This window comes from Homalodisca vitripennis, chromosome 1 (assembly GCF_021130785.1).
Source record: "Homalodisca vitripennis isolate AUS2020 chromosome 1, UT_GWSS_2.1, whole genome shotgun sequence".
NCBI lineage: Eukaryota > Metazoa > Arthropoda > Insecta > Hemiptera > Cicadellidae > Homalodisca > Homalodisca vitripennis.
The window spans coordinates 74,040,001-74,507,500 of NC_060207.1; the positions used below are offsets into that span (position 1 = coordinate 74,040,001).

The following is a 467,500-nucleotide window of genomic DNA, read 5'->3' on the forward strand; positions in this document are numbered from 1 at the left end:
TTAGGTCAGAAAGGGGTGATTTAAAATCCCTGGTAGACCTCATGATGAATCCCAGAAGTGAACACGCTCTTTTGATGTGGATGATATGTTCATTGGGCTAAGTGAAGAGGTCATAATCACTCCTAGATTCTTGACAGAGTTCACTCTTATCAGTCTAGTACCATTTATTTGATAGTCAAAATTTTTAAATGATCGACGACGTTTGAAGATAATTGTTTAAAATTTGGAGATATTAAGCTCTATGACGTTTGCTTCGCACCATCCACCGATGAAATCTAGGGACTGCTAAAGAGACTCTTATGAGATACCGATGTTTGGACTCTGCAGAATACTTTAATCATTCGCTAACAGTAAATAGATCACCCTGATCACACACCCAATATCATTAATAAACAGTAGAGGGCCCAAGTGGGAGCCTTGAGGAACTATAGTTGGCACCGAAAAAGGTTTAGAGGTTGCACCACCATATTTTACAAGGAGTTCATTACCAGTTATATACCTTTCAATTCACCTCAACAAGGAACAACATAACCCATATCCTTCCAGTATTGCGATCAGTAAGCGGTAGTTGACCTTGTAAAAACTTTCACATAGTCCATGTAGACACAGTCAACAGGCCAGGAATTTATAAAAAAAGACATAATAAATTCCTAGAATTGAAGGAAATTTGTTATTGTGGAACGCCCCTGCATAAAGCCATGTTGTAAATTAATTGATAATACACTTACTAAGATGGAAGTACAAACAAATCAAGTATTATTCTTTCGAAGATCTTGGCCAAAGATGGCTGAATTACTACAGGTCTGTAATTTCTAATGTCAATTTTATCACTCCGTTTATAAGTAGGCATGAAAAAGCTTCCATTCAAAGAAGCCGGGTAAACCCCTTTCTCTAGCAGGGCTTTAAAGAAAATGGTTAGATGAGGGGCCAGTACAGAACAACAACACTTAAGGGTGATAAGGTGGGAGGTCGTCCGGTCCTGCTCCCTTCTTGTTGTTAAGTGCCTTAAGTTTATCCAAAATATCAACAACAGTTTAGGGGTAGTTAGAAAAAATTAAGTTCAAGCCAAAGTGAAAACATGGTATTAGAATGTCAGAGTTATTGAATACTGAAGAACAAAACCTTGCAAAAAGATCGCACTTGCCAGATGCATCCATTGCAACGGTAGTAAATCAAGATGTAGTTGGAGAGGGAAGTTAGAGAAACGTCCAGATTTCAAGTTATTCGGTATGCCTTCTTCTACCTTGGTTATATATCCACTGTAACATTCCCGAGCCATCATCTTACATTCTCTTCTCAGCTCACGAAATTTTGGGAAGTCGACAAAAGATAAGGTTGTTTTTAACTTCTTATGTGAGATCATTTTCTTAACAACTGATTTTTTAAACGATTGGAAAACCAAACAGGGAAGTTCGAAGCACTGATTGTCGTGGTAGCAGTGTAAGCCATCACTGCATCTCCAAGCCTCCCTCAAAAGTGATTAAATATGACATCTACGTCGCAACTGCTATCAATAACAGGATGGGTCTAGCTCTGAAGTTGATGGAACACCATACCCAGATAACATAAACTGAAATCTAACACATACCTGGAAGTTGATTTATGAGGAAAGCTCTAAAGGGATAAAGGAGACGCTAAGGGCAGAATGATGTATGTCTTCGACAAGTAGTACATCCTCAGGTACAGTATCAGATGTTTGTTTCACAGTAGAGTAAATGAGGTCAAGGATAATGCCTCGATAGTTATGAATGGTATTAACTTGGTATAAATTGTATGCGGCAGCCAGATCAATTATAAGACGCGAAGAACCTTTGACTTTAACGCTGGTTTAAGTCACCCATCAGAATAACATTACCGGGGTTCTTACAGAATGACAGAACATCATTGAAGGCATCAAAGAATGTGTCATAAATAATTAATACTGGTTGGTTAGGGGGAATGTAGACACAAGCCAATAGAAACCGAGTTTTATGGAGATTGATGAGACAAAAAAAAACAGTGGTAATAAGCTTGCAGCAGGCTTGAGAATCGCGAACGGCAATGAGTACACGGCCCCCACAGTTCTTATCTGCAGTTAAATTGGTCCTGTCACACCTAAAATTAGTAAAACAGAAAACCCAAATTCAGAGTCATTCAGATCAGTGGACAGGTTTGTTTCAATCAGGGCAATTAAATCATAGGAACACAAAGCAGTAGATTGGGATATTACATCCAATTTGCTCCTCAAGCCATCAACGTTCTGGAAATAACAATCTATCAACTGAGGTGGATCACTGGTATTTAGGGTTTTTTGCAATCTATATTATGAAATTGCATGTATATTACTCTTGTAATGTATAGTTATATCGCTTTCTCCACGAGATTTACGATGTTCTAGTTACGACCTTATATTCTGGAGGGCCTCTTGCTCGCGAAGTGTACTGTCTCTGGATACCTTTACCGACCAGCTATAGCATAGTAGAGCACGGCAATCCGAGGATGTTATTTGTTCCCACGATGAACTTCTGACGACCAGATCGCCGCGCTAGGTTGGTAGCTCGCTGAGGTCTCCGCTGGTCCCATCGTGACAGCTCCGGGCCGGAGTGGGCTCTAGAATGTTAACGAAGCGTCCACTTGCAATAATCTAGTGCCTTGTCAGCTACATGTAGCCCTTCGGCGACGCGCATAACATTCCACTTCCTCTTTTAGAGCTTCCTCTCGAGTGCTAAAACATCCGGTGTCCGTGCAGTCAACTCACATCATAAAAACAAAAAAGGTCACAAACCGATTATTATCTACAGTGCTTTAAAATACATTCTAGTAATAACTTCACCAAGTATCACGGACGATCATTGAATGGTTCAATAATACCGGAGAGCGTGTGACCATTTATAACTGAACGATGACACTTGTATTTTTAACATCGAGAGTTTACTGACAGAACCAAATAATATTATAATATTTAACTATAGCTACTTCTTTTTTTATGAATGTTCAGCACAAATTTAAAAAATTAGACATTGAAAAGCAACTTACAATTTGAATTCAGATAAGATTATTTGATAAATAAATAACAACCACTGACATTATGCAGAACGTGTTTGTAATGTTTATGAAATTCAGATTGTACTTGTGTTGGCCAAATAAAGAACATTCTTCCTATGGATTATGTTAAAAATGGTGCAGTTATCAGCTATTCTTACATTTTTACTATTTACAATGTAACTTTTTTCCAGTTACTAAAAAAAATTTACAATTTTACAATTATTTAATTTATACCTATAGAATAGCAACAGTAATTAAGCTGAACTGTAATTAACCGGCTATTGTAAAGAATAGAATATTTTAGTTCAGGAGTTCTAGAGATATATAAATAATATTACTAAAATATTAAAAATACTACGACTGGAAAAATAAGCAGATTATGACATGTCCTTACTTAACTTTGCAACGATAGATGGCTTGAAAGACTGATAACGTTAAAAACTAAGTTTCGAGTTTTGGAACATATACTAAAAATCTAATTAATATGTGGTGATGGATTCACCAAAGTCGTGGATAACAACTGAAAAAGTTATTAACAAAACGTTAAAAAACCAAACATACAATAAACCTGTACACCTAAGGATCAAAGGCGATTGGAGAAAGCACAAACCATGTCACTGCAATCTTTGCTGGTGGGTTACGGACATGATATTGTACGGATGTGGTGTTCTGTGTACTCGCTCTGTGCAGTGAGTACGAACCATGTCACTGCAATCTTCGCTGGTGGGTTACGGATATGTTATTGTACGGATGTGGTGTTCTGTGCACTCGCTCTGTGCAGTGAGTACGAACCATGTCACTGCAATCTTCGCTGGTGGGTTACGGATATGTTATTGTACGGATGTGGTGTTCTGTGCACTTCGCTCTGTGCAGTGAGTACGAACCATGTCACTGCAATCTTCGCTGGTGGGTTACGGATATGTTATTGTACGGATGTGGTGTTCTGTGCACTTGCTCTGTGCAATGACATGGTTGGAGCAAGTACGAACCATGTCACTGCAATCTTTGCTGGTGGGTTACGGATATGTTATTGTACGGATGTGGTGTTCTGTGCACTCGCTCTGTGCAGTGAGTACAAACCATGTCACTGCAATCTTCGCTGGTGGGTTACGGATATGTTATTGTACGGATGTGGTGTTCTGTGCACTCGCTCTGTGCAGTGAGTACGAACCATGTCACTGCAATCTTCGCTGGTGGGTTACGGATATGTTATTGTACGGATGTGGTGTTCTGTGCACTCGCTCTGTGCAGTGAGTACGAACCATGTCACTGCAATCTTCGCTGGTGGGTTACGGATATGTTATTGTACGGATGTGGTGTTCTGTGCACTTGCTCTGTGCAGTGAGTACGAACCATGTCACTGCAATCTTCGCTGGTGGGTTACGGACATGTTATTGTACGGATGTGGTGTTCTGTGCATTGAGTGTGTACGAACCATGTCACTGCAATCTTCGCTGGTGGGTTACGTACGGATGTGGTGATCTCTGTGCAGTGTACGACATGTCACTGCAATCTTTGCTGGTGGGTTACGGACATGATATTGTACGGATGTGGTGTTCTGTGTACTCGCTCTGTGCAGTGAGTACGAACCATGTCACTGCAATCTTCGCTGGTGGGTTACGGATATGTTATTGTACGGATGTGGTGTTCTGTGCACTTGCTCTGTGCAATGCAGTTGGAGCAAGTACGAACCATGTCACTGCAATCTTTGCTGGTGGGTTACGGATATGTTATTGTACGGATGTGGTGTTCTGTGCACTCGCTCTGTGCAGTGAGTACGAACCATGTCACTGCAATCTTCGCTGGTGGGTTACGGATATGTTATTGTACGGATGTGGTGTTCTGTGCACTCGCTCTGTGCAGTGAGTACGAACCATGTCACTGCAATCTTCGCTGGTGGGTTACGGATATGTTATTGTACGGATGTGGTGTTCTGTGCACTCGCTCTGTGCAGTGAGTACGAACCATGTCACTGCAATCTTCGCTGGTGGGTTACGGATATGTTATTGTACGGATGTGGTGTTCTGTGCACTTCGCTCTGTGCATGGTTGGAGCAAGTACGAACCATGTCACTGCAATCCTTGCTGGTGGGTTACGGACATGATATTGTACGGATGTGGTGTTCTGTGTACTCGCTCTGTGCAGTGAGTACGAACCATGTCACTGCAATCTTCGCTGGTGGGTTACGGATATGTTATTGTACGGATGTGGTGTTCTGTGCACTCGCTCTGTGCAGTGAGTACGAACCATGTCACTGCAATATTTGCTGGTGGGTTACGGATATGTAATTGTACGGATGTGGTGTTCTGTGCACTCGCTCTGTGCAGTTTACGAACCATGTCACTGCAATACTGGTGGGTTACGGACATGTTATTGTACGGATGTGGTGTTCTGTGCACTGCAGTGAGTACGAACCATGTCACTGCAATCTTCGCTGGTGGGTTACGGACATGTTATTGTACGGACTGTGCACTTGCTCTGTGCAGTGAGTACGAACCATGTCACTGCAAACTGTACGGATGTGGTGTTCTGTGCACTCGCTCTGTGCAGTGAGTACGAACCATGTCACTGCAATACGGACATGATATTGTACGGATGTGTACTCGCTCTGTGCAGTGAGTACGATGTCACTGTATCTTCGCTGGTGGTGTGTCGTACGGATGCTCTCTGTGCGTGCATGAGTACGAACCATGTCACTGCAATCAATGTGCAGTGAGTACGAACCATGTCACTGCAATCTTCGCTGGTGGGTTACGGATATGTTATTGTACGGATGTGGTGTTCTGTGCACTCGCTCTGTGCAGTAATATAGTTGGAGCAAGTACGAACCATGTCACTGCAATATTTGCTGGTGGGTTACGGACATGTTATTGTACGGATGTGGTGTTCTGTGCACTCGCTCTGTGCAGTAACATAGTTGGAGCAAGTACGAACCATGTCACTGCAATATTTGCTGGTGGGTTACGGACATGTTATTGTACGGTTGTTGTTTTTAGTGCGGTCGTTCTGTGCAGTGACATGGTTGGAGCAAGCACCAACCATGTAACTGCAATATTTGCTGGTGGGTTATGGACATGTTATTGTACGGATGTGGTATTCTGTGCACTCGCTCTGTGCAGTGACATGGTTGGAGCAAGTACGAACCATGTCACTGCAATATTTCGCTGGTGGGTTACAGACATGTTATTGTACGGATGTGGTGTTTTTTGTGCACTCGCTCTGTGCAGTGACATGGTTGGAGCAAGTACGAACCATGTCACTGCAATATTTGCTGGTGGGTTTACGGACATGTTATTGTACGGATGTGGTGTTCTGTGCACTTGCTCTGTGCAGTGACATGGTTGGAGCAAGTACGAACCATGTAACTGCAATCTTCGCTGGTGGGTTACGGATATGTTATTGTACGGATGTGGTGTTCTGTGCGGTCGCTCTGTGCAGTGACATAGTTGGAGCAAGTACGAACCATGTCACTGCAATATTTGCTGGTGGGTTACGGACATGTTATTGTACGGATGTGGTGTTCTGTGCACTTCGCTCTGTGCAGTGACATGGTTGGAGCAAGTACGAACCATGTCACTGCAATATTTGCTGGTGGGTTACGGACATGTTATTGTACGGATGTGGTGTTCTGTGCACTCGCTCTGTGCAGTGACATGGTTGGAGCAAGTACGAATCATGTCACTGCAATATTTGCTGGTGGGTTACAGACATGTTATTGTACGGATGTGGTGTTCTGTGCACTTGCTCTGTGCAGTGACATGGTTGGAGCAAGTACGAACCATGTCACTGCAATGCTGGTGGTCATGTTATTGTACGGATGTGGTGTTCTGTGCACTCGCTCTGTGCAGTGACATGGTTGGAGCAAGTACGAACCATGTCACTGCAAGTGACATGTATGTACATGTGCAGTGACATGGTTGGAGCAAGCACCAACCAAGTAACTGCAATATTTGCTGGTGGGTTACGGACATGTTATTGTACGGATGTGGTGTTCTGTGCACTTGCTCTGTGCAGTGACATGGTTGGAGCAAGTACGAACCATGTCACTGCAATATATGCTGGTGGTTTACGGACATGTTATTGTACGGATGTGGTGTTCTGTGCACTCGCTCTGTGCAGTGACATGGTTGGAGCAAGTACGAATCATGTCACTGCAACGTTCGCTGGTGGGTTACAGACATGTTATTGTACGGTTGTTGTTTTTAGTGCGGTCGTTCTGTGCAGTGACATGGTTGGAGCAAGCACCAACCATGTAACTGCAATATTTGCTGGTGGGTTACGGACATGTTATTGTACGGATGTGGTGTTCTGTGCACTTGCTCTGTGCAGTGACATGGTTGGAGCAAGTACGAACCATGTCACTGCAATATATGCTGGTGGTTTACGGACATGTTATTGTACGGATGTGGTGTTCTGTGCACTCGCTCTGTGCAGTGACATGGTTGGAGCAAGTACGAACCATGTCACTGCAATATATGCTGGTGGTTTACGGACATGTTATTGTACGGATGTGGTGTTCTGTGCACTCGCTCTGTGCAGTGACATGGATGGAGCAAGTACGAACTATGTCACTGCAATCTTTGCTGGTGGGTTACGGACATGTTATTGTACGGATGTGGTGTTATGTGCACTCGCTCTGTGCAGTGACATGGTTGGAGCAAGTACGAACTATGTCACTGCAATCTTTGCTGGTGGGTTACGGACATGTTATTGTACGGATGTGGTGTTCTGTGCACTCTCTTAAGAAAAGTGAGAAGGTGGTGTTGGTAAAAACCACCATAAACTATTTAAATTGCTGCAGGACATGGATAATAAACTGAAACAACGAAGTATTTTGAAGGACCCGACTAAGAGTAATGGGCGACTTATCGCATACGCCCACAGACAGGCCGACGGCCTGCCTTTTGACTTTATGATAGAGGGTTCTTCCTTGGACCTTTGTATCAGGTTTTACATCTCTATTTCGAGACCTTTCTACCAAGAGCTATCGCACAGACGGACCGATAGACTTGCAATATTACGATTTTTATAAGACCCTGCCTGAACCTTAATAATCCATTTTAACATTATATTTGAGAGTATATTCCAATACAGAAGTCCAAGTTCCTAATCGTTACGTGAATCGCATACTACAAAGAAGCTCCAATATGCTTAAGAAGTACTTACATTATTTCATTAATATGTAAATCACACTAACGAGTAAGGTAGTATGGTGAGGGTTTTATGTTTCCGATTAGAAAGACATTACAGTAAATAACCCGTTGGTGGCAAGCTGGCAGACACAGATAAGGGCTGAGACCATCGACCCTGTAAGCGACAAAGTAGGAGAATTGGGTAGCCACGGAACAGATAGTGTCCTACTTTGGATCGTGGAAGATTGTCCTACTATACTAAGAATATACAACATGCTTTGATACATGTAAAAATATGTCATGTTTTATCGTGAATTCAATCGTTGGAATTTTAAAGTTTCATAAACATAGAAATCAAACAAATTGTTACAATTCATATTAGTAATTAATAATAATGTAATATTATTTTATTTACAGTTGAATTAATAGAAATGAATAATGACAATAAAAGTACTGCAACTATATAGTACAAATAGTTAATTAAACATTGGGTGAGGTATAGATAATAAAGGTTAGTTTTATTATACGCAGTACTACAGTGACAATCGTACTGAATGCCCGAACGAATGGAATAGATTGCCTGTAACACTAACCTGTGCAGTTAAAACGCACTAAGGAAATGAAGGCATCACCGTATCCAGCCGAAGTTATTAGAGAGCGATGTTACACTGTATACTTATACAGCGTCATACCATTGCTATCATTGGGGGGAGTTAGCACATTCTTATTATTATAAAATATAAAAGCGTAATAGGTACTTGGTATTCTAATGGTTATGTATATAAACAGTATTTTTGGGATAAAAATATTTCTATTAGGAATAGAAAGTGTAGTTTATTTCATGTAGGTACCAAAGAATATACAAAATATACCTCAGTGTTTACTTGGCATTGTGTAAAGGCGTTTAAACAGACGGGAAACACACTTGAATTGGTATTACTAACACAAATACGCTTTCCGTTAAGGCAAGAAACGACATTGCCTTAAAACCTTTAAAATGTGATTTTTGCTGTTAATTACTGACTCAGTACAACTATGTGATATCTCAGATGGTTATTTTCTGTATTTCCTAAACAATAGTGAATTTTGAAACAACCAAATTTGATTTGAATATCGAGAAAACTAAATAATTGTTGATTGTACTCCAGTGACACACCAAATAAAGTAAATCCTTCACTAAAGCTGCAAGTGTGTTTCATATCAAAAATGTCTAAATTTGAAACCAAATAATTCAAAAGATAATGCTATACCCACAAATAAATTGTAACTTAATTAAGGATGGTATCAAATTAAAAGTAATTATTTTATGGAGCAGAATGTGTTCCTAGTTAGTTATAATTTATGGGGTCTAGAATTTTGGAAGTTAAAATGTGATTAAAAATATTAAAAAACGTTGGGCACATATAGGAAAGTTATTGACACCACATATTTTCCTAGACAAATCAAAATAAAGGGTTGTTCAAACTGAAAAAGGTTTCTTCAAATATTTTTGAGAAAATTAAATTATTTGAAACATAATTCATTTGTTTATTTAATCAAAGACAATTTCTCGGTAAATTTAATGTGTGATTGGTGTCTTCTTACTATTATATAAACAATTAGTGGTGTCTGTTTGTGTGTTAGTGTATGTGTCACTCAACCACGTAAAAACTACTGGACCGATTGTATTGAAATTTTACATGTATATTCTTATAGATCCCGGTTATCATATAGGCATATTCCCATTTTAAAAATACCTCCGGGCTACGCCCCACTGGTCTTGATAACTCCCTTTTTGGCTTAATCAACAGATAGTAAATCGACTGTTCTTTTCAAATATTATAATGTGACAACACAATCAAATATTTAATTGATTTAACTACCATTTTAACTTTCTTTACGTTTATAATATTGCAAGAGTAAATTAAGCTTAAAGGTAACAACACTTGACTTCTAATTTTACCCTGCTCTGTATTTACTGACGAGTACAGAGGGTATCCAGATAATAAAATAGGTTAAATAATATAGGAAAATAAGTTTGAGTAAAGATATTTTAATTGTAAATTTCAGTAAATTGCAAGTATGCAGTGATTGATTCTTAGTGTAATGCAGACATCAAAAACAAAGTTACTATCTAAATGTTGCTACTGTTTTAAAGACTGTTACAAAACACATCTTAATTGTATTTTGACTGAAGTAGGTCTTTTTGAAAAAAAACAAAAAAAAACTCATCTGTGGCACCAGAAATATCTTAGATAAACTACAATGGCCATAGGTATACACGTTTTGACCGTCATAGGCTTCCAGACCTGCATACGTGTATGTATTATTGTTTGGGGCATCGACGCAAAATCAATTTATATTTCAAAATGGAATAGGACCCCATTATTCTTTATATCATGAGTGTGTTGTTAGAAAAGGTAAGAGTTCGACTTTAGGATTCATCGAAGCTGGCCTAATATAGGTTAATGTTTACTGAAATAGTTTATCGTGAATTATTGGAGAAAAATTTCCGTTATTTCAGGGCAATTAAAAAAAGTATATATACACACCTCTGTATACATACATACACATATGTGTGTGTACACACACACACACACACACACACACACACACACACATAGGTAATTTAGATTGTACATGTTCTGTTGAGCGAGGTAGAAACATTAAGCCAGTCGTTCGTTCTCGCAGAGTGCTGGGTGCCATGGTACAGTTATACAGATGCACCCGATGCACCCGCCAGAGAGAGGTTACAACACAGTCGAGATGCCGGATATTGGGCGAGTAATGACGTCATTGTATCACTTTACAACCTTGATCAGGCTCCTAGTTCTCACCATAATGAACTGGAGTCTAGGAGATATGATGACGTCAATGATAGTGCTTGCTTTCCTGCTTTTATCAACTTTCTACTAAAATTATCATTCTGTAATGTCCCCACAAGCGATATTTGTAGAGGATAAATAAGAGAGACGCTAGTAATTACAATAGCTACATTTTCAAACTATCTGATTCCTACTGTAAAATATGATGCCAGACATATAGACCTTAATTTTAGAAGGAACTGATTAAACACTGTCAAAGTTAGTAAACAAGGTCAAGAGTAAGTTTTATATTTATTTTCTTCATCTAATAAAAAGTACTCAACATTAAAATTCTAGCCAGTCTCGTTCAGTTAAAATAAATATAATACAATAGCCAACAGTCATTTCCCCATTTCTCTTTGGTCACTACATGAAATGAATTTCTGAGCTTGTGAACAATATCAGCAAGTATGATGGGGTGGATATATAATATAATAATCCACTTTTGTTATGGGGTTGTATAACACTTACGTCATTAAATGTGTGGAATTAGTATTTCTGTTAATGGGGGACAGTTTTCACATTTTCCATTTATCTTTCTTGGCTGAGAAAGTATACCTACTACTGGCTCTGTTCAGGGCTTAAATAGTTGTATAATGCGATGAAAATCAATCCGCTGCTTAACTTAGCGATAGTCTATAAAAAGTAACTTGTGAATGTAGACAAATAAAATTACTTTTGGATGTACTCATTTTGTTGTTGTGTCTATTTGCTCCATAACTTTTAAATACAAATCCGATCCCTTTAGAGATCTATTGTTGGAAATGGAACAAAAGGCCGTGAATTTTAGCGTCTTTCCTATGTGCAAATCTCAATCCATTATAAAGAAAAGAATTTAAATAAAAAAAAAAAAAAAAAACAAATTATGAGAGAACATTGTGAACGTTTCAATCACTTTCAAGAGAAATAAATTTAGTTTCCAAAATAAAAATATAGAATAAAGTCTTAGATCTCTTTTGAATGTGTCTGATCCTTTCTCCAATGGAAATTAAATTCTATTAGGGTTTGGTAAAGTGGACTCGTCTAATATATTTATAACACCATAATAAGACTAGTACAGTCATGACCTAGAAAATAAGAGGGCCAGTAATACAGTTTGCAGCACAGCCTAATGTTAGCAGTAATAGTCCCAGTATATGGACTACTGCAGAGATCTTGTCTTAATGGCAGACATTTCCTTGATATATGAAGTCAGCGAATCAAGATCTAGGTCTTTCCTTTTCATTAATTTTGCCAATTTATTGGTCAAATACCGTTATTTACTTATTGTTTTTTTAATATTTATTCTGTTTTAATTTTACCCAGTTTAAACTATTCTTAAAAATTTTAATGTAATCATATCGTATTAAATTTTAATGCTACCGCTTCTTAAATCTTAAATCAACACTAAAACCAAATGTAAGAATTATTTATTTTCATTAGATACGACATTTAATTAATTTACATAAAAATGGTGCTGCCCTATTTCCCCCAAAATAAATACCAACATAAAAAAAGAAACAAATCCAACATAATTTTTACAGTGCATGAATATTGATAAAGTCCTTCACTTCTCAAAACGTTTACTTTGAAATCCAACATACGGAAATGTCTAGAAGTGGTATGACAATTTTGATTGCATAAACACACACTTAATTTTTTGCCAATTGGTCAAACAATCTGGCATAACCTCCGGTCGATTTGAATGGGTATGAAAAGTGTTAAAAATATCAAACAGCATTTTTTTCAAAATTTTAGTTTGATACATTTCATACCAACTGCCAGACATATAAATAAGAGTAATCGTTTAATTTTTTGCCTATACCACCGTTGGGCAACGAGAGTTAACATTCCTGTCATTAGCCAAATAATCGGTCATAATATGGTTGGCTTACGCTGATTTAAGTTTTATTTACAAATCTGACCGTTGATTTATGAATGTCAAACTATACAATTTAAGAAAATGTTTCATTTGATTTTTTTAACCCTTTCGAAACTCCTACTTAATTTGTGTCAAAAATGCTGTAGCTAACAATAGATTTCTTTCTAAGAGAAATTCAACTGTCGATTTCAAAGTAGATTATGTGCTAATTAAACGCAATATGACTGTTACCTCATGAACGACAAGTTATAAACTATTTTATCACCTGCAATTTTATTAGGAATATTTTTTCAAGCAGATTTGGTTTCAGGTTTTATTGTTTAATTGAATTTTCATGTTATAAAGCCCTTAACTGCGACGGCTTATTTAATTTAAAAGTTCACCTATGGGGTTGCTTATTTAAAAAGAGTTGTCCATACCAGCAATTGATTAATATACCACGGATAATTTATAAACCATATACAGAAATTGATATGGTTATTTCTGTATATGGTATTCTGTATTCTCAGCCTTATTTAGAAATTGATGATTGGAGGTATGTTAATTCACTCTGCTTAGCCTAGTTGTGAATAACTAACTGTTTCTCATAATGTCCTTTATTTATTTAACTTGCCAAGTTATCAGAGTTAATACCCGATCAATCGAAAACAATTCCCTTGAAATTTAAACATCTTTACGCTTATTGTTATTCCGAAAGATAATTTTTGATCTCAATAAAATATAAAGGAAATAAAGCACGAGTTGTTGTTCCGAAAGACGTTTGGTACCCAGGGGTAACTTATAATTCATACTAGTGGATAGAGTACGGAACGTAAAGTACGAGTTGTACTTCTGAGGCCAAACAAACCAAATAGGCAATACATAAGAGTTTCGGCTCAACGAAGTTTGGTACCCAGGGGTAACTTAGAACTAAGCTATTGCAGTAAAGAAGCAACACGCAAGACTGGTGAACAAGCATGGCATTCCGAATCTGAGAACTAAGCTATTACAGTAAAGAAGCAACACGCAAGACTGGTGAACAAGCGTGGCATTCCGAATCTGAGAAAAAAGCTATTACAGTAAAGAAACAAAACACGCAAGAACGGTGGCTCGGCGCCGCATGGAGACTCTGAGCACAGATAAAGCTATTACATTAAAATAGCACGTAAGAACGGTGACCCAGCGTATCACTCCGAACCTGGAAATAAAGCTATTACAGCAAAGAACCAGCGCTTAAGAATGGTTAAAAATGGTGCGGCATTACACTATTATAATAAAGAAGCAACACGCAAGACTGGTGGCCCGGCGTGGCATTCCGAATCTGAGAACAAAGCTATTACAGTAAAGAAGCAACACGCAAGAACGGCGGCCTGGCCCAGCCCGGCCCGGCATGGCGACTTAGAACACAAACAAAGCTATTACAGTAAAGAATTCCGAGTAACTGTACAAGTTTACTGCTTCCTTGCAATTCTCTGTTTGTATCTTACGCCATCTAGAAATGGTCTGGAATACAAACTAAGTTAGTATTTAATCTCACAGCACCGCCAAACGATGTAATGAATTAGGACATGTACCATGTTGATTGACTGAACGTTAGCAAAGGTAATAACTAAGATGATTAAAAAAGAATACTTATCTGCCATACATCATATCATGAGTAGAAACGTCTAATCCGTGTTCTAATTCAATATGTTTGTATATTTTTACATTAAAAGACATTTAATAATTTAACACTGAACAGCTCGCTTAGGACTCCGTAAAATAGTGAAATATTGGGAGAAGCTGACTCAACGTATGGGCTAAATGAAAAAAATCCCTTTACATAAGAAATCTACCAGGTACCCGTGGAACTGTATTTCCTATTCAATAATACGTTATAGGCATATCAATTTTAAATGGCGTAATAAACACCACTGAAATAAGTGAAGGTCAATAGAGATATTCCTAACTCCTGATCCATTTCAGAATAATTGGACTGTAAGTTTAAAGAGAGATGTTTTGAGACTTTGAAGTCGGAGAGTGAAATTTTCTATATGGTTATCAATGATATAATTACATGTTTGTGCAACATTCCACAATAATTGAATGAATAGCTCCCACAATTAATAGTTTGAATCATTTATAATATACAACCAGCGCACTCGCCGGTGGGGTATTTGTTTTGCAGCAGTTAATATCTGTTGTATAAGTATCTCTCAGTTGCCATTGTTTACTTGTAGAGAGTGTTTTCTTGTGCCTGCAATTTAATCTTCTTTGTTAAAAAAATGGCAATTAGTGAACAGCGATCGAACATTAAATTCTGTGTTTTACTTCAAACGTCACTAAGTTATACCCTAGAGAGCTTCATTCATGATTGTGGACACGAGGTAATAAAGTTGAGTCAAATGGATGGAAAATAAAAAAATATCCAAGGAAATAATTATTTCGCTGGAAGTGCTGTTTTAATACATACATTTAATTTACTGTGAGCTCATTTCAGAGGGACGAACAGTGTGAACTATCACTATCAAGAACTATCAAATGTTGAAATTCTTAGATGTTTAAGGCATGCTATCAAAAGGAAACGCCCTGAAAATAAGCGGGAAACAGTTGTTTTTGTTTAATGACAACGCCCCTGCACATTGGTCTTTGTAATTATCTAGCCAAGAGCAGCAATGTTACCACGCTAGGACATCCACCCTATTCGCCTGACCTGGCGCCAGCCGATTTGTTCCTCTTACCGTGGTTGAAAATATCGTTGAAGGGAAACAAATTGCAGATGCTGAGGCTACCAAGAAAACAGCAGCAAAAAAGGACTTTCACAAACTGATTTCCACAAGTTCTTGGAAAAGCAGTGTGAACGTAGAGGCGTGTCGTCGCAAAAGAGCTTTTTAAGGGAAATAGATTTGTAAGTTTTTAACTTTGTTCAATAAATAAAATATAAATAAATATATATATATATATATATATATATATATATATATAAACCAATTTTGGGAACTTTTTGACTCTATCTCGTACACACATAATCGGTCTGAGCCTACTTTAGACAAAAAGTATTAACTTTCCGTCACTGACATCTACTTCCGGTATAAGGTATTCCCAGTACCCTAGTAGCACTTTCATTTTTGCCATTTTAGAAAATATAAATGTCTTCTTCGGTTAGAAAGCGTCTAACCGACCATTCTTATCTACTTGTAATCTAAAATAGTTTCGGTGCTGTAGAACCGTTTTAATTGTTGTGCCAATTAAGAAATTATATAAATTTATAGGTCTGTAAAGATTTTATATGGATTTTGTAGAAACCTACCTGTTACGTAGGGTTACTTCATAATGAATATCGTTTTCAGATTCTACTACTGAATCGATAGCTAGCTACTTCACACCGTCAGTGGGGAGCTGCTCCAGTACGATATGTACGTAGCAGATTCGTTTTGAGATGTAGAATCGATCGTTCCCTGGGCCAAGATGTTTCTTTACAACTCAAATCGTATACGTTAAGGTAAATCTTTACTTAATGTCTAGGTCTGGAAAAATCTTGCAAAAGTTCTCTGGAATATTACTCCTGTAACTTTCCTTCTTCTGTGAATGCACACAAGTAAGTGTGAATTTATCAGCTATTACGACAATATTAAGGTATACACTGAAATTTACGTGGAAAGATAAAACTATACCATTGGGCTACAGGTATGATGGCTTAATACAGGCTTTAACTTTAAGCAAGTTCCTACTAAATATACTAAAATACTACTTCAGGGATTCTAAAATAAGTGTTTGTCTAAAATCACCATTCAGGAACAGTCATATTCCCCAAAACTGATTTGCAGGTACATTTTCTTTCCTTAAGCTTCGAGCAATAAATTAACAATAATTAACAGAAATTTTCTCCAACGGTATTTACGAGACCAAATGAGGTTTTTTAGTTAAAGTATTCTCTTATATTTACGCCCAAGAATAAACTTCGACCGTTTACGGTGACAAAATTCAGGTGTGAAGATGTCCATGAAGTCCCACGCCTGCTTAATATTGTCTGCATGATTACAGGTGAGGAAATAAACTTGGCACCTCATTACTACTCACAAAATATACTTTTTGCAGTAACTATCAGTATTTCGTCAAATCAGGGGGAAGCCCCGCAAGGAGTCAGGATAAAATCGTAATATAATGGTATAGGTCGAGTAATACATCGAATTAAAAGGCTCTATAAGAAGAACAAAGTGCAAAGCCAACGTCAATATGTCTACTGTTTAAAAATACGCTGGTTTAAAGTTTCAAAAAGTTCAATGTTATAGACGGCTTAAAACGCATTTCTTGGCTCAAGTTGGGAAAGTTACACATTGTAAATGTTTGCTAATCCAAAAATATAATTATTGAAGTAGTTGATATAAAATGACTCTTCATATTCAATATTCCACAAGGAGTTGAACATTATTTTAAAGGGTTTTTAAGCAAAGAAGAATACCGCAAACAACACATAAAACGTTGATCCAGTGCAAAATGGCAGGTTTTCAAAGGTCCAACTCCTGTGTTATTGCTTAATTTTTAATTGATCAGAAAATACCAATGCGGGACTATCTGAGCACCCTTGTCTGCATATAGAAGATTTACATTTTCACTGAATTTTGATGGTCTCTTTTTAGATTAACGATATGAATGCCTTAATTTTATATTTTTCATTGAAAGGTAATAAAACTGTTTATCAAAATCATTTTAATAACACTCAAAATTATCAAAATAACACTCAGTTATGATCAATATTTAATATTCTAATACGATACTTATAGTCTATCATCACTTTAGCCTGTTGGTTTGCTGTTCTTATGGCTGAAAAGTTTTTTGAACAAACACGCAAAACAAGTTTAAAAACCACACACTTATTTTTATTTCACATCTTTTGGAAATTTTTGTTATACTTGAATTTAGATTTTTTACCACATATGGGATATTCAATAATTTCAATCTTCTTTGTTATTTTAAAATAAGTATGTCTCTAACAAAGGATCAAGTAAACGGATGGAACTTCCAAAACGTAGGGTGACTCAATACGTCCGTCATACAATAACGGTCTCTTGTTCTTCGAAACATCACCTAAATAAAGTTAGAAAATATATTATACTTCCCACCTTTTTATATTTGACAACTTGGTGTACAAATATAATATTATATTAAATAATAAATTAGATGAGCTATAGCCGCCCCACACCACGTTGAGCGTTGAGTACATTAAGCGATGCGGAACAAAAAGACTGCCAACACGCCTGGCACAGTTGGCACAATCTATCTGCAGTGACTGCGGACGCTCTACTTTTGTTGTTGTGTACTTTTATGGTAATAACTTGATAACACCCATCTTACAAATTAGAACACAATTTATTAATAACGTACAAACATAAATCCCATGTCTGTATATAAGACTAATGTATGTTTTCAGTCATAAATAACTTTCATAATTCTACAGTTTATAAGATGTAAAGAATATAACTTTAGAATTTAGATTTGTTCATGGTTATTTCTTTTGTTGTGTATGCGCTATATTATAAACAATTTATATAACGTAAAAATGTATCTAAGGAAGACTTAGTAAAATAAAGTTCAAGTATTATTTTATTTATTAATATTTAAGTAAGTTTATGAAGTAAACCTGATCAATCTAATACAATAGTACCACGCCACATGTCGCGAACGGCTTCGTTGAAGTTACATTGAAAATTGCAACTCTGTAGCTTATTTCATTCTTTAGATGTCTTGTTTACAGACAGGCAGACGATCGTGCTGAAAATGAATCTTTACATCCGAGATTGTGTTCTGAGTGATTTGATGACGCTCAGACAAATTCCATGGATCACAGAACCACAATAGGACAATGTATCACCATAGAACTCATTATCTTCAATGAAAACTAAAGTGTTTTGTAAAATTTAAATTCTGCAGATGAAATTATTCTCCAGATATCTTGTCATGTTATAAATTCGTATTTTGTTCACTATTTGGGTTTCATAGCAGTGTTTAAAGAATACAAGGTAGGAACATGCCACTTGTTGCATGACAGGTCTGTAGCTCTTTTTCATTCTCAAAATGCCCTGCGGAACATATGGACAGACACTTAGACAGGAAATACATTTTTATATCCCTCGGGCAGATGAAAAAAGAAATTGTGTCAGCCTACTGAGTGATAGTCTTTAATAATATTAATTTAAATTTTTGTTCATTAAGTTAGGTACTACGGCGCAAGAGTGTGCTGTAATAAAATCTTGTCACCGACTAATAACATTGAATTTCCACTTTATTTTTTTACTCTATGAATAACAGTCTACACATAAAGTCACTAACATGTGATGTTATATGCGTTAGAGTGGTTAGGCTACATGTGTTACAATGTTATCTGTTATAATCCCCTATGTTTGCACACAGTTTGCTTACAAATTTATTTATTCAACTATTCTCTCGTTGCCATTTTGGTTACACATAAGACCGATGTACAATTATTCCTAACGCTCAGCCAAATCCCATTATGTGACTTGCACTACCGTCGAACTCATGGCTTTTTTCTTATATAGACATGAAGCTACATTCAAAATTTCAAGTCAGTTATATCTTGAGATATCATGCGAATAGACAGATAGAAATGGAGTTTTTCCAGCCCCTCAAGTGATAGGATTCGCTTAATGCTCAGCCAATTAATTTACATGGTTTATGCTTTGTTTTAATTAGCTATCAAAAAGGATCTTAGAACAAATGTTCGTTTTATATTTTAACCGTGTGATAACCTCCCATTTCGAACACCACCAAAGTTAGCGCGGCTGACGACTGATTTCTTTCTTAGAAAAAAAAACTATAGATTTAAAGTTAAACTAAGTTGTGAGCTCATAAATTTCAAATCAGCTCCCGGCTCTAATACAAGTTAGATTTTAACAGTGTTTCGTAGCAAAAACAAAGAAACGGACACACCAACAAGTTTCGAGTAAAACTGGTTTGCTGTGTTCATTGTTCGGCTGAATTGAGAATTGTAAGTTTATTACACATTTAAAGACTGACAGATGTATTTTAGGTTTAAGTGAAATTTTAAGTAAACCAAAAAAGCTTTCGCTTAATTAACTATTTTAATGAATAAATTCTACCCTGTCCTTACTGTTAATTTTCATAATCTTCATTAATTATGTGAACAAAGTAGTAAGGAATATACTCGTAGATAGTTTAGACGATTGAAGTGTGTAGTTGAGCCCCGTTATAAGGGCAAATTCTATAATTGTTAATTATTTTTCCTAAATGTTGTTTAACGATTTTTATAATTTAATTGCATGTTTCAAAATATAATTTTACTATTAGAGATTATGAAGAGGTTACTCCTAGGAAGATTAAAATATGAGTTGATTTTATGTTTGTCAATAAAATAGAATCTCAATCTAAGAACACTTTTGTGCAAGGAACTGATCAGAACTGCGACAGGAGTATTACGTCACAATGACGTCATCACTTCTCCAATATCCGGCCGGTATCTCGGCTCACAGCTGGGGCCTTACCCGTCTTATTCTGTCTGTACAACGTAATAACATCGCTTAGAGGGCATATTTTATGAACCTACAACAGATTTATACATCCACCACTTTTTCATTCTACTCTGTTGTATGCCTGATAATACAGCCGTACTGATTACTTGTTTGAAAGTAATAATAATAGTTGTTTGGCGTTGTTGCCACGAAGAATTATAAATTTAAATATCTGTGAATATTTACACAAGAAAATTAGGTTAGTTGGAATTTAACGATTTTCAGTTATGCATTTTTAATTTCAGCCATAAAATGGATGTTACTATAAAAATGTGTACACCAGAATCTTAATATTGCATTACAACCACTTTCTATTGGACATTCATTGATCTAATATATACGTGTCTTTTGGATCATTAGTGCGTTTTCCAATAACGTGCTCTAGGAAAATATCAGCCAACAAGACTTACTCTGCTAACTCACATACTTGATATGAGCAACGCACATTGTTTTTTTTATATTTAGAAATCTAACTTTCCATTTGAGCAATAGGCCTATTGAACAATACTAAAATCATTATTATAGCAGCTCTTTCTTATAAAAATTTGTAAGTAATTTACAAATGGGTACTTCCCTGACCTCTCGGTCGAAATTGACGTCAGAGCTACTCCTTAAGTATGTTAATATGATCTCTTCGGTCATTGTTACAACATAATATCGGGCGTAGTCTACATTGCTGCAGATCTGTGTGTAGACAAATGTTCGTTGTAGAACTAAAGAAGACAAGATGGCACGCTCCTTCAAAGGCGCCGGTATCGAGTAATGTTGCTCTCCGGATGTAAGACGCAGACAGGCTTTAATGAGTGTTATAAGATTTTCACCACCAACCTTCCTATTGTGGAAAATCTTCCTTTCCATCTAAAGCGGTTGAGACCAAAGTTTACATCAGTCCCATTTATGTTCCATGCTGGTACGTTTTATATTTATCCTACCTTACAGTTTTGAGTTTACTACACAGGTACATATTTATAGAGGGAGCCTCTCGAGAAGAGAATGGTCTTAGATTAACCACTTTTTCAATGGTATTTGTTAATTTAATCATTGGAAGTTGAAATGGGAACCAGGCGAAGATCACTTCTGTGGTTGTAGAGCTGTCATTCACATAATGAATCACATCAAGAATTAGTACTCTGCAATATTATTATGGAGGAATAACGTAACTAAACTTAGGAAGATATTCATTAGACTCCCTGACGGGAAATGTATTTTTGTCACCGCATTTGACTAATATACAACATGTCAAGTTATTTTGACTTCCTTTGGGCAGTCGTAACTCTAGAAGAAGCTAATATACGTAATTATTACTTTTCGGTATATTCTTAATAAATCCTTAATATCCTTTCAGTATTTGTTGCATTCATCAGCTATACTTTGATTGAGTCAAGAGCAAACACTATTTACAAGTATGTGTTAATATTTATAAAACGATAATACTCAGGACACTATAAAAAACTCAGGATTTAATAAAAATGGCAACTTGCTAGTAATTAGTAAAAGTAGCGGAACCTATTTGCTAATACATACTGCTCGAGTAAATGATGTGTATAAACGCATCAGTAACTTACCAGAAAGTTCAGAGATACTCTCAGTTAGGAATGATTCTTTTATAAGTCACTTCTAAGTTGAAATTGTTCACTACTTTAAATACGTAAGAAATTGTATAGATATTGAAAAATAATGTTATATACATAGCGTATCTAAACCCATATTTATTGCGTTTAACGTACAAGCAAGCAGCGGTCAGGTGGTTGAAAGGTAGATACGTAAATAACATTCTCTCGTTCTTGATGGGAAACTTGTTGCTCGTTGGGTAGAAAGTGAAGCACGGGTGTTAACAGCTACTTCGGTAAGATGTTGGTATAATTAAGAGTTTTATTAAAACTTGTGGTGCAGCCAGGTTAGTAGTGTTAAGGTGTAACGCGAGCACTCAGCCATTCTCACCTGTTGCGGACTAAACACTTCCCCTGGGATCATCTCCAAAAATTCTCACTTACAACCATAACAAAAATGTAAAGATGACGGTGTTTACGTCTCCTCCAACGCAGTTACGTTATTAACTTCGCAAAGAGTTGGTGACACTATTACTCAATGGTTAGTACGGGGCGATAAATATAAGCTTATATATTTTAAGATATCATCTGACGGGTATATGAAGTTTCTTATACACAAGTATAAGAAATATCCTTTAGAAATTATATTATAGTCGGCTAAACTTTTGATGTAACACGACATAATAAACGTAATACAAACAGGTAACATTTAAATTGGTATACGGCACTTTAGATGTTTTAATTACTAAATATACTACTTTCCAAGATTTAAAAAAATTACATTTTTTGAAAAATATAAACATTATGCACGAGATATAAAAAATAAATAATAAATTCCATTCCTAAGCCATTCACGTAATTCGTCAAAATTGTTGTATAATGGAAATGACAAGAAAGGTATGCAAGGATTGAATATTGTTACCAACTGCCAATGATGATCTCAAAAATTCATGTTCATAATTCAAGATTTAAAGTTCCAAGAAGTTGCTATGTCATTAATGTCCAACCGGTCTCGTATCCGTTGTTCTAATTTATACTCTGATTTCAATGCAACCAAAATTGGTCATATACCAGTTGATTCTCTTCGATTTCCAGCCAACCAAAAAGCTTACAAGAGCGTCTCACGTGTTCTGCATTTCCCGTAACACATATCCACCCTGCAGAATACACCAGTATCGCGCTTTACACTTTTCACCGAATGTAGACATCGAATTCGTAGCCGTTTCAGCCAATCTTGAGACAGGGATTCTCTGCTCATCAGTTTACCAAACTGAGATACTGGCTCTATCTTTTAGTGTAATATCCCTGCTCTGTGTTGTGATCGTGATGTTTCAATCATTCTTTATTCATCCATGTCGACTACTTCCATCTTCCCATGGGACATATGAGATATTTTCTTCTAATAATCATCATAACATTCAGATATATGTATTTGGTCTATACACTCACAAATATTGCGTTGAAAAGATATATAAATATACATGAAAAGTATTATAATTATAACTCCATCGTATAAAACGTTGCATGGTATCGATTCACACAATGACAATTGGGGTACGCCAAATACTTATTTATCGTCTTGTAAATAGTTCGTAAATGGTTCTATATTTTACGAGAACAGAGATAATAAAAATTTGTTAATCCCACAAAATAATCACTTACACGTGTAATTAGAATTCTCTGTGGAGATTTAATAAAAAAAAGTAAAACTTCAACAGTATAAGTACCGCCTGTATACAGTAAATACAAATATGCTCTGAACAAATATTCCATTATATCTTTGTTGAATGTATTTACTATATTGTAAAATAAATAGTTCTACTGTAAACACTAGGAAAGTAAATAGTATAAAAACATTGCAGAAACATTTCTATTTACATAGTACGCATAGTTTATTATGTATAGTTTCCATACTATCAGAGAATCCTGGTAGATTTGGGTCGAGCCGTCTAAGCTGTATTTGTATATAAGTTAAAATAAAAAAAAAATGATTGGCCAGATGTGATGGTAATTATTTTAAACAATAGAATTAATGCTTTAACAAAATTAATTTAGCATTCAGAGTATGTAGTTTTAGATAAAAGTTAAGATATTGGCGTTTGAAAATCTTCAAAATTGAACAGTGTAAATAGTTAAATAAATTATATTTCAGACGCCATATTAGAGTTTACCTTGTCACAATCAATAACATTACGTTAGTTTCAGGAGGCTACTACGGCTCCATTAGGAGTTGCACCCTTATGGACATTGGAATCTCCATAAATTAAAAAAAATATATGACATGAAGAGTACGTGTGTTACATTTCAACTCACTCAGATATTGGAAAGTTGGTAAATCAGTAATGAGTTATTGAGAGCATTGTCTTATGAAGATTACACTAACAAGCACTCACACTTATTACTCTTTTCTTACATCAGTCATACAATTACCGATTATCTCTAAAGTTTTTACATGAACAGCGTTAATATAAAATGTAACTAGTTAATATTACAAATTGTAAATTACTAGTAAGTTGTTTTATATTTCATTAACATCAAATATTTATGTTGAATAGCATTATAAGTGAATAATTTTAGAATTATTTAATTATTTGACAAATTGTACAAGTTTATATTATTCAATTAGTTCTGGGAATTTAACAACATAAATTATTTATGTACAAGATGATTTCATAGTACTGTGATAAAGAATTAAACTATTTTACAACAATCTGTTTTTTAAACAGTTGTGGATATAAGTTTATAAAACTTAAATAAATTAGTTCAGTTTATTCATTACTCGGTAATGTTGAAGGCACGAATAACAAACAACAATTTTTGTAATAAAATGTAAATAAAGCATCTTAACTGATTAAAAACTTGAGAATGATAATTGATTTTTACCTCTAAATACAGCCTTATACCAGCCTTATTCACGCCGAACAACGATAAGTCACGCCTTTCACTGCGATAAGCTATGGAAATCAGCCGACATTACATGCAAAGTCACGGCACTGCGGTGAGACGCGCCCGCGACGTTTGCCTCACAAACAATCGAAAGGCAAGATCCTTATTTACGATCAATATGTGCTTAAAATGTTCATATTCAAACTATAGAATATTTCCGTCTCCTACAAATATGTTACAATATATTTTTATTTAGGCTAAAATTCACTAGACTAGCCGACTAGTCTTATGTAACTTGGTGGAATAGGAGGATTAAGATAAGACAGGATCTCTTGGTTCACCGGTTATTAGTTTAATGCGGATTTCCATCATAATACTGATATGGTCCGGGGTCGGGTGGATGACGCGTACTGTTTGGGGACCCTCAGCTATCGCGTACCGAACTTTAACAGCAGAAACAAGTTTTTGTTTAATTTACCTCACTCACGCACAGTGATGCGATCGTCTTTTCCTCTGTTGCGGATGATGAGGGGTTATAACGCAATGCTTTTTGGTGGATCCGACATTGATGTTCACTTTGACAGTTTGAATATCTTTAAAGAGAAATGCATTTCATTAATTTTGTATACCAGTCCTTCATAGTATATTTTTCCTTTTACAATTTCTTAAATTCAAGCTATATTTATTAAATGTTGATTTATTATTAATTTATTAATTAAAATTCCATTAATTTATTAAACTAATTTCCTGATATTGTCATTACCATATACTGTATTGGTTATTTATCTGAATGTGTATTATTTATTGTTTATTTATTTATAATAGTGCCTATGTAACGTTTAGAATAATATGTATTTATAGTTATTTTGCTTATAAATATTCCAGTGATACAATGGATATGGGACTTGGACTCAAACCACTTGTTTAACATTTTGATTTGTTTGTACTGCTATAATGTAATTGGGTGTATTTCCTGTTTTATAGCATGAAAATAAAATGAAATAAAATATAAATAAATGGCAGATGCCTGACGTCTGTCCACTGACCCATACCGACACTAGAAGTCTCTTGTCTCTCAGAAAACTTTAAGCTCACAGTCTATACTATCTACTCCCTACCAGTCACGTAGTTTTTTCCAGCTATAATCAAGAAGTCTCCATCCTCTAAGACCATATCTAATCTTAAGCGGCCTCTAAGGCCTAATCACTCTGGATAAACTGAACTAGAATATGCTCTCCTCCAATGGTAACTTCCGATCCTTTGGGGATCAAGGCATCAGGCAGTTCTCAACGTTTTGAAACTTTAATCTCTAGAAGCCTGCCAAAGGCTCAAATTTAACATATGAATTACTACTACCGATCTCTGGAAACTCTCAGCCAAAGATCCTATGACAACTCTATCTCTAAGAGGTTATGACCTGTTGGAGGTTAACCATTTTAAGATTATAACCTATGTGAAATTCCAGTCTGAAAATCCCAAGCCTCTAACAGCTCTGGTTTCTGAAAGCATATCACCTAGAAGCTTTCACCCTAGAACTTCCTGGCTATTGGAATTCCTAGCCTTAAGTTAGCCCGTGGCTTCTAAGGGTACAGGGCTCGGAACTTAAGCCTCTAACAGTTTTTTCCTATGCATTTAGGTATCTCTAGTTCCTGTGAACTCAAGATCTCTGAAAGCTTTCTCTGAACGGAAGCTATCGGCCTCTGGAAATCCAAGGCTATACTTTCAACAACTTTCACCCATTAGGAATCTACTCCTGGCTTGCTTGATGGTTAGATTGCTTAAAACCCTATAGATCACAAAGCGTCCATACCAACTGTGACGAAAATGATGTATTTCTTTTGGAAGTATACAAGAATACAAGTATAATTTTATGTATTCATTATCCAAGAACATACGTAAGGTTCAAAATAAGTTTACTGCAACGAAACTTTATGATGAAGTCGGTGCTTGAAAATTATTGACATGTAATACACTTACAATTCCCAATTGGAAATCCTATTAAATGTAGTTCAGTAGCAAATAAATAAATCAGATCTAAGAAAGAGACAGATAGAAGACGCAGTAAAGACAGGTTTGGTAAAATCCGATGCAATAAAAACCACCACTACAGTAGTATAGGTTGCCAAGTGCATAAACAAGGCAATCCCATGAGATCTAATGTCAGCTTTTTGGCACACCAACGTATAATGTAGCCAATTATGTTTCCAAGTTGTTATTTGGCTGCTTGGAGCAGGCTTAAGAGATGCCATAAAAACTATAAAAGTTCTAATATGTGATGAAATTGTTTACATACCAGTTACAAAATTTAATGGCTCTTCACAGATCTGCCAATTCCTGGTACAGGTTAAATAATGGATCAAGAAATAGTGGAACAAAACAAAACTTGCCTTAGTTGTTAATTGTTTTAAACTTCCTTAATGCCCACCCCTTAGTATCTTTTCACTTACAAAAGAAAGACATTCTTGTATAGTCTCTAATATAGGCTATATTGTTAAGCTGTTGTTATTGTTGCCCTTATCTCACATGTTGTTAATCTAGAATATTGCGAAGTATATTTTTTATATATTGGAATTGTCAGCCATTCTTCTGTAATGTATTTACAAACATAGAATAATCTTAGGTTAAACAATACAATAACTTCAAAAGATAACTTCAATAAAGGAAACAAAATTAGATTACAAAAATTACTAGATTGCAATAATTAGGTTATATTGATAGCTAATCGGCTGAGATTTGACCGATCACGATACATACAGACCCGTCCCTCCATTTAACTTTACAAGCGGATGTGCTTTACATTTGTTAAAAATGGCTTTATACAAGGTAAAAATAACTTAAGATTTTAATTCTATTACCAAAATTTACATACGATGTGAACCGAAAATACGAGGAACTTACGATTATAGCGATGATAGTAAAAAATGGATAAGTAGTTTTAATAAATAAACAACTGATCACTGCTTTAGCAGATATTAATTAATATTAAACTGTGTATATTATGAATTGCGAGAAATGTCTCTCTATATCTATATGTAATGAAAAGTTGTTGAACTACCGTATAAAATGTCTACATAAAAATAACCCAACATCAAAAATAATAATGTTAAAAACAGTAAATACGGTATTAAACTATTATAGAAAAAATGTTTTGCAGAGTTAGAAAAGAAACAAGATGATGATTACAATTAGTGCACGTGTAAGAGAAACACCGATTCAATTGACCGTTACGACATATTTTAAAATGTAATAACACCTCAATTTAAGAACATAATCTTATTTTGAGCTTATACCCTGATAAATGTAAAGAAACTACATTTTCGTGCACTACAGAAACACATTTTCGTAATAAACGAATGTTAGGGAAGATATTATAGTGATGTATACAAAATGGAATACACGGTTGGAATAGAACCAAAAGGCTGACAGCCAACTGGACTATGCCATCCTGTTAGATGAGGCCGCAGTACACCCGCACCAGATACTACAACTACAGTACTGTGCAGGTCAGGATAGAAACACATTTACGTAATAACCGAATGTGATGGAAGATAGTACAGTGATGTATACAAAATGGAATACACGGTTGGAATAGAACCAAAAGGCTGACGGCCAACTGGACTATGCCATCCGTTAGATGAGGCCGCAGTACACCGCACCAGATACTACAACTACAGTACTGTGCAGGTCAGGACAGAAACACATTTCCGTAATAACCGAATGTGATGGAAGATATTATAGTGATGTATACAAAATGGAATACACGGTTGGAATAGAACCAAAAGGCTGACGGCCAACTGGACTATGCCATCCGTTAGATGAGGCCGCAGTACACCGCACCAGATACTACAACTACAGTACTGTGCAGGTCAGGATAGAAACACATTTACGTAATAACCGAATGTGATGGAAGATAGTACAGTGATGTATACAAAATGGAATACACGGTTGGAATAGAACCAAAAGGCTGACGGCCAACTGGACTATGCCATCCGTTAGATGAGGCCGCAGTACACCGCACCAGATACTACAACTACAGTACTGTGCAGGTCAGGATAGAAACACATTTCCGTAATAACCGAATGTGATGGAAGATAGTACAGTGATGTATACAAAATGGAATACACGGTTGGAATAGAACCAAAAGGCTGACGGCCAACTGGACTATGCCATCCGTTAGATGAGGCCGCAGTACACCGCACCAGATACTACAACTACAGTACTGTGCAGGTCAGGACAGAAACACATTTACGTAATAACCGAATGTGATGGAAGATAGTACAGTGATGTATACAAAATGGAATACACGGTTGGAATAGAACCAAAAGGCTGACGGCCAACTGGACTATGCCATCCGTTAGATGAGGCCGCAGTACACCGCACCAGATACTACAACTACAGTACTGTGCAGGTCAGGATAGAAACACATTTCCGTAATAACCGAATGTGATGGAAGATAGTACAGTGATGTATACAAAATGGAATACACGGTTGGAATAGAACCAAAAGGCTGACGGCCAACTGGACTATGCCATCCGTTAGATGAGGCCGCAGTACACCGCACCAGATACTACAACTACAGTACTGTGCAGGTCAGGACAGAAACACATTTACGTAATAACCGAATGTTGATGGAAGATATTATAGTGATGTATACAAAATGGAATACACGGTTGGAATAGAACCAAAAGGCTGACGGCCAACTGGACTATGCCATCCGTTAGATGAGGCCGCAGTACACCGCACCAGATACTACAACTACAGTACTGTGCAGGTCAGGACAGAAACACATTTACGTAATAACCGAATGTGATGGAAGATAGTACAGTGATGTATACAAAATGGAATACACGGTTGGAATAGAACCAAAAGGCTGACGGCCAACTGGACTATGCCATCCGTTAGATGAGGCCGCAGTACACCGCACCAGATACTGCAACTACAGTACTGTGCAGGTCAGGATAGAAACACATTTACGTAATAACCGAATGTGATGGAAGATAGTACAGTGATGTATACAAAATGGAATACACGGTTGGAATAGAACCAACAGGCTGACGGCCAACTGGACTATGCCATCCGTTAGATGAGGCCGCAGTACACCGCACCAGATACTACAACTACAGTAGTATGCAGGTCAGGATAGAAACACATTTCCGTAATAACCGAATGTGATGGAAGATAGTACAGTGATGTATACAAAATGGAATACACGGTTGGAATAGAACCAACAGGCTGACGGCCAACTGGACTATGCCATCCGTTAGATGAGGCCGCAGTACACCGCACCAGATACTACAACTACAGTAGTATGCAGGTCAGGACAGAAACACATTTCCGTAATAACCGAATGTGATGGAAGATATTATAGTGATGTATACAAAATGGAATACACGGTTGGAATAGAACCAACAGGCTGACGGCCAACTGGACTATGCCATCCGTTAGATGAGGCCGCAGTACACCGCACCAGATACTGCAACTACAGTAGTATGCAGGTCAAGATAGAAACACATACAAATTTATCTCTCACTGTCTCAAAGTGATCAGTTAAACTTTTTTAGACATGTTAGAATAAGGGAAAATCAGAACTTTGCCTTGTAGTGAATCATGTTTCATTTATCTCATTTACAGTAATTTGTTTTTTTTATTAATACTAAGAATATGAATAATAAGAAATGAATGAGAGTTATCGAAGGCCATTACTCAGATGCATATCAAAATTGGTCTTACGTCGGTCTGCCCGCTCGATTTCGGAAACAAATTCAATTACAAACATGATATCTTGCTTATCCCTTGGGACTGTCAACAACTTATCTACTGTCTCGCTGTCTTTTGCAATATGTTTGGAGAACGAACGAACTATACTCTTTAAGTGTAGCATGAAACTTAGTCTCTACAGAGACAAGACTGGGTTAGATGAAGTGCATGTCTCACCATGAAAATTGGTTGAGCGTTAGTAAAGCCTATCACTGTGGAGGATATATTGAGAGTAATCGCACATAAATCCACGTTCTTCAAGTTGAGACTCCGCAGGATATCTCGAGAACTTTAGAGCTATACGAGTAGATCTGAAATGTTACATAAAACTTCAATGAAGACAGTTACTTGATGTGGGGGGAAATATACGTTAAAACTTTGTACTTTGATCAGAGAACAGCGTATTTTCAATCTTTTATGCATGTCCCACCATGAAACTTGGTTGAGTGTTAGTAAAGCCTATCACTGTGGAGGATATATCGAGAGTAATCGCACATAAATCCACGTTCTTCAAGTTGAGACTCCGCAGGATATCTCGAGAACTTTAGAGCTATACGAGTAGATCTGAAATGTTACATAAAACTTCAATGAAGACAGTTACTTGATGTGGGGGGAAATATACGTTAAAACTTTGTACTTTGATCAGAGAACAGCGTATTTTCAATCTTTTATGGATGAAATAGTTCCATAAAATATACTAGTTTTTCACATTTGTAGTGGTATTCTAAATTCCAGTAGTACTAAATATAAATAACGTAACGCATTATTTATTTTCTATTTGTTATCTGTTGTCTTGGCCTAACTAGACAAACCACGTACATTCTTGTAGATTGAAGACCTATTTAGTAAATAAGAGCAATGATCACGATATTGAACCTAGCCTTGACTCTCAGTTAGGGTCTATTGCTTGCCCTGGATACTCTGTACAGGTAATACAAGTGTATATACTCCCACGGTTTCTGATTACTCCAGTCTATCGATGTAATCTATAGTGATTGCATCGTAAACTACATTTTAAAAGAGTGCCATAAGTGGCTAGCTTAAACTACCTTAGGAAATATTTTAACTTCTCCAGAGGTATCAGACCGTTTATTTGATAAAGGGTTGTACAGAGACGTCCGTTATAAATTTATATTAGTAATAAATTAGTCCAAAATAAAGTATATTTCAATTTCGAAACAAAATATGAGTAGGGACGTGAGAATACACAGTTGAACATTACAATTATTAGTATTTCGTAACTCACAAATTTGTTTACAAATATTCATTTAGTATTACGACATTTTAATGAATTTATGATTACAGTTAATTTGTTGTAATTTGTATTTTTACAACCTTAATTTGGAAATATTTGCAAAAATAGGTGCACGAAGTCTTCTTCATAGAAAGAAAATGTGATGTTAATTACGCATGTCTAATAAACAATTTAAAATAAAATATTTTATTTTGAAAAATGTTGTCTTTGTATATAATATTTTCTATTCTCAAACTGATCCAAACCTTTATTTGTTTTCCTCCTATAAAGTGGGGATTCCTAATTATAGTAGTAATACAAACAGGCCATTAGATGATATCGAAATTAGATAAAAGAACGAAACGGAAGTTACTTAAAAGAGCAAGATTCTATACAGGAGTATATGAAGTTAGAAAGAATAATGTAGAACAACGAATTTCTGTATTGGCAATTTACCGCACTCTGGAGAAGTTGTAAACCTGTTCGGTGATATTTTGTAAATATGTTACAAGCCTGTTCTTCATAAATAAGCAACCATTTTTCATTTCCAACTTTAATGACTCTAAAAACTTTTCGAAATGAATAAAATACATTTTTTTCTGTGTAAAATACTGATTCTGGAGTTAACATAAGTTTTAAAAGTAAATGAAACTCCTTAGCAGTGGTTCAGAACCACAAAAACAATTCAAAGAAAATATTTTGGTAGTTAAATTATTTTTTAAATTACTGTATGTTTAGATAAATCAATGTTTAAAACAAAAGGACCACAAAAGTTGAAAGGATTTTCGTAGTCTTGCTGATAAAAGCTAGCTATCAAGATTCCTGGGAAGGTTATTTGTATTCCTACCGCGTAAGCAGGGGAACTGTCTCCGGCGAACAGACTATACGGGGCAAGAATCAATGAGAACTTGTGCCGCCAATCCTTATTGTGAGGGGTTATCCCAGGACTTCTGATATTGCTTTATTGTGGTACCTTCCAACAGGGAAAAATTGTTCCAGACAATCCAGTAGTGAGTTGTTGATATGCACAGGTGTGTGTACATTATGAAGAATTAGATATCGATTTATATTTTGTGAGGAAATAATTTAATAACACAGACTATACGATCACGATTTATTTAATACGTTTCAGTTGATCTGCTGAACTTTAAAACTCGGATTGAAATAATTATAAGGAATACTAATTTTTTCCAATTTATATTTTAGCTGTAAGCAAAAAGTAGGTTTGTTTATTCCATAATTTTATAAACTATCAACCATCTTATTGGAAACCTCGTGATTTTCCAAAATTTATTTCCAAGGCGAAACAATTAAACAACAATAAAATAATGTATTAAAAAATAATAAACTGTTCACTTTAATTTGAAGAAACTTGAGATTGGATATGCATGGTTGGACTAAAATTGCAATAAGTAATTTGTTTGTTACATGATTTCTTCGTTTAAAGTGCCATTAGATTAGGTGATAAATTTACTATTATTATCTTTATAATTCTATATATAAGTTATTTTTATCACTTTTATCCTAAGATTAGTATTTTTAAGATGTTTGAGTTTAAATACGTTAGGTAGCCGTCATTTTAAAATTTAAGTAGCAAATTCAACCAAAATTATAGTTACTAAATGCTACCCACATAAAAGACTTACTGAATTATGGTAGAATTTCTTTCATTTGTTCTAAATATGTGATAAAAAACATACAGCCAGACAAAAAGATAAAGAAAAAGACACAGAGCATTGGTCGATTTACTTTTTTGCTCATGTTAGTCAGTGGAAAAATATCCTAACGTTGGTAAGAGAGTTTTGAAACACCCTGTATGTTCACTAGTAGATGCATAGCATAATTAAGAACCAGTCATCATCTCAATGATACATGTAGCAAAAAAATGTTTAACATTAAAACGTTGAAAAATGTTAAAATTTGCTTAAATACTTTGCTTAAAATTAGATCTAAGTAAATGGGACCACAATTCGGCCTATAGGTTTAAGAACTGTTCGTGTGAAAACATTATTCAAATTCATTATATGCAGTATACGTTAGTACGCAATGTAAGAATATTTGTGGCTTATATTTAAACATTATATGTCAGAGGCAATTAATTGTGTCTGATATTTATCATAAAAATACCATTAACGCATGTTTTATTGTTTAAGTACAACCATTTGAATTACAGTACCTTCCAACACTACTATAATACGGAAGTTTAATATATAAAACATTGTTTACGAGTATTTGTCATTCTTAGTTGCATACCACAACACACAATGGTTTACACAAGGTTGGTATTTAACATCAGAACTCATTATTCATATATTGTATGTTTTAGCATTACGGGGCTGTTTACAAATGACACAAGAGTTGTACAGAAATGTAAAAAGAATACCAATATTTAAATTATTAACCATTTACAGGCTACTCTGATAAAAGTAATGATAAGTGATGCTGAGAGAGATAGCTAAAATATGAAGAAACAAGTAGATAGTTTTCTACTGACCGTATTACGAAGGAATGCGAGTTTTACATATTTATTAGGCTACATCCAAGGAGACAAATATGAGAAAATTCATTAAAACCATTAATGAATAAAATATGTGACACTAATGGGGCTCTAAGCTGCTCACGTGACTAGCAATGACAGGCGATAACCTTGTAGTGGTGGGGGGGGGGAGGCGAGCATGCAACAACTCTTCGTGTGTACTGAGGTCATTGATACTCGTATGTGGCACTTTCCCTATCATGATACCGTGTCTCTGCGAATATTATAGCGTTTGTTCTATTTATCAACATCTAATAACATTTAGATTTTATCAAATTTTAGGTATGTTATTATAAAATATTCCTCGGTAAAAAACAACTTAAAAATATGCAAATATATAAGAAGATTTGTCACTTATATTAGTTTTATATTTTTTCTCGAGAATAAATGCAACCTTAGTTTATCAATTTTGGACTATCAACAAAGAAGGACCGGGTGAGTCGAACGTCGTAAGGCAGCACATCGTGCTCACAGATCGCGGTGAAAATGTGTAATTTCTAAATTTACAGAAGGATATACAAGTGGATATTTAACGGGAATTGCACTGAAAGTTTTTAAAGGAAACATGTCCAAAAACCCATTTTTAAATTTGTATTCACTTCCCGCGAATAGAACATGCGACCTTTCGGCAGATACCAACACCCTTACCAGTACAAAAGTTCTCTACTTATTGTTGCCTTTAATTTATAATACAAATTCATCATAACATAACCACAGTAAATGGCTATTTTGTACGGAAATTTTGGCCTCTAAACTGATTATTTTATATACTTTTTCACATAATCTCATCTGTCTTATAAAACATATATTCTATGCCATATGGCTCTGTCCTGCGATATTATATGAGGTGGAAATCGCAACTTAGAAAGTTTATGCAACATTTCAGTAATCTTTTATTATATTTGTTTAGTTGTATAAATCTTGTTGTCTGAAAAATATGGTTCGTTGAAGTATGTAAGTCTAAAAGTACCCACATCACGATGCGAAGGAAGATAACCACTATTGAGAATCTATAATTTCTTTTACAAAAACATGAACAGTTTTCCTCATTAAGGTGGGTCTTATAACAGTGTTTTAATAGTATTTCCAATGGCAAACTTAAAATAAAATATTTCCATTTCATTACCTGTTTTTAATTCGTCCTTGGCTCAGTCTGGATTAAACGTTGCAGGGTATCCTTTCTCTTGCATTATTATTTGTACTGAGCTACTAATCAAGCACATATTAAAATGTAAAGAAGCATTTCAGTCTCTTTGACGTACTTCAGCTAAACCATCAAAGAAAGTTAAAAATGTCAACATTGTTTAGTGTCAGTTACATTTGGATTATGGAAAATCATTCAAATAGTGATTAAATTAATTAAGCACTTGGCTGTGCTGTTATAAGACCATGTTTACAAAAAACAGTTGATTACATTTAACAGTAGCTTTCAAGTAATCTTCCACAACTTTAAAGAGCAAAATGGGATTTGTGTACTTTTATAGGCCAGTGTGCGTATCCCGGAGGAATGTTTGATATAATAGTAGGCCTATAGTCATACCAGGGACCCTAAGTATGTCCTTGTAAAATTTAAGTACAATCGGTTGAAAGCGTAACAAACAAACAAACGCACTTCCATTATTATAATATTATGTGATGTTAAATCTCTCTCTCTTTTGCACAGTGAAGTATGTGAATCAATTATCAGTATTCAAATGGACACAAGTTCAACTCTTTTAATTTGTAATATAATACGAGTAGAAATATTTAAGAATAAGTTCACACAACTGCATAGAGCTTTTATTTAATCTATTTATTTTAACGATTTTGGAACATTTATCGTTAAAAGGTGGCTTACTGCTTCGTTACACTACACATCCGTCATTCCTGAAAGTACCTTGTTAACGATATTCTCAGATCAAATATAGAAACTTAGTTTATGGAGAAAATACCAAGCAGATTATCGAGTTTAGACTTGATTGTACTGTTGAAGATGATGCTGTATTTTCTGTTTTATTGTTTATATTTTACGTTGCACTTCTGCCTGATCGTGCAAGTTATAAGGATAAATGGTAAAGCTTAAATATACTACCAGTTATCGTATCTCATACAGAGTGCGTAGTGTATGTACCCAACGCGGGCAAGGCGCGTGAAGTTCGTGATATTGATATAGTTGAGTACAGCGTAAAAAGTATCAGATTTGTTTGAAGGCGCTAACTGTTAACGATGCTGTAGGTAGCTGCATATAGTTATCAGCCTGTTTGTTTGTATAACCCACATTCTGTATACATATTTTAAACAAAAATATAACTATACACTTTAGCTAGATACAGTAAATATTAAAACTAACTGAATATGTAGATATGCAGAATTACAATAGTAGCCTACTTGTAAGCAAACGAAAACTTAAAATAAACACACCTTGTACAGACAATGGCATGAATTTTGCGATACTCTCACTTAAATATAAATACTTAAATATCTCATACTGTATCACTATTCAAGCCATACTTAAAGCTTATATGAAGTGATATGTAATGAATTTAGTTAATAAACCAGATAAATTGGATAAGGTTTATTTGGCTTCATACATTTAATACATGTCCTGTCAATTTCATCCATGCTAATCACGTAGGAGAAGTGTCTTTTCCAATAAGTAACTCTCATATACGTGCAATGATCAACAAAAACACAAGCGCAAAACTTAGAGTGATTATAGAGTATTTTTGGTTAAAATATTCAACGTTTCATGCATAAAACATACGAAGAATAGAAGAATTAAAGTTAGGGTGGGAGGATGGTAGTACGGCTTAGTCAGAGTTTTTATGTTATTATGAGTAGCAAAAATAAAAACAAAACTAAAAGATCTTTGCAATGTGATTTAATATTTCATAGGCTTTGTGTGCAAGACGTACAAGGCGGGAAGCGCGATATTGATACAGATCTGTACAGTGAGAAATGCATCTCGGTGCTTGAAGGGCCTGAACAAGCTGCCAGACTCATAACTGATGCTGTTAATATATATAATTTTATTTAAGTATACAAACCATATATACATAAAAAATTTAAATGGTGATTAGTTAGAGAATTCAAATCGATAGAATGACAATTTTCCAACTTTTAACGATATGCGAAAGATGACAAGAGTGCCCCTGGTGATTTGAGACAGCGATCATTATATGAACGCGGGATGTATTACACGGAGGAGGGTTTTGTTTTCCGAGATTGGCTTCACTCTGGCTTGGGTCCAGGTCTGACAGTGACTCAGACAGTCCTGCTGCCAGACACAGCACTCACACCATCTCCTTTTCTATTATATATGGTGTCTTTCTGTATTCATACTTTATTTTTAATGTGTAAGAATTATTCATTGGTATTTTGGAAACAAAAAACAACTTTTAGTGTGTACAGACATTGTTTTATCTATTCTACTTTAATATCGTCTTAAATAATTTATATAAAAGTATAATTGGAATTGAAGACATCCCATATATATAAAATAACAGGTATTATTAACATTTAGCAAGTGATACATTCTATAATTACTGGTGTGATAATGTTAGTAGCTGTCTTACTACTGTTATTAATACTAAAATGTATAAAAAAATAACTAGACTACATAAGACATTGTTTTGCTAGTTTCAAAAAAACTAATGAATATTTTTAATGCATTAAAAATTAGGTACAGTCTGTATGAATACAGAGAGACACTATATACAATGCAAAAGGATGGTAGTGTGAGAGCTGTGTCTGGCAGCAGGACTGTCTGGGTCTCTCTCAGACCTGGATCCAAGCCAGAGTGAAGCCAATCTCGAAAAACAAAATCTTTCTCCGTGTAATACCTTGCGTTCATATAATGATCGTTGTCTCACCTATATAATCACCCGGGGAGCTGTAGCCGTCTGCAGATTACTGAGATGAGGATATAAGATAGCATTTTTCTTTTTTACCTAAACAATCACCAGCCGAAATATCTCAATAATTTTTATACGTGTTTTTAAAACTTATTAAAATTATAAGGCAAACGCCTTTATAAGGCTAATACAAAACAAAATATATTTCTACACCACTTACACTTTAAAATCATCATAACCGAAATGTAGCCTAAGCTTATTTTTAAAAGAGGCATAGCTGAGTGTTTTGAAATGCTGTAGGATTCCATTGTAAATCTGGGGAGAAAAATAAGAAAAAGCATTCATACCCACCTCGAGCCTAACCTTGGGTATCTCTAGCATGTCGTCTCGTCGTGTGCAACGTTCTATAATCTCCGAACGAGCCTTGATGTTCTTCCTATAAGGGGGTGTATCAGATAGCAAAACTTTGTGGACTAAGCAAGCTACTTGTAACTTAAAGGTGTGCTTTATTGGAATTATTTTAGCTGTTATATTGAATGATATGGTCAAGTCTTCTAAGACTATACACAAACCTAATATCAGAGTTTTGCAGAATTTGGAGATAGACAGTGTTTTCAAGGGATAATCGAAGATTGGAAGATCATACAACATAGCAGGGAAAATAACACTGTTGATAATTTGTAACTTGGGTTGCTCTTGGTGCAACCCCTTAAGCCTAAACAAAACTCTCCGTCTGCACATTGTGCTGTGGGTCACAGTCCGAACATGACTTGAGAAGGTTAATTGTGTTTCCAGCGTTACGCCAAGAATCTATACAGTGTCGGATACTGTCAAAAGTTCTTCGCTATCCAAAGATACATAGAGTCTATCACACTTCATGATATGTTTCACCGAAGGAGGTTAAAAATGAACAATTGAACATTTATTTGTGTTTGATTTCAGACCATGATCATCAGCCCAAAACTTGACTTCCAACAGTTCCACATTAATGTGTCGTACAGACAAGGCTACATTGTAAGGGTGGTATGTTAATACGAGCTGAGTATCGTCTGCATCGAGTATAGAGAACAATAAGTTAGTTCAAATTCGTGATCTGCTGTGTTTAGCAGGACATGATGTGGCCCAGACATCTGCCCTGAGGCACCCCTGTGACTGTATACGTGACATCCGAAAGATGATCCTTCACTTTAGTGACCTTAGTTCTCCCAGACTAGTATGAGTGAAACACGTTAACGCAATCCTACCAACCCCGTAAAAGAGCATCTTTGTCAGAAACATTTCAAAATTGAAGGGTTCGAATGTCAGAAGACCTTATCTTTAGATTAATACAGGTTATCAGTTAGATTCAGAAAAGCTAATGTAGTGCTGAAGCAATTTCTTAATCCTTGCTGGCAGTCAGGGATGGTATTGTTACAGTCCAAGAAGGAAAACAACTAATTACACAAAGCTATCTCCAATATTTTGGACATAGCAGTCAATATAGATATAGATCGTAAGTCACACAAACAAGAAGGATTCTCAGTCTTTGGCAGGGGTATAACGAGGCTTTTTTTCAACCAGTAGGATAATGGCCACTGAATAGGGAAATATTGATTATATAAGTAATGGTGCTGATGCAGAAGGGGCTACCAGCTTTTATAATTGTGATGGATATTCCGTCTAATCCAAACGTTTGTTGAAATCCTATTTATCCTTCACCTCGTTCTCGCTCACATTACAAAACTGAAAACTTGTGTTTTTGTAGAAGGCAAGTCATTCTTCACTTACTTTATGTCCATTTCCTATAGCAGCACAGTAGCAATTTCTGTCACCGAGTATCATATTTAGCATTACCAACTGACTCCAATTATTGTCTGTCACCCCGCCAGCACGTAAGGTAGTTCACAATATAAACATCACAATATGACAATACCTCACAAGCTAGTACGTTAAGATATAGGACGAAAAATTAATAACGGTAGTAGACAGTATCAATGTATATGATGATAACTCACAAGCTAGAACGTTAAGCTATAGGACGAAAAATTAATAACGGTAGTAGACAGTATCAATGTATATGATGATAACTCACAAGCTAGAACGTTAAGCTATAGGACGAAAAATTAATAACGGTAGTAGACAGTATCAATGTATATGATGATAACTCACAAGCTAGAACGTTAAGCTATAGGACGAAAAATTAATAACGGTAGTAGACAGTATCAATGTATATGATGAAAACTCACAAGCTAGAACGTTAAGCTATAGGACGAAAAATTAATAACGGTAGTAGACAGTATCAATGTATATGATGATAACTCACAGGCTAGAACACTAAGTAATAAAATGAAACATTAATAACAGTACTACACATTATAACTGTATATGGTGATACCTCTCAAGCTATGTTATTTGAGTACATCTCCACAATCTTAGGAATATGATGTTATATGAAAACTCACTGTAGTACAATAATACATTGTAATACTCAACGAGATCCAAAGCACGAAGTATATTGAATGGAAACCCACTCAATATACGTGCGGCCTCGTGGGTCGGCCTCAGGTTTAAGCCTGAAAAATGTGCAACACTCCATGTGGCGCGACGCGAGGTTAGGCCGGACAGCGTTTGCCATATACGGCTCCCCGCTTAGGGTTCTGGGCGAAGGCGAGCCGTACCAACACCTTGGTGTACCCACTGGCATGAGGGTTGATCAAACCCCGGTGGACACCATTTCACGGCTTGAAGGTGAGGCTGCTACTATCTTTGGGAGTCTGCTTGCGCCCTGGCAGAAGCTCCACGCCCTGCGCACGTTCCTGATCCCGCAATTGATCTTCAACCTTAACACCGCGAGGATCAGGAAGGACGTGTTTGCGTGGGCTGGGACAATATTGTCAAAGCGGGCTGTAAGCGGATTTTGAACCTCCCTGCTAGAGCGAGTGCTGAGCTGGTCGCACTCCCACCCTCCTGGGGTGGAGCTGGCCTTCTGCCATTGGCCGACCTCTCAGACCTCGCTGCGGTTGCCCACGCCTTCCGCCTATTGACTTGCCCAGATCCTAAGGTCGCACACCTAGCTCTTGAAGGCCTCGCTGTGTCGGCCGGTCAGCGGTCTGCTGCTTGAGCAGACCGAGAGTTCCTTGTGGCCTATTTGAATGGGGACTTCGCGCTGGCAAACTCCAACGTAGAGACCACCTTCTCTCTGGCCCGGGCTGCCCGGAATCGCCTCTCCAAGCGGCTCCCCGACCTTCGTTGGGGATGGTGCGGGGAGAGGGATTCATTCCAGCTGACTGTCCCGGGTGAAAGATCCACCTCCATTGTGGACAGGGGCTCCCGGTCCAGAGTGTCATCCTGCCTGCGGTCGGCTATGCAGTTATTTTACCGTTCTGCATTGTCTGCTAAGCCGGACCAAGGTAGGGTGATGAGAGTTGCCGCTGCGTGCCCCACCTCAAATCACTTCCTGTACGAAGGTCGCCACACACGAGGTTCGCTGACTGGCGATTCATCCATAGGGCGCGCCTCAATGTTTTACCCTTGAATGGATGCAGGCGCTGGGGTGCTGGGGACCGGCGTTGCCGCCGATGTGGTCGTCATGACGAGACCACGGCCCATGTGTTATGTCACTGTCTTCCTTCCATGGCCGTGGTCACAAAACGTCATGACGCCGTCCTTGGCCTCCTCGCGGCATTCCGTTCGACCATCTCCTGGGGTGGAGGTGCGCCAGAACCAGCGAGTGCCTCTCGACCAGCTGCTGCCTGAACGTGTTGTCCCTGACAACTTGGCTCGCCTCCGGCCTGACTTGGTGGTCATCGACCGTGACCGTAAATTGATTAAATTGGTCGATGTCACCATGCCGTATGAGGACGGATGGCAGTCCATTGTTGAGGCACGGGAGAGAAAATACGCCGCATATGATCCCCTCGCCCAGACTCTTCTCGAGCCGGCGGCTACCATGTCACCGTGGACGCCTTTGTTGTCGGCTCTCTGGGCGCGTGGGACAAAGCCAATTGGGGGACCCTGGCCCGACTAGGTGTCCTCCCGGCAATATAGTGTGGCCCTCTCACCCCGGAAGTGTGTCTCTACTGCCATCCGATGGAGCCGGGACATATACGTGCAGCATGTTACGGGTGTGCGACAATACAGTCCATAAATCGGGGGGGAGCCGTCCATGGCCCTTAGTTTTAAGTTTAAGTTTAAGTTTTAACTTTTAAATCGCATGTTTTTTATTGACACTTGCATGTGACGTAGATTTTAGTATTTTAATTGTTTTAACCATAGTTTATAGTATTGTTAAACAGAGGCCTTTTAAAGTTTATATTGTTATTGTTGTTATTTAAATTATTTATTGTTATCTATTAAGTCATTATTATTGTTATTATTTATATCGTTAACTAGTTTATAGCAACCTGCATGTTGCATTGATCTGTATTGACATTTTAAAAATTAAATAAATTTGACTTAGATGATGGAAAAAAACAATAGCCGAAAAAATGAAAGGCCCAAAATATCTGTACAGGAGGTTGTATTAAAAGACCTCGTTAGCAATAGTACACGATATTATATAACAACTTTCAAACTATAGAGCACGATGTTATATTAAAAGACCTCACTAGCAATAGTACACGATATTTTATTGCAACTCTCAAGTTATAGAGCACGATGTTATATTAAAAGACTTCACTAGCAATAGTACACGATATTATATTGAAACTCTCAAGCTATAGAGCACGATGTTATATTAAAAGACTTCACTAGCAATAGTACACGACATTATATTGCAACTCTCAAACTATAGAGTACGATGTTATATTAAAACACCTCACTAATAATAGTACACGATATTTTATTGCAACTCTCAAACTATAGAGCACGATGTTATATTAAAACACCTCACTAGCAATAGTACACGATATTATATTGCAACTCTCAAACTATAGAGTACGATGTTATATTAAAACACCTCACTAGCAATAGTACACGATATTTTATTGCAACTCTCAAACTATAGAGCACGATGTTATATTAAAACACCTCACTAGCAATAGTACACGATATTTTATTGCAACTCTCAAGCTATAGAGCACGATGTTATATTAAAAGACCTCACTAGCAATAGTACACAATATTATATTGCAACTCTCAAGCTATAGAGCACGATGTTATATTAAAAGACCTCACTAGCAATAGTACACAACATTATATTGCAACTCTCAAGCTATATAGAGCACGATGTTATTTTAAAGGCTTTACTAGCAATAGTACACGATATTTTATTGCAACTCTCAAGTTATAGAGCACGATGTTATATTAAAAGACTTCACTAGCAATAGTACACGATATTATATTGAAACTCTCAAGCTATAGAGCACGATGTTATATTAAAAGACTTCACTAGCAATAGTACACGACATTATATTGCAACTCTCAAACTATAGAGTACGATGTTATATTAAAACACCTCACTAATAATAGTACACGATATTTTATTGCAACTCTCAAACTATAGAGCACGATGTTATATTAAAACACCTCACTAGCAATAGTACACGATATTATATTGCAACTCTCAAACTATAGAGTACGATGTTATATTAAAACACCTCACTAATAATAGTACACGATATTTTATTGCAACTCTCAAACTATAGAGCACGATGTTATATTAAAACACCTCACTAGCAATAGTACACGATATTTTATTGCAACTCTCAAGCTATAGAGCACGATGTTATATTAAAAGACCTCACTAGCAATAGTACACAATATTATATTGCAACTCTCAAGCTATAGAGCACGATGTTATATTAAAACACCTCACTAGCAATAGTACACAACATTATATTGCAACTCTCAAGCTATAGAGCACGATGTTATTTTATAGGCTTTACTAGCAATAGTACACGATATTTTATTGCAACTCTCAAGTTATAGAGCACGATGTTATATTAAAAGACTTCACTAGCAATAGTACACGATATTATATTGAAACTCTCAAGCTATAGAGCACGATGTTATATTAAAAGACTTCACTAGCAATAGTACACGACATTATATTGCAACTCTCAAACTATAAAGTACGATGTTATATTAAAACACCTCACTAATAATAGTACACGATATTTTATTGCAACTCTCAAACTATAGAGCACGATGTTATATTAAAACACCTCACTAGCAATAGTACACAATATTATATTGCAACTCTCAAGCTATAGAGCACGATGTTATATTAAAACACCTCACTAGCAATAGTACACAACATTATATTGCAACTCTCAAGCTATAGAGCACGATGTTATTTTAAAGGCTTTACTAGCAATAGTACACGATATTTTATTGCAACTCTCAAGTTATAGAGCACGATGTTATATTAAAAGACTTCACTAGCAATAGTACACGATATTATATTGAAACTCTCAAGCTATAGAGCACGATGTTATATTAAAAGACTTCACTAGCAATAGTACACGACATTATATTGCAACTCTCAAACTATAGAGTACGATGTTATATTAAAACACCTCACTAATAATAGTACGCGATATTTTATTGCAACTCTCAAACTATAGAGCACGATGTTATATTAAAACACCTCACTAGCAATAGTACACGATATTTTATTGCAACTCTCAAGCTATAGAGCACGATGTTATATTAAAAGACCTCACTAGCAATAGTACACAATATTATATTGCAACTCTCAAGCTATAGAGCACGATGTTATATTAAAACACCTCACTAGCAATAGTACACAACATTATATTGCAACTCTCAAGCTATAGAGCACGATGTTATTTTATAGGCTTTACTAGCAATAGTACACGATATTTTATTGCAACTCTCAAGTTATAGAGCACGATGTTATATTAAAAGACTTCACTAGCAATAGTACACGATATTATATTGAAACTCTCAAGCTATAGAGCACGATGTTATATTAAAAGACTTCACTAGCAATAGTACACGACATTATATTGCAACTCTCAAACTATAAAGTACGATGTTATAATAAAACACCTCACTAATAATAGTACACGATATTTTATTGCAACTCTCAAACTATAGAGCACGATGTTATATTAAAACACCTCACTAGCAATAGTACACGATATTATATTGCAACTCTCAAACTATAGAGTACGATGTTATATTAAAACACCTCACTAATAATAGTACACGATATTTTATTGCAACTCTCAAACTATAGAGCACGATGTTATATTAAAACACCTCACTAGCAATAGTACACGATATTATATTGAAACTCTCAAACTATAGAGCACGATGTTATATTAAAAGACCTCACTAGCAATAGTACACAATATTATATTGCAACTCTCAAGCTATAGAGCACGATGTTATATTAAAACACCTCACTAGCAATAGTACACAACATTATATTGCAACTCTCAAGCTATAGAGCACGATGTTATATTAAAAGACTTTACTAGCAATAGTACACGATATTTTATTGCAACTCTCAAGCTATAGAGCACGATGTTATATTAAAAGACCTCACTAGCAATAGTACACAATATTATATTGCAGGTCTCAAACTAAAGAGCACGATGTTATATTAAAAGATCCCACTAGTAGTAATACACGATATTATATGATAACTCTCAAGTGCGATGTTATATAAAGACAACTACAATTTTATTAGCAGTGCACATTGAAAATATAGTATGAGAACAAGCAACTTGTAAACTATAGAGTTCAATTTAATAAGGACAATATTTTCGCGAAATTGTAGAAAACGCTTTTAATATTAATATATCATATACCTCTAGCTATAGTACACAATATTAAACGATTGCAGTTTACTAGATATATTTAACAACTACTTAAGGCTATGTTGTATAAAATACCTGTACGATATTGTATGGAATTACCTTATTACTAATAGTGGAACATATTATAAGGCAAAACACAGCATATATATTCATTACAATGTTATATGAACACCTACACTAGTAAACGATGTTACATACTACAGTTCACTAAATTATATGTATATTTAAAGCAATACATTAATAATTATTAATCCGATATGTTATGATCAGGGCCCTACTCATCTTTGGCGGGCCCCAGAAAAATATATTCGCCCGGTCCCCGTCATCGCGTTCCCGCCACACCGCAGACGTGTGGTAGGGCTCGTTCCGGGCCCCGGTAGAATTGTCTGGAAACCCCGGTCTGAGTACGGCTTGATTATGATACCTTACATATTTCAGTGCACAATATCATACAATAACATCTTACCAAGTTTAATACAAGATCTTACATGGACAATCTCACGTGCTATAGTACACGTGCTATCTTGTTATTTATAGAACACGATGATAGAAGACAACAATTCGTCGAAAGGAGTGTGTTGTAGCTGGAACCATCTCATTTAACATTGCTATGAGATTATGAGTTAGTCATAGTACCTTGCCGGTTATAGTACATGATGTACGAGTATATTTCAATAGCTGTAGTACACAACGTTAGTTACTGTGTAACCTTAGGAGCGTAAGAATCAGTGTCGTTTGCCTACTGAGTAACGTTCTTTGAATGAAAATGGTATTTTGTTATGTCCGATCACAATAATTCTAAATTACTGTTTTTACTTCCCTTTTCAAAACATAACATAAAGCTACATAGTTAACCTCAAATCCTTAAATGTGGTTTGTAAGTTTGTATAATATAAACTTTACTTCGTATAACAGGGTCAATCGAAATAATTTAATTTAATTTAATAATTAATGATGTATTTAATAATGTGTTCGGACCATGATAGGTCGAGGGCCGTCATCTGTACGCACTATTGATTGATGACGTCTCAGAATATAAAGCAGGCTAAGAATGAAGTCAAGTAGGGTATACCTGTTGAGTGGGAGCGAGAGGGAAGATGACGGCCCGGGCGATGACGTAGGCGAGCATGCGCGGTGGGGGCGGCGATCGAAGGGTGCAGCCAGCCAGACAGAGAGACGAGCAGCGAAGGTGAGGACTGTGCGCGGGTGTACGTGATGTGTGGTCCACCGCCAGGCCGGTGCAGAACGATCTAACGGCGGGACACTCTCTCTGTGACACTGCTCTCCTGGACAGGTACTAGAACCTCAGACCCACTAGATAAGTGTAAGTGTGACCCTTGGTCCGCGGTAGATACCCTCACGCGTATGATGCAACAGATTCCACTACTATCACTTACTCGCTTTAGGTTGACAGTTTTCCTTCCCTTTCAACCCCCAGATCGTGAGGGATGAATGACCTCATCCGATACTCTGAGATGTTCGACAAGTTGTCGATGTCTGTGCTTGATGGTGTGCGCGCGTGTGGGTGTGTTTGCTTCCCTCTTGATTCTTATCTGTTTATCTCCATTCCTCCAGAAATTCCTTTAAAATAAAAATTCCCCGATTTCACTCTACGCAAACAGTTTTCAAACCTTGAAGTATTGCATTTTAATAACAATATTAATAGTGTATGTTGTCAGTAGTAATCTAAGTATTAACAAGTATTTAAAGTAATAAAAAACAAGTCCATAATTCTACGGAAAAATTTGTAGAGTGATTCATGTTTCTAAATAATATAAGGGCTGATATTATTCGTGAAATATACCTTTATAGTGTAAATGTTTAGTTGCAAAACTTCCAAATGTAACATTTCCAATGGTTATAATAAATGGTTAAAAATACTCTAGTTACAATAACGGTATGGTTTAGTTGCACAGAGAATAATATCAACACTTACTGCTTGGTTAATAACTAATTCACGAGATGTTATGTCAAGAAATTACCATATAGCGTATTTTTAACGCCATAATATTTATAGGTCATCTAGGATGGAAGTAGGTCAGGAGGATCTTGGTAAAGGTCAAATGGTCGTTGGTCCTCCAAACAATATTCTTCCTAATATTTTAAAAATAAAAAAAAACTTCTAAGATTTGGTTTTGTATTGTAGAATAACATATAAAAAAAAGAAAAAATATTTAATTGGATTTTTTCTTTGTAAATTACCTTATCTATACATACTATATCAAAATTTCAAAAGTTAAACCTTGTAGACATATTTTGCGTAGTAAAAAGTTATTGCATTTGAAACTCAAACTTTGAATGGACCAGAATTTACTAGAAATCTTTATTAAGGGTATTATATTAATAAAACGTATTAATAATTTAAAGGTGTCATTTTAATACTGACGAAATCATTCACCATTACATTCTTTGTGAAATTTATCATGGACTAATGGACGATTCATAGTGCAACTTAATACATTTTGGACTATACTAATAATTAATACCGTATGCTCATATAATTTCAAATCGTATTTATTACAAATGTAAATATTAATTGTGTATTGAGCATATACAGGGTCACGAGTTCCGAGACGGCTAAATGTTATTTTAACTATTTCAATTAGAGGTACAAAAGTTTACATGCTGTAAGTGCAAATGGAAAACTCGAATTCTGTGGACTGCAACGCTCACAAGGAGACGGCGCAAGGGGACAAGACAAGGGAACAACACAAGGGGACGACAAAATGGGACGGCTCGCAAGGAGTCAGAGGAATAATTTTAATGGAAGCATAGGTCGAGTAGCATATCAAATTAAAGGTCTTTATTAGTATAACACAATGCGACAATCCGACGCGGCAGCACCATCAGAATTAATAAATGAACATATACTGTGTTTTAATAATAAAAACCTTTAATTTGGTATTTTTATATTGATAAGCTCCATTACATGAATCCACAACTTCATTAAATAAGGATAACGAAAGAAGAATTCAGAAAGGTCTGACGACCAGCTGTCAGAATGACAAAAAATAAATTTGTGAAAGTACAAAGGTGTCGATGATCGTCCGCGTGTGGGTTGACGAACCGCTTTTAGTGATGCTTTTATCCACTTGGGACTGCTCACTCACTTCGCTTACACTTTGACTACAAAGCCCTTGACTCTTTGAGCAACAGCCCAGTAAACGGCTGGCTGCGATGAATATTCAGCGGTAACAAGGTCGTATTTACTCTGAAAGCCATTTGAAAAAGGTTTCTGTATTTGCTTTCGCTCGTTAAACGTTATGCAGATCTACACTCCCTTGAGATACACAAAACGCACCATTGAGCGGACAAGAGGATTACAGAAATTTCTATCGTTAATGTTGCAAAAAGATGAATTTACTAACACAAGAAGTACGTTGATATTTTAATTCTCTTCAGGGACAGTGTGATGACATTGTATAACGAATTACAATTACTTTACTTTCCTCAAGCACTCTACCAAAATCTTTATGAGCAATAGAAAATAATATAGGATTTAATTTAAAACCTAATTAGGAATAATTATTTATTTGGAAAATTGTGTTATGAAACAGTAATGACAAAAACAAGTGTATGAAGTAATAAAGCTGGTGATAAAGAAGAGCTTAGGTGTATGAATGGCGAAGTGTTCTTGATGTCACTCTGGTAACGATACAAATAGACTCCAACTTGGTTGTATTGAACACATTTGCTACACCAGTGAGAATTCTTTAGGTCAGTAATGATTACTTGATAGAATATTCATCTTCACCAACGAGCTGGATATTCTTTTCACTAGGTCCGGAGGAAATTGCCACCTCCAACCGGGGTATATTGAACAAATCCACTTCCACGGCGAAAATTTTCTAGGTATATCTGAGGTCATTAATGATTACTTGATAGAATATTTATCTTCACAAACGAACCGGATATTCTTTACACGAGGGTCGGAGGCAATTTTCACCTCCAACAGTAGTATATGGAACAAATCCACGTGCATAGCGGATAGAATATTCATATTCACAAACGAGCTGGATATTCTTTCCATGAGGTCTGGAGGCAACTGCTACCTCCAGGTGTATATTGAACTATTCCACTTCCATTTTGATAATTCTATGTGAGCTCAATAATTTTACTTGATGTGATATGTTTACAAACGATCCCTTCTCGTTCTACTAAGTCCGGAGGTAATTTTATTCTCCAATAAGGGCGCCATTGAAAAAATCCACCAGAACAACAAGATTTGTTTGCACTTCGTGAGGTAGTTAACGCTTGCTTACCTTTACCAATACTCATCTCCACACCCAAACCGAACTCGCTGCCCTAGGTCAGTAGGTTTAGGATCTCCAGCCCCAGATTGTGAGATTGCCCAGGAATCCATGATATAATTTCGACCCATTGAAATCTATACGGCTGGATAGGAGAACCCTAGTGGAGACCTGCACGATATTGTCAAGTAGGAGTGATACCGGTGTTTAGTTAACGATGTGAAGCCAATGCTATTTGTTTCCTACTTTACTGTGACTTCCGTAGATAGATTTATAGCTACAAACTGACATGCAACCGAGTTTGTGATTGTTCTGAAAGCGACGTCCGGAAACTAATGTGAATTTGTCTCGCGAAGGAACCAATCGAAAGAAAAATTAGCTATCGACCACCGCGGTGGCGGCCGCGGCAGGAGCGGGTACCAGGCACGGCCTGGGCGGCACGAACCGTATCTCCGCACTGCCGCGACTGTCGCTCACTTCGATATTGCTGTATCGACTTTCCACTTGATGACTGTCAGTATTATAGGGAACCTTCCGGACTCTTTATGGTCCCATCTCGTCCATAACCACATGCCATATATCTACCTAAATGATTACTTTTTCTTTCTTCCATTTACCCTCCCCATTCCCCAATTTGACTTGAAGTCCAACGCCTTAGACCATTCGACAATTGGCTTTCTAATTACTTTTTAGACTGCATAATACTGATAAAAATGTCGATTCTGGACATATCGAACTGAGAGACTCGTACAGGCACATTAAGTGGCATGTGACCATTAATGAGCCAGAGGTTACGAAATTTTTATCACGGGTAATGAGGGAGAGGAAGGGGTAATTCAGCGTTTCTCCAAATTGGTTCTAAAACAGGGTGCAAGACCTCGAGAAATAATGAAGCACATTACAATAATGAAAACAGTTCCTGCAAATATGACAATGCTTGGTTAGTTGTGTATCTGCATGTTTTTTTTAAGTTATAGTGTTATTCTAAGTAAATAAATAATTGTTTAAAACTTAGAACTATAATACATTATTTTAAATTTCACACACCACAAAAGTTGTTTATAGTACTGTTTCGCTGCAATACTATATACAAGGGTATTTTACATTAACAATGGTACATAACCTTCTATTAAAATTGGAAAATACGAATGTTGTGACGTTTTTGTTGTGCTAGTTAATTTGTTATAATTATCAGTAACCAAACTGAAATAACGTAATCATGTTCTAACTTAGGTTGCCAAACTTCGGGGCATGGTTAAACACACAATAAGATAAAAAAAAACAATAAAATGTTCCGCATTGTAAAATAAATAACTTAAGATACACTTAAGACTTAAGACAACTTAAGAAATAAATTAGAGCTGCATGTTTTAAAAATCATCCGATTTGATATCATTTTTCCAATTAAGAAACAATTCTATTTATGCTATATGTATAGTGCCGGAAATAAGTAGCCCTACCTACAATAAATACACAAGATTGTATAGAGGTGCTAATATAATTTTGAATCAATATTAAAATCGTGTATCGGTAAATCACTATGCAGCTACTGTACATGTTGATGTACCTTTCTATGCGGATATTATCGAGAGTATTGCTAATATGAGTAATAGGCTGATATTGACAATAGTTGACAAGTATACATTGAAACTATACATTAGCACTGGTAATTTCTAGCAGTCATTCTGACGCTAAAACATTGACGTTATTATTGTTGACCTGTAAGGCATTCAGCAGCCTGTTCAGGTTATATCAGTTGAAATCTATGAATCCGTACAACATTATTTTAATAGAATGATTAGAATATTTAACATATATTTTATATCTGATTGGTACGTATAAAAAAGTATGTACCCTAAACGAATCCGTAAAACAATGATTTATTATGTATTTTTGTCAGCTAGTTTCAAGATGAGATAATTTGTCAGTGGGAGTATTTGATTAAATATAAATAAATAAATAAATAAATAAATAAATATATATATATATATATATATATATATATTAACAAATTGTAGTTTTCTTTTGAAACTGCTCTATCTAAGAGACTATATATATATATATATATATATATATATATATATATATATATATCTTTTTTTATGAAAAACCTTTTTATTTTGGCTTTACAATACATTGTTACATTAACTTGAAAATGCATTCAAATCATAAAAACACATTCTCCTGTACTAATATGTGCACTCCACGCAGGTGCTACCTTCGATATGGTCTCTATTATTTACATGACATAGTCAACAGCTGTTTTTACACTACGCAAAGTAGATAAGAGTATTGCAATTAATTATATAATTAAAGTATCCACTGTAGCACAGATGGAGATTTCAAGTACGACTTAGTTTTATTAACGTTATGTACTTATTATTAATTTTTTATGGGTGGATCACCAGAATTAATAATAGATTATTATTTGTCACATAACTCCAAGCTAGGCTCAGATGATTAATTCCTTAATGTTACGAAAGTGCCAGACTCTAACCGGAATTTAAATTTGGATCCCTTGGAGATAGGCTGGATACCAAGGGCCCCTGGGGATAGGTAGGACACCAAGGGCCCCTGGGGATAGGTTGGACACCAAGAGTCCCTTGGGGATAGGCTGGACACCAAGGGTCCCTTAGGGATAGGTTGGACACCAAGGGTCCCGGGGATAGGTTGGACACCAGGGTTCCCGGGGATAGGTTGGACACCAAGGGCCCCTGGGGATATGTTGGACACCAAGGGTCCCTTGGGGATAGGCTGGACACCAAAGGCCCCTGGGGATAGGTTGGACACTAAGGGTCCCGGGGATAAGCTGGACACCAGAGGCCCCTGGGGATAGGTTGGACACCAAGAGTCCCTTGGGATAGGTTGGACACCAAGGGTCCCTTGGGGGATAGGCTGGACACCAAAGGCCCCTGGGGATAGGTTGGACACCAAGGGTCCCTTGGGATAGGTTGGACACCAAGGGTCCCTTGGGGGATAGGCTGGACACCAAAGGCCCCTGGGGATAGGTTGGACACCAAGGGTCCCTTGGGGATAGGCTGGACACCAAAGGCCCCTGGGGATAGGTTGGACACTAAGGGTCCCGGGGATAGGTTGGACACCAAGGGTCCCTTGGGGATAGGCTGGACACCAAGGGCCCCTGGGAATAGGTTGGGCACCAAGGGTCCCTTAGGGATAGGTTGGACACCAAGGGTCCCGGGGATAGGTTGGACACCAGGGTTCCCGGGAATAGGTTGGACACCAAGGGCCCCTGGGGATAGGTTGGACACCAAGGGTCCCGGGGATAGGTTGGACACCAAGGGCCCCTGGGGATAGGTTGGACACCAAGGGTCCTGGGGATAAGCTGGACACCAAGGGTCCCGGGAATAGGTTGGACACCAAGGGCCCCTGGGGATAGGTTGGACACCAAGGGTCCCGGGGATAAGCTGGACACCAAGGGTCCCGGGAATAAGCTGGACGCCAAGAGTTTCTGGGAATAGGTTGGACGCCGACCATTCAGCCACGAATGACGTTAAGTTTTTTTAAGATTGATTTTTAAGACATTGTCACTATGGTAACTCTGGTAGCTTAATAAAATTTAAGTTCTCAATACTTTAATAATTTTATTTTAAGAGTTTGGGAAGTTGCTAACTTTAAACCAGGTAACAAAATAAATATCAAGAGGTTGCTAAATGCTTAAATTAAAAAATTACAACGGTGTTTTATACAACGAAATCAGTCAACGCGTAAGCAAGCACAAATCGTGAGCTCCAAACGTATCACAGTTCAGAGGTATAATTTGTTTGTTGCTCTGTAAAAGCATAGAAATAAGCATGCATAGGTATGAAAATTGCAAAATATTTTGGATTTTTAAAACTATTATAACCTATATAAAACAGTTGATACCTATCAAAAGGCAAAACGTTTGCTGTCCCGGCTTGTGCAAGCGTAACTTAAGTGATCGAGTTCGCTTATGCATTGACGTATTCGTTGAAAAAAGTACCGTTGGAATTTTAATAAAATTGCTTAAATAGTTAAAGTCATGTAAAGTTTTTATAAATATTATGATTTTTAGTTATTTGATTTTACAAATTTGCAACAGACACAATTTTATTAATATTACAGAAAATAACACAATTATTTGTTTTATACTTACCTATTCAAACCTATGTGCCACATTTTATTTCTTTAGCTTAACTAGATCTTAATTGTTCTATATAAATTACAAAATGGCGGCTTACGGCTAAACGATACATTTCTGACGTATATTTCCAGGACATATTTCGTTTGAAATGATAAATGCAATTATCAACAGTAGTGACACTCTTTTTAAAAGATCGAAACTCTAGAGCATTCGATAGTGATTTTATTTTATATTTGTTTTACCCTTTTTATTAGTCAAATATAGTTATTAAAAAGTTATCTCTATATTTACGAGCATGTTTTAAAAGTATGGAAACTATTTTTTTTTGTGGTTTCAAGTGTAAGAATTAGTTTTGAAAATAATATAGTATTTTAGAAGGACTGAACTGAGAGTCGAATATGAAAACAAGGATAACATTCAATTTGGCATACACTCTAGTGAAATAATTTTACAGGAGGGAGTAAAGTTATCTGGCAAGGATCCATTATCACACTTCCGCAAAAGCGTAGGGAATTTGTACTACGACAGTAGGAATTTTAATATGTTTAATTGATATTAATGTTTTTTAGGTTAACAACTTATGCAGATACTGATATTTAATCATTCATAAAACCAGATGTTTACTTTGCTAGAATATCCGTAGTTTTAGCTCAATTATTTTAGTGTAATTGATACTTGTAGTTGGATTATCTGCTGGATTATTTTGAAGATTAGATACAGAACTGCAGCCAATTCAGCACCTGTCAATGTTTAGCCTACAGATCGTTGCCTCTATAGTAAGTGATAGTGGATTTACGGCGGGCGTGTCAACCGTTACCAGAAACAGCTTCCCACAGCCACTGTAACGCCGCTGTCCTTCCAGCGTCGGAAAACAACAGTTAAATACTAAATCGAGGTTGGAGCCTAGCACTGATTAGTAGGGGCTTGTTCGACCGGGGAGTAAGTCATGAAAAATGTCTATCAGTTTCCCTCTAGTCGAGCGCCAAGTCGAGCACTGATTGACAGGTCCTTTGTTCGACCATGGAGTAATACATGAACAATTTTAATCAGTTTCGCTCTAGTCGAGCGGCAAGTCGAGCACTGATTGACAGGTCCTTTGTTCGACCATGGAGTAATACATGAACAATTTTAATCAGTTTCGCTCTAGTCGAGCGGCAAGTCGAGCACTGATTGGCAGGTCCTTTGTTCGACCACATGAACATTTTAATCAGTTTCCCTCTAGTCGAGCGCCAAGTCGAGCACTGATTGACAGGTCCTTTGTTCGACCATGGAGTAATACATGAACAATTTTAATCAGTTTTCGCTCTAGTCGAGCGGCAAGTCGAGCACTGATTGGCAGGTCCTTTGTTCGAGCCACAATGAACATTTTTTAATCAGTTTCGCTCTAGTCGAGCGGCAAGTCGAGTACTGATTGACAGGTCCTTTGTTCGACCACATGAACAATTTTAATCAGTTTCGCTCTAGTCGAGCGCCAAGTCGAGCACTGATTGACAGGTCCTTTGTTCGACCATGGAGTAATACATGAACAATTTTAATCAGTTTCGCTCTAGTCGAGCGGCAAGTCGAGTACTGATTGACAGATCCTTTGTTCGACCACATGAACAATTTTAATCAGTTTCGCTCTAGTCGAGCGGCAAGTCGAGTACTGATTGACAGATCCTTTGTTCGACCACATGAACAATTTTAATCAGTTTCGCTCTAGTCGAGCGGCAAGTCGAGTACTGATTGACAGATCCTTTGTTCGACCACATGAACAATTTTAATCAGTTTCGCTCTAGTCGAGCGGCAAGCGACGGTACGTTCCTGAGGTACCGTGTAGCGGGAGTGACATAAAATCTAATCAGTTACGGCAATACAACTTGGGACAGCTAATCCTCTTAAATATTTATAAACTGAATGAGTTATAGCGTAACAATTTTGTAAAGCTAATTATCTTATGTAGATTACAGAAGGGTACATTATTTAGTCTCTACATGGCAACAACACATTTTCATAAGTTTCAAACTAGAAGCCAATTCTACTTAACACAAACTGTCTGACACTAGAGCATACTTTTGTCAAAATCATTAAGGAGTTAACATAACCCAAAGATTTAGCACCGATAGCACTAATGTGTGCTGTTCTCTAGTGTAAGTTACGTTTCAGAGAATGTACTTAGGCATGGCAGGTAAACGAATAAAAAACATATTTTTATATTTAAGGATTTTTCAATCCATTTACATAATTTTACATATTGTTCCCTTTGTACTTTGAGCTTGATTTCATAATATCCGACTAAAACCTTCTATATTGGCGCCTACTAAACCAGTCACGTTGAATTTGAAATTAGGACAAGTAAAAAGAGAAGTAATAAGTTATTCAAATTTACAATTTTGCTACCTATGTTGTTAATTAATATGTATTTGATCAAAATTACAATATAATTACTATGCGTTATGGTGGGGTTTGTTCTAATATCTTTATAAAATCGTTTTCCTTATTTTCATAGTCTATCACCATTTTAAAAAGCTTTACGACGGGAGCGACACAATCATTGAATACACACATGTAGGATTTATGTGTTTATTTTTACGTGTTAATAACATTTATCTATAACACTCAAATTACTGATTTTAATTTTTTTAGCATTAGTCTATTATAAAGGTAATATTAGTGCTACGTGTGAAAAGTCTATAAACATATTTTACATCTCTTATCTTGAAGTTACTCGTATATACGAAATACGTGGTTGGTTGAATTAATAATCATAAGAAATTACACTACACTACAATATAATCTTCATATGGGAATACTAAAAGGCATTTACAAACTCCTATTTTTCGTCAACCCATAAAACTTGTAATGTTACGCCAGAAAACCGCCCCTGACCGGGTTTGTACTCGGTGTTCTTTACCACCACATACTGCCGAGCAGCAACAAAATGTTACATTCAGATGCTCGCGATTCACACAGTTCCGTTCAAGGACTAATGGACGATATATCGCCTATGGTAGTATGTATCAAATATAGACCACCTTGGCGATAAATCATTCAACCATGACCGGAAAGTAAAAAGCTGATGGCGAGTTTCCGTCCTTTGTAAGTATTGTAATTAGTGCTTATATTTTCTTTAAATGTTTGTATAATGATATTTATATGTTCTGTATATCATGATTCTCCTCCACATGCAACTGCGTGCGTTTGCTTTTCATCATAATCTAACTGTGTACTTTTATACACTCGTACTTTATTTCCACTGTGTTTGATAAAAGTACCACCTGAAAATGCAAAACTACTTGTCTTTAATTTTAGGACAGTTAAAATACAATGTTTTTACATTTCATACTCCTAAGTGTACTTTCCAAATACAATTTTCCTGTGGTAAAATTGTATAAGATTTCACTGTGATAAGATTTCATATCAACGCTACAATAAAGTAAATTTACAAATTACAAAACTCACTGTAAAGATATTCCTTTTTTAAGATCCAGTGGAAAAATTATTTTGTACATCTCCATGTTACTACTAATTTTGATATTGCTTTTCCTTATATACAATTAGCCGACATAATATTTTAGTGGCATTGAAAAAAATTTTCCTGATCCCAAAACGCTTTAGTGGGACTCTTCCACATCTAGGCACTCGCATATAAGCCACGCAGCTTGGAGGCTGTGCTCTCGTGATGTTGTCATTTGTTTACATTTTAAATACACGTCTAACACTTTTTAATCTAAATATTTCCTTATTCTGTAAAGTACTAAAAATAGAAGACTTCACTGCAAGGAAAGCTGCTGATAAGTAAACTAATAAATGCATATTTTTTTATTTTTAATAATTTCCACTAACACTGTACCCGATAGTTGAGTGGTTAGCTTCTTAACTTATCGCCCCAGGGACCCGGAGTGGAATTTCGGTTAGGGCTCGATATTTTCGCTAGCTGATATTGGCGAGACGTAATGGGGTAAACAATTCCGGGTTAGTTTGACCTCGAAAAAATTTAATTAACCATTCCCACGAATAATAGATTGCTACCCGGTGTAACATAGCATAACCTCAATGTAATAGCAGACAGCTGTACGGTTATTGCTGCACAGCTGGCCAGGGTATTACGCTTTATTGTTGACTGCAGCGGAAGTTCCCTGCGTTCTGTTATTTGGCTGTGACGAACAATTTGTTTTGCAAAATATGTGTCTGTATTTTTTACAACACACGCCGCACTTAAGTTAATTGAAAATTTGTCATCACTACCAATGCTGTCATTTTTCCTTGAATAGATGACGATAGATACAAATAAATATATTTAAAGGTTACTGTAAACTACATTGAAGCTATTATATTAATAATAAACAAATATATAATATTAATAATAAACATATTGTTTATTGTTAATATAATAGCTTCAATGTAGTTTACAGTAACCGGTAAATATTATTAGTATGATTATTTACTTTCAGTATGTAAATTTTGATAATGAGAAGGGTGGAATCATGAGGTTGGTTTTAAGGTGGAACAAAAACAAATGTTCATAAAAAAATTAATTCATAATAAAATTAATAATTAAATACATATTTAGCAGTTTAATATTAATAAAAACGGGCAATAAAACAGATATAAACCTTAAACTTTATTCCTCCCTATATTTAAAGAATGGCTTTAAAAATGTCACCACACAATAAAATTACTTTACTGGATAACGTTTTAGAATATAATACATATTATGGGCAAAATTCATTTTCGAGCGTGTAATTTCAGTTCTCTCTGTATTTCAAGATCAATATGTGTCACTGATTGCAGTAATCTAACCTACGACACGGCTCAGATTGCGAAAAGCTAGGAGATGGCGATAAGGTGTAAGAAATTGTAACATTAGATAACATTTACATCTCCGCTACAAGAAACAACACCATGTTTCATTCTTGTAACGCTTGTTTGATATACCTAGTTCACTGGACATTCTTCGAGCTTTTTTTGATGGTGATTGGACAAAACTTTGCGCAGCAATAATAACGTTTTCTTTTTTTAGTAAGAAATTTAGATTTACTTCATCATAGAAGATACAGTTCATACCTTGTCTCGTCACACATTTTATTTAAGTTATGAATAACTTGTCGTGATAATGGTCTACTGTTTGGAAAATGCTACACCAACGACTCGAACACGTCGTCGTAATTCTGATCATATCACCACCACTGCTGAAGAATAAAAGCACGTTATCTATCTGGAAGCTTATTTATTCATAATTAGCTTAATTATTTTTTAAAGTTTACAATTATCATATAAAATAAATTCTAAAGACATAATTTTGCTTCTTCACATAACCTAAAAAAGTATTGTAAGAGACACCTCACTAGCTACAACTATATTCAAACTGTACAGAGTAACTGCTTGTGTCAAACTATCTATAGCCACCCCGGTAGTTGCGGTAGTGTTGTATGTTAGTATCGATACTAATCTAGTTTCGTTGAGAAGAAACTATCCAACAAAACTATCAAAATCTAAATGTTAAAGAACCTTTGAAATATCAAAGTGAAATACTTATACGTTTACTTAGAATTTACGCTGCTGCTGAGCAAGTTACACCTGAAATGCTAGTGCGAGTCTGGGAAGAAATCGACTACCGATGGGATATCTGCAGAATAACCAACAGAAGCCACATAGAACATCTTTAGTTTAAGGTAAAAAAACTTGAAGTTTTTTCCTTTAAAATAACACCAAAACCAGCTATGTACCTTGTTTAATAAATTGTAAATGAATTTTCAAAGTTGTAAAGTCCTTTTTGAAACGCCCTGTATAGTTCGAGTTATTATTATCTCTTTATGTATAAACGGTTATAAAGTCTGATATAAGTTAAAATATGGGTGCATTTATGTTCGCATAGTTTGCAATAGAAGACACGTTTATGAAACTACACCATATGTGAAACTAGCAATGTCTAATAGATTTAAAAACATAAACCTAAATTATAAAGCGGGAACAGAAAACTAAAGAAAATCCTTGCAGTATCAAAGCAATTACAAAATGTAGGTGACTGTGAAGCCCGGGAGGACGCTTTGACATAATTAAGTATAAGCCACTTAGTTGAATGTTAAGAAGATTAAGTGAGCGACACTAAGTGCGATTGTGATAATTGCGCTTAAGTAAATCTTTGCTGAAATGCAGTGAGTTGTGATACCAAACTTCACAAAACTATAGTGATCAGTGGTGTTAGCCTCCACAACTCAGAACCCTTCACAATACCTTAGTGATTAGTGGCGTTAGCCTCCACAACTCAAAACCCTTCACAATACTACAGTGATCGGTAGCGTTATCCTCCATAACTCAGAACGCTTCACAAAACTGTAGTGATCAGTGGTGTTAGCCTCCACAACTGAGAACCCTTCACAATACCTTAGTGAGTAGTGGCGTTAGCCTCCACAACTCAGAACCCTTCACAATAAATTAGTGATTAGTGGCGTTAGCCTCCACAACTCAGAACCCTTCACAATACCTTAGTGATTAGTGGTGTTAGCCTCCACAACTCAGAACCCTTCACAATACCTTAGTGATTAGTGGTGTTAGCCTCCACAACTCAGAACCCTTCACAATACCTTAGTGATCGGTCGCGTTAGCCTCCACAACTCAGAACCCTTCACAATACCTTAGTGATTAGTGGTGTTAGCCTCCCCAACTCAGAACCCTTCACAATACCTTAGTGATTAGTGGCGTTAGCCTCCACAACTCAGAACCCTTCACAATAAATTAGTGATTAGTGGCGTTAGCCTCCACAACTCAGAACCCTTCACAATACTATAGTGATCGGTCGCGTTATCCTCCACAACTCAGAACCCTTTAAAATACTATAGTGATCAATGGCGTTAGTCTCATAACTCAGAACCCTTTACAATACTGCAGTGAATAGTACACAAAATGTCTTAAATACTCAAAAACTGGTAACATTAACCTTAATCTCGGAAATAAAGAGATGGACATTTGTCTAACCTTTATAAAATATAATAAATAGTAACCCTAATCTTCACAATGCATAAATGAATGGTAGAAACCGATGTTATTAGTGACAATAAGTCTCAATACTGAGGTAGTAGATAATACTGAGGTGGTATATTAATCTCCAAAAAACTGTAGTTAACACTGACAATAACCTGAACAGGTTGCAGTTATTAATGACAAGAAGTTTCGTAATACTAAAATAATTTCAAACAAATTGTAACTAATATTGACAATTACTTAAACAGACTGCAGCTTTAGTGAAACTTGATTTCTTAATACTTGTTAACAGTACACTAATCTCCAAAAGCCCGCCATTAATAGTGGTACAATGTGTACACGCAATATTGCTTTTGATATACCAAGTTCACTGGACACTCTTCGGATTGTTTTTGATGGTAATTGTACGACATTTCATAAAGTTTTCTTCATTACTATGAAGTGCATAATACTGAATTGTATATTAAGACCTTTAATAGTTTAGATCCCTCGACCAATCTGCAATTTATATGATATTAGTGGTTACATATTACTATGATATTAGTAGTTCATAGTATAGAAGTGAATAGGTGTGAACATTCACAAAACTGTAGTGAATTGTGACGTAATCACTAATATGCAATGTATTGTGATTATAATCTTCACAGCATTTCAGAGAATAGAGACGCTAACCTTCAAGAAACTGCGATGACGAGGAAAGGTCAGGAAACTCTTCAAGTTCATTAGACAGAACTTCGAATATTGCTTTGTAGATGGCAGTTTGAACATTTTAGTCCATACATATCCTACAATACAAATTCCACTTGGTGGTCGAGCACGTTGATCATGTGCAAGTTTTGTAAGGTTATGAATAAGACAAATCTTTACTAATTGACTGTGTAATATATAGAATTAAATATAAAATTTTCATGTAAGCTAGATAAAGCAGGGTGTAGAATAAATAAAGATAGATATACAAGACAGATAATGCAACTAAACATAAATACAGATGTAAGTGATTATGAAAGGTTTGGTTTTAAAAAAGGTAGTGGCATTTGTACAAATTATCCACGTACCTTGTTGATTTATAAATGTTGTTTCTTGGCTTCAGAATCCAGAGCATACTGTAACTTTTAAAATACCAATATACATTACAGTTGGCCTGAATATTATATTACAATTATTTCAATATATACTTAACAACTCACGCGTTCTTCACATTAGTATTTTCTTTTTTAACTTAAAATTATGTGATACATATATTACAAAATTTAAAACAGGTTAGATCTACCTGCTGACGATGGAAGTTCAACTTCACCTAGTAGTTTGAATAACCACTTATCCTAAACTGTAATAATTTGTAATTGAGTTTTTAATATGTAATGACATGTTTTAATCTCGAAATAACTGTTATTCATACCAAATGGAGGATTTATGTTGATAGCAGAACAAAATTTTTGTTTGTTTTTTTTGTTGATGGTTAAGTCGACGGTTTAGTATCCTTTCTTCTAGTACATTTTATCACATGAAGGTTGTTATTACTGGTATTAATTTGTTTTATCTGTTATTAAATATATACACTCTCACCCTTATGAATTTTATAAATGGATGTTTGAGGGCTATTGGATGATTTAAATTGAATTAAATTGTTGTTTTATTACTCTTGTGCTATATTTAAAATTTGAATTCTTTTAGATATTGTTTATCTAATAAATCTTACTCTTTGTGAGTAAATTTAACTTAATGTTGTAAATTTAAGTTTTTTTATTGGAAGGTTACAAAATATCTTAGAATTTTGTACTAAACAAGTAGATAATGTTATCAGCCACCAAGCAGTAGTGCTGAATGATTTTTAAGCATGAACCTTTTTAATTTTGCTAATGATTTAGGAATTTGTACGTCTTTCTTATAAAATAGTTCGACCATTATAACTAGAATAGATGTAGTATTGAGAAGAGTTAAGCAAATCTTAGTTATTTTCAAAGTTTTGTTACAAGACAGAATGTGTCAAATTTCAGACTAAATACATAAGAAATTATTAAAATTTACTTTTGTCATTTAGTTTAAAAAAACTCTGCAGATAAAGTCACGTGAATATGTTCTATACAAATTAAAAAATACCAAATAAGCAAATGAGATGTAATAAAGGCAACACGTGCAGGAGATGTCAGGAATATGTACGGTGTATATGCCGCCGATAATGTTTAAACGCAAGGACGATAAATTAATTTTTAATATTAACACATGCAATGCAACGAACACAAACTTATTTATTCTTGTAATTTCATTAAGATGATTTTTGATGTGATTTTAAAGCATCCTGATATTTTGGAGTAACAAAAATAAACAGTCCGATATATCGGACTGTAGCAATAAAGAATTAATTTTCGAAAAAGTGACTTTCTCATCAATTTTCAGTTTATAACTGATACGTTTTGGAATAGTATTTTATTAATATATCACAATTTGTCTATCTGAAATAATATGATTATTATGTTATTCCGTGTGTATTTTTCACTGGTTAACCTTTTCTGCGGTCTTGAAATTGGGCTTCTTCATTGAGCTGGGTTGTTTTAAAATCATGCAGAGCTGTTTGGTGTAAAATTTTGAAAAATAAAAAAAAACTGTTGAAGAAATAATAAAAATAGATTGACTTTTACTTTTTAAAAGGTTTCTTGTGGCATGTCGTGAAATGGAGTTGTATAAAAGACTGTGTGGTCTCTGTACAATAGATAGTTAACAGTGGTCTAGTCACACAAAACCTATCAGTAGGTGATACCGAGATGTAACTCACGAAACCAGGTCATTGTATCTGTGATGTTGGTAACTGAGGGTGATGGTGGTGGTGGGAGCGTGGGAGACGTGACGTCATTTCAGAGATGAATTCATCATGTGTACACGACATGTACATCATTGGACCAGTACATCAAATTTGTTTTAGAATTAATTCGGAGATAATGATTTCTTTAGCTAATTCCACTTTTAAGATTTGTTCATAATTGAACTTACTGTATATTTGAAGCAGTGTTACTCCTTCTTTTTATATTTTATCCCTTTTTCTACAGGTTAAATCAATCAATATTGTATAATATCAATTAAAAGAGAACTAGCTAAAAATGTTTTATCACAAAACGTCAATACAAATAAATATTGCAATAAATTATGTGTAAACACTGTATTACGACAGCACGACAATATGTTTAACCATTATTTTAATTATAATATTTCACAATCAAAATTAAACAACGCTAAACTCCTGTTCTCAGTCTTAAGATATATGTATATTTTATTCATAATGACAACAAGGCAAATTCAAATATAGCACTAGAAATATCTTAGAACAAAAGAAGATCGCAATAGACGTAAGTACACCTTTTTTCACAAAAGTAGTTTTCTGAGATCGATATGTTTCTTGCACGGGACAATGAAACACCGTAAATACGTTAGACCGTTAACTTAAAAGACCTGAAATAGATTTTGTTTTGTTTTTGACCGAAGTAGGCTTCTTAGTTCTACGTGTTTAAAATGTTATATATGTCAGGGCAACGTGGGGAGTAAATTCAACTGTAGCACTGTAAATACATACTGTAAATAAATAGACTAAAGTGAATTGAAACATCCGGAACTAGACACTTTTTGACCGAAGTAGGCTTCTCAGTCCTAAGTAGGTAAATATATTTCCCTCGTCGGGACAACGAGGAAAACTCATCCAAGACGCGGGAAGTATATTAAACCAGAAGTAGATTAGAACAGAAGAACGGGTTTTTTTTAACCAAAGCAGCTTTTTGCGGCCTATGTATGTATTTTATAAATGAGGTCAACTAGACAAACTTAGTTGTGGTATCAGAAATATAATTAGAACCAGAAATGCTACTGTGTATGCCAAAATTGGTATAAGAGTCAACCTCTGATCGTCTGACATGAACACTGAAGTAATATGTACCTGATCTTATGGCTACTTTCGTTTGAAAAATATCATAGAGGACCATCATATTACATCATAAGTGCTTTGACAAAGTAGACGGACTATGATTTCAATAACCGCGTGCGAAGAAGCGGGTAACAACTAGTATATTAAAAATGCGAAAGTGCCTTTGTTTTTTTTCTTTTTGTTTTCACCCTTAATCTATTCCACCGATTGTACTGAACATTCACATAGACATCTTAGGGCCCATGATATTCTTATTTCGAAAATTCCCTCGAGTTACGCCCTACTGGTCTCTAAAGGAACGAAAAATCCCATCTTGGTATTTAAAGTTGAGGGATATTAATTGAAAGAGACTGTTAAATGTTGAACTGTTCTGTGTAAACATTGTTTTATGACTGTACAAGTATATATTTGATCAATTTAACCAATATTTTCAATTTATTTACATTTGTCGTGTGAAAGTATAGAATAAACTTGATAGATAACTCTTATTTCAACCTTTACTACAATCGTTGTCCTCAGCTGAGTAAGAAAATATAGAGATATGAAATTTAAAAGTGTTGGTAAAGTTATACGTTTAACTGTACAGTTTTAGTAAATATACAGTGTTAGGTATAAAGAACAAAGTTTCTATCCAGATGTTACTATAAATTTAACTAAAACCCATCTAGTTTTCTTTTTATAGTAGTAGGCTTCTCAGATCTGAGCTGATATTATTTTCACAATCGAGAAAAAGACCAAATCAACTATGAAACAAAAATACTAAGACCGGTGTAAATTACACTGACCATAAATATACTCTTTTTGAAAGATTTTCTCGATCGTCGCAACAAGAGTATTTTAAATTTGTTGACATTTGGTCTTGAAAGCATAGAGCAAGCTTGATAGTAACAACATTACTTACTTAAGCCTCTTCTACAACCACTGTTGAGCATAGAGTAAGTAATATTCAGATAAGAAAATTAAAAGCTTTAGCAAAAATCAAAATCTACTTTTAATTGTACATTAGAGCGATTAAGTGTGCAGTGCTTGGTGAATACTGTAATGCAGATATGAAAGAAAATTTAACTTTATAACTTTTACTATAAATTTACAAACTGTTATCAAACGCATCTTATTTGACTTTTGACAGAAATAGGCTTCCCAGACCTTTGTATATATATTTCATTGGTCGAGAAAACAAGGCAACATCAACTAAATCATAAAATTTATTAAGCCTGGAAAAAATTACAATAGTCATAAGTACACACTTTTAGATATATTTCTTTGAACGTAGGGACAAAGGAATCTCAACATTGGCGTCGGATATATAATTCACTCTAACCATAAGTGCTCATACGAAAGCTTACTTATATACAGTATTATACTAACGATGGAACAAGAGAAGGAATAATTAATGTAAACTGACTGTAGATGTTTATGATTCATTAGGATAATGCCGAATGACTTATATTGTAATATAGTGCTGTGTGGAATTTGTTTAAATATAATTCCAATTAGTAATCTACTTCGTATGTGATAGCTTGAGTTTTGGTTTAAGTAAACTGTTGTTAATATTTACTGCCTTAGGTCCACAATTCTCAAGAACAAACTGTACTTACTTCAGATTTAGCACGGAGTTTCATTTATATATACAAAACATCCAGGGACTTGGCTGCGCGTTAGCGAATTTTTTACATGAGTAAGCATGATGACAACGAGATAATCGTAAATAAACAAAATGAGTGCAGCCATATGTAACGAAGTTACTTTACATGTAATGGGGCATGCCCCCTTTGTTCGAATGATCGGCAGAGTTTCGTTACGTTTAGTTGGGATCCTTAAATACTCCGTTATATAGGTTTGTGTGCATAAGATATAGTTCGATGATGGAACATTTCTCTCCATGAAGTTTCACTGAGCGTTAGCAATGCTTATAATTTAGGATGATATCTCGAGAATGAATTAAGCTATACATTTGAAATTAGTAAGGGGTTCTTCCGAAATTCCTCTGTCTGTATTTGTGTCGGTTTTTCGCTGTATATCTCAAGTATTAGTTGAGTTATGGACTTGAAATCGTGTATGTAACTACATTTATACATTTTCAACGTTATGTTCGATGATGGTACTATCCCTCTATGGGATTTGGCTGAGCTTTGACGTAGCCTAATTGTGTGAAGAATATTTATACAACTAGAACGACTTCATCTGTAAACATTTTGCATGAAACTTCATTTATAAATTTAGAAAAAAAATGCATGGATGTCATCAAATCATGTGTCGTGTTGTCTTGTCATGTTAGACATGAATGAGAATCATAGTGGTTCAATGATGGTTCATGTCTATCCAAGGGATTTGGCAGAATCTCATTAAAGTCTCACTTAGTAAGCTGTAAAACGTGTTTCCTCTGCCTGCAGCTAATCTTATAAATTAAATGGACTACATATTTGAAATGTTGCATGCAACTTCAGTGAAACCTATTACGCGACATTTACTCATACCTTGTTCGTAAATTGAGATTATTTACTGGACTATATTTAAATGGCGAGAGAATATTTGAATCAAAGGCATCATAAACTATTATATTTTTAGATTTAAAACTACTATACATTGATATGGATTTTTTCACTTAACCTCCAATAGCACAATATTTCATCCTATATACGTTTAAGGAGGTAAGTAAAAAAGGAAGGTCACGGAGATATGCCATTTGTAGGACACTAAAAAAAAACAGTGGACATGGAAGTATTCCTTCTTACATGTTGAGACTTTACTAACAAACTCTAGTATTGCTGGTACAGTCCGTTAGGTCAACCCTTCTTTCAATGTGCGAGATGGACAGAAGAGAGAGAGACAACTCTTGGTAAGTCACTCACGATCTTCCGATCCTAGTGCTCTGTGAGATCGATTCCGAGAAAAAGTGTAATGAGGTGAGCGGAATGGCCTCCTCTATCATCCACCAGAAGACAGAAGACACGAGGGAATGTACCATATAGACATTACATATACAAACTAGTTGTATAACATGTCAGAATTAGTCTCTCTATTGGCCAAACACCATTATCGCAAAATCCTTATTTGGACCATCTGGATTGGGCGATTACTCACGGCACCCTAATGTACTTTTTGAGCTCAACTCTCCAGAGCCAGCACATTATCTTTAGCAACCAGGTTTGAGTGAATTAATGTTACCGTCCTCGTTGATCTCCCGTTTCTTATTGTGGCGTTTAACCGTACAGTACGATGTCACCGATCTGTATGAGTCTCTTCCATTAACCTTTGGGAGGAAAAACATTAGTAACAAGGTGACAGTACCTGACGGGTCCTGACTGACCAGGACAGTGATCAGTGAAATGCCTGCCTACCCTAGGATCGTATAGAGTGGGTTGTTTCTCAATCAATGCATTTATCATCTACCTCTCTATTACTTAACGTCTCTCTTCTTGTTTGCCTTGCCACCTCCCCTACTAGTAATTATTAACCTGCTTGAAGTTTAATTCAATTCTTAATTCGTCGAGTAACTGTTCCATTTTACTTTAATTGAGAAGGAATAGTTTTTAAGTTTGTACACTGCTTTACTTTACTCCTGAACTACTCATGTTTAAGTTACAAAACGTCCCTCTTTAAGTACCATGGGGTACTTTTGCAAACTGCATTATTTATTTTAATACCAATTATAAGCTGAATTAATCAGGCGTTCTATTCTTAGAATAATGTTTAACATGTTTATCGTTAACATCAACTTCACTTCGTCTAGGTATTTTTATTATATGTAGTGTTTCATCTAAGAACAGCCTTGTTATTTTCTTATTCATTCAATTAATTGTTTTATTTTACTCTCGGCACCGGGAGCATAATAGACATACTGTAGTACGTACTACATGTTGTATGTTTATATTACAGCACGCCTGTTACTTTCCGATTTCCTATCTATTTTGCTCTTGTTGGCGACGGAAATTTTAGAGCCTTAGCTTTTTGCTTTTTGCATCATCTAATCTAAAAATATAAAGATTAATAATTTAAGATGAATGTGATAAATATAAGTTGTGGTAGTGCTATAAACATGTAATTTTAACAAACAACAATAATATCAGTAACAATAATAAATATTTTACCACCACAAAAAAGATATGTACGAAGAGGCCTCGCCATATTCTACTATAATGCTACAACTAAGATTGGAGTGTCACCCTTCCGTAGCACCACCCTTAACGGACATAAAGCAGAAGCTTGGAGAGGCGATTCAGGGCAGCCCGTACCAGGAAGAAGGTGGTAGCAATATTCAAGTTACTCGCGAAGTCCCCATTCAGGTAAATCACAAGATACAGCAAACAGCAGACCGCTGACCGGCGGATACAGCGAGACCTTAGGGTCTGAGAGCATCAACAGACATAAGACGTGGCCCATTGTAGCAAGGTCGGAGAGGTCGACCAGGGGCAAGAGGCCAGTGCCATCGCAGGAACAGGGGAGCGCGACTCCGCTCTGGACCGAGAGTACGGAGGTTCAAACTCTGCTTGCAACCCACACCAGCACGTTCTCCTGATCCTCGTCGAAGTCAAGGTTTTACACAACTTATGACATGTAGGTACGTCATACTACATGTCGCGTAATAGGTTTCGCTGAGGTTACATACGTATTTCAAATATATAACTCATCTTATTAGCGTACATGTGTTACTAGGTCACATGTTAAAGTGACATATGTGTTGTACTCAGTTTATTTAAAAATTTAATTATTCTGCAATTTCTTGTTGCCATCATGGTGTAAACGTTCAGCCAAATATCATGGAGTGGCATGCACTTTCATCCAACTCAGTGTTGCCTATATAGAAATGAAGCTTCTTGTAAAATTTTAAGTCTATAGGTCTGTTCATCGGAATTATCGTGGGGACAGACAGAAATGAAATTTTTCCAGCTTCTCGAATAAAACGCAACGCTAACGATTACCTAATTAAAGAGAGGTATTTAGTGCATTATTTTGGTACTTATAACTTTTTCTAACGATTAAAACATTGTCGGTACATTTAATGTACTAAGGTACATTTTGAAGAAAAACGATAAGGCAATTGAAATAGGAATAATATAGCACCACAGAAGTTTTAGTTACAACTGGCAACACGACAAGGGTGTAGAAGGGTCACGGTCGTGGTACATCGACCGGGCAAGCCCGCTTAACCTCTTGCGGGGCTTCGGTAGCCTGCAATGTAATACGATAGGTCTACAACCCGCCAGTTGCAAGGGTTCCACTGCACTGCTGACTCGGTGTATCCCTGGTTACGTTTCTGTAAGCATCCGTAATCAACCCCGGTTACTCACTCGTTGTTATCGACTGAAGCAAGTTTCTTGCGACAATATTCCGATAAGAAACTGAAGGGATAATTACACTCAATGAGATACGATAGATCTAAATCCCGCCAGGTGCAAGGGTTCCACTGCACTGCTGACTCGGTGTATCTCTGGTTACGTTTCTGTAAGCAGTCGTAATCAACCCTGGTTACTCACTCGTTATTATCGCCTAAAGCAAGTTTCTTGCGACAATATTCCGATAAGATACTGAAGGAATAATGACACTCAATTTGATAAGATAGATCTAAATCCCGCCACGTGCAAGGGTTCCACTGCACTGATGACTCGGTGTATCCCTGGTTACGTTTCTGTAAGCAGCCGTAATCAACCCCGGTTACACTCTCGTTATTATCGACTGAAGCAAGTTTCTTGCGACAACATTCCGACAAGAAACTGGAGGGATAATGACACTCAATGAGATACGATAGATCTAAATCCCGCCAGGTGCAAGGGTTCCACTGCACTGATGACTCGGTGTATCCCTGGTTACGTTTCTGTAAGCAGCCGTAATCAACCCCGGTTACACTCTCGTTATTATCGACTGAAGCAAGTTTCTTGCGACAACATTCCGACAAGAAACTGGAGGGATAATGACACTCAATGAGATACGATAGATCTAAATCCCGCCAGGTGCAAGGGTTCCACTGCACTGATGACTCGGTGTATCCCTGGTTACGTTTCTGTAAGCAGCCGTAATCAACCCCGGTTACACTATCGTTATTATCGACTGAAGCAAGTTTCTTGCGACAACATTCCGACAAGAAACTGGAGGGATAATGACACTCAATGGACAGATAATAGCTGCTCTATAGAGCACCATTAGCCCACCACTGACTGCGGATTAGGGCAAAGTTAACGTCTCCAGCGGTGTAGTGCTAGTTTTGCCCCTCTTTAGTATGCACGGTAACGATTTACACCTGCAATTTGTGTAATAAAGCAAATTTAAGTTTCTGTTGAAAATCTAGAAGTATTTGAAGTTTATGAATAAAAACACATTATACTACATTTTGAACTACTCTTTTTCTATCGAGATCAAAATTTAAGTTAATGACATTTAAAAAAAGAAAACAGTAGAACGTAAAGGTTATTCAATCAATCAAACATACAATAACTTATTTAATAACTCTGTTGTGGTTCAAATAACGATTTTTCTGTTCAGTTAACAATGTGTTATTAAAACATAATACAATTTCTATATGATTTTCATATGTCAAGACTTACTGTGCATGTTTCAGATCATCATAATTTAGATAATGTAATTGTAGCTATAATCATATACTAAGAATATGCATATTTATTATACTTTGAAGATTTAAATGACATTTTAAACTTCTTGTGATGTATGTTGAATAGTTTTTACCCCAATGTAGGTTATTTTGTAAAGTACTGAGTTATTAACGTGCTATTTTGTCATACAAATCTTGTTCTCAATAAATGGCCTATTCTTCGTAATGCAGCTATTTACAAATTAATACTATTATTATTCTAATAGGATTTTAGAGATATTTTTTAGTTTTCCTCACGTTCCTATCTCGTTGATCGTAAATTCATTCCAAGATTCTTCTTTACATCATCTCCCTACGTCGGTCGTTAGCCCAAAATACTATGAACTTTGGGATTAAATCTATTTTTAACAATTACCCATGTAAAATATATGGCCAGGTTATCTTGTTATCTTGTTTTATAACACAAATAAATGTAATAGCATGTATTTAAAATTACTTTTTCTGAGGGACAAATTGGTTTACATTTTGTTTGGATTTCCTAACAAAAAGACCTCACTTACTGTTTTCATAATACATTTCTTAAACTTATCTCGTATATCCCATACAAATGTCATATTTAGGACTCAAAATATTCTTTAGTTTTATGGATAAATTAAATACCGCTGGATTAAATATTATTAACACGATAAATAAGTAAGTTATACAAAAATAACTAAGCACTTCCGGTAAATTAAGTTTTTGTGTCATTTTATTAATGAAAATATTTAGGAAGATAAAACTGAAAAGTTAGATATGAGGTTGGATACTGAAAACGCAACCAGTTCTTATAAAGAACCCGAATCTCGTAGGTTTCTTTATCTACACCGAAGTGTGAGATAAGTAACATATACCAAGTGGCTGACAATCGTCAAGCTGTGTTATAATCCAGCTACTCCACGCAAGATAATTGGGTAATATGAGTTGGTTAGGAAACAATGACATTTTTAAAGTTGTCTGTATCTCTAAATAGCGTTTCCAGTAAACATGAGCATTATCAGAGAAGTACTTCTGACAGAAGTAGGCTTTTCAATCTTATGTATGTCATATGTAGATAGGACAACTAAGATGGGTTTTATAAGTCTTTAAACATTTATATATGCATTATAGTACTGCGTAACTGATATTTGCTGAAATCTACAGTTAAAAGTTAATTTGTACTATTAACATTTTATTTATTATGTTTCACAACACCACCATCTAAGATATTGACCCGGGCAGTAGGGATATGCATCCGAGCGTATGATAAATTGAACATCGAGCATGACGTCATCCTCCTCTCCACCACCCATCCTTACAACGCCCCATCGCACCCCCCCCCCTTCCGTCGACCATCACACCTGGAGTGTTCCCCTCAAAGCGACCAATTAATCATATTCCCACGGCAAGCTTTGTCCTCGAAACGGTTATAAATTGTCTTTGAACAAAGAACCTCTTATTGGACCGTAAGTCGGTTGGCTTCTCTACTGTCTTAAGAAATGTTTATGGGCGTGTGGGTTCAACAAGACAGTTTACAATAGACGGCAGATATGCAACCCTGTTATGTATTTTTTGTTATTTTGAAAGAAGCTACAGTAGAAGTAACTTTCCTTAAATATCATTATGCCCATTACCCACAATCAATAAATCTTCACGGGGAATCACTATTCTCCCGGTCACTTGCACCCGGTTAATCTTATCGAATGACACTTTATGGTCATCTTTAGTCTAGCGCATTATTTTTGGGAAGCTAAATTGCCTGAAATTTAGAATATACATATATTTTTTTACGAGTTACTAAATTTTATTGTAGTAATAAGTTGATATTTGGAAAAGTAAACGTTTAGTTTAAGCCCAGTCCAAACATCAGTTCATCAGTTTTTAGTTTTCTATCAACGTTGGGCAGCGCTTTTCTATCTATCAGATCAATCGATTAAGAAGCATCTGCCAATTACAGAGAATATACAGTGCATACCTGTATGTGCAGATATAATTTAGGAAGCGGCTTTATGGGTCAAAGTAAAGAGGTTGCATGGGTCAATTATACCCCCCCCCACCCCCTTAAAGGTATAATTTTTTACAAAATAATTTAATTCTTTAGAATTGCTGAACCGACTGAGGTGAAGTTAGCATGCTACCAAGACTACAAAGACAGATTGAGAAAAATAATCAAGTGTGTCAATAGTTTGTTCCAAAATGGCGCCTGTTTAAAACTAAATAGCTCAAGAGTATTTATTATCAAGCATAATGTTTTGTAGCCCGTTTTATCTCCCATTTATAACCCGGATAACTTCAACCGTAATTGTTGCTTTTGGTTTCTGTATTAAAAAAATGAAGACAGATTAATTATTTAAATTTTGATGAGGAGATACTGCTTAACTCTAAAAAAAGATAAAAAAGCTCTGGTAAGAAAATGAAGATAAACATACGAATTTGTAACGTTTGTTGTAAACATAATGGAATATAGTTGTTGGTAAATTGATTTGCTTCTAACATATACATCTATTTAACCTCACACGTACGTTGTACTAACGGGTTATGTAAGTATCATGAATGACACACACAGTTAAATATTAAATCCTTCGCCACTTTACTTTTTTACTTATGCCACCGAGTTTTTCAAGAGGTATAAATCAAATAATGAGAGTTCCTTCAGCTCATACAATCGCGTCGGTGAAGGGGGGGTTCTTTGAGTAGAGTATCGAAAGCGGGACAGTATCAGTTGGATGAATATGGATACTGTAGTAGGTATTGTAAAAATGAGAAATTTCGAAAAAGTTGAATACAAATTGAAACAAAATTTGTTTATGGGTTGGGATGTTCTTATGGGACTGGCATAGGTATCTGTAAGTTACCCAAATGTTAGTTATTTGGATTAGATATTGCAGTATAAACACGCTCAGATAGTAGGTTTAGGTATCGAATGTTATTTTTTCTTCTACTTAAGTAAACTCCAGTAGAGTTACCAGCGATACCACTTTCTTTAGCCCCTTGGCCCGAAAAGATGTATCGCCTCCCTAAGACGTTTAGTAAAATTACTTGTGTCTAAATATGACAAAAAGGAATAAATTTTTAGTTCTAATGGGATATATTTTAATCGGATGCACTTTAAAATAAAAATATTATATTTTTATTAATCTAACTATAAGAAACTCATTTCAAGCCTATTGGTAAGCCTATTGATGATTCTTAAGTAAAAATGTCTATTAAGAAGACCATATATATTGTATGCATGTATGTTATTGGAACAATAAAAATGAAATAATGATCTTTGTCTAAAGGTTTTCACCTGGTATATGTAATTTGTTCATTCTATTTATAATTTAAAACAATAAATAAAAAAGATTCATTACAACATTTAAGGTTTACATACTATTATAGGTTTATTAAGAACATTACCGGTTTATTTTCTGAACTCTAATCAACTTGTCCATAAATAATTAATGGGGTTAGTGATACAATGGGACATTTTTATTTATCCTTTGTTCATACGAGTGGAGCGGAAAACAACAGCAGTGTCGAGTGTTTATTTATTTTGAAGCAGCCTTACATTATATAGCAACTTGGCATTCTGCCAAAGGAAAGAATATAGCAGGTGAGAGTAATAAAAGTGCACGGTGTCCCTGGATACCAGATGCAAGTTATGGAAGGAAGTTGTTGTTCCTTTTAGTGTATTTTGTCTGTTTCTGATCTGTCGTATATCACAGAATTTGTACTTGTTTCTGTTACAAGGCCTTCGGAACTATCACAGTGATTTGACTTTTTAATATATTATTATATACACACAAATGTAATAATAATTCTGTGTTTTTGTTAACTAATTATTACAAAATTGTCGAAAGGAGGGATATTAGTGATATACGCACGCACGCACGCACGCACGAACACACACACACACACACACACACACACACACACACACACACACACACACACACACACACACAATGAATGCTTTGTAAACAAATATTGGATTACATGTGGAGTACATACCTAAGCGTTCGTATGTTTAAAAGACAGGCCGACACCTGTAGCTTCATAGCCCAATAGGATATGTGGGATCTAGGTTATTGGCTCTACAACACAGAACAAAGCGGATTTAGAACATCTCCATTGATTTTTAAGCTGCAACCTACACTTTATGTTCCTATCTTTGTACAGTAACTAATGTGTGTAGGTGGTTAATTTAAAATGTTTGACATTTCCCGTTTCTCTTTTTTTCTGTTAACTATTTAAAATTTAATTCATGATATTCCAATAGTCAATTTGTTCAAGACCATTTTTTGTTAGCTATATTTTATGACAGTTTTGGATTGTATCAAAAGTATTTTAGCAATATGTAGTTTGTTTTAGCTATTTGATACGAAAACATTTTAATGGCCACAACATTCCAAAGTTTTGTTTTAAGTGTGTATTAAAATATGTAAATTACGTAACACGTAACTGTAAACCGGAGAATGTATATGTAGACGTTATCCACCAATCCCAAAAACATGCCAGGTAATTAACTTTTACGGAAGGAATTTTATTAATAATTAAAAGAATTGTTAAAGCAAATTTGTATGGAATTACGGAAGGTAGTTTAATATTCCACATGAAATGCTCTGACTCGGCAATAAATTATATACACTTTCTTATTTTCTGTAATGCTTATTTTGATTTTTTTACAAACAATCCCTGCTGCCAATATATTCAGCTAAATATGATAATAGTAATCAATTCTTTTAGTTTATGACACTAAAATAAATCCCTATAGAATAAGAGAGTATTAGAGACGAAGAAGAATTATTATTAGGGAAGAGTATTTTAATGTTGGACGTGAAGTTGTTGTGACAATAGAGCACCCAACACAGTAATAATTGTCAGCAAATAGGATGGATGTATCGATTATAGGTGACAGAGGAATCGAGCAAGTCTGACTGGCTAATGTACAAAGTTGGAGCGGTAGCTGAGGTGGGGAACTATCAGAAGTGGGTTTACAGATAACTCTGGTCGATAGGGGCATTCAACTTCTGTGTCACGGCACTTGTTGAAATACCTAGACTTCCCTATTTTGTTGTAAAAATGTAGTCAAGCTTCTTTATTATCTGGAGCATGTTAGACATTATTTTCATTATTTTTATGCATTGAATGTTTTGCACTACTACATATTTTTGTGTTTTATTGTAGAAAGAGTTATTTATATTTCCGACTCGTTGGTTAATCTCTAAAAAACGTTTTTCAGTTGTAAGGAATTGTTAGAAAATATAAAGATCTATTCACTCTGAACATTGCAGTCAGACTGGAAATATAATTACAACAATAAAACAAGAGTGAATTTTAACTATTAGTTATTATTTACAGTAGATTTACACATTTACTGAAACAAGGTTATTACAATTGAAACACTTTTTAAATCGAACAGACTTTCCTAAGTAAAATTCAATATTCTGAAATACATATGACATTTTCTGTATAGCAACAACTCTGAAATGCGCCAGACACGTCCTTAAAAGTTACTTTCTTGAACTGTTTCCAATATTAGCATGAACATGAACTGAATAAATTAGCACTTATAATATATATACACTCGATGTTGAAGTTATAGTTATTGTATGGTTACGTATTTTCTTACTGATGACTTTGGGCTCAAGAGAATTCTTTGTGAACGGGATTAGTACAGTTACTCCTAATTATTCCTATTATTGTATGGTTACGTATTTTCTTACTGATGACTTTGGGCTCAAGAGAATTCTTTGTGAACGGGATTAGTACAGTTACTCCTAATTATTCCTATTATTGTATGGTTACGTATTTTCTTACTGATGACTTTGGGCTCAAGAGAAATCTTTGTGAACGGGATTAGTACAGTTACTCCTAATTATTCCTATTATTCCCAAAACTACAGTGTAGAGTAATTTTAAATAATAAAAACCTTCTCTAAAATTGTACAAAAACGTCTTTAATACGTCAATAAATAAGAAAAGTAATAATTCCACAGTACAAAATATGACTATATTATATTGCTAAACGCTCCTTGGGTATGTAGACAATATATAAAAGTATTTTTTTTTTACATTGAATTATTACGATTTTATAAAATTTTGTAACTATAATTTTATATTACAAACACTAATATTAGGATGAATATGAACTTAAGAAATTAGCACTTTGAAATATAAACATTTGTGGTTGAGTTATAATTATTTTACGGTTACGTATTATCTTATTGATGACTTTTGGCTCAAGAGAGATCTTTGTGGACGGGATTATTACAGTTACTTCTAATTATTCCTACTCTGCTCAAAAAATTGGTCTACAATAATTTCTAAACAATAATAATCCACAGTACAAAATATGACTATAGTATATTGAAAATAGTTCCTTGGGTACGTAGAAAATGTATAAGAGTTTTATTTTTTGCCATTGAATTATTACGTTTTGACAAACTTTCGTAACAATTTTGGCTTTATAATCTTATTTTGTTTCCTTGAAAATACTACATAAAACGATAGGATGATAATCTCTAGAAGTAGACGTTTCTTAAAATATTTCCCCACTATAAATATTATTTACTTAAATATATATGCATATAAGAAATAATTCTTTATGGCTTTTTATATTCATTCAAAATTCGTTAAAATAAATGTATTAACGTTATTCCAAAATTATATTTTATTTATTTATTACTTTTATTTCTATGAAGTTTATAACAATTTTTGAAAGCCACTGAGATGGCTATCTATCTATCAATTCAACATTATAACACCTTGTACACCAATATTGACTTATTTTAAAATCAACATCTTTAGTTGAACAAGGTGTTTTTGAAGACTCTTGGAGCAATTGGAAAGGTGTTTTTCTTTATAAAGGAAGGCAAAATACTTGCTTTCGCATTCTCTTAAAAACGGTAAATGTTTGTTCATTTGCACGCACAATTATAAATGTAATTTCAAAAAATATTTCAAGGATTTAAATAATATATAAAATTAAATAACTCAAATAATAATCCTCACCTTGTTTAGATTTCAGCAATCAGTTCAACATTTTCCCAGTAAACTTAGAAATTAGTAGCAATATTATAAGTAGTGTTTTCTAACTGTAGACTATATGAATAAAGAGGTTAATAATAATATTCCAATGAATAATCAATACAATTTACTTTATGAACATACTACAATTCAATTGAGTGTTATAGCATTAAAATGTAATTTGCTGTCGTGGGGAGCGTTAAGGATTTTATGCTTTGGTTGGGATTGCTACGGATACTAATCCTTCCCGTTATAAAACCATAATCACAGCGTAATTGAATTATCGAGCGATAAACGTTCTCTGCGGATCGAGGTTATTGTGTCTCGGGCAGTTTTAATAGTTTTATCGTTGTCAATATTGCTCTATTTGTGGACGGTTAGCTAGTTCTCTGTGAATCGAGGTTATTGTGTCTCGGGCAGTTTTAATAGTTTTATCGTTGTCAATATTGCTCTATTTGTGGACGGTTAGCTAGTTCTCTGTGAATCGAGGTTATTGTGTCTCGGGCAGTTGTAATAGTTTTATCGTTGTCAATATTGCTCTATTTGTGGACGGTTAGCTAGTTCTCTGTGAATCGAGGTTATTGTGTCTCGGGCAGTTTAAATAGTTTTATCGTTGTCAATATTGCTCTATTTGTGGACGGTTAGCTAGTTCTCTGTGAATCGAGGTTATTGTGTCTCGGGCAGTTTAAATAGTTTTATCGTTGTCAATATTGCTCTATTTGTGGACGGTTAGCTAGTTCTCTGTGAATCGAGGTTATTGTGTCTCGGGCAGTTTTAATAGTTTTATCGTTGTCAATATTGCTCTATTTGTGGACGGTTAGCTAGTTCTCTGTGAATCGAGGTTATTGTGTCTCGGGCAGTTTAAATAGTTTTATCGTTGTCAATATTGCTCTTTTTGTGGACAGTTAGATTGCTCGTTGTTAATGGAGGAGTTTTATACATTTCGTTTCCAAAAACAAATTAATATTAGAATTAAAATGCTATTTTTTGTTACTAAACAAGGTGGGTTGGGCAAAAGAGTGGAAGTTTCCGATCTTGATATTATTTTTTGAATGGGAAACTAATGGTTTTATGTTTAATACACCCTTAGGGTACTAAATTAAAAAGAAACGAACATTTATAAACGTTTTATTTTGTAAGGCCCAAAAACCTGTATTCTACATTATATTATATTCAATATTGACACAATGGTTTGGCACTTGCATATTGAGCGTCTATATTGAACTGGATCTGGCAGTGTTATTCTACATGAATATTGTGGTACTAACGAAATAACAATAAAATAAATAAAAACGAATTACATCCGGTTTAAGTGGAGCAATAAATAATATGTTATCAGTAAAGGAGACAAGTGATTCAGGAGAAGTTACAGAGAAGGGTTAAATTGATGGCAACTCACCCACGTCGTCCTCGTTTCATGTCAGGCGCGCTCGGATCCCCGATTGGGCATTCTCATGGGGTCGACAGATATCCACGGGTCCTTGAAGCTGTACGATCTGGTTCAGAATCAACCAAAACATTACATTCCAATCCTTCAAAAGTTTCATTACTGTTATTCCGACCTGAATAATCGGCAAAATTCTGCGGCTCTACCAGTATTATTACTGTTTTCAATATGAAATCACACAGCTAAATTCTTCTCAAATGAAATTAGATTAATGAACTCTCTTTTTTATTCTGTATTTTTGTGCCAGATGATTCTCTATAATTCGTAAACAAACAGCTGGAGGACAGCTCCTCTCCTCAGCCTTGTACTAAATGAGGTATAGAGTTGAAATGTTGGATTCAACCCCAGAGAAGCCTGTTACGCGACACGTGATGTGGCGCACTCAAAACTTGTAATTTAAAAACCAATAGGTGGCCGACTTGTGTCTTGTACAGATTTGTATTCTATATGTCTATAAAGGTAGGTTTCTGGAAAATACTACACCCAATAATGTATTTTATCATATTAATACTGCCGTTAAGATTATTTTAATATTATTGGATTTCTGTTTATTTCTGGATTTCCTGATTTCAAAATATACATCGTAGTTATTTTCAAACACTCAAGTTAACCACTAAAACCTGTGGATTCAATAGAGTTGCCGTTCGGGAAATTAATATATCGAAGAAAACTTATATATCAAATTTACTGTACCAGTTGTAAAAGTTTAATATTAAAATATGACAGGATAAAGCAAGGTATAATTTAATACATAACATTTTGGTATGTATGTACCCAAGTTAAGCAAAATATGAAGATTTTCGAATTTGATTAGAATAAGGATAGCCTACTAGAAAACCTTCGATTGCACCTTCCATATTCTAAAAGTATATAAGTATACTTCCGTAGTGCCGTAGTGGATATTCAAGACAGATAAATGTGCGGGTTGGAGTCGTCTCCTGCCGAGATCCTTGTTACATGTGTCAAGAGAAGGGAGCGTGCACTGTCTCAATCATGCCATCTTAGAAGAAGATAAAGTTAGCTCTGCAGCAGTCTTTTCCAGCGAAAACAGAGGAAAGGCCTTTTGTTTAGGTTTGCAGAAACCTTCAACGCTAAGCGAGCCGTACAGCAGTCCAAAATACATCCTCTGCAATAACTCGACCTATCGTTTAACTGTTTTCCAAAATATCGACATTTTGTGGTTAGTGATATTCCGTCTCTAGACATCCATTGGTTTGCCCAGATGTAAGTGATACATCGATTTTTGCTGTACAAAGTGTAAGTGTAAGGACATCTTTCATGATATAATCATAAAGAATCATTGTAAGAAAATTTCCTAATAATCATTCCATTGTCACCCTAGCTGAAAATCTTTGATCGTAGGAAATCGGTGCACATTTTAACCAGCCGCAGTCATAAAAAATTGAAAATTTCAATATGAGAATATTTGTGTGTATATAAATGTTATATAACATAACATAACCATATTCGAACGACCGCTAGAATTGTTAATCTGTATTTAAATCGGATAACATTGTAAAATACTCCATAAGAACTCCAAAGACTACTACGAAATTCAAAATATAAAAAAACACAGTAATAACATTTTTCAATGCCAGTAAAATAACAGTCAACTGGGAATTTTCTGGTACATTCAATTTTCATCTTCGCCCAACCATCGGGTTCGGTCTAATTCATCCAATCAGACCCAATGAATTTGAAATCAGTCCGTTAATTAATTGGCTTGGATTGTGAACATACGATAGTTTGGTGCACAATTCAAGTCATGTTTCAACGGGAGTTGAAATTTTATTTATTCATACTAAACAATTTTAATTACATAAAGTTTATTACAATGAGATATTATAAATATAGGATGTAACTACTACAATAAATACCTCAAATAAAGTCAAAATATATGAATTATAATGAATAGAACATTATAACAAAGTGGATATGCATCATAAACGTATAAACCTGCAAAATAACAAAGCAAACACAAATTTACCGAAATAAGTGACGTTTTAAATAGTTTTAGCCTACCTTATGCCAATTGTTAGAATAGTTAAAAAGTCACATTATTAAAATTGAGTTTTATCAAATACAGCTATAGAAATAATTGCCCTGATGGAATAATATTTATAATATACCGGATAAATCATTTATATTTTCCATATTCACGGGCTGGTTGGGTGTCTTGGTTATCGTATTAGTTTTTCAGTTCTAATCGATAAAATAACAATTAGAAATGATTTAATTTCAATTTACCATAGTTGCAGTTTAGCATCTTTTGACCGGAATAGCTTACAATCAAAACATCTCAACATTATTGTCGCGTCAGCAATTTTGTAACACGGTGTAATCGAAGAAACTACAAAGTTTACTCCAAAGCTATGAATTCACCAATACAACGATACAATGTGATAAAAATGTATAAATTAGTAAGAGTGACATTAACTGATTAGTTTCTAATGGTCTTCTCATGTGAGATCACAGAGCAAAAAGATAAAAGATGTTTGTTTTATTTTACCAAGTGAAATTAGGGTTGAGAAGCCCTCTATATCACTTACACTAGGGACCGAGGGCTTGAAGGAGACTTCCGAAGCCAATAATGGCCGGGTAGGCGAGCCGTTTGCAGATGGGATTGCTCAGAGGTCACCCATCCAAGGAGCACCCACGCTCGAAGTTGCTTTATCGTGCGATAATCTCCTTACTTGCTGGACTACTTCAATGGCAGTCTTGAAGGAATTTATAGTCTTGTAAGTTTGTTGAAGTCATAAGACGAGCCTTATAGACAAAGCCTATTTTATATCAATATTATTCTAATATATAAATAAGAGATCCAGACACGCAATCAAGGACTGTTACATAATATAAGCCAAATCGAAATCCTTCTATATTCCTGAGGAAGTCTGTGAGTCTAGTTGTCAAGGAAACAGGATCCACTAACTAAATGTAACAAACACCATTAGTCAGCTGGAAGACGGCGCTATATACTTACCAGCAGGCTATAACATGTTTCCTTCGCGTTACAAACGACCCACATGGACGTGTTTAATTTCTTTCGTCAAGAAAAGTACAGTTTGTAGCTATCGCTACAATATATTATCTTTCTACTTCTCATTATAAACGTTTATAATCTGGAGTAGAAACAACACTTCGACTTATTCTTGTAGCGATTGTTTTGTTTGTTTTGAATAGATTTTAACGATGCCATCAATCGCTCCGTGTTTACTTCAGATATTACAATACTTCGATTGTGACAGTGTTTTTCTCTATATAGAAGACACGTCGTGGGTACTGTTAACAGATGTCGTGCGGTTTTGTGGCTGTAGCCTACAGAATTAACAATTATGTTCATCTATCCAAAACATTTTCTACGAGTCTCAAGTGTACAAATAGTATTTCCTACTAGTTTGGAAGGAGGGGGCTGGGGTGTTTAAGATATTGCAATCGGGACTGATTGAGTAACTTTTTTAATGTCAGAGTTATACCTATTTAAACTTATATGCAGACCTTCCTTTTTGTCTGCCCTTGTGACTTTTATTCTTACAATGAATGATAATATATTAAAATACAAATATCATTTATAAGTCAATGGAACTGCAATGGGAACCAGGATGGCAGCTTCACATGTTAATTTATTTTTGGGTCTTATCGAACAAAATCTTTTAAAATCTCAACATTTAAAACCATTAGTTTGGTTTCCCTATATTGACGATATTTTTATCATTAGGAAACATGGCATGGATTCCAATAAAAAAAAAGATTCCATAAAAAACAATTGATCCAACAATTAAATTCCTTTTCAGTTTTAAAATTCACTTTAAACATTTCTAATAACAGTTCATATAATTACGTGAATCCAGCAATGACATTTACCGATTGTCGTGTTAAAACTATCCAAAAGACTACATTGGTCAGATAGTAACTCTATTGTACATTAGAATGAAGAAAAATGGCAGCGATAAAAACCTAAAACTAAAACCATATCCTGTTTCGGCCTATGCAATGGAGCATAACACTTGATGAATGCTTTTCTTGAAAAGGTATTAAACCAAATAAAAAATCCACACAGTATTAAAATTTACAATTTAGAAATAGCTCATCAGAGCATTCTACAAACTAAACAACTAAACATTCCAATGGTCTAAATTTTAGATATGGATAGTTATAGATATAAAATTAACTATGAAAATATCTAATTCTATGAAACTACACACTTTACATGCAAATTTATTTAAGTGATTAATATTCTTTGTATAAAGTACAATAATTTATTCTTTGTACATTCAAAATTAGTTTTAACATATGATGTTGTAGATGGAGCTTATATTGGTTACTGATAACTTACTTACATTAAAACATAAAACCAATATTTAATACTTTTATTTTTTGTGAGGCCTTTCGATAGCAAGGCTATCTTCTTCAGACACATCACAAAATTTTAATATATAAACACACACACACACATCACACCTGAAATGTTACAAAATGTAAGACGCACTTTTGAATCCAGCGTTTATTTTTGTCAATAAGTATATGGTAGTCATTTCGAGCATCTCATCTAAAGTGAAATTTAAGTGAGATTTCAAGTTTTTACCGATTAGTTCCGTTGCTAAATTATTCACAAACAATGGGGATTTATAAACCAATTCAAAATTTAATTAGCCACCAAATTTGATAGGGTAACAACAGAGACCTCCTACTTTGCGCCATTTTTATTTTTTTATGCCTTTGGTGTCACTTGCTATGGGTTCGTATTTAACAATTTTGACTTACCCGCAAAATACCCCATTTGGGAGAGTCAAACATTTTAATACACACACATTTCCTCAATTGGTAATATCAAAATCCCCCAAAGTAAAGTATCTCTATTCATTCTCTATCTCTATTCATAAGACATCTAATAGTGGGGGGGGGGGGGGGGGGGGTACTTTTTAAACATCTTGTGTATGGGTTAGATTAAGAAACTGCCCAAACTTCCCACTTTACATTACTTAATTCCTACAAGTTTTATACGCCTATAATTTTAAGGATTTACATACGTTTTTATATTGATAACTAAGATGACATGTATTGTTTTTATTAATTACAATTTGAAAAGTTATATGCATTTGATTAATTAATACTTTAGAAACTTAAGTGAATCGTACCCTCCAGTCATCTTTCGTTTGTAGATAATACCGGTGTGTTCAGCTGTATCTAAAAATATTAAATGCACTGTATCTATTTTAATGGAATGTTTAACTTTGTCCTATAATTTGAGACTTCCTGGAAGATATCTTAAAGAGCCTTGACTAAGAGCTTTATTTTAATCGAACATCCACTGTACTGCCACGAATGCATTTTCGTGAAGGTGCGGACAGCATCCTATGTAGTAACATGGCTCAGCCACCAGTTGGTGGTCAGAATGAACACAGAATATACGAGATAACAGTCGAACTATTTATATACTGTTGCAGTGGACATATTTTTCATTGTCAACACCAACTTTATCAACTCGCGAAGAAGGAAAAGTTTAAACCTCATCAATTGCTTGCAGCGACCAGCGCGCGGCAGTGGAAGCTGCAGTAAATTTGAACGAGGTAAAATTGATCAAAGTTTGGAACTATTTTTTCCAACGTTAATAAAGTTAGAAGGTTGTGAAATATAGATGTCCACCGGAAGTTTGACGGCCAACTTTGGTTTGTATTTTATCGTTCTTTGAGCTCTTTACAACGAACTTCTACTACATCCTACGCTCTGAGCATTACTGGGACTCAAGTTTCCGGTCGTAAATGATATTAAACTAGATTTGGGTGTAGTTTTATTTCCAGTAGAAACTGGTACTATAATAAAAAAAAACTATTACTATAATTACGTATTTGAATAATTTGAGGATACATTTTCCGAAAATAACTTTAATATTCAAAACTTTTACGAATAATAAACAATAATTTGTTTATCTTTAAAAAAACCCACATTAAGTACGATACATGAAACAGGTTTTTACTGGTGATTTAAAATTATTACATCGCTAAATATTTATATCATAATTCGTCGGTTACAGAACACACAGTAATAAAACATACTTGTTAGTAAAATATTTATAATAAGGTATTTAAATACATGTATCAAAGTTGTTTTACAGGTAATTGGAACATATGACGTGCAATTTGAAATAATGCATTATTATTTAATATTAACAAAACACATTTTGTAAGTGCATGCTGAATTCAGTTTTCAATACTTATTTTTGTATTGTGTAATTTGGTAATAAACCTTCACACCTTGCCAACTATGCAGATCAGGAAGAATAATCTGTTATTACAATTGTATCACCTTTTCTCAGGTCCTTGACAGTTTTAAAATATACATGATATTGAAACAAAATCATTATATTATTAGAACCAGACCTACTTGGAGATAGTCAACCAGATTAACTGTCTGTACATAAACGAACAGTACTAACTGAGTTGCACTGATCTGCTCTTTCCAACATAGGTCGTCTTACTGTGGGAGACTTGTAGTATATGTATAAGACTATAGACGTGGACAGTATGGGCATAAGCGGTACCGGATATACTTTCGCATGAGATATCCCTTTGTTGATCCCTATAATTCGATAATTACTTGCTGTGGTTGCAAATACTTTTTAAAATTTATATTTATTCACTTTTGCAGGTTCTTACGAGATCTGAAAGTGTGAGCTAGTGACTTTGTCATAGTCTCTCTTATTTTCAGGAAGGCTTCATTTTCTCAAGAGTCCCCTATCTGTGCCTTAGGGCTGTTTTGGAGACTCACTTTTTCGAGGGTTCTATTAGTTAGGAGACATTGGCCAATGGGAGCCCAGTTAGATACGAGGGCAAATGGGATCTTCACTTAATAGAAAGGACCTTCTACTATTCATAAAAAGTTTAACATCAACAACCATTAGCGTATTTAAAAGGACAGCTAGTAATCTCAGACTGTACGAGAACTTTGTCCTTTTATTGGAACAGGAATTCCTTGATCTTGAGAAATATTGAGTCTTTCATTTCCATTTCAATGAGAGGTTGGTCCATAAGAAAGGTCAAGATGGGGAGGTCACCTAGACTCATTAATATCTATAGATTCTGATGCGAACTAGGAACCTCATTAACCTCATTAACAGTGGAATCATTATTTTACTTCCTTTCGTACCCTTTTATATTACATAATTTGTGTGATTTTCTACCGTTGCGTAATGAACGGGGAGTTTGTAGCAATGTGCTAATCACAACAAAGACAAATAAGTTAATGCGTAATCAAAAAAAAGTTAATTCTATGCTTTAAAGATTTAGCATTCATCCCAAAAGGCTTATTTTCTAAAAACAAGATAATATTTTATAAGTATAGCTTAGTGCCAACCTAGAGAGTTTAGGGAATTAAATTGAGTGTTAAATCCGAACTTTTTTACCTTAATCGGTATTCAGGTATAATAAGTGATTTTGTAAATAAAACAGAAGGTAAGGACTTATAAGATACTTCTATCATCCATGTGGAACTGTCTTTGTGATTCAGATCAGATACTGGTTTACCTGACTTCCAAAGTGGATTTATCGCATTCTTGGATGTTAAAATTTCTACTTCTCAAAATATAAAAAGAGTTTATTGACTATCAATAGTAAAATTAAAAATGAATAATAGAATTAAACATAAACATGAACATTATTAATTTTGGCTTCTGTTTGCATAATAGTAGTATGCAGATGAGTAATTTAATGCACAGATAATATACAAATTATGGTTGAATGTTACTAATATACTAGCTGACACCCACGATTCGCTGTGACTTGGTTACTATACGATTAATAGGCTTTGCACGTGTATGTGAACTTCTGGTTCGAGTGAATTATATTTCCGTCGCAAATGTTGAGTTTGCCTTGTTGACAAGATCAAGAAAAATCAGTCAAAAAGTGTATATTAATGGCCCTTACAATTTACTATGGTTTTTTAAAATTATTTGTTACATAGTTGATTTTTCCTGGTTTCAATCAATAATATACATACAATTATATATGTATATATATATATTATATATATATATATATATATATTATATATACACATATATATATATACATACATATACAGGACAGAGAAAAAAGCCTACTTCTGTCAAATTAATAAAATGTGTTTTATAACAGACTTTAAGTATATAGTAAAATTTATACAGTAACTTTGGAGTTTATATCAGCATTAAAGTACAACTAAGCGCTACACTTAAAATTTGGTAAAGTGTTCAGTTAAAATTATATTTTTATTAAAATTTGTAATTTTATTATCTGGATATTTTTTTACTCTATGCTAAACAACTTTTGCAGAAAAGGTCGATTTGTAACTTTTTATGCCTGAATCGGTGTTCAGGTATAATAAGTGGTTTTGTAAACCAAATATAAGGTATGGACTCAAGAACTTATAAGATACTCCCAGCATCCTTGTAGAACTGTCTTCGTGATTAAGTCAGATATTTTAATTAATTTAATGTACTTGCAAAATAAATGTTTTGTTCCTTGTCTGGTATTTTCGTCACTGATCATATCGACTAGTTTCTGCTGTTGAGATTGTTGTACTGTACTGTATATGATTCTGGTGAACATGCTGAATAAATATTGAACACAAACAGAAATCATCGTTAATGTTTATATAACGACGCTAAACAACACTGTACAAGAATATTACTCTTAGTGGAGTATATCGGAGGCACAAGTAGTATTAACTGTTCTGAAAGAAATAAAGGTCCGATTCCGAACGAGCAACACGTCCATGTAATTGAAACACTGGAACACGGAGATGTTTAGTAATTGAAAGGAAAATGAACACCGGACATTTATAGTTACAATCCAATTTCTCTGTTGTTGGATTGTAACATCAACCTGTGGAATATTCCATTATTCTTGAACAAAACTCAGGATTTAGGTATTTTACTAAAGCTATGTTAGAACAATATCACCCTTATAAAATAATGAGTAGCTTTGTCCAAAAGTAATAGCTTTTATACTTTGAAGGGATTTATGGAGCTGAAATTGATTGTGAAGGTTGAACTTTTCCCAAACTTTTCGGAATTTAGGAAAAACTAATTTAGTGGGTTAATGGAGTAGGAAAAAAGGGCTAAATATTGGTAAATTTCTCAATGGTATATTTAGGTTACTAAAGAAAGGAATATGTTGAACAGACACAACGTATTACGAATAAGATAATTTGTTTTAACCCCCCCCCCCTCCACAGTTTGAAGCATTGAGTTCCAGCAATTCTCAGACGAAATCTTAAACACGGTCACAAATATATCATCACGGTCAAGGATATTGTAATTGTTTTCTTAAGGCATAATAGTTATTTTTTTTATAAAATACCAATATTTTGTTATTTATATAATAACCTTCATTTTATAGATATAAATTATACTATAGAATAGAAAATGTATAAAAAATGAATAACAAAGTTTTACAACGTTATAAAGACTCAAAAAAGCAGTACATGATGTAACTGTTCTAGAGCCAAGGCTAATAGAATTGTAATAGTGTAGCGACATTTGTATGCTATAGTAGCTGTAATATGTCGGCAGGTGAGGAGGGATAGGACGAGGAAGCGATACAGGGTTATGTACCAAGTTTGAACAGTGGCGCCTGGATACTGAACTACCTCAAGTAGTCTGTAGGCAATAAGGATGTCTGAAATCCGTACTTAAGCTACGACTACTGATACAGCGGGTAAATCAAATGATCCGGGTTTATTGCAGTGTTAAAACCTGTCGAAATATTTCGGAAGATTTGAAAAAAAAAACAACGATTGGTTTTTAATTCGGTTATTTTTTATTTCATAGCAAGTCCTTAATTTTATTTAACTCAATAGAATATAGGATACACCAAAACAGTTTTATATTACTGTACTAGGGATAATATGTACTTCTTGTTCTTATATAAAACATGACGAAAATGACATGTTTTTAATGAGATGTAAATTAAGGAATTAAGGAAGATGTAAATTAAGGATAAATACACTGAGATGTAACAGTGTATTTATGCATAAATCCAATACATCCTTACATTCTTTTCATAAGCTTGATTTCAAGATAATCAAAATTACTACTTTTAACTCTTTAAATTCCTCATAGAATAGGAGAAAAGTATTGTCTTTGAATCCTATATCAGGGAATTTCTTTTTAACATTCGTGATTATGAAATAAAACAAATTAACTAACCAAGAACCGACTGTTTGATAAAACATCGCAACTTGCACTGCAGTTTTAGTCATAAAAGTAACAGTATTAACAGTAGTATTAAATGCAAATTAAAAAAACATTGTTCTATTTATTGTAAAAAAAGATTATAGATAATTTATTCATTAAAATTTCCTTTCCGATTTTGTTAAAACCCTCTAAAAAAACGTTCCTGCTGTTTATGTATGCTTTGGGAAAATAAACAATTGGGAAAATAACAAAGTAACAATTAAGTAACAGTTGGGAAAATAAAAAAAAAAACAATAAAGATAGTTATTATGAATATACCCAATATATTTTAAGTAGTGTTCTTCAGAAAATGAGTAGGTTTTAAAGTTAATAAAGAATTTACTACTGTGCTCTTTATCATTGGAAGAGTGTCATTGTCGCATTTTGTCAGTCCGAGAGAAGAGTTTGGTCACACGAGGCAGAGCCTGTAGTGGCAACTCTCTCAAGGTGATTGGAACTTACTATACATGTCCAATTTTACAATTCCATCGTTTTAAAATTGTAATGGGTGCTATATAATCACAATAACTCCCCCGCCCAAATAATCTACGTATAATCTCAATCACTGTATATTTTATATTAATTAATACTTACTACTACAATTTTGTCATTAGCTATATTTAACAGATACAAAAGAACATGTATTATTGTAATCTCTAGAAAAAAACATAAACCTTTCACCCCTGTTTAGAATATTCTATGCAAAGTGGATGAGATACAAATTTGTAAGTAAGGATATGTTTTACAGTTCAAAAATATACGTATTATAATCTAGGTACAATCATAAAGTTTAATACAAGTACTCGTGTATACTCGGGGCTTGGTAGACCAGTTCTGGTTAAAGTTGTCAGGTTGCTACATACTCTCTTAATTTATAACTATAAAGTGTGGTTAAACTTAAACAATAATATTATTTTATTTTTCAAAGCTCTTTTTATCCTTTCCTCTAGTGCGGGGCTCTTATACAAGTACCTACTGTTACTTCCAGTAACAGGATAGCTCAGTGACAGTATACAAGTCACCCACCAGCGAAGTACTGCGATCGATTACTCCTACGCAGCACCACTTTTTGCTGCTGTTCGGTCAAGTCGCCGTGTGTTATAAAGTCAATCTATTATGAAGATAAATGTTGATTTTGATTATTGATTTATTTATATTTTAATTGTTTTACTGTTGTTGTGACTGTGCTGTTTTCACTGACATTTTAAATTAATATTTTATTCTTGTAATTTAATGTTCGTACCTTCTTAACATATTTATTTATTATTTACATTTTATTTATTTTACTAGAATAAATCTAAACATGAATTCTTTAGTGGAATTAACAAAAAATGGGAAAACTCAATATTTTATTTAACAATAAATAGTACCGAGAAAGTTACTTATTGAAGAGGGCAAAGTTGTTTGGCGCTGCCTCATTAGAATCTGTGAAGCTACGGTAAAAACAAACCTAGAGAGTACGAACATTACCACAGTTAACACCAAACACCCGGGTACCCATCCTGTTACTATGAGGGCATCGACATCATCACCCCAACTGTGTATTCCATCTCCGGTCGTCCCTTCCGCGGCTGAGACTACAGCGTCAGCACCGACACCGCCTTCACCGTTGCCTGTCAGTGACCAGCCTTTCCGTGGACACTCATCGACATGCCAACTGCTTCTACTCGAATGTTAGGTCATCGCACCTCAACTTCACGGCTACTCCGTCCAATTTGTTAGCTTTAGAAGAGGAAAACCCCCAAACTGAAAGTAGAACTGCAAAAGCTGAAAGATCTACTCCAACATGTTTTGGACCACTCCATAGAATATGACAGTCGCCTGCTGGAATTTACTGAAGATGTGTTTGTTGTTGGCAAATGTAAATCGGCAGTGAAGAAACACACCGATACAGTGCAATGTGATGTAGAGTTTGGCTGCCCGAATGAGCGGTGCACTCCTGCCACAGAACTTGTGGGAAGTTTCAAGACGATGATGAAGGTCCTAAAGGCAGAGATCCAGTGCTTAAAGAATTATATGTAAAATTGTAATTGTAAAAAGTACCAACAAGGCAATGCAGCCTGGACCACGGTCAAATACAAATCTTGTAACAACACAGTACTCCTTCAAAACCCTTCAACACCAGGCTTCAAATCGAGGACCCAGCCGTCGGTGGAAATTCTAGACTTCCAACAGCCTGCCAATAAACAATCATCCAATAGAAGACGAAAAAGAACTTCAGGGCAGAAACGAAGTTCCACTAAACTTCTCGAAAGTAAGCACTCACTGCGGTTCCCCTCAATTGCCATTGAGAGTGATAGCCAAGTTCAACGTTTGGCCGGACTGGTGCATCAGTTTGTAGCTCTAAAAACAATTGTTGGTGGTGTCTCCAGAAGAGGAATCGACCTGCTGGCAGTTACTACTGATGACCCCTCATCCCTTGGTGGCTGTTTGATCATCATAGCCGGGATCAATGACGTGGCCAACGGTGAACAAAGAAATATATTCCGGCGCCTTGACCACCTTATCACAGCCCGGCTTGTAACGTCCGCAATGATCGTGGCTAAGCTCCCGTTCCACCATGATATGCCCGCTTATCATCCCGTATATCACCAAACTTTGCTCATCAATAACTATATTGAAGATGTAAGTGTGAGACTATAATATGATATAATATAATATGACTTATAATATAATAAGAGACGAGTGGTTTTCAACAAAATCCACAGGTGCTTCTTCACCCACCACGGGATGCATCTACGTCTGCAGGGCAAGCGAATTTTGGCTGAGCTGTTGCTTGGGTGTCTGCACAGAGCCGAAAAAGATACCATCGATTCTCGCCCTGTACGATTGCCTGATGCCCGATGCGACGGACCAATCCTCCCCTAGTATGTGCCGGCCGCCATCCCGTGATGATCCAACGTCACTGCAGACTGAAACCTATGCTGACATTGTAAAGTAGTATCTTTCAAGGTCAAAGAATACGGTGAAAGCGACGATTTCCATTGTTGAGGACCGGACCTCCGTGGTGGTGGCAGGAGCTCTGATTATGACGAATGTTACACTATCACCCAACAAGCATTCCAACATAAATTGACTGGCCCTAAATAGAAATCAAAACATTACAATTCGAAAAACACATTTAAAAAACACATATAAGTTGTGCATAAAAATGCTCAAATAGCTATAAATAAGGAGGATGAACTTTTCGTCATGTGCGAAGACCTTCATCCCGATGTACTAGTTGTAACCGAACACGGTTTTAACAAAAGTGATATTGAACATTTCAAAATTAAAAATCATCATTGGCGAATGTTTTCTGCCATACCTCTGCCAGAGGATGAGGGGTGGCAATCTTTATTCGAAATCATTGTTTGTTTACTTCCAACAATTTTGATGGAGAGGGGTTTGGGATATGGTGTTCCTTAGGAGTCCATCCTCAGCCCACTACTCTGTTTATTGTAGACCTATGTCAACAGCGCTGGCTTATCGCTGCATTACGAGCAAATCGCCCAGTATGCAATGTCACGACTGCAAAATCAAATACAGAACTAGAAATGATGACATTTACTGAACTCAATATAACAATTCTGAATTGAATGAGGTAAATCTAATGAGGACAAATCCAACAAAATAAAATTTTATTAAACTTTGTAACAGACATCTTCAACGAAATCGAGATTGAAGAATTCTACTCAACAAAATTTCCTAGAACACACTGTGTTCAAGGTTGACTTTAGATAGGCAAGTAGACACTGTTTGTGCAAAATTGTCCTTAGGCATTTATGAACTGAGGAAACTGTCCAAATACTGACCATCTCAGGTGCTAATGTAGCGTATTATGAAATAATCTACTCACATGTATGCTATGGAGTAGTTTTGTGGGGAGGTTGTACAAACATACATATTTCTAAAATGTTTTTCTTCAAAAGAAATTCATCAGAATAATTGGAAAACTGCAACTTATAGAGTCGTGCAGACCAGAATTCACAAATCTAGAATACATCAATCTGGAAAATTAAAAAAAATTCTGGAATTCATCCCTGCCTCTACATTTTAGAGATCTATCGTTTTTCAAGACAAAGTGCAATCTTTTAAGATGTAGCGACATGCACTCTTATGAAACTAGAGGCAGGGACAACTACCGAACTGGGAGACAGAATGGAAGCTTACGAACGCTTGCCTTCTCAGGCAGAAATTCAATTTGTCAACCAATTGCCCAATTCAATTAAAAATGCTGCGATGCCCAAGGCATTTAAAAGTCGTCTCAAAGCCGCGTTATTTCAAAAGCATTCTACAGCATAGACAAGTTTATGATTCACGTTTGGGAGACTACATAATTGGCTAACTGACATTGGGGCTAGAGTGGTAGAAAAAAAATTGAAACGAATGAGAATTAGGCTGAGTATAAAAATTGTATGTATATGTGAGGTTCAAATGTAGTGGTAAATTAAAAATTGTAGTCCATAATTCACTTTGACTGCAATAACATGTCTGCGTTTATACGCAATAAAACATATTATTATTACTTTCACTTGTAAAATTAAAATCCAAACACTTGTAATTTATAATATAATTAATTTGTATCATACAGGACTATGACAAAATTTAATTGGCACTAAATTTGTCCGTGAAGTGATGTTTTATTTTGTTACGTTATAAGAGAGATCTGAAACATTTGAGTTTTATCAGAGCGCTAGCCTCAAACTTGTTATTGTGTCAGTACAATACTGAAGCTCGTAAAACACGGTTTGGCACCAAAAACTACTATTTTATTACGTAGAGCAGCTAGAAGCAAACCAACGTGTACCCGTTTGAAAGGTTTTCTTCACATTCCTGTAATGCGATTTGTGACGTGATGGTTTTCCCAAGCAGAAGACGCGACCGCGAGCAACAAGTATCAATCAGCTGTTTTGCCACATCGCGCAATATCCGAACAGCTGATCTCATATAATACACCCCAGCTGACGCCTATCTCACGTTATTGCTATAATAATACGAGTATGTCTCCAAAGTTAATGAAATTAGACCTAGAAAAGATTTACGAAATATATTAAATCTGCTATCATAGACTGGATTTTAGTGTTTGATAAATATTTTACCAGTATCAGCTGTTATAGGTATTATCAACATTATAGTTTGTGTTTCAAGTTTATCAAGATTCGGATTGCTACTATTTTTATTTTAACCCCATAAGAACAATGCTAATATTCAAATACATATTGAAATACAATTTAAATACAAACTTATTTTACTACTAAAATTATGTGAGAGTTGTGAATAATCTTAAATACGTGATTTGTATGCATCTAATCGCTTTTTAGGTTTTGTCAATATTTTTATTGGTTATTTATAAACAAATTTCAGCTTTGTTGCACTTCATTGTTTAGATATAAAAAAATATACATTTAACAAGAAAATTTTAAAAATTAGGTTGGTTATTAATCATACATATAAAATGAGGCATCTACGATCTAATTTTATTTCTGGCCAGAAATTAGGGCGTAAAAGAGTTTGAAATTGAAAGTTGTTCTTATAGGGTAAAACTTAAAATCGATTCACTGCAACCGGGGTTTAATACTTAACAATTAGAAATGGCTTTAATGCGGTCAAAACAACAGTTCGTCTACATAAAGTGAGAGTTTTGAACTACATTTAATTATCTAATGAGGCATTCAAGTATCTTAATTAATCTAGTTGATTTTGTTAGATGACAGTCAACTTCACTAGAATTGTATACGATTTTAACCTTTACTGCACTAAATAACTATTACATGCTGACAAGAAAGGTTCGGTAGTCCATGGAGTTATAAATTCCACCGTGCAAAGATATAAATAAATCATGAAACATTAATTCATATTAATGTTATCTTTTATAGTTAATTTTGAAAGGTAGTTCTGGCTCGGTAAGTCTAAATGGTACAATGTATTGCAGTATATTATAGTGGTGCTGTATTTATAGTATAAGTTAACTATAATTAAGTTAACTATGATTACTTTGTTAACTTATATGGGCAAGTAAGATATGCAGTAATTAAGCTTAAACTTTAGCACAAGCCCATTACGAAGTAAGCTATCGATTTATTGCTTTTTGTTGTGCTGTGGTTATTGTTGCAAGTTCTATCCTCTAATCTTCGAACAGGAGATTACAATGTTGGACCTAGAACTGAACTTGATTCAGCACTGCATAGTATGGCATTAGTTTGAACTGAATTAAATGACAAAAAATCATATTGTATAAGAAGAAAATAAGTTTCTTTTGATAATCCATTAAATATTATTCAAACCAACTTAATTTTGATTTAAAAAATACCATACACTGGGGTGATTATCGGTAACCAATGAAATTGTCACACTTATAAAAACAATATTTTTAGTTTTAAACCCACTAAGAATGTTCTTAAGTAAATAAATATCTAATAATTAATATCTTTATTTAAAATATTAAAACTTTTTGGTGCTGTCTGAATACACTTTTTGCGTTAAAGATACCACAATCAATCAGTTGTGCCTATATATAAGATCTACGTGCATACTATTTTAGGTAAAGTTTGTTATATTAATTTTTGACATAGATTCAAAGAATAACATCTCAGTAGTTTCGCTATAAAAAAATTCTGTTTCCAAACCTTTAAAAATAATAAACGGCCATCTTGGTTTTTTTACTAAATCAATGTTAAACCTTTAACTATTTTTTCACACTTAGGAAAAACTCTCTATGAATACTTTAGATTGTGTTTGAAAGTACATCTTGCACACATCTAAATTTTGTTTATTTTCTTGATATTACTGTTTGTCATTTAAGGATAGCAAAACTAACAACATCTAAAGCGCTAAAACCACATTAAAAAGTTTTTAAGGGCGTTTGAATGATTTTGTACTGTTGTATTATTATTTTGTACTGTTATATTAAAATGCACCAACTTGTAATATCTTAACATCTTTTAGTGTATGGTTTAATTATCATGGCTTCATTATTTATGTTTTTGACAAAATGTTTTGAAGTTTCAATGATTCTTAAAAATGGCTTAAAAGATTGAAGTTGACATTTGTATGTGTTTGGGCGCATTTTAATATTTAGCTTAAATATATTTACAAATATTTAAGTGAATTTAGAAGTAAATGTCCCTAAAAATATGCGTAAATAGGATCATATTCAAAACTTTGTTTTCTATTTTAAATTTTGTATCAGTCAATGTTGGCGGCGCGCATGACGGGCCTTGAATACTGGAATATTTATATGAAATGAAACACTTGTTTTTGAACTATCAGGACTTGTATTTACTCAAAACTAAAATGTTAATACAAAAAGTGGAATAAGCGGACTGTATTGTAATACAGCTAGCTGGCGCTAGCTGTCCTAACTATATGTAATGTAGAGAGCTGTGTGCTCTCTACCCTACGCCTCCGGAGTACAATGAAGAACTGACTAGAGGAGACTCGTTCTAGGCCCTTGTCCCAGGTAAAGGTTCTTTCTTGCTCCCACGAGGCGTGAGGGCCAGCCCCTCCCCCCCTGAAGAGACCCTACCATAAACCTGGGGGTAACATCCCTTGGTTCGTGGAAGGCCACCTCTAACAATGGGGAGTGAAAGCTCTGTCGCCTCCCACGCCCTGAGAACAAGAACTCCATACCTCCAGGCGACCTTGTCATAAATATTAGGGATGTCACCCGTAATATCTAGACAAACAATTCTCCCCTCTAACAATACAATAATAAACTAACAGTAAGATACTAAACTAATTACAAATATATTATTATACCTAACATAAATGAACTATATCTAATAAACAAATAAAATAAAGGACTAAGACCGGGCCGTAACATACTCCCCGCCTTGAAATATTGATTTCAAAACTAATTGATTTGTTGAAGCTATGTGATGAAACATTCTAAATTTCTACTAATGACACAATGTGCAGGACGAAACAATGAAACTAAACAATGGAACAATACTAATCAAAATATAAGTCTATAAAATGTATGTGTACAAGACAAAACTTAAACATGGTAGTTAGCAGAACAAGGATAATTAAACTGAAAATCTAATTTACATTTACTATAGTTTTTACACAGAGTTAATAACAACAAAGATTATGAAAATATTGAAATTGAAACAAATACAATGAAATATTCAACTATAAATCAATCTGTTATTAATACACAATTAAACATAGACAGTTTGTAATTAGAAATGATGACACGGTTGAGTAGAATACCCACGACTGAATAGAACTACAAACAATTGGATGTGTGTCTTTTGAACTTCGCTACTATAATTGAAAATTACTACTTAAACTAAGCTATGCTATACAACGGACTAAACTATGAGTATTTGAGGTCACTATGATGTTAATGTATGATTAACTATATACACGAATACACTGACCTTCGCTTTACACATTACACTCTTGCACTGTATTAGGTTCTAGGGGGAGGATACATAGCTTGTTGACTGCTCTCCTGAAGGTGCCAGACGACGTCTTTACGGTGGCGACTCGGATCCTATTGTCCGCTCCAGGATGGACCGCCACCACTCGACACCTGTAACCCACTTGAGAGGGGGCAAGTTGTCTTCTTTCAGGAGAACTAGTTGATTGAGCTGGATGTTGGCTGCTTCTGATCTCCACTTTGGCCGTTGTTGTAAGAGAGACAGATATTCTTTGGACCATCGTGTCAAAAGTGCTGCGCAATCTGCTGTGTCCTCTGCCAATGTGACAACCTGTTTAATTGAATGTAAACAAATGTTCGGTTCAGGTAATGCGGTTAAAGCATCACCAGTGAGAAAGTGACCAGGGGTTAATGGTGAAAGGTCATTTGGGTCAGTGGAAAGGGGGAGTGAGAGGACGAGAGTTCAAGCAAGCTTCAATCATTGTTAAAGTAGTGTAAAATTCCTCGAAGGTGAGTGAGGCGTTGGCTACAACTCGTTTTCAAATGATGTTTCACTGACCGAACAGCCAGCTTCCCATAAGCCTCCGAAATGAGGGGATCGGGGTGGAAATGAAGTGCCACTTAATGAGGTGAGCGGTTGATTCTTCGACGATTCTTCTCTGATGTTCTTCGTTTGTAAACAGATCTTGAAGCTCTCGAAGCTCTCCTCTCTGCGCCTACGAAATTGGTGCCATTGTCCGAGTACATGTTTGTAACAATTCCTCGTCGTGAAATAAATCTCTTGAATGCTGCTATAAATGTTTCACTGGTCATGTCTGTTACTACTTCTAAATGTACAGCTTTGGTTGCAAGACATACAAATATCACTATGTATCCCTTCGATGTAGGACTGTTTCGTCTTTTTGAGGCTTTAATATATACTGGGGCCGCTGATATCAGTGCCAGTATTACTGAAAGGTCGACATGGGCGTACTCGATCTGATTGGTAAGTCACCCATCTGAGGTTGCGTTGTTTTTGGATTAGCCTTAAAACACTTGACGCAACTGTGTATGGTACGTCTTGCTAAATTTCGTCCATTAAGGGGCCAATATCGTTGCCGCCGCAACGATGCAAGCAGCAGTTGAGGTGCCGCATGCAGAAGTCTGATGTGCTCATGACGAAAAAATTAGTTCTGTTAGATGTGACTTGTATGGTAAAACAATGGGATGTTTTTGATCTATTTTGATTTCTGCATGTTTTAATCTCCCGCCTACTCTGATGAGTTTCTCGGGACCAAAAAAAGATTGAAGATTCCACAATGGACTGTCTTTCCTAATCTTCTTTCCTTCCATGAGCCTATTATAATCTTCTCTCATGTAATGTTCCTGTTCTGCTCTGATTGAGATGATTTGTGGCATGGTTGAGCTCTTCTGTAGTTAATGGACCTGTAAGTTTATGATGTGAATTCTTCAGGTTGCTGATGAATCTAAGACAATACGCTGTAACTCTTGTGAGTTTGCTTAAAGATGAGTATTTTGCAACATCTATTAGTGGCTCAGTGCTGACAACCGCCAATGTAGTTGGTATTTAGTTTTTGTTCTGGTACATCTGAAATTCTACTCAAATCAAATTTTGGGCCCATTCACTAGAATTTTGTATTAACCATTCTGGGCCATGCCACCATAATTTGTTACGATAATTTGAATCGGATTTAAACCTCTTGATATCAGATCTGCTGGGTTGTCGTTGGTTCTTACGTGCCTCCAACTACATCTTTCAGTCAATTCTTGAATAATTTTCACCCGATTAGCAACGTAAATTTTCCATTTTGATGCTGATGAAGTGATCCAAGCCAGAACTATTGATGAGTCGGTCCATAGTGTGTATCCATCAACTTTAATGCCAGTATCCAATACTTTAGTTACAAGTTTCGATAGTAGCAGCGCGGCACACAATTCCAATCTAGGAATGGTCATTTTTTGAAGTGGTTGATACCCTAGATTTTGAGCATAATAATTGTGTTGACACGCGTCCGTCAGTATCGGTTGTTCGTATGTACACACATGCTCCATACGCCCTTTCTGAGGCGTCACAAAACCCATGTATTTTCTTTTTGGATTGCGTGACCAACTGTGATGTGCCTTTGTATTTGAAGTTGTTTCAAAGTTGAGAGCTGTTGTCGGTGTGTCTGCCACGATGTATGAAGATTCACATGGAAGAGATTCATCCCAACTCAGATCTCTTACCCACAACTCTTGCATGAATAGTTTGAATTTCAAAACTACAGGCCCTACAAGTCCTAAAGGATCGAATAAACTGGCTATTTCTGACAGAACAGAACGCTTTGATATCTTGTCATGTGGCTTTCTTTCAGTAGATGCGTAATGGAACATGTCGGTCTCAGAGTTCCACCACATACCAAGCACTTTGTACTGTTTATTTTGTTCTAGTTTCGCTCTATTTTTATCTGGGATTGTTTCCAACAATTCCTTCGAATTTGAATTCCATTTTCTTAAATTAAATCCTCCTGAGTTAAGCATTTGCGACATTTGTGTTTTGAATGACTTTAGCGTCCTCGAAGTGTTTTTGCACCTGTCATAAGATCATCTACATAGAAATCTGATAGCGCTATAGATGAGGCTATAGGATATGTTGATCGTTCATCTGTGGCCAGTTGATGGAGGGGTCCTGATTGCTAAGAAGGGTGCTGCTGCTGTACCATAGGTGACAGTTTTTTAACCTATAGACTTTTAGAGGTTGATCTCTACCTTGTCTCCATAGTATGCGCTGTAAGTCCAGTTGTTTCTCATTAAAGTATACCTGGCGGTACATTTTCTCTATATCTGCACTTAATACGAAGGTATGATATCGAAATCTTGCTAAGATTGAGAAGACATCTTGCTGAATGGTAGGACCAACTAAAAGACAGTCATTTAATGATCGACCACTGCTCGTTTTTGGCCGAAGCATCAAATACAACTCTGAGCTTCGTTGTTGAACTGTCTTCTCTAACGACAGGTAGATGCGGAATGTAATATACTGGACCAACTGGCTTCACGTTGGGTTCCACCGCTTCCATATGCCCTAGTGCTTCATATTCATTCATGAATTGTGAATGTTGCTGCATGTAGATTGGGATCTCTTTCTAATTTTCTTTCCAGTTGACTAAATCGAGATTCAGCTGTTTTCTTGGACTCACCTAGACTATTTATGTCATCACTACATGGCAAGTTAACTACATATTTGCCTGTAGAATCCCTGTACGTTGTTTCTGTGTACATCCGTTCACACGTGGTAGTTTGACTGGCTGGGGATGTGTGAACGTCACAATCTTCAATTTCCCAGAAACGTTGCACTTGTCTTGTTACTTGATCATCTATAGATAAATTGCATGTCAAGGTTGGTTGTTGTTTCCTAGTAGCCACCCTACCAGAGTGCGACCCAACCTAATGATGTCTTTTGGAAAATTGGCGCCGATCTGTGTGGTCTCACCTGTCCAACACACAATAAACTAAAAAAGAGCTCTGCTCCTATGAGCATGTCTATTGGCCCTGGTGAGTTAAAATTAAAATCTGCTAGAGTCATTGTTGATGGCAGATTCCAATTGCTTGTGTCAATCTGAGTGTGGGGCAAATCGTTAGTTATTTTAGGTAAAATGAGACAGCTTAATGTAGTTTTGTAAGCACTATGTTTGTGAGTGGATGGTGCAATAGACAACGTGTGAGATGGAGGCCTGCCTATTTCCGATGCCAGTGATTTGGATGTTTGAGCGTACCTTTTGCAAATTTAATGCTCTCACCATCCTTTCTGTAATGAAAATTTCGACTGTGAAGCCGAATCCAACAACACTCTGTACGCTGTTGTCCCGCCATTATTATCCTCTATGTCTACTACTGCTGTTGAGAGGAGAATGTGTTTGTCAGTAACATTAGACGTTAAGGCTGCAGGATGACCTTTTCTTGACTCAAAATTTAAATTTTTGCTGTTGGAGTGGTCCTTTTGAAGGTGTAAAAGTGTGTTGTGTTTTTTGCTGCAAGTTTTGCAACCATTTGACTTGCAGTCTTTGATAATATGTGTATGTGATAGACAGTTAATGCATAGACCTAAATCTTTCACTGATTGTAGTCTGGATAATACAGGCATATTTTGAAAACTATCACACTGATATATTTTATGACCCTTTTTGCATAAGGGGCAACATGGTGTGTTTGCTGAAAAATGAACTAGAAGGTTTTTTGAGTTGTTGATGGTTTGAATTAAATTTATTACTACTTTGTTTAAAACTTGTGTTACTGTTTAAAGGTCTATTTAGATCAATAGCTTCTAAAATATTACAACCTATTTTCTAGGAATGATGTCAACTGATGAAACGTGGGCAAGTTTTGTGGTGACTAATTGGTTTTCCCATAATTTGAAGGTGGCCAGATCTAGTTTTTGGACGATCATGTGAACCAAGAGCGTGTCCCATTGGGTCGGTTGGTTGACCAAGACATTTGAGTGCTCTCAAATGTTTGTTAACCGTATCTAAAAGATCTCTCATTGCTGCCCCGGGACTCTTTGTCAAGTTTTTTGACTTCAAACAGTGACGACACGTGATTATTGACAATAACACGCTTGTTGTCAAATCTATTCTTCAAAAGAGTCCAGGCTGTGTCGTAATTTGACGATGACAATTCTAAAGATTCTATTATGTTGAGAGCGGGACCTTGCAATGTTGATTTTAAGTAGTGGAACTTTTGGATTTGTGAAAGTGACGTGTTTTCTTTTCCTTCTATGATTGAATTAAATAATTCGTAAAATTGAACCCATTCTTCGTATCTCCCACTGAAGGTAGGCAGATTGATTGTCGGTAGTTTAATTTGTACTGCTGATGAGGGTTCAGAAACTGAATTTTGGCGTGAACAAGTTGTATGATTTGAATTTTGTTTGGGAAGGAGAGCCTTTGACCTAGCCAACAATTCAAAGTAATAATTTTTCAAAGGACTCTCTTTCTACGTCATGATTGCTGTCGGTGTCTATTAATTCAATTTCTGATTGGACTGCTTCAAATTCCGACAAACAATCCCTAAATACACTGAATCTGTCTTCGAGTTGTGAAGGATCTTCAGATTGTTCAATCCTATCAACATAAGTCCTAAATCGAGTTAATTTAGATTTAATTCCTGCTCGCTTGGCAATAAATTTTCTTAATTCGTCTGACATGTTAGCTTGCTTGAACTATCAGGAATAACTGGAATAAGTAATATGGAATTGGAAAGGACTTACTTGACGACGAATTAGGTATCCCACTGTTGGTCACTGGAAAACACCACTGGTCGATGGCACTGTCACTATGTTCCAAGTCCTCCGATGTTGCACTGTTGACACTGGTAGTCTATGTTGACGAAAATAATGCACTGTTCACTAATGTTGTATAAAACATTCTGGTACGATTGGACTATGCTGTCTAAAGTGTTCTATAAAGTAATCCGGCTCTGTAGGACCATGATGGCGGCGCGCTTGACGGGCCTTGAATATTGGAATAATATATGAAATGAAACACTTGTTTTTGAACTATCAGGACTTGTAATTTACTCAAACTAAAATGTTAATACAAAAAGTGGAATAAGCGGACTGTATTGTAATACAGCTAGCTGGCGCTAGCTGTCCTAAACTATATGTAATGTAGAGAGTGCTGTGTGCTCTCTACCCTACGCCTCCTCCGGAGTACAATGAAGAACTGACTAGAGGAGACTCGTTCTAGGCCCTTGTCCAGGTAAAGGTTCTTTCTTGCTCCCACGAGGCGTGAGGGCCAGCCCCTCCCGCCCTGAAGCGACCCCTACCATAAACCTGGCGGGGTAACATCCCTTGGTTCGTGGAAGGCCACCTCTAACAATGGGAGTGAAAGCTCTGTCGCCTCCCACGCCCTGAGAACAAGAACTCCATACCTCCAGGCGACCTTGTCATAAATATTAGGGATGTCACCCGTAATATCTAGACAACAATTCTCCCCTCTAACAATACAATAATAAAACTAACAGTAAGATACTAAACTAATTACAAATATATTTATACCTAACATAAATGAACTATATCTAATAAACAAATAAAATAAAGGACTAAGACCGGGGCCGTAACAGTCAAAAACTAATAACCTCATTTAAAATAAGTATTGAATTTCCAGTTCTTTAGTTCAAAAATACTCCAAACCAAAAATAGCATTGTATTTTAAACTATACAATTGTTTTTAATATGACAAACCATAGAATGTATAAAACTCTAACTATACCATGTGTATAGTTCTGGACACTTCTTGAAAATGTTATTTAAATAGTTGAAAATGTCTGTCAAAAAATATGGACAAAGTCAGCACATTGTAAACTTTAGGTGAATTAAAAATGTTATGGTAAATTATGAGTGTTAAGAAGGCCAAATTTGATTGTTGATGGAACAATACAAAAATAATTTGGTGAACAACTTTCCTCTAACACAAAACATATGATCGTAAAGCCGAAATTGTACAAAACAAGATTCTTAAGATTATAAATAGCATTCATGTGTTTAGAGTAATTGTTCATGTATCTTTTATTATACCGTGTGTAATAATGTTATACAATATTATATTGCACAAATTATTTTATAAGTTTAAATATACTGCACAAGATACTTAACAGTAAAAAACACACTCATAACAATTTGCGCAATTTCATATTATATGAATACTATAACAAAGTAGTTAAAACTAAAATTGCAGATGAGTCCTATATTTAATTAAATATTAGTGTCTATAAAGGTCTACGTAGAATTTTGTAAAAGAAGAATTCAGATATTTTGTTAAGGGAAGATCAAATTAAATTGGGCCATAATAACTATTAACTATTTTTTCTTCTGTTCAAATACATAACGCTTCATAAGCAACGAGTTATTCTGTGTAAACTGATCTCAGTCAATAATTTGAATTTTTTGAAATGATAAAGTTATATTGTTCGCCTATATTGAAAATATCTTTCATTTCCAAAATTGTGTTGTTCTATATAATATTAATGTTACATTTTTTCGCAGTGTACTCCATAAATCATTCAATTACTTCGACTTATAATGTGGTTTATTTTAAAGTAATTATTTATTGATGTTACTCTTTGCAGAAAGTGTTTTGTATATATAGACATTTTTCTCAACACTTTTTATGGTGGCATATTTGGTGTTACCTTGCGCAATACATTTAAAATTATTGTATGATTTACATAATTTTTATTGCCGTAGATTTCTCCAACAAGGAAAAACGAAATGAACGTGAATGTACGTTCTTTCTTGTCTACATTTTTTGGTTATAAATTTTTGTTATCCCATCAACGTTTATTTCACATTAGAAATGATCTGGTGACACCTGTCTTTCAGGAGGGAGTAATGAACGAAATTCAGCCAAGAAGCTTTGAGGATACACATTGAGGCTTTTATCTTATTATGAGAATTCATGTAACCTTATATCTCAAAGTCCGTATAATACTAATATAGTTCATATATCATTCAAACTACAAATTCAACGAATATAATCTTTAAATCTGGAAAATACTTGCGGTAAAGTTGCTATGTGATAGCCATGAGCTAGAGAAATGTTTGAACACATAAAAATGTTTATTTTACTTACGGTTTATTGCAGTACAGCATTTAAATAATACGTCACTAAGAATTAGAGACAGACTGTGACAACAATCGTGCCGAACTAGGACAAATCGCTTCTCAAAATGTCTGGACAGGACATAAACGATAAAGTTTATGGGGGCAGCCGGAGGACGGGTACCAGTTGGCGATAGAGGCGCAATCTGCAATCAATGCCGGGCTGTGTACAAGCCAAGGGTAGAACTTCTAGCCAGTTGTAAATGAGGTGAGATGGAAGTGGCTGTGAGCTAAAGTGAATTATGAGGGATGTGAAGTCTTCTACAAGTGAGTTTAATGGTAGAGAAAAAATAATTAGTATATATTCTGACCTAATCAATTAATAAGATAATTTTAAATATATAAGACAGACAAAAATTTGGTAACATTTTCGTGAGTTTACAAAATGTTCTATTCAGAACCAGAGATACAAAAGTTTGGAATGTTAAATAAACATTCTCAGGTAATGATGTGACTTTTGAGAAGTGGAATTTCAATTAGGGTTCCCAAGGAGCTTTTAGTTGGTGCTGTGATACACACGCAGCCTAAACAAACTCTCCCTCTGCCTTAATTTGCTGCCTGCCAGAGCAGTACGCATAAATCCTATTTTAATTCAGTTTTCTAGAATATATTACATATTGGCCGTAATAATGTAAGATGCTTTGCCGATGTCATCAAATTCTTAAATCGGAAAAATAAGCGTTGCGTAGTTGGACTGTGCAACAGGTTTTTACGGGTCAAAACCTACAGCCTAATAGTCTGCAAATAATCAAAACGGTAACATTATTAAAATCAGATAATTCGTATTTGTAATACAACGAAAAAATACAAACATAAATTTTATTGTTAAGCTTAATGTATCAATTTTTCCAATACTTAATACAAATTACTGATAAACATTCATTCTGTATGTTTCGTATACAGTATGTACTTTTCACTGAGGAGACTATAGAGAAAAACTGAAAATATTAAAAATAATAGTCGAATCTCTTAGGCCAAGGTGACTTACAGGTAATTACAGAGAGAGTAAAATGCATGAATTAAGTTTCATTTCTAAGGAATTTCAACATATTGATTGAAACTTATATGGTATTTTTATTAGGCTTGATGCCGTGAAGGACAATGAATGGCGGAATATTTTGGGGTGAAAATTATCCTAATAACTAACATTGATTTCTGGTGGTTGGCGGTCAACTTTAAGACCGTTATATACAATTCTGTCTCGTATCCTTTTCACTATTGAGAAAGGTAGCATAATTGAGAAGATGTGGCCTTAGGATATGCTTAGCTTAGAAGTTGTAGTAGCTATCACAAACAGTGGTCAGGGAATAAAACAGTCAACATTCAGCGGTTTTGGCCATGTGCTGCTTTAGTCTTGTGCAGCCACATGGATGGAGGAGTAATGTAGTATAAATATTCCATAGTCCATTACTGATCTGATGGATGTCAGAGGGTGTATCAGTCCACATTAAAGGTTTTCAATAAAAGCTCTCGTTGCCTTCTGCTATCACATGGATGGAGGGGTAATTTAGTATAGTTATTCCATAGTCCATTACTGATCTGATGGATGTCAGAGGGTGTATCAGTCCACATTAAAGGTTTGCAACAAAAGCTTTCGTTGCCTTCTGCTATCACATGGATGGAGGGGTAATTTAGTATAAATATTCCATAGTCCATTACTCATCTGATGGATGTCAGAGGGTGTATGAGTCCACATTAAAGGTTTTCAATAAAAGCTCTCGTTGCCTTCTGCTATCACATGGATGGAGGGGTAATTTAGTATAAATATTCCATAGTCCATTACTGATCTGATGGATGTCAGAGGGTGTATCAGTCCACATTAAAGGTTTGCAACAAAAGCTTTCGTTGCCTTCTGCTATCACATGGATGGAGGGGTAATTTAGTATAAATATTCCATAGTCCATTACTCATCTGATGGATGTCAGAGGGTGTATGAGTCCACATTAAAGGTTTTCAACAAAAGATCTCGTTGCCTTCTGCTATAATATGGACCACGGACATATATCCCTATAACTATTACCGATCTGATAGTTGCCAGGGAATTAAACTTTAGGTGTTTTGGACGAATGCCCTTACTGTGGTGCATCGGCTTTGTGCAGCAATATGGATTATAAAGATAAAAAAGGTAAATGTAAAGAATGTTATTTCACCAAACGAAGTTAGGGCTAAGAAACCCTTTCTGACACTTCCCAACCAATGACCAGGCAGGCGGATCCGCTCAGCGGACACCCATCCAAGCACTAGCCACGCCCGACGTTTCTTGATTTCTTGACGTTTCTTGACGATCTTGAGGTAACCTCGCTATACACTGTGCTGTTATGAAGTGATGCTGGAGGGCAAACCTCACAAAAGGCACTGCTGATCTTGTCATGACTAATTCATGAATATTCTAGGCATCTCAATGCGTAAGGAAAGTTCTGAAACCTTTATTTATTTAAATTCCCGTATTTAAAACGAAGGCGTGAGTACAGGATATTTATAAAAAGTGTACCCTCTTTAGTTGATTTTCACAATCTTGAATGGCAAATCCGATAAACGAAATTATTACATTTAAAAAATAGTAAATTATTTTTATTAGAGGCCCACTAAAAGTGTTTTGTCAGGCTAAACTGTTTTGCTTTTGATATTTCCTAAATTCCGTAAACTGTAATTAGCTTTTGTCATGTTCACGGGGCTGGGCGTGAGGCATGAAGTCAGGTGCTGCAGCAGGTCCGCACTGGCCTCAAATTACCTTGCGATTACTACATGTGTAATTACCTACCCACATTAGCATATCTCGGCACGACAGGTGTACAAGTTCACCCCGCCACTACCCCTCGCCCACACCTACAATACAGGTGACCAGGGACCTTGTTATTATGAGGTGAATGCTAATATCATAAATCTCCATTGATTATATACCGTAAACTAGCATACATCACATCAAGTAAGAATAAGTGTTACCTAAAGGCCAGCTATAGTGAAAAGAGTTTTATCACATAAGAACGATGTTAATCTTCAAACATTTACTCCGTTATTTTTGGAATAATTGTGGTAGGTATTATTTTTCAAAGATATTATTAATTAATTCCTCAGTTTTGTGAAACCAGCCAAAACATAAATTTGCACCTATTATAGCATTCTTTTATTACGGTAAAAATAATTTTTAAACGTTTTATTAAAGAAACTCCATCTGTACATTAAGAAAATGTACAATCTGTTGAGTAATAAAATTTCAAAGAGGATTATTCTTACTAAGAAATAAAATTAATACTCTAAAATTAAATTGTTTAATTCACTAAAACATCAACATATATTTTGCTATTAAATTTCATAGTAGGACAATTTTCGGGATATTTATTATTTAATTGTGTATTTCATTGCCGCAAACTTTGTTTATATAAGTTGCGGTTCTGAACCAAGTGTAAAAAGTAAGGATACTGCTGCTACAATTTTGAGACAAGGATAGTTTTAGAACGTACTAAAATGATAATGTAATAGGATACCAATATTCTTTCAAAATACATATTTAATATTTATAACATTATTTTCATATCTCCAAATATTCAATAAGGATATTTTAATAGTGTTTAAACGGAACGAAATTCTCTCTCGATCTTAAGCAAGGAGGATCTAACCTTATTCATTCTTACTGTAAACTTTGTGGATAGAGAAGGGGTTTCTCTATTTTTGGCATCTGGTCACAATAATCTGTCAAATTTATAGCCTAATAGAGGTCCTGTAGATAAAACTGAAAGCAAATCAAAAGGCCAACAAAATTTGTAATAAAATGTATACTGGAGAGTAATTGTACGATATGTTAAACTAATATAGTAACACAGGAGAGTTGTAACACTGGTCCTCCCCTACCAAGTATTGTGGGTCTCACAGAAGTCTGACCGGGAGCCGACATAATAATTCATGAGTCATGCAATATTCACAGACACTCCCTAAGAGCCATTACGGTATCAACGCACTCGATAACAAGGTATGTTTTATTACGAGTTTGCCTACACAATGCCTACAAAATAATTTATACTATTTTAGCGGGTAACAATATTCACATTTTCAAATCAGTTGTATTAGAGTCCTTAGAAATGTTATATTATCCTTTACTATACAAGACATTTTGGGTGTTGCCTGTATCCATTCAACCAGGATTTAATTTTGCTACTCATGAGTCAGATTTTCTTTTACAATTTCATGAATATTAAATATTTTCAGATATTTATCTCTGAAAATTTGAAAAAAGTCCTTATCAATAGACGGATATGTGAGAAAGTTAATTGTTCTATATGATAATACACGGTTCTCAACGACTACCGAACCGATCTTCAGATTTATGTGTCAAATTAAAGAGGTCAATGTGCAGATTTGACGAATTTTCTCAAATTTCCTGTTTGGCCATAGGGGTACATTGGTCCATCCTCTGCTGTTTCCACACGGTAACTTTGTATAGTAACCACAAACTGAATATATTCGTGGCAGTTTAATTTAACGATCTAAAAATACATGACTGCAGTATGCGTTCTATCGGCTTGCAATTCAATCTCATATATCCTGCAACGGATGTAGCAGTGAAGGCACACGTTAAACCACTCGTATATCCGTGTTAATTAAAGCCATTTCCGTACTGACCTATATATAAATATCGCTGACATTGTCAAAAAGAAATGCTGTCAAAAAACGATAGTTTGAAAGACAAATAATTTTACCTTTATCATTTATAGGATCTCCTTGGAACGTGTATCGGAATTACCTGGACGCTATAGTTACTTCCTAAAAATTTAGAAAGCTATCATGATTTATAACCATGATGTATAATCCACGGGGGCCCGAAATTGTATAAAATTTGCAACAAGGAGAGCTGCTCATTACAGACCAGATTTGGTTATGGCTGTGTTTCACTATACTGATTAGGACTTTTGATGACATGAATACTTTGTATATGCCAACTGTACAAAACCAAAGTAAGAGTTAAAGAAAATACCAAGATAAGCAGGAAATGTCGTTTGTTTTCATTACCGAAATTATTTCCTTAGCAGAGCACGGTTATATAAAAAGTAAACCTATTAGTATTGGAGTTTTTCAAGGTCCTTAAACTGTATGCATGACTGAAGGATTTTTTGATTTACGTATCTTTTTGATATAACCATGCCTTTATTATTTCCAAGTTAATAATGATATTTCAAATCATATGTGGTGTAACAAAACAGAAATGTGCCGTAGCTTTAAAGTAAGTTAACAATGTTCATTGACCCGTTTGTGAGCGTGTTAGTTTATAAACACATCCCTTGTTCAATATAATGTTTATATTGCGATAGGAGGTGGAGGTTGTACGTAGATGTGCTCACTATCAATGTTAGTGAGTCAGTACGATGGATACCCTTAACTCTGTATGTCACTTGTAGAATATCAAATTAAACGAACAACTCAGTATCAAAGGGTGCGACAGAACGTAAGGAAAGACTTACCGCACAGACAAACAGACAGACATACGGACATCGTTTCGATTTTCTGAATCAAAAATCAATAAAGCCCTTCCACTGGACCATGAGGAACCTATACACCCAGTTAAAATACATTACTGGATATACATAGAGAGATACGTCTCTAGGACTTTTCTATCAGGTTTTAGCGCACATATGGGCAGAAACAAAGGTAGACAGATAGACAGACAGACAGATGCCCTTTGACCTTTTGACCTTTGACCTTGGTCCAACAGGAATTTTCCTGTTGGACCAAGAGGAATTTATCACCCTGTATCAAGCCTGTAGGATCTTTTTGTCAGGAGGAATTGTACATACAGACAACACAATGTTAAGCCTGTGGGGTTACAAAGCACACAACAGATGTTGTTATAAATAATATCGTATCTTCATAAATCTATTATAAGCCCAGTGGAGAGACTGTCGCGTGGCGAGGTGTCATGGGGAGGTAGCAATTAGACTACATCGCAGAACGCATTACAGATTTAACAACGCCATCACATTAGAATATCTGCTCACGCCATGTCCGCTCTAGACTCCCGTGTCCCGACACATTCATTAGGTTCAACCATTCCACCACTTCGTTATTGTGTGTTTAAATTGTTCAATAGATTGCTGAAAGAATAGCACGACATGCAAAATAGCTATTATGAATAGTTGTTACTGACAAAGCAGTATCAATCAGACCTTAACTATTGACGTAGTTTTACTTTCTTGTTAAGGATTCGAATTTAGCTGGACGAATTCGGTTGGGACACGCGAAAGGATTTACAATAGTTCATCTTTTTTTAAATTTAAAATAATATCCTTACTGCATAGACCTACTATATATTTGAAATCTAAGTATATAACAAATAGAATTAATGTTTGCTGAATTAAAGCTTCTTCCACTGTAAAGAAAGATGTCAAATGACGGTCAAAACTTAAAAAAATTACAGTACATAGAATTTTAACAAATCACAGAGCCGTTTTGTGGGAAAGGAAAGATTCGTATTTTTAACATAAAAACTATGTACTAACGTTTAGACGAAAGTCGTATAAAACAATAGTTTCGTAGGTGTGGTGTTGATATATGGAAATTGGACAAACACTCTGACTAGACTTCTTAATATTGTGTTTTAGTTTTGAGACCAATAAATTTTGATTGAAATGTGTTAGATAATGATAATGTATTGGCGTAACTGATAAATAAAAATGAACAGTAGTTTCATGAAACTTGTATGAGACAGCCTTAATGTGAGGAAAATTCACAAATAATATGGTTTATAAAAACATGTTATCGACTTTAAAAACGATTTTTTAAACACGATTTTCTTTAAACCCATTGTTATTGACTATCGATGGCGTAATGGTAATCATGGCATGAAATTGGCACATCGCGTTCTTTCTTAGTTCTTAGGCTTATGTGAACAGTAACTAAATTTCTGATTCTCGCGCGCCAACGAATTATTTATTATACCTGAGATTTATCCGTCTCCCTGTGGGTAGTCAGTCATATTCAGCCAAGAGATTTGAAACTGATATTGGTAAGCCTTCCATCACATGACTTGCATAACGAATCACCGATCTTTTTTGTCTCTTTAAAGCCTTAGCTCTCGGCTATGCTGGCTTGTTTAATTTACTGTGGCTGCTATTCCTGTACGATAGGACCTCCTCGAGAATTGAACCCGTGATCTCTCAGCCGTGATTATATCCACTAGTGAGGATTAAACACCGATCTTTACTACCATGTTTGTTTAGCAAAGTTGCTAAATTTAAGAAATATATTATATAAACACATGTTATTAATAGATAAATTCTGTTGATTGTAATCAGCCGTTCGATGTAAATAGATGCCAACACGCAATACATGAGTATCTCGATACTTAGCGGTATCGAGGTATTGATGATTCTCGATACCACCGCTCCGGCACCAATATTTTCCAAATATCTGATGACTAAATAATGAATAAAATCAACAGAATTGGTTAAAATACATTTTGATAGAGTATTTTTCTTTAATGCTTCTTAATTATTTATATATAAATTATAAATAAATATATTTATAAATAAAATACTGTTCTTAGATAAGCACATTATTTACGAACAAATGGATATATCGAATTGCTATTTTTTGTTTCAAAAAGTTTACAATAATCCAAGCAATTTTTCATCGAATGAACAATTAGAAAATTTGGAGATAAATATCCTACTGAAACGAGCAATATCTCGAGCATTTTGAGCATTGTAGTCAAGTGCAAATACGAATGACAATAATTTACTTTTAACTATAGATCGTACCAGTGACAAATTCGAATCAACTTAATCTATTCTTTATATTATTCTAACATTAATATAAATAGAGAGCTTCTGATCATTTCACATGTAATCACAAAGTAATATACCCGACACAAAGTGTAATTGTGGATGAGGAGAAACGAGTGAGTTTGCACTGATGAGGCATGCGAACCTGATGAGTGTTATAAAAGTAGATGTTATTCCTAGACTGAATCAAGTAAATAGGGTATATAACCGAAACGAACAGAGATCAGAGAGCAAGGACTTGTACGGTACGGTATCAGGTTTACAAATATTGATACTTTTTAAGAATGGAAACCGAGGATATAAATGAATACAGCGAAAATAATCCGCAAAAAAACAGATATATAACTATTATAGATCTAATTGTTTAGATATTTGTCCTTCTGTTACAAAGAAAAATACTATGTCCGATGGTGATGAATTTTTGCATAAATACGAAAATAATATGTTCCTAGGATATAACTATTCCTGATTCAAAATTAACACAGGACTAAGATATTCAAGTATTGTTGGAATATTTTGAATAATTGGAAACGTCATGTTACAAGGAAATTCAAATAGGAATATTGCCAGTACTTATATCATGAGTGCTGTGTATGCCATTTATAAAAAATATTTATACGATATCCCTATTAATTATCAGAAGATTGCGTGCGAGGATCGGATAATAGCTAGTTCTAAAGATCAAGTTATAAATAGTCTTGAAATATCATAAGATTGTGATCAGTATTTTTTATACACTAACACAATTATTTCTCATCATAAGCTTTGTTGTTTTTGAAATATAAACTGTGAAAAAAGGCAATATTATTAAACTAATTAATAAATCAAACTTTGAAAATACTGACACTTTAATTAAAACTAATATTAATTTATTGTATTTTACGCAATACTTACAAGTTACAATACAAATTTAATTTTATGACTAACCGTGCCCCTGCAGGAAGCGTACGAAACAAAATATCACAACTGTTGTGTTTGAAGTCCTACAGGTAAGTCATGACATGTCACGTCGTAGGTGCTCATTAAGAAATGAGTATTCTGTCCCACTACAGGGCTCCCAGGTGAGGAATCATTAGAATCATTAGACGAACTACTTCAGGTGGAGCGTCCAATTCTACCCTCAAGAATCCTTGACGTATCGGTAGAATCAATGCATATGGCGTTTGTTTATACAGAGTGAGTAGTGCGTACCATGGGTTTAGCCATGAATTAAGCAATGATTTGTAGGAGAATCAAAAGATTTTATTTCAAAACACGTTTTTTTTTCGGTTTTATTAAACTTAACCAGTTGAATTAAAATATCTACAGGCAAATATTTTATGTGTAATGTATAATTGCAGAAGTAAATACAAGTGTCATGTAAGGTAGACCTTTGATGATTTTATTTGGTCAATTTTAAACATGTATTTCCACAAGTCCAGTTTTTATTTGAAAACACACCTATTTCCGTCCGAAAATGGTTTTCTAAAATTTATTGTAGATACTTAAATTCTCACCTAATTTCTGATAACAATTTTATTTATTTGTATTTATACCTAAATAAACGTTTAAACTTAGAACTCTTAAAACCAGCGAAAAGTCAACATATATACTTGAGTCTAAATACATGAAACATTGTAATAAAATAGTAATAAAATGTATTTATTAAATATAACAGTATAATACAAAATCGCATCAGTACTAGAACTAATATAATATGAAGCACTCAACGAGTTAAGTAACATCATAAATAACGCTTGGTTTAATTGTATTCAGTTAAAAAATATGAGCTTAAAGAGTGCATGTTTTTATCTCTAAAGTATATTATCTGACAGTAGTGATACAATATAGCTAAGACGTGGTAGAAAAGTAGTTTAAAATATAGGCTGTGGACGAAGCACCATCGTCTTTGAATAAAAAACAGTTATAATAAAAAAAATACCAAACAAAATATCTAACTTACATTTCACAGTAGCTACTATTACAACTTGGGAAGAGAACGCTGAAGCTGAAATCAAATCTTTTTATAATGACACTTTATGATGTTCTAATTTTCAATTTATATAGCGTGGTATTCGTTATTCAATGCGGGAATTTACAAGTAAACTCGATGTCCTATAGGATGATTAATGTTGTAAACTAAAACGAAAACTGTATAAATGTGATGGAACACAAATACTAGAGAAAAACAGTAAAGTTATATTAAGCCGTGATGATATATTACAAGTAGAAATGGGCTGCCGGTAAGTCATAACCGCGAAATTACACAGGAGGCAGTAAGTAGAGGTTATGGAAGCCGTGGTGGCAGATCGGCTTAAAAATACAGTAGGCTGTGGACGAGGAACCACCACACCACAGCCACCCCCTTCCTCCCTCTCTCTCTCCGGCCCTTCTTCACCCACAGACCGCAACACACCAGGGGCGGCTGGCTGTCAGATACAACTCCACGGAGTAACGGCAGAATATCCTGCTCCTGCTCCACCTCAGCTCATCTCCTTCTTTCTTTCCCATCGTATATCTGGTTAGTGTTGAATAACTGTTTAACCGCTAAAGTAATAGTTACGTTTTTCGGTCAATATTTTCTGTTTAGACACTGATGTTTTATTACCAATAAAATAACCGATACAGTTGAAATCTAATCAAATCTAATAGTGGGCTAAAACAAAAATGGTCCAGTAAGACATAGCAGCAGATTTAATGTATTTAAGTTCCCTGATAACTGAAAGCAACCATATGTCTAGAGAAATACAAGGAAGGATTGCAGCAGGAAAGAATATGCAATTTTGTTCTAAACATAAGTTCACTCTAGGAAACATTTCAAGGCAATGTAAAATTCTATTTATGATTTCTATGATTTTGGGAATATGAGATATCGATTTTGACGGCGAGAGAAAATGACTGGTTAGGAGATGTGGAAAGAAATATTATAGAGCAGATTTTATTGATTAAGATATTATCACGATTATGAAAAGAAACAGATAAGACTTAAGTAAACCAGGATTGGAAGTTGATTCACCTTATGATAAGTTAGCAGTGGAACAGCACTTGAGCTCCGTCTGGTACAATGATTATGTCTATCTAAACCCCCTCCACAATAAACTAGTTTTCATAGTAAATGTTTACAAAATCGCACAGTCACTAATTAGTTGTGAAAAAATAAGAACATGAAACCCCCAAATAAAATCATTTTTTTCTAAATAAACCTATTGACTTCGAGTCGAAAACAAGACGGGTGGATTCAGTGTTATCGAACTTTTCAGTAATGAGCAATACCAATAATTTATACTTTTCAATGGACATCACATTTATTCCACATTAAGTCCTACAGTAATTATTTATCAATGGTCACCAAGTTTTTCGGCAAAGTAGGAACTTGAAAATTCGCCCCTACGGACACCTCGAGTTCGCCATCACCGAATGTTAGATCATTGTCAACTCCTTCTAATGACAACGGCTTTGCTCAAATTCCGCAAGCGATAAAAGGTGTTGTAGTACGCCAACATCAAAAAATGAAATAATGCGAATTTTATAAATTATTTCTGCACTTTTCCAATAGCACCAAATACTTCATATTCTTCTCAATGAGCACCGAATTACTCCTTGCTACAAGTATGTTATATTACATTGTTATTTATTGTCTACAAAACATAAAAATTTGGAATTGCGAATTTTATAGTAACGGATTTAATTTTAATAATAGCATATTATGTGCTAAACTAACTGCATCTAAAATAGCTAATACATTATTTTGGAAGTGAAATATTATTTATATCCATACAGGTTATTCATAGATTTTACAATAGGTTTATCTAAAGGCACATTTTTAATACTAAAGTCATAAAAGTTTCATTAGTGTTTCAACTATTTGATATTATATAACTGGAAACATATTATACTGAGAATATTTGTATGTCGTTCTACCAAGATATATAGCCTTTTCGATAAATGGCAAGGGAAAAAATTACAGGAGGTAATAAATCACAGCAGAAGTCTGAGTCTGAGATCGTAATGACCCCCTTTGCAAGTTGAATCCGTTTTAAACAGTGAGTGTCAATTATGAAAAATAAAAAGCTCGAAGCTTTTTAGGCTTCCTTGTCAAGGCGTAAGGAGTTCACAATGGCACTTCAAGTTTAATGGTTTATCACTACGCCCACTTTAAAATTTAATTAGGGATTATTACTGATTAAGCTTTAGTTTAATGCTAAAAATACGAAGATTCATATTTGTTACTTTAAAATATGTTAAAACTAAATGGCCGAATTATTTATAGTCTATACAAGACGATATATGAAATTGGATTACTTCGAGAGTCTATTCTCTCTATTTGTTGTATACACAGCAAATACGATTTTATATAATATAATCTATATAGTACGTCAAACAGATGGCCTACTTAATATTTTCTAAAGGGGAGTGTAATCTAAACAACTTAAACTTAAGCGTAAATTATATAGCACATTTTAACACACTTTGATGTTGCGCTACCAATTAACAATAAGCGGTTTCTACAAAAACACAAATATTTTAAATGCATATTGAACATTATTAATTTAACATTTATCGTCTAAACCTTTTTTATAAGTACTAATAAACAATAAATTTACCATCAGAAGATTGCTGTCATTTTTATTCTGTAACAGAAAAAAAAACTTTAAAGGACACAATAAATGTTTGATATCTCTCAAAATGGTGGAATTCATTAGCTCCGAACAGAGGAATCATCCGCCAGGACAGAAAAATTACACGTTCCTACAGCGCCGAATTTTTTGGTGCTCTTGACAGAAGTTAAAATTATTTGGCGCTATCAGACGCTATTCTTCCATGCGACTAATTCTCAATTAAGTTAATACAATTGTTAATGGTTCAAAATCATAATATTTCCATAATTTTCTAATCTTCGTAGCGAAAATTATAAAATCGAAATATTTTGTTTCAATTATATTAAATTTCTTGGTATTGTGGGCATTACCTTCACTACTAAGGATTGGTGGACGTTCCTTAGTTCATGCATACACTTCACCGACCGTTATTACAGAACCGACTTTTTACAAGGGACAAAATGACACACAAAAATACAACACACATTATATTATGTTCATTATATGGATTTCTCTTCGTGACTTTATTTAAAGCAACCGCAAACGCAAGTAAAAATGTTCTACAAGGTTTAATTTTTTACATGATAATTAAAATGATTGTAGCAAAGTTACCAATATACAGATCTAGCTTTATAATTGACCTTCACTGTAGTCTAGGTGTAAGGCTGCAGTTCTTTAACCAGGATGACGCAGGTTCGATTGATTCCTTCGGAGAATAATAAACATTTTCAAACGAGCTTGGATTGTTTACCGTAAAAAACGTTAATCACTTAAAATGCAATTGGCGTAGAAAGCACCCCCTAAGAAACTGCATCTCAAACATTCGGTAGGTGATAGTCATTGTATGATATCCCCGTTTTCGAAGTTACTTCCGAGTCACTGAATATTTTGAGTTCGGCAATGCCGGGTTGTAGCTATAAAGTCGCAGAGCGATAAAGAACAGTTTCTTATTAAGAATCTATTACGTCAGACGAGTGCCTCTGCAAAATTCCATGTCATTTTGGTTGAGTAGCTCATAAGATTTCACTAACTGCTATTCAATGCTAATCAATGATCTGCTGTTGAGGGGTATAACCCAGAAGTTGGACACCGAAGTCGTTTTTACGTGCGTTTATTTGGGGTACAACGAATTTCTGTAACATTTCCATGATGTTTGCTTGATAAAACACTTCAAGAGTTGTAATCATTAAAATAAAAATAATGTCAGAGGGTTAACATTTTGAATTCAAGTGTACCGAGATGGAATAACACTAGATGAAATCAATTTTGCGAATTTCAATTATCAGCAATTTGTACAGTTCTTTTTTGAAACTTTAAGCATTGGAGAAGCGGAAGAAGAATGAAACATTGTTTTAACGCATATTAGGTAAAATATGAATGTCTATAAAAATCCATTGTGTTTGATTGAGATTATTTGCTTGATAAGTGAATAAATTGAACACCGCCATTTGAGTTCATTACTAACGCTATTGTATTGTGTTGTTAGTACTCAAGTTCTCATATTAATCAGTACATGTTTAACAATATTAAGTGTACTATTTTACTAAGGCGTCATAACTTTTATATTACTACGTCTAAGTAGTCTAAGTAATTATGATGAAACTGGTAGTATTGATACATTGTTATTAATTTATAATCCTACGAATGTTCCAGTAAATCCACCGTTTTGCGTCTTACTATTATGAATAATTCTAAAACTAGAGAGATTGAGTCGTATATTAAGATAGCAATAAAGTATCGTTGGATGTGTGATTGTGAAAAAACATAGAACCAATGACACCAAATAAACGTTATTACTAAAAAAAGAAATAAAAGTTGTCTGCTGAGCAAGAAAAAGCGAGCAGGTGGAGAAATGTGCTGGGAGACTGAGATTGTTATCAGTGAAGCTGAGAAGATAATCAATATCGGACTCTGGTGTCGCTACTGGCAACTAAACAGCCCTGTTTATTCGTCTGTATGTTTACCAAAAATGTGCTGGGAGACTGAGATTGTTATCAGTGGAGCTGAGAAGATAATCAATATCGGACTCTGGTGTCGCTATTGGCAACTAAACAGCCCTGTTTATTCGTCTGTAATATCGGACTCTGGTGTCGCTATTGGCAACTAAACAGCCCTGTTTATTCGTCTGTATGTTTACCAAAAATGTGCTGGGAGACTGAGACTGTTATCAGTGAAGCTGAGAAGATAATCAATATCGGACTCTGGTGTCGCTACTGGCAACTAAACAGCCCTGTTTATTCGTCTGTATGTTTACCAAAAATGTGCTGGGAGACTGAGACTGTTATCAGTGAAGCTGAGAAGATAATCAATATCGGACTCTGGTGTCGCTACTGGCAACTAAACAGCCCTGTTTATTCGTCTGTATGTTTACCAAAAATGTGCTGGGAGACTGAGACTGTTATCAGTGAAGCTGAGAAGATAATCAATATCGGACTCTGGTGTCGCTACTGGCAACTAAACAGCCCTGTTTATTCGTCTGTATGTTTACCAAAAATGTGCTGGGAGACTGAGATTGTTATCAGTGAAGCTGAGAAGATAATCAATATCGGACTCTGGTGTCGCTACTGGCAACTAAACAGCCCTGTTTATTCGTCTGAATGTTTACCAAAAATGTTTTTATACGGTGTGTATGTGTTACACGATATATGTTCGAGATAATTTCAATTTTATAATCTAATGCTTAGAATGGGCTTTAAATGGAAAGATTTAATTTGTGCGTGAAGATCATTAATACTCATTTACATGTAATATGACATTTGTGAATGCACAGTACGTATTACAATGTTTTCGGTTTTACATAGTTTTCACTCGTAAATATAATATTACACAGCACGTATTCATATTCTATGATGTTTATGAGTTTATAGTACGCAATTAAATATGGTCAGTACTACACAGTTTATGTTTGTAAAAGATTTCATAATCCAAGTTTTAATACTATATGATGTTTGGGACTACACAGCTATATTTGTGAATGTATAAGTCTGTGACTACATATTTTCGGAGACAAAGTCCGTCCATAGTTACTACGAGTATGTAGTTACATTTATTCCATCTCTATTGAAATTTAGAAATACTCTACACCAATTGAGCGGGTCAAATATATATCATACATATTTGAAATGCGTGACTGTGTATTGTTATTCCAATTATTGCCATTGTCATAAAAATATTGTAATTTAGTTTGTAGCTTTAAGCTTAATTTAATAATGTATGCCAAAATATCCTCATCTCCTACTATATTTTGAAATACAAATTAATACAAACAGCAATTTGATTTTCGCTCTATAATGAGAATCTCAAACTTCAAATACCTTTACGCCATGGTCGTTTAGCTACGGGAGATGTCTCATTTTAGAGATACAAGTAATATACATACTCGAGTGTTCTTCGATGTTTCTATTGATTATTTAGAAAAAAGTTTAAAACTCTCTCATACTTAGATTAAATACTAAGAAAGGTTTCACTTTAGAAGAAACAGTAAAATGCTTTTTAGAAGCGTATTAATTGTATCTTTGAAATAAAACATCCTCCATAATTCTACGTCCAAAAAAGCACGTAAGATTTTTGAGTTTTAACATTATTCTTATGAGATAAAATTAATGATCTCTTCACTACATCCTGTTCCTTAACGTCCATCTTCAAACAAATTGTGGTTAACTTTTCCTTCTGCTAAACTTAAAACAATATCGAAAAATATTCCCTATTGTTCATAACCCCTGATAAACCTCCGGTGAAGAAATTCTCCTGTTCAACTTAACGCTTCATTGAACATAACGTGAAGATTAATTTATCCTCCCCTTATTAATGTACCTACGTGCAATGTAGTCCGCACATAAGCATAACGCATTAGCGAAATTATTATTCAGATAAGCATAATTATACTTTGCCAAACATAACTCCGATGAACTCAACTGTTTGGTATTTTAACGCTCTGGTAAATGAATTGTATGTTTATACTCGTATGAATACAATAATCAACTTATCTCTCTACTCGTTAATTTAAACCTATTGTCATCTTAAAATCCTGGTCAGCTTCAATCGCCTAGTAAATTAAACCTCCCGGTTCAACTTTAATCGAGTACTAAATTCAACCATCATACGATTTGTATCACCTAGTAAATCTAAAACCAGTGTTACCTTGCTCGTCTATTAAATATAACCTATCCGATTAACCTAATTGTATGATAATGTTAACACCGTTCAACATTAATCGTTTACTAAATGCATCAACCAGTTCAAATTTTAATCGTGTTATACATTTACCATTTCAGTCATCTCTACCTGTCTAAAAACCCCCCTTTCAAGTTTAATCGTTTAGTAGATTTATAAACCCAATAAATTTAATTCCTTAGTCATATACTTTCCAGTTAAAAGTAATACTTAGGACAAATACCTCCTGATTCTTTGAGCTAACAACTAAATTTGACTGATTTATCGTATTAATCACTTCATGAATATTAAAAATGTCAATTTTAATATTTGATACGTTGTTTAATGCTTCCCACAGCTGAACACAAACGGGAACTATACGAGAGGGTGATGAAAGTGGGAGGGAAGATGAAGATGCTGGCAGTGGGAGAAGGTGTCTGGCCACTGACTGATGACCGTCTACTCCTCTCAACTTTAGTGTCCAGACTTCCGACCTACAGTAACTACACGAGAGGGCGATGATGAAAGTGGGAGGTAAGATGAAGATGCTGGCAGTGGGCCAAGGTGTCTGGCCACTGACTGATGACCGTCTACTCCTCTCAACTTTAGTGTCCAGACTTCCGACTTACAGTAACTATACGAGAGGGCGATGATGAATGTGGGAGGGAAGATGAAGATGCTGGCAGTGGGCCAAGGTGTCTGGCCACTGACTGATGACCGTCTACTCCTCTCAACTTTAGTGTCAAGACTTCCGACCTACAGTAACTATACGAGAGGGCGATGATGAAAGTGGGAGGTAAGATGTAGATGCTGGCAGTGGGCCAAGGTGTCTGGCCACTGACTGATGATCGTCTACTCCTCTCAACTTTAGTGTCAAGACTTCCGACCTACAGTAACTATACGAGAGGGCGATGATGAAAGTGGGAGGGAAGATGAAGATGCTGGCAGTGGGCCAAGGTGTCTGGCCACTAACTGATGACCGTCTACTCCTCTCAACTGTAGTGTCCAGACTTCCAACCTACAGTAACTACACGAGAGGGCGATGATGAAAGTGGGAGGTAAGATGAAGATGCTGGCAGTGGGCCAAGGTGTCTGGCCACTGACTGATGACCGTCTACTCCTCTCAACTTTAGTGTCCAGACTTCCGACTTACAGTAACTGTACGAGAGGGCGATTATGAAAGTGGGAGGGAAGATGAAGATGCTGGCAGTGGGCCAAGGTGTCTGGCCACTGACTGATGATCGTCTACTCCTCTCAACTTTAGTGTCAAGACTTCCGACCTACAGTAACTATACGAGAGGGCGATGATGAAAGTGGGAGGTAAGATGAAGATGCTGGCAGTGGGCCAAGGTGTCTGGCCACTGACTGATGATCGTCTACTCCTCTCAACTTTAGTGTCAAGACTTCCGACCTACAGTAACTATACGAGAGGGCGATGATGAAAGTGGGAGGGAAGATGAAGATGCTGGCAGTGGGCCAAGGTGTCTGGCCACTGACTGATGACCGTCTACTCCTCTCAACTTTAGTGTCAAGACTTCCGACCTACAGTAACTATACGAGAGGGCGATGATGAAACTGGGAGGTAAGATGAAGATGCTGGCAGTGGGCCAAGGTGTCTGGCCACTGACTGATGACCGTCTACTCCTCTCAACTTTAGTGTCCAGACTTCCGACCTACAGTAACTATACGAGAGGGCGATGATAAAATTGGGAGGGAAGATGAAAATGCTGGCAGTGGGCCAAGGTGTCTGGCCACTGACTGATGACCGTCTACTCTTCTCAACTTTAGTGTCCAGACTTCCGGGGAAGATGAAAATGCTGGCAGTGTGCCAAGGTGTCTGGCCACTGACTGATGACCGTCTACCCCTCTCAACTTTAGTGTCCAGACTTCCGATCTACAGTATTATACTTGAGGGTGTTGTAAGTAGGAGGGAAGATGAAGATGCTGGCAAGTGGCCAAAGTCTCTGGCCACTAACTGATAACCACCTACCCCTCTCAACTTTGGTTTGAAACGAAATTTTTTAACTTGTGTTTAATAATACTACATGTACAGGAATATACTGTAGTGAACAAAAATGTCATGAGACACATCATGTGACATCCTGAAAATCTGGAGCAGATGCCTCCAAACATCTATAAAGGGCCCGACAGGACCTTCTTAAATTTGCGTCCTTATCAATCCCTGTGTGCGGTAACTCCTGATAGAAAGGTTACTTGAAAGTGACTTGTAAATTGATACAATATTCCTCTTAAACATGAAAGAACTGTTTATTTTGGCTGGAAAAGTAAAAAATTAACGTAAAAATAAAATTATTATAATTTTAAATTAGCGATGTTGGCAAAGAAATTAAGACACAACGATGAGGTTTTTTGTTGGATTGGTTGGTAAGACTTTAATTACCTTCTGTCAGGTCCTTCGATATTCCGTTGTATCTGATCATGAAGTCCAGCTACGAAGTTGGTAGTTTGTAAAAAATACAATTTGCACACACACACACACACACACACACACACACACACACACACCACACACACACACACACACACACACACACACACGCGCGCGCGCGCGCGCGCGCACGCACACACACGCACGCACAATGGTTTGGAGATGGGTGGCTGGGTACTGAATTTGACTTACGATAATGTAGCAAACCCAAATGACATAACATGGTGGGGAAGGGTATTGGCGTTCAAAAGAGATTTTCTTCGGTGTGGTTTTTCAACCGAAGAAGTTTACTGGATCCTTGTTACTAACAAAGAATAGTTTGAGGAGTAAATTAGCCATAGCGTTCGGCCAACGCACCCGATTAAAAGTTTGGCGTACAATTCTACCCAAGCGCTTTACAGTAATAATCACATCGTTTATTAGGAATTTTAATTGTTAAAAAGGAGAGGACCCTTTCTCAAATGTTTTGCTAAGAAATTATATTTCTTTCATCATGTCACATATTAATACAAACATTTCAAATCAGATTGGATATTTAAATTTGTGAATTTTTCTTTGCGTAGACGTAGTAGTATTAGTTTTCACATGGATGAGAATTCAAGAACATCTTTGCTTTTCCACCAAGCCTCTGTACTCAGCGTCTTCTATCCAACAAACAGTACTTTGATATTCTCATTATTCCACTCCATCCCCACCCACCCTTTTGTCCTCCCTCAGAGAGCCCACGAAGAATGTTACAGTTTTCATTCTCACCAAAGCTTGGTTTATTTCATTTAGACTTTGGTTTTATATTCTGTATATAAAACATAGAACATGCTGATAAAATATTGAGCTTATATACTGGTCTTCTATTCTACTGGAATCATATATTTATTTATATTTCTAATTATTCAATCTACAAATGTGTAAGGACTTCTGCCTTTCCATAATAAAAACTACATAAGTGAATTAAAATGTATATAATAACTACGGCCATATATATTTCTATTACATTTGAAAAAATCAATGATGTCTGTTTATACCATACTACTGACTCTTTTAGATAAATTCAAATTTCCCGTGGCCAAGGTTATGAGGATTTAGAGTTAATCAATCTTTTATTAACACAATTGTCAGTTATATAAAGGAAGTTATTTTTCATCTTTTAAGTCGTAATAATACTTAGAGCGCGACGGCGCGGCGGGCAATAGTACATCATCGCCAACAAACGAGACAAAGACAATGGAAACGGACCTATTTTTGTTATACATCATTGGATAGTATTGGTATTGCTATTATTTACGTGTCTGAAAGTGTTTCAGTATAAAAATATAACTTACGACAAGTTATCATTTTTATTCCTGCTCTCGCTATCTTCTCGTTTATAAACCCAACAAGACTGGTGATAAATTCCTTTGTTAAGAGAAATCTTCTATCGATTTGACCAAACATAGCGTAGGGATAGTGATGTGACTCTAACCGCGAGCGCACGGGTCTGATTCAAGGGGAGGCCTTTAAGGAATTTCTAGATGGTTGATTCTTATTCAATCTGAATTGCCACTCGCCTCCCGGATTACAAATAGATGATTCATCACTTTCAAAATTATTCTCGAATAAGTTTCTTATCTTGCAGTATGGACAGTTTCACATCATTGTTCTACATCAGTATTTTTCATAAGGTAATCTTATTTAATACCCAGCTATGGAACATATGTAATGAAATGGTAAACATTTAAATGGGTTTATCATTAGCCAACAAACTATAAAGATAATCTTTACGTAAGCGTTGCTACGTATTGTATGTCAAAGTACGAGATAAAACTCTAGAGAGTACCGCAGAGGTTTGTAAACTCTACTGATTTTAAACATTATTCAGCTAGCTCTCACCGAGTATATACCATGGGGTAAGTGACTGATTTTTCATTTAATTCGGTACTTAAACCATCGGTGATCGCTTACATCGAGGGTTACACGCCATCTTGTGCCCATCAAGAAGTTTATAGGCATTGGGGAAATTTAATAGCTACCTCGCAAAGTCGGTGCCTGTTGATATGTTTCCGTATTTCTTAGCATGGAAAATCGCACTGCAACTTTGTATTTTTACAGTGAAGTACAATGTACGAGTATTTTATCAATAAATAAACTTAATCTTATGTCAAATATTAATTAAATGTTCAATAATACTTTAAGAGGAACTTCGATCGAATTTCGGTAATATTTAAAGTTACACTCTTTCATTGAAATGTTGTAAAGATTCATTACAAAGTATAAATATAACTACCATGATTATTTTATTCATGATCAATTTATTCCCAAATCACAATTCTGCTTTATTATGATCCATTGGACAAGAAGTTGGAAATCCTAGTGTCAAAGACAACCCGACCTCACTAAGACAATCACTAAAGATAGAAACTCGTCAAAACAATTCACTAGTAATGCGACACGTCCCACCCAGTGAGACACTGCGCTTTGTGTAGTTAAACATACATGTCTTGTCTATGATTCAGGAGTGAAAAATATTCCGAATGGATAGGAAAAAGTGAGATACTGTGTAACAGAAAAGAAAATGAGGAGGAATGTTCACACTCTAATGTGGTAGTCTCAGACCAAGTTATTGTGATCTTGAAGAAATGGGCAATGGAAGCGTACGTCCCTCAAGCCTAAGCTTCCTTTGAGTCTAACCATCATGTCCTAAGTGGTTTGTGAAAGAGCACTCCTATCCATCCTATAGTTTACACGGAGAAATGACATCAGTTGGTATACCAGTTCAGATTCTGTTTACATGTAACAGTATACCAAGTCTAACCATCATCTCCTAAGTGGTTTGTGAAAGAGCACTCCTATCCATCCTATAGTTTACACGGAGAAATGACATCAGTTGGTATACCAGTTCAGATTCTGTTTACATGTAACAGTATACCAAGTCTAACCATCATCTCCTAAGTGGTTTGTGAAAGAGCACTCCTATCCATCCTATAGTTTACACGGAGAAATGACATCAGTTGGTATACCAGTTCAGATTCTGTTTACATGTAACAGTATACCAAGTCTAACCATCATCTCCTAAGTGGTTTGTGAAAGAGCACTCCTATCCATCCTATAGTTTACACGGAGAAATGACATCAGTTGGTATACCAGTTCAGATTCTGTTTACATGTAACAGTATACCAAGTCTAACCATCATCTCCTAAGTGGTTTGTGAAAGAGCACTCCTATCCATCCTATAGTTTACACGGAGAAATGACATCAGTTGGTATACCAGTTCAGATTCTGTTTACATGTAACAGTATACCAAGTATGAACGATTTTAATATTGCTTAGAAATAACTAAACAAAGTGAAACTATATAAAAAATTAAGTATAATCATTATTAAAAACAAATAAAATTAACTGTATACTTGCATTATATGCATGCACCGTATGCTTTATACTTGCATTGTATTAATCGGGCAAATTTGTGAAAAAATTTAATGTTAAAAACAGAACTAAAAAATACACTCGAATCCTTCAAACGAATTATAAAAATAAATAAGGTATCTTTTATGCATATTATGTTCTATTTTATTATTTACATGAGAAATCTATACTTCAGGTCTATATCGTTGGCTGATCTGATCTCCTCAGAAGGATAACCAAACCCATAACTACAATCTAGGTAAAAATAAGCAAACTGTAGAAAAGTGTTGTAAATGGCAGAAATCCCAAAAATCATGGTATAACCACTTCCTGCAAACTATCACTAAAACATGCGCTAAAACACTAATTATTAAATCGAAATTAAACAATTCAGGTCACAATAGATATGCACATATTATATTATAACTATTGTTGTTTACATAAATCTGTAGTCTTTTCACACTATCGCTTTTTATATTATCCCCTAATAATTATAAATTCCCCTATTTTCATCATGTACATTCTGAGGATGTAAAAGCTAGAATCTCTTACACCGCCTGTTGCAAAAGCAGGAATCAATGGTAACAGGCTGTGTTTTCACAGTGTGGCTGTTTTAAAAGATTTAAAGGTCCAACAGTGTTTTATCTGATAATTATCAGAGGGTGACCAGGCGTCCTTCTCCCCTCCCCACCGGATACCAACTTACCCCCTCCGCCCACACTCCAGCCCACCTAAGCTGATTAGTCGCCAGCGTCACACGGGCTTCATGTTTTATTCAAATCCCTTCAGCACTTCACAAATTGGCACAATTTCCAAAATCCGCTGTTTGCGTTTCAGCTCGTGACGTGTGTTGGTCCCGGGTCAGTGCTGCCACCCTCAGCCTCTGTGATATTCCTCTACCCACTAAGTATTACAAGAGTACTTTCAATACTAACCGAGAAGTCTTTCATCCTAATAATAATGCTTATTATGGGGGACTTAAGCGATTCTTTCAACGTTCAAAAAAGTTTTTAACCGAATGTCCAAAACGTTTTTAATGGATAAGAGTCCGAATCCATTTGCAAATTTTTATTGATCTCCCCGGTAATTGAACCTGTGACCTATCGGTTAGATATCCCAGCCACAGCCTTACCTCTACAATACAGTGAAGGTCTCTAAGGTTATTTGCTCCACAAAATTCAACCCAGTAGAATGGAACAGAAACAAACCACGAATCATAAATGCAGGATGGTAAGTATTGTACAATAGTATTGCCAACGGAAGACATGGGAGTCGCTCCCCACTAACTGAATTCGCATTGGAAGTATAAATAGCGGATAGTAGAAATTCCAGTTGGAATCGTTTAATCGTTAGGTAAAATAAAATACAGCTATACCGAAACTAAATTTGATATCATAACTATGCAAACAGTTATAAATTTGAATATGCTGCTTTTAACAATATTTTAATGAACATATACAAAACAGAGGTTTTCGTTATGATGAGCTCTTTCATCTCCATTTACAAATTGTTTAGTTCGTATTTTTTCTAAAAATTCATTGTGAAATGGAAAAAAATAGACGGAGATCCAATCTGCATGGTATAAGCACGCAACCTAGTTTTTCGTGAAACGGACAGAGGAATTTCCCATAACAAATAGAAACCGCGCTAGTTTTGGTTGTGATCAAATCAAGAGGATATTGGAAAAACTGGGTTGAATAGCAATTTTCACAGGTGATATATTTTTAGCTTGACGTACTTATAATCAACCGTCATATACCAAATAATAATGAGAGTCATCCAACGACTTATACACACAAAATATGTTGTTACCCAGGCCTTTATTTCGTTTGCTGATTTAACTTAGTTTACTGTGTTAATTGCCATGTGAAAAGTGTATCGTATGATATTTTAACCCTTTTGCCGCTTCCTTTTCTAGTGCCACCTAAACTAAACTATCACGGCTGACGATCGATTTTTCTCTTAAGCTCAGTGAACGCGGGCAACGTCGTCGCTCAGTGGCCAGGTTGTTAGTTAAACGTCCTTTATGGAACTACAAGAATCGAGAATTTAAAAACGATGGCTTTTGAAATCATTTATCAATAGTGTTTACTATCAAATTGCTTTGATAACTCAGATTCTTGCTGATGTTCAGTAGCTGAAGTGTCATCATTGCTAGGAGGATGATTGTTATTACTCATGATACACAATTTCCAATAAATTAAAACTAAACTATACCGGAAAAACAACTGCTAACACGTAGAGTGTTATTTGTTATTGGATGTGTGGCCCATAAGTAGCAATGCGCATGCGCAAATAGTCTCACGCTATTAAAAATGATATAATGGTTTTATTAACCTGTGTTGTTTAATATATTACAGTACACAGTTAATAATGCTCTAACCTGCAACTTAAAATCTATTTTTAGGTAAACTTATTTATTATTTTTTAACTCACTATAATTTAATAAACTTTTTAATGGTTTTTGAAAAACATTTTAAACCTAATAGATTTGATGTAGAGCCTGAAAATAAATATAAAGAAGAACAATGGCTGCACTGTCATAAAAAACTGTGTAACTTATTAGAGGAGTGCGTACTTATGCAAAAGATGAGAAGGTAAAACTACGTTTACTTGTTAATCATACCAGTCCATCTGTTTACAAATAAATTTCTGGGATTTTAACATTCGATGAAGCTATTGAAGCATTATAATATTAAGACATCAAAAGAACTTTATGTCCATTCTAAATAAGAAATATATTCCAGACATCTTCTAGCTACTCGTTGTCAGAAATCAGAAGGATCGATAGATAAGTATATGCAAACCTTAAAAGATTTAAGTAACCATACATTTTTTCAAGTAACTGCTAAACAAAATAAAAATGATTATATTCCGGATGTATTTATTCCGGGTTTACTTTCTTCTGTCAAAAGGCAAAGGCTTTTAGAGAACGAAACATTATCTTTGCATGAAGCTTATGAGAAAGCTCGAATTTTGGAATTAACTCAGTGTAAATTAGAATCCTACGTTAATCGACACTCTGTATCGAAACTCCATTCACAATTTCAAAGCGACCGATCAAATATCGGTCAAAAGTAATCAATCCTCGAATAGTGACGAGGAGTTTTACTAGCTACATCTTGGAAGTGTTATTTCTGTGGTTCAAGTAAAAGGTATATGCAGTGTGAGTGTCCAGCAGCTAATCATGTTTGCCATACTTGTGGTTAAAGGGGGCATTTTATGTTTTTAGATCAGGAAAAAACCTTTACCGTGGAATAAACTAAAGTCTCAAAATTCTTTAAGTGTTTAAACCGGCTAGTTGTGCTGCTTCTCCTAAACCTGTATCAAAATCAACCATAACACGTGAAGTTAATGGGATACAAACTGATGCACAAGTCGATATTGGCAGTTTGGATACATTTATTAGTAATGGTTTCCGAGGTAGGCAGGAGAATAATAACATTTTTTCCATAAAAATTTAGTATAACAATGGCATCCACATCTTATCAACCTACCACTTAAACCTTCTGTCTGGCAGACATAAAAATCAGGGCATGTGTGTACCATAAAGCTAAAATTCTTATTCTTGATAGATTGGGTGCGGATTTTGTCTCAAGGGGCGACATTTTCAAAGAACATTCGAGTGTTGAAGTTTCATTTGGTGATAATGGAACCTCCATTGAAAGTGTGTGGCTGCTAAACCACTACGCTTGTTTGAGAACCTTACTCTTAACTGTAGATCTATTACTGTATAATCCAGGCGTTATTCAGAAGAAGATTCAATACTCATAAAAAGAGTAGAAGAGGTACAATTAATACAGGCAAATCCTGGTTATGCTCATGCCAGACTCCCATATGAGAGAAAACTGTGTCGATAAGGGATTTTGCCCCAGAACCTGAAGCGGTTATAACCGCAAAACAAGACCAATGTGAATTTGAAGACCTAGAGGTGGAAGACTCTAGTTCTCCACATCAAGACCAACAAGTTTCACTTGAACTATCAAATGACTCGGGCGAAGATCTTGAAAATCCGACGAAGATCCTGGACCAGACAATAAATAATGAGTCAACAGACACATCCAAACTAACTCCAGTTGCCTCTCGCTCCTTACGTTGTCGGTGAAGACCAAATACCTTAATCACTATGTCACTTTCTGGGGTGGGAAGAATGATGTTACAGTAAGATGTGATAACAAGTGTTGTTTTGAATAATATAGTAAACAGTTAATAATGCTCTCACTTGTAACTTTAAACTTATCTTTAGGTAAATATATTTAGCAGTTTTATTTTATTAAACATTTTAAGAAATTTAGTCACTGCTGATCTATTGGCCGCCCGACTATTAAACAATTTCCTGTGTAAACAAGGAACTCATTGAAAGGCGGGAGATAACAGGGCAATTTGGCTGTCTGTCCACCAAGTTGCTAATTGACGAGCTACCAAGTTGCCAGTTGACGAGCTACCAGGTTGCTATTTGACGAGTTACCAAGTTGCTAGTTGACGAGCCTACCAAGTTACCAGTTGACGAGCTACCAAGTTGCCAGTTGACGAGCTACCAGGTTGCTAGTTGACGAGTTACCAAGTTGCTAGTTGACGAGCCTACCAAGTTGCCAGTTGACGAGCTACCAAGTTGCTAGTTGACGAGCTACCAAGTTGCTAGTTGACGAGCTACCAAGTTGTTAGTTGACGAGCTACCAGGTTGCTAGTTGACGAGTTACCAAGTTGCTAGTTGACGAGCCTACCAAGTTACCAGTTGACGAGCTACCAAGTTGCTAGTTTACGAGCTACCAAGTTGCTAGTTGACGAGCTACCAAGTTGCTAGTTGACGAGCTACCAAGTTGGCTCGCATGTACCGGGCTTTAGGAGACATCTCCAACGGTTTCACGAAAAACTAAGTTGTGTCCTTTTATATAGCTTTCAGTTAAGAAGATTAACTGTAAATATTGAATCTATGTGTCTAATAAAATGTACAAATCTACTGTTTGACCATAAATCGTACTTAGTAACGTAGATTAAATAAAATTTTACTGTATTTCAATACAAATTTCAATCTTTTGGTAAGTTATATTTATGAAAGTCAATGTAATTTTGAACAATTTATAAGTCAAAAGCTTTTAAGAAACGCTAATAAGAACTAATAAGACTAATAAGAAATGTGGGACCGCAGCATATAAATTAATATGTTAATTGTTTCTCTAAATATCGAATTGTATTTTATCCTCATAAAACAGGGCATTTTAATTCTAATTTTAAATGTTTTAGCGGTACATTAAAACTTCTTACAACTAATTTTGAAGCATTTTGACGTACTGTTTTGAGATCCTATAAGTTAAAAAGGCGTTTTAAACTTGACATAAATACTAAATTAATTACTAAATAATAAAACATTATCACAATTACCTTATTTGATAAATTTAAAAACTAAGTTATATTAACTTAATATATCAAAGATATATTACTTTTAATAGGAGTTTTTAGTTTTTCAAGAATACATTGGGTTGTAGTAAGTAAATAAAAATAAATAAGTAAATCCATTTTACTTAAATTTCCAATTATTTAAATGAATCTCTTGAGCTAGACGTTCATATTATTGTTTCCACAGTTTAACAATCAACTCAGAACTGGCACTAAACGTTTCCTCGCCTTAGGGAATAAGGGCTCGTGGCAGCTATCCCCCCTTCCTGTCATCCCTTTGTACGACCCTGAGATGTAATCAAAAAGTCATAAGTTGTTCAGTATTTTTACCACTTGTAGATGAGACATTTTAAACTGTAACTATAAACTGTAAACTTAAATCTTAAAGTTTAATACGCAGCATTGTACATATTTGTTATTGCAATACACAATATTAAATTTATGAGTACGTTAAAAAAATACTTAACATTTTGTAGTTTAATTCAGAAATGTATATGTTTAATAATACGGATACTCTAGCATAGCATATATACCATGCATTAAAATATATAATTATTCCTTTTCTGCAAAATATCTCCCTGTTAACATTTAATATACTGGTTCACTGAGATTATGTAACGACTTCAGAAGAACATGAAAGGTACTTGATATGATTTTGATATGGGTAGGATGTTACCCAATTAAACATATATTTGCATGTAACCAATCAGACATTTATTAAACTCCCACGTATCTCTCTATACATTTCAATCATTTTTATCTTAAAAAGTTATGAACTTATCTAGTTGTGCATGTACCTATGTAAATATTTATTTCATTACACAAGAACCTATTTACGGATTAAGAACTTTATCTGATTGAGAACTGTAATTTAAGCACTTGTGTGATTGTGCACATAACTATTCACTTAGTATTAATATACAAATTTGAGGACGGTAGCTGCTTGCAAATTCCTTATGAAGTATAAATATTACAGTTAATTAAATTTTACTTCAAACTCCAAATTATCTAAATTAATACGAATTTGAATCAATTACCTATTATTTAGAATTGTATATGTTATCATCCACTACCACTATATTAAATGGACCTGTCACGCTGGCAAAATCCGAAATTACTATGGAGTGATGGCAAGATGAATGATGAAATTGATAAAATTTGTTTTTATTAATTCTATGTCGCAGTAAAGGTGTTGTGGGAGTTGAACGCAAGGGAGATGATCAAATACATTCCTAAAGTTCTTGAAAAGAAATAAATTGTTATTGATGTATATTTTGAATTGATAAGAGTATGGGAAATATAAACGATAGTTACTCCCTTTCTTCTTGCTATGTACGCTTATGAGTCCAAAACTATCCATCAGTTTTTAAATTGCATGCAAAATTTTAAATCTATAGCTTATTTAAATCTGCGGACCTCCTGTGGTGAAACAAACACACAATAAGACAGAAATTAAATTTTTACAGCTTCCTGGAAGACAAAATAGACATGTTTACAACCTTCTGTATGATATGCTTCAATGATACTCGACAAAATCCCATGTGACGTGCTCTTTTATCGAAATCATTCTTGTCTGTGTAGAAATCAAGTTTGATAAAAAATTTAAAAAAATAAAAATTATATTTGAAAAAAATCAAAGCACAATCCTTTCTTAAATATAAATCGGAACAACAGCTAGAAATGCAGATAATCTCACAGAGGAGAAATTTTGCCTCTACTTTTTCTAACACCAAAATATGCGAGATTTCAAGTTTACTCTCGAGATATCATTCTTAGCTAATGACCAGCCATGGAAGGACATACACCATCATCAAACTGCGATGTTGCCCGTACGGAAATGAACCTTTGTGCAAAGTCTCAAGTCTGTAGGACAAGATACTGTCTGAACAGACAGACAGAAGAGAGTGTTTTTCATGCTTCGCTCACGATCAGCCAAATTATTCATAGTATGGTAAAATATATAAAATTGTTAAAACCACTATACTTTAACGGTAATTACGTAACTGGAGGAAACATTGAGACTATGTAGTGTAAACTAGTTAGTAAGTACAGTATTGTAATGTTTGTGGCTGCGTGATTGGGGAGGTGATTGGCTGTGTACATTGCCCCTGGCAGTTATACCGCCGCGCCGCACCTCGCCGATTGGCTGGACCTCGTAAACCATCCGCATCGCAAACAAATTTGTCCCGGGCTGGAACATTACCCGTGTTTTAATGTTGTCAACAGTCGTTCAACCACTGCTTCGTTTGGTTCTATGGTCTCGTTTTGTGCTTGAATATTAAACAAAACTACCAAATCTTCTATTCTGACGAAAGTAAACTCATTATATGAGAACAACATCAATTTAAAAACTTGGGAAATAGCTGTTGGGAATTGTGTGGAATTATAAAAGGGTCGTAAATGTTAGCAGCGGAGTGTGTGCAGCACTTAAAAGGTACGTGCGATGTGGCCGAGCGGTGACCTATAATGTTCTCTGTAGACTATTACAGACCGTGTGTTACAGGTGGAAGGGCTGATGCGGCGGTAGCGGTAGCGATGGTAGGAAGGGGCTGCCGGGCGGCCCCCAGTCGCTATGATCGTTCTCAGTGATCACGATATAGACAATCACATACCGTGTGTTACAGGTGGAAGGGCTGATGCGGCGGTAGCGATGGTGGGAAGGGGCTGCCGGGCGGCCCCCAGTCGCTATGATCGTTCTCAGTGATCACGACATAGACAATCACAGACCGTGTGTTACAGGTGGAAGGGCTGATGCGGCGGTAGCGATGGTGGGAAGGGGCTGCCGGGCGGACCCTAGTCGCTATGATCATTTTCAGTAATAACGACATAGACTATCACAGACTGTGTGTTACAGGTGGAAGGGCTGATGCGGCGGTAGCGATGGTGGGAAGGGGCTGCCGGGCGGACCCTAGTCGCTATGATCATTTTCAGTAATAACGACATAGACTATCACAGACCGTGTGTTACAGGTGGAAGGGCTGATGCGGCGGTAGCGATGGTGGGAAGGGGCTGCCGGGCGGACCCTAGTCGCTATGATCATTTTCAGTAATAACGACATAGACTATCACAGACTGTGTGTTACAGGTGGAAGGGCTGATACGGGGGTAGCGATGGTGGGAAGGGGCTGCCGGGCGGCCCCCAGTCGCTATGATCATTCTCAGTGATCACGACATAGACAATCACAGAGTGTGTGTTAAAGGTGGAAGGGCTAATGCGGTGGTAGCGATGGTGGGAAGGGGCTGCCGGGCGGACCCTAGTCGCTATGATCATTTTCAGTAATAACGACATAGACTATCACAGACTGTGTGTTACAGGTGGAAGGGCTGATACGGGGGTAGCGATGGTGGGAAGGGGCTGCCGGGCGGCCCCCAGTCGCTATGATCATTCTCAGTGATCACGACATAGACAATCACAGAGTGTGTGTTAAAGGTGGAAGGGCTAATGCGGTGGTAGCGATGGTGGGAAGGGGCTGCCGGGCGGCCCCCAGTCGCTATGATCATTTTCAGTAATAACGACATAGACTATCACAGACTGTGTGTTACAGGTGGAAGGGCTGATGCGGCGGTAGCGATGGTGGGAAGGGGCTGCCGGGCGGCCCCCAGTCGCTATGATCATTCTCAGTGATCACGACCACTACTTCACACTGGAGGCTCTCACGCAGGCCGCCATCATCTTCACCATGGCAGTCGCCATTATCCTGGCCAACGTGCTTCTCATTGCAACATTCATCTATGCCAGAGGTACTTTGTCTAGTATAGGTTTAATTACAACATATTGCCTGTTATACTATAATTTAATGTCAATTATATGCAATAGTACAAGGCAGAAGTACGCCAGACCGTGATTGGCGCAGCAAGGTTTCATTGTTATAGATGTTATTTCAACGACATCCTGGCGAAGTACTGCTAAAAAGTACTCAAATTTACCTGTTATTGCTATTGAGTAAACAAGCAGAAATCATCAAACTCGATTTGCCTCGTAAACATAAACCTCAAAAGCTTTAAAAATCAAGGGTTGCTTACAATTCCCAAAACTTAATATTTGTGTATTGTTCATTTTCCCTTTATTCTTCTAAGAATGGAAAATATGTAGATAATAAGTCATCTTTGAAAATTTGTGTACAAAATAATTAGTTCTTTTATTTGTTTGGTTAAAGTTTATTAAGTATTATTATGGATGATTTGAAAGATTAACAGCTTTGCGGACATTTGTCATTGTTGAATGATAAAAAACAGAACACGTTTTGAGGATTGGATGTATCTTTTCCTTAAGTAGTGAAAAAAGCCTTAAGGCATAAGGTTTTAAACACGCACAATGTTGAAGCATTAGTCAGTCATGTCTTTGATCTACAACTTAATCTATTGTTAGTTAGACTTTGGCGAGTGCATCGCCATGCTTTGATTTGATTAGTTTTTTATTCTTTGTACATCCTGATTCTCAGTTTACGTGGAATTTTCTATTTGATTTGTACATAAACATTATTTACAAACGTTTAATACGTATATGGTTTGTTTCCATTTTCAATATACCATCTTTGTCTAGACAGGATCTACTTATGCAACAATGGATACTGCTTAGGTAAAATATCCCTCCTGAATGGTCTGAAAGTTTCCGGAGCTCGTTTAGCCAAATGTGCGTCGGAAACTTCCCATATCTACTCTTTCAGCTCGTTGAACTGTGGGTGATTTGTTGTTCTTTCATAGAGTGTTGCAGAGCTCCAGAGTTACAGCAAAATATACGGTCTGAGGTTATAATGTTTCCTTGAAAACGTATCTCTGTTGCATTCTATATGTATTATTTATTTAACAGTAAATTCCCCATTATTTTAATGGTTGTAGATTGCTTTTGTTCAAAATTAAGATTAGGAACAGATTTAGAAGCTTCCGAAACATATCCCGCTCGTAACCAACTATTTTTTAAATTACTTTTCTTCTCGCAATGCATCGAACTCATATAGACAGTAAGATAAGGCTAAGAAGAGCCTACCTCATATTCTAAACTCATATTCTAATAAAAAACTAAATTATGAAAACTTCCAGGATATTTTATTTACTGATACTGTGACTATATTCAAAGATGAAACTTCTCCTCTTCCGCCGTTCACATAGACATCAAGAATATCTGTATGAAACCCCACAAAAAATTCATTATTTTTAAACATAAAATGTAATGAAAATTTCACTTGTTCCATACCAAGATGATCACAAACAATCAACCTTTCTCATACAGTTGAATTGAACAGTAATGCAGTACTTCACTAAGTATATAGAACGATACCCAGTGAGTGGGATTGAACTTGCCTAGCTCCTGTATGTAAAGTAGTTGTAAATAACAACTAAGTACGCAGTTTATTGTCGAGGGACTGGATCGCATTTGAATTTATACTTGTAGTATTTGTTCGTAAATATTTGTATTATTCTTTACATGTTTCTATCAATGATTTTCTACTTAATGCCATTCCTGAATAGTGTGACGCTCTCTAGTAATGTTGAATAAATGTGTATTTTTTTATAAAAAACATCAATTTGTAAAAATTTTACATGTTTGTTGTAATAAATTTGGTGTGGTTGCTCACGTTAAACTATACTGTCATCTAAAGTAACTTGATGAATGTTTACTATTTTTGTATTTACCTCTCATGGATAAAGAAATTTTGAAAAATGCGTTTCTGGTAAGTTATTGTTTTGTATCATGTATAATTTATTAAACAAATATACATTCTGCACATTTATTACATTGTAGAATAATCAAGTAAAATGATTAAAAACTAATTTTTTTTAAATCTGCAAAATGGACGAAGTACTGCTAGGATTCTTTGTAGATCCCTTACAGTATATTGAAAGTAATTACAATTTGTTTAGAGAAAAGAATTTACAAAGATTAGTTTTATTCATTTATTATCACAATAAGTTACGAAAAAGTTATCTATAAAATTAATATCATAACTTGCCTTGCCAGTTATCTTTTTGAGAGGCCTCCGATGTGAAAGAAACGCCAATTATTTGGATTACTAAGCAGATGATCGCGTGTGTACTGCAAGTATGTTATTTGGCGGGAAGACAAATACTGGTGACAGGTAACTGATTGTATGACGGGGGTGGGTTTATGGGCGTGTCCTAGTTGTATTGATGTGCGGAAGGAAACATGCAACCAAAAGTCGATAGTTGTTTAGTTTAATATAGACTATCAGTCATTCCTATCTAGTTTCATACTTCATCACAGAGCAGTTATTGACCTCTAGAATTTTAGGCGATGACCAAGTTGTATTGACAAGCGGAAGGAAACATGCAACCAAAAGTAGATAGTTGTTTAGTTTAATATAGACTATCAGTCACTCCTGTCTAGTTTTACACTTCAACACAAAGAAGTTGTTGACCTCTACAATTTAACGCGATGTCCAAGTTGTATTGGCGAGCGGAAGGAAACATGCAACCAAAAGTCGATAGTTGTTTAGTTTAATATAGACTATCAGTCATTCCTATCTAGTTTCATACTTCATCACAGAGCAGTTATTGACCTCTAGAATTTTAGGCGATGTCCAAGTTGTATTGACAAGCGGAAGGAAACATGCAACCAAAAGTAGATAGTTGTTTAGTTTAATATAGACTATCAGTCACTCCTGTCTAGTTTTTACACTTCAACACAAAGAAGTTGTTGACCTCTACAATTTAACGCGATGTCCAAGTTGTATTGGCGAGCGGAAGGAAACATGCAACCAAAAGTCGATAGTTGTTTAGTTTAATATAGACTATCAGTCACTGCTATCTAGTTTTACACTTCAACACAAAGGAGTTGTTGACCTCTACAATTTAAGGCGATGTCCAAGTTGTATTGACAAGCGGAAGGAAACATGCAACCAAAAGTCGATAGTTGTTTAGTTTAATATAGACTATCAGTCATTCCTATCTAGTTTCATACTTCATCACAGAGCAGTTATTGACCTCTAGAATTTTAGGCGATGACCAAGTTGTATTGACAAGCGGAAGGAAACATGCAACCAAAAGTCGATAGTTGTTTAGTTTAATATAGACTATCAGTCATTCCTATCTAGTTTCATACTTCATCACAGAGCAGTTATTGACCTCTAGAATTTTAGGCGATGACCAAGTTGTATTGACAAGCGGAAGGAAACATGCAACCAAAAGTCGATAGTTGTTTAGTTTAATATAGACTATCAGTCATTCCTATCTAGTTTCATACTTCATCACAGAGCAGTTATTGACCTCTAGAATTTTAGGCGATGACCAAGTTGTATTGACGAGCGGAAGGAAACATGCAACCAAAAGTCGATAATTGTTTAGTTTAATATAGACTATCAGTCATTCCTATCTAGTTTCATACTTCATCACAGAGCAGTTATTGACCTCTAGAATTTTAGGCGATGACCAAGTTGTATTGACGAGCGGAAGGAAACATGCAACCAAAAGTCGATAGTTGTTTAGTTTAATATAGACTATCAGTCATTCCTATCTAGTTTCATACTTCATCACAGAGCAGTTATTGACCTCTAGAATTTTAGGCGATGACCAAGTTGTATTGACGAGCGGAAGGAAACATGCAACCAAAAGTCGATAGTTGTTTAGTTTAATATAGACTATCAGTCATTCCTATCTAGTTTCATACTTCATCACAGAGCAGTTATTGACCTCTAGAATTTTAGGCGATGACCAAGTTGTATTGACAAGCGGAAGGAAACATGCAACCAAAAGTCGATAGTTGTTTAGTTTAATATAGACTATCAGTCATTCCTATCTAGTTTCATACTTCATCACAGAGCAGTTATTGACCTCTAGAATTTTAGGCGATGTCCAAGTTGTATTGACAAGCGGAAGGAAACATGCAACCAAAAGTCGATAGTTGTTTAGTTTAATATAGACTATCAGTCATTCCTATCTAGTTTCATACTTCATCACAGAGCAGTTATTGACCTCTAGAATTTTAGGCGATGTCCAAGTTGTATTGACAAGCGGAAGGAAAGATGCAACCAAAAGTAGATAGTTGTTTAGTTTAATATAGACTATCAGTCACTCCTGTCTAGTTTTACACTTCAACACAAAAAAGTTGTTGACCTCTACAATGTAACGCGATGTCCAAGTTGTATTGGCGAGCGGAAGGAAACATGCAACCAAAAGTCGATAGTTGTTTAGTTTAATATATACTATCAGTCACTGCTATCTAGTTTTACACTTCAACACAAAGGAGTTGTTGACCTGTACAATTTAAGGCGATGTCCAAGTTGTATTGACGAGCGGAAGGAAACATGCAACCAAAAGTCGATAGTTGTTTAGTTTAATATAGACTATCAGTCACTGCTATCTAGTTTTATACTTCAATCTAGAGGATTTCTAGATTTTTACATGGGGAGAACAATGTCCTAAGGCGTTGCAATAAGTCTCTACCGAGAAACGAAAGCTAGGTATCGAATTAAAAGGCTTAGGTAGTGTGAGTAAAAATTAATTGAATTATATCGGAAGATATCTAACATTAATAACAGGGAATTGCCTATCTTAAACATACAATTATCCAATTGAGGTCCAAGTTCCGTAATTATAATTTTTACACCTTTCAGTAATAATTTCTTGGCTTAATTTTAAGTATTAAAAGTGGCTATCTCAAATTTACACTGCTTATTTATAATGTATTAATTAAATGTGAATAAAATTATATTTAGGTTTTTTTAATATACATAAGTGTGATCTATTTTATCATGTAACTTTTATCCATATACACTTGGATTCGCCCATAATTTCTGTGCAACATTCTGTGACTTTGATTGATTAGCTCCCACGATTTCAGTAACCCCTGACTATTTTAGACTATTTTACAGGAACTACAAAGTTGAAATTCATAGCTTTCTAGTAAAAGCACTTGTCACGTAATACGATAGGGACCTATAAAATATTTAAAAACTTAAATATTTATACATCATGCGTCACGTACCCACTTTTCAGTGCTCAAGATTAAGAGGGCCAGAGTTTAAGCTAAATTTCGAGTAATTTTTATTTTAGGTTATGAACCTCTTTTAGTTATATTCCTAATGCAAAGTTCGAATTTTCTATTTAGCCCCGAGACAAATATCTATATACCTATATATATATATATATATATATATATATATATATATATATATATATATTAGGATTTAGTAGTTGATTGCGTGTCCGTACTTTTCGGATTTTGAGTTCATCTGACCAGATCCATATCTACAGAACCATGCAGTTCGGATGGCCTATTTGATAGCCTCTCCGACTATGCCCGTGATATGTCTGACACGTTTTGCTGTCAAATTACTGATTATAACATGATTGTGATCTTATAACGAGTTTTGTTACAAAATGATCAAGTGCAAAACCATGAATTGACTTACTTAAACACAAGGTCAAGTAAAAAAAAATCATAACAACATGCCATTTATTGAAAGAGAATTCACGTTTGATGTTAAAATTTCTACTAAAATAAGAAATTTAGATTCATGAATGATTATTCAAGATATAATTATCTTACAGTTAATTAACAACTTAATTTTAGAGAATGTAAATTCAGTAAATGAACAGGACTTATACGAAGAAATTCTCCAATAAAGGTGGGGTTGGCTTAAATTTCCAAATTTATAAATTAAAGTATAAACTGAAAAAAAAGAAAAGTTTAAAAATAAACATATGATTCAGTATTTAAGAATATTTGGTAAAGGCGTTGTGAAAATGTTTCAAACATTTTCTATATGTATCCTTGAATTATTATTAAGTATTGTTAATTATAATATATGCCGAAAATTTAGGAAACCCAAAGTATTAAACAGGATTTGTGTTTAATAATATTAGAACTTAATCACATTATAAGTCCTTTTATTTCTAATTAAATTAGGTCGTAATTGGTTTTAGGCGTTAAGGAGTAACTGTTTTATAATAGTTTTAATACGGTTTTTGGTAACTGTATCATTTGGTGAAAGAAATATAAATAGTAAATATATAATAACCTTAAACAAAATATAATCAGAGGAATAAGGAAATTATTCAACTTTGAAACTCGAAAGACATTTAATGCAGTTAAAAAAAAAATAATATTTCGCATTTTAAACGATTCAAGCCTTGAATCGATTTGTTAATTAGGATGAGACTAAATTTAATTGACAAATTTTTACACAACTTCATTATGTGACAATGCGTTTGAACAGTTGTACATGAAATCTTTAATCATTAGTGATTAGCCTGGACAAAATTCGTGGCCTGTATGAAACTACAGACAGACATATTAATTATTAATCCCTTGTAGAATTACCTCTGAGATGTAAGAGTCAGTAATTAAAGCTACTTATAATGTCTGCACGAACTTCCGAAGTCAATATTACAATGATCATAATAAATGTTTAAAGTCTGAAAACTAGTTTCATTGACCTGTTTCCACACCTTTTCCAGAATTCCAGATCAGTCACTATGGCCGGTTGTATTAGACTATGTCAGGCTGTACAAGACTCGCTATATTTGCACCTGACTGCACTCCATGTTATGTAAATAAGAAGCATAATATTTTTTACAAATAATAACTGAGTATTATCGAGGTCTATCGCTCGAAAGGTGGAGAATTTCATTTCTGTCTGTCCCCACGATATCTCTTGAAGGAACTGACATATAAACTTGAAATTATACATGCAGTTTTATTTCTGTATAAGCAACATCGAGTTACCATGTTACTCCATGGGGTGTGGTTGAACCTTTGCAGAAATTGTTACATCGGTCTTATGGGTAATCCTGATAGTGCTGAGGAAATTGTAGAATAAAGAAATTTGTAAACAACGAGTACAGTCATTTGAACATGTATGAAGCACATGTAATGAGGGTACTTTATGTGTTTTTCAAGACTTTCGTTGAGTTTTGACTAGTCCTCCCCCCCTTGTATCGGTTTGTTTCTATATAGGTAACCTAGACTTATAATAGAGATTATGGTGGATGATCATGGAATTAAGCTCATCTTTAGCAAAGTTTATGGTTAGGTTGATATCTCAAGAGTAAATTTAGTATGTACACTTTAAATTTTGTAAATTTTACTTAGCTATTACTAAGGTTTGTGTAAAATTACTATTCTGTCTGACTATCTGTCTGTGTGTCTGTTCCGCTGGATATCTTAAGACGAAATAATTCGTAGACTTGAAATTTTGCTTGTAACTTTCAGTCTATAGGCAACATCATGTTTGATAATGAGCATGTATTTCTACATGATTTGGCTGAGCGTTTGCGTAGCTCAACTATTCGCAAGGTATCCCAAGAAAGATTCCATCTGTTAATTTAAAATGTTGCATGAACTTTCATTTCTACAAAGAATAATTTGTGCATGGAAAAGAATAGTGCAGGTTCATCCGTGGAATTTGGCAGGTTATGATTGAAGCCTAACACTCAGTAGGCTGGCGAGCTGTACCTGGGGACTGTAAGAATGTATTTTTTGTCTCATTGTTTATACGAGGGTCGTCAACAAAGTAACCTCCGTTTTGAAATAAAAAATAAACTAGTTGAGATAAAAAAAAATTTATTATATAAATGTTAAAACTGCAGCTTTTCTCTACTTTTATAAATATTCACCATACAAATTCAAGCACTTATCATATCTTTTAACAGTTTTTTAAATTCCGTCTTTAAAAAAATCTGCCGCCTGAGAACGTAGCCAACATGTTACAGCGTTTTGAAGCTCTTCATCACTCGCAAACCTCTGAGATGCAAGCCACCGCTTCATTTACGGGAAAAGATGGAAATCACTGGGAGCCAAATCCGGGCTGTAGGGGGGGGGGGGGGTGGTCAAAAACGTCCCATTTGAACTTTTTCAAACGTTCTGTAGTTCTTTGAGCTGTATGAGGGCCGGCGTTGTCATGGACAAACACAACACCAGATGTCAGAAGACCACGACGCTTGTTTTGAATCGCTCGTCGTAGCCGTTTTAAGGTTTCACAGTAAGCTGCAGCTGTAATGGTCGTACCACGCTCCATAAATTCAACGAGCAAGATGCCCTTAGCGTCCCAAAAAACTGTAGCCATCAATTTTCTCGCTGAAAAAGATTGGCGAGCTTTCTTCGGCTTGCTTGGCGAAGCGGTATGACCCCATTGCATTGACGGACTACACCTTCGCTCATAATGTTTGGGCCATACACCGCACTCAATTCACGATGAATTTCAGCTGCTGTGTAACTTTTCGACCACAGAAATCTTATTACACCACGCACTTCACACGTGGCGGGATTTTCTATCACGGCGCTCATGTTTTTACGTTGTACCAAAAGAACGCGCGATCGCACGATGCTCTCCCTTGCACAGCTAGAAGCGTACTGAACGGCTGCGCACACCGATGTGAGAATAGCGGCGCTACCCCCACTACTTATCGCGCCACGCCCAAACGGCGGTTACTTTATGGACGACCCTCGTATATCCACAGGGCATAATGATTGGTAATATTTTAGTAGCATCTCTGACGTAAAAGAGAATGGACTTTGCATCCATATGAATATTGTACGGCAGTAAGTCTAGGTTATGTGAGGCAATTTGTAAATAAATAAATCTTTTTTTAAGTTAAAGTTCTCTTCAATTTTCATAAACTGAATTAAACTTATAGTATTTAGTTTCAACATAACATGTTTAATATTTCGTGATATATGTAATAATTTAGTTTACTTTTTGAGTGAGTACAACGTTTCTAGTAGCAACTTGTTTTAGCTTTGGATGAAATATCCTCTCATAGATTATTATAAAATTTATGTTATTGTGTACTTTAATTTGATGGACCTTTTCGGGTTGGCGTAGTGGTTCGTCTATGTGGTAATAAATATATTTTTCTGAAATTTAAAACGTGGTGTGAGGGGGCTTAAACTGACTCTGTTTAATATATCCTCTAAACATCAGCTGACTAACAAGTAATTACTATTCAGTTTCCTATCTGATAACAATCAATTTAAATACAAGAAAAAGAAGATCATCATGCTTAGTTTGTTAAAATAAAATAATTAAAAATAAAATTCGAATAGTGTAAAGCAGTCTGGTAATCGTAAGGTGAACTTCTGCTGCCATAATTACAAGTACTAATATCTTATCAACAATAAAAACATTGATTATTCGGAAGGAAACAACAGTCCATTATGTGCTGCTACCTGTTGAGTAAACGGTGAACAAAAACCACCGGTGGTGAAGTGTTTCATAGCTTGACACGCCCGCCCTGTTAACACTCTACGTTACCTTTAATGCATTTCATTGTACCTAGAGTAAGCCTGCTTTTACATATTAAGTCAACGATTATTTTACTACGTTTGATGTTTCGCGCTCTAAAGATTTATGTTTTGAGTGAGAGGTTTTCAAAATTTGACCCCTTCATTGAGATGAGATTGATTGAAATTGCGTAACTTTCAATCTGACAATGTTCAGTGTTTTATTAGCATAATGTATGCCGTGAGCTCAAATTTTATCTGTTCTTAAATGAATTACTGAAAGAACTTACGTCCTGGAGGTTACTTGAATGTAATGTAAATTTTGAGGTAGAAAGATAGACTAAATACAAAAAGTTAGACCGAATATTGTCAATATTAAAATTTTCTCCTACCCCTCTCATCCTTATCGCATGCAAGTAATTCTCAATTATTAAGCCAAGGAATGTAAGCAAATTTTTGTTTATAGAAGCGCCAAATTACACAATTTTCATCAACTTCAACTCAGTGACTCGATTTATTTTTCACGTAGTCGCACATTCTGAACATAATTCGTTAAGTGTGAACTAGTTCGAGACCGTTTGTGACGCTGTGCTGGAGCCACTCAAACTAACAATAAGTTTGCATTACAAGGCACTGGTAATCAATGAGGATGTTTGGTAGCTGACATAGTTGGGAGATCACAGAGAGTGACCGGAAAGAATGTGTAACTTAAGGACTATTGCGGACGTGACAACTTCTCTCTCTTCATTACTAATGATAATAATGTGTTGCTAAGCGCTAATCTTGAGAACGGCTGATCCAATTCGGCTAATTCTTTTTATGAAATTATTTGTTGGAGGAACACTTTAGAATTTGAAAAACTAATGATAGTATTTATGTTTCACAATACAAATTTAACTGAAATTAAACAGCTGTTCACACTTCTAAACCTTCTTTGATGTTTCAGCTGAAGTTCGCCAGAGGCTGAAACATTAGATGAAATTTTAATTTTATAAAATATTAAGTACACAGTGCTTGATCAGTAGTGGAATGCAGATAACAGAAACAAACTTGCCCATAGCTTTTATTCCAGATTGTTCCAATTACGAAAAAAAATCAAATGCATAGGAAAAACCGTGTTCAAAGTTTATTTTTGGAACAGTTTATGTTTGCACAGTAGGTAATCAAAACTGGCTGGCTTCCTTCACATTGTGATATAGCATTTTTACAGTAACTTAAAGAAAAACAGAGGAATGAACAATAACATGCATCTGCGAGCTATTGTTTCCGAGAACTGTAGATCCAAAGATCGGCAAGACTTCTACAACGAAAATCCTATTATATACGATTATTTTGAAATTTTGCATGAACTTAGTAAGGATTTATACCTTATACCGAGGTAGATGTTTTTAACCGTAGCACGCTTCTAGACCTAAGTTGGTACGCATGTTTCCTTCATCGTGATAATAAAGCAAACTCAAGTATGGTATTTGAAATATCTGTATTATAGAACACAGGTTTAAATTGTTGCAGTTACTTTTAATTCTCAGTTTTATTTTTTTTAAATTCTTTTTTATAATTTAAAAATACAATTTTAATCAATTATAAAACAAAATAAAAACAGCTGTGGTAAGATATTACTGCTTGTAACTAAAACATGTATAGAAAACATATTAGCTAATTATTATTTAAAATGTATTCCTAATTTGAGTAAAATAAAAATTATGTAAAACAGAAACACGGATTCTATTTCACCGTAATGCAAATGAATGACGTACTTAAACGAGTAAAGGGTGAAAGTAAACTATGCAGGAAGTGTTGCATTATGCATTAGTGTTCGTTTGGAAACACTGCACTTAAACTAACTGAATTACAAATTGGATTACAATGCGATTTGAAGCGTTGAAACCGAATAACAGGAGTAAGTAACTAGTTTCTTTTTCAGAGAGAATTAAAAGTTTTGTATTAACGGTTCTGAATTAAAGGTGATTGTCAATTTTGGTTGTGTTCATTGCATGATATAAACGTAAATTATGAACATATTATTTTAATAGCTATATTGTTCATTTTGGAATTGTTAGTTTCAGTGAAATAATGTTTAATTGCGTATGGGCATTACATATTTCTGCTTAATTTATTGTTAGTATTACTTAGTTGTTATGTGCTTAGAGTTTATATATTTTTTATGCCTACGTATTATTTACTGATGAAATGCCCGCCTTTCCCGCCGTTTACCGATCAACAAAATACAGTTTCTATCTGTCTGTACGGAGGATGTGTCGAACAAGGTTACATAGTGGGTTAATATTTAGAGTGAAAGTCTACATCTACGTCGCTATTGTAACGGTACACATCGGACCATTGGGAGACTCAGTTTCTGGTTATATTGTTGTTATGGGTAACCATGTTGGCAACTAGAAATCGGACAAAATAAACAAATTAGCAATCAAAAAGATTATACTGTAAAGGTTAATCATACTACATTTTTTCAGTTACTTATTTTAAAATGTGATGAAGTTAAGTATAACCATATAAATGAAATGACTAGATTTTGCTATACCAAGGGAGACTTATTTAAAATGCTTGTGGTTGATATTCACCTGAGTGACTGCAACATGTGAAAAGTAACAACACGTGTATTGAATGTTGATAGTTATATGCAAACATGAGAACTGGTTATATTATTTTTAAGCCTAATGATACAGTTCATAATGACAACGTAAAATAGTCAAATTTGCAACGTTTTTGTCAGCAGAACTAACAGCCCATGAAATTAACGCCACGTTCTGACTTACGAACAATCACAAACAACTTTATCAATAATCATCGTCTAAGTAGTAATAAGTTAGTAATAAGAGCCACATAATACCTTATGAAACGGTATATTAGCAATAAATCACATTTTAACAATTAGCGGACAGTTCCTATATTAACTTCTAAAATGTATTGTGCAACTGAGGCGGACCGTAGAAATAAATACGCTGTTAGGAAGACAACGACGTGTATTAAGTGTCATTATAGAGCTATGTTGGTTAATGTTATCTCGGCAGTTCTAGCGCTGCGCCAGGGAATGGTTGGGTATAAACTCGCTACGAACCAACTTAATCACTCTCTTATCAGCCTTGCACGCTTCACTTCACTGCACATCTCATCTCACTCCTTCTTTTGGCTTTGGCTGAGTATCCGGGAACCACATCGACTTCCGCCTCGGAGCTTATTGGCGCTGAGACTTCGTTAATCGCTATCTGCGGGAATAGAACACATTATCTTAGAGTTTTACACGAATGAATTAATGCGAATAAGTATACAATATTGTATATAGAAGTAAAGCGTTTAAGTAATATTGTAATTAAGTTAATTAGCAGTACAATATTATAGGAGACAATTATTTGAACCGTTGTACTCTTCAAAGTTAATTAATTATTACTATAGACTTTAATTGTTTAGGTTATATTTATTATACACAATGGTTTTTCCATAAAATATTGCAGCATTCTAAGGGATAAACATATATTACAAAACGGTATTCTACACAAATCCTCATAAATTTGAAACTATTTGAAAAAGGACTACTAAAAAAAGGAAACCTAAAGAATAAAATAAAATAGATAGTTCATTGAATCAGTGTACAGTACCAGTATATTTAAAAAAATTTTAAATGAACCAGTAATGAAAACCTTCCACACCGTTCTTTGATTTACCGCCATCTTGATTTTGCTGTGACGATAATTTATGACCTATTATTGATCAGTTCTTTGTGGTTGTTTAATGTGAGCAGACCAATATTGTGAGTTGTATTTTTAGCTCAGTTTATAATAAATAGTATTTGTTATGATTCCTTAACTTAATAATCATGTTAGGAAGATTTTACTTGCATTTATTTATTGACACCTAGATAGTAGTTGTGTGTTAGGTAAGTTATTCTCCTGAGGATAAGATCCGATTGCATATCTTAAAAGAACTGTTACTGATTTTGTGTACAGAACAATGACAAATGTGCGGAAAGCCCTGTTACAATCACAAACCTCCCATCGTTAAAAATAAACTTGAAAGACAGAAATTACTGTGGCTTTAATCTCTTCGTTGATATACCTCTTATTCCACCAGAGACGCATTTATCAATTTCATAAATGGTTTTGACATTAATGTCTGATTATTCTCTACTTTTTCACTGGGAAATAAGAAAAGATACTTATGAGCAAACGATAAAAACTGAAACGTAACCACAAAACGTTTCCATTGTTCTTAGCTTTTATCAAATACTATCACTATGATCTGGCTACCTTACCTTGGCTCCTAAAGTGCAACGAGTCTCTCTGATACAAGCACTCCTACAAGCGCATTCAAAGTCCCGACGTTCGGCTGTCAACTGGATCGTAGACTGCGCATTGATGTTCGTTAATTCTCATTTAATTAATTTATTTTTATATATTCAATCTTTATACAAAAAAGAAAAACAAGTATAATCTAACATAGGTACCATTAAAGCCATTAAAACAGATATTATATTTATGTCATGTATAGAAGAAATTAAAAATTTGTAAAAGATTACGATTTTTTAAATTTATTTAAATAGTTAAAAATTAAAAAATGTAATTTCTGGACGTCGCGCCTGTCGTTACACCAGTTCGTTTCTCGCGGTAGGCACGAGCAGGTGTGATGAGGGTGGTTATCGTGATAAGGGTTTGTAATCTTCCAGTTATAGTTCAGTCTGAATCAACTATGTATTGTTTAAAAATTAACTTATTTATCACAGACAATATATAATTCTAGAGTTTACACAGCGTATTGAAAATAGAAAATCGTATATACAAATGTACCTATATTTAAAGAATGACTTCTCTCTCAATACTGGAACCTGCATGCACCGCATCCTTTGACTTATTGTATAACTCCGGAAAGATATGATAGTGAGAAAGGATCTGTCTTGTTGTACCTTCCAAAGTTTTCTAAAGCTTCGCCCAACAATCCTGAATTTCTAGTGAAGAAACAATCAGAAGCGCCAAGTTTCTTGCTCAAGAGATATCCGCCTTCTCGTATTGTTGCACTTCTGGTTTCATATTCACTTACGGTACGGTCTTACCTCCACAAGGACGTCTCTATATATCATTCCGGATAATAGTTGATCTGGAGAGGAGAATCTCCCTGTAGCTTTTCCACTCCACAGCCCCACTCTCCATACAGCCTAGTTCCACAACGGCCCACTGGGTTACAGCGGCGGACCCTAATAAACAATCACCAGTTCAAATCAAAATTTAGGTTATTGTTGTTGGAGATAGGATTTTAGATATTTGATCTATGATTCCGGTATTTTGTTTAGAATTAATATTTATATGGAATAGTTTTATAAGAGGAGAATCTTTCTCCACCACCAGCAATAATAACTTAGAAGAATTAATATTACAGAATTTACTTAGTCTGTAAAGGTACATTTCATTGTAAAATCTTAGAGAAAAACGTATTTATAATCTTTTTTACTAATGTATATATCTTTTTACTAAACCATGATTCGTTGAACTATTATACTTAAAAGTACTCTTCTACTTAACATAACACAGATTAGCCAGTGTTCTTAAGTAAACAAATATACATACAGTGTATTAAACTATGATGTACAGGACTATCAGTTCCATTTAAAATATAAAGGTCTCATGCTTTGAGATTTTCAGTTCCATACCTACTGTTAGACAGTTGAGGAGAAAAAATTAAAGTAGTCACCAACACAATAGTAATTTTGATTCGTGGGGGTAGTTCTTTAAACTTGTAGGTTTATAAACATTTTGGTATGATTATTGTTTACAACTGTATAAAATTTTCAACCCTAAAATCCAAAAGCTCCAAGAGCTCTAAAAACGTTGATTGAATACTTTTTTGTGAAAAATGTGGTTGGTAGGTTGATCACACACGGATAAGTAAGTACATATTTTGTAATTTTCAGGGTTTCTTTAGAGCAAATACATACTGCATTATACATTTATTAAGTTCACCTGATATATTTATTAGTATAATATAATTCAAATACTATATTTAGTTTTTACAGAAAATGGTTTAAGCAATGGGGTGAGAACGTAACCTGGCCCTCAGGACTGTTACAGTGCGGTGTACAAACAGGAAGATGTTTCACTATAAACTAATATTAAACTGTCGGTTAGTTTCCATGAAACGACGTGACCGCCCTACTGAACGAAAAGCAAGTCCAATAAAGGCGACGAAGGGTTGTAACTCAATTTGCGAGAAAGCAGCTGGTTGGTTGGCGGGCGGCCAGGAGCACCACCTGCCATATATCTCAACTCAGCGGTCTGTAGTGGGTCAACCACTGAAATGTGGAATAAGCTTTATATTTTGCGATGGTATCTACCATACTTCTTTCTATAGTAAAGCGAGAGCACCTGGTATGTTGGCGGGTGGCCAGGGCCGCCACCTGCCATATATCTCAACTCAGCGGTCTGTAATGGTACACTCGCTGTAATGTATAATGAGCTTAATATTTTAAGATTGTATCTACCATAATTCTTTCCTATAGTAAAGCGAGAGCACCTTGGTATGTTGGCGGGCGGCCAGGACCGCCACCTACCATATATTATCTGAAAACCAGCGGTCTGTAATGGTACAACCGCTGTAATGTATAATGAGCTTAATATTTTATGATTGTATCTACCATAATTCTTCCTATAGTAAAGCGAGAGCACTTGGTATGTTGGCGGGCGGCCAGGACCGCCACCTACCATATATTATCTGAAAACCATGGTCTGTAATGGTACACTCGCTGTAATGTATAATGAGCTTAATATTTTATTATGGTAACTACCATACTTCTTTCTATAGTAAAGCGAGAGCACTTGGTATGTTGGCGGGCGGCCAGGACCGCCACCTACCATATATTATCTGAAAACCATGGTCTGTAATGGTACAACCGCTGTAATGTATAATGAGCTCTATGTTTTGCGATGGTTTCTACCATACTTCTTCCTTAAAAATTTGGTTTAAGCTGAATATCGTGCTGTAGTAACTACCACGTCTTTTCCTAGACGACAGCGAGACCACCTGGTTGGTTAGTGACTGCCAAGCTGCTCAACCTCCATATATATATATATATATATGGAGGTTGAGCAGCTTGGCACTATATACAGTTGTTTTATATATATATATATATATATATATATATATATATATATATAATATACAGTTGTGGGTCACTGAAGTGTGGTTGAAAATTAAATTGTGCGATGGATAAAAAGAAAGAAAGAAAGAGAGAGGGGAAGAGAGAGATAGAGGTGGTGAGAGGGGGGAGGGTAAAAATTTGAGGTAAAATTAGACATTTTTTACTTTTACCATCGCCAGCTTCACACGTCGTACAGCGTACACGACTATGTTCCTAGGTAAATGAGTGCCGTACAAGCTTCTAGGTTTGGTTCTGAAAATGATTGTCCCCTAGTATCCATAGAACGGCAAACACTACGCAGAAATGTCTAGCAAGATTGCACTGTTACACGGATGCCAGACAATGGTAGTATTAAATGCCACGGGATCAGATATTTAGCCTATTCGTTGGTACATCTGGATATTAATAGTTTCCTTCATACCTATTAACAATGCTGACAACATTTTCTCCCTTCAGGCAAGAAGCTGAGTAGACTTCTCCTTTTGTTTAGTAATAAAAGGAGTTACTGCCTCCGGAGTAATAGGATTGTAGGATGGGTACGATTGATGGTAGGGGCCGCCTTCTGTCGAGATTCAATGATGAGTAATAGTGGTCTCAGTCATGTCACCTTAGAAGAAGAAAAAGCTAGTTTTGTTCTATCCTCATGAGTAATAGTGGGTTCAGTCATGTCACCTTAGAAAAAGAAAAAGCTAGCTCTGTTCTATCCTCATGAGTAATAGTGAGTTCAGTCATGTCACCTTGGAAGAAGAAAAAGCTAGCTCTGTTCTATCCTCATGAGTAATAGTGGGTTCAGTCATGTCACCTTGGAAGAAGAAAAAGCTAGCTCTGTTCTATCCTCATGAGTAATAGTAGGTTCATGTCACCTTACCTAGAAGAAAAAAAGCTAGATCTGTTCTATCCTCATGAGTAATAGTGGGTTCAGTCATGTCACCTTGGAAGAAGAAAAAGCTAGCTCTGTTCTATCCTCATGAGTAATAGTGGGTTCAGTCATGTCACCTTGGAAAAAAGAAAAAGCTAGCTCTGTTCTATCCTCATGAGTAATAGTGAGTTCAGTCATGTCACCTTGGAAGAAGAAAAAGCTAGCTCTGTTCTATCCTCATGAGTAATAGTGAGTTCAGTCATGTCACCTTAGAAGAAGAAAAAGCTAGCTCTGTTCTATCCTCATGAGTAATAGTGGGTTCAGTCATGTCACCTTAGAAGAAAAAAAAGCTAGATCTGTTTTTTATCCTCATGAGTAATAGTGGGTTCAGTCATGTCACCTTGGAAGAAGAAAAAGCTAGCTCTGTTCTATCCTCATGAGTAATAGTGGGTTCAGTCATGTCACCTTGGAAAAAGAAAAAGCTAGCTCTGTTCTATCCTCATGAGTAATAGTGGGTTCAGTCATGTCACCTTAGAAAAAGAAAAAGCTAGCTCTGTTCTATCCTCATGAGTAATAGTGGGTTCAGTTATGTCACCTTAGAAAAAAAAAAGCTAGATCTGTTCTATCCTCATGAGTAATAGTGGGTTCAGTCATGTCATCTTGGAAGAAGAAAAAGCTAGCTCTGTTCTATCCTCATGAGTAATAGTGGGTTCAGTCATGTCACCTTGGAAAAAGAAAAAGCTAGCTCTGTTCTATCGTCATGAGTAATAGTGGGTTCAGTCATGTCACCTTAGAAGAAAGAAAAAGCTAGCTCTGTTCTATCCTCATGAGTAATAGTGGGTTCAGTTATGTCACCTTAGAAAAAGAAAAAGCTAGCTCTGTTCTATCCTCATGAGTAATAGCCGGTTCAGTCATGTCACCTTAGAAAAAGAAAAAGCTAGCTCTGTTCTATCCTCATGAGTAATAGTGGGTTCAGTCATGTCACCTTAGAAAAAGAAAAAGCTTGCTCTGTTCTATCCTCATGAGTAATAGTGGGTTCAGTCATGTCACCTTGGAAGAAGAAAAAGCTAGCTCTGTTCTATCCTCATGAGTAATAGTGGGTTCAGTCATGTCACCTTGGAAGAAGAAAAAGCTAGCTCTGTTCTATCCTCATGAGTAATAGTGGGTTCAGTCATGTCACCTTAGAAAAAGAAAAAGCTAGCTCTGTTCTATCCTCATGAGTAATAGTGGGTTCAGTCATGTCACCTTAGAGCTAGCTCTGTTCTATCCTCATGAGTAATAGTGGGTTCAGTCATGTCAGGGTTCAGTCATGTCACCTTAGAAAAAGAAAAAGCTAGCTCTGTTCTATCCTCATGAGTAATAGTGGGTTCAGTCATGTCACCTTAGAAAAAGAAAAAGCTAGCTCTGTTCTATCCTCATGAGTAATAGTGGGTTCAGTCATGTCACCTTGGAAGAAGAAAAAGCTAGCTGTGTTCCATCTTCTTCCAGTCAAATTTGGAAGGGGAAGCCATACTCCGTCATGTTTATTGTTGAAAACCCTTTAACACTAAGACATTCCCACCCCCTTCGACCGTTGTTCTGCGCAGTAAACTTGACGTATCGATTAACCCTTACCCAAATATCTTACCATTTATGGTTAGTGATGTAGTGCTTTTGGACATCCATGAGGATTCCCAGATGTAAGTGACACGACGATTTTTGCTACTCAATGTAGGTTCTACTGGGAGCTTAAGCCAACCAAGATTTTCATTCAGGTTTTACTTTTAAGTTACATACTCCTGTTGGGAACCTTAATTGTACAAAAACAGCAAATTTATAAAAACAAGTAAAGACATCTGCTGTTATTATTGCACTTAAAAAAGAATATTGTAATTAGTTCATTCAATTTTTTTTAATACGAATAAGAACACTGTGTGAAGATTTGTTGTAGTAAGTTTTTACAGCACAATAGAAGACACTAAAATGCTTGAAATATCGATATTCTGGAAACATGAGAAAATTAAAAAGAAAAAGTATATCAAATATTAGATTTGGCCCTTCCCGCCTCCCATAATGGCTTTCTTAACGAAATCACGGGTCGGATTCTCAGCAATGAAATACTTGCAAATGGATGTGGGCCGTTGTCTCTTCTTCTCTAGCTCTGTTTCTAATCCTCATGAATAATAGTGGGTTCAGGTCATTGTCCAACCCTTGGAAGAAGAAAAAGCTAGCTTCTGTTTCTATCTCCTCATGAGTAATAGTGGGTTCAGTTCATGTCACCTTGGAAGAAGGAAATCAAAGCTAGCTCTGTTCTATCCTCAAATGAGTTATAGTGGTTTCTTTGGTTCAGTCATGGTCCACCTTAGAAAAAAGAAAAAAGCTAGCGTCAGTTCTATCCTCAGTTGAGTACATAGTGGGTTCAGTCATTGTCACCTTAGAAAAAAGAAAAAAGCTTAGCTCTGTTATTTCCTCGATGAATAATCAGGTGGGATTCTGTCATGTCACCTTAGAAAAAGTAAAAAGCTAGCTCTGTTCTATCCCACAAGAGTAATAGTGGGGGATTCAGTCATGTCACCAATTGGAAGGAAGAGAAAAGAGGCTAGCTGTGTCTCCTTTTCTCAGTCAAATTTAGAAGGGGGAAGGCATACTCCGTCATGTTAATTGTTTGAAAAACCATTTAACACTAAGACATTCCATCCACCCCCTTCGACCGTTGTTCTGTCGCAGGTAAAACTTGAACGGTAATCGAATTAACTCTTACCCAAATATCCTTACCATGTTTTGGTTAGTGTTGCGTAGTGCTTTTTGGACAATTCCATGATGGATTGTCCCAGATGGTAAAGTGACACGACGCACGATTTTTGCTACTGCTCAATTGTAGGTTCATAACTGGGAGCTTAAGCCAAACCTAAAGATTTGCATCAGGAGTTTTACTTTTAAGTTACATACTCCTGTTGTGGAACCTTAAATTGTAAAAAAAAACAGCTATATATTTAATAAAAAAACAAGGTAAAGGACATCTGGCTGTTATTAGATGCACTTAAAAAAAGAATATTGTAATTAGTTTGATTCAATTTTTTTTAGATACGAATAAAGAAACTACTGTCTTAAGATTTGTTGTAGTATGTTTTTACAGCACAATAGGAAGACACTAAAATGCTTGAAATATCGAGATATCTGGGAAACATGAGATAAGTAAAAATGAGAAAAGAATCTAGTCGAAATAGTTAGATTTGTTGGCCACTTCACGCCTCCCAATAATGGCTTTTTCTGTTAACGAAATCCTCAGGGTCGGATTCTCAGCACATGACATACTTGGCAATATGGAACTGTTGGGGCCGTTGTCTCTTTCTTCCTCTATAGCTCTGTTCTAATCCCTACTTGTATGAAAAAATTAGTGGGTTCTGTCATTGATCACCTATGGAAGAAGAAAAAGCTAGCTCTGTTCTATCCTCATGAGTAATAGTGGGTTCAGTCATGTCCACCTTGGTAAGAAGAAAAAGACTAGCTCTGTTCTATCCTCATGAGTAATAGTTGGTGTTCAGTCATGTTCCACCTTAGAAAAAGAATAAGCTAGCTCTGTTCTATACTCATGAGTATAATAGGGGGGTGGGGTTCAGGTCATGGTCACCTTAGAAAAAGAAAAAGCTAGCCTCTGTTCTAACTCATGAATAATATGTGGGGTTCTGGTCACTGTCTCCACCTTAGAAAAAGAAAAAAAGCTAAGCTCGGTTCTATCCTCATGGAGTAAGTAGTGGTTCAGTCATTGACACCTTTGGAGAAGACAGAAAATAGGCTTGCCTGTGTTTCCATCTTCTTCCAGTTCAATAATTTAGATGGGGGAAAGGCTTACTCGTCATGTTTAACAGTTGAAAACCATTTAAACACTAAGACATTCCCACCGCCGCCCTTCGAGAACCGTTGTTATTCTGCGCAGATAAAACTTTGACGTATCGATTAAACATTACACACTAAAGATATCTTACCATTTATGGTTAGTGATGTAGTGGCTTTTGGACATCCATGGAGGCTTCCCAGATGTAAAGTGTGACCACTGGACGATTTTTGCTACTCAATGTAGGTTCTACTGGAGAGCTTATGCCAACCCAAGATTTTCATTCAGTGTTTTTACTTTTAAGGTATACATACTCCTGTTGGGAAACCTTAATTGTACAAAAACAGCAAATTTATAAAAACAAGTAAAGAACATCTGCTGTTTATTATTGCACTTAGAAAAAAGAATATTAGTAATTAGTGTGATTCAAGTTTTTTTTAATTACGAATAAGATACACTGTGTGTAAGATTTGTTGTTGTAGTAAGTTTTTAACATGCACAATAGAAGACACTAAAATGCTTGAAATATCGATGATTCTGGAAACATGAGAAAATTAAACAAGAAAAATGTATATCAAATATTAGATTTGGCCCTTTCCCGGCCCTCCCATAATGGCTTTCTTAAAATCGAAATCACGGGTCGGATTCTCTCAGCAATGAAATACTTTGCAAATGGATGTGGAACCGTTGTCTCTTCATTCTAGTATCGATCAATTAGTTATCAATTCATAACAGTGTTTTCAGTTTTATATTTAGATTATATGTTGTTGTACTTGGTGCTGTTCACTTACTGATCCTCGCATTAAATTATTCTTTATTTTAAAATGTTTTTCTTATACAGAAACCTTTGTACTTTTTGTGTAAATAAATTATTCTGATTCTGATTGAAAATTCCATTCGTACAGAAAAGCTTCCCTAAAAGTGAAAGTTTGAGGTAGATCTTTTAAAAAGAGTTAAAACGACACCCTTTATGTATTATCCTTTTGATTTTGGCCTCTAGATATGATAATATCTTTAAAATGTACGGTATATGTGGTGTTGCAGCGCCTGGGGAGGTGATCAACTGCTACCTGCTGTCTCTGGCCGTGGCGGACCTGCTATGCGGGCTGCTCGTGGTACCGCTGTCGGTGTACCCGGCCCTGGTCCACTCTTGGGTCTACGGGGACATCGTGTGTCGTCTCATCGGCTACCTCGAGGTCACCCTCTGGGCGGTCCAGGTCTACACCTTCATGTGGATCAGTGTGGACCGGTACCTAGCAGTCCGCAAGCCCCTGCGGTACGAGACTGTGCAGACCAAGACCCGCTGCCAGTGTTGGATGGCCTTCACCTGGATCTCTGCGGCCATGATGTGTTGTCCTCCCCTCCTGGGGTTCAACCAGCCTAAGTAACACTCTCCACTTACTATCTCATAAGAATATTTCCAAACTATATATGGTCTAAAATAGAAATGCATTGATATAATCGTACGTGAGTATCTTGATCAGAAAACTATGAAGGATAGGGATAGTTTCAAAAACAATTTCGTAGAGATAGTTTTGTAGGGTTTCATTTTTCATACATTAATGTTATCATTCATTTACCATCGATTTACAGTAAATTTCAGTGATAATATTCATTGTTAACTATAGAAACTGTAAATGATGGATTAGGCTACTTTGGCAACTAAAATCGCTCACATCACATCTTATAAATGAAAATTAATCACTAAATGTGTTGATATACTCTAATATAAAAAAGCTGGATCTATTTTACTAATTCTTTTTTTAATACTTGTCGAAATCAAAGGAAGGTTTCTATGACGAGAAATATCGGAAATTTTCCAGAAACATTTTACGATTCGAAAAACTAATGGTAATATTTTTGCTTTATAATCCAAATTCAAACGACATTGAACTTTAACACTTTCAAGCTTATGAGATGTTTTAGCTGAATTTTTTAAAAGAAAGTAAACAATTATTTACAGTTAAGTTTCAGAAAATATTAATTACATAGCGCTTAATCAGTAGTGTAATGCATCTAGCAAAAAAAGTTATCAACTAACTTGTAATACTTTGTTTTAGTTAGTTTCTATAGATGCTACTAAAATATTGCAGTATACACCACCTTAGTAAATAAAAGTTTGAATATTTGCAAATGGTACACGAAACTGGTGGACTTCCCTTATATTGTGATATGGGGTTTCAGTGGGAAAAACAGATGCACTCTTTCTCAAACAACTAGACAACTGTCCGAAAAAATATAAAACTTCTTCGATTCAAAGCATATTATAAACAATTATTTTGAAATGTTACGTCAACTTGCTAAGGATTTTCTCCTACTACCGGGATTCCATGTTTTTTTTTTTACCGTAATAGGTTCTCAGTTCCACACACGAATGTATATTTTCTTACTCAGAACGAAAAGGCAAATTTAACTATGGCACCGGAAAAAACCTAGACGGAAAGCAGATTTTAAGAGCTAGAAGTAGGCTAGATCCCTTTTTAACATAAGCATATTTCCGAGACCCACATATGTATATACTTTCTTGATCAGGGCATTAAGACAAACTAAACTTTGACATCGTAAATACAATTAGACCGGTCAGTTCAACTCCCTAAACTGTTCTGACCGAAGTAGGCTTCTCGGTCCGACGTGTTTACACATATTGTATTTGCCTCGACAGCAATACTTTGTCAAGTCAAAAAGGCAAAATCAGAATCTATTTTATGAATGATTTACTAAAATGACGTTTGTAAATGAAATATACCTGTAGTTTAATAGTATTAAATTAATAGCAAATTGAAATAAATATAACCAACGGATATTAGGAAATTAATATTTTTATAAACATAAACAAGTGCTTTTCATTTATTTTTCATATAAACAGAGCATTTCAAACCACCCGTCTCCAATTTCTAGCGGTCAAAGTGGTAACTGCAGAGGTATAGTTTAAACAGATTCCCCTCTAAATCTACCCTAAAGAATTTGTTTATAATAATTTAAAACCTGTAAAAATACCGAAATACCAATCAACACTCTTCAATCCCATGTTCAAATCTCAAAAATTTAAAATATATTATAAACATTTTAATGAAGATAGTATTTCGTTAAACAGTCCTTTTTGTTTTTATATTGCCCATCCTGTGATATGAACCCAAGCCAAAATAACTATTTTAAATACTTCATGTAACTAGCTTTCAAATAATATCATGTATGGCGGAATTTTAAAAAATCGACCACTGATTTTTTTTTTTATATAAAAATACCCATAACGTAAAGATTTTAAATGGAAAATAGGGGAGGGAGGAGAGAGGGTAAACAGTATTTTGGGAACCAATTAAGAGTCTAACAACAAAATAAAATATTTAAAAAGCTGTATTCACAGTGTCCATAAAACCATGGGCTCGAGCTATATCCTTAGCGTTACAGTCTGTTTGTTTGTAGATTTCATAACAGGTCTCAGCCATGCCTGGAAAACAACGCCATGCACTTCGAGCGTCATATAAGACGGGTGGCCTGAAACACTCAGTATACTTTAAAAATCATATACTTTTTCTGTAGGTCTCATTACAAGATAACAAACGCTGTTCTACATGCATAAAGCTTCTCTCGTAATTGTACAAAATTGGAATTATTAATTTAAACTGTTAATTCAGGATATATAACTTAAAGGTTTTAGCCTAAAATTTTACTACAATACTTATCAACCGTTTAACGATTGTACCACTTCATAACGCATTTTATAGGCTAAGTTTCATTTTTAAACGTTTGACTAATATAGATGTTTAGCAATGAACAGTCAATAATCTCAGCTATACGGGTTTTATAATAATTTGGCCATGTTATGACAATGTGACCCAGGATTTTGATCCGTTATAATTAAGGTTGTTCATATACCAGTATATGTAATGTATAAGAGATTAAGTTTCATAAGAAAAAAAAAAAAAAAAAATATATATATATATATATATATATATATATATATATATATATATATATATAGGGATATGTTGTAATAAAATTATGTGTATGTTTATAGTTATGTTGATAATTTAATAATTTAATATTGTATTCAACTGTTGATAACGTTCTTTCTTTATTGTTGTTAGCGCTTTAAATTCGATTGACATGTTGGTTGTTAATTACAGGAATGGATGTGAATGTAATTCCTTTCATAAAAGTATAAACTGAATTCTTGAAATAATATAACGGTTATGAATAAGGAAAGTAAATATAATGAGTTGTAACGAGATGGGCGTCGTGTTGCAGGTTCGACGAGAAGGCGTTCGTCTGCATGTTGGACTGGAAGGATATGGCGGCGTACTCTGTGACTCTGGCCATACTGGTGCTGGGCCCGAGCCTGATCACCATCGTCTACACCTACACCTACATCTTCACCATGATGAAGCGACTGCGCAGCGGAGTTCCTATCCACGACAAGGAGTACGCGACCGCGCTCTCCGAGAACCTCGCCAACCCCAGCCACATGATGAGCTTCGTGCTGATCCTCACCTTCTGGCTCTCCTGGCTCCCCTTCATCTTCATCCGCATGTACGAGTACTGGGGCGGCCACCGCTTCACCGTCCCCAACATCCACTTCACCGTGTTCTGGCTCGGAGTGCTCAACTCTCTGTGGAAGGCCGTCGTGTTACTCACGCTGAGTCCGCAGTTCCGACTGATGTTGCGCATCCTCTGCCTCACGGTGTGCTGTAGACAGAAGGGACGGCTAGAGGTCGAACTGATCGGCATGGACGGGGACGACTGAGGGGACTGGCAGCTCCTGCGGGCTCCCGTCGATTCACAGCCTCCCGACAGACCCACGGTCGGCCTCAACTACCTGACCACGTTCTAGTAGAACCCGCGCGCACGGCTTTTCTGGACTAGATTCTCTCGAGCACTCTGAACATTATAAATAACAATTTATATTTTGTACTTGAGTTCCTCTAATTCGATAATTCCGGAAGACTTTATATCCTGTGAGATATTTGAGAACCCATTCCGATAATTCGGTAGGTACCCGTTCAGTTTCTCGGGGGTAAACAGTCCAGAAGCCTGCACGCTGAGTGTCGGGAGACATCGACGGGAGAGCGCAGGGCACCTCTCGCCACCCATACTTTTGATAGTTATTAGCTGCCTTATTCATTCCATTGTTGTAGATTCATTTGTTAGTACAAATACTTTGTCGGTGCGTGTCTGGAGGCTATAGCTGTCCTAAGTATGGGCTCGGGGACGTCTAGCGTTAGACGCCCACTCGGTGTTTCGCTTTACGTTTTTGTGCATTTATAATAATTGTTATTAGTAATATAATTGGTGCAAAGTGTTTTATAGTGATGCAGAGGTTGTGTTTTTCTATTCCGTTGTGCCACGGCATACCACTAACACCAGAAGAGGACATAAGCCTTAATGTCATGCCACGTTTACTTCTCCAGTTCGCTCAATCTCAGCTCCTGCCTGGCCTTGACGTTACGTAGAAGCTTTGGTGACAATCAGCTCCTCCATTTGTATTGCATTTGTTGGTTTTGTGTGTTGTTTGGGCGGGTGCTGGTCTGGCCTATGATGCCTCGTAAAACTCCAGTCAGACGTTCTGACTTTTGTGTGCGCACTAGATAATGGAAAAGGTCTAAAACCTATATTACTTTTGTGGCGTGAGAGATAACGTAGTTTTGTATTTGTAATTATATTACATTGAGTTGTATTTTGCAACGTACTTTTGAAACAGTTTAATGACACAGATTAAACTAATTTAATTTAGCTGCTACCAATATTTATTCAATACTTTTAAATTTAAATAATAAAGTCTTATTTAAATATTTGGAAATGTGGATGGAATAATACAATACTTTTATAAACGTAAATTTATTAATTTATCATAATTGATTTAAATATATATGAATGAATTGTTTTATTACATATAAAGTTTTGTTTTAATAAAATTATTTTCTTATATATTTTTTTACTTTTTGCAGTGATTTAAATGTTAGCCTCAAACCTATGTTTGGGTACCTAAGCAATTTATTTTAGCAAATGGAGCATCTCGGAAGGCCAGCACCTGCTTGTTTAATTACCGTTATTAAATAAATGTGGTGTTAAACATTTGTCTTTAACATATAAAAATGTAAGAAGTTGATGTTGTTGATTTCAATTCGCAAGCATATTAGTGTTTTATTGTTGATTGTTGATTTGTAGCAGTTTTGCGTGACGCAGCTACAGCTGTTTGTTACAGACAAGCCCCCTTGTCTCTGTGATGCACGTCAGTATTGAATATTAAACCATGTATATACAAGTCAATCGTGTAAAGTTTGTCGACAAAAAGGTCCAGTTCGTTGTATCCACTACTGTCCGCTGGAGGGATTACTACAATAAGTATGGATTTAATTTTTTCAAGCAATATTTCAATTAATAATAGAAATAACATGTCAAAATAAATCAACGGACTGCTTCGCAATCAAACCTTAAACGACAATCAGTATGGCATTTTAGTCACTTTTATATTTATATCTTCGTGTGCCACTCATTTTTATTAAAACCATTTCTTTTACAACCATATACGGAAGTTGTTTCTATTATTTCTCTCGTAATATCTTTAATTTTCATAATTTTCAAAATTTACATAATTATTTATTTACTTATTTAATCAACATAACATTAATAAAAAATAAATGAATAGATAAATTATATGATTTTAGCTTTATATTATAATAAAGAATAGATTTGATATTTTAATCTCAGTTTCAGTTCTAAACTACAAATATTTAAAAAATCCCATTAAAAAATTGCCAGTTAAAAGTTTACTCTCGCTTTTCCAATCACGCAACCCAGTGTACTAGATATTTTAACCCTACAACTACAACCAATAGTATCCTAAACTCCTTATTTAAATGCCGTATTACTAAAAAATATAATTTCTCTATTCTGTTTTCAATTAAAGATAAAACTTTTGGAGTGATAACCTGTCTCAGGAAAGTAGGTGACTCAATACTTTCAATAATTCTTACTTATAACAAGACCATACTATCTCATTTTAATTTATTGTATTCAATCTTGATTTCCAATCTAGATTAGTCTTATCTAATCTAACAATCCATCCTTTGTCTTAAAAACATCCCAGCCTATGAGCACTGCCTTCTCCTGCTTTCAAGGTTTGTCATATTTCTTTGCTTATTACAGTACATAGTTTCATAATAATAATATCTCATGCCTGATTAATTGTACCGAAATCTCTGTCCCCCAACATCTTCAGATCTTCAATTATTGCATCATTAACTTGCGTGGCCCAGCAAGCTCAACCTTCATTGCAACCTACACTATATCCCAGTAGCTTCAAATCTTCTGTTATTACAACACTGGTTTGTTTCTCCAAACTAGCTCTGTCCATTAAAAGCCATCCATTGTCTCCCAGCATCCCCAAATTTTCCAATTATTACAACACTAACTTGCTTTTGTGGCCCAGCAAGATCAACCTTCATTTTCCTATCTCCCAAACTTGTGTCTCCTAGCCCAGTCTCTACCTGTTTTGTCGAGGACTCTCGATACTCTCGAACTGCATTAGTTCTTCTAAATGTCGCACTATCGTGTCCTCCAGCGGACGTGGACAACCAAACGGACCTATCTTGCCTCAGTGTTAGTGTAGGGTCTGACTGTCGTGCTGTCCCCCCGCGACCCGCTGCACCGGACATTGGCCTGAACAGGCCCGTAGTTTTTTATAGATCGATAGACATATATTTTTATGGCTGACTGTTATTTCTTAGATAGAGTACCGTGTAGAGGCCTAAGTGTGGGGTGTTCGGTGTCAGTATGTCTGTCCGTCTGTCAGCTCGTCTCATCTCCGTGTCTGTTCTCGGTGTGTGACGTCCCTTACCCACAGAAATGAGCGCAAAGCAATGCCAGGCCACCTCGGTGGAGTTCAGTCTAAACCTCATTATTATCGTGCCTCACTTTTTAACAATGACTTGTACCTGTGTGTCCTATGGAGGCAGTGCTGCAAGGAGCATACTGAAATATCAAATGTGAGTCAAACTCACAAAGAGGTATTTAAATATAAATAATTTTCTTTCACGCTGTTGTGCAACTCCTACATTTACATAAAGCTACGAATATAAATATTATATAAGTATTTAACTTGCTTATAATAACGAAATGTAAATTGATTCGTTTAGTTATAAATAGAAATGAGTTATAACTCAAATTAAACTGTATTTATCTAGGGTTTCATTTAAATTATTGATGAATTAAGTAAATCTTAAGTAGTGTTTTCTAATTGAAGAAGTATTAAAATAACGAAACACAACCTTTGAAAATATAGCATTATATCTGTATTATGAACTAAAATTAACAATAACATAATATATTAAATATTGTACTGGGAGAACTTAAAATACCAAAATTACTTTATTTCATAAGTGCACAAAACGCTCCTTGCAGCATTGACTCTGTTGATGATGTTTGAACTAAATCTGTAAAAATATTTTATAACTTCTGTCATTATTTTTGAAACATTAAAACAATAACTTCTTGAACATATAATCTACATGTTATCTGCTGTAATGGTAAAAAGTGATGTATTATAATATATATATATTTTGGATGTAACTTGTATTCGTTATCCTTCTAGGGCTTTGAATATTTAAAAGTCCGTCATTATTTACTCTAATATTTTTAAAGGCTATTTATATTCACTGTACATTGCCTATTTGTGGTTTTACACTGTTAGATTGTTTATTTAATATTTAAGTAATTTTTATACTGAGTTAGTTTATTTCTGGAACGTATTTCATTGTATTTTAATGAAGGAATAGCATAAGATTCCTTACTAGTGGCTCGAATAGGAAATTAATTTTGACAAACAGTCTAATAAACGTCTGTGGTCTATTACAAAAAACGAAATAGAAGAATTAGAATAATTTTAGAAATATAAATTGACTGTGTAAAATGAAACGAACGTAAATATTTTTAGTCGAATTTCATCAATTAGTGGAACAGTGACTTACATAAAAAGATCAAAGTTGCCTGTAAGATTGCAAAGCCAGAGCTTAATAACATGTATATGAAATGGGTTATGAGCCAGACGAAGGGAGCAATAAAATAGATGTATATTATTTTTTGTATAATAGAATATCTATATAAACCCTTAAATATATACTTGTTTAAAATATATAGTAATTCGTTTTGATGTCTATGTTACAGTTTAATATTATGTTTAGAGCTTTATGCTTACAAAATAGCACGTTTAATCATTCCATATTGGCTTGTGAAAAATAATATAAAATAGATTAAATAGAATATATAAGGTTCACGCTGAACAGTTCCATTTTAGTTTAAATATGCTGTCTCCTTCAGTTATAATTTGAAATATCTACTCAAATAGTTATCCCATTCGATATGAGAGTATGTTATTTATATGTTTTTGTAGTAACGAACATAAGCGGTGTAATCTGAGGAACCACATTTATTCTTGTCCGGGTCCCGTTTCCGATATCTATACGTTGTATAAACGAGACATTTTGAAACACGATGTTACACTGATGTTGCAAGAACGTTTATATCTCAGCGACAGATTTTTTCGATAATGTACAACGTGATACGTTTTTTCAATGTGGAAAGATACAAATGAACTTGGTTAAATGAATCTATTTACTTTTAAAGTACTCAGTAATGTCAAAGTCAAGAAAACTTACAAAGTAGTGTCCACAATACATTAATTTGTCTGCTTTCTTGTTTTTATTATATTGTTCATTGTATATCAATAGTATGAATACAATCTTTCACTAACATAATTACATCTGACTTCTTCCCATCAGAAGTACAATTTTCTTATAAAATATTTTGAGAAAGTAATGTATAGTGTAAGTAAATTATACTATTTAAAATCTATTGATTATGATTGTTGAAAGTAACACATTTGTTATTGTTATCCATGATTTCCCCGGAAAACATCATACGGAAATGAGTTATTATAGTGTCTCGGGATGATGAAATATGGCCTAATGCATCTATAATGTGTTTTCCCTTAAAATTAACGTAATCGATTATTGGTAAGGAGCTTTTTGGAAAAAAAAACATTAATTAAATTGAAGTTGTTGACATTTGTTTCTTTAAAGAAATTCGCTTACGTTTCCTTAAAAGACAAAGAATTAAAATTTTGAAAGGGTCATATGTTGTGTAATTTGTTGTTCATTTAAAACATCACCTTACACACCCATGGGGATGGCTTCCTGTCCATACAGGTGTACCTGGTCCACTGACTCAACTAGGCTGTTATTATACTACAGTATGAATAAAAATATAATTAAAAATTAAAGCGGATATTTTCATGATCATGAATATCAAACAAATCTGGACAGAGAAATAATGGCCTCGAAAAATAGTAATAGTAATAAATTAATACTACATTGGAATTTAATAAAACCTTATTTATATTAGTTCGGTTTGAATTATTGTTACTCATGCATTATGAGTAAACCAAGGTTAATAATGTCACGTTAATAAAAATTAAAAATTGCGGTAAGAGAAAAAAAATAAAATTAGCGATTTTGACAGAGTTTCCTTAGCACGTGCCCCTGCGAACCTAAGAGAAGACAGCGATAAGACAGACCAGGGGCGGTGTTGAAGGTATTTATCTATGCATGTATTTCTAGGAAATCGCATTCTAGATCCGAGATAGATAATTAATTTTTTGATACTTATTTTAACTTTCTTTGTTTCTTAAACAGACATTTCTAATCTTTCTAAATGTTTTCTACAAAGTGATAAGTGAATAAGGAGTTCTCTATTTTCATTGATAGGTCAGGAAGAAGATTACATCTTACTCAATACGGCTAATCACAACCAAAACCGTAATTACAATAACATTGAATAGATGATAAAGTGTGTGAAAAAGAGAATTAAATAAGCGAAAATTCCAATGTTATATATTTTGACTCACATAAAAGTCATCAATGAAATCCACGTTCACGTTTTTATAAGTAAATAAAAGTTGTAGTACACGATCGGGATCGGACCCGAATTGTAGAAACCGCGCCAAATAGGGTAGTGAGTTTGTGGATTGTCACGGGACCGGAGAGCGAGTAAATATTCACCTTCAATGTCATCGTCTTGTAGAATAGTCACAACAACCTTGACAAGAGTTTCGTGCCAGGAAGTTTGGTCCAATGTACATGAGAATAAAATATTATTTCTGTTAAACTATTTTGCCAAAGACTTATATCCCAAGTTTTGTCCACGTTACTTTTGATAAACATCATTTTTATGAATTGCCCAATACTTTAATACTTGCATAGGAGCATTCTCAAGATATTATAAACAATCCAGTTAAAACTTACAGAGGATCTACTTGGAGATGCATCAATAAGAGACGGTTTGTTTGTCCTTGTTTTCTTTTATTGTTTTGGTTCTCGGTTCTTATTTTGAGTCTGACAATGTTCGTCAGGTGGATTGTTTGCAAGACCGTTGAGTGGTCCCCCGTCCAAGGAATGTCTATGATTGTCATCTATTGACACGGTTATCCTCTAACAACTATACCCACAACAACCGGTATACCTCTTTCAGTCGTGCAGTAAGCTGAAGGAAGAACAAAGACTTGTTTGATAATAAAGTTAAATATCACTACATGAAGGTCCATTCCTCAGTAATTGTTTTACAGTAACCAGCGTTGTTATAGCTTATATCAAACCTTGGTTGAAACTTAACAAAAAAATATTTTTGCGGTCCGTGAACCATGTCAAGTTTTGTAAAGAACCCTCCCTCTCTAAAAACGTTTCCAGAAAAGTGCTGTTCAAAATACATTCACCCTTAGGCTGCGCCTTCCTTGTTTCCAAATATGCTCAGTATTAGTAAACATTGTATTATTAAGTCATAAGTGTACATATGTATTAGTGAATATATATTGTATTTAACAAAAAAATTTCAATCATTAGAATTAGAAACAAATTAAAGAACTATTTGACTTTATCTTAGTTGCAATGTTTTTACTGTTTATTATTCTAATTTGTTTGAATTTATTCACATATTTTTAATTTTTGAAATTTTTGTGTATCGTTGGTGATTTGAAAAACTGTAGTAAGTATTTGGGTAATCCTTTAAAAGCGTTTTCTAGTATGTATCAAAATTGTTTTACTGTGGGCCTAGTTTCCTGTTGAAATTGTTAAAGATTCACGGTATATACAAAAGGTCACATATTTCCAAGACAAGTAATGTTGATATCACGTCACATGTTAGTTAAAGTCCTTCCATATCTCTACTTGGAGTATATGGGTATCTCGTCGTCTTCAAGTTAGCCTTACATAAATTGTCTCTCTACAAATCCAAACAATATCCTTAGATCAAAAATAACTTATTTTACCTTAACTGTTACATCATTTTAGGGTTTAATAAAACATCACATGAACAAAGATAGCAATGACATGCCCATAGTGTCAGGCCCAATAATGTTGGTTTAAACACGTTTACTAGTAATAACGCGTTTTCCGGATGAATAAGAACTGACAATCGATAACTTAAATATTCAATATCGACTTATGCAATTTCTTTCTAATCCATGTTCAGAATAAGAGTTCACAATTCAAGGAAAGAACAGGAAGAAAATGTGTTTCCTAACAGATCCTAGACTAGATCAGTACTGAATAAATAAGACTAATTATTGCAAGTATTAAACGTTACTAAGATTTTGCTTCGAAATAGTGGAAACAACAGCATTCTACCGGATACCAGGGTCTGGACAAAAACTTGCTGGAATATAAAAATTGGACGAAACTTCCTGAAATATTCAAGGAAAAACACGAGTATTTGGAATAATGGCGGAGACCTTGGCTACGCAACCCTACTTGGCAAGTCTTGTAGCCCGGACAGACTTATGTTACGCGTAGCCTCTGTAGCGTATAGTGGATGTTTCCAGAAGGCCTACATTGTATTATATTGTTACACAGGGCCTGCTTTCATTTATCTATGTTATTGTTGTCACTGTTAACATTATTGCTAGAAGCCTGTTGTACTTGCTGTCATTAAATATTAGTTGTTAGAGTACGCCTCTCTTCGTTGTCGACCCGTGAAGCTTTGTCTTGCGTTTGTTGAAAATCGAGCTGTTAAACTATTTGATAATCTAACCGTTGTTATCTTGCTTTGTTATCTGATAATTTGTGAACAAATGTGCAGTGTAACTTAGCAATAGTCATGTATTATTCGTATTTATCAGATGTTCTAATACAGGTTCCCTCTAAAATAATTTTGTTGCCAGTTTACAAACTCTCGGTAGAGAGTTCTTCACTATAAATGTCAAGCCTGAATGTATTTCCTCTCTTACTGGCTGTTAGTAAAGTACGGCGTTAAAGTTACGACACGCTTATCGTGATGATACAGATTAAGAGAAAACCATATGTGTATTATTCTATTATAATTTATACTATGTCCAGTATTTGGGAAGTATAAAATTATTTACGAGACGATAACGTCGTGGCTTACTTGTACCACGATATTTACACATGTTCTTTAAAACGTTATTATGTTTATAATTTCTCTTTACAGTTCTAAGCTAAAACACCATTTGGTACGCATTTTAACAAAAATACAAGCCAATTACCTTACGACATTCGCAAAATAGTAAATGGGTTTGGAAAAAGACAATTGATTAGCAAAACGTTTTTGTGAGCATATTTAGCAAATCATATGACATGTTTCTAGGGTATAGTATAACATTACCAGTACTTTGACAGTGTAAAAACTAAATTCCGATAAAAATCGGAAGTAAATATGGGGCAGTGAATTCAGATGTGTCATGAGTTTTGTTTTAGATTAAGGTTACAAATTAAAAAGATGTAGTAATATCAGAACTAATGGACTGTTTTGTATTTTGAGAAGATTGTTGGTTACGTTGTTTTATTTAATATAAATGGAAAGGAGAATTTTAGAAAGTTTTTTTTTGAAAAAAGAGTCTGGAATCAAAACAACTGAAAAAATAATGTATTAAATTAAAAAAGAATGTGAATTATATCAAATTGTAATCTAAAATATTTCGCTTAGTTAATATTGATGTTTACAACAATAAATTATCCTATACAGCTTATACTGACAATTGACTTCTATGTTTTGTGACGAAAATTAAATTTTACTCTGTGCCGCCAATATTAAAATAAAATTCTTCTATGTATAAAATTTAGGGAAATTTTCAGAACGTTTTTACTAGCAAAACCTAACAGAATTCAATGTTGCTTCAAATTTTGTCGTAACTTTAACTACTTTTTGACTACATTTTTACTCCTGTTAGTTATTTATGTGACTGATAAATCAACGAATTTATATAATAATACGAACTGCTTTTTCTGAACAATTCTGGCTGAAAAAGTCATGCTAAATGTTTTTAAGGGCATTACGTTTTCTACATTTATTCCAAATCGAAACAAAATAATTATAACTTTATTAATTTTAAACTACGATAAATCCGCAGTTGAGAATTGCTAAGAACGAGAATTATTTTTATTTACAGGTTTAATATAATGTTCATATTTTAGTTGCATTTAAATAACGATTTATTTCGATTACGTGCCATATAATTAAGTTCAACACCCGGAAGCAGTTCACTTAAGTATTAATATGTAATACTTTCAAAGCTGCCATATTGTAACGTTCAGTTATACCTCGTTATCGGTTGGTAACCATCGATATATCGTTGTTGGTAACGAGAAAGGACCAGCTGGAGCTGATGTTCCACAATCCCCCAGTCGGCTGTCACAAACAGCTGATCACCACTCTACCTGCTCTCGCGCTAGTTTCTGTGTGTATTCTGTGTTGTACTTAGAGCTCACCTTTTCTTATTTTCTAACCATTTATAATTTTTTGTACGTATAAACATATAGTTTGCTAGTTTTGTAATAGTTTTTTAAAAGTGTTTGTCAACAACTTGTAAAGTTACAATATAAAGTGTATAATTTTAAAATTAAGTTTGTCATGTTCATAAAGTGTAATGTAGATATAGATATTAAAATGTATCTAATAAATTAATTATCAAATTGTTACCTAGATATTATGTATTATTTGTGCTCCTATGTCAGAAATCTATTTTTAATGTTATCTTATTTTCGCATAGTGTAATTTGTCAAGAAAGACGAATTCTCATAAACTTTTTTTATTTCATGTTCTATGTAAAAAAAATAAACTTTTAATATAAAATAACTTTTAACTTTATCCGTAATCTGAAAACTCTACATCAGTTACGTCTTGGTTTTTGTCAAACATTTAACAAATATCACCATTTCAATATAATATCGTCGGAATTTTTTTGGAAAAGTTTTTGGGTTAATGTAACATTCATTCCAGTTAATTGAAGCTATAACATGAAATATTGTGTGTTAGGCTATACGTTTGTTTGAATGGATTGTTACATGTACATTTTGTTAGAAATGAGAGACTGAAGCCTTATTCTGCCCTTCCTCATGGGCCACTGGTCTGTGCAAGGGTCTTGTCAAACAGAATTAGAAAAAAGTCGGTACGGTCAAGGTAGATGATACTGATAAAAAGTATACGGCCACAGACGATATTTGAACCTGCACAATCATTACCTCAGAGCCAAAGTCCGACGTCCTAGACCGCTCAGATATCGGAGAATAATAATATATAAATATTATTAGATTATATAAAATTAACAACAGTGCTGTTATTTTTATCAAAAGAAAAATTCTCAAAAGTGAATTATTAAACTTAATGGAGATATTATTAAATCAATGTTGGGCAAATGTTTTTCATCCACGGAAGTTGAGTGAGTGTATAAATATCAATTCTCCATGTTATTTATAGAAAACGATCTGACGATTAGCGATTCCTGGGTGAATCAGTTTTACATTTATTAGCATAAAAATGTTACAGAATACAAATATTCAAAATTCATGCCTAGTTTTCCAGGAAGAGGTTATATAGTAAATCCTCCTGCTAAACTTTAGTAAAATAATTATTTTTAATATTCAACCACATTATCAATTAAAAAAAGAAAACAGCGTGGTATGTATAACCCATTTTTTAAATTAAATTATGTACACCTTAATTTTTTTAAAGTAACTCCCAGAGTTCATCGATAACAATTTTCTTAAGATGGTGTTAAATTGGTTGCTAAGTTTGTTGAAGTAATAATGTATTTATGTCTACATATTACACAACTAGTATTTTCCGCATATGATGTCATGATTGTCTTTAGGCCATGAACACAGTCTTTTCCATTCTTTGAGTATTTAAGTAGACGGACATACGGCTTACTTAGCATATGTTAAATCTTGAAACTTCTCAATCTGAATGAAAAAATTGAAATGTTTATTTCGAAAGGTACATTTATAGATTAGGTTTAATAGTAATAAAATCTAAATTTATAAACAAAATAAGAGTTTAAATAACTCAGATTTGTTTAGTGACCACATGTTATATTTTTAATAAAGAACATAATTCTCTGCGTTTAGTAGAAAGTCATTGTCTAACGTATGAGTTAATACATTTAGACTTACAAGTAATTATAAGCGATAAAACTATTGTATCATACCGATTTTATCGTTAATATTATACTAGGAAACAGTTAAAATAACAACTGGTAGACTAGACATTATTTTAAATTTAAAATAAGCATTAAATATTGGAATATATTATGCTGAAAATTGTATTGCACGAAGATGTTGCCTATTTTTAAGAAAGAGGACCCAGCTTCAATTACTAACTATCGGCCTGTCTCAATTTTGCCAGTGATAAGCAAAATTTTTGAAAAGCTTTTTCTTATAAGAATGCTTCACTTTTTGGACAAATACAATCATCTCTCAAATGAACAATTTGGTTTCAGAAAGGGAAAATCGACAACAGACGCAGTTGCGAGTCTTGTCGATATGATTGTAGAGGGAATTGAATGTCGAAACCACACAATGAGTGTGTTTTTAGACCTGTACAAAGCATTCGACTGCGTAGATCACGGTACACTGCTCGACAAACTCCCCACGGTCCCACCGCATTCGAGGCGTGCCTCTTAAAGGCGTGCTCGTTCCTAAGTCAGAGATCCCAAGTTGTCCAAATATCAAATAAATCATCCAAACCAATAGACCTGAGATATGGAATCCCTCAAGGGTCTATCCTCAGTCCTGTGCTTTTCCTGCTTTACGTGAACGATATAAAATCATCGCTTCTGCATGGAAAATTGGTGCAGTTTGCCGATGATACGATTCTCTTTTTCAATGCAATGTCAAGCGAAGTTTTGGAACAACAGGCTTTTGTTGACATCAACAACTGTGTCCAATACTTCCACAGCCTCAATCTAACAACAAACTATTCAAAAACCAACGTTTTGAATTTTGCCTTGCGTACTGCGGGCAACCAGTGTGAGCCTGCCATTATATTAGATGACTCCACACTGGAAGAAGTCTGCTCTCCAAAATTCCTAGGAATGCACCTCGATCGAGGGCTGACTTGGAATGAGCACATTGACCATGTTTGCGCAAAAAAAATCTGCTCAGGCATTTTTGTTTTGAGATCTTTAGCCAAATACTGTCCGAGTCAGGTACTGATTACGGCGTATTACGGCTTGATTTACCCCCATCTTGCCTACGGAGTGGTCCTTTGGGGAGCTTACGCAAACACTCAGTTTCAAAGAGCATTCAGACTCCAAAAAAAAGCAATTCGAGTAATCACCAAAATCAAATTTAGAGAGTCGTGCAGGGAAGCTTTTAAGAAATTGCAGCTGTTGACTCTGCCGTGCCTCTACATTTTGGAAACAACTTTATTTTGTATGAGTAAATGTGCCTTAACCAGAGGCCAAGACATGCACATGTATGAGACGCGTGGCAGAGCCAACTACCGGACTGGGAGACACAGAAGGGTAGTTTATGAACGCCTACCCTCGCAAGCGGTTGGGCATTTCCTCAACAGCCTGCCAATTCAATTAAGCATGCCCCAACGCCTAAGGAGTTAAAGACTCGCCTCAAACGCTTCTTGGTGTCTCAAGCATTCTATAATGCAGGTGAGTTTTTGGCATTCGACTGGAAAACCGCCCAATTACAAGACTGACTCTGCTGTACTAAGTGGGTTGCATTGGCGAAGAATGAAAGAGGCGTGATTGTAAAATTGTATGTATGAATGTGTATTGTGTGTATGAATGCCTGGAATTTTAGAAACCCCGTATTGATGTTTGCTATACAATGTACATATTGTCGATGCAATAAAAAGATTTTTATTTTGATGTGCATAATGCTACATATTGTGTAAGCGACAAATTTAATATCTTTTAATTGCTAGGTTACTTAGAGTAAATCTTATTTCGCAGTTACACATCTAGAGTATTTAAAAGTTCCTTATAAATTGGCTAAAAAATAGTATTACATGTTTGAAAATTTTACCTATCAAGTTAATGTTTCTGAGCAGTGGAAAAATATTTAATACACTTAAATTATTACAAAATAAATAACACAACTAACCTTATTACAGTTTTATGTAACTTACATCTGTTAAACACTTAAAAATACATAAAACAAGTAGTTTTTTTATATCATAATAAAAAATAAACAAATATTTTTCAATAAACATATAAAGATTATATGTAAATATATTTCTTACGGTGAAAATGAATTGGAATTAAAATATTTGAGAGGTTCTAGAGCCATTCATAGTAACGTTCCAACACAGAGACAAAGATGTGAACAAACAACTTAGCATCGCAATTCAATATCGTCCATTACCTTTTAAACGCCGCAGATGATAGGTAACAGGATGCATTAAACGGCTTTAATATAAATCTGCCTAAATTTAAAACTGTCCTTATCCCTGGCAGACAAAAAAATAAAACAAGTTAAATGGTAACATATCCACGCGCACAATAATCAATCAGCACTACGCAACATGCGCCATTGTTATAACGTTAGGCGCACTTCAACTGCCCTTTATTCAACCATTGTTTACTTTACCGCACTTCAGCCCCTTACTCAAGAGGTCATCTACTGCCCTTTCATCAGCGGAAATTACGAGTATATTGCTTCCCTTTCCAGTTTACCATTTCAATTATTGAACATTAGTTTAAACATGTTTTGTTTTTTAACGAGTATGCACAGGATAAAACAGCATTACTAAATTATATGGTGCTTCTCGCGCAAAACTGAAAATTTTTCTATAGAGGAAAACAAATCTGAAAATTGCTTTTTATAATAAAGAACATTCAGCGATGTTGATGCAACATTTTTGTATACCTAAATAAATGAAATGGCATGCTGACGTATCTGGTCTTTGCAACCCTGAGATATCTGTTGTAAGTTATCTACTGATACCAAAGCGTACTGAATTTACTTATCTTTATAAATATGGACATCGTTTTATAAATATGTTATCTTCTTGGAAAATAATAGAAAATGTCCTAAGTGTGTCTGCGAAAGCTCTTAATTTGGAGAAAGGCCGTTACAGGTTCCAGGAACCCCCCCCCCCCACCACTAACTGGGGTCGCTCGAGTCGGTCAGATGTACATTTCTGTCAGCATCTTCCATTGGCTCAGCACACTAAGCCTGGCATTCCGCACTTGTCCATTTCCCTCGTCTCACCGTTACTTTAGTAGCCACGATCATCTGGACAGAGTATATCAGCAGTTAGATTACACGTATAGTTGGGTATACGTATTCAAGTATAGTTATCACTCGAGGGGATGGAAATATTTCATTTCTATATCGTTCTATATTATTTCTATTTCCATATCGTCTCACATTTACTTTAGTAGCCACGATCATCTGGACAGAGTATATCAGCAGTTAGATTACACGTATAGTTGGGTATACGTATTCAAGTATAGTTATCACTCGAGGGGATGGAAATATTTCATTTGTATATCGTTCTATATTATTTCTATTTCCATATCGTCTCACATTTACTTTAGTAGCCACGATCATCTGGACAGAGTATATCAGCAGTTAGATTACACGTATAGTTGGGTATACGTATTCAAGTATAGTTATCACTCGAGGGGATGGAAATATTTCATTTCTATATCGTTCTATATTATTTCTATTTCCATATCGTCTCACATTTACTTTAGTAGCCACGATCATCTGGACAGAGTATATCAGCAGTTAGATTACACGTATAGTTGGGTATACGTATTCAAGTATAGTTATCACTCGAGGGGATGGAAATATTTCATTTGTATATCGTTCTATATTATTTCTATTTCCATATCGTCTCACATTTACTTTAGTAGCCACGATCATCTGGACAGAGTATATCAGCAGTTAGATTACACGTATAGTTGGGTATACGTATTCAAGTATAGTTATCACTCGAGGGGATGGAAATATTTCATTTCTATATCGTTCTATATTATTTCTATTTCCATATCGTCTCACATTTACTTTAGTAGCCACGATCATCTGGACAGAGTATATCAGCAGTTAGATTACACGTATAGTTGGGTATACGTATTCAAGTATAGTTATCACTCGAGGGGATGGAAATATTTCATTTGTATATCGTTCTATATTATTTCTATTTCCATATCGTCTCACATTTACTTTAGTAGCCACGATCATCTGGACAGAGTATATCAGCAGTTAGATTACACGTATAGTTGGGTATACGTATTCAAGTATAGTTATCACTCGAGGGGATGGAAATATTTCATTTCTACGATATCGTTCTATATTATTTATATTTCCATATTGTCTGTCCGCACTGTATCTCAAGCACGAACTGACCTATGAACAGGAAACTTTGCATAAAACTTCATTTACGTATGGTCAACACAGTTCTATTATGGTGTTTGTCACTTAATGAGATTTGGCTTAGCGTTAGCGAACATTTTTACATTGGAATAAATACATTACATTCAAACCAATTAAAATCATATGTTAAAAAAACCTATAACTCAGGATGATATTTCAAAAATGATTTGAGTTATAAATTTAGAATTGTCAATATTTTGCTCTTGAAAGAATTTTCCTCTTCTGCATGTCTGTCTGTCTGAACGCCTTTTTTCTGCTGAACATTTCAAGGACGAATTGAGATATGGACGTGAAAATTTCCATGTAACTTCATTTCTACATAGGCAACGTCGTGTTTGATAATGGGCATGTCCCTCTAAAGGGTTTGTCAGAGCGTTAACATTCCCTCACTAACTCGAGAACGATATAGCATGAAACTAAACTAGTTGGTGGTACATGTCTGTCCATGGCAGTTAGCTAAGCGTTATTGAAGCCTATTACTCCGTAGGCTGGAACTATTTCTCTCTGTCTGCCTGGGACTGTAAACATATGTCATGTCTGATTGTATGTCTGTCCACAGGAAATATCGAGAGAGACATTTGCTACCTTCTTTATTACGGTTTTCATACATAATGTACAATATATTCCCGTGGTGTTTCCTGATTATTATCATGAAGGATTAATGACGGTGAAGAGGCAATTGTATTAGTTTCAAAGCTGTGTCTTCTGAGACAGCCCCAATGTCTTCTTCTTCTACGAATTCCTCTAAGAGCTTGAACACCAATAACATATATGTCGTTTCTATTTTTAAAGACAACTTCTGGTATATTCTCACACTAGTTTTACACTTACTGCACTTCACCAGTGTGAGTGTTTTTGTCCCACAGACACAATGACGCATGCAGTTTGAAGGATCCACTTTTTGTTCTTGCAACGCATTTGCAATAGCAGTAGCCTCCTGTAGTTGATTCTACCATTATAACTTTATCGGACTCAAACAGTTCGGCGAGCCTACCTGGACACGGTATTTAGCGCGCAACACGTGCTATTGTTCAACAATTAGGCGCTCTTCACCGCGCTATTGTGAGGCTCTCTTTGTTTATTTACTCTCTGACTCGACCTCTCTCCGCCCAGAGGTCACGCGACGCCACGGTGCGCCGCCGCCGCGCCGCTCCACCGCCGGTCCTTGTCGCTCACAACCACACAATGCGGTCCTAATTGCCGTTAGCATTTATGCAGATATCAGGAATCAAGTATTTCCTGCTTTTTGTTGCATGTACTATTGTATCCGTGGAGGTCTTCTGAACATCGGGGTTTTAACCCATCTAGCTGCATTTCCTATATTCTCTAGTGGCGTTCTAGTTTTGACCTCCGCGTTAAATAAAAAAAAAAATAAAACTGCAATATCTAGGAATATGTATTATATTGTGTATTTTATACTCAAAATACGTTTAATATTATGCATTAAAAAATATCAATTGATTATTTAAGCATAAAACCGTTCTCCATAATCACAGATTATTAACTGTGCAATGACAATAGTGAAAGCAGGAACTATTTAATAATGATGAAGAAATTGAAAATAATTGTTTAATGAAAAATCGTATTTGTTTCTAAAATAGAAGGTTTATTGTATTCTCTTGGCCCGCGTGAAAGTAATAAAGCGAATTGCAAAAATGTTTAAAAATATATAAAAACAAGTTGGTTAAGGACAACAAGATTTCGGACATTTGTCATCGTGATATGTTACTAAAGGTACCACCTCACCCACCTGACGAGATGATAGATTCCAATCCTCGAAACATTGTGTTGAACCTTTTGTAATGTATAATAATGGCAAATGTCCGGAATCGTGTTATACTTTCAAATCTTCAGCCGTCAATAACAAACTATAAACAAAGAAGTTGGTTAAAGTACTTTTAATTTTCTGAAGAAACATGTACCGTTAGTTAGTTCCATTTTATATAATGCAACATTTCACAACCTAATTAGCCAGTACAACTTAATATTATTTTTTATCCAACGTTCCGGAACTAAATTATCGACGGACTAACTACCTAATTGGCACGCGTATGAATATTTTTATTGTAACCCTTCGTAGCAGCCCAACTACGTGACCCATTTCTCCTCGCGCGATATGTCCGTAAGTAAATTTTATATTTTCGTATTATTAAATTAGCCCTTTGATGCCAAACATATAAAAATGAATGTAACGTAAAGTAAAGTTGTAAATAGTAAAGTAACTTACCCTTGAAGATCTTTTATTTGCTTGATTGAAATGGATACAAGTTGTGGCGTCGTCCTTCTGACAAGCACGTTGTCGTGGTAAGTTTTTTGTCTCATTAAATGGCTAATACCGTCGCGAATTTGTTTTAGGCGAGCTCACGTATTATTTGAGTAGATGGCTACCACTTGCATAACTTCTACTCCTCTTCTAGTAATTACCGACTAGAAATAACCCTTCTTAGACTACAGCTTCAATGTCTCGTGCCAAGACGCCGACGCCCGGGTTGTGAGTCTACATATTGCGAAGGGAAGTAAAATCTTAAAGTTTTATAAAGTAAAATATCGTAGGCATAATTCCATAGAACATTGGATATTTTAGGCCCACCTATCAGATATACATTTTTAGTTCTTGTACTCTAATAGGCAGCAACGTGGCAAGGCATACATTTAATTTACCAACTAAAAGTGGTGCTTGTAAGTTTCATTAATTAAATTGAACTTATAAGTAAACTTTGCAATTCGAGTATTTATTACTACTACCTCAGAAGTCACCACCCCCATGTGTTATCGTCATTCGGTACAAACACATTTACTAGTTTGATTGAAAAAAAAAGAGAATAAAATAGTGAAGATTGATTTTTAAATGTAGATAAAACAATACAATCCTTTCGCTTTGCAGAAGAAATACACCTTCTTTCAAGTCCCACTTTTTCATAAGCTTACATACTATTAATTTTCTTAGTCACAAACTATAACTTTAGTAGTTAGAATTACAAAATTGATCCAAAATACGGATTACCTCTTTACCACTTATCGAGAAGACACCACGAACTGGAACCGCATTTTCTACGTACTGGACTACCAAGATTGTTCAAAAGCTGATTACCTAAGAATGTGCAAATAACGTTTAGAAAAGATATAGAATCTCTGACTTTTAAAGACACCTGAGTACGTGAAAGTTCTTGTATTGATTTTGAGCGCTACAAGCAATAATTTCACTTGCGGTTCTTTAGTTATTTTTATATGATGATTTTAATTTTTAATTTTTTAAAAGATTATAAAAAATGACGTAATATTAAACTAGCATATGAATCAAGTTTAACTAATCAGTCACAAAAGTGTCAGTGACAGTTATGTTTAGACGGATCTTGTCATATAATTTCAATGGTTATCTAAACAGCTGATTCCAAGATTATGTGCAGTGAAATATCAGTCAGGTTCATCAAACATCCGTATAATAAAATTAATAGTATAATACAAATTCCCTTTAAAGAACCATACATAAACGTGGTTTTAAGAATTATGTAACGAAACTACAAGGAAAGTATAACATATATGGTATTTTTAAATCAGTAAAAAAGGTAGTTGGGATTTTAAAAAGTAACTCGTAACCTAAAGCTCATTCTTGCTGGTTGTGAAAAATATTCAATTATAATATTTCAAAACTAGAAGAAATTTCATTCCGATTTCATGTACAATCGCTCCATTATAGGCAATAATAACAGAGCTGTGACAATTTGAAATTGGTCACCACAACAGTTTTTGAGCGTAGCTAGTGAACGACGCAACCAATAAAAAACTTAGTCACATTGATTTGTTGGATTTGTTATTATGCACAATTTTGTCCATTTCATCTTTGCTGTATGTCTTATAGTTTCCAAAATCCTTTCAGTGAGCATAACATTTTTGAATACATAGTATGCGTAAGTCTACATGTAAGACATACGAAGTATACTTTTGTCAAAAATCAACTAACATGGGTTTGGTTTTTATAATAATCTTTGAATTTATAGTGAAAGTTAGATATTAACAACTTTTTTTTATATCTGAATTACAGTACCGACCAAGTACTGCATACCCAATATTTGCTAAAACGTGCAGTTAAAGGTAATACTTTTACTAAAACTTTTAATTTTCTTTATCTGGATATTTCTTATTTTGTGCTCAACAGCGGTTGCAGAACAAGGTTGATATTGAAGTATTGTTAGTGTTAAGGTTACTCTATGCTTTCAAGACTATAAATACAAACAAACTAGAAATAGTGAATAAATAAATATTAAACATATTGTTGTGCTGTCATAAAACAATGTTTACACAAAAACAATTCATTACATTTAACAGGCTCTTTTAATTAAAATTTTGCAACTTTAGAGACCAGTGGGGCGTAGACCCGGATAGATTTTAGGAGGCGAATAGGAATAGGCCTATACAGGACAGGGGAGCCTAAAAAGTAACTTTTGTGTATAACCAATCCAATGCCTTTTATGTAATTAAGTAAATATACACAGAAAGATACCATTAGATTTTGATATAATAGTACAGCTTGGGCATCGCCTACATAGGAATCTACGTAATGATGCCGAACCGAGTTCTACCTGACCAATTCAAGGTGTGTTCCATTGACAGTTACAAACATACTCTGGACTTAACTAAACCAGTTTTATGGTCTGTCCTAGTCGTGGAATCACCTGATATTGTCGGTATGGATAGCAAGCCTAGGAGTAGAACTGTTTCTCATTCTTCAATCCGCGGTCTTGTATGAGAGTAAGAAAGGTTAGATAGCAAAACTCAAGTTACTGTTTCAAATCGGCTCCTATTTCCATTCTAGAATCCTATCGATATGTACTTGGTAGGTGGTTTATACTAAGGACAAACTATAATATAGGCCTGAGTCGTGATACTGTGACGTCACAAGACCTGTCACACTCTCCACTTTATTCAATGGGCATAAGCGAACGCTCGGCCTTATAACTGTTAATATTTTGTAGTTCTTTTGCAATTTAAGATAATTAAATGCCATACTTGCTAGAGAACATTTTGCCCTTTTAATAATAGTTTGTTTATTAAAATAGGTTATATTTTCTTTTGGCGTTAGATTGTAAACTGAAATAAATATTCTGTAAACCTTTATACAACGGAGAGGTTTGTAGCAGACGGCAGATGTTTCGTGCGCTTATAATTGAGTCGCCAAATGCCAAAACAAGCTAAATCCACTCTGCAAGTTTTTTAGATAAATGCCAAAAACTGATTGCTTTTCTCATATCCATTACATTTTTATGATTTTTGTTTAAAAAAAAAGGTTAAAAAATTAGTTATATTGTTTTAAAAATTGCTAAAAAATGGTACAAAAGTTATAATTACTGCAGCCGATTAAATATATGGCATAGCTTGTTTTGGAACAGTAACTATGATTTAGCTGCTTTTGGAAACTTACTCTCCGCCATTTGCTTTTTAACTTTGGTTCCAAAACCAGTTAAATTGCGTTTACCATTCCAAAATAAGTTAAAAACAGAACCTTATATTATTAAATCCTTTTTTCTCAAAACATTGTAGCCTATATTGTTAGGTAAAGTTAGGTTAGGATTAATGAACACAATCGTATTCATTTTCAATACAAAACCATGAATTTATTTATCTACAGAGTTTATAAAATAAATGTGTCGTTTATTAAAAATATTTTCACTCAATCATAGGCTCATCCTCTTCATTTATTTCAAAATCATCATCATCATCTTCTTCGCCTTGATTGGTGGTAGGTAGCTGGAATAAGTCCTTGAAAAACTTCAACTTTGGCTCCCGTTGCCAGTCATTTCCATAGTGGAGATTTAGCAAGCATTTCACATCATTGATTTTTACTTGTTTCACTGGGTGTCCTTCTTGTATCACTCTCAAAACTGCATTGTCAAAATTTTTCCCCCTTTTCATTACTGACTTACTCTCGCCGATTTCAAATACATAGTTTGCTTCTCCTTGTACCAGGATGGAGTTTGGATTACTTTTACTTCTTGAAAAGATAAATTTCTTGGCCTTTTGAAATTGAAAATGCCATTGTCTTGGTTTTTTTAGAACAGCATCGGTTAGAGTTTTCCAATCACTCACAGGGCAATCCGTCCCAAGTTTCACAACAGTACAGTGCTTTTCAATTATTTCAGTGTACTCATTGGGATTGTTGATTACACTCAGATCTTGAAATTTCCTTTCAAGTACTCCAAACACTCTATCAGGGGGAATGAAAGAATGGCCGACTACCGGAAAGAGTAGTACAACTTTAGTAACATGTTTAGGTGCATCTTTCAGGAGCCAATGAGCAATCATACCGACAACAGTTGTGTTCTTGTTTTGGCCACCACAGCCGTCAGAGAAAAGTTTGACTGTGGTGACATTTTCCATGTTAGCGCTTGTTAACCTGTGGTAAACAGCAGATGCAATTTGACTGGACCCTTTTGCATACTGGTTTTCAGTCCAGAGGTAAGAAAAGGTGTTTTCTGAATTCAAGAGGACTTTAGAATGTCCCTCACAAATCACAAAATTATATAGATATAGCTGGCGCTTATAGTATGCGGCTTGGTCCGGTATTTTAGGAAGGACAAGATTTTTCTGACAATCATAGCTCAGAATAAGCTCTTTATCATTATTTTCTTGCAAAAGTTTGTAGAATTTGTCTGCACGGACTTTGTGGGCTTTTAGGTTTAGCTTTAGTGTTTCACGCTTGCCTGCATCTTTTTCTGTGGCTAGTTCACACTCAAGCCTTGTGCAGGTTGAACACTTATCAGTGTACGGAGCGTCAAAACCAATGTTAAAGTTCTCAGAAAAAACCAGCCTGAAAAAGTCATACTCACACTTTAATTCTTCAGTTGGATGCTGCTCAATATACATTTTCCACATTTTTGTAATGTTAAGCTCACTTGGAAGGTATTGCCTATGCTTGTTTTTCGCTCTGCAATAGTGTTTTTGTACTGGAATAAATGTTTTAATAAAAGATTTGATGCTGTCTTTCTTTATATTATATTTATCAACTTGGCGTGCTCCTCCACGAGTCTCCAAAGCTACGACGCCTGTTTCCAGGTACTTTTTGCAAATCAATTGCACTCGGTTTTTACTCTCTTGCAAAATTGTAAGTAGTGCTGCCCGACATACTTTAACATTCTCAGTTTTGTTGTTCCTCATTTTAGGTAAGAAAAAGTCAGTACTTACATTTCTTTTTGATTTGATACCTTCTGGAAGACGAGTCCTTTTTGCTGAGGAAACAATGACGTGCTGAAGAATAAAATTCTTCTTTGATTAAAGGTCAGCGTCTTTATAGTATTGCTGATGTATCTTTCTAACATCCTGCAGGGAAAGTTCTGCGCAGCGGTACTTACTTTTGGCCGAATGTTTACAACTAGGCATCTGTGGAAATCCCTTCGGGCGGTGTCTAAAACAAAATAGGGATTATTAGTTCTCCTATACCTTTAAAAAAATACTAACCTGTAATAAAAACAAATTATAGATCGCAAACGTTGTCAAAAACTGTTGTAGTTAAGTTAGGGCCTAAGCTGAATTACTTTAGGCTGGTTGAGATTAAGTAGTTTAGTTGCGGTTATAGGTTAGTTTAGTTGAGGTTAGGTTAGCTTAGTTGAGGTTAGGTTATTTTAGTTCAAATGAGTGTTAAGATTAGGCTAGTTTAGTTTTCTTTACCAAATGTTGTTAACTTACCTAGCAACTTTTGCAACAGTTTTCTTCCATGCTCTTTCGTTTTTCTTCCTTTTCTTTGCCAAAGGGCCAGGCATCTCTTCTACCAACTCTACTTGTTCCACATTTTGTGGAGTTTCCACTGTTATGTCCATTATATTGACATTTTCTTGTTGAACAATTACAACTTCAGCATTTATAATATCAATACCAACGCCTTCACTACCTTCTAAAATACCTCCTGTATGTTCAGCCTCCATGTTTATGACACACAACAAATCAGGAGCTTTTAAAATAATGTTAAATAATTGAGTGCTATTGCTTCTTATAACACTATTTTAGCCTTTGAAATTTAAAATTAGCCAACAAAATAAACAATTAATTCAGAAGGAAAATGATCAGCAGTTCCCTATAGGAAAAGTCTTTTGGGATTTAACTTATTTTGACACAGAAACATGAAACATTGTAAGTTATTGTAGTTTGATATAGCTGGTTTTGGAACATTGTCATCTGTGCAGATATGACTGTTTTTGGAACCGAATGGCTATAGGATATAACTGATTTTGGAACAACCTTCACTTTTAAATATTAATTTTAAACAGTTTTTAACTGGTTTTGTAACATTTTGAAGTGACAAATCTGTAGCCTAGGTAATACAGAACTCAATGTCATCAATATCTCAACTTTTTTTAAATTTTGGATTTAGCCTGTTTTGGCATTTGGCGACTCAATTAATATATAGCTGTGATAAATTTGTATATACGGCCAAGCATACTGTGGGCAGGATGCTGGCTTGTATTATAGTGTGGCCTTGGAAATCCAAGGGATTTTTGAGACATTGCACTAAACATAAGAATGTGTTTACTTACTCTAAAATTAGTAAACATTGTCCTGCATGTGGCCTACAGTGTTTGGTATTTCATCTATTTGTCTGTGTTAGATTTTTACTTGATAGTTAATTACGAATTCATAACACATAAACGTTTTTGGTTTCAGAGTTGTTAGCCTGTATACTTATTTGTCTGAATAAGACTGACAGAGCTGAACACAAAGGAAATAGTTTAATTGGTTTTAAAATAGCAGCTAAATAGACAAAATGGTGCCAGTATTCAAATAATTATCTTTACATCAAATTACAAAAAAAACCAAGTCAGAAACTTACAAGACACATAAAAGTAAACCATAATATGCTTAAAAACTGTAATATCTTGTTTATTTAAATAGGCATTCTAAGAGACCAAAATCTTAACAACGATTGTTAAAAAGTGTGTTATGTTATAAAGTTTATCTAGTTTCCCGTTTGTTTAAAACTCTTCATTCACATAAGATCAAAATAAGTATAAGGAAACTTGAAATACTGACCAAAAATATGTAGGACGTCTTTTATGTTAGAGAAAATGAAATACTTTTAGTATCCCATATACATTTAGTATAATGATTTAAGAATACATTTATTATTAATCGATCATGATCAATTGTTGCCTATTTATTTTTCATCAAAATGTTGAAAATGGTATAAAAACATTTTTTTATGAAGATATTAAGGGACTTTGATTTCATTAAATCGAATCTCATATATTTTTTAAAACATGTCATATTGTATAAAATTTTTCATCACTAGTGTACTATACCCGGCTTTAGTGATTATCTAAAAATATGTTTTATAATGTTATTATTAATTTGGTTTCCAAAATGAAGATATTTATGAAAATAAATGTAATTGTTGTTTATTTGATTATTTATTTATTCGTAGATAAAAACGAAAAATGCAGAAATGAACGAAATGTTTGGTTATATTTAAATCCTTATTTTAGCCTCAGTAATTAAAGAAGCACTGCGATAGTTTGGTTATCTTAATCTCATTTACTCTTTATTGCTTACGGCAAATCTAAATTGAATCTAGTTATTAAAGCAACAAATTATTTAGATGATATTTATAAATATGCAACACAAAAATACCTCATACCTATTGGAACGTATGTATTCCTTGTTTTAAAATTGAAATGAAAATTTAAATTGCGCATTTCAAATACGAGTAGATTGCATAGGTAAATAACGTAACAGTTATATTTTTACTGAAGAGTATGGATTTTAAACAAGAAATACACAATAAAATGGGAATCTGCTTTTTGTTATTCATTTCCCTAACTAAGCCGTAACATGTAACAATCCCAGTTTCACTCAGCCAAGGGGGTGGGTAGATTGCTCAAAAATCATAAGCTGCTTTACGTCCAATGGACCTTAAGTATCCATATAAACAACATATTACAGGGCGCCACCTTGTTTTGTCATAGTTTAAATCCAGGCCTGAACAAGGAAAAGGCCTAAGGAATAAGTAATGGTAGCCAAAATCAGCTGAGGTCCAGTCTGCCAGAGAGTCCTTAAATTGGTTTTCTTGGTTTAAACACACACACAAAAAAATAATAATACTAGAAAGACAAAAATCCTAAATTGTTAAAGAATTCTTTAAGTTGACTTTGACTGTAATAGTTATAAACTAAGTTTACAAGTTCTCAAACTAATTCTCCCAATTTAATTTAAACTGAAAAAAAGGCAAGGTCGGTCTACATAGACATACAGGTTTTTAATTAATCAAGTCAAAGATTGTCTACTACCATTTATTCCAAGGGTGAATTCACAAGTACTGTACTCCAAAAGCATGAAATAGGCCCTATTAAATGCCTGCAACCATTAATGGTGGACCAAAGATTTGATTCCAATTTATACCAGTGTCACCATTATTAATCCAAGAAAATATGTTTAACATGAGATAAATCAAGTTATAATATGAGATAAAACTCAATACTAAATACAATAGCTTAATATTTGTACAAATACCTTGGGTGGCCACCATATACTGAAATAAACAAGTTAACTATATAGATTATTATAACTAACATAATATACAAATCTTACACACTATACACATAAATAAATACACAATAAACAGTTAATAATATGTAGTATAAGGGATATCCCAGTAACAATTGTAGACAGTTCCAATATTGAAGTCCATTCACTGCTACAATAGGCCCACAGGTTCTCACAGTTGTAAGGGGTCAGGCTCACAAAAAGTCCCAAAAATATTATTAATTTACATCCACAGGTGGGAGGTAAGATTTGAAAGCCCCACCATTCAATGTGTAAACTGGAACTAACAATCATAAGTTCCCCATACTATTTCAGATTATTTGGCATTGGCCGGCAAAGTGAAAATAATGAATAGTCCTTCAGAATAAAAGTATTTCCACTTATCGGTACGATGAGCCCCGCCAATAGTCTATGAGTAGGCCTAGGTAGATAGTGGGTAAGGGCAGGCAACCAGGCAGCTGCGCTAAAGGCCAGTAGGTAGGCCAGTGGGTAGTGGGTCGCACAAGCCGGAATCAGCTCCCAAAATATCCCTTAGCTTAATAAAATCCTATAAGAGCAAGGAGGGAGCACAGGCATGAGAAGTTTTCTGTTCCAATCTTTCTGAAACTACTACTGTAGACGGCAGTGATGCAGAGTCATCCAAGAGCAGGAATAATCAAGACAAGAGTAGTTGAATTGTAGTTTGGCCAACTGGTGCTGCAGCAATGTTTACTAACCCAGCTGATAAGAACTAACACAGGTTGATCAGGCCTGTGACCTACTTGCAGACAATTAACTACCTTGATAACTTGATTTTGTCCATCAGCGAACAATAATTGCATTCTTGAGGTTGAATATTATTATTTTGAAAATAATCACTACAACACCCCCCGTCTTCAACAGAAAATTTCCCAAATTTTCTTCAGGACTAGTCCAGGTATGGCTTCAAGTCCGCAGTGTGCCAGTTCCCGATATCCTTTCCTTCTGTTGTCTGAAGAGTGTAGGTTCCGGAAGATAACTTCTTTTTAATTATAAAAGGGCCAACAAATTTTGGAAATAATTTGGCTGACTTGAAGGATGCTGCATCAGATAGGGCGAAGTTCCTTTTCCAGACTCGCTGTCCCTCCTGAAACTGTTGTTCTCTCCTCCGCAGATTGTATTTCTCTGTGTTCTTTTCAAAAGCTTTCCTCATCCGGCTCTTAACTTCTATGAAAACTTCCCTTAGACGTCTAAGTCTTTGTTGGTGAAGATCAACATCAGCACATCGAGGCAAATCCTCTTCATGAAGATTTCCTGATCCCTCTCCAGCTAAGGCAATCTCACGACCAAACATGAGGAAGACTGGTGAGAATCCTGTGGCTTCATTCACCCCAGTTCTTAAAGCACATCCAATCTGACTTATCTTGGCATCCCAATGTCGATGGTTTTCCTTTACATAAGACCTCAACATATTCCCAATAGTGCGGTTAATCCTTTCTGTAGGGTTGGCTTGAGGGTGATGTCTAGGTGTAAATATTGTCTTAGCTTTGTATTCCTGCATTAAGTTACGGATAGGCGGGCCTATGAACTCAGATCCATTATCAAAAATTACAAAATCTGGAACGCCATAAATCAGGAATACATCTTCTTCAAGATGTTTAGCGACAGATTTTGCTGTCGCAGCTCTCAAAGGAAACAATAAAGTGTACTTACTAAAGTTATCTACTACTACCATGAGGTATTTATTCCCCTTAGAGGATCTAACCAAAGGTCCTATCAGGTCCACACAACATCTGCCATGGACGGTCTACAATTCGCTGTTGGCCCATCAAACCAGCAGGTTTAGCTGAGCTTGATTTCACTTGTTGGCAAACTTTGCACCGAGACACATAGCTGGAAGTGTCCTTGCGCATCTTCGGCCAGTAATAGTGTTGTTGTAGTCTTTGATACGTTTTGAATACACCCATGTGACCAGCGGTAGGGGCATCATGATTTTCTTCAAAGGCTTCTAGGCGCTTTTCCTTGGGGATCACCAATTTCCAGTCCTCGCTATCATCACCAATTGAAACGGATGATGGAACATGTTTCAACAGCTTGTTACCCTCCACCTTCCACGAGGAAAATTGATCTGGATTCATTTTGATTGACTCGATCATCTTCAAATACCATTTATCCTTGATTTCTCCTGGCACCAAAGTAATAGAGTACACAGTTCCCAGAGGTTCCGAAGTCTTGATTGGGTTTCTCGATAAAATGTCCGGTACAACATGTTCCTTCCCCTTTCGGTGTATAAGAGTGAAATTAAAAGGCTGCAGACGCAAGGACCAGCGGGCTAGTCGACCTTGTGGATCCTTCAAATTGTGTAACCATAAAAGGCTATGATGATCCGTAACCACAACAAAGTGTGTTCCTTCCACATAGGGTCGAAATTTCTCAATTGCCCAAATTACGGCCAAACATTCTCTTTCTGTAGCAGAGAATTTCTGTTCTGTTTTGCCTAAGGTCCTACTTGCATAAGCAATGACATTTTCACCATCTTCTGAGGATTGTGATAGTACTGCACCTATCCCTACTCCCGAAGCATCACAGGATATAGTGAACTGCTTCCCAAAATCCGGACATGACAAGATCGGTGACTGCACTAAACTTCCTCGTATATCATCGAATGCCGCTTGTGCTTCAGTAGTCCATTTGAACGCTTTATTCTTCCTGAGCATTGATGTCAAAGGGAAAAGACGTGATGCAAAGTTAGGGATAAATCTTCTGTACCAACTTGCAGTACCACAAAACTGTCTTACTTCTTTAGTGTTGGTGGGGACAGGTATGTTCAAGATGGCACTGACTTTGTCTGGGTCAACTCTTAGTCCTTTTGCATCCACCACGTAGCCTAGATAACGAAGCTCTGATTTGCAAAATTTACATTTTTCTCCATTAAGGGTGAGGTTCGCAGCAGCAAGGCGTTTAAGTATCTCCTCTAGTATTTGTAGATGTTTTCCAAATGTTTGTGTGACAATGATGACATCGTCCAGGTAAACGAATACATAAGGTTCGAGGTCCATTCCCAAAACATTGTCCACTAGGCGCTGCCAAGTAGCTGGTGCATTATGTAGTCCAAATGGTAGGACATTAAAATGGAATAAGCCTCTTCCCTGTATAGTGAATGCTGTTTTGTCTTTGCTAGATTCTTCCAACGGTATTTGCCAGTAAGCACTTTTTATGTCCAAAGCAGAAAGAAAACGGGCATCTCTTAAACGGTCAAGAATTGATGTTACATGTGGCAAAGGGTAGGCATCTCTTCTAGTAACTAAATTTATTTTGCGAAAATCTACACAAAAGCGTTGTCCTCCATCTGGCTTGTCTATCAGAATAATAGGTGAGGACCAGGCGCTCTTGGATGGTTCTACTATGCCTTGCTCTAACATCTTATCGAGTTCCTCATATACTACCGTCAGTCTGGCTGGGGACATAGGATAATACCTTTGTTTTATCGGAGAAGCGTCGCCTGTATCTATCCTATGTTTCACCAAATGAGTTCTTCCTAACTTCTGTGGCTGCTTACTAAGATAAGTCTGGAGTAGTTTATCTAAGGCTTCCTTTTGAGAGCGAGATAAATGGGTCTCATCTAAAAGGCCAATAGAAGAAAGAGAACAAGTCTGCTTAAGGCTATCTGCAAATTCCCAAGTCTTCCGGTAAGCGTCAACAACCATGTGCATGATGTTCCAAAAGTCTATTCCCAATATTATCCCTTGAACTAAGGAAGGAACGACTAAAACTGGTAAGTATTTAGTTTTATAAGCCAGAGTGAGGGGTAGGATTACCTTCCCGATGACCTGGTGTTTCTTATGATCGGCTGTCATGATATATTGATCGGAGAGACGACCCAATTTGACTGGAAACTTATCAAAAAGCCACATGAGCTCACCACCCATAATTGTGTGTGAAGCACCAGAATCCAAAAGTGCTCTATGAGAAGTTCCAAATATTCTGACGGTAAGGTAAGGTCGAGGATCATTCTCCTGATAATCAAGAAGATAATCCAAAGCGCCGTGTACCGAGGCCGGGTTGGATGTATCTTCCTGATTTCCAAACAAAATAGGAGATTTTTTAAGGAGCGCTCCAGAGTCACCTAGGGAGAGCTCCGGCTTAGCAAGTTTTTTGGCTGGCACGTGCTACAAGACGGTTTCTTGGTACCAGATTTCCCACATCCAAAACAAAAAGTAGTCTTCTCCTTCGGACAGTTCCGGTGAGTATGATTCCCTTCTCCACAATTCCAGCATCTTAGTTGACGAGGCAATGGACGGGTTGATGATGAAGAAGCTCCTTGACTACTGCTCAAGTAGGCTACATTCCCCGGATGCTTACGGCGATGCGATGAGCAAGCCAAGTCTGGTTCCAGGACACCCATTGGTCGAGGTGGGGGTTGGAGTGTTGATGCTCGCAGTCTTCCAACTTCTGCTCTTCGTCCAAGACGTCTAAGTTCATCAAGAGAGGTAATGTTGAACATGCTAAGTTTATCTTGCAAGAAGGTGTTCACATTCTTTAAGATGCGTTGAAGTCTACAATCGTCGGATACTGGTGTTGAAAGTCGGCCAAACAAGCCATCCATCGCTGCCAAATAAAGATCCAAACTCTCCATATCCCCTTGAGTTCGATTTAGAATCTCCAAGTGTAGGCGGTCATCATAGTCGGCACTCTGGAAAACTATTTTTAACTCTTTTTTGAGCTGTTCCCAAGAAAATATTCTTCTACAAGCTGATCTATACCAGATGAGTGCTGTTCCACTCAAAAGGTCCACTGCACTCTCATAAAGGTCGTGGTGGGACACTCCTCTAGCCCTACTTAATTCTTCTGCTCTTTCAAGAAATGCAGCTACACTCTGACCACCATCTCCATCATATTTAAGGCCCCACGTTGGGCGCCAATGTAACAATCCCAGTTTCACTCAGCCAAGGGGGTGGGTAGATTGCTCAAAAATCATAAGCTGCTTTACGTCCAATGGACCTTAAGTATCCATATAAACAACATATTACAGGGCGCCACCTTGTTTTGTCATAGTTTAAATCCAGGCCTGAACAAGGAAAAGGCCTAAGGAATAAGTAATGGTAGCCAAAATCAGCTGAGGTCCAGTCTGCCAGAGAGTCCTTAAATTGGTTTTCTTGGTTTAAACACACACACAAAAAAATAATAATACTAGAAAGACAAAAATCCTAAATTGTTAAAGAATTCTTTAAGTTGACTTTGACTGTAATAGTTATAAACTAAGTTTACAAGTTCTCAAACTAATTCTCCCAATTTAATTTAAACTGAAAAAAAGGCAAGGTCGGTCTACATAGACATACAGGTTTTTAATTAATCAAGTCAAAGATTGTCTACTACCATTTATTCCAAGGGTGAATTCACAAGTACTGTACTCCAAAAGCATGAAATAGGCCCTATTAAATGCCTGCAACCATTAATGGTGGACCAAAGATTTGATTCCAATTTATACCAGTGTCACCATTATTAATCCAAGAAAATATGTTTAACATGAGATAAATCAAGTTATAATATGAGATAAAACTCAATACTAAATACAATAGCTTAATATTTGTACAAATACCTTGGGTGGCCACCATATACTGAAATAAACAAGTTAACTATATAGATTATTATAACTAACATAATATACAAATCTTACACACTATACACATAAATAAATACACAATAAACAGTTAATAATATGTAGTATAAGGGATATCCCAGTAACAATTGTAGACAGTTCCAATATTGAAGTCCATTCACTGCTACAATAGGCCCACAGGTTCTCACAGTTGTAAGGGGTCAGGCTCACAAAAAGTCCCAAAAATATTATTAATTTACATCCACAGGTGGGAGGTAAGATTTGAAAGCCCCACCATTCAATGTGTAAACTGGAACTAACAATCATAAGTTCCCCATACTATTTCAGATTATTTGGCATTGGCCGGCAAAGTGAAAATAATGAATAGTCCTTCAGAATAAAAGTATTTCCACTTATCGGTACGATGAGCCCCGCCAATAGTCTATGAGTAGGCCTAGGTAGATAGTGGGTAAGGGCAGGCAACCAGGCAGCTGCGCTAAAGGCCAGTAGGTAGGCCAGTGGGTAGTGGGTCGCACAAGCCGGAATCAGCTCCCAAAATATCCCTTAGCTTAATAAAATCCTATAAGAGCAAGGAGGGAGCACAGGCATGAGAAGTTTTCTGTTCCAATCTTCTGAAACTACTACTGTAGACGGCAGTGATGCAGAGTCATCCAAGAGCAGGAATAATCAAGACAAGAGTAGTTGAATTGTAGTTTGGCCAACTGGTGCTGCAGCAATGTTTACTAACCCAGCTGATAAGAACTAACACAGGTTGATCAGGCCTGTGACCTACTTGCAGACAATTAACTACCTTGATAACTTGATTTTGTCCATCAGCGAACAATAATTGCATTCTTGAGGTTGAATATTATTATTTTGAAAATAATCACTACAAACATCCGAAGTTTGTATATCTGTTTTTAGTGCACTGTAAGCAGAACACAGGAGTTCTTTTAAGCTGCAATTTTAAAGATAAATTTACTTTAACAGTGTAGATAACGTAAGTCAATTACGTAAGTAACCGACAGTAACATAATACTTGTGTTTCACAAATAAACACACTTCATTCAGCAAGATAAGCTTGATGCATTCTGAAGTATTCATATACAGAGGTTTACTGTTGCTGAAGAGATTCATAGCTCCAAGAATGGCTGCGATTTACTGTAATATGTGAGTCTTCTTTTATAATTGTTTTATTATTAATTACATGTCGTATAAATTTGTTTATTGTAACCACTCTTCTGATTAAAATAATCTTTGCTTATCGTCGATAATGATGATACTCACACAACAAAACAAATCATCTTTTGATAATTTTCAATGTAATTACCTATTGTTTTCTAAGGCGATAACTGTCGTAATTTCTAACTTACTAAATCCAAACTTGGTGTGGGCATAGTTCATAAGTATGTCTTAATAAGTAACCAACTAACAGCGTTCATTTAAAATATTTTTTTACGATCAAACATCCACACATAAGTAAAATATTACATCCGCTTTTACAATGTATAGCAATATATTAAATGTCACAAAATCTTTGTTATTGAATATGTTGTAATAGTTCTCAAAATTTCATTATCGCATTCGCTGAATGTTTTCATTGCTACAGTTATATAAGATGGCTGTAAATAAGAATTTAAATATTTTTGAGTCATTTAAAGTAATTTTCTTCATCTTTATCGTTGATAACAATTTCAGTCAGTTTTAGATTAGCTACATCTTAAAATGTTCTAAGATAAGATTTCGTTCTGTTACATACAAAAATAGTACCTGCACATATCTTGGATAAGTGTATTGCCTATTCATAAAAAGTTCAAGATGGCGTCCGCAGGCGTGTAAAGTTTTTATCGGGGAAACAAAATAAAGTGCGAATAGAAACAACAAATATTTTAGAAATATTTAGTAATAATATTATTTGTTTTTCAAATGTAATGTGTAAAATATTTCAAGATAATAACAGGGCCTGAAATCTGCATTTCTGCTAAATAAACTGGATGAGATACTTTTTAATTACATTAATTTTATAGAGATATGTTTCACAGTAGTATTTGTATTTTTGCTTGATTTTAAACAAAAAAACTTTATTTTTTAGGACTTTCTTTATTCCTGCGTTGATTCAACTTTAGTTTCCTGTTTAGCTTAATAATCTTTACATTCCACTGGTTACATCGTTGTTACGCCATTGGTATTTTTAGACGTTACATATAGCAAATAGAAAATTAATGCTGCCACTGACGTTTTCATAATATTTTAATAATACTGAAGAAACATTCTTAGTTATTTTTTATTTTACGATTCTCATACCATAAAGCATGGAGTTACAGTAATTTTAAATTAATTTAATGTTATTATCGTATTTCATTGCATAAGACAATATATTTATGGCAGTTAAAAAATAAAGTATCTAACAGGAAGGAATGATCCAAATATCCAACAAAACTCCACGAGTCACCCTCGGTCAATCACGTAGGCAGTCAGCGCAGCGTGGCAGTCGAGGCACGCAGGCAGCCAGGGCGGGTGTAAACAGACCGGGAGTGGAGTTGCAATGATAAGGGAGTTGCGGAAGGTTGTTACCATGACGACGGAGGAAGCGCGGTCGATGTGTGTGCGCCTGCGCTCTGGTGTCGGCCGCCCGCGCTAGTCGAGGCAGACTAGGTGCTATCAGTCGTCGTATCCGTCCTGTTGTCAGTTAGTTGTTATCGTCATGAATGTGTGTGAGTGAGGATGTCGCGCTCCAAGACAGCTGGTGCTCACTCGGGGATCCCCGTACCTGTCGTCAAAAGTTACAGAATGTGCCGCAAGTAAGTAATTCATTCAGTGGATCGTTTGTTGGGGGAAGTGAGGTTATGTTAACTACCCTTTGCCGCCGGCCGGCAACGTAGCTTCCCTACTGCGGATCTTTACCTGCATCATTGATCAGTATAAACACACCTTTTGATGTTTAGTTGTGCTTTGTTGGTACGATTTCTCAAATTTAACTTTAAACTGTGAACGATATCTTATTGAATTCTCAAGGTCAGCGTAGTCAGATTCATAACAACGTGTAATAGGTTTATTCATTAGCGGGATGGAATGGTGAACATTCCCATCAAGTTTGTTTCGAAATGGCCCGACTTGACGTGGGATTTGGATATTCTAACAATTTAAGTTCGCCACTTAACTATAATTTTAAACGATTTAAGTAGTTTTGGTTATAATATAGACTGAGAAAAATACTGCTGCTCAACTAAATGTTACACTGTTGTAAGTTGTGACGAGGTACGGTGTAGACTTTGAAAAGGTGACGTCTAAATTACTCGTAATCGAAATGATCGATTGAGTGAACTGGTTAGGGAATAATGTATACTATAGTAAGGTGAACCGAATTTGTTTAGACAATATTATCAGAACTCGTGAAATAACAAACACATTAAAAAATATCTGGAACTAATACAAGAAAATATATACTCAATGTGCAAGGTTGTTATAGAGTGCGTATGTTTTGTTTTGAGGTTATGTTTTCTTCGTGCACGTTGTATAGGCATGACAACATTGAATACTTCAGATCAGGATTTTTTTATTTCAACGTTTAAGAAACGTAAAATATTTACTATTTGTATACTACCTGATTAATTTTAAAACGAAAATAATTACTAATAATTACAAACTTAACAAAAGATCAATAAAAAATGAAGGTTTGGTTATGATATAATTTCAGGAGACCAAAGCTCATGAATGAGTATAATAGTACAGTGACTTATAATAGAGTTTTAAGTTTCATAGCAATGTTTCACCGGGAACTAAGTAAAATGTTCAGCACATGCGCGGGTTTCTAACACGGTAGGCCTATTTGCATGGAGCAAAGCTGAGCCATTGCTGCCATATCCATTATAATTAATAATAGTTATGTTGGTGTAATTTTGTTCAATGAAATATTTAGATCAAATGAGATATATAGTTTCATCTTGTTAAAATAAGAATGAATTACTGGAAAGAAATCGACGAATCGTGTATAAATTCCCTTATGCAGTTTTTTTAACATTTTTGGAAAATACTACTGTAATTTTAAATACCGATACCTGTTATTTTTACTTAAAATGTAATTTAAATGGTTAATAATCCTACATACGTGATAATATAATGTATGTTTTACACGCTCATCAAAATTATCTCTAGTTTTAATTGCAGTGTTATTTTGTCGAAAATTTCTATATAGGAAAAAAAGTAGACACACTAGCTTTTTAAAACTGTACAAATTAACGTTTTAAGTACCGTTGAGTTACCTGTTACTTATTTAATGATTGATGTTGAGTGTTCGTACTTGTTCTAAAGATATTTTTATAAAGATATAAAAATACTCCTTAAGGCTCATTCAAAAAATATTCAAAAAAGATTTTTACCAAATCTTATAAGCATTCCAGAACACATTTTGTTTTCTAGGTTGACACATAAAAGAGTTGTGACTTTTTTAGAGATTAAATAGCCGCTATATTGAAACGAAATGACGTACTAAGCTGGTCTACGAATATAGCCCATACATTTATTCATTATTCATTAAAAAGATTAATCATTTTACAAAGTTCTACTTGTTTGGGAGTTTTGGTACAGTTTTTATCGCCACTAGCCGTTTTATATAGCATATCTCTCCATATTCTTTAGCCATTTACAGAAATCACAGTGTGAAGTATGTTGTCCCTAGATCATCGCAACAATTCTAGATTGTGCTACATAATGTTATTGAAAGCGACTTTAATAAATGTGAGAACATGGGGCTGTCGTAGTGGTAAGAAAATATAGGCTTGGAGGTACCACGCCCTTAACTGCAATTCTAGCTATTTCCTTTACTTAAAAAACTCCTTAATTTTATAGTTTGATTTATATTATAATATAAGAGCTAAGCGTATAGACGTCCAACTTGATTTTGTTCCTCAAGGATAACGCTAAACCCTGACAATGTTACAGTACCCTTTTTTATATTTTAAAATTTGGGAGATTTTTTAAGAACAGATTTTTATCCAACTATTTCATAATGTTTCGCATATTATTGACGGTTGTTTATAACTAAGTTAAAAATAATAATTTGAATGCTCAGGAACGTAGGAACATTGTATGTAACCTACTCGTATAATTTACAGAAGTAATTTATTTGTATGCTTATTTTGCAGAACTTGGCAAGTTAAAATAAATGAAAATAGTATTTTTTAACAATATTCTTATGCAGAAAACTCAATGTCGTTTCAGTAACTACAGCCGGCCTTTTCGCACTTAGTAGGAAAAATTGAATTTTAAAACTCTGAGCGAAATTTAATGTTCAGTGGAAATCTAGGCTTGCGCAACAACCTCAACTTACATGAATTAGTAATATGATTTAATCTATTTTTATTATTTCAACCTAATATTGTGAAGTTTGTTTAATCTTTTGCACACTTGTTCGGGTAAATATTTTAAAATTATGTTGAACTGATAGATGCATATCTAATTCAACTCCTCGAAGTTAGTTCGATTTGTAGAAGGGTTATTCACTATCCGGAATAAAACATCAGAAACATCAACGCTAATCAATGCATATGCGTACTTTTATACTTAACGTATAATAATTAAACTTTGTAGAAAATAATCCTTTATGTAAGTTCCTGAAAGATGGTATTTGATAATGTGGTATGAAAGGTTCCATAAATAGTATAGAACGAAATATTTTAATGGCTGTTTGACAGAGTGAGTTATTAATACATCCAACATATAACATCACAGTTACATAGCAATGAAATGTAATTTATTACTCTGAGTAAGGAGTTACCCTTGAGTTCCGCTTGTTATAGTTGACAAGATAGCTCTGTCTTTAATACTCCGTATGTAAATTAAGCTTAGAGAAATTTTAATAATGTAAAGTCAATAATGACAACAACAAAGATAAGGTTAAACGTTTTACTGCAAAAATGTATGTTATCGGTATCAAATTTAAAGGTACAGTAAAATTTGGTATATTTCATATAAACAATATGTTAATTTACATAATTGGTTCAAAATTGTCAACATTATTGTATTTTATTGTTTGTACGAGAATGGACGCCAAGCTATGTAATCGAGTTCACAAATTGAATTACCTACAATTAACTGTAATTGGTTTAAAGGAATGTTTAAACTGTATTATAATTGGCGTTTAGACAGAATACAATGCATGTATGAAATAATGCAGAAAACCGGCTCAACTATGTTACCAGTGTACCCGTATATCTACTGGGAATCCCCTTCAGTGACAGAGGACAACGTCTGTTGCAATATATTGACCTGACCACAATGCAGGGCCGTATGTAGCTTCAGATTTTGCGGGGGACTAAACTCTTCAGGTAATCCCTGAGTGGGGAGGGGGGAGTACAATGAAGGGCTCCTTTGAAATTTTAAAACTGAATTTTTAGATTTATTGGGTTAGAATTCCTACCGTATTTAAAACATAACCGCACATTATTTAGAAATTATATTAATATAGAAGTGGTAACAATAATGCTTTAATTTTCTTCTTTGCAAATTCCTCTTCGACTTTATAATTTGGTAATAGCCCTAGTCTGTTATTAAGGACCCAACAGCTCATTCTTAAAAGTGTCAATATATGTCTGTCTGTCCGTCTTTGCGTCTGTGCGTTGAAAATTATGTCTTATAGATTTCAAAATTGATACATAATTTCCTCTCGCTCCAAGGAAGAACTGAATGACTTCAGGGTCAAAAGATCAAAGGGCAGCAAATTTGCTAGTTGCTCCGTAAAGGAATACGAGAATGGAAAAAATGAACATTTTAAGCTATCGATAATTAATTTGCACTTATCCTGGAAACAATTATACTCAGTTCTGTAAAGATGTTCTTTGCATTCTGACGTGCCATTCGATATTCCATTATCGGTATGTTATCATTCGATTTTTTAATAATTAATATCCTTTGGGTTCATTCTAAACATAACAAATTAAAATGTATTCTTAATATTACGTATGAATAGTGATTTCGTGTTAGAATATGATAATGTCCGTCTTTTTAAAGTAAGGCAACTTTGGTTTTTATACTTGAAAAGTACAACATACTGCAAAGTTATGGATAAAGTAGTGGATTAGGCACTTCAAAGTTAGTCGGACACGTTTGATCTGAGGGAAATTTCAAATATCACAGCCAGACTGGGCTTTTCTTGTAATCTTGAGTTGAGGTTTTGTTTGATTCCTTCACCTTAGGATCTATCTGCAATGAGACACGCAATTCAAGAGGACATATTCGGATATCCAAAAGTAAAGATTCGGATCTGTCAGGCTGCCACTTACTTGATACAGTGTTACCAACTAAACGCTCTGCCGGTAGCGTCGGCACAGGAATTCCAGTGCCTCAGTGTTTGTCGACACTAAATAATGACAACGCGGCACCGTGAGCCCGGCCTGCTCTGTAAGTAGGTGACAGTCTGTGTATCGCTCACTATAATAGTTCAGGAGCTGGGAGCCAATTTGTATGGCATATGAGTATAACAAAAATAGATTGTTTAAATATATTCTTAAGGAAATTTTAGTTTAAACTACTGAAGAAAGTCGTCATTTTCAGCTAAATGGTTTCTTCCTATGATAGGGTTAGTTTTAAATGCGTCAGAACAATGTGATCTCGGGAAACTGTTAGATCATTTAAATCCATTATAACTTTCTCTTTTCGTCCTCCACTAAAATAGCGTAACTGGCGATCGATTTTTTCGTATAGAAAATCCCTTTTCGATTTCATAAAACATAGGTTGTTTGCTCACAATATTTAAATAGGTTCTTTAGACTATCAGGAGGTAAGAGGAAGGCTTGTATTAAGTAGTATGTCCGTTGTGGAAGTGGCCAAAAATAGAATACCGCTTATGAGGCTGGTATATGCGACCACTCATGAGGCTGGTACTTCTGCCTGCCTGTACTACTATAAAGGCGGCCCATAACAGTGTCTTCTCGTCATATGGTACCAGTTATCCTGGGATTTGGTACTGTCCTGCTAACTGCAGTTATGTATATGTATAATCAATACGCATTTACTCTGCGGCGGGCTCCGACGGTTTTCATTGCTCATTTAGTAAAGTAGGACGCTAACTATATTGGCTCCCCAAGCGGCGACATGGGTCGTATTATAGGACTCGGATCGGCCTTGTACTTTACACACATTAAAGTTTTGAAACACGCAGGAGTTTCCATGTTTCCAAGAAACCGCTCCTAATGAGTTAACGTAATGCTTCTATCATAATTACCACTAATGTGATAGCAATTAACGCCGCGACAAGATCGAGATTCTGGATTTAAAACAACAACTTGTTTTGTTGCTCTTACAATCACGTGTGAAATTTCTAGAAGTTCTAAATTTTATTACCTATAGATACGTTCTAACTAATAATAACCATCCGGCCTATAACAGTTTTAAACTATTTTAATTTTTCTTACTATTTAAAATTAACAACAATAATAATAGATTGTACAACTAAGCATAGTAAACATAACCAAAATAATTATCTAACACAGTCAAAACTGTTCAAGCGGCATACAAAATTAGCATGAACTCGACTTCTTCCTCATGTCTGCAAGACCCATTATTATCTTATGTTATTATAATTTTCGTCAATTTTAAGTATAGGAAATTATCAGATATAGATTTTATAAAGAAATAATAGCTTTAACTCGTATCGAATTGATCTTTATGCAGACATCTACAGTTTTTGTCATACATTTTTGGAGAATGAAATAAGGTTTCAATAAGATTAGGGAAACTTGCAACCTATAAAAAATATAGTCTATCTTCTTTTAAATGTAAATTAATTTTCAAAATTCTAATTGAGTGAGTGTTAGCGAAGCCCGTCAGTGGCTGAAAAATTTCATCCCTGTCTGTCTGTCTACCCGCACGATATCTTGAGAACGAACTACAGACGAAGTTTTGCACGAAGCTTGTTTATTAAAGGCTACATCGAGTTTAGTGAAGGTGCATGTCATTCCGTGGATTTGACTAAGCGTTAGGGAATATTTTTATAACGATTTTATGGGTAATCATGGTGTAAATACTTTGTACATGGATGAGGTTTGATGACGGCGCATGTCCCTCTGTTGGATTTGGCTGAGCAATAAGAAAGTCTCAGGTAATATATCAAGATTCGAGAATGAACTGATATTTTGTTTTTTGAACTACTGCTAAGGGTTCTGGTAAAATTCTTCTGACTGTCTATCTGCTTCTATGTATCTTTTCTGCTGAAATTCTCGAGGACGAGTCGAGCTATGGATTTAAAATGTATATAACTTCATCTCTTCATTGGTAGCGTCATGTTTGTTGATAGGACATGTTCCTGTACTATATATATGGCTGGGGCGTAGAATAAATATTCGCTGGATACTTCGAGAATGATTTTGTCCGTGAACTTTAAATTTGTCGTAAACATAATTTCTTCATAGACAAAAATAAGTTTCATGTAGGTACATGGCTATCCATAGGGTTTGGCAGAGCGTCATTTCATTCCCAAGATTGTCAAAATGTGTCTTCTGTGTGATAGTCTGTCGGGCTGCAGGACATCTGTAGAATAAAATTAGACATAAACTTGAAAAGTTACATTCTTCAGCCCATGTTACGTACAATTTGTTCTGGCGTTCCTGCCTGGTTAAAAGTTGCGTATTTAAAATATCTAGTTACCAGTAATATGTCTTGCTGCATACGATTTTCTTTTTATCAAGTAAAAGTTACCTATATTTTTATGTTTTTTATTGAACAAGACAAATTTTACATGTAGTCATTTCTGATGACAAAATTGGTAGACAATTTTTCTATGCTTAAGTTTAAGTTCTATTTGATCATTTAATACTTTTTGTGTTTATTAGTACTTAGTTTTAGGAATAATGACATGGATCATACTTGTTTTAGTATTTGCCAAATTAACTAAACTACCTTAATATATCCTCATTAAATTGTACGGTAAAAGAATACTCTAAAGCAGCTGATGTGTTTGAAAGCTAACTCTGCATCATGACATGCAGTGCAACAATAATGATAAGAGAGTTGTAATTCTAATCTAATAAGCTGACAAGATTAACTGTGAATGGATGATTAGGATTAGCGCAGGTGCACTGAAGAACGGCAGCTCTGTTATCAGGGGCTGATAAAAGACTAATCATTGTGTAGACCTGTATCTCACCTTGGAGCCTCTAAATCACCGCTCAAGTCCAGATAAGAGATAAAAATAGTCAAATTAAAAGATGTCAACTATGACCTTGCGGGGATTTGGCAACAACAAGCGTTATCTGCCATCATCCTCTACTACACAACAACACGCAACCAACTGTACAGCGAGTGTCTGGGATAATTCGAAGAGTAAATTAAATCCTGGCAACAAATTGAAGTGCTTAGTTCTGTTTGGATTTACAGTGCATTGTGAAAATGTTTAATAAATGAATTGGTAAAGAGAAGAGCCCCAGCAGTGGCCCCTGATGTAGCCCCCTTGCATGCGCATCCACAGCCCGTAATAGTTGAGTCTACCTGTATTCTGAAGAATCTACCGCTTTCCTAGTGTGCATGTTCCAGTTGTACGCACTCACTCTCAACTCAGTTAATCTTATTACATTTTGTATAATTTTATGCCAAAATGAGTACAATGTACTTATAAGCAACATTAAAACGTATACAGCTACGTTTTAAAATAATCATTTCATTATTTTAATATCTAGAATTTATGACGTGTTTGTAGTCATTGAATGAATTTTTGTGGGAATAAAATATTTCATAAAACTATCGCAACACATTATAAAATTTTAAAAACTAGTTTTAACGCGATGGTGTAAAGTTATGAAAGTAATAGAGATGCGACGGCTAGCTGTGCGAGTGTGTGTGTGTGTGTAGTGTCAATTGTCTACAACCCTCCAGAGGCCTCAGCCCCCCGGACAACAAGGAATTGTCTTATCTCCAGAAGTCCCTACATTTCCACTACACTCAAATCCTCAAAGATGTTGCATGGAATTCATTTTAAATTTCCATAAAAATATGTTTAATGCCCCTTATCTTGTCTGTATCAGGTCTGTTACTTTATTTTTCAAGACCTAGTTAGACATGATTAAAGGAACACCAAATTGTTTTATTTTACGTGATTAAATTTTGTTCCGGCTTTAGGCTAAAAGAATGGCTGATGGGACGAGGTTTGTCCAATTCGGTCCAGGACAATGCCATTCTAAAAACCTGCTGAGAAAAATACATTCTGAGATTAGAGAAAAGAACAGGCTATAATTACACTAAACGTGATTCTTTTATTGACAGGGATGAACTCCAGGTATGTACCGATATTGTGGACCTACCTTACGATTCTAGTGTACCAGTGAGAGTACTTTGAGTAGTCAACAATTTACTTGGTCTTCCCTATGTAGTATTTTACTCTTTACACTTTGATAATGTTTTTGTAATATGAGGAGTGAGTGTAACACATAAATCAAACCGCACCGGCATGTGGAAACAAAGCATATTGTTTTCGTGTTGAGATGAGACGTGAATTGATAGCCATACCGACATTTGATGAGTATAAACAACAGCCACAACACACTGTCTGTTTACCGTTATCACAGATTGTCTGACACAGATAACAGGATAGCTGATATCGCTTCTAATTCGACGCGGTTACTAACTTCAGACTGTTCTTGTAAATAGTTATACACACTGATTGATGAGTGCTTATCAGAGTGGAAGCTGAAAGCCTGCATTGTTAGCTATACGTAGTCTGTAACAATTGGAGTGGAGTGTCTAATTTTCGGATATTTATCGAAAGATTCTATAGTCAGGCATTAATATGTTCAGTTATTTTTACAAATACACAATTGCTGAAGCTCTACTCTGTCCAGACATCCGTGGCCCCTGAAGCCGCATTTAGATCCCCAGTGGCAAGGGTTCTCCAGGGCTTTTGAGCCCTAACTTCTTATGGTAAAAAAACGTTCTCTACTTTACTTTTAGTTTTTACATCGAATTTTCAAACCCAAAATTGCTAACTTTGATTAACGACGCTAATTGCCGATAAAAGTTTAAAATTTTGGTTTGCAACGTAGTACAATATTCCCTTTAATTTCGTTTCTAACTGAGTGACACACCCAGTGTACAAAATATCGAGTTGCACACAGATTGCACGGTGCGCTGCAACTCGCATTACAGACCGAAGTTGTCAATCGCCTTTGATCTTTACCAACCTCCATTGGAAACCAAGTTTATAGTTGCCAACTAGTAAAATAGGTCTGGAACCATCAGAAGCTGCAGTGGTTTCGAAGCGTCCTTTTACAAATTTCTGATAAAGGTGGCAAATGAGGTTTGCAACTGCGGTGTAAACGCGGCTTGAGGGATTACGGACCCTCGCCGGCCCAAGCGCTCGCGTACGCGCACACACAACCCTGCCTGTCAATCACGGGCTGTGTTACATATGTGTATTGATCACTTTTATTAATTTTCATTAAATTAAACTAATGTGATTACATATTTCGTAACAAAGAGAGAAATTGAGTTGAAATACGATGTGCTTATGAAATAGCAAAAATAGTGTATCTGGTAATGTGTATGGCGATATTAAAATACATTTTTTGACACATTGCTGTGGAGACAAAATATTTTATAATATTATAAAGTGAAGAGATCATTCATCCAAGAGAGTATGCAATGTATATTTAGGCACATACTCACGATAGGTCAAACACTTGTTTGTTGTATAGACTAGCTGTAGGTGTAAGGTATGGACAAATCAGTAATTAAATAATTGACTTTTCATATTTGTATTCATAATCCATAATTACTCAGTTATTTTCTATCCCATCCCAATGCCTGTTACTTTCTATAGTTATCTTTGAACGATCACTTCAACTAATTTTGTGAGAAGTTTAAATAGTTCGAGGAATAACATGTTTTTAAACTATGTTGAGTTTTTTTATTAATACATTTAGATTAGAATTGTTTACGCATTTTCTTTAAGCTTTAGATGTTACGAAGCAAACTGTCTCATTGACTCTACCATGGCCTTGAACATGGTGTTAACCTTTTAATTAAGATCTTGGTTTTAAATCTTTTAATTTAGATAGCTTGGTCTCAGACAATTCAGTAGAATAACTTGGGGCCGTAATTTTTGGGCGGTCCGAGGACCTTCTGTAGGTGTAAAATTGGCGTTATCTGGGAATTTGGGTTGGTTTCATTCTAGACTCGATTCAATGAACATTTAATAATCCTGAATCTTGAGCGTTTTATGTATTGTTTTTATCTCCCAACTTAACAGTTGCTGGGCTAAAGCCAATTTCAAATTTCCAATATTTATCCAATAAAGGGTGATACCTTAAAATACCTTTACTAGGTCTAGTTTTTATACAGGTCACAATAAAGCTTTTGAACTTACATGAATACCGCTCAATTGGTTTGAGTGAATGTTTAATCTATATGTCGTAGGCAATTTATGAAACTGCTGAAAAAATATTTCAACAATAATGGTTCTGACTTATGAAACAATCGAGTCGACAAACTCTTCAGTCGAGTCAGGAAAGACATACAAGGTGATAGTAGCAATTTAACACAGACAAACACTGTGCAACTTTGAGCGGAATGAGAGATAACGCTTATCAGAGCATCTTTCGTGACAACCAACACCTTCTGAGGTTCTTCGTGTAGCGCTTCTTGTAGTTAAGATTACATACTGATGGAATGTCATACTCGATAATCTCGGGCTGGAGAGGCGGTAAGGACATGATGTAAGTATGACCAGTTTTCTGGAAATCAGGAAACAACTCAGGAACAGTTTGAGTGACCTCATTCCTCCACCATGTAACAAGGTAGGAGTGTGCCTCACCACGTGTCGCGTACAGGCTTCGCTGAGGTTCAATGAAAATATCGTCTATAGCTCATTTCATTATTAACAGATAGAACGCAGACAATCGCACTGTGAATAAACCTTTTACTTCTCCCGGCAACCAAAAAGAGAAATTGTGTGTGAACCTACATGGTAATGGGGCTTCATCGGCGTTCAGCTTAATTATCTGTCTATGTAGAAATTAAGTTTCATGAAAAATCTCAAGTCTATAGATGAAATCATTCTCGAGTTACCATGCCATATGATACATTCACATATTTGTTTATTATATTGAGTTCCATATCAGTGTTTGAATAATAAAAGTTAACGTATATTGTTGTATGTGCTAGGATAGTTAGGCCACATGTGTTAATAATTCACATGTTAAATTCTCTTATGAGTTTACTGATTTTGTTTATTTATTTATTCTTCTATTTCTTCATTTCCGTCATGGTTACCAAAAAGAGCAACGTGAAAATATTCGCTAATCCTCAGCCAAATTCCATGGCATGACATGCACCATCATCGACCTCAGTATTCCTCAATTATAAATGAAGAATACTAACTTTACTTAAATGTACAATTTCAAGTCTGTAGGCCTGTTCGTTTGTGCGATATCGTGTAGACAAACATATAGACCGACAGAGATAAAAATGTTTTCCACCTTCGCTAACGCTCAGCTAATAAGAAACACGTCGACGAGATAATTTGTTACGAGGAACTAAAGTTAGGCATCACAAGCTCTTCTTATCTACCTTTCCTCTGATCCTTCCACTTTTCGTCTCTTGTCAGTTGCCTGCTGCTCTATTGATAATGAATTCTGACGGATAATGAATACTCCACCCTCTCCAACCCACTCTCCTGCTATCTCTATCTGTCGCTCTCGGAATTTACTTGCTCTCCACACTGGTTAAAATCTCACACCGCTGCTTCCCAGATGAGAGCCGGCCGCTCTCCAATATTTTTAGCGCTGGAAGATTGAAACAAATGACAGAATTTGTCTCATAAGATCATACATTGTATGGCATTCATTGGTGTTCTATTCGAAAAACGATATGGGTTTTATACCGACCAAAAATCCTACTACAACATGATTGGTGTTAGGTGCCGACTTCATAAAACATGCCATTTTATTATTAGGACTAATACACAGTGAATCTAAAAAGATACAGACGTACTTAATAAGTGGAATACGTTTACAGGAGTCTTGGTTAGCTTTCGCAATGATAATGTACTTAAAGTACCAATGCACCTAAGTACAACTCCGCCCAAAAGGTTCAACGGAGCTGTGTTGCGCCAAAGCTCTCGTCCTTTGTTCTGCTCAATGAAAACACAGCATGACTTCCAGTGTTCCAGGTACAATGTGGGGAGTGATAATCTGTCCATCCATCCCACAACTCAATTTCCCATCATTAATTAATTTACAATTTCTATCTTGTTCTCTCGTGTCTTCCCATTTGTGCTGGCGAAGTAAGAAATACTAAAGGAAGTAATTTTAAAGAAAAAACTCTCTGATTGTAATAAAGAGCAAAATTTTTAGTGAATCGATCCAATGTAAAGCTACTTTAAGTGGTTCTCAGTCCTCAGCTCATTACAGTTGGTGTTCCGTAATGAAAAGTTTACCTCTCTAAAGGTTTGGTGTTCACAGAAATCCAGGTAATGAATAATGAACGCAATGTTTACTCAAATCATCAGCTACAAATGTTTATTTCATGCAAATTCTCAAACGGCAAAACTAAATCGACATGGGAACGCGTCGTTCCCGGCGGGGAGGATCAGAAAACAGAATCTGTTGTTGTTGCCAGGATTATTGTTTACCGAGTAGACGAGATATTGGTTGAGTTTGAGCTCATTCGATTCAATTCTGCGAGACAAACATGTTGACAGATTGCTCGTTCTGTGCGAGTCTGATAGTCTCTTTCACTTTAGTCGATTGCCGCGGAAATAAACAGATGGTTGAAATTTCTACTTCATGTACTGGCCCATGTGGGAAAACCTTTCAACAATAAGAGTTTAGTCAAATTAATAGGCCTCTTAGTTTTTCTCTCAACGCCAAGAACATTTTAAACATTATTCAAGACCACTATTGAATACGAAATAGTACGTACTATGTAGAATGAGTTGTGAGTGTTCTGTGTAGTCGTGTTACAATCAAATGCTGGCTCGTTCATTAAATAACGAAACAACCTACAGTTTTAGTTGCTACTTGTATAAATCAGTTTTAAGAATTTCTTAATGCACAATTTTTACCGTACACAGGCACTGAAAGTACAATAAAAGTTTGTACACACATGTGCGATACAATTTCTTTCGGACTAAAAACCATTCCATGAATATGTTCAAATATGCGTAATTAAGAATTATAGACCAAATTTAGTTGTTTTGGATATAATTCCCCTCTAAAAAGTGATTTTTGTTCATTTGAGAGTTCAGGAGAGAAAGTAAACACAAAAACCACTCCTGAAGTATTTAGCATAAGCAATTAGAGTGACAGTTGTAAAACCGTGTGGTTCAAGTAAAGCTTGTAGATTAGGATATACATATTTTACAGTACGTTTATAACTTTGCCGCGGTTATTACAAAGCGAAATGATATGGTTTAATGAATTATGACTAAATGGAACGACATTTTCTCAATAAATATGATTTATGAAAGCTATATGTTTTTAATAAAGTATTAGTTAATAAAATGATACATACATTCGTATATTACATAACTTTCGTAAGTTATTGTGTATGTAACTACTGTTGAAAAATCTTATTCTTATCTTCAAACGTTTTTTTTCATGTGTCTGTTTTCAAGATGACTTTAATACTATTTTCAATACCTACAGTATGTCTTGTTATAGTACAAAAATGTTTGTTTTTTGTGTTTTCATGAAAGATATTGTAAACGGCTGTAAATAAATACATATTTTAAATTTATACATAACCCAAAAAAAAAAAAAAAAAAAAAAATCGATTGCATCATTTTTGTTAAATAATGCGCCAAATAGAATAATAAATTAATTGGTAATAATAAAGGTAATGTTGGTTTTAATGCTTAAACATCCGCAAAGGAAAACATGAGTGGTATCCTGCGGTTTCTGCCAGCATGTCTAACATAAAAGAGAAGTTCGAAAATCACGTGTTACAATAATTTTTCTTTTTTAGAAAATTAGTTTCAAATCAACGTTCTAAGATACTTTTTTTGAAAATTTCAAAGTATTTGTTACTCAACGATGACTTATAGTTTCTTTATCGATATAACGAATGCAGAAAATGTGGTGAAGTATTTATATAACTTACTTTTTCTAATAATCACACTAATTACGCGTGTATATGCCATTGTGTTGTAAAGCAAGTTCTGTAAGAATTGTATAGTTTCTGTAAGAGAATTTTAGAAAACTTTTAGCAAATAAATTTGTATGGTAACGTATTGCAAATAATAAGAAAAACGTACTTCGGAACTGAATTTGAATTTGGAGTGCAGATACTTTTCTATCAAACGACAGTAATGTCGAAATGGTCTGTATTAGTGAGCTATCAATAGTCTTGTTCGAGATTGGTCATACAATTATTGTACGTCCTCTTTACCTTGTTATTGCTGTACAGACAGGGCAGAGCCACATGTGGATCGAGTGGTCTTTATAAAGAGTCCATCTATTGCTCAATGTAGAAAATAAAGAGACGTTATGAGTGCTCGGAATTTCGAAGGAATTTGTTTTTGTCTCTCTTTGGTTTTTGATTTTCTAACGCAACACCAATAATATGATTTTATTTCTGCAATCTCAATGAAGAAGCGTTAATAAATACGTTAATAAATATATACATAAATACTTCAGTACACTCAGAATTAAGTTTTTACAATCAAAAACGAGCCTTTCTTTCACCCAAACTGTAAATTTGACATTTTTAGAAGCCAAATTTATTTTTACATGCAAGTATAAAAAAATAAGAGTAAAACCAAATGTTATTTTGGTTGTTGAGTTTTGAACCAGTTTGGACTTTACTTCGAGCAGCGACAATGTAGTGTGCGCATTTATGTTTAGTGTGAGTATTACCACAACCCCGACATTTTTCATACGGACAAGTTTAAATTTAAATTTGTTAAATGTCTGAAACTTCCGGTTTCTGGTATATTTAAGTTTTAAAATGTTGACACGAAAGTTCTCCCCGAAGTACACAATATTTGTCGGACTTTGCTACGATGGGTTGTGGAGTGTATTGTTTTATAATTTAACAATTTTAGCATTCCTCTCAGTTTTTGTTTCATTCCGTGAACAACATATCAAAATTTCATTTAAGAATTTTAAATTATATTTTTAAGTTAATTAACAACAGACACGTGCATTATTTAGGTATTCGACACTAAAATACGCAATACTTCTAATATGTTCGGGGAGGCCATTGCAAATGCTGGGACCAAAATAAGCCTTCCTACTTCCAGCCTCACTTTCGGAAAGTGAAGCCTTCCATCTTGGTGGGTGCTTCGTTGAGAGACTACTGAGACACTGTTGTTCTCTAAATTTGAGAATCTTGTTGACCATGCCACCCGTCATCAGGCTGCACACTACTCCATGGGAAGTAACTTGACAGCCTCCCGGTAAAGAGAGATGTTATCAAACCGTCTCAGGTTGAACATGAACCTAATGGCTGAGTTCTGCAGCTTTTGGATTCTGCCAACGTCCTCTATCGAAATGCTGTCCCCATAATCAGGTCGGCAATAGTACAAGACTGACAAGACTAACGTGTGCATAAGGTGCATTTTCGCAGTCTCCGGCAGTCATCTTCTGAATCTGCACAAATCCCTCAATCTGCCGATTGCTCGCTGGGTGACGTGAGAAATGTGATCGGAAAATTGAGGTAAATACAAAGAATCTTCTATATTTACAATAGTAAAACTAACATTAAATATAGGTATGTACTTATATTTCATACTTGTACTGTGATAAACTCATTTACTCCATTTCTTGGACATAACGTATTTTATAAAATTATTTAAATACGTTAAAAAATATAATAAAAGTACCTAGTTTCTGTACAGCCGTAAATACATTTGGTTGTATCAGAGTAGGGTTGTGGTGGCAAGCTATTGAGTATGAGTGTAGGGGTAAAAGGTCCAAAAACTGAGTATAAGATTCTCCGAACATCTCTCTGGTAGTAGTCAGTTGACTCGTCTCAGTGTCCGCGTGACAGAAGCGGTTCCACGCTAACAGTACAAGGTGTCGTGAGACTGCCGGATGTCGTGGGCGGCCCTGATTCTCCGGGCAGACTATAGTCTCCGGTAGTAAGTCGGCTCGTCTCAGTGTCCGCGTGACACGCTAACAGTACAAGGTGTCGTGAGACTCCCTGGTGACGTGGGCGGCCCTGATTCTCCGGGCAGACTATAGTCTCCGGTAGTAAGTCGGCTCGTCTCAGTGTCCACGTGACACGCTAACAGTACAAGGTGTCGTGAGACTGCCGGGTGTCGTGGGCGGCCCTGATTCTCCGGGCAGACTATAGTCTCCGGTAGTAAGTCGGCTCAGTCGGCTCGTCTCAGTGTCCGCGTGACACGCTAACAGTACAAGGTGTCGTGAGACTCCCTGGTGACGTGGGCGGCCCTCAATTGGTCACTGTTTGTTTACTCTCGTGCGCTTCGCTCGTTAATAAAGGCCATTACATGAGTGACTGGTCTTCCCGCCCCGCCATCCGTCATCTTCCACCGCCAGTCGGTCCCACGGTGTCAACCTTCTCGCGACTCGTTCCGGGTCCCGCAGCTATTACAGTTGGGAGTGATGAAGAAGGATAGACATGCAACTTCTTGGTCTAAGGTCGCCAACTTGTGAAAGTAGATGTACTTTTAAATGTCACAGGATTATAGGCATATTTTACAACATTTAAATATCCTCTCGATTTGTGCTTACGTTTACGTTTTGCACTGTAATCTGGTAGGCTGTCACATCGCTCCTGAGAAGAGAAAGTGTTGTGAGTCAGTGGCGTAGTCCTTCTGTTGAAGGCCTACGAACAAACTGAAATGTTTTTTGACTATCTAAAACGGGATCTTTTATGTTCCTCAAACATATAGAAAGTATATATACATTATGCTATATGCTTGCTCTTTCAGACGTAATCATAAGATAAGAACGTTACCAGATGCTTGTAACACAAGATAAATTATACGTTCGCACAATAAAAAACCTCATTAATATCATTTAACGATAATATAATAGCACTGTCGTATATTAGACTTTGCAAGATTTGGTGTGGAGTATTAAAATGCAACCATAGGACATTCTGCAAATAGTTATACGCATAAGCTTTAAATAAGGAGTATGAAACACGAGATCTGCTGCGTGTGTATGAAATAACGTGTCGTTCCTATAAATGCATGGATAATAAAAATAGTATACGTAGTGTGCTTATAAGGAGAAATGAGTAAAAATACATTTGAGTTCAAGAAAAAAATGTGATAGGAGTATTTAATCGAATAAGTAAGTACATGTAAATAGGAGAGTCTTAATACATATAAGCTCTACTCAATATGGTCTCAAGGCAGATACTCAGGCTGAGGTTCGAACCCTCGAACTTTCCTGTCGAAACTAAAGTTGCCAACCCAGTAGACATATCACTGTACGGAAGAAACCTTACTTATTAAATTCAGTGGCTATCCTGTTAATCAAAATCTGCGTGACATAAACATAAAGTTGAATTTGAAAGTTGAAAGAACAATCAAATTATAGTTTTTTAAAATATAGAACCGCTGCACCGATAAAAGTGTTGGGTTTAAATTACCCCAGTATTATGTAAAAGACAGGATCCTAGAAACGACGTGTACACTAAATTGTATGTCGTTGAACGGAAGCCGGGCTTGTAACTGGCAAGTTGTGAGGGGCTTCGCTTGTTATTACCCCAGTATTATGTAAAAGACAGGATCCTAGAAACGACCTGTACACTAAATTGTATGTCGTTGAACGGAAGCCGGGCTTGTAACTGGCAGGTTGTGAGGGGCTTCGCTTGTTATTACTCCAGTATTATGTAAAAGACAGGATCCTAGAAACGACCTGTACACTAAATTGTATGTCGTTGAACGGAAGCCGGGCTTGTAACTGGCAGGTTGTGAGGGGCTTCGCTTGTTATTCTCCCCGAGTTATTGGCATTTCCCAAAGCCCTCCAAGCCCAGCGCAGTTCCGCCTCCCAAATTGACATCACCCGACACACCTGAGTTAGTTACTCGCTCCAGTCTCGTCTTCAATCTTTCCTCTCAAATAGAATTTCAACTTATATAAGTGCGGAAAATTAACTCTATAACGTTTCTAATAACTATTAATTAATTAAGGTTACGTACTTTTCCGTCCTCAAACCAACTTGTTTTTTGTTAACAAAAGTTTGTGTTGAAGCTGTTCCGTTATCAAATCACGTCATCAAGCAGTTATAAATCGAACCCTTTCTCATAATAAATACAATTACGCATGACACAAATAAATAAACAACCACATAGGCTCGGACCACTCAGCACAGCGAAGAAACTGGATTATAATTCAGTTTACATTGTATGGTCGGCCATGGACAAGAACTATATAAATTGTATGTAAGATTGTCCGCGGTTCAGATGTCGTGGCGTAGACCATCACACTAACCAGTACCTGTTTGATAACGCTGACCTTGAACTTGAATATATGTTATCAGCTCATTGCTATCTAGCCTTCCAACATTGCCTAGGGATTCCAAGCTATGAAATAAAATATTTGAGCTGATTTTTTTATTTTTCAATTAGAATATCACTTGGCGATTCTTTTGATGCTTTGTAACATTTTAGAAGGCATCTATACTAGTGCATTTTTTTTCAAATCTCTTTTAAGCCTCAGCTTCTGCTGTGTAGGCTGCGATGTTCACTGGTTTATTATTATTTTTCAAAGTACACTGTTTTGTGTCTATACATGATTGGCCCTCCCCGGGATTTGAACCCGTGATCTCTCAGTTAGAGAGCCGAGACTATAACCATTAGTCTACGGAGGAGGACTAGTGCATTTTTACATTTATGTAATACTATTTGTTGTCAATATAATTTTACTTTTGTTGCCATGGTTTTCGTAAATCAAGTGTTCGGCAAACTTGGATCATTGTGCTATCAGTTTTGGTTTTGCAATGTGTTCAGCAAATCGCTTGCAGAATGAACGTCCGAATTGTCTAACGTAATACTTATGTGTAGTAAGTAATTCTTTTTAGACGCCTGTATTATATAAGATGTCATTTTGCTCACAATTGGATTAGCTTTAAAATAACGTTCCAATTATTTGAAGTTTTGCATGCCAAAGGGATATTATATTTTTTTTATTTCGTCTTTAATGGTATAATATAGATGGTTTCCAAATTTAGTTTAGGCATTATTATTATTTCTTCTCTGGATTTTTTTATTTTACAGTTTATTTGTAATATTGCTTGGATAACCATTAGTATTGGCTTTTTATTTTAAATGTGTGTTTTCTTTATTGGAATAGTTTTGAGTCATTGGAATTATTGTAATAACGTTCAAGAACCTATTGACCAAACTGTTGTAAACATCCATCTTGTAAGCTTGAGGGTGGTTTGATGTAACGTGGATCATGTGATATGTAGTCGTTGGTATCCTGTAGATGTTATGACTTACAATAATCCAATTTGGTAGGTGAGTGTTAAGGTTAGAAAATTGTTCTGTTCTGTATCCAATGAGAAGTTCAGGTTGTTGTTCACCCTCGAAATTTCGTGAGCAAATCTTAACCAATGAATGGTTTCAAGATAATGACCATTTTCATTTGTGCAAAACTTTTAACCCAACCGATTTCTCGTATTGACATGTCTGTTTAATACTAAGTAAATACAAACAGCTTTTTTATGTATATATATATATATATGTGTGTGTGTGTGTGTGTGTGTGTGTGTGTGTGTGTGTGTGGTGTGTGTGTGTGTGTGTGTGTGTGTGTGTGTGTGTGTGTGTGTGTGTGTGTGTGTGTGTGTGTGTGTGTGTGTGTGTGTGTGCGCGTGCGCGCGTGCGTGCGTGCGTGTGTGTTTATATATTTGATATATCTTTACATTTCAAGTTGATGACTGTTTAAAGTTTAGTAAAGAAATGGTTATATTTCAACTATTAGGCATCGTAGAGCAAAGTATATGAATTGTATTTAGCGAATTGAATTCTCAGGTTCACATCCTATAAGAAAGGACAGAACAATTTAAAGAAGATATCTTTAATTTTTCATTGATCTTCATATTTAATCATGCAGACCCCTGTGTTTTTGGATTATTATAAAACAAGCAGGACATTTTTGATAGATGATTTCAAGCCTACAATAATTCAAATACCGCGATGGTTAGTAAGTTAGTCTAAATATTTGTTTATACTGCCACTCGGGATTCTTTATTCCTAGAAGGTACCTATAGAAACTATCAGCTGGAGAGTTAGCAAGCGCGATAAGTAGGATAGTTGTTACCTAAATAAATGTTGTGATAGTTAATTTAAGGAGGTACTCACTCTAAGGCTTCAGTAAGGAGTGGTTAGTTTATATTGTGGTTACATAATTATTCTGTCCGAGTTGTCTGGCACCTGTTGATTCGTGCTCGGGTACCTGTATATTTCCCTTAATATATTGAGATCAGCGTCTTTAATGTGTAAACTAACCATTTGGCGTTGCTTGGTTAAATAACAAAATACACAACTGGGCCATATTACTGATAGAACGGCAATGTGACCAGTAGCATCTCTACAGTAACTGCTATAAATATGCAATTCTACTGTAACTTTCTAGGCTTTTCAATAAAGATGTACTCTAAGCCACCAAAAATACTAGACTGTTCCATTTTAAAGGATAGATAGTAAATGTTAGTTCTCAGGCTTACGTAGTCAATGTCATTACTATCATCAAGTTTTCCGGCTTACACTGCTCTCACATAGTTCATTTCTGAAATATTTCGGCATTTGCTGTGGAGAGTCATATTTTCGGTTTCGGCTTAACACGTCCTGGTGACTGAAGATGGCTCTCCACAACGAGGCGGAAAGGTTTCAAGATTGTAACTGTGTGAACTACGTTGAACGTGGTTGGAGACAGGAAACTGTGCTGTTACTTATATCCCACAGTTCAATTGACCGGTCCATTTTTAATAATGATATGACTTACATCTACGGGCCCTTGGTATGTCTAGCAGTAATTAGAATATGCTAAGTTAGTGACTTAGATGTGCTACTTTGATATGTAACAATAGTTGATTTAAAATTAGAAATATATTATGCTAATGTACAATACCTTTGCTGCCTATGGCTTGCCAGTTGTGTTTTTAACCATAAATGGAAAAAGCGATCAAGCTTTTGTACTCAAACTGAAGAGGGGCTTTAACCGACAAATTAATAAAGTCTAAATACAAACTATTTTTCAATGTATATTTTCTTCAAATGTTGAGTTAAAGAAATAGGTTCCGTCCAGTTACCAAGAAGTTGTAAGATTAGCGGTTTACCATGCCATATAATAAGTAATACCCATTTTACAACGCTCTCATGTCGTTATCATATACTTCATCTGATTCACAACATGGGGTTCCGCCCAGTTAGCAAGGAACTGTAAGATTGGCAGTTTATTATGCCATACAATAAGTAATACCCATATAATACCCATTTACAACGCTCTCATGTCGTTATCATTATACTTCATCTGGATTCACAACATGGGGTTCCGCGCAGTTAGCAAGGAACTGTAAGATTGGCAGTTTATTATGCCATACAATAAGTAAATAACCCATTTTTACAACGCTCTCATGTCGTTATCATATACTTCATCTGGATTCACAACATGGGGTTTCCGCCCAGTTAGCAAGGAACTGTAAGATTGGCAGTTTATTATGCCCATACAATAAGTAATACCCCTTTTACAACGCTCTCATGTCGTTATCATATAATACTTCATCTGATTCACAACATGGTGTTTCCGCCCAGTTAGCAAGGAACTGTAAGATTGGCAGTTTATATTTATACCATACAATAAGTAATACCCATTTTACAAACGCTCTCATGTCGTTATCATATAACTTCACACCTGTTGCACAATATGGGCGGAAATTGTCCTCTACATTTGTATTTAACGTTCGGAAATAAGAATAATGACTGTCAACTACGTTTTACTTGAGGAAAAGGAATCGCCTTTATACGATTTAGTGATAAACTTTATTGAATATTAAAGTGACACTTGAATTGTTGTGACTTTATTACCGATTTTACTCTTTAAAAAACTCGCTTTGTTGTGCCTATTTTATCCTTAAAATATCAGTTGTCCTAGTTTCTTTATGTAATTAAGTATATATTATTATACATCAATAAGGTGTGGACATTTCAACTTCATAAGGAATGAAGTTGAAAAATAACTAAGAAATATGAGTATTTTTAGAGCTAACTTTGTTTTGTAAATATGATTTTAAGTATAAGATATATATTTTAAGTATAGATGGTACAATATACCAATTATTCATAATTTTGAATACAAACGAATAGTGTAACTGGGAAGTACTTCTAACGTTTGTTATATATGTTTACACTCAAACACCGAATTCGGACAATGTCCGAAATTTTTACTCACTCCGCGATGTGGACAACGTGAATTACCCACGTCGCGTATTGAGCATTTTTTTCGGACATTGCCGAAGCGAAATACCCAGAACGCGTTGTGGGTAAGCGAAAGTACTCAGAGACGAAATAAACACGTTTCATCGGGACAGATTGAGCAAAACCATAATAATACCCATAACCCGACGTGGGTAATCTAATTTGCCCACGTGGGTTGTGGGTATTTGTAATTTGCGCAAACGCCGAAAAGCCTCCAAACACAACCATACCATACCCTACACTAATTCCATTATAACAAGTAAAATAAAATCAAATTTTCCTTGAAATTCCATTTATTTCAATCAAAACAAAAACTAAACAGTAAAATACAAGTATCTTATTATGAAAATAGAAAAAAAAAAGTTAATTTTTCACACATGTACCACTTTCACTGTTTATTAAAGTTCTTTTCAGAAAGTATTCACTTTTACTTGTTAGCACAAGAAGTGGCTACCGTGACATTTAGAATTGCATTTTTAATTTGATTTTACACATTTGCAAGATCTGCCCGAACACTTCTTCTTGCATCCACATCTGATGAAACCTTGTTTGGACCCGGATGACTTCATTGCTTCTATTTACGGACATTGAGCTGTTCATCAGGTACATTCGATGTTATTAATAAATTTATTAGGAGCTACCTGGAACTGGTTTTCTGGAAAAACTGTTTGTCAAGAACTCCATGCTTTGTACCAAGGGTATAGGAATCATCGTTCTTATTTATTACAAACAGCCATTACATTTCTTGGAGCTAGTCGGCCCCGGTCGACATCAGGAATGTTTACCAAAACGTTATCGCCGACTGAGACTGGAGTTAATTTTCTTTCAGTACGCTTTAAACATTTTTGCTGCCTACTGACTTTTCAATGCAGTTACACAGTTTTCTCGTATTGTGTCTATGGCAGATTTTCTTGAGCAAAAGAGTGCACATAAAGGTAAGCCTAGGTCTTCGTTATTTAATAAACTTCATAATGTATGTGGCTGACCACATTCAAAACAGCTGTTTGCTTTGTCACATATCTATTGCTTTGTCACAATCTATATTACAGAGTGTTAAGTTATCGCTGGACATAGAGTTTCTTTTTCTACGTGTTCATTGTTTTCTACAGTCCTTGTCAAAATCTCCGACAGCATCTTCATCCACAGCAATTTATTTCTTCGTTGTCTTCTTCATTTATAAAACTTTTTTCAAGCTTAGAGACTCTCCTTCTAGTTCTTCCTCAGTAGTTATTTTTTTTACGACGTCGGCTGTCCAAAGGGGAATCTAATAATCCATTTTTCTGTGGTGAACCAAACATTGCCTCATAAGGGGTTTCTCTTGATCCCACTGTGGTAACTGTTTGTTCTTAGTATTCTGAATGATCCTGAGACCATTTTGCCCATCCTGAGGTGTTGTTATCAGTCATCCAAGCCACAAGACTATCTCGAACGTCTTGATTGGCCCGTTCGACAGACCCTTGACTCTGCGAGTGTCTTGGTTTTCCATGTACTAGTTTTTATGGCCACTCCATTTACTGGCTAGGTTCTCGATAACCTGAAAACCCGTACCATTACCATTACAAAAATACTAAATTCTAGGGTGGAATCTTTTCACTACAGTAATTTGTTTTTTACCACTTACCCGGTTACAAAATTCCCGTCCATTATCACTGTGTAAGTATGTATGGAGCCCCAAATAAGCAAAATATATCCAAAAGGATGTCGGATACTTCATCAGCAGTTTTAGTTTTCAAGGGACGTAGAACAACAAACTTTGGTGAGATGATCTTGATAATTAAGGATATAAACTTGTATTCGCCGTCAGCTCTGATTGCATATCAATTAGATCCACCTAAAATACAATAAGAATACATAAATCGACTCAACATAAATGTTATGTCAACCTATACCATATATACCTCATTATAACAACTCAGCCAGTGCGTAATACGCTTAGGTATTTGTCAGCAAAGGAGAAACTGTCTTATTTTAGAGAAATGCTATGATATCTTACCTGGCAGCGTGAATTTAATGCTGTCATAATGATGGGTTTAACAACCAGCCCTTTACTTTTTGACTTTTTCTTAAGTGCGCAAGGTTCGCAAAGATCCAAATATATTTTAATTACCTCCCTGGAGTATGTTACAAAATTTCTTTTTTAGCTCGGCTTCCATAGCTTTTTTTTTTTATGACCAACTCGTAAGTGAGCTGAATGAATTGTGTCATACATTTGATCAATGCGACAGAAATATTTTATATCTGTCATTTCTTCAGTTGTTTTTTCAATCAACATTTCTTTATCGCCAATGTTTATGACATCAAACCGATTGATTCGGCGATAATCTTTAGACATCAAGGACTGACCATTTTTCCTCTTCTGTTTTGCCTCCTTTACTTCGCTGATAATTTCTTCATAGCGTGGCTCCTCGATAATAAAATTTCGACTTGTGAGACCATTCTTCTTGGACATCAGATCTTCCAATTTACTGTGAAATGATTCCTTCATTTCAAACAAAATCACAAAACACAACAGCACTTTAAAATAAGTCAACACACGCCACTTACGCACAGAACAAAGAAAAACTGCTTGTGTATAAACGACAGTGCACTAATGTCAATGAAAATAGACAGTAGGCCTATTTGTTTGCTAACAGTGACGATAGTGGGGGGGGGGGGGGGGGCGCATGTCTCGACCTGCACGTCTGGATGTGAGGAGGATAAACGGATTTCGGCGTTTGCGCAAATTTACAAATACCCACAACCCGACGTGGGCAAATTAGATTACCCACGTCGGGTTATGGGTATTATGGTTTTGCTCAATCTCCGATGAACGTGTTTATTTCGTCTCTTGAGTACTTTCGCTTACCCACAACGCGTTCTGGGTATTTCTCGCTTCGGCCAATGTCCCGAAAAAAAAAAATTTGCTCAATCCGCGACGTGGGTAATTCACGTTGTCCACATCGCGGAGTGAGTAAAAATTTCGGACATTGTCCGAATTCGTGTTTTGAGTGTACATATATATCTCATGTAAATCAAACCTATGAATCTATTTCATGATCTGATTACGTCTGGTGTTCAGTTTAAGTGTAAGAGTTACCTACACCACGGGTTCCTAATTTTTGTACAGTTTTTAATAAAGAGCTATTCATTTCATAACGTTTGACATAATTTGAAGACTTTTTTTTTGCATAATTTTTTTGCGCATTTAATTCATTCCTCCGTTATATAAAACCTCACACGTAAAGAAGTTGTTTCATACCAAAATGTATTGATAGTTCTCACTAGCCCCCCCCCCCCCCCCCCCCCCCCCCCCCCCCCCCCCCCCCCCCCCCCACCCCCATTTAGATGAACTTATCCCTCTGGCAACTAGACTTTAAAAACCTGCAGGAATATAAAATTGTTAATAAATTAAGCTTATCGTCTCTTAAACCACATTTGTACGTATAAATCAATCGTAGAGAACTAAACGGACGCAATGCAAGGTCAGTATGACATAGAGGTTATTGAAGATGTGACAGTGATAGTGTGCAGAATTATGTTTTCTCTTTGCCCGGTGTCAGATCATTCAGAGTGACGTAAGCAGGATGTTTGCTCTCCTGTCCTTGACAGAGCTTGCCGGAGATGTTCGCTTTACTGTGTAACTGCAGCATGCAACTGCGCGGCGATGTGCAGTACCTCGCTTCGGTGGCCCTCTCCCGACCACTCCCCAGTCAATCAACATTCATTCCCGATTGTATTCTAATTCAAGATAGTTATAAGAAATTTGTGACCTATTGTCCAAAAAGTCTATTTCCTTCAATTTATAACCAAATTGCTTGAAACAGAAACATTTAAATTAATACATGCTTTTTCCTACCCGATGGCATTTAAAATCCATTACAATAAATTATTTAGTCAGAAATGGTTCAAACCCTTTTGTAAAAAAGAATTCTAATCCGTGATATCTTGGCTAGAATCCGTAGTCTTCTTACTTGTAATCTACAGGGAAGGTCAAATTTTATTTATGTACTACATTTAAAATTAAGAATGAAAAATTAAGATTTGACATATTGCTATAGACAATTTAAAATAATATCCGCATTATAATTAAAACGATTCTGGTTTTTTGTTCTAATATCCTTGTGCTAATCTGCATTATTTTGCTTTCCAATTCTACTGATTTAGTGTTTTGTATATTTCTTAAGAGTCGACTGTATTGGCAGCCATTTTGATTTTAGTCTAATTAAAACAATGTTAAAACTCAAATTAAACTATTGTAACTTTGACTTTGAGGAAAGAAGTTTCATCTTAAATATATATATATCATATTGCTGTGTATTTTATCACTATTGTTTTTAGTGTTTTTAAATAAGTCTCAAACTAAGCTACTGGTAATTTATTTTATTATTAAAATTTTGGAAAAAATATTCTGTTTAAAGGTTTACCGAAAAGCCAATAAATTAAATGAGACATCTACGATAATTCTTCCACCAAAAGTAAAGACGTAAACCATCTTCAGTAATCCTTCGACGAAAAGTAATGGGTAAAACATCTACGATTACTTTTCGACCAAAAGTAAAAGTGTTCTGAGGTGTTGACATCGTTCTCCCAGGTTCCACCGAAGATAGTTTCATCACAGCCAGCTTTACATTAGAGAATCTGGTGAAACACATATCTCGATCAAAGTTAGACGTTCAAGTTCTGTTATAATATAAGGTCGCTTGAAAGAGTAATTTTTTAAGTTAGCGAAACTACTGGAAGGGTTAAAATAAAATAAATAAATAAAATAAAGTAAATACTAGAACTTTTGTGCTGTAGAGAACCTAGTATCAGCGGCAGGGGTTAGGACCAAGGTTGTGCAATACTGTCATAATAATAATAAATTATTTTATTTGTCGTGAAACATGTTACATGTGTTGACAAAGTCTAATTCAGCTACAGACTAAATAGCATTGTCTCTAAATAATACTGAATAATTATAGTACAAAAATATTATATATATATATATATATATATATATATATATATATATATATATATAAATATAAGACACTAATTGTCCAATTGAGTGTAATACTGATTATATCATGAGTTTATCTTGACAAATCAATAAAAACTCTATTTTGTTAATTGTTATATATTATTATATTTTGTTTAAAAAAACTCATACATTTTATAGAAATGGTTTTGTAACAGACATTTATAATGTTTAATTTTATACATTTTAAGAGAGTATTTTTCAATCAGATGTTTCAATTTGTTATGCACTTTTAAGCCAACTACAACATGACTGACTATTCATAGATTTACTCAGTCATCAATAGTCAATTAAAATGTTATTTCTGTTTCTTTTGTTGTAATTATGTGTGTGAGCATGGTTTATTAAGTCCTCATTATTGAAAAAGTTAACAGATAAATCATACAAATATAAATTAACTATTGTAAGAATTCCTAGGGTAATGAACAAGTTTACAATGATCGAGATATTCAGCTTTACCAACAATTATAACAGCTTTCTATTGAAGCAACAGTATTTCATGTAGTGTAGCACTATGTCCCTACAGTATTAATCCATATCTCACAATTGACTGTAAGTAGCCAAAATATTCAGTCGGAACACAATTTTCACTTACGCAGCAACATAGATAGACGTTTCAGTAAAAAATAATCCTAGATAATTTAGTAGACAGAGAATCAATGTGGGGTACTCATGAAAGATTGTTATCAATATGAATTCGTAAATTTTTGATTACACTACTCGATTCAAGTTTTTCGAAACTATTTTCAGGAATTGATTTTAAAGTAAACAAAATGGGTGAAGTGAATAAAACCTAGCATTTGCTAAGTCTAAGAGATTTTTAAGCTACTGCTTGGTTTGGTGTGAATAAAAAGCTAGCAGTTGCTAGGGGGTAGGAGTTGCTAGGATTTTTCCGGAAACCTAGCACTTGCTTACAATACCGAGTGAATAAAACACAATTCTCAATTTAAAAAGCTAGCAACTGCTAGGCTTTTGTTAAGTCAGCACCGAGGCATGCTAGCTTTTTACTTAGTTGTTTGTTGGACATCAGCCATGGCGGAGTTTATGCAAGTTCGACAGCATAAACATTATGGTGCTCGACGAGAGATAAATAAGTGTAAGGAACTGTTAAGGTTTGAGTCCGAAAGTATTGATTTTTTTAGCCGCGGATTTTTGAATGAAACTGACACTCGTGGCGGTGGACTTTCTCCAAGGAAACAAATGGAGGTTTTCTTACGTTTCGTAGCCGATCCTGGTTTTCAGTCTGGCATAGCCGAGGACGTTGGCGTTCACAGAACTACAGCATGCAAAACTGTAAGCTATGTTATGGATAAGATTATTGATAGAGCTAATTTTTGGATACAATTTTCCAGCAACAGTCGAAGAAATTAATGAAGCAAAAATTCAATGGCAGAGAAATTTCCGTTTTACCAAACTGTGATCGGGGCGCTAGATTGCACTCACGTACAAATTAAAAAGCCTAATCTGCATGGGGACGAATATGTAAATAGAAAAGGGTGTATTACAATAAATGTACAGGGTACATGTGACGCTCTTGAAAGATTTACTAGCATAAGTGCAGAGTGGCCAGGGAGTGTGCATGACGCACGAATTTGGCGCAGAAGTCCAGTTAGGGAGATCATGTCACGTTTTGATGGTTAGAGTATGTCTTCTTGGCGATTCCGGGTACGGAATATCACCATGGTTAATAACCCCTTTCAAACCACCAACAAATAAAGCAGAAAGGCGGTTTAATTTGTGTCATTCTAGGGAAAGAGTTGTGATCGAAAGGTGTTTTGGACAGATAAAAAGAAGATTTCCGATACTGGGTAAACTGTGTTCGTGTGGCTTCGGAAAAAGTGCCTAAAGTAGTCGTCTGTTGTGCAGTCCTACATAATATTGCCAAATATCTTGGTGATGTTTATGATGACAATTTTGAGATCAATGGTGACGATGAAATTGAAGAAATAGACGTACAACATGAGAATCCAGGAACTACTGGTCGAGGTGCTGACAAGCGAAGAGAAATGATGTTGTTTGTAAATCAATAAAGTGAGTATTTACTCGAAATTACCCATGTCTTGTGACCGTTTTACAAAATACACAAATGGGAAAAAGTTGGGCCAGTTAGCTGGTACTGTTTAATTTTTTTTGGGTTTTTTTTTTGGTTTTTTTTTTTGTTTTTTTTTTAGGGATTAGGGATAAAGGTTGAGTGGTATATTTATTTATTATTTCGATAACAATTTACTACTTAGCTAGGAAATATTAATTTATAAGTTTAGGTAAACATGAAAATCTTCATTATCAGTTTGAGAAGCAACATCTTGAGAAGAACTTTTCTTCTCATTTTCAAGTTTATTTTTTTCTCTTTTCAGTTTCAATTTGTTCAAACTGCATTTGCTGCAGCAAAAACAATCCGTTGAAGTTGAGGTATAGAGAGGTCCTTTGTTTCATCACTTTCATAGGCCATAACGGTTTTGGCACTTTTTTCTCACTTTAGTCAACAGTTTTTTTTCCGCCACAAACAGTTCCTTCATTGCTAAGGTTTCTCGTCGTCGGACTGCTCAACTTCAGCTAGGGTTTTCGTCGCTGATGTTGTAGGATTGCTTGATGTTCCAATAGAAATACTCCCTGGTACTTTAGAAAATACAGGGTTGTTTCCTTGACTTAAAAAATCATGAAATTCGGTTTCCCATGATTTCATCTTTATTGGCTTGTTCCCAGTTTGTTTTTTGTCTGTTTTTATTTTGATATTCGACTTCATATTACTCAAACAGCTTATTTAGTTGAACAACTGTTACAACTTTCCCTGTAGCTGATGAGTAATCCTCACTGACAATTTTCCAGGCATCTTTTTTGGCCTTAACAGCAGATGGAGTTTTGCATTTTTCAATTATTTACTGGGTGTTGAGTCACCAGTTTGACAAAAACAAAGCCCTGTCTAAATATTTATCGTCACCAACATCTTTCGTCGCTGGATGACATGACTGCTGTGATGGTAACTAATTTCCAATCAAACAGTCGAACAGTCGAAATAATTATCCTGAACACAAAGCGAACTACAAGCGAACTGACTAGTGAGTAGTGACAAGAGACAAGACTGCATCGAAAACGGAGCGGCGCGGCGCGGCGCTGCGGCGGAGGAGAGAGGAGGGGGGAACAAGTCACAACATGAAACCTAGTTGTTGCTAGGCTTAGCAAGTGCTATGCCTAGCAGTTGCTCAAGTTTTTTCCGGTTACTTCTTAAACTAGGGTAGATGTTTCTACCTAGACCTAGCATTTGTTTATTCACTCCGATTTGAGGAAGAGCTAGGACTAGGGGCTAGGTGCTAACCAGTAGATTCTAGGTTTTATTCACTCCACCCATTGTTTTGAGTTTTAGTTTCATTAATTAAAAACCGGTATCTTTAAACCATATTGATGCTTTAATTATTGTGGCGTCGGTTAATTTCTTTAGTTCTTTCAGGTTATTACTAACATAGCCGAGAGTATGCTCATTCAGCCCGTAACAGGCTGTGCTAAGTTAAGCTATCCACGCCCGGCGACTTCAACAAATAATTGACGGTTTTGCGCGTAAAGGAACACTTCTGATTAGGAAGAATTATATGTCTGCTACCATAGTTCATTCAGTCACCTTGTTGCCCTGAAATATGATACACATATGTAGGTCTACGTAGTATGAAGTGTCTATGAAGTATACTTCGGTAAAAAGCGTCTACTTCCGGTATAACAGGTGGAGTGGAAAATTCCAACATTCACCTGTTTTACTATCCAACAGACTAACTGATAACAACTAAATCTCGCCGCTGTACGTCAAACCTTTCTCGGGATAATGTGCGGATGAACCAATGCGGACATCCACACAAGCAAACAAGAATCGCATAAATATAGAATTTTTCTCTGTGGTAGCTATAATATAGACATACTGTATTGACTATCAAAGTTACTTGGGCTGCAGTTTCAGACGGTTCTAACGAGGGAGTTGGGTGGACGGATTTAAATTTTGTAGTATAAACGCTCTTTCTATCCCCTTTACTGTTCTTATTTCATCTTTTCTTCATATCTTTTCCATCCTTTACCTTTTTCTTTATTGCTTAAAAACGTGCTAAAACCACTAGAATGATGTTCTGTTGATTCGCCTGGTAATCGACTCCAACTCTTAAGTTTTTACGCTATCCTGGCTGAAATATTGCTCCTTAATACAGCCATGTAAATAGTGAGATTGACTGTGAACAGGACAATAATAAAGTTGTATATAAAAATTACGGATAAGGAATCACAAGTCGAAGCATCTATGCAAAGTAAAGATTTGATTAGCCTATAGAGTGGATATACCAGAAAGTCAGGAGAGACCTACCACTGAACAGGACGTTCTAAGCGTCTAGTGTTATAACGTACAGTAAGGTCGTCATGTGAAGCAATCTCTGTGTCAGCGAGGTCCGCACCATCTCCGGGCAGACTCTCAACAAACTCCCGTGCACAAGTCTCGTACAAGTGCTAAAACTAATATTTGTCTCATGGAGTTGCAATAGTGAACCTATATAAAACGTTTTTGCATTGAAACGAGAATTGGTCAGATTTATTAATACTTTTATATAATTGAGGAAACTTCCGACCTTTCCGGACAGACAGTCAGGATATATCCTGGATATAGCTTAAATACGTAAAGACATTCACTAGTCATCTAACAAAGATGAGTGACGCTAAGAGGAAAACAGTGACCACAAACTTGATCTTTACTGCTTGACCTTCACCTTGCCTACTGCTACAACGGTGAGCCGCTAAGTAGCTGTCTGCTGCTGACAGATCAGACACTGTTTGACAAGTACTTCTTCCCGTATATGTCTATTTTATCAGTAATATCTCTATGTTCTATCCCTAATCCTAGACGAGAATCTTCTGTTATGTCCTAGGTTTTTGTAACACCGAGTTATTGACCTGAATTAAACTCAAAAAGTCTACACACCAAATCACCAAAAGGTAATTGTGTATGTGCTGGGGTAGTTAGGCATGTTTTACGTGTCACGTTTTAAAATCTCATGATTGTACTCAAGTTTATTTTTCTGCGATTTTCTCGTTGTCATTGCGTTATCCATAAGATCAATGTATACATGCTCGGCCAAATCCCTTAGAGTGACAAACATCATCATGGAACTCGGTGTTGCCTTTATAGAAATGAAGTTTCATACAAAATGTCGAGCCAGGTCAGTTCGTTCTTGAAATATCATGCAGATAGTCAGCCATACATAAAGTCAGAAATGAAATTTTCCAGCACCCCTACTAATAGGCTTCGATAACGTTCAGCCAAGTACTTGGATGAGATTCGGCCTTACTATCAGCCGATTAGTCTTTATGAAAAGTCCCCCACGAAGGTTTACAATGGGGGAATCGGCCTACAACTTATTTGTATAATATGTTGTAAATCTGTCTTAGATATATAGGCTATTTAGTACATCAGTAAAATCGGCAGCTCGATATTTTGGTTTCCTAGGGAAGACGTATCCTGAGACAAAACGTGAAGGTGACATGCTTTTCATAGGTTGTGGGTTTCGATTTCACTTTGAAGGTGGTGGATATCCTTGCAAGAAATTTGTATTGGCCTTCGCTAAGACAAGTCTAAGTCTTTAAGACCGGGGTGAGGGACGGAGGGTTCAGACCAAACACCAATAGGATAAAGTTCAAAATGTTCTAATCCCCCCTCCACCATACTTGTTGGAGAGAAAACCAGCTAATATTGGAAATTAGAGGGCCGTACATCGGACTTCAACTCCTTCATCTTTATGGAAATAGACTGGCTGAAGTCTTAAGGCTAAAGAAATATAGCTGATTAATCCCTCCCTCCCTCTCTCGTATAAAATAGGGAAGAAGTTGTAAATAAATTGTGATAGTCCTGGTTGGAAATATTATAAACAATCCTGGTTATAATGGTTCTATAGACTAGGTTATAATGGTTCTATAGACTATATTCTCGTACTATCGCTATAGCGTTATCTCCCCTTGAAATAGGATTTTAGGTACGCTCCCCTCTTACCTGAAATCAAAGTCCTTGTGTCATTGTCATTCCCTTTCAAAAAAAAAAAATAAATAAATAAACATCTCTGACAATCGTCTAAATCCTTAAATATTTTTGAAAAGCTGTTTGCACTTCCTAATCAATATTTTTTTTACCGAAATGAATCGTGTTTAGGGAATATTTTTCAGCTCCGCTGTTTCAACTAGCTTTCAACCTCATTGTATCATTACTCGGATGTGTTTCGCTATTCAAATCCCTTCAATTGTTGCCAACATTACCCATTCAAAACTCTTTACACCATCTGACAAAGGAGTGGTGGAGGTTTTGTCTAAAATAATAGACATCTGGCATACAGACAAAGGGCGCCGCAACATTGTCTAACTTGCACCTTTGTCTACCGGCTAGAACTCGGTTTGTCAAAGAGTAAGTGCCGTGAGAGAGTAATTAGGATGCCACCTCTACTTAAGTTCCATCTCTAAAACTAATATACAATTCGCAAACTAATATACTATAGAAATAAACATTATATGAATTTCAAATTTAAAAACCAAACTCACAGTAGCACCTAAGCGTAATCGTTTCTGATATATTAAAGGTAGCTCATATTTTATAAACTGAGTCAAAAGATAAAAATTTCTTTCTTTATAATTTAAAAGAATTTTGTTCATCTAGCTTTAGTTCTTTATATTAAGTGCAATAACAGACACCAAAACATAATTGGAGGTTTAGAAATAAACATTTACTAATAAATTTTCATAATATTTAAACAAGTTTTGGAAAATGTTTTATTGAAATCTGAAAAAAAATAAAGATGTGTATCAATACATAAACTACCATATTTTTAGAAGAAGCCAGAACTTAATAATTCTCTGTTTCTACCAATCTTGTCTAGTATTTTCTGGCTTACCTTCTTCTTTCTTTCAAATTCATGAAAAACTATCCTCTTGTTCATACATTCTTTTTAAATCTTGTTTTTTTAACCCCATAGCGCCTATAGTATAATTTCCTGTAATGCATAGTATTTCTGTATTCAGAAAGGAATGCTAATTTAAAATTAGTTAAAAATATGATGTTTTCGATTTTGATTAATGTTTTACATTAACGATTACTATTTCAGATGTTTCCGGCCGGTGACGTTTTTAGTGGGTGCGAATAAGTCGTGTCCTTTACTTACCAGCGGAATACGCTGACGGTGCAGTAGCATATTCCCTATCTAAAACAATTATTTTTAATTATTACAATATGTTTTTAAAATTATAGGGTTATGTTTATTTTAAACCTGTGCAAAACTGAACTACATAATAAAAATAATAATATGTAAAAATAATAAAGATCAAAATTCCTCATGTATGGCGCAAGTCTTAAGTGCAGTTTGTACTTTTTCGTCATCTTGTTTGCTACTATTTTATAATATGTACTTATTACTATGTTGTTTGTTACTTTTGTTTGACGGATTTAGAGCACAACGAACTTTGTCGGAAGCGAGTTGAAACAATGAACACAAACAAGTCACAGCGACAATAAGTACTAATTCAGCGTGGTTGATGGAAAGTGTGACAAACTTTGACAAATCTTGAAAACTTTCCAAGCAGTCGCGTAGATCTAGGCGGTTATTGATAGAAACGAACGAATTTATTCTTCTTGTTTTTTACTGGAGAGAGAAAGATTGTTATTCAGTACAAAATTTATTCTGTTGACACAGTAGCAATTGTTATTATCATATGAATAGATTTACTATTACACCATCTTATATGTTAAAATGAGAAAGAGAAAGTTTAAACAGTGTAACTTATTTCCTGAATACATGTTAAGGTATAATACGACCAGTTTGTATTTACTGTGCATTTTTCATATTAGAGTTTTATTTATTGGGAATATACACTCAAATAATTATACACAATTAGATAGGATGTGGTAATTACAACAATTTGTAACAGACTAACCAAACGTAACAAGAATGTTGTACTTACACATGACCTAAATAAGTTCATGTGTTGTCAGTCTCATTGAATAAACAATTTCAAGGTGGCGACAGTTCAACCACCTGTGCAAACGTTTTTACCTCATCTTCTCTACGATATAAACCTAAAATAAAAGGTTTTTATGAATAGATTGGACAATTTTAAACATTAAACACTGTTATATATTACCCATGTTTTGTTTCTTAGTTTCGATGTCAAAACCTATAAAGATTAGCATACAAGTTTAATAAATAGTAGCATATAATCGTACTTCTTGCATTCCAGTGGATTGCCATACACTGACATTAAAATTTTTTGCTATTATGCTGCAATAAACTAAATTTAGTTTTTTCCTGTAACTGTATTTTCAGTACCATTGAAGAATGTTACGGAAATAACTAGCGATTCCTTGCCGACACAAGGCTCGCCTGCAATGATCTCTGGTTTAGTAGCGACATCAAGAGTGCATTTGAAGCTGTTACACCAGCATCAGAAGTTGACGACAGTATTCAGACTGGTATAATTGCTGTCTCACTACATAACTGTCAAAGCTTAAGGTGATTAGTGTATAGTGTTCTGTTAGTAAATTTTAAATGTGTTTTATTGTCACACATTTTTAAATGCCTTCTCAGAACACAGGAAAGTGATACAAACATATTTTTATCATTCCATTAAGATTTGAAATGGATCAGAGTGAATTAGGACCATCTTTAAAAATATGTAACTTTAGTAAATTGTATTTTATGAAACATGTTATGATCTAACACCGTAAGTCACTAAAGTCATAAATCAGTAAAAAAGGCATTCTTTACATACTGTCCAAAATTCACATTTGAACTTCAACGGTTTATAATTGGTATTAGTTACAAAACTAACAACATTTCCAATTTCAAACACCTTTAATAACTTGAAAAAAAATTTTTTTTTCTATGCAATATTTAAGATAAGAAAAGAATTTACAATTCCCAAAAAACAAAATGTTCCTATATATATATATATATATATATATATATATATATATATATATATAACTTAATATTTTATTTTCAACATCTCTAAAGTGTAATTTATTTATTTATTTAGATGACAAAGTAAAAAAATTGAGACTTTAAAAATGGAAAACCAATAACAATATCGAAAAATCTAAAATATTGTCCGGTTGCGTAGGAATTATACTTTAACAAGAGACATATTATTCTACGATTTAAAATAACGGCTTTAAAGTGTTTCAGAATTAGATTCATGTGTATCAGGTTCTGAATTGTTCTGGACAGGCTAAATTTAAGATGGTTGCCAGTACAGCGGCTCTTAAGACTGAAAGTTTAATGGCAGACAATTGTCAATGTCAGCAAGTGTCAATTTGGGGGTGATCGGTGCTGAGTCCGTGCTCAGCAACATCTTCAATTTAATTAAGTCAGTTAAAGATTATTGTAGGGCTGATTCAAGGCAAAGAGGTGATTGGTTAACTTTAAATTCGACATAACAATTGTGGTGTGACATAACTTTAAATACTGCAGTATTTGATATTAGTGCACACATCCTTATAATGTAGACATAAAACTTTAATATGTATGATAAATAAATGTATTATATAGTGAGTCACCTCTTAAATTAAGAATTTCTCAGCAAACTGCAGCGTTAACGTATAGTATTTCTTAAATGCCGTGTGTCTAAAATACTTCCTGCCATAACCGTTGACTGGTTGAAAGTTTTTGAACCTTCTTTGGAGACATGTAATAACATCAGCTGAGAACGTGATTAATAGATTTAAAAATTACCCTCTCCCGGTCACCCCTAACATGGTGGGTGGAGAGTGGAGGTAACAAAAAAATCATTATTAGGACAACCATTTTGGCAATATCTTAAATTAAAAGTCTGTAAGAAAAGAGAAACAAAAGAGAGATAAATAATGTCTGACCAGTCTGTCCGTATTAGTACAGTAAAAGGTAAAATTCTAATTTTTATTGGACACTTTTTTTGTTCATTGAACTCAAGAGACCTTTAGTTTTGGATTATAATAATTTATAAATAAATAAATAAGTTATATAACGATAGTAAAAGGGTTAATATACTATTGAAAAGTAACACTAAAATGATTTATGAATATCGTGTAAGAATCTGCAGAGTGTAGGCAGTGTCAACAACGGCAGGCCTGACATGTGTCAATTGGCTGATGTAGTAATCGGCACAGTAGCAATCAGTAATCAGGCTCTCCCGTTTATTCAATACGACGCGACGCCGTACAATCATTCAGCTCCCGTCTGTACAATCATCTCCCTTACTCGATACTGACGTCATGTAAACATTTACTCTCGTTTTGTATCAGGCCCAGTTGCTGTGCTATGATACAATCTGATTTGATTTTTACTTTCGTCGTTTTTATTCCTAGATGTCCTTGCAATTAATTAGCAGTCCCACGGTTCGACTGCGAAATTGTTTTTTGCTAACACTCATGTACCGAATTTTGAATTCTTATTTGTCTCATACTTTAAAATCTGGACATAATTTATTTTTTTAGGGAAGAATCTAGGACTCTGCACTTCACGTCATAAGGGACCTTTGCGCTCCATGTATTTAACGCTGAAATTTGAGGCTTCTGCAAAAAAAACCCAATTACATTTTTGTACACCTATATTCTAATCCGTTTGGGCCCAAGATATAAGCCTCTAGGGATTTTTACATGTTTCATAAACAGCAGGAAAAATCCAACCATTTTCTCAACTAATTCTTCAGTCTCTCTGCAGAGTCTGCATTCATCAGAGAGGCTTAAAACCACCGTCAATAGATGTCATAGAAGAGGACTATGCCCTTATAATATACCAAGCACCAGTCCTATATCCTCCTTAGTTAGTTCTACCTTAAGCATACGGAGGGAAAACACTTTTGATTGTCTTAGTCCTGAGCCTCCATGTCTCAGATTTTTTTCTTTTACCTTGCATTTATTAGAGCTTTACTGTTGGAGAAGGCAACTCCACAGCCCGGCTCAGGCTCTACCAAAACATTTCAGAGCCTATCTTGGCCAGGGCACCCTCTGTTTAATTCCAGAAATGCCTTTATGACCCGGCACCCAACTAAGGACAACTTCGTACCTCTTCTCCAGTCCCATTAAATAATTTCCTGCATGCTATTTTGGACATATTAAGTAAGTTAGACGCCTTGCCATATTCAAAATCCAAAATTATTCATAATATATTCCAAGATTTACTTTAAGATATATTTACAGACTTACATTTATACTTACAGATGTCAATTGACATGTTGTCTTTTGAGTTTTTAAACACTCGTAATGTTACTATGATTTTTATAATTTATTGAGAATTTCTAGAGACCGTTTATTAGTGTTTTTTTTTTAATTGTTCATAGATTGTTCACATAAGTTGATTAAACATAGAAAACCATCTTATAACATTTTATGTAAGGAGTGGGTTGTACAGTTAACAGTAGTTGTACATAATAGCAGTCATCTGAGTTTACATAAGATTAAGCCATAATAGCTACATAAGATTAGTTTCATAAAAAATAGCTTTTATTTGTGGTTGTAGAATTATTCAGATGCCCCATTTACCAATAAGAGTCGATCACTACTGATATAAATGCTTTTTATTTTATTCCTTGTTGTTATTCGTTATTCAGAGAAATATACTTCATACTTCATCGTTAGAATACTCAAAGAATGTGTACTTCACAAGAAAACCATATTTTTAAAACGATAATCCCTCATACTAAACTATAAAAATAAGTTTTTGAGATTTAATGTTAGCAATAATAAAATATTATAACAATGAGTAATAACGAATGTAGTTTTAATATAGCCGGTTCTTAAGTATCAGTGACCAAGGATTTTAAGTTTAGTGTGGACGGCGAACTACAGTAGTCATGTATGGATTCGATCCTGTAACTGACGGAGTCAATAATTATTATACATGTTGAAGTACTAAAGTTATTTTCGCTAATATAGACAAACGTTTCTGCTTTGATCGCGATTTCACCGGAACGTCATTTGGACATTTAGTAACGACGCGAGTTGAGGCTACTGAAGTAAAATATAGATAGTCTTCTGTTCTCTACGATGGAATGATCCAATTCATTTTTACATTTATAAATAAAATCAAGGTAGTACAATTTCATCTAAAGTAATTATAATATCTTGTGCATACAAGTTTTTGTTTAGAAAATATATCAAACAAATTACCTCCTGTACTAAAAATGGTATTTAATCTATTTTGTTGGAAATAGTTTGACCCCCCCCTCCTCGTTCCCCCTTTTAGATGCGATTCGGTTGTGGCAGGAAAGCCCACCAGAACATATCGCGCGGGACACGAGCCAGTCCAAGCCGCATCGTGCTCAATATCCAGAACCAACTGTCTATTGTTGTCTAGACAATGGATACCTTCAGCCAATTACTCCAGACGATTGTGTTCACTCCGAGGACGTCCCAATAATTAAAAAAAGTTTAGTCGATATCAGGAAGCCTCAGTGGATGTCTTACTACATGGGTGGGGTACTCAAGGCGGGAGATAGTTAATCTAAAATAATAACTTTTTTGTGGTGTATCAAAGTCAACATTGCATAGTAGATATGCAAATATAAAATAGATCTGTTTATATATAATTTCAAGTAAGATTGATGATCAAAAAGATCTACTCCACCGGGATTTGAATATGAACCTCACACTTACCGGGCGAGAGTGTGACCGTTACACGACAGAGACCTTACTTTTTCTCCAAAAATATTTTGTATTTTGATATATTCCTTAGCACGTGTTCAAATAAGCACTAACATGTAAATGGAAAATTAACAGTTAACAGATATTTGATATTGATTCATTTTGTTTACATAGCAACAGCCGTGCAACAGCCTAATTTAATTTCAAGGATGATTAAGAAACAACAGTTCTTGCTCCGATTCGATATATACAAAGATAAATCGCATCCCTTTAGAAGCACGTTCTTTAAAATTGTAAATGTAAAGTTCTTTATTCTTCCAGAAATAAGAAATTTACAGTAAATCATTAGGGCGTTCGTAAGTAAATCGTAGGTGATTTCTCAATAAGAGTAAAAAAATGTAATTTCTTCACAAAATCTAATATTTTATTAAAATAAATGAATTTAAGTCATAATTCTAATATTATCCACTGGATATCCTTGTATTCACTCTTCTTTATTACTCGTATGTATACCCCGTTACAAAATTGCCCAAAACCAATTTTAGTTCAATTCTTTAAGTTCCTCGTAGGGTGATAATATTTTTAATTTTTCTATGTTCGGAGGAATAGTTCCTTAAACGAAATAATGAACCCGATCAGAATTCGATTGCACTACTTTGATCATTCTTGTTGTAGTTGGTAGTGTCTACTTTTGTATAGCTTAATACATATTATTAACGCCTTTTTTTAGTTTTCTTCCAACATCTCGTAACATGCTGTACTGAAGTTGCATACATAATTTCTTATCCACAGCTTATTTCAATTTCGAGATATCTTGCAGGCAAACAAACAATCAGACAGAAAAGAAATTTTTAAGTTCCCGCACAGACGTAAAATACATATTAGCGGTCTCCTGTGAGATAGGATTTGCTAATGCTCAGCCAGTAATTTAGAAATACAGTTTTTTGTTCCATAACTTCTTTTATTTCGTTGAATTTATTTATAATACATTTTGTACAGTACATTATAAATGAAAACTATTGAGCAACTGTAGGTAACCTAATGCATGTTATGTTGGTCGAACCCAGCTGATTGTGAGCGACACCGCCACCTCAGTCCGGCGAGCTAGATAGGTTATTATAATGCAAAAATATGTAGCATTAAAAATTTCGCTTTATTTATTAACATGTACTTTAAACTCTATTTATTTCATATAATATATGTTTATTATTTAGTAATGTAGCAATCGCAGCACTTGAACAAAAAGTTTTTAGCCTTGACCCTTTTTTTGTATTTTCTCTCACACTCACTTTCATAGCAATATATATATATATATTTATACATATATATACATATATATATATATACATATATATATATATACACATATATATATATATATATATATATATATATATATATATATATATATATATATATAAACTTTGTTCTTTATTAACTAAGAGAACCTAATCAGAGTACCTAAGAGTACTTAGTAGCTAAAAATTTTCATGAGCGATCCGTAATGAATGCTTGTAAACACATAACACAAACCACCTCGCCATCTCAAGGTCACCAGCTGTAGTACTTACCGCCACGCGAGTCCAGGCAGTACCGTGCACTGGGACACGCCATCGCCGGAACTTTGCCTCCCTGTTTCCTCCGGAACTATTTCCCAACTTATCATTGCAATTATTACTGATAATAAAATACTAAAATAGCTTTATCGTGACATGCAACCGTGGCACCGTGGCTATCTCGATGTCATTATCCATAAGATTAATGTATAAATCTATTTATTTACTCCTGACAAGTATTATAGTTTTATTTTTCCTATTTGTGTAATCTAGTCAACCTAACAAGATTGCAACGTACGGAAGTAACTGGGCATGCCTTTCATTTTTGTGGTTTTTGGTTTCAACAAACAGACTTGTAGCAGAGAAGATTAAAAAAACGTGCAAACCCACTATCTTGTCTGTAGCCTAACAGTCGTTTCTCCATTCAATTTCCATAGTAAAACTATAATATGTTATCGTCAGAAATGTTTTTAATTAGTAGCTACCAGACAACTTCGAAACATGGATTTAATACATAAGTAGTTCACGTTAAAATTACAGTTAAATTATGTGGTTGAAGTAGAATGAAAAGCAAAGCTATTAGTTATGTATCTCTTACTTGACAGATAATATTTCCAGGCCCGTACTCAGACAGGTTTTTCCGAGAATTTTACCAGAGCCCGGGACTTTAGAGTGCCTGTGCCGAGCCCCGCCACTCATCTACAGTTTGATGGGGACGAAGTGGCGGGACATGGCGGAGCCCGTCGAATATCCCGCCTAAGCTGAGTAAGGCTTTGTACAGTATTAGGCAACCATATATTCAATCCCAGCTGATGTTATCTAATCAGATAAGATATGCTTATAAGGGAAATATAAGTTTGGAGGCCAATGAAGACCAGTGGAGTAGTGGTGAATGTGACCGGCAATACCCAGTTTTAGTCACTACAAGTACGTAAGTTCCATCTATTTGCGGTTTTCAACTTGCAAAATCTTCGTGGAGAGCAATCCTGTCAGAATTTTGTAAGGAATGTAAAAAATTTTGAAAATATTCTTCGTAAATGGAAATATACCAGAGTTAGCTCTGTGGTAGTCGTGCCAGTTACCATGGAGGAATATCTCCATGATATATACCTCCTTTGTTTACGCACTCTGACAAGATGGACGTGACAAGACGTTAAGAAAAGTGCTGTGCTTATTAATTTGGCTTATCAGTTGTTATTTCCGCCTATTAATAGACACTATTGTACTCATCCACTAGTCAGTTCTAGAATGGTAAAAGGGTACCATTGTTAGCATGTTTAGTGATCAATTCTTTCCACACCAACAATTCGTGAAACAGTTGACAAGCTAGCGGATGTTATAAAGAGGTAAATTACAAATATGAGATTTGCAGTACTACCGATAGACATGTTGTACATGTTGTAAATTAAATGATTATCTTGTAGAAGTAAATAGTGTTGATTTTCTTTTTAATATACAGCAGTAAACCTAATATAGTGACAAATGAGTAGTTTTTATGGTACAACTGACTACAGCCTGTATTTTCCCAAAATATTACAAAATAATAAATTCACAATGATGTCGGTGATTAATAATTATTTTTTATTAATTCTTTTTTACCGATTTTGTTTGTTTGTTGAAGTTTTTGCAAAGTTTAGGTATGGCAACAATTCAAGTAAAGTTGACCGTTTGTTTTTAAAGTTAGTATAATTTTTTTTCCTCTCTGTTAGCTGAGATTTTTTTTTTGTTAATTTAAATTGTAGGAACCTCAAAACAGGCATTGCCTAAGAGGCCCTAGATTTCCTTTTATCCATATTTGTAAATTTTTAAATATAGTACGAGTATAATGTGTAGTTAAGTTTATAGGTAAGAACTCATTGGTTATATTAATTTTGTAAATAATTTACTGTTTTGTATAATACTGTACCATTGTATAAAAAAAAGGAAATAAATCTATTCTTATTCTTATTCTATTCTTATTGTTGGCAATTTACGAGTATTGTTATTTATTGCATTGTTACGTTGTTTTGTTGCACTGTTGATTGTGTACGTATTATTTACTGGTCGTTTACCTTTTGTTTCTATATTGCTGTTGTTTTATGTTACCCATGGTTTACCTTATTTTTGTTGTCTATTTTTAGTTGCTGATTAATTCTTAGTCATTGTTATTACTTGATGTTAGCTTGTACCGATATCTCATTATATCGATTTATTTTGTTATCGTTTGTATTACCCATCTATTTTTCAATTTGAAATTGATTTGCCGTTGGCTTGTAATAAATATATAGTGTCCAAAAAGTTTTGCTGTGTTGTAAAGGTAATATAGCTACTGGAAATTTGCCTTAAGTTAGTAAAAACGGGAATTTAGTTTTATATGTGGTACTGAAGTAGTATCTCATGCTTCCCATGGGTACAAATTATAATACTTTGTAATGGATAATTGGCCTTTTAATGTGCCCAATTATTTTAATAGTTACAGTTACAAATTCCAGAATATCCAGTTAGCATTTGGAAACTCTCGTTCCCAAGGTCCAGCATCTCATCCCTTATGTGGGAGAGTTATCCCTTTCCTCTTTTGTTCCCGTTTATGTTGCCTGAAATATTAACAGAACAACAAATTGTTTTCTACATTGTGACTTTATATTTAAATTTCGTCCTAATTTAATAATGCCAATCAATATCTATTACGTTGCACACTGGGAAGTTCGCTGAACCCACAACATTGTAAACACAAAAGACTTGTGTGGGGTGAGTAAGGTAAGTGAATCCCTACATAGGCTATTGCGTGGGGCCACACGTGCGTAGTTAGTTCGCTGAGGAAGCCAACAGGTCCACCTGTAGTACAGAAATTGACGAAAATAAACTTACCTACGTCATTGTTATTTCCTGCTTGGGAAGGCAATTAGGTATACCTAATGCAAGATTGGATTTTTATTATGGAATTTTCTGAACACTCGATAAGTAAATTTGTTTATAATGTAATTTTTGACGAATATTCAGCTCGTCCGCTTAATATTGCTTATGTACGCAATTGTATTATGTATTTTCAAACTCAAAACAGAAAGTTTCGCTGGTTGACTTTACGTAATATTAAATATATAAACTATCTATACAGAGTACCACAAAAATGCTTAGTTGGCTACTCTATATGTACATAGAGTAAATGTGTATTTATGTAGTTAGCATTTTCTATATGTATAGAAAATTAACTTAGTTTTGCCATAATTAACTATTTTGATATTTTTTGAACACAATTATTTTTGAAAATCTCAGAGATATTTTTATGGAACTTGGCAAATGTTTTACTAACTCAGATATCAAAATATGGTTAGTTTGTATTTTGGTAAAGTTTAAAATTGTGGCTGTTTAATTAAACATTTTAAATACAAATTCCTTAAACTACAGTAGATTCGAAAAAGGATATGTAAGTGACAAACGTTTTAGTACTCTTCAATACAAAAGTAACAGTATCTTGATTATTACAATTTGATATTACGTTTTTAAAAGACCACCACTAAACAAACAAACAATCCCTTCAATTTTTATTCATGGACCAATTTCAATAAACAGCGTATTTTTTTAAATTTTATAAACGGTTTTAAAACTTCGCTCAATTGCAATATTTTTAAACCAGTGGGTTTTGTGGAATTGGAATTTAAAATATTTTAATGGCATACATTTTGAAATTTAACAACTTAGAGAACAATATTTTTGAAGTTACTTTTGGCATATTACTATTCGCAAGTATCAGTGAATTATTCGTTGCCAACCATGGTGTAGTGTGATGGGTGAAGGGGATCATGTCTCTTTCAAGGCCTAATTTATTATTAGGAGGCTTTACCTTGACGTAGACAAAGTTTCCTTACGCACTCCGCCCGGTAGAGCGTACAATACCGTCATCCCCCTTCTTCCATGGTGTCCATCTATTCCCAAGTCAGTGATTATACCAAAGTATCTGTGCGAATTCATCCTGAAAATCCTTTCACTCGTGAATCAGCGCAAAAGACTTTTAAAGATAAAGATGCAGTAATTTTCACGTTCTTGCCTTACAAAAACATAAAATAAACCGAACGGCTCGATTTCATCTCTGATAAACAAAGTATTGGGGTCATATACATTATATAAATATTTCATATTTACTATTTTTCACTTTTTATATATTGCATATTATGTAAATATATGAACGATATAATATAATTTTTTTGGCATTAATTAGTAACGGAACAATACAAAAATTGGAGTAAATCGGGTTGTGGTTTACCTCTAAATCGGTTGTTAATCTACAGTAATTATAGAAATAGCATCTAAGTGCCTTTTCGTGGAAAGTATTTTACAATTTCTTTATTTATTTAGAAATAAACTAAGGCCTAATTTAGCCCCATTGTTTATCAATAACTTAACACTAAAATGTTACAACCCGGTTTATACTGGATAGCTAGAATGAATGGCAGACCATTTAGTTTTGAAATCAGCCGTCGATTCTGCTGTATATGCTTCTGAAACTCTGCAAGGCCTTATTCGTAGAAATTAATTTTTGTTCAATTTTGTAAGTGGAGAGTAGAACCAAGCAAAAAGCATCATTCATGACTTTCACCGACTTTCATGACATGGCACGTTCTCATAGATATCAGGATACACTGTACTGATCTTTTTTTCTGAACAAGTAAGAAGTAGTCTTTCGTATATGGAAAGAACTCTAATTATGTGGGTCACTACATTTTTCATAAATAGATGCTGTACGTACCCTTGAAGCAATGTCATCTTGACTTCACCTCCTCTCTATAGGGAAGGGATCATGACGAGAATTCCTTTCGTGAATATTTTGTTGGTTGTATTAAATGTGCGAAAGCTGCGTAGGCTTTCTATCCGTCGTACTCTAATTTCTGTTATACTGTAGCTGTTTGGATGTTAATCAAATCTAAAGTCTAATAGTATAATAATATGTTCTAGGATATATCTTTCGGTATTTCTTTTCTGGATAACGCTAAAACCCTATTGGTAGTTAGTTTTAAGATAGTTATTAACTTTTTATTCCGGATTCTGAAAATAGCAATTTTTCACACTACAAAAAGCGCTGAATAAGAAATCTAAAAACTAGTAGCTAAATAAATTCGAGTCACACACACCAAAACTGTAGTGCTGGAGACACTAGGTGAAGCGACGTAACGGCTAGGTCGACCTTGCGGAGGTGTCAGTTGTTTAGCTGGCTGTTGCGAGTAGAGCTGTCTTTACCTCTCTGACACCTGCACTGTTAGTCTATGTTTATACACATGTAGCCTATTACATCACAAGTGTAGCGTTAAATATTGCCTCAGCTATCATTACTGATAACTAATGGACCTGTTGCTTGAAATCAAGCACTGTTGTAATACCCTTTTACGACAGTTAAGGATCTTCATGCAATTTTTGTGCACTTTTAACAAGAAGGTATGGAAACCCCTCATTGTCATTAGTCGTAAACGGACCAGGATGGTTAACGTTGGGGTTAGGGGCCGGCTCCTGTCTAGATCCCATGAGAAGTGATATCGGACATTATCTCAGTTATGTCATCTAGGAAGGAGGGGATTTTAGCTCTGTTCGTGGTTGTAGTCAAAGCAGGTATGCGAAGCCATGCTTCCTTATGTTTATATTTTAAAAAGCTTTAGGGAGCTTCACCAACTCCAATTGTTATCAAACTCAGTAAAACCTCGACCTTTCTACCAGCCCCTATTGTTCCTCATTATCTAGATATTTACAGTTAGAGTTGTGTCACTTCTGGAGGTAGTCCAGATTTGTGATACATCGGAATTTTTCTCTACCCAGAACCCTCCTAGGGGTAGGGGTAGAATGTCCGTAATTTAGGATGAAAAATGCTCTGCTTCCACAACATTTATGAACTAATAAAGGTTAAAAAAGGAAACTTGAGTATAAATGCCCCAACTCAAAATGTTAACACTTGTGGTGCATAACTGTGAGTGATTGAAAACCAAGCATTTAGATTCAAACCAGAGGTCTTCATCTTTATTATTTTTTTATATATTATTAAGTAGTCAATTCGGGACTTAAAAAATTCACAGTTCATGTTTAGAGCAAATATTAAGAAAAAACTTATCTGCGAAACATACTCAGCGTTTCAAGTACTTTTGTGATAAACGTATAAGACAAAGTATATTACAATTTTTAACCATTAATAAAACGTTAAATGTTGATTTTTACACGTATATTGGTGGTTAAAACATATTAATATGTTTTTCGTTAATGTTTCCATCGGAACAGTTTTTAAACATTGAACATTTATAAGTTATATTTCACCATTTCCCTAATATTTAAATAGGACTTAATAAATATAAGTTGTAAATTTAGAAATGTTATTTCGAATACTTGGAAAACGAATAAACAAGTACAGCAAACGTAACTATAAAAATAAATTTATGCAACTTTTGTCCACATTTCCTAGTTGTAACAACTTTTCGTATTGGAGATACACCCCTTTGGAGAGCATTCCCTCAAAATTTAGAATACTCCAGAATGTGGATTTTCAGTTAATTGGTAAGTATTTTCTAATTTTAACTTTTAATCCGCAATCGTTCCAAATTTGGTTTAGATAAACATATTTCACCATATGAACGTAGGTCTTCGATGCTTAGTTTCTATCTGTTTATAAGTTTTTTATTAAAGAAGTTTGATTATATTAAATTACACAAAATTTGGCTCAAATCTTTATGATAACAATGTCAGTTACTGAAAAAGATTGACATCACCTTTAATATTAAACAATTGTGGGCATTATAAATTTTTATATTTTATAATTTAAAAAACCAAACATATTTTTAAAAATTGCAAGAATTACTGTTTTTAAGGATTCAATACAAAATTTAATGACAAAAATTATCAAAAACGAATAATAAATTTAGAACATATTTACTGACAAATCGTACAAATAACGTAGTATAACTTTGTGCAGAGAGTTACGGGAGACCCTTTATTTGGCTGAAATTGATGAATTTAATTACCTCGTTGGTTGACGGTGAAATAACTATTATTTACATGTCTAATTTTTCAAGTTAAAACTATGATTTGTAAGAAAAAGTATTATAGTTTATATTTAGCCTATATCCCTTTTGTCCTCATATTCGATCCCAATTAAAACTAATGTGACTGAAGATTTTCTTTTTCTAAAGAAACTCCTAAATAGATTTCAATATAAAGTAATTGATGAATCATCACTATCATCAATAGTGATTATAGTGGTTAATCCTTTATGCCTACATTTAACGAGATTTAATTATTAAATAAAAAAAAACTAGAGTTCTTATCTGAATTGCGAACTTTTCAGATGGCCAAGTTATATAAATATAAGAATTATATAAATTCTTATAGTTTGTAATCTAAAATATGAAGTTTATTTAGAAATATCTTAACATATTTCCTGTTCAGTTCGATTAGATGTAGATGAGCGCCTGCAATATTTACGTTACATGCAGCACAGCTGGGAGTTGAGTTTGCTTATAAGCAGTATGCAGGCGTTCATGTTTCTTTGTAATATAGATTTTTTACACAATTATTCAGAATTGTCGGGTGTATGAAAATATTGAGATTTGGACCCGGAATCTCCAGTTTTGACCTAGATTGTAAAAGTTGACGTAACTAAATGTTATTTTATGGCGTTGCACTTTGTTTATCTGTCGCAGCTCTAATATTTCTCCCAGTAAACGTTTAAAACACCTTATCTGAGTCACCCTGTATAATGTTGGATTATGTAGGGATTTTATTTCATAGTAAGAAAAGATACAAGTTTGTTTTAAGGACATGCTATTACATTCTTTAATCCGATTATCAAAAAAAAGATAATCGTCATTTATAAACCAAACTAAAACAAAACAAATACAATATATTAATGGAGAAAATATTTCAAGTTGTTTTCTTTATCCACTCAATGTTTTAATGTAATTTTTATTATCGAACAACCTATAACAGATGAACATAATTTATTGCAGTATGTAGTAATAAATTTTACAACCTCAAGTCTTGTACAGTATCAAATTTATTTTAATTCTGGAATCCTGGGACATGCATATGCGATGTATGCCCGTTCCAAGATTCCAAATTATAGGTGAATAAATACATTTATAGGCCTAAGGGTTCTCTTCTTTTAGGTTGACCGTACTCAGTCCTTTATTTTGTAACTTTAACATCAAGGATTTGAACGAACCACAATCACTGAGTATTTTTTATTAACTATTTTAACAAGTATTGTAACTATTTTACTCTACTTTAAGATGTAAAGTTTTAGAAGTATACTATTTATAAGTTAATCGCAAACGTAACTGTGATATTTTTTTCTGTTAACTATTTCAAAAGTTAACGTTGGCTTAGTTTGAAAAGCTTTTTTATTTTTAACATTAAATTTCACAATTCCATTTTTCATGTTACACAAATATACATAACACGTTTCGATCGTTTATGAACTTAGTGAATTGCATCTTGCTCCTTCATTTCGTAGTGGATTATACTATTTATATATAAACAAGAGAAAACAATTTACTAGTCCGTCCAGAAAGTTTCTGTATTCTTAATTTCTTTGTATTTAATGTTCGTTATTACCTATGGATGACATGGACGAATAACAGGATTACGGATCTTACGGATTTATGTGTTTTTGATGCTAAAACGTTTCAGGAACTGATATATGCTCCCTTCTTCAGTTTTCATGGAATGCTAAAAGTTAAGTGTGCAAGAAAACTCACAATAAAAATATAGCGGTGAACACACCAGTCAGAAATGTTGTTTTATGTTCTTTCATGCAGTGTAACCTTTTAGGATTTGTAGCCTGAAGTAGAAGATAGATAATAATTCTAGAAAAATCGTATTTTTGTTGTTGTAAAATATAGCGGTGAACACACCAGTCAGAAATGTTGTTTTATGTTCTTTCATGCAGTGTAACCTTTTAGGATTTGTAGCCTGAAGTAGAAGATAGATAAGAATTCTAGAAAAATCGTATTTTTGTTGTTGTAAAATATAGCGGTGAACACACCAGTCAGAAATGTTGTTTTATGTTCTTTCATGCAGTGTAACCTTTTAGGATTTGTAGCCTGAAGTAGAAGATAGATAATAATTCTAGAAAAATCGTATTTTTGTTGTTGTAAAATATAGCGGTGAACACACCAGTCAGAAATGTTGTTTTATGTTCTTTCATGCAGTGTAACCTTTTAGGATTTGTAGCCTGAAGTAGAAGATAGATAAGAATTCTAGAAAAATCGTATTTTTGTTGTTGTAAAATATAGCGGTGAACACACCAGTCAGAAATGTTGTTTTATGTTCTTTCATGCAGTGTAACCTTTTAGGATTTGTAGCCTGAAGTAGAAGATAGATAAGAATTCTAGAAAAATCGTATTTTTGTTGTTGTAAAATATAGCGGTGAACACACCAGTCCGAAATGTTGTTTTATATTCTTTCATGCAGTGTAACCTTTTAGGATTTGTAGCCTGAAGTAGAAGATAGATAATAATTCTATAAAAATCGTATTTTTGTTGTTGTAAAATATAGCGGTGAACACACCAGTCAGAAATATTGTTTTATGTTCTTTCATGCAGTGTAACCTTTTAGGATTTGTATCCTGAAGTAGAAGATAGATAAGAATTCTAGAAAAATCGTATTTTTGTTGTTGTAAAATATAAGGAAAGCAAATCTTCTTAATACTTTTATGAATAGCTCGCCAGTCCACAGACTGCATCAGAGACATGCACGTGTTATCCCGTCTTTTTGACATCCGATGATGACCGCCAGTCAGCCAGGACTCCTGGAGGAAGCTGGGCCGCGGACCCTGACTAATGTTTCCTGTCTCTGACCTTGTCTGGGACAAAACCAGTGACATCTTCATAGTGAACCCTAGTGTGATCATCGTGTGCTGACAACCCACAAGGCGGATACAAGGTTTCCTATAACAATCCTCTTATTCACAAGTATCTTATGAATCGTATCATAACAACATTTTGGTGATGGAGGAGCTTGTCAGACATATCTTTTACTCAAGGAAGTATTAACGTGACCTTGTCACTAAACAACAGGATTACAGATGTTGCTAGAAACGATAAGTTAGTTTTGACCTCTCTTGAAGGGTGCTTATATGGAGTAATAAGGTAAAATGGTAAACTTTCATATACTTACAAGTTCACGCAATATTTTTAAGTAACGTCTCCATTAGTAATTGATCTAAATTTTCACAGAATTTGAGGCCCTTTTGAGACGTGACTGACTCTCGAAATTTTTAGATAGTTAAGGGAACTGACTTAATAAATTATACCTAGCCAATCACAAGAGCAAAGAAACAACGTTGTCTTATGAAATCAAAATGCTCGAGATATACTCTCCATATCAGGTTACTCTGGTAACTTTTCTTCATAAAAAATAATCGATTTACGAAACGAAATTTTCTTCAAATTTGGAATATAGCTCAACCGAGAGAGAGAGAGTTCCCACATTATTTCCGCAAGTACGAGTAGGTCGGTTCGCCACTACAACAATATAGCCTACTATGTACGAGATATTATACAGTTTTTCTAAAGCTCCCGCCGCACAATCATCCATGACTGGTTACTGAGCACTCTAATACCAAATAAGTACCACATAGTGTGATAGAACTTAAATCTTACTAGAAGACTGTTCACAGCGCTAACAGCCAGACCTAGGAACTACCATTGACAGGATATAAAGCATCACTAGCGAATTCTGTTAGTTCGTGCTAATTACAAATTTCAGCGAGACGTCTGAGTTTTAATTGTTTTTTTTCTCCTGGCTGCTTAAATTAGTTATGAGCAGAACGTTTGTGCTTAAGCAAAACGATCAAGTTGGCTGCAAACGGTTCCTGCAACATGTTTTCTTTTCAAGGGTATATTATCCCACATAGACATAATGCACAGCCTCAGCTGCAATATCGCGATAAGGAGAGCGGAACACTCCAGTCTATTATTAAACGAGCGCTGGCTTTATAGTACAAAACATGGATATTCAAGTGATATTTGGAGTCAGGACAAATTGAAACCATAAATTATTTAATGATTTTAATATCGTTGCAAATATTTGTGGGTAAATATTTAATTAACTAACGTTTAATATTTAACGTAATATACGTAAAATATACTACAGATTTGGTGGTTGTCTGTTTCCATTATGGATTTTGAAAGTTTTACTGATGAAATTGGTCCTCTCTTAATAAATATTATTCAAAAATACGTTAGAGCATTTGGACCAAAACGACGAAAAGCCATCACAGTCTAGGTAACGGTCAATAATTTGTAATAATTTTATATCTATAACGATGTTTCAAGAAAATGGACAAATTAGAAAATTGTGATTGAAATTTAGATTTAATACTTTCCAAGTATAACTGGACTGAAACTGTTCAGTAAGTTCAACAATTTATTGACAAATGGTCGTAGTTTAAGTGTCAAGACTTGGCTCGATAAGATAAAAAATACTGGATATCAGTCAAGTTTTCATTTCGTCTGGAGCAGATTTGGAAATCAAGACTTCTTTGATTTATAATACGAATATCCCTAGAACTTAGATTAATGCGGATGGAACTTTGTTTGGGCCAAGCAATATCAATCACTTAACTTCTTCACTGGATCGAGCGTTAATTAAAATACATTGTATCGGATAGTTGTTGTACAAACAATATTTGTCTTGTTATTAGTTCTCTACAGAGCGATCAGTGCAACACATCAGTATTCATCTATACTTATTAAATAAGTATCAACATATTCAGCTACATACAGTTGTATCGAACAAGGTTAGGCTATAAACAAACGCTTTGTTTACAAAGCTGTGTCGAAAATAATAGCACAAGTATGTAGAGGAATGGTGTAATAGCTAAGATTCTTGTTGCACTTTATATGCCTTGTTTTTCTTTAAATCAATAGGGACATTTGACTGAATTCTATCGTCAGCGCTCTAGTTTTGGCGGAGGAAACATGGGAGGACATAGAAAAATTTACAAAATAAAGATAATTTTTTATCAGATTAAATTTTTCCTAGCGTCAGCAGGTTTGGTTTTTAACCTTGTGGCAACTTTCAATCTCTTTTCCTAGTTGTTTTAAAAATAAGGCACATGTTAAATAATCCTTCCGGCTTAGTTGGAAGAAGTAGGTAAATTTTGAGAGAATTAAAATATTACTACTTTATTCTCATGGGTTTACATGCACTGTATTCAAGTTCAGATATTTCTTGAAATCTGTTCAAAATAATAAAAGTGCTTAGGTATATAAAACATTTAGGAGATGTTATAAGCATTCAAAAACAGTCTTTCTTTTTTTACTTTAGGTGTATAAATAAAGTAGTTGTAAATTTTATAAAAGTTTGAACGGCCGTCATACGAAACCAAATCATACACCAAGCTGATGAACGAACGTAGGCGAGATAAGATATTTTGTTTTCAACTTTTTTGGGGCAATTATCATTTTCGCAAGTCACGATGGAATTGAACTTTTGAATGAGTGTGGTTTTGGGCTCTGTGGGTAATGTTCAGTGAAATTATGCAGAAATATTTAGTAAGTGCTACCATTGCAATAAACTGTTGTTGTATACGAAATTTACCTGTATGTCATATGATTGTACTCAGATTGTTTACTAATACATTCTGCAATTTCTCTTTGCTATCATGGTTACCACTATAAAAATGTTTAGAAAAAAATGTCAATGTCTATAAAGCGCTTAGAAAATTCCCACGCACTGACACGCACAGTCACGAACTCGGTGCTGCTGACGGTATAGGAATGAAGCTTTATACCAAATTTCAAGTCTGTAAGTCACTTCGTTTTCGAGATATCGTGAGGGCAGACAGACAGACTGTATTCATCTCTCTGGAGTTTGTCCAGCTCCTTGAGTGATAAACTTCGTTATTGCTCAACTAATAAATTATCATAAAACATGAAATACTATTAAGCTATAGCTCATCCTACTTCAAATACATATAATGTCTCGTGGAGTTACAACAATTTCCATCGTGTTCTGTATTCGGGGAAGTTATCTTAGTGTTGTGAATTTAAAGTTTTAATAAATCGTCAAAAACCATTATCGAGATATTGATTTTCAGTAGTACGATTTCAGTGTGGGGAAAATTGTGTCCTGTTTTTTGTGATCAAACATTACAATATGCACTGTAGATCATTAGAAAGTCGTTCTGAAATCGGGCACAATCTATTTCTCATTGGACAATAAACAGCGAACCTTGCCGCCTGGCTGGCTGCGGCCATTTCATCAGTGCATGTCCGTTTCCGGTGGATAAAACAGTATGTGTGGGAGTGCGAATGTGTGTATGTGTGACAATAACACATACACACACATACACACTGTGCATGTCAATTAGACCAGTGACCTAGGTCAGGGATAGCCGTCATTATCCTATTCAGTCGGCCGAGTCCGTGTTGGAGTTGAGTTCCTCACTTCATTTCTCGTAAGGCTGTATGCAGAGCTGGCCGCTGCTTTTTGTAAGTACGCAGTTGATACTCAACAACGGGTTTTTGAAATCGGTTTTTAACAGAAAAACTTTGAATTGTAAATGTTAGTTGTTTTATTTCACTTTTACTCCGGTTAATTTTACAGTTTTTGTAAAACTTTGATGACTATACTTATTTTGATTTACATGTCTTGCAATATGTGATTGTAATTCTAACTTTGTAATGTGCATAGACTGCTTATTGATTTGCATAGTAGAGAATTTATTTAAATAAAACATTACTGTTTGTGTTTGGTACTGAGGAGTAATAATAAAACAAATTTCCTAAAAAGAGTGTGGCCTGTATACTGCAATAATGTTTTAATATTCCAGTACATTTTTCTTATTGCTGATTTTTATTTGAACACTTTTATCATTTATTTGAAAAATAATCTTCCCCGTAGACCTTCGGGAATTTGGAATATATTACTCCATAACATGCTGTGTTAATACCATTTAAATACGGTACGATGTCAAATATCTAGAGTACAGGAAAGTATAAGAAAATTCATTCGTTCTCTCGAGAAGTCTTATTGTCAGGATATATCCTACTGTACATACTATTTATTACTCAATTAATTGATCTCATAGAATATTTTTAATTAAAACGCTATTGAAAACGCCAAAAAGAGTAAAATAAATTAATGTTTAATTTTTGGCATTGTGCTTATGAGATAAAAATTTATGAGTTTCACTACAGTAGTTTTATAGAAGAGTATTACAGAATAATATAATTAAAATACCACTTGATTTTGTACGAAATATTACTAAATTATTTTAATAAACGTAGAGATTAACAATTTTTACTTCAAAGTGTTCTTTCAGTTGTTACGTATGCGGATTGTTTTATACGGTAGACTATCTTGTTAAAGTAAAGTAATTCAATATTTTCTTTTGAGTAAAAATATTACAATTAATTTATTGTTTTAAATGTGCTAAAAACGGCCTTCTGTTGCAATTCCAAACTATTAGATATTGTTTTACGCTGGACTGTGTGGATCTATAACCAAATCAGAAAGAACAAAGGTGTTAATTCTTACATCCATATTTCAGTGGAGTGTTAGCACAAGTCGCACCCATTGTATTTAGAGTTTTGTGCCACCCTTGGATAGGCAGATAAATCATCAGTGGTGTGAGAATTGGTTGTTATATCAAGGGAAGGTAGTATAAAATGAGCATCTAAAATTGGCATTGACCAACAAACTGAGAAAAAATCAACAATGTGCCGATTGTTGTACAATAGCACATTGTAGGAGTAATGGCTGGCCTAAGGCGAGGAAGCTCTTGTAAACAAGCATTTAAAGGAACACAACATTTTGACTTCAACATCATTGTACACAATTATTACCCGTGCTGATATAAAGTACAATAGATATTACGCATTGCTACTCCCCGCTAAACTTCTGGACCTAATTATTTGACAAACTTTCAAAGCTTTAGATATCTATGTACTTAACATTCAGTGACATATTATCATGCGCGAATGTCACTACATTGTTATGTTTTAAGTATCCTGTCTCAACTCTGTAGCAAGTATTTTTGCTTGTGGCAATTTCTTTCTATTATAATTATCATTTATTGACTGTTATTGCTCATAATTTATTTTTGAACATTTAAACATGAAACAGACATGGAACATATGAAATTTGTATATATGTTTCCTGCCGAAAAACAGGAACGCCATGGTTATCTACATTTGATTTTAAATGGCATTCTAAACACTTCTGATCAAAATATTTTATTAATATTTATTAAAAAATCATTTATGCATATTACAACTAATTATATAATAGAATAAAACTCTATCCACCTACAAAGGAAACATAGCATTATGGTATGACGTAACAAAGCATCAAGCCCTGCGTGGCCATCACCGGTGATGAGCAAAGTTGTGATGGCTGTTGACGACTGTGATGGGCCCGCGGAACGGCTGGTCACCGTTATAATTACTTTTTGCCGCAAACGAGCTCAGGTCTCGGTCGATAAACAATTTGGCGCCGCCATTTGATCCCGTCATTCACGCCAGACAACCGTCATTACATGAACAAAATCATTTATTATGCTCTGCAGAGCTTACTTTGTTCTACTTCTGTTGTATTTACGATAATTCATACTTAGGCTCTTTTCTGCGTTTCTATGTCTACAAAATATTTTGCTCAACTTGGGGTCCTACATATATATGGATAAATCATTTATATATAAATTATTTGTAGCGTAATAAGAACGTGAGAAACATGGAATCTTTATAAATAGTCGTATAAATCTCCATCCCCCTACACAAATTGCTTCTTTCTTAAAATGCCTTTATTTCATTAAAATACCGTAATCAATTTTAAGATGCAGTTTTTTATTTAACAGAAATGTCCACGCAACAGTTACCAAACAATTGCTGTACAATATATTTTGCCAATGTTTTATTACACGTTTTCTGCCCGTACTAATTATGAAAATAAGGAAAAGTAACTATTTTGCATTATACAGATTTTCTGTAGGATACTTATTATGTAAATGAATGTTGTTTCTAACAAACTAACGATTAATGGACCAAAATAACCTACTTTCTCAAATATTATATTTTTTCGTACTTGAAATCAATCTAAACTGAGGCTAGTTTAGCTTAGAATCGACCGAAATGTTGTACTTAGATCTAAAGGTATTTATCGTCAGTAACCAAAGGATGTATTTGCTTTCCCAAACTTTGTCACAGTGTTTAGAGTAATTCATTTTGTATTACTAACAGTATAAATTATGAGACATAACGTCGATTTCGAGCGAATAATTTCTCACCACGTGTCTAAATGTCCGTTTTGAAACCAGGAACTATATGCTTTCGATTTCAGACATCTATTGTTAAAGATGACACATAATTAAGATTTTACACCCGGAGACCTAACCTTCTTGAGAGCTTACTATATTTGTATGCTCCTACCACCAGAAACCTTAGGCTTTGGGGGCCTACGAGAACTCTGGGCTCGCGATGGCTCCCAACCTACGAAGCTAATGGTCCGTGAAAGGTAATTGCCCTTAGAGGCTTCCTAACTGCGAAATTTTTTTGCTGTTTCTGATCCAGGATGTCCCGTATTTGGGAACTCCAGCCGCTGAGAGTTTCTGACCTTTTGGAATTTCCGAGTTTTGGGAGCTCCTCGGCTGTGGAGATTCCTGGACTGTACGAGGTTCTCTTTCTGAGGAATTCTAGTCTCTTCAGTCAAGCTATTCACAGCTCTCGGTAAATGCAAAATTTTGATTATTTAAACCCTTAGAATTCTGGCAGCTTCCGATATACGAGTGCATTCAACCTCTTGTGCTTTGTGGTTTCCGTATCTCCCTGAAATCTCCCAATCGTTCGTAAGTTCGTAAAAGGTTTCGCCTCTTTGATCAAAAGGTGCTCATGAACTGTTATCTGTTAACATCTCCTCATAAAATGTTCAGGTAGTTGTTTTCATAAAAACGTGTAGTGTAGTAGTATGAAAATCAGTTCAAGCTCTTCGGCTCCGCCCTTTTGACTCCAGTGGTGGTCTATAGAGAGGATGCTGAAAACCAAGAAATCCGAGGAGAGATAATGTGACACTGGAATTGTTAGACCTGATGAACCGTGAATAATAACGGAAACCACTTTATTTAAGTATTACGAAAAGAATTGGATGCTCGATTCTGTACGGGCGTGGCGTCGTGTAAAGCTGTTAAGGTTTTAGTGGTGCATTTACCAAATGGGTTGGAGTAATTCAACATCATTAAATTTCAAATGTCTTATTACTCATATAACATGAAATGGCACAAAATACAAAATTAATCGCTATTTGAAAACAGGATTCTTTTCGATCTATTTAAAATTATGAAACTTTGAAATTTCAAAATATAATGTATTGATTAAAAAAAACCCCTTTTCTCCAATAATTACCGTAATTAAAAAAAAAATTATGGTTGCCTGTAAAGTCGGTTTTACGGGCGAAGATTTTACGTGACAACGTCTTTTTCTCGGTAGAATATTTATTGATATGAATATTATTAAATTGCACAATAGGAACAAGGAATTGAATGAAAATAAGAATTGCACAAATTTTAACTATAGAAATATATTTTGTTTACTAAAACATTGTACATAATTTGAAATTAATTAAAATTTGTTATTGTAAATGGTAAAGTTGAATAAAACATTTACTAAAATTGGAATTTGAAATTCTTGCTAAACACAGTTAAATTCTAACTCCGCGCGTGGTGATTGGTCGGTTTATTTCGTTTGTTTGGTCGCACTGTTATGACAGGTTAGAGGTTATAATTTGTTATTTTAAATGTTTGACTAGCAATACGCGCTGTTTCTTCTCAATCGACTGAATTACGATTGATTGCAGAGTGATTTAAACTAATAATTTACTTAACACTATCAACATTTGTCAATAGTATGACATAACCTATAAACTCAGTTTCTCAACTTTTGTGTCAATCTAACAATTAATCAATCAATCATAGTTTACGATAATGAAATATCAGTGTACAATTATTTACCTTTATTGTTGTAGTTGTTGTAAATGACGAATCTAAGCACTCCACATTTTCACGAATAAACATAGTTATCTGCTTTATCCCATGCGGCGGACCCACAGTTATCTGCTTTATCCCGTGCGGATCCCGTGCGGCGGACCCACTGGACGGGCATCGTAACGTTACCGGGCGTTACACTTTTTCATGAGTGACTCCGAGCCGCAACCTAATTTAAGACGTTGTCACGTCAAAATTTATAAGTGATTACTGTAACGCCATATTTTATTTAAACATCAATGAATGGTTTAAATCTCTTTCCAAAATGGTTGCTTTTTATGTTTATATGCAAAATAAAGATTATGAAATGTTTAACTATCCTTCAGTTACATGGGATCAAGGTAGCACCCAATCAACCCAAACTGTTTTGATGTCATGATGTTATCTCTTTGGTTGATTTAGATTTCAGTGCTTTGATCTGAAGAGTAACTAGGAGAATTTACTAATTCATTATTTTGAGGTCCTCATCATCCCTCCATTTCCAGACAAAATTAAAAATCCATCTAAATGCGACTTTTTAAAGAGTTATGTCCTATTTTCATGAGTCTAACAGTTCAGATAAATGAATAATATATTTTTAGTCACTTAAATTTTAAATCCACTTTTACATAGTATAGATATCAGTGCTTTGAAAACTACATTGGATTATGTCTTTTGTTTTCTTCAATAAATATGATGCTCACCAAATGGAGGTATCTATTAAAGTTAATAATTAATACCATGATAAAAGGGAAAAGTAAAAAAACATTCAAAACAACTTCTAATCATTACTTTAACGTGATTGGCAGAAGCTTAACCAACCACCGAACAATGTGTTCAATATATTTAGCGATCAATTACCCTTTTTCGCAACAGGATTCCATCTTTATGATTATCTGAAGATCTGATGATATCTTCTTTTCTTTCTTAATTATTTCTAAGATTATCGTATTTTTATTGGGTAACATAAGTAGTATGAAATATTGGTAAATACTTACAGGTTTACTTTTTTAAGTTAGGTTTAATATCTGTTGACTAAAGGTGGCTCTCTATGGCAAGAATGTTCCAAATTATAATTGTGTTTTTGACGCCGTGTGAAACGAAAAACTTAGACGAGAGTTTATTTGTTTGTTGGATGACGCTTAACGTAACAGACCAAAGTAATTCGTCAGTGCCTAAGATACATTATAAAGTTTACTGCCGGAAAACAATAACCATTACTGCGAGGTTTATACATTTTGTTGCAGTCGTTAAGTTTACAACGATACACTGCGGGTCCAATTACCATCCGATCGTAAACCAACCTGGATAATAACGTTAACGTTTATAAGTCTTGCTTCACAAAAATTGATCACTGCCATTATACATAATCCTTTGAAGGATAATGATTTAGAACATTTGACTTTGATCAACTTATTTCCGATAAACATATTTAGGCCGTGGTGAATTATGTAAAAGGATTGAATAACATAATTTTTTCGCATTAAAAAACTTAATGAGACAACCATAATTATATAGTAAAAATGAAATGTTTTGATCGTCGATGGTACATTGGTCGATCATGAAATACTTTTATTAACAATAAAATGGAGAAAACTAAACTGAAACTCTAAAAACGAAAAGGTAATACCACAATGGGGTATCCGTAAAAAAAAAGATAAATGGTAGTTCGGAACTAGATAAAGAGAGTAAAAATCATATAAGCTTTTTTAATACACCTAATTTTTACCCAACAATAATCTTAACTTTTACCATTCTAATATACTTTTATTAGTTCACTTTTGTTAAAACTTCAGTACAAATCGGTACTATTTTTAACCTACAATATTAAAAAGCTTTAAATGATGTTTTGTAGGGTCATTACTGTGTTTTCTCGAATTATGTGTATTTTAAAATGATGTATTAAATGAATTATACTTTTGTAAATACTGACATACTCGTTTTTAATTTATTATGGACCAAATTAAAAAAAAAGTAAACATAATGTCTCAACTCTCAACTGTAACCGATTCATACAATGACAATTTCAAATGACAAATCAAGTTGGGATGTTTATTTTTTGTAATTATATTTTTAATCGGTTTATTTAATTCAGTCTATTTCATCCATATTGACAATACAATATATGATACGATGGGATAGACATTGTAGTAGTCTCAATGTATAAATGTTTATAGTATTTAAAAGGTATTAAATATAAATTTTTAAGCTTTCCGTACACAGATACTAGGTTGAAAAGTCGGAGATGTACCCTTGTTATATTATGTCCCATAAAAAAAGAAACAGCATGTTTATAATTGGAACATTATTGAAAGATATATGCTGATGTCAAATGTCAAAATGTTTGTTCTGTAATTCAAACTGTTTAAAACCAAACTAATTAAGTTTCAATGAAATAATTTATCAATATTTATCTACTATCAAAAATTTTGAATATTTAAACAAATTATATAATGGTTCGAAACGTTTTTTATGTTTTATTACGTCATACAGGAAGTATAACACGGTCAAATAATAATCAAGCCTTGAAAAGTCCAAACGTTAATAAGTTTAGTGTTTTTCAATGAGTTCTAAGTCATAACTTCAATTGAGTTAAATTTTACAAGAATATATGTGTAAGTTATTAGATTTCAGCGCTTATATAAACTAAGCTCGGGTTGTTATCTATTTATCAAATGAGTCAAATAAGAAAATCGGTTGAAAATTTGATGACCACAATTAGTTGCCATTGCTATATTGCGTCCATTATAGAAGAGCCTGCCCTAAAAATATAGTTTATATTTTATCATTATATATAGTTCCAATATAAGCAGCAAAGATTTTTCAAAAGAACTATTTCCACAATAACAGAGATCTCTGAGAATTATTCGGAACAACGTTTTCTTGTGAACACATAAAAAAATCTTTCACTAAAGGAGATTTTTTACAAGACATTGTTTATACCATTGTTAACCATATAATGTGATGTAAAAGGTGAAAATAGTATCTAGAAATTACAAAAAAATCTTAATTTTGTAATAGTCAGAAAACAGTTAAAGGATTCTCTAGCAAAGTTCATGAATTGCCTAATTTCATCGTGATCGTATAATCCATATGGTTTTCTTATCACGGTTTCAATAGCATTTTACCCTAAATAAAAATTGACTTTTATTAGATGTGATTTGTTATGTAATATTAGAATAAGAGTATTTAGATATGTGCATTTTGTGCCATACTAGTACAAGTACATAATGGGTCAAAGAAGAGGAAACTTATCAAACATTATAGAATATGTTCATAAAGTGTAGGATATTTTTCTGTATGACACATATATATTTGGACTGAACGTTTCAAAATACTCTATTAAAACTAATACAACGTATTCAGGTTTCCACTCACTATAACTGTAAGCCAATTTGCTTCTTAAATTAGATCCTGGACGTTAGATGATTATTTTCACGAAACCCATATATTTTTACTAGGTAAAACTAAACTTTCTTATATTTTATACTACTGGAAAGGAGGGATTGATTGTAAGCGTTTTTTAAAAAACCCTCTATTTTTCACAACTTCAAAGCAGTACCTATTTTAATGGACAGTATATTTTCAAATTATTGCCATAATAAAAAGATTGTTCACTTGAGTTCAATACATTACGATATTTTGTAATAAATACTTTTATACGGAGGTATTAAATAATAAATATCTCGTTTAGAATATTGGCTGTTTTAAGCAGGCACACATGTAAAGAAAGTACGTTTATGGAAGCAGAAAAATGCTCTTTCCGCTTCTGCACCTCGCTGTATTTTGGAAACCAGCACAATAGAGTGAACAATGGACGAACAATAGCTTTACACAACAACGCCGATATCAGGACAGGTATTGTTATGATAAGAATGTGTCCAGTCAGTTGTCCTGTCACTATCACTATTACTGCAAGTTTTCGACCAGTGACAGTGACATTGACTTAGTGACCACAGATACTGCGACGATATGCAATACTTCGACCTCCTCTGTCAACCAACATCAACATACCCTGCCGGCGTCGCCTTCATATGCTCTGTTCTGTAAGTTTTCTTGTGTGTTTCTACATATTCTTATAATCTCAAAAATAAAATTGGTTTTGTAATAATTTGCCGTTAGCAAAACACTTTAAAGGACAAAACTATTATACCAGTTTTAAATTATGAAGGAGGTTTAATTAAGATTTTGCTTAACCGCAGCTATTTAAAAGAATTTATTCGAAGACAGGAAAACACATGGTTTATCTATTATTCCACGAGGAGGTATAGGCAATTCGAGTTTTGGTTGGGTAATGTTGGAAAGAGGCCAGGAAAAATCGACAGAAAGGAAAGATGTAAATTCGTAAACTATGTATACTAATTGATATTATTACTCTAGGAAATTATATGCTGTTTGAAAATAAAAATAAGATTTATTAGATGACAAGAAAATAACAATTTTCATGAAATTATTACTGAAAGATTTTTTTGTATAAAAGAATGTAATTCCTTTAGTTTTATTTTTATTTGCATACTTACAACAAATTTATATATTTACTATCAACAGTTTTTTCTGATTGCGTGATTTCAAAATGCTCCCACTTCTTTAAATGCCTACAATTCCGCCTGAAATGGACAAAACAAACTTTTAACAATTTTCCTGTGTTTAAGGAAAATATTTTAAAGGGATGTGTCCTAAATGTGTTCGAGATTTATAAACAAATCAACATGACCAAACACCAATCGCATCACTTCAAGAATCTATACACAATTTAAATAGTCGGCTTTGGGCAATTCAATAAAGTGTGGCGTTGACGAAAACTTGTTTTATCTCAGTTACAAATTAACAATATGAAACTGTGAGAAATCTGTGTTTTCGTTCAAATATGAACAGATGACGAACTCTGACTGTAACGAACTGACTGTAGGGAGATGTAGCGTCGTATATAAATAGCACAATTGCATGTGGAGTTGTATTGAAATCCAATTTCTCATGTTATAGTCTAAACTTTCACAAAGGAGAGAAAAACCGAACAAATTAGAAAGGAAGAATGTCACCTAAGAGGCCCGTGCAGATGTCTCGGGACAGGACACCGACTCCAAAACACTGTAGCCTACGAGAATCCTCAACATTTGAATCCCATGTATCTGAATTACAGGATCTCCACCAAGTCCAGTTTCCAATGTACCTCGATTTTAAGTTTTTACTATCAGATACAGTCTTCCTCATCTTGTTTGTTGGTTTTAGTTTTTGTACCGTGTTCAAGTTTAGTAAAATCCAGTTCACAAACGTTTTAGAGAAACAAAAAAGTACTATTTAATGAATTAAGTTGATTGAAAAATTCAATGTAAGTAATTTTATTATTTATAATTAAAATAGTTGTAAGGATTAATATTAGTTCTGTAGTTTATAATATTGTGCGAGTTGAAAAACAAATTTTGCCATGCGAACTTGTAAATGTTAATCGTTCTTGAATGTGTTCATTATTAAAAGTTGAATGTGTGACATACCAGAGTGTTGGTAGTTCACGCTGATGTATGTACGATAGTACGTCTATGTCAATACCATCAGCGTTGCTGTGGTCACAGCATTGACTTGCACCATGTGCAGTATATTGACGTACATTAATTTTGATCCATATTGACATGAATAATTCCGAACACTATTCTGTTTCATTATAAAGCTTTTTACATTTTTATGTAAATGAGATCTAAGAGCTCTAAGAGCACGTGTTTTAAATTAAAAACTAAGCGACGGGTTTCTCTAGGATGCATTACTATAGTTTATAGTTCATGCAATTTCAAAAGTTACATTCTAGTTATAATTTTGTTATATTAACCCAGGAGGTTGGGTCTCCTACACGGATTTGTATGTCGGTGTATTTATAGTTTTATTGTATTCCTACAAATCGTATTATGTCAGTTGATTCAAGAATATGCCACTTGTTCCAACCATTCTCACTAGAGAGATATTTTATTTTTAAATAAACAATTTTAATACTTTCAAAGCTAAATATTTAAAAATCAAATTTATAATGATGTTTTGATATTTGTACACATTTCCCTATGCAGTTCCTAAATTCTAAACATTGTGGGAGGAACTCATAATTCTTAACTGCAGATATTCCTACAAACTGGGATTATACTTGTGCAAGAATTAAATTATAGTAATTCCTTAGTATAATATTTTAAAGAATCTGTATCACAGTGTTGGAAGTAAGAAATACTTGGGACCAAGAAGTGTTTGGTAACAAATACTAGTGAAGTTGTGTTCTGATTGTCGCCAATGCGGGAGGATGATGACGTGTACTAGAGCAAGGCGGGTCAGATATCCTCGCAACGGCGACATTAGGGAAATTCTGTTGTAAAAACAGCGCTCGGTAGTAAATCTTCTCCTCGCCTAATGCTTTAGTCCCCGCATTTATTCCGTCTGCCAGAGCCATTGCCAACAACTCCGGCGCGATGTTGTACTATTGGGGTGAATAAAATTTCGCCAGCGCAGCGCAGCGTGGTGAATGTTCCGGAGATTTGTGTTGTATGTTTTCTTCGTAATTTATACCCGCGTTATGAGTTTGTGTGAAACTTCTGCTTTTTTAAAACAGTTTTGGATGCTGAGCCACTCACGAGTATATTATCCCTTCCAGCTTAGTCGGAAGAGAGGGAGATATCACATCTTGAAATGTCAAACTGACGATGCATTGTTGGTTTAACTTGTACAACACTGTACAATGTCTCTTAAAGTTTACATATACTTGTAACAATTTTAAATATTTGGAAATCCATCACCTTGAGACCTTAAGCAGATGTTTTTAAAAACGAGGACTTGAATTAATTACAATCAGTTAGAAATTATCACTTAGTCACTTATAACAATGCAATGTTATTATATACTTACAAATCTTAAATCTTATAAGATAAAACAACCCATATAAGTCCTAAAATACTTTTGTTATTTGATTTACGATGCATAATAACTAAGATATAACTGTTTCTTTTTCAAAATTTGAACGGCCACTATTTTGAAATCTTAAGAAATAAGGACAAATGTGCAGGAATTAAAGTTGTTAAAACAGTCGAGTTAAAACTTTTAGTCGTATTTTTACATATACGGCTCTAATGTATTACATATACGACTATACTCTATATATTGATTATATACGTTAATACTAAACTAATGTCAAGTAGAGTATTGAGAGTTCCCATGGTGGGAAGGGATAGTTCAATGGAAATATTGAGTTTAGCTCCATTTCACCTTCCGCCTAAAAAAGCTTCTGAGATCTGATCATATCACAAATTTCACTACTGCAAGGCTAAGTCAAAGTGCCCTACTGTCTTGCTGGATCCTATCAGACGAACGTGGACTCCAGATTCCAGTGTCAGATCTCAGACGATGCACTACACGGAAGGTGAAATGTAGCTAAATTCAACATTCGCATTACGTTAGTGTTTATTGTTGCCTGTTTCTACAAAACAATGATAGTTATGCCTCAATATTGAGAATCCTTAGTGTAGAACCTTAACCAAGTCAAGGGAAATAACATTACATTGCTTTTGGCACCGATAGAATATCAGTCCTTTAGCCTTAGTCGATAGTATTTTTGGTATGGTAACAAATCAATGTACAATCGCTATAATGAATAGTGATAGAATAAAAAATTAAATTATTACCCAACTCACCTTTACCTTTGAGGAGTTGATAATTTGTAAATCATTTCAAAGAGAAATGATGGTTTATCTAGTAAAAGTCAACCTCTCGGTAATACCCTTGCCCTTCTTACTTGTCTGAGAAACATTTCAGCGGCCTCAACATGCGAAGTATTTCATGTGTGTTGAGGCTGTGTAAGTGGCTCACCAATAGCGCCACAGTGCGAGCAGTAATTGGGACTCGGAACGGAAACGTTGGTCTGCGTTAAGTGGTGTGTCCTTCAAGATCGCACATCTCAATAGTCCTGGCCAATTGATAAGGACCCTCAGCTAAATTGTTAGACGTCTAAATGTAACCATTTATCCAGCGCACTTCACGTGTAGTTGAGCTTTATCTAACAGAGCTGAAAACATGTTCTGGGCTTTACAATTTAATAACAATTCAACTTCAATACAACATTCGGAAAAAAGTATTTTCTATTATAATGAACAAAACGATTTTTAATTGTAATTTTTTTGTAACTTTAGAAAAGAAAAGACAATTATAGTTCCAAAAATAGCAGTAAAAATTTGAATTTATAGAGTATCAGAATATGTGGTCAGAACAGTAGGTTTACTGTAAATAAGTTATCTTTCGATCCAATAACTTTCCAATAATCTTTCCATAACTCCAATTGAATTCAGCTTGCTTACTTTTTGTAAACCGTCATTTTCCATTGATGAGGGAAGTGTGTCAAAGTTCATTAAAATTTCAATTAAAAGTTCAACTTAACAGACAGAAATTGTGAACTTAAATAGCCAGTCGATAGAGGAATTTTTGTTAGTGACAGAAAGGTCACTTGGCACCAATTGGGCCAAAGACAGTAATACTGGAATATTTCTACTCTTAATGGTAGTGAGTTAATTTTAAAAGGCTAAATGACTTAGATGGCTCAAATAAAGAGAAAATTAACATCAATACTGTCAATTTGTACTATTTTATATAGCACGATAAGTATGATGATAATACCGTATTTATCAAAGATATTACATAATAATGTAATATATTTTCAATTTATTATGGTTAGGATAATGTTTATGAATAGATGAAAATTATACATATCTATTGTTAATTCACTGGAAATTATGAAGCATTAGACTCGAAATACACCGAAGAATTCTAATGAATATCTGTTTGTTTCTAAAAAAACATCTAGGGTGTCGTATTTTAAGTCCATTGTTCAAAAATTTTGTCCTTGTAAATACAAAACCTAATTTCGTTATTCAAACCAATTGGTGCCAAGACGGCATGGCATAGTCCTTCGATAAAAAAATATATTCACCTATTATATCATAATAAGTGTTGATATGGAAACGATCCTAACGAAATTCGACATTGTAATTCTATTGGTTGATCACAAGATCGATACTAAATTTCATTAATATATGACCAAAGAGGGCAAAGTCATAGGATGGAAGCAACGTATCATTATATCTCTTTATTATTACGGGTACTGTACGAATAATTATGATATGAATATTATATGGCCTATATGTTAATCAAGATTAATATCATACACGTTTTCAGGAAATAAAGCAAAAACCTCAAGATGAATAAATGTTTTATACAACACTTTTTTTGAGAGCATTGTTAGAAAAGGGTCTTTTACATAAACATGATATAGCCTAGTTCATGTTTGGCAATACGATTCTTTGGTTTCTGTCTCCAACCAAGAGTCGATATTAAACACTGGTCTCAATAAAATACAAATTGTTGAATGGATTTTGAAATAGTGATCTTATTTAAGTTATTTAAACATTTAGATTCAACATATATTTAATTTTAAACAAGTCTGGTCAAAATAGATTAGACTATAATGTCTTTGTTCTTTGTTTAGACTATTATGCTATTTGCATAGCGTATATGTAATGAATACAATTGTATTAACCAAATATGCATTGACAGTTACCGACGCGGAAATATTCTATAGTATTATGCAGTAGGAGGAAGAGCATTGGTATTTAACACTAGGAAACATTTCATTTTTAACAAGTTTATACAATTTTTATGGTTGAATTGCATTGAAAACTAACGAAGTAAACACTCGCTTAGTACCTCGTACTTTCCAGTGCGTCCAGCTTACATACAGCCTATAATTTAGTCGTAATTTGTTCTTCGTCGTTCGTTCAAAGTTCTTTCCATGTCTTAACGAAGTAAACACTCGCTTAGTACCTCGTACTTTCCAGTGCGTCCAGCTTACATACAGCCTATAATTTAGTCGTAATTTGTTCTTCGTCGTTCGTTCAAAGTTCTTTCCATGTCTTAACGAAGTAAACACTCGCTTAGTACCTCGTACTTTCCAGTGCGTCCAGCTTACATACAGCCTATAATTTAGTCGTAATTTGTTCTTCGTCGTTCGTTCATCAAAGTTCTTTCCATGTCTTAACGAAGTAAACACTCGCTTAGTACCTCGTACTTGCCAGTGCGTCCAGCTTACATACAGCCTATAAGTCGTAATCAAAGTTCTTTCCATGTCTTAAACGAAGTAAACACTCGCTTAGTACCTCGTACTTTTCCAGTGCGTCCAGCTTACATACAGCCTATAATTTAGTCGTAATTTGTTCTTCGTCGTTCGTTCGTTAACGAAGTACACTCGCTTAGTATCGTACTTGTCCAGCTTACATACAGCCTATAATTTAGTCGTAATCGTCGTTCGTTCAAAGTTCTTTCCATGTCTTAACGAAGTAAACACTCGCTTAGTACCTCGTACTTTCCAGTGCGTCCAGCTTACATACAGCCTATAATTTAGTCGTAATTTGTTCTTCGTCGTTCGTTCAAAGTTCTTTCCATGTCTTAACGAAGTTTACAGATTTTTTGCAAATTCTGACTCTTCATTAGACCAAAAAATTCCTTTTCACTCCTTGAGAATAAAAATGAACAATTTAATAATTTTTTCTGTAGTTTTCCAACTCATAGTTTTATTAGGTTTTCTTGTCCTAAATTTGTAATATCCTTAGCAGACGAGCGTTAATGGCGTAATAATACTAAACAAAGGTTTTTTTGCTTTCTTTTACCATATAATATAATTAATTATTCGTTTTTCTTAAGCAGAAACAATTCGTCCGTGTTGTTTGATTTTCATCCCAAATAGGAATTTTGTACAACATTAAAGAAATTTTTCTCTTAGGAAAGAGTAAAATGTCTTTGTCCAGCTTGTTTGAAACAGACTAAATTATTTTCCATTGATTTTAAACACCCATTGGAAACTAAACACTTTTTTAACACCTGAATTAACTCTCTAGGCAATAATTTATTTTCTAAATATTACGTCATCTGATGTGATCACGTGATTTTCAATAGAAAGATAAAAAATACATCCAAAATCGATTCTGAGAAACGATTGGGGAATATATTACACTCATTGGAAGAGAGAAATGAGGAGCAATTGTTGTGCGATTGTGACGATGGTAGCCTTGAACTTGCCGGAGTGCTGTGTAATCAACCGCGTCTGTGAGGCGAGCCACAATGACAATAATTGCAAAGACGAGGAAACGACCGGGAGCAACCGTGCCGTGTCACTGCGCGCCGCAACCGCCGCTAACCGCCGCGCCGCGTGCTGCAAACCGCGAGTCACGTGACTGGACATCGGCAACGACAAGTCAATACTGACAGTAAACATATAGCTGTGTTTTCCTCCCACATAATTCCAGAAACGACTGTAGACTTATTTATTAAATATGCATTGTGAGAACTGAATTTAGTTCGAAATTAACTTGACGTAAGCCTGCTCATGTAATAGCGCCAATGTACTTCTGCTAGAAATATTACGCAATGCTAAATTAAAAATATTTTTATATAAATTTTTGAATATTTTCGAATTCCTTTTTTGGAAAATAAATTGTAAAGTTAGAATCAGTCTAGTGATTAGGTTCTAGAAATGTTTTGCAAGGTCCACTATTTAATAGCAAAAATACCGATTGGAAATTAATTTTCCCGAGTTTTCAAAAAATACTTTATCATTTTACTTTTGGAAAATATAATACGCAAAAATTATCTTTTCATGGAGTTTGCCAGTTAAAAAAATATATTGTCTATTCAATATCCATGATGAGGCTCCAAATTTAATTAAAATAATTCTAAACTAATATACTTCCTTAATCAGTGTTAGCAAATTATCCCATTTCCCTTTGCTGTAATACTATGAAGGAGTCTTTCTTTCTTTCCAATGTCGTTATTCTCAAAATATTGCTATATTTGGAGTAATATAACTGAATATTATATAACGTTTTCCTTATTATTAGTATATTTCCCCTAATGTACAATATCCCTTACACCGTTTCATTCTATAGTTAATGAAGGATAATGCACGCATTAGTAAATTAACGCGATTCTGCAAGATAAGTTAATCGCCTCTTGTGCCGATAGTTATTCGTGATATTATAATTACGTTAATTGTGGTTTATGAAGCCGGCTCCGCAACATCACAATTATTATTATTGTTGTAAATAATGAAATCGTAAACACGAAGGCCACGAGACCTTGCTGCAACATAATCTTCCTCATCATAGCTGTGGAATTGCTGATAACCGAGCACTCCCACAACTATGATGAGGTGTTGAGGAACAATGTAGCTCTCTTATTTTTAGCTACGGTCTGTATGCTGCGAAATAACAAAATGCCCTCAACCTTGGTTGGTCGCTTTTAATTTCCCAGGAAATATTTAATTAGTTATAAGTCACGCGTATAAGCCTTCATATGTCCATAATTGCTCTCGTGTGTTGTTATCTCGCCTCATCTCTAACACTATGTGGCATTTTTACACAAAACAGTATTTGACTTCAAATAAGACGTGTTAAAACATCATAATCAAATAAAACTCGTCTGATAAATTAATTATTTATGTATCGAGGCACAAGTTTCTCTTAATCAACAGTGAGAGAGTTAAACCGCATTAAAATTCTATTTAATGTGATACACAAACTTTTAACACAAAAATTTCATATTTTTGAATTAATATTCATTTATAAATTAACATACTAATCATGAGTAGGTTAAGAATGTTTGTTTTTGTTATGAATTCGAAGCGTCGCGTTAATATAATTTCCCAAAGAAGATCCAAATAACATTTTTTTTATTGTTTATGATAATAAAGGCAACTAAAGTATGCAATTTAGGCCATTTTGTAATCAGGTCCAAATAAATGAGCTTTATTCATTTATGTCTTAAGGAGATTATATCTTTTTAAATAAATATAACTAGGAAAATAAAAGTGATTTTTAAATAATCGTTTCTTAATAAAATTTAAATAAAATACACTTTTTAAATAAGTGCAATTTTTTGTAATGGATTATTTTTTATAAATAAAATAACATGTCACTCCCTTGCAGTTCTATATAACTCATGTACATAGTGTAAAACAGTCCATAATTTTATCTTAAGCTGTTTTTATTTGGATGTGATTAAAACTTGATTAAAGTGCCTACTTTAAATGTCTGTAATTTCACTAGGAGTGGTCAAAAAACATGTTTTCTATTTTTTGTATTAAGGATATTTATTTTAAAGGACTATACATTTTACATATAATATACTTTCCAACCCCAAAATCAATTGCACCACCTTAACTTTCAAAGCTCGTAAATCATAACATTAAGTAGAACTTAAACACTTTGATGTTTATCGTGTTAGGACGTATCACTTAAGTGACACTTGAACAGGGTGACACTAAACTATGAACACATGACGTTTATGGCCTTAAATGAACTTTTGCCTTTCTTGTATCAAATTATTTTGTAAGATTTCGTGTCGAAAGTTGCACCTAGAAGTAGCTTAAGACTCATAGGTGTAGGTTAAGCTGTTCTAAACATACATCCGACAAGTTACAATAACATTTCCGATAAATGTTTATCCAGTATGATACTCATTTATGGATTCTTTGATGTCCAACATAAAATAATCTCATTTTACCTTATTTTAAAGGAAAAAGCCTAATTTACGATTGTGAGTAAAGTCTTATAACATGCTGTTTGACTGTGACATTCTTTTGTGTGCAATTCAATAACAAAAATATCGATTTTGTCGTCGGCTATTTTAGAGATAGACGTTGACCCCGTATTCCAAAAACAAAAATGGTCATTTATGTATTCGTGGCCCCACACGAAGTTTTGTAAATGCAATGGCGCTTCATCACTTGTAACTTGAACAGCGAAAAACCCCTGATCAATATATGTATATATTGATAGCTTGTAGTTTTATTTTTTGTTTAGTTTTAAATTTCAGGGGTTTTTTTGCTGTTCAAGTTACGAGTGATGTTGCGCCATTGCATTTACACCATACGTCTAAATATAATGTTTATTTCAATATAGATATCGTACTCAAATATACATTGTTATGGTAAGTAACCCAAGATGGAAATTAAACTTCCTCTTCTTCTCATTACCCCGTCCCCTGAGTTGGTGTGAAACCAATCATTGATAGATATGCAGCAAAAACATACTCAGATCGTCCCCTTGCCCAAGTTACAAACGCCTTGTTTAGCGAGAATATCATGTAGAGCTGCAAATTGGCATTCGTGTTCTAAGTGAATACAGTTCCAACATTTATTACTGGAATTCATTATAGCAACCTTTATTTAGTTTTTAGATACTGGTAAGAGCACGAACCGAGCAGATAACAAGCGTGCTGTGGATTAGTCACCTGGTTTTATATTGCATTGTTCACAGATTCAGAGTAATTGCCGTTTGTGAAACCAGCAGTTAGTTGGGTAAACAAGAGTGTGATAAGTAAAGCTCTTGTCGAGAAATACGTGAGTTATCACTCATTTCTACACACTCCAGAAACGCCCGGAAACTTACTGCGCATTACTCTTTGGGTCTCTTTAAACGTATCTTCGTCTTCAAGAACTTCAACAGAATTTTAATGCGGGATCCAATTCACGGATGTGAGTCTTACAAATTAAACTATTTCAGGGATTTCTTCGCTGTAAATAGCATTTTTAGGCGCGTACCAAACATTTTAAGGGAAAACGGTCCAAACCCATTTTCCAGTTTTTATTGACCTGCCCAGGAATCGAACCCGTGACTTCCCGGTTAGAGAGCCGCAGCTTTACCTCTAACCTAGTGTGGGTAACTTTAGATACATAATACGCTTAATACCTATTTTTATCAGTAGTTAGTGTCTGCTACATCTACTGATAATAAGGAAAACTGTTAACAATATAGCTTTCCTTAGGGTTAAGATTTAAACCATTATTTAGTATTTGTGTTTCCGAATAAAGTTAGAAAAGTGTTCACCCTTTCTTTATGAAACTACTGACAGTAGAATATGCCCAGCTACAGCTAATAATAATGGTTTACGTCGTCGATTGGTTGGAATGAAGGAAAGTGCTATTGATTTTCAAAAAGATTAATTTTACGGGTATCCTATTTTAGATTAACTTTTCAGTTGTAGTTAACACACTGTTAACGTAAACACTAAAATTCTCGTAAGGAAGCTAAGTTACGGCAGTCGGCCTACAAAATTATAAATCTCAATTTGTTCTAGTAATATCCTTGCGAAAAACAGAGAGACTAAGAAACAGACAGAGGTATATCTCCAGCTTTTTGAGAATTAACAAAACATTGAAAACTCCAATCAGTAGCTCCATTTGTGATCCTTTATAAGAAATCTTGACCACTTTTTTCGGTAAGGTTCAGCCAGTTTCCATGGGGGAAGCTTGTACCAACTCTATTGTGCCTATATATAAATAAATGGCAAACTCAATTCATACTTTATATTCCGCTGAGTAATATGTTTCGCTAACGCTCAGCCAGATTGAATGGTCGAACATGAACCATAATCAAACTCGATATTGCCTTTGTTGAAACGAATCTTAATGCAAAATTTCAAGTTTCTTCATTCATTTTGTTCCGATTTTCTTTGTTTATAGTTTGTATTTGACGATGGAAGGATTATTAAGAAATAATTATTTCCGAACTAAAGAATACAAATCACAATAGGTCTGCCATAGCCCTCAAACCTATTTTAATTTGTATTCTTTAGTGCTGTTTTAATAATTAGTGTTTTGATTTTGTTGAGCGCATGTTTAGAGATAGGGTGCATGAAGTTAGCACACAGCATGGTTGTTGCGAATCCTAACTTATGTGTGCCATAACGCCCTGGTATGATTCGTTTTTTTAATGTGTTAGGTTAGTTATCTACACGAGAAAAATATCAGATTTTAGATCTCGAAACGGAGTGTGATTTCTTGTATCACTGAACGATGGCAAATGTCTGGGAAAACCCTGTTCTCGATGTACTCGTATTCTGCGGAAGATTGACAGATCGACAGACAGATCGAGAGGAGATAACATTCGCCATTCCTTTGAGGGTCTAGTCGCTACAGTTCAGCCAACAAATATAAAATCAAAACGCACTGAAGACGCTTTTCAAGAAAGTGTAATTAAATTTCAATCTAGTAAAATACCATTTATCCCTAAAACGCAATGTGTTTTTACTTTGGACTTGTCTGCTTCGGTTTTTAATTTCTTGAACTAATCAGTTATTTCTGGAGTAAAAGTTAAGTTGATCTAGATTTCGTGTAGCTTTTCTCTGATACAACCTTACAAACATCAAGAGACAATGTAACTTGCCCCCTCCCCCAATCCGACAACGCTTCCTAAGATTCCGAGACGAATTTGGTACTTCGATGTTTGTTGTGTCTTTATTGTTCGGATGATACATAGCTCCATTAAACGAGCACGTAACTAATTAACTAACAAGCGTGATGAGTCGACCTCGTTGTTTCCACGACCTTGTGCTCTGATAATGAATGGACGCTTAGATAAGCCGTGCCGCGCCCAACAGGCCGTGACGGAAGGTTCTTCCAGAGCAGTGAGTGCTTCACGTGCACCGCTTGACCTGAGCTGCGGGTGCTGCATCTCGCGTTGGGGTGAGTTTAGAATTAACCGTTTAATCATGTATGGCTCTGCCTATACATCTTTATAAATATATTTATTATCCTCTTGATAATCAAAGAACACTTTAAATAATCAAACAAATCTGAATGTCTGCATTATTGAAGTCATTATCTGAAAAAGAAACGAGTATATTTTTGTAAATATGCACATAAATAAATATTTTTATAGTTATATTTACAGTGACATTAAAGAATAATGGTTTAATAAACAAAGAGTGTGTGCGTGCGTGCGTGCGTGCGCGCGCGCGCGCGTGTGTGTGTGCGTGCGTGTATGTGTGTAACCTACAGTAAAACAGATATTAAAAACAAAATATGCCATTGTTCGGTAGGAAAAGCCCGTATAAAAATTAAAAAACTTGAACATGGTAGCAATGTATTATGATTCCGTAATACGGCCTTTTAACAAGTCGCCTTGGGATAATGGCCCAGAACTTTAAACAAAATAATTATCAGGTAATTTGAAATATCCCATCTAGCAAAGTTGGGATACACCAATGATGTCGCACATTATAGATACATTTTTACTATTATAACAAAGTAAACTTTCAGTACAAAAAAGTAACATTTAATGTGTGGTTGGCTTCTCTCCAAACATGTTTTGAGAGTTAGTTTCAAACAATGATATAACAACGATTTCAAGACATAAAAACTTAATCTTTTTCAAACCTTTTAAAATTAAAATCGATATAAACATGGTGGGTTTTAAAAATGTTGATGGATTATGGTTGCAATACATTCCTTGTATTATTATTTAAGTATTATAATACTTCGTTTGCCGCTATCAAATTGAGTTTTTAACAGCAATGTTTATAAATATTCTTAGTTCTTGGATTTTAAGAGGAAATATTCATTAGTCTTTAGTTGATTAGTAGTAATTAGCTGCATCATTCACGGAGTATCTCGAGAACTAATTAATCCATAGAATTGAAATATGCACGAAAATTAATTTTTTTAGATTTTATATAGACTGATAGTGGTGCATGTTATTTCTTTACTTTGTTTTTATAACAGAGTAAACTTTCAGTATAAAAAAAACCAGTACAAAAAGTCTTTAAATTGAATCAGGTTAACATATTAAGGGAATAAAGAAGGTCCGTTATGAATATTTATTATTGATTACTTGCTTGGATGTCTTTTAAGTGCTCTAGCTTTTGGACTATTATAAGTTTGTAATGATGAAGGAATATCCTCATCAGCTTCTCAAGCCAACCCAGTGCCCAGACGTTGTATGTTATGAACTGGTTTTGGCCAATCTCATTTCCCTGATTGCACTTATTCCCTTCATTAATGTTTTTCGTATTTAAAACGTTAGTACCTCAAGAAACTTTTTAATTTTCAGTGCTACAAAAATTTTAATTTCATCCTTGGATTTCGATAAAAACGAATGAGTTTAGCCTAGATTTTACGTTAATAACTGTTCAATATTCTAAGAAAACCAAGACGCAAAATCTAATCAGTAAATGGCTTTTGAGACGGCACGGGTTTGTGTTCCAAGGTGGGTTTATATAATCTGCTTCGAAGTTTCGTTCAGGCATTTTCTATTGGTTATTTTATTTGTAAAGCAGTGTTTTATATATATATCCATAGAAAATTTATAAACATTTGTGAGTTTCTTACCTTTTGAAGCATTACTAAACTGAGTTAATATTAGTCCTGTGAACAGCAGTTGCTGTTGATAAGACTAACAGAGATAAGGTAGCAACTGCAACATAGTGCATTTATCGTAAATAAATAACTAATAAATAAAATGGAATGGAATGGCATGCGATATTGCAGGTAACTAGCAAAACTGACGTATTAACCTTAATTGCCCACTACATAAGTACTTTAGAACAAAAGAAGTTGTTAAGGTATTCTTTATAAACTATTTCAACTATTTTATCGTCTTAAATAATTTAACTTTTCACTGTTAATTGTGACCCAATAGCTTAAAATATCAATTTTTAAGCTTTGTAAATCACATGGTGAAATCCAAAAAGGATTTCCGGTTCTTTTGGCGGTAAACTTGTATAATAAACAGATAAGATATGAAGCTAAAAGAGATTGAGATTTATAAGATCTGTTTATAAGCTTTTCTGATTGTCAAAAAGACAATTTGTGTACACAGGAATTGGGTAACCAGTGCACACATACTGTACGTGTACTATATTTTATATACACATACGCTATCCTACCACTTACCCCAGGAGTACTGTCCGTTCAAAAATAGCTTTCCCAAAAATTTTCTTTTTTTTTAATAATTTAAATAAGGTACCATAAAAGTAAATAGAGAAACAGGAAACAAGTAGGAAATGACAGGAATAATATGGCTGCTGGTAGTACGAGTATCAACAGAACTGACCTCTGTTTAATTCACTCGACTGCCACATGTAGTATACGTGGACAGACTACCTGGCTCTGCACAAGCGGTCGTCATCTTCCAACTTGTTACAAATTCACATGGTTGCTTCGTAACACCGAAGTCAAGATTCTTCTAAGCAGTTAAAGTAACCAAGAATCTCGCCTTATGAAGTCACAAGATTTGACGTGAAATTTGATCGTGCACGATGAAAAGGCGATCATCTGCTAGGACCGAAAAACTATTCGGTGCTATCGAACGAAATGCAGTAATAATTCGGAGCTTTCGGACTTATACAGTAATATTCTGCGCTATAAGACGGCCCATGCTCATTATTTCATGAACACGTGATTTCGTCGTTACAAGCTTGGCTATAAATTCGGTACTGTTGGACTCAGGGCATTATTTAAAAACCGTTGTTACTATTCTCAGCACTGCACTTCAGGAACAGAGACAGAAGACGTATCGTTAGTGAGACAATTCGTTTTTCTTTATCGCCAACAAACTTTTAAAACTTAAATACATCTTTAAACATATTAATTACCTCCAGAGAGTCCGCAAGGGTACTCCTGGAATTGGGATATAAAAAGCCACACTGCCATATAAAGCTCATTGTAGAGCACCCCCTCATTGATCGGTTTCTTTCACAGAATATAAAGAAATTAACACGAACATTTCACCGCTTTTTAGCGTCATTGTCCCGAAAGTTACATACTGCATGGGATTAATTGTGTATTGTGTATTATGTATTGATTAAATTTGCACAATACACCTATGCTAAAGACCAGCCAATATCCGATAAAAAAGACTTATCATTTAACTAAACTAATACAGTTACAAATTTTATATATTATTAAACGAAACTCGTTATAAAAATACTAGGACAGTGAAAAACGTAAATTAATTTTCCACAACTTCAACAAACGTACGAGAACATTAAAATTTTCATTGTTCGTTGGAATTGCGGAAAATGAATTAATTTCTTGTTCCTGCCAACAAAAGATGTAAAGCAACGTAATTTAATGGTCGTTCAACAACAAAGCACCAATTCAGTGTACAAAAGCAGCAGCAGCGATGGTCAAGGTCTCACCGCGACATTTGATTATCCAAATTGAGATTAACCGGCTCGAGCAGGTAGAGCACGACGGCGACTGTTCTCTTTCCCGCAGCGGACTTCAGTGCTACTTGTTGCTCGTCTTCAATCCTTGTGATCTCTCACCAGAATAATGCTTCATTCAGGTTAACTGTGAGAAAATATTAAATCATTTTGAAATGTCAAATTGCATTATAATAGAGCGCCGAGGAAATGGTTTACTTTATTGTCAATCGATTTGAATGAAAACAAAACTGTTTTCTGTGTATCCTGTAACATTTTTAGGGTATATTTATGAGTTATTAATGTTAACGTATGCCACATTTGACATATAAGTGTTTTATGGCACTCATTGCCTTATTTGTATTTTGTAAAATGTCTCTGTGGGTATTTTTACAAAAACGCATTAATAATATGCGTAGCGGTGGTATTGAAGGAGTTTTTGGCACAATTACATAGTGTAAGCGTAGTGGCGAACAGTTTTTTGTTGAAGTATATATTAAATTATTAAAGTATTTTGTATTAAGATTACAACTATAAATTAAATCAGAAAATATTGCCTGATGTGTCAGAATGTGCAAGTAAAAATACAGGGAGAGCTTTAGTTATGTGATTAACTATAAAGCATTTACAATTACCACTATTTAGTGTATTTCCTAAAGTAATTAAATATATGTGTTCACGTTACCTTTTTATATTTTTGACCATATTAATCCGGGTAGGGTGTAAGGTTTGCCGCTGATATATTCTGAGGATGACTTTTGGCAGCTTTAGTGACTGATAAAAATTAAACCCAACCACCCTTCATGCCAATACTGGCCTGTAATATAAAGGTCGTTGGTAGTTTAAGCTTCAGGCAATCACGATATAGCTCAAACCCTTGGACTCACGTGTACAGGCAGATGTTTATTATTGGCAGTTTCTATTTAATATCTGTTGCTTGATGATGGTCTCCAAGAATTCAATAATCTAATGGCGTTAGCATTATTTTGACGAGGTGTAATTCTGCAATCTTAGAAATATTATTTCATTGTTTCCTACAAAATCGTGTTTTTATTAATTTGTTGTATTTGAAAACCATTTTCACAAAGGTGACAATTAAAAATTGTATTTAAATTCAGCTTAATTCAGTCAAATTAATATCCGTGGATCGGATTCGTAGAGGTTAGCAATTGTTAGCAAAATTAGCGGCAATTTCTACCTAAGATTACGGATGAATAATTTCTGGGAAAGCTAGCAACTAAATTACGGGTATGATGTGAAATTTGACGCCGTTTCAAGTTGCTTTCCAACAAGTTCTCGACCGGAGAAATCCAAATCTTGTTTGTTTGATGGGCTCCCATCGGCGAAGAGCACGTACTTCTCATCCGCACTTACTCATTATCTAATTTTCCTGGGGGATTGATAAGGAAACCGGCGGCACCTCGTGAGCGAATGACACCGGCTGTTAGCAAGGCCGGGCCCCGCACAGTGACGCGGCTAAGGTAACAAGCAGGTAGCGTGTTCATGTTAGTTCTCAGTTGTCTTCAGCCGTCAATCTGCTCCAGACGTCGTCACAATGGAGACCACCCCCGTGATGCTCCTCTTGATGTAAGTCAATAAGTTGACGCTTCAAGCATCACTATTCACTTTCCACTATTCTCCCCTGTTTATGTTTAATGTAAAGATATATTTTCAATAAACAATTAAGGTTATAAATACTATAACTCCCATTGAGCATATAAAAACAATAATTTTTATTTTCTAGTTAAACTTTTAAAAGCATGATATCAAATAATCAAATGTTAAAACGTTGTAAAGACTGTATTTATACATATAAGTGGAAGTGTTTGTCAATTATTAATAGCAAAAGTTAATACAACAAACTGAACATTTACTTTGAAGTGTGCAAGGGTATTTTAACGAATCTCGAACGTATTATAACGGTCAAAGTATGACTTAGGTCACATAATTGTTAAAAAAAATATATGTTTACAGAGTGAGTCCTAAACGTTTTAAAATATAGTATTTTTTTATTATTTACTTTCAACCATCCTATTAAATAAATTGTTATTATTTGTTATATGAATATTATAGACATTTTCAATACCATGGCAGCACATGATTGTATACTTTCAATTTTACGTTTGAAGGCTCCTACATCCTACCTTGGCAAAAAATCAACTTCGCTCACAACAAATGGTTTTATTTCTCCTTAGTTCATACAGTCGCATTTTATTACTAGACATACACAAGTAGATCAGTGAGTCACTATCCAAGATTAGTATTAACTCCTTTCGAATTGTCGATATCTTTAATTAAAACCCCTGGATAAACTAATTATTACAATATTTGTGGAAATAACATAGCTGCTTTTTAAACAGTATTATTTAAATACTAAAATTATGGAGTTCCTTAGCATCGAACTATGAAAATATATTTGTGGAACAACAAAATCTTACGGCCTACTAAACCAGTCTAGTCAGACGTTTCTATTACCGCTTCAGATATATACTCTGTGTTTAATGTGCGAAAATGTATTTACAAATGTGGAAAACGGGTCAGTGCGCTAAATGGTTAAATAATTCTCCTTAATTAAATGTTGCCTATCTGATTTATTAAAATATTCATAATCTCGTTAACTGTTAAAGTTGAAACTTTGTAAGTACGTAAGGGTTTTAGGCTCTCATTAATAAAAAGTTATGTATTGTTGCAGTGTTTAAAATACTTTCTATATAGCGGCACAAAGTGAAGAAATTTTAACCTTTTTTACGAGGGATTTAAGAACTGGGTGCCTCATCTCATTGCTTTGAACTGGATTACAAGGAATTTAATTAATACGTGATCATTCTTTTACGAGGAGTGAAGTTTATTCAGAAACCTGTTGTTTTTATTTACTACTGTATTGTTTTTCAAAGTGAAAATAGTATAGATATTTTGTAATATATTTATACGACTAGGTATAAAAGTAAATTTAAACTGAAATGTTCGCTAGAACAAATAATATAAGGTTTTGTATCTTAGGTGTTGGAAACGCGTATGATGCATTCTAAAAGAATATAAAACTTTGACCTGGTTTATTCGCAACACCATGCGTTCAAACCCAACAAATAACTGAAATGAAGCCAGTAACTGCTTTAACTACAATAGTTCCTTGAGACGTGTTCAGTAGCTGTATCAGCTATGGACTGCCAGCACCCAAGACAGTTCACAAGTAACAGAATTACATAACTAGTTATAACATATATTTCCAAGAATTATACATTATTATGATAACAAATATATCGCCAATTTACTACAATTTAGTAAGTCAAGAAAATGATACTATAATATTAATGTTCAAGCAGTTGTAATTTTAAAATCTTTGTTAAAAAGTTGTTAATACTTTGACTAATTTTTCTATCAGTTTTCTTAAAAAAAATATTATTTTATTGTAGTCGCTATTATTTTATTGTAATTAATGTTACATAATGTCATACAATCATTGTTATATTGTATAGGATGTTTAATGTAATACTCGTAAATTCCATCGTATTAACGTTATTTATACAGTATAATTTAAGTTAATATTACAAACTAATACACAATCAAACATTACATATTATTTTGTTTATGAATAAAATGTTAAAGTGTCAACATAAAATTGTGTTTTATAGGTTCTCAGTTATTCTTTAATTAAATCTTACAATTATATTAAATGCATTCAGCTACCTCCAGCGTCCTAGTACGTAAATGTAACTTCCGATTGTTTTAAAAAGGTTTATTCAAACCAAATAATAAAGGGAAAAGGAAAAAGATAAACAAACAATATAAAAAAGTACTTTTTTAAATTATTAGCTCGTAGAGTTTCGAACATTAGTAAATATTAGACAAACAGTAAAATATGTATATTTTTAAATAATAGTTTGTGTGGTTTCTTAAGTGCAAAACCTAAATTTTTTCTTCTTCAAAATTGGTTTCATTAACATTGCTCGTTACGTGAGAAATTCTTACACACCAGTCAGTACACAGGGATATTTTATGGATCTGTAAGAACTGCTTAGATTCAATCCATTCGCATGCTTTTGTACCTATCACTGTTTTACATGTTATAAAATTATAAAACAGATAAACATGGTTAAAATATATTCTTTAAAGTTCTGGATCTTACGAGTTTCTCTCTAAGTGTAAGAATTAAATTATATAGTAAGAATTATGTGTTACGAAAGATCACATTAAAAATAGTAAACATTCATTCAGAATTGTATAACATTCTATGGTTTACTATTCTCGCTGAAGATAAGCTAGTAGACAAATCGAGCGACGCTATATTGTACTTGTTGTACAGTATAACACTGTCGAAGGAGCAGTGTAGGGCTGAAAGCGGATCGACCATCTCGTTGGGGCGCGTTTTAATCCTCCTCCAGTGCTTACGTGCAATCACGCACCCTTACAACTCAACAATTGTAGGATATGTAATTAACGATTCGATAACTAATTGTTGTTTTATTTATTATATCTACGTGTTATTCAAAACAAAAAAGATCTTTTTAAAGTTATTGGGGGAGGGAGAGGGGTTTAATTTCAATGTTCCATCATCGTTCATTCAAATATTATAGTTCTTTTTGATTCAAAAGTTATTTATTCATAATACAGTATTTGAATTAAAGTGTTCAATTTAAAATATTTCTTAATATTACTAGTCAAGACAGGCTTTTAAGCGAGTATTATCGTACAATTCAAAATCTTTTTCCCCACGAGAGGAACATTTCAATCGTTTCGATAAGCCAATGTATTTTTGATTGTAATTCGTTTTATAATGACGTTTATTTTAAATTTTAAATAACCCATTTATCTTTGGTCATTAGATTTACAAATAAAAAACATTAATACGTTTCGGAAGATGGAATGAAAATAATTTAATTTATTACAAGAGTGGTTTTTAAAGAAATTACCTCCTTTATCTTACTCTGTCAATGGTTTTGAAGATTATTAAGATCCCGATAGGGCTATATTGAAATTGTATCGTTGGCCGTCAGCCTGCCTTTGTGGTAACTCTCGACAGAAAGGTCCCAAATACTTGAATCTTGGTATATAGATTCCTCTTCGTCCAAGGAAGATCACAATTGATTTTTGAGTAAAACTATCAAAAGAATGTTCGTCTGTGTGTATATTTGTCTGTGCGATAATGGAAAGGTCCTAAAACGTGATACATAAGTTCCTTTTATTTCTAGGGAGTAACATTTTGATTTTGAGGTTAAAAAGTAATAGGGCTGTCTGTCCGCCCGTCCGTCTGTATACTTCTTCTTTCATTCCGTTCTCTCGGGTTCTTCGATACGAGCCTCATATCACCAATTTCATTTCCGAAACTTGATTCTTTTATTCATTATTTTTTACGTATTCATACCCAATTATAGAGCTACAGTTTGGTAAAGATTCGCCAAAGTATACCGTTCAATATTTCGATTGAGACCGAAGTAAGCCATTCTTATGTTTATATGAGGAACAACGTCTGGCAGCGTAATGTACAGCAACCAGACACCATATTTATGTCCACGGCTTCTGATGGCAACTATCCATAACAACTCTAGAACACATCCTTTTCTTTGTGTACGAGAATGTGAGGACGTTCACTCGTGTATTGCAACTCAATCTTAGTGAGTAAGCTCCCCCTAAATATTTTATAGAATGTTATTGTGCTGAAAGCTTTTTATCCAATATCCATGATTGTCGCGTCGCAGTAATGTCTGTTTGACTGTAATTCTCTAGATGTCTTTGTAATCAACCGTCAGCCACGTTAGTTTGGGTGGTGAGGGGAGGGGAGGAGGAGCTGAAATTGGATGGTATCGAAAGGATTACAAATATCAAGCAATAATGTTTTTCTCAGATCACATTTTTATCAGCCTGACATACTTAAAACTAACCGCCAGACACATGAGAAGTCGGACTAAGACAGAGATACCAATATTCGCCACTTTCAGTCTTTATAGAGTTCGCTGGCGCCGATTTAACTCTAATACTCATGTCTGGTGTGTTGGTATTAAGTGTATCAAGCTAAGGAAATTGCGACCTGTGTAAAAATTATTATTTGATATTTTTAACCTTTTCGATACCGTACCACTTCGATCCCCACCAACTCCATCGTGTCTGGCAATTGATCTCTTTCATAGGAGAAATTACTCTGTCGATTTCATGAAATACGAGGTGTGCTTATACAAGTTGACTCTCGGCTGTTGGGATATTGGAATATGTTACTGAACTGATCATCTATCTCGTTATTTTGGAATGTTTTTTAGCAATTCAACACCTAAAACCATGAAATTTTATTGATCTAGATACTGCTGGAATACTTAGACATCTCGTTCAGCTTTCAATGATGTTAGGTTCCATTAATTTCCTCTTTTTACATGGACTCATTTTATGTCTTGTGGTTATGGTGGAGTAATGACTTTTGGACTATTTAGATTCAAAACAGTTAATTGTTGAACAGTACGACAGACCTGTCCAGCACCGAATACTATGGTCATATATGGAATCGAAACTCTGTGTGCTAACTGACCTTTTCACCACTAGAAACGGTATACTCTGGACGAATCTCTTTCTCATTCAACTGGCGCTACTGATAGTGAGACGATAAGTGATGTGTTGAGTTCTCTGCACGCTATGAAAGTGACCTAGCATTGAAACCATCTATCTTTAAGATAGTGCTAGTGCGATTTTAGTTTGTAGTAATATTTTTGAATTTATTAAGAAGCAAATTTAACCACAGTTCTTTAGCATACCTTTTCTCAAGATATACAAAATTTAACACATTTGTTTACTATTCCCCGAGGAGTGGTAGGAATGTAAAGTGGAAAGTTAGAAATTTGGAACATTATTTTAAAATCAGGTCCGAAGAAAAACGTTGAAGATAAAGTAAAGGTATTATTTTTACAGTATGACAGATGACTGGAGGGAATAAAAAGATACTTATAAAAGATTTAATTTTCTTAATATAATTGAAAATATTTGTATCCTTAAAACTTAAGCAATAAAACTTGTCATGCCCTGAATATGTTACTTATTGTACATATTGTAAAAATGTCACGTTTCTATTCTCAGAGGTTTTTATTTGGACCCGATTACAAAACTTCATAAATTTTCTACTTGAAATGTGAATAATATAATCCTCGTAGTGATTAAAACAATTTCTACTTTATATGACTTCATGAAAATAAATTTTATTAAAGGGTTATGGATTTAAAATTTTTTAAATGTTTCCCGTAAAAAAAAGGAACGTATCACCGGCTGTGTGTGTCTACAATATCAGTGTAGGGGCTGATGTCGGGTTGTGAGCGCCAGGGCCATAAATTTGAGAAGGGTCTGCCGTATGGATCGTGGCAGTCAATACTATTGCATTTTGTATAGTACGTAACGATGTATAGTTTCCATAGTGAAATGTATATACAAGTGTAATACTAATATCTCTTTCATCACAGACACACATAACCTTTCACTGAAAATTGCGTTCAGTTTTTTATGTTTGTTCGTAAATTTCAACAAAAACGCAATAGTGGTAAAGTAGCAATAAATATGAAGTTGTTGTTAAATTTGATCTAAATACTAAGAGATTTGTTAATGTTACACTATCTTATACCTTGAGTAGATTAGTTGATGGTTTCAGCGTCTTCCGTGCAAGCAAATGGATCAAGATTATCGTTTCCCCAATGCGATTATGTATTCAATATTATGAAACTGATATGAATTATTTTAATAAAACGACTAGATTACTAAGAAAACATAACATCAACCTCACACACTCAGTCTTTGAAGGTTGTAGCAAGGATTTCTTCCCAACTAAATAAATGTTTTCTCGATAAGCTCTTTAACCTTTGGATTGAAATGTTTTTATCACTCCTAGACAATTTCTAACTATTTATCCGAGGCAGACTTAAAAGTTATTAATTAATATAATAAGCAGACCGTTGGAGTTAAAGAGGATGTACGAAACCAGGACATTCTTCCAATACCACTTGTCCCAGATCTTGGATTAAAAGTGTTTAACCGGATAGGTCCGATCTAATTAAGTTAAACGAAAATTTTGGCAATCTAAAATTTCCCTATACGGTAGTTTGGTCAATAATAAATTATTTTATGCGAAAATTCTGTTAAACGAAGTTTTGGTTATAGTGTGATGTGAAATACCGTCATTTTTATAACGTGTTAAACCTGAAATGATTATGGAGTTTTGTTTCACTATTTTTGGAAATATGCTGTCGTGCGGTCATTATTTATTTATGTAGATAAAACAATAAAAATATTTTTAACCAGAATTAGTTGATTGGGAAATTCTTTAGTAGGGTTTCGGTTGATCAAATGACTTAAATATTGTTGATTCTACCACTTATTCTGTCAACCTTTCACTCTTTATATTCCTGTACATTTCCCTGTAGGTTGTAGGCAATGTGGAAAATAACAACATTTAAACTATTTTTTAACATTGTTTAATAATTATGAATACTACGCCGAAAACCTAGATTAACATCAAATCTGTTGAATTATTTGAAGATAAGATCAATTTCACTATATAGAAATGGATCAACAAGCAGTTCTTTTGAACTTAGTTTTATTATACAGAACGCCTTAGTGAAAAACATTGTATGATGTTACTATTTTTATAGTCATTTATATACTAGTATTTCTATCAAGCTCTTTGTAGAAAAGGATTAACCTAAGCTATGTGACGATATATTTACGACTTTGAAATTTGGTCACAAGGCTGTTAGCAACTCATCTTAACTTTGTTTTATGAGCTTTATACATAACGGCTTAGTGTACTTAAAACATTGTGTGGGATTAATCTTTCCAGTCATTCATATACGGGTATTTCTGTCAAGCTCTTTGTAGAATAGGATTAACCTGAGCTGTGTGAGGTTATATTTATGACTTTGAAAGCTGTGTACAATGCTATTAGCAATACCTATTATTTTTGTTTACCTTATACGTAACGGCTCAATGAAAAACATTGTGTGGTGTTATTTTTTGTACAGTCATTCATATACAAGTATTTCTGTCAAGATCTTTGTTGAAAAGGATTTAACATAAGCTCTGTAGTGTTATATCTGCGAGCTTCAAAGATTTTAGCTGCACGTTTTACTCGGAATCGCTCAAAACGATTGTGCACCTGGTTCCTTGGCTGCTCAATTTGATTACTAATGGTTACATCATCAACACATTTTATTAGTCTTCACCTTGTGTAAATTATACTTGAACGTACCCTTCTGATCATCTTATGAGAGATGAGTAAAGTCATTATATGTTATGGATTTACTCACTCAGGTAAATATGTTATCTAAATACTTTACTTTGACTTTATTTATTCACATAATTCCGTATAATTGTTATAATGGGTGTGCGTTCGACTGTAAAGATTCTAAGGTGCAGGATTTTAAAATATGCTCTGTCTTAATTTATGGTCATCAGTTGACTAAAAAATATGCAATAGTATTATAAAGTTATTTCAGAAATAGTATTTTCAGGATGTTGTTGAATATTTATTTCGTGGTGTTGTAACGTGTAAGAATGAATAATTAAATGAATAACAATTTTTAATCTTTGTATTAAAATACTTAATTACCTATTTCTACGAGTTTTATTTACGTACTTAGTGATTCAAATGTGACTTGTATTTCTTTTTTGTCTAGACATTCAATAATGAGGCAGATCAGCGTAAGGTCCTGCATGCTCTTCTAACTTTTATTATACGTGTAATTATGTGCGCCTTCGTTTACGGTCACAATTGTAAGGGCATTATACGACCGATAACTCAAGAATAGAGAGAATACAACTAGAGACGCAATGCCTTATTTAAGCGATCATTGAGTATCTCAATCCATTATTTCCTAAAATCACAGACTATTCTATCTATGATCTTTTCGTATGAACTACTAACGTAGTTATTGTTGAAAGTATAAGGGGTGGAATTCACATACAACAAAGAAATTGTCCAGCACAATCTTTTCTTCAGCAGAAATGTCCTGTGAAATATCTCGGGCTGTAATTTGAAAGAATTCTATGTCGCGTAATAAATGGAAACCCAAAACAACACTGTATATAAATGCGAATAACATTATTAAAAGAAAATGGCGTTTGAAAATAGTTGTGATAATTATTTTATTATATTTAAAACAACCTCGTTCTTCTGCAACTACCCTTCCATGACCCAGTTGTGTTATACTGCATATTTTTCAATTCGATACGAAGATTAGGCTCATACTGGCTAAGCCCCGGTCTGTCTTACATCCAAGAACACCCAATAATATTGCTATGTTTAGAAACATCACACGTACTTCGTGTCTGAAAATTGCGTTCTGAAGTCCAATCACACCGGTATGATCAAAGTAATAAAACTTATGCCGTAGGTAACGTTTAAATATTCGAACTTTTAAATAATTTACGACTACACATTATACATTGATAACTCGGCTTACAAATTCTTTATGACTTTCCTCCACACTATAAATACGGCTATGTATACCAAGATGTTATGGTGCCAAGAGACTTTTTATATTTTGTTTTTTACTAAGAAATTCGCTATACATTTGTACCATTACAGTGCTTTGGTTTTGAACGAAATGCTCAGGCTTTAACAAGGATTTGGTAAATTAACATCTAATGCAGTAAAAGTTATTACATTGTAAAACTCCCAAGATATAATTCTTAAGAAGAACAACCACTTTACAGTGTAAACTTTTCATAACTGAGTAACTAGTTTTCTTCAAACAGTTCTTTCAACTTCGCTTTGCTGCCATGTAAATATAATCGGGTTCTTTTCCTAAAGTTTTCATTAATATTTATTCTCAATGGATCGAGATATTATTACAGTTACTAAAGTTGACATTACTGATCAAGCATTGGTTAAGGTTTTATTTCCTTATAATCAATAATTTGATCTCATTTTTTTTTTATTTCCAGTTAAAAATGTAAATATACGTACGTACTTTCTCGCCGACAGTAGTTATCAGTATCATGAGATTGAATAGTATAACATAGCAACATAGTTTATTCGTCAGTCTTGCCTCGTAGATTTGCCTAATAGTAGCTGTATGCTAATGATAGTAAATATACTGTTTTAAATATAAACATAATAGCTTTTGTAATCCTCCCAACAACAATACGATGGATTTCAGTAGGAGTGCGTAAAAGTGCTGGACTTCAGAAGAAATGGAATGTTGAAGACCAGGACTTTTTAAGACGACTTTTGGAGATCTGGGCTTTTCGAGACCTGGACTTTAGAGTTTCCGACTATTTGCATCCTGAAAACTTAGGTCTCTGAGTGTTTATTAGTTCTTGGGAAACCTAACTAACTTCTAATAAGTTACGAGTTATATGACCAACATACGTGTAGGATTACCTACCTAAATTTCTAACTATTGTCGTAAAGTCCAGTTCACATCGACTAGGTCTTCAGCCTAGGGATCATTTCAACGATTGAAATTTCCGATCACAGGAACCTTTCAAGGTCCAAGTAACCTCGTCTCTTGTGACAATCAGAAAGCTATCAGTCTCTAAATCGAACTTTTAAACTCACCCATTTATATGTCGGCTTTGCCTCCTGAGGTATCCCATCAGTAGAAGCCCGTATATCTAGAATTACCTAATCTCTTAACACCCTGTTGCCTTTGGTTCTGAAAGGTCTTGGTCTTACTGAACTCTAGAGTACTTCACTGTCTGAAGCCTCCGGCTGTCATACCATCTAGTTTCTGGTAGCCCATAATCTGTGATTCCGTCAGAAATTCAGGAGGTCCAGTTAGTAAATTTAGTTCTTGGTTTCTTAATCTTCCACATTTTTAACAAATAGTTATAATCAATAAGATCCAAATGATATTCATATGATGTTTTATATTTGCACTCAATATGATTAGAAAAATATTCATCATGGAACGTGTATTGTTATGCTTAGAAACCCTACTCTCTAGAAAACAGAAACAATAATTGTCCTGAGTAATGAAAAATGTATTTTGTACCCTCGTGGCTCCCTCACATTTCATCTGATGGCTACCATATTGAATTTTACCCCAATAGAGTAGTGCGGAACTTTAAATCCTTAATCTCCTAAAGTTTGTTCGTAGACATGTGATATGTCATGGTTACAACATTGGCACTCTTATAAAGGTTTGTTACATTTCCCGACATTACTTAAAAATGTGATGTAGGATATTAAAATCAAATTATTTAAATGAATCACATAATAATTTTAAAATTACTCGTATACTCAACGTACACAAACTGGAAATGCGCTTGAATATTTTTAGTAAGTTCTCTCTTCGCTAATGGAATTTTAACTGATTAAATTAAACGTTAAAAAGTAGTCAAAAGCCATTTGTAAATTTAAATTCACCACCTTGCGAATCGAAGCCGTGCTTTTGATTAGAGACGTTCTCAAAGGCGCAGACTTAGCCTTACGCTGTGGTGCAGGTTGCATAATAGTACCTTTAAAATAAAATATAATACAAAACTTTGAAGACTCTTGGAGTAATTGAAAAAAGTTTTAAATAATATTAAATGATAATAAAACAAAACTTTCCGATATGGATTATTTTTTGGACAAGACCTTACTGTACACAACTTTAAATAAAAAACTAAATATAAGGATTAAAAGGCTTAAATCTTATGGGTCTAACCCTATACGGATCTAAAGCCTACTTTTCAACTTCTTTGGTTATCAATTGTCACATAAAAGTTGTCTTGAATTTAATTAAAATCCATGCACTTATAAAAGTTAAAAACAATTATGCAGAACATGGTTTTAGCCTTCGAGCTCTACTCCTCCTGATGGTGCTCAATAAAATATACTTATTGCATTTTTTCCTTATAAAATTCATGTAAATTTAATAAATACATCTATTTGACTTAGAATATGGTTTTTAAGAAAAACTGTTGCGATTGCGTGAAATTGGCCTTAACATCAATTTTGAATCAGTCATTTACCTGATTCATCAGAAAGTCGATCTGTCAAGAATTCACGATCTTAGTCGTAGTGATACATCTGTATAAATTCGTTTATTTGAATTCAGTGCAATAGATGGATCAGCAATTCATTATAACATCAATGTCGGATACTTGATGTTATAATGATGTTACAATTAATATTGTATCCCGATATGTATTTAAATCCAAAATCATATCGGACCAATTTAATAGTCGCGAAAGAAGCGATCCCAAGGAGAGAAGCACCAGCACATCCATGATGCCTCGTCTCTCTTTGTTATCTCTGGGATAATCCTGCACCGAGACGCCTTCACAGGTTCAAGGCCGCCATTAGGTTGTAGCAATTTTCTCAGATTACAGCGGCTGTATTGTTTTACTGCTGCCTCCTTTGTTTCCGTAGCCCGCGTTACATATTCACATTGTTTAAGTCACCCTCTATCAGTCAGTCAGATACTACAAGGAAGTGAAACACAACTAGATCTGCCACAGTTTAAATCCCCGCTCTCCAAAGTCTGACGGATCTCCATTAAAGAAATTGTGAACCAAACTGGACGATGTTTGTTAATTGTATGGTTACACTACTGTACATGTTTGTGAAAACATTCAACTTCTTTTCCAATGCACAATGATGTAGTGTTATACATATTGCTGATTATTGGGAATAGTTTTGTACTCTAAGGTTCTGATCAGTGACCATTATTACTTTTTTATCACTGGCTCTAAATTCTAGGATTTCTCTCGTTGTCCTTGAGGATGGAATGTTGAAAATACTATGGAAGATTTAAAATACTGGCAGTGATTCCATGTTATTATTGAGTACAAGTATATTGAGAGGACCCTTGGAAATAATAAAAATAGAACATCATCTCAACAAAGAAGACAGCATCAGCTGGCAAACCTGTGATAAGGAAACCCTATTGATAATTGAATAGTTCAGCTTCAGCCAATCACGCTACAGCTCTGCACGTCCACTCATTTTTATAACTAGATATGCATTATTGGTGCTGTTGGTGGTGGTCTAATAACGGGATGGGCCTCAGCACAGCGAAGTCCAAATAGCCTATCTTAAGACTTTATTACCGTTAGCAACGTCTAGATACGAGTCTTAATCCAAAGATTTAAATTATATTAATGACACCCTAAACTGCTAACTTGCTTAACCCTAACTGTTCATTTTCGTTTTCCTAATTTAATACGTTCGATTGTAGCAGTGATATTTTTATTCATATTAATCCTAGCACAGAAAATAAAGTATTATTTTCAAGTAACTTACTTAATTTCCATATAATTATGTCATTTTAGAAATATCACTAATTGGCATGTAACAGTAAAATGTATACAAGTAAGTAAACTTCGGTCACCACTGGATTGTTTTCAAGGATTTATAATTTAATGTTTATGAAATTACAGTATTCCAGAGTTGCTTTGTACGAAACGGCATTCTAAAGAAAGCCTTTAGCAACATCTAAACTGTATTGGGCAAAGACAATCCGAACTGGACAAACCCAGGCGTTTCAGTGTGGTTAATAAATTACTAGGTCAACAGAATCCGCCAGTGATGCGCCGTTTCCCGCCAACGTAATTCATCCTCCAGGAGTAATAATACCAACTGCTGCTCCACAAAATTGTAAAATTGTAGCTGGCGACGGCGGTGGGTGTCTCTCGACATCGACTGTAGGAAGTTTTTAATCGTACCTCGTACATCGTGTTGTGCACGTAGATTCCTGTGTTACATCTTTTCCATAAAAGGGAACAATTCTAATTTCTGCTATATACCGGATCTGGAGTACCTTAAAACTTTTAACGTAGGTAGTGGAGTATCGATATTTTACCTGTAAAATCCAGGATTTAAGTTCACAGGAAAAATCATTTAAAAACATGAAATTGGTTACGAATATTTTTATTCAAGCAAAATAATAAAATTTCAGTCCCAAATATATGATATAGTACGAGTGGGATGAGTGCAATTAACTGTGCTTCTGTGTTAGCGGTAGTAATTGCGTGCTGTTTGTTGTGGTAGTAAAGAAACAGAGTTTGTCAGACACTAACAACAAACCGGCTCTCATCCGTCGGTAATGAGAGCTATTCAATTGTAGAGTAGCTTTTCACACTTCATCTTCAATTATACGATTGGTACCTGTATTTATTTCTAGTTCCTGCGAACTTCTACAGAATTAAGTTGGGAACTCACACAGATTCAAGGTTAAGCAAAAGTGTTTTTACTAGTAGAAATATAACACGAGGTTACATATGTCTCCTTTCATCTCTGCATAAACCGAAAATTAGTTATAATCATTAATTTTCAGCCTTTCATTATTTTTGTTTGTATATATTTATATGTTTATAATATTTATTTATTGGGTTTATAATAAATATTTGTTGGATATATGTGAGTGCGTGCGTGTATCCGCACACACAAACAAATATATATTGTTTGTTTTTGAGGTAACTTTTGTATTCTCCAAATATATATATATATATATATCCCATATCTCTCTCTCTCTCTCTCTATATATATATATATATATATATATATATATATATATATATATATATATGAGAACAAAAATTTATATTTGTTACGTTTTTATATGTACAATAATTATATAGTTGTAGATGTGATCCGTTTTTTTTAAAGCTGTCAACACATACATGGGAATGGTGCGACATATTTGCAATGTAACGGTGAAGCACCCAGTACGTTACTGGTTTTTAAATATCATCAGTACGTATTACGGTTTGAAAGAAAATCACGGAACATTTATTTCATAGCGAACAGGTTATGTTTATTTACCACTGGTTGACACTTTCAGTAGTTTGTATATACAGGGTGTATATTATGTCTGGAAACACCCAAATATATCCTTTAATAATTTAAATATAAATTTGAAACCTCTTACAATCGTGATAGAGATTGGGCATCTACTTTTTGGAACAAATGTTTTGTTATGTCACACCCAACGGGGGACGTCCTGCCGAGGGTTATCGTGAATATTCTTAATGGAAGCCTATACCTTGTGATACATAATTTTAAAGGTAATTAGCTTATGAATTGAATGCCACAAAACCGCATCTCAAAGGAATTATTCTATCAGAAAATAGAGCATTTTTAGTATTGAAAATTTACTGATGTTCAACAATGTAATTTTAACATGGTTCTTGCCACAAAATGTGTTACACTAATTTTTTAGCATTTTTTAAATGTTCAATTAAAATAAAATAAACAATTTATTTTTAAGCTGGTTTCATTTAGTACAAATTTACCAGTTTTTATTACAATGAATAAAAACTTATGAGTCACTTTCTCTGATTACTTATGAATCTGTACTTGGTGTTTTCCAGTCAGCAGGAAGGTTTTAAAGAGACAAAGGTCACTAGCCTATGAGAAACATTATTGTTTTATTAATCATCTGGTCTACAGGTTTCAGTTTGTTGAGCATGGAGCTTTCACTAGGGACAGGTCTAAGCTTGGGAATTACAAATGGACAAAGGTCATATCATTCCTGTCGAGTTAATCAGTGTCTCTGAAGCATTGCTGTCAACAAGTTATCTAATTACAGTAGTTAGTTAGTTCAGTTTTTATTTGGCATTTTAATGGAATTGTCTGAAAGAGAACGAATTACTCTGTTGATGATGCGAGGATATGGCGATCGTCAAAGATCTTATCGGGAAGTTTGTAATTTGTTTAATGACACTTTCCCAGAAAGGAATCCCATAAGTGTTTCAACAATATCAAAAACTATTGAGCGTTTTGAAATGACAAGGGAGTGTACGTTAATCGGCCAAAGTCGGGTAGGATACAATCTGCAACAGATGAAGAACATGCACTAGATGTTTTGCAAACATTTATTGAAGACCCACATACATCGCTCAGAAAAGCTGCACAGCAACATGATATGCACCCTATGTCTGTGAGTAAGATTTTGAAAATTAATAAATACAAACCATTTAAAGTTCATTTAGTCCAACAGTTAAGTGAGGATGATTACGACAGAAGAGTTGAGTTTTGTGAAACTTGTGATGCGCAAATGTGATGACAATAGAGATTTTCTGACCAACATACTATTTTCTGATGAGGCAACTTTTTTCCTAAATGGCAATGTTAACAGGCACAATTGCCGTTACTGGGCTAGTGAAAACCCACATTGGATTTACTGAGTCCCATTCACAGCAACCACAAAAACTGAACGTATGGTGTGGAATTTTAGGTAACAAAATTGTTGGACCCTTTTTCATCAATGGAAATTTAAATGCCGAACTTTACTACAATATGCTCCAAAATGAAATAATCCCAGCTATTCAAATTGCATCAGGAGAATAGTTTGATAATGTATGGTTTCAGCAGGATGGTGCTCCACCCCATTATGGGAGACAGGTAAGAGAGTATTTGGATTTAAGGTTTCCTCATAAATGGATTGGCCGAAGAGGAGAAATCGAATGGCCTCCAAGATCTCCGGATTTGTCACCAATCGATTATTTCCTATGGGGTCATTTTAAAATCCAATGTTTATAGAAGAAAGCCTCATAATTTGGAAGACCTAAGAAACAGGATTATAGAGGGAGATTGCTTTGATAACTGAAGAAATGTTAGGCAACTCTGTCGAATCATTTTACACAAGATTGGCTTCATTGTCAAACCGTAGAAGGAACACAGTTCGAACAATTGCTTTGACACCAAAATGCAGGTAAAACGTTTGTTGTAAGACTTTTCTAACAGCATACATTATTTTTTATTTGTAATAAGAAATCAATAACATAAGTATTTCCATAATTGTACTGTAATAAAAACTGGCAAATTTGTGCTAATAGAACCAGCTTAAAAATAAATTGTTTATTTTATTTTAATTGAACATTTAAAAAAATGCTAAAAAATTAGTGTAACACATTTTGTGGCAAGAAACCATGTTAAAATTACATTGTTGAACATCAGTAAATTTTTCAATACTAAAAAATGCTCTATTTTCTGATAGAATAATTCCTTTGAGATGCGGTTTGTGGCATTCAATTCAGTAAGCTATTACCTTTAAAAATTATGTATCACAAGGTATAGGCTTCCATATACAAATGCATACATATACATATACAAATGCTCCCGGCGGAGCAAGTACTTTTTGTGATTCAATGTTTATTGAAATTAAATAAGACTATTGCCATTTATACAATTTTATATATATATATATATATATATATATATATATATATATATATATATAAATACATTAAACTGTATAAATGGCAATAGCCTTTTTTAAGTTTCAATAAACATTGAATCACAAAAAAGTACTTGCTCCGCCGGGAGTCGAACCCGGATCTCTCACTTGCTGGGTGAATGTACTACCATTTTATATATATATATATATATATATATATATATATATATATATATATATAATGTGTGTATGTGTCGGTTGACCAGAAGATGTTTGGAGTTTGTGGAATATTAAAAGTCTATGAATAAGAACGTTAAGTATAACAAGTTTCAAGCGATATGTATTTGTAAAAGTATAATACAGAAAATATTATTAACGAAACAAAGTTTAAAAATTACGTGTCGCAAAGTGAAGCTGACTCAAATAATCTCATGAACATTCAATTTGTCATGTGAATTCTTAAAAACTGATATTGTTTAGTTACAAATTAAATATCTGATATATTCTTAAAACATGATTATTTGATGGATTTCCATTTTTAAGTATATACAAGTTTTTTTAATGTTTACATTATATCCTCATATGTAATACTGTTTAAATGTATACACAAAAATTCAATTACTTTTATATGTCCGATTTATATATTGGTGTGCGGGAAAATAAGTAGTTTAGTATTATATTACATTCTTTGTAACAGGTCTGGATTTCCTTAACAAGCCGCTAGGCTTCAAAGTTGCACATTACCCAAAGTCAACATATCACTTTTCTTTTCTTCTAAAGGAGGAATTATTTTACTGATTCTCCCTGCTAATACATTATCTAAACTTCTTTTTGATTATATAATTGGTTTTGGCTGGTGTATTTTAAAAATAATTGTTATATGGAATAGTATTCCCTACAGTACTGTCCCTTAAATAAAGAAAAATATATTATTTTAATCATATCAAGAATCATAGGTATTTAAAATGGCACTACTTATATATAAAATATACCATACCCTTCGAGATATTTCATGTACAATACTGTAATAAATGCCATCCTTTCATTAAGTCGGTTTTCTAAGAACCAAATTGGTTAGCCAAATTGGTTACTTTAAGTGCCCACGATTCCTCAAGAGTGATGAAAATGTTTCTATTTTCATGCCTTTGGTGTCTTAAACTTCTTTTCGGCCAGTTTTGAAATTAACCAAAACGAAAACGGAATGCACATCTTTAAGTTACTCTATTTGTTCAGTGCTACATTTACTCTACTTTAGATTTTCTGTCAACGAAGTCTGCTCTAATAGAAGGAGAATAGCCAAGAAAGTTGCCCAGGAACGATGGATGTATGGAACGGCGGCGTGGTGGTAGGCCTACATCTGGAGTGGAACCAGTGAAGGTCCGTTCATTAAGAGCTGTAGCTTGTTCACGCTTTCCACCCAGAATAGCATCTCAGTCGGGGATTTTCAGATGCTCAGATTTCAAGTGTTTTGAGACTTGCCTTCGTTTCATGCACAAAAAGATATTATAACAAGCGGAGGTAACAAGGTAGAAGCTCTGTCTAATAGTACAATTGGATTGACTGAATGATCACCATGCCGAATTTTGCCTTTACAGCTTGAATGCTTTAGTCCAGTTAAAGACTGTTAATAATCTGTGCATTGCCTTGCTATATTTTGTAATACAGTATTTAAAGGTATCAAAAGGGGTTTCATAATTCACTGTTACTCGTGATTAAAATCTGAAAACACAGTCGAACTTTTGGAAGATTTGAACATTTTTAAATTCGAAAGTATGGAAAGTTTGAACTTTATCTCGTGGTTACTTACATTCCTGTATACCAATAATACAGCCTGTAAAATTCAAAATTTTTATTAGTCCTTGAATTTCACGGTACCTGTATCCAACAAGCCTGCGCTAAATTAGACCATAGATAGATACAGACCTAAACTGTGGGGGAGGGTACCTCGGATTCCACAGCCATTACTATTGATAGCCCCGGAATGGAGAGTTGTAATGGCTTCAGAACAATGGATTAATTGGAGTATGATGAAGGGAGATGCGGAGCGGGCCTTGGGCTGAGAACGGCCATTAGAGTATTTGTTGGAGCGGATCGCAATGACAGGCTCTGCAGCTGGAGCCTCTGGAAGTCGCCAGTTGTGCTTTCAGACGTCGTAAACCATTCTACACGATCTTGTGTTAAACTGCTCCATAAGTTAAACTGAAGAACATAAGCCACATAACATGAGACATCCGATTTTGAACAGTTGGTTAATTTCTTTTTCGGAGGAGAAGTTGGTTATTTACGTTATAACTTTAAAACTGTTGCATGGTAAATTATTGTTTACTCATTATGAAACAATGTTGTTTTGTTGAATATTTGTTTTAGAGTCTCATAATACTAAAACAATTTGTTTTAATGTGTGCGTTTTAGTATAGTTTAAAAATTTTACTATTTCTTAGTTTTTAATTAACAATTGTGTGGAAAAACAAACAATTCTAAAAAATAATTTTTATAAATATTTATTTACTAACCCACAATATGCTTGATTTCTAGTGTTTCACAATGTTTAACTAACTCTTGCGTAGAAAAATAACGTTATTCTTATAGACTGTTTCAATTTTGATTTTGATTATACAATATTCATTCTTCACAAAATATAACATATTACATTCAATTTTTGGATATACAATTATTGAAATTATGGTATTAACCATACTAATTGTTTGACGTTTTATTAAATTAGGTGAGTAGGTCAATTAATTAATTTATAATTTTTTCCGACATCTTCTATTTTATTAGTTTATTTTTATCATTAACCTTTTAGTACAATAATTACTTTTAAATTTGATTAAATGTCTATTTGGAGTGATTTTATCCATTGAATTAAACTGATTTCCTTAGACTTTTAAGAAATAAAACTATAATAAACATTATTATTGAACCATGTGGTGATTTAAAACGAAGGATATTGGTGTAATGTTTATTTAATAAGCCTCTAAGAGAACTGAATCCCTTGGCTCCGTTTCGTGAACTTTACGAAATAAGTCTGTCAGAAAGTGGCACCTTCCTTCCTTGACAACCAATTATTACTATAGATTTCTTAAATAATTAGTAGTCTTTCTTGTTTTAACTAGTAGAATATATAAATTTCAATGTTTATATTATATCCTTTATTGGATTATATTTTTAGCTTACACTTTGTGATGTAATTAAATTCTAAGATCAAATATTCAACTTTTACCTAAAATCTACATCTGAGAATTTTTTAGCTGTGACACGATTTTCATGGCATGTGCCAACTTTCGGCAGACGGGAAGAAATGCCAATGTTAGAGTAGTAGAGGGAAATGATAATGTTAAGGCGCTGGTACCTACATTTATGACTTATCACGCGCGGAATAAGTGGCCCAGACCTCCCGCGGTACCTGCTGTTCTGGTCCACCAGCTACAAGTAAAACTCATACATAATGTCAGCGTTTAGTAGTCGTGCACGACGACAATACAAATCGATTAATTATTTCAAACGTCAACTTCCCACACATTTAAACCATTTTCCATGAATACTGTCTGTTCCTAAAAAAGATATTTTTTGTTATAATAGAAAGTGCTTTACAAAGTTAATAAATAAGCAAGGAGAACAATGAAACGCTTGTGTTGTAGTTATGAGTGGGAGGTTTCAGAACGATTGTGAGCACAATGCACCTGATAACCGCGACATTCAATAACAGTAAACGCAATTAACTGTGCCATTGGCATGATTAGATCCAGCTGAACAGTTCTCGTTATTAGAGAGAGAAATCTACCGTGACTACGCCGAGACGCTGGAAGTCGGCGGTTTACGCTGTCCGCCAGTCGGCATTACCACTACCTCAGCAGTTGTACATAGCTTATATCAACCATTTTTATTGTATCACTATAACATCATATTTGACTTAGTTTTTGTGACTATCGAAGCAGTACAAACGCCGTTGTGTATGAGTTTATTTTATAACTTGGGTACATCACAATTTACGTTTCGATTTTGTAGCTATCGCAGTAGTAGTTACATAGATACATCAATGTTAGCTACGGGTTATATTACTATCTCAGCTTTAATAACATCAGCATATATATATTACTGTCTGCGACTTGATTTGTAGCTATCGCAGCAGTAGGTACATATATATACATCAATGTTAGCTACGGGTTATATTACTATCTCAGCTTTAATAACATCAGCATATATATTACTGTCTGCGACTTGATTTGTAGCTATCGCAGCAGTAGGTACATATATACATCAATGTTAGCTACGGGTTATATTACTATCTCAGCTTTAATAACATCAGCATATATATTACTGTCTGCGACTTGATTTGTAGCTATCGCAGCAGTAGGTACATATATACATCAATGTTAGCGACGGGTTATATTACTATCTCAGCTTTAATAACATCAGCATATATATTACTGTCTGCGACTTGATTTGTAGCTATCGCAGCAGTAGGTACATATATACATCAATGTTAGCTACGGGTATATATAATTTTTAATATATTATCAATACGCATTCAAACGCTTTTAATGCTCCCTGTTAGTTTCATATTTTAAATATTTATAGAGTAAAGTTAAAAAATAAAATGTGAGATTTGTTTCTGTGAAACAAGTAGACATGTAAAAAAAAACCCAAAAAGCGTGTGGGCGTGTATTGATTATATCTGTGAAATGACATTTTTAATAATTCTACAAAATTTAGATTAGAAATCTGTTACAGTTTAACATTTTCATTATAGAACTAAAATCAGGATAGCCACTTAAGTAAACCAATCTTCGTTTATTCATTTTTGTTTTTTATACATTTATATTTATATTACCTTTAGAAACGTAATGAAAGATGTGGTTCCTTATAAACAAAAGAAATACGAGTTAATTGTAGTTATGAAGATTTATTTCATCATTCAGAATTAATTTTGCACCTGGGATCTGTAAAACTTCTTAATCTTTCCTGTAAGTAATCATTTTGGTCAATTTGTTTCGTCATACTAACACTAATATAAATATGATCCTGATTGTCTGAGATTATCTGATTGTTAAATGTATAAAACAGTATAACAAGAAAACTGTTCTCTCAATTGGTATTTTTGACAATTTTTCTACCCTTTCATTTCGACTACCATAAAAACAACGCAACTGACGATCGATTTCTCCCCTATTAGGTTCTCATACAATGAATTAGTCGCGTTTCTGAATGTGGAAAAATAATGTATTCACAAATGTTTAATACATCTAACATTTAACAACTGTTTAGCTGTATTAGATTTGCTTCGAAAGAATAATTAGTGAAGAATAATTGTTGAAGATTATAAAAGAATACTAACCGCTAGAACGCAAATCGCTATTCACTGAATTACCTCCCACGGCCATTCTTAGCATTGATTGGTCTTGCACAATTGTGGTAACAAAAAACAGTCTCTCACATTTTCCAGGTTTATGACTTCCTCTGCCGTTTCGTCTTTGGTGGTCCGTGAGTCAGTTCCGAAGCAATCACACTTCCCTCGGAGAGCGCGTAGCGACTGTAACGCGTCGCTTACTCGACACAATCATTGTATTGTGGCTTCAGGTTGGATTTGTTGAAGCCAATCCGCCAACGTGTCAGTTTGCCGTTATATTCTCGTTTTACGATGCATTGGTTTGATTGTCTTTCTTTACAGCATTTTTGGATTGTGGAACAGTTTATTGGCTGCACTTTCGACTCTTTCACATTGTTCCGTAAATTACATGGCAGTAGTGCCGTCAAAATGGCGGAACCTACAGAGTCGCTGCATTTCACAAAAGTTCTTAAATACAGCAGAACAATGGTTCAATCAATAAAGCCGTAGTACTTGAAGAAATATTCAATTTCCGTCTCAGAGCTGCTACTGCAACAATATTTATAGTACGAAATATGGAGTAACTCTCAGCACAGTACACAGTGATAATGGATACAGTTATACATGTTAAATGGTCATGTTTGCTAGTTTTGTGTCTGCTGCCATGTGCTGAAGATGTAACATGTAACACTCTGTATACTGTGAGGAATAAAGATAGAATTGTCATAGTTGAAAAGAGTTGGTGTACGATCGATTGCAGTTACGTTATTTAACTTTACCGCCGGTGTCCCTGTCGGTCGGGTTTATTTTAATTTATTCCGCAAAGTTTTAAATATAGAGTAACTTGTGCCTTAGATTTGTATTGAGGTAATTAACTAACTTTTGTGTTTCAGGTCGACTGTCAAACCCCCCACAGGCGACAATGTCAACTGGGAACGTATTATGTAAGTTGAACGTATTATATAGTTATTTTTGTTTTAAACGTTGGTTAAAAGTGAAACAAAAGAATATTCTAATGGGATTTATGACCTGGTGCGGATATAAACAGCGTGATTACCTAATAATATGTGACCAATACTTAGTTTCCATTTCCGTGACCTAGCCTAACATTTATTGATCCTCAGAATAGTTTGCTGCACGCCGATAACATACTGAACTCCAACAAACCTTTCGTCTACACTGTGACGGGTTTAGTACCAGTGTCCGATATGCACGCCGGTAACATACTGAACTCCAACAAACCTTTCGTCTACACTGTGACGGGTTTAGTACCAGTGTCCGATATGCACGCCGATAACATACTGAACTCCAACAAACCTTTCGTCTACACTGTGACGGGTTTAGTACCAGTGTCCGATATGCACGCCGGTAACATACTGAACTCCAACAAACCTTTCGTCTACACTGTGACGGGTTTAGTACCAGTGTCCGATATGCACGCCGGTAACATATTGAACTCCAACAAACCTTTCGTCTACACTGTGACAGGTTTAGTACCAGTGTCCTATATGCACGCCGGTAACATACTGAACCCCAACAAACCTTTCGTCTACACTGTGACGGGTTTAGTACCAGTGTCCGATATGCACGCCGGTAACATACTTAACTCCAACAAACCTTTCGTCTACACTGTGACGGGTTTAGTACCAGTGTCCGATATGCACGCCGGTAACATACTGAACTCCAACAAACCTTTCGTCTACACTGTGACGGGTTTAGTACCAGTGTCCGATATGCACGCCGGTAACATACTTAACTCCAACAAACCTTTCGTCTACACTGTGATGGGTTTAGTACCAGTGTCCGATATGCACGCCGATAACATACTTAACTCCAACAAACCTTTCGTCTACACTGTGACGGGTTTAGTACCAGTGTCCGATATTCACGCCGGTAACATACTTAACTCCAACAAACCTTTCGTCTACACTGTGACGGGTTTAGTACCAGTGTCCGATATGCACGCCGGTAACATACTGAACTCCAACAAACCTTTCGTCTACACTGTGACGGGTTTAGTACCAGTGTCCGATATGCACGCCGGTAACATACTGAACTCCAACAAACCTTTCGTCTACACTGTGACGGGTTTAGTACCAGTGTCCGATATGCACGCCGGTAACATACTGAACTCCAACAAACCTTTCGTCTACACTGTGACAGGTTTAGTACCAGTGTCCTATATGCACGCCGGTAACATATTGAACTCCAACAAACCTTTCGTCTACACTGTGACAGGTTTAGTACCAGTGTCCGATATGCACGCCGGTAACATACTGAACCCCAACAAACCTTTCGTCTACACTGTGACGGGTTTAGTACCAGTGTCCGATATGCACGCCGGTAACATACTTAACTCCAACAAACCTTTCGTCTACACTGTGACGGGTTTAGTACCAGTGTCCGATATGCACGCCGGTAACATACTGAACTCCAACAAACCTTTCGTCTACACTGTGACGGGTTTAGTACCAGTGTCCGATATGCACGCCGATAACATACTTAACTCCAACAAACCTTTCGTCTACACTGTGACGGGTTTAGTACCAGTGTCCGATATGCACGCCGATAACATACTTAACTCCAACAAACCTTTCGTCTACACTGTGACGGGTTTAGTACCAGTGTCCGATATGCACGCCGATAACATACTTAACTCCAACAAACCTTTCGTCTACACTGTGACGGGTTTAGTACCAGTGTCCGATATGCACGCCGGTAACATACTGAACTCCAACAAACCTTTCGTCTACACTGTGACGGGTTTAGTACCAGTGTCCGATATGCACGCCGGTAACATACTGAACTCCAACAAACCTTTCGTCTACACTGTGACGGGTTTAGTACCAGTGTCCTATATGCACGCCGGTAACATACTGAACCCCAACAAACCTTTCGTCTACACTGTGACGGGTTTAGTACCAGTGTCCGATATGCACGCCGGTAACATACTGAACTCCAACAAACCTTTCGTCTACACTGTGACGGGTTTAGTACCAGTGTCCGATATGCACGCCGGTAACATACTGAACTCCAACAAACCTTTCGTCTACACTGTGACGGGTTTAGTACCAGTGTCCGATATGCACGCCGGTAACATACTGAACTCCAACAAACCTTTCGTCTACACTGTGACGGGTTTAGTACCAGTGTCCGATATGCACGCCGGTAACATACTGAACTCCAACAAACCTTTCGTCTACACTGTGACGGGTTTAGTACCAGTGTCCGATATGCACGCCGGTAACATACTGAACTCCAACAAACCTTTCGTCTACACTGTGACGGGTTTAGTACCAGTGTCCGATATGCACGCCGGTAACATACTGAACTCCAACAAACCTTTCGTCTACACTGTGACGGGTTTAGTACCAGTGTCCGATATTCTGTTTGTTCAACACTTTACTACAGAAATAAGACATGAAGCGATAACACGATTTTTGACATTTGTTATTGTTAGTACCAAAGATAGTACACTGCGTTTATATTTGAGGATTGGAGTCATCCACTTTTTCAAGATTCACAAAATACATGAGTTTATGCAAGCACATATAAATATATGGCGGTGAACTCGCTAAAGTCAAAATGTAGATAACAGAACGAGTTGTGCGGCAATACGATTCAAACAGATATCTGAGGTTCGTATCAATCAGAAGGAGCACAGACCCAAAGACTGTAAAATACATGTATTGTGTACTTGGTCTAAGCATCAGAAAATGTGAGAGACTGAAGAAAACCTGTTCTCGATATTTTGCTCTAAATTTATTTAACATACAGGTATAACTATTCCAAAATAACCGAAAATCTGCTATCTTTTCAAATTATGCTTCGACAATAATACATTTCAAACTAATAAATAAATAATGTTTTCATAGTTTTTGAAAGCGTGTAAGTGAAAATACTCCTCTTCCTCTATGAATCCAAATTTTGAATTGATAATGTTGTTATTATGCTGTGATAATTCAAATGAGTACAACTTACCTAAACTAAAGATTCGAGAGTTATGAGCTGTGACGACTATTGTAAAAAATTCATATTTCATGGTGACTCATATCAGATTTAAGATATTCATTTACTTACACTGGTGGAAAAGGTAACGTTATATTTCTCTCATTACTAAGAAGCCCGAAAGTTCCTTCTTAAAATCTTGTAATTGTCTGTCAGCTCTTTGAGTTGTAATTCTTGATAGAAAGTTTCTAGTTACTCGAAACCTGGTACATTATTCCAAGGAGGAACAAGTAACTGTGTACAGAAATGCCGTGTTAGGTTTCGTTGTGTTATGTCGGGTCATTCGTTGCAGTATATTTTTCTTATCCTTTTCCTTTCTATATTGACGTGCGTTTTATCTAAGATTAATAATTGTGTCAAAAAAGTTTTCAATATAGAAACTAACTCAGGTTTTTAATATTTATCTCATAGAGTGAATTATACTTATCGCAAAAATATTGTAGCATGACCTTTATAGTCAGGGCTTTTAGACCTGTTAGAAATAAAAGAAAGAGTGATGACCTAAATGACACACCCAACTAGTGGGCTAAGACTTGGAAGTGAGGATATCCACCTCGTCCCCTAACATCAGACATATCACGTGACTGACTGACAGACAGGCCGTCCGCTGACAGACGTGCGGTGCGGGACTTGTAATGGCCCACTTTGGCAGAAGAGATCCTTGCTTTCACGTATTTGATGGACGCCATGAAGATAACGTCTTTGACAATCTCGGGTAAGCCTAGACGTGTCTAAGTTACTACGGTGTCCAGCTCGGGAGATAAGTAGCTAGGAAGCAAACGGGTAATGGAAAAATGGCCCACGTTCTTCTAGTGATCTCGAGCATTTTATTGTGTTGTTTGTTCGTGTTACTTTTGTTTTTACATGGTAATGTCTTTAGGATGAATGGATAAAATAGTATACAGAGGTTGGCATGTGATAACAATATGTGACGTTGTCCTCCCCTTCCAGACTGCTGAGCTCTACGCAGTAACGGTGATTGTGAGATGTTGAAGACACTCATCATGTTGCTCTGTGCACTATGCAGTAATTCTTTGCACCAGTGAGGTTGAAAAAAGAGCATTCATTGAAGAAGATACATTTTTGGGAGATACGCCTGAAAGGTTTTTGTGATGTATCAGGCCAGAGAGGATATCCACCTCGTACTCTGATATCAGGCATATCACTTGACTGACTGACCCGTAGTTAAGCTTTGGCGGGTAAACTCAAAATTATTTAAATATCTCCAAATACTTAGTTATACTTAGTTTTATTTATTTTGTAATATTATGAAGTTATTAAATTGTATAAACACCAAGTAAATAAAAGATTTATATTTGTATCTATATATATAAAAGAAAGTCGTGTTAGTTACACTATTTATAAGTCAAGAACGGCTGATCCGATTTGGCTGAAAATTGCTAGGGAGGTAGCTAAGAACTGGGAGAAGGACATAGGATACTTTTTATCCCGTTCCCGATTCAGGATTCCGCCCCACTGGTCTCTAAAAGTTACAGAAATATCCGTAAGAAATGCATTGCAGCAAACATATGTTATTAAGTGAAAGAGCCTTTTCAAATTTAATCAGCTGTTCTTTGTAAACATATATAATGCGACAAAAGAAATATATGTTTATATCATTTAATTACTATTTTAAATTTCTTTACACTTATAGTTTGAAAGCATATAGTAAGCTTAAGAGAAACAGCAAATTTTGTTTCAACTGTTTCTGCAATCACTGTTAATCATAGACTTTACTATCCAGATAATACAATTCAAATTTGACGTAAAAATTCACCTTTAACTGCAATATTTATCTAATATAAACCATTCTCGTGCTTGATCAGAAGAGCAATGCAGATATCAAAATTACTATCTTACGTTGGCTACAAATATAAAGAATGTTATAAAACCAACTTTAGTTGTTTTTTTGACAGAAGTATGGTTCTCAAAACTCTGTGTGTACATATTCTCTCAATCGAGACAACAAAGCAAGCTCAATCATGGCATCGGAGATATAACTAATTTGATCCAGAAGTGATACACGCGCAAAGCCTAAAATAAAAACCATACGCAATTTCGCTTAACATCTGAAGCTCATAATCATTAGACTGTAATAATATGTACCTAAAATATGCCTATTTTCGTTTCAAAATTACACTGAGCGCCATCATTTATTACATTGTATGTGCGCTAATGAATTCCAACTTTTTGACTCCTGTCCACGATGGTCTAATATGGTGGTCAAAAATCATGGAATATTCGAGAAAGATTCCAGTTATTTCACAGGTGCATATTGAGACTGTTTTAAAATTTAAATCTTAAATAGATCATAAGCTTGGAGTATCTTTCAGTGACTATCATTTATCTCAGAAGGGTAATAACGACATTCAAAAGAAATATGCCTCCTATGTCCCAGTCTTTCTGTACGAAATCGTGTGCGAAGCCGTGGGTATTTGATTGTAATTGGTATTTTATTGAAAATGAAGAGTTTTCGTTATAAAATACTACGAATTTATTGACGAACTAGCTGTTACCCGCAGCCAATTGCGCATAATTGCTTTTACTAAGTAATATAAGGACTTCGGTTCTTAAGATTTGCGTGCGAAGCCGTGGGTAACAGCTAGTTATATTATAATTATTGGTTACATAACATAATGTTCTTAATATAAATACAATGGTTATTAATAGGTAGAAGTACGCCACAACACGTGTCTAGTAACAGGCTTTGTTGAGGTTAATGTAAAATTTTAAAATTGTAGTTCTTGTATTGAGACGTCCTGAGGATAGACAGACATTCATAAAAAAAGAAGTGTTTGCATACCCCCTGCAGACAACAGAGAAATTGTGCCAGCTTCAGTGACGCATCAACCAAAGTCTACGGTTGGACATGCACCGTTAATGTAGAAACATAGTTTCATGCATTTTATACTGCCTACAGATGAATTCTCTCAACAAATCTTGCCACATGTAAAATTTATATTTTTGTTGAATAAAAGTATTACACCAGTGTTTATAATATAATAAAAGTCTACACACCAAGTCACCAAAACATTAAGTTTTTTGCGGTAGTGAAGGCGACATATGTTACTATAACACATGATAAAATCTCATATGATTATACTCAGTTTGTTTAAAAATTTACTTATTCTGCTATTTTCTCGTTGCCATCATAGTTACCTATGAAACCAATGTAGAATTATTCGCTAAAACTAAGTTTTTTGTGATAGTTTTTGTCTATCCAGTAATTTAAATTTATTCAGCCGATTGCAGATCAACCAGATCAAATTCTGAATTTTAGATACGATTTTCTCTTTTGGTAGTTTGAAACGTAGTTCATAGATCAATACTTAATTGTTTTATTATCTCGTGTTTTAGATTCTTGAATTTTGTATATTTAACATCCTTCACATATTTTTTAACATTTCACGACGTTTTTTCATTTGATGTGGCAACAAAGTTGTAGCACATTTATAGCGTTTATTTATATTTACCATTCACAAGCGTTTTGGGAGCGATCATGATGACGATTGTGGAGTAACTCAGGCTTGGCCAGATCACTAAAAATTGGTTCAATTTGTTCCACGACAACTATGGAGAATTTTGGTGTTATTCACGGTCGGGCTCTACTATAACAAACAATAGCTACTTCTAGATCCATCATGCTAGTAGTATTGGTTACTTAAAATCGGCCATGTATACTCTTATTATGTTTGTGTCATAAAATATAAAATAATGATATTACATACTATGAACCGAAATCCCACAGAATACATTATAAAACAATCTGTTTAAAGACCGACAAATCCCGACGTTTAGGGTGAACCATAATGTAGACTGAGAGAAATTGTCTACTGTAGTACTGATTCCTTAGGAAGGTCCGTGAATCAATAGCCCGAGTACTCAGGAAACTAAGGAGTCAATAACAAACTAATATAGGTTCCGAACCACATGGGTATAGGTATGATTCTGTTGACTAATTAGACTTCCATCCTCATGTTAGCTGTTGTTCGATCGATGCTGCTGACATACCGAACTTCTCCAGTAGTCTGTGACTAAATATTCTATTGAACAAACTTTAAGAAAATAAAATCCTTTTAACGGGTATAACTTGAAGATCCAGCCCAGAATTGTTTATCCCAGCCTTGGTTCATATAATTATTTTCTATCGGCAAAAATGCCATAATAACTAAAAAAATGTGTTATTTTTAGGTTACTTACTCTTTATATTGTTATTTATTTTTCAATATCTAAAGTTGTTTAAAATTTGTTAATTTATTTATCAGTTGTTTTATTTAACTATAAGCTGATATAGAAAAATGGTTGTCTTTACCTAATTGGTTGCCTTAGTGATTATCCAACGACGAACTTATCGGTCGTAAAAATCTCACAAGCTGTGAACAATCGCAGGCCGCTGTTATCCTGGCCTTGAACTGCCACGATAACAGCGGTTACCGGTTATTTATGCGCTCGTAGATTCTTGCATAACGTCCAGTTGTTATGTGGACTGGAAGAAGGAACGGGTTGTTGAATACAGTATAGTAATACTGAACGGGCTCTCTTCAGAATTATAGCCAATACAAGATATTTGGAACCACACGTTTTATCTTGTAGTTTAAGAAAGTGATTCAGATAGGTCGTATCACTCTCTTGTAGATGATCGGTTAGTATCTTAGCTTATCATCTATGACAGGGTCTCGGGTTCGAAACTCGGAACGGGCATGGCATTTGTGCTAGCTTACATACAATCATTGGAGCCTAGCCTTAATTTCTGTGATGTTGTAGCTTCAGATGATCCATTATTTGTAAAAGAAGGAATTCAATTTTCTAGAACTTTATCCAATACAAAATAAATTTAGTTTTTAATAACGTGTCTTTGATTCACGTCACTATTTCATTTTATTTTCCGTTAACACGGGCACTAGTAGAGAAGTCTGGTGTGTCAAAGTTAAACAGAATGCATTAATCGGACAACAACCAACACAACATTGGCCCATTTTTCAATTTAACGTATACCAGTGGTTGAATATATAAATATAGTAATCACTACTCTGCAAAAGTACAGTATAATAGTACAGAATCATAGTGTATATTTCTTACCACTTGTGTAGGCTTAGTCTATTTTCCAAATTGATGTATAATGTAAAAAATAATAAATAAATAATATACGTACATCCACTTACAACCAAACAAAGTTTAATTACGTTAGCCAGTTAAGTCTCTATATCAACAAGCTGCAAATGCATTGAAAATTACTGCAAGAAATGAAGCTCATATTAGAACAATATATGAATTTAGTGACATTGATTTCATGTGAAAGGAAACTTATTCAAATTTTAAGCCCAAAGTTGGCTTGTTGTCGATGACCAACAATGTCAGTGTCTCTTCCATGAGCGCAAACACGATCAGCAAATACATCGTTTAAACAAATTTCATAGAACAGTTTCATTTCTATCAACTGTTTTATCCCGTTCCTATATGACAACCTTTAAGAGTCCAAAGAATTATTTAGGGATTAACAGAAGAAAATTAATAGGTACAATTTTTCAAATGACGTAATAAGTAAAAAGTATTTGTTTAATTTTGAATAATGTAACTTTACACATTTCCTACTGACCTTCAAAGTATACTACTCTTTAGTTACATTCTAAAAACTTCATATACATAACCATAAAATACCTTTGCGTGATTCCTTCTTAATGAACAATAAATACCACAATGTAGTATCGCGTTTACACGATCTTGACATTTGATTGTTGAACCTATCACATGTAAGACTTGTAACCTTTATAGAGGTATTCTCTCTAGCCTATTGGTTATGACGCTATAACTGTTTGTATATATTAAGAGATGACAGTGTCACTTTTTATCTGAAAGAGAAGTGTGGCCACACGAGGTGAGCTAATTAGCAATTCTCTGGAGGGCGACTAGAAAATTCCTCCCTCTATAAAATATAGATAACAAAATATATCCACACATTCAGGCCTGTACTCTGAATGAATATTTATTGTAAATGACACTGCTTTCTAGCACAGCGTTCGTAGGTTGAGAATTATGGAAAATATCTTTGCTAGCTATGGTATAATAGTTGTAATATTATTTTATATTATACATTGCACAACAATCTTCTCCATTGTTGCAACTGGTGGAATATTTCTCAACGTTTCCAGTACTGATGAACAAAACAACTATAATAACACAAATGAATATCCCTTGAATTGTAAATGACATCGTGGTGGTGCGAGTAGGAAGATGACGGTGGAGAGAAAGTCTGTGACGGGCAAAAGCAACTAAATGCTGGAACCGTGCAAATCTGTCCATCACGGCAGTACTATGACGTACGTACACGCATATGCTGGCCTGGCACCCGGCATAGCAGCTGTCGTGGCCTGAGCCCATCCATAGCTGTCACTGTTGTCGCACTGCGCTAACAACAGACTTATAAGCTAAAGCAAATAAATATAAAAATCATACCAGCGTGAAAATACATCTAGGTGGTTACTGTCCACTTTGATAGATATTAAGGAAAGAGATTTTATAACTCTATAACTTTACGGTATTCCATTTGTTGACTACCATTATTAAATAGTACAAATGATTACTAAGTCACCGATTTTCAATCACTGTTAAATTCATAAATTATATCTTTAATTTAGTACTACTATTGATACATTTAAAATTTGTAATAAAATACTAATCAATCAAATCATACTTTTAATTGCCGGAACATTCTATAACGCATGGCAAAAGTCAAGTTTTTACTTGCTAGAATTTTGTCATACACCCCACAATAGATCTCATTCAGACATACAAATTTACATACATGCATTCATTCGCCAATGATTCCCAGCTTCCAGCGGCGGATTAAGTCAGTCTTTTTAATTGGTGATCTCCCAATCATGTGGTAAAACCTCTTCTACATTATAAAATGCTTGTGTCACTAAAAAGCGTTTCAAACGAGTTTTTAACACCTTGGGCGTTGGAGCGTTTTTTATTGAATTTGATAATTTGTTGACGAATGAACACCTGCCTGTGAAGGCAAGCGTTCATAAACCACCGTTCTGTGTCTACCAGTACGGTAGTTATCTCTGCCTCTAGTCTCACACGCATGTATGTCTCGGCCATTCGTCATGGTACATTTAGACATACAGAACAGAGTTGTTTCCAAGATGTAGAGACTGGGCAGCGTTAATAGTTGTAAATTTTTGAAGGCTTCCTTGCACGACTCTCTAAATTTCAACAGAGCGATAATGCGGATCGCTTGTTTTTGCAGCTTGAACACTCTCATAAATTGATTGTTTGCACAAGCTCCCCACAACACCAACCCGTAAGTGAGATGGGGGTAAATCAAGCCATAATACGCTATCACCAGAACCTGAATAGGGCAGTATTTGGCTAGAGACCTCAAAACATTAATGCCTGAGGCCAATTTGGAGCAAACGTGATCGATGTGATTATTCCAAGTCAAACCCCAATCTAGGTATATTCCCAGGAATTTCGAGCAGTAGACTTCTTCCAGCATTGTGTCAGCCAACATAACAGCAGGCTCGTCATGCCTGTCTACTGATCGCAAAGCAAAATTTAGAAAATTAGATTTTACAGAATTTGTCTTAAGATTGAGAACTTACTGGTTTAAAGTGTGTGCATTAAGTAATAGAAAAATCATCAAACGTAATAAATTTTAAGCTTATTAAGGATTAAACTTGTTAATTATTGTTTATACTCTAATTAAAACCCCTATATCCCAGGAAGGTTCATTTATGGCTCGTTTATACCTTTCAGCTGAAAGTAGGTACTCTGGGTACAGCAAAAACTGATGTATCACTTAAATCTGGGCAACCTTATGGATATACAAGAATGGCACATCACTAACCACAAGTGTTGAGATATTGGGGTGTGATTATGTCGATAAATCTAGTTTGTTGCGGTAGATGATTCTTGGAATTGGAAGGGCTCCTTACTTGTTAAGGGCTGTTACTAGCCCAGACATAAGAGCGTGCTACTCCCTGCCTGCTTTGACTGGAGAGGGTGGTCCAGAGCTGACTTCTCCTCTTGTAGACAAGACTAAGAGCAATGCCCGAAATCCTTCTTCATGGATCTTGGCAGGTGGCGGCCCCTACCATCGACCTTGCCTATCCAGAATATCCTGTCACTCTAGGCCAGCGCAAAGGTCCTTTTGGGACTACGTGGAATTCTTGAACTTCTAGTACTAACAGAACAAAAAAAAATCAAAAAAACAACCCTATAATTTGAAACTTTGTGAGAAAATATGCATAGGTTCAAGTAAAAATTCGGGCATTTCTCACCGTTGATATTATTAAAACAAGTTACATATTCCATACATATTCAACATATATTCAACAGATAATACATAATGCTGAGATGATTACAAATTTCTATTAGACGTCAAGGGCTTGCTTAGACATTTCATAAAATTACAATTATAAACGAAGATAATCATAATAATGCATGTGCCCAAGGATTAGTACACTGGAAGTAAACTCCTGTAATTATTCAGTGGCCAGTATCTTGGCTTCGTGGATGACTACCGGATGGTAAAAAACGAGTGTAAACTCAACTATTTTTTGTACACAAATGATGGTTTTCAAAAATATAGGGCAGAAGTTTTTCAATTTAATGAGCTGAGAATGAAGGTTTGATTGAACAAAACAAAAACATTGAAAAGATTGTATTAATGTAAGTGAGTCTAAAGGTCCTATGTTACAGCTATTTTGAGGTCAGAATTCGAGGATGTTTAAGGGAATATGATGTGTTGGAGTAGATTTTCTTTATCCCACTGTGTTTTAAATAGGTTTTTGATTCATATAAAGCCTTGTATTATTGTTAGGTCATCATTAGGTTGTGATTTGATGGATTTGAGCATGACACAGTTTTCCCAGAATCTATCAGAGAGCCAAGACTGCGTAATAATCCCAGTGGTTCTGATTTGACTATAAAGGAGGACTCTTCCAGTTGCCATTGATAAATTAAGAAATACAATGTTAATAAATCTAAAACTAAGAAACCAGCTAAAAAATAATCGATCATGTTGGTAAAAAAAGCCAATACTGCACCTTACTCCTTCACGTGACACATCCTGTTTATCCTTATTTGCTTCAAGACAAAGTATGTCGCATCTAAATGTAATGGTTGGAATTTATATTTTCAAGTATTCTAAAAAAGTTGGACTGCTCTCACCTTTGTACTGCTCCCATATATTTTATTCCATGCACTTGAAAATGTATGTCTCTTTTTATAACATTTCCTACGTTATCACATAATTTTATTACATATAACTATTTTTGACATTAATATTCATCTAAAAGCACCTCGTCAGATATAATCTCATCCAGTGATCTGTTTGAGAGATAACTGATCAAATGAGTATTAAGTGAAAGTTCGTCTATCGGACAGATGTCGTGCCTATATCTACAAAGATACAACGTGCCTCGTGAAGGAGACTGGCAGTGGTCGGTGGATTATAATACACCCATAACTGATCGCGAATTAGAGTGTGTAGCGTGGCGGTGATGCGCATGCGCGCGGCACGCACTCGTGCAGAACAGACCGCTGCTCGGAGTACGCAGGCGCAGTGGCTGTATCATAGCGCAACGCACGCGCACACGTCACGGCACATTGCCCTACTGCCCTTTGTCCCTTAATTTACACTTTTTATATGAGCAGCATCCTTAGCGATAGTATACTGGATCTGGTAGAAATAGTAGAGGAAAGGAGTTACACGAAGGCATTATATTGTATTTCTAAAGTTCAGACGTCCGTCACTTACATGTTAATGTGTTACGCATTACAATTGATTATTGAGTTTAGTCATTGATCATAATCAAAATCAAAAATCAATTTTATTGTAAGTAGTTAAAGAAACTATTCTATACTTTTCAAAATAAAGTTTTTAGTAACGCATGAATCTAAAAAAAATAGTGTTTACAGACTTGTTTTTATTATTTGACTTTAACTATTCAAATATATTTTATCAATCTATAACAATATTTTTGTACATATTTTATTTATTAACTGCTTATAGCATTTTAGAGTCATGTTTAGACGTAAAGCTGTTCATTATAAAATTTGTATATATTGTGTTTAATATGTAACCTGATGTAAATTTTGTTTTGTTACTTCCAAAACTATAATTATAAGATCAATAGTTATAACAAATTAAAGTAACGCATGATGGATGATTTTTCAAAATCACACTACTATTCGAAAAGGTTTTTGGAATATGTTGTTTTAATTCTCAACATGTGACTACTAACTACCTTACCAAATAAGATGACAAATTCATTTTATAAGTGTTCAGTGTAGTAACCAGAATAGTATGAAAGTGGCCTTGTTTAATTAACTAGTTTGGTACAATATTACAGACAAAGCACTAAAATTAATAATATCTTTACATTAAGTTATGTATAAAATCTTTACAATGAGTTTGCATTTGTATACTAAAATAGCTGTAATATCACAGTGTAGCTGGATACCAACATACAGAAGGCATCGGATCATTGATTTGTTGTATTAAAAATGTCAACATTCTTACATAGTGTTGTGTGTTGAGTAATGTCGAGTGTCTCTGTATACTTGAATAATGTAAGTAAACTGTATGTAAATTAACCATTTTTATGTACGTTTTGTAACATTCACACTGAACTAGATTTGAGTTACAGTGGTTGTGTCAAAGAGTATTTGAACTGCAATGAATGAATGAATTGAATGTTTTATTCACAGCTGTTATATAAGATATGATTATAATGAAAATTATAGCCAATAACTCTAAGGTCTAAGCGACTGTTAAACTTTGAACTAGAGGTCGCGGAAGGGCGAGGAGACACACCAATGTGCATGATCGGTGCATGCTCACATGTGAACGACAAACACATTGCAGACCAAAGCCACTTATTAGTTGACCGAATTAGATATTAGTTGTATTAGTCTCTACCTTACCCTTTTGGTAGGTCATAACCCTAGATATCTTGCACTACTTGTAGCTGAAAACTGTGTTGTACAATAATATTTTTGTTACCTACGACGTTTTCTCGCGGTGCTTAGTTCCATAATCTCTGTTATTAACCAATGACACAGTCACTTAACTTGTCTTTGGAATTGGTGTTCAGATTCTCTTAGTGAGAATCAAAGACGGACTGATCATAGACACATTTGTGTTTGTTGTGAAGATGAAAGTTCTACAAAAGGCATGTAAGTGGTAAATTGGTAAAGATTGCAGTGTCTTAACAAAGCAGCAACATGTGAATTGTCCCCTAAAGATAAGTGTCCCAAATTCAAATTTTGAATATTGTACAACTATCATCAATCTTGCTCATGCTCTGGTATCCGTCTTTTTTGAATCCAACGTCAGAGCTCTATGAGCTGAAAACAATTAATTAGCTTAACTACATAATCCATGCGGGTCTTTGTGATGATTAAAAAAGATCAGTATTACGGATACCAGAACCTTTTACATCAAACTTTTCCTACTTTTCCACTCTACTTCCCCGTTGATTTTCATTTTTGTTGCTGCAACTCTAAAAAGAACGAATGACACATTTAGGCGACTATATCGTTCTCTTAAAAATTCATGATTTTCTCTTGCTCCAATTGATTGTAAGTTGGATTGCCATCTTTGGCTAATAATTCCACTTTTAAAATCAGAAATTTTGAAAATTGGATAATCAAATGAGAATCGGTCATTGAAATTATGACAAACGCTATAAAATTGAAATGTATGATTAAGATAACTATTAATTAGACAACCAATTTATTATTATTGATGTTTTTGCCGCGTAGCATGGGTGATAATAGAGATAAGTGTAAATATAATTATTACTGAAAGAGCCGAACAGTAGGTAGATAGGTCCGTGTAGGTATGTGAGCACCCTAGTTACTGGGCCTCTCTAGCCGTGTCCCTGGATGTCAACTGGGGAGAGAGGTTGTGGACGAGGGACCTGCAGACTGAGGAAGACCAAGACTCGTGTTCAGGTTGACTGCTCTTGCAGAACTCTGCAGACGCTAGGTCTTCAGTGGACCCGCGAGCGTGCTCCTGACACCACGTGGTGTTCGTGACGTGCTAGTCGCTGTTTACTTGTGCCAAGGCTGAGCGGATTACATCTGCGGAAGCGTCTCTTATTGTTTACACTGTTTAGTTTCATCACGTTTAAACATTATTATTATTTCAGTTTAAAAAAAAGATTAGCTTTGGAACTTTGCAAACAAAACCTAATTGTATTAAAAACCACTATTTAAAATTTGCTTACTTTTGTTTTGTCAACAATAATTTAACCGCTAATTTTTATAATTATTGTGATTGTATGTAGTAATTTATTTGATTTTATTTCAATTTTTTATTTAAATATAAAGGAATTAAGGATATTTGCTGAGATTTCTCACATTTGTCTCGTTATTTTTTGGAATTTAGAATCATTAATAAATATAGTTTTAAAGCCTTAATTATGTATTCTTCCATTATTTATAATCATTAATGACGTACAGTTAGTTGTAAAAATATAGATGTATTATATTTATTAAAAAATAAAACTAACTGGTACAGTATTAGTAAATATGTAGTGCCTCTTTATAACTTTAACATTTCATTTTGAGTATAATTTTATGGAAAACAATGAGTATAAATCAATTTAATTATGAATTTTAACTTGCAAAAATAATTTTTATACAACTAACTTTTATATATTATTTATTCCTGTTAAGAATACTGAACAATATATATATATATATATATATATATATATATTAACAATATATATAGAATATATAATATATTAACATTGTTAATATATAATATATTAACATTGTTAAAAATATATATATATATATATATATATATATATATACCGTAGAGCTTTTAAACACATTTTTATCACAAAACATTTGTCTAGTTTTTCTCTTTAGATACGAGACTAAAATAAATTAAAGTTGACGTTATTAACTTAAAACACGCACTCTCAACTTTGTAAATAATTATAACTACCTAACATTACTGATGTTCAGGACCCTAGTTTATCTTTTTTTCCATTTAAGTGAAGCTCATTATCTTAAATTAATTTAACTTGTTTGATTTTCAATTATTGTAACAAAGGTGTACGATTGTTTTCATGAATATAAAAATGCATATTATATCATTCCGCTTTGATTATTTTGAAAGGCGGTTTTGTGCATAATCAAATGAGATTCTGTTATGTAGTATAAATTTGTAATGTTCAATCAAAACAGTTATAAATATGCAAAGTAGCAATTAACTTTTAGACAAGTAGTAAAAGTTTACTTTGCTGTCCAAGAGAACGAAAAGGCTTTCTAGAGAGTAAAGTAAAGGACCCTTTTATAACTGCTATATTCTAGACAACTATTAACAAATACAACATTGTTTAACTATTGAGAATGTGGTAGATATAAGTCTTGTATGTTATAGTGGTTCATTAGGCATATGTGCAGTTTATTAATTTAAATTTTAGTTGGCAACGTTCATTGTCGTTAAAACGGGAAATAAGCTTTCTGTCATCCCCGTGAGAGTTGCTGTAAAGTGACACTTACCTCACTTGATACACGATATCAATGCTTGTCTAAATTTGTACAATGAACATGACAGACTAACCCAACGCAACACGTTTTAGAAGAAAATACAATAAGGAGCTCATAACGGTGTGTTGTTTGTTTGACTTCCCTGTAAGTTCGTACATAGTACGTATGTTAGATAGAACATGTCGAGTTTGCTCACGGTTTCTTCCGTTCACTGCACTTCGACCCGACAAATTGGTTTTCTAAAAAAGTTTGATCTGCACTGTTTTTGTAAAGAATTACTTTTCTCAGAAATTGTCCTGTTTTAGATTTTTAAATTTGAACAGTATTTCAGCGGATTAAATTATTGACGAAATTCGATACTCGCAGTTTATAGCCAGATCAATTATAGTTTTGAAGTATGAATCAGTAAATTAGAAGTATATTTTTTACTAAAATCCTGTGAGTTCAAAAATAGTTTTATCAAAACATATTCATTCACAACTGAAGGTTAACTTTTTAAATGCTATGGAATACTAACAGACAAAAACGTTTTGTTCCAAAATTATAAACTGAATTATTATGCATATTTAAGATTTTAATTTAATAACAAATTACCTGTATAAGATGTCGCAAATGAAAATTGATTTTCAATATTTAATTATTAACAAAAAAAATTATTGTGTTATTTATGTTCTTGATAATAAATACCTAAGAATTTTCAAAACAAAAATAAACCTGAGCACCGCTATTTTAATAACACATTGTTATTTTATACATTATTTTGTAGTATATTCTGATACTTGCGACTGATTTTGTGAGGAAGCTGTCCGTATTTACAAAAGCTTTCTAGTTTCATTACATTGTAATAATATTTACATACAGCGATTATTTCACTTTGTTTTGGAAAAAAAGTACTGCATTTATTGTTACCATAATAAATGCCTTAGGTTAACGTATAATATCATAATTTAAATTAAATATTTCTAAATGTTACGTATTTGTGAAGTTGTTAAAAAGTAAACTTTAGATGTTGAAAGGATAAAACGATTCCAGTGGAGATTTCTCAATTGACGTTGAATAGATCATTATACATATAACATGAAAATAATGAAACAAGGCGATGTCGATGTGAAACAATGTTTAGTCCTCAGGGACCCTTTCAGATTAGTGTTATATTGACAAAATAGTGTATAATTGATTATGTGATTATGTATAAAAACTCAGAAGAAACGAGAAATTATCTCAAAAACAATGTAGGAGTACATCAGACCATGTAACAGGTTTCGCTAAGCCTCGAGGTTATTGCGTTATCTAGATGACATCGTGGTGGTAGTCATCCTATGGTCTGTAAAGCTGCCTTGGCCTAATTACTGCTAACAGTACTAAAGGTTACCTGTAATCCATGCCAGGACTGCTGTCTCCCGTATCCTCCGCTGTTTGAAGGAAAAGGACCTATCTTTTACGCCATCTTGGCCGGGCGAGAAACGTCAACTCAAGGGACATGTATCGTCATCGAAGTCAATCTTGCTTATATAGAATTAAAGTTTCATCCTAATTTCAGGCCCATAGTACAATTCGTTCTTGATAATCGCCTATGACTCACTTCACTATCGCTCCTCCAAATCCCTTAAAGGAACATGCACATGCTAAAAATAGGATATTTAGAAAAATGTATTGTCCGATAATTTATCCCTTTAGATGCCCTTATATTTCGAGAAAAAGGTAGCCACACCACGTGTCACGTTACAGGCTTTTCTGAAAGGTTGCCTGCAAATCCTTCATTATCTATAAGTCCTGCAGACAGTAAGACACACATACAGAAAAGAAAATATTTCGTTCCCTCGGCAGACGAAAGAAAACTTGTGACTATCTACTGAGTGATAGCCTTCAATGATAAAATCTTTCTTTACTGTAGATATCTTGTCGCATTGTACATTCATATTTTTTATTATTAAATAAGGTTTTACAGCAGTTTTCAAATAACAAACGTTTCAGTGAGCTAGAGAGGGTACTACAATGCAAAAGTACGATGGAATCAAATCTTATCACCGACTTTCAACATTTAATTCCTTTCGAATTACATTTTCTTTGTACTCTATGAATAAATATTTCATGTGTTAAAACCTAATACGATTGTACTCAGTTTGATATCAAATTTATTTATTTTACAATTATTTTATTGACATCCTGGATACCCATAAGGCCAATGTAAAAAAATGTTCCGTAACGTACAGCCAAATCCCATGGGATGACATGCACCATCATCGAACACAGAGTTGCATATATAGTAATAAAGCTTTATGCAAACCTTCAAGTCTAGTAGGTCAGTTCGTTTTCGAGGTCTCTTGCGGACAGACAGGCAGAAATGTTTCAAGACCCTTAAGTTACAGGCTTCGCTAACGCTTAGCCATCTGGCGCGGTTAACGATCGTTGTCTTTCCTACAGAACATTTCTCTATGTACTCGTCTCGTTTTTCACGAAAGAATAGACTGTGTGCTTATATCATGCAAATCCAGTTCTTGGCTGCCGGAGTACAATGTAACCTATGGTTACAAACTGTATAAATTCCCACTAAGATGAAATGTTCGAGAATAAATCATCGGGAAACATAATGTCGGCATCAGCGGCCCACGTACTGTTGCTAAACTGCCAACTCGTAGCCAGACCGTGAAACCACGTAGCCTAAATAACTAACTGCTGAGCTCGGTCCCCGCGCACAGTCGATGCCGTGCTGCCGCTGTGCACAACGTGCGCCTGACGCAGCATTATGCTCAGCTTTGCACGTCCCATTAACTGCGAACTCGCTGCATTCTTCGCAATAAATCCACTGTAGCAGAACGCGCTGTAACAATTAACCACCAACTGAGCGTGTTGGTTTCAGTTTAACAATAATGTAAATTTTTACTCCACTTTCTCCCATCCGTAAATCTGAATTAATTGGCTACTTGCGTTTTCTAGGCAGAAATCACGAGTTATTTGACAGTTGAGGTGCACTAACTGAATCATTGTGCCGAAAAGGAATTAATTTGTTAAAAATCTATTTTTCTCACAATTAATTGAGACATTGTCATCTTAGATGAAACACTCTGTAAACAATCTAGCAACACTCAGTCAACGCTAGCATAGTCGTCGTGGATATCATTACATTATATCGTCCATGTGATGTTTATATTATGAAAGTTACATGCTATGTGTATTTTTTTATATTAAAATGTAACTTTAATACTTCTGTAAGCTTTAATTAGCTGCTATTCGTCTTTTCAAGTAGTCCATCTCTGAGTTGTTGATGAAAACATTGTGGGATACATTAATTTAATGGTACTGATTAGACAAGGACTATGTCAAGACTCTCATTGCATCTCAATTGGATGATGCAACAACTCTTATGTTAATAATAAACCGGTACTACGGAGTATCGAAAGACCGGACAGAACGCAACCAAAGTCCGCAGTGAAAATGGGTATTTTACAGAGCCACCCAATTCCAGTATACCTTAGCTACAAACTGTTGTTAAACTAAAATCTTCAAGTAGATAATTTACATGACAGTATCACCAGTCTCAGGCTAGATCGTATGGCCATGCTACCAGTCTCAAGTTAGGTTACATGACAGTATCACCAGTCTCAGGCTAGATCGTATGGCCATGCTACCAGTCTCAAGTTAGGTTACATGACAGTATCACCAGTCTCAGGCTAGATCGTATGGCCATTCTACCAGTCTCAAGTTAGGTTGCATGACAGTATCACCAGTTTCAGGCTAGATCGTATGGCCATGCTACCAGTCTCAAGTTAGGTTACATGACAGTATCACCAGTCTCAGACTAGATCGTATGGCCATGCTACCAGTCTCAAGTTAGATTACATGACAGTATCACCAGTCTCAGACTAGATCGTATGGCCATGCTACCAGTCTCAAGTTAGATTACATGACAGTATCACCAGTCTCAGGCTAGATCGTATGGCCATGCTACCAGTCTCAAGTTAGATTACATGACAGTATCACCAGTCTCAGGCTAGATCGTATGGCCATGCTACCAGTCTCAAGTTAGATTACATGACAGTATCACCAGTCTCAGGCTAGATCGTATGGCCATGCTACCAGTCTCAAGTTAGGTTACATGACAGTATCACCAGTCTCATACTAGATCGTATGGCCATGCTACCAGTCTCAAGTTAGATTACATGACAGTATCACCAGTCTCAGACTAGATCGTATGGCCATGCTACCAGTCTCAAGTTAGATTACATGACAGTATCACCAGTCTCAGACTAGATCGTATGGCCATGCTACCAGTCTCAAGTTAGATTACATGACAGTATCACCAGTCTCAGACTAGATCGTATGGCCATGCTACCAGTCTCAAGTTAGATTACATGACAGTATCACCAGTCTCAGACTAGATCGTATGGCCATGCTACCAGTCTCAAGTTAGATTGCATGACAGTATCACCAGTCTCAGGCTAGATCGTATGGCCATGCTACCAGTCTCAAGTTAGGTTACATGACAGTATCACCAGTCTCAGGCTAGATCGTATGGCCATGCTACCAGTCTCAAGTTAGGTTACATGACAGTATCACCAGTCTCAGGCTAGATCGTATGGCCATGCTACCAGTCTCAAGTTAGGTTACATGACAGTATCACCAGTCTCAGGACTAGATCGTATGGCCATGCTACCAGTCTCAAGTTAGGTTACATGACAGTATCACCAGTCTCAGACTAGATCGTATGGCCATGCTACCAGTCTCAAGTTAGGATTACATGACAGTATCACCAGTCTCAGACTAGATCGTATGGCCATGCTACCAGTCTCAAGTTAGGTTACATGACAGTATCACCAGTCTCAGACTAGATCGTATGGCCATGCTACCAGTCTCAAGTTAGATTACATGACAGTATCACCAGTCTCAGACTAGATCGTATGGCCATGCTACCAGTCTCAAGTTAGGTTACATGACAGTATCACCAGTCTCAGACTAGATCGTATGGCCATGCTACCAGTCTCAAGGTTACATCAGTAGTCTCAGACTAGATCGTATGGCCATGCTACCAGTCTCAAGTTAGATTACATGACAGTATCACCAGTCTCAGGCTAAATTACATGACCGTATCACTAGTCTCAGGATAGATTAATGACCTTATCATCAGTCTCAGTAAAAAGGAAATACTAATGTACACATTATTTAGTATGTACTTTAAAAACATTAGTTCGATAAACGATGAACATTTTTACTTACAAAAAGCTATTAGATGTATTACCAATTTCATTTTTACTTATTTAGTCCTTTATTTTTATCTTAGAATTATGGAAGATATTTCATTTTAAAGATTATAAGTAATACGCATCCGTCAGCTTTTTCACATTTTTGATATTTTTGTTCTTTATGCCGAAAAAGTCTAAAAGCTGTTTGCAATTCTTCATTTGAATATTCATAAAAAAAACATTTAAAAACAAAATTTAAAAAAATATTTTGGATGCTTATTAATCGTATTTTCAAAAAGATATGTGGTAAGAATCAAGGTCGTTTCACTAGAGCCGGCTCTTAACTATTTTGGTGGTTTACTATAGTAACATATCCTTGCGTGCAATTTTAGTCACTGTTCAGCGATAAAACAGGCATTAAGAGCCGACTTGGTTTCTCCTCGGTCACCTTTGGAGCGGCCGCTGGAGCGGTACTTCCTCGCAATCAACATTCGCTATTACCAGCCTAGCGTTACAACGCTAACGACGAAAAACTGATGAGCTTATGAGGGTTTTTGTTGGCGAAATGTAGAGGCAGACGTGACACGAGACCGAGTGAGTGACGGTACCGCTAGGGGGCGTAACACTCGGTCAGACACGGTCCTGGATGTGCTGCCGCTGGTCATCCACTGTCCGGTCTGTACCTGTACTCTGTGTCTCTCACTCGTCCTGGTGCTCCTGTGCGATGTCTTTACGTTTTATTCACTAATTTATTGATGTAGTCGGTTTTGATCATGATTTCAAACTTCTGCTTTGTTATTATAGTGTTACAATTTCATAATCATTGTTTTTCATTTTACCTTTATATTGCGTTGTAGAATAGAATAGCATATATATTGAATAATAATGTACTCGGTCCTCGGATTTTTTAAATTTTTATTTGTTACAGCATTTTAAAATCTCGTATTTCGCTATTAAGAAAACAATTGATTGTTTTCATGGTTTTAACTAGATATTTTATTATTTTGAGATATATTTTTCACAATTTTAAATAATTAGTATGTATCATTTTGTGGGTACCATTTTTACTTTTGCGTTCTATTTTCTTCATATATTTTATATTGTTTTGCAACTAACTGTTGGTTGTAAAATTACTCTCTAGAAATAAATCTGAACCAATTCAATACTGCAATGATTAATCAATTTATAGAAACCATTGATTCATTTCATTTTCATTCAGTCACAATGTGTAGAATAGTGCCTAAACTCTCAATACGCACAGGGTTCAAATCGCGGGAAGACAAAATGTACTGTGAGATAGTAAATTAGTTTATTTCTAAAAAAATATAAGACTAATCGCCGGATCTAAAATAGCCAGCTGATCACTGCTCACTAATTTTGAAATACACTTATTTCCGATTCATATACACATACAACAAATAATTTATAGACTACCATTGTCAATCCTTTAATTGAAAAATACCAACTTTAAAGTCGTTGATTAAATTAGTATTCACAGGATTTCTTCCATCAACATTAACGTTCTTCTTGGCTTACTTTGTCGTGCCGAACTGTGTGGTAAGCGATATAAAGAGCAGGACATGCGAAGTGACGTGACAATATAAAGTGATGACTACAGTGGTCTGATGGGTTAATGTGCAAGTCTTGTCTCAGTGTGTGTGCTGTGTGTTGTGTGTCCCTCACGATGTTGAGTGTCCGCCCCCGCAAACATCCCCACGCAGGATGTTTCTCTCCACTCTCCAGGTATAGTCTACTGGAACTATTTTACTATTTATATACAGGATCATCGTGACTCTCCGGACAGTTATTTGCATTGTTTCTTATTTGTGGCAACAAATGATACAATGTTGAACAGTACGACACAAACATATTTTACAATATAACAGTGGCGATTATGTTTCTTTCTGTTCCTTTGTGTTTATTTTCGGAAAATTCATAACTCTAAGACGGTTTACGTTACAGTGTTTCAGTTTGGCATGAATGTTTGCCTCACTATAACCCAACCCACTACTAAAAATGAAGGTTTCTTATACTATAATTTCAAAATAGCGGGCTCTTTAAAGTTTTGATGTGAAATTTTACGCAAACCAATAATCAAACCGTGGTAAAGAGTAAATTGTCATATAAAAAAGTAAAGCGAAAACTATATCGTTTGTTTCATTGGATAATAGGTACTTGACAAATTTCGCTTATACTATTAACTAAATGTAGATCTTATGCACTGGAAATTACTTGGAAAAGTCGCCACTTAATCTGTAATAATACATTTTCCAGTTATTTACTATCATGTTATAAAGTCTTAATTATCACACGTTTTGGAGTTTTCAAGTGTCTTAAGTATTATTATCATATGAAATAATAATTAAGTAAAAGTATCCAATTAAAAAGTTTCAAACAGCAACCTTTTTCATTTGTGATAGTATATTTGAAAAAAGTATTAAAAAACAGCAGTTAAGAAGAAAATTTAATATTTTATCTACTGTTTGAGATCTTAAATGTTAAATTGGAGCTATTAAAACAACAAAGCTGATCAAATAATCCAAAACTATTGTTAAACATCGTGAGACATGCAAGCAATGTTAGGGTTGTGTAATGGGTTTCCAGTTCGGCAGTTTTAATTTCATAGTCACAGCTCTTTATAACACTATGAAGGCAGTATAAATCTCACGATGATTAATATACATTAATTACATTTTATTTTCCTGTCTTCAGCCTTTTAAAATTGGCGGGGAGGACTTTTTGTCCTTCTCGGGGTAATAAAACGCCGAAGATCGAAGCGCAGTTCAATGGCTATTTACCAGGTTTTATAATTTATTAAGTCAGAGACCGAGTTCAAAAACTTCCCGAATCCCTGGGTTTCTGAACTATCAGCCAACCCAGTAAACGTAATTTGTAATTTGTTGTTGTGTTATGTTGTTATCACATTATGTCTGCCATGTCCAGGTCCAGGCCGCCCTACCCGATCGCCTCTCTGGATCTGAATCACATCGGCAGCTTCACCAGTCACGCCCACGACTTCCAGAGTCCGGACAATATCATCATGGTGCGGTCCACGGACGAGCGCACCCTCAGGCAGGCAAACGGCACAGAGGTAGGCGTCCCAGCGCGGCGGCGCAATATAGCCTTGTGGTACATTCTAGAACTTATTATTTAGTCAAACAAAAAGCTGCAACCCCGTCTGTAACAAAAAACGAGACCCAAAGAATGTAAAGGCCATGCATAAATCAAATCAGAGAAAATGAAATGGAATGACTGAAAATGTATTGAAAACAACTCGTAGGAACAACTCCTATAGGTTCTTTAGAAAGTCCATGATGGGCATTTTTTATACCGTTACATAGAAGAGATAACACCAGTTGAACGTATAAACGTATCCTAGAAATTGAATCTAGTATTGTAAGCTGATGAATTAGAAAAGGGAAAACCTATTTTGAAATATTCAACGACAAAGACAAATTATACATATGTTTATTTGCGTCAAATGTATTTGTGTTAACTACGGAAATAAAAAGTAGGGCCGAAAGGAAATCCATATTTTTAAAAGTTGATGGTAACATTTACCCGCTCAAAAAATAAATTTTTAACCAGTTTTTGTAATAGAATTTGGTTCAAACTATAAAAAAACTATACGAAAGATATATTGATGAATGCTTACATACATAAAATTGTATGCAATGTCCATACAAATGGATCTATTTGAACTTTGTTATACGTAATAGTAACGTAATAATTCACTAACTGCTTACAGAATTAAACACTACAGTATCTCATATCCTCCTTGCGAACGCAACTTGTCACGTTTTCTCCCTTCTAAAAATAGAAAAAGGGAGTGTTGATTTGTTTCGTAATTGTTTTGGTGTTTATATAAATAAACTAGAATTTACTTTGCGGTTGAGGTCCTGTGACAGAACAAAACATGCGTCACGTCGACGAGTTAATGACAGCGCAGTACTGATCGTGTCTTCTTAATATATGATATTTTCTAGAAAACAGTAAATAAATCAAATATAGTACATCGAAAACAAACGTATAAAATTAAATTCTGTAAAAATAATGCCATGGAATGGGTTTTTTCTTTAACACATGTGAAACAATATTGTATACTTAAAAAGTTGACAACGTTAGAAAAACATTTTCTTGTTATTTGTGTAAACTAATAATGTACACTCTCAAAACATCAAACTATACAGGTTTCTCTTTGGCCCGCATAGTCGCTATTATCGAAGACTATCCTAGCTCAGATGTCTCCCTGAGATTAGTCTTACTGCCTGTCAATGATAGTTCCTAGGTCTGGCCATTGGATAGCACAGTGAACAGTGTTCCAATGAGAATTCTGCGTTCTATCTTTCCTGGCTAATTGTTATTGATGTGGGAGTAGCTCAGTATAGATATTGACGTTATAAGTCATATGCTAGAATTTGTGTGGGATATGTTGTGAATGTTGAACCTAGTTTCTATTTTGAAATAAAACCCCACTATTCCCAAGTAACATCCACCCAAGTAGTTTTCTCTTTTAAAGTAATTAGTTATATAAATTACATTAAATGTAAAACGTATATTTGAATAGTTCTTCGCTTTTTTTACTGACCTCCTGAATCTATTTCTTAACTTATTTTGGTGATTCTGAAAATAAAAAGGAATTTTAATTATGCATCTTTGTGAAATAAGATATTGTTGAGATAGCAAATTGAATTTGATTTTCAATAAAAATTTAATTGTTACATGCATTAGAGATACATATGCTAGAAAAGGATCATTAGGAAGTATTTGCTATCACACGGCTAATAAATTAACTAAGTTTACCCTTTTACTGCCACCTTCTACATTGTAGACTGTAATTACAAACTTTAGTTATAAGGAGGACTGGTAGTCGGGAAAATATACAGAATAATTGAGACCTAAAGCAGGGTATTGGTTATATTATTGCTTGCAATTACATACATAATTTGAGTTAAACTTCATTTTGTCAGTGAATATAATGTTAAAGTAAGTAATGATGAAAATGATATGTTCAGAGCTGTTATTTTGATGTGTATGCCATACTGTTAATGGACAAATAGAACACTTTGCCCTAGTTAAAAATGTATCTGAGAATTGGAAGCTTTCGTTGAATTCATTATTAGATATGAAAGTTATATATGACTATTTTAAGACACACGGATTGTCTATCTTAGAATTAAATGAATGGTGCATACCTAATCCCAAACAACATTTGCAACAAGTAATGTTTATTCCTCAGCATTGTATTTCAAACTAAAAGAAAATGAAGACCGTTCCTTGTCCCATCACAAAGGAACGTGATGAGATAAAGAAATTGTGATTACCATTGACTTAAGGGTAAAACATTTGATTACCATTCATAATTTAGTATAACAAATTAGTGGGCTTTGTTTTATTTGATGAGTTTTTTAAATGGTAGAAGTCACTGAATTTTTGTGTAGGGCAATACCACTGGCATATGCAAGTTATAACTCACTTCCGAAATCCCTGGAAATTGGAAATTTGGGCACATTTGCAGTTGTTGCCATATAACCAGTAAAACCATTCAGACCATTTGCTTTGAAAACAAACTGCTTTTGATTTCTGTTTCTTGCCAAATTAACAGCCTTGAACAATTTGAATACATATCATATATTCAAATTATTCATATATTTATCATATTTTGTATACGATATATTGATAGAGTAGTAGTAGTAGTAGTAACTTGAATAAAAAAGTTAAAAATGTTTCAAGCCAAATTGACTGGCAATTTCATCTATTGATTATTTCCTTAACCGTTTTTGTGAAATTGATTGGAGTGATAGTTATTTGATTATTTCGTAAGCTTATGCTATTTTCAACCTTTTTTTAAGCTTCTTGTAGAGACTATTGTTATGTGATATCTAACCAATCTTTGTGTCAACTATAATCTCTATATACTTCTGTGTAATTCATTAAGTGGATTAAGGTTAATATCTTGAATTGAATTCTCATGGAATATAGATAGGACTAATGAATTTAATATAGAACAGTAAAACTACTTAACATATCCCAATTAAGAATACTCCTCATACAAAATACCCTGTATTAAAAACAATTATGTTGTTGACAGCCTCCAAAACTGAAGACTGTGACAGTGTCGACGGTGGAGACATACAACCGTAACCAGAACACGGTGCGCAAGCTCACAACCAAGAGTGTGGATGGAGTTATTGAGTCTAAGGAAACCATTGTTACCGACATCACCAGAGCACCACTCCTTGGCTCTCGTACGTTATTATTATACTATATTTTTATTTAATTAATTGAACAATTCTGTAAAGTTCCTAAGAGCAAGAATTAAATACTGTTAAATACTGAGTGCAAGAAGAGAGCAAAAAATGTAAAATACAAATAATTTTGTTTTTTCTATCTGAAGGATGAAAATAATTAACCCACCTACAATACTAACTTCTTTAACTAGCATCATCACATCCCGCAGTTTTCATTGTCACTGGGTCTGTGTCTTTCTCCTCCTATCCAATTCATATCTTTCCTTCTTCTCTAACTCTCCCATCTTCAAGTCAGTCTTCTCTCCACTTTTTTTACTCTTCACAAAAATGTCCTTGAGTTATCCTCTTTGTCTTCTTACTTCCATCCTACTCTGATTCTCATTCTTAGTCTATGTTACTCCACTCTTTTTCATGTTAAAACTACTTCAGCATTTCTCTTTCTATTCATTCTAAAGTTGTGACTTCCCCAATCCTCCTTCCAGTACCTTCATCCCTTATTCGGTCCATACTACTCAAGCCTCCACTTGCTCTTTAGAAAGCTCAATTCACACAAAACTTGTTCCTGCTCTTTTTTCTCCCATTATCCAAGTCTTTATATAGTGAAATTGCAAAGTGTATCCAACTTCTTTAATAATGAAAATAAAATTGAACCTTTGTTGGATGTCCGTTTGGTTCCTTAGAGTTTCTTTTTTAAGTACGTATTTTATTTTTCAGTTTTTTAAAATGTGTTTAATATGACCCCTATCTTGTGAATCATAAAATTAAAAGAAATATATACTGATGCCTGGACTAAATTATGAACTTTATCCTTCCAAAAAGCACAGTTTTTAACAACAATATAAAAATACAAAAGTTAAAATCAACCACGGTTTTCCATAGGCAGAAGAAAATCTGTTATAAGTAGCTTAAAGTTTTTATTTAAATGCTCCTATATGAAATGAAATTAAAATGTGTTTAAGAGAAGATTAATAATATGCAATTTCTGATTATCATCTTTATCTGATTAAAAGGTGATCATTTATTTTTATTTTTCTTCATTTTATTTATAGTCACCAAAATTATACTTTTGAAAGCATTAGTTTATTTTGTATTTTGTACTCTTTTATTTGATGATGCTTGGTATTTGAAATATTTTAGTTACCTTCACACCCTCCATTTTAGACAAAATAAAAATAAGTCAAAACTAACGGTATTTAGTTTATTTAAACTTTTTTAAATATTTTAATTTTATTCCCAATCATCTAATTTTTGTAATCAACATAATTATGCTAGATGGAAGGTTACTCTTTTTTCATCCTGTATGTATTTAGGCGAAAATTAGAAAAGGCAAGTTTTGTTAACAGTTTCCTTAAAAGATGTATAGAGCTACATATCAGCTCTAATGAGAAGTTTCTTTCTAAACGAAGACACTAAATATCTGCTGCATGGCAGGGAGCCAATGTGAGGTCAGATAATTGTGTCAACTTGGCTAACAATGTTAGATTTATGTCTAGTAGAACTTGATACCTGTAATCCAGTTGTTCCTTGTCAAGTTCTTTCAATCTTAGTGTGTGCATTATCCACTGGAGTAGTATATTAAAAAATAAATATAAAATATTTCGGAAAATACTTTTACAAACTTCAGAAACAAGCTTCTTACTCCAAAATAATAACCCACTCTACTCAAAAAATTCCATTTTAGTGTGTGCATAATCCACTGGAGTAGTACATTAAAAAATAAATATAAGATATTTCGGAAAATACTTTTACAAACTTTGGGAACAAGCTTCTTACTCCAAAATAAGGATAAAATGCTAAATTTAATGCTAATTTGAAATAGTATCAAATTAGTAGATCTTTTGATTTTCACCATCCATTTTGATCATAAATGAGGTATTGCATGATGGGGTTCTGTGAAAAATCCTATACCCCTATCCCAAAAAATAGTTACTTGGGGGAAAGGTTAGGAAAAGGGTTTAACAACAACCTTAAGTGTGTCACCTCTTTTTAAGAGTTAACGCCACCCAACATAACACCCAGTTAAAGTTAGAATCTTAACATTTTTCAAACTGTACCTGTTTTTTATAGTGTGGTCAGGAAATGGTTTCCTTCGTGTCATTGTGTTTTCTGATCAAAACCTTTCAACTTAAGATATTACTCAAAAGTCTTCCAGTTTAACATTTTTTGCCCCTAAACTTTCCATTTTTAGGATGACAAGGGTGGTTTTTAAATCCTTCAAAAAATGCATCAGAAATGTATCCCCAAAATATATTTTTTAAATCTCTTTGGGAAATCCAGTTAAGTTATTTTAGAAATGTGAAAATATTTGTATTAATGTACTATCTTTAAAATCTGATTCTATAATTATTTTGTGAAATGTTTCTATAAACATGCGACAATAAGATCCAAGTTCTATTAAAGTTGCAACTTAAATAAGTCTGAATTTATTGTGTTGTGTATCACATTATTAAATACTCAACACTATCAGTAAACAGAATAAAATAAAATACAATGTCATTGCATAAATTATAAAAAAGTATTAGAATGACGTGTTTTAGTCTCAATAATAATAATTACTACTATCCTGATTTAATTAATTCAATGTTACAGAAGTGAATCTCCGAACAGAAAAGTTGAAGTCGCCATCTAATATTTCAACTCCTCTGAAAACTCAGGTATTTTTTTAGTTACAATATAAATCTAATACTAATCTATATTATTATAGATTTTTACACTATTAAAAATACTATTTTAAATAAGAGAATAATGAAACTGTATGTACTTATTCATTTCAGGGATTTAAGAAAGCAATAAGTAAATTTTATGTAAATTCTTTTGTAACATCCTAATGGTTAAAATGAGATTTTGTAATTAATTACAAATGTTACATTATTATACTAAAATTATTAATGTGGGTATTAAAAAAAGTTTTCTATAAAATTATAATATTAGATTATCTACAGTTTAATTTTTTTGTTTAATCGTATTATATGAGTATTGTTGTGAATTTGTGAGTGTGACTGAGGTGGAATTAATTCTTTGTTTAAAATGTATTATTTTTAACTTTATTGTTTGTAAAGTTTTTATAATTAACTTGTGTACAATACTGTAAGGTTGAATGGGCAAGAGAATATCCCCATCGCCACGACTCTGAATTAACCCTGAAATTTAGATAACCCAGATCATCTTGAGACTCTTGATAAACCTCAAAACGTTCCTAGAAGCTAAAAGTCTCACCTCAGCAGCTTTTAGAAATTCCCTCCTCCTGGGGGCTGGTCAGGGGTCAGGGCAGTTGCTTCACATATTATAAATGATGTGTATAGCAGTCTCCCTGCAGAAGTGATATATATCTGACACAGAGATACTCCTCTTGACATGTTTCATACAGTGGGACTGTTGACATATCAAAGGACCTGCATGCACAATATGCATGGACCGCAGACACATCCCAATGCCTAACAATACAACACCACTCAGTGTGGCTCAGCTACTCATGGTATACATTTAAGATTTTGTATCATTTGCCCTGGAACTATAGGTTCTTCACATGTGTATTGGTTTACTATTCTCTCTGTGCGATGTTAACCACCTGTAATTCTTGTGAGCTGATCTTGTTATCTGTTAGTTTTGTGCATTATTCAGTATGATATACATTTATTATTTAATTCTATGGGTTATTACTCGTATATCTATTCTATGACTGCAAAACCACTTTTAAGTGATATCGAAATAGTTTTTTTTTTATGAGAGAAAAGTCTTGGACTCTAAACTTAGTCTTAAGAGGACCTTCCTTACTTGTATTTAACCCTTAATTCTGGGGCATCTGCAAAAATCAACTAGATTTGTTGGCTTCTGTTCTCTAATACCATTTGGGTCCATAGGAATTTTTTCCTGATTTTACAAATAGCAAGACAGTTCAGCCGTATTTGCTCCACTGATTCTTCTGCCTCTCCAAGAAGACTCAGTCTGGTTTAAATCCACCTTCATCGGATCTTTCATAAGAGAGCCTTATCCTGCTAAAGCATCCCAAGTGTTAGTCCTCCTTGCTTAGATCTAAGGGACTAATCCAACCTTAACTACATAGAGATAAACATTTTTTATTGTTTGATTCCTAAGGTCTTGTATCTGATCTTTTTCTCCCAGGCATTTACAAGAGCTTTACTGTAGTAGCATATTATACCACAGCCCAGCTCTAACTCTTCTAATAATAAGCTTTCATAACCTATCTTGATGTCCACTATTTTATTCCTAGGAATGTGTTTATGACCTAGGATAATTTTGTTTCTCTTCACCTGTTCCATTTGATCATTCCTGCATTCCCATACTGCCATTGAATCAAATTATTAGACATCTAGCGCCATTTAAGCTGCCTCACTACTTAATAATTTTATGTTCTGCACATTTAGGTCCATTCTGTTTGAGTCTTATGGCGTTTTTCCATTGCTATGACTTCTGTTTGGAATACCATTGCATATTTTCCTAAAGGCACTACCAGTATGGCTCCTGGAAAATATACACCAAACTCTGCCCTTGAGTCCAGGCATGATCCATTAGTATAAGACTTGAGAACGCATTTAGTAGGGTAGGACTCACTTTGTATTCTATTTATCTCCATTTTCTATGGGGACATTGTATTGTTTATCAAATTGGTGTTTCTTAACCATGAACTCTGATACAGATTTTACCATTTCGGGATCAGAAAATGTTTTTATTATTGCCATGTGTCCTACAGAAGTTGGCTTTATTATATTTCTACCCTGGCCTTCACTGAATTTAATGTGGCTGTTTTTTCATCTCCAGCCCCAGAGGAGTCATCCAACTATAGCCTCCAGTACCACTGTTGGACAGGAGCTCATTGCCCCAGTAATACTTACGCATGCCAGCTTTCGAAGACTCTGTAGCCTTTAAATCGCTGTGCTTTGTTCTACTTTCAGCCATCACACAAGAGCTGCATAATTGACCATTGGTTTTATTATAACTTCATAGATCCAATATATCAACGTGGGAATTAATCCCCATTTATATCCAATGGGGATATAAACTATCGCTTATAAAGTTAAGAGCATCTTGAGTGAGATGCTTCAAAGTACTTCTATTTCTACCCCTGACCATAAATACTACGTACATAATACTTGATTTTTATACCTCCATCATCTGTAGTTTGTCAAAATAGTTGATGACTATGCTTTGTGATGATCTTGTGGAATGATTGGTTGACAACATTGACACAGATGATTTTGTGGAAATGAAGGTGACTCCAATGTGAGCAGTCAATTTCCTACACAGTGTGCTTGCACTTGAATATGAGAGCCATACATTTGAAAATGGTAGACCTCTTCTAGTGACCATATCAGGAAATACGACACTAAATAGGTGCACAGAAACAATGGTCCAACACTGTTTCGTATAGCTGACCCACTGTCTTCTATAGACAAAATTGATGTACCCTTATAACCAAGTAACATTCTAGTGTTCAGGAATTAGAGGTGAGTTGACATGAATTCTAATACTAATGTACCTATCTACAAACTTTTCTATAGTTTTAAGTAACTCGATATTATCTAGGCTTACCCAACGGGCAGTGGCCAGCTTTGAAAATGAAATTCATCTCCACCCCCTACATTGTTGGGGAATGTGTCCCAGAGGAAAACCTGATCTAAAGGCATCCAGCGAGGATGGTAGTACCAAATCAGGTCCCTGTTACAGAAAGGCTGTGAAATTATCCTGGAACTCCCAAGAGACTTGAAGCGTTTGAATGAGTTCACTACCCGGCATACTTTATCCAGTGTGAACTACTTCTTAGCTATGTGGTTATTTTAGTGGATTGAGATATTGGTTTCTCAAAGTGGGAAAGTACCTCATTACCCACAGATGGGATAGGGATCCTGAAACTGAGTTGTGAAAAGAAGGGTAATGATATCTATATGTCCTTCCATAAAGGACCATCAACCTTCCTCAAGAGGCCAATAGGATGGGTTTGGGCCCTTTTAAGGGCTTTGTGCAGTCTGGACATTTCAGGAATCGATTCTGTCCTGCTGCAAAAATTCCTCCAGGTACTTCATTTAGACTCACGGAACTCTTTATTGTTTTCTTTCAAAGGTGCTTTATATTCAGCCCATTGAGCCAGCGTTTTTGCTCTCAAAAAGAGTTTTCTGGTTTTTGTCCTCGGGAGTATTGGGTCTTCCATTGCATCAGAGCACGTTGCACCTGACTACTTGCTGTTTCTGTGGGCAGCTTATGTCTCAGGCTTGAAGGATAACAATATGGAGGCTGTCAATATTTAGATCAAGACATAAATATCCTGAACAACCACCTCTTGACATTTCAAGCCTGCCTTAAGGCAATATGACACCTGTCCATCAGTTTTAAACTCTGTGTACTATTACACAAAACTCTTATGTCCTTAGATCAAACAGAATGTGGTTTTTATTAGAAAATATGGTTCTATAGACACACACTTTTTGTGTACCAGATTGATTATGCAGGGACTGGTAAGTATGATATCAAGCACCTCCTCCTGAATACATGTGTAAAGGTGATTGTTGGTATTGCTTCTTTTAACTATCATTCCATCATAAGTAATGAAGTATTGGTAAAGACGCTTATCCATAAGATTGATATCAGTACAGCCTCATACCAGATACTGAGTGTTGGCATTGCACCTGAAGATGTAGTTTCTCTGTTTTCTTACAATACTGGTTGAGGTTGCTGACCTCAACAGGAGGCATCATGTCACTATTGCTTCAGAAGTTGGCAGAGATTACTATAAAATCCAGATACTCGTATAATAGAACCGCAGGCAGACTTAAATCTGGAATAGGTAGACAATTAATGTTTTTAGCCTACAAGATACATGTTCTAGGCTTTTGTTGTCTTTAAAGAAGATAAATTTAAAGAAGTTGCAGGAAATCTCTAGACGCATTAGCTCCAGGCCCATGGTTCTTGAAGTAGAGCTACAATTATGGAACTACAGGCCTGAACAAAGTTAGCGGAGGAACAATGCACCTTTGCTTTTTTGAGCTCCTTGGGCCTTTATGATCTTATTTTACTAGTCTGGTTCTTCCAGTGTGACAAAATATTCAGAATGTTGGAAAGTAGAGAAACAGAAGTTGGAGATAGAGGACCAATTGGTGGGCGGTTAACGGAAATCCATTATAAGATGATTTAAATAAATTTGTTGAAATCGATTCACTGTTTCCTGTAGGATGAAATAATATAGCTTCAAAGATTAGTTGAGCATTGTACAACAGATTATATAAATGTTAAAAGTAGAGACAACGAATACAAGTAGGTACTGTATAACTAAAATTTAATAAACTAGTCAACTTTATTGCATTAGTACTTTTGTTTGCTGTGTATTTGTTGGATAATCAATCAGCTAGTAGAAGGAAACATAATTCAATATGTAGTGATTCTATGTCTTTGAGATGATCTATCATCACTTTCCAAATAACATTGTTTACCATGTATGTAGCACTTGAATTTTCTACCCATTCACGAATTCAATAAAAAGATCCTGTTACCACTTCACTGTCAAAGATACATACGAATATGCTTGATGACATAACCATGAGTTTAGTGGCAACTATCTTGCACGTGAACAGCATTGTGACACATGGCAACTGGCTCATTACTGGACATCCAAATATTGCTCTTTTCTTGTGAAGCATATTGTTCTTGGCAGGCAGCTAATAAGAATGTAAATGAACTGATTATAATTATGGACTGAGATTAAGAGGGAGGGGAGTCTTACCAGTTTTAGTCATTACATGTCCAGATATTGGTTTAATCATTCCAAAACAAACATTGCAGCATGGTGGTCTGTATGAGACCAGTGAGATTGAGATATACAATAATAGAAAAGAATATATTTAGTATTCCCTGTACACTAAACTAGAGCCTGAACCATTTCTCCAATTATCTCTTTTACTCCAACATCACAACATTTGCAGTTAGTGATGTGCTGCTCCAAGACATTCATTAGGTTACCCAGATGAAAGTGCAGGTTCCTCTGACAGGTATCCAGGCAGGAGTGAACTCTCCTGGGATAAAAATATAACCTAATGTGACTTACCAATCAATTTAGAGGTTACAACAATTCCTTATTGCCCAGAGGATTTCATACAAAAAATTGAATGCTCAAGAGTTACATGGAAATTGTCTGAAAATAGCTATATAGAATATAGTCAAGAATATATAAATCTTTGAGATCCCTGCATGCACAGCTGGCAAAACAGAAGTAACATCACTAGACCAAAGATTTAACTGTGATTACTTGACACGCATTTGAATAAATAAAGAAAACAATATTTTTCCTTTTAAGTAATTAACACTGTGGAGAATAACTAGTGATGGAAACGTTCACGGAATGCCAGATTTTATCATCACACATGATATAATCAGTGATGCTAGATGGGTATAATGTGGAGTGTTAAACTAATAACCATTAATTTTTAACGAATAAAAAAACATGGAGATAAAATAAATCAATGTTTGAAATGTAATTATAGTAGTGATGATAATATAACCTAAGTTGTTGACATGGCACTAATGTCAACAATAACAAATACAACAATCATGTGTGTCTGACACATAGACATGGTTAATATCTATCTGGGCCACTAATTCTGATTATTGACAATAGACATCCTCACATTTGGGAAATTCAAACATTCGATTAGCCTTGTAAATTAAAACAATTTTAAAATTCATAATTTTATGGCTTGTACACTAACATTTTCAATTTTTCCATAAGTTTACTTACAAGTAACAACTTTTTTAATGGTAATGTTCACTGTGGAAAACTTCAAAACTTAACACATTGACTGCGTTGGACACAGCCTACTACTACCCCGGTTGTCCTAAAGTCTGTACATGGCTCGTTTTGCAGTAAAGGTGTTAAAAGTACATTACGTGTTTAAAATATTTGTGATAGATTTTTTAAATTTTGCTTACACAAGTTAAAATCACTTTGAATTAAGTGTATAAAAGTGTATACAAATTAAATTCTTAATTACAAATAAGAGTCTAAATATCCAATGAAAATGGGAGAAAGACAGATTTCATGAGTGGCTGTCGTCTGGAATTAGAGAACGGAATATACATTATTAATCATGGAAATTATTTTTTACACAATTGATGATTATGACAACTTTTTATGGTTCACATGTTGATATATTCATAAAATTTAGTAACTCCATTTTCTTGAAACCTTATAAGGTAAAAATATTGAAGATGGAGCTTGTACGAGGGGGTAACCAAAAAACCGGAATTATTATTTTATAAAAATTATATATTATCAAATTTTTTACAATACAACCTTATCTCCTTCAAAATAATCTCCATTACAACTAATACTCTTGTCCAAAACGGTATTTCCATTGATCAAAACATTTTTTGTAGTCATCTTTAGAAATGGCTGCAAGCTCAAGCTTCGTTTTTTTCTTAACCTCTTCAACGCTGTCAAATCGTTGACCTTTCAAGCCTCTTTTCATGTGTGGAAATAAAAAAAAGTCGCATGGAGCGAGGTCAGGCGAGTAAGGTGCGTGGGGCAGCGGAACCATGCTGTTTTTGGCTAAAAAACTGCCTATCTGAGATGGCTGTGTGTGCCGGTTTGTTGTCGTGGTGGAAGAACCAGTCTCCAGTCTGCCCACAAATCGGGTCTTTTCTGGCGAACACTGTTGCGCAATCTTCTTAAAATCTCCAAATAAAATGTTTGGTTGACAGTCTGACCTGGAGGAACAAACTCAGAATGAACAATGCCTTTCAATGCCTTTAGCATCAAAAAAGCAAATCAACATGGTTTTGATGTTTGATTTGACTTGCCGAAATGTTTTTGGACGAGGTGAAGATGGCGACTTCCATTGGCTTGACTGTTGCTTCGTTTCTGGGTCATAACCATAGCACCATGACTCATCACCAGTAATTACCTTTTCCAGAAAATCGGAATCATTTTCGAGATGTTCTTTCAGAAGGCGGCAAGTTTCAACTCGATGTGACTTTTGATGGTCAGTCAGAAGTCGAGGAACAAATTTGGCAGCAACCCTTTTCAGTCCTAAATCTCCTGTTAAAATTCGCTGAACCGAGCTCCAAGTTAACCCACTACTCTCTGATAGTTCCTCAATTGTCTGTCGACGGTCGGTGAGCACAAGTTCACGAATTTTCTCAACATTTTCGTCCGTTCGAGAGGTTGATGGACGTCCAGAACGAGGTTTGTCTTCAATCGACATGTCACCATTTTTAAATCGAGCGAACCACTCGTAGACCTGAGTTTTCCCCATAGCATCATGTTTGTAAGCTGTATTCAACATTAAAATAGTTTCTGCAGCATTTTTATCAAGTAAAAAACAAAATTTCACAGCTGCACGTTGTTCACTTAAACTTGCCATGACAAAAAACGAAACAAGAACAAAACAGGGTTAGCGAAAACAGTCACTACGAACGAACAGAATGCACTAGGACAACGGAACTGGGGTCACTGAGCTCGCAATGGGTTGCGCGACACACGCCTAGCGGCAGGAATGTGTACTACACGCTGCCGGCTGCCAGCAATACAATTCCGGTTACTTTTGGGTACCCCCTCGTATTGGCTACTGTTAACTTATTTACATTTAAACATATAAACCAATATTTAAAACTTTTATTACTGTGAGGTACTTCTGATGTAGATAGCCTTGCTATCAAAAGGACTCACAAAAATAAAAGTTTTAAATATTGGTTTATATGTTTAAATGTAAATAAGATAAAAATAGTTTTAAGCATTCTCAAAATATGAATGAGGTTTGGTTCCAATCTTTGAAAAATTATGTTTGTAAAACCATATTTTGAAAAAAATATTTACTTGTAATAAGTTTATATGAGTATATGAGTTTAAAATTACATAACAAATGAAACCTAGAACGGAATAATACTCAGTAATGTGTTGTAAGTGTACAAAATTCCATTCTATTGTCTTGAAAGTATCTAAACAGTAAAAACAATAGGTGAAGTAAACCACCAAATAAAGCAGAGATAAGATATTGCAGGCTACAAAAACTGCTAAACATTTGTGTTTTCTTTTGGTCCATTTGCAATAAAAAAGCACCTGGACACTTATTGTTATGTTTTTATTTACATAACCTAAGTATTATAAGAGGGTGTTAAAATTATTACTAGTATAATGAAGACTCAAATGTGTAGTACAATAAGTTCAAGTTGAATTTTTGTATGTTTTTCATGAAGTTAATTGTATTTTTTTAAATCAAAATCTATTTATTGTAATCTTCTTATATTCAAAATGAGTTATTTTATTTTAATAGTGTGAATGTTAAATATTTTCAGAGTTGAATTTGTTCATCAATTTTTTACTAACTCACAAAAAATTTCAATCATTTGGAAGCATCTCAAAATAATATAGCTTTAGAAAAAGTTGTATAATATGTTAAATAGTTTATAATAGGAATCTTAATTTTCTTTGCTTAAAATTTGGTAAGACATTTGATGCTGAAAATGTGACACTTATACATATATGTGTAAAATCCTAAATAAATAGGCTTGCAATTGTGTGCTGTGTTTAGAGGTATTCACAGTTTGCCTAAATATCACAATTATTGTTAACCAAACTGTGCATACAGGCACTCCAACACTTACAAGTTGTCACAGAGAATAATTTCATTCAAAATTTAAATTAGCTTAAGAATTTATGTCTGTAATGCAAATTTAAAATTTGTTAACAAAACCGATGCCAATCGTTTGTGCTTTGTTTTTGCACATTAGTGTGTATTCCCGATGTTTGTGCTTCATTGTAGAACTAAAAAAATTGATATTTCGAAGTACTGCCAACTTCAAACAAGCAGTTCAACTACAAAATTTGTCAACAAAAATGGTGCCAATCTTTTTTGTTTATATTGGTATGTTTATATTGGTATGTATTCCACATTTTGTCCTTTATTGTGGAACTCAAAAAAAAAAAATTTAACACAGGCAGTGAAGTGCAACTTCAAGATTTTGAAACCAAACTGGTGCCAATCCGTGCTTTGTTTGTGTATACAATTCCAAAAATTGTGCTCAATTCCTTGTTGACGCATAAAAAATAATTTAAAAAGCACTGCTACTTCACACAAGAATCGCAACTTCAAAATTTTTCAACAAAACTGGTGCCAATCATTTTTGCACGCATTCTCAAAAATTGTGCTTTATTGTAGAACTAAAATAAAAGAAATTTTGAAGCACTGCCAACTTTATGCGAACAGTGCAATGTTTTTTCTTATCAGAATGATGCTTTCCATTATGTCTTAAGATTCTAGTTCCAGTTAGGTAATCACAGAAATAAGAAATCATATTGCTTTCTTCAACATTTCCAAGACATGAATTGGTGTCTTTATACATATTTCTTGCATTGGTACATGTATCTCAAAAATATTGCAAATTATTAATATAAAAATCTAGATTATTATACAATTTACAAGTCATAATTAGATAGTAATACAGCAGCATTCTTCAAATTCTCTTCAAGCATGTTGGCCAGTTTTTTCTTGGATGTTTCTTGATTCCCATTCTTGATGTTAGGAGGTTGAGAAATCTTGCACCAGTGTAGGAAGGCTCCTTGGTGTACAGGATAGTCCTGTGTGCCGGCAATTCAAAATCATTAGCATGCTTTATGTAATGTTTATGGTTATTACCTCTCCTTAGAATATTGAAATTAAGAGCGAAGGATGTTGCCTTTACAATGTATAGGAGTATGCTACAGTTAAGATTCTTAGAGTCTTGAACATTTCCCTGCAGCTCTCATGGGGTTGAAGATCGGCCAAGTTTCTCATTGCATGCTTTTGTAGGATTATGAAATTAAGTAAATTGTCCTTTGAGGAACTTCCTCGTAATCTTATTCCCAACTTGTGATTCAAATAGAGCATAGTATGCAGTTCTCGTAGCGGTTGTGCCTATTTTGTATATTTGTACATAACAAATATTTTCCTATTTACAACCTAATTTTTGTGATACTCCTGTGATTACCTGTTAGGTCACTCCTGCCAATTTCAAGTTATACATTTTGTGTACGTCTATTGATAAATGGTGTACATATAGTTCTTCAATGAAGGAAACAATTACTTGTATATGCTACTAGATACTGTAAGGATCAATAAGTCTTAGCAGTATTCAACAGTGTGTACAAAATATAAGTTTTTATTTATAAGTGTTTGTATAGAATTTTGTTACAGAAATAAGAGCTTTTTGCAAGCCAATTAGTTTTTAGAAACTTTTCTTCTGTCATCTTCAACCTAAAGAATCGTGAAATATCAATTGTCATGGCCAATTGTATGGCATAAAATTGTGTTTGAATGGGTGCCTGCCTTATCAGTTTATCAATGCATAGTGTGTGAAACATTGCAAATCAAGCTAATCAGTATGAGAAACATGACAGCGGTGTGGTGTGTCACGGTTTTCTTATCAAGGCTGCTGATATCAAATTGTCCACAGCTGTTTACTAAGCCAGTTTACTGTCTTGAGTCACGGTGGAAACTGAACTGTTAAATGGGTATCCGGTGCTGCAAGTGTCAAAGTGATTCAACCGAGGTATTTATTACACAACCCTGTATTCTCATAAGAATTCAATTTTTAGCTTTGGTACATAATTTGGGGCAACTGATTGATTTTTGTATTACGTAATCTGTGTGTTTAATAAATTAATAATACACATTTATAAATAATAAAATTTTAATTTTTTAATTTTAAATCTTTTATATCAATTCTAATAAAAAATACATTAAACATTAAAAGTAAATATGCAAAATAAAATAATATTTAAACTCATATTTAATACAATGTATGACATTAATCTGTACAATATTGTTTCATAGTATTGTTAATGTAGCTGAATTTGGGTTGTGTACACTATATTGAGCACCGTAGTATTGGTATTATTTTAAAATATTACCAAGTTTGTTTATGCTGTAATAAGTTATATGTGTAAGCAGCTTTAAGAACTGAGAAAAATCCTCACTGCATTTAAGCCTACAAGGTTGATTGTCAATATCATTTACAGAATTGAGCGAAAGAAGTAAAAGCTCAGATCTGTTAATAAATTATTATAGATACGTAAAACATACAACAATAACTATCTTAAAAGTATTTTATTACATGTTCATTCCTAATTCATAACTATATTTATGAAGAATAAAACTAAACCAACTGAAATAAGTTTTAAATAAACCGGTAACACACAGAAAGCTTAGAGAAAAATGTGTACATGCCTGCTGGTAAGGTTTGGATTAAATCTAGAGAACTGTCCCAACTGATAAGAGCGCTGGAAAGGTTGTCAGTTGTACTTTGTTAACTTAGATGGTTATTTAGCACTTGCTTTGAGTTATTTAAAACTTACTTTTGGATTCCTATGTTTTAAAAATGCTTGTTTGTGTGGTGTTTGAGTTGAAAGCTGTTTCCAAAAAAACCAGAGAACCACAATTTCAGCTTTTATGATTTATTTAACAAAGTCATATTCCAATGACTCTGAGACAATCAAGAATTAGTAGCAAATGCCAATGACCAACATTATCAGAGAATAAACAGAGAAAATGGGTCTGGCATATCATAGCTCATTCATATGTTGTGACCGGGATTCCCTTGGCCCTTGAGCTCCCAATGTTCAGAAATCCAATAAAAACATTCTATTTACTATTGGTATAATTGATGAAACTTCAAGAAATGTACTATAGGTGGATCAAATATTCAATAGAATTATTTTTTTTTAGAGATAAAGAATTAATGTTTTGGGTTTTGACATTACTTTTAGTATTTGAGTATCTCCAACAGTGTGAACGAAATGGCCAGAGTTCTAATGCACCCCCTGGTGTGTGCATCAATCACCTCCCCATCCTCTCCATCTCAGCACTCCCATGTAGATCCTCACCAAACCCAGTACTGATCATATTCGAATAATTTTCTTAAGTAATTTTATTTTTGCCATCAAAGTCAGATAATATGTGACTGTTCTATGGTTACAGTCATTACCAAGGCAGTCCAGCAATGCCTCAATTAAGAGCACACCGCGGACACCACAGAAAACAAAGGACATCAACAAGGAGGAGTTTGCCAAACAATGTCTGGAGAGACACAATGAATACCGGGCCAAGCACAAAGTGCAGTCTCTTAAACTAAACACTGAGGTATTGTTTGCCTTTTTATCATAAAAGTTTTGTTAAAATAGTAAATATATTACTTTTTCAGTAAAGAAAATGTTACATTGTAATGGTACTATTATTGTAGTACGAATTTTATTGTTACAATTAAAAGGTGATAAGTGCATTCTTTTATAGGATTTTATTTGAACATGCACTCTTTGTACAGTGTTATGTTTGTACAAGTAAATATCCTTCATTGAATCATTCAACATTTCTCTTTAACTTTGAAAATGAAAATGAATGGCACTGGGCTATAAAAAAACTTTTTCTAACTCTATTTAGGTATATGTCAAGAGCTAACAATGATAAGAATAAAACATTAGTTTGTTCTATAAAGTTTTGATCTTGTTTTATCTCTTCAGATAATAATGGGCAGGAGATATTTTTAAATATTGAGACAGCTAAAGCTTCAATTTGTTGGAAACCTCAAAGGCAAAAGTTAAGTAAAACTCTTATATCAGTTGTAAATTACTGTCCTATCACATGGTTTCGATAATTAATTATACTTAGCCAAAAAGCTAAGCATCAATGGTACATTGAAGCAGATGGGATAAGAGTTTGAACTGACATGAATCAACTGACATGTTTTGGTCGTTCAGATTGTTCTGCAACACCCAAAACATTTATTACACTTTCCTTGAGTTTGTTATTGTTTAAGCTTCATCTTCCTTCACATTCAATTTTTCATCATCACTTAAAATTGAGTCTAAAGATAGAAGAAGTCCAAAATAAGATGAAACAAATATATAGAATAAAACTTGCAATTGCAAACACATTAGTGATGTGGACTCTTGAATATTGTTCTTCCTATTGTTGTGTGTTCACTGCTGTTCTCTGCTGAGTGATTTTGAGCAGTCTTATCATACAGCGTGCCTTAAGGCATCTGCCGCAGTTAGTGTATTATAAGAGAAAATCTAGTTTAGGGGTATGAAAGAAGCTAAGTATAACCATACATTCCAATGCATCAAACAGTTGCTGCTGGAGCTGAACATATAAACATATAAAGTACAGTATTGTTATTTCTTCTTACAATAAATTTATAGATTTTTCCTTAATATGTAAATGTTGATACTTACAGCTGAGTGCCTTTGCACAAGACTGGGCTGACCACTTGGCTAGTACCCAGAAGATGGTACATCGGCCCAATAACAAGTATGGGGAGAACCTGTGGATGATGATGACCACAGACCGAAGCTACAAAGTAAATGGGGGAGATGCTGTCGATAGTTGGTACCAAGAGCTTGACAAGTACAAGTTTGGCACAGAGCCAAAAAATTTGGATGCGGGTGAGTGTTTTCCTGCCCTAGAGGTTGTACTGAGCAACAGTGGAATTTTATTTAACCAGTGGAAATTCTGTGATAATCAATATCATTTAACGTAATTATAAAGCTTTTAAAGAGGGATTGTAAATATTGTAACAAAGTGATAGTAGATCTCATAAGCAACAATGCACTTGTTTGAAAAGAGAATGAAATATCACCTCATAAGCTGGTAAAACTGAGTATACTTTACTTCAGTGTATTGAAATTTATCCAACCTATAACCAATAATCAGACCAGTCTTTGATTACTTTCATTATACATTTATTTAACCAGGGGGCATCTGCATGAGTAAAATTAAATGTAATCTGAGCCATCAACATTAAGAAAGGGGAGAAGGGATGTTGGCAGAATCAAAATTACAATAATTTGTCATAAACAACAATAACTTTAGTGTTATTATCTGGATACAGCCTATATTCGTTTAACTATGATGAATCCAAAAGGTAGATTGATTCATTTTTGTTTTTTTTGAAGGGGGTTCTTTCTATGCCAATGGCATTTCAATTTAGAGTACTAAGCTTTTTTAAGGGAAAACTGTCCAAACTCACTTACAAATATTTAGTGATCTCCCTGTTCTGTTTTGTTTCTTTAGTGTTCTACTTTCATATTTGAGTAGTTATGAAAATGGTTTATTGATATTCTTAGTTTCATGAAGAGAAAAACTGGATAGTGATATCCTTTTTGTGTGGTACACAAATGAAATCATCAAATATGAATAATGCTGTAATATTAGGAAACATTCTCAACAAGTGTGGAGATTAAGTGAAAGTAGCATGACAGTCCGTACACATGTACTTTCCAGCAATATCATCTGAATGAAATATAATATATAAGGGTCTTCACTCTGCTTTGGGTTTTTTGTTGATGTTAGTACGTTGTTGGCACACAGTCTTTGTGTCAACTAGGTATTAATTTCTAAAATGATCATTTGGTGGAGAGGGACATGTCAGACTAAGATTACTGCCCAGGTTGTGTTAGCCAAAGGAGCATTAATCTCTTGCCGATTTCTTGAATAAGATTTTGCTGTGATGTTTGAAAGAGTCCAACAAGTTATAGAGAAGATATGAGGGGGTACCCAAAAAAAAACCGGAATTGTATTGCTGGAAGCCGGCAGCGTGTAGTACACATTCCTGCCACTAGGCATGTGTCGCGCAACCCATTGCGAGCTCAGTGACCCCAGTTCCGTTGTCCTAGTGCATTCTGTTCGTTCGTAGTGACTGTTTTCGCTAACCCTGTTTTGTTCTTGTTTCGTTTTTTGTCATGGCAAGTTTAAGTGAACAACGTGCAGCTGTGAATTTTTGTTTTTTACTTGGTAAAAATGCTGCAGAAACTATTTTAATGTTGAATACAGCTTACAAAGATGATCCTATGGGGAAAACTCAGGTCTACGAGTGGTTTGCTCCATTTAAAAATGGCGACATGTCGATTGAAGACAAACCTTGTTCTGGACGTCCATCAACCTCTCGAACGGACGAAAATGTTGAGAAAATTCGTGAACTTGTGCTCACCGACCGTCGACAGACAATTGAGGAACTATCAGAGAGTAGTGGGTTAACTTGGAGCTCGGTTCAGCGAAAAGTTCGCCAGAAAAGACCCGATTTGTGGCAGACTGGAGACTGGTTCTTCCACCACGACAACGCACCGGCACACATAGCCATCTCAGTTAGGCAGTTTTTAGCCAAAAACGGCATGGTTCCGCTGCCCCACGCACCTTACTCGCTCGCCTGACCTCGCTCCATGCGACTTTTTTTTATTTCCACACATGAAAAGAGGCTTGAAAGGTCAACGATTTGACAGCGTTGAAGAGGTTAAGAAAAAAACGAAGCTCGAGCTTGCAGCCATTTCTAAAGATGACTACAAAAAATGTTTTGATCAATGGAAATACCGTTGGGACAAGTGTATTAGTTGTAATGGAGATTATTTTGAAGGAGATAAGGTCGTATTGTAAAAAATTTGATAATATATAATTTTTATAAAATAATTCCGGTTTTTTTTTGGGTACCCCCTCGTATATGGTCATATGCTTAAAGAGGTGATGAAAATGTGATGATGGAATCTTGATATCCATTTATTGGACAACCAAGACAACTAGTCCACAGATTTGTCCGTGTCATGGTGATGTGGTCCATTGTTTCTCTGAGAACCAGTTAAAATTTTCTCACCTGTAAGATCCTTCTCATTTAAAACTAGGCTTGATGATGTTAATCCTAGGTAGTGAAATGCAGTACCCGCATGTTTTTTCCTTTTGATAAAAATCTTCTTTTGGTTTATATATATATATATATATATATATATATATATATAACAGAGGACCAGGTTTTCTGGGCCTGGTAATTGCCTCTCAGCCATCCGGCTTGTTGTACATCCCTCTTCCAGGTTTAAGCTATATAAAATCCCAGGCCTTTACAAAATCAAGAGATCTTCTGAACAATGCTGCCTATTCCAACCCCTCTTCAGTATGCATAAGAAAACTTGCCGGACATTCAAATATAACTTGCTCAGCTGTTTCATCAGCCTCGCCACATTTCCTGCACAGGGTTTCCTGTACCGGAATACCTACTGTTCAAGTGGCTTAGGAGTATTCAATGATCTCTAATAAAACCAGTCATCTTACATATATCTCCGTTCTACTCATTTTAAGGGCATCTGCTGCAATATTCCTTGATGGTCCATTGACTAACTGCTTTGCATGTATGTTCCCCTCCAATGTCGTTGGTGTTTGTATAATACCCACTTGGCAACTGATCTCCATGCTAAGTTATAGGAAACCCCACACGCTGTTATAGGACCAGTAAGAGGACAATTGGCTCCTAAGTTAGCTCAACTATCTGCCCTTTTATTCCTTTTATTACCTGTGATTCCTCTATGCCCAGGCACCCATGTTAGAAAAACTTTATTGGTTTTCGCCAGTAATTTCATGATCTTATGGCATTCCCACTGTGTCTATGAGCTATAGTCATGGTTGGCCAAGGCCTGCAGAGCAGCTCTGTTATCCAAGTTAATGTAGATGGTTTTGCCTTTGTAGCCTCTTTCCACATTAATTCTCACGCATTCCGCAAGGGCTGTAACTTCAGCCTCAAAGAGAGTTTCCAGTTTGCCCAGGCTAAAGCTAGCTCTAGGTCTGGCTCCCCAAACACTTGCCCCAGTACCCTTCAGAGTCTTCGACCCGTCCGTGTACGGGTTAGATCCTTCTTCATGTAGTCAGGCTCTCCGTTTGACCATTCCTCTCTTTCAACAATGTTGACTTGAAATGGTTTTTTCCAGTCCATACCTTTGACATTCTGTCAGACATCACCTCTAGAATGTCCAGTTTGAGAATATCAGAGATCTTTGAGTGCTTGCTAGCATGGCGATGATGCCAGTTTTCATTGCACTGCAGTCTGTAGGCAGCCTCTCCTATGACAAATATGTCAAGAGGTGGGAGGTTTAGCACTACTTCCATGGCAGCGGTTGGTGTGTCTTTCATGGCACCCATTGTCCCCAAGCACGCCAAGCGTTATAAATACCATAGGCAGGCTTTCTGCATCAGTTATCTTTGAACCTTTGGCTTCATACTAATGAGCCATACACCATCGTCGGTCTTATGACTCTGGTGTTAACCAATATGACATGTTGGGTCGAAGTCCCCATGTGCATCTTACCTCACATCTTACCATCATCAATTTAGTCTAAGATCGGCTGATTATGTATTTCAGATGAAATGAAATGAAATATGCCTTTATTCAAGAGGCGATGACAGTTCCAGGTGAGTGTATCATCCAGTTTGACTCCTAGATACTTGAACTCCCTGCTTACTTGTATCTGGCCCCCACATAGGACTGGCTGTGTAATTTCCAGCTTCCTCCTGTTTGTAAATGGTATCATGACGGCTTTCGAAGGATTCACTGCTAGTCCCTCTTCGTCACGCCATTGCTCCACAATGGACAGTGCTCTCTGCATTATTTCCAAGCACGTGATATGCTTACCCCTAATGAGTATAACAATATCATCTGCATAGCTCTGAGTATACATGCCCTGTTCATTCAAAGTCCAGAGTAAGTCATCCATAGGCTTGGTGACAATAAACCACCTTATGGACATCCTCGCTGCATGTTGACCTCTCTTGTGACCCACACAGAGATGCCTGTGCTCTTCTGCTACTAAGCATGTTCCTTATCCACCAAACAAAAACTTTCAGCACTGCTTGCTGATGGGTGTGCATAGAAAGCACAGTTCTAAAGTAACAGAACTGCAGTTATAAGTGCAGTCAAAGATGTACCAGCTTCATATCACATCCCATATTTTGAAAAGGTATTTTACAGCTTGATTCACTTTGCCATTTTGGCAAGGTTTGGGGGGCAAATAGGTTTTACAAGCACTTGTTATGCTTCTTAGAGTAAAGTTTAACAGGTTTTGAAGTGGAAAGTGAGAAAGTGAATAGTTGCAAGTTTATCATGTAAGCCGTTGTGAAAGGCAGGGAAACTCATTTTGCCAATTTTCTTTTGCCTTGACACTTGAACTCTTCCAGTTATCATTGTTGCAGTCCATTCTGCAAAAAACATAATTATACATCAATCTAAATAAAGACAGCATCTGATGAAAACAATTTTATTCTTAATCCGATAAAAACTTATTTATTGTGATTCCTACTCTGCTTTCCAAATTAACCCTACTTAACCAAAATCCACAAAAAATATATCCATTAACATTTTGTAAAGTTTCTTTTATGTTATGGTAACATGTAATATTTGCTACAATTAAGGGTACAATAGTACTGGAAACAGTTAAAAATGGTTTATTTTTTTTATCTTTCCACATGTATGTATATTCCTATACACTACTAGCATATGCATTGTAAATATACAGCATTCACGTAAGTACTGTGATGTGGGTTCTAGCAGGAGCGTGAGCCAGATCTGCTTGGTCACTCTCCACTCAAATGCAGCTATCGTTGAATAACCTAAACCACTATTTATCTGAGTCTCACCCATAAACTCGTCATCAAACGCTATGTGTAACATAGAGAGAGTAAGGTATCTCTGACCAGAGTGACCAGATTTCTGACAAAATCTCATGTTACTCTTTGCTCAAGACGTTCAGTCATAGTGGAATGCAGAGCACTGTCTGACTGACTGAGCAAACTAAGCACAGCAACTTTTGGTAGTATTCTGGTAAGGGTTCTCTCTCCATTCCTGTAAACAATCTGAGACAGACGGTCATGTAATAGTCGGCCAGCAAAGGTAGATGAGGTTCTTTTCTGTCAGCCTTCTTATGTTAACCTTGGCAATAAAGCCTTTATTGTCCAGACATCAGTCTGGGGAATAGTATTACCTTTACATGGAAGTTTAAGTTCGGATTAGTGAAAATAGTTTTAAGATTCTTTTGAAAATGTTGTAATCTTTATCTTCCTCTTCATCATCAGAGTAATTTTGGTAAAGAAATATTAGGACAGATTCAAACCTTGGGTGCTTTGTTCGTGCCATGCGTCTGTTCAAAGATGTAGCTAATGGCTTTTTCCATACTATAAACTTATTACAATATGCAATGGTGGACTAGGTTTTCATTTTGGTGGCTTTCACCATCCTTTTTGTGGTAGACTAGGTTGAAAAGTTTGTACAAGTCATCATCCTTGGTTGTTAAGAAAGTTTTATATTCAGAATGGGTTGAGAACCAGCTGTTTGCTTGCAATTGCAATCCTCTCTTTTTTGGTGCTGGAGAACATCTATGTACTAAGTTGCTGCAGAAGTATAAGTATTAGTCCCTCAACAGCCTGGTTTGGTTCTGCTTCCCATAGAATACCAGACAGGGAATGTGTTCAGTTTACCTAAATTCAAATAAACTGTCAAGGATCTGAAATACAAAAGGGAAAGCTGGTCTTTCCTTGCCGTTTGTAATTGCCATAAGTTGTTGGTTATGTAATACAAAGCTGCAACAGAATACATGAGAAGTTGTGTTAAGCATTATGATAGTGCAGTCATTGAAGCGAAAAATACGGTCTTACCCTCCGAATTTTTTTACTGTGAACCGATTTGCATGAAATTTTGGAATTAGGCTCATCTTACCCTTAACTTCAAAAGTGAAAGTGATCTGAACTCCGCCTATTATTTTTAAGGGGTGTAAAAACACCCCTTATTGGAAAAATTGACATTGAGCCATTTTATCGCTAGGAAAACATGTCTAATAGTAAGTGGTGAAATTTTAAAGTGTTTTCTAACACAATTAACTCATATTTAAAATCATTTTCAACCCCTTGAAAATCTTACAACCCTTGCAAACTACCCCTAAATTGAAAAAAATCACAAAAAATACTTTGGTATGACATATAAAGATGTAAGTATAGAGTAAGTAATATTTTATATTCTCTATAATAATTATCAAATTTTTAACCCCCTTTCAACCCTTGATAACTACCCCTTGATAAAAAATTGTTAAAAATTTTTTTTTATAAAATGAAAAGGATTTAAATATTACTCCACACTCTCGAAAATGATTATCATATTCTTAAGCTTTTCTACCCTTAAAACTACCCCTAAATTAAAACAGTAAATATATATGATTACATATTTAAACATAATTTTAATTTAGAGTAAAAATTGCCATTTATTGAAATAAAATATTTACAAATTATATAAAATTCACTCAAATGTGTTATATATATACATATAAGAATGTTGGTATGTATTCTCAATGCCTATGTTTCCAAAATATATGAGCCATATTACGTATACATATATATACACACACATTACAATAATTTTGGGCTCTATTATACTGCGTACTTTCACATTGCTCCAAATATTTACACTCCGAAATTTTCAGTTACTAAGTAGAAAAAAAAATATGATAAGTAATAGTGTTTCAACTTCCTTGGATCAGTCAAAGTATACTGCAGGTATATTTTGTGACTTATCAAAAAGCCTTTGATTGCGTAAATCATAAATTGCTCCTCTCAAAATTATATCAAATTGGAATTAGGGGTCTAGCTTTGGATTATCTGCAATCATATCTAAATAACAGGAAACAAAGAAACCATTATCAATGAGAATTCGCATAGAGTCACATCAGATTGGGAAAATATTCTGTATGGTGGTCCCTCAAGGCTCTATTTTAGGGCCTACCCTTTTTCTTATATATATTAATAATTTTACCAATCGACATACCAAACAAACAATTTATTTTATTTGCAGATGATACAAATGTTCTTATTACAGAAAAAAACTTTTTCAATATGGAGGAATCTATAACAAGAACTCTTCATGTTAGAAAATTGGTTTAATTCTACTGGGACTTCTGTTAAATCAAACTAAAACCAATATAATCAATTTCAGACCTAGTAACAATGGTAATAGCTTCTTAGAAAATTCTGGATTAAATCTAGTGGACTCTCACAAATTTTTAGGTATCAAAATTGACAAAAACTTAAATTGGAAATGCCATGTAAACCACCTGTAAACAAATTGAGTTCGTTCCGATTTGCAATGAAGATTTTAGTAGAATCCGTATCTATAAACACATGTAAAATTGTATACTTTGCATATATTCAGTCAAATCTTAAGTATGGTATAGTAATATGGGGATCATCTCCTGATTTTAAAAAGTTTTTCATGGCACAAAAAGCAGTGGTAAGAGCAATGATGGGAGCAAACTTCAGAGAAAGCTGCCGTCCTATATATTAAAAAAGCAAAAATACTTACACTGCCATGTTTATACATATTGGACATTTTAAATCTGGTCCACAAACATCCAAATATTTATAGTTCATACACAAACCAGCATACCTATAACACCAGACATAAGGATCTTTTGTTGTTTCCAATTCATAAAAACTACCTTATTAGAGAAAAGTCCTTTATATATGGGTATTCGTGCCGTACAATAGTTTGCCAACACCATTAAAACATCTTGAAGAAGCTCAATTTCATAAATGTATTAAAAAAAATATTATTGAAAAAAAGCCTATTATAGTACAGATGAGATATTAAATGACAAGACAATTATATTTTAAATAAATAAATTTATTTAAACATCCCAGCACATGCACAAGCCATAATAAGTGTGTATGTTGAATACTTCTGTCTTACTTTTAGGAAATTCCACTGTTTTACTTTTAAAATTTAACATTGTTTATTAAATTATGACAATGCACCTGTTTTGTATTACAAATTGTAATAATGTTCAAATGTAATGTGCAATAAAGACTTTGACTTTGACGGTGAAGGGTTAAAGGGCTTAAAAGAGGCTGTGATTGCGCTGCCACACGCTCTTTAAACAATCATATCTCCGTCAATTTATGTTTGACAGAAAAAACAAAAAAAACCAAATTTTTTGTCAGAAAACTAAATTTTTCATCCCTACACTTTTTATACGTATCTGTCGTTATTTTTGAGATATGAAAAAAGTTGGTTTTTTTTAAATTTGAAATTTTTTTTAATTGCGACTATTTTGAAAAAATATGTGTCCTGAAGCAGCCAAACTGATACAATCTATCAAACTTTTCATAATAAAGTTTAATTCTAGGTAGAATACGATTAATTTTAATTTTTGTGGAAATGGCATTTATGAATCCTATTGATTTTAAAAAGAAAAAACATTAGATGCTCCTCTTATTTGCAATACAGCTCACTTATTTTACGTGCAAAAGACTTTTAATAGTACTCATTTTAAAGATTATTTCAAGCACTACAAAACCATTTTTTATTAGAATGCCTAAAATGCATCTCTCGCCGCAAGATGGCATTGACCACATCGATTTAAATTTCAGACAAAATAAAAAACGGCTTTTATCTTTAATATCTAGCTTAATATTGCACTTAGAATACTTTATAAAAAAACCAAATTGTTCATTTTTTACCTGCTAAAATTTTGTTCTTTATAAAAATGTTCGATAAAACGTATATTTTTGGAGATTATTTGCAAAAACCGATGAAAAACGTGAAAAAATTGCGAAGTTTCGATTGCCAATAACTTGAAAAAGTATTGTATTTTTTCGAAACACTATGTAGATGATATTTTGCTTTAAATTAGGCCTTCTATCGATATCCGAGGTTATTTTGAAAAAAAAATAAAAAAACACCCCGAGAAGGGGGTGGCAACCACCCCCAGGGTGGTTGCGGAGTTTCAAATCATTTTCACTTTTTAAGTTAAGGGTAAGATGAACCTAATTCCCAAAATTACATGCAATTCGGTTCACAGTAAAAAAATTCGGAGCAATAATGCTTCAAAGACTGCACTATGATGCTCTATGCAACACAGAGGTGGCTAACCAGTTGATAAAGTCTGTCTTAAAACTTGTCATATTCAAAGTGAACCATTACTTGACATGGAATTTAGTTATCTCAAAACATATAGTATTTAATATGTTTAGTCTTTTGTTAAAATCACTACTAAGATTTTCTGAGGCAACCTTTTGTCTAATAAGATGACCTGTATATCTGCAGGAGCTTTGGGAAGTCAAGTAATACATCTGCCCATCCTGTGTATGGGAATTGTGTGAACTACATAGGGATAGTATTGTGGGTAACAGTGCCCCTTTTATTATTTCTTTCCCTTTGTTTCCATTTATATTGCTGGCAATATGAAGAGATTGGCTCTTAAATATTCACCAGTAATTACAACTGCTGTGGCAGTTTTACTGGCAATTTACTTGTGTATTTTATACTTTCTATGCCAGGACCATTTTATCTGAATCTATGGTTGTACACATAACTTGGATATTGTTTTATGAATTACTAATTATCAAGACAATCTCCATGAAATTGTCAGGGGCGGTTTTAGGAATGGACAATTTAAGTGTAAGTTCTCAAAAATCAACTCTTTTTGAAGTTGACCAGATTCAAATTAAGTTGTAGTGGGTTCTAGATAAACACAGCTATTTTATCGCAATGTGATCTCACCAGATTATTACCAAATGGATCATACCATGTAAAAGATGTTTAATAGAACAGGGATACTTAACATGGACCTTGTCACAACTTTGATGATTTCTTTAATCATAATTCTTTTTTCAGAATTTTATTTCTGAGTAATCACCATTATAAAAAATTGTCTTTGAGCTATTGAACTACTCAGCAAGGGCAAATAAAGAGAAGGATTAAATGTACTATATGTATCATATATGTTATTTGAAAAACTGTTATGGTAGCACCGAGTGTCCTTTGCCTATGAGAATATTCATATTCAGTACTTGTATTCTATTCATATCGAGTCATTTTATAGTCCATATGCATAAGCAAGCACAATAACTTTATAGGTAATGCTTGCACAAGCCGGGAGCAACTAATATTGTGTCTTTTGATAGGCATCAGCTGTTTTAAATAGGTTATACAAATTTTACAAGATACCAACTATTTTGAAACTTTTATGACAATTCCAACGGTACTTTTTCCAACGATACTTTTTCCAACGAAATCTGTCAATGTTTAAGTGATCACGCCCACTTAAAGATACGCTTGCATAAGCCAGGAGCAACAAATCAACTGATACCTCCCAACTGGTACATGTTTGGTGTTCCTGGCTTGTGCAAGCGTATCTTTTAAGTGGCTGTACTCACTTATGCGTTGACGGATTTCTTTGAAAAAGGTACCGTTGGAATTGATATAAAAATGACTAAATATTAGATCTACTATGCATTTTTATAACTATGCCAGTTGTTTAGTTATTTGACTTTAAAAATTTTAAAGAGACGTAATTTTGAAACAGGTAAAATGATTTTGTTAATATTTTATTTTCAAAAAGGTCTACCAAAGGTTAATATAATTCTCAAGCGTTATAACTTTATCTTAACTGATTTAAACTATATAATTTTTTTTATAAAAAACACATACAAAGAGATAGATGGAAAACTAAATGTTTTATTACATACCTTCATATGAATTTTATTGCTCATTTTTATGTGTAGAGCAAAATCCCAAAGATTGGAACACTTTTACCAAACACCCTGTATATTTTAAATTATAACTAAAATATCTGCTATGCATGATTTATAATTTAAAGAATTCTAATTGAAAAGATCTATAAAGTATTATAAATGAATCTGCTAATACTCAAAATTTAATTAAGGGTTCATCTATTGATACACTACGTACTCATTTGCAATATTTTTTGCTTTGATTTTTAATTTAAATTTGGTTAGTGAAATAAGCAGTAAACAATGGGATCACTCTTGACAGAGGACTATCAAGATTAAGACTTCCAAGATAACTAGAACTCAGAAAATTGAATCAATCAAATGGTTTTATATGTCCAGGTCATCTGACCCAGGTGCTGTGGGCCACAAGTGAGTATCTAGGAGTGGGGGTAGCCAAGAGTGGTGACTACACATTCGTCGTTTGTAACTACAACCCTCCTGGCAACTACAAGGGCGAGTACGCAGAAAATGTCCCTCCCATCGGGTTAGTACATCTCTATTTCTGTCTCACTTATTGACTTATTGATAAGCTATCGACTCGTAAATTTTACAGTTAACTCTATCAGTTTCTAGTATTGTTGTTACCTGTAGTTATCAAGAGATGAGATCACTGGGCGCTCTTTTAAAAGCATGCCAAGCTTTATGGTTCATTTCATTTTCATACCAAATCGCTGTAACTGCTGTAATCACCAAGGATGAATTTGTAAGTTAGCATTAATTTAGCACATTAGTTAACTATGGATAGTTATCAAATTGCTATGCCAATATAGAATTTAAAAATACTGTGCTATTTTTTATAGAAATTGTCATTTTACTTTCAATTTTTACTAAAACAAAATTGTAAAGCTTTAGATGCGTGAGATTTAACATACTTTAAAACAGTCACTATTATGAAGAAGTCACATTGTCTTCAATATCTTGTATGTCTATTTCTATTTCTGTTAATGGTTTTCAATATTAAATTTACCATGCAATCTATACTGGAATTAATTATTTTCAAATATGTATTATTAAGGTTACATATCTATTATTGATTTCAATTTTATTGTTTCTACTAGATGTTTTATTTCTGTTTGATTATTTAATTTTTAATTGTCGATTTATGACCATTATAATTAATTTTATATGGATCAAATATAAAGAAAATACCTTACATGGACCTATATATGCATAATGGAACCAACCAACAATTTTTTGGGAAATTGAGATATCACCGCCATCTTGAAGAGCTTGAAAGAATTTATACCCTGATTTTTTTTACTTTAACTGGCTTTGAAACTACAAATGCAAAAAAAAAAATCATGAAAAAAACATCAAATGCTGTATGTCGGATTCAATATTATGAATAAGGGAACCAAGTGGCTTGGTTCTTTGTTTCAAAATTCAGAGACCTGGTTTTGTAATATGCATAACAGAACCAACCAACTTGATTCTCTTTGTTGTGTAGTCTTCATCTTGATCAGCTGTTTTGCATACAGGAACCAAGTTTGAAGTTAAGATAAACCTGCTTGCAATACAATAATAATAGAGTAACATAAATGATTGTTTTATGTCTGTATTGTGTCTAAGTGTTACAAAATGGATATAAAGAGAAGAACTTTGTTAATTATGGAAATGGCAAAAGTTCAAACCCCTGATTCTTCTGAAACCAGATCATGAGCCTACGTTATTGGAAACTGATCAGGTAAGCACATAATTTTTAGGTTTAAATAATAGGTTTTTGAGCCTTGACTAATAATTACTTATATTTATAATGAAATATTGTAATAATAATAAATATACATTAAAATAAGATGAAATTAATATTTTCCAGTAAAATAAATAATTAATTGCCTTTGTTTCAGGAGTCGACAAATATACAACAAGAGCATAGCTATGTCTGCAATGATAGTCCTATATCACATAAACCTACACAGAATGAAGGGAGAAAACGGTGTAGATCTCAATGAAATGTTTGGAAAATAACATGCCTGATTTGGTAAGTTTAGATTTGGTATAAAACTTATCTGAAGGACAGATACAAATTTATTTCGAACATAACCTACTAGCCTATAACAATAGCTAACAAACTGGCAAAAGTTTAGGGTAGTGGTGTTAATGGCAGAAAGATTTTTTCTACACATTACTTGCAGTATTACGTACCAAAAACTCGGCCTAGCCTTTATATTATGAACTTTTGGTATATATGCAGCAGTTGGTACTTGTGGAAAAATCAATATTTTTTTACTAATTTCCATGTAAAATTACTTGCTGAACATGAATATGACGGTCTTTTTTGTCGGAAAAGTCGTTAAATGTTCCAAGGCAGCAGATTACAATCATTGAAATCTGTACTTTTAAAGTAGCATTTAAGTGAATTTAACAGCGTTTCCGACAAAAAAAAAGACCATTATAATCGTGTTCAGCAAGTAATTTTACATGGAAAATGTTTAAAAATATATATTTTTTCCACAAGTACCAACTGCTGCATAGTTACCAAACTTTTTGTTTGGTATTGGATTTTTTTAGTTCAATACTAGGCCTAAATTAAATACTAAATAAAAGGTTTCAAAATATCGCCTATTTGCTAATTTTTTTTCGATTGTCAGCGTGCAAAGCTGTTAGGTTATATTATTATAATTAGGATTGGTAAGCTACTATTCATGTTCATGACTATCTTTATTTAGAAATTATGCCAAAAATGACAAAATACTTCTTTTAATCTGAACTACTTCAATTTACAACTTTATGTTCTGTTCTAGGATACAAGCTACCTGGATATTTCAAAAATGGAAATTGTGTACGACTTTCCAAATATTTCATTTGATACCAGCAAATCACAAGAACCTAGTCTAACAGATTCAATATTAGATGATGGTGATAGTGTTCAATTATCTGGTGCTATTGAAATTACAGATAATATTGGAAGAATGATGGTAGAAAATGGAACTAACCATGCACCAGATGATCTTAACTCTTTTCATATTGTTCCTCATCTGGAAATGGAAAGAGCATGAGGTAAGAAAAAGGAATACAAATTTTAACATACATAAATTCTTTTCAGGTCCGTAAAAAATCTTCCAGTTATCTGGTAGAGATCTCTTAATGTCTTAAAAATTATTGATCGTTTGTAACATATCTTTGCTCCGGCTCTTAGGCTATGGTACTGTCAATGTTGTATTTTATGAATAGATCATAACCAGAAAATCAGTCGGCTGTACTACTAACTCAACTAAAGATTTTTATTTTAAAGATGTTATGTCTAAAATAAATGGTTGAAAATGAATATTTATTAAAGTATACTTTATACCCAAGTAATATTTTTACTCAAGTTTTACTGAAATGTGTTTAAAGAAAACTCATTCATTCTCCCAGCATGTGATTGAGCATCCAAGTAATTAAATCCATGATCTCTTAAACTTAAGTCCAAGACACTAACCATTAGACTAGCAAACTGCCTATTATGACCCTGAAGCTAATAATCTGTTTTTTTTTTTTCAGAGTATGCAAGATGATGACCCACTAATTACTGGAAATCAAAATAATTTAATTAATGTTGGTGAACTAAATACTGAAGAACCGAACATTGAGGATCAAGTAGTCGAAGTAATTGCTGAACCCCCAGATTGATAACAACAGAGCAGAAGTAGTAGACGAAAACGCCTAGCATTAACAGATGATAGCTCTTCTAGTGGTTCTGATTTTGAAGAAATTGACAGTTCAGGAAGACCAAAGAAAGGTAGGAAGAGAAAGTATGCACATCAATCTAGAGATATCAGAAAAAAAAGGAAAAATAGTAATAAAAAAATACATTTCTCAAACAGGAAAAGTTGTGTACCCTAAAAACTTCAGGGATTTTCATTGTGCTTGCAAGTGTAATGAGAAAGTGTCACTTGAAGTAAGAAAAAGCACTTTTTAAGAAATTTTATGATTTGGGGGACTATAATGCCCAAAAACATGTTTATTTGTGCATCAGTACAGGAAGAAAAAACAAAAAGACCAACAGTACAACTATCTAAAAGACAGTTTACAAGGAAATATACAATTAACAATACTGTTATTTGCAGGAATATGTACGTACAAACCTTAAGAGTGTCCACAAAAAGAATTAATACAGCTCTTAAAAAGCTTAAAAACGATAATGTGAAAGATGAAAGGGGGAAATGTGGGTGGCAGTAACAAGATTGAAGACAAACGGATTGAAGAAGTCCGAAACCACATTAAAAGAATTCCAGCATACAAGTCCCACTACTGTAGAACGACAACAGAATCATGCTGGTTACCCCCTGATATGACATTGCCACGTATGTACAGTTTGTACAAGGCTGAAGTAGAGCATCCTGTGTCCCAATCAAAATATAATCAAATATTTTATGCAGATTTTAACCTAAAACGGAAAACCACTTCAGAAAGACACCTGCAGTACCTGTGACACACTACATGCCCTGGAAAATTCAACTACCAGTGATATAGAGAGAGATGAAATTAAAATAAAACATGAGGCTCATCTGAAATTAGTCGAAGAAGTAAGAGCTCAGTTCAAGGACGACTTACTAACGGCAAAAAACTGTTGAATCAAAACAAACGCTGTCTTTTGATCTTCAAAAAACCCTACCATTACCTCGTCTGCCGACAAATGTCATTTACTATAAACGACAAATCATGCTTTATAATCTGGGTATTCATTCGGGGAAAACTGGTAAAGGTCATTTTAATGTTTGGCTGGAGAATACTGCTGGCCGAGGTACTCAAGAGGTTGGCTCTTGTTTGAAGAGAGGCATATTTTGGAAAATTGTCCTGGGATTAAGGAATTGACCTTGTGGTCCGATTCATGTGGGGGGCAGAACAGGAGCATAAAAATAGTTCTCCTCCTCAAACATGTCCTTAGCTTACACCCGACCTTGGAAAACATTGTCTTAAGGTACATGATTCCAGGGCATTCTTACCTTCCCAATGACGCAGAGTTTGGGGATGTCGAGTGCCACTTGAAGACACAACAGAGAATGTACACAGATTCAGATTACATAAGTGTGATGGAGAATTGTAGGAGAAAGAACAAGTTTATTGTAACAAGAATGGAAAAAGAGGACTTCTTTAGCACATCAGATTTAGAAAAGAAAATAACAAACAGGAAAGAAGATGTAGATGGAATAAAAGTTGGATGGCTTAAGTTCAGAGAAATTGAAATCTCTAAAGATAAACCTTTCTCAATATTTGTAAGGACAAGTCTAGGTGGACTGCAACAAGAAATTGATATAAAGAAAAAGAAGAAGGTAGGAGCTAATACGTGCTACTTGCGATTAGCAGAAAATTTTACCACTCCTATGGCCCAATGGAAAAGGGATTTCATTGCCTAAGTTTAAAAGATCTCAAGTCAATCATGAGTTTAATCCCATCAGATGCGAAGGAATTTTACAAACAATTTTCCTCTGACACCAACGTACAAGATGATATTGATGGTTTCAATGCGAATCTGGATTTTGAACTAGAGGCTGAGGAAAATATCAATTAAGTGAATATAGCATTATGTTCTAGTTTTTTTAATTTGTTCTACTATAAAAATAAATACTAGTGATGACGTATGAGAGATGAAAAAGATCCAACTTTCATCAACGATGTAACTGATTGTTATAACGTTTTCCACACACTAAAAAATAATACAAATAGATATTATGTAATTTTATTAGTAATAGATTTTTTAATAAAGTTATTTTTAAAATGAGGTGTATTTTTTAAACCTTTAATTATTTAGATTAAACAAGATTGCAGGATAATAACAGACATTTGTATCAATTGGTTCCCTGTGTGTTATAAAGCTCAAATCATATTATTTGAATTTAAGCATAAGGGAACCAACCAACAATTTCCTTAATATATCAAACCAATATTATATTTCTTGCTGTGGTATTTTATTTAACAACTTAATAAAGCCTTTAATATGTTTATTAAACACATCTGGAATATATTTCTTTTGTTACTGGGAATGGGGACCCACGCTAAACTTTTAACCTCTTTTTCTCAGTTAGACATCATTGTGGGTTGGTTCCATTATGCATACATACGTCCACATACACAAGAAAATGTAAGAAAACTGGTGAAGAAAGGGATAAAAAGAGCCCCTTCACAAATAGTTAAAAGATCAATGGCCCTGTGATAGGGGTCACTTGATAAGTCAAGCCCATTAACATTTTAAATTAAAGTCAATCCAAAGTAACTTTTGGGAGAGCCCATGATCATGTTGACAATGACTTTGAGCCTGAGTTGGAGATTCAGTGCAGGTCAAATCTTATGAGACTGAAGCACTTTTGAAACAATACACCAGTAAACATCTTTGACTCTCATATTCAACTTTAATTCACACTCTTACTGTTCTACATTTCCATAAAAGGAACTTTCAAAAATATCTGTTTTCACACGAAGTAATCATCAGGAGTGTAAGAATCTTTAAAGTTATGATTTTATGAAAAAATTCTAGTAGGACTTAATTAAATGAATTTCTACTGTTAGTGTAACAAAATTATTTATTAAACCAACAACTCCTTTAAAATTTTCGTTCTGATTATGCTAGTTTTTTTAAGTTTTAGTCAGTTTTACAGATAATGATTTTAAGCACTGCATTACACTGAGGAACATTTGTATGATGAAATGTAACAAGTGATTAGTAGCATATTCAGCAGTGGATAGTGTACACATTGCAGATTTAATAATAACTGTTTAAGCTTTTTCCACCTTATCCTGCATACCTCCTATTACATTTTTCATATGTAAAGGATTGTGAAAATTACAGTTGACGCTATGATAACATGGGTGGAGTAAATATAAAATATTAGTATATGTACTACTACCTCATCATATTTAAGTTGTACTCAATTTAAAGACAATTGAAAAATTGTTTGCATTGTACTTCTGAGCAGTGGTGACTCTTCAGTGGTCACTCTATGTTTGTTGTGAATCAAGAGTGTTTCTAAACAGTGATGGTTATCATTTTTGCTTTCAAAGTCTCCTAAGCAGTAGACCCATATGTTATTACAATAAATACAACATAATGTTCATGTTCTTGAGAAATATAAGAGTTCAAAGAATTAAAGCAGTAACAGCATTCATCTCCAAATATTTTAAAGGATCTATAATTTACAAAATTTAACAGTGATACTCTGGAATGCAGATGTGTTTATACTTTGCAAACATGTTCTTTTCTAACTTATTCTAGCTCCCTGCATCTTGTGGATTGATGTTTTATGATAAACTAGCACATACCTGCGGCTTCGCCCACAATTTCTACGCAACATTCCATGTATTTATTTGTAACACTTGTATTTGTTTTCAGTAATACTTGAACTATTTTAGATCAATCTAGAGGAATTCCAAAGTTGAAGTTTATAGCTTTCTTAGGGAAAGCACTTGTGATGTAATATGGTAGGATCCTATATTTTTTTAACGGAATTAGTCACACATCATGCATCAGGTACCCATTTTTCTGTGTTAATGATTAAGAGGACCAGAGGTTAAGAAAAAGAAAAATTACAAGTAATTCTTATTTCAGGTTATGCACTTCTAACGCAAAATGTCCAACACAAAATTGGAGTTTGATATTTTGCCCCGGAAACAATATAAATTGACCTCCTCGTATATAATTTTGTAATGAGGTAAAATTTTAAACTGTACAGTTTTCTAAATTTTATGGATATAGATGTTATTAAAATTCAAAACAAATCAACATCAACAATACTGACACATTTCAATACTTTACATTATGACAGTTGTCATCCATATGTACAGATGATACAGTAAAATACATATTCATGATTCCCAATCCATGTTTGCAATATCATAATATTTCTTCAGTCCAGTGTAGGTATTATATCAGTATTATATACCCAATCAGTATCATATACCACACCTGTGAGAAATAGATGCGATGTCCCCTCGACGATTTTCTGTGAAAAAAGTTGCATTTGGAGTTCCATGTATTGCTTTGTGATTCTTTCTTCAGCTACTGTAAATATGCCATTCCACAATGCTTAAGGAAACCAAATTCAATACCTTACATGTACATATTTCCAATTAAGTTCATAAAGTAAACTTCACAATAAATTAATAGGTTTGCTTTGTTACCACGGTGTTGAAATAAGAAGTGTTGTTACTTTTGTTATAATTTCATTATATAAATGTAAACAAATTTAAAATATTGGTTAAATTAGTCAAACATATACAGTAGTCTTGTTGTCATAATACAATGTTTACAGAGAACAGTTTATTAAATTTAACGAGTTCTTTTATTTCCTATTACTCAGAGGCCAAGATAGGATTTTTTACTGTTTTAGAGACCAGTGGGGCGTAGCCCAGAGGGATTTTTGAAATAAGAATAGGCCTACATTCATGCCAGGGACCCTAAGAATGTCTATATAAAATTTCAGTACAATCGGTTGAGTAGTTTATGCATGAAAGCAAAACAAACAAACAAAGGCACTTTCGCATTTATAATATTATTAGGATTAGGGTTATTAAGAATTAATAATTACAATTACACCTTCCACAAAAATGGATTATCTGATCACAGTGATTGAAATAGAGATTTTTTGTAAGTGCTTTATTTTCCTCCAGTTCTTCCGTACTACTTGTTCCTTACTAAATTGTTCATCATAATTCAATTAAATCAGGTAATAATTCAATCATAATTCAAGTTAAATGCTACTCAGCTATCTGTTAGATAAAATATCTACTCACAGCTATAAATTATAAGAAATTATACTATAGCAGTGGGAGACTAAAATAGGAAAAGGTAACCATAACTAAAATAATCATACACTTTATCTAGAAATAACCACATACCTTATCTACTAAAAAACCACAACCTTTATCTACAGCAAACCACAACTTCCATTTAATTTCAGAATTTGTATGGTATGTAAAAAACAAAATCCAAATCACAATCAATGCATGATAGCGCTGCAAGTAATAGAATGGAACATGAAAAAACAAATTATAATCTCATAGATATTACAGTTTGGCCAAACAAATTTCATAAATGTAACTATTAAATAGTTAAATATAAAGTAAATTTTATATTTACCACAATTTCATTAGCACGAGCATGGATTGATGCTGCTACTACAAGGTAGATATAATTTGTTAATCATTTAATTTTATTCATTCCATGTTATATTTTTACAAATGGTAACTGTGGTACAGTAACACCTTGTTATTATATTCACTAAGTTAGGTTAGTAGTCCATCCTCTAGAGTGCATTAGAGTAGTCCTAGAGTCACTTAGCCTTGTTTTTGGATCCATTCAAAATGGCACATGTGGACTGAAATCATCTATAAGTCAGCACCTGATTGTCATCAGATCAACCATTGTATTAGCCACTGCCAGACTAAGAAGGTTTTACAACATTATATTTCTTGTCAACATTATACTAATATTAATTTCCCATCAAACCAAGTGTCCAGTCATGTTTTAAAACGTGATCATCCAATAAAAATATTAGTAAAGTGGCTGTGAATGGTAAATACGTTTGTAAAAAAAAATCTTAATTTCATCTGACATTTAAATAGTGGTTTATTAATATTAAATATCCCAAATACCTTTTCTATTGACTAGTTTAGTGAATCAAACTGTTTGTTGTTATAAATAAATACACAAATATATCATTCACATGTTTTAATCTAATTTTTCAAAACTTTTTATCAGATCATGCTATCTGTTTTATTTCAAGATAATTACAATATTGTATGGGTGATATCTGTTATCAGTACTTTGATAAGAAGTACTCAGATATCTCAAGAAGTTACAGGAACTCTTATTAAGTACTCATATATCTGAAGAAGCTACAGGAAATTTTATGAAGTACTCAGATATCTCAAGAAGTTACAGGAATTGTTATCTGCCTTGTGTTTGCAGTTTTCTTTATGATTAATTACGTTAATGATTTAAATTATAGCTTTATTCTTTCAATATCAAATATCCCTCAGTATATTTTAGCATTAGATTAACACTTTCACTGCCGCTTTATACTGAGTGAGACAAAATAGTATGAATCTGATTCTACGCTGTAATACATCTGCTACAGTCAGAGTGTTAATTCCAAATGAAATACTCTACTTTTCTAATAATAAAATGAAAATTTAAAGATTTCTTGGGTTATACAGGGTGTTTTAGACCACCCTACTCCAATATCATGTGGTTGAACCGTTTGACACAGAGCGATGTAATAAACTGTAACCCTAATAAATCTTATATGGCGAACATTGCAAATTTCTTTGTCACATTTAAAATGCAGCATGTGCCCAATAATGAGGGCCACATGTTCAAATCTAGAAAATTTCAATTGGCAAAATAATTCATGTTGCACATCATTTTAAAGATATTTGAACACTGAACAATAAGGTACAAACATTTTGAAAATATCTCAAGCATTGTCCAAATGGTAGAGATTTTTTTGGACTTTTTTTGTAATTTTTCTTTGTTACTATGGTACTTTGTATTTAAATTTTCAACTGTAAATTTCTATGTTGGAAAAGCACAAGAGAAGCTTTGAATGGTGTGTTGTATGCTCCTTTTTGCAAGTTTTTCTTACAGCATAAAAATCTTTAAACCTGAAAAACTTTGTTTAATGGGAGCATATGTCATAAAATTATAGGTTATTAAAAAAAAATAATTATTTAAAAAAAGATTTATTTCTTTGTTGATAATCCGATGATTCTTTGTCGATTTTAACAGTAGAAACAGCAGAGGGTTGCTCCAACTTATCATGTTATTTCTGGTCTCTGTGCTACCTGTGTGACTGGAAGAACAGTCTATCTAAAGCGAGTGTACCTAGTGCAAGATTTTTATTTGCTGTGAACATTCATTTGTGTGCTGCATTAGCTAATGAAAGACACCAGCATTGGTTACCTATAAGGCATTTTGGTTTAAATAAAGCACATCATTAATACATGCATTCTCATTATAAAAACCAAGAAAGAATAATTATTTATAATGTCTATAAATATAGTTAAATATTCTGTATTTTTTTAAAATTATACATTTTAAGTTTTTTCAAAACATTTTATGAGTTACCAATGTTATTTTGCTAGTACAGTAATTATTTAAATTTTTAAATTTATTTAATTATTTAAATAATAAATATTATTTAAAAAAATATTTTATTATATTTTGTGTAGGATTGCAGTTGAAACCAAGAGAACATGTCGAGGATTTCCAGAAATTTGTTCTGTAATGTGCTATTTTTTGAGTGATGTAACAATGTGAGTGTTACAACATTCACAGGCTGTTCAGTAAGAATTTATTTAGCATTCAGACCTTTTGTTCTTAAAATCTGACAATTGAGTGCAGTGAAATTACTGATGTAACCTTCTTCTCGGTTTGAGGAGCACACTAGTTTTCTGGATACAGGGCAGCATTTTTTTCTCCTACCACCAATACAGTGGTTTATATAATATATCAGGCAAAAAGAAATCCTGTGTATTCAAATTTCTCAGAGGGACAATATATATATATATATATATATATATATATATATATATATATATATATATATATATATATATAGGACCAAAATTGGTCACTTGTACTTCCATCATGTATTCCCAAACAGTTAAATATTTTAGTTGATATTGTGCTATTCCTGTGTTCTAGTGGGTGGAAGGACAAACCCACACCTTCCAAGAGGCCGGGAGGTTTTTCTTCTTCCAATGAGACATCGGAGACTTTCACCAAGGAGACATTGAGGATACATAATGAGTATCGAGCCAAGCACGGAGTACCTGCTCTTTCAATTGACCCGGAGGTGAGGATCTGATTTTAGGGTTCCATTTATATAGGTATATACAGGGTGATTCAAAACTAAACGGCAATCTCTCGAGAGCTTATTCTATAGCTAAAAAACAAGTAAAAAAGTTCATATAACCATATGCCCGGAAACGCTTCGTTAGCGAGTTACGCCTAGCGAAAGATTTTCGCCCGGATTTCAGAACCCTTGGTGAAGTCAGGCCGTATAAAAATGGTAAAGGTAGTTACAAAGATACAAATACGATTGTTTTTTATGTTTTTAATATCTGACAAATTTATTAAAATTCGTCCCAGAGCTGTAAATGCAATACTTTCAGAGATATCTTACGTAAAACACAAGAATTGGTGCAAAGAAATAACACATTTTTTGTGTTTAACGTAAGATTACTTCCATAAATGTTAAATAAAGGTCATTTTTTCTTAAACAGATTTGTAGAACATTTAATTCTGAAAAGATTCATGTGAATTACTTAGGAAAAAAATTAATAATAGGTATTGAAATTTAGCTTTATTTAAAAATAAAACAGACGCACAAAAATGCATATTCTTATCTGCATAAAATATTAACTAATGTTTAGGTTGTGAGTAACAGCTGATCATTTATTCAACACACTTTTTATCGTCATATTTTCTTTGCAAAGGTTGGCAATATCAGCTGATCAACAATTTAAGTTCATGAAGTAATATTTGAATAACCTTTATGGAGGTTTTTGTATTGTGGCGTGTGAAGATTGTATTTTGTGAGATCCTGTGATTATTTGGAAATATTTTATACAAGTGTATAAAATATTTTATTAAATATTTATTTTTAAAATATTTTATTAAATATTTGTATAAAAGTGTATGTAATTATCTTAGTAAATAATGGCAGATAATGTAAATGGTATGTATTCGTTTGAAGAGTATACGGACATGATACTGATTTACGGCAAAGTTAACAAGAATGGTTTAGCTGCAGTTCAGGAATATCGTGATACTTTTCCACATTCGAAGAACACCTGATCGCAAAACATTTGAAGCTGTGGAGAGACGACTTAGAGAAACTGGTAGCTTTAAACCGAAGCGAATAGATACTGGTCGTCCAACATAGCGCAAGGAACTATAATAATGAACAAGCAATAATAAATGCTGTAGAATTATCACCAACCACAAGCACCAGACGATTATCACGTCAGTTAAATATTTGCCAGTCAAGCGTATGGCGGACACTTCATGAAGCACAGTTGTACCCATTCCATATAACACGTGTTCAAGACTTATTACCGCAAGATCTTAATAAACGGAAGATGTTCTGCCGCTGGTTAAGAAGAAATTGTTTACGACATCAGTATTTTCTTCGGCGTATTCTCGTTACTGATGAATCCTGTTTTACTAGAAATGGAATTGTAAATTTTCGTAATACCCATACTTGGGCGTACGACAACCCACATGAAACTGCGACGAGGCATTTTCAACATACATTTTCAGTCAATGTGTGGCTTGGTGTTCTGGGTGATAATTTGATTGGTCCATTTTTCCTCCCTAATCGACTTAATGGAGTAGCGTACTTAAATTTTTTAAGAACAAACCTGCCTACCCTCTTGGAAGATATTCCTGTTCAAAACAGAATAAATGCATGGTTTATGCACGACGGAGCACCTCCACATTTTTCTAATGATGAGAAAAGCCTATTTAAAATGATACATACGGTAGACAATGGATTGGTCGAAATGGACCAGTAAAATGGCCACCACGTTCTCCTGACCTCAACGCCAGCAGACTTTTTTCTTATGGGGGTTGGATGAAGTCAAATTGTTTTATTCAAAACGGATTAAACACCATAGAGGAGTTACGTAATCGCATTACAGAGGCGGCAGAAACTATCAAGAATGCTCCAAACGTTATGAAACGCGCTAGAAAAGAGTGGATTCGTCGTGCGAAAACGTGCATTGCTAACAACGAGGACACTTTGAGCAACTATTATAGGTGATTATTACAGTTTTTAATAAAGGTAAATACATTTTATGTTAATGTTCAGTCTAGAATAAATGATCAGCTGTTACTCACAACCTAAACATTAGTTTAATATTTTATGCAGATAAGAATATGCATTTTTGTGCGTCTGTTTTATTTTTAAATAAAGCTAAATTTCAATACCTATTATTAATTTTTTTCCTAAGTAATTCACATGAATCTTTTCAGAATTAAATGTTCTACAAATCTGTTTAAGAAAAAAATGACCTTTATTTAACATTTAATGGAAGTAATCTTACGTTAAACACAAAAATGTGTTATTTCTTTGCACCAATTCTTGTGTTTTTACGTAAGATATCTCTGAAAGTATTGCATTTACAGCTCTGGGACGAATTTTAATAAATTTGTCAGATATAAAAACATAAAAAAAACAATCGTATTTGTATCTTTGTAACTACCTTTACCAATTTTATACGGCCTGACTTCACCAAGGGTTCTGAAATCCGGGCGAAATCTTTCGCTAGGCGTAAGTCGCTAACGAAGCGTTTCCGGGCATATGGTTATATGAACTTTTTTTACTTGTTTTTTTTTAGCTATAGAATAAGCTCCCGAGAGATTGCCGTTTAGTTTTGAATCACCCTGTATATAAAAGGTTATTTATTTCATGTTGTTTAAATTGGTTGTAGATTTCAATATCACAAATATTAGAAATTTTTTAATTCCCATCATTGGGTTATATATTACAGGAATATTTCTACACTCTACAATTTTTGTTGAAATTTGCAAATCAAAGATTTCTGCTAAAAAAAAACTTTAAAAACTCTATGATATTTATTTATTTTAGGAAGACATGAATTTGTGATTTATAAAATCAAATAAAGCCATAAAGGACTCTCTTTTTATTTATGTATTTATTTGATATTTTTTTCTCAAACGACTACAGATTTCCATTTTACTTATAAGTTTTTTCAAAGTTTATAGCATAATTAAATCTTGAGATATCACCGTGAGTTATATGTTCTGCAAATGCTTAATTGAATCCCATTGAAGTACTTTCACCATCATCGAACCTGTATCTTGTCTATATACAAATAAACTGATAGAACGGAATATTGATGGACCTGATAGAATGTAAGTATACGAGTAGACTTACCAACCAATCAATCAAATGTCACATGTTAAAGAGTGATATGTTTGAGCTCAGTATGTTTACAAATCTGTTTATTTTATTATTTTCTTGTAGCAATCTTGGTTACACATAAGAGAAATGTAAAAATATTCACTAACCCTCAGACGAATTCTATGGAGCGACATGCACTATCATCAAACTCAGTGTTTCTTGTATACAAATGAAGCTTTTCACAAAGTTCAAGTCTAGTGTGAGTTTGTTCTTGAAATATTGTGTGGAATGACAGACAGAAATGACATTTTTGGATCCCCATGAGTGATAAGCTTTGCTAATGCTCAGCCAAAAATGCACATACTTGTAGGTACTGGTTAATTGATTTAAATAAAGAACATAAAACACAAACATATATTTATTAAATTGATTTGTGTATTTAAAACTCGTAACTAATTATCAACATAATTCTGTCAAAAGATAATTTTATGAAGCATTAGTTTTGATATATTATTCATGCAAAAATTTGGACATGCTTTTGTGAACACACTGGTAATGAATGACTGATGTATAAAACAAAACTTTAAATTATGGCGTAATATACTAAAATGCAGTACATAAATCCAAGCTTATATAGGGATTATTTAACCAATGACCAAGGAAACTACTTGTAATGAATTACAAAAATAATTTAATCTTTCTTTTTTGTTTCATTATTGTTTACCATTGGTTATAATAGCAGCTTATGGTATAATACCTGATATTAGATATTAATCTGATCAATGTTTTCAATTGAAAAATCAAAGACTGGCAAGCCCTGTATTCTTTTAAATAATTTGTAATAGATTACATAGTATTTTAAAATCAGGAGAAGTATACTGATAATGCATTCGAGGAGGTCCTCACAAATGAAATAATTTCTCAGTCATAGAATACAAAAATTCAAAATTTCAAACCAATTATTAGATTCAATCAATGTCAGCTACAGAGTCCCTCAGGGATCCAACCTTTTTTTGACTTATGTAAATGACTTAGGAACATCACTACAACAGTATTGGTGCAATATGCTGATGACACAACTCTTTGTTTGAGCTAAAATACTAAGCCAAATTTGGAACTTAAACCTCTACTTATCTCAACAATATTGTGTAAAAAAATCTACGATATCAATCACACAACAAATTATAAAAATCAATTGTGAATTTTTCGTCTTGTCCCATGTGTTAACATAGGATGATCACATTGATTCTGTCTATGCCAAATTATCCTCAGACATCTATGTTTTGAGGTCTTTAGCAAAATACTGTCCAACTCAGGTGCTGATGATGGCATATTTTAGCTTAATTTACCCACACCCCACCTAGAGAATAGTGCTTTGGGGAGCATGCGCAAACACAGACTTCATGAGACCTTTCACTCTCCAGAAAAATGCTGTTAGAATCATAGCAAAATTGAAACCCAAAGAGTTGTGTAAAGAGGCTTTCAAAACATCACAAGTTTTGACACAGCCTAATTGATATATTTGGGAAAAAATCAATATTCTGTATGGCCAAATGTGCCTTAACGAAAGACCAAGACATACACAGATATGAGACTAAGGGCAGCGTAAACTACTGAACTGGGAGACAGACTGGTGGATCTTATTCTCAAAGGCGCGTGTTCACTTTATCAACAGATTGCAAGGGTCAGTCAAGAATGCCCCAACGCTCAAGATGGTAAGAACTCGACTGAAACGCTGTTTAGCATTATATGCATTTTATAATGTTGGTGAGTTGTGGACAATTGACTAAGAGACTCCCCATTTGGCTGCCTGATATCGAGGCTGGGTCTGAGGGTGAATGAACATTTTTGTATGTTTGTATAGAGAAAACTGTGGTGATGATGTCAAATTACTTGTATCTGTGACTTTTGCAATGTAATACATATTATTGCAAGGAAGATAATTGTATATAAACTGAATCTGCATCTTTTACAGATCAGCAAGTTCGCACAAGCGTGGGCTGACCATCTGGCAGAGAAGAACCAGTTCGCTCACCGAACCAACAGTCCATATGGAGAGAACATCTTCTGGAGCTCTGCCAGCGCCAGTGCCAAGGTTATGTGTGACAGCTGGTATGGAGAGGAGGCTGGTTACAACTATGACGTTGACCCTTTCAAAAGTGGTGGAGGTAAGAGTTTAGTAGAATAAAATAATTGTGGTTACCCCTGAATCACGACAATGAGTAATCTGAATTAGAACGTATTAGTGGATGCTTTTAATTTATTAAACAATACTTTGTAACAATGTCTCTTGATTGGCACAAATTTCCAAATATATATCCAACACTGGGAATCTAGGTGTTTTTGGTCTGTGCAACAGAGCTGTTTAAAATCTAAAGCAATAATTTCTTTCCCTCCTCAACAACTGTTTTTTGTAGTTAAGAGGCTGCAAGTTTTATAGCATAGAGTCCAAAATATTCAAAATATTGTTGACTAAAGAATACAAATCTAGACATCTCACTAATGATTAGTGAGGACTAGTTAACAGAATTTGCTAGTATTGTGCTGAGTCCCGTCAATGATAGTACTTTAGATAAACCGCTCGCAAAGAAACCTGCGCAGAAGCAAATATTTGAGCAGCACCACACAGGAGGGGCCCCCCTCCGGTGGGGGGTTGTGGCGAGCAGTGGTGGGGAGTGGGACCACATCTTCTTGTCTCCGTTTATCAGCTGTGTGGATCATGTCTCGCTTGCACAGTTTTGTTTACACTGTAGCTACTTACCTGTTCTATAACTAAATTTTATTATTGTGTGTAGGCCAATACAACTGTCGCAGTCTAAGCATAAAATAATTATTAAACACATTCATGTAGCCATAGATGTATAAAGGGAGCTTGAATTTTATTGTGAGGTTAGCCGCGTAGTGGCAGTGGCCAGTAGAGATATGTCGTTCGGTCTCGACCCGTTCAATTCAAACGGTTCAGTCACTCTATACTGAACGAGTGATCCGGATCAGAGTGTTTCAAAGACCCGTTCACCTCAAATGTTTTATTCACTTTTTCCTGCATACCGAATATTTTATATTTTTTCCAAATTTTGTAAAGAATTGTTAAAACTTACAATATTAGAATATTAGAATTAAGTTCATTTAAAAACCCTTATCCATAAAAAAATAGCTTAACATCATATGGAACTAACTAAAACTATATATTCTATGCGTTAGGTTACACTAGGTCCCCAAAATTGTTTAGTTGTTTGTTTTGTTTACTGCTAACTGATTAAGAATACAACCGTTGTATAATTTTTATTTGTAGTCTCAGAAACGAGTGGTTAAGAATAGTGTTACCTGCAGATCCAGCTGAAGAAATCATCATTGTACAGACAAGAAAAATATGTTATATTTACCCCTTAAAAAAAAGAAGAATGACGTAATATGTGTGTTATACGAGTGGCATATTTTTCAACCTCCGATCTTATCACATGACAACCAGACAAGTGGTAAGTCAGCAGTGAGCGCAGTAGTGGATCGAGTATTTTCCCCGCTACAACATATGCCAGTGCTAAGTTTATGCAGTCAGTTTACGCTGAGCTGCAATAGCTGCAATTCTCCCACCAATCGTAAATTGAAAAAGCGTTATTTGTTTCCTGGAAGCGGAAGGGAATAGAGCAGCAGAGATCCATTGAAGAATTTGCCGTCTTTACGGAGACATATGGCAGGACAATCAATAGAAGCGGTCATGTATAAGTGAATGCTGCTCAGCTCAAACTAGCTATTTGAACTCGACAGTGACATGCACGATCGGCTACTGCCCATACTGTGGACCTGCCACATAACCAGCTGTCATGGTGTGAAATCGGAGTTTGAAAAAAGAAATGGCTTTCATAACTGACAGTGCCATATGTGCCTTGAGTACCAGGTGAGAATTTGTATAAACTGTGCGGTCGACTCATAATAATAATTAAACGCATCTAAACTACTTTATGTTACTTACATTGATTTATTACTTATTTTACTTTTAATTTTTATTACTTATTGCTAGTTATTTACTTCTTACTTATTTACATTTATGTTTATAAACTCAATATGGATTTTGTCTTTTACTGTATGCTCAAAACACCACACATTTAGTACATGTAATAAAGCAAATAAGATAGGTAAATATAAGTAACCCCTATAATTTATTAACTAGACATTAAGTTTATAAAATTATTACAGTATTTTTAGTTTTTTAAGTAATTTTTACTTTATAAAAGAAACTCATAAATATTAGATAAACAAGACATATATTTCAAATTGGTAATTGAAAGAAACTACTATTTAGTAAAAGTTTATTTTATGTTCTAAGAGACATTTAAGAGAAACATTACTAAGAAACATTACTAAACATGACCGTAGCAATATCTTTTAAAAGTTAAAAAACTATTTATTCTACAATAACAACCAAATTGTAATATGCGAAGTTCATACTCACAGAGGGAAAAAATGCATAGAAAAAAAGATTTTGAAGAAAAATAGAACATATTATTTACCATTGAGTAAACAACCCAGTTGATTCATTCCATATTTCAACTGAGTCAGAAGGTAGAGATTCAACTTTACACTAATCTCCAAATTTTGTTCCCTCAAGTCTAAATTTATTGTCCTCCAATAATGAAAATGTTCTAACACATTTTTTTCAATATGTTATTGTATATAATATTATTAAATCAAATGTATTTGTAAAGACAAGTATTGCATTATTTTCATAATTTACCAGTTCGTTTGCTAGTAGTAAAAAAATAAAAATCAATCAAATCGTAAGTGGTATAAACTGCAAAACTAAAAGTGTGATTTGTTAATAAACATTTAACAGTTGCTAATGTACTATTGTATGTATTGAGTATCAAATTGAATTAGCATCATTGTTCTTCTAAAATGTTTACAAGTTCTTATATGTCTGTGTATTTATATTTATATCATTTTGTTTATTAATTATTTAATTTTCTGTTTGCTCTTTATGTTTTTGTTTGAATCCTTTTTGTTCGCACAAAATGGTAAAATATTAAAGTATTATATGAAAAAAGAGAACACACACATATTTATATGAATGTGATTTACTCTTTAAATCAATGTCTAGTATTTATCTGTAAAAAGTATCTGTGATATTCATGATAACATGTTTATAATAAGTATCAATCTTCCCAGGTCTCATCAGCTGAAAGTAGGCAAGACACGATAATTTGGGGACAATGAAAACTATAGACAAAGTAAACAATTACTTCACTTTGTAACTTTAAATGTTACTAGGTCAAATCCATCCAGTACAGTACAACAGGTGAAATCTATTTGTACACATGCATTTGGCCATGAAACCATCTATTGTGATATTCATACTATTCAAAATGTACACTATCAGAATACACCGGCTTATTTGCATTTGTGTTGGGCCAAATTAGTAAAACACAAATAGAGTGTTTAAATAGACAAAACTACAACTCGTTAAACATTCCCTTGGCGTTATTGTGAATGTTTAATTCTGTCCACAAAATACTCATCGAGTTGTGATGACTGCATTACATATTGTTCACAAAGAACACAGTATGATAAGCAGTTCGGTTAAACTGCACATCATCCGGCAGTGGTGTATCTATGATTTGAGTTTGGAGGAACCGATCCAGAATCTTTATTTAATTTAAAGTTATGTAGTTTTATTTACTGAACCATTAATTAAATATGGTATCTGTAATTGGTTGGGAGGATGAAGAGTTTTTTAATGATCAGTTACTAGAAAACCTGCAGGCAATCGAATTGGAGGAGTGTAAAATGTAGAGAAAGAATAACCAGATATGCTTTATTTTAGAAACGAGTTAAAGGAAAAAATATAATAAATAATATATAATAAATAAATATATATATAAGAGAATGGAAAAAACCTATTGAAAAAACAAACAGGTCTGAAAAAGACCAGCCATTTAAATTAAATTTAGCCTACACTAACAAACTATCATAATCATACAAATATCATACAAAATAAAGGACTTAGATGAGGTGCAGATCCGGGTATAACCCACCATACCTTCTTATCAGTAATTTTTTATAAAAATGATGGGCATTCATCAATACAAGTGATGGTTTCCTAACAGTAAACATAAAACAGTCACCTAGGTCAAGAAAATAAAACAAATAATAATTTATGAAGGACATAAGCTTTCTTTGAGTGAGATGAACAACAATTTTTAAGGAAAAGGAAGGCAAAGAATCCTTGTTAAATTTATATTAATTATACCATCTAAAATTATGTGTTAAATGTTTGTATCATTATTATAATTATAAATCGATACATACTATTATTATAGTAATAAACTAATACTTTTTGTCAGAGTATTTACTTGACAAAACATAATGAAACAGTTATCACACCCTTTTATATCCTGAATTTCCTGCACAAAACGTAGCTATAATTGGAAGAGTTGATTCAATATGAATTTTGAGTATAATTGCAGTTCAGCTTCCTCATAGTCCAGCATCTGGAACATTATGTATATTGGATTGTTTTTGTCATGAATATGTTACAGAACTAACAAAAGAAACTCTTTTTGTCTCCTCCTTGTAATTAACAGGAAATTTCCCTTCTATTCTCTAAGTTGCAGTAGTGGTATCGCACTGTTCACACTGAGGGTGAATCAGCAGCTGAGTTGAATCGGGGCGAATGATGCAAAGGCACTGATATACTTCCCCTACACTTTACCTCCTTACCACGCATGCTGGCAGTCCCACAAATACATCAACATAACATATTACTTTCTTGATAAGTGTACTTTTCCATCAAGTTACACTTTTTACCTTTTTAATAATCGATTTCATTCAATGTGGAAACATTTTCTAACTTAATCAAATGTAGTTATTCTAATGTGATTGTTCTTAATTATGTCTCCTCCAAATCATATTTTGCTTGTGGTCAGTTTAAGTTTTCATATTAAATAAAAAATAATTGTAAGTTATTTTCAGTATTGTAGTTTAAAGACATAATGTATTTTAAACTAATGTTTTGATTCCAATATAGTTAATGTTAATGTTGTGTGAGAAATTAAAATGAACTGAAATTCTGAAAGACTTTAGCAGTCAACTATAACTTTGAAAATACCTGTCAATTTGTAAATGTTGGTGCTCTCGTTGTAGAGAATGTGGAGAGCCTTCCTCTTCACATGTCATTCCTGCAGAGTTCTGACGTGTTGCAGTCAAGTGAGATATACTGATCGGAGATGAACGTGCTGCCATTGTAAAATTGATTTTTTATTGGTAAATGAATTGAAATAATGAAAGTTGGCTGGAACACACAAGACTTGACCCAGAGACCGTGATAATTACTAAAATTCCTCCAAAGGCTACCCCCAATAGCTATACCTTAATTATTGTTGCAAGACTAATACGTCAGACTGTAACCTCACAACTACACAAAAATCTGAATTTAAATTATCAGTAATATGATATTCAAATTTATGAGTTTTATCATAGCGCTATCCTTTTCCCCAGTATTGAAACATTTGCATTTAATGGGTATTAACACTTGCTGTTTCTTGACATCCACCAGATTGTACACCTGTCAGTGACTAAATCAGTTTTTCCGTACACAGTTTATATTCTACTGGACAGTACATAATTTACATTCTATTGGACAGGCGTAAACTAGCCAGAAACAAACCCTCCTGGGTGAAAAAAATACTAGTGCACACAGTGAAGTGATTTACATAAAACCCGTTGTTTAATTACAGTCCCTTTGGCCAGCTCTTTATTCAGTGTAGTTAGTATTACTGACAAAACTATTAAACAGCTCTTTGTGCAATTGCCCGGATGTGAAAATATCTAGTTTTACATGGGAGCACAATGTTTGGACAAGATTTTTAATCAGTAACCACAAACACCCCACAACACTTTGCATGTGTGAACAAATATCAACACCGGAATAATAACCGAGCTCAACTCTATTGCTCGTATGATTTCAGTGAACAAATATTCTGAATTAAGTGTGTTGTGTTTACAAATAACATGTTGTTTATGAACATATAGCTATTAACCGGCAGAAGTGTTTGTGCATGCGTCATTTTGTTTTCCATCTAAATGGTTTTGTTTTGTTTAATGCGTATGTATATACTTCTACCATACGACACTATCTGAGTAAAAAAATTTATTCGCATGTTGTAAGAAAAGTCCATTGAATAATTTAACTTCAGTTAAATGTACATTTATCAGTCAGTAAATAAATAAAAGTTCGCCTTTTATTTAATGAATTTCAGTTATATTATCTTATTTTATGACCAATTAATATTTCAATTCTAAGAAAATCTTGTTGTTCTAGACATTATAAATTAGTGTAAGCATGCTGCAAGCACTGAGCAGAAATTATCAAATTATTTTACTTATTTAGTATTTATTTTGTAACATTTTGTTGGTCAAAAGCTGGAACTAACAGTGTGCTGCCAGTGAAATAAACAATTCCTCCTGTATAAACTAGAATGATGTTATGTTTTATTGTCTTGGTTCATTCAATGGTAGAGTAATATGCTAATAACCACAATACAATAAAATATATTAAAATATATTAATAAAATACAATTATATATAATAAAATATACAATAAAAATATGTCCAATTTAATTTTAATGGACATGCATCTTTGTAACCTGACAATAATAAAGCAGTTAATAATTTGGATGTACTACAGTTTGATTCAAGATAATGTTTAATATAAATTCAATTTAACTAGCTTTTGTTTACATTTTGGGAAATATCTATCGAATTTATATAATTTACATTCAATTTGAAATATTTTTGGAGTACCAGATCATTTTATATTGTTTAAATTGTATATCAAGATGCTTGAACATTACAGAACAATATTTCAAACTGTTTCCAATGCTAACAATTCACTATAAGTTTGCTAGAGTTTCTACACAACATATGATAGTTGGTAGGGTTATATTTTTATTTATATAGTTTGTTCAAATAATATTTGGTTGTTGTTAATGTATTTAAAATTGTCAAAGTTTAAACTATAAGCAGTGCATGAGGCAAAACATGAAGAGGTTTCGAATTCTCCATGATTTTAATAGGAGTTTTCATTGTTAAGCAGTGCAAAACCTTAAAACCAAAAATTAGACCTCATACATCATGTAATTAAACAATGGTTTCTGATATTTTTCTCTATTTGTAATTAGTTATTCTATACTGACCTATAGAAATCCGGAGTAGGCCTATATCATTTTCCAGTATTTTACATAATTTTCCTTTTATTGTGTATTTATATTAAATTTTTAAACCTCAAAGTATAGTAGCCAAGTAAAATGAAGCTTTTTTGAGTATTTTGAGAGAGAATGGTTTAATATTAGGAGAATAAAAACAAAATGCACAAAATTTTGTAGCCATTTTGTTCTTTAAAAAAAATAGTATACTACACAAATTAATTACATTGGAGAATGGTTAGCTTAATGACCTTCTAGTCTTTCTCTAGGATCACGATAAGGATTCAAGAAAAGGCTAAAATAAGGATAAGGATTTAATAATGTTATCACTGTACTATAAAACCATGAAGGCACTTTCCCAGTACATTCATATTTGCAAATATTGTCACCTCTACACTCATGCTGATACCGGAGTCACAACATGAGAACCATAGCTCCCAGTTGTTGTTCAATGTTACCTAGGGTGCTATGTTGCAGGTGGGCTGAGGAGTGGTCACTTCACGCAGATGGTGTGGAAGCAGTCCAAGACTCTCGGGATAGGGCGAGCCTTTACCAAGTCTGGAGCGATGATTGCCGTCGCCAACTACTCTCCACGGGGCAACATCATCGGCCAGTTCACAGTTAACGTCCTGCCTCCAGGCAAAAGGCGTTGATCCATTCCAAGGTGTCAAACCAAATACAACGTATTACCAAAGAAAGAAACTTTCCATTGCTACTTCTATTAGTGCTAGTTTTTATTTTACTAGTTTTAGCTGCTGTACAGCTGTATCTTCCAGTATTATAATTTATATTGTTTGTTGTTTGTATAAAACATAATGTTTTGAAAAGGTTATACACTGTTAGAACTGCACTTTTTCTTAAGCACTTTTATCTACAGTTTTTTCATTCATTAGGTATCAAATGGAGAGTTTAAAAATACTTCCAGTACCTAACTTTTATATTGCTGTTGTGTGTGTATTGTTAATGATGGATACGTGCTAGGATATGAGTGTTTTTACTGATAATGATGAATTTGATACAAATCACAACATTCTGTGGTTTGTAAAATGCTTTATACTATATAGTATAGGATTTACACTACATCCAGATAAAAGTGGACACTGTTGGTAAGAAGTCTTCTTTGTCTGCACATGCACTCACTTTGCCACCAGCGTCAACTTCTATCTGGAAACCTATAAATCACATAAAATTGGAATGAAACCATATTTTTGTTATTTTTCTACATTATTTTGGCATGGTTGTCTTATTAACGCGTTAGCTACTGTATATAAGTATTGTTACAAATAGCCTATGAATCTATTTCATATGTAAGTGAATACACTTTTGTAGATCAGTATGGCTTTTAGAACCAGTTAAAGAAACTAGGGTAGTCTTTTTTTGTAACCTAATAGAAAAACAAATTATGCACATTAGAATTATAAAATTTAAAATTATTTCCCAACTGTAGTCTTTTTTATTATTTTGAGTTAATTTTCATACTGAGTATTGATTATTATTGAGTATTAAGGCTCATATTTACAATTTTCCAGAATGTAATACAGTATTTTGTTACACTGTAAGTTTGTTTTAAGAATTTCCCTAACCCAATTATAAACAGCATTAACATAAGTGATAAATGATAACTTTGAAAACTTGTTACCTGTTACTTTCTGTGACTACTGTTATAACACCTTAGGGTGTCTGCAAGATATTGCAAGTGACCCTAAGAAAGAAAAGCTTGTAATGAATTAAATGAATAGTTAAATAAAAGGTGCTTCGGTCCTAGTATTCTGTTTATGGTGAATTTCCTGTATGAAATAGATAGACAATCTAAATAAATGTACAGGTGACCTTTAATATAGTTTTAAACTTTTGAACCTTAAAAATAGTTTAATTTAAATTAGTGGCCAATTTATTTTTGTATAAACCTTTGATTACAAATTCAAATTATGACAATAGTCATTGTGTCTTTTTGAACACCAAAAAGTTAATTTTGCTGTATAGTAAATACAAAAAATTGTCATTAGAAAGAATATAATTGACCATCTAAAACACTTTTTAATTTCTTCTACTGTCTTTGTACTGGACTTAGTTGGAAACAATTTATTAAAAACATTCCAGTTTAATTTAAATCTTTATTTTATTGTGCTTGGACTATTAAATCACCACAAGAGATTCTCCTTTTCTCTCAACATTGATTACCTCTAATTTGTTAAGAAGTTGTTAAGTTTGTGATTTAAATATGTCAAAGGGTATTTGGTGAAAAGTACATATCATATAAAAATTCAAAGCAATTTACCCAATGCTTTGGCTGTTGATGTGTGTTACACTTCAATAAGACTAGTACCTTCCATTGTACCTTTGATGTACTATACTATGCTCAATTAATTTATCTGTTGTTTATTTTTCATCATTTGTGATTCCATTATAGCAATTAAAGTACCTTTGTCCATTCAGGTTATTGTTGGCGATGTTAAACTAAGTAAGTTTGTGTGTTATACAATAATTTAAGATTTGTTATCAATTTAATCTTTAAACAGGAGAGAATAATTGTGTATGTTTTGTGATTTTATACATTTTTTACCCATCCAAAATACATTTTTTGTAATATTTTTTTTAACTTGTGTAATATTTGTATTTTTACTGCAATATTACAACTTGAGACATAAACTTGATTTATACAATAGAGACCTGGAAGCCTAGAGTTAATGATTTTCTTCATTAATTGCATTTTTATAATAATCTATTCTTAAACGTACAAAATCTACTGTTACCTTCTAGAAGCTACTTTTATTAATGATACCATTTTATTGAATTTGATAACAACCTTTAAAAGTTGGTTGAACCCCTTTTTTTCAATCATATTTTTGTTTATATTAAAGTAATGCAATAACAATCTTTATAAACAACTCCGCATTTCTCAAAGTAGACCATATAATAATAACTAACTTTTGGCAAAATTGAAATTTATGTATACGTTAATGTTTACTGGCAAAGTTTCTTTGAAAATAATTGAAGTTAGTTCATAGTGTAATGTATTAGAACCACATTGAATACTGATTTTTTTTCAGTTCCACACATTACACTGTTAAGTAAATTTAACAAGAAGAAAATTGGTGAGTGAGTGGTTGATGGTGTCAAATAGTCACTTTACATTACATTTAATTAAAAATGTGGTGCTTGCAAATTACAATAAAAATGAACTATGATATGTAGAGATTTGTTAGGTGGTTCTATATAAAATCAAGGAAGACATTTTTAACTTTAAACAGGTTTCTGTACAACTTTACTATTACTAATAAAGACCAAAGGTGCTACTCGTATTTATGATTGTATTTAATTCTAAATATTTCATTAATATTTTAAAAATTACCTTGTTTTTTCTTATACTTATGATTAGTTTGTCGAGATAAATATCTGAATGCCGTGATAAACTGGCTAATATTACGCATGTGTTGTTATATTATGTATAAAAACTATCTGTGACACAGAACCGTGTTTCTCTAACTACTTCTGTTGTTCTTGCTAACCCTCCCATAGACAAACTATCAGTTAACATTTTTCAGTTAATACCACATCCTAGTCACGATATTTGCACATGCAGAGTATTTGATAACATTAACATTACTGTCAATCTGTTTACAATTTCACTGAACAAGTCTTTACGTTTTGTTGTTGTTTTATATTATTTATTTTCTCACATTTTTGTGTATATAAATCATAGTTAAAGCTTCCACTACAGCTTGTCATGTATTAAAAAAAAAAACACCCTCTCTCCGTACAGAGGTTTGGTAATACGATCTTTTGTACAATTGATTATTCGCCGAAAGTTGAGTAAGGAGGAAAATGCCGTTCTGTTAATTGCCCTTTATACATTAATAGTTTTTTACAGCAACTTCATAGTTTGAGTTGCAGTCTTGTATTCTATTTGTGCCAATTTGTTACACTTTTTTAAACATTTAAATTTGTTGGAGGATGTTTTGTCTGAGCTATTTTTGTAACAGTTTTTAATGTAAAATATACTTTAACAAATCTGTTTTACTGTATAATCTTTACCTAGCCAAGCCGTTATTGTGAACACCAATGGTTTATATATATATTGCAAAAGAATATTCTAAGATACCAAAGCAAAGCAGTTCCGATAAAACTTGCTATTTCAAGATCTCATTCCAGGGTTGCCACAAGACTAAAAGTTTAGAAAATGTTTGTACAATTTTATAATTTTTATATTGTTTTGTTACAGCTTTGAAAATTTGTAGTTGAAACTGAAGAAGTTACTCAGAATATTGACGATATTGTATATATCTGAAAATTTAAACTCACTAACAATACTTGTAGCAGCCCTGTTGCTCCTTATTTTACTGCTACATTCCCACAGGTACCCATAAGGTGAGGTTAGTAGCTGTGAGATTAGTAGCTGTGAGACAAAGCACAAAGGCCTAGACTAAGGCTTCCATTGTTTGTTAATGGAATGTGAGACATTATTTTTGTAGTTTTGTACTTTGCTCCCGTCCGAGCCCCAAGTGCTTGTACTTGTACTGTATTGGTACTGTATACGATGATGTGCTAGCAATAATAGTTGACTTCCTAGAGCCACTTCAGTTACTACTATAGACTACAACCTTAGCACTTAATCTCTTGTTGTAATAAATAAACAATTTCTACTGTTCAAAAGATGTTTTATTTATACCCATTGTTATTAATGACCAGCAAAGACACGACAATTTTTAAATTCCTCTATATATTTTTTTATGTTTGGCAGTATTTCCATGTGACATACTAAGAATTTTCCGAATGTTCTTTAAGGAAAGTGGAAGGTTCCTGCAAATATTTTTAAGTACAGATGGTTTGCAATGGCCTTGTAACAAACAGGCCTTAAAACTGAGTATTTTGTAGTATCTTTGATTATGAGATTCTATAAGAAGACGTGTTATCCAGCGCTAAAGTCTGTTACCAATCTGAGATGTTCTATCTACTTGCTGTCTAGCAACAAACAACAAAAACTATAATTTAAATATAACCTGGAATAATAGTATACATTTTTGTTGTGAGTAAACCTCAACAATAATACAAAAACATGAAATGTATTTAAATTCAAAATGATTTAGAAATTATTTAAATTATCACATAATAATCTATGATATATAAGATGTAGCACAGCAGTGCTATTTAGATTACCACACTCTTGCTGATACATAATCTTCAATGAGTGCAAGACGTGCTCTTGTGTTTTAACAAATGGACTCAATTTAACCTTTATGACCTTCACCGTAATAAAGGGATAAGGTTGACCATCTAACTGTAAAATTAACTGCCTAGAAGGTCAATAAACATATTTTATAAATGGGTTTTGGACTCTTAGAACCGTTTTATGTAAAAACACCTTTTTTACTGTTATTAACCATCAATAGTATCATCTGTTAAGTTCTTGAAAGTATTTATCATTAGTTTTTATAAACACGTTTTTAAACATCCTGTATATAAAGATTGTTAAAATAATGAACACACATACTTTTACTTTACATATCATATCAAGTTTACAGCACTTACAGAGCTTTATGCTGTAATTATGGCTTTAATGTGACATCCGTAAACTACTATTACATAATTTATACAATTTAATAGATATCACATACGGTTTCCAGATAGGGTGCATACAAAGTTTTAAGTGGTATACAATATCGTGGGAATAATTGTGAACAAAATAATTACCATTGTTCTTAGTAGATTCAGACCAAACTTAGTACAAAGGGTATTTGCACATAACTTGGATAAGTTTCAAGTCACTCTTGAGCAAAAGTTTCAAGATGGGGGTCATTCACAGTCAAGAAAAATGTTTTAATTCCTAACATAGACCCAAACTGATACATTTTTTACATGTATTACATAATTATAAACAAAATTTTGTTTTTTAACTTTGTTGATATCTTTTAAGATTTTAAGAAAGCAGCCATTCAAAATTTGGAAAAGGAATTGTTATATACCAGTTATTACGCATTATAGCACAAAACAAAAAAGTGTTTTGAAATTCTCAGGTTATTCAAAGCAATGTATGTTCTAGCTTGATTTTTTATATAACTTATGGTTTCCAGATAGTGGGTGTACAAAGTTTTGAATAGTATAAAAAATTACGGGAATAACTGTGAAGACGATAACTACCGTAGTTGGAATAGATACAGACTAAACTTTGTGCAGAAGTAGTATTAGTATATAGTTTGGATGAGTTTGTTAGCCAGTCTTAATGAATAAAACTAAGATGCAATCATTCTCACTTGGGCAAATTTTTATTGGAGTGTTTCACAAGATAAATCAAAATTGACACTTCTCATAAACTTTTTCAAGTCCAGTAATTCTAAGTAACATTTACTCCTTTTATTTTTAATATCTTTTAAGTTTTCAAAATTGTGGCTGTTTAAAATTGTAGTAATATACAATTGAATCGTTATAAGTGAATTTGTTTACAAACAAAATTTTGGATTAATTGTAACCAACTCAAGCTATTTGGATATACAAATCTTTTCTAGTAAGATTTTAAGATTATTGACTTTCTACATATTTCAAGGTGTTATGATTATATTAACATTGAGAGTTATTGTCCCATCAGTGTTGAGAGACTCAGACAAAAACTAATAATCATCTTCAGTTTGACATTTTAAATGACGGACTTATGTGAAAATTAACCTTTCTTCTGACTGAGGCAGAAGGGTTATTTAAATGACAAAAATGTATCTATCATAGTTAGCCATGAGTAAAACCAACTTTATATTTTAGGAACAAAATAAGCTGTCATTTAAAATTAAGTTCTGGAGATATTAAAAGACAATTTTATTTCATCTAGACTAGAAATCAAACTAGAAATTAGTCTGATCTCGAGAAGAAAATAATATATTATTTAATGTAATGTTCAAGAGTTTTCAGTAATTATTTTGAGTTTTAAACGCCTTTAATACAAGGTTATTATTAACACTTACACTACATTTATTGAACCAGATCCCATGTTTACTGTAAGCATTGCAATTGCTGTAATTTGTAATTTCAGTTTATGTGGTGGTTGGTGGTATTCCTGGGGGTCGATAGACTTGTTCATTATTTCGTCGGAATGTTCAGCTTTTCACTAGGTTCATATGATAATATTCTCAATCAATACTGGAGTATTTTTTAAAATCACCATTCTGATATTTATTATTTATTAAACCACCTGTGTTTGTGCATTTATGCTATAGCAACTTATATTCAAATGACATATTATTACCTGATTAGAAAACATGCAGTTAATTACATTTGATGACTCGCCGAAGACATGCCTTATCATTGATTCTTCAGAGAGACAATTTCGGGAATGTTGAATCCCTTTTATGACAAATATAACATTACCTATTTGAAAAAGTAATATCTAATATCCCTTTCACTCGGATATCGCCTCTCCCATCTGTAACAGTGAGAGCCTTCAAAAAAATGATGCAATCCCAGCATGGCATTTATATGTTTGCTTTGCCTAACTAAGCGCCGTGAAAAGAACAAAATAGTCATAATATAGTATTATGGTTATTTCTGATGGTGACTTAAATGAGGATGTTATAGTGTAGATTATGAAATTTAAAAAATTATGGTTGCCTGTAAAGTCGGTTTTACGGGCGAAGATTTTACGTGACAACGTCTTTTTCTCGGTAGAATATTTATTGATATGAATATTATTAAATTGCACAATAGGAACAAGGAATTGAATGAAAATAAGAATTGTACAAATTTTAACTATAGAAATATATTTTGTTTACTAAAACATTGTACATAATTTGAAATTAATTAAAATTTGTTATTGTAAATGGTAAAGTTGAATAAAACATTAACTAAAATTGGAATTTGAAATTCTTGCTAAACACAGTTAAATTCTAACTCCGCGCGCGTGGTGATTGGTCGGTTTAGTTCGTTTGTTTGGTCGCACTGTTATGACAGGTTAGAGGTTATAATTTGTTATTTTAAATGTTTGACTAGCAATACGCGCTGTTTCTTCTCAATCGAATGAATTACGATTGATTGCAGAGTGATTTAAACTAATAATTTACTTAACACTATCAACATTTGTCAATAGTATGACATAACCTATAAACTCAGTTTCTCAACTTTTGTGTCAATCTAACAATTAATCAATCAATCATAGTTTACGATAATGAAATATCAGTGTACAATTATTTACCTTTATTGTTGTAGTTGTTGTAAATGACGAATCTAAGCACTCCACATTTTCACGAATAAACATAGTTATCTGCTTTATCCCGTGCGGCGGACCCACAGTTATCTGCTTTATCCCGTGCGGCGGACCCACTGGACGGGCATCGTAACGTTACCGGGCGTTACACTTTTTCATGAGTGACTCCGAGCCGCAACCTAATTTAAGACGTTGTCACGTCAAAACTTTGATTACTTTAATTGATTGTTCAATCAATAATTTTTTAAAGTTGTAATTACCATTTGGAATAAGGAAGCGGATGTAGATCACTTAAGGCTTTAGAACCGTCCTATTGAAATTTGAGCAACGCTTAAGAGAGGCTTTGTCATCCACACCTCTGCGCGCTCTCACTACTTACACAAGAGAATAATAATCATCTGAAACAAAAATATTTCTCCAATCTTACTTATTACAATAGAATATTTTCTTCCCCTGTTGAGGGGTGTTTCGTTATGACTTCAGTCAACAGTTATTTTTGCACTGGCCGGCAAGTTGGTCGATCCCTTCCAGTAAGCGATAACGGACTGTTGAATCATATTATGAATCTGAGTTCCTGTGGCTGCCAAATCTTTCTGATGGTCAAAACTATTCTTGATTGGGCCAATATTACTTTGTCTTAATATAAAAACATATTGTGTCAATCGCGCATTTAAACTACTGCATTGGGAAACCAAATTAATATTCCTATAAGTCCTACCTGAACAAAACCTTGAATGTTTGCACTTAAAGTACTCGAAACTGGTAACTAATAAAAAAATTGATCAGTCATGAGCAATAAACAATGTTAACTTAGATTATTTATGTGCAAAGTAATTTTCGACAACCTAAACATACAGAACAATCTCTATCTTTTATGATGGATAACTCTTCCTTCCGGTGAAGATGAGAATATCTTTAGGCGGTAAATTCGCCGTCGTATACGCTACATCACGTCCCCCGCGTGCTTGCCGTAAATATTTAATTTTGCATCATTTCAAAGCTACCAAGCTGGGAACCACCTGTAAATATTAAATCAAAAGTTTTACTACCAAATTTTTTCATATGGCTAAACAGTGTGATCTGACAGTCTATCAGCAAGCACGCGCTTCCTTCCGGTGAACTAGCTGATACGACACACGATCTCCTGTCCAAATTAATTATTTTTTTAATTTATAAGAATCTGTTGGGACATTTGAGCAAAAAGAAACAGTCATACACATATTTCTAAATAATAAGTGATTAATTAAAATCTAAATAATATTAAAATATATTTATTAACCATTTTATCGTGGTGTTAAATTTGAGAAAAAAATGTGTGCAGAAGAACACTGATGGAGGATTTACATTCTACCGGTAGTATAGCGCTGAGATGCTGGGTTACAGAAGTTTTCCCTGAATTCAAAAATATTCCGGGAAAATTTCTATTTTTCTTTCCACAAAACTCCTAGGCCTATGTGGTCTATTACGAACATTTTAAAATAAATAATAACTAAATTGGTTTAGTCGTTCTCAAGTGATGCGCTTTTAACGAATAGTATTTCATGTATATTTATTTATATTCAGGGGTTAACATGTTTCTATTCATTGTTTTGTTAACGAGATGTGAGTTTCTGTGTAATTTCATCTGGGGCGATAAACAGTTTCTACTTTTTCTGTATTTAGGGAAGTTATCTTAAATAGCTATGTATTTAACATAAAACGTATTTTCCAAATCCAAAATCGATTGCACTGCCTGGTGGAATGACTCATGTCTGGAGTCTGTTATATGTGGAATCGTGTTTGAAATAAGAACAAACTTCAGATTTTATAGTTTGTTTGTTCATCAACTTTCTGGGGAGTAAGTAAGGATGGTACATATAAAGCGGACACTCCACGTGGTACACCAGATATAGTACAGCGGGAGAGTTGTGGTGACGAGATCTGTGAGGCCGTGGATGTGGCGGTGACTCCAGATGTGCCCCAGGAAGTGTCCGTCTCCCTCACTCTCTCCTGACATTCGGCTGACAGCACACATCAAGTTCACGTCAAATCGACGTTCTTCTTTCTCTTTCCATCGTCGAACACTACTTTTTGTGGTCGAACCGCTGAACTGCTGGTACAAAACAAACAAAATTCTATCACTTAGTTGCCAAAATCCATTCAGACTTATTTAATTACACCAACAGATGCCGTACAATCTACAGTCTAATATATAACCAGATGTGCTGCACTTTACGAAACAGAAGACGATTTTTCGTTTTAACATTTAATTTACACTTAGAAATTAATTATTATGCTATTAATGATAAAGTTATATATTTTGTCCAGTTCACTACTACACATGAAACCGCACAGTCACCTTAAAATTACCTCCATTCTATTGTAGTAAAATAATGGTCACAACAAAAGTACGTCGTTGGTAGATTGCTATAAAATATAATATGTACTATCTAATACAGTATGTTTAAACCAACAGCTTATTCTGTTAGTCCGCTAAACGATTGAAACTTTCAAAAATGCATTTTGGTGTACATAATAAACATTTAATCCTGTACCACTACGAATCCTAAAATTTATATTAAGAAAAATGTAAACAAATATATGTGATTTACTACTTACGAGCTATATGTTACTAAAATATTGATCGAAATATCTTTAAAGCCAGCAAAGTCGCAAGTTAGATGTTAAAATGTAATATATGTATAATAACACATGTATATCATGTAATATATAAAATAACACACAATCATATGTATGTTTTTATGCTCATTAGTCAGTCATATGCTTCACATATTATCAACCCACATTATCCAACCAGTATATAGGACACTTCAGTATTGTGTATTGACTGTGAAGCATTTTAGTAGCTCAGGCTAATGTGAGTTAATAAGATTCGCTTTTCGTGGGGATAGCATATAGTGGGATTTCACACTCCAACAGTCTCTAGTAAGAAATCTATAATTAAAATATAAAAATACATGTCATTGTTCTCGAAATACGTCATAGAATGACGTTCAGGACAATTAACAGTACGAAGTTGAGGATTGGATTGCAGGACAGGACTAATCGGTTAAATCCCTTTTCGCATCTGTCTATATTAAATACTATAATAGCTTACAGTCCCATTGAATACTTCAGTTATCAAATATATCCCCCCTGAGTCCCTCCCTCTTTGGTGTAGGGGAGGGTAAAATGACAACAATAGAAGGGGAGAGAAAGAAGTGAAGTGAGAGGGAATATCGAGCGACTGTCATGGCGGCCAAAGTCCGCTTCTACACCGCAAGCTGAACAAACTGTGCTCTGTGGGCGAAAAAGATTAGCTGGAACATTCCAACTCTATCTCAAGTGTTTATTCCGCGGCTGGAGAGGCGAGCAGGCCACCTGTCCAGCTCCAGTGGCTGGAATGCCATTCATCTTAGATAAACATGACCATCTCCCTATGCCGTCTCTGGGTGACAAGGCGGAGCTTCGTACTGTTCGGCGACATTGACAGTATTGACAGATCTGTCGTTGTCGGGTTCTGAAAGATTATGTACTTATACAACTAGAATCTGTCAAGAAATATCGAGGATTTCCCATATGATCCGGAGTAGATATCAGAAAAGTATTGATAGCTCAATCGGAAGTCCTTGATTAAAATATTTACTTCAAAAATGTATTTGAAAGGTTGTATTATTTATCTTCATAAATCCTTGTCGCTTTTATCTTAATCATAATTATACGACACCTAATTAGAATGTATTATGATTAGAGATACTTGGAGATGGGATTTTGAGGATGACGTTGGCTTTAAGTCGTATAATTTTAATTAAATTAAAAAGATTGTAATATTCAACAACTATAAAAAGGTCCTATTGAAGTAATAGGCCTATTCTTGAGCTGGAAAACAATTCTTATGACAATACAACAGAATTTTAGGTTGCTTAAAGAAATTTAATGAAATGTCATTAATTTACACCAGTGATGTAAATCGTCTGCCCGTGAATAATTATTGAATTAAAGATTTTTCATTTTTGAAGCACAATAGTTACTATTCTGGGCATATTTTAAAAAGTTTCATATAAAATCAAGATCTTAGGATTACAAGTGTTACTTATTACAATCGCTTAACACGTGGTAACATTCTGTCTTATATAAACCTTCCTTCTGTAGAATACTAAAAATAGTATTTTACATAAGTTATAGTGTGCTTCATTCACAAATAACAAAAGTTTAGTTTTTGTTACGTAACACTGACAACGTGTCTGTGTGAGTTCTTTATGTAATGCAAATCAAATACAACGTAAAGTACTTCGGTACGTTTTGTTTTACGGTAGAAAACTATGATCATGACACGGAAGAAAGTGTCTTGGGCGCTTAATCACATTTCCCACCCCTACTTCGCCTCGTTAGTAAAACACGATAACACTATTGCGTACCGGAAACAAAAAAATATTTTGCTCCTAGTGTTGAAAACTACTATTTGCAACGTCCGTTCGCGGTGAAAGGGTTAAGGGAAAGGCTTTAGGTACAGTAGACTGTGACCGTAGAGGGCCCTCCGCGGTGAGATCTTAATATTTTACTTGTGTTAATAGCATTTCGGCACACGGCTATGAATCAGGGGTAAAAGGTTTTTTATACAAAGAAGAAATTTTTGAAAATGCGTTAGCTTTCTTGTTCAACTGCTAGTAACTCTATTTCATTTTCCAGGATTAATGCACAGTCTCCGTCTACCTGTAATTGTTATATGTAAAGAAAATTGTTCCGCTAAACAAGGTAACAGGTACTTTCAAGGAAGCGTGTCACTTTTAGGCCTCATTCCAACAACAACCACCTCCTCTATATCTATGGAATAAGACACCGTTAAAGCAATTTAAAATCATACATCTGATATTAACGAGGAATTGTAGAGCACAATATCATATTGATTATCTTGTTAAAACATATCGAATTAAACAGAGAGTAGGTGAAGCAATTCAGACAAATACGTTTTAAAATATAAAAATACGATATTGATGAACGTAACAATTTTATTGCCAACAGGCCTGTGGACTTGCAGACTGTGGCAGTGTAATTATTGAGCACGGGCTGTATATCCGTGATGAGCTTCCACCAAATAAAACAACCTTTAATGAAAACTGCGAGTTCGGTTCAGCCGATGCGCTAATTACAGTTAAAATGGAAATTGGTGAAGGGGAGGGGAAAGGGAGAACGCCGGTGGAAATAATTGGCGAAAAGCGGAAAAAAAAAACGGCCGCCACGCACGCGGCGCAGTGCTGCCAGTGGAGATCTGATAAACTAATTATTCCCTACCTGACGTAGAAAATTAATCACTCGTATATTATTTAAAGAGGTGAACTATGTAGTCATAGTCGCTCCAGGCGCGGTGTAATAATTTGCTACTGATGGATTTCGTGGAAACTCTTCATTATTGAAGGTTTTATGCATGACACGTTTGTGATGTATATTGAAATATGGATCATCGAGATGTGTAAATATACAAATATAAATATTTGTGTTTCAAAAACAATGTTTACTTTGAATAGCAACAGTCACACACAATTTCCTAGTTTACATTCTAATAAGACATCATCAAATTGTGCAATCGATATTGTGCTATGTGATATGCGAGTTAAAAGTTTTCCTATTATCATTCATACACCAGTGCTATAAAATATTCTGTAAAAATTAATTTACCTTATACTGAACACACTATTTAATCAATAAATTTTGATAGAATCAATAAATTTATGAACCGTTTATTGTAGAATATTCTCGTCTATACTTATTTTGAGGGGCAAACAAAGAGTGTAGGATAGTGTAGATAACGAAGACATACAATAGACAAAACAATGAAAACTGACTCAACTACTACAACAATGTTAAGGTTAACACTATTAGCCAAATAATTTTATTAGTTGTGTTATTCACATTTGGAACAAAACACTGAGAAACCTTTTTATTTATTGTGAAAATGTATTGCTTTATTGACTGAAATGTGAACTATTCTTGGTCTTTAAAATTGTGTAAATGATATGAAGTATATCATAACTATTACCATCCATATCACATGTCTTGTACTTTCCCACAAAATACTCCCAAAATGTTTTACCGTTTCTATTTAAAGCAACTCAAGTTTTTTGTCTAGGTCTCTATCTCTCCCTCTCTTTCGCTTTACAACATGAAATGTTACTATTCAAGGTGAAAAATTACAAAAGTACGTGTACTACATAAAACAGGATATTATAAAGACATTGCTAGACTTTACGATACGATGTCCTAAGTAATTGATGGATTCACACTCCAAAGACATTTCACTAAAGGTGTTATTGAACTTAATAACCTTTTCGTAAATGTAGGACTTGCTGATGGGGCAGAGAATACACGCATAGTACTTTGTATTTCGTACGTACTTCACCTTTGTCGAAAATTTTAATTATATTAGCAAAGTGTCTTCAGCAAGTCTTGCAAATTTTGTATTAATGGACAAGATAACAGTGGGCTAAATACAGCTAAAAAGTATCCTAAGAGGTGTGAAATCAGTTGTTTATTTTATCTGCATTGATATGATAAGCTTTGTTGTCGTACCTTCTTAAAAATCGTGTTGTCTGTCTGCTTATCTGCCCATTTATGTGATAAATCTTGATGGAAGGGTCTTGGAGTTTTTAAACTTGGCACTTAACTTTCTCTTGACCCAAGGAAGAATTCTATTGATTTTGGAGTCCAAAGTTTAAAGGGAAGACCCTCCGTCTGTCCGTCCAGCTGTAGGATAACTCTTGTTATATTATGTCGGGACCTTCGATACTGACTTGTCAAACACCTGCTCGTCATCAATAACTATGGTTAACTGACCATTAATTTAATAACGACCCCCATTTTTTCTATAGCCTCACAATAGATAGTTCAATGTTTCGGTAAAGGCATTAGAAGAAATTATATAACATTTAACAAATTAAGTAAATTTATCATAACTTGCTTTTATACAAGGAGACTTGTCTTAAGATTGTGTGAGCAATTTTTAACGTTGCAACAATTATTTGAGAAACGAACGTTTTGAAAAAATCGTGAAAATATGATTGCAGACTAAATAAAATATTAATTTAATAAAATAAAACTAATTTAAACTTTTGACATACCGGGGTAATAACTGTAGCCACACGGTGACCCTGCGGAGAGGTAGGGAGAGGGCATTGTCATTTAACATAAGCGCAAAATCAACAGGAGCAAAGTGACGGTCTGCGTAATTATGCGAGCCTGCGGCATTCGCACTCACACACACGCGCGCGCGCTCGCGCGGTCAGCGAGGCCGGCGGATTACGCATTTTTAATACTTGTAATGCACACTTGTTGAGCGGTTTTTTTCTCCGTTTCCGATAACACCGGTTGTTCCGGAAGCGAGATGCGTTTTTTACAAGCTATTGGAAACAGAATGCCGCTGTTTAGCGTAATATCACTGTGAACTCCACGTGAATCATTTGTGTTACACGAATTCAAGTTGATTACAGTATTTCAGGAAATTTTGTCTGAGGCTTTATATACGGTACTGCAACTATAATTATTAATGATACATTTTAATTAAAGCTGTAAAACATAACCAGGTACTATTAAACGCTTATTGACATATAAAGAGTAATTTAATTAATTACCTCCGTCATACATTCCAAGTTCTGTAACGTGACTACATGTGTTACGACGTTAGATCGTCATCCGCAGAATTTCGCCGAAGAACAGGCCTGCCAAGTGGCTTCGTTAACATTGAAAGTTGAAGTTGAAATTTATAAAGCATTTCTAAACGAAAACATAAAGAACAATGTTATCAATGAAAAACTCATAAAAGTATAAATTACAGTTGTCTATTTGACACTCTCTTCTATCACAAATCGAAGCCACCTGAGCCACAATGAAAAGCGACTTGTTCCGTCCAGTATACTGTCGGCCGCTGTCGGGAATGTTACCATTGCAGTACGAAAGACCTCTCTGTTTTAAATGTTTTCTATGTTTATTTCATTTTATTGTTTAGTTTCATGAGTGTGATTTTTAACGACAAAGCCACCCGGCGTATTGACCTGAGAACGACGGCCTAATGTCTAACGCTACAGACATTGGGATATTTGACGGAGGTAACTAATTAAATTGTAATTTATGAGTAGACATGTACTGTACGTGTTTAATAAATTGTTATAGGAATTGTGATAAAAGAGTATTATAAAACATTGAATGATATGTCTAGTAATCTTGGCGATGATAAGATTTGTCCGGTGTACTTCTCTGTTAGACCATGACATGCTGATGAAGTCGTTTTTAATGCTGACCAAACTTTAATTCTCTAGTAACGTTGTTTTTGTCTGATGCTTGGTTTAATATGACAACTTAATATGACGACGGCATTTTTTTGTCCAATGATACGTATGGCCCTGTTGGACGATTAATGCTGAATAAGTTTGTTATTGTTTGGCAACGATGGTTTTGTCTGTCAACTGGCATTATTTGGTGTTCTTTTGTGGTGTTCGTCTTTACTGTATATAGTGTAGTTTGTTTTTACGGTGATATCTAGTTTTATCGCCTATGGTCTGGTAATAAGTTGATCTTATCTGTCCGTGTCTGTTGTTGTCCCGTAATGTCTGTTTTTGCATACGTTGAAAATTATTGTTGCACAGAAAGCCCTACAATTAGTGAGTTTATTTTAATTTTTTAAATATGATAGAAAGGTTTATTTTCTGTACCCCTTTCACAGCGCCTGTAATCTAGATGTCAGGAGGATACATGCTCCTAAAACTCTTCACAAACAAATTAATATTTAATCAGATTTTGGATTATCCTCCTATACGTTTAAATTCCTCATGTGTAGATTTATTAGGCTATAATTTTGTGATTATTTTTACATATATAAGATAAGTCAGGTTTTATCATGAAGTACACAAGTACATTTATCTGTAATGCGACGCCTATATATAATAAACGGAACCATATAAGAAGTTTTCGAACATTTGCCATCGTTAAAGTTAAAAAAAAAACGAATACTGCGAGTCACAGGTGTTTCCAAATTAAATAAAATGAATCAAATCCCCGAAACGTTGTGTTCGTTGTTTGAAACAATAACGATGTCAAATTTAAAAACCTTGTATCCTCGCAAATCCTCCATCGTAAATAGTAAAGTTTAAATAAAGAAAGATCCACTTGGCCACTAACACGACTAATCGACAGAAGAGATGTGTGGAATCCTCCATTAGTCATACGAGGAAGTGGCCAGATAGAACAACACTAGCGCGGGCGCGTGTATAAGGTGGGGCAAATTGGAAAGCTATTGTTGATCCGTGGAATTGTCACCGCAAGAAATAATGGTAATTGTTTGAAAGCGAAGGGGAGAGAGGGGAGCGTTGTTTTCTTTGGCCGCCGCTCCAGCCGCAGCCCGGGATCATCCCGCAAGCTCGCGTTAAGCAGCCCGGCTCTGAGTGCTCTTCTTTGTCAGGCTTTGCATAATGTATTGACTGTCTCTCCGTCTCTCTCGCACTCCGGTGGCGGCAGCAGTGTTGTGTCAGAAGCTAACCAAACACGATGGAGGGCTCCCAATTAATTCGTTATCTCGGACCCACACGAATGCCGTCACAAAGAACAACATATTCAAATCGCCAGCTTTTTCTCCTCCGATGTGCTGTTCGGCCGGATGCGGTTGTAGATGGACATTTCATCCGTGAGGGCCTTTGTCGTGTTTTTGTACCGCGCCACGCTCGACTCTCGTGTACATCGTGTTTTCCGTTTAGGGTATTATCGTGGCTGGTTGTTGAGTTTGTTTCCACAATTGCTCTTTACAAACGCTCTTTAACTCATTGAAATAGCTCATCGAGTTAGAGTTCAGCCCCCTCTCTTATAATAGATAAAAAGTTATGAAGCTATGTTATCAGGTTTCTGTGTAAGTTTGTTACCAACAGATGATTGATAAACATGTTTTTTTCACATATTATGAAAGTGAATTTCTGTTCACCGCAATAGCTCTTACTGTAAATGTACATGCAAATAGTGACGCTTTATGTACAAGTTCTGTTACAATTACTTTAGAGAACTGAAACTACTTTTTATATTAAGAGCAGGATGGTACATTTTGAGGTAACCACAAAGAATTATCATTATACTAACCCCACACACAGTACATTAATAGTTTGATACCAACAACAACAGTTAATAGTTTTGGACAAGACAACTAAATAACTTATTCAGAGAATGCTGAGAGTGCAAAAGTTAAGTAATTATTATTGTAAGGAATTATTATAAAATTCCATGTACTGTAATGTCTTGGGTTATACAAAATAAAGATTGAACAGGAACAACTCTTGTAAATAAAACATAGCTAACGTCATTATGTTTCTTACTGAAGAAATACCACAAAAATGTGATTTTTAACTAAGTACCATCTTGTGTGATAGGAGAAAAAGACGGTGACTGAAGAAGCCTTTACATATATTTATAAATAAACATTACACCATAGAATTGGATTCATAATCTGATGATTGATTGTCACAAAATCAGTTTTCTGAACATTTTGAAATTAGTTGTCCCAGGAGCAATGTTATACTTGTATATTTATTGATAATAGCTAACGTGAATCTAAGTTAAATTTCGCAAAAAATCAGATTTTGCATTGCCGTTAATAGTTGACAATGTGTGGTAAAAGTAATTCAGTAAGACGTAAAATGTTGACACTCACACCACTATAGTATATTCTACATACAATTTGTGTACTCACACAACTCGTTCATTTATCAATTTTTCATTGCCAACATCAGTGTTAATTTTCAAAATGAGCAGTCTTCCAATTACCAGCCAAAGTTCGTCGACATTATTACTACCTATGACACCAATAAAACGTTTCACACGAATTTTTTAACGTCTTGGACGTCGGAGAATTTTTATGGAATCAGGCAATTTGTTGATAGAGGAACACTGGCCTGTGCGGGCAAGTGATCATAAAACTACCGTTATTTGTTTCCCAGTTCAGTGTGTCGTTTGTATTATACCCGTAAATGTTTCGGCTTCTTGTCAAAACACATTTATACATACTGTTTCCAGAATGTAGAAACTTGGCAGAGTCAACAGTTGCATCTTTTTGAATGTTGGTTGGAAATATACCTAGGAATTTATGTTCCCTATTTCTCCAATTGCTTTCTTTTGAAGCTAGATTGCTTTCAAAAATTGATTGTTTGCACAAGCTCCCCAAAAGAACCACTCCATAGGAAGGGTGTGGATAAAATGGTCCATCATATACCGACATCAGTACCTGACCTGGGCAATATTTTGCTACAGATCTCTTATTAACAAATAATGATTATGACTTTTTAATGCTTCCTTAGGAATTCAGTGCAATAGTGCTTTAGTAATTACTGTATTATTACCTTTCGCTGTAAACAAAACGTGCTATAGTTACAAATGAGTTAGTTATATGTGAACGTTACTTCCCAGGTGTTTTGCAAACTTAATGAATACGGTGCAAACCGATCAGTACAGTAATATGGAAGGGCCATATATGATTGTAAAACAATTCAGAATGAATGGAAAGGAAGACTATAATAACTACAGTGATCGATATCAATCAAATAAAGGAAGCACAGGTGAGTAATAATTATATCTACAAGTACATGAAAGTTTATAAACTGAAATGAACATACAAGTCACACATCAACATCTAGCAGAATTGAATAAGAACTTTAACAACTGAGGACTGTTTTCAACAAAAACATATTTTGACATCGTGACCAACTTATTTGATCAACATAAAATAATGTTGCACCATCGCACCATCGAGCGGCTTATTCAATATATTCAATATATTATACACACTTATTAAACGAGTATAAATTTGATCTTCAACACTTGGTCTCCAACAAAATGACATTCCATGCTACAGCAATTAAATTGAACCTCGACGAAAAAATTATAATCAAACCCACCTGTAAAAGTACGTGATGATGTTGCCTTGTCTACCCCTTATTTTTATTGAATGGTCAGTAATTTACGTACTCTAAAAGTCTTTCAAATAATTTCTTTATAATGGACATGCATAATGTATGTTGTCAGTTTGGTGTATTATTTTCCATTAATTTGGTAGTTCCATAATTTTGATTTTCAAATAAATTAATTCTTTAGCTAGGTAGATAATGACAAAATAAGATAGGTAATCGTTTTAACCTAACTTTGATGACCCGGTTGTGTTGAAAACTACAACAAAGCAATATAAAACCACATTACTCAAGGGTGATAACAAACGTAGCAGAGCATAAACAAAATATTGACGTAGGCACAACGTATTTGTTTCAGAGGAAATGTTACTCATTGAATTAAAAACTTCCAGCCAATGGGAATGAGCTCGTGTACCGCCCGCGCAGTTTCTCTAAAGAGAAACAGTGTCGCTATCTATACTTAACGTACCAGAGCTATAACAGGCTGTAGTAGTTATGTTGGCAAGGGTGGTGATATTGTTGGGCTATAGTTGGGCCTGTTTATCGTTGTAAGTGATCATGTTTGTGAAGGTGCCATTGTATAAATAGGACCTGTGTTACCTGGCTGGTTGGTCTACTTCTTACATGAAGCGACGCCATGAGCATCGGAGCATTCACCCACACCTACTGAGTGAACGACTTCTTCATCTCTAGCTCTAACAATTCACAATGGAAGGTGTTCTTCAACATAGATTCCCTGTAAGCTGGATATACACAGATACTAGACCAGGAGCCAAGAGACAATTTAGATTGTATAAGCACACAACGTGGTTTTTCTAGAAATCGACAGAGGAGTTGTCCATAAGAACAACGAGCATCGGAGCATTCACCCACACCTACTGAGTGAACGACTTCTTCATCTCTAGCTCTAATAATTCACAATGGAAGGTGTTCTTCAACATAGATTCCCTGTAAGCTGGATATACACAGATACTAGACCAGGAGCCAAGAGACAATTTAGATTGTATAAGCACACAACGTGGTTTTTCTAGAAATCGACAGAGGAGTTGTCCATAAGAACAACGAGCATCGGAGCATTCACCCACACCTACTGAGTGAACGACTTCTTCATCTCTAGCTCTAATAATTCACAATGGAAGGTGTTCTTCAACATAGATTCCCTGTAAGCTGGATATACACAGATACTAGACCAGGAGCCAAGAGACAATTTAGATTGTATAAGCACACAACGTGGTTTTTCTCGAAATCGACAGAGGAGTTGTCCATAAGAACAACGAGCATCGGAGCATTCACCCACACCTACTGAGTGAACGACTTCTTCATCTCTAACTCTAATAATTCACAATGGAAGGTGTTCTTCAACATAGATTCCCTGTAAGCTGGATATACACAGATACTAGACCAGGAGCCAAGAGACAATTTAGATTGTATAAGCACACAACGTGGTTTTTCTAGAAATCGACAGAGGAGTTGTCCATAAGAACAACGAGCATCGGAGCATTCACCCACACCTACTGAGTGAACGACTTCTTCATCTCTAGCTCTAATAATTCACAATGGAAGGTGTTCTTCAACATAGATTCCCTGTAAGCTGGATATACACAGATACTAGACCAGGAGCCAAGAGACAATTTAGATTGTATAAGCACACAACGTGGTTTTTCTCGAAATCGACAGAGGAGTTGTCCATAAGAACAACGAGCATCGGAGCATTCACCCACACCTACTGAGTGAACGACTTCTTCATCTCTAGCTCTAACAATTCACAATGGAAGGTGTTCTTCAACATAGATTCCCTGTAAGCTGGATATACACAGATACTAGACCAGGAGCCAAGAGACAATTTAGATTGTATAAGCACACAACGTGGTTTTTCTCGAAATCGACAGAGGAGTTGTCCATAAGAAAAATATTGATTCTGTGCCGAGCTAGCTTTTGTAGAGGTCAAAATGGGAAGTTGCGAAAAGGGCTAATAATATAAGTTATAATCTTTTCCTTAGTTAAAACACTTAAATCCAACCGCCAGATAGCCTACGTAAATAACTGTTAAATCTGCGACAGACCCCTAAAGTGGCGATTTTCAGTATCTTTATATAATAGCCTGGCGGTGATATAACTGTTATTTTTGCGTCTGACGGTTAGTTTCAAATGTGTCAAGATAGGAAAATATATCTCAGAGAAATGTACCGCCCTCCCCCCACGTCGACCTTACTTAAAGACTTAAAGTAGCGTGGCTGAAATCGATTTCTATTTTAAAAACATCTCGTTAAATAAAACAGATTTCAAGAAAAACCAGTTGTGTGTCCTCTGTCAGGGAGTAATCACGTTTAGCTGTACTGAAGTACACTAGTAATATTTCGGAACAATCCCTCTTATTTACTTGCCCCCTTCCCACCAGGCTTGGCATCATACACCTATTGTCTTGTCTATTGTGATTTTGTTAAGAAAATAATATTATTAGAATAACTAATTTTAAGCTTGATGTAGCTTCAACTGTTCCACTGTTTCGTGAGCCTATTCGCACTCGCTTATCTGATACCGCTATTACAAGTTTGTAACTCTGAAAGCCATTATCTATTATGTGTTATACGTTATTTTGACTGTTTAAAACAAATCGAAAGTATTATTTGGATAATAAAGGTAAGTATAATACTCAATAATACCTCTTCATTTAATACCCCAAGTATTATTAGATAATATATATATGATGAAAATTATATATATATTACAGTACATTTAATTGTTGGAAATCATTTGGAAATATTTAGGTTTTTGGGACTGTGGGGATTAAATTCATAGCTTGGTTGATCAGCAACTGCTACGTTATATTCTGATTACAAAAAACAATCATTTTATTATTATATTCCACACAAGAATTTTGTCGAATATTTAATCTTTTTCGTAAATTTTACTGTGTTCTGAACAGTTAGAGTAACATATTTTATGTATTAAAACGAAGTTTGTATAGTTAAAACCGAAGAAATCCATCGTCAATTTTACAAATCACAGCATTACATAAGAAATAATTAATTGTTTTTAACAATTTCGTATAATTTTGATATTTTATGCCTTAGTGCCTTACAATTTTACATATTTTCTGAAAGAAAAGAACATTAGTTTAATTTCCTACCTAGTCAGGTATGGCCTAAAATATTTAAGATTGTCATATCTCCAAGATATTTTTTTCGCACAAGGCATAACTATAAAACTCAAACACAGACGTTTCATAGTTAGTTGTTAGTAATTTTGTTTCTTACTTAAGCAATTTGATGAATCATAAATGTTTGGAAATATACGTGAAAATACCTGTGAGTACGTCTAACTTAGTTTTAAATTTCGTTTCCAATAGCTTTTTCTTGGGCATTTGGTAAATGTCAATACACCAACAGTACTTCATATATTAAGCATACCTTCAAAGCTAATTATGTTCTATAACGTGGAACACATAAAAATAACGAGTTTTGTTTAAAATATGGAGTTTAAAGTAGAAAAGGGTTACTTGTATTATAATTTGTTGTTTATTTTATAACGTTAAAACTGTGGTTTTGGAAACTTAGGATTTCTCTTTCTAAGCAATGATCTCTGGGTCAAATTAATGGGGAACGGATGGCAACGGATCTTATTTGAAAAAATCCTTTTTATTTCACAACACAGTGATTGTCAGTCATGCTGTAATTATTTATACTTTCTTTGAAATACAAAACTACCAAACAAGATTTAACTACTCTGGAACTCATGAATATCTAATCGTTGATTAATATTTTTTGTAACTTATTTTGAAATAGTAAGCAAGTCAACAAGAATTTCCAAAGGATTAAATTCTTCATCTATTTAAATATAAGACCGGAATGTCATGTACCACCAATAGAATTTGACAGGGGACTGACTACCTGATGACATGTCACGTTTGATGATGATGACTTGCAGGAGCAGAGCTGATGACGTCATGCCAGAAGAATGCCCAATCAGCAACCGCCGTTCCCCGCATTCCTCTAACACTGCCAGCCTCTGCATCTGCCAGCTTCTTTGGTTACAGCCGATTTTTAAAAATATTCTTTTGTTGTATCTTGACATAGTCCACCTGTCTTTAGTCTCGTTTGTTCTCTTACCGCTGAGCTTCTAAATTGTGGATGTCTTCATTATGCCCATGTGGAAATGATAATTTTTTGTGAACTATTAAAATACGGAAACAATATTTGTAATATAAGTAAACGCTCATATTATTTTAATAACTGCAGAAGAGATATAACATTTAGGTAAATCAATGAAGTATTGAAAAGCTATTTATTATAAAGTCGACTGTGGCAAATAGGGGAGAGTGGGTTAAGTGGATACCCTAAGGAAAATCTGTTATTATAATTGCAATATTTGAACAAGTTTTAAATATAAATAAATGTTTTTGCTAATGTATATCAAGTGGATACTTTGCTCTACTATGGCCATTGGTGGCCAATTTACCAGAAAACAATACAAACTGTATGCTGAAGCAAAGTTTTTGTATATACAGAGCAATATTAATCATTAAACACTAAATAAATTTATGTTCTAGGGTAGGTCACATTTATTTGCAAACATCATAAACAAAGTAATTGTCTTGAACGATAACGGAAACCAGTAACCCAAACTTTCCGTCATCATTGTTTCTTTATTAAAGTTGTTTAGGATACAGTTTTTTTCAACAAGTTGATAGGCTAGTCCATGCAAATCTGTCTTAGTTTAACCAAAGAAGATATTAATTAGCTCCTTGAGCATCAGAAGGAAACTGAGTGTGTGAGATTGATGGAGGGAGAGGGTGAGGGGGGAGAGAGAGAGATTTTTTTAATGGGTTGAAAATAGCGTTGAGCCGCCTATATTGGCGGCTATCTTGATTTAACCTGTCAGAACAATGTTAAACTTCTAAAACTTTTACAAGCTGTTATAATTGGTCTCAAAATTATAAAAGATGTCGTTTTTAAAGTTAAAATTATACACATTTTAACGCCATCACAGGTTCTGTTCGTTAAATCACTCGTTTTAGTCTACTTTCTCTAATGTAGTCCCTTCATTAATTATGCAATTATTTTTCTATATAATATATTACAAACAATTGTTACAAATTAATATTTTTATATTATTTAAATGATACGAATAAGTTATGAAAGTATATTTAACATACGCTCTCGACTGCGAATGGTAAATTAGTGTTTTAATCATTCATTGATTTTTTTGCCTACAGAAGATCCAAGTCGTGGTGCTTGATTAAATTGTTCTGGAATTCTGCTGTGTTAAAACTCTTATACAGTCATTTCTTAAATTGTAAATAAGAATAATAATTAGGTAGTTATATACTTACAACTTACATTGTAAAAATTGCATGAAATAACAAAAAATCAGAAAAAATAAACGTCGACATGAAAGCTATTAGAATCACAGGGTTCTCCTCCCCCCTCAAGGGATACTCTGTACGGCCCTGCGCATACAAAAGCCAACCATTGAGACAGCTTCGATATTGTACCATTCTTTCCCTTTGAGCACTAGGACACGAAGACTTATTCAATACGAGTAAAAATATTATGTTAGAGAGGTCAGAACACCCACCTGTGTTGACTGTCCCCAAAAAATAACAAGAGCTGGGCTCGAAGGTCTGAGTCTCCAGCTTCTTCGGTCCTGGGGGCGACATAACTGGCAGCGCAAAGATCAAATCTGTACAATACACATCGAGATAAAGGGAGAGAAGTCATCTTATCTGGCCTTATAATACACGACCTTGAACACACAGAAACTGGGTCTGGAAAACAATGAATACATTTCATCAAACAAAATATTCTCTACTTCTAGCCGCCTTTTTTTTATTTACACGTAAAGATGGTTTAAACAATTATAGAGTTTAAAGCATCAAATTCTTTAAACCTCTTAAAGAGTTGTAAAAACTATACAAATAACTATTTGTAATTTATTTTGTATGTACCTTTTATCATGAATTTTTTATATAGCGGGAACTAAAATCACACCTGTATGATTAATACTATTTGGGAAACAGAAAACATCTCTTACAAAAATAGAATCAATTACATTTGTGTAAACATTCGATCTAGTTCATACAACTATATTATTAGACAATGTCTAAACTTAGTGGGTAAATTAACCACGTTTCTCTCATTATGAGAAATCTATGATGTACTGCTTTTAAAACACGAAGCTTTGAAAAATTTGTCTAAAACATTTGAGAAACAAAAGTAAAAAAGAGTCAAAAGATCAACAACAAAAGAGTCAGTGGTCAAAATAAAGCATATTTTTAACTATTTGAGTATCAACATAAAAATTTAGGATATAATTAAATATAAATATTTATGAATTTACTGGGAGGATTTGCTCATATGAAATTTCCAACTCAACAGCAAAATAGTGGAATCATAACAAAAAGAATGTCAAATAATAAATAAACAAACACCTAAAACACAAAACAAGTATTACTTATCTCAGTTAATATGTTTCAAGTAGATTTCGTATACGGAATGAGCCTATTGAAATTGCCCTAATGGTAGGACTTACAGAAAATTCCAGCATAACATCACCGAACATGATCCTTAGAGCATAAAACCACCCCTGTTCAAAATGTTTTATTTATATGTTTTAAAAAGTTCAAATTTGGTACAAAAAATAACCTTTTTAATATCTGTTTCAATCAATAAGCGCGTACATACTTCAATTGTAATTTACTTTCGGCTTAGAATATTCCCAATGCCATAGTTGAGATTGTCTTGTTGCCCCGATGCAGAAAATATACATACATACATGAAGCCTATTACGGTCTGGGGAAAAGCCGTATATACTTCTGGTATAACGAAGAAATCCTTTATCAAGTTCATACAAAATTTAAAAATAATCGTTTGTAAGGTATTTCTTGATAGAAGCCTTGTTGTTTTTAAGACTGTAATCTGGCAAACAATGGATTGTTGGTGCATGTTAGTGTTCGTTTTTATGTTTGTCCTTAAACCATTGTTGAAATGCCATACCAAATTGTTTCGAGTACTTTATATGAAAACATTCACATCTTTTATTAGTACTCAATCTGTGATTAAGGTTGGTTTTATAACGGCATTTAAATAATATTTCGAATGCATTAAATTATTTAAATTCGTCACTGGCACGATCTGGTAAAAGTTAAATATTAACTTTGTGTTTCATCTGCATCACAACTGATCAAGCACTGTTCTAAAATTTAAATTTTATACAAATCTCTCTGCTTTTTTGACGAACTTCAAAAGAAAGTATCAACAGCTGTTTAGTGGCAGTTAAATTTAGATTACGAAACATAAATATTATCTTTTTTTAATTCTAAAATATTACAGGTCACTTTTCAAATCTTTTCCTTTTTCTATAAATTTTCTCGAATTTAAACGAAAAAAAGAATTAGCCTAATTGGTCCATCCCTTCATGAGATTAACGCTTAGCAACACATTTAGAGCGATTCATCTTTAATTATACACAAAAATATAATATTCCTAAAACTGTTAAACTTTTACAAAAATCTGCTGAAGAGCCAGCTGAGATGAAACTATTTAAGTATTTCCGTATCATAACAATGTTAAGCTTTGTGTAATGTAAAGACCGTTGTGCCCTTATTTTGATCGTAGAGTTATTAGATATGACGTATCAATTTAAAGATACTTATATAAGTAATATAAAACCTTTTTAAATTTCCTTTTGAATTGGATTTTTTTAATATTCAAATGATTGACTAGAAAAGTATTCAGATATTTCTGCATGACAAATAAAAATATTAACAAACTAAAAAGTGTTTGGATGCGTATAAAGCGGAGAAAGTTATAAATCTTAGTTATAATAAGTTTCATAGTTTTATCTTTTATAGTTGTATAATACTAAGGAGGTGTGCTGGAACAATGCGGGTTTAAAAACTGGAATATCCTCTTAAATAAAATCTGTTATTTCTTGCGAGCCTCTCATAGACAAAAGATTAGTTAGTGTTCGAAGTACGCTTACGATTCCAATATTCCGAAAAATGAACAAATTAAAACTAAAACTGATTACCGATACGTTAACTGGTTGTTATAGAAGAGGATAAAACGGGACAATGCGACAATGCACATAACGCAGGGCAGTGTGGGAGGGACGATGGCGCCAAGCGTCACTTCTGTGTGATGGCCCATCAGCCGTCAGCCGAGTGTCGGTTGCAATTTCTATGCAAATTATTTTGGCGTCAGTGGATCAGTTATCATAATGGCAGAATTAATTGCAAACATAGTTGATCCCGAGGCGTGGAGGTGGGTGTGGGGAGGGGAATTCAATGCGGGGATCGTCGCGCTGTCATTAAAAAGGTACTGAATACGCTTTTAGTGTTTCACGCGATGCAATTTTTTACCATATTTTGTAATAATTTTTAAAATTTCTTAGGGAGAATTATTCATGCATACTATACCACGAGAAACAAAAGAAGTCATTTCGAAAGTACAGAGAAAAACTAATTTTTCTTTTTCTGATGCGATATCCCACATCACATTATCTAAGTATTTATTGGGTAAGCTGATTTAATTACATTTTCTGGTATTCTGAATCATTAAGTATTCAATACGAAGTAAATTTTGATTGAAGATAACAACTAAATTTAAATTATTAGAATAATAAAATAAAATTAGTAATCAATGTATTTATTTCACTAGTAATTTGAATTTTTTGATATTTCCAATAAAAATGTTTGTACGAAACGCTCAATATTGAACGCTATATCAAAGTTAAAATAATTGGTGTAAAATATCATAAAGCGGTGAGTAGGTTCCCTCACAAACTCATTCCCTTTTAACATTTCTGGTCTAATTCGATTATGTGTGACTTTTGTACATGTTCAGCAAAGAAAAGGATGTCAGCAATTTTACTCCCTAATATCATGTCTGGAATACCGTGGTTAAAGTATAAATTTTGGATCTACTCGGGAAAAGTGGTTTTGATCTAGTTCCTCTTGGACTTTTCTAAAAAAAGTCGATGTCTGACAACAGCGAGGGGCAGTCTAAAAAAAAACATAAACTAACTTAGACAGAAGAGGAGATCCGTATATTTCCTTCATACATGGGGAGGATTCAAACCAAGCATTTTCTCACCCTCTGCTGCAGGGGTGTCAACACATCTGTAGCCTAGCTTGATCAAGAAATCTGACAACATACACCTGAATTTTGTTTAACAGCTCAGTATGGCCTGCCTGGAATGGAGACCAAATAACTGAGCAGTATTCTACTAAGGGAAACACGAAAGACCTACAGAGGATATTCATTGTACACGGAAATCTGAAATCCCTATTGCTGTTCAATTCGAACTGTGTACTGCCCCTTACAACGTTTGATAATATCCTCACACAGGTCAGTTGCCAAGACAACGAACAGAAAAGGATACAAAGGGGACCGGCCTATCATTTTTAAATTTTTCTTGATTGACCTTAAAATATCTAAAATTAAATTAAATTACATCTCACTAGAAACTTCACTAATTATCACTTTAAATTCATTTAACTAATTTGTTTGTTTACGGTTTTCAGGAGGAAACGTATGTTTAACATTTTCATAGTGTATATTGTTCTTTTTTGCTTGTGCAATTTGTATATGTGACAGTCGGATGAGACATTACCGCAGTGAAGGGATAAGGCTGGATCTCTCTAATCTAGTGGTCACGGGTTCGATTTTCTTTAGGTCAATAAAGGTTTTCGAGTTGGTTTGAAGCGTTTTCTCTTAAAATGTCAAGAGTAAACATTTAAAACTCCATTGGCGCAGAAGGAACCCCCTTCTGAATCTGAGGAATATTCGCGCAATGTTCTGATTGAAAAATGATGTTATTGCAATTTTTGTTATTGAAGTTCTCAGAAAATGTAACAAGTATTGATGATGTAAGATTTAATTGTGAAGCTCATCATGTATTTTACACCAAGGCATGTTTAAAGCCTCGGATTTATTAAGAATGTTATGGATATAGATGGCCACCAAGAGACGTGTATATAAGCGGAAGTAATCAAAATTAAAATATTTACGTTTAGTAACTGAGGATATCTTAAACATAAAATTTGTAACGCTATGGAGTAACAAGCTATATCATAATATCCGTAAAACACTTCAAAATACATGCTGGTATTGATGTATTGGAGCTGCATCAATTTTTTTAAACATAGTAAGTTAATGTATGACAAAAGCATTGACGTAATAATTGCGGATAAGTGGCAGAGAGGACTTTTCAGTTCTTTACTTCTTTAATATAGATTTCTGACTCCATAACAATAACATAAATAACTTGCGTATACATTAATGTTTAACTTGTGTGTGCCAACGATCTATCTTAGGAACCGAGCTTTCTTCCAGGCTGTAGATTAAAGGGTCGATGCATCACTGATGTTTACATCAGTTTACTTTTGATGTATGAAACACAGCACAGAAAATATAAAACGCAAAATTCCTACAGGAAACATTTTTACAGTGCGATCTAAAGACCAGGTATAGTACTACCATTTCTGGAGCCTAAAACAATGTTAATGAGTTCTGTTGACTAGTAACAGCTATTATTCTCAGTAAGGTTTCTAGGTTTGCGTTGTCTTATAATTACCGTAAAATTTTTGTATCCCTACGAATTTTCACTCTGTAAAGGAATAATATTTATAATTTAGTGAAAATTAACACCCAAAAATGATGTTTTATAGATAAAAATAGTTAATAAGAACACTGCAGGGAATTATTAAAATCATATCGTTGTCTGTCCGACCGTCTGTCATCTTTCCGTCCGTGCGACGACTCTTGTTTGAAAGTTCCTAGAGACTTGAGACTTGGTGCATACGTTGGGGCAAGAAAGAAAGAAGTATTGATTTTGGAGTAAAAAAAAACAAAGTATTAATATTGTCATGTGGTTAACCAAGACGGAATAGTGAAAATAGAAAAATAAACAAATCAGTAAATAAATTGAACACAATCACATGACATTTATAATGTATCATATTAACACATATAACGAAGTTACTCTGTTGGATTGGTCGGTGAGGCGTCCTTTCGTTCCTTCGATATTCCGCTATCTATTTTGTTGGCATGAATATTGAAATATTTTGGACGTATCTTTGCACAATATAAACTTCCTTGTTCATTTGTGCAAAAAATAACCTTACAGCTTTGTGTACAGACACATTCAACAATCATTGGACACTAAGTACGTTGGTAGCCCGTAATACCTTTTGAGGATGCCGTCCCTTCACATAAAGAGGTGAATTATGGGATTTGAGCTATTTGTGGTAGGTCAGACCAGGTCAGATCGGGCGGGAGAGCTGTTTAGCCTGCGGTAGGCGCTCTGTAAACATTGACTGCGCCACCGCGCCGCGCCGCGCTTCTACTGAGTGATGGGAAACTGTGTCGCACCATCGTTATCTTTAGCTGCAGGAAAATGTCTTAGAGATAAGGCACGTAGAGCAAAAGGCTTAGAGAATCATTCCGGGGGAAAACTGATTTAGATAGAATATAATAGTTACCACCATATGAAATGTTTGCCCAGGTTTAGGTATCGATTAAAGTTGTATTTGAAGGTACTGGAAGATGAGTTAAGAGGCTGTAGCGATTTGAGGGAGTCTTAAAGTTGTCCTAGATTTACAAGACAAGTTTATGCTATTCTAAAGCAGTTCAAATTCAATGTTCTAGGCCTAATTTTCTTCACCATCCAATGGGACATGTTTGAATAACTGCTATCATCAAGGTGGTTGTTGGATGAGTCAGGACCATACCCTAATAATTACATTGCAGTTTTAAATATTAAAAAAAATCTTACCCTCAAAATTGACCCCACATAAAGCTGTTACTACTACGATCAGTACGCGTGTACATCGGTGAAATGCACTTCTGAACTAAGCGAATACAGATATTCGTACTCAAAAAGGCCCTATTTGGGCTCTACAGGAGGTTGGGACAGGGAGGGTGGGAGATTGTTGCACATGAAAGTCTTCCATTTCCTGCTCATCATATTCACAATGTAGCCACGGTGGGCAAGGTTGATTCAATATGAATGTGGACTTTTCCTTTTTTCATCTTCCTTTTAATGCAGTGTCTGGAATCTGAAGATGTTACAGAATTAACTACGAGAATCTTGAGCCCTGGTCGTCTGAAGAGATCGAAAAAAGTCAATGACGAATAAGCTTAAACGAATAATTTACGTCGTTTCCATATCAGAAACACATAGATTACAAAATATAATATATACAGGTGAATTGCGATTCTCAATGTTTCATCAGGTGTGCAAGACGAAGAAGCTTAAACGAAGAATTTACGTCGTTCCCATATCAGAAACACATAGATTACAAAATATAATATATACAGGTGAATTGCGATTCTCAATGTCTCATCAGGTGTGCAATTGAGTGTAACTACAATGTTACCGTCACGATCTCTAAGCACGGTGAGACAACCGTGTTTTCTACACACAACTTAGCCATAGTGGGAAGGGTTGATTTAATATTAATATTGAGTTAAGCTCCAGTTCATCTTCCTCTTAATGCAGCATCAAGAAACTGATAATTTTACAGACTTGGCTCCTGGAATCTGTGGAGTTATATGTTAGCCCAGATGCAGATATCCTCCAGATCCTCCAGACCTCCCGCGCACATAATGTGTTCACCAATATAACACGAATTGAATGCCACATAAGGGTTCTATGTGCTATAGCAGATGTAAGGAGCTAACAGTGACTGGCACACAATGTCTTAGTGTCAACAATTTATGAATTTCTTAGAGAAACGTTTATGTGGCTGACTTTCTCATCTCGTTCGGGCTGGTTTGCTGCGATGCATTATTATCGGGGTAATCTTTTAAATACGATAAAACCGAGTCAAAGTACGGAATTGTATAAACAGAGATTCATCATATAAATCAATGGTGGTGCAAAGGCCAACTTTTGCTCTCTGTCTCGACAACGCTAATTTTTTTCAAAGTATTTATTCATTTACAAATATAATTCACAACTTATAAACACGTCATAAGTTCAAGAGTTTTGCTAAAGCAGTGCTAGTTAGAATACGCAATAGTATAACAATATAACATTGACATTATTAAGTTGCTATGGAAAGGCATCCTTAAATTTATATGGCATTCTTTTTAGTAAACCTTTTTTATTTACGATTAAATGTTAGTTCTGAATTTTTACCTTTAATGTCAGTGGGCTAAACATTTCAATACAAGTTTAACGCATAAGTGATAAGGCACTTTTTAATACACTCTTGTGGAGTGCCTGGGAACTGCCAACATGGCCCCCTGGCATTGAAGAGGTTAGGGTTCTTTCTGAAAAAAAATGCAGTATTCATAACCCACCAAGCCCGCAAGGGTCAGAATGTTTAGTGATTTAAAAGGCGGCTGATACAGCTTGAATGCACCATTTCTGCATGCTACAAATTTTGATAACATTCTTCCCGCTTGAGACTTTCAAAACAATTAACTCAAACATTAGTAGGCCTTCAAAGTTCGAGAAGTATACGGTGAAGAGCAATGGAAGGCCAAGAGAAAAGCACATTTAACGAAGAGGCCGACAAACGTGTTCTACGTGGAAGTCCCAACCGGGAAACTTGTCCACGTAAAGATCCAGAATCTTGGTGAAATATTTATGATTTAAAGGACTATTGTTAGGTAAAATAATGGAGTCCACGCTTACAGGTGATCCACTTTTAAAAACAATGTGCATGAAAACCAATCGTACAATTCCTCTGCGCTCAATTTTGCGGACTGGATGGCTGAAAGGTCTGACGATTCAGATGCCTGGAGCGTACAATACCATTTGGCTCACATCAAACGTAGAGTAGGATGTTCAATGTAGATCACTAAAGTATTAGCCAAAGAATGGATTTTCTTCTGAAAGACTCCATGATTGAGAACTGTAGTGTGTAATTCATATATTTATTATTATTAGTGATCGTCACAGATGTGTGTCAGGGCGGAGCCAAGTTTGCCCAACAAAACTTTATGTATAACGCGATCAAACAACTTGCTCAGGCAAAAAAAATATTCCAATGGAAACCAATTGTGTTGTCTAAAGTGAGGACAGAGTTAAAGAAATGAAACATACCTGTAGTATTGGATTTGGACTTGATTAAACTATGTTGTTGAGAACTTATTTCTCCGAAGACATAAAACCAACTTGGCACATATTGTTGGCTCTGGAACGTTAAAAAAAAGAGGGACCGAACTGAGATGGGCATATGATAAACCTTTTCCTTTGAGCCTGATTTTAAAATGGGCATTGTGCTACTAAGTTTGAGAGCTGGTAGAAAAATTCCAGGAGAAAAAATATGTCGATTAGATGTGTAAAATCATAGCATATTACAGGAATCCCTAAAATCCAGGAGAACCCTCAGTCGTCTCAGTACACCCCTGATCTCGGCCGCAGAAGCCTGGGATATGTAAATGCTACGCGGGCTGGAGGATATTGATGTTGTTGCTCAGTTAACATCTATCTGAGAATCTGATAGTACTTTACGGCATTGTCTGTAAAGTGTTATTTAAAATAAAGAATGTTTCTTTTATTCTTGTAAGTATTGCCATTAATTTGAATTTTATAAATAAAATTGATTTTTCCCTATTATAATATTCTCATTAAATATGTCCTTTATAGGTTCAGATGTGTTATATGAATTAAAAATTTTGTTGTTATAAAATCTTTGCTCTCTTTTTTATGTTAATGCCTTGTACAAATTTTGCTGTTAAGGTATTTCTTCAGACGACACCGATCGTTTGGCAGCGATAAGAGATGGTTTAATTTGCATTCTTGTTATATAATTATGTGTGATCCAATTTTGATTATTTTTGGCCTTGATATTTTTTTCCTGATATTTGGGAAAGCATTGTTGGAGTGATACTTAAAACCGTGTAAAATTTATTCATTTATTGGTGATTCATGCCTACGTTATTACGATCTTTTAACATTTATTTTTATCACTAAATGCTTTACAGATAGGATAATATTAAAATTGATAGTTTAACAGATAATCACGAAATCTGTAACATTCCTCAGCCACCACGTGCCCCCAGCCTAGCAATCATACTTATCAGGTCAACATGTCAAAGTCAGTTTGAAATTCTTAGGATGAACTAATATAGAGTGACTGATGCTATAGTTTTCATTTTACATCATATATTGATACATACACAGTTATTACATGTAGGTAATAATCGATGATCTTATTTTTTAAGAAATTCAAATTGCGATTCATTTGACGTTTTGCTTTAAAAACATCTATATTGTACATTTATAGAATATTATGACCTATGCAATTAGACAGTTCATTTCGCTCACCAAATTATATACTAATATATATAAATTAAATTTCACTCTATATAATTGAAAGTTATTTATTATGATTGAAAAACACAAAATGGTATTTAAGCATTATAGGCTACCGACTATATCTACATTTTGTATGTTGTCGCTTAAAATAACAAAACCTATATCAGCCTTGAGAAAACAGAACAAAACCTTTAATTATTATGGTTACGTAAGTTTTTGTTATTTTAAGTGACAACATACAAAATGTAGGTGTGGTCGGTACAGTACATAAGTACACATTTAACAAAGTACAGGTATAAACAGTAACCTTATTTAGAAAATAACTTTGTTAGTTATAGTAGGCTAACTATATTAGTGTCCCCCTGTGTTGACAGCAAATTATCATCAAACACTTGCTATAAAATAGCGGGCACTTTACACACGTCCTTTGTGCCTCACACTGTAAATATTTAAACGAAAATCAGATGTTTTACATCGGTAAACGTGAAAACAAACCACAAGTTGTTTCCGCCGCGTATTTATCCAACATAACACCGCTAATAACATAAATAAACAGACAAATATAATGAGCACCGGCGCGCCGGCCCGTGTGGTACCATTGCCGTCATTGTTTATCCAGATGTTATGTCGTATACGGGCCCAGATTCCTCCAATAAATATTATTTGTAACGCGTTTTGTTTATTTCTATATTAATATGTTCAACGATGTGTACTTGTTTTCGATATCATTTCTAAGGAGCAGACTAAAATTATTACATTGAATTAGTTGTTTTAAATTCGTTTTGGTCGTTTCTCAAGAAGTACAGTGTCTTGGGCAGTGTCGCAGTCAGTTATTGTTTACATTGGAAGGTTCCTTTTTTTCATTAGTCTACGTCACCAAAGTCAAGAAGGGAATTTGAGAAGGGAAGTAGGTATATTAATGTAAGGGACGAGTTGGACAGTTGAACAAACTATTACAGTTGTACTTTTATTACATTTTCATGTGTATATTTAAAAGAAATGTGAAAATAAGTAGGCCCTACTAAAAGTGTACCATGTAATGGAATTTAAAATATAGTGGTTAACATAAACTATCACTTAAAACTTTATTTTTAAAGGATTCTATGTAAAATTTTTAAGAAACACGTATGTTTATTTGTTTTTTTTTTTGCTTGAACTTTGTTAATGACGATGAATGATTTCAAAAAAATAGGATTTTAGATATTTTTCATCGTTTTATGTGACAACAATGTATTGAGACTTTTTGGAACCTGAAGAAGAGATTAGATATCCATCCACGAAACGCAGTTCTATTTTTTTGTAACATATATAGACTAGATATCTCATTTATATTATACAATAAAAGGAGACCTGACCGAAAGGAATCGTTTAAAAAATCAAATTAATGTGAATTTAAACTACGGTAACTTCTATATTACATTTAATATCACGATCCAATGCATGGACCCTTACACGTCTTCAGGTGTAATGAAAGTAAATAAATTCATTATTGATAGAGAATCACACTTATTTATTTGTATTTAAGGTTTGAAAATTGAACATGCATAATAATTTGCATTTTATTAGGTGGTTACAAGTGAAAAATGCTGTTGCAAGAGAATGCTATTACACAAAACGTTACTATCATGGGAAGGGTTGATTCAATTAGAATGTTGATTTCTGGTCCATTTTACCTTCCGCTAAGTGCAGTGTCAGATTTTAAACGCTGTAACAGAACTGACTCCCAGAAGCCACAGACCAAGTCCTTCTGAAGAGATTAAAAAAGTCGTCATCAAAGACGTCCAGACCACAAAACGAACTCGTTTCATCGATGTAGTGCACCCAATTTCGCCACTGATGAGACGCCTTTTCAGTTAGATTGCACACTGGTGTGTGGTCTGGGTGTCTCATGTCGTGGCGATGCATGGAGTTCGTTTTGAGCTTCTTTGTCGCCGACTCCTTTAGGATTTCTTCAGACGGACTTGGACTCCGAATTCCGGGAGTTAGGTTTGTTACAGTTAAGATTTCAGACGCTACACTAAGCGGAAGCTGAAGTGGAGAATGCTCTTTATTATTATTCTCCAACGATTTGGAGAGGTATTTAATATTCTCCTTCTGAATAGGTGCTCTTGTGGAGGTCTTAAGGGTTTTAAGCCAGCCTTGAAGTTTTGAGCACGGCTGATAGTTGTTATGCATGATTGTTGACCATTATCGAATGTTGCACAATCTCTTTTGTTAATGCTTATATATATTTACGTTAATGGTTCTTTTTGTTTAATTATATATATTATTATTATTATTGTTGTTATTGATATTACTTATAGTATCGTCATTGGTTGTGTACGCTGTTTTTTTTTTCTCGGATGCCTCTCATACATGATGGATTATTGTTTAATTAATGTTGTTGTCTGCTGCTAACAGTGTAATATATAAATATTGTGTGTATTTTTCAAATATTAAATGCATATTGTAATGTACTTGTATGTAATGATTTTCCGTTAAATTCTCGTAAATCAATACATTAAAAGTTCCATAAAGGGAAATGCAATCCCATATATCACGTACCTACAACAAAAAATTAAAATTGTTTAAACTATATTCATTTCAATTTAATCACCAATCAGAAAATCGAATCATGATCTCTCGGTTACAAAGGCTTATCCTAATTTATTTATCATACAGTAGTATCATTGATACTATAGAATAAATACCACGATATATTCCTAAACTATAAACACAAAAGACGATTACAGACTTAATTTTCTAAGTGACAGCAGCTCAAACTTCGCATTGTTTTTCAGCTAATCACACAGAGAGCAAGAGTCTGACGCAGTGAGAAGGGGGGCGGTAGTCCATAACCTTGATGGCTAGATGTCTATTATGGAGCTGTTGGACTAAACAGGTGAGTGCAGTTAGAGAGTTCAGACCCCATTACTGCCACCTGACTCCGCCCACAAACAAACATCCGAACAGTAACCTTTGTCTCTCTCAAACAGCCGACACTGTTCTCAATGGCTTGGTTCGATTTACTGACCAAAACATTGTTCCAAAGCCGGTGTTTGCACTTTGGTTCTCTTCCTTATAAACGTACGGCAGCTCTACTGAAGAAGTGCCTCGAATTATTGTGAGAGCAAAGCAAATCACGGCCCGCACTAATAGCCATTTAGCCAAATGTTATATACATTTTTCGTGATATAGTTTTAACACGTAAACGACGTATTTGTATACTATACGCGGACAAGATAGAGCATAGAGGTCTTACTGTTCGAAACACCATCCGACGCTGAGCGCCAGATATATGAATTACCATTGGAGGGGCGTAGCGCTTTACTAGCGAGTTCTATAGGCTGGTCCTAGTTAGTCAAATGTTATATACATTTTTCGTGATATAGTTTTAACACGTAAACGACGTATTTGTATACTATACGCGGACAAGCTAGAGCATAGAGGTCTTACTGTTCGAAGCACCATCCGACACTGAGCGCCAGATATATGAATTACCATTGGAGGGACATAGCGCTTTACTAGCGAGTTCTATAGGCTGGTCCTAGTTATTCAAATGTTATATACATTTTTCGTGATATAGTTTTAACACGTAAACGACGTATTTGTATACTATACGCGGACAAGATAGAGCATAGAGGTCTTACTGTTCGAAGCACCATCCGACACTGAGCGCCAGATATATGAATTACCATTGGAGGGGCATAGCGCTTTACTAGCGAGTTCTATAGGCTGGTCCTAGTTATTCAAATGTTATATACATTTTTCGTGATATAGTTTTAACACGTAAACGACGTATTTGTATACTATACGCGGACAAGATAGAGCATAGAGGTCTTACTGTTCGAAGCACCATCCGACGCTGAGCGCCAGATATATGAATTACCATTGGAGGGGCACAGCGCTTTACTAGCGAGTTCTATAGGCTGGTCCTAGTTAGTCAAATGTTATATACATTTTTCGTGATATAGTTTTAACACATAAACGGATAATATCCTACTCCATGTTGATGGTTGAGTGGCGAGGTCACCAAATGAGCCCATGAGCCAACTTATATGATATTGAGTTCGGAAAGTATTGCACAATAATTCACAAAGGATTACATAAATGTTCGTTACAACCCGATTATTACTTGTTTCTTTACAATTACGTATAACACTTTCTTTATTATAAAAGGTTAAACATCATCAGGGACGCACTGACAAGGGGGGACAACCGGGACTGCCCTCTCCCCCACCCCCAAAAGCAGTTTATTTCAAAATAATCGATTGCCTAATAGTAATTTTTATGGAATCAGTCATGTATATACTTGTTGAGAATCATATATTATAAAGTACTTATAAAATGGTACAGTTGTATGTTTCAGCTACTGTTATTGCTAAATGAGTCCGATTAATTTGTACCAGGAAACACACACACACACACACACACACACACACACACACACACACACACACACACACACACACACACACACACACACACACACACACACACAAAGTAAGGTAAAGTATCTGTATTTTAAACTTTCCCTTAGCAGTAACCTGTAGCGAGTACATACCTACTCTCGAAACAAACGAGTGTCCGGTATAAAGCATCTGTAGTAGTCCCTACGTGAGTAGTTGCCACAGTAGTGACTGAGTTTCCCGAGCTCTGAACAGTTCTGTACTGTGTTAGTTTGCTGTCATTCGTTGTCACCATAAGGCAATACCGCCCTGGGTGTAGTCTGGCGATTTGCGCGTTAAAACAAGCAGTTACCGGTAAATTAACAAAACCTGCTCAGTGTAGTAGGGCTATGTGTTAAAATTAAACGTTTTACGTAGTGGTTTACAAAATTACACGCTCAAGATAATGACTATTAGCTCCACAACGTGACCAGTGCTGAATTTTGTGAACTCCCAGGTCAAGAATAAAGGATAACATAATAATATAATAACAACTTTAGTTTCATAGTATTACTAGCAGTTACCCGCGGCTTCGCACGAAATTTCACTCAAAGCTATTCCAATCTCCTGATCTATTTTAGATTTAAGTTTAAAGAACAGTGTTTTAGGATCCTGAAGTCGTAAAGTGAAATGGTTTTTATAAGATTCGTATTTCCCTCCAACATGCCATAATAATTTATTGAAGTTCTCCGTCGATTTAAATAACAATAACAGTTTGCCTCTTTGTCTCGATTAAAAAGTTGCTGCGGTTAACATGAGTCTGTTCCGGTCGTTTAAATTCACTCCCGGTCTAATCTACTTACGGTTCCACAATTGAATTATGCTATTGCACTAACCAAAAAAATGGTCTCATATGTTGGTTTCCGAATCCAACTTAGATTAATTTTTGGTGCTTAAGTGATTTTGATATTTTCACCGATTAATAATATGTATAAGAGTATATGCTTCTAGTATAAAGGCAAGAGTATGTTATCCCCATTTGCTTTTCTTTAACTAAAGTAAAAATTCCATTCATAATGTCAAAGGAGTTAACCAGATTTTCGAATCCACTTGATGAAACACAACAAATTTCATTAAAGTTGGTCCAGTCGTTTTGGAGGAGTTCAGTGACATACACACGCACACAAGAAATATATACGAGAGAAAATTTTCAGAGTCGGAGGTGCATATCGGTTAGAAAAATGTTCATATCGGTTTGAAATTGGAATATATATATAAAGATAAATTTTAAAATTACACATTCAATTGCAGTACCCTTGTAGTCTATCTATCTTGTATAAAACATTTTGTCTTAATCGGATCAGAAGTGCCAAAGGATGAATAAGTGCCAAAACCAGTAATTTTTGTTGTTATAGATATGAAACTGGTGGTTATTTTTAGTGAACAGTTTTATATGTAGAAACGCAGAAATAAACGAACTAAATTACAACTCCCGTTATTGTAGCATATCAGGTAGTTTGTGGTCAACTTTCAAACTCGGATACCTTTACTTTTTGATCCTAGAGTAGACATCAAGATTTAGCTTTGGTCTTGATTTGTGATTGATAATTTTGTACAATATTTTGTATTATAATGAAATTTCGTCTCAGTTAAATATACTTCACATAAACTGTATTTGTTTCATATTATTTTAATTATCCCTGTATACCTCCAGGAGATTAGTGGTAGAATGGTTTTGCTGTAAACTGTACAATTTGACCTGATTTTTACCCTCCTCTTATTAGTTCAGAAGTATTATAAACGATTCTACAACTTATTATATACAAATTTTCCAATTGATATCGGGGGGTTCAATACTCCCGACTCTCCAGTGTTCTGGACACCCCCCAGAGAAGACTTCTGGGTGCGTCACTAAACAACATCAAAATGGTATCGAAACTCACCTATGTTTTTTTTCTTCTAGATATAACTCTATATAGTTTGATTTGTCTTTATTATTTGAGTTAATTTGTTTTTATATTATAGACCTATTACTTCTCGACAATCGTTACTAGCTTGCACTGCAACAACATGCTATATCAGTACGGTTTTGAACCACGCTTTCCCGTCACTTTATGTTCATCAGTCGTTCGTTCACCAATCTGAAATTTAATATGTAAGTAATTTCAATGCCGTTTTCAACAGCCATTCTCTACACCAATCTGAAATTTAATATATAAATAAGTTCAATACCGTTTTTATCAGCCGTTCTTACACCAACTTAACCAATGGCGTATCCAGTGTTTTAGTATGACGAGGTGGCAAACCCCTTTATTTACGGGGAGCATAGATCGATCTCATCTCTTGTTATATATTGCTTTAAATATACAAGGTATTTGGAAATTGTGGCCTAATACACCAAGAAACAGTAAAAGGGTTTAAAATGGCGTCCTTTAATGACGTAGCCATCGAGGGAGTCCAAGGGGTGCGGATTCCTCCCAATTTTTAATTATTCCGATAACTTTTTCTAGTAAATGATTATTATTATTTAAATAATTCAATATTACTGACATGTACTGCTTAAAGATCGTTCTCAACACAGGTATGGGCGAAGCACTTTTTAAGGAACAAAATGGGACCTTAATTTCTGTCTAATTTGGGAAAATATTAGTTGTCTTGACCCTCCTCGCCACATTTTTTCTGGCTATGTTATTGGTGCAATTGGCATATAAAGTTCATGAAGTAACTTTGTTGAGATGGATAACGTAAAGTAACAAAAACATTCACTTTTATTAATCTTTTATAAGTGGCGTTCAACTTTGTGAATACCTTCGAATCAGTTCTGGCTTCAATGAAAATTCTCATATTTAACACATGAAATGTACCGAGCACAAACCACGCAGACAATAAATAACGCAAAATTTAAATTCGTGTTTAATTTTAGTTTTGCAGATGACCTTTATATTATTATAAGTAAATTTAACATAACCCTTTTCTATGTGAGTTCTAGCCAGCGATCACATAAGACCAATAGATGGAGCACTCCTATTCCTACAACATTACTGGTGTTGAAGCCAGTGGCGGCCATCTTGAGAGCATCTAGAAACGCCAAACGCCGTCCAGAGAAGCTTAAAAATTGCAGTGCGCGCGCATAAAATAAATCGCCACCTAGCCCACTTAGGATTAAGCCAAAATGTTAAAATTTGGTGTACGTATATCTCATAAAACACCGATTCCAATGGTGCAACTCAAATTACCAGTTTTGATCTCTATATAATTTTAATGAGCAAAAAACTTTAAAAGTTTTATACACACTTGAAATAGTAACATGAAAAAGTCGGTCTGTGAGGATTTTTTTTTGTTTTTAGGACAGGCAAGTTTTGTAAGCGGGAAAGATTGAGATAAAGAGTTGAATTATTTTTTTCATTCAAAACTTTTTTTTTCTAAGACCAGACGTTTTCCTGATATTATCGGAAGAATATAGGCGAAAACCCTGATCGCATCGCCCGACCTAAAACAGATCGCTTACACTCCAGGCCGCTCTCGGCTCTTAAATTAAAACTCAACATATCGTTAATTTAAATGTAATTAATGATTTTTAATACGTTAAACATTTTTAAACCCCATTTATAAGGCAATCGCTTATCATTTCATTTAAAAAGAAACTGTCATTTAGTGCAATTAAATATTAACTAAACTTGAGGCAATATAAGGTACAATAAAGTAAACCACTAGACATAGACTTATTATGTTTATAAATAATGTATTTAATGTAATGGAAATTACAATATGAAAATTAGAAACATAAATATCCAAAGCTTACAATAAAACGTACCTCTCTACTGTCCTAAAAATGTTACAGTTGTTAATAAATGACTGCGTATTCTGCTTTTGTGTAATGAGGCACTGACATTTTTGCAGTGGTGATGTAGTCGCACTTTGAGTATTGTTTACAAATAGCTTTTTTAACTAATATAAGGTGATTTACCCCAGGATCTTGTTCAAAAACAATGCCTTCCTGGGAACAGATTTACACCGATACACTTTCGTAACACTGAATTTACCATTCTGTCCTCTAGTTTTTTCACAGCTGTCACGTCGCCTTTATTAAAATACGCAACTTTACTTCTGTTTCACATAACAAACAAAGTTTCACAACACTTTCAGAAGGTTGTAAAAGTCTTCCTCGATTTTTACAACTTATCAAACTGTTGCGGTATTGCGTTTCAGCCTGTAACAGCTGTAGGCACCCGCTACAGGCTATTTTATTTCTTAACGTTCTTACTATAAAACCAGAAAGGTACTCCACTGTATGCGTCGTTACATTTGAAGTGTTTCCTACAATATCATAGAAATAGTCGAGATCTTCATCTTCCTTCTCATGTTTTCAGGACCTCACAGGACTTCTAATTGCCGATTGTTTAATTAGTTCGACCGTTTTGTCTTGTACACCTTGTCTGCCGGTTGATTTCTTAACTGACCCGTTTCTTTGAACTGTTTAAGCCAACGTGTTATGTTATTTTTGTGTATAGGATCTCTTCCTAATTCACGTCGAAAAGCATGTTGAACTAAAATTACCGATTTTAATCCAGCCAACAATAAAACACACTTTGCTTCATCTTTATCCGAGAACATAGTAACTCACTAAACACACAGCAATAACAATACAAGAACTGACTTTGAGGTTAGAACAGCTGCTTATAAACATAATTTTGGGTTGGAATCTTTCAGAGATACCAATAGAGAATCCAGAAGTTCCCTACTATCTTCCTACGAATTACTGAAACTGTATTATTCTTTTATGATAACCCTGTATTTAAAAGGAGAAAGAAATGGAAAAACGCACTGGACAGGATGAACTGTTCTAAATAATTATCATAAATATTACCCGGGAAAACGTAGAAGAGTACAATTTCTCTTTGGATTACTAGCAATAATTTAAATGTCACCTTAGCTACCTATATACATTAAGACCTTCGACGCTAGTCTATAGTGAGCGGAACCGAACAAACGCACTGAGCCTCTGCGCCGTAAGGCGTCCGCCGCACACAACGTATAAATAGAATAATGTGAATTCCAAAATTATTTTAAACAATATAGAATAAATTCGTAACCTGCTTAATCTTACTCAGTTAGTAAAATTCTCTAAAAAATCTCTTCTTATGAATAAATAAACTTTAAATAATAGAAAAAGCGGGCTGCTGTCGCAAAAAGAGCTACTAAAATCTATGGTTCTTAAGATCGAATATTTCCGGGTTACCCTACCTGACAATAGTAACCAAACCCTTTCAACTCACCCTTAAAAGAAATAGAGTTTTTGGCGTCCTAGATGTCTCATAAACCCGATTTGCTAACACACTAAACCCGATGTCTCATAAACCCGCCGCCAATGAATGGAATGGATTTTAAATTCAGTGTTAAATTTGAATGGATGGAAGTAACACTGATACAATATTATTAGTTCCATTCGTTAGGATTTATGGGAAAACATCGAATTCAGTATAGTGATAATATATTCTCATATTTTTATTGTGGACAATCTCTTCGTGAAAACGAGCGAAAACTTCAAGTAACACTTCAAAGGAAAAACTAACGTAAATATAGCTAAATCAGTTAAAAATAGTAGTAAATTAATTTGAAATATTTCATTAATTGCAATAGTCTAAAAGCGATTAGTATGAAATTAATGTCACCTGTCGCTAGTATTAACAACAGTCTCACTTGAAAATCACTATTAGTGAAGCAGCGTCAAAAAGCTTGACTGGCTGGATTGAAGAAAAAACTACCGAGTAGCAATGCAGTAAGATAATGACAGATAAAGGACAGATTGATGAGTGTCCCCTGTATTGGGTGGGCCACCGTCTCGCAATGTTCCGTAAAGTTTGAAATAAATGTACGATTTAAACAAGGCTGCCGACTCGTGATATGGGTATTTTTATGGATCAATATTTAGTTTTTTTTAATGAGAACCCATACTTTTCACCAAGGATTTATGTTTTGCATAAAACACATAAAAAATTTGTTAGAACAGTTTTTCTAACCGTGATTATTAAAATATATCAATATGAATCGTAAAACGTAATATCAAAGTTTCGAAATACGAATAGTCAAATTTAAAAAGATGTCTTTTAATATGAAATTGTCATATATATTTTCTCTAGCACAGGAATTCATGGAAAAATGTGTTTCCCTGGAAAAAATAAACATAATAAAATATCCCATAGAGAGTGATTATTCTATTTTGGACACATAGCTACAAATTTCTGAACTTAAACAGTTCATTCAAAACTTAAACATAGATTTCCACTAAAATGCGCGTTTTTTACTTGAATTTATATTTCAGAGAAAATAATCAAATTCATTCATTACTTATAATTAAAATAGTTTTAAATCGAATTCTAAAACTTTTGTACTTGTAGGCAAATATTATGTTATAGGTTCTATTGTGCTTCAAAGAAAAGTTTGACCTTTTTATTTAAAAATGGATGTGTCTATAATATAGTTTCTATAAAATTAAACAAATTGATCCCACAAAACCCCATGAGAACCAACCCCATAACACGAGCTTATAGAGTTTCTTAAACCGTACAATCTGTATTTGTCGTTTCCTAAGGACAATAGTGTTGCAGGATTTGTATATTATCTTGTATATTGACTTGTATATTGTATCAACTCTGTGTTAAAGCTAATACTACTTAATATACGAATATTTCATCCAGAACTACTTTAATAGCGAATCAAGATAGAGCTCGTTTTATTTAGTAATCAAATATGGCGCTAAAGGAATGATTACTCGTATTTATATTAAACTTGGTGTTAACCGCGATATTTCATTTTGAAACAAAAAAACCTGACACCATGAGCATATTCTTTTTAAATGGAATTCCACACAATCCTGAGATAACTGATAGTCATTGAAAGATATTCCAATCTCTTGAGATTTAAATTGAAAAATAAGGCCCTGAAGTTGGAGAGTGAAACCGTTTTATCCCTGAAATGTCTGAAATTTCTCTCTAATATTTTATGATATTTTATTGAATATCTCCAACAATTTCAGTAAAAATTCAACTATTTGAAGTCAGTGTGGGGGAATATCCTTTATTCACACTTATGATGTAATAGTTGATTAAAATCCCAATATAAACAAACCACACAAAGAAGAGCTTCTGCACGCAACATACCATTTTACGTGATACTTACACACAAACAAACAAAGAGACACATTAGATGTTTATACGTATACTAGTAAGATTATCATAATTTTAATGCCATTTTTGTTGGTGTATCATGTGGCAAGGACTCCTATTTTAACATTTTGAATTAGGATTCCTAATGCTGGGCTAATACCTATATAAAAATGTCACTTTTACTAAATATTGCAACCCTCTCATTTTTAATTTAAGTACAGTTGTTCCACAAATCATTTATGGGGTGTCGAATTTTGAGGTAGACTGAGTATTGTTTTTTTCATTAATGCTCTAGACCTTCTACACGTTAGGGCTCAATTTTTATTTTTCTGTTAATTGTTCCAAACATCATTTATATGGAATTGTCTTTACCTTTGTGTTGGACGACTCCTTTGCCAACTTGATCTTAAGGAATGTTTTGCTTTAGGCACACCCCCAAAATATTTTGTTTTTTGAATTGAATTTTACGTATATATTCTATTTATAATGCAGTTAGGAAGCAAATTAAATTTAAAGAGTATCTACTATGTATGTTTTATTTTAATTTAAATCGTGTTGTATTGGTTGGTTTTTGCTTATTTTTAAGTTGTTTCTTTTTCGTAACTGGTACACAATCACAAGTAAATATTTTTTATTCAATACTTCTGTCACATTTCGAGTTTTATTATCATTAATTATTTAAACACTGTTTGCAGGATTACTTTTACATGTAGTTTGAGAAGAATAAAATGATTTTAGTTTATTGTATTCAATATGCTACTTAATAATAGTTGATTTATTGGTCTTATTTAAATAATCTGAATATTTGTTACTATCAAGGTCTGAATGTTTGTTACTCACCAATGTATTGTTTTGTGTTAACTCTGTTAAATTAGAATAATTCCTAAATATAGGCTACCCTTGTGTATTTGTCAATAAAAATTTAGACGTAGGTTAAATTTATCATAATCTTAAAATATGATACGAATAAATTTCGCACAATTTGATCGTGTACAATTGAGACAGTGTAGTTAGTCAACACTATAATAATGAAACAGAAGTGGTTTCATTGACTGCTAATCCGAAACTTTGCTGCAACAAAGCAGGAAGTCTAATAGGTAAGTATAATAACATATCAATAAGAAACAGGATCAATTCTTTTGCTGTCCCAATCAAGAGTGCAGTATCCTTCAGTATGTAAAAGAACTAACTACTCATTAGCAAAAGTCCAGAATAAAGCCGTTACTATAAACCAGCACCAGTTAATTTGTAGACTACGTTTAGCTAATTCGAACATTGTTGAACTCATCTAGATTGCAATGGAACAGAATCTGCCAAATCTGAGGCGGTGACAGTTTGGACACTCGTTGAGTTTGAAACTGAACGTCGAATTATGGAGTCCACTGGCTCATCACATTCATCTTAGGTAATTAGTAAATACTTGTTATTCATCGCCTCAATTTGTTTTGCCTAAATGTTTTCGGTTCACGCCGAGACAAAACATTCCTTAGCTCAATTAAATTATTGAAACATTTCGGTCTCGCTATGAAGAGCCATCTGTAGTTTACTGTGTTCAGCTAAAACACGTTATATACTGATCATCTTGTTAGTAAACCGGAAACATTTAGATGTCAATTATGACACCGGCTGAGTAATCCTAGAACTAAAATTTACTTCTCCTCCTACTCAGACTGGGGAATTTTATGACAGAAGATATTGTCTCATAGGAGATTTTCAATCGTCAAGGGTTAAACCCGACATTAACATAACCAAAGAATGGATTATTAGTTCACTGGAGCATGAAAAAGCTCTTGGGCACATTTTCGAGTTGCCGAGTTTTTTAACCGAGGAATGAACATAGATATACCAAATGTTTAACGTCAAGCTACCATGTTGATTATAAGAGTGATACATTTTTTTGAGACCGATTGCGTCACAAAGAAATTTGTTTTTAGTCTATATAAACGTCTTGTTGAAATTTGAATTCTGTATTGTTGATTTTGTTTTGACCTACTGTAGTTAAAGGTAAAAAAAATTATGACATTCCTATCTTTACGAGCTAATGAAATTTAGTGAACTTTCAGGAAACTGAAGAAATATTTATCTGTGTCTAGAATAAAGAATTTTGCAAAGATATAAAAAGATATTTTGAATATTCACAGGAAAATTCTGCAAAACCAAACAGAAGGACTGGGGATTGTGTGTTTCTTAACACAGAAGGGGTTAAAAGTGTATCTAGACTTTCAGCAACCTACTTAGCTCCAAAGGAAGTGGATTTTATAGGAAAGTTGACCCAGCAACTTAAGATCTAGATACTGCAGGAGTGTTATTTACTGGATTTGCAGTTTATTTTTGTGTATCTCCAGACCAGTAGCGTAGCCAGAAATTTCGTTCGGGGGGGGGGTCCGGAACCGGGGATCCGGGGGACGTTTTGTGTGTTATTTGCCAATGAGTTCACTAGTAAAAGGTAAATACCAAAAATATGGAGCTTTAGTAACTACGCCTTATAGAAAGTGGAAAGATGTAATACGCAAATTCAACTCTCACAGCAACTCTAGTACCTACCACAAATTTTCTTGTATAGCTACAGAAACTTTACGAAGTTCGATTCTGGCCGAGTAGAAAGCACCAAAGTGATGTTGAATTCACTGGATAAGAAAGAAAAAGAACAAAACAGAGCTTCTCTCAAGCGTATAATTGACACGACTATATTCTGTGGAGAAAATGAAATACCCCTTCGGGGACATTGGGCCACTGGCGGCCGAAAACCCTTTAGAAAAGGAGGGCAATTTTCGAGCGTTGCTCGGGTACAGATCAAACTAGCGGTCGGGAAATGCACCGGAAAAACTCTACTGATTAGAAGTTCTGCTACTTTGGATTTCACTGATTGAGGTATTTATGAATGAGTTATAATGACGATTTTTTGTATCATTACACTATAGACGAGTATATTATCGGCCTATTTATCGGAAAAATAAAAAAATCACTTTCGTTCGGAAATAAAATACACCTGAAAAACTCTAATGATTAGAACTTCAACTACTTCGGACTTCAGTTAAGCCGCGTTTACACCGGAATTGGCAACCAAAAATTGCCAACTCCGATTGCCAACGCTAGTTGCCGATGGAAGTTTGCAATTTGTATCTGCAACCATGAACACAGTTTGCTCAATAACTGTAACTTGCAACCAAAAAATTAGACAGTATATAGAATGTCGAGTGCGGAAGAGGTTGTACTTGCTGCGGCAGAGTGTGTTGTTCTATGTAAATTGAGAAGACGGAGAAGACTTGGGTTCGACTTTCATTGCAGGCAAGAGCAAGAGCGATCTATTGAGTGACTTAAATAGGGATGATACAGATCCTTTGACGGGAGATTTAAGGTGCGATGGCAGTATAAAAAACTGTTTAAGAATGTCGAGCAACGATTTTGAATGTTTAATTGTTGGTATTGGACACATAATTAGCAAAAAGGATACTAACTACAGGAAAACAATTCCAGTGCGTGAAAGGTAAGCTATAACTTTGCGATTTTTGGCAACTGGCGACTCTTATACAAGCATCAGTTATTTGTTTAAAGTTTCAAAAAGTGCGATATCTCTCTTTGTGCCAGATGTTTGTGAGGCTTTGATATGTTTCCTGAAGGATAACATACAGGTGAGTAAATGTTAAATACCTATCGACCACGTGGGGCCGATTGGTGGCAGGGGTAGCGGGGTTTGTTGCAGATTCAAGTCGCCGCTCAATTTGGCACTGCAACTCGTATTGCCGACCGAAGTTGGCAACTGCTTTTGATCTTTACTGACTTCAGTCGGAAAACCAAATTTTGGTTGCCAACTCGTAAAATCGGTCTGCAACTACAGTTGGCAATGCGAGTTGCAGTTGTTTTAAGGCGTTCGACTAAAAATTGCCGATAAAAGTCTGTAATCATTGGTTGCCAACTCCGGTGTAAACGCGGAATATCGGAATATACTAAGGAAAATGAAATAATACCTCAGTCAGTGAAATTCAAAGTAGCCGGAACTTCTTATCAGTAGAGTTTTTTCCAGTGTATTATCCGACCGGAAGTGATTTTTTCAATTTTTCTTTGATAATGATATAGGTATTAGTCGGCGTTCAATTGATACCTAAAATCAACGTCCTAACATAATTCTAAGTACCACTTTTACCTCAACCACTCAACCAGTGAAATCCAAAATCGTCAAAATCTCAATCAGTAGAGCTTTTCCTCGGTATTTTCCGACCGGAAGTGTTTTATTGTTCTTTTTCTCGATAATTATATATGTATTAGTCGGCGTTGAATTAATATATAAAATCAACGTCCTAACATAATTATAAGTACCACTTTTACCTCAACCAGTGAAATCCAAAATCGTCAAAATCTCAATCAGTAGAGCTTTTCCTCGGTATTTTCCGACCGGAAGTGTTTTATTGTTCTTTTTCTCTATAATTATATATGTATTAGTCGGCGTTGAATTAATATATAAAATCAACGTGCTAACATAATTCTAAGTACAGTACCACTTTTACCCAACCACTCAACCATTGAAATCCAAAATCGTCAAAACTTTAATCTGTAGAGAGCTTTTCTTTCGTATTTACCGACCGGAAGTGATTTTTTTTCTCGATAATTATATAAGTACAGTGTACAGTTTCATGATAACAAAAATCGTCGTCCTAACTCAATCGAAAACACCACGTTTACCTCAATCACTGAAGTCCATATTAGTTGAAGTTCTAATCAGTAGAGTTTTTCAAGTGTATTTTCCGACTGAAAGTAATTGTTTATATTTTTTTTTCGATAATTATATACACGTCTACAGTTTAATGACACCTAAAATCAACGTCGTAACTTAATTCTAAGCAGTCATTATACGTCCCCAAGACGAATTTGAACAAAGTGGTCGCTAATTTAAACTGTTCGCCGTGTTACGGTTCAAGTTACTTTGCGACGTCACTTGACCGCGCCCTATAGAAATGCCGTGATTACACTACACTCTCCGAAAGGCCGAGCCCAAAAGTATCGTTTGATACTTTATGATTCAAACGAAAGGACAATTATATTTTTAACAACGGTCACTTTAATCAATCAATTTAATGTTTGTAGACAAGAGTAATGATAACCTTTCCCTTTTTCTCCTGCTCCATGCTTTATTTTTTTATATGTCTTAAAATTTCGGGGGGGGGGTCCGGACCCCCTGGACCCCCCCCCCTTCGCTACGCCACTGCTCCAGACAATATTCAGTATGTCATACAATACATTCCTTGGTGCGGTATTGACAATCAGGCCTCGACCACCGGTTTTATATTCAGGACCTATGTCAGTAGTATGAAGCTCTCTCCATTGAACCTACTATTGATCTCTTTTCTATATCCTTGGTTTTAAAAAACTCACACCATCTCGAAATATTCTGTGTATCCAAATTATTCTAGATAGTAGTAGCCAGACTTTTGTCTTACGTTACAGCACAATGAAGAACTGTGAAAGTGGAATACAAGTTTAAGAACCTTCCCTTCCTCTACGTTTACAGCTTATTTGTTACAGCTGTGAAACTTTTTTCGTTGCCTACCTCTCAGGATTAACACTAGTCGAAACACGCGATGTCATTATAAACAACGTACTTAAGGAGAATATAGATACACAGCATTAATTTAATCGTGTCCATAAAGCGAACTTTCTTTTACAGATATAACCGCCACAACGAAACACCCAATACGCATTTACTAATGCTGGTATACGCAATCTACACAGTAGCATTTTTAAGTGCTAGTTATTACCTCTATGACGAGGACATTCCTTTGCAGGAGTTATGTAACATGCGCCACTGTAAATTCACGGTAAAATATTACTTAGTAGCCTAGTTCTGCCGAGTTTTACAGTTTCATTTTAAATAATTTTGAAAACCTTTTTGCTTCTAGTCTTCATTAAAAAGTGTACAAAATATCTAGTTTAATAATTGCTCTTAATTAAATCATTAGCATTCATTATCTTTTTTATGATGATAGCCTATAAGGATTGTACAAAATAATTTTAAAAGCCAAGACAGCTATCCATATGAATCAGTATAAATTTAAAAATAACCAAGGCAATTTCTGTTTTTGCTTTTCTGTCCATGTCCATGGCAACCTCGCAATAAATAACAACAGAATGATTGAGCTGCTAAATTTAAATTTTATTCTTTAGACGAAAAATACTTAGTTGACATTAAGTTTAAAGAGAAGGACACTTGGGAGCGAAATGTGTCTAAAGAATGTCACTGACCAAGCGGGAAATAATACACATTTGCTAGTTGAATGAGCCTAATTAAATTTAAGAAAGTGATATAACTTAGTACTAGCAAATTTCAAGGGGTTTGGCCCAAGCCGCGCAACTTGATTGAGGACTTGATTTAATGAGCTATTTACATTAAATAGCTCATTAATGATTTATATTGTGATCATTATATTAGACTGACCGCAGTAATATTCTTGTACATAGGCTAAGCTGAGCCTTGTTTCTAAACGTCAAAATTTTGTTTGTCTTTTTATAGCAGAGCATCACAACATCTTTTATTAATGTTGTACTTTTAAAATCATGTTCTTGAAAGTAACATGTCTTATGATAGTAGTACACTAGTGCAGTAATTTAAATGTTGTTTTCATTTTCTCCGTGTTTTGAAAATACTTTGAATCGACTTCGTAAGAATTCTGCGTGTTATGATTGATAATAAGGGCAAATGGAAAGATTATACCATTTATACAAAATGTTTTCAACTATTTTGTTTAAATAATGATTTTTAGAGGAACAGAAAAATATTAATGTTCCAATACAAAAATATTACACTAGATAGTACCTGTGTAGTGTCAACCTGCTAGATCATGTCACTCCAGTGATTGATACGTAGACCGTATCTAAATACATCTTCGAATTATAAAAAATATTTAAGACTACAATGCATACGTTCTTTAACTTCCGTAAAACTTTAGCTTTATGTGGCTTATCCTTTAAAAAATTTAAAAAATGGATGCTACTTGAAAAGGGGTCCTTTTATGTTATGTTGATTGAACTTAATAGTCTACAAATAATTAATGAGCTATGGGTTAGCTCTGTAATTTAAATGTTTTTAGAAAGTTTGTTTGACCTGTATTAATTAACAAAGGCCTACACGTATTAAAAATATAATAATTGAACAATTGAAGTCTGTGCTTTTGATCAGGAAACAAATTTCATTATTCGAATATTGATAGAAACCCTAAGCAAACAAGTACTACTTTTTTCAATAATTGAAATAATTAAAGTTAGTATAATATAGGATTTAAATTTTATACGGTCGGCAGTACTTGTACGTACTAAGTAAAGTTACAAGTTGGGCAAATGGCGTGCGCTGTATGGAGTGAGATAGGCTATAGACAAGGTGGACGGTCCGCTCAATGTAATAACAATAAAAAGTGCGATTTATAATAATAAAGTTTTACAATGGCTTGTTGCTGTATCTATAGACAAGATGTTCCCACAATTTGAATTAAATTAGAGTATGTATCTTATACGACTTCAAAAAAGTCTTTAAAAGAGGAAGAGAAGTTCTGAACAATCACGGTACATTTCTGTATTACAATCTAATATTTAATAAATCACTAATACGACATAAAATTTACAAAAAGAAAAATCAAATGCAGAAGAATATTTCGAAGCAGTTGGTGTAAATATTGTCCGATATAAAAAGTAGGCGTCTTTTAATATTCTTTACAACAAAATTTTGTTATGATTTGAAACCCAATATTTTACAATTTGATACTTATTGATCGCAAGCTAATTATGAGGAAATATTTGTAGGAGCCCGCATTAAAAATCTGCGCCAGAAACAAACGATGATTGTTTACCCCTTAATCAGCAACAGAGAACGTCATGTTGCGCATGAGTCATACAGGTACAGCGTCATACACGGACCATTAGCGTATCTCGGATTGTACATGCGTGCCTAAGCCGGGGTATCCCGCACGGGCAGGTGGGGCGCGTGCCTACAGTCAGTCGTTAATTACCGAGACAGCCGGAGCGGATACGGAAGTGTCGGCATAACTAAGATCTCACCGTGTTCCTTTGTCGGCGGACTCCTGGATTACTCCTAATTCCCGAGACGTGCCTCTCGCCACATCGCCGCTGCCGCCGCCACCGCCGCCGTCCCCGTATCTACTGCCGACACCTCTCCCTCCTCAAATTAGCCACTCATTGTTTTCCCTCGCCCCACCACCGCCATCAAGATTGTTTTTACAGGGCGTGTTTATTTAATTTCCTAGCAGCCTAATCGCAACACATTTTGTTATCGCCGGCGAAGGAAGGCGGCCATAATCCCGGTCTGAGGGGAGGGGTGGGGGCGGCTCGCCCTCTCATTGGTCGGGGGGCGGGGCAGGCGCGCGCCAATGGCGGGGGGCCCGGTCTCGCTCTACGGCTCGCTCAGTGTCGCCCTGGCCGGATTGTTGATCTAGTGTTACCGCTAATTCTGGAGCTCCGAGGAGCCTCTGTTTTCTCAATACATTGAGCCGAAAGGAAACAGCCCGTTTGTTTTCTCTTAATCTCTGTGTAAACTCGGCAGTGTTGTGTGTCATAATAAGAGCGGGCCACTTTCTAACCTCGCTTTTTATCGCGGCGCTAATACTGTTTGCATACTAAACACCCGGACATCTTGCGCCGACCTCGCTATGTGTTAGAGTCGCCGGGTCTCCAGGATGCACACTCTGTTCGGCGACCAGAATGACTACCACCGGTACTACCAGAGGGCGAGTGGGTACCCGGGTACCCCGATGGGTACTCCGTACTCCGGGTACGAACAGTACCCGCGGTTCGGGTACACGACACCGTACCCGCACCAGCAACCACTCCACGGCCCCGCCAAGGACATGGTGAAGCCGCCGTACTCCTATATAGCCCTGATCGCCATGGCCATCCAGCACGCCCAGGACAAGAAATGTACTCTGAACGGCATCTACCAGTTCATCATGGAACGCTTCCCCTACTACCGCGAGAACAAGCAGGGATGGCAGAATAGCATCCGGCACAACTTGAGTCTCAACGAGTGTTTCGTCAAGGTGCCCAGAGACGACAAGAAGCCCGGTAAGGGGAGCTACTGGACCTTGGACCCCGACTCGTATAACATGTTCGATAACGGGTCGTACCTCCGACGTCGGAGACGATTCAAGAAGAAGGACGCCCTGAGGGAGAAAGAAGAGGCCCTGAAGAGGCAACAGCAGCAGGTGGAGGCTCAGATAACCAAGAGGAACGAGGAGAAGCTCACCATCGCGGATCTGAAACCGAAGCCTCTGGAGTGCAAGCCGAAGAGAGAGCCTCCGGCGACCCTCACCTCCTGCATGAGTGTGAGTGCCAAATACTCGGGGCAGGACATCAAGCCCGGGGTCGGCATGTTGGAGCAGCAGAGTAGACTACTGGAGCAGATGGGGGAGGTACCGTTCAGCGTGGACTCTCTGATGACCGGCAGCCAGAGCTACGGCAGGGTGCCCGCCACGACGCCGGTCTACAGCTACCACTGCGCGCAATACGAACACTCGGAGGCTCCTGCGGTGCAACAGTTCGCGGCCCCCACAGGGAGACACCCCGCCTGGTACAGCAGCGACCCCGCGGAGCTCTTCGACCCCGTGTCGGTCCCCAACCCCAGCTGTCAGCTCGGGTTCCGTGCCACGTCGTCCTACTACCACCAAGAGACTGCGAAGTACTGACGCCCGGAGCTGTTCCGCTAGGACGAGGTAAGGGAGGACAGTGCCAGTGCCGTGCTGCCGTACGCTCAGATATACGAACACTTTTTGATACGGGATAGCTACGCGGAACCCAGTTGCCTGTAAATGTGTTTCGACAAATGTCCAATTTATTGTATTGTGTATAACATGATCACACTCACTAGCAGATGTAGGCTACCACATTTAGTTTCTTAACAAGTTTTCAAAACCAATTCAAAAGTTTAATTGACAGTTTCGTTGATAACAATTAGAGTTTAACATTAATTTGTATGGTATAAATTTTAGTTTTAGCAGAATATTAAATTAGTTAAAAGTTCTCTAAACTCTAAGAAAAATTGATAATTTCATCATGCACAGTCTAGTTTTTATTACTGTAGTTTATTCAAAAATTTAATTTGGGACTAACCTGTAAAATGCTTCTAAATCACTATAGAGAAATAGATTTGGTAAATGTTTAGTGCTGAGTTAAGTCCCATACAACCAAAACAATACAGAAGTAAAAATTCATTAGAGAAGTTAAATTAGTACTTGTGATTTTTTTCTACAGTTTAAAACAACGTAAACTATGTAGGCCCTACAAGCTAAGTGAAATAGGCTAATTAATGTGGACCTATAAATATTGTATATAATACAAGGACTATGAAATCTTAACCAAAATGCGGTCAAATAGAAAGTAACGTTTTTATGGAGAACGAATTTCTCAGTGAATTAATCAGTGAGAACCATTCCTAGATCAGAATCCAGTGTACATAAATAGTTATTATTAGAGTGCCACTTTCAATGTTTATAATGCATTTTTGTGTTATGGTATTTTTATTAAAGTTACATACTACTTATTTGAATGTAAAAACAATAGTTCCAGTTTTTATGTATCTACAGATAGTACGCATCGTGGTGTTGATTTTAATATTTATTGGTGTAATTCAATAGGAAGTCTCAGTGTACAAGAACTCATTCGTAAATGTAATTTAATTCTTTTTCTAATCCAAATATTTTATACCTACGAATTTTCAACATGGAGCTACCGAGTGGTCCCGTGTGATTATTTAAGCAATATTGTGTTAACCTGATTTCTCAGATCAGGTTGGATACATACAATGTATAAGTTTATTGTGCCATGCACATGTGCACTAACTATATTAGTGTATTAGGCTACTGTAACAGTTTGGTTATCAATCATCACCTTGAATTTAAGTGCGTTCTTTAAGAGGTTATAAATTTTACAGGTCATACTAGTCTACTTAATAAAAGAAATACATTAACATGAACAGTTTACTAAAATATATAAATTTTTTAGGAAACTAAATCCATTAATAATATGTACATTTTTGATGACTAATAATAAATACCTCACTATTTATTTAATAAAGTACACTTGTGTAATTAAATATAGCCTACATTTTCCGTAAAAGATTCTGCTGAATTTAATATATTAAAACTAAATGCGTGTTCTTTAAGATTATTTTATAATAACCTAATATTAAATTTGTATTCGTACAATACGATTGTCCAAACTTAGTACAATAAATAAACAATACGAGTAACCTTATATGTTACCGGCGCCAGCGCCATCATTAGGTCAGGAGGTATAATTGTATTTTTACAATATCTTATTATGAAAATATACTCGGGTAATATACCGTAAATGTTTACAACTATTATTTTACAATGATGAAACAGTTACCATGACAGATTTATTCTTATTCCATAATCATTTTATATCAGTATGAAGGAAAATATAATTTCACCCTAGAATTGAATACTAACTGTTATGTACTAGAAAAAAGTTTAACGTAAAGTAGCATATTGTTATTTTTACAATGCTCTGCTATGTATAAGACGATTAGTTATACATAAAAAGATGGCAGATGTAAAAGTGAGACGGAGCAAATTGCATTCACATTAATTTTAATTGTGTTTGATTTTTAAATGTGTCCATTTTAATAAATATTAAACTACAAGTATAATTTTCAATTTTCTAAAATAATAAATATTTTTCAAATGATCTTTATTAGTTTAATAATTGGTATTTATTAGTATTAAAACTACTCTGTTAATCAACAAATATAGTCAAATAGGTTATACGCCTAAGATGTAAGATATTTGAAATTGAAACAGTAATTTGCAAAGCATAAATCTACGTGAGAAATAACTTATACTTCATCCAATAAAATTGTGGTTTAAAAAATGAAATGCACTTTTTTAAATCGCCGAAAAAGGTTTAGATGTTAAATTTAAGATTCGAATTTAATATATTTTTTAAAATTTATAAGATTAAAGCCAATCATAAAATACTGTGGTTTTATATTGAAAAAGTTACTTAGATGTCGGAATAATTACTAATCGCACTGTAGACCTGTCACTAATTAACATGTGGAGCCTAATGTGAAGATATAGGCCTAAATGTAAAGAACTTGAACGAATATTTCTAATTAAGCTCATACTTTTGAAGTACACGGTCATGGCGCTGCACTTAGACAGCTCAGGTTCAAACCTTGTTTGTGCTTAAAGCACTTTTATGAATCATGTCAATCTTGTAATAATCCAACTCTCCCCCTTATTCTATTTGATAAGGTCCTTGTATAAGCCAGTGTCTCTTAGAAACGAGCTGAATAAGGATAAAACGGAAGTTAGCCAGATTTTTCGGAAAGAATCAAAGAACATTAAACAATTATTATACTCGTAGGTTGTAATTTGCACATAAAATTTGCTTCAATTAGCAAATAACAATTTAATAAATAAATGTTTAACTAAACGAATTAAGTCGTTGTCAAACTACCGGTACTAATTATGTGTGTAGGTACACTATAAAGAGAGATCAACAATACAGAAACTTTTTCTAGCTCAGTTGTCAAGTCATGTGTGATCGTAAATATGCGGAACCCGCGTTAAAACTCTGAGCCAGACAGATTTCGCCATTGGCCTTCATAGCTTGGGGGGGGGGGGAGGAGGTGATTGAGAAATTGTCTCTAAATTTGATAGCACAATAAACCTTTAGATGGGGCAAACGAGAAATTGATTGTTTCGTTTGTGCACTTTTATCTCAGTTTCATTAAACTTGATTTTTACCACTTTTCTTTTCCTTACGGTACTCAAAGTACAAAATGTTATAGCCTAAAACAAAAACAGGATCAAGTAATATAGCTGCCCAATTGATTTGTCAGGTTTTTGTTGATGATTTTATTGAAAAAGTAGAAAGGATTTTACTACTTCACAAAAATTAGAAGTGGTCATTTAAAACGTTTGACTTAATATTTTATATTTCCTTCATAGGAGCGAAAATACTTAAGATGCACAGCAGTAACTCAGGAACTCTAATAGACCTCGTTGAGTTTTAATACCGGCAGTGAATTCACGCAGAGAAAAAATATTTATATCCCCTTGCAATTACTTCTAAGCGAGTTTGCGCGCAATTTGTGTTTATTAAACAGCAAAAAAGGTTTTCCCACTAAATTGTCATTCTTCCTATCACGCGGGGTAATTAACTTTGGTTTTGCTTGGACTTTTTATACACTTTAACATTCGTTCTGTCTCTTCCCGACAATATATTCAGGAACTAACAGGCTATATTGTCAATGTTATACGATTGGAAATGATAATTTTTAAACAGAAATTAAATAAATAACACGACGCGGCTCTACACACGTAATTCCCTAGATTCAAAATGTTGTGGAAATTTTAACTCGTAGCCTATTAAGACTATTAAATCAACCACTACTTGGATTGGATTCTACTTTCAAAACGCTCTGTTACAACGAAGAGATTCACTATGTGATAAGCGTGATTATCATCAAGGACAGTTTTCATCAAACACAAAACATTTCACACTGGAGTCGGATTTTTGGTTAAAAAAAATCACAGCAAGGGCGAGGATGGGCAGAGTGACGGCCGTTTAGGGCCGGAAGTGCCCAAATAGGGGAAGAAAGGTCGACTTAACTTTTTCATGAGGTCAACCGGCCCTTTCTCTCGACTCGTGGGAGGGCGTGCTGTTTTTGACGTCCGCTTGACGTCTCCAAATTAGGGCCCGTGTTTGGCCACGGACGCTGTGTCCACGAGTGTCCAGCCACCTGACAATGGGTGAAAAAGGAAGTGATTTTGTAGAGTTGACAGTAATCTTCGACTGGAGGACACCCCACACGGTGAGGTGACTGAGGATGCACACATAACGTCTGGAAATACTGAGCTGTGAATAGCCATAGTGCTACGCTGACTCATGTGGCATTGTGGCTTAGAAGAGGACACAGATTTTATCAAAATTAAACCATTTGATCTATATCGTGATCTACATCAAAATGAAATGCTATATCTTTGTTAAATTCGTGCATCCACAATACAAGCTTCTTGCACCATATACTTGCATGTGAGCGTTTGCAATAGCTGTTAACAAAATTATAAACTTAAAAAGATTGCAACTGAATTCTTCGCAAATTTTTTATAATTTGGTTTTTGTCAAAATTGTCCGTTGATATTCTTTAAAACTTTAAAATTATATCAGTAGTGAATTTTTACAGAAATTGTAGATGTTTTAAAAAGCAGAGTTTGAAATTAAACATTTGTGAAAAGGCTATACAGGGTGGATAGGTAGAGTTTTACTACCTATAAATTATTTGCGTACCAAGTTTGATTGTTTTTAGGTTCTGATAATTTGTATTTGGAAACTGTCGGCAGTTACACTTATAAATTTAAAATACCAAAATTTTTACACAACTCATTCTTTTAATCCCACTAGTTCTGAAGTAAAAATTTCCATAAGAAACTACAATTCAAAACTTTGCACCATTAATTAACTTTCTTGTTTGAAAATTTGTGCATAGAGTATTTATTTTATCCTGATGTTTTGTGGACAATATAAATATAGACATAGAAAACTTAAGGGTTATTTTTAAGTCTATAAAGATAAATTTTTTACATATTAACAAATTGTGCGCCAAACTTAACATTTTCAAATGATGACACCCTCTTTGTTACACATAATACATTAAATGTTTGGATTTTAGAATTGTTATCACAAAATACTTGGAAATAAATGTTTTATGTTTGTTTTGGATATGAATAGTAGATTTCATCGGAGGTTGTTAATATTCTTCATCCTGAAAATATTTGCAACGGTAATAACTAACTGTTCACTAAAAGGGTACCCTTCCGTCGTAAAGTGTAAATTTATGAACTTTTGCAATTGTAATACAGAATGGCTAGTAAGCGAATATAGTAAACAACTTCGGGTTTTTGCAATATTCTTGGTCTTGCATTGTTGTTCAATGATGTAGGTTGTAACAAATGTTATGTTGATGTTACGTTGGAAGGAGCACAATGTTACGATTGTGTTGCATATTTTATAAAACTTAAAATCTGTGAGATGCGTAAAGTGTTGCTAAGCTGAGTAGTCTAAGGTTAATTCGTTAGCAAAACCAGAAACATTAATAGACCTGCACTTAAACGTGAATTCCGAACTCGACCTGTTTTTAACTAACTGAAATATACAGACACATTCTTTATCATTAATGAAGGCTTAGAAATGCAAATTAACCTATTCGGATATCATATAATTTTACATTCTTCTATACACATGTTTATGAGCACATTAATTTACCATTTATAAAGAAAGAAGTTATGATTTAAAATATTTCAATGAATTTTTTAATATTTAAGATTTGATAAACCCTTATAAAATATTTTGTAGAATTGGTAAAATATAATATCTAATGTTCGATGATAGGAACTGTGTAGGCTACCATATTTTCTCAATCATTATTCAATATGGACCGTCAATTTCAGTCCATATTGATTGACACAGTCGCATGGCCAGCGCACGAATAATACAGGCTTTAAATGCACATTTAAATACCAGGCTTCCAGGTAGTAGGCTCCGTGACTATGCCATAAGTGATTAATTAGCAATCAATCCAGTATATAATCAAAACGATAAGCTATTCCTCTATAATAATACGGCAAACGATCTATGCTTGATCCTACTGCACATAGGAAGTTCTTAGTAGTTGGGTCCTTGAATAGTCACTGTGAGAAGGCCGGATTGCGTGGAATAACTGGCACTGTTTACTGGTGCGTACTTTTACTCGCGTTATAATCACTATTTAGAATCTGTAAAAATAGGTGTACAAATATTTTTTTAGTCTTTTTTTTAATGTAAATATGTTGATAAAAATCTTTCATAAAACTTACATAACATATACATTAAATGATTACCTCTTTGATATATACAATGGAATGGAACATCAACGAAACAAATTAACGTAAAGGAGTAAATCACTATAAGTCTTGAATAAGTTGCGTTAATGAGCCTACATTCTCACCAAATCAATGTTTAATTCATACTATTTATGCCTTTATTTAATGGAACTTACATTTTATAATTGTACTTTTTGAGGCAAATCTTAACCCAGAAACTTTAAACTATTGTTTTATATATAGTCAGCGGATGAAAATACTATTCACAAATTCAAAAAAAAAATACATAACGAATTTTCCAGTGTTAAAAACGGGAATACAGGAACACGTCAAGCCGGAGCTTGTAGTCCATCTGGTTTTTAATTTACTCATCTGCTACCATAATTATTGTAGGGAATGATTTTACTTTCATTTAAAGACGTTATTGAGCTCCTTTAAAATTTTTAACCAAACTTCCATATTTTTCATCAGAATCGAGTAACTTAAAGTAATGTCGAGTACTATAGTAAAATCGAAATGATATGTAGTTGTGAATTTCTTTGTAAGACAAACAAATGATGACTTAACAGTGCATGCAATTTCATACATACAGGTTGTTCAAACAAAGTATATGCGTTTTTCCAAGAAAGGCTTTTTAGCAATATTGACCTTCGGCACATTATAATATCGTCATTAGTAATTTATGAGATGATTAATCCCTTTTAACAATTGGAAGGAAGCATGAGAAGCCAGGTACCGATGCTTGCCGATTGACTGACACCAGGTCCGGCTCTGAATCAATACTGACCGATCGGCCTGTCAGGCGTCGGATAGTCCGGCACGGTTTATACAAGGTAATTGCCAATATAGCCTCACTAATTATAGAGGTGGGTTAATTTAAACGAAGCTGTGCCCTACGGAGTTCTGTACTGAGACTCTGTATAGTCTACCCGTGTATGTGATTCAGTGTACCGCGTCGTGGCTGTCTGTACACACACTACAAGCCTCGTGTCACACACACTACAAGCCTCGTGTCACACACACTACAAGCCTCGTGTCACACACACTACAAGCCTCGTGTCACACACACTACAAGCCTCGTGTCACACACACTACAAGCCTCGTGTCACACACACTACAAGCCTCGTGTCACACACACTACAAGCCTCGTGTCACACACACTACAAGCCTCGTGTCACACACAATACTCGTACAGCGATGTTTGTTGTATAACAAGTTATCTGCTGCATTCACGATTTTTTTAAATGCTACATAATAGGTTTTTGGTTAGGTTCAATTTAAAAAATACATTTTCAATCACAAACCTCAACAGATAAAAATTAAAATAGTTTTTGATCACGCCACAGGAATTATAGGCATTTAAAGTAGCAGTTTGGACAATTTTACAGCCAGAATTGAGAAAAAAAGCTTAAGATAAAAATTGTAATTCTTACAGAATGTAAATGTATGATAACTGCAAAGTATCATGTTCATGATAACGTACAACTTAGGGGAGTTATACATTTGAATGAAATCTAATTGGAAAAAATTAAAGTGTTTACTTACATTGACATTTTGACTTACATTGAAAATACATTCTGTAGCTCTACGTACAAAAACACATGTAGACCTACGTACAGCATTCAAGTCGTTATGTTCAGCCGGTCTCCATAGCACTGATTTGTAGATTCCCATTGTTAAAGTACATAATTCTAAGTGGACCGATAAAAAGTATATTTGTATTTCTTAATGAATATTTCAACAGTTTAAAACAATAACTCAACCAAAACTAGATATTTATTTTATAAACTTAATACATGTCGTTTGCATTGTGAGAGTTTTTGTATACTTTCATTATTTTTGTTTTAATTCAATAAAATATCTTTCTTATGAATTTCAATTTAACTGCAATAATAAGTTAAGTGACGAGGTTTCTCATACTCTTTACTCTTTTTTAAAAACGAATAGATGTACTAATTCCATTGTGCAAATGTACGCTTATAAACTGTTTGATTTTTAATTTTCTTTAAAGGGATTCACAACTCGTTATGAGCAATTTAAAACACATCATTGTTTTAATTTAAATCTTTTAAAAGTGCTGTTGTAGTTGGGAAGAAAATTTTGAAAGTGTTGCCTTATGTTGTACAATTTGGTTCCTTCTAATTAACTTTTTATCTCTTTTATTCTTTAAGAAAATCCTACAGTTTGTGTCAAATATTAACAAGTTTTATGTTTATGACTATTATTGCGACATAACTAATTAACTAACAAATTTATTTTCTGAAATTTTACGTAATATGTAATATAATGTAATCATCAACTATTCTTATAAAACATCAAGATTCAAACTTGTTACCGTCGAAATAGTGTACACTCAAATTCAACGTGTCAATTTTCAGTACTCAAAAAAAGTTATTTTTGTTTTTTTACAACATGTGTTAACTAATAAACGTTTCATATGTGGTGTTGCGGGTGTAATTTTATTGTACTTTCTATGTCGACTACTTCATTTAGTCTGAGGTATTATACAGTATTACTGGTACGTTATCCTTAAAGTTTATAATTGAGTTTTTTTAAAAAAGGATAACAGGTTTTCATACATTTGCCATCTTTGATGTTACACAAATAGATCACTACGTTTCGAGGGTTGAAAACTATCCTCGTCTTCAGGTGTACACAAATGTTTAGGCTTAAGACAATAAATAAAAACAAATCAATATATGGGATGGAAATAATACGTTAAATATTGTACTGATCGCAAAAAACCTATTGTATTTAAATACACACACAGCTACATTTGTTACATTACATTAATTATTTACTTTTCCTTAAAACTAATTTGAAACTGCATTGTAAATTAAGGTGTGAAGTTTCCAGATCATTTAAATGATTTTCTGCTGGTCAAACACATTAGCAAGATATTAAAGTCGGTATCTTATACTTAGGTAACATACGGAGAAAGGGACGATTTTGGAAATGAACTGTTAGAAGGTAGGCCTTCCCCGCGTCCAAGTTACCTCAACAGACAGGACAGGAATAGTTTATAGAGCTTACTAAAATCGAATTTGGTGGTTAAATAATGAAGTGATCTCTGCGCGATGCGGAGGGCGCGACACGGGGTGGGAAGGGGATAATCCCTCGAGCTAACAGTATAATTGGACCCCTCGTCTCCCGGCCTGGCAGACCGGGCAATATTCGCTACTGTACTACACGGTAGAGTACAGAACAGTATAGAGTAGCTCGGTGCGGTAGCTTGTTTGTACAGAGGGTAGGCCCCCTCCCCCCACCCCTTACAGCTGCTCTGACAACGTTCTGTCCGCCATTCTCTCAGCTGGATGTCCTCGGTCTTCTGTGTGAAAAATAAACTGGCAATTTAAACTACAGTAGTAGCTCAGGGAATTAATCAGGCAAGATATATTCATAACAATTTATTCTTCTGAAAGTGGATAAAAAATTCATGATGAAAATGGATTTCTTCCATCAAATTACATAACTGATTGATTGATTGATGTTAAACAGTTGGGTAGACGATTATTAGCCCAAAAATAAAACATTATGAATAAGTTATATTATTAATTTGATACACCCACTTTCATTAATTGATTAGCAATATAATCACATTTGGTTCCCAATTTAAAACAATTTACAGTCTCTAAATTAAAAAAAAAACATGCGCGCAAACACTCAGGTATACAAAGTGTGTCACATGTGAAATAATTTATGGATGGAATAAAAACATTTAGCAATTTACATAAATGTAAGAAGACATAATCTTGGAACGATCAATCCAAATGGTTTTTATTTTAACACTTGAATATGTATTTTAAAACTATTGAGTTAGTAGGTTTCAATCCAGAATTTTCTTAAAAAACTAAACTACAATATAAAATATAGACTGGAGGCCAATGATTTGTCCGTTGTAAGTTTCTTATTTCGTGAATTAACTTTTGGTATAAGTATCAATCTGAAATGGTTAACCAATTTAAGTTCGTTTTGTCGATTTTTGAACAGTTCTTCTGTTTAGGTTGACGTCGGTGCATATCAAGAGTTTTTGTCATATTTGAGATTTATGCTTTTATTAACTTGCTTGGAAAATAATGGTGGTGATTCATTTTATAACTATATTAATTAGATAGGGCTTGTAAACATTTTTTATTTTATTTTGGAAATAATTATGTTTATTATGTCGAATCATTTTATAGCGTGTTTCCACAATTCTGTGGGTTAGTGAAATATTCTTTTCTTGTCTTAAACATTACATGATTGAAATAACTGAAAGAAATTCTAAACATAATTTTTGGATTATTCTGATTCTAAACCTGGTGAAAATGAAATTATCAAGATCAACTAGTAGGCCTAAAGAGTAACAGATGATTTAACAGGTTTTTTATGTGTACAAGGAATTGACGTAAAGATAAAATCACTTTGTAGTTTTTGTTATAGTAATCAACACTAACAACAAGAGAATTTTTTGTTTTTAATATACTTATAATGCAATTTAGTTCAGTTATGCAAAAATTAAAAAAAAATCTATTAAATTTTTAACAGTTAGATATTGTATTTCCAGATACATCCTCAGCAAAAGTAATAAAAATTATACTAAAAACAATGTACCTACTAATATTTACCTGCTATTATTAGTATATGATTTATTAAGATATTTCCGTTTTTACAAACATTATTTGATTATACTTTTCTGTTTAATTATGCTGATTCGTATATCCTAACATGTTTAATTATTTAAAAAAAACTAGCTTATGTTTTTATCCTGAAAGCAATAAAATTTACATTCAACCATAAACTTTACTTGTAACGTCATATCAATTCCTTTATGAATTATATAACAAATGTTAAACACTTAAAAAATGAATAACAATTTCAGGAAGAATTAAATTTTTCCTGGTATGAAATATTAATTAATATTAAAATTAAAATAATTCAGATTTGAATACTTTCTGTTGCAAAAGTTATTTTATTTTTAAATGTTTATATATAAGTAACAAATTTTTTAATGAAATATGTTACTATAAAGGGCTGATAAATAACCAAACTGACTTTGCAAGGGATTCTGTAAGAATCGTGACTCTGTTTCATTTCATTTCAATTTAATTTGTAGTATTTTATGACATTAATTGTATTGAGATAATACAACTAAATACTACTTTAAATATTTGTTTATACAAGAAAATATGTTCTGTAATTGTCATATAATTGGATTTTTATATAAAAGTTAAAATAATGTTTATTGTGCTTTATATTTGGTGCTTTCAAAATTCAGAAATGAAATACTCAACGAGTAATAAGTATGGAAATTAATAAGATATTTGTTATACAATTATTTAACTGATTTTATACAAAGTTTTAGCGGTCTTTATTGCACGTAGTGTATTTAAATCTTACTTTTAATTACAATCTATAATTATATTCTAGTACACTACTTTGTATAGTTATTTGTTTAAGAAATTTGCTGTTACTTCTCCGATAGTTAAATGTCATATACAAAAATAAATAAGTTTTATGATGTTAAATAAATTTAAAGAGAAGTCATAAACAACATTGCTATATTTTATGAAATAATATTCCACATTATATTTAAACTTTCATTATATCAATTTATTACTGAACTATGGACAACATCCATTTAAAAGTATTTTACGTATAATTTATAACAAAATCATGATATTTATTACATATCTCTCATTACACTAAAATTAAAATGGTTCATAACTTGTATAATTATTTTTCGTATTTGTATTTCCAACCATCAAACACTACTAATGCAAACTGTTCCTCACAGGTTAATATTGTTAAATTATATATTTATGTTTAGATTAAGGAATGGCTGTTATGTAAATATTATAAATTTCTATTATAATTTTTAGACTAAGAGTGTTCATATTTCGTATTTTCTATCGATTGTACAAACCTGTATATTGATGTGTGTGAATGTTTGTGTCTGTTTATAGTGTGTTTATTGTCATTGTTATTTCTTAGGTTGTGATTTAATATTTAAAGCAATTCATTCACACATAATACGCGTATATTATTTAAAATGTATAGATTATTAAATTATGTACACAAACCAACATGTTTTATTATTTCACTACCATTTTGTACTTTAAGTTTGTCAGTTAATGGTGGATTCCTGTAGAAAAATTACTTACTGTTGTTGTGGGTGTGAGTATAACTCACTCAAAATTCCATTAGGAGAAATATATAAATAAATAAGTGAAATAGAGTTTTGGAGAGTTTTTTTTGTAAAATAGAAGAACTATGCATTTGTATGGCCGTCGGAACCTTTACAGTCATAAATGTCTTCGTGGAAATTAAAACTTAACTCAGTATTGTTAAATGTAATAATTTTAGCCTCCCCATAGATTATTGTCATCCACTACGTTTTATATTCTTATAAATACCGCAAACACTCGTTCCAATAAGGCAAGAAATGGCAATGTTAAATATTAAGAGACTTACGGAAATATTTGTAAATATTTACAGAATTAAAAGCCATAACACTATTAATACTCATTTTATAATTAGTGGCCTATTATAGCACGAGCGAATTAAAATAGTAATTATATTGTTGTAACCAATATTTAGGCCTATGACTTTTACAAACATTAAAAATGTATAATAACTTTTAATCTTAGTTACTACACAGTGGTGTACGTTTTAAAAGTTGCGTGCAATAACAACTGTATTTACATTTCTTGATACTTCGTAAACTTTAATGTTCCCAGAAATTTCTGAGAACTAAACAACAACGTATATATGGGAATAAACACAACTACCATAACGTTTTATAGATTCAAACCAAACTTAGGGTAAAAGCCATGCCATAAACGTCTTAAAGTTTATTACCTAGTTTAATTCAGTATAATGTTCAAGATGGTTGTAGTAGGCTACACGTTTGTGCCGAGTGTTTTTTCTTATATTCTTTATGGTACAAAACAAAAATAAAATTGTTTTCATTAGCCTACTATCAATTAATGTAAAACAAATTTTATTCATGAACATTTTTCTGTCTTTTAGTTTCTAAGGATAGAGTACGTATAAAAGTTTAGATAAATATAATAGATTGTGCATTGTGCGAATAAATCCAATAACTTCCAAAATTGCAATAATACCTAATAAGTTTGCACTGGCATTTCATTTAAGGACTTTCTATTCCACATTCATATAATAATTATTAGTTTATTCATGGAAGCGAGAATTTTTAAGTTAAATGAATAGTAACATTTTTTTGTTTCATAATATGCATCATTAAGTCAAATTACCTAAAATAGTGAATTTTTACTTACATAAAAATTGTAAAATATACTTTTAAATATATTTTAAATTTTTATTCCCTTCACAAAGAGGCGTACAATTACATTGACTCATTTACATATTTAACTATAAATACCACAATATTCACTGCCTCAGAATTTTTCCAATCATAAACTAGTGCTAATAAATGAAATTTATTATAGCTAAAAATATTTTTCCAATAATAAAATTTATTTTTAACAATGTTACGAAGTAAAACACTAAAAAATACAGTATAGTAGTCTTAATAAAGTATTAGCCATTATAACAGAAGATATACTAGATGACAATACCAATCAAAGACGCTATAAATTATAACATACAGTAGATAAGGAAGTACTCTAAAAGGAGTATGTTTTATCCACTGTTACAAAACCTACATTTACAGTGAGACTAAGAGTAAACAAACAATAAACTAATGGTTTAAGGGTCCATAGGCAGTTTTTATGGAGTCAGCTTGGAAAAACATAGTTATAGCAGCTTATACATTTTAGAAAAAATGAAAAGAAGTTCTGAAACAATTTCTTAAGGGATGCTCTTTGAGGTAAGGATATGCTATTACTGTAAACTTATTATAGACATAATTTTATAATGTTACTGTATTGTTACTGAGCTGCCCCAATACTTTGCCATAGGTTTATTCTAAATCACGCCAATATTATCATATTTATATTACAAATCTTCAAATACTTTAAATTGAACCAATTTAAACTGGCAGTGTAAATTGGGGTTCTAGGCCACCTAAATGAAATGAAAAACTCATATGTGACACAATTGTTATCACAGGTACACTTATAACACAGCGTCAATGTGGCTAATGGCCATTATTTATACGAAACTTTCTCATGTAATTAATTCTGATTTTTGCTATGTAATCTTACGGAATTTCATTCGTTATTACAACAGCTGAGTTACGCTACAAGCAGAATATTATCTTATTTCTATAAACTAAAGTATCTCATTCATTCTTGTATACTCCATTCTTAAAAGTAAGCATTTTGTGATAAATCGGTATCTTCAGTAAGAACAATGTAATATATCCCATGCTTTCTACAAGCAATAATATTTAGTCTATCCCCTGCGTGTGAATGCTAAAGGGATTCTAATTTCAGACCATAGCTACTTTTTAGAGAACTATGCGTTAAAAATAAACACGTTTTATCAAATACAAAAGTTTAGGACTTAATTTCTATTATTTAAAGGCAAAGGACTTTCTTACTTAATGCTAACCACTCCCACTTACTGAGTACTGCAGACATTCACAACGCTATTTCACTTCGTGTATATAAGAGGGTTAAAGTTCTCTTTGATACTTTTTAAAGTCTAATCTTATAATAGCCATTCAAAACTAATTTTTACCCATATTATTGATAAAATAATATTTACAACTGATAAAATCAACGGCGGAGCGATATGAAATTTGGTATGCATATTGTTGTTAGTACTAGACTTGTCACGTCATCTCGTAAACTAATTACGAAAATGTTATAAAACATTAGTTATACTTTTATAATAGGTTATTCTTATTCTATCATTGGGTAACGGTTTAAATCTTCTACCACAGTGTTTATATTACTGGGATTCAAAACTATAAACAACTGAAATGTCCAAAAATATTAACCAATTGCTTTGTATTGTCCACACACTCACACAACACTTATAGTGATTTCCAATAAGGAACGGAGTTTATCCCCTGATGGACCTGAGTTCGAATCCCTGTCGGGCATATCATTTTCGCACCCTAAACTAATAATCATCTGAGATTAGCCTGAATTTATGTTATGGACTCCTTCGGCTAGAGAGTTTCACATTATCTATAATAATATAAAAATGAAAGTATTTTCTATGTTTTAAGCAATTCATTTGATGACATAAACTACACAATCACGCTTTTTCGGTCATTTGGATCTTTAATCCAGTTCACTGGTAAGCAATGATTTCTGTTCCTCCTGATTCGATTTCAGTTTGTTCAAGATAAAAGAGTCCAACTATAATATTAAGTTAAAGATTCAAATATTCACAAAGTTTTTAGTTATTGTTCATTCCAATTACTTATTATTTATGATTCCAAAACATATAGTTTTACACATAACGTAGTTCATGTGTATGAACTATTATTTGGATCTCTAGGAGTCAAGTCCATGACGTCACGCTTCACAGATAGGCTGGTGAAATGGAGCTTAACTCAACATTCACGTGTAATTCTAAGTCTAGGTGCCAGAGAAAACAATTTTAATTTTATTTCAACAGAAAAATATTCTTCAAGACCTCCAAATAGAAGTGATAATGACCATTTAGACATTGATCAGGAATATTTTTGAACTGAGGATTGTACTTGTGAGGCATTATGACTAGTTTATGGATTAGTTCAATATTTTTTGGAAATTATTATTATTAAGTCGACAGCTTAAAAATCTATTACAGTTGTTTACAGAGAACAATTAAGTATTTGTACTCGTATTAAATTAATACTGTTAATACCCTGTATAACATAATGTTCTAACAAGTAAATCAGATTTGAACCAATTTGCCTAATATATTATTCCGAATAATAAAATATGTTAGCACACTTTTATGTGACTTGTTTCCTATGTTATGCGCTAATATTTAAACAGTTTGCAAGACAATACTACACTATGTTCACAGGCATAGGCCAAATGAATGAAAGTCATGTGGTTTGATAACGTAGTAAATGCAACTGGTAACAATAACCTTATGGTCCACTATAGTAAAACAGCAACTCATGGTTTCGGTATGTATATAAACAACCTTGGGGTTAAACTATTACACACACAATCGTATTGCATCACGCTAGATAGCTCCAGTCCACTTGTTTTGTGTAAGCGGTCAAATTGTCACTGTTTCACATCCAGGTTCTTTCAAAATGTTGTGTATGAATACCAAATATATGTTTTGGACAATAATAAATTCGGATTACTATTCATATTTCTATGTGTTTCTAAAGCAACGGACGTCAATTCGCGGATGAATATGAGATCAGTGATATGTCCGGAATAGTCTTGTTAATATATATATATATATATGATGAACGGATGAACGGGATGGTTTTAGCTACGTTTTGGTGCCTTATGTAATTCTTTATCACTGATAGGGGACGTCCTGAGGAGGATGCAGTAAAAAGTTCTTACAGAAGCCTATAACTTTTTACTGCATCTTATATACATATTTTATATTGAATTTGTAGATCGAAATACGGACTTATTAGAGTAAATGAACACTTTAAGGTAATATGACTCTGGAATTATATATTATCAAAATTTACCTAATTAAACGATATGTCGAGAAAATTTTCTTATATAAAACTTCGTATAGAACTTGATAAGATCTAAACTGTTGAGTTTAGTCAAGATTTAAAGAAATCGACGAATTTCTGTAAAATAGACATTTATAAGCAAAAGTACAATTTCATCAAGCAAATTCTGAAAAAAAAAACAATATTCTAGTATTATAGAATGTGAATATTTGGTATCTACGATTCAAATAATCGGTAGAAATGAGCTGTTTTGGCCTAACCTAAAACCATTACACAAGGCGAGTACCAAGGGTCTATAGAAGTATATAGCCATCTCACTTCATTAGGATACATGTGGTACATGTCAAAGTCTCATATGATTATACTCAGTTTGTTTACAAATTTATTATTTGTGTGATTTTCTAATTGCTATGGTTAATACCATAATACCAATGTAACAATTTTGTTTAAGCTGAGCCAAATCCCATGGAGTGTTATGCACCACCATCAAGCTCGCAAAAGTTCAAGTCTGTGCCAGCTTGTTCTCGAGATATCGTACGGGCTAGAAATTAAATTTTGCCAGCCCTTTGAATGAATGAGGCTTCAAATAACAAATTGATCTTCCCAAAAAAAATCCATGGGAATTTTTTTTACGGGCATCTGCAAACTTAATGAACGAACACTTTATTCTGTCAGGGTGGGCAGAAAACACCTTGTTGGTACAATGTATATAGAAAGTATAAGATAAAAAATTCCATTATCATGGATTGGACTTCAAGTTGGATTAGAGAATTACCCAATTCTTAATTTAATTAATGTATTAAACACTGTGATTTTCTAATTGCTATGGTTAATACCATAATACCAATGTAACAATTTTGTTTAAGCTGAGCCAAATCCCATGGAGTGTTATGCACCACCATCAAGCTCGCAAAAGTTCAAGTCTGTGCCAGCTTGTTCTCGAGATATCGTACGGGCTAGAAATTAAATTTTGCCAGCCCTTTGAATGAATGAGGCTTCAAATAACAAATTGATCTTCCAAAAAAAAAATCCATAGGATCTTTTTACGGGCATCTGCAAACTTAATGAACGAACACTTTATTCAGGTTGTCAGGTGGGCAGAAAACACCTTGTTGGTACAATGTATATAGAAAGTATAAGATAAAAAATTCCATTATCATGGATTGGACTTCAAGTTGGATTAGAGAATTACCCAATTCTTAATTTAATTAATGTATTTCGATTCCTTGGTGAAAACAGGGACTAGCAGAACTACTATAACTTGGAGTTTCCTCCAATAGTACGAGGGCACACAACTACTAAACTTCAGGTGTCGATCAAGTAACGAATCTTTCTCCTCAAGTCAATACAAAAATAACTGATATAAAACATTTTTATAACACCACGATAAATGTGTGGATTGAATTTGTTTAGTGAGTTGCAAATGACAATTGAAATCAATTGTTCTGATAGTGATATTTAGTGCTTCGTTTTTGTAGTTTTTGAGTTTTTTTTCTAAATAGTTAGAATGTATTTAAACTTTTATTTATTTAATACCTTTATTTAAAAGCCGAATAACAAATTTAAATAATAATACATTTAAAATAAAAATGTATTAAAAAAGACTTGATTTAAATTGTTGTCAGCCTCTTTTATATTGTTTTGGGCTTTATATACATCGCTTACAATTGAATTTATAATACATACAAGGGCTAAATAAAGTTTGTCAGATAATAATTTTTAAATAATGATAAAAATCTTTTGAATTTTTTGGCGAGTGTGAGTAAGGTAATGGATTGATATTAAATTGGTTACGATTAAAAATAAGCCTGAAAATATAAGTAAATACTTTTAAAATCTCGTAAACTGGGGACCTTAGGAAAATTGCAACTTGATTTGAGGGATTACTTAGAATTTTTCGGAAATGGAGTGAGTTATGTTCCGTCATAATCATGACTAAAAATAATCTTATAAAAAAATAATGAACTACCCTTGGCAGAAACCTCACAAAGAAACTATACATTCTCTGCTTAGTTGGAGCGTAAATCTTAAGACTAATTTGGTGATTGAAGTAATGTCAGACTCTAATAATTTTTATAACTATTTCCGAGTCTAAGTTGAGTTTTTATGACATACTTTTAATTGTATATTATTATCACCATGTACAATGTAGATTCTTTTCCGTTATATCGTATAGGCTAAAATAATCAATATGCGATACAGTATCCGCAGTAATAATTAAACCTATTATTATACACTATCAAAAACAACTGAATGCAACTAAAAGTGAGGTGAAAGTTGGTTGGAATAGGATAAATAGAAATGGCTTGCTACTATATATGGAGAAAATGGTTGCAAATTCTCAACCAGCTGTCAAACATGTTCTACCTATTACAGTCCATATGGCTTCTCTAGAGAAGAATATACAATCCATATTTCTCAAATATTAGGTCCAAACTCACTAAGACTTCCGAACAGTAAACCACTTGATCGTACACGACGAAAAGACGATAATTCTCAGCATTCAATTTTTGAAACAGAGATAAACCTACCCCTAAAGACTGGTTGTAATAAAACCCTAAATACTTTTCTAGACTTAAAATGCCAACGCCATTTCTAACCATATTTTAAGACCAATAATTTTATAATGGATAATTTTGTAGAGAATAGAAATTGGCCTGCCTTTTTTTTCTATTTCAGATTTAATGCTTCTCAACTTTTATTGCTATTCCGATAAATAATATTGTTTACGGAAGTATTCCAGTCAAGAAGTATTAGTTGCTAATGCTAAAATCCAGTACCAGTTTGCTATCCGATGGTGATCTGGATATATTTACAAGGAATTATATCACTGAAAATAGTACGAGCTTCGTATTCGATTTCGTGAAGAAATAACAATAACTACCAAATAAGGAATCCAACAAACATTCAAATTTAAAAGACAAGTATGCTAAGATTAAAAACCTCTAAGGTCTAAAAAAATAACGTGCGACAGCTCTTGCACCCTCCACACCTCAAAAATCGTAAAGAGCAAAAACTATGAGACGTAAAATACGCTGTCCTGGGATGTTAGATATGTGAAGGAGTGCCTTGAGTGGGCCCACGAGACACAGACAGGGGAAGCGCCCCGAGGGAAAGACTTGGACAGGAACATCCTTGTCAGGACAATAAACCTGTCCCAGTATCCGAGATACTGCAGTCCGCTCACCGCTACCTCGCGTCTCTTCGTCCTATAGTGGGAACATCCTTGTCAGGACAACAAACTTGTCCCAATATCCATGATACTGCAGTCCGCTCACCGCTACCTCATATATCTTCCTCCTGTAGCGGGAACATCCTTGTCAGGACAATAAACCTGTCCCAATATCCGAGACACTGCAGTCCGCCTCACCGTTACCGACTCCCGTCTCCTTCTTCCTGTAGCGGGAACATCCTTGTCCGGACTGTCCCAATATCCGAGATACTGCAGTCCGCTCATCGCTACCATCCCGTCTCTTCTTCCTGTAGCGGGAACATCCTTGTCAGGACAATAAACCTGTCCCAATATCCGAGATACTGCAGTCCGCTCACCGCTAACCTCCCGTCTCTTCTTCCTGTAGCGGGAACATCCTTGTCAGGACAATAAACCTGTCCCAATATCCGAGATACTGCAGTCCGCTCACCACTACATCCCGTCTCTTTGTCCTGTAGCGGGAACATCCTTGTCAGGACACACAAACCTATCCCAGTATTCGAGATACTGTATAGTCCACTCACCGCTACCTCCCGTCTCTTTGTCCTGTAGCGGGAACATCCTTGTCAGGACAATAAACCTGTCCCCAGTATCCGAGATACTGGAGTCCGCTCACCGCTACCTCCCGTCTCCTCGTCCTGTAGCGGGAACATCCTTGTCAGGACAACAAACCTGTCCCAGTATCCGAGATACTGCAGTCAGCTCACCGCTACCTCGCGTCTCTTCGTCCTGTAGCAGGAACATCCTTTTTCAGGACAACAAACCTGTCCCAGTATTCGAGATACTGTAATCCACTCACCGCTACCTCGCGTCCTCTTCGTCCTGTAGCAGGAACATCCTTGTCAGGACAATAAACCCTGTCCCAGTACCCGAGACACTGCAGGCTGCTCACCGCTACCTCACATCACTTCGTCCTGTAGCAGGATAATCTTGGCAACTGCGTTTCAGTGTTTTATGAATCAACTAACCATCAGTACTGAACATAGGCTATGAAGATATATATCACCTAAATTGATATAGTTCAGATTTCTAAATGAAATATTACGATTAGTAGTAAAATAAAACACGAAACTTATATAAAAACATAAAATTTGTCCCGTATAACACAATGTCCTATATATGAGACGTCGAGTGTCCGCTAAAAAAACGTTAAGCCCTAAACTCGTATTTATCAAAAAAGGTCATAACAACAGATTACAAAATATTTAATTTGTAAATCTTTTGGTGTAGTATTTTTCATCCTTACTTTGTAACATATGTTTGAAATACATTTTAATTTGTTGGCATTTATCATTGGTAGTAAATATACAAACAAGTATTCATTGCCTGTGCCCTAGGCTTTTTAGCAAGAGACAAAAACAGTGTTTGGGAACTTTAATTCAAAGAGGATTGATTACAGAATTCGCATGTTTTTTTATAGTTTCACTTGCATTTTTTCTAATCTATAAGGGCATTAATAGTGCAATCTGAATTTTCATAATAGATAAGTTTTGTTTATATGTTTTACCTATATCTCTTGGAAGTGTATTGTTTAGACGAAATATAGAGAGCTTTTATGTTCCATTTTTCAGTTTTTTCTCGTTTTTAATATATATAAATTTTTCTATCACTGATAGGGAACATCCTGAGGAGGCTGCAGTCAAAAATACAAAACGAACCACTGAATTTCACTGTCAGAACAATTTATTTCAATTTCATTTGCAACTCACTAAACAAATTCAAAATTCAATCCACACATTTATCGTGGTGTGTAACATTTTTGATCAGTTATTTTTGTATTGACTTGAGGAGAAAGATTCGATACCTGATCGACAACCTGAAGTTTATTAGTAGTGTTTGCCCCATACTATTGGAGAAACTCCAAGTTATAGTAATTCTGCTACTCCTGTCTCACCAAGGAATCGAAGTATATTAATTGAATTAAAAATTGGGTAATTCTCTAATCCAACTTGATGTCCCAATCCATGATGATGGAATTTTTTGTCTTATACTTTCTAAATACATTGTACCAACAAGGTGTTTTCTGCCCACCCTGACAGACTAAAGTGTTCGTTCATTAAGTTTGCAGATGCCCGTAAAAAGATCCTATGGATTTTTTTTTGGGAAGATCAATTTGTTATTTGAAGCCTCATTCATTCAAAGGGCTGGCAAAATTTAATTTCTAGCCCGTACGATATCTCGAGAACAAGCTGGCATAGACTTGAACTTTTGCGAGCTTGATGGTGGTGCATAACACTCCATGGGATTTGGCTCAGCTTAAACAAAATTGTTACATTGGTATTATGGTATTAACCATAGCAATTAGAAAATCACAGAAATAATAAATTTGTAAACGAACTGAGTACAATCATATGAGACTTTGACATGTAGGCCTACCACATGTATCCTAATGAAGTGAGATGGCTATATACTTCTATAGACCCTTGGTGTGTCGTACTCTTACCTTGTATAATGGTTTTAGGTTAGGTCAAAACAGTTCATTTCTAGCGATTATTTGAATCGTGGATACCAAATATTCACATTCTATAATACTAGAATATTGTTTGTTTTTTTTATCAGAATTTGCTTGATGAAATTGTACTTTTGCTTATAAATTTTTAATTTACAGAAATTCATCGATTTCTTTAAATCGTGACTAAACTTAACTCAACAGTTTTGATCTTATCAAGTTATATACGAAATTTTATATACGAAAATTTTTCGACATATCGTTTAATTAGGTAAATTTTGCTAATATATAATTCCAGAGCCATATTACCTTAAAGTGTTCATTTACTCTAATAAGTCCGTATTTCGATCTACAAATTCAATCTAAAATATGGATATATCTCTAAGTAATTTACGTGAATATGAATGTTTAATTACTACTATTTTATATATAACTGCAACTCCAAATAAAAAAATTACGCTTTAAATGTTTCTAACAAACGTGTTTAATTTACTTAAAATCGCATCTTTTTCACAAATAAAAGTTACATGGCACATGTATGTATATTTTCCTAACCCACAACACAACAAGCAGGTTCTCTAATTGAATACTCATATATTTCAAAACAATAAAATGAACCATCATTATTGACATCTGGACATCTTTTGTTGGGTGACCTAATGACAAAGTACTTCGAGTGACACTAGTTTTTTTTATATTGTGATTTCACCATGGATCTCACTATACTCACGTAACTACATTTAGTATGGTCTGTCCATTGCTATACGCACATTGAAGTGTTTACCTTCAAAAACTTTTGACGAAAATAATTGTTACATCATTCCTGATTTCTGAAAAATGCCTGGAAAACCGTAAAATTGGTCAGGTAATCTATATCACTCCTATTTAGTATAGTAAAAGAAGAGACGTATTATTTCGAAGAGGAACACATTGTGTTGTAGTGAAAACATCTTATTCGTCCAAACATTACGGGAAGAACTGTTGAACACTTGCTGGAGTAAAGCCTTCCCACTTTCTGAATAGTAAACATAGTGCACGCAGACCAAAACTCTCATTTTACATCGAAGAGTTATTCTGGACTCAGATGATTTCTCGCACCATCATTCTTTTCATCCTGACACCCAAGTCCCGTTTGGCGGCCCAATGACCACAAACAAGGAAACAACAGAAGGGAACAGTACAAACAATTGGAACGGAGGTGACAATAATCTACGGTGTTTGTTGATCGGAAGATCCATAGAGGTATCAACAGTCCTCAGCTGTTGACACTCGCCCGGGGATATCGGGTAAAGAGCGGTGTTTGATCTCGGCCGGAAGCGGTTGTTGACTGCATGACGGGGACAATTGAACTTCCGGCACAAAAATACTGAACTGTGTGGGGTACGGAATGTGGAGCAAACATTAGAATCGAACTAGGACAGGAGGGCAACTGAGACGTTACATAAAGTCTGTCAAATATGCTTAACAGATTTAACACTGTCTGTGTTGTTAGTTCTTTAAGAATAACAGATAATTAGTAATTCCGTTCATTACAGGATGAAAAGAATAGGTTGCAAAAAGGAATCATAGGCATGACATGCTGAGAGCCAGTTTGCATTATATAACCCCACAGTCCAGTTTTCGTATTATTGATCAAGAAAATTCCCCTAAGAGAGAAATTGGCTGTAGGGGTAGTTTTGGTGGGGGTGGAATGGAAGGGTTAAAATATCCAACGGTTTTTTTCTCAGGTGACATATTTCTAGCTTAACATATTAAAAATCAATCGTCAGAAACGTCAATAGTTAGCTAACTTATCACTCCATAGGCTGGATAAATTTAATTTATGTCTGTCTGTCCGCATGGTACCTCGAGAACGAACCGTTTTGCAGGAAGGCAACATTTGTTTATACAGGTATCATCGAATTGAACATCATACAGGCAACGTCACTCCATGGGATTTGGTTGAGCGTTAGCGATCATTTTTATGTTGGACATGTGATTAACGATAACAGCAACACTAAAATCGTATAATAAACAAATTTGTGAACACACAAAATACAGTCATTTGACATTTTACACATGAGACATAGTAGCACGCACTTGTAATGGATACTGTTACTTTGTTGCGTTTGTCGGTAAGACTTTTGTTGCATTCTTTCAGGTCGTTCAATACTCGTCGTATCAGTTTATTTGTATTTAGGTCGATGGTGCATGTCCCTAAATGGGCGTTAGCAGAGCTTACTAAGTGTGATAGCTCAAGAATTAATTAAGCTATTAACTTGAAGATTTTATATTATATTTTATCACCGAGTCTTGGCTTTGAATGTCTGTCCAACTGTCTGTGTGTCTGTTCAGTAACTGATTATCCCAAAATCAAAATTTGACACCTCGGAGAGTGAAAGTCAGTAATCACAAACATATACCAGTACTCTATTTACCATTTGAGTTTCAATTACAAATATATAATCGTTTATTTCATATGCGATATCGGCTTACAGCACGTGTGTGTTATTGTTATAGATCTAACTACTCTTGCACTGTGAGGTAAATGTGTTGTCTGCGCTGGGTAGTGAAGCTAAGTGCGGAAATCTGATCTAGTTTCTAAAAGTGTTTTGGGCGTCTTATCAACAGCAATTTTAATCCTCTAGAAACATAATGCAAACAATGATAATTACAGTTTATAATAGCCCTTCTTACACAGTACACTGTTGGAAACAGCTTAAGATTTAATTTATACATGTTTTACCTTCTGGTTTGGTACTTGATGAATAAACAAAGTTTACGTACCTTTCTGGTAATAAAAATAAAAATGTTGGGTGGATGACGACGAAATATATAGGTGTAACCTCATTTATTCATAACTGGAATTTAAACTATACAACACATTATAGATTTGTTGCTGAGATATATTATCTACAACTATATACTTCTAGTTTAGAGAAAATATAGAATTTTTAATAAGGTTAAGTATGTGAACTGGTACTATCTGCTTTGCGACAATCGACACCCAAGGGCACATTGGGACGGCTAGAAGATATCAGGTATTTGAAAAATCTCAAAGCGGTTTGTCTATGCTGTTGCTTATAAATCAGAAAATGAAACTGTTACAATTCCAAGTAGTTATGAAAACAATTTTAGTTTGAATATAGTTAAATACGAATATTGTAGATGTGATTTCCTAAGTTGATTGTGTGATCTGTATATTATATAAAGCTGTTTGAGGTAGACTGTAATCCAGATACACAATGATAAAGTATGAGAGACAGATGTGACTTATTGATTGCGTATCTCGCAATACGGTAAGCTGGGCTACCAGATATTGGCGACAATCGGACAGACATACTGCTCAGTGCTCATACATATGCTATCAGAGAAGCCCGCCCTGTGTGCTGGACCTCACTCATGACTGACTGCCATGGCCAGACATTCAGATTCATTCCGTTTGTGGATCTTCTGTATGTGTGAATGCTAAACGATTTTTCAACGTCAAGTGTAAAGTTTGGGTACTTAATTTTCAGTAACTTGGATTGTTTTGAATACCATTTTACTCTTAAAAATGTAGTTTAAATATGATATATCGCACAGAACTTTATCCGGGAGAGTTATCATCGAATGTCCATTGATACGTATTAAAAAGATGCGCGTGCTGATTCTTGTGATTTCCATTGTAACCAAGAGAGTACTGCCGATCGCGCCTATGATACTACCCTTTAACATGAAGCTAAAATGTATAACTCAGTTATAAATAGGAACTTGTCCTAAATATACAAATTTCATCAGTATAGAAACTTAGATTTAAGTATATCAATGGTAATTAGTTGCTATAAATACGATTATTTGTTAATACTAATGGTTTATAGTTTATATTCAGTGTAGATTTCCCCATAAGAAACCTACCTATTGAATGAATATAACTGATAAAATATCATTACTAAAATATAATCGTATTTTTTAACCGTTCATTCGCATTTCGATTCTAAACTTTAAGTTTATATAGTGAAACACGTATGGATTTGAGAGGAATTCCTACTTGTAACGCAGTTTTAAGCTTTATCCCCATGGAGCCTGCTTAACGTTCCTGATGATGTAATATTGACAGTTTACTGGCTAAGGTACAATTTTATTTTCCAGAGGATCTTCAATTTGTAAACAAGTTCAATTGTTAGACATTATTAATGTCTTTGCTATGTATTCCTTGAGTATGTGAGAAATCATTTTCACTGTAAATATTTAGCAATATAACTACAATAAAGTTAAAGAGCAATACATTACTCATCGTAGGCTACACAGAATATTTTGTGTCAGGAAATTATACCAACAGCAAAACCTGACCGAGTATTTACTAAAAATGTTTGTTATACTTGGGCTCCGGTCCCAGGATCCTATTGATCTGAACAAAAACCTGAAGTTTTGTATTTCCAAGGAAAAAGGTTGTGCTAAATTTAGGGACCATAGAACAAAAATATGACTTATAAAACGCCAACAGACACACAGACAAGCATTGTTCAGCATTGTTGTTTATCAATGCATGTTAAGTGTTAGGTGGTACTCCCGTTAGTTAATAAGTACGCTTAGCCTAGGCCTACTTATTGTTCGATTGTAACTCTCTTCTACACACATATTGTTACACATTCGTTGTTCGTTTTACCAGTTAACTTAGTGTTTGAGGTATGTATGTGTATGAAAGTCTAGATTTTTATCGTATGTTTGTATTTTAGCAAAACTTTAAGGCAATTGTTTAACCAGGGAATAAATAGTAGATGCGAGATTAAAAGTATATGGACAATTATAAACATAATAATTTTAATTATGAATAAAGCATTGTAACACACCTTGAAGGACGACATAGTGTCCAATTTTAATTTTGAATTTTACGTATTAAATAACTATTTATATATCACTTAAATTAAAAATATTACTAAGTTACTACTAATATTTCCACGTAAAGTGTTAAAACTTTAGTACATCAGTGTAACAATAGTTCTGCCTACTTATATCAGGAACTTACCTCTTAGTTTCAAGAGTACAAAACTACGAAAATTATTTATTTTAGTTAAAACATACTTTACATCAAACTAATAATCAAGAAACCTTCAGTATATAGTCCTTTGTCTGGATGAAGATGTATTTTTTTTCTCAAAAGATTAGTATTAATAAATAATAAATATATCAAATTTACATTTGATAAAGCAAATAGTAGGCCTACTGTATTATGCGCAAGTCTGCAAAGTAATAAATTTTGTTTTTACACATAAAATCAAAATGTGTCTATATTAAATATTTCTATATAGTTCTCCCAAAACTTAGATTGACTCGCAAAGTTTGTTCTACACAGTGTAAGATCCTTTCATCGTTCTTCTTGGAGCTAGAATAGCTCAAGGTCTAGACGAAGATTAAATTATTTCCTAATTTAGTGATCGTAGGATGTAAGGTAAGTTTTGATTAGTCTCTAATCCTGAAAATTAAGATCATCATTTTCTTGAGATAACAGTTTGAATACAATAATGCGTGGTAGGTACTCAAGGCAAATCAGTAAATGCCTTTTTTGTATAGTCTATCTGAAACAAGCAGGAATTGCCGAAGCTCGATAACTTACAACTCTCAACAGATCCAGCGACGCGACAAGCAGAGGATCAGAGGGAGAGTGTTCACGTGTGGTACATGTAGTCTCTTGTCAGCCTGACAGCAGAGTCACGCTGCCAACTGTCGGGTGGGTCCCATCACAGCCTGACAGCGTTAGCATTCCGCTGCTACCGTCACCACAGTTACACTACTGCGCTCTATTTACTATTAGCTACTCTGGTACAGATTCAGCTCATTCACGCTGTATATTGTAAGCACGGAGCCTTTGACTGCTCTATCATTCCACTGCTACCGTCACCTCAGTTACACTACTGCGCTCTATTTACTATTAGCTACTCTGGTACAGATTCAGCTCATTCACGCTGTATACTACAAGCACGGAGCCATTGACTGCTCTATCATTCCGCTGCTACCGTCACCTCAGTTACACTACTGCGCTCTATTTACTATTAGCTACTATGGTACAGATTCAGCTCATTCACGCTGTATACTACAAGCACGGAGCCTTTGACTGCTCTATCATTCCGCTGCTACCGTCACCTCAGTTACACTACTGCGCTCTATTTACTTTTAGCTACTCTGTTACAGATTTCAGCTTATTCACGCTGTATACTACAAGCACGGAGCCTTTGACTGCTCTATCATTCCGCTGCTACCGTCACCTCAGTTACACTACTGCGCTCTATTTACTGTTAACCACTCTGGTACAGATTCAGCTCATTCACGCTGTATACTACAAGCACGGAGCCTTTGACTGATCTATCATTCCGCTGCTA

The 467,500-nt window shown here is 34.5% G+C and overlaps 5 protein-coding genes across 10 annotated transcripts; 3 read left to right on the forward strand and 2 right to left on the reverse strand.

Annotated features, from left to right (window-relative positions):
• The first annotated feature begins 47,109 nt into the window (after positions 1–47,109).
• On the forward strand, positions 47,110–174,114 carry LOC124364733 (G-protein coupled receptor 52). Its single transcript, XM_046820438.1, has 4 exons — positions 47,110–47,224; positions 137,679–137,874; positions 160,172–160,511; positions 163,376–174,114. Exons 2-4 carry the CDS (start codon positions 137,742–137,744, stop codon positions 163,869–163,871), a joined length of 969 nt encoding a protein of 322 aa, XP_046676394.1. The 5' UTR covers positions 47,110–47,224; positions 137,679–137,741; the 3' UTR covers positions 163,872–174,114.
• A 12,734-nt stretch (positions 174,115–186,848) lies between these two features.
• LOC124364742 lies at positions 186,849–188,072 on the reverse strand. Its single transcript, XM_046820448.1, has 2 exons — positions 187,489–188,072; positions 186,849–187,207 (listed from the first exon to the last, which is right to left on the reverse strand). Exons 1-2 carry the CDS (start codon positions 187,722–187,724, stop codon positions 187,075–187,077), a joined length of 369 nt encoding a protein of 122 aa, XP_046676404.1. The 5' UTR covers positions 187,725–188,072; the 3' UTR covers positions 186,849–187,074.
• A 3,170-nt stretch (positions 188,073–191,242) lies between these two features.
• On the reverse strand, positions 191,243–192,028 carry LOC124366050. The gene has a single exon (XM_046822299.1). It carries the CDS (start codon positions 192,026–192,028, stop codon positions 191,243–191,245), a length of 786 nt encoding a protein of 261 aa, XP_046678255.1.
• Positions 192,029–196,984: 4,956 nt separating this feature from the next.
• Positions 196,985–386,804, forward strand: LOC124364748 (protein PRY1-like). 6 transcript variants are annotated; one of them, XM_046820462.1, is made up of 11 exons: positions 196,985–197,062; positions 302,701–302,751; positions 327,460–327,607; positions 330,608–330,764; positions 333,357–333,421; positions 345,725–345,886; positions 346,980–347,187; positions 358,448–358,592; positions 369,729–369,879; positions 374,930–375,122; positions 382,629–386,804. In XM_046820462.1, exons 1-11 carry the CDS (start codon positions 197,040–197,042, stop codon positions 382,802–382,804), a joined length of 1,479 nt encoding a protein of 492 aa, XP_046676418.1. In that variant the 5' UTR covers positions 196,985–197,039; the 3' UTR covers positions 382,805–386,804. The 6 variants fall into 6 exon arrangements, with proteins under 6 accessions (XP_046676418.1, XP_046676426.1, XP_046676451.1 ...); XM_046820470.1 differs by lacking the exon at positions 196,985–197,062 and adding an exon at positions 198,535–198,693; XM_046820495.1 differs by lacking the exon at positions 196,985–197,062 and adding an exon at positions 253,807–253,889.
• Positions 386,805–437,485: 50,681 nt separating this feature from the next.
• LOC124373066 (fork head domain-containing protein crocodile-like) lies at positions 437,486–439,097 on the forward strand. The gene has a single exon (XM_046831491.1). It carries the CDS (start codon positions 437,733–437,735, stop codon positions 438,735–438,737), a length of 1,005 nt encoding a protein of 334 aa, XP_046687447.1. The 5' UTR covers positions 437,486–437,732; the 3' UTR covers positions 438,738–439,097.
• Positions 439,098–467,500: the final 28,403 nt, after the last annotated feature.

Bases quoted from the DNA above. Each gene is read 5' to 3' on its own strand.
- LOC124366050 (XM_046822299.1), bottom strand. From the start codon at position 192,028: ATGGTAGTAGTAGATAACTTTAGTAAGTACACTTTATTGTTTCCTTTG.
- LOC124364748 (XM_046820470.1), top strand. From the start codon at position 198,617: ATGTCGCGCTCCAAGACAGCTGGTGCTCACTCGGGGATCCCCGTACCT. The intron at 327,608-330,607 runs GTAGGCGTCCCA...TGTTGTTGACAG, and splicing joins GGCAGGCAAACGGCACAGAG to CCTCCAAAACTGAAGACTGT. The intron at 330,765-333,356 runs GTACGTTATTAT...TCAATGTTACAG, and splicing joins AGCACCACTCCTTGGCTCTC to AAGTGAATCTCCGAACAGAA.
- LOC124364742 (XM_046820448.1), bottom strand. From the start codon at position 187,724: ATGGAGGCTGAACATACAGGAGGTATTTTAGAAGGTAGTGAAGGCGTT. The intron at 187,208-187,488 runs GTAAGTTAACAA...ATTTTGTTTTAG, and splicing joins ACTGTTGCAAAAGTTGCTAG to ACACCGCCCGAAGGGATTTC.
- LOC124364733 (XM_046820438.1), top strand. From the start codon at position 137,742: ATGATCATTCTCAGTGATCACGACCACTACTTCACACTGGAGGCTCTC. The intron at 137,875-160,171 runs GTACTTTGTCTA...GTGGTGTTGCAG, and splicing joins AACATTCATCTATGCCAGAG to CGCCTGGGGAGGTGATCAAC. The intron at 160,512-163,375 runs GTAACACTCTCC...GTCGTGTTGCAG, and splicing joins CTGGGGTTCAACCAGCCTAA to GTTCGACGAGAAGGCGTTCG.
- LOC124373066 (XM_046831491.1), top strand. From the start codon at position 437,733: ATGCACACTCTGTTCGGCGACCAGAATGACTACCACCGGTACTACCAG.